The sequence below is a fragment of the Solea solea genome, chromosome 8 (genome assembly GCF_958295425.1).
Source record: "Solea solea chromosome 8, fSolSol10.1, whole genome shotgun sequence".
NCBI lineage: Eukaryota > Metazoa > Chordata > Actinopteri > Pleuronectiformes > Soleidae > Solea > Solea solea.
The window spans coordinates 3,822,970-4,261,013 of record NC_081141.1 but is presented as its reverse complement, the minus strand read 5'-3'; the positions used below and the strand labels follow the sequence as shown (position 1 = coordinate 4,261,013).

Below are 438,044 nucleotides of genomic sequence, written 5' to 3'. Positions count from 1 at the left end.
GTTTGTTTCTTTCTCATCTCGTGCTTTTAAAATGTGAAACATGATGGTTGTTTGTGTAGCAGTGTGATCATGTTTCTACAGTGATTTCATGTTACATTTATGTGATCAGTGCCACTGTGTCTGCTCCCCGGTGACAATTATGTCGTGTCTGACGAAGACGAGGAGGAGGAGTAGACTCAAGTCAGACAGCCACTCGTGGTATATAATATATTGGCGGTCACGGACGACAAGCTCTGACGACCAAAGTTACATTGATCCTGTGGGAAATTGTAAGACACACTTTTGGTCCTTTTCCACTATGGTCCCGCTTCGCCTCGACACGGCACGACACAGCACGACACTGCACGACACGGTTTAGGCTGCATCTAAAAAAAAAATATTGTATGTTAAATATATGTTAAAATATATATTAAATATTGAGATTTTAGACATTTCCCTGGTAGTTGTTGGAGATTAGCCCACATTTTAGGATTGTTAAGTCTTTTTAACTATCTACAGATCGGCACTGTTCCGCTTGATTTCTGTGCTGGACGTCTCTTCCTGACGACGATGCTTGTGGAAACGCAACTTAACCGTGCCGTGCCGAGGCGAGGCGAGTAGAGCAGGTGGAAACACGTCATTATTTACATTGTGACAGGATGGTGCATGAAGTCACACAACACAACAAAGTGTATTTAGTCTGAAGGGCCACTCGAGTGCTCTTTGAATGTGCGGATAACAAAACAGGTCATCATAGGTCTAATGAGAGAACTTCCACCACTTAAAAGCCTTTAACAGAATCCACACATTTAATGAGCGCGTCTAATTATCTCGGTTATCACTGTCCTTCACTGAATGACTGTTAAGTACACTTAACCTTTTCGATCGCTGCTCAGTCCTCGGTGCATTGTTCGCAGTGGCTGTAAAATACTGGGCTGCAGACAGTTGAGCCCAAGACTTTGGATGCGTCTGGAAGTCAGATGAATGTGTTTTATTTCATTCAGAGACAAAGTCCTCTCAGCTTGGTGTTATTTTGCCCTCAAATGACAATAGCTGAGATGTCTTCATGTTAAAATCCTTGTATGTGTGTGTGTCATATTTATTGTGTCGCTATTAGTAAATTTATTTTATTTTTTATAATAGACTAAAAAGAGGTTCATGCATCGGTCCACAATGACAGAACTGCCCGTCAGCGCGGCGAACAAGAGTGAGAGCGTGGCATAGAAATTCATAAAGCTTTTAATGAGCTGTCAGTCTGAAGCTGATGTGACAAGCTTCTCTGTCTCTGTGTAAAAAGCCCCATTGTTTCCCATAATCTCAGCATGTGTCCGTTGAAGTGTTTCCCACAGACTTTTTCTCCTGTTCAATCACAAAACAAGCCAATGTGTGTGCGAGTGTCACCCAAGAACGGCCACTTGGTGGCACTGTAGCTACACTATTATTACTGAGGCAGGTCGTCTCAAGCTGAAACATGGATTGTATTTATATCTTCGTGAGGTCCTGTCTATTCTCTATTCTCTCGATTTTGTTTGGACCGCACCACTTTTAAGGACTTTTTCAGGTTTAGACCTGGTTTTAGGGTCAGGGTTGTGGTAAAGGTTAAGGTAAGGAACTAAGTTGTGATGGTTAGGATACGGGAAGTCCTCACTCAGATATAAAAACAAGTTTGTGTGTGTTCAATCACCGTTGTGAGACAACGAAACGGAGATCCCTGCATCACTGGGTTGCTTTCCTTTTGTTGGCTCATCTGGTGATATTTACAAATCTGTTTTTCTTCATTGAAAGTACCTCAGGTGACGTCGTAAAGTTAAAATGATCTGTTGCCATGTAAAGCAGTGAGTGTGTCACTGCAGCCTCGCACGTCTGTGCACCTGTGTTCATGCTTTCATTCAGTGCAATATCACTTTGTCACGTCTCCGTAGGAGACTTGATTCTATGAATGCGGTCATTATGTTGTTACTGTAAATTATGCCGTCACCTATGTGTATGTGTGAGATGTTAAATATTGAACCTGAGCTGTAAATACACTCGACAACATGTTCCTCGTTTTTATTCAAGCATGAATTTTGTTTTTGTCCTTGTTCACGTGTATAAAATGTAATAAATATGGGATTAAATCCAAACTGTCACTTTCTAAGCAACGTATATACAGATACACGCACGCTGGCAGCCCGCGGACAAGTGGAAAGGGAAATTGTCTTGTAACCGGAGGGTTGCCAGTTCTGACATTAGAAACCTTCCCAATTGTAGAAAAGTATCCATGGGAAACTACTGAAACTAAACTTTTTCAAATGCCATGTTATGATCAGCTGTAACATTAAAACCAGTTTTGTGGTAGTAGACTATTGAGAATTATTTGAATTAGTATAACTGGTTTGTAATTCATTATTAAAATATGTTTGTCTACTGTTTTCAGGTGAATGTTACAGGGTTGTAAAAACAGGCACCCCGAGATTGTTGAAGTTTTTATTTAAAAAGTCCTCACGCTGATAAATAACTCTGAACTTGGCATTAAAGCACAAGGAATGGTCCAATGCTGAAATGTGAGAGTGATGAATATGTTGAGTGACATGCTTTTTATCTCTTATTTATTAGAGGGCCTGCTTTGCATTGCAAAGCAAGATTTGCATTGAAAAACAGGCATTGATTGTTATTCTTCCGTGTTTCTTCTTATTATTATGTTAACTTCCTTCCAAAACGTGCAGTTTGAACGGGAATGGTGTGCTATGACTTTTCTAAGAGTTTCAAGTAACCATGGCGACAAAAATCGCAAAGAAACTGCAAAGAATTTCCACGTACACATAAATGGGGTTGAAAAAAACGTCGCAAGACTTGAGACTTTTCTCACCTAAATCAAAGTTTTGATATCTATTATGGTTTTTACGCAATCGCAGTTTTAAGTATGGTACTTTTTTCTGGAGTGTGTATTCCAAATAATCACAAAAATCTCTAAACAAACTCTTTTCCTGCCCACAATTTCCAACCAACACAGACATTTTTGTTGACATAAAAACATTGCTATGGTTGTTGTCTAACCCTGTGTGTTGTTTTCATTTTCAGATGACTTGCAGCTTTTTCTTAAAATCACCTAAAAGTGCAGAGGGTTCCGCTCAAACCTCCCATTGACTTCCATGTTAAAACTCAACTCTGGAGTTTAAAAAAACAAACTGAAGATAAAGGTGATTTTAAAACTGTCATTTCTCTGTCAATTCACACCCGTTTTTCACAACTTTAAATGTGGGAGCTCCTGAAAGCCTCCTGACGCTGACAAACCAAAAATGAATCTGTATCAACAACCGTTCTTATTATATTACAACTTTAAAACATGTTACTTTAGCTATTTTTCACCTGTTTTTGACTGTCAGAAACAGGCGTTTGGAAGGGGAGAGGGCGGTAATAAGGGAGGGGGAGGGGCTTGTGCAACTTATTATTACCAGCTCAAGTCCTGCACCTGACGACATTAGCACGATCAAAATTTCTAGTCTTTTATTATTATTATTGTTGTTATTTGAACCATGTGCTTAAACCAGTGCACAGAATTTCACTGTATACATACTCGATGACAATAATAATTATCTTTCTTTTGAATGTTATGATGTAAAAAAATAAGACACTGACATCTGATTTTTAAGTAAAGTAGCTCATATAAAGCGTATATGGATAAAGTCCGAGTTTGTAAAGGCATGAGATCTAACTGAGAGGTGATGAGCGACTGCATCCTTTTAGTGTAGCTGCGCACGCGGCGTAAAGGTCCCTGCTGAGTAAATGGATGGCTTCTCTCGACCACTGTCCCACCTGCCGTGCGCTACAGCATCATGATGAACTTTCATACATCGCTTAATAGGAACATGGATATGAGTGTCTAATAGATTAGTTTCTCATCCTTTTTGGAAAATGAAAGGCATCCTTGAAAGCAATTTACTGCTAGGGTCTTAGGATTTGTGGCCGCCGCTCTGCTTAACATTCATGACACAATTACACCAGGGGAAATACTCCGTATAACTATTATTTCCACACTCAATAATTCAGCCCCGGTCTCTGTGTACAGTGTGCGAAAAAAGGCCTTTGATATGTGGAAAAGTCATTTCCTGCCAAAGACACCGCCTCTTTCCTTAACATAAGAATGTTATTTGACACTTTCAAGGTGAAGTCAAGTAAATCTCGTTGTACAACTTGTATAATGACAATAAAGGCATTCTATTCTATTCTATTCTATTCTATTTTGATTTTGACCTTTCTCCTCAGTGCACGTGCACGCACAAGGCTCAGCACTTATAGGATGACAAAGCAGCACTAAGCCAGTTCATCTTGTCTCTGATCCAAAGCCCCCGATCCAATGTGGTCTGGGATTTCCCAAATAACTGAACCACTAGTGTGTTTTAATGAAGTGATGCCAAATAATTGCTGTCTGCCGCTTGTATATATGGTAAGGTGATATTTACAGTTCAGGTTTTAATGAGGTAAAGTCTGGAGAGGTTTCCACCAACTAAGTCCTGCAAGTATGCGTGTCTGATCTTTGACTCGGAACCATTGATTAGTTATTCATAAAGCTATTGATGTGTTATTCATGAAGAGGAAGCCAACGTAAAAGTCTCCATTTCAGCTATTTTCAATTAAAGGGAGACGGCTCCCAGTCGATCAACATGATGGAAGAAGCTCTCCCCCGCAGCACAGCTGGCTGGAGATGTCAAAGGCTTCCCATGGAGAGGAGAGCGCAGGCACAGATAGATTTACTTTTGTCTGGCTATGGTCTGTCAGTACAGAAGCTCTTAGCGCTGGGCTGATGGTCTCAACCTTCTTTTTTTTTTTCATCAGATAGGATCAGTGGAGAGAGTGTATAATGGCCCCACTCATGCTCTGTGACAGTCCTCTGAAAGCTTCAGTGCCATCGGACATGATCGAGCAAGCCCAAAGAAATCTGCAGCAGCTGTTATCCCTTCCACATTTCTCAGCAGGATATCCTGTTTCCTGCTGATGCTCAGGGTTTTATAACTGGAGCAGATAACACACAAAGCCATATTGCATAAGCATACAAGGGGCCGCGAGTACCGGAGGATCCAAGGAGTCCTAGAGAAAAGGTGTTTATTTATCTTTACATTTCTTTTTTTTGTGTTCCTTTTGGTCCTGATAAAAATAGAGCGATGTCCATAAAGTCAAAACCAAGACTCAAACACCATGCGTTAAATGCAAATGCAAGTGCTTTCGAGTACATATTTTATTCCTGTATGAGTTTTGTTTTATTTAGAACTAACAGACTCATCATGTAAAAACCTGTGAATTTGAATATAAATATATTATAAATCTAAGGAAATACAGCAAATACTTGATGAGGAGAGCAGGCAATAAAACAGACAGAGCAGGCCCACTCTGTCTGTATAATTTAGAAGCTACTCAGCCAGCAGCTTGTAAGCTTAGCTTTGCATAAAACCCGGAAAGACTGTGGAAGAGTCTGTCTCCTCCAAATCTGCCCCATCACATGCTCCTCTGAAGTTCACTTATTCAGGTTAAATTTGTATCAAAATCAAAAGTGTAAGTGCTTGGGCCTGTGTAATGAACATGAGCGGAGACGTCCTGGCGTCACCGGTGACACCACAGAAATACTTCCTTTTCACAGTAAATCAACAGTCCACATTACTGCCTTATTTTTATGATCAGACAGGAGGGCATTAAAAATTGATGTCAGGCCGTCACAGTGCCCACTGCTGGACCACATGGTACTCAGACAGTCTGATGTGCTTCTAGGCTGCAGTTAGCAGGAATAAAATACGCAATAAAACAATAAAGGAAACCAATGAAATAACAATTGGATAGAAAATGTACAATTAAGAACGGAGGGGAAGTGTCACTATGCTACTGATATTAAAAAAAACATTAGACAATAACATTAGATAGATACGTTTTTCAAGTAGCGTTAAAATCTCAGCTACGTAAGGTGGAACAAGGCAGTCAATGGTTTAAAAAGTTAAATCTTAAAATCATTATATTGTGAAAGTTCAATATGTCTTAGTTTTAAAGTAAAGGAAAACTTAGTGTTTGTTAAAAAATGAACCAAAACAGCTACACTACTAATCGCTGCGATACCTGGTGCGTTGTCACGCTTTCAGTTGTTGTTTTCTGTTGACATTGTCATTAAATCACCCAAAGGTAAAGTTAAGCTGAACAAAAGGTTGACTCTGATACCAAGGGCTTTCAAGTCAGTTGTATGTGATTGATAATTAATAATAACTTGTCATAAAACATCTGAAAAAATGGTAAATTTAAGTCTGTAATTCAGTATTGACCCAGTCTGAGCCTCTATACTTGGATACTTGGACTTTTAAGTTGACACCCCTAAAGTAAGCTTACCAAAAACAAAGTATTATTCACATACTGTATGCAAACATACATATTATGGGTTATGTATTCAATTTCTACCAATAAACCCTCCTAAATGTTACACACTGGGCCTCTAATGAAAGCCGTTTTATTCAAGAATACACTCAACACTGACTCATCTGCTGTTACTTATATAGCTCCCTTACTGCTTTAGAGATAATTCATTACATGAAAATCACATTACATTCTCCAATTGCCAGAAGAGGGCAGCTCCTCGTGAGCTGAGCAGCTTCGTTTTTAACGTGCCTCCTAAAAACAATGTGTTTTGGAAGCTTTCCAAAAGTCTTTATGAGGCCACAGATGGCAGGAAAGAGAAAAGCATAAGTGGAATTAACCAACACAGTCATTTTTATTACTGTAGTGATATGTGTGGAGACTGTCTTGAATGTAATATTGTGGGTTTGGGATGGTAAATCATCCCTAGACTCAGTTCCCGTATATTTAAAGCAGCATCAGTGTTGTTGTGTGTCTGTGGTGGGTGAAGAGGAGAGGGTCTTGTCTACATTAACCTCCCAGAATGACCGCACTCTGCACTCTGGAGCACATGGACAAATCAGCCGAGCTTTGTGTGTTCGCCGTAGACTTTATGACCCGCAGAGTTTTATTGAACAGCAACAAAAAAGCCCCCAGTCACGTTATAAAAATTCCATTCAGTCATCATTAAAAGGGAAATAACACATTCATCCGTTTATGGTAAAATACCAATTTTTGTGGGAACAAGAAGCCATAAATTATATTCTATGTATATTACAAATCTGCAACTCTATTTAGCCAACTGTTTAAAATATATTTAGTGTCAATCACTTTCTTTTCTTATTAAAAAACGAGACTGAATCTGCTTTATCTCCATAATGGAGCTCATTATAATGTACTGTCTCCTCTGGCTGTAGGCAGTGTGATAGTCCTCCAGGCATGATGACACAGTGACAGACAAAGCTGGTCAGTGCCCCCCTCAGAGTGCATTGTTTGCTGTCTGCGGCAGAGATGTTGCGTTGTCTGCTGTCTGTACCCCGGGACAGACAAACAAAGGGAGCTCAGAGTGAGTCATGAGCTTTGTGTATATACAGTCTGTGGTAATATACGCCATAATACTGAGGGTGACCATTGTTAATGTTGTCACTGCGGCAGTCGCCCTTAATCCATTATGCTCTATAGGGATGTAACAGTGCATTAAAGGTTATATATGTAAATTAGGTCAGTGGCAGGGTGACTATGGCAAGTGGTTATAATCCTCAACTGGTCCACAGTGACCTCACCAAGTTTGAAGATGATCGCGCGAAAACTCCGACGACAAGTTCGTTCAAATACCATTGGTGCGAAATGGCCAAAATCGGCGTTCAATCCAAGATGGCGGCTTTCCTCTTGGGTTTAGAGCATAGGCTTTCGCTACCTTTTCTGACCGTGCCAACCTAATGAACACGCGTGCCAAGTCTCGTTCACGTACGTTAAACCCCCGACACCAGATGACTGAAATAGACGTTTTTTGCGTCTGTTTTTAGCCCCTCCCACTTCCAATTTCTAAGAATAATAATAATTGAATTTCAATTTCAATTTCAACACGGTTCTAATTAGTAGACCGTGTATTTACTATGTTCATTCTTACTAGTCCAAGCTACAATTGCAGATATCTGCAGTTCAGTTTTTGACGTCACGTCTGCGCATGGGATTTGTGATTAAAGTCTAATTCCAGTTTCAGTTAATCTACAATGTGTCACAGTTCACTCAGCAAGTTTTCCACTCAGTGGACTCCGCCCCACTCTACCTGCCAAAGACACGCCTCCTCATCAAGCCAGCACCACTCACCTGTGATCCCAGCTGCTCCTTATCTCCTGCAATCAGACCTGCCTATATACTCCAACTCCTCACTCGCTCACTCCTTTGCCAGATTGTTCTTGGATTGTTCATGGAAGACTCTCCGGCGTTTATTTACGGACCTGGATCTTACCTCAGCCCTTCTGTCCCTGACCACGTCTCTGCCTCAGCGTCTCTGGTGTCTGTCTGCTCCCTGGACTGTCTGGTGAGTTTTCCGTTTGGTTCAACTCTCCGCGTCTACCTGCCTGCTGTTTGCCATTTCCTCTGCTGTGTCCAAGATATCTTTACTTATCCTCATTTTAGATCTTTAGATATCTTGTTTCAGATAGTCAGAATGAAGTTGCAGATATCTCGAACTTGAAGTATGGCATCGCAGATATTAGTTATGGTAATTCCAGATCATAGGACCTGGCGATTAAAGGCTTGCCATAGAGTGACAACTCAGAACCAGGTTTGCCAGCAACAAAACTTAAAGAAATACTTTACGGATTTGCATTTAGCTTTGTGTTACTAGAATAGGGTTAGTATTTTTGAAAAATTGTGCTTCCCAACCTCCGTTTCCCCTGTCGAGAAATATCTTCATTACTTTTTTTTTGTTACGTGCCCACCAGTGACACTTGGTGCGAGCCTTGGTCACGTTTTAGACCTGCTCGTAACTCATGGGGGGGGGGGGGGATGTAAACAGTGTCCGCCATCTTTGCTAACAGTTACGCTAACAGGACCAAGTGTCACTGGTGGGCACGTGAAGAGAATGAAGATATTTCCCGACTCGTTGGGAAGCACAATTATTCAAAAATACTAGTAAAATTCTAGTAATACAATGCTAAATGCAAATCCATGAAGTATTCCTTTAAGTTTTGTTGCTGGCAAACCTGGTTCTGAGGTGCTACGAGCTGCATTGTTGGGTGGTTGGTGGTGGGTGGCGCGACAGACCATAACTCCAGGCCAAACCATAAATATTACGCAAAGCAGTGTGTGTCAGTGTGGACTTCAGGGTGGCAAATCCACAACTTCCCTGGTTTTTGGCTTTGCTCGACTGCTGCTTCCTCTGCCTGATTGGCCCTGTGCTCGGCGGCGGTGTTTTGTGGTGAAATCATTGACTTGTTGAAAGCATTAAGCTCAGACTAAGACCTCCTTTTTCAGGCGTAAACCAGTTAGACGCGTATGCACGCGCTCATTGTCGTTTTTAGAACTTCGAATAGAATAAGCTTCTTTTTTTCCCGTTTATTGATTGGTTTAAATATCGTCCTCCTTTTTTTTTCTATTAGTGTATAAAAATTGCATTACCGTGTATATAAAGGAAGTACACCTAAGTGCTCACAGTCCAGGTTTTCTTTTTATCTGGCTTGTTTCTCACCTCCGCCGCCACTCACCTTGCAAGACTGAAGGCCAGGTTGGAGAAAAGGCTGCTACATTAGGAAGCGTAATTGGAGTGTCTGATGGCTGCGGTACACCAGATGAAAGGTAATCAGAAGGTGTGTGGCTGTGGAGAAGGTGTTAAGAGAAGGGTCAGCTCTCAGTGGCCGTGGCCGCTGCTGTTATTGAGCATTACTCGTTGCACTGAAAGCACTCCCGAATCAGACGAAAAGCTCCTCTTTGTCACGAGTGACGACTGCAAAATTGTTAATGCTGCAGCGTGTGTGTGTGTGTGTGTGTGTGTGTGTGTGTGCAAGTGTCAAGGACAAATCCTGATGCATTTATTTATTTTTATTTTTGCATGTGCTGAAATCCATGCCAACATGTCAGTCGCGTGAATCTTCACAGCTGCCGTGTCCAATCGGCGCAGCTTCTGCCGTTTTAGCCAGTCGCCATGTTTTGCTGTGAAGACTTTAAATTCAGAATTGTCAGCGTCTACCACCACAGTTGGTGACAAGAACACAGTGTCTTCATTACATCTCAATCACACGTTGTGTTCAAAAGCCGCTAAAGAATGTACAACTCTTGAAGCGACACACTGTAGGATTTCAACCTTCAAATCGTGTCTCTGTGATTCCTTTCAGGCCACATTGACTCAAAACAGGGCGAATGACACCTGTCAAACCCACGAGCAGGGTCTGCATCACCTGGTTTCTGCCACAAAAAGATCTAGTATGTCACTACGACTACTTTTAGCCCATTCTTACCTGCATACGCTTGAGTTGTCTTCTGTGTATGGTTCTCTTCACGTCATTCCACAACATCTCAATAGGACTGAGATCTGGGCTCTGACTGGGCCACTCCAGGAGACGGGTTTTGTTCTTCTGAAACCATTGTGCTGTAGGTTTGCTGCAATGTTTGGGGGTCATTGTCCTGTTGGAGCTTCACTTGACGCACAGATACCTCTCACATTGCCCTGGAGAAGAATGTGGGAATTCAATGATGGCAAGCTGTCCAGGTCCAAATCATGATGTTCCCTCTACCAGACTGTATGCAGTGCCCTTTTTATGTTCAGCTTGTTCCTCCCAAATAGTTAAATTTTGGTTTCATCACTCCTCAACACATTTCCCAATGTCCAAGTGCTCTTTTGCAGCTTCAGACATGCAGCAATGTTCTTTTTTGACAGCAGTGGCCTCCTCCGCCGTGTCCTGCCATGGACGCCTTTCTTGTTCAATGTTTTGCATTATTGTTGAATCATGAACAGAGAGGTTAGCCAGTTCTTAAGACTTCTTCAGGTCGTTCACTGTCGCTCTGGGGTTCTTCTTTACCTCACTGATGACTGATGACGTCTTGACAGGGCGCCTGCTTCTAGGCAGAGTAGTCACAATACCCCATTTATAGACAACTTGTAGACTGATGAACATCTACAATCTTCGAGATGACTTTGCCAGCCTTATGCAAATGAACAACTCTTGATCATAGATCTTCAGACAGCTCCTTTTGTGTGAGGAATAATTCATATCTGGATATGCTTCTTGTCAAAGAAATGTAATTGTAGGCCACACCTCCTGAAATCTTTTCATTAAAAGGACTCCAGGTGTGACGGCAATGGGTTTTTTAAAAGGTCATAAGCTTAGGGTTCACTTCCTTTTTCCAACATTCAGTTTCACATTTTGACTGATTTATACAATATGGTCAAAACGTCTCTGAAAACCTGTGTATATTTTAGTTATAAGGAGACTGTGTTTGTGACTTACATGAAGATATGACCGTGTTTTATATGGGATTTAGACATAAATATAGAAGACCCCATGTATGTACACATTATATTTGTATGTACGCATTGTGTTATCAGGTGAAATTGTTATCCGTCTGGATCAGTTATAAATAGACAAAGAATAGAGTTCACGTTGCCTTTTGTCCCTGGCCGATTACTCATGTTAGCTTCTCCACTGACTCATCGGAAATCTGCAGCCGAAAACATAACTGCATCAATACGCTCAAGTGTCTAATGAAGGTAATATTTCTTTTTAAAAAGTCCAAGACAGTCACAGATACACGACTGGTCCATGAAACCCAGCATAGTGCATGTTGTTTTTGATGAATGCATGTTAATTATAAACTTTGTTTAGTCATTAATAAGCCACTTCTTTAAACTGGGGCACAATAAGATACTTATCCCCCCTGAAAGAGTTCTAATGACACCCTTGCTGTCAACCATTGAGCATTTTCTTTCCTTCCTTCCTTCCTTGCTTGCTTCCCTTCTTCATCTTCATCTCGTGCTGAGAAAGAGACGTTAACACAACACCAAAGCGTCCAATCAGAATGTTGGACGGCCTCTGCCAGACCTTTGCCACACAAGCATTCCTATATTCCTATGATTCACGTCAAAAGACAGTTAGTGGAGCAGCTAGCTCTGCTAATAAACACGGGGACAAAAGCATCAGCACCCACCGAGGGGAGCAGAAATGGGATAATGATCAATAATTAATCATACACTGGGGTCATGTGGCTCATCTATTCACCACCGACACAGGAGCAGGAGGGAATGACTCACTTCCTGCTGAAGGCTCCACACAGGATAGCGGCAGAATGAAGTGAGACATGGGTATCGCAGCAAGATGCCTTTTATTAGTCTGAGCCAGTGATGCAAATGAGTGAGCTGCTGTGGGGAAAAAAAAGGACTCATTTATGCATGTCCAATCATTTATTATAGCACATGCTTTTTGAAAACAATATTCATTCTCGCGTTAATCTCTCACAGAAGTTCCCACACAAGCGTATTCATTTACATCGAGCATTAAATTCAGAAGAGTGATATTGATAGTTTCATGTTTTTCATTTATTATACTCACTCACTGTATTGGCTCATACATATACACTCACTTACCACTTTGTTAGGGACACAAAGTGGCAGGAGTGGCACCTAGTGTGATCTTCTGCTGCTGTAGACCGTCTGCATTAAGGTCCAACCTGTGTTCAGAGATGCTCTTTGGTTGTAGCAAGTGGTTGTTTGAGTATTACTGTGTCTTTCTATCATCTCAAACCAAGCAGGTCCATCTCCTCTGACCTGTGGCATCAACGAGGCATTCTCACTCCAGAGGACCATTCTCTGTGAACCCTAGAGACGGTTGTGCAGTTTCTGCAAAGGTCAGGCCAATCCCGTGTGACACCCACAAACATGCCACATTCAAAGCCAATGAAATCACACTTCTGGTGCTCGGTGAGATTGGGTGGACTGGCACCTCAGTATCTGAACTGCTGCACATGCACACTCCAGTCAGAGCTCTCCAGCAGTTACTGCAAGTCCCTAAAACTAAACTGAAGACCAGAGATGTCCGAGTCTTTGCGGTGGCAGCCCCTCGGCTTTGCTTCTTGTGTTGTGTAAAACAATTGTATACAATATAGTATATTATATTGTTTGCCGCTATAATGCACTGTTGTTGTTTTATGTTTTGCTATTTTATTGATGTGGTTCCATCAATTGGTGTTTATTTGGATGGGACAGTGCATATTAATGAGCATACAATATATTGCACTAAATATGCCAGATTTAGCGCAATGCTAATTCACCATCCGGAGTCCCAGACATAGCGATAAAAAAAATAGTGCAATACAATAAACAACGCAGTCGAAACGTTGCATATTATTCAACGTTTCTGTAAACATGCTAAACAAAAGTAGTCCAACTTTTATGCTCTGGATGTTGGCTCCCTTTTCACCTGGCATTAAAATGTGTTTACTGCGATCAGATCGCACCTGAGGATTGATCGTTATCCGATTGGACGCATTGTGACTAGATGATGAACAGAAGTGTAAATGCGATGCGTCAGAAAGAGAAGAGAAGAGATCTTTATCTTCATTGTCCAATGAAATGCTGTTGGAGCAAAACCCCCAGATAGCAATCGGATCTTGATGCCAGGTGTAAATGCATGTGGTGAACCGCTATCTGATCACAGAAAACGCATGTTAGTACCAGGTGTAAATGCACGTGGAGAACCGCTATCTGATCACAGAAAACACATATTAATAGGTGTAAATGCATGTGGTGAAACGCAATGCGATTGCTATCTGATCATAGAAAACGCATGTTAATACCAGGTGTAAATGTATGTGGAGAACCGCTATCTGATCACAGAGAACACATATTAATAGGTGTAAATGCATGTGGTGAAACGCAATGCGATTGCTATCTGATCATAGAAAACGCATGTTAATACCAGGTGTAAATGCATGTGGAGAACCGCTATCTGATCACAGAAAACACATATTAATAGGTGTAAATGCATGTGGTGAAACTCAATCCGATTGCTATCTGATCACAGAAAACGCATGTTAATACCAGGTGTAAATGCGTGTGGTGAAACACGATCTGATTGCTATCTGATCACAAAAAACGCATGTTAATACCAGGTGTAAATGCGTGTGGTGAAACACGATCTGATTGCTATCTGATCACAAAAAACGCATGTTAATACCAGGTGTAAATGCGTGTGGTGAAACACGATCTGATTGCTATCTGATCACAGAAAATGCATGTTAATACCAGGTGTAAATGCATGTGGTGAAACGCGATCCTATTGCCATCTCATCACAGAAAACGCATGTTAATGCCAGGTGTAAATGCATGTGGTGAAGTGCAATCCGATTGCCATCTGATCACAGAAAATGCATGTTAATACCAGGTGTAAATGCATGTGGTGAAACGCGATCCGATTGCTATCTGATCACAGATCACAGTTAATTACCAGGTCTAAATGCATGTGGTGAAACGCGATCCTATTGCCATCTGATCACAGAAAACGCATGTTAATGCCAGGTGTAAATGCATGTGGTGAAGTGCGATCCGATTGCCATCTGATCACAGAAAATGCATGTTAATACCAGGTGTAAATGCATGTGGTGAAACGCGATCCGATTGCTATCTGATCACAGATCACAGTTAATACCAGGTCTAAATGCATGTGGTGAAACGCGATCCGATTGCCATCTGATCACAGAAAACGCATGTTAATACCAGGTGTAAATGCATGTGGTGAAACGCGATCCGATTGCTATCTGATCACAGATCACAGTTAATTACCAGGTCTAAATGCATGTGGTGAAACGCGATCCTATTGCCATCTGATCACAGAAAACGCATGTTAATGCCAGGTGTAAATGCATGTGGTGAAGTGCGATCCGATTGCCATCTGATCACAGAAAATGCATGTTAATACCAGGTGTAAATGCATGTGGTGAAACGCGATCCGATTGCTATCTGATCACAGATCACAGTTAATACCAGGTGTAAATGCATGTGGTGAAACGCGATCCGATTGCTATCTGATCACAGATCACAGTTAATATCAGGTGTAAATGCCTGTGGTGAAACGCGATCCGATTGCTAACTGATCACAGAAAGCGCATCTTAATGCCAGGTATAAAGGGGGCCTCACAGCTGGATGCCATGTACGAATGCAGGAATTACGACCCATAGCTACATTCTTAAAATGGGCGCCCCCTAGCAGTAGTATGAATAACAGCAATCTGGTACCTTAAGGGTGTTGTCATCAAGTAGTTTCCACCAGCAGTTAATTTAGTGATTAAAGAATTGTACTTTGGTGTGGTTAACATGGATTTGACTCCCACGTTAGACTTTTACACACAATACCGCACAACACGTTGCTATGAAAATGTTTTTGTCAATGTAAGTGCGATGCGTCAGAAGAGAAGAGAAGAGATCTTTATCTTCATTGTCCAATGAAATGCTGTTGGAGCAAAACCCCCAGATAGCAATCGGATCTTGATGCCAGGTGTAAATGCATGTGGTGAACCGCTATCTGATCACAGAAAACGCATGTTAGTACCAGGTGTAAATGCACGTGGAGAACCGCTATCTGATCACAGAAAACACATATTAATAGGTGTAAATGCATGTGGTGAAATGCAATGCGATTGCTATCTGATCATAGAAAACGCATGTTAATACCAGGTGTAAATGTATGTGGAGAACCGCTATCTGATCACAGAAAACACATATTAATAGGTGTAAATGCATGTGGTGAAACGCAATGCGATTGCTATCTGATCATAGAAAACGCATGTTAATACCAGGTGTAAATGCATGTGGAGAACCGCTATCTGATCACAGAAAACACATATTAATAGGTGTAAATGCATGTGGTGAAACTCAATCCGATTGCTATCTGATCACAGAAAACGCATGTTAATACCAGGTGTAAATGCGTGTGGTGAAACACGATCTGATTGCTATCTGATCACAAAAAACGCATGTTAATACCAGGTGTAAATGCGTGTGGTGAAACACGATCTGATTGCTATCTGATCACAAAAAACGCATGTTAATACCAGGTGTAAATGCGTGTGGTGAAACACGATCTGATTGCTATCTGATCACAGAAAATGCATGTTAATACCAGGTGTAAATGCATGTGGTGAAACGCGATCCTATTGCCATCTCATCACAGAAAACGCACGTTAATGCCAGGTGTAAATGCATGTGGTGAAGTGCAATCCGATTGCCATCTGATCACAGAAAATGCATGTTAATACCAGGTGTAAATGCATGTGGTGAAACGCGATCCGATTGCTATCTGATCACAGATCACAGTTAATTACCAGGTCTAAATGCATGTGGTGAAACGCGATCCTATTGCCATCTGATCACAGAAAACGCATGTTAATGCCAGGTGTAAATGCATGTGGTGAAGTGCGATCCGATTGCCATCTGATCACAGAAAATGCATGTTGATACCAGGTGTAAATGCATGTGGTGAAACGCGATCCGATTGCTATCTGATCACAGATCACAGTTAATACCAGGTCTAAATGCATGTGGTGAAACGCGATCCGATTGCCATCTGATCACAGAAAACGCATGTTAATACCAGGTGTAAATGCATGTGGTGAAACGCAATCCGATTGCTATCTGATCACAGATCACAGTTAATATCAGGTGTAAATGCCTGTGGTGAAACGCGATCCGATTGCTAACTGATCACAGAAAGCACATCTTAATGCCAGGTATAAAGGGGGCCTCACAGCTGGATGCCATGTACGAATGCAGGAATTACGACCCATAGCTACATTCTTAAAATGGGCGCCCCCTAGCAGTAGTATGAATAACAGCAATCTGGTACCTTAAGGGTGTTGTCATCAAGTAGTTTCCACCAGCAGTTAATTTAGTGATTAAAGAATTGTACTTTGGTGTGGTTGACATGGATTTGACTCCCACGTTAGACTTTTACACACAATACCGCGCAACACGTTGCTATGAAAATGTTTTTGTCAATGTAAGTTGTTGGAGGACTTGTTAAGGTCAAATAAGGTTGCTCTCTGTATTTGGGTCCTCACTCGTCTGCACCATGACATCAGTCAGCTCAATAGTTGGCTCCATGAAAAGCAAGGTCAGAATAAAACACTGTTACTGGTTTGAAGTTGCAACTATATAGTAAAACAGATTTGTGAGATAAAGAGAGTGAAGACTGTTAAGAAGATTCCTCCCATCTCAATGTTGATATGAAATTCTGGATTGTGAGACAGTTTTTGGATTTGGATGCTAAAATACAAACTGAGAGTGCATCTGTAAAGTGATACTTTACATCCTGATTATGTTGATGTGTTGATTAAACACAACAAAGCCCAACACTGGCAGCCATTACGTCTCCATCACTTCAGCAACAACTCATTCTTTTGCGTCTGTGTACACTTGGTTGTGTGTTTGGTTTTCATTTACCTTCTGTCATTGTACTGTTCTTTCCACCCTGATGTGTTTCACCTGTGTCTCATTATCTCTGCCTCCCTCATGGATGTCTCTCGGCTCCCAGTCGACTTCACTGGATTGTCTGTTTCGTTTGGTGTTTCATTTTGAGTTATGTGCTCCCATTCTCTGGTGCTCCCAGTGTCCCAGTTTTCTTTTGGTTTTTGTTTTTGCTTTCCCACAAAGTTTTCTTTTGTCTATTAACCTTTAGAACACAGAGCATTTTGGCTGCTTTTTTCCATTACGTTTTATTAACATGCAGTATATACAGAGGCTATAAGAATGTGCAATACACACTGTGTTATATCATTATTTTTCAGCACAGCCTAGGCAATCTTTGAAAAAATATTAATTTTCACCAACTGTATAAACAAAAAGCACTCGGAATGTTTAAAATTGGATTGAATTTGTGAAATTTGGAAATGTGTCAGTACATCAAAAAAGGTCTAATTTTGTGACTTCCGCACAATTATTGCTACTTTATATCATGACTAAAAAATGCGATACAAAATGAATCATTCATTCAATCAACTTTGGCTCAACAACACATAAGGAGATGAAAAAAATGCATTTTTTTAAAGCCTGAATATGTGACCTATAAACACCCCCCCCCCCCCCCCCCCCAGGATGTCCATATAAGGAGTTGTGTATAAAATCATTTGGTACTAAAACACTAACGCAGAGTGCATCTGACATATTTACAAGCATTTTGAAAAAAAAAAAGGACATTAATACCACAACTTAACGTTATATTTAAAGTTAAGTTCCTCATGTAAATTATGGAAGACATAAATTAATACCACCATCCTGTGGCATATGAAATATATAACTCCACCTCGACCCACAACATTGAATTGCTGATTGCACATTAATAATGTATTAATATGAGATGCATCATTTCATTTTCAAAGCGTATGAATGCGGAACCTAATTATTGGCTTGTAGAGCAGTTTTTTATTTTTTTACATAGCACTGTATTTATACTTGAACATGAGTCAAAGACAGTGGCTTACATAATGTCTGCTGCAGCAGGTTCCGCTCCTGCAAAAAAAATAAATAAAGAGACTGATAATTAAGGAAGTGGTTTTAAGCAATGAGGATGGATGGACACTTAACAGGATGTAATTTCCTATCTGCTGTATGGATCATATAATGCAATCACTCTGTGGTGATTAAATGTAGATGCAAAGAGAAAGGAAATGAGGGAAGTAGGAAATGGACATTTTACCATTCTTCTCAACATTTTCTAATAAGTTGAATTTTATTTCTCTGTGCGTTGTTTCCCATGGATAGTTTTTTTTTTTGTGTGTGTGTGTGTGGGTGGGTGTGGCTACACCTGGGGACTGATCCGCTGTGGAACATACTTGCGAGCAATCACTCAATCACCCTTTCTGCATTTAAACCATGACAGGTTCTCCAGGTCATGGTGTTATGTCTTTGCTAGTGTATGTGTTTTTTAGTCAGGCACTCACCTCTGGATATTTGTGTCTCTGTGCTTAATTCAACCTTCAGCTGACGGCTCCTGCTCCAACTCTTTTTTTTTTTTTTTACCTCGACTGACGTCCTTACGATCTTGGTGTCATTTGTCTGATTGCTTCGTGCACCGCAGTGGCTCCCTGTAGCTTCAAACGAAAGCCTATATTTACTTTAAATTTTTGTCTTTCAAAGTAAACACCTCTCATGTCAGGATGAAGACAAACTTGCACTGGAAGTAAAGAGAGCCGTTCACAACACTGAACTGAAGTCGTGTGTACATGAGGAAATAGTCGTTTGGATCCACATTCTTATGCCAGCAGTTTTTCTCAAGCATGAAATACATGAAATCCAAACAGTAGTTTTATTCATTTTTATTTGTTTATTTCAAAGTGGGTCATTTTATTTTATCAATTTTCCACAAATAATGTAAGTTATAAAAACTGGTTTTACATGCCGGTAAAACAGCTACAAACAGCTTTTTGTAGTTATGAAGTTTCATAAATGCAACCAGCTATAGTTCTTTTAACATAAAACGTGACGGTATCTTCATTTTTATGGGTCAAATATGTTTTGTGGCTCCAGATAAATAATATTTGGGAGTTCGAGGGGTCAAAAATGGCTCTTCTGATTCTTGAGGTTTTAGACCTCTGGTATAGTGGGATTACTCCAACTGCAGACCCAATCGCTTTGGAATCTTGCAGTGTAAATGGAAAACGCCCCAGTGACTCCAGGAAAAGCCCAGTATATTTTTGGATATATCATATATATATATACAGTATATATATATATCCAAATATACATATGTATATATATATATATATATTCTTGTCTTGTTGTTCAATATCAGCACAAGTTGGTGCAAAAGTTAACGCCTTGGTAAATAAATGACAGTGATATCTGTATTGTATGCTGTGTATTTAACCTGAGCTATTTTACTTAATTACAAAAAAAAGACATTCTCTGTGCCGTCTAAGTGGGAGCTTGACATTTGATTGCTGTGATCTGTGGTTAGCTCAGAGCTCACCTTTACCAGTAAAATAGCAGAAAAGAATTATATATAATATAGAAAAACTAGACAGACCTGATTGGAATGAAGGCAGACTTGTGATCCTTGACAGCTTTTAATAAACCTGGCCTTTTGTCTGGAGTATGAGAATAATCCCTCGTGAGAATAAGTATTTCCCATCAAGCTTTTTTTATTTCAACACCCCACACCTTCTATATGAACATTAAAAGGTGCAGCTGATTCCAATTTCCTGCACTTATATAAAAGGGATGAGCACAACTGTCTTCAATAAGAAGGGGGATTTCCAGAATGACTTAAAGTGGAAATGAACCACTAATGAATATTCAGACAGGGATTTCAGAGGAATGGGCAATGAAACGCAGCGCCAGTTGTTGATGACGCTGGTTGCCGAGTATGTATTCCCCATCAATAGCAAATGTTTGCCATTACACAGCTGTGATGAAAATGTGAAACATGCTCATGGTTTTTCAAGAAGGTCTAATGCTTCTTTGGATCCGTGGGAAGGCCGAAAGGTTTACGTGCGGTTGATAATTGTGCTTGCAGCCGAGTGATATTGGTAAAAGACCATTGAAAAGGGCATTAAAAAATTAAACTTAGGGCACAACACAGTCAGGAGAGGTTGACATGCGTGTTGTTTAAGGCCATAATTTGCAACCTCAGGGGCTGACAAGATGCTATTCAAGGTATGGTATTCAAGATGTGATAAAACTAGAGTTTACAAGTGTTGCATGGTTACATTACCATGTGAAAAGTGAAAAAAAAAAAGATAAATTCCTCCGCATCTCTACCACGAGAGTATATTTATATTTAGTCTATGACAGTTTACTATCTACAATAACACCCTGCAGCTTTGTATACTCCACCTGCTGGTGTTTGTCTTTGATATGTCAAAGATAAGACAAGCTTATATTAATGATGATTAATAATATAGCTTTCTATTTAGGGGTGTACAAATCTCATTAACTGTGGATGCACTCATATATACGTTGTTGTATCATCTGCATACTTAGAAACACAGGCTTTTTTTTCCAAAACAAGAGGAAGCTCGTTGGTACATGTTGTGCCATCTGTGCAGACAAAAAAATCCAGCCTGCAAGAAATCAGAATCAGAATCAGAAAACTTTATTGTCATTGTCCAACTTGCATCGCACAACGAAATTTAAAGTGTCCACATTCAGTGTCGGTATGGAAAAACACGTATAAAAGTAAGAAAAAGTAAAAAGAAGTCACTGCAGTTTCATGAAGCCGTGCAGTGATGACTCCGCCCATATTGAGGAGGTACTATTGTGATGGGAAACCAACCAAAACGTGTAAGCGCCATTTGAGTGGTCATCAAGGCTACAGCGTGCTCTATAAATGCAGACCAATTTCCATTTGCAAAAGAGACATTTAATAAATAAAATCCTGTTATTTTCCAAAAAGCCAGATTTTCTCTTGTCGTTCTTTATCAGGGGACAGACACTGATTTAGCCTGTCATTGATCTGACCTGTGGGAGCCAGCAGCAGGACACTGACACTGCTTTCAGATTGCAGCGGCATAGTCAACAAATTCAAACTATCGCACCTTGTGGCCCATCTCTCCACTCTCCACTGTTTTTTTGTGCTAAAGTACAAAAGCACAGTCAATACCAGTTGCGACTATTGACAGCAAGACTCTTGTTTGCCATGACCAGCAAGTCATCACATGGGGGGCGGGGGGGGGGGGATCTCTAGACTTACAGAGGAGTGACATTCACACCGCTCACAGCCGCACTGCTGCATGCTTGTTGGATGGCTTATTTGAGACGACCGCACTGCCCGCGGCGGTGCAGCAGTGACGGACCGCAGGACATGCAGTAAACACGGAGAAGATCGAGCGCGACCACTCAGACTAAAGTTCACTGTCACAACTTTGTTGTTAGATGTTAGAATCTATGTGTGCATGGGAAGAAGTGCGTAATTGTACCTAAATCCATGTGTACATAATCAGATTTGTAAATGTGTAAAAATACGTTCAGATAGCTTCACTTTTTTGGAAGCCATGACTGTTCCCGGCCAGGTTGTCTTGGCCTCTCCCTCCATCTGAGGGTGAGGCTTATGGCGTACTTCAGTTCACTTTGGTACTGTACATGTATCTTTGGGTTTCTATTAGGAATAGCACCAAAATAACCAGGCCCAACCGTTCTAGTTGTTGGTACCCCTGTCCTTGGGGTACCAGAGTTATGGTACGGTACAGGTGGAGCTACTAGACCTGTGACAGGCAGTACATGTATCTTTGGGTTTCCATTAGGAATAGGACCAAAATAACCAGGCCCAACCGTTCTATTTTTTGGAACCCCTTCCCTTGGGGTACCAGAGTAATGGTACGGTACAGGTGGAGCTACTAGACCCGTGACAGGCAGTACATGTATCTTTGGGTTTCCATTAGGAATAGGACCAAAATAACCAGGCCCAACCGTTCTATTTTCTGGTACCCCTTCCCTTGGGGTACCAGAGTAATGGTACGGTACAGGTGGAGCTACTAGACCCGTGACAGGCAGTCTAGAATTAAGAATTTTAATAATCACCTTAGGGAAATTATTCCTCTGCATTTGACCCATCCTAGAATTGGGAGCAGTGGGCTGCCACACTGAGTAGCGCCCGGGGAGCAATGGGGGTTGGGTACCTTGCTCAGGTGTACCCCAGCCCTTTTGGCCGGGTGGGGATTCGAACCAGCGACCCGGCGGTTATAAGCCAAGTTCCCTTTTCAATTGGCCACGGGCTGCCCCTTTGGCCACGGGCTGCCCCTATTCTCAAACAAAGCTTGACTTGTCTTGTTAAGACAAACTACCACAAACTGAGCTCCCGGATGTCTTCGCCTGTTGCGTTGTGTGTCACGTTCAATGTTGCTGTTCGTTGTCGGCGGCTGTAAACGGCCACAAAATTCCAGATATTGGTGGATCATCTTCAACTATAAGAAGCTCTCCTTGTCGCGGACTCTCCTCACCCCTTTACAGACACCGTGCCATCCTTGAACCAGCAATATGACGATGAGTCACCACTAAAAGTGGGCCTTTTCTTCCACAGCCACGGTTCCATTTATCATAAATCAATATTGCGTCAGTCTCACATTCTATTCCAGTGGCTGCGATTTCTCACCCCAAGTTCACCCCCCCGCTTGTATCTCCATGTGTGCCACCAAATCAACCGGAAAGTGTTGTACTACAGGGGAGCGTGTGCGGTCAGCAAGTACGGAGTGTGGGGTCTTCAAATGTGGACATGTTCAATTCTTACAGCCTGTCTTCTGGTTCTGGTGTGAGGATGTTGCACGTCTTCCTAAGACAGATGATTTTCAACCATTGTCCAACACTCAGCCAGTCCAGATTGACATGAAGGTGTCACTGATGTAGACATGCAGCAGTCGAGTACTTTTCCTGAGGAGCCAGTGATGTAAAAGCCCTGCCAAGAGCTCCCTGTTGTGTGTGTGTGTGTGTGTGTGTGCTGATCTAACGGCAAGGTCAGATCAAGGTTTATCTGGGACCAGTATAGACGCAGATGTTGTTTCTATCACCATTACACCGTACAGTCTATTTAACATCATAACAACTTGTTAAATCAAAAAACGTTATATTATATTCATGTCAGAGTTCCAAGATCTATATGCAGGCTCTTCCCCAGCAGCCCAGATCAGATTTGTCAGCCTATCTGATCAGAATCTGATTTTCCTAAACCAACCGTTCCCTTTTATATTGCAAAGTGATCCGATCTGCGTGTTTCCATATTGACAATCAGTACATTTACGTGCACGTTTTAATTGAGCTCAGGCCATAGTCCGACTAAGACAGGCAACTGGATAACTTGCAAAGTCCGAGGTCAACGGCACCTCTGTAGGTGGTGCTGTATCTCTCTATAAGTTAGTGCGCATTGAATCAGTTTCCTGTTGACCTTTACATGACTTTTAACTGTTAGTAAAACCAGTAGTCTAAACCTAACTAACAAAATGGACGACAGAAATCAGAAATTTAAACTATTGTCTTCCAGTGTGTTGGTCATTTAACACGCCTCCAATTAACTTCGCTTTGAAATCATATCTGAGCAATTGAATCGGATCTGTAAAAATCCGATCAGAGTCGCATCCTAAACGTGTGCTTTTTTTTAAGCTGTTCAGACTGCCAAAAAACTAGATACCATCTGGATATGCTTCAAAAATCCAATTTGGGCTGCAGTCTAAACAAGGCCTTTGTGCACACATGCATACACTTGTAGACGTTCCCAAATATGATCGTTTCACTCGCGTGTTTGCACGTTTCTGCTCACATCCACAAAGCTCTCAACACATTTGCAGATTAATTTTTTTTTACACCTTTACAAATCTAACTGTGCACACATTGTTTGGATACAGACACACATCTCTCGACGCACACAGATGCAGCTCTGCAAATGTCTCTGCTCGTCGAAATGACATTTGGCAGCTGGCTCCTCTTTAGGTTTGCGGTGTGAAGAGATTGAGGCCTAATCACACATCTGTTCACAATCCTACACGCTCTTCTACATGTGCACATATCGAGAAGTCAAGTTAGATGGAGGTATAATCTCCACTGAGCACACATTATAACGTGTCCTGGAGGAGGGAATTCAAGTGTGGGCAGATTAGGCTGCGTGTGCACAACATTTGGGGTCCGGGGAGTCTGGTGAGTCGTCTTCTCCTATGCCCGACATTGTTTTCACCTCTATGACTCAGCGGCAGCCTGCTGTTGCCCTGCTTGACATTGTGATGTGGAACAAACAGCCAGCGGCCTACCGCAAAAGCGGTTTGTGACTGTCTATCTTTTCCTCCCTCCCACTGGCTTCCTCCCTGTCTTTCTTGTTATTACTCTGATAGGTTTAGTTGTCTACCCTGCAGCTCCATGAAGCTGTCAAGGGAGGGGTTTTTCTGCTTAGCACAGGCATAGGCTACTGTACAGTGCCTTTAAAATAATTGGAGACGTCGTCCATACTTCTTTGTTGTAAATAGGCACCTGTCACCTTCAGCTCTGCTTAAGACATTAATGCTGTTAACAAGCAAAAAAAAAGAAGGATGCAGCCCCTTTGCTTCCTGCAGACTGTGAGATTGCAGCTTCCTTATCATATCATTATAAATAAAATCTAATAGAATGAAGCTCAATCATAGAGTAAGTATTAGATGAATCACACTCTGGCAGATCCCAGATACACAAACCCCACAAACCAGCATCCGTTTGTTTTGCCTCTATTGTGTCTGACTGTTTGCCGCTGATAAACGCAAAAAAAATATACAATGTAAGTCAGACTGGAACAGATAAATGGAACTCAGCCATCATCCATTCGATTATCTGCACCTGCCATGAAAAGCGCTCAAAGTCGGTGTTAAATGGGCTCCTTCGTTTTATTGTGACACGTTATACGATGTTTATCTGCGTTGATGTGTTGGACAACACGTTGAGGCTCGATGGGTGTTTACAAAGCTTTTTTCTTAAAGTGTGCGTCATTTACCCTCGGGCCATTATCTGTGTCTGGTTCTGAGTGTTAAATGGATGCACTATGAATTGAAAACCCTTGAAAAAACAATACAACTCAGTGTCCCACACTGAGCAGATGCCGAACTTTGCAGCGGCACAACGCTGCAGATGTCCGCCGTGATGGCGTCACTTCCTGCTGACGTACTGCGGCGTGTGATTTTAAAATAAAGTGAGAATGACTAAACAAGGAAATGATTTCAAACACAGTGCTGCTTTTTCTTTGTGTGTGGGACGGAAAAAAGCGTTCACTTTTCCACGAGAAGCGATGAGTCAAGTCGCTTTTTAGTTTACTGTCTGACTTGATGTCTCTTGGCTCGCGTTCAGTTAATTCTTGCTGCGGTAGCGCGGGATAGTCAGACACAAACATTTACTTTTCTGACCAGAACAGTGTTTTATTGCCGAGTAGTTTGATAGCTGTGATTTAGTGACTTCATTGGACAACATTGTGAACCATTTCATATTGGGTGACACCTTTTTAAAGGGGTAAAGTGAAGCAGCATGGACATCAAGCCAGCTTGAGGCAACAGCTCAGCTTTGGCTCCTTCACTCTGCACAGTCTGTTCTCACTTTAAATTACTGCTCTGAGTGACTGTGTGCACCTGTGCTTATTTGTACAGTAAATTTCCAGAGAGTGGGGCTGGCAGTCCGAAATAACGCCTGAGGCAATTGAGGCCCCTTGGAGAGAAAGGTGGGTGGAGGGTCATGTCACACCAGAGGCAACCTTTTGAATAAAAGCCACTTCCCTGAGGGGAGTCCAGGTCGGCACACAGTTACATTTTCATAAAAGAAAGACACTGAAAAAGCCAATGCATACACACCGATTCTTCCTATAGATATATTTTTTTTTTTACTTTTCTCATTTTAGTGCCAGACTGCATGAAGACGGCCTTGAAAGTTTTTCTGTATTTATCTTTGTTCATCCTGATTTTATAAGCTCTATATATAACATTACTTCATCTCCGTGTTTGCAAGAAGACAACATCGTGAAACAAGTTGCTGTTTCATGAGACCTGAAACTATGGATTGAGACCATTAACGCCTCAGGAAAATGTTTACAAAAGACTTTTAGAATTTCTCTCCTATAGATTTCTATTCATATGGAGCTCCTTTTGTATAAACAGTGGAGTTGCCCCCCCGGTGGTTAACTGCTAATTTCGTCCTCCTTCCTTCACTGCTTCCCTTTTCACACCCGTTTATGGCTGGAAAAACATAACCTCTTCCACTGATGTACAACAGAAAATTGACATTTGAATGCATTTGAAAAAATCTTTTCATTCCCACGTTCTCCCTCAGTCGTGCAGACTGCCATGCCATGATTCTAGCTGTAAATGGCTCTCCTTTCCACTCAGTGCTGCCGTCTGGATAGTTCCATTGTGCATATTTGATGCGGCTGACTTTTTGGCCTGTTGTTAGCTTTTATTTAAACAACGCATTACATTTACATAACGAGCAGAGAGACTAAACCTAAAGTAGGTTATACAGTATTTTGTTTGAAAAGACTTTGAAAGGTATGACACTCGAGAGGTAGCATAGCAATAAGACAAGATAAAATGCAGGTAGCACATTTAAAATGAGAGAGAGAGAGAGAGAGAGAGAGAGAAGGCATAAACTCTAAAATAACAAAAGAAGATATAATTATGATATAATTAGAGAAAACTGACTATTTTTAATCATTTAATATTGTCTGGGATGTCATTTCAACTGATTCTTAAATTTTGATTATAAACTATATTCCAGGTTAGTAACAAAAGATATTTAAGAGAATATTAGTTGATTTCATCACACGCCGCCATCAGCACTGGTATAGCACAAAGTGTTGAAGAGATTGAAAACAATCACTAACTAAAAGATGCTATTAATTCTACAAATATGTTGAAAAATTAAATAAATTTTTGATATTTTAATTTTATCCTGAACTGTTATTCATTACTTCGACCTGTGGAGGGCAGCATTTAACCTCTCTGTGCACAGCCTGTCACAATTTATGAGGTGGTGAAGAAGAAGAAGAAGAAGAAGAAGAAGAAGAAGTTGAGTTGCGTGGGCTAGAAAGTCTGAAACATCTGATTTTCAGTATGGTAGGAGTCATAGATGTCCTGAACACAACGTAGTTAGTCCTGGTCAGAATCTTTGTTTTTAATTACATCTTTAAGTTGATTTTTGTGCGAAAATTTCAACTGGAAATGATCTCTTAAACAGAAGATATTAACGTGCTGAACACAACTTTCATTCTTATTCAGAGCTTTTAGAGAGCTCTTTTTATACAGTTGGTCAAAGTCCAGTTATTAGCGCTCGGAAACATATCTGTGAGGATTTTCATTATTTTTCCAATTCAAAAATGTGCTTTCAAACGTGCACTTTGTGTGTGGCTGCGTTTGTGGACACACGGCGCGTGATCTGCATGCAACAATAAAAGTCCTCCCTCCAACTCGCTCCCTTGCTCTCATGCAACGCTCCTTCCGTCCATTTTCTACCACTTTAACCTCGACATGAAGGTCATGGGGGAGCTGGAGCCAATGCCAGGCACGGTTTGACCCTGGACAGGTCACCAGTCCAACACAGGGCAACACTTATCCACTTCATTATTCTTGTGGAAAGCAAGGAGGTTTGGGAGGTCGGAGCAGCAGCATGCAAATCAGATGCTCACACCTGAGAGATTTCTTCACACAGGGTCTCCAGAGTGGGACTATATTCTATAGGAGGGAAGTTCTTTTTGAGCAGATATATAAGATATATCATGTTGTTTTTATATCTGTCAAATTCTCTGATCATTGGCATTTGAATTATGTGACTGAATGATGGTGTTGGTGTTGAAAGCGCCCTGAGCACAAGCTATGACCTCCCAACAGGAAGTGGAACACCTGAAACAGGAAGTGAACTCTAACTTTGACCGATCTGCACCAAACTTGATATGTGAGACAAGGAAACTTTCCTGAACGGGTTTTATGGACATGACCTTGACCCAACAGGTAGTCGGCCAGTTTAAACAGGAAGTTCCCTGTAACTTTGTTGTTCATTGACCGATCTCCTCGAAACTTCGTACAGGAGACCAGGGACCAGCTCTGACATCGCAGTGGCTCCACAGGCCGACATGCATGGTGCGGTGCTGAAAATAACTAGTACAGTGAATGGGACGGGGAAGAGTACAAGCCGAGTGTTCAGAACCGCCCGTTGTACTAGTTGTTATTATATGGTCATTATAGCATTGCTAAAACAGCTAATCTATGTCACTTTAGCTTGACTGCACATACTGCTTGTGTGGGTTGGGGAAAAAGTTTCTTAAGCAAGTGAGGAACTGATGAAATATAAGTGAACCAGAGTGGAGATTGACTGGAGGATTGATGTGGGATTGTCTGCCAGACACTTCGCTGTGGGGATAATCTGGACATGTCCAAGGGAAGAAAAATCCAGGGCATATTTGGAGCAGGATTATTATATTCAGAGGAAGAACTTAGGCTGTGGCATGGGAGAAGTCTAGTCCATCCTGTGCAGCAGTAATTAGTGCTGATCATGTTTCTTGAGTATGGTTACATCTGCTCCCACATTTTTGATGAGAGGCAGATTTTGGTTTTACTTTCAATGTCAACAACTGGCCTTCCAAAACACACTGACCTGTACAGTGCATTGCATTTCCCTCTTGAAATGAGACAGGGTTCATGACTTGTGACACTGCCTGCAGCTGCTAATACTGGATGTAGTGCAGCACACAGCGGTAATTAGAAGATGAAAGTGCTGACAACATATATTTTCCTCCCATCACTTATAGACTGCCTTCCGTGGGCACCTCAATCATGTTCTCTTATTGGGCTTCGGCACTTCAGCAAAATATTAATGTGCAGGCTGAATATAATGGTGCGTAGGAGAAGAATAGGACAATAGGTAGAAGGATTTGCATATCTTTCCTTTCAAGTGTCAACAGAAAGACAAACATCTTAAGAGGAGTGCATGTGAAAACACTCTTGATATGTAATTCTGCTTTGCATATTGTTATTTATGCTCCATCAGCTGTTGCCGCGTTGGGGTGTTATAACTGCTTGCTATGCTTTTTTTAACAGCATCCTGTTTAATGAGGTGCTTGTTGAGTTGTACTGATTTTAAGGCACTTTGCATGATAGCCTTGCTTTATGACTAAGACGTGAATGTGAATTAGTGGCGGTGTTAAAGATGCAGACGGGAGCAACTTGGGGAGCTTTCCTCTGGAAATTGAACTGACTTGTTCGTCTCCGAAATATTATGTGACATAATTATTCTGACACCAGAACTAAAACAAAAAGTTTGAGTGATTTTGGTTGCTGGTGTTATTATTATTCGGCTTCTTTTTGGTCTTCGGATCACCCGCTGTGACGATCCCTAAAAACGGAGAAAAAATATGTGTGTGCAGTGTCCAAAAACTAGAGACTAAGACTTAAGTAAAAGTGTTCTTTAAGCACCACACTTAATTGTAAGTAGTTTATTTTAAAATGTACTACTCAAGTACTGAAATTAAAAGTAGAAGTATTGTGTTATGTAGTTATTAAAGACAGCAGTGAAACGTTTGAATATCCTATTGGGTCAAAAACACCATCCAACGTGACATAGGCTTTACGATAGCCAGCTAGCTAATGTTAGCTAGCTGCTAAGTGAACCACACTTAATTGGAAGTACTCAAGTATTGCAAGTAGTTTATTTTAAAATGTACTACTCAAGTGCTGAAAGTAAAAGTAGAAGTATTGTGTTATGTAGGTATTAAAGACGGCAGTCAAACGTTTGAATATCCTATTGGGTCAAAAACACCATCCACCATCTTTACAATAGCCAGCTAGCTAATGTTAGCTAGCTGCTAAGTGAACACCGCAGCATGTCAGGAACCACAGGTAGCTAGCTACTTAGCAAGTGCTTACTGATAGCTCAAGCTTGTGTGCATTTAAGGTGAATAAAGTGGAAGTAGGAGAAAAAAAATACCCCCCTAAAGTACAGATACAGCATTTTAGTACTTATAAGTACAGTAGTGAAGTAGTTCTACTTCGTTACTATACTTCTCAAGTTTTCAGTCATTTGCACAGTTGTCTCACTTGCACAATATTGCTGTTGCCTCCACCTGTCCTGACATAAAACAAATCACTTCTTGTGTTCCTTTACTGTAGGAAACGTCTGTTTGTGACCGCACTGTGTAAATATTGTGGGAGCCTTTTCCATCCACAGCAGAGTATACACCTCCTTACAGAGCAAAACTCTTCATCTGCTCATTGCTGTGTACAGAAATACAAGATCCATAATGTTAAGTGTATGAAGTAGACCACTCACACTCGTCAGCCCACGAACAAGAGTCTGAATGCCACAATTCATTTCAACATAACGTTGTAACAAAGCAAAAATGATGGCTCTTTCAGTTGCGTTTGTGCAAATGCCCGTCATAAATTGGACGTGTACGTTGTCATATTCAATTTTCTGGGTATAATTAGATGAGCGGAAGGTGACAATGCGTGTGTGAAAGCAAGTATGACCTCTTTTCTTAGCTAGAGCGCTGACATTTTCAGACGTTCAAAAAGTAGCCATTAGCCAATGGCCTCGTCATCCACCTACACATTGCCTAATTTCACTGTATGGCCTGAAAAGGAGCATCATTTGCATGCTCTTTGCAGACAGCAAACTGTGTGAATTTTGTGATACTTCCAAATCTTGCAGCAGCAAAGTGTGAAAGCTGAGGGTGTCAATGTGTGATTTTGTTTAATATTTTAAATTTTTTTTTCCCTTAATGCAATTGTGTGTGACTCATCTTCTTCAGCCCTTCAGTTCTGCATCATTTCTGTGAGAGCGGGATCCGTGAGTTGTAGTTGCTGTGAGAGATCAAGGATTATCGCACCTTTCTTCAAAGGGATCATTTTCGAAGTTTTCATCCTTTTGATAAATACGAGTATCTCCTGTTTCTATAATTCGGCAGTAATCCAACATGGGACTTTTCATCCAAGTAACAACCTTCTTCTGCTGCACAGGATTTAACGCAGTCGACAACCACAATGACAACAGTATGTTTTCAAATTACAAACTGATGCACGACGACATTAAAATCAAGGGTTGCACTCTCCAGCTGAAGCTCTTTGCGTACAATTCCTTGACACAGTTTAAACTCTATGAGGTCTAGAGTGGTGTTAGTAACTGTTTCTATTTGGCAAATAGAAAGCGTAAATTGTGCACTCGTGAAATTATGAGTCGACTATACATTATCTATCATTTTAAGCAATAACATGGACTCACACCAAATTAATGCTGTCAGTTTAGTTAGTTCATCACAAACAGGCACATTTAAGTGGATGTCAAACATGGCGTGGGTATTTTCAGGCACACAGATATATATTTTAGTGCCACTCCATCGAAGTACTGTCGGTCAAGAGTGTGACCACTGACTCATTTGAATTTAATTCATCTTAATTTGAACTCTACCACTATTTCTTTCTTTTTTTTTTTTTAAATGATGCAACTTGTTTTGTGTCGTCACGCAGAGAGATGACGATCTCTGGTCGCTGGTGCGGTGTTCAAGTGTCTCTGTGGTGAGGTTGACAGCAAAGATCGATGCCATGAACGCCACAGTGCACAATGTCCCCATTTTTATTCATGCGGTCAGCAGTCATTTTCAGTCAATGAGAATTCTGAGTGTCCAGAAAAAGGCTTGTGGAGTTGGACAGGGATCATGTGACTGATAGCTATTGTATGGGGGTTATTATCTTTTTAATCAACGCTCTGTTACATTTGCAGACTTTGTAAGACAACAACAAGCACGCTGTGTGTGTTCGGATTTGAAAACGAAAGGCACCTATTGGACAACGCAGCTGTCAATCACACTGCTGTTCACTCATCTGTGCCATGCTTAATTGTCTTTTTTCTACTGAAGATGAACATCAACACTGTGTGCTATTGGAGAAGATCTGAAACTGAAATGCACAATATGAACATTTTTAAACAATATTTGTTATTCTCATATTCCAATATCGATAAATTCACATTTTAGAATTGGCAATTTGGGACTTGCTGGCATTTTGGGAATCCCCATGTTTTTCTAATGCCTCTCGCATAACGGACACAATAAAACCAATATTTAACTTTTACTTCCAAGCTCAAAATAACCCCAACCATTGGATATTTTTTTTGCCATTTTTTTTCTTGTACATTTACAGTCCCTTCAGGATGAATCCCTATTGACTTTGATGATCACCTGACCTTTTATCCAGTATCACGAGCAGGTCAAGGTTTTCCCTTGTCGAGTAGCATATCCATCTGCTGCATTGATTGAGCGACTGCTGCCTACATACACTTCACAAAGTTCACACTTCATGTCTCCTGTCGCAGCTGTAGCTGCAGCACATTTGATTACGCAGAAATACTTCATGACTGTTTTTTGAACCTGTGTACATTTCCTTTAAGCTTTAAATCGCTGTATATAAGCCTACATTTTTTTTAAGATGCTTCACAAAATACTCTCCCATTAATAATCCTAATTCTATATGTAATTAGGGCCCGAGCCACGAATGGCATGAATTTGTGCGAGGAACCTATTGTTATCTTTCAGATTATTATTATATCCGTGGCTTTGCGGTCAATTTTGAGGGGGTTAACGTGCATAAAAACTCTTGAAACTTGGCATGGAGGTCAGGTCTGGCGAAAATGCAATTTTAGCATAGTTCCGGGACCTGTGCATAGCTCAAGGGCTCTATAGCGCCCCCTAAGATGAAAACAGCAAAATTGAGTTACACCAAATTTCCCGAAACTTGGTGGGAAGATGTTCTAGACCAAGACGAACAAAAAAGTCGACCGTAACCATGGCCTAAACTCAACAGGAATTTTTAAATTATGCCAATTTGCACTATTTATTTATTGTTATTATTCTATGCTTGAACAACTATGAGAAAGACAACTATGCATTCTGTGTAAAATCTCCTCTGTATCAACACTATGAATCCTATGTTTGTTGTGATTGGATTTGTTCCTTCATGCTTGCAAATTAGCAGCCGCGAGCCAGTTATCTTGTGTCAGGCTGCCGGGAGGAGGCGGAGGAGGAGGAGGAGGACCAGCAGCTTGTGTCAGTGAGCATCAAAGTCTCAAGATGGAAGCACTGTCCTGTGAAGCTTGTGTTCTGAAGGTCATTTGGGCTGCATGAGTTGTGTTCAGACTTTGTAAAGCACTAGTGCCCACACTCAAAGGTCATAAATGCTATACCAACGTCATAAAGCCAGTGTGTCTAAGCATGGACAATACCAAGGAGACCAAACCAGAAAAAAAACATGATCTGATAAGGGAGAAACAATTTCTTACTCCATAACCATCTGGTTTTTACTTGTGGATAATTCAGTATTGCTACGGACTTCTTTCTATAAGATATAATTGATTCAATTATTACTCATTATAAGCGGGTTATTATTCAGATTCAGAAAACTTTATTGGTCCCAAATCTGCTTCCATACACAATCATCATCAGTTCACACAATGCAAATTTTTTTTTTAAATTTTAGATACTTTATTAATCCCCTTAGGGAAATTATTCTCTGCAATTTGACCCATCCTAGAATTAGGAGCAGTGGGCTGCCACACTGAGTAGCGCCCGTGGAGCAACGGGGGTTGGGTACCTTGCTCAGGGGTACCCCAGCCCTTTCGGCCTGGTGGGGACTTGAACCGGTGACCTTCTGGTTACAAGCCAAGTTCCCTTTCCACTTGGCCACAGGCTGCCCAAGTGGATCATACATTGGCTGTAAGACAACAGTGAAATAGGAAAGAAGAAAATTAATAAATAAGGTTAGTAAAATTGACTGCAAAGATGACCAAATTTAAGTAAAAATTTGTACAAATTTAAGTAAAAATTTGTACAAATTTAAGTAAAAATTTGTACAAATTTAAGTAAAAATGTGTACAAATTTAAGTAATAATTTGTACAAATGTAAGTAAAAATGTGTACAAATGGTTTGGTCTCTATGAGGACTACTAGAGTGTTTATGCTGGAAAAAATCCTAAAGAGTGAGACAAAAACAAGACAGGGCTGGTTTAATAGTAATAATCCACTCGGCATGATTGTCCTTCAAACATACCACACGTTATTACTTCAAGCTTTGCAAGTATTTGAAAGTTCTGGTGGAGTTCTTTGACCTTCATCATGTCTTGTGCTTGCTCCTCGTCGCTAAGAGCAAACCTGGGTAACTGTGGGCTGCAGACGCTGTCAGCGAGCAAGCGACTGAGATGTGAGAGCAGTCAGAGGAGGTGACAGCAGGAAGAGGAACCTGTGCACCAACCTGGACCCACAGATCAGCAGCAATGTGCTGTGACAACAGGCCCGGTTCAGACGGACTGCTGCTCTAACTCTAGTTGGCACAGGAAGGCTGGAGTTTATTTGAGAACATGACCACGGACCGACTGCTGTCAGTCGTCACTTGGCACGCTGCTGCATTACCAGAGCATTTCCACACTCGCATACACAAGCTGTGCATTTGCGCTCCTATCTCACCCACACTGCACCAGAACACACGAGGAGCTTTATGTCAGGAAAAAAGTATTGTGTTTATTTAACCTTCCCTTCCAAATGTGTTGGGGAATCTATGTAGCTTTCAGTTAGCATCAAAGCTCAAATTATATTTCTGTGAGCTACTGTCGAAACATGGCCGTCCAAAAAACATGAACATGAAATCCATCACATGCCCGATGACTCCTGTCATCTAATAAGATATTGTAATATACAGCATATAATATACATAGTAGTATCACACTATTAGTTATTCCTGTTTAGAGCTGTTCGATAAGTTATTTTTAAAAAGATCTTGTTTGCAATTCCACATCGACCCCCTGGATGGAAACAGGGGTCACTGGTGTCTTGGACCTCCTAAAGTCCACCAGTTCAAATGTGGTGACCCCTAAAGGGAGAAACCAAAACATTAAGAAGTAGTATCTGCCGCCCCTTTAAACTAACTAGATCAAACTCTTACGTTTTGTACTGTGAATGTCAAAACTGCTTTTGAATTTCAAATTGGTCAGAAAAAATTCACTCCATCATGTAATCATTCTTCTCCCAGTGGCTTCAACCGTGGCGGCCAATGTTTCATACATTGTTACCTGTTGCATAAAAAGCACAACACAATGGTTACGGCGTTTTAAATCGTCCAGTCCAGCAGACAATTACCAGCAAAGAATGAAGTCACCTGTCCTCTGCAGGTCAGTGTACAGTATTTACTGTCATTTTAAAAACCGGCTGCTGGGTGCAAAAGGCAGCCCATTATCCTGAATCACACAAATGCTCTCCCCGTCCTCAAAACACTGAACGGAAAATTATAAAGCAGTGGTTCTGCACTGTTGAATGTTGGGTATTTTATGTTTACTGTAGGTTTAAATCAGCTTTACGAAAGAAAACGATGAGCAGATTACTCAAACATCCATACAACATTAATGTCATTATTCTGCACCGTTTATATTTCAGTAGTAGATTGCACCACAAGTAAAATGTTATAAGTAATATTTAAAGCAACCACCCCAATTTTTGGAAACCTGGCAGTTCCGTCAAGTGGGTGTTTTGAATTCTGCGAAAATCTAATAGCAGGGGTTTATTTTGGGTCTGTCTGGAAAAAGAAGAGCTGGTTCAAGAGGTGCTTTGCACTGCATACATTCTGAATGCAGCAATGTTTTATTAAAAAAAGGGAAAGCGGTGTGTGTTTGAAGAGAAGACTCCAGCTTATGTTAAGGTTAAAGTTATTTGAGATATAAAAAGTCATGGTAGTCATGTGCATGCCAGATATCAAAGTTCACTTGGCTCGTTTTTTTTAACCAAAATAAAAGAAAAAGCGGTCTATTTTTGTTACTTCTGCACAATTATGAATATGAATATGTGACCCCCAGGATGTCCATATAAGGAGTTGTGTATTATGTATAGATCTACAAAGTTCATATGTTCACTGGTAAGGAATCATTTTGAGTGCAAATACTCCTGATATCTTAAACACACACTCACTGGCGACTTCCTCCTTACACCCGTGAATGCCAAATAACTAATCAGCCAATCACACAGCGGCAAATCAGTGCGTTTCGGCTTGCAGGAATGATTATTTCAGAAACTGCTGATCTACTGGGATTTTCACACACACACACACACACATAATCATCTCTAAGATTTACAGAGACTGGTCCCCGAAAAAGAGAAACTATCCAGTGAGCAGCAGTTCTCTGGGCAACAACGCCTTGTTGATGCCAGAGCAGAATAAAAAAAGGTGATAGAACAGTGATAGTAACACAAATCAAGGTATGCATGAACTGAACCTTGAAGCAGATATGCTACACCAGCAGCCGGACACACCAGATGGTTTATTAGGTACATGATACATAAAGAAGCAGCCAGTGGGTGTATAATTGAATAAAGAACAGAATTGAAGCATATGGGTGGCTTTCTAGTTTAAACAGATCTCTAGCGCGGATGAGTTGAACACAATAGATAAACTCATCCCAGACTTGTTGTGTAGGAGGTCTCTGATTTTTTTTTTTTTTTTTTTTTTGGCCGTCTGAGGTGTGAACACGTGAGAGGACGAGGTGGTGAGTCATCTACCAGATACTCCGCAGCTAAAACACGACATACATGGCAGCAGAAGAGTGTAAGCGCAGCGATCTCTCCTGTGTTCACTTTGAAGTATACAGTGTTATCCCCCCCCCACCCACCCCCCCGTGCTCCACTCCTTTGATACTGGCACCCTTAAAAAGCATGCACTTACCTCGTAGCAGTATGACAAAAACCCTGCCTCCAGAAAATAGTGGGGGGGGAAACTATTTTGGCTGTCACTTTGACTTTCCAGGCAACCTCTCTGCATGATTTCGCCACAAGCTCATCACCGTAGGAAGTAGCATAGGCTAATATCAGGCTTCCGTGCTGTGATTGGCCACTGGAGGTGACCGTGGGAGGAAGTTGGCATTTCAGGACACGCCACGTAATGGGATCAACGCGTAATTGACATGCTTGCTGGGGTATTTATAGCTCGGGTTTGATTGGGAAGTGGGGAACAAGGCCACATTCATGGTCCAATTACAACTGAGGATAGAACTGAAGGGTACACATGAGCCCACACTTCCGTAGAAATCTGATTACATCACTGTGCCTGACACTAATTGGAGGTGACCTTGATAAGGCAACAGAAAAGTTTATTTTACTCATAACTGAATCAATGACCATTAAATGTGAAACTCGTGAACATGTATAAAATAATAATTGGATAATCTTTTACAAATAGGCCACATAGTGGACTTTATTTATCTTGTGTGGGTGAATATAAGTATGCACCCGCTCGCTTTGTCTAATTTTTCTTTCAATTTTTTTCTGTGTATTCAACACATTTATTTGAGCCTAGGCTCTCAAACTATGGTACTCATACCACCAGTGGTACACAAGTAACTTTTAGCAGTACTACTTTAGTGGTATGGCACGGTTAAGTTGCGTTTCCACCAGCACAGTACCTGGTACCTAGTACTTTTTGTAGTAGATACTATGTGTGACGTCGTCAGACTGTTGGCCACTGATTGGTCAGAGGGAAGAGACGTCCCACAAGAATCAAGCCAAACAATGCCGAACTGTAGATCAGTTAAAAAGACTTAACAATCCGAAAACAAGGGGTAAATCTCCAAAAATGACGGAAGTACTGAATAAATCATTTGAATTAACTGATTCTAATGATTCAGTTACACTGAAAACATCTGCTTTAGCGATGACTCCGCCCACGTCGAGTAGGTACTGTTTTCTAGTTGAAGGCCTTGACCAACATATAAAAAAATAATGTTTGTCTCTCTCTCTCCATCTCACTCTAACTTCTTATTAGAAATGATGAGTGAGGAAGAGGAGGATGGAGGAGCAGCTCCAAGTGAAACCGGCACATTTCACACTGATCATCACAATCCTCTTTTTTCTGCTTAAAATCTTAAAAGCTCTCCCTCTCTCTCTCTCTCTCTGTCACTCACACACACACACAGACATGAATGAAGTCAAGCCTGAACTCATATCATCTCATCATTTTTTGATTTTGCGCTGACAACTTATCATCAAGTTATTATCGCTTGTCCAAAAGATCCACAAGGGATTCCACCTCTGTGGTTCCTCCGATGTTTTCTTCCATTTTCCCCTGTCAACGGGTTTTTTTTTTTTAAGAGTTATATCTACTGAAACGGTACAGATTGTTTTGCAAGCTGCATTTTGGGCTTTATAAAAAAATTTGATTTAATAATAATTACCTTGCGTTGCATTGTCCACACACACACTTAAAAGATGCTCTGTGTCTGAGTTTAAATACCAGTAACAGTGTGTCTGTAGCTAAAAACAACTTTAATGATATGCATCATTAGGAATAAATAAATACATCTGCCTCCAGTGAAATCTAACTGAATTTGGTAGCTGTATTTTAACATTCATCATGGTGGTGATACTTCAAGAGCTCAATATTTCCTCAGTTGGTGCTTGGTGTAAAAAAAAAAAGAAATTGTGAATATTTTATTCAGACTCATAAATCCTGTTCAATTTCAAGTGTCTTAAAGTACATCACAAAAAATCAAAAGGGGTTATTTTTAAAAAACGATACAAAATGGGTGTAAACTTAAAGTAAATCTATAAAATACATTAATATTGTGTTTTTATTTGTCACCTATATGGATTGTACATCTTGTATATACATATATTAGTCAAACTGATAGTATTTGTATGGTATGGAACAAAGGTTCTCTCCTAATCACGGAGAGTTTACACATGGGGGAGTAAGGGACGCATGCACAGTGTTAAAATCACCACTCTTTACATCTCTTTCCCCGTATTTAATCAAAGCTTCCCCCTCTTAATTACTGGAGCAGATTTAAAAATAGCAAAATGTTAGTGTACATTCCCCCCGTCAGCCCCCACAGTCTGTCAGATCCGGCAGCTGAGCCTGTGGGCAGCATATGTTAAAGACTCATCTGCTACTGCAATTTTCCCTTTTGATGAGCGCACTGTACGACATCACACGTTCACTTTTCAGCCTCCTTCCCTGAATCTACTGATCGTCATGACACACATTAGGAGCCGGCGCATGAGGGCAAGTGACGGCGCCTGAGAGTGAGGGCAGTGGGCACTCCACTCCTCATGAGTGGTACTTGTTGACACGGCTCAGGGAAGTCCACCAGGGCTCCCATGTGCTAAAACCAATATCAACATGCTGCTGAGGCCACGTTGTTGTTCTTTTCTTCAGAGAGTCGCAAACATTTTCATTTCGCCGCGCTCCAGAAGGACCCACTTTTTGCCCCGATGCCCAATTTCGATAGATGTTGCCCCCGGGACGCCGAGATGAGTTTTTGTTAGTGCTGAATTAGAGCTTAATTACGTAATGGCGTTCAGTGCAAGTTGGAGAGATACTCGCGGATATAAATGTGAAGTATAATTAGAAAAGTCCTCATGCTCTATTTGGGAACTTTCCCGGCAAATCATATGACAACGTGCCGCCCGCAACCGTTCAAGTGCGCTGCCAATCCAAACAAGCAGTTGACATTTGGAATATAATATCGTACGAGAGTGTAAATATTGGAACATCTCTGAAAAACTGAAGTGGCACTTAAAAAACCATCAAATGCTTCCTGCATTTAAAACATCCATGGAAATGCCCTTTTTTTAGGCATGATGCTGATATCTCCTCCCTTTAAATGCTCCTACTGTAATCCATGGGAGTGCAAAGCAAAACCAGACATTTGAGCCTGAATCTGTAACGCTGGAGGAGACGGAGGCTGGAGTGGTCGCGGCAAAGCTTTGACCAGCAGCTGCTGCAGTGTGAGGCAGCATTTGGGTAGCGAGTGAGTGAGGGAGGACTTTTATTTAAGTGGGCCATCTTAGTGCGAGAGCGGCCGTGATTGGAGCGTGGCTTATAGATTACAGTACTTCCGGCTCTCGTCTGTGCTGTCGCTAAATACGCCAAAGATATGAACATGATTTATTAACTTGTTCTATGTTTTAATTAAAACGGAACCATTGAAACGGGTGGTCGGACACCTGTTTTTTTTCTTTATTTACGACGGCTAAACAAAGTTCCTGAATGTGTTACTTCAAAAGAGTTGAGGTAGAAGATACACGGCCGAGACGAGATTAATGCAGAGTACACTCCTGTGCTGTTTCCTCGCAGCGAGAAGAACTGAGACGTCTCGGTTTTTGTCATATTGTAGGTTTTCAACATGCAGCGGCAACTACCAAAGGTGGCTGAGATCGGAATGCAGCGCTCTTAAACATAATTCGTTAGAAATAGAGGAATTAAAAGGTCTCGTACAGGCATGTCCAAAGTTCCGAGGACTTCTCTACTTACCCTTTCCTTTTCCAATTGCATCAGAGAACTACGGTGGCCTTTGAATTCCAGAAAAGATGTAAACACACTTTCACAACATTCTCACCTGTACTCTCTCTGCAGTTTCCTCCTTTGCCCTCGTTGGTTTATAGATTGGGTTTACATCAGGGGTCTCAAACTCAAATGAGCTCAAAATGACATATCATTATGCCTTATTAATTCCTTTTCTTTATATGTACTCTATTGCCTTGTGAGCTTTTCCGTCTTTTACTTCTTCTGTCTTTAATTCATTATTCTTTGGTCCACTGTGTTTGTTTTAAAGTGCTTTACAAATAAAGTTGGATTGGATTGGATCATTTCAAAATAGAAGTGGTTGTTTTAATATGCGACAATAAAAGAATTCATCTATTAATTTAAAAATAAAAACATATAGAACTGACTCGTTACAACTTGATACTGTTTGGAGGGCCACGTGAAATCGATTGGAGGGCCACATGTGGCCCCCGGGCCGCAACTTTGAGACCACTGGTTTACGTAACAGATTTAGTCTTGAAAGTGAGCGGACAGCTGTGCTGGCTCTGAATAAAAGATTTAGCTCCAAGCAGACAGAGAATAAAGGCATCTTTTTCGGGGGGGTTCAACATCCTTGAAAACATCCCCAGAGTCCTTGCGGCAACATGGAAGCCTTCCAGGTGCAATGAATGTTTCAAATGCTTCAAGGTGCATCTTTGTTCCTCCTGATAAACCTTTCAATATAGTGAGTGAGGAAGCGGAATTCTGTGTGCTTTGATGGGGAGGTGGTCTGTGGAGCAAAGGGAACCTGTGTGTATTGTCTCCCTTTTTTAGCCTTTATTTAACCAGGATAGGAATCTCTTTTACGGGGGAAGACCCGGCCAAGAAGACAGCATGCCAGCTGCATTTGAATATGTGTGGGAAAGAGCTTTTTGATTTTCAATTTCAAACAACTGTATCTCCATCACGGAGCCACTCACTGATGCCTGTTCGAACATTTGAGATTACCTATGCAGACCACAGTTTCAATTTAGACCAAGTGTTCGTTTATTTACACAGTGTCAAATGCTTTGCCACTTCCCCCGGGTCGTGTTACTCAAGGTGATGACAAAGCCTTCAAACAGAGCGCAGTAGCTGTAGGCAGGTCAGTTTTACACGATATAAAATAGCAGTTAAATTACAAAAAATGGTGAGGACACCCGTACATCTGATTGGCTTGAATGTACAGTATTCTCAAAAAGAATCGAGGTAGAAAAATCACACAACGCTCCACCTATGACATTTCACCAATTAGTACAAATGGGAGTGAAGCCAGTGATCGCGTCGTTCTTTCAAACGGAGGGGGGGCGGGAACAAAGGAGGAGCACGAGAGTCCAAGGAACGTGTGAATTCTTAAAGTGAAACACAGATTTCTGCAGGTATAGTTTTCTGTATGGACCGGGGCGGTCAGCAGCAGCCACATGTGGGAGGAAATGCATTTAGGCAAAAAAATAAAGTACATATCATTCTTCCTGACACACACACACTCTACTGAGTTCATATTTGGTGAAACATTTCTGCCAAGCCGTCATTTATTTTTATAATCTCTATGATTTATGTATACAGTGGCTTGTAAGACGAATATGTTTCATGCAGACAATAAAACAAACTGCTTTCAGTTTGTTTTTTTTCATACATATATATATCAAGAAACACAGATTTCATGAATGGAAAATACTCCCGTATAATACTCAAAACAAAAAAAGGTTCTCCTGGTCAAGTTGGATGAGGTCACCAAACCGAAAGCAATGGCGGCGGATAAACGTATAGAAATAACATCTGGCACAATCACCGTACACGTAAGTGTGTTCACCTCCAGTTTGACATTCATGTGGGATGTCTTTAGCTGTCGGAAGTCTTTTTTTAACTTCACACATCAGTTTTGTGTTATTTTACAGAAGTCTGTCCTCTTTCGGTTCAAGGAATGACTGATTGTGTTTACATGTGTTATCCTTTATCGCTACGTTTCACCACCATAAATCCACAGCCAGGACAGAACTGTGTCGACCTGTACGGACCTTCAAGTACAGGTCCATGATTTTTCCTTCTCCAAAATAGAACGACAGAGTCTGAAGTGATCATGCTGTCTATCTGCTTGTGTGGAAAATGCCACGAGGTTTGACTCCCGGTGAGACGGCGACTTTCCGTATCCACATTTACACCTTGAGAGCCTCATGCACGCCCACAGCAGACAGCCGGCGGTTGATGTTGCGATAACGACAGCGCAGAAGGTCACGGTAAGTGGAGCGTAGGTCTCTGTTGAAGAAGGCATAGATGAAGGGGTTCATTAGGGAGTTGGCGTAGCCCAACCAGAGCAGCGTGCGCTCCAACCAGATGGGCACGCAGCTACACTCCACGCCACAGATGAAGGGCCTGGCCGTGGACAGGATGAAGAATGGCAGCCAGCACACCGCAAACACCCCCACGATCACCCCCAGCGTCGTGGCCGCTTTCTGCTCCCGCTTGAAGATGGAGATATTTCTGCGCTCGCGGTTCAGCAGGCGGGACAGGGCCGCGCACTCCTCCACCACACCGGGTGGCTTCAGGCCCTGCATGCGCAGCGCTTCACTGGCCACCGTTTCGAGGCGCTCGCGCCGCGTCAGGTCAGTGAAGCGGTGTTTGGCGCCGCTCTTGCGCGCGGCCTTGAAGATCTTATAGTACATCACGAGCATGACCAGCATAGGGATGTAAAAGGCTACTGCCGTGGAATAGATGGTGTAGCCAAAGTCTTGGCTGATTAGGCACACGCCGGCCGCATGGACGTTTTTGGCCCAGCCGCAGAAAGGAGGCAGGGTGATGGACGCGGACGCCAGCCACACGCCCAGGATCATCTTTGCCATCAGCTGACCGTTCTGCCGGGCTGGGTAGGTGAGAGGCCGTGTGATCCCCAGGTATCTGCGAGGCAAGAAGACGACAAGAAGAGCCCGTATTATTAAGGATTTAGGTGATTATTCTAATGAGATCTTAAAGATGATAGAACATTGACTTCAGCTGACACAGGGCGAAAAGGCAAGGTGCATCAGTCCATCACCGGGCCAACACACTTAGAAGTACAGTGCAGCAGCATCACATTCATGTCCTCTCATTTGAAAGACAGGCATTTCAGTGAGAGGTCATAATCTCTGTTATTGCCTGGTGGGCAATTAGCTGCTTTTCTTTGGCTTTGGAGGAGCTTGGTGAGTAGAGAGTGGGCTATTAATCAAGCAGGCAGCTCAGTGGTTTTAAATGACATCTGCTGTTGTCAGGAAAAATAAAGATAAAGTGACGTGTGAAAGGTTTGAATTTGTACAAAACTGAAAAGATAGCCACTTTTCACACTCGATGATCAATCCGTGTGCGCATCGCCGTGTGTTTTGGCAGTGTGCCCCACAGCCTTCATCAACATCCACTGCGTCATTGATGAAAGCTGTGTATTTTGAGACTCTAGGCTGTTTTTCTGGTTTCCACTCCATAGTTAATCACGAGATAAAAAGCTTGAGGGAGCCCCAGCCAATTCACCTCATCATCCACCAGTGATGCTATCAGCAGAGTGGAAATCAAATTGAGCTCAGTCTGCCTGGACAAGATCCTTCACTTTATTCACAGCTCTTTAGGTGTTGAGCTTTTACTGCTCTGAAAATGTTACTTTACGCCTTGGCTTTGATGTTGTTGTGTGGGTAACCAATGCCTCAGGACTGTGTATCATATACAGATACTTTCACATTTAAGGCATTAACACACATTTAGTTGTCAAATGTGCAAAATAACTCTGAAATCCATGCCAGTGGTTTTAAAAAAAAACATTAACTATTGTCAAATGAATTTCCACAATGCAGCTGATGCTGAGAGTGAACATTCTGTAGTCCCGTACAATATTTATATTTAACTTCCTACAGAAATACTTACAATACTTGAAATACTTGTGTACATTTAAATAGAAACAAATGTCTGTTCCCATTCAAACTATTGTCAAACGAGTTCACACAATGCTAACTCAGGGTATCAGCTCCATACGACTCTGTCTGTGTTTCTCAGCAAAGTTAGGTGTAGATGTCATGTCACCCAGCGACGTTCCCGTGCCGCACACAGGAAGTTGGTTAAAGTGTGGCTTGTGGCTGCAGGCAGGTTAGAGCAGTGGTTCCCAAACTTTGTGATAAATGGCTTCACAAATTGAAAAAATTATATATATACACATGTGTGTATATATATATATATATACACATGTGTGTATATATATATGTATATATATATGTATATATATGTATGTATATATATATATATACATGTATATGTATATATATATACATGTATATGTATATATATATATACATGTATATGTATATGTGTATATATATATACATGTATATGTATATGTGTATATATATATATATATACACATGTATATGTATATATATATACATATACAGTATATGTATGTATGTATGTGTACGTATATATATATTTATATATATATGTATATATAATTATATTAACCTCACAAACTCAAAGCTCTGCGCCCCGCCATGTGATCTCTGGCGGGCTTAGACCCCAGCTTGGGAACCATTGGGTTAGAGTGTGAGTGGAAACACAAAGACTAAACGTTTCTTACTCCCGCCGCTGTATTCACACAAACTTTCCCTCACTCAGTTATCTGACGGTGTTGTTTGACAGAGTCCATGTTTAAATAAAGGACCAAACTCAGGTCGAATAATAACATTAACAACAACATACCTCAGGCGAGTCTGAAGTGGCATCGATCAAGACTGTTATCACTATGAAGGGATACGAGGATTATAATGGCATTACAGCTGAGAGGGAAAACAACTGTCATCATAAGCCTTGACAGTAGCACTGTACAAAGACTCAGGTGTCACCCTCTATTATCATTTCCATCTTAAACATCCCTTGGCCCATTTTATTTGTGCTCAGTGAACATTACATAATAATTACTGTTCGACCCCAATCCGTCCAAGCATTGTTCGGCGCGGCTCACAACCCGCACTTAAAGTGTATGTTAGCTTTACAGGGGGACTGAACGCATCCACGCGAGTGATATCAAGTGGTAAAAAAGACAGAATAAACTACATGTTGCGAGAATTCTTAATAATAGATAGCCAGTAATGCAGCACTACACTGTGAATGCATTATGCAGTAATGAGGAGCTTGAAATGCTCGTTTTCAGGGGTATTATTGTATCCGTGTGAGATGGAGGGAAGTTTCCCACAACCTATAAGTCATCATCCTCCTGTAAGAACGCAGAGCTTTTTCAGATCCACTCTCTCGGGGGAGCAAGTCCCTCCCACGTCCTTTTAAGAGAGAAATAACTGTCAGGTCAGGTATTATCCATTACCAATTATTCCATTACCTTCTTTTTTTAAACGACACTAAGTGGCTGTGGTGCGAAAGAGACGGAAATGTGGACAAAGATAACCAACAGGCTACGATATGAACACCTGAACACAGGTGTGATGTAAATATATAAATGTCAGGAGTGAGGATAAATTTGTCTTATTGGAAATAATCTTTAAACACAACCCTTCAAAAATGTTCAGCACTTACACTTTCAGTTGACATTAGTATTCATTTAGAGTCACATTATATCCACCTGGTGAATTATTCACGTTGCTTTGAGCTCCGCTTTGCTCCCCACATGGAAACATCCAGCCGCTCACCAGATAAACACGGCTCTTACGAGGTACGTTTTCGAACTTTGCCGACTCTTTGATACGCGGGTGGAAGCGGCTAATGAGAGCTGTGAGAGAAACCCAAAACAGCAGGGACGATAACCCGTGACATTAATAAGCGCGACGTTGCAGTGCGTAACGTTTGGGGATTTTTCTTTTTCATTGTTGATGATGTTCTTATTCTGCTTCCGTCTGGTCTTTGTGAACAGAAATTATTATTTGTATGCTGTGCAGTGGCGGCACGGCCAAAGAGGGCGCTCTGGTGCCGCCCCACCAGTCGCCCATGAAGAAGAAGATAGGAATCATCTAAAGAGTGCCGTATTTCCGGTTGTCGGGTGCCGTAGTAACCAAGGACTTAGCTGAACAATATGACCGTCGATGCCTACGAATTGTAGCCTTTACCGTGACATTTTTTTACTTGTTACATGGCCTTACCAGGTCATCTTGGCCCTAACCCTAACCTCACTTCTTCTCTATGCTAACCCTAAAAAACCCCTGCTCTTTCCCCCAAAATTGAGTTGTTTCTTGTACGTGACGAGCCGTCTCTTCTTCCACTTTTCTGAGATTTCTCTCAAGATCTTCTATTGTAGGGAAAACTTCTACAGGGGCTTCTAGCTTGGGGAAGAGTTGCCGGCGCCGTTCTCTCAGTATGTCACTTCCGGCACCACCGTCCTCCTTTTGCTCAGAATGAGACACGAACATAGACACGCCCCCACAGTGCAAAAGATAAGAAAACTCTCGGGCGCGGTATCTTACGCCCGAAGACCTCCCGCGGCCGAGCGGACATGCAGTCTGATGCTGCCGGAAACGGAAATGCCTCCTCTTGAGCTTAAAGAACTCGGACCCGACCAGCCGAATGTTGTCTTACAGCAGCAAACGAAAGACAGAGGGAGGAGTTACTGGTATGAGAAGAAGGACTGGCTAACTGGTTGCCCTCAGACCTGTGCCATGTTTTGTTTTCCCTTTCCTCTGACAACCAATACTATCAGACCTGGCTGCCGGAGCGTGTGTAGGGACAGGCAGGGGAAAACACATCAGGCCTGTCAAACTGCTCCCTTTACTCGCGCAATGTCGCTGTTGCCTCTCTCTGTGACGACACCAAATGAATCACGTCCTGTGTGCACTGTGGGAAATGTTATCTAGTGTCACTTATATTATCACCTCCAACAAAGCAGTAAGCGAGTAACAGGAACAGTGACAATCACACACAGAATTCACAGTGTTTTTTTTGTTGTATCTCTGGAGGATTTGGGACACATCCACATCCACAGCTGCCCTCAGGGAGCCAGGCACAGACCAAAAGTGTTCTCCAGCTAATGACGAATTCCATTACTTCCACTCCACTTCCAGTATTTCTCCTTTTTTCTTTCTTTTTTTCCTGTGCTGAAAAACTGTAACTGGCCCTGGTGTGCAACAGTCGACACTCATTTCCAGAAGCAACTCTGAAACCTTTTATGTTTGAGATGGGTTACGGTGTGAAATATTTACCAAGCTGCACAAGGTTTGGGCAGCGGAATGGTAAATTTAGACCATGTTCCCATCAAAAAAGAAGTAACAGGTCGGGGGGAAGTTCACCGCTGAATCCTCATTCATCTCTCTCTCTCTCTCTCCATATATATCTATATATATATATATATATATACCATCTTTGTCCTTAGGGAATGCTTCAGCTCATTCTATTCGAGGACCCTCTGTAAGACATTGAACTCCTTTACGCACAGAGGATACGGCACAACCCCGAGATGAGCTATAATTTCCTCCTCAACATGACTGAGTTTGTTTAGGTCACAAGTTCTGTGTTCTGCTCGGGGAAAAGACCATGGAGGAGTAAAGCAGCGGTGGCCGTTGTTCTTTCTTCTCCTTTTCTTTCTTATTTAGACACTTACATAAGCCAAAGTGAGTCATCCGTGGTCAAGACGCAGTTCTTCCCTCAGATTTGTAAGAGCGATCGCTCGCATGGGTCAGGCAGGTGTAGGATAGTCGATAGTGAATGACCCCCGTGGCTCTTATTGTGTTACAGATGTCGGCGAACGCGCCCGTGTACCTACATCAGCTACGATAATGAGTCATTAACCGCAGGTGATATCCATCCGAAAACATAGCGGCTAACTTCCTAACCTTGAATTTCAGCTTCAGCGTCGTGTCAAGCAGAATCAGTGAAGCATATATGGTGATTAGAAGTAAAAAGGGGAGGGGTTGATCGGGGGGGGAAACACTGAGTCATACAGAAATACATTCTAATACTCTTTAGAGTCCAAAATATGGTGAATCTGGGATTAAACCACCAAGTATTTCATTATTATTTACTAAAATCACATTTATCCAATGCCAGACTAATACAACAAGAAGCAGCAGCAGCAAAATTGCAAAAGGAAGCAATATAGTTTATGGTGGGTTTTAAAACAACAATGGTAAAAATGATGATGATGAAGGACCTGTGGCCAGGTGTAAGCGACCTTATCATGCATTTTCCTCAGGTGGTTCCCGTGGCTCTTTTTTCTTTCTTTTTTTTTTTAAATTGTAAGCTATTTACTGGGAATTTATTGTGTACTTGAAAGCCACACGTCTGACTTCATATCCTGATACCTTTATGATGTCTGTTTCACTTCCTCATCCTCATTGTAAAGCATAATGTGGTTATTTTATGGCCTTTCCGGCACAACACGCCACCTGTCCCTATCAGTGGTTTACAGTCTCTCACAGGAATGGAGGTGATGGGCGGCTATTAGTGTTTACAGTGATAAATGGACCCACCCCCCTCCAACAGTCAGCATGTCCATCCAAACTGTGTCCTTGGACAACAAAAGCAAATGCCCTACAGTATCTACACAATAGACGAGAGCAGGCAGAGAACAGTTTACGAAACACTACTAAGTCAGAAACAGGACGCAAGCTCATTTCACAGTCGTAGTTATTATTATTGTCATAGTAACATCCAGTCTGGCGGTGCCTGTACAGAACAATTACACAACTGTTCCCGCTCCCTGTCTTCCCTCTCTCCCCCATCTCACTCTCCACTCTCGCTGCCACCCGAGTGAGGCAGATGGCCACGCTCTCTGAGCCTGAGTCTGTGAGAGGGGTTTTCTTTCTCTCCACTGTGCTCCCGTGGTGGGAAGTATTCGGCTTCTCTGTAACAATGTAAGGACTCCACTACACTATGTGAAATGCTGTTTCATAACATAAACTCAGCACTGTTTTTTTTTTTTGCTCCTATTTGCCAAAGTAATATAGGCGTACGTCAAAATCTGTCATAATGAGCAACACAACTTTACCACAGTAATTCATGCACCTGCATTTGAGGTGAGGGACGCATCAAGACGATGATTTAAGAGCGTTATAATTGCACAGAAGTTACTTGGGCTGATCACAATAAAAGGGAGGAGCTCTGACGGCGAATGAAACAGCTGTTTGCAAGGACACAAAAGGTCAGAAACCGTCTCGGAGAAGCTTACGGGCTAACGGTCACCTTCAAAAGTGCTGATGTCATGATTGTGGCCCGTGGCGGTGACACAGTTGCATTCCACTGATTTGCAAGTGCTAAGATGGAGATAGTGAAGCGTTTCAGTTCATGTCACCAACTGAGCACAATTGGGATGCTTTGGATGAACAAGTAATAATTAGAGAGAATTCCACAGGGGGCGATGAAAGCTTGATATTGGAGCTTTAACTCTTAGAAACACAGCAGCTGCTTTTCCCCATTACGGTGTTAAAACATATACAGAGGCTATAAGAATGTGCATGTGAGTGTTTTATATACTGTTTTTTTTTATTATTGTCATCTATTATATAAACACACCTGAGCAAAAAGCACTCAAAGGCGTTTTTTTTGTTTTTTTTTAAATTGGATTGAATTTGTGTTATGTATTATAAAATGAATCCTAATTTTGACTCAAGAATACATAAAAGGGCATTTTGTGAAGCCACCTTTAAACAGTCATCCAGGATTTCCATATAAGGGGTTAGATATGTATTATTTCCACAGTTATTTAAGGGCTTTATTTTATGAACTATTTGTAGCGCATGGTCTAGAGTGTGTATATTTTGGTAGTTAAACGGTGTAGGTGAGTGCAAAAGTGAGGTGTATTAAGAGTCTGAATTATTCATAGGTGTCTTTTGGGCATATGAGAATGACCCTTGTCATTACCGTTATGTGCCAGGTGTGCCAGGTGTGCCAGGTGTTCCTGTGTTGGATGCAGTGCTATTTAAATGGCAAATGCAGGAGTGATCAGTCAACTCAATTCAGTTTGGCTGGTTGCAGAATAAAATAACCAGAGCTGGAAAAAAAAAGCAGTGTTTAAAGAAGGAAAAACAAGAAAAACTCACTGAACTTTAACGAAATGTGCCAAGGACGTTGATGAGGCAGGAGTGCACCGCCTCACATGATGTGCGGCCGTGATATAAATAATTGCTTGGTGCTGCTGACGTAGTTGTTGATACTTTTGCTTGTTATTTAGATTCTCGGCTGAAGCGGCGCAGAGAACACTTTCACTTTCTGCCTCTGTATGCAACACTTCTGCTTATTCACTTACTGTTTCTTATGAGTTTTACAAACACCTAATAAGAAATAGCTAATGAAAGCTCAGAAAATAGGTCCACATCAGTGTTAGTCATGCAGGTTTATGGCCTCATCACTCGTCAGGGTCAAAATAGTGAATTCTAGATGGTTGCTATTCTCTAACTGCAGTTAGTATGAATTTGCAGATACTTTTCTTAAACCAACACAGTTAGAAAAAGCTTCAGTCACGCCTTGGACTTCTGCTCTTTGCAGCATGTGTTGTGCACTGTTTCCTGTTTTCAGCCGGGTCGAGACAAGCTGAGAAACAACACGGTGTCACTGGGGTCCACATTAGAGAAATTGAATCCACAATTCTTAAAACAGACTTCTATTACGGCAGCAGCCAGATTTGTGACGCAGCAAAGCCATTACAAACTTTTTTTCTCCTCTAAGAAAATGACATTTTTTTTTGTACTTTACCTCCACTCATTGAAATATTGCACTTAATAATACTTTGTACTTTTAAGATGACTATTGCAACGCTGGGACGGATAATATCGTCACACAACAGTTTTGCAAACATCTTCAGATACTACAAAAAAAATGCCACTTAGTGCACACATAGAAATGATTATCCTGGTCCAATCATGGGCAAATAATAATAATCACACAACACACAACAGCTGTGGCCAAAGCAAACAACATCCAGAAAATACACAATAGCGATTATATTCAGCTGTTTACTGGTATATAATTTCAAGTTATAAAAATGTGCTGCTGGTTCCATTTATCTTTTAAATAACATGATTAAATTAACGATGTGATCATATATGAGCGCAATATGAACTTTCAAGTTAATCTTCATGAAAAGAGTCATGAGGCGTCAACATATTTATATGTCCGTGACTGAAAGGGTACAAGTTGCATTCAAGGAACCTGGTACGCATAGCATCACATCTGCAAACGCTCCTTCAAATATGAATGAATGAATGATAGGTTTGCTTTTTTGCAGCAATAATTCAGTGCATACAATATCTTGATATGAGTTTTATATGTAGATATTTTCAAACTCCATGACAGAAAATACAAAATTTGACACAATGAATACTCCTGTAAATCAACCTTTTAAAATACAACACACAAAATAGGATGAAGAATCAGAACACTCTTATTTTATCTCCCATTAATCGTCTGTGCATGTTTGTATTTCAAGGACTTTTCCCTGTAATGGGCGGATTTTCATCAAAGTAAATGTTCAAACTACTCCTTCCTTTGTTCATTAGATACGTCAAGTGCTATTACCGACAAATGAAGCGTGCATTTACTGAACGAAGCAAATCAAATCTGCAAAATCATTCAGCAAGAGCCCTAAAAACGTGCTCGCAAATATCACCGTCTCTCCGAAACTCTCTCCTCCTCATTATACAATAACTGTAAGTGGAATGTGAATAATTATCTGCCAGCGAGTCTGTCTTCCTCTCCTCTCCCTGTCATGATGATGTGAGAGAGTGAGTGTGAGGACATGAGCCCCTCCATCTTTGTCACCTTCCCTTTGGTTCTGTCACAGCGAGCACTCGCTGTCCCTCTCTCTCTCTGTCTCTCTGTGAGGACACCTAAAACACTAAATAAGCTTAGAGGAACTCTCTGATGTGGAGGAGGAATCTAATTCTGCTTTTACTCCTGACCTTTAAAAAAAAAAGTTGAACAATTTTAGTTACCAAGGCTACCACAGGCAGCTCTACTGTTGAGCCAACTCTCTTTCTTCTGATTTAGCATGTAGCCAGCAGTTAGTCTAACTGAAGTGGGTGCACAGCCCCATTATATGTCATCATTTCATGGCACGGCAAATGTAAAAGGACAGTGAGGACTCGTATCTGTCTTGTTCCCGAGTCAGGAGACGGCACAGTGTGTGACATGAAGGCAGTAGTTGGGGAACGAGGCTTTTTTCTTTTCTTTTTTAATCTCCTATTCTATTACTGACCTTTTATTTTTGGGACATGAAAATATCACAGGCCACCTGCTACAAAAGAGGATAATAAAAAAAAAACTACACCAGAAACATCAAATGGAGCAAGATTCCTCTGAAGTCTGACATTTCATCTTGCGCTCACACACTTAAAAACATGAGTCACAATGATGTGCTCCTGGTAAATGAACTTAAAATGTGTTTTAAAATTAAATATTCTTGGCAACTTGTTTTTTTTGTTGTTTTTTTTTTAAAAACAAATAATAATTTTTTTGCTTCTACAGATTAGAAATGTAAGTATTTAGTGTGACCTACTAAAGGAACACTGAGGAATTCCCTTACAGGATGCCAACAAAATAACTCCATAATCAAATTGAATATAAAAGTGTGTTGCCATGACTATATTTAATTGTAAAGCATAATATTGTTGTGACAGCATAAGTAATACCAACACAATGGTTGACTCAAATTCCACAGAGAAATTTGAGTTCATCCACCTTGACATTTTGTCTACACTCATACCATTCACTTATATCTTTTTCTGTCTCCTGAAAGGAACTTTTCATCACCTCGTCTTTGATTGATGCTTCTCCGGGAAACTCACCTTGCTTTGCTTTAAAGTGCAAATGAGAGCTTAGTAAAAAAAACAACCAAAAAAACACAGATAGAATTAAATCAGAAAAAAAACAACTTAATCTATTTACCAAAACAGGGTTTCTCGGACACATGCGGCGTTTAAATGATGACCCTTGGACATACTTATTGTTCCATATTCCGTCGATCAATCGAGTCGCATAATGCTTCATTTTCAGCTACGCCCGGGATAATAATTCAAATAAAAACCAATAATAGCGGCGGTGCTGTTTACATAAGCAAGACAGATACTGTTGTTTTTCATCAGAAGGAAGTAAATTGGATGTAATTTGACTTTGCCGCAGATGACACACACCAGATACGGCAGATATGGAAACAATGAATAACGGCGGGAATATTCATTACAAGAACAATTTCACTGCCGTTTATCTCGCATCTGGGCAGCGATGGGGAGAAAAGAATTCTGGGTTATTTATCCTCTTTCTACTGGAACAGATTGAAATGTACAGTGTTGGATTCATTCACCTCTAATTTGAAAGATTGACAAACTGATACCATTATAGGTGAGCAAACACAGCTGTGACAACACGGTCAAGCCACGGATTATTTAAATCCGGCACGATAAAATAAGGTCACCTCCGTCGTCACAAGTCAATGCCTGTAATGATGGGTAAGAAACATTGCAGACTTTACAATTACAAAACCATCCATCTATATACCAGGTTTTGGGGAGATTAAGATTAATTGACTCTAAATCATTCATTTTGGCCTTCCAGATTATCATCTCAAAGTTCACACGTGCCTCCGCTTGTTGAGTGACAGTGGGCTCGCTCTAATGTTTGACAATGAGGGTTTTTTTTTTATTAAAGATTAATAGCTGTTGCATGGTGCCACGTTCAGCGACAGCTGACCTTGATAGTACAGTGGGTTTCATACTAATAGGCACATTTCAGTTTGCAGAGACCAGAGGGGAAAGGACGATAACACAGCATAACAATTATCAGTCACGTTTCAGATATGATGTTCATAAAATATTAATCTTAAAGTAAAATTAAATACTTGAAGTTGAACTTTGAACTCTCTAAGAGTAACAGCGAACAGACATCCCCACTGTGCCAACATTAAACTGTTCTTTAAGCAAATGAGACAAAACAATTTCCTACTGACGCCTCATTTCCACGGTTTAATCCCTTGGTTTACACGTGTTTCATGTTTTATCAATCCATTTTAAAACTTGAGACAGCTCAATATTATCTATTTTGGGTGTAAGATTCAACATCAAAATATAAAATACACAAGGTCCTTACCTAAATACAAATAATAGGCTTATTTTAAAGTAATTATAAACATAGTTGTATATTCACAATTCTACCAATAAAACCCTGGTAAACTGCACCTGGACCACTGAACTGACCAACTGCGGAGGCAGTTTGAGGACGTGTCTCAAAAAACAGCATCCGACATCTGTGGTTGTCATGCAAGTGTAGACGCGTTCGTTTTTCTGAACACTTCAAGTGTTTCCACCAAAGCCTCGGCAACAGCGACTAATGGATCTTGAGGAGAGACTTGTTTTTCAGCAGTCTACATTTAACTGTCAGTCAACTCAAATGACTCAAAACCGTTTGTGTCTGTGATGTCAGTGCGCCGGATTACATTTGATGCTGTTTGTGAATATGGAGTTTCATATTATTCCCAGTGTGTCACACACACACACACACACACACACACACACACACACAGATGCTGACTTCTCAAAATGTACAAGGGTGCATACAGTGCTGTGACCTAGTTAGCAGTCAGTTCTGGGGTTCAGTATCTTGCTTAAGGACACTTGGCAGCAATGGTGGGGGGGGCATAACTCAATTTGATATTTCACAGCAGGGATACAAACTCACTTCACTCCGTAGGGTCCAATCACCAACTTCTAAGCATCCAAATTCAGCTATGAAGTTACACTGAAAATGTCCATCACTCAACACAGCGAGTTAGAAGCTGTAATGAGTTGGACTCAGATGACACCTGCACTGCACACAGATTTGTAGTTTGTCTGAAAACATAAAGAAATGTACATGAAAATGACTGCTCAAGAAAGCAGGTCGTTCAGTAGTTCTAGGGGAAAAATGCTTCTTGCCCAGGTCTGATAGTATTGCTTGACAGAGCTTGTTATCAAATAAAAGAGGTTACGTACAAATAATGTTGCATCGTTTCTGTTCACAAGACCAAACAGGCAGAATTATGACAACAAAAAATCACCCAAAGTTATGCACCGCCGCATTGGGTGCCTTGCTCAGGGGCATCCCAGCCCTTGGCCCATCCCAGGATTGAACCAGCGTCAAGCCCAATTACTTTACTCTTTGCCATGGGCTGCCCAACTACAACAGAACGAACCTTTAGACTAGAGATGTTCCGATACCATTTTTTCCCTCCCGATACCGATACCGATACTTGTGCTGTGGGTATTGGCCGATACGGAGTAACGATACCGATACCAGTGTGTTAAACCCTCTGTAAAACATGAAGGAATACAGCAAATGGACACCATTTATTTTTTACCAGTGATATGTTGTTTAGTTTTTCAGCTCGTATGTTTGTTTTGACTCTGGTCCAAATGCCGCAGCACTGGCAGAGCTTCATGTTTCCATGACGACTGACCGGGAAAGGACGTGCGTGACATCATATTTACATGACTCCAGATTGTTAAAATGAGTCTCTGAAGTAACGCTAAACTTTAAAAACAGAGGCATACATACGCAGGACACAGGTACACTTGTTATTTGTAGCGCTGCTCTTTTGGTTTAATAAATGGGCCGCTCCAGTTTGACTGTAGGCGCGCTAACGGGGCTAACGCAGCTAACAACGCTAACGGAGCTAACTAGTAAATACTGCCAAACCGCCGACATGATGAGCTAACGTGAGCTCCTTGTCTACAGGTGCTCGGGTGATCAGTTCTTCTTCACACCTCTAAAACAGCACAGAGCAACTGTTTCACGAGCGGCGAAGAAGAACCGTGTCAGAGCTAACGGAGCTCTAATAAATGATGTGGTATCGGATCGGTGCCTGGACTCGGCGATACCGATGCCAACATTTTCAACAGTATCGGAGGCATTTCCGATACTAGTATCGGAATCGGAACAACTCTACTTTAGATGCTACGGCATGAAGAGCAATGTAGAAATACGAGGCATTTGATAATTGCTGATAATTAGTAAACATGTATTCTTAAACAGAGACACTACATAAGCCCGGTGTTTAAGCTCTGGCTGTACATAAATGCTCATTAATGTATAAACTTGATCTCTAGTTTAAAAAGCTGTATTTTATAGGATCATTCAAACTGGATGATTTAATGGACTGCATACATATTCAGATGATGTACCCAGGGGAAGCAAATGCCAGAACTTGTGTTGCATAGTTATTCTGTAACGGCGGCAGCAGTAATTCAAAAGCTCCAAACATATTATCTGCAATCCACAGCGTGGCGTGTGTCTGTTTGTTTGCGGCCTCTCGGCTTCATCAACAGGAAAGCCATTATCTCACCGCTTAGTAAATCATTGTCGCTCCTTTGTTCAGTCTTGATGAATAATAGACTCCACCTTGTTGTGCCAAAATACAAAGCATGATTTGTTCCACAATAAAGTCACACAGCATTTGTGCCCTTCTCTGCTTCCTGTCCCCAAGGACATGTAAAAAAAAAAAAAAAAAAAAAAAAAAAAAGGACATCAGGCTGAAAATTGATGAATAAAATTCAGATCTCTATCTACAGAGTGGCTACTAATCCATCAGTTCTGTCACATCAAATTGCAGAGGAAATTACAACATACCTATGCTGATGACATATGATGCTAGATAATCTCCTGTTTCCCAACAATCATCGTTTCGATTTGTTTTCTTCAGCGTCATGTTTATAAAAACAACCTCAAGTCCTCAATTATCGCTTTTGCGTCGGCAAAATAAAGCAGAAACACACAAATTGAGGTCAGCTGGCTTTGATGCAACAACACGCAAATAACTTCAAACATCCGCAGAACACAGCAAAGCACCTCCTTCAAGGTATAGTTTTTGTTTTTGAAGGTTTGTTGGCCGTATTTCTTTATATCAGTACCTGATGTGATGCAGAGTTGGATAAAAGAGGTCTCTAAATAGCTACAAACAACAATTATGTGGTCTGTGAGTGAGTATTGTTTCACCCATGTAGCTTGATATTATGTTCTATACCATGCTTAAGGCCATCTTCTCTGCAGAAGACTTAATCCCTTCACTGCAGCCGTGAAAATACGGATATTAATTAAAAAATCTGCTGTCAAATTGGACATTTAATATGTTTTGAGGGAAGTTCCTGATGGCAGAGTAAAAAAAAAAAAAAGAGTGCCATGCAAATGATGTGGGTTGGCAGTCTCACCCTGTCCACCACTTTGGTCCAGACTGAAACGTCTCAACGCCTGTTACTGCTAAACATTAGTACATCCCTGTAAGCACGTTTCCATGCCAACATGTAGCTCCAACGACTTATTCAAGTGTAGCCCTACATGGCTGCTGTGTGACTGCAGACATTAAGCCTTGATGGGGTTTTTTTCCTCTCTTTTCCTCCACTGCTGGGGTTTAGTTCGAGTGACTTCTACCTCCGGAGTGGCAGTCAGATCACAGACTATATATAAAAGTGGTCTTACCAGAAGCACCATATAAGCTTTTGAATCTGGGAGTTCACGGACATCACCTGCAGCCAGGTACCTCTTGAATGAAACCAGCTGTCAATCACAATGTGTCCACTCAAACATGCCATGCTTTATCGTCCATGTTCCCTGTAAATGGCGACATCATTTCAGTGTTGTAATCTAACGAAGTACAAATACTCTGTTACTGTACTTAAGTAGAATTTTCACATAATCTGTATTTTCTGTCATTTATATTTCTGACAAATGTTACTTTAACTCCACTACATTTCCTAAATAAAATGTGTACTTTTACTCCGATACATTTCTCGCTAGTTGTTTTTAGCAGCACTAGCTGTAAGCCGCTCAGCTGTTAGCCGCAGATTTCACCTCCAAGTGGACTTAAAACACACCACCGGCTCGTTGTTTACTGTGTCCGACACCAAGGCTCTGGTCTCCTGTCTCCCTCCGGGTTTCTGTCGTACACTCCGGACGCCGGGTTTCAGCTATCAGCTATTTCAGCTCTCAGCTTTTAGCTGAGCGGCTAACCGCTGAGCTAGCAAGCTCACGCAGATAGTTGAATTAAAACTAAATAAATGTCATATTCAAAATTGTAATTGCTCACTGTTTAAATACTTTTACTTCTAATACTAAAGTACATTTTATATCAGAAAATTACTTTTGATACTTAAGTACAGTAAATGTCAGGTACTTTAAGACTTTTACTCAAGTAATATTCTAAAAGATGACTTAGTAATTAGTAATTTTCCTGTAAGATACTTGTACTTTTGCTCAAGTATCGCTTTCAAGTACTTTATACAAGACTGCATAATTTACAAAATTGACATCACATTGAAGAAACTAGTGATTAAGACCAGGGAAACGTTCAGTGTCGTTATAAATCAAGTGAGAAGCAGAAGCTAATTTTCCCGTAGACTTCCCATAAGACAGAGTTCCATTTTCATGTTCAGTCTATGAGTCAGACTCTTTCACTTTCAATTATTCACACGCTGGTAGGATAACGTGGGCAGGGGTTATACAGCACAACAAACTGAGACAATCACGCTGGTAACAGCTGTCTATATTAATAACTATTTCGAAAGAAATCTTTCAATTCCGTGATTGGTCAATACTTTTCATTGAATCCATGGCCAGAGACCTCTTTGCACGGCTCCATAACAACGGCTTATTGGCAAAAGTGTCATCATTTCTTATGTTCCGTTTCCTGTTTTATTTTGAAATGAGTACCATGGCCTCTCGTTTCGGTGTCTGCTTCCTGTAACGTTTCCCTGCCCCACCCTGATGTGTTTCACCTGTGTATCATTATCCCTCCACCTGCGTATTTAGCCTGACGTATATTATTCCTGTGTCTGTTTCCACTCCGTCTTGTCCGTCGACCGGTAAGTGTCTGTATTTAAGATCAGTTACGAGTAGCCTTTTGACCTTGCCAGTATTTTTGTATCTAATTTTTGTTGCCTTGTGCTTTTTGGAAATCTATTTTGTTCCAGACCAGTAAAAGGGTATTTTTCTGTTCCGACTGAGACTGTTGTTAAGTCGGGCTTTTGAGATTTTTCTATAGAAGCAGAAAAATGTGGGTTTTTTTGTCAATTACATCAAGTTAAATCTTTGGTTTAGTATTCCATGTTTCAGGATATAGTGTGGTTGTTTGTGTTCCTCTTGCCTCTGCTTGTGAAAATGGAAAATATTTGAGTGTGACACCAACTCAGTACACTGCTGAGTGTAATTTGCATTTTGAATGAATATTACCGTACTCCTCATTAATGTTTTGTTTTTTTCTAAATTAGCAGGATAATTAGGATTTAGAGAATGGGAGATTAAAATCAAAATAAACACTTACACCTACATTTGATTTCCCAACTTTTCCAAGCCATTTATTTAAGCTGCAGTGTGACGTTAGAAGTCTCTGTCGTCAGTTGCGATTGCTCTGAGATAATATGTACTGTGTTGTAATTACGTTTCAATACTAAACGTCACTAGTTAGTTCAGAATCAGCTGTTTATCACGGATGACGGATCATCTTACGTGATTTTCGTATTCCCGTAGCAGCCTTTGCGTTAAAAAAAACAACTATTCTCTGTGGGATGGCACAGAATAGGGTTTTTTTTTTCACTGCGGTGAGCTCAACGGTGATTAGACATATGTGGCAAAAATGTCACTTCCACGGAAGCTCAGCTTCTCTGGGAGTCAGTGGAGCAGTGGGCGGATGCTGGGCTTCTGCATGATGCTTCCAGGAAGTCTCTAAAAGGAGGAACTAGTTTTTGATTGACAGCGTTGCGGAAACATAAATGACAGCAGAGCCTTTTCTTCCTCAAACCTGTGTGGATTTTTTGAGGGAAGTCTGTAGACAAATGGCTGCTCGTGTGTTATTTGCCCGGTGATATAGAGCATTTTTATTCATACATATGCACCGTAAATAAAAACATTGTTATATTACACATAATTATCACATCTTCTTGTTCTAGTTGTTTGTTTGCAGAATTTATGCATGAATAAATGTATTAAGCTTCCCCTGTTACAGCTGACCCACTGATCTGCCTCTGTTATTATGTCATATTATGCATATGGAGTATTTCTTTGTGTTTACGGTCTATAGTTTGACCTGTTTGCAGCTGTCTCACTTTACTAGCACGGTGTTATACACCCGTTCCTGTCCTCACTCATTTTAAAAATGTGGGCGACCACAGACACAATGAACATTGTGACCAACTTCAGGGAGGAGATTCCAGGGGTTTGGGCGTCGAAGTGTCAGCTGCAACGTTTTGTCCTGAGACAAATGCAAAAAACTGTGGATGAAGACAAACCGAAGTACGCAACATCCATTTACAGGTCAACTAAGATCGCGATCTCATAATCCCTCACACTACAGGATAATTAGGCCAGATAATCTATACAAATCAGCCTACAATCGGAAAGGCACACGCGGTTGTCGGAAGGAAATCCGGCCAATTATCCTCTAGTGTGGTGGGCTTTAAAGAAGTTCATAATTTAAAGTACATGGATGGTAGGAAGATTCTAAATGTCAACAACCAGCTGCACTGGAAAACCTCTTCATACTAACAGGCTGAAAGAGTGCATATCAGCACCTGGCATATGGCTGCAGGCGTTCAATCAATCAATTATCCGCTGGCGTTTGTCTGCCGAGACAATAGCGTACTTTAACTGTGCAAAGAAACCTAATGACAGAGGGAGTGATGAGTTGATGGGTTTAAAAAGCTTAGCTCTGATCCTTATGATTTTCCTCTCCTTTCATTTCAGCCCTCTTTGGTACTTTCCCACACACACCTTTTCTATGTGATCACGATCAGTGGATTTGTCTCTCTCTCTCTCGCTCTGCCTCTGTCATAAAAGTGTGACAGGACGGACACCGAGCTGCGGCCGATTGTACAAGTAGCACGTATCAATGATTAACTTGCCACAGGCGTTCACGCGGCATTTTCATTTAATGGCGCTCAGAAATATTTTGACAGCAGCAGCTTTGCTCCAGAGGAAGAGCCTGTTTACAGGACATGAGCAGTGGCAGATTTTTAAATTGAAATGCTGTTTCCTCAGCAGAGATTAGGATGGTTTGTCTTAAGAAATAGCTGCTGTCATGGTTTTTAACCTAAAGCGTATCCACCGTGGATTCTAAAGAATCTAAGCACTCCCTGTAAAGTGTGATCACAGGATTTAGGGGGGAAAAAAATCATTATACCAGCCCATTTAGTAGAGGAAAAACACACACTGTGGTCTGATTTTTGCTTTTCCTTTAAACTGCCTTTGATCTCGTCACACTGGCCTAGCAGGATATGTCCAATCCTCCACATATTTTTATATTTAACCAGGAGGAAAACCACATTGAGATTAAAAATCTCCTTTTCAAGTGTGTGCAAGACTGTTACAGACAAACAAGGTTAAAGACAGTCAGCAGCTATACAAATACATCAAATAATCAACTGTGCAATTTTCAGGATTAAGCCCACAGAAGCATAAAACCCTTATAAATCAGCAAGAACATAACGGACAGATGTGTTTGCACTCCAAGTCGTGCAGCAGAAACAAGCCTTTAAATTTTAAATCTTTCATTCCAGGCATTCCCTTTTCTCCCAATTCAGCTCTGACCCTTGGGCCCGACAGCGAGAACAAAGCTGATAAGATCCAGAGCTCCTCTGATTGACAAAGGTCGACAAAGGTCAACAGGTAGGAGGAGGAGGAGGAGGAGACCAAGAATAGCTTTGGGAATTAACATTCGCCAGTGTTTTAGTCTACGTGGAGACAAAGAATTCCAACCAGCATGGCATATAACAGACAGTGATGAGTGAGGGGATCCTGATACACAGTGTCGAGGGCATGTACAGAAAACATCTCCATGGTCCAAGACCGACATAAAAGTGGCAGCAACCAATCTCTTTTTGGATTGAAAAGAAAAGCAGTATTTAATCCTGAAATAAAAAAAAAAAATTTCAGTTTCAACCTTTTTACCAGCTGATTGATATGAGAGCGATTTCATCAATTCAAATACCAAGATATCTGTACTCTATCTGTGAACCCTGAGAATTGACAATTAAGGGCAGGTTGTGTGGCTTGGCCTTGGCATTTAAAAAGAGCATGAACTTTAGTTGTGTCTGCATTTAACACCAGTTTTAAATGATAAAAGTTCTGCTGAAGAGTATTAACCCTTAGTGGTCATTTGCCGTGGGAATAATACACAACTCCTTATATGGACATGCTCGGGGTGTGCGCTTATAGGTCACTTATTCAGGCTTTTAAAAACATGGTTTTTTGCATCTTCTTATGTGTTGAGTCAAAGTTAGGATTCATTTTATATCGCATTTTTATTTGTGATATAAAGTAGCAATAATTGTAGTCACGAAATAGAGCGTTTTTTTCTTTTATTTTGGTTCATAAAAATGAGCCAAGTGAACTTTGAACTGTGAATTTCACAAATTCAGTCCCATTTTAAACATTTTGAGTACTTTTTACTCAAAAAAAGTACTCATAATGTTTATATAGTTGGTGAAAAATATTTTTTTTTTCCATCAGATTGCATGGGTTGTGCTGAAAAAAAGGATATTGGACACTCTTTATTGCACATTCTTATAGCCTCTGTGTATACTGTATGTTTACACATAGTAATGGGGGAAAAGCAGCCAAAATGCTCTGTGTTCTAAGGCTTAAAGGCCAGTTGTAATTGGTCAAGTGTCTGGGTTGGGATGGGTATGATAGGTGAATGCTGATATTCCATTAAATGACCAGAGTAGGCATCAGTTAGGTCATGCGTGCCTGCTGCAGATGGACGATGCCTGGCTGCACTCAGCAGCAGCAGCAGCAGCAGTTATCTCTCCCGGCATGAACTTTACACACTGACCTCACAGAATTCTTATCATATATAGAGGCCAGCAGGCTGCAGGTTAATGCACTGGCTGCGCGTGGAATTTGGCTCATCAATGACACATCAGTTGGCACAGAGGCTGTGAAAGCGGCAGCTAATCCTGCTGCCGTCTATGGGCAATTGCTATGGTGATTTTTCTCCCTCCAATTCCCTGCGGGAGCCGGTGAGTGCGATCACACCTACACCATGCATCTCTTTCTGAACTTAAGAAGAAAAGTTTGTTTTTTTTCCTCCGCTGTGTTTGCAGTTGACCTACATCTCATCCACAGATAGTTCACACAGTCAAACATGGCTCTATTTGATTTGTAAATTCCCATATCGCTCTCTGTCCCGCCACACTAAGCTCGTCCATTCCTCAAGCTGCTGGAGTCTATCTTTCCTAGACATCAGAGGGACAACAGAGAGGAACCACCATCTCTCTCACTGGTGCGAATAAATCATTCAGATTTGACTTGAATTATTAAACATACAAAATATTACTCTCAGCGACGTTAAGGACTGACTGGTGCCAAAAGAGATAATAACTTTTTTTGGGGGGAAGTGGTCACGAAAGTGCTTAAAGTACATGCTGGGATAAGAGCCAGTTCTATGAAACGTCTGTTTTATTCACTAATCATCGTTCAGGCTATGATGTCACTGGTTCAAGGCTGTGGAGTTTGCGGTGCTGACGATACCAATACTTGGTGATGAGAGGATGAGACTGAAGACATGAAAAATAATGCGGCAGACTGTGTAGGAGTTCTCTAACTCCAGAAGATGGCAGTGATGCAACATCATGGATGTTTAACTGTTAAAGGAGAAGAAGAAGATGGCGTCATTCCAGTAGAACTAGGAACCGTTGCTAAATCGAAAGGAGTTTGTTGCTATAGCAACTGTCCAGGCAATGGGTTGGACTTTCACATTTGAATACAATGTGGGGTTATTGCACTGATAAGTGCAATTTTATTCAAAAAAGTTGAGAGGTACTTCTTACCTCCATTTACAATACTTATGTTAAGCAGGGATGGGTGAAAAGTCGAGCGTTGGTTTTAATACTTGATTCTTATATGATCCCTGCTTTAATGTGATATAAGACGCTGATTTGCTTTGTGTTATATTTTCCACATTAGAAAAACCATCGTGACAAAATGCACTTTTCCATGGTGTGCATCCTAGAAATAAAGATTTTAATCTCAAGGGACTTCTTGGTTAAATAAAGGTTAAATTGAAAATATAATATTTTATATATTATATAATGTAATTTTACTCATATTTATTGCAACAGCAGAGCATACACTCAGCACACACCGTCCACTTTATTAGGCACACCTGCTATTTCTAGTCAAATCTATTAGTCAATCACATGGCAGCAACGGACAAGTATCTCAGAAACTGCTCATCTATCTGGAATTGTAACCATCTTCTTTAAGTTATCTGTGCAATAACCTATTTATGTGCAATAACTCAAATTACAACCATCTCTGGATTATCCATTTAATACTGTATACAGTGTATACAGTGTACATCTCTCCTGTGTATATATTGTACAAAAAACGGCAACAGTTACTTGCAATAGCATCTCAAATAACCACTCATTACAAGTGCGGAATGAAGAAGACTCTCTGAAACCACACCGTGTTGAAACCTGATGCAGATAGGCTACAGCAGCAGAAAAACCACAAAGGGTGCCATTTTAATTAAGAGACGTGTTAATTAAACCCCTGTCAGAGCCTGCAAATTAATGCTGGGGTTGATGGTCGGGGCTGAAACCGCAAGTAATACTGACACACGGCAGCAGAGGCAGCAAAGGCTTAATATCACAGCTTAAATAGACTGAATGGGCTCTACTGTATATGCACAGTAGCCATTTTGCTGTCTCTCAGCAGGAAAAACACAGGTATTACTGCACACGTCAGGAATGGATTGCAGTTTATCACAGTGTGACAGTGAATCAGCACGCACCCTGAAAGTGACCAAGCGAAAATGGAACTCTATTTGCGCCTGTGATTTACGACTGTGACCTGCCAAAATGGCTGCTGTGCAAAGGGCCCACGAGGAGGGCGCATGTGATCGGGGGGAGTGAGTGACTGGACCAGTGTAATATATGGAATTAGATTTGTGTCGTCAATATTTTAAGACGCAAATAAAATATCGATTCAATCATTCAAAAATAGTGTATTTTATTTTACATACACTTGTTCTTTGCACTCCCTGATTTGTTCTTTGCGCCGTCGTTTTTTGGTTTATGAATCCGACCATGGGCTGGGCTTAGGAAGCTCCCTGCTGATTGGCTACTGAGTTTTGGAGCGACAGCTCAGTTTTCCACGTCGACATCCGACAAAATAATTGTGAAAAACTTTTATAATCTGACAAACGTCAGATACTTACAACTATAAGTTCCAGACGGAAGTGTATGAAACAATAAAATGCAATATTTTTGAATGATTAAATCAATATTTTATTCGCTTCATCAAAAGTGTTGAGTAATAATCGCTTTGTTCACATATTTGCTCAGTGAACAAAGGCGATCAACTTTAAATAATCTGAAAGTCGACTAGATTGTGTGTTTTTTTTGTATTCTAGAAGTTAGGGTGAGATGAGGAGGAGGAGAGAAGACGAAGAAATTGTTGCTTACACTATAGCTCACAAGGTTACTTCATAACGTGCAGCTGTGGATTAACGGTAGAGAAGGTCATCCTCCAACTGGACGGTCAGGGTTTGATCCCATCCTTGTGTCGGCGTGTTTTCGGACTCTAACCCCAACGTGCTCCTGCTGGCTGTGAGTGGTTGCGACAACACAGAACAAGACAGAACTGTGGTGCAGAGAGCTTTGAGTGGTCCGAATATTTACCAGCAGTGGAGATTGTGTTACAGCACAACAGCCCCTCTGAGATACATATGTGTCAAGCCAGTCAAGTCCCTGCAGCATCATAAATGCTTTGGCCTCATCCACTGGGGACCAATCCTGTAAGGTTCAGCAATCTCCCCTAAAGGAGCTGCTCGAGTCAATCAGCATCTGTCTCCGCAGTCAAGCACCTCGTCTCCGGAGACTGTATTTCCTGTATAACTCTGCCCTGTCATTGGCAGCGCTTCCCAGCTTCGTTTGAGATCAGGAATGTCAGATGACAGTGAGGGAGCACTGATTACAGCTAAGTGTGTGTCTAATTGGCAATTCTCCTCTCATTGAACTATCTCTGCGATTCACATTGTGGACCCTGTGCCAAAGACACTCATGCACGGTTGAATTTAAATGTAAAACCTGTCAGATTTCACGGAGATCATTGAAAACAGTTAACAGAACTGTCTGTCTACGGGTCGCCCGGGGATGAAAATGATCCCCAACGTACATAACGTTATTTTAAAAAGACTCAGGTTTGGGTGCTAGAACGGTGTGGTGTCTGTGCATGCTTTAATTCACAGTTGCACCGTTCCAATCATTTACTCAACTGATTCAGATCATTCACAGGGGGAGCCGTTTTTGTTTTTTATGATTATACGAACAATTAGCACCTTGTGTTTCAGACATTTTTAACAGGTCACAGTAAAGAAGTCAACGTGTAACTGATGCTGCTTCACTGTCACACTGCTGTCACTCTTGATATTGTTTATTTTAGTCATTGAAAAGAAGCACTGTGCATATGTGCACCTTTTTGGCAAAAAGATGGAACATACTGTATTTTTGTTGTTGTCAATGATGTTACTAGTTCATATAAGAAATAATCGTAATAATCGTATCGATCGACAGCCCTAGTTTATTTCCACTCAGGTCTTGTCGATGTTCTTCTGTAGGAGGATGTCACAGAGCATATGGTGTCATCATACTGACCGCGGACACACTCACTGTCCATTTTCTGTTTTCCGTTAACCCTCTGACCATGGTGACCTCTGACCTGACCTCTATCTGCCTCTACACAACTAAACTGATTACTCAGAGATTAGGCAAGAACCCACAGATGAGTCTCAGGGTGTTTTGGAGATTCTCTTATTGCCCTTTGCTAAAAGTTGTGATTTTTTTTTGTCAAAGACGTTTCCTATAGACACGGCAGTAAAACCAGTTTAACACATGATCGTATGCACACATGTGCTCTCGTCGTGATGGCATCACAGTGGTTTGGGTTCCCAAACAACTGTCCTACTACACAAGCAGCCATGGCCCTGTCAGTGATACCACAGCTGAGTGGAGTGGTGCTCTATCACAGCATCAGACATCCATTTCCTCTCATAATGTCATTAGCCCCGCGCATGTAGAGACATGAAACATTTCTAATGCAACACACCGAGGTAATAACGCCTGATTGGCAAATGGGAGTCAATAATCAGATCATCAATACCACGATGTCCTCCTGTCCTCATTAAGGTGAATGAGGCGGAGCGGTTCCATTGTGGAACGATAATGGGAGCAGTGGATATCTGTGATGAGTCACAAGATGCAGCCCCTCGGCATTTCCATCAAGAACACAGACTCCCAAGAGCTGTCAGGGAGAGAGAGAGTGGCTCTTTACGTCCACACTGATTTGTAAGGATGAGTGCTCATGGCTTTACTCACACCACTGTGCATGTAGAAAGAAAGAAAAAAAAACACACTCTCTTTCATGCATAATACTGAGGAAATATCATGATGCCAAACTCCACGGGTGGTAAAGCTTGTATTTATGAATGGTTTAGAGAATGCAAAACATGATTTGTGGCATAAGCAAGCCGCACATGTAAGTGAATTCAGATTGATTTCCCTTTTGATTTAAATATAACAACGGTGTAATAATCAAAGGGCAACTCATGGCAGAAATACAGAACAATAAATGTATCAGTGTAAAAAAAAAAAGGGGAAACTAAAGGGATAGTTCAGGGGTTTTTTTTAAGTAGAGGGGTACCTCATGTACTTGTGTGAATATAGTCATGCAGCTGATGGCGTTTGGCACACTGTCTGGAGAGTGGAAGATATTATGCTTTGTTTGGTGTAAAGCAGTGAAAACATACTCTACAAGACTCCTGTGTGGGAAATTATATAAATATCTATTATAATATTTTCATTCAGGGGTTTATCAGACAGCCCCTTTTCTTGGGGGCTATATTTAATAATTTAACATGTTCCTACGCGCTAGAGCGCAGACATTGGGTGACGAAGTGGCACGTCAGCTGTATGGATTCTCCTACTGTTTGAAGTATTTCAAATTCACAATCAAACTCCGAATAATGTATAATAAGTGGCTGTTATCACTTTCTGGCAGATAATCACTTTTTGGCACGACACGCCAGTCTTCCTCTCCAAAGAGGCGGCGCGCGCTACTGTGTAACCACACTGACTCTGCTTCCTTATACACACCAACTTCACAGAAATCTGAACTAAGCCTTTATTGATCAGAGGAACGGCGTAAAAAAAAATGCCCAATCATTTCCTGCGTGTAGAACATGCACTTAGATTATCCATCGCCTTGAATTCCCCCTACACTCTGTGCTCTTCAGGGATTTGGATCCGTTTCTAAACGCTCGTGTGTTTGACGTCCGCGGTCCACTTTGGAAACTCACCTGTCCACGCTGATCACGCACAGGGTCATGATGGAAGCAGTGCAGCACATTACATCCATGCCGATGAAGATGTTGCAGAAAACCTCCCCAAAGAGCCACTTCCCCCCGGTGAGGTCCGTCACTATCACGAACGGCATCACAACTATGGCCACTGACAGGTCAGCCACGGCCAGTGACACCAGCAGGTAGTTCGAAGGCTGTCTCAGTTTCTTCACGACGCACACCGCGATCACCACCAGCGTGTTTCCCATCACGGTGACCGCGGTGATGATCGCCAGCATCACCCCGATGATGATCTTCTCTGGACGCCCGAAAACCTGCAGCTGCTCCCCGCACGACTCGTTCCACGTGGCCGTGGGACTAGCGGTGACGAGGACGTTGTAGAGAAGCTCCAGGGTGTCATTGATAACTTCGGAAATATCCTCTTTCTTGTTCAAGGCGAACTCAATTCCCGAAGTGTTAAACATCACGACAGCGTTATCCCGGCGGGGATGCAAGGGACGCCGCGCCAGTGCGCTCCAATTACGCGCATATTTGGATATGTGTGACCTGCTCTCGGCTCCTGCCCAGTGGTTTTAGACCGAGTCCGTTATAACTGCACCTCATCAGAGCTGCCAACGATTCACGAGGGTTTTTCTTTTTAAAAAAAAAACTGCACTTCGTTTAAAAAGAATAATCCGTCTGTTGAAGCTCTATAATGATGCGCGACAGGAAAAGAAAAGTCCTCCTCCAGAAACTCAATCCAAGCCAAGAAGTAACACAATCTGAACCTAGTTGCGCCAGATGTGCGTGTTTCTCACGACACTTCCTCCACAAAAATGGTCCATTTGGGAAGCTGCGCTGCGCAAGCCGCACCTATCCATGTGACGCGTCACTCAAGACGCACAAACAAACAGCTGAACTCATGCGGGGCTAAAGACAGGAAACAAACACGATGTCTCTTTATGTGCGACATACAAAAACACTGTCTCCTGTGGCGGACACGGTTGACTTGTGTTGTGTGGTGTCTTTGTCCTCTTTGTCCTCTCGCTTCAGACTGGAAGACATCAGAGAGCTGGTGTCATCTCAGCTTATCACTGACACTCAGCTTGGTTCCTGTGTGACTGTCTTTACGCGCTCCAATGATACACTGTCGCTGCTTAGTGTCAGAATTGCTCCATTAACTGAACACTTTTGGGGAATTTACATACATTTTAAAGGACCAGTGGTCAATGTGAATATTGTTTCTTTGTGATTGTTTTTAATATTGACCCCTCTTCTTTTAGGTCCAGTGTGTAAAATGTAGGTGAAAGATAAAAAAATTACAATTATTATTTGTTATCTTAAAATATATATATATATATATAAAAAATTAATAAAAAAACATAAAAATATATATAAAAATAATAAAAAATATATGAATATAAAAAAAATATATATAAAAAATTATAATTATCACCTGAGATTATGATCTGCCCATAGTGATTCATTTCATTTATGTTGTGTAATAGTTGCCAAAATGCTGATCTCTCCTTTAGATTTCATTTCAGTGAGACTCTTCCTGGTTAACTTCACGTAATCTCACCGGTTCTTTTCACACATGACTGCAGGAGCTCCAATCCACAGATAGACATCAAATAATCTGACAACACAATTACTGTCAGAGCTGAAAGAGCACTGTCAGGTTTTGTGCCAACGTCCATCAAACCGATCGACAGCCTACACCTTTGTCGCTTTTTCTCGGGATATTTTATTGCTCTATTTGTGCACTGGTATTTTGCAAGTCATGTGCGGTGATATGTGGTTTATGAGGATGTGATGTATATGACTTGGATTGGACCATGGTTGCATTTCCCCCTCAAAATAAAGCCCCGATGACAACCCAAAAGAAAAAATCCAGCACCATTGAAGATGCTTGGAGACAGCAAGGACACATTGGAATGCTTCCCTAAGATTCTGGCTCCTTGCATCAGTGTCCAGGCTGCAGCAGCTGTGGTGCTTTTGTCCCCTCGGGCTCAGTGCTGTCTCCCATACACACTGTCCCTCTGGTTTGTCAGAGCTGCCCCCTCCTCCCACACGCTGGCCACCGCTGCCTTGGCCTTTAACTGACTATTACCTACGGTTCGGTCTGACAGACAGGTTGGTAATGATTGTCACTTCAGATTAATGCCAGTGACCACACCGGCACTTTCTGCAAGACTTCCTGCTGTCAGGAACATTTGGTCCATTTATTCTAAGGATATTATAGATGCATGGATGTCATGTCAGAGAGCATGGTCAGGTTTCCAAGGTGGAAGCAAATGCAAAACAACCTGCCAGTTTGTGTGTGTGTGTGTGTGTGTCTCTCTCTCAGGCATTCTGAAGGTCTTGTAATGAGAGGCTGGAAATGTATGGATGACTTCTGCTTTTGGCTGAAATAGGGGCTGTTTTTGAGCATCTTAGATCTGTCGCAGAACACTTAATGGAGCTTATTTGTCCACGTGGAAGCAGCCAGGCGTTCACATATCATGAGACAATCGATTTCCAAGCACAGACGTGTGTGAGTGGCCTCGGGCCGGCCGCGTAAGCCTGCTCATTAATTTATCCATGCATTAAGGTGTGAAGTGTGCCTGGCGCTGCTGTGCATCAAATATATATGGTGCTATTTGTGGCGCGATACTAACTTAGATGACACCGTGCTACCAAACTGAGAGAGCTTTTCTCGCCGCTCCTCTTCAACGGTGGTTGTGTGGTGTGACAGGAGAGAGAGTTTAATCAATTCCGCCTCAAAATGCAAAGCTAGCTTTGATCCCCTTGCTGCCAAAATCCTCTGTGGCCTGTTTAGATGTGATGTTACTAAGACTCTGTCCAACAAACAAGTCCCACGTGAGCACATGTGACTTCTTTTTTTGGTTCACAAGCCCTGCAGGGCTTATAATTGCTTCATTAAACCTTAATTAAACATGTGCTTTTATGGGAAAGACACACACTTCCATCAGATTTCACACTATGACCTGTACTCACAAACCAAAATGTCTTTTCCTGCCAAAAGCAGCTCCACGAGTCTCACCCTGACATGCTGCAATCGACGTGACAGGTGTAGCTAGTGATTCTGTCGACGTGGAGTGTGACTGTGCCTTTGACATGGACTGGCATAATGCCATCCGTCAGTCAGATGTTTGCTCTTCGAATTTAGATCCGAGCTGACAGCAGACAGGTGGAGAGAGTCCAGGATTTGTGAACGTGACCTTAATACAGTGACACACTCCCGCGTGCAATAAACTGGTCATTTCATCATCATGACCACAGAATGGAGGCAGGTGTGTGGTTCGCCGGGCCACACAAGTGACCGGCGAACAACCGCACAGAGGGAAAAGGGACGAGCGTAATCGCTCACAGCTGTTTTCTTTCAAGTATCGGCCTAATGGGTTTGATCCAGATCATTACAAAACAAGTTATTTGGCTTCTCGTGATGCACACACAGACAACACATCATCTCAGCGGCTGAAACACTGTAGGAAAAACTCAATAAGATGGTGTGTGGTTTGGTATTATCCCTTAGAACACAGAGCAGTACGGTATACACAGAGGCTATAAGAATGTGCAATATAGAGCGTGTTTTGTGACTTCTGCACAATTATTGCTACTTTACATCATGACTAAAACAAAATATATAAAAAACTTAACAACACAACTTAAAATGAATATGTGACCTATAAACACACCCCCCCAGGAAGTCCATATAAGGAGAAACTCCATGACATGAATAAATAAAATGCCATGACAGAAAGAAATAGTGTACATCTCTATGAATGGAGGGAGTTGAAGTAGCATTTGTCCAACAACAAACGCCTTTTAGCTTTGGAATCGATAAATGTTTCTCTTCTCTTCAATAACACATTAACGGCGTGACGGAAAGACAATAGTGATAATCACTACTTCAAGTTGTGTTCGCGTGTGTCACTGACAGGCGTCATTAGTCTCAAGGTGCGACGCTGACTCACGTCCACACAATAACACCACTTTCTTAAACCTGACAGAGCCATTACCAGTGTCGTCAGTATAGCACTGGTACCCTTTCCTGCTGAAACATGTCAAAATGTCAGCAGTGAAAAAGGGCTTTATTGATTCAGATTAAGTCGTTTGACACGGGGTTAACACAATCCTGTTACCTCTCACCCCTCCCCCCCGTTAAAAACCCAGATAAATGAATCAATCCAACGTTGTCAAGGAAGTGTCATGAAATCAAGCTCAGCGCTGGTTTGATTGCAACACGACTGTTGCTCCCCAGTATTTAATATTTGCAGTGAGGGCGATTGATGTCAGCTGATACATGCTCTCCATATCAGAGTATGCATTGTTGTAATGTACAGATTTTAATTAGATATAATTAAACTGTGGGTCGACTGCAAATAAAACAAGCTACAGGCTCAGGTCCCTGACACAAAACTTTCATCATAGTGTGTCTATATCGACAGAAATTGTCATCATTGTAACATGATACAGTTAATGCAACAGGTCAGTAGAGGGCATCATATCACCCAATTTACAAACCTCATCTTTATTCTCTGTCACTTTTTGATGTCCTTGTGATGTTCAGGGGTCTCCAACCTTTTTTCTTCATCTTTTTCTTTTTACATTCATTCTCATCGCTCATTTCAACCCAAACAAACTGAAAGAGCTCGTTTTTGCCCGAACATTTACAAAATGTTGACGTCCACAACTCACATTTTTGCAATAAACATAACGAAAAATAGTATCTAATTCAGCTCCAGGTTTATTTTGTATTTCTGTATGCATTTCTTTCTAGTTTATCTCACACACTATTGAATTAAAGTATGAATTGTTACTCGCTTTTCATTTGACATTTTCACAAGAGTATCCACATGCACAGCTGTATGTAATATGATGTATACTGGGTATTTCCATTTTCCACTGCATGGTGTCCACTGAAGAGTCATTTAAATGTCCATCTGACAGTCTCTGAACTTTGATTTGACACACACACATCGCACTGACAGCTTGTTGACACTAATTGGCACATAATAATTTAGTGCTAGAAGGGGCGGCACTTCTCTTAGTTTGATTAAATAAAATGTAAGCGGGATAACTTAAGTATTTATTGTAGGTGTTCTGGTATCTTCCCTTAAAAATAAATTTAAAAAATGAAACTGGGGGGTTTCTCTTGCCTTTCCTCCCACATTTCAAAAACATGCAATATGGGGATTATTATTAAATTGGAAACTGGGTGGTTGTTTGTCTCTGTGTGTGTCCCTGTGATGGACTGGCCAACTGTCCAGGGTGTGACCCCTTCTATCGCCCTAAGTCAGCTGGAGGATAAAGGAAAATTGACGGATAGATGGAAACTGGGGGTTGGTTACTTTGTGGAACAATGACGGAATTATCCGTGCAAAGTCATCCCTTCAGCACCTGTGGGACCATTTGTGATTATTTCAAAAGAGTCTAAGTCTAATTGCCAATATGCCTGACTGGTGACCTGAAAATCTAAGCTCTGTGGTCTTTTGGACTCCACTGACGTTCCTCTATTTTATTTTAACAAAAACCACTAAGTTCTGTGATTACTTCAATCCATCAAACTAAGTAGTGACGGTTGTTATATGATTTTCTTTTTACCAAACTAAATGTTGAAGTGGGGGTTTTTATTTTTTAGTAATTGCTCAATCTCACAGTAACTTATTTGGCATAGTCGTGTTTTTAAAATATTAGCACAGTTCAGGATTTAATATGTTTATGCCAGAATCACAACGCTTATTTATTGTTGGAATATTCAGTCATATTTTGAACGAATACTTCATTCCTTTTGTTTGTATTGACGTGAGGAATCGTCTCATATTTATATATTCTTTTGTATTTTATTATCCTAAAATGTACACGGCCTATATATTTTCAAATCTCCTATTTTTCTGTATTTCCATAACTAACAGTCAGCGTGAAATTATACACACAGGAAAAACCCTGTAGGAAGAACCCTGTAAGAAACAGAAACTCCGTATAATGAGCATGCAGGTATGTAGCCTACTGTATATTCACAACATGCCATGTGAGTTACAATGTTATTATAGTTAAGGTAAAACTAAACTAAATAACGAAAAAAAAAACATTTTATTTTCGTTAACTGAAATTAAAGTAAAAACCTATATTAATATCATACAAAATCCTTTTGGGTTCCTATGAAGTCAAACTATTAATAAAACTAATAAAAACTAAATCCAAAATCAATTAAGACTAATTAGAAATAAAAAGTCAAAAGTAACCTATAGGATAAGAAGACAGAGAAGTAATATAAGGAAAATAAATAGAAAAGACTTATAGAAAGCCATTATTTACAAGCTATGAAGCAAAGCTGCTATTCCAGTTTGAAAGTACAAAGTCCCTGTCTGAATTATCCAGGCGTTCACGTGGCATCTGCTTCTGTCATGAAATATAACACAGTCACCACTAGAGGGCAACAAATCTATTTCCCCCGCCGGATCACGCAGTTGTTAGAGTGCAGGCGTTAGTTGATTGACAGGTGCAATAAACCAATAATGCCTTACTGCGCAACTTGATTGATGAACCAATAGGAGCTAAGGAGGGCGGGTACCATACTTGAGGTCTGTTCACTGCCGGGGTCGGTTTAGGTTGATGCAGGGAATTCATATCTTACCTCCTGAGGAAATACCCGTTTGTCGACTACCCGTGAGTTTGTATGTGTGATAAATAACTTATATTTTACTCGTGTTCACTGCGGAAAGTACATTTAAATCGTTAATTCTGTGTAATTGTCCCGTGTGGTGGTGGCTGTCACTGTCACGTGAGCACGTGTTCCAGTTAGCTAGCTGCCACATTTCTCTTTTTTCAAGAGGAAACTCCTGTTGTTTAGCAACAACTACTTAATTGTTAGGTAGGTTAGTTGCTATATGTACACGTAACTGTACCAGTTGGGTTATATTGTGAAGTTTAAACAGTTTAAATGGAGGTAACGGTGAAGTTGAACTTTTGGCGCCGTTGGGTCCCATTCGCTAATTAACCAATTTAAATTTCACCCAACGGTTTTTGACTTTTTGTCCTTGAATTAAACATGTTACTGGTGGTCTTGTTAAACTACAATCATTTTCCAAGGTTAACATGTAGGTACTTGGTAATTAATTGCTAAACATATACATCTTTATGATCTCTGAAGGTTGTACCAGGTTGTCCGGGTCTGTACAGCATATTCAGTGGAAACTGTGGATGTAGATAAGTTGGAGTGTTTTTTGTGGTCATTTAAACACACTTGTTTGCTCCATATGGCAAATAAATAATTTTAATTATTGAGATTAAGATTTTTGATATAGGTAGTCAATTCATTAATTAATTCAGAAAAAATGATCAATCTCTGTTGCATCCTTTACAACTTAAGAAATCATATAGTGTCCTGTATACACTAATCTTTAACACTGGTCTTGGGGCTAGTTCACTATCCTATTACTGTAATAATAAAATGTTATTCAGGAGCCATAGGGTAAAGGTTCCCACAAGTACAGTTATTTGAACACTGATCTGTTTTTTTGAATAAGCAACATGAACAGTTGAATATTTTCTGACATTAACTTGGGATCAAATATAAATCCTTGTCTTATTTTGCAATCTAATTGCACAAGTTATTCAAACTTTTTTTGGGGGTGTTTTACATTTTTATTGTAATACTTTTTTTCACCATATCACCCAGCTCTGCTTTCTCTGAATGTGTCATTAACCTTTATTTTATGGGTTTTCCAGTATTGTGTAATCTGGTGGCATCAGAATTTCACCGAATGGATCCAAACAAGCCTGACCTTGGTGATGGGACAAGTGTCCCTTGGTTGGGGCGTGGGAGAGGTATACAACCTGAAGAGTTGGCTTCAGGGCTTAGTCGAGGGCTGCTGCTCTCTACAGAAGGGCGTGGTTTAGGGCGAGCAAGAGTGTTCCCCACGCTTGCCGGTGGAGGAATAACTGCACCCATCAGTGAACCTGTGCTTGGACGAGCCAGAGGACTGCTCTTTCCAGCAGCTGAACCAACAGTAGGGGTGGCAAGAGGCGCTCTCCTCCCTAGTTTGGAGCCACAGCATGGACAGAAACCTCCATGTGAAACCACAACACAAGGCCTCAAAGAAGAGACCCCAACTTTGACAACTAAACAGGTGGGGAAAATAAACATCTATATGCATATTGTTAAATGTTTAATTTCTTCAGCATCACTGGCCCACTCTATGCATGATTGATTTTGTTTCTACTTACAGGCTGACATTCTGACCCTTGGTCAAGGATCGCCACTGGTCTCCATGTTTAGAGGAATGGGAATTGAGCCCTCACTGGCTTCATGGGGAAGAGGAACACCACCAGTTGGTCTGTATTCAAAAGCTGGCTATTAACTCAAATTTATTAGAACAGGGACCAGTTAATTGTTCAGTGATATATCAGTAACTGTTGAAAGCACTCAGTGTCTTGCTTCCGTTTAATTTCACTTTGTTTCTGTGCTTTTAACCAGTGTTAATTTCGTCAGACGAGATATAATATATTCATCAACAACCTTTTTTTTCATGACTAAGACAGTGGGCAATGACGTGACTGCACCAATGTCCTAAACATAATGACTAAGACTAAATTAACATGCATTGTTGCGGACAAAAAAAGACAAGACTGTTGCGCCTTCAAAATATGACAAATTAGTTCATTTGCAGCAGCTTTATTTCTGGTATATGCTGTAGCTGCGACGCTACGGCTGCAACATGAAGCAACCCGACTGAAATCCATTGACAGGTCTGCCCGTCAGCAATGACGTCCTATTACACTGCCTCTTTTTAAACCGCTGTCCACGTGTGCTCTGATGCATACCCGAAATGTTTATTGTATGTTTTGAACACAATGGCCCTCATTTATCAAACTTGCGTAGAAACTGGTGCAGATTCAGGTGTTAATATCACCTTATGTCTCACGTGTGATTCTTGAAAAGTGTGTATGCCACCCAATCCTGGTGTGCACCTGACTTTTGATTAAAACTTGACTAACAAAAATGGTGTGTGAATGACTAACAAGGAAATTTGATACAAGACCATTAAAAAATGGGTGACATTAATTAACACTAATAACAGATGCTTTGGCATGCTATGCTAGTAAAGTGCTAAGGTCAGGTTGGCTTAAACTCACACACTTTGATTATTACCTGCTCTGTTGTTTATCCTGATCTTTAAATCAAAGTAGTATGAACTATTTTGCAGGAAGGGGAGCGGCTGGTGAAATGGTAGAATGGAAGAGAGAGATTGTCAGCCAACCTGAAGAGGTGATGGGTAGAGGCAGGTGAGAAGCATATTTCTTTGGGGGTTTTATCCAAAAATTGTCCATTCATGGGAAACAAATATCACCTTGACATAAAGGCCCTGGTATACCTCCAGTGTGTGGACCCAACATGCAAATTGGGCCATTAACATAGTTACCCAACAAACAAGTTCCTTTTTACTTACCAGTCTGCTGTTTGTATTATATTTATTTCTCAACACAACAATCCCATTTCATCAAGAAAAATTCAAATTGGTACTAACCCTGTTAATAGATATTGATCTGCATTTTTTTTTACTGAGAAATCTGTGGAAAATTGAAATGTTGTTCACTGTTATGGAAGTAAAAAAAAAATTATCTACCCCCACATTTGGATCTATTCCAAGGGTTAATTGATCATGCCCCATCGGTCAGCAAAATGTCATGGATATTATTGGTATCTTCCAATACTTGAGGCTTGAGTAATCCTCAAGCCTCAAATCCTTGTAGCCTGTAGAAAGATGTTGATTGCATGCATTGCTGCTATTGGAAAAACTGATTTTCACTCCAATATCTATTACAGTCTTTGTGGCCGAGGTTTGTCCCCACAGACGATGGTGGGGCTTGGAAGAACAGCGATGCCACAGCTTGGAAGAGGAAGCACTTCATTTCCTTCTTTTCCCCCAGCTCATGTTGAGTTACTTTCCCCTAAATCTGAGCCACAACCACCTCGATACCCTCAGGCTACTCATGCAGGTAGTAGAATATTGGAAAACATTCTGAGAATCAAACAACGCAAAAATTGTTTTTTTAACGAGTTAAAGCTGCAGGAGACAGGATTGCTAGATAAAATACTGAGATTCATCCATACTGAGATAAAATACCCCAAGACAAACTTGGGTCATACATGACAGATGGCACTCGTCTCCATCTCTGAGTCACTCTGCCTTTGTTCATTAACATAAAATATGTCCTGCCTACTGTAAAAAGTGCATGCAAAATGTCAGTGGAAGAAAAGTTTAAAATGGCAAGAACATCTGTATTTAAAGTGACACTGTAGGATTTCAACCTTCAAAAAATCTCCAAGATTATTTTGCTGGTACATCAACTCACAGGGTGAATGGCACTAATGTCAAAGCCTGAGCAGGTGTGCATCGCCTGCATTGGTACTGTGTAACTTCTGGTTTTTGGTTCCATGTCACAAAAAGAAAAGAACTACAACATACTACTTTACACCATACATTTCTAATATCTAGAAAAAATAAAACCATGTCATCATATTTGTATAAAATGCTACAACATAGGCCACTGTACCTGCTCTGAAGACATGTTTGTACATTAGAAGCTCTGCTACAGACTTCACTGACATAATTGGCTTGTCAGCAAATGCACGTCACCTTGATATATTTCACATAGTAACAAACATTACAAACTGGGGGAACCCGTAGGTAAGTCCTACATTGTGTTACTTTAAGTTTGTGCCACTTTTGTGTCATTGTGCTATGGAATAAAATTTAGGTGAAGCAGCCACACCTACTGTGACCACCCCTCAAGATGTCAAGATTTCTACTATTTCACCTGCAAAGACAAAGCTGAAAATGGAGGCAGTCCCGTGAGTACATCATTTGCTCTCTGCCTTTACTTACATGGTGGAATTTTGTTCACCATGATTCAAATGGTCAGCTTGTCACAATGCTCTGTAGAAGCCTGATAACGAGCTGTTCATCTGAATCAGGTGTGTTGGAGCAGGGCAACATCTAAAACATGCAGGGCAGTGTTCCCTGAGGACCAGGGTTGGGAAACACTGCCCTAGAGGGTAACCACTGTGGTTGCACATGCAACCAATAATCTTAGTGCGACTTAATTTTTTCCTAGGTTGCACTAGTAACATTTTGTACATCTACATCTTGGACTTTCATCTTCCCTAATCTCATTTGCAAAGTCTGTGTTCCCCCTCCACACTTGGTCATACTCATAGACATAAGGGTCAGGTCGTCGCCTTTAATTGGCTCTATTCCAGCTACTCTTGTACACTGCTTCTGCTGTGTGTACAGCAGTCATGAGAACAGGGACTAATGAGATGTGTGAGTTAGTAATTCAAGATGAAGAGAAATAAGGCTATAGCAGTGCTGTAGTTCACGCGATACTAGTTAAATATAATAAAATTTAAACTTTGTAGGCTATTATGTGTGTCTTTTTTTACATTATGGGGGTTTAGTGGGCTGGGATCGACATGCCCAACTGTAGCACTTCACCAGCACGCTAATGCATCACCGTTATAAGCATAGATCCAAGGTGAATTGAAATGGAAGAAAGTGAGTGCTTTCAACTGCCTGGCCCTGAATCTACAGCCACTTGAGAGGACAATGTGTCTGCTGGAAAAAAAAAAAAAACAACTACCAGATGGGAGTCTGATGCTAACATTACTCCCACTGGTAATTGAAAGTTTCACACAAGTCAGCAGATATTTTTGTAACAGCTTGGGTGGTTCATGTGTATTGCACATATTTTTTACCACAGCAGGGAGAAAATGTCAGTGCAGTGGATCATGACAAAATGTTCATGGAGTTTTTTTCTTCTACGAGCATCTCAGTTTGCAACTTCAGAGAGCATTAGCATGCTAGCATTCTTCTCTGTTGGTAAACCCAGGCAAGTAATTTTTCTCCCTCCCTGTTGATTATCTAACCAGCTAAGCACCATCACCATGTAGTGTCTGACAATATACTCACTATTGTAGACCACAATACACTATATTTATATTTCAAATAAAGACGAACATTTAACTACACCTTAATCTTGTATATTAGCACCAGTGTCACCTATACAAAAAGTTGGTTTAGAGCTAGCCAGAGGTCAGTGTGCCATTTTGGACACACTTAGCCCAGGGCCAGTTTTTATGAAGAGTTTGCCTTTGAATATTAAACTAAAATCTACTTTTAAATGCTCTAAATCTGTCCTCTGTACTCAAGTAAATACCAGGACTTTTCAGTATGAAGCTGTGCCTCTGCCAGTCCTGCAAATATTTCACAACAAAGCTTTGCTAAATAGACTCAGAACTGAAATGCTTAAGAGTGTTTGTGACCTTGAAGCAAGTAAATGTTGTAAGATGTTCCGAGACACAGACGTGTTGCTGGCACATCCAGTGTGGACACGGCCTTCAACTTTAGACAAATGCATAGCTTTATCTAAGGCAATTGACTAATCACATTTGTGTGAAATAATGTGTGTGCATGTGTCCTCTGGTCAGGGAGCCCCTTAATAAGGCTGGAACAAAAGGAACTCCTATCAATATTGGCTCAAACCACATCCCCATTTCCTGCAAGAATGAAGCTGTTTATCAGTACCACGTTACATTCACGTGAGTATCATTTCTCTTTGATTAATTAAAAATAACTTTTTTTTTAACTTCAAGGTGAATTGAGTTCTAAATTATAATATTGATCAAATTTCACAAAGTGAAAATTATTGCATGAAGTCACGTGCATTTTAATCTTATCTTTCAGTCCAAATGTTGAATCAATGGCTATGCGTTTTGGCATGATGAAAGATCACTGCCCAACCACGGGGGAAGTTGTGGCTTTTGATGGCTCCATACTCTACCTGCCTGTGAAGCTGAATGATGTGAGTGATTGATTACTTTTGTGGCTGGTTGTTCTAAGTTGTTTGACCCTTGAAGGTTTTTTTTGTTTTAATTTTCATAATGCACAACTGTATGATAATCAGTTCTCTTAACACTATTTTTTTTTTTTTTTTTTTTTTTTTTTTTTATAAACAGGTGGTTGTTCTCAAGAGTGTGAGACGAACTGATGATGAGGAAATACAATTAAAAATCCAGTTGACAAAGATTTTGCCTCCCCACTCAGATCTGTGCATCCCATTCTACAATGTTGTGCTCAGAAGGTATTTCAAAGCAATACTTGCATACTTAAGTTTGGATTTCCCTATTTAAGTAACATTATTCAAGAGCTAGTTCATTTTGTCTAACAATTAGATATTTAGGTATATTAGGTGTATTGGGATAACCAATAATAATTGGGTGTATGTAAAACATTGACACATTTAAGATCAGATCATTTGCTTTAAAAAAAAAAGAATGTAAATGGGCACCTGCAGGACATGTTCAAGTGACAGTGTTGGGTTTTATTTCATAAAATATAAGACAAGTTTGGGACCATACATTTATTGCTTGTACAAAGTTGATGTACTTAAAAACAGTGGGGGGTTTTAAACACCTGGGAAACTTGTCATGACTTACTCATTTACTGTCATTTCAAACCTTAAAATTTTAAACTGGGAGCTCTAAGTTAGCGTTTCGTTGCCTCCCTTGGTTTATAGCTCAGAAGTGTTTGGAGTCCATTGTTACTATTTTACTACTAAGGTTTGTAGAGGTCCTTAAAGTGCATGTAAAGCAAATGTAGAGTGTTTTAGTAAAAACTAGTGCTGGACAGTATGACCAAAAATGTAGATCACGATATTTTTGAGAGCAAGCAATTGGCACCATCTGGTGGACTGATATGTCACTTGATTTTTGTTATGCTTGCCAACAAAAGGTTAAGTGTTCATTTGGAACATCAGTTAAAAATGATGTACAAAAAACAAATCTGAATTTGGTGTCTAAAAAGTGATATATTGCAAATGTATACAAAATATTGCGGCATTTCACTGTATCCATTTTCCCCCTGCAAGTACTGATGCAGTGTTGTTCTTGTTTTTACAGAATAATGAGAATCATCGGACTAAAGTTGGTGGGACGAAATCATTACGATCCAGAGAGTGCAGTCATTGTTAAAAGTCAGGGGTTGGTACCGAATTATTATTTTTTAACATCACAGGACAGATGCCAGCTGAATGACCATTCATGTTGACCATTATGCTGTTTGTTTGGGGGTGGGCGGTTTTAGCCTTCAGGTGTGGCCAGGCTATTCAACTGCAATCAAGCGTACAGATGGAGGCTTGTACCTGTGTGTGGATGTGTCCCACAAAGTCTTGCGGAATGACACTGTGTTGAATGTGATGTGAGTTTACACAGCACACAAACAGCAAATCAACAGTAGCAAGTTCAAAGATAAAATATAAGTATTAAGTAAGATTAAATGAGCACTGCATGTTCAAGAACAGTACTGTGAGAATGTATTGTTCTTTTTTGTTTAAAATAGAAAAGGTTAAAACGGGGATTTGTAATGTAAATAAACAGACCTTTGGCCCTTGTCTGCTAGGAACACATTGTACCAACAGAGTCGGGAGAAATTCCAAGATGAATGCACCAAAGAACTGATTGGCAGCATCATCATCACCCGCTACAACAACCGCACCTATCGTATCGATGGCATTGAGTGGAACAAGTCACCCAAAGACACCTTTGTATTGATGGATGGCACCAAGACCACGTTTGTGGAATACTACAGGTGAGCTTGCTTCTTCCATACACTCTGTAGAGCAGTCCTATCTGACCCGTGTGTAAACTGTAAATGAAGCTGACTTCATGATAAAACTCACCTCTGAGCTATTTTAAGAGCAACTGAGTCTCAACAGGTCTCATGTGATTTGGGCACGTCTGTATGTCATGTTACACATGCCGCATGGTGCTGGGATGTGATTGGCTGCTACATGAGTCCCTCACACTGCTCTTCATGGGCGGGACAGGTCAGACACGCATCGCGATGTCGTTCACCAAGCTAAAGCAATGAAAGTTGACTTAGAAAATTGTCAGGTCCGGAGCAAATGGACAGAAATATTTATTTACTTTACCAGCAAATACAAGCACCATATTTGCTGTACCATATTATTGTCTAATCATGACTGCATTCCTCTGCTAAAAGAACGCTTTAAGAGGCACTACAAGTCAAATCATGGCTCATTTTGTGCCAGTTTTCCTGTTTTGTTCCAAGACTGGTGAGGACACCACTATGTCTCTTCTGTCGTGATAGGTGATGTGTTCAGAACAGCACATCACCTATGCTCTCTCTCTCTTGCTCTCTCTCACTCACGTACACATTGTCCTTTCTCTAATTTTTATAGGGACAATCTGGCTTTTTCCAAATATTAATGGGGACATGCGCAAACCTACGCCCTTGCATCCAGAAACGTTTTTTGTAACGGGTACTATAGCATCATTTCAACACAGTCAAGTGAAGTCATGTCAATCGCTGTGTAGTTGTAAAACAAAATGTCTCATGTTCTTGTCTTTTGGCTGGGATTTAACTTTTGCTCTCTAACTTTTTGTCCTCATTGTGTTGCATGGGTTTGTCAAATTTTAACAGCAAGAATTACGGCATCACCATCAAAGAGATGGACCAACCTCTGCTCATGCATCGGCCAAAAGAGAGATCCAAGCCAGGGGGGAAGGTAAGAGCCCATTATGACATCACTAACAGTTAATTAATTAATGTTAAAGATGCTACAGTCTCATTTCCTTTCTATATATACATCTTTAATCCTTATTTTTATAACAAATTAACAATAGCACTAAGCTGATGTGAATTTTTGTATCAGAGTGCCGCCTTGTGGCTTCAATAGGTACTTAATTCTGTTTAATGGGGGATACAATTCTTGATAATACCTTCCATGTGTAAGGCAAAATTAAAATGGGCTCTTTCTTGAATATACCTGCTTTGATAACGTTATAGTGCATATAAATCCATGCAGAGATTCTCATCTTCACACATTAAAATGTGTTAGAAAAAAGTGTCAGCTGTGGAGTGCAGACTGAAATCATTTTCTGTCAGGTCTTCTGTTCAGGAATTTTTGGGCACACCTAATATTCCACTTTGTTGGTCTATACCTGATGGGAATTTGATACATTGTTCATCGTCCTCAAAGACAAATCCCATACCTACTGTAAATTGTAAACAAAAGTCATGTGATAAATACTGCTTAGTTATTGGTCAGACACGGAGGTTTGTAAAAAGACAAAGCCCCTCTCAATATCTACGACATGGATCATTGGCAGGTAAATGTTACAGGTGGGCGGGCATGGTGAAACACCCTCAGCCTTGGTGTTCTCATCCACATTCCCCAGTGATTGGCTGAGAGAACCAGGAGAACAACTCTGTCGGAGCAGCGATGTAGGACTTATTCTGTTAAATGGCATCCTTCCTCCCAGTCTGGGAGGAGACCTCCAGCTATTGCTCCTCTGCAGGTAAGATTGAATATTTAGCTTAGCCAGATTCATCATTCCAGAGCACCACAAAACAACTGTGAAACAGTGAGTTAGCGGTTTAATGGGACGTTCGGGATGATGCTCGCTAAATGTGCTATTTCACCTGTGGAGGAGAAAAAGCTGGGACCTGCCAGACTCGAAGGATGAATGTGCCATTGTCATTTCTGTCTATCACCGACTCCTCCCGGTTCTCCCCTCTCCTCACTTGGGTGTTAAAGATGTGAAACACTGAGGTTTTAGCTGTAAATAAGCTCCCAGTGAAAGGTGTGGATTGAGTTTACATCAGTGATGAATCGTTCTAGGATTCACTTATAAGCGGTTTGAGACAACCTTATTTTCAGTCTGTTTTTTTTTTTTTGGTGTGCATAGCACATCTTGTAAACACACCACGGTTCAATTCATAGCAGTTCAATTAAATCTAGGCAATGTTCAGATGCTTTGGTCTGCACTGAAGCATATGTGTGTCCAACTCCTCCAGTGAACACACCACAGCGTTTATAAGCCAAGTGACTTTTTAATCATTCAAATTTGGGCCAGGTGGTTAGTAACACATTTTTCCGTGAGAAAGATGAAGTCATAATTTAGATTTATTATATTACTTTACGTGCATTTTAACAATTATTAAAAATTAATACTTGCTTTGCAAAGAGGATATGTGACATTTTACATTACTGGTTTATTGCAGCAACTCATTACTGGAGAGGTCCTTTTAGTGCCAGAACTTTCCTTCATGACGGGAATCCCAGAGAAAACGAAAAAGGACTTCAGATCTTTAAAGGTAAATGTCATTTGTCTGTACTTTTGTCCAGTTATCGTTTTACACCTTCCAGCTGTAGACCCTAGATCACATGTTCATTTAGTGATAGTGATAAAGTGATGCAGACCAAGGTTTAAGTGGCCGTCAGCTTTGAGTCACTGGTGCTGTCCCCCGTTTTCCAATACTTGCTAAGAAAATGAAAATTCACTGCAAAAAATGTCATGAATGATTTTTGACTCGTAATCTAATTTTTGGTTTATTTGTTTTTACTGCCCACCTCTATATTAAAGTAATTTAAATAGTGCCTAATTAAACTCCACTCTTAAAGGATTCAGCCCTTAAAGGTTTTTCTAAACAAAAAAATACAAGGAGTAACATTTACAAACCATGATATCATACTTTTATGTTTTGTGTGTGTGTGTGTGTGTGTGTGTGTGTGTGTGTGTATATATATATATATATATATATATATATATATATATATATATATAAATATATAAATTGTAGGAGCTGACCATGCACATCAATGTGAGCAGTCACCAGCACACCCACTCAATAAAGCAGCTTCTGAAGAACATCATTTCCAACCCTGAGAGTCTGAAGGAAATCAGCCGATGGGGACTGGAGATTAGTTCAGAAATACCTTTGGTAAGTGTGTGCATCGCTTGAAGCAATTGTTCAGGTTTGAAGTGTAGCTGTAAGTACCAACACAGTCTGAGGGCACTACCAGCTTTTGATGCTTTTCCACTTCACGGTTCCAGCACAAGTCGACACAGTTTGTTTTTTTTTGCCCTTTTCCATTAGCGATGGTACCTAGTGCTTTTTTTAGTACCTGCTCTGGCGAGGTTACAAGCGAGCTAAGCTGATCCTAAATGTGACGTTGACTGACTACTGGCCACTGATTGGCTGTGTCATCATTGGGAGAGCATGGCGTCCGACAAGAATCAAATCAAACAATGCCAAATTACAGAACAGTTAAAAAGACTTAAAAATCCTGAAGACGTGTTTATCTCCAACATTTAGCAAGGAAGTGTCTAAAATCTCAACTTTTAACGGAGGAATCTGGTGTATTTAGCATCTGCAGTGCCGAAAGCGGTGATTCCCAGCGGTGAGTGAACAAATCTTTTTAATTAACTGAGTCTAATCATTCAGTACACCGAAAAGAACCGTTAACACGTCAGTAGTTTGTGTGCATCACGTGTAAAACCATGTCATGGCAGTTAAATACCATCAATAGGAATGATGTGATTAAAAGTTGATCAACCTGATGTAGTAGACCTTTACCACAGCCGATTTTACACACAGGTTTTGCCATTAACTTTAATTAGGGTTCCACTTGAGTTTTAGCAGAGCCAGGGTTGTGCTATTGTTGGGTAAGTGTAAGGGCAGGTCACACTAAATCCTTGACACTTAAACTTGTAGAAGCTGGGGTTTCTTTGTTTTTTTTTCTGAAAATGTTATTGTTTTAAAACTACATACATTGTTCCCATATTTTTTGTATGTATTCCAATAAAGTGAGAAATAATTTTACTGTATGGTCATACTAGCATTTCTAAAACAACAACATCTAATGATGGATAAATCAAAGGCCTAAGACTTTTGCACACTAATGCAGTCAGCACTGACTTTGGTGTGTGTGGCCTCTCTTAAGTGAGAACCAGCATAAGATGGTAATTTTTGACAGGCTATTATGCATGTGTTTCCTCTGTTACAGATTAAAGGTAGAACTCTACCCCTTGAAACTATCTGCCTTCAGTCTTCATCTTTTGCCACCGGGAGTGATTTATCCTGGTCCAGAGAGATTGTCAGGGATTTTTCCATTAGTTCTGTGAGTGTTGCAAAGAGAACCTTTGGTAATGCATTCTTATTTTTTAACCTGTTAAATGTTCCACATTGTGTTTTCCAGTCCACACCTCCAGCTACAGTCAAGGCAAATGTTTATGGAAAAAATTCAGGTGGACATAAAATCCTTCTTTTTCAGTGTATTTAAAGTCATATTACTCAGTGCCAGTATCACTTAGACATATCCTGACTGTTGGGGAGAAAAATTCATCATGCATGTCATTCCTATACTCCAAATGGTTCAAGAACAGTTTTAAATTTACTTTGGGGATTCCTTTTTTTAGATTTTAAATTTGCTTTTTCTTTTTTCTTTTTAAATCAAGGTCCTGAAAATTGCCCTAAAATAGACATGGGTTATTGAAAGTGCTTGAATTTTGTGCAAGAAAGAAATTCAGTTGGGAGTTAAATGTCTCTTGCTTGTTACACCACCTACTTTTTCATGCACCCTGCATTGCTTGATGCATTTGCTTGTTGATCAAACGTCAAGTCATAATTACTGGTGGTGTTGTGGGCACTGTATACTGTCTCTCTTTGCCATTATGGTGAGATTCCATGCCCACACACAAAGGTTACAAGTTGCCCTCCCATCTTAAGCTGTGTCAGCACATTTGGCCCTTCAATTTGAGGGAATTGGTCATGGAAAGTCCTTAATAGTTCTGTGAATTTGATGTCAACCAAGGTGTGGGAACCCTGCTTAATGTAATCACAAACTGTCTGCACACATTGTGGCACAGTTGTCTGCCTTCCTCAAGCCTCTGTGTTGCTACAAAATCAGCGTGTTTTGCACTTAGACTGGGAAATTGACTTTTAAAATGTAAGCCGTGAAAGTTAAATTAGATGATTAATTTTCTGGAAATTGTGCATGTTTTTAATTGCACTTGCATATTCATTCCACTAATGAGCTTGTATGGCTAATTTTTTTTTTTTCTCTTTTTTAAACAAGTTATTACTTATCTCGTGTTTGTTTTTTTTATTTGTATTGTAATCGGACCATCCTTAAAAAAATAATTACCATTGGTCTTTCTTTATATAGCCCAGATTTTAATTAATGTTATTTTTTCCAATGTGCTTTGCTCGTCATGTGACTCATCATTTTCCTAGATCCCCTTGAACATCTGGGCTGTCTTCTACCCTCGGCGCTGTGCAGACCAGGCCAAGCAGCTGTTTGAAACATTTAAAAAGGTGGCTGGACCAATAGGTCTGAGACTGGAACAACCCATGTTTGTGGAGCTGAGAGACGACCGCACTGAGAGTTATGTCAGGAGCATCCATTGCCAACTCACCAGTGAAGTATGATATAAAAATTTGGAATTTATTATTAAATTCTTTGCTAAAAGAGCATAAACTCTGTGTGAGGTTGAAATGTAGCATAAAGAAGTGATTAATGGGCAAGGTTTTTGCATTTGTCAACTTTCAGCAAATGTGTGGCATCTATGATTAGGTGTGGGCATTTAAAATATGATGCCCTGCTTCCTGCATTCACTGACGATCCATACTTTTGTTGGCTTTCTATTTTTAACTTTAAAGTAGTGGTTGCTGCAGAAACAATACCACAAAATGACAGTCGTTGCCATCTGGTTGCCCACGGCAACAATAGCAACTGACAAACTCAATAGTTTTGCACGTTGTGACTGTATTGACAAATTATTTATAATTTGGTGTTTTTCCCCAACAAACCATGTTTAAAAATAAAAGTAAGAAATCCAAAATTTGTCTGTATCAAATTCTGTGATTTTCTGCCCATAAAATAGAAAATTTAAATTGCTGCTTAAAGGAACAACGGGACAGTTGTCATGCCCTTAGCGGACTTGGGCACATTTCCTCAGAACTGGTGTTTTGTCATAAGCAACCCTCTTAGTTCTGTCCATTTTTTTTTGCAGCCCAACATGCAGCTTGTAGTGTGCATCATGGTTGGCAACAGAGATGATCTCTACAGTGCCATAAAGAAGCTGTGCTGTGTCAAAAGCCCCATCCCATCTCAGGTTTGTAATGATCTCTGCATGGTTGTGTTGTAGTTGAAGGGTGCCATAGTTGTGATTTCGCACAAATATTGTCTAACAGGCCATCAATATCCGGACCATTTCCAACCCAATGAAGTTGAAGAGTGTTGCCCAAAAGATACTCCTGCAGATGAACAGCAAGTTAGGAGGAGAGCTGTGGACGGTCAACATCCCTCTGGTGAGTATAGTGAGGGGAATGGAGTTCTCAGTGGTTGCAATATATTTCCATCTGTTTGATTCAAGAGCCCATGATGTGATAAGTGTAAATAAAATAAAAAATACCCATCCCTATTAAGTAGGGGTGCAACGGATCACAAGAGTCCCGGTTCGGATCGTGTCACGGTTTCCGAGTCACGGATCGGATAATTTTTCGGATCAAAAACACAAACAAGAGTTGTACGGGTACCCCGCGGTGCCAAATCGTAATGGTTCCTACTATACTAGAAATTTTACACTACGGTACTACCGTGGACTACTATACTACCGGTGCCAGTTTCTGCTACATAGCGGCCGCCTCTACTCTCCTCCCGGCTTTTCACTGCATGCTACTCCCTTGTAAACAAACCCACATTGCAACTACTGCAACCGAACTACACAGCTGCTGAATGATTGGCTGTTTGCTTGTTACTGGTGACGTTCGGGGATATGATAGGCTTTTTCCGCACGCTGGGTCCGCCCGTTTGTTAGCTGATTGGCTGTTCGTGTGTTTCTGCCGGCAAGAACGAACTCCACGAAGACAGCTCCGCGAAATTCGTTTCAAAACAAACATCAAGCTAAAGTTCTGTCTCGCCCAGACGCGTGCACGGCTTACAGTCACAAACACGAGACAACACACTCACCATGGCAGAAGCACCGGGCCGAGCGGCGAGTCTGCCGTGGCGTCAGTGGCACCACTAACTTTGCTCAAAAAAAACAAACTCCAAAAGTCACATTTGGAACTATTTTGGCTTTAAACGAGGCACAGACGTTAAAGCAATAGACGATGGCCGTCCACTGTGCAGGCACTGCCACCAAGCTATAAGAGCCAAAGGAGGGAACACATCCAACCTCATAAAACACCTGCAGTGTCGTCACCCACATTTATATGTCGAATACCTGGTTAGTATGCCCTGTTTATTTTCTCATTGGCTAATATTAGGCTATATGCTCTGTGAGAGTTTAAGGATGTCAAAGTATAAAGCACATAGAAAAGGCATAAAAATATAATATGTTTTTATGTGTCCTCAAAATCAGTTCCTGTTTGTTGTATTTTGTTCTCTATGGTTTATGTTGGAAAATAAGCATTATTGTCAAATAGATTTTTTAAAAGACAGCGGATTTGTTATCATAAGTTGATTATTATATATATATTTTATATATGTGTGTGTATGTATATATATTTTATGTGTGTGTGTGTATATATATATATATATATAACACAAATATATATTTATATGTGTGTGTGTGTGTGTGTATATATATATATATATATATATATATATATATATATATATATATATATTAAACATGTGTTCATGTGAACACATAACCAGCTTTTTTTTTTTTTTTTTTCAGAACCAATTACAACCAATCATTGCGTTTCAGACAAAACACAGCCAATCCGCGGTTCACGTGCGTGCCGAACTGTGGGGGGTGATCCGTACGGATCCGTTGCACCACTACATTATAAAGTAAAGCAAAAGTAGCCTGTTGTGGTGAGTCTATGCGATCAAACATTTTGCTGTAATCCCTGATCAGAGCAGGAAAATAACAGCTACTATATTGTGACCATTGTGAATGGGTGGAGAAAAATCATTATTTCTACTCTTCATTACTTCGTTGGACTGCTTGTAAAAAACAATCCACCATATTTGAAGATTGAGGTCCATGTGCAAATAAAAGTTTGTAACATCACCGCAGTTGGTGAGGATATAAACACGCTCTCTTTCTTAGAAACACTTGATGGTGGTTGGAGTTGATGTCCACCATGACACCAGCAAGAAGCATCAGTCAGTCATGGGCTTTGTTGCAAGTGTGAACAGGTAAACCTTTTTCTTATTTTGTTTATATGGAATGTTTTCTCAGTAACTATAAAACACAAAAGACTGTGTTTGAGTATACAAATTTTATATAAAGTTAAGATAAGATGGTCCTTTTTAGTAGTTCCACATAGTGTAAATTTAAAGTGTTCACTCGGTTAAGTTATTTAATAAAAAAGCATGCATTTTAACATCTATGTTGAAAAATATTTAATATCAAGATAAGAAATGGAATAGTATATGCAGTATAGATGTTGATGAACCAGAATATATACAGAATGAGCTTAATATTTACAATGTATACACTGTAAAGCCATGGTTTGGTTCGATTTTCCATTTCTTGCACATTAAGGAGAAGAACATTTGAAATGCTCAGTCTCATATTTTGTTTTCTACAAAAATAATGCTCTACTCAGACATGATGACTAAGGAATACTTCAATGAGAGCAAAGATAAATTCAGGCAGTAGGGGCATTACATGTAAATTGAAAACTCACATGGTTTATGGTTTCATAATGGATACATTTTCACATTGTGCTGTACATAATGTCTTTAGTGGCTTTACTTGCAACTGTAAATGAAATTGCAACCCTTCTAATCTTAAATCTTTGGCTATGAAGAGTAGGGCTGCCACAAACAAATTATTTCGATAGTCGACTAATCACCGACTATTTTTTCCGATTAGTCAACTAATCGGATCATACGTAATTTGAATGTATAACATACTGTTTATCGCACCAGCATGCAGCTGCTCTTATATAACAATCATTAGCTTTCAGCTTGAAGTGTTTAAGGTATATGCTTACTAAAAATGAAGACAATTAAGATGATAGTTCATTAAACCTTTAATGAAATATGCTTGTAGCAACAAACAATCGTCATCGCTAATGTTAACGTTTACAGCTATCGATATGAGTAAGTAGTAAGTTAGCTCTCTGTTTACGCTAATGTTAGCAGCTAACTAGCCAGTTAGCTTACCGAGACAACAGTCCCTCTTCATCGTCGTAGTCACAACGTGCTTCCTTTTCAGGTGCTCGTGCATCGCACGTGTTGCTGTGAAAGGCAAGTTCTGTCTTGCAGATATTGCATTGCACACTTTTTTTCTTTTGTTTTCTTAAAATGCTCCCACACTTTTGAGCTCCATTGCCGCCGGGTAGCCATAATACCAGAGAACCCACAAGCATGTGTGTCAAGGACAGAAAGGCAGACGTGGCAGTGGAAGGTGCCGCAGCAGTTTTGAGAGAAAACAAAGTTTTAAAAAAAATTATAAAATGACGTGTCAACTATTAAATTAGTTGTCGGCAATTTTAATAGTCGACATAATCGTGACTAGTCGACAAATCGTGGCAGCCCTTATGAAGAGTCCAACAGCTTTTGTTATTTCGTTGTTTGTCTCAATTTGTGGGAAAGTGAACAGACTGAGTCCAACTCCTTCTTTGTTCCTGCCACAGAAATGCCTGGGTGATGCCGGCGTAAAAGAGCATTCATATTAGATGTGTTACTGTGAGCAGATTTGACTCCCGTGAAACGATGTTTACAGACGGTCTGTGTTTTATGGACGAGCTTCGCTCCATTGCAGCACAGTTGACGCTAATGGAGCCACACAGTGGATTTAATAGATGACGTGCAGAACCTTGCCGTTCTCCTCTGACTGCTGTATTGTCACCTTATCTCTTGCTCCATCTTTATTTAATTTCACTATACCAGTGTTTGAAGTATATGTGTGGAAGAGGAGGATGGTGAGAGGGCAAATTATCATCTTGAGTATAAATCTGCCAACTGTGAAAAGTCCGTATCTGACTTTGCTCGCCCTATTTTCACCACTGTATTTTAACGTTGGCAGTAATATGGTACTTAGGGAGCTCAATATTTTCTCAGGTTGTACTTGGTATAAAAAGTTTGAGAACCACTGCTGTAAAGGATTGCAATGATATGAATAACAGTGGTGGTGATGCACATGGTGGGTCAACATTGTTTGACGGGAGCAGGGAGGAATGACCTGTGATCCCTGCACCTTCAGACATTTTGAATGTATCAGTTGATTAAGGAGCTGTACAGGGCTGTGATGGTGTCCTGTAGGGGGTGGACAGGTTTTCATCAGAGATGATAGCTTGACTATCATTCTCCTCCCCCAAGCTAGCTTTTCTTATCAGTCTTTCAGCCTCTTCCTGTCTGCTGTTAACATGCCAATGCTCTTGTAGACCACTTCAAATAGACCACAGAGTCTTGAAGGCACTTTAATGTGTGTTTATTTATGCAATATATAAGAATATCTTGACAATAAACGTCATTATGCAAATTAGTGCCAAACTATGTTCCAAATAATAAATCCTGAATATATGTGTATATACACTGTGTATATATGTGTGTGTGTATATGTATATATATATGTGTGTATATATATATATATGTGTGTGTATATATATATATATATATATATATATATATATATATATATATATATATATATATATATATATGTATGTATGTGTGTATATATATATATATATGTATGTGTGTGTGTGTGTGTGTTTTAACAGAAAAGAATTTGATGTTTTCTCACCAGCTCACTGACCCGCTGGTACTCAAGAGTGACTTTCCAGACACCTCATGAGGAACTAATCAGTGGCTTCAGAGTTTGCTTACTGGCTGCACTGCAGAAGTACCATGAGGTAAACAATACACAAATGCAAATCACCCGCCACCCCTACGTAGGAGTCGTCCACATGGAAACGGTTGTAGGCGAATACTCAAACGTCTTTTGACACTCATAAAATACTAAAAACGTCTTTTATGAATGTCGACTCATAAAATAAAGAGGATATAAGAGAACCTTTTTTCACAAACACTATTTTTACTTGAATAAAGCAATAAAAAAGATCATTTAAGTTTTATGCCGTTTCCGTGTGGATGTGGTCTTAGGTTTCCTGACCAAAGATCAGAGGACTGGGACATTATTTTCCTTGTCTCCTCTCTTACTCAATATTTATGTAAATATACCAGAGTTGGCCAAAATGCTACTTTTTTGCGTTTTTGCACTCTCTTTCAGTGTCCACTAGTGTTTTGTGTGTTGTATTACTCTGTGTAAAGATTTAACAGTAGAGACACTGTTTAAAGTTTAAAGAAATCCATTAAAACAGTCTTTGAATTTTAATATACTTTTTGTGTTGATTCTACATTCATTCTATGAGTTACTAAAATAAATATCTGTTATTAGTACTATATATGTATATATGCATATATGTGTCTGTGAATATATATATATTAGTGTTGATTCTACAGTCATTCTATGAGTTTTATATAAATAAATATCTGTTATTAGTACGTGTGTGTGTATGTATGTTGTATAAAAAAACTAAATAAGTAATGTAATACAATTTGATGTTCATAATAGGTCATACAGGTAAATGGACTTGGTGGCTTTAAAGCACTAAACTGGAATTAATTAATTTCCTCCAGAAAAAACAGTTGCAGTCTTGATGTTTGTATAGGTGAACCACAACTTGCCAGAGAAGATTGTTGTGTATCGGGATGGTGTGTCAGATGGCCAGCTGAAGGTGGTGGAGCAGCACGAGATCCCACAGCTGATCAAATGCTTTGAGATTTTCCCTGGTTATGAGCCCAAGCTCGTCTTCATTGTTGTCCAGAAGCGCATCAGCACCACCCTGTATTCCTGGTGTGCAAACAATTTTGAGACCCCTCCTCCTGGGACCATTTTGGATCACACCATCACTCATAAAGACTGGTCAGTCTCAGTTTATCTATGTCCTCTTTAGGGGTGGGAATTGATAGGTTTTTATCAATATCAATGCCATTGTCGATTCTGCCTATCAATCCAATTCCTTATCAATTCTCTAATTGATTCCTGAGTAGTTAATCGAATGGAAAAAAGGATTTCTACAGTCTTCTGCACCTCTGCACATTTTATTTTTTTCCCAAAATGATCTATGTGAGCATACTGAACAACACCATGACAAGATTTTGTGTAGAAAGAAAATATAGTCTAAATAATTTAGACTGATACAATAAATGAAAAACTGGAATGGAAATGTAATACTTGCTAAATGCTTGCATGCTAAATTATAGCTTAACGCCCCTTTAATTAAAAAGGATATTGTAAATGAAACAGTGAACATTACAACATCCACTTTAGATAAATATGCATGTATGCCTGAATAAGAAAAAATGTACGCTACTGTAAGCTTGTCATAATACACTTAATCAGCAATTCTGATGTAAGAATAGAAGCCTGTCTGCCTTTTTTGGGAGGATTCTCGAGCGCTCCACAATAATGCAGGATATTTGATATGAACGTTAGTAAAGTTACGTTACCGTCGTCAACGGAGGTCGCAGTGAAGCTTTGACCAGAAACGTTAGCACTCGTATGCAGGCGGTCAAACATGACATTCTTGGTACTTGACAAATGTTTCAACATGTTGCTATTATTTGCACCCTTACACGATATTAACACATTGCACAAGCGGCAGAATTTTCTGCCTGTTTGGTGAAATGAAGCCAGACTTTGTATCTCGTTCTCCTCTCCATGACGCTTCCTCGTGTGGTGTGAAGATCCGAGTCGTCGCATTGTGTGACGTAAATGTACCCCGATGCACAATTTCGGGGAAACCGGGAAAAAAACGTGGTGCAGTGAAATGAGCGAATCGTTAAGAACAATCGATAACGTTGGAGGCGTACAATTCCGATGGCTAGTCCTCTTTAAAGCACTAGCAGAAGCCAGATGTTGTTTGCTTGAGTAATGTTGAAAGTAAAATTGGCAATAAGTGAATCTGTCTGAAATGTACAAGGGAGCCAAAAAGGGTTACATATTTTAGCTGGTGCACATCAAAAAGAATGCAGCTAACTCATAGCAATAGTAATAAATATAAGCATATTGATAAAGAAAACATCAAAGGCTTGGTATGTTGGCTGTTCAACATTTTAAACCTTGTAATATAAATTTGTTTTCCCCTCAGGGTGGACTTCTATCTGATGGCACATCACATTCGCCAGGGCTGTGGATTTCCTACACACTACATCTCGCTCTACAACACAGCAAACCTCACACCAGACCACTTGCAAAGGTACAATTGTTTACCCATTTTTCCCCCAGTAATTATCAGTCTGTACAGTATAACACGTTGCAAAATGGATGGATAAGAAATTAATTGACTGGCTGCTAAATATTCATAACAGTATTGTTACAACCCAGTTGAGTCTGGGGTTTCTGGTTGGACCACCTTTTGTTTGTACAGGTCAAACAAAGGAAGCAGGAAACTAACGGAAAGATTTAACAATGTTTAATACTAACAAAAAGTAACTTAAAGCAAAGCACATGTCCTTAGAGGACTAAAGAAGCTGGAGTCTGGTCACACAGCAGAGTCCAGATCCAGATCTCTAGATACACGGCAGGCCACACACTCCGCCACCTGCTGAGTGTCTGCTCAGGAATTACCCTTTTTATACTCCGCTGATTGGACTGAGAAGTGAATTAGGGCTGAGCACCGGTGAGGTAGGCAAGTACCTGCTCAGTGGGAGAAGAAAAGGGGGGGAATCAACAGAGCAACTGGCACATAACAGTATTTTAGTGAAATATCAAATATCTCTTAATGATCTGTTGTTGCCATTGCCAACACCCTTCTTATTTGTTAACATTATGCAACTTTCCATTTGTAAAGAAGAGTGACAATGGTGAATATGCACTGAAATCACTCAGTCAACCTTCTGGTTTTTAATATTACTATAAATGAACTGAAGTTGCAGAGGTTCTACATACATTTCTTCAGTGTATTTAGTTAGTCGGTTAGTAGTGCTGTTCAATGACAATTGGTCTCTGTAATGAAGTCGGAAGTACATAGTGACAGCCAAGGGCTGGGTAGTATCCTAGTTATATCTTCAATCTTGCCCACATTTCCCTGGGGTGTTCCTGTGACTAATTAAAAAAAAAAAAAAAAAAGGATGTTCTGTATGCCACAGTAATAGGAATTTGTATCATCAACTTTTGACCTGCTCTCATTTTTGGCTTCCAGCTTGTTAAGAAATCCCAGTTTTATTAATTGAATTGACACAGGTATTTTCCTTTGGGACCGACTCGCTCCATGCGCACCTTTCCATCTTTTTTTATTTTCTCGCATCCATAATTTTCATTAAATGTAATCTCCTACAAAACAGTAATTTAAAAATTTACACCAGAGAAAATTAAAACTCTCCCACACAGACGGATGTGTTGGACTAACACTCTTTATTTGGGTTGTAAATGTTCTAATAAACAGGCCCCCAATATATGCACATTGCACAGCAGAATTGTTTTATGTTTGTAATGAAACCCATAGTGTGAGATAACATATTGTAAAGCCCCACTTAATAAGACATGGTTAACCCTCTAAAGAGTAAGACCTCTAATGTGCATTGTTGTTTTGGTCCTTCACCAGGCTGACTTTCAAGATGTGCCATTTGTACTGGAACTGGCCAGGCACCATTCGTGTTCCAGCACCATGCAAATATGCCCACAAACTGGCTTTCCTGTCAGGCCAGTACCTGCACTCAGAGCCGGCCATCCAGCTATCGGACAAGCTCTTCTTCCTTTGAAGTACAGCAGAATATCAGACCATCAGAATATGCGTTGCACCCGTCTGGAAAAGGCACAAAAAGATTGATAGTGCAGAGGCACTGCACTAGTTTAAAGTAAATAACATCCTTTCCATTTTAGATCATTGAGTTTCACTTTTCTTTTCTTTTTTAGAAGTGACCGGGAAAACGTGTTCAGACACATTTTCCAGAGTTTGAAATTTGGATATTTAAAACACAGCAGGAGATTGTCTGGGTAAGACACATCCACAACAGCTGGAAAACGTCCTGGGTGAGGTCAGATGAGTGAAGGACGTTCAGGACATTTTTTTTTTGTAGATTTTCCTACTGTATTTTGTCAAGGGGTCACCAGGACATTTTCAAGAAATTTTCAGGAGCCAGCAGTAACGGTTTGGATACAGACCCACGTTTCAAACGGATTTACAAACTTCAGTGCATATCCTAAAACAGCAAAAGTCTCCACAGTGTGAGTACCTTCCGTTACCTAGCATTGAATTCACCTATTCTCAGGTTTGCTTCTGCTGAGGCCCAGTCCACATGTAGGTTGGTATACACATGCAAACTGGATTAAGTTTCTAAAGTACAACCTCACATTTGTTTACATGAAAAGAGTTGTGTAATGGTGTTAGATGTAGTCAAACTCTGCTTGTGTTGGTGCTAACTAGCTAGCACGACCTGTTGATTTGGTGTGCTTTTGACAGCACTTAGCTGTGGGTTTTTGTATTTACATGTGTTTCAAGATGTTTTCGAGACCGTTTTTGATGTTTTGATTCTGTCGGGTACACAGCTACCCCGTTAGAATGCATGTTGTTGACTATGTCATTTAGTGGTTGTAGAGTTAAATTTGTTAAAATTTAAGCATGTCATATTTAAGTTTGTTCTTAATAAAAATCACCTATGGAATGACTGCACCCCAAAGAGACTTGATTCTGACACAGCTGTTCAAAGACATCTTGCATCAAAATATGAAAATCTCACTTGGCGTGCTGCGTTGTTGAAATAAACCTGCCACCTGTGCATCATGTGCTCTGGGCCAGATACACCACAAGAACACACGCAAGTACAGTGAATGTCATGGCCAGGAGGTGATCAAACTATCAGGTAGGTGCCAGCAGCAAGTAGATGAAGTTGTGGCCTAAAGACTTTGGATTTGACAAAAGCTTTCAATTTTGAGTTCAAACTAGTTAAATAAAAGTTTAAAGTTGATGAAAATGAATTAGTATAAGATCATTTGTTGCAATGGTGCAACCAGTTGACCAACTCCTGCTGTCGGAAATCAACATTTTTTAACCATGTAGGGGAGACTGGGGTAAGATGAGCCATTTTTCATAGTTTTGTCGCTAACTAATATATCTGCATATATTTCAGGATGTTGTGCATCCCTTCAAACAAACAGAATGAGTGTAAACATAACTTTCGATAATATAGCATGTCCAAAAAAAAGTGGTCTCTGGCACAATTTATCCACCCCACCCCTACCTCACCTTCTCCCTCCCTAAATAACAGTCACTTCTTCACATTCATGTGTAGTTTTATTTATTATACATAATGTTTGGCAAGTTCAGACTCCATGCCATCTGAGAGAATCCTTTTAGCCTCTGCTACTTCATAATAGCCTGTCTTTTTCAAAGGTACATTTTCTTTTTTGTCAACGTATCTCTTCAGTGTCATTCTGTCTATTTTGGCATCCTTTGCTGCTGCTCGAATAGACTTCGCTTCTCTCGCTTCACTGGTGGCTCTTTCAAGAACATCAGTGGTGGCTCCCCTGCTTGTTTTGCGCTTATATACACGAGGCATGATGTCCACTCTGTAATAGGCTACAGCCAAAATACTGGTGGCTCAACTTACCCCCACCAGCTCAACTTGCCCCTGGCCAAATGGCTCAACTTACCCCAGAGCTACCATTTTGACTTTATTAGTCCCCACAGCTAAAATGGTGCACTTTTATGCTAGGTTTATGACCTTGTGTTGTAGCACATAGATACCACAATTAATGTATAAAACACATTTAAAATTATCTGTTTTAGTCTAAATGCAATTCTCATGAAACATGATAGATTAAATTCACTTTCAAGGGTGAAAAATGTTTTTTTTTGGAAATGTCTAACCACTTTACCCATGTGGTTCTTACCTTCACAGACTATGAAATGATGCTTTCCTCCTAAATATTTGGTCACATGATCAATGTTTTTTACCGTTTCCTAGCAACAAGGGGTGGCTCAACTTACCCCAGTCTCCCCTACAGTTGAATTGACAGCAATTTTGTCTGTGTCAAAGGTCAAATTGACACATTTCATTTTTGAAAATCTCATAACTTGAATTTACATAGCACATTGTGTCTATCCTTTTTTATTGTTGGTCTGTATTTACATCTAATTGTGAGTATATCGATTAACGAATGTGCATGTGTTCTCTATTCTCTAACAAAGACAAAAGGAATACCTTGAACCATACACTTTTTCTTTTTTTTTTTAAAGTGAAATGTATACTTTCTGTTGTAAAGTGAGCTTAAAGATATCACTACCCCCCAGAGCCAGTAGGGGGCGGTGAGAGGGTGTGTCCCGGTGTTGTTGTACTTGACTAGCTGTGTGAAGCTGCCCTCCGCCATGACTAGTTGTATGTGCCTGTGCTGATAATAAAAGTGGTTCCAGAGAAGAAACCAGCTTCCTTATTTTTGATATAGTGACAATATCACATATGGCGACGAGGATAAAAGCACCGAGAAGTCAAGCGCCGGTCTGCTGCGGGGCAAGTAAGCAAAGTTGTTGATGGTCCTGTCGTGTTTTGCTAGCTAAGAAGAGCTAGTGAAGAAAAATGGCGGCAATGGTGGGCGCGGTGGCGCCGTTTGACAGCAATTCGCAGACGTGGGAAGAGTACTGTGAGGTTTTGGACCATTTTTTTGTCGCAAATGATATAAAGGAGGCGGAACGGAGAAGAGCTGTGCTACTGAGCTGCGTGGGACCACAGACCTATGCCCTGATGAGGAACCTGCTAAGCCCGGATAAGCCAGGAGAGCGCTCATATGAGGATCTGGTAGAGTTGTTAAAAAATCATTTTCACCCGAAGACCAGCGAGATAATGCAGAGGTGGAAATTTAATACAAGGAACAGGAAACCAGAGGAAAGTGTTAGTGACTATGTGGCGGAGCTGAGAAAGCTCGCGCAGGACTGTAATTTCAGAGATACGCTGACGGTGATGTTGAGGGACCGGCTCGTTTGCGGCATAAATGATGACGGCATACAGCGGAAGCTGCTGTCGGAAGACAAGTTAACCTTTGACAAGGCATTGAAGGTGGCGCAGGCAATGGAGGCGGCGAACAGAGACATGGTGGATTTGCAGGGAGCCAGAGAACAGGCAAAATGGAACCGAGCATCGGGGTCGGTGCACAAGGTGAATGATGTCCACGCCAGGACGCAGCAGGATGTGAGGACATGCTACAGATGCAAGGGAGACAACCACTTGGCAATGAACTGCAGGTTTGCCAAAGAAAAGTGTCATAACTGCGGGAAAGTGGGACACATAAAAAGGGCTTGCAGAATGAAGGACATGGGGAAAGGGAAGACTATGCAGACACAAGGGGTGACAGGAAAATTTAACAAAAGGGCTAATTTCATGCAGGAGGAAGGGGAGGATAGTGATAAGGAGGAAGTTTTCACTATGTACCACATCAAAGATAGCAGAATTACCATACACAACATGCAGGAAGAAATAGTCATTCCCAGAGAAGAACCAATAAGACAAGTGTTGACAGTAAATGGACAGGATGTAACCTATGAAGTAGACACAGGCTGTGGCTATACAATAATGTCAGAGAAGGCATTTTACAGGTTATTCCGTAGTGGTAAAAAACCAAGGTTGCTCCAGTGCAAGATAAAACTGAAAACATATGGTGGTCATGTAGTACCAGTGTTAGGAGCAGCAAAGGTCAAAGTGGAACATGAAGGCAGTGCTAAGATGTTAGCAGTAGTGGTCGTCAAAGGTTCAGGGACCAGTTTACTGGGGCGAGGGTGGATGAAAGCTCTCAAGATGGATTGGAAAACTGTACATAAGGTAGAAGACCGAGAAGAACTATTACAAGAAGTACTTTTGAGACATGACACAGTATTTAAAGATGAGCTAGGGACGTTGAAAGGCTTTGCAGCAAAGATACATGTAGCTAGTGATGCGAAGCCCTGCTTCTACAAGCCAAGGTCTGTTCCTTTCGCGATGAAAAAGAAAGTAGAGCAAGAACTAGAGAGGCTCTTAGAGGAGAAAATCATTGAACCAGTGAAATTCTCAGACTGGGCAGCGCCCATAGTACCAGTTCTAAAACCAGACTCCAGAGTCAGAATTTGTGGGGACTATAAGATAACGGTGAACAAAGTGTCACCAATTGAGCAGTACCCCATTCCTAGAATGGAGGATATGATAGCTTGTCTTACTGGGGGGGAGAAATACACCAAGTTAGACATGAGCCATGCATATCAACAGATAGTATTAGATGAAGATTCAAGAAGATACGTCACAGTGAATACACACAAGGGACTTTTCACATACACAAGACTACCCTTTGGTGTGAGCTCCAGCCCAGCTATATTCCAGCGCACGATGGAGGGTGTGCTACAAGGAATCGAGAATGTGGCTGTATACCTTGATGACATCATTCTGACTGGAAAGAATGACAAAGATCATCTACAGACATTGGATCAAGTGCTGCAACGACTCCAAAATGCTGGACTACGCTTAAAAAGGAGTAAGTGTCAGTTCATGGAGACTGAAGTGACATTTTTGGGACACAAAGTGGACAAGACAGGGTTGCACCCACTGCCAGCCAAGGTGAAAGCAGTGCAGGAGGCTCCCGCACCTACATCAGTGACTGAGCTTAAAGCTTATTTGGGACTGTTGAACTTTTATAATAAGTTTCTGCCTAACTTGTCTAATGTACTAGCACCTATGCATAAGTTACTCCGAAAAGATGAAATATGGGTATGGGGGCAAGAACAAGAAAAAGCTTTCAAAGAGTCAAAAGAGCTCTTACAATCAAGCAGTGTGTTAGTGCATTATGATGAGAAGAAAGAACTGATACTTTCCTGTGATGCCTCTCCATATGGAGTTGGAGCGGTACTAGCTCACCGTATGACAGATGGTGATGAGAAACCTATAGGGTTTGCCTCACGCACACTCACCGCTGCTGAGAAGAACTATTCCCAAATTGATAAAGAGGGATTAGCAGTCATTTTTGGAGTGCAGTATTTTCATAAGTATCTGTATGGTAGAAAGTTTGTGATTTGTACAGATCATAAGCCATTGATAAGTTTATTTAACGAGATGAAAGCGGTCCCACAGATGGCGTCGCAAAGAATAATGCGATGGGCTGTGCTGTTGAGAGCATATGAGTATGTCATATTTTACAGGGCAGGTAAAGACCATGGTAATGCTGATGCTCTCAGTCGACTCCCTCTGCCAGAGAAACCCAAGGAGACAGAACCAGAGGAACATGTACTGATGCTGGACCGGGAACAGAGCCCCCTGACAACATCAGAACAGCTACGGTACTGGACAACTAGGGATCCTATCCTCTCAAGAGTCCGTGAGTATGTTCTCAGAGGATGGCCTGATAATGTGGACAGTAACTATATGCCTTACAGACAGAGACAACATGAGCTCAGTGTACAGGATGGCTGTGTGTTGTGGGGAGCTCGCATCGTGATCCCGGAGAAAGGACAATCTCCTCTGATGGAGCAATTACATCAGTCACACCCAGGCATGAGCCGCATGAAAGGACTGGCCAGAGGCTACATGTGGTGGCCCAATATGGACATAGACATTGAGAAAAAGGTAAAGACATGCCACACATGTCAGGAACACAGAAAGGCACCTGCCTGTGCACCTCTCCACCCCTGGGAGTGGCCGGAAAAGCCATGGAGAAGACTACACATAGACTATGCAGGGCCTTTCATGGGGAAAATGTTCTTAGTAATTGTGGATGCTCATTCAAAATGGTTAGATGTCTACCCAGTAACTTCATCTACGTCAGCAACCACAATAAACTGTCTTAGGAACAGTTTTAGCACACATGGTATTCCAGAGATGATTGTCTCAGATAATGCACAGTGTTTTGTCAGTGAACAAACCAGAGAGTTCATGACACGAAATGGAGTAACACATGTCACATCAGCACCGTATCACCCATCATCTAACGGGTTAGCTGAACGAGCGGTACAAACTTTCAAAGAGCTCATGAAAAAGAGTAGTGGTGATACAGTGGAGACAAAGTTAAATAGGGCACTGTTTAGCTATCGTATCACTCCGCAGTCAACAACTGGACTGTCACCCGCTGAGATGTTAATGGGTAGAAAATTGAGATGTACACTTGATCTCATACACCCAGATCTTAAAAAAAAGGTGGAAGCAAAACAAACTAGTCAGAAAGCATATCACGACAAACATGCTAAAGAACGCAACTTTGTGGCAGGAGAGTCCATCTACACAAAGAACTATGGATATGGACCAAAATGGGTACCAGGGCTGATACATGATACTACAGGACCAGTTTCCTACACAGTGTTGCTAGGAGATGGAAAGCTGGTCAGACGACACGTGGATCAACTGTTCAGCAGACAGGAGTCGGAGCTGTCAGTTCTGAGTCCAGAGCCGGTGCCAGGGGAGGAGTGTGGGCCACCCACACCACTGCCAAAAACGCTAGGACAAGACACAGGTCCTGGGCAAGAAGGAGACAGAGTCTTGCCTACAACGGAGCAGGAGCAAGTGAGCAGTACGCCTGCTGGTACTCCAACACCATTGTTCCGTTCTCACAGGATCAGGAAACCACCAGCGTACATGAAGGACTTTGTTCAGTGAGTGGATATATATAAAAAAAATAAAAAAAAAAGGAAAGGGGGGGAGGAAAGGATTAACAGTGGTGTACTTTGTGGAAATAACAGGTATGTTATACAGGAATGTTCAAGGTTGTATCAGAGTAATTGAAAGTTTCACAACTGTTGTTTTGGGTTTTGTTTGAACCAGATTTTTGTGATTATTGTTGTGAATGTGAACTAAGGAATAGTTTAAATTTAAGAAGGGAGGGATGTTGTAAAGTGAGCTTAAAGATATCACTACCCCCCAGAGCCAGTAGGGGGCGGTGAGAGGGTGTGTCCCGGTGTTGTTGTACTTGACTAGCTGTGTGAAGCTGCCCTCCGCCATGACTAGTTGTATGTGCCTGTGCTGATAATAAAAGTGGTTCCAGAGAAGAAACCAGCTTCCTTATTTTTGATATAGTGACAATATCACACTTTCCATGAAAAAATTGTGAGGAAACTTTAAAAATCTCCCTCTGCTCAGGTTTCTCTGACACTCGGCACAGGTTAGGGGGGTTGTAGCCGATTCCGTGGTCTGGAACGGCCCAGTGATTACTGCCACTAGGGGCGCTAACCCCTTGATGCTCAATTTGCCTAGGTCTGCTTTTTTGGTGGACCTGCTTGCATTGTCTTTCAAACGTGATCCTCCCTATATCTGAGTTTACACTGGTTAACACTTTGGGACAACGCTTGGCAACTAATTTTCCTTAAAAATTGTTGAATAATGGACATAATTTCAAATATTATGTCCATACTAAAGTACAGTTGGAAAACCCAACACTTGTATTGCACGTCCTCAACAAGCCTGAAATTTGACTTGCTTTTTGATTTAATTTGCTAAACAAATGTAGGAGGAAACGGGTCTAAACGACGGAGAATGATGTAAATTCCAATCTGACGAATTGGGTAAATAATACGTTATTATTGGATAAAAGCGTCTGCTAAATGACATGTAATGTAATGTGATGTTATTTCATCTGAAATGATAATGATTGATGGGAAGAATGCCATCGTGGATATCTTTTTTTAAATTAATATTTTTTTTTTTTTTTAATAGAATTCCGGGTACGTATAATGCATATCCGGAATAACTATTAAAATGTTAAAACGTCTTGCCACAGGCAAGGACGTCGAGGCATTTTCCACAATGAGAGTAAATCAAGACAGGAAACACGACCACTTTCACCGGAAAGGAGGAGCAGCTCTTGTTGTCGCCTGAGAGCTGCTGTAATGGCGGTGTCTCGTCGCTCCTCGCAGCAGCAGCAACAGCAGCAGCAGAGTGCATTACAATCGCCACCAAGAAACGGCTCTCTTTCGGGCCCACCTCCGGCCTCTCCGCCTGCGACTCTGCTCTCGTCGGCCGTCGGAAGCCCGGAGATTGAGAGGGAATGTAGTGGAGGGATCGAGATGGCTCTGGCCTCCCCGGACCTACCAGCCCCTGTCCTGGCGAGCAGTGCGAGCTCCACTACGACAACCTCTGGCGGCGGCAGCAGCATCTCGAGCCCCGGCTCCGGAGCCTCTAGTCCCACGGACGGTAGCAGTGGCATCGGCGGGGCATTCAGGGAGCTGTTCGAGGCCTGTCGTAACGGAGATGTTTCCAGAGTGAAAAGACTGGTGGATTCCGTAAACGTGAATGCGAAGGACATGGCTGGTCGAAAATCAACTCCCCTTCATTTCGCTGCGGGTAACGAAGAGCTAAGCTAATGATAAAAAAAAAAAAAAAACCATTGTTTTTGTAGCTTAGTCGGTGACGTAGTTAATTAGCTACGTTGTTGTGTTTTGGTTGACGGACTCGGTCTTATCCTGTCATTCTTGCTTTTACATGTTGTAAACACGGTTTATCGCCTCCCAATTAAATAGTCTGGTTGAGATAAGCAGTTAGTTGTTTCGTCATCGGACAGTTATCATCAATATTCACCGAATTTATCCCATATAATAAGGCTTCCCTGCTTTAGCTTAGCCAAACGAAGACGTCAGTTCATGTGTAATTATAGCGTAAAATGCAGCGTATCCAGGTTGCGTTAGATTAGGCTCTGCTGAATGCCCACTATGTTGTCATTAAACGGTAGCTGTGAGGCTTGTGCATAATGATACTGTATCGTAGGTTTATTTCTCTAAAGTTGAATATTTACACTCACCTGCCACTTTATTAGGTTCTGCTTGGTACAGGCTGGACTCCCTTTTGCCTTCTCTATAGCCTAAAGAGCCCCTTGCACAGCAGCCATTTTGACAGTTGTAAATAAACAAATCTTTCTGCTTGAACGAAACATAGGCATTGTCACTGTGATAAGTTACACCTGTGCTTTTTTTCCCTGCTAAAACTTGTCAAAATGGCTGCTATGCAAAGGGCCCATTCACGACGGCATAGATCCAGCCAGGTGCAGAAAGCATTTCTCAGAGATTGTGGTCCATGTTGGTCTGTCAGCTGCACATGCAAATCTACCTGAGCCCAGTGATGCTCATTTGGATTGAGATCTGGTGACTCTGGAGGTCATTTGAGTAAAATGAACTGATTGTCATGACAAAGAAACCAGTTTGAGATTATTTGAGCTTTGCAACATGGCACATTATCCTGCTGGAAGTATCCATCATTAGATGGCTACACTGCAGTAAAGGAATGGGCATGAGCGGCAACAATAATTGGGTAAATGGTGCTCAATTGGTTCCGAGAGGCAAAAAATGTGCCAATAAAAACAAAACGCTGAAACCACCAGCCTGAACCATTAAAACAAAATGCAGTGGGGCTGTGCTTTCCTGTGGTTTACACCAAATTCTGACCCGACCATAAGAAGATCGAAGGAGAAATTGGGACATGGCCAATTTTGATGAGCCCCTGCAAATTGTAGCCTCATATTTCTGTTCTTAGGAGACGAGAGGTGGCACACGGTTTGGACTGCTGAAGCCGATATGCTTCTAGGTTTTTAACTTGTCAGCTAAGAACTAGAAACCGAGGCCACAATCAATATTTTCTCTTGAACGGAAAGTTCTCTGGAAACCCTAGAGACTTTGAATATATTGTTTATTTTGTAACCATTTTAGATTGTACAGCCAATGGTATAGCCAATGGTATATTCACTTCTCCCAGCGTCTAACTAAATTTGACTACGTTTGAATCCTGTTTCAGGTTTTGGAAGGAAAGATGTGGTGGAGCACCTTTTGCAGACAGGGGCCAATGTTCATGCCAGGGATGATGGAGGACTTATTCCACTGCATAATGCCTGCTCTTTTGGACACGCAGAAGTTGTCAGCCTCCTCCTGTGTCATGGTGCAGACCCCAACGCCAGAGACAACTGGAACTACACACCGTTACATGAGGCTGCCATCAAGGGAAAGATAGATGTGTGCATTGGTAAGGATCCCTGCTGATTATGTGCAAGCACGGACAATTCTATAGATCTGTCCGACGTGGTTTTTGAGATTTATCAATTCAATTTTAGCTAATGTTCTTTAAAAGCAACCTGTTTTTTTACTGACTGGTTTCCTGTCTTTCTAATGTATTTTTATCGACATCTCTTTCACCCAGTGTTACTCCAGCATGGAGCTGATCCAAATATCCGCAACACCGATGGCAAATCAGCTTTGGATCTAGCTGATCCGTCAGCCAAAGCTGTTCTCACTGGTCAGTCCCTTCAGGGGGTTTATCTGTCACATTTTCATTTGAGTCATTTAGCCAATATAACCGCATATTTGTAACGTTGTAATTACTGCTCTGAGCTCTACATTCACTCACAAGAAAGTACACAGGATTCCTTCCCGACACCAGTGAACCATTATTGTACTGCATCAGAAGTGTGAAGGCTCACACTTGTGGTTGTAGCCTGGCGTTAAAAGATTGCTACAAACGAGAGTGCTTCCATTTATCGAACAAACATGAGCAGCGATCCAGTAACAGTTTGCGTCACGTGTTAACATGAATATTTAGCCTGCCTTGCTCCAATCTTGTTTATTTTTGTACTCAGGTGAATACAAGAAAGATGAACTTCTGGAAGCAGCAAGGTGACTATCAGACTGACCGTTAAATGCTAATGTTTGCAAGTCATTCTCAGCTGTTTATGGCTAAAATATGATATAAGAAGATTAAATGTAGCAGTTTATCCTGGCTGCTATTGTTTTATACATACATATTTGTGGTATTTTGTTCTTATCGTCTGAAACGCGTAGTGACACCAGTCTTCTCATTGTAATTACAGGAGTGGAAATGAGGAAAAGCTGATGGCTCTGCTAACTCCATTAAATGTCAACTGTCATGCCAGTGATGGCCGCAAGGTAAACGAGCCACTTATACCGCACCACGTTAGAGCGGACACATCAGTAACCACACATAGTACTACATTTTTTAAAAAAATAGCACACGTATTGTGAGTAAGTCTGTTTATTGCTGAATCCTTTTGTGTGGCGCAGATGCAAAGTGGATTCAGTGGAAAGCTGTTAATAAGACTCATTAACCGCATAAGATCTCTTAACGGCGTGTGTGGAATGGGATTTTTTCTTCCTTTCTGGAGCTAAATTAGACAGACCATTCCTTTATTCACAGCCAAGTGGTTTGGTTAATCATGTTTGGATCAGCTGTATAGAGAGGAGCATCTGTTCTCCTCTTCCCCGTGATAACTTTTTCATGCCAGGTGCTGGAGCGAAGCTATTTGTTATCTATTTGGCGACACCAGCCCCAAAGATCAGAAGACGAGTCTCCAGTCGTTGTATTTTAAAGTAGTTTACATTTGTTTTGCATCTCATTTCAATGTAATTTCTAGTGTTTCACTCCATGAACAAAGGCTCTGTTGATATGAGGCCATGATATGATATGATTGTCTGGCAGGTGACGAAACAACAGATTTCCTTTTTATATAGAAGCACTTAAAATGTATCTTCTGCAGCTCATTTTGGTGTAGGAATGTTTTTTCGTCAGAGTCAGATGCAGGATTTGTGTCCCTTTCCCCCTGTTTTTTTTTTTTTTTTTATTCGTCATGCATTACTGTTCTCAGAATGCAAGGCATTTTCTGTCTTATCTGGCAAAATTACCTTTTCCTACTGTTTTTGGAAGTAGCACCATCGTGCCATTAAAAACCCATTGTCCCAAACCGCTTAACCGTATTTCAGCGTCGCCTGAAATACAGCATTAACACATTTTCTTCAACAGGAGTTTAATTATTGCCAATGTCCTTCTTTTGTTGCAGTAGATTCAGACTTCGCTTGGTCTCGACCAGTGAAGATTAGTCTGGGTGCCATTAACCTTATTTGCCTTTTCACTTAGCCTTCGTGAAAAACCGAGCCGCAGAAGTCACAGTCACCCTCCAGCTATTAACCCTCTCTGGCCTTGAGTCACATTGAATTTCAAGCACCACATTTGAAGGATCAAACAGTGATTATATCTAGAGCCTGTGTGTCTGAGACTTAGGAGAGGGAGGAAAGAATTGCTGTTTTAAAGATACTGTCATTTTGTAATTTTTGTTTCATTTTGTTTTCCGTGTGACTCTGGCAACATTTGTCGATCAGTCAACATCCCAAAAAATGCTGGTAAGTTAACCTTGATAACGGCCACTTGATTGATGCACTGTTGTTGTGATCTTTTCGTTTGTTTGTTTTCCTTTTAACTCATTGTGTTGTTTTATCAATAAACCGGCTGTCACTTGTTAATTGCACATCATGGACCTCGGTGTACGGGGTCACTCATTTATCTTCCCCCGACGCTCCTCTGTGTGTGTGTGCGCGTGTGTGAGACTTGGTGAGCGAGTTGGGTTGGTGTCATGGTGGAGAGTCGTCTTTTTTTTGGATTTTCTGGAGAGGAGCTCAAAATGTCCACTGCCTGCTTTTTTTTCAGCGTCTGTCCTCTCCCGCACACTCACCCACACTTCTTCACCTCTCAGTCACCTGCTCTTCTGTCAGTTTCTGATTTGCTTTCTGGTTTTTATGACGATCACTCACTCATGCATGCCTGATGGCCTGCCCCTCTGCATTTTTGTCAGGCCAATCTTGAAAATGTGTGTCTGTGAGTTTTGTGTCTCCTTGTTCCCCGTTGGACCCGTTGTTGTTGTTGTGCCTTAATGAATGGACTGTATTTCACCTGTCATTCTCATGCTATGCTACCCTTTATGGTAATGACTTCTGACTGCTTTTTGATTGCTCGAGTCATCCCACGTTGCCTCCATGATCCATTTAATGTAATCACTGTGGCTTGAGATCTAACAGTTGACCTTCTGGGTTTTAGTCATATCATTGCATGCAAACTGAGATGACCGATGTCCCTCCTTTTGATTATGAGCTTAACCTGACCTAGAATTTTGAATGGAAACATTTATTTTTTAATGAATTTTGCAGCTTTGCTCGACTAACATTTATCTTTTAACGGCTTGCAGATATGCTTTCTGACACTTAACCTTTTTGTTATACCTTTTGCATCCTATTACGGTTGTGGTTCTATAGCACGTTAGCAGGTCTTTCCACTTACACAATTTACATGCAGATTAAATTGTCAATCAGAAGTGAGCATTTCATTTACAAGGATTTAACTAACTATATTCAGAATTGAACAGGCTATTGTATCCTAACCATAATTTTTTCCCCACCATTTTGAATTGGCCATGGAAAAATCTCGAAGTTGAGGCAGAAGAGTAAAATTAGCTTTTTGTTATTTACTTTACATAATATGAACAGATTCTTCTTTTTTTCTTTGCTGAATTTGCCCACAATCCATCGACCTTGCATCATATCTTCCATCGATCTGCAACTTACAGAGCCTAGCCTGCCACAGCACTTTGCTTTTGGCTCTAATCAGCCGCTTGCTCCCATGGCCAGCGACGGCAGCTCACCCTAAAGTACCTAGAGATCTGTGTATACTAACAATCGCTTATTTTTTCCAGTCAACGCCCCTCCACCTGGCTGCTGGCTATAACCGGGTCCGCATTGTTCAGCTCCTTCTCCAGCACGGAGCCGATGTTCATGCCAAGGACAAAGGGTGAGACCTCGAGGACACGTGAAGAACAAACTCTTTGTTCCGCCAGTTTTATTGACATTAACATTGGCTTTCTTGTCCCTCCAGGGGCCTGGTTCCTCTTCACAATGCTTGCTCCTATGGTCACTTTGAGGTCACCGAGCTTCTGTTGAAAGTAAGAACAGTCTCAGTATAAAAGGGAATGTGCTTTCCATTTCTTCATTGTAGATAAATGGATCTTGTCTTCAATGGGTTAGTGTGGGATTTTGAAATGAATCCTCTTCCTTTCTGAACGGTGCGAGGCTGGAGATCAGGCAGCATGCGAGTCACGTTCATTTAATGGCTGCTGTTTCATTGTATTTACATTATAATTTTATATAAACTGTGCTTCAGTGGGGGAAGGATTTATATATTGAAGTTTTCTGAGCATGGTAGGGTAGTAGACATTACCCAGCTTTACCATCTAAACCAGGAAATTTAAATTAATAAAAGAATAAAACCTGCCATCTTATAATATGATATAATATGATATGATTGACGTGCTGCTCTCTCTGTGCAGCATGGAGCTTGTGTGAACGCCATGGATTTGTGGCAGTTCACTCCTCTTCACGAGGCCGCGTCCAAGAACAGAGTGGAGGTCTGTTCCCTGCTGCTGAGCCACGGGGCCGATCCCACCCTGCTCAACTGCCACAGCAAGAGCGCTGTGGACATGGCCCCCACCCCGGAGCTCAAAGAACGGCTCACCTGTAAGTTCTCCTCACCACACACCTACACACAAGATGAATGTATGAGCAACGGCTGTTGAATATGATCTGCTTCATCCTTTTTACAAGTCAAAATCAATGTAACCGTTATTTTGTTTTTATCGTGTTGATCCTGTATTGTTTGCAACTGTCGAATCTTGTCGTCTTGACAAAATGCGCTCACACACGTAGACATCACTCAAACTTCGTTTTCTTGATTTCTTTTATGCAGACGAGTTCAAAGGTCACTCACTACTGCAGGCAGCTCGGGAGGCAGACATGGCCAAAGTGAAGAAGACGCTTGCTCTGGAGATAATCAGCTTCAAACATCCTCAGACCAACGAGACAGCTTTGGTAAGAACGGTCTTGTGCAAAGTAAAAGTCTTGCCAGTCGTTCATTTAACACCACGTGGTCTTTGACAGTACAGTAAACTAATGTTGATTTCTTTCAGCACTGTGCCGTGGCTTCCCCTCACCCAAAGAGGAAGCAGGTGACAGAGTTGTTGTTGCGTAAAGGTGCCAACATCAATGAGAAGAACAAAGAGTGAGTTTGGTGCTCTTAGATTTTGCGTTAAGGGCAAAAACAAAAAAGACGCCTATCAAAACAGAACTGGCCTAGATTATGGAAAAGTGATTTCCTGTCTGTTATGTTTTCCAGTTTCATGACTCCCTTGCACGTTGCTGCCGAGAGAGCCCACAACGACATACTTGAGGTGCTGCAGAAACACGGAGCAAAGGTTTGTTTGTTTACTTTGATCCACATTTGTTTAGTGCAGCCAGCTTCTTGTGGAGATCCAGGTGTTCCAGGAACCCTCTCTGGTTACCGTATGTAAAAATGTGTTCTCTGATTTCAGGTAAATGCTGTGGACACACTCGGTCAGACGGCTCTTCACAGAGCTGCACTCGCTGGTCACATCCAGACCTGTAAGCTGCTGCTGAGCTACGGTGCCGACCCCTCCATCGTATCTCTGCAGGGATTTACCGCCGCTCAGATGGGCAATGAAGCCGTACAACAGATTCTGAATGGTAATCAAAGCCAGTGTACCTTTTTTTTTTTTAAACATGGTTCAATTTTGTTAAGTGTAAGAATGAACCTATGAAATTTCCTGTTGCTTAATCAATTTCTTTTTTTTTTTTTCTTTGTTCAGAAAATGTTCCCACACGTAATTCTGATGTGGACTACAGATTTCTTGAGGCAGCCAAAGCAGGAGACCTGGACACAGTGCAGGTAAGTCCACTGTGTTTTAGGCAGTTGTTTCATTTATTCAGAGAATATTTTCACTTGCCAACATTGGCAGCAAAGCTACTTTCACAAGATTGTAATAGAATCATTATTTCTCACTCGAGTCTTATTTTTACACCAGTTGCAGCAGATTAAAAATTAATGTCGAGGCCCCCGTTCTAATTATCTCGTAAAGCTGTTCAATTACTGCTCGGTTGATTTGCTCATTTGTCTCATTGTCTCTGTGCACGGCAGCAACTTTGCACCCCTCAGAACGTAAACTGCCGGGACTTGGAGGGCCGCCACTCCACTCCTCTTCACTTTGCTGCTGGTTACAATCGAGTGGCCGTGGTTGAATACCTGTTGCACCACGGGGCTGATGTCCACGCCAAAGACAAGGGGTGAGTTCTTCGTCTACCATCTTGAAATGTGAGAATTGAAAGACATTCCGTCCTCTTCATGTTAAAAATGTGACTGTTTTTTTTTCCTCCTCCTCCAGTGGCCTGGTCCCTCTCCACAATGCATGCTCCTATGGTCACTATGAAGTGGCTGAGCTGCTAGTCAGACATGGAGCTTCAGTCAATGTGGCCGACCTGTGGAAGTTCACCCCACTTCATGAAGCTGCTGCCAAAGGCAAATACGAGATCTGCAAACTGCTGCTCAAAGTAAGGACCTGTTACTTTTCTGTCAAAAGTGTTGTTTTTTGAGTGATTTGTGAGTGTACGATAATTAACTGTTTGACCGGTTCAGCACGGAGCAGACCCTTCCAAGAAGAACCGTGACGGCAACATGCCACTGGATATGGTGAAAGACGGAGACACCGATATCCAGGACCTGCTGCGAGGTGACGCCGCCCTGCTGGACGCTGCCAAGAAGGGCTGCCTTGCCCGAGTCCAGAAACTCTGCTCCCCTGAAAATATCAACTGCAGAGACACGCAGGGACGCAACTCCACGCCACTCCACCTTGCAGGTAATCACGACTAGCTGCTCTAATGTGTGACCGAGTTTTCCATCTTTGTACCAAACTGAAGTCTGAACACACTCTGATGAAAGGTTTTTGATAGTTTTTAACAGTTTCTTTGATGTTGTTTGTACTTTGGATGTTTCTTGCTTTTATTTTTGATATGCTTTGCGCTTTGAGATACCAGAGGCAAAAACAGTCAGACAAACAAACATGTTTTGAAATAAATAAGATAACCTGATAAAGCAAAGAGCATTTGCTTTAGAATTAAAATGCTCAATGCTCCTTGTGCAGAATTTTCATGCTTTTATGTTGCGTTTGTTTCAGCTGGCTACAACAACCTTGAGGTGGCAGAGTATCTGCTGGAGCATGGGGCTGATGTCAATGCCCAGGACAAAGGCGGCCTGATCCCTCTGCATAATGCTGCGTCTTACGGGGTCAGTGTCAACAGCATGAACACGAATACTTCACTACATCAAATTCAGATCACGCGGCCTCTGATGTACAGACCGCAGCATGTCCGAATCGCACCATTGTTAAAGATGTCATCTTCAGCTTCAGTTGTTTTCATTTAAATTTGGTTCTGAGGTTGAAGAAAAAAAAACCATGTTCTCTGTGTCCTGTCCTCTTCACAGCATGTGGACATTGCAGCCCTTTTGATCAAGTACAATACTTGTGTGAATGCTACAGACAAATGGGCATTCACTCCTCTCCACGAGGCAGCACAGAAGGGTCGCACGCAGCTCTGTGCACTGCTGCTGGCTCATGGAGCCGACCCCACCATGAAGAACCAAGAGGGCCAGACGGCTCTTGACCTGGCCACGGTAACAGCCTCTATCAGCAGTATAGGAATATTAAAAATTGTCCAATTCATCATTTTGGCTGGACACTGGCTACAATTGTGCCTGACGCCTACTCTGCTTCTGTCTGTCATGTGGAGACACGTCACGGCTCTGCATGGAGACTTAAAAAGCATGGTTGCTACTGGCTAGCACAAATTATGGAACAATGTCTATATTTACTCAGAGTTCAGAGGGACAGCTATGTGATGCATTCAGTGACCCTCAGAAATTCCAATACCTTTGCAAACGCACATGCAGTCCACTAATTTGCATTACAGATGAGGTCAACCTTGGGTCCTTGTTTTATTGCTTGACAGGCTGACGATATCCGGGCCTTGCTGATGGACGCCATGCCACCAGATGCCCTGCCCAGCTGCTTTAAGCCCCAGGCCACGGTGGTCAGCGCCTCCGTCATCTCCCCTGCCTCCACGCCATCCTGTCTGTCGGCCGCCAGCAGCATAGACAACCTGGCCGGGCCGCTCACCGAGCTGGCGGCTTCTGCGGCTGCCAGCTCCTCCGGCGTGGCAGATGGAGCCACGGGCAGTGACCGCAAGGAAGGGGAAAGTAAGTGTGTTGCACTTGGAATAGAAACGACAACACGTGTAAACACAGAATGTGTCGTATCATTGTCTTCGTGGCTCACTTTTCATTCATTTTCATAGTGACAATGTTGGACATGAACATTAGTCAGTTCATGAAGAGCCTGGGCCTGGAGCACCTGAGGGACATCTTTGAGAGGGAGCAGGTGAGCGGTCTCAAAAATCTTTTAATATAATTAAAACTGCAGTGCTTAATGTTTTGTTGTTGGTGTTATTTTTCTGCCTCGGTTTAGTCTTCTAGGACAGAAATGATGTAAATATTATTCTTATGCTGCGTCTGTCCATAATATCAGACCTGACTGAAGGAGCCTTTGTGTGTATACAGCAGCAGCATATAGGCGGCAAACCAACTTTGTGTTAACTCGTTTGAAAGTGATTTATATCCAACAGACTTTTAATTGTTATTGTTCTGAAGTTAAGGCATGAATCACCTCATGTTAGTGCTTTGATGTCTATCTCCTCCAATTAGACTTATTTTGAATGCAGCGGGTTGAGACTAACTCTCTGCTGGTTGTCAGACATTGAGATGAATTTCTAATAAATTTGTGGAAGATTATATAGACCAGAATAACTATGGTGTCTTCTCAAATAAAATATTGCTGATAATTGGAGCAAACAGACAAACAGCACACTTCAGTTGATTGTATTTTTGATCATAACACACACTCAACCTGTTTCATTATTTCCATCTTCTAGATCACCCTGGATGTGTTGGCTGATATGGGTCACGAGGAGCTGAAGGAGATCGGAATTAACGCCTACGGCCACCGACACAAGCTCATCAAGGGTGTTGAGAGGCTGCTGGGCGGCCAACAAGGTCAGGATGCGATCCTGGATTATTATTTGTTTTCTATTCTCGTTTTATGACCACTTGCTTTTCAAACACAAGGAGAGGAAGTTTTATTTTTGACTGCTTTTTTGATTTTCAGGTGGCAACCCATACCTGACATTCCACTGTGCCAACCAGGGCACCATCCTGATAGACCTCGCCCCCGATGACAAGGAGTACCAGTCTGTGGAGGAGGAGGTGAGGCCTGACTTAATGAATTAGCATCATAGTATAGTTATAGCATTAGTATTATTTATAGTGTGGTTTTAGCTGCGGGCAGTAGATAGTAAAACTTGATAGACCGGTGGTTGATTGCTCCTAACAACGTGCCTGATGGTATCATGGTGTTTTTGTTGCATCACTTAGATGCAGAGCACCATCCGAGAGCACAGAGACGGAGGCAACGCTGGCGGTGTGTTCAGCAGATACAACATCATCAAGGTCAGAACCAAGAGTCTCATTCCACTTCCTCTGTCTGTTTTCATAATCCACCGATCACTGAACATATTTTATAGAAACTGTTTGAATGAAGAGTGATCACGCGTGTGACCTCATGTACTGAGGGTAACAAAGCAAGCGTAACACTCGGCATCTCGTTTGATGTGTCATATTGGGGCCCACAGATTCAGAAGGTGGTAAATAAGAAGCTGAGGGAACGCTACACACACCGGCAGAAAGAGATCGCCGACGAGAACCACAACCACCACAACGAGCGGATGTTGTTTCACGGTAACAACACACACACAGGCCATGTTCTTGAAATATTATAAATTGCTCACTGTAGGTATTTGACAGGCGTCTATTTCTTCTCCTCTGCCTTCAGGTTCTCCGTTCATCAACGCCATCATCCACAAAGGCTTCGATGAGCGCCATGCCTACATAGGAGGGATGTTTGGAGCAGGGATCTACTTTGCGGAGAATTCCTCAAAGAGCAACCAGTACGTCTACGGCATCGGTGGAGGCACGGGCTGCCCGACACACAAAGACCGCTCCTGTTACCTGTGCCACAGGTAACTTTGACTCAAACTGTAAAAAGACACAAAAAGGACAGATTAAAAAATAGATACAGTGCAAATTCAATCGTGTGTACCCAGACAAAAATGGATAGTAGATAAAAATACATATAAATCTAAAAATCAGCTATAAGGGAGGCGGTTTTCTAACCCTCATTATTATAATAATGGATTTAACATATCTACAAACAGTCAAATGTGTCTTTTCAGTTTAAACTTGAGGCATCTCCACAGAATCTAACAATTGTATGAAGATAATTTGTTTAATGCAACATTTAATAAAATGTATTTAATCTAAAGTTCTTAAGTTTTAATCTAATTTCCCACTAAATCACACCATTGATTGATGCTTTGGTTGTAACGCTGCTGTTTCTGTCTATTCTTTTCTCACTCTCTCTCCTCAACCGTCAACAGGCAAATGCTGTTCTGCCGAGTGACCCTGGGGAAATCCTTCCTGCAGTTCAGTGCCATGAAGATGGCCCACGCTCCTCCGGGACATCACTCAGTCATCGGGCGGCCCAGTGTTAACGGCTTAGCCTACGCTGAGTACGTCATCTACAGAGGAGAGCAGGTAAAGCACAACTTCTCAGCCCGAAATCTTACGTAATCCCATAATAACGAAAATACATGTGAGGCTCATGATGTGTCATGTCTTTGTTTCAGGCCTTCCCAGAGTACCTCATCACCTACCAGATCCTTAAACCAGAGAGCGCTGCTCAGACGGCTGCAGGAGCCGAGCAGAAGTCGTAGTCACCCAACGTGTCTCACACTCACACACACACAGAAAAAGGACTTGATGCCTGTTATTTTCCTCCTTTGTATTGCAAATGCCTATACATCTTTTATTTACCAAACACATTTCCAGTCTCTTGTAGAAGCCATGGTGACCAGTGTTTCATGAGCAGATATGCTGTATAATATTCTCCTACTCGTGGTGATGACACTTTTTTTTTTGCCATCAGCTGCATGTTATTACTACAGAAGCATGTAAGGCCCAAAAGTGCGTGTGGGTTAGTTCCCTCCCCCTCCCCCTCCCCCACCAATCTGAAGGATGCTTGTCAAGACTTTGAAGTATCAGCATTAACAGTTTCTTCTTCACTCATTGTTGTTTCATGCCTTGTGACTGGAGAATCATCCTCTCACACACACACACACACTCTTGTTGCTACAGACTACTACTGCCCCACTGTATCTGGGTTTATCATGTACAGTATGGCCTCCAGTAACTGTGATTTTTTTTTTTTAATGCTAAACTATAACACTACTAAACAGGTAATGGTATATTGTTGCTGTGCTGAAAGGCTGACCTTTGCCCCAAGAACACTACAACACACTAAAGTGAAATCTGGCATGTTCTGCTGGTTTTATTCAGGGTTGGACACGTTCAGTTAAGAAGGTGCTCGCTGTCAAATCACAAGAGTTGAGATCATTTTATTGCCATAATTGATTCGTATGAAAAAGGACATGTGATCAGTAGCTGCGGATGCTGTTCATTAAAGATGTTACATACGTCAGTACTTCAAGCCGTAGAGCTGTCGCCATGGTCTTATAGACATCCAACGCGCAAGGATTTGCACTTTTACATAGAAAACCTATTTAAGTTATTTTGAATTTAAATTGCAAATTTGCGGGAAAAATATTTGTACAGGTTGTGTAAATGGATGTGTATAACTGTTGCTGTTAAACAGTGTCATTGAGTTCAACTGTAAATGACATCTGAATTTTTCTTTGTGTTCATGCCCTTTGATTCTCCCCAACTTTTTTTTTAATAAATGTCCCATTAATAGCTCCTTGTTTTTTAAATCAGTTTCTTCTTTTTAAGTGTTTAAAATGTCACTGTGCTTGTTTGTGGCACGGTTTGTTATCTCTATTCATAAGATGTGATGTATTACATGGATTTTTCTTTTCCTCATTTGTTGCAGGTGCTCTTCCTCAGTTATATACCGTTGAAAGCATAACATACAAAAACATTGAATGCAAAGTTTCAAGCAAGACACTCGAATACTTTTCTTGCTTAGTATAAAAACCGTGAAAACATGAACTGTGTTACGTGTTAGTATGTTGGGTTAATTTGTTGCTTAAACTACATGCATCACACAGTTGTAGCTGTGAGTAAATCAAAGCAGATTAAAGTCCCGTATTCTGAAAACTGCTGTGGAAGGAGGCTGTTAATCAGTATACATCCTTCTTTGTACGTGTGTACTCCCGTACTTTATACGTCACCAGCCTCAGTCCAAGTACTCTTCCAATTCACAAGTTCGCGAGCAGCAAGTACACCATTTTACCAAGTATGCATGAAAGCCACATATCCCAGAATGCATTTCGCCAGAACATATCGGCAGGGAAAACGCATAAAAACCTGTGAAAACTCATACAATTCCGTTTCCCGGAACGCAGTTCTGAGGTCATTTAAGGCAAGTAATTGGTCATTTAGAATTAAAAAAAGTTAATTAATATTTTAAATTATTATTTTAGAATATACAAATAAAGTATTTCACTTGTTCATTTATCAACACTCGGTAGGTGGCGGTAATGAGGCTTAAATGCTTGGCGCCACCCGCCATTCACATGACAGTAGAACAAGGACGTAAACTACTGTTCCAATTGCAATGACCGTACTTGTGTACTAGTGTACTTGGCGAGTATGTACTCCAGTTGTACTTGTACTGTATTGAGAAACGGCCCAAGACTACAGTAGTGTCGCGCGTAATATACGTCATCACTGTCAGCTGACTCACTGGCATCATGGTCACTGGAAGTAGGGATGAGTAAAAGTTGTTGTAGAGCATTTTTTGTTTGTTTTGGGTGAACTGTATTTTAAGTGTTGACATTTTTCCGCGGTTACGTTTAGCCTCAACATGTGTCTTCATGGCCAGTGAATGAAACGCCACAGAGAGCGGGAGGGAGTTGCAGTTGCTGCAGCAGACATGCTGTGGCAAACTTTCTTAGCTTTAGTGCTTCACGTCGCAGGAGCGTCCGGTGCGTCGTATGTGATCACAGCTGATGTGGGGACACCAGTGGGAGATCTGCGACACTTCTGGAGAAGCACTGGGTTCTGGTGGGTCAAATAATATTCATTCAGTCCTCCAGCAGGACACACAGCAGTGAGCCAGTGATATTACTGCACTTTAGTAATGAAAGTGGGCCAATTTTGACAACTGTGATTCATCCAAAATTTAAATATTTTGAGATTTAGCCGGCATCCTGGTTGCTCTTTGAGGAATTCTCTGGAAAGTAGATCCCTGCTCCAGCTGATAAACCACTGCAATTGCAATTTAATGTCTTTTCCAACATCATGAGAATTCAGACATCCATTTTCATCACAAAGTTTAACACACAGTTGTTGTCTCTGTGCAGTCCTCCTCTCCCTCACACCCAGGCTCACCTGTTTGACCTGAGCGTTGATCAGCAGATGAACCTGGCCTACGTGGGCTCCGTCCCCCATGGAGGAATCCAGCAAGTCAGGATCCACTGGATGTTGGAGCTGGTCACTGCACGGTAAGGGAACTAACAAAAAGAGACAACTGTAATGACCACTCTTCTACTCTTCACGTGGACCTTTCAGTTTAATTATTTCTCAACCAATCAATTTGAAGACACCCAGAAAATACAGAAAGCATGTATGCAGTTTTGAAATAACAACAAAAAAGAAAACAGTGTTTGTTCTAATATTTAATATTGATAAAATATCTGGTGCAAATATTGCCCATTAGGACCAACTTTCAGTCACATCCCACAAATCCACTTGCCAATAATCACAGAATGTGGTAGACGTAAAAACAACACGGCTGGTGCTGCCCTGAGACTGTTGCACTGTACTGTATATGTAAAATATGTACAACAGTGACCTTTAGTGTTACTTAAGGAAAGTGCAAGTTAATATTTAGGTAAACGTCTCCCTTGTTTGTCACAACGCCACCTACTGTTTCATGCCCTGCGTTGCTTGATGTACGTAGACTAGGCCTAAGTTCTTGAAAAGTCCTTGAAATTGCTGTCAACGTGTGGGAACCCTGTTGTCACATAATGAGAGGGGACAGCTTGATGATAAACAACTGTAAAAACATTATATATGTTAAATACCCAGCAACGACATGTATGAGAGAGGTAGAATCAGTTCAAAGTCTTCTCTGGTTTTTTAATGCATCTCCACTTCAGCCCCTTATTTTCTTCTCTTCTGGTTTAGACGTTTTTGAGAGGGGGGTGGTGAGGCTTTTTAGATTTGGTAATGTGCTGCATTTTTGAATCCATAGCTGCAGCTCGCTGTGTTCAAGTCACGGCCGTGCAGTTTTGTTTTGTTTTAAATCCCAGCTTTCTGATTTTGTTGTAGAGATATTAAAGGACAACCTCAGTACAACTTCACTAAACTGGACCAGCTGATAGAACTCTTGTGGATGAACGGACTCCAACCAGGTACGAGCTGTGAAAATATCCTATATTAATCATTTATGATGTGTATTTAAAGTCATAAATCGTACTCGTCGTAATGTTTTCCTCTGGTTTCAGGTTGGAGCTGATTTATTGTCTTTAGTGTTTGATTCACTCCTGTTGTTTTTAGGTTTTGAACTGATGGGCAGCGTCTCAAACTACTTCACTGACTTTGAGAAAAAATCACAAGTGGTCGAGTGGAGGAATCTGGTTTATCTCATCGCCAAGAGGTACATTGGTGAGTGTGTGGAGGAGAGTGCCATTGTTTTGAACATTTTATCATTTAAATACTTTTTATTTGATTATTTAAACATTGTTAAACGTTCTCTGTTGATTTTGATGTTGATTAAAAACAGATAAATATGGCCTGGGAAGTGTTTCTCAGTGGAACTTTGAAACATGGAATGAGCCCAACAACCACGATTTTGATAATGTCACCGTGTCCATTCAAGGTAAAAAAAAAAAACACACATTTTTCCAAATCATAGTAAAAGTCTATGTTTCACAACAGAGTTGAAACTTGACACCGCTGCAGTGCTCATGAGCAGTCTTTTCTTTAGGATTTCTAAACTATTACGATGCCTGTTCTGAGGGTCTGCGCGCTGCCAGCACTCTCCTCAGGTTTGGGGGTCCAGGAGACTCCTGTCACTCCCCCCCACACTCGCCGTACTGCTGGGCCATGTTGCAGCACTGCTACAACGGCACCAACTACTTCACTGGAGAGACTGGGGTCAGGATTGACTTCATCGCCCTTCACAAGAAGGTGGGCTTTTAATCTGGACACAGCATATTCCTGATCAAATTAAACAAGCATGGGGATAGTGATGTTATTACCCTGCCTGTTAAAAGTTTCTACTGTCATTGTTATAAGACGACAAAAGAGCACCGTATGTGTCCAAGTTGTCCAAAGTGCACGTTTGACCTGTGGAGAAAGTGGTAATTATAGGGACAGATGCACTATATGGACAAAAGTATTGAATACATTCTTTGGGATGAACTGGAACAGAGATCGTGAGCCAGACCTCCTCGTCCAACATCAATGTTCACACAGAAGCACTTCAAAATCTTGAGGATAATCTTCAAAGAAGAATGGAAGCTGTTAAAGCATACAACAAAGCAACAATTTGTGACCTGAATGATTGAAAATTATACTTTTAATTGCACTTGTTAACTTATTAATTGAATTATTTTCTAAAACAGATGCAGTCTTTGGAAGTTGACTGACTGTCTCTGTCCCCCAGGGAGGAGGATATTCCCTGCCCATCCTGCAGCAGGAGATCGAGACGATGAGGGAGATCCAGGAGCATTTCCCGCGCTTCCGCAACCTCCCTGTTTACAATGACGAGGCGGATCCTCTGGTTGGCTGGTCCAAACCTCAGGAGTGGAGAGCTGATGTGACCTATGCTGCCATGGTAGTGAAGGTGAGGACCAACATTCAGAATTAAAACTGTATGTGTAACTTTTAAATATCAACAAATATCTCTAACATTCAACCATTTGACCATTGTCAAATGAGTTTATGAAGCCTTTCTGCTCTGTGTGTTTCTTAGTATAGCACTGCACACAGCAACATTGCACTAGTAAAGACCATGACTGACAGACCATGACTGAAAACACAGTTTTACAGTGAATTTTACTCCCTCGGTCAGGTCTGATAGTATTGCGTGTTTGCAGATTAAGGACACAGCAACACTGTGTTTACTAAAACAAAACAGAAGCAGAATAATAACAAAAATCGCAAATAAAGTTATGCTCAGCAGCTTCAAATTAGTCCAGAATCCATTATTTCATACAAAATGTTTTTCCCTTTAAACAGGTGATAAACCAGCACCAGGAGCTGCTGCTCACCAACCCCAACAGCACCATCAACTACACCCTGCTGAGCAACGACAACGCTTTTCTCAGCTACCACCCGCACCCCTTCACGCAGCGCACACTGACCGCTCGCTTCCAGGTCAACAACACGCAGCCTCCTCACGTGCAGCTCATTAGGAAGCCCGTCCTCACTGTCATGGGCCTGCTGGCTCTGCTAGGTGAACCTCCAACCTCCACGGTTTAATATGGACCACAGTGTCGTTGATTCGTGATGGAGCAATAAATTCAAGCCACAATAATAAGTAATAAGTTATAGCCGCAATGTCAAAGCTCAACGATGTTTAAATCAGAAATCAATGCACAGATTATGTCGTTCACTAATAGCCCCGTGTAAGAATAACACACATTTTTATTTCCTATCCAATCCAAATTTATTTCCATAGCACATATGAAAAGACAGATAGATAGATAAGCTTTTTGTTTGTTTATTTAATTATGTTAGCTTGCTAGCTAAAATGATAGCATGCTAGCAGGTAGATATCTTTCTTTTTGTTTATGTTTGTTTATTAAATTATGTTAGGTTACTAGCTAAAATGATCACATGCTAGCAGATAAATAGATAGATAGTTTTCTTTTTGTTTATTAAATTATGTTGCTTACTAGCTAAAATGATAGCATGCTAGCAGATGGATAGATAGCTTTTTGTTTATGTTTGTTTATTAAAATTTGTTGCTTACTAGCTAAAATTATAGCACGCTAGCAGATAGATAGAGTTTAAGTTTCCCTGGTGTTTTAATCTCAACCTCGGTAACACAAGAACAGATCTTTCTGCAGACGTCAGTGATCGGGCGGTGAATAAGGGTCATGACATCACTATTTTATTATACTAAATATAGTGAATTTTAAAGATTCAGTAAATTGACGAATAGTCTCCAAAAAACTGTTTAGTTAGTTAAAGATGCAGTATGCTGTTAATGCATATAACACTAAAGATTCAAAAGTTAAATTCTCTTTGCCATATTCATTTTCTGTTTAAAGAAAATAAGTAAATAGATATCAGTATCAGATATATACCATACGGCTAAAGCTCAATGATTCCTGATGCTTTGATTTGTCCCTGCCTTACTAAATATCCTCAAACCTCTGTACTGTATACAATGATTTATCCTGAAGGAGAGACTCAGGTCCTGGCTCAGGTGCTGAATGTCGCAGGAACCGACAGCGGCACAGTGGGAGTTCTCGCCAGCAGCCACACGCCCGTGATGTCCGGCGGCTCAGACAGCTGGCAGGCGACGGCACTCGTCTACAACAGCGACGACAACAGCAGCTCCACCGACGCTGATGATGTCACCATCTCACTGACGGGACTGGCCACACAGAGGAGTGAGTTCAGAACAACAGAACACCCAACAGGCCTTCAGTTCTTTCTGCTCATGAGTAGTTGCATGTACTCTCCTGTCTGTTCTGTGTCCAGGTCTCATGTATGTCACATATTACATGGACAACAATGTAAGCAGTCCATACCAGCTGTGGAAGAGCATGGGCAGCCCCGACTACCCCACAGCCCAACACTTCAGACGGCTCAGGAGAGCACAGGTAAACCGTAGACCTGAGTCATGTCAGAAGAATTTAAAATGACACAAATATACACTCACTGGCATCAGAGAGGAGAGCCACCAAGTATCAGGACCTGGTCCAATAATGTAGAGGCAAAGGATGGCAGGCCTGGCTGTTCCCAGTTAAGGTCAGATGCAGAGGCTTTCTGCTGCTGTAGATGATGGTTGTAAGGCATGGTTATTTGAGCAACTGTTTCTTGTTAGAATTTGAGCTTATTAATTAATTAATTAATTAATTAATTACTTACTTATTTATTTATTTATTTATTTATTTATTTGAGCTGTCTGTCATCTTGAACTAGTCTATCCATTCTCCTCTTACCTCTGGTGTGTTGCTCACTGGATATTTGTCTTTTCTTAAGTCAGTTCTCTGTAAACTCTGGAGACGGTCGTGTGTGAAAATCCCTTTTAGATCAAGCGTTTCTGAAGCCCCACAGTATCTCAAGGTTAAAGGTTTCTTTATGAGTACGCAAGCGTAAAATGTTTGTGCAGACAGGAGATACAGCAGTCCAGCAAATCAATAATTCTCAGGGACCGTCACTGAAAGTGCTTAAGTGCAAGTGCTGAGCAAAAAGGAGGTGCCACTAATGGGGTGCATATATTAGTATATATATATATATATATATATTAGCTTTTCTTCTCTAAATGTAGGAGACATTATATTGTATGTCTGCTGTCATTATTACTGTCAGGAGCCTCTCGTTGATGGACCCTGGGATGTTCCTGCAGGAGACACACTGTCTATCAGAGCCAAACTGCCTGTTCCCTCTGTTCTCCTCGTCCATGTTTGTGCCCTGCCCAAAGCTGTGCCAGACCAGGTCAGGACCACAGCACAAAAACAAGTGTACCAGCTATTGTTCTTTCTAAAGTGAGAATTTGGGAAGTTTTTTGACATGGTACATATCCATCTCTCTATATTGGATCAGGTTAATGGATTACGTTTCATCGGGATCACCAAAGGCCAAGTCCTGATTATCTGGTCTGACCACTGCGTTGATTCCAAGTAGGTGCACACAAACGGTTCTTTTCATGTTTATGTTGTTGTCGACGCAGGAAACTGTACAGGAAAGTAGAAACTGCTTCTTCTGCAGACATTATAATTGTGGATTATAAAACCAGGAGATTTAATCCCTGTCTTGTGAAATGCACTGAATATTTAGTCTTTGTATTTGCAGATGTGTCAAGACATTTGAAGTAGAGTTTTCCACAGACTGTGAAACATTCAGCAGGATAAACACACGAGACGTCATTTTTACGTCATACGTCCACTCACCAGGTGAGAGGAACTGGGGAATTGAATAATAAATAAAGTGTGGACACCTCTGTCCAGCCATTAAAATAACACGTTGTACCGTTTTTGTGTCGTGTAGTGGATGAAGACGTCGATGGTGTGTACAGAGTCCGAGCTGTGGATTACTGGGGAAAGCCTGGACCGTATTCCCTGCCAGAGAAGTATTCAGAGCAGCACTAGCCCAGAGTCACGTCTGATTGTATTCACATTAATATTGTTTTTTATGACCTGTTTTGTACAATGTAAATACATTTTATAGAGATGAATGTGCACACTGCGCTGTTTGTTATTCAGAACGGGTCATTTGTGATTAAGTTAGTCTCATCATCTCCGCAGTCCCATTATGAGCAAACATTTATCGTTGACGCTGATGCTCTGTTTGACACAAGAGAGGCATCATATATTTTAATTATTATTTGAGTTTAGGAATGTAATTGGATAATATAATTATATACAAGAGCGGTATTGTGTTAGATAATCATCATCATCAAACGTTACCAGCTCGAAAACACATCAATTTCTGATGCTCTTCCATATGTTTTGGCTTGTGAAGATTCCCCATCACATCCCATCATAATCGAAACATTCTAACCTCAGCTTTGGCGGAATTGTAAACTTTTAATGTTCATTTTGAAATGTGTGGTTGGCCATATAAAATAGAAACAAATTAAAAGGGGAAACAAACGTTGAAAGGAGCGGTTGTTCACAGTGTCGTGACAAAAGATGCATTATTTCTTTAAATAACTAGGTTTTATAGTTAATATATAAGCACATATTTGTTCAATACAGGGTTAAAATAGTAATTAATAACACACTACATAAACTGTTGTTTTACAAAGACAAGGACAGCAGTTTGTTTCTTTACAAAGTTTATTGTCACCATCGAAGAATAATGACACTTTTCAGATGTTACAGCCAAGTTCCGATTATATTTTTCCTTAGATTTGGCAGCATTGATTCAAATTTGGCTTGGCGATGCATTGGATTCCTAAGATGCAGTTAGAACATGTCAAATCATAAATATGTCTCTCTCCACCTTGAGCGTCTTGGGCTTTCAGTCCACTGAAATGAAGAGCTTCTCGACAACCTCAATTTAGCAAGCTCCTGTTCAGAAGAGAAGAACTATTATTAGATGAGTGAACACGTCATGAGTGTTTAGAACGTGACAGACTGAGCACATACCGGTCTGCAGCACGGGCTGGAACTGTCCGGCCATGCAGATTTCCTCCTGCTTTTGGCGCACGACTCTCTGGATGGCAGGGGGGAGGCCGCGGGGGCTCCGGGAGAAGACCAGCGCGTAGCCATCGTCGCAGCTTCCATCCTCTTTCACGGTGCGGCAGGCATAGGTGATGGCGTAGTTGTCATAGTCCGTGTCAATGATCCAGTAGTTGTCGCCTGAGAAAGCAGAGAGCAGGAAGTTAGTGTGAGCTGAGACGAGAGAGAGAGAGTTTGTACACACTGTAACTGTAACTGAGGAGGCTCACCGCCGCTGGACAGGTAGCTGGCCAGACCCTGGTAGTTCATGAACATCTTGCCGGGGGAGCTGGGGTCAGGCACCGTGTACTGAGCAGCCATGTCAGCGCACACAACCCAGAACCTGGATCACAAACATACATATATACTGTACATGTATGATCTATTATTGTATTTAATATATCACATTCTAAATATGACAAATCACCAACCCAAAGAGAGTGACTCTTCCTTTGGAGGAGGCCACCATGGCACCATCATCTCCAACAGTGTATTCAGCAGAGATGTTGTCCTGCAGGAACAAACCCTCGGGGTCTTTCTTCTGCAGAGCGTACCACTTTCCTGCGTACTGTTGTGACAAATAGAAACATGACGTTAATTGTTGGACAGCTTAGCTGGCTCCCTAAGTGTCTGTAAAGGAAAAGCACGTGTGCTCACTCTCTGTGGGTCAAAGTCCTCTTTGACTGTGAAGCTGTCCACCACGCATGAGGCCACGCTCTGCTCAACACAGGCCAGGAACAACGTCACCACGGCAAGGACTTGGAAATCCATTCTAGATGAAAACCAAAATGTCAATTTTTTTAATTTACATTTGTTGTTGTTTGAGGAAACCAGAACATTACTGTGACATCTCGTCTCTAACGTGACCAGCTGCGTCTCCTTACCTGAAGTGTGGCGCAAAGCTGCAGGAGGTCTTCAGTGCGGAGATGTTTCAGTGTCTGTCTCGGTTGAGGTGAGTCCGTCTTATATACTCCATGCACAGACAGGATTTTTTTTTTGTACTTCATGAACCTAAATGCAGACTTTTAATCTACCACTAATCCAGTTAACCAAAACCCTGTTTTAAGCCGCACATTTAGCAGTGTGTGTGTGGTTTATGTAATTGTTTTCAGTGATGTACAGTACACAATCCACTGGGGTTAAGAGTAAACGGGTGTATTTTGGGCATCTGTCAAGTCAGACCTGAGGGAGGGTTGTGTAAAAAGGGTGAATTAAAGTGATTTAAAATAATCAAAGTGATTTTACTTGTCCATATTCAGATTAGGCACATTTCAAACAACAAACTACACATTTCTGGTCCTGTTCTGCTTTTTACTAGCAGGACTGTTTTTTTTATGTTAAGCCCTTTGAGGCAAATGATCACTGATTGAGTTTAAGTAAGTTGGGTTTATCCAGTAGTTTGATCGATGTAGAAAACTACAAGTTCAATGATAAAACAGCTTGAAGAAAAGCACTGACTCATGTTTTTATGTCAGCAGAAACTCATGTGTTCCTGTTTGGTGCCATTCACTCAGTTAACACTGATGATGCAGACAGAGCTTCATCTTATAGTCCTGAGTTTAACATACAGGAAACAAGCAGATGTGGTGTGTTTAAGGACGTTTGGAACATGTGATCATCATCATCAAAACACCAAGTATGACCTTCACCTCTTTTGAGTGTCTGTTTTCCCTTTTGATGCCACGTATCAATGAGTCTAAAATCTTCAGTTTTGTGGAACTTCTTTGGGTTTTTGCTGCACCTGTCACTTTAATTCTATGGGGATTTATAAATATATTACAAAATATAATTTAAGTTGGGAAAAAAATATAGTGAATTTACAGTCAAACTGTTTCTTAACTGGAATGCTGATGGATGAAGAGGCAAACATTTTTGAACCAATTCAGTCGATTTAAAAAATGTTATTTAATCATCATAAGCTCAGCAATGTTTTTTTCTGTTTTTGTAGTGTACTTAAAAAAGGATAAACCGATGTAAGTAGATCACAGTAATCCCTTTCACCTCGAACGGGTTCCCGTCACCCGTCTGTGGTGATATTTTTGTTTTTAACTCCAGTAAATGTGAGGTAAGGTGAATGCTTGCCAGTAAGTCCTTATATTTTGGTCAGCCCTGGTATTCTTGTTGCACTAATAATAACAACAACCCGTCGTGAGGACATTAAGTTTAGCCTCAGTGCTCTGACATCCAGAGCTGCTCATAAACATCAACCTGACAGAAGACATGTGGAGCTGAAGTTGAACAGGCACAGTCAAACGTTCTTATTTAAATCTCCAGCCAGTTTGTTTTTTTCCCCTCCTTCTACTACTTTATCCTCCACTATATCGTCATTAAACAGATTATCTCTAAACCTGAAAATGACTTAATGCAGTGTAAATAACCGCAGTGTCATGGCTGTGTCTAATTCTGGATTTTTGTCCATCAAAATATATGTCTAATTTCATTATTATCCATCACAAAACTATCAGGAATATAAAAGAAGAGATATTTCAAGTGAAGGTATACAGTGCTTTATCCATCCAACTATTTAGATATTGATGGTTTATATCTTAGTGAGGTTGTACATTTTGCAAATTCATCTAGCTTTACAATAAGTCACAAAATGTGACCTGCCATTTCAAAATAATTTGCTTTTCTTGTTCAGACAAATGAAAAATGGCTTAGAATGAGTCATTTTTGCATTACACCCTTTATGACTTCATCGTATTTGACAAAAGGTAACGTGTGAGTAAATGAAGACAGACACTACTAGTGATCGGTAATATCTGTATTAATGACATTGCTCCGTTACAAAATGGAAAATAACTTATGCGGCTGAATTTGCAGGGTACAATTCTGAATGTAAGAGCTTTAACTAGTGATTCAACGTGTTTTATTAATTTTAACAGCAAACTAATTTACAGCGCAGGAGTCTCCGACTGGTGGCGACTTTGTCATTGTTACTCCGGGAAAAAAGGAGGAAAGACGTTGGAAATTGCACATGTACATGGACGTCCTCCTCACATGCTCTACTTCAGAATGGTGTCTTCATTTGCTATAAAAGGAGAAACGTTAAACATATGAAATTAGTATATGAAATATCATATTACAATGCAGTTGGATGAAAAAAGTATTCTACACTGGAGACAGTGATAATTCTGTATGTGTAAACTGGAAACTAATATTTATATAAGCTTGAAGGAATACCCTCTGCTAGCTCCTTGGCAATACGCTCCCTCTCCTCACGGGCTTTCTTCTCCTCCTCTTCAATCCTCTTCTCCTCAGCAGCAATAGGCTTCAGGTGGTCTAAGTAAATTAAGAAAAAGGAATTTTAAGTGTCTTTACTTTGTAATAAGCCCTGGATCACAGTTTAATAATTATTGTGGGGCTGCAACAAACAATTGTAATAATCGTTTAATCCGAAAATTATTTTCTTGATTAATCAAGTACTAAAATGTCAGAAAAACTTTGAAAAGCGTTGATCAGTGTTTTTTCAAAACTCATAATGATGATCTCAAATGTCTCGTTTTGTCCACAAACTAAATTATTTTAATGATTTCGAAACCAGGAAAATATTCAAATTTAAGAAGGTGAAAAACCAGAGAAAAAAAGAAATCACTCAAACCGACTGACCGATAATTAAAATAGTTGACGATAAACTTAGTAATTGGTTAATAATCAATTAATTGTTGCAGCCCAAATGTATTGTAAAGAAGGAACAATACAGTGGATTGTTCTTGTAAAAGACATGTATGGTGACGCACCATATCTGCTTTTGCCGTAGAGGATGCCAACAAGCAGAGCCGAATACCTGGCTGTCTGTAATAAAAGAAACGTACATTACATACATTGTGAAAATCATGTATATTCAGATGTGAGACTGAAACAAATACACATCCAACAGAGTCACAGGACTGCCGCAGCAAGAATCACTCAGGTCAACAAACACACATTTTACAGCTGAAGTAATCGTTTACAATTCTTGGCACGACAGAACAGATAGATATATTATTTCAAACACATGTGCAACATTTACAATGACAACACATTTACATGTCACGTTTGAAAAGGTGTCGGTTTAATCCATCACTAAATATCTACATATTTACAGCATTTAATACAAACTTTTTAATGTTCTCAGAACACAAGAATACAGATTGCTTTTCCAACATCATCCTGACTGAACTGCTGTTATTCATCCTTATATTTATTTATATTCTTTTAAACTAATTTAATTCATCAGGAAGACTGTTCCATAATTTAACCCACGAAATTGAAGCACATGCACTTTTATGTTCTCCTGGCATACTGCATTTTTAAAGTTTAAATTATATCGACCTTGTCTCTCTGAAAACAATGTCTTTTTTTTATTTGGGAGTAAATTATTTCTTGCTTTGATTATTATTTGTGCCGTTTTAAACTTAATCAGATCCCGACATTTAAGAGCTTGTATTTTAAGAACAGTTAATTAGTGTTGTGTTATTTATTAATCTGATTATTTCTACAGTGTATATATATATATATATATATATATATATATATATATATATATATATATATATATATATATAATATTATATTATATTATATTATATATCTCGCTCAAAGATCAATGACATTTGTGATATTTACAAGTAGCAACTGACGCGCTTTCTGTGATTAGCTTAGCTCCATAGCTTCTAACAAAGTCAATGACAGTTTACGTCATTATTTGTTGCAATACACATAAATAAATGCATGTCATGTGTTATTATATTATCAAAAACAGCAGTGATTCATTTGACTGCAGCAGCTACTGAACCAATAACATGCAGTTAGCTGCTGATTAGCATGTTAGCGTGCTCTGGGTAGCAGCGAGACTTAAAATGCGGCTGCAGCAGAGATTTTTGCGGTGAAATACAAGCAGTAACTTTTTCACACTACACCAAAAAAAACACAAACCTTTATCAAAGGTGACACTGCAACCGGAGGAGCCATGGTTTTAACAAACTAGAGACGAACTGCTAACAGCAGCAGAGGTGACTTTATGAACGCAGAGGACGACGGGAGGAGGAGAGGCGTGGCTTCTTCTTCTTCTTCTTCTTCTCTGTTGTGGTATAGCAGCCAGTGGGCTCATGATTTGGATACTGCCATCTTTTGGACTTTGTTGTCCTTGCAGGCTAAACGCGGATTAATTATTTCGTCTACTAAGTTTACGTTTATGAAGTGCTATTCATATTTTTTTCTACATTTGATATGAAATAAAACTACCTAAAACAAACCAAACTAATTATTGTTGATAATATTATTAATATATTGATATGTTTTAGTTTGTATTAGTTTTTTGGTTTTTTTTTGCAAATGCTTAGTTTTCAATTTAAAAATGTATTAGGACATATGAACAACAATCCCTGTATCAAATAAAACAGTGTACAGATAGTAACCTGAAGTACAAAATGTGCATTATACTGCAGGTTGGATGCAGCTAGTGTGTCAAATAAAAAAGAAATAGCCAAAAGACTAAAGACACACATGAACATAAATAATAATAATAAAACGTGGATCTTTAATATCTAATTATGTATCTTCAGCATGAGTGTAGAGATTTGTGCTTTTATAAGTATCACATGAGTGAGCTCATTTCCTTTATTTTCAGTATGATTTTAGTATAATTTTGCCATGAAAATGCTTTTTTTTGCACTCGCAAAGATCAGCCACAAGAGTTCATTAGAGAAGCGCACATGAGCACATCTACATCTGACAGGTCTCATACAATTCTGCTATTTTTAAATAAAGACAATGAGGAGAAATGTTTAATAAGCAGTACGGAGTTTATTGACAGGCTGTTATTACTGCATTGTGTTGTGAATAACACTTTGTAGGCAAAACTACTGAGAGTGGAAAATTGCATGGCAACAGCCGCTGTGCTTCTTTGCACCTCCTGTGAAAGCAAACTGATGCAGCTGCAGGTAGAAATGGACTAATATGTGTTGCTTATGTCTATGTTTTTACACGACAACACCGATTCTGAAACACAGAGGAGCTGTTTTGCAGTTGCAGCTGAAAAAGGTTTACCATTTATTCTCATGCAGACAAAGCAGAAAAGTTTTTTCAAGTTCTTCACCATGGTGTTCCATTTAAAACACATCACTGTATTATTTATTGAAAAACATACTGTAGAATTGGCTAAAACAATATGCCACATTTGTGCAGCTTCACTCATTTATTAGAGTTAAATGGTGTATAGATGTGTGTAAAGTGTAGCAATATTTTAGAACTATTTCAGTTTATATTTCTCCTTTCTGACATTTGTGTGGTTGAAGACTAACTACATAAGCGTTGATGTTGTAATTCTCCTTTTTAATCATATCTTCTGTCATGGAATGTGTGTTTTTTTTCATTCATCTGACTCTTAAGTAACAAAAATATTATTTTATTCATAGAAAAGTAAACATCTCATTGTATTATACTTCCACAAGTTCTCTTCATTAGGCATTGGCGATAGATGACAGAGATAGACCTGTGTCTTTGCTCTTCCCAAACACAGAAGCTGCGATGTGCAGCAACTGGCCACACACATTGGTATATCACATACAATATTTTAGCAGGTTTGCAGTCAAGCATATTTCTATAATTTAAAAAAGTACACTCGAAAAAAGTCAGTGTGCAGGATAATTTTGGCTTCCGCAGCAGAGGTTGAGTTTGTTCACCGTCCTCTTGGAAAACCTCACCTTCCCTCGATTCTTCACGGAGGCCGTGTACTGATTGGACTTGAGTTTGGAGTAATAGTCTGAGAACTTGTTGAAGAGGATGGAGATGGGCAGACCATTGAGAATGATTCCAAAAGCGATGCAGATGAAAGCGAAACAGCGGCCCAGTATTGTCTCCGGGTAGACGTCGCCGTAGCCCACTGTGGAGATGCTGACCTGCAGGGGAGTGGAGAAAGCAGTTAACAGATCTGTTCTTATTCATAAGGGTTCATTTCTTCCCACCAAACTGGGGCATTTTGCACCTTTATGAAGACAGTAAAGTAGAAATCATAGGGATAGATCTGAAGTAAATATGAAAGATAATGCAGCTCCCCCACATATTTATTTTGGCCAAATGCCTCAACTGAAAAAAGCTTGATTTTACAACAGTCCTGATCTGACTGTCAACTTAAGATCAGAGACCATTTATTACTCCCAGATTAGGGATGATTGGCTTGATATATTCGGCCATAGGACCCAGATCTATAGGAGGGGTCTCAGCAGTGGCATCAAGGCACCTAAGAAAAGGATGGCCTTGATGGATTAGTGAATTTTTCTCCATATATAGCTGACAATCATCTGCATAACAGTGGAACGAAATGCCATGCCGCCTAAATATAGAGCCAAGTGGGAGCAAATAGAGAGAGAAGAGAAGAGGGCCCTAACCTGAGCCCTGAGGAACCCCACACGAGAGAGGAGCAGGATACGGAGTCACCAAGGCTGACATAGAAAGTACGATCTACCAAGTTAGACCTGAACCACTCCACTGCTGCACCCCTAATGCCCACCCACCAAGTTAAGTTTCATATGGTGCATACCCTAACCACCTTGCTTTTGGCTTTTTTTCTTTTTCTGCTGTCTCACAGTGGGTTCTCCTTTGCCTGAAAGACAATTCTGTTCTCCTGCTTGTGTTCAAATGGAGAGAGCAGGGGTTGATAGAGCTGTAAGTACTGCTTTAAGTTCCTTTTCTATAACCAGTCCAATGTTTACAAGGATTATCATTTTCTTCCCCGGGATTAGAGGTAGCATTCTCCGCTCAGCCTGGAGCCATGGAACAATCTGTTATTGGATTTATTGAGGGGGGGGGGGATTTGATGAATGGAACATGGTTTAGAGACATAAACCAGATCATTCTGACCAGGTGCTGAGAGAAATTCTGTATTTGTATAGAATATATACAGTAGTATGAGTTTAGTAACATTACACACCATTCAGAGACTGTGTCAGCTTCAAAGTAACTGAAGGACACATTGCTTAGTTATACAAGGTCTGATTTCAAGACTTGTATGTTTTTAACATATCAAATCGGTTTTTTGCCTTGTTCTCTCCGTCTTTCACCAAATCAAATCTTACATAGATGTACTTACAGCTGCCCACCACCACGCATGAGGAATGCTGGTGAAGTTTGTCTGTGGCATGTCGTGCTCCACAGTGTAAACCATGGCAGAGAAGCTGAAGATGCCCATGGCGATGAAGAGGAAGAGGCAGCCCACTTGCTGGTAGCACTGACGCAGCGTGAAACCAAACGCTCGCAGCCCCGTGGAGTGTCGCGCCAGCTTCAAAATACGAAAGATTCGCATCAGCCTCATGATCCTCAACACTTGCCCCAACTTCCCCACCTGTCCCACCGCCTGCATGTCTGCCTCGTGCTTCATGTAGTTTTCCTCATTGTCAAAGAACTCCAGGAAGCCCTGGACATACTGAGGCAGGATGGCGATCAGGTCCACTGTGTTGAGCACACTCCTGCAGAAGGACTTGATGTCAGGGGTGGACACCAGACGCAGCAGGTACTCCATTGTGAAGAAGGCGATGCACATGGACTCCACGTATTCCCAGTATGTTTTGCCACTGAGCTGACCAGAGTGAGTTTTGTACTGCATATCCTGCACTGTATTGAGAGTCATGGCCACAAGGGAGATGAGGACAAACAGGCTGGAGGCCACAGCCATCAACTTGGCCTTAACAGATGAAAATGGCTTCTCCATCAGGTTCCAGATAGCTCGGCGCATGTGGCCCATGAACATGTCATGGAAGAGCTCCTCGTTCTCCTCAATCTCCATCTCGGCCTCCAGCTCCCTCTGGATCTTGAGCTGCTCGTTCAGCTCGTCCTGCCTCTCCTCGAAGGAGATGCGGCAGCAGCGGTGGGTGTTCTTGATCCTCACGCCCCAGTAGTTGATCTCCTCCAGGAAGTTGCGGGGACACAACTCATCCTTGATCCACAGCACACCAGTCCTGTAGAAGTTGAAGATGCTGTGGAAGGTGTCCGGGTCCCGGTCAAAGAAGTACTCATTGCTGGTCACAATGTAGTCGTCACACAGGTCCAGCTTCATGTTGTGGTCAGTGTAGGTGGCCAGTCTTCCTATTCTGGTCTTGGGGTACTTGGCAGCCATCTTGTAGGTTATCTGGTAGGGCTTCCCTCCTACATTGATGTTGATCATGTAGTTCTTCTTGGTGAGTGGGATCTGCTTGGAGAAGGTGCACAGAGCACCGTCGTCATCGTCATCCTCGTACTCGGCATAAATGTCGTATATGTCTCTGCTCAGCTCCTGCATGGAGTTCCATGTCTTCACACAACTTTCCTTGGCCAACGGGTAAGCAATATCAGAGGGTCTTCGCTTTAAATCTGAGTCTGCGACTTTGTAGTTAGGGAAGAGACTCTGTCTTCTGCTGAAAAAGTTGGCCGCCTTGCTGGTGCTGCCCATGTTGATGCCCCCAGGCTACACAGCAGAGAGAGCACTCAGACCTGCCAGCATTACTGTGTCTAATATCCCCTTTACTTAAGCTTGGAGGACATGAGCAGGATGCCTCATGGCCCCATTAATGTTGCTGACTGAGAGGATCCGCATGCTTACTGGACATCTAAATACCATTATCCCTTCCTGATCTGTCTGGCTGACGTGAAGCGAGCTGTGGGGCATATCTCAACAAATGCCTCCCATGAGTTCACCCACCTTTTATTATTTCTAGTTATTTAATGGCATTCATTCAAATGGCTTGCATCTGTGGTGTGACACAAGTGAGTTATAGACAGCCTAAACAATTATGACCGTTGTTTTCAGTACACACATTTATGAATGTGTAGGCACTGTGTAATGCATTAATCTTTCTGCAATCCCTGCAGATTACCCAAGGATGTCACATTGGAAGACAATGATTGGAAAACACAAATGTGACTCTTTCGTTGTGTTAATGTAATCTATCTATCTATCTATCTATCTATCTATCTATCTATCTATCTGCATTAATGTTAATATCATATATATATATATATATATATATACAGTATGTACCCTTATTTTTCATATATTTAAGTCTTAAGTACATGGTGTACTGTCTTTTTGTTTTGCTCATTCTTGTATAGTAATGTCTGTTATTGATTTAATCTGCTTTTCATTTCAATGAAATATGCGTCACATCCCACGTCTACGTCAAATGTGATATTGAAAACGTCCCAGAACCCAACATTCTTGTGTTTGAAATGTGGAGAGGCATTCCCAGCACTTACTGTACATACTGTACTTTTTTTTATCTATATATAAAACTTTATACATAATGTTATCTTCATAGGTTTTGTGGCACAGATGGGTGGAGAAGGGACAGAATTGGCTCTTTTAATACTAAAGGTTGCGACCTCGGTGCTATAAAGAAGTGCATTTACCTACTGTGTCAATGTTTTTTGTTTTTTTACTCCTTTCATGACCAAGTAACAGCAGGCACCAATGCATTGCTCCATACTTACACTTCACAAGGATTAATATCATCTGTTCTCAACATCTACAGTTTCCTCTGTAAGTCAACATTGTCCACAAGATTTGCGGATCAAATCGAGGAAATTCCATTCAAAGCTGCTTAGTAAAACAAGAATGAACGTTATAATCCCTGGCTCCTGTAGGTACATGAAGCCTGATGTCGTACACATTCTCTGTTATTTACAGATAAACACAGATTGTTCTGTTACAATAAAGGCTGGTGTTTAACATGACCCATGTGAGTATATATATATATACATACTGTACATCCTGTTCAAAATATGGATACACTGAGTACTTTTTTTCCCCCCTATTTTCACAAAAATCTAATATCCAAACTGGGGTGTCAAACTAGCGGCCCGCGGGCCACATGGGGCCCCCCGATAGATTGCATACGTCCCACCACTTAATATAGTGTTTTTATAATAGTAACAATAAGACATTTGCCTGTAATTATTAAATGTATTACACTTAACACGTATATTTAGGCTGTTTAATTACAGTTATCCACGTCATTATTGACAAAATTTCTGATTTATTTCTGTTTTTGTGCATTATAAATATGTTTTTTATTGTGAAGCATACAAAAACAAGCACTTTTACTTTGAAATTCTGTCAAATATCATCATGAATATCTAATATCAGCCCGTTTTTTCTCCTCGTCCAGCCCCCCTCTTGACAAAATTAGATGCTTATTGGCCCTAAGGTCATTTGAGTTGGACACCGCTGCTCTACAATGTGTCATCTACACTTTTTTTGAACACAGAAAAGTAGAATGAGGAGAACGGTAGCCTTCATTTATCATTGAACTGAAAAGGTTTTAGTTTGTCCTTTGCCTTTGGTTATGTCTTTGTCTTGAAAATGCATCTTCGCCAATTTATAAAATTCCCAAAGATGAGTGAATGAAGTAGAGGAGAACATGAAGAGGAGCAGGCTCCTGCTGTGAGGCTGCAGGTACCACTGATAGAGAGAGGACACAACTGTAGCCTAACACTGGAGTGTGTATCTTTATATTCTGTACAAACACTGTCTGCCAAAATGGAAATGATTTGACCTGAATCTCACACACTGGACCTTTAAATATGTTTTAAATGTGTGGACTACTGTGAACTGTGAAAAAATGTGGACGACTTCAAAGGAAGCAGCAAGATTTGCTCATCTGAATATTGGGTCAATTGTTCACTGTGACATTTCAGGGTGCAAATGTGTGTCACATCATTATCTGCTGCAGTGAACAAATGAATCCAGCAGAGGGTGATACTATTTCTGTTCTGTGACACTACAATCACAGCCAGACAGGATGAACCCTGATTAGCAGTAGGTGTCACTTGTACCGATTACAAACAAAACATCATATTTACAAAGAGAGGAAAGAGAAGAAGACAAATCAATAACATTAATTAACAGTTATCATCATCATCATCACTATTATCTTCATCATCTTGGTTCCAGGTCCTCATGTGACACAATGTGATAATCCTAATATGTGACAGGTGAATGAATCCAGGACACAGGTGCGAACATTCAATCAGATCTCTCAGGATGGATGTTAAAACCAGGTCTAAATGAGGCCTAAAATACACTTTATGTCTTCCACATTGATGTAGTGCATTTGTGGCAGCCCAGCATATTTTAATAGATTTATGATTACAGTGTAACACACTAACAAACATGTGACACACTGTAAAAAATATTACTGTACTAAATATTATACATGCCAATTACATTTCTGTGGAGTGAACTATTCCTTTTGCAAATTATTTTAAAAATAGTCAAACTGTGATTGCATTCTTCATATAATTTTAAACTAAGTGAAACCCTTCATTGACAATTTCGTTCACACCAAAATAAAATTAAGAATTTAACGAAAATCCAATAATAAATTAAAGAGCAATAGAATCGAAAGTTGTGTAATGTAGACTATTTATTTTTCCCTCTAAATGACAGCCACTCTTGTTTGTGGTAATGTGTTTTTCTATTTACAGTACTAATTATTATGTGAAGTGTACGAGCGTGTCTTAGTTTGAAAATCAAGAGCGGAAGTCAGTGATGCTGTTAGCATCACCATCTGCTAAGAAAACGCTGTTTTTAAAGGGAAACCAAGGTTGTTGAGGTCTGTGCTGGGCTCAGCGGGCTGAAGGTAGGTGTGCGTTCATCGTCGTGTCGCCACTGTCCCACCAGTGTCCACTGTCCGTGTCCTGTAAATGTCTCTTACTGAGCAGCTCGTCGCTTTTGTCGGCGGAAATCAAGATGCGGGCAAGTGTCAAGACAGCAGCTGAAGTGCAAGCTAACTAGCTAGCTAGGATGAAGCTAACCGGGCTAAGTGAACCGTTTCCCGGTTGAACAGAGCAGCTTGGCTGACTCTGGGATGCTGCTCCACTGGGATGATTGCAACAGTCAGTTGTGAAGGAGTCCATTCATATGGGTTTTAATTGAAATAGTCTTGCTAACGTAGTCCAAATCAAAAGAATCATAACAAGTGCTGTGGTGAATATTCTCTTTGAATGGTTGCGGGGGGTTGGGGGATGTAATGGCTCACGGTACACACACACACACACACGAACACAGCTTTTAATTATTTAGCACATTTAAATTGACAAAACATATAAGAGAGAGATAAAAGTTATTAGCAACTAATGCTACTATTATGGCATTACTATCATTAACTATTTTCACTGTCGCTTATTAGTTCTGCTCATCTTTGTTGTGTCAGTCATTTCAATAATTACTACCAATTATAACATCACAACTAGTCAGTTTAATTGTTTGATTGCCACATACACATAATACTGAGTATTTGTTTATATTAGACACAACAGCTATTACTCCACATTAAAGTTAACAAAGGTCAAAGCCACAGTGTAGTTACAGAAGATGTGTCCTGTACCCCAGTAATAATCATATACTACAATTATTTATAATGTCATAATTTCCAACATGAGTGTAACCTGTCTTAAGAAAGTAGTCTATTTGGTTTTATTGAAGAGAAGCTCATCTCACTCTGTATATTGCCTCTGGGCAAAGGACAAACTTGTAACTGTACACTGTAAAATGATATAGGCTGTGTTGTTGTTGCATGCTTTCTCCACCGCTGAGTCTGACCTTAGCCAAGTTTGTTTTCCCTTTCACAAGAGTGCGCTTTGCTCAAGCGGTGCAGGTCTATCTGTCTTACAATAGCCATGTATTCATTCATGGAAAAGCAGAGAAGGATTAAATAGTAGTTAGTTTTTATCAGTAGCCCTAATCCTCATTTTACAACCTTGAACTGTTTGTAATCGTCTGTCTTCTGACACATTGATCATTTCAAGCTTAAGCCAAACACTCTTACGTCAGCATGACAGCTGGCTGTCAGCTGTAGTGCTGAGTTTCACACAGCACAACTTTTAACAGGAGATCTAAGGCAGTTTCACAGTTTTTTTTGTTCTTTAAAGTCAGTTTGATGAAGAGAAAAGTAAAAAAAATAAATAAAGGTAACTCAGAGGCTGTTTAAAATGCAAGTATCTTTGGGTGAAAGGTGGTTTTGGGTCATGAGAACACACACAAGACTGTAACATGCTCTCCCAATCCGTCTTAAATGCGTCCTCAGGTTTTAGTCACAAAACCCAAATGTGGAGGTGGTTTTCGAAGACACATGGACACATGAATGCGGTCCATTCTCAGGATGGATTAGAGACTCCCTCTTCAGCTGACATCCTCAGTTTCTTTTTTAAAAATTTCTTTCATGTCACAGCAGCATGAGTAGTGCTTTGACTCTCTTTGACTGTTCATATTAGACACATCTGTACAGTTAGACTTGTTAATAATTAAACATCATTTATTTCTTGCGAACAGACATGATGTCAGTGTGGGAAAACCACATTCGATCGCATGTGGTCGCAGGAGACGCATCCAGGATGTGAACAGCCTTACTTAAGGCTGATTACAGTGTAACGATAAATACAACTGAATGCGTATTTTGCATTTACTGACAAACGTCTCCCTCTCTTATTTTAGGTTGCTGCTGGTTGCAGGGCCGTGTGGAGCAGAAGAGCTGCGCCATTCCCCTTTTATCCTCTCATGTCCCCTTCCCCTGTGTGTTCCCCCCCGTGTGTAAGTGACCCCACACTCCCACCCCAGCCCCTAGCCTTATCCGTCCCGTTGTGTCATCACTCCGGCCCGAAGCCTCTCCTCTCACCCCATGCTTGGAACAAAGCCTCCTCACTGCCAGCCCAATGACTGCCTGGATCGTCCTGCCTGTCAGCCTGTCTGCCTTCTCCATCACAGGAATATGGATAGTGTGAGTGTTCACATGTATGCTGTGACATTGATGTGAACAAAGGAACTACAGATTGTGTACCTGACAGTGTTATTTTACTATATGTGTATGTATATATATATATATATATATATGTATATGTATATGTATATATGTATATATATATATATATATATATATATATATATATATATATATATATATATATATATATATATATATATATATATATATATATATAGACTCAATTTATGTGCATTAGTGAGTTATATTTCCGCTGATGACCCCTTTATCTTAATGTAGGTTAAATATTTTTGGCGTAATTCCCTCATGACTTCTCGGCATTATGTTATAATCAAAGTGTGTGATTAGTCAATGTTGGAGCAGTTTAGAGAGAGGCTGCTCCTATTGGCTGTTTATCCTAAACAGCTGTGCCTACATGTCCCTTTGGTAAAAGGTTTGCTTTTCCAGCATCAGTAGCAACCTCAAATGTCTAATAAATAAAAAAAATAAAATACAATTGAACACTTACCCTGGTGTTTTAGAGCCCCCAAAAAACTGAGGTTTAAAAACACTGCTGGTTCTGTTTTTGTTTAAAAACTCCAGGCTTGTATTTTAGTATAGACCGGCAAATACGAACACCTTTGGAAACAGTGGTGCACATACATGCATTCTGTTTCTTAATAGCAGTACTCTCTGAAACAACTGCAGAGGAAAGAGTCTGCTTCCTGTTTACATGGGCACATGCGTACACAATGTGATATACATTAATATGGATGCAGATTACTTCTGATACAGGGCTTAAGAGCTTTTCCGGATGCAGATCCTTTTTGTCTGAAATACTGTTTTTAATTAAAAACATAGTAGCATAGACGTAGCCTCAGTGATAACGGTTCAGTTTGTTTCAGCCAGAGTCAGAACACTGTGAATTTGGCCACTTCCTGTTTTGTGTAACTGTGTTCTGTGTCCTACAGATATGCCATGGCTGTGATGAATCACCATGTTTGTCCTGTGGAAAACTGGTGAGTGATCCTTTTTTTTTTTTTTTTTTCTATTCATCTGAAACCATGTCAAATTTGTACACAGTCAGATTCCACATCTGTGGGTTGGGAATGAACACTGTGTCTGACTGGGTCTGACTGTTACAGGTCTTACAACGTGACGTGCACAGAGGAGCTGCCGCGACCAGGCTTCCCCAAGACATGCTGCACCATCCAGGACATCCCCCTTATCAGGTCTCCTCGTCTCTGCTCGTCATGTCTGTGTCTCTGCTCAATACAAAGGCAATATTGTCAGCAAAGGCCCAAGAGGCATGAATTAGTTATTGTTACGCTGCCATCATTAACCCACACTTTACATAAACTGCATTTGTTTACAAAGCAAATTAGCCTCTCGCCACATACAAGTACAAGAGCGCTCTTGTAGAAAGGCATCATGAGACCTGCAGTCACAGATTTTCACAAAGTAGTTCTTTAATCACAGTCTCTTTATTTTTGCCTGACCGAGAGCCTCTCTGTATTGAGTTTGCATGTTCTCCCCGTGTGTGTGCGTGGCTTTTCTGCAGGTTTGACACGGCGGACATGTCTCTGTGTATAGAAATTATATGTGTTATCCCCTGTTTCTAATCCCAAACATTGTTCTGTCTTCATGTCCTACAGTAAATGTGGCTCCTTCCCTCCTGAAAGCTGCCTGTTCAGCCTGATTGGCAACGTTGGAGCTTTCATGGGTGAGACTACTTAAGTTCACATATAGATTTATGGTGAAAAGATGTGTGTGCAAGAGTACTTCATTCATTTAAGCAATAGTGCGACACTTACTTATGATACTTGCTGCCTATTTCTTCTTTATGGCAGAAGAACAGTTGTTACAAAGGTGAAATATAATAATGCTCACAGGTTTATAGTAAAACATAATTTATTTGCAATTTAGTGAAATTGATGAACTCTAATTAGATTTGTGGTTCAGTCGGTGCCCTTACTGAGTGTAGTGAAGGTGATAAGTGTTTAATAAACATTCCCTCTGTGTTATATCTGTCCTTCATGGAGCCCACAGATGTCAGCCACTGTTCTCCAAGAGATATGGAGTGGCTTGAAATAGCCTGCGTGCTCTAATCAATAATGAATGCGGCATTCCTTATACCCCCCCCAACCACCCCTCTGTCTGTTTTCCGCTGCATGTACCCTCTGTGGCCTTCCTTCATTACTCCTCTGCTTATCTTGTTTTATCACCACTCACCTTTGGCCCAGTTTTCCCCCTTCTGCCCTTTAATTACACCGTTGTGCCGCTGTTTTCACCCTCACCTCATAATTCACTTCACCTTTGTTCTCATATAAAGTTTATTTAGTTTAAGTTTAATCTAGATTTCATTTGTAACTCCATGTTTTCTGCACCCTCTGCCTTCCTGTAAATGATCAGTTTGTCAGTGCAGGTTTATAGTTTTCAGTGACAGAGAAAAGTGCTGCTGTATGCAAGCAGACACGTAAACAGTTGACAGAACACGTCTTCTGACTCGGCAGAAAAACCAAAGCATCAATGTCACATGACTGCTCTCCACAGATATTTAAATATACAAACAATCGAGGACAGATTCATATCTGAGGCTCTTACTGTGGAGTATGAATTTTATGAATCATATCGATGACTTTGCATGTTCTACCCATGTGTTTTCGTGGGTTTTCTCCAGGTCTCTGATTTCCTCACACAGTCCAAAAACATGCAGAGGTCTGTAGGTGTGAATGTGAGTGTGTTTGTCTCCAGCAACCATCATGCGGAGGATAAAGCAGTAGAATGAATGAATATAGATGGCAAGGCCGACATTTTTTTGACACCACCGTCATTGGCGAGACAGTAATAGTTAGTGATGTGTGTGCACACGGATCAGATCATTTCAAAACTTACGCTGCAAAAAGCAGAATGAAGGGACATGAGTTTTATTATGATAACCATGATTTTCTTTTGTCCATGTCATTTCTTGCCTAGTTTTTTTCTATCCATAGGATAGGATCCATTTTCTATCTCTAGGAAAGCCTAAAGGAATACAATGATGATGAGTTTAGTCATTTATGCCATGGGGACTTGATTTTTGTCCCCGTAAGGAAGAGAAGTCCCCATAATGTGACTGTGTGAACAGATTTAGGTCCCCACAACACACAATTTGGTCACATCACTCTTTACCACCATGTTGTCAACTCCACTTTCCTCCATCTTATCCTCACTCCTTGTCTCTGTTGTGGTCTCCCTGTCTCTCTTCTATGTGTCCCTCACTGTCCCCATGTCCTTGCTCCTCTCCTCCTTCCTCCTGATGTTGCTGCACAGCGTCACCTCCCTTGTGCTTCGGTTTATCTTTTTTTTATTTACAAGCGATCCCTACATCTGTCCCAAACTACGAGTGTCCACCGGGAGAGTTTACCAGATTACCAATCCAGCCCAGTGTAAATGTGTGTTGTTTTCTCCTGTGCCCTGCAGTGGTGATGGTGTGCCTTCTGCGCTACGCCCAGGTGATCGAGCACAGTCACAGATGTTGGGTGAACACCAGTGCTATGGTGTCTGGTTGCACTAACGCTGTGGGTCTGGTCATGGTGGGCAACTTTCAGGTGAACGTCACCCACAGTGCAACGCCCACACTTCATGCACGTCTTTTCAATCATTCAGCTGCTCAGATGAAACGTGTACCTGAAAGCACACACGTCTCTGTCCGACAGGTCGATCATGCCAAATCTCTGCACTATGTGGGCGCTGGTGTTGCATTTCCAGCAGGGCTGCTGTTTGTGTGTCTGCAGTGTGTGCTCACATACCGCGTGGCTGTCACTGCCCTCGACTACTGGATGGCACATTTCCGAGTAGCTCTGGCTCTGGGAGCCATGGTTTCTCTGGTCCTCAGTATCCTTCACTCACCTGTGACAAGTCGCCATGATACTGTCTGTCCTGTTGTTACCATGTACCCTCAAACTGCTGTTTCCTCTGTTTCCTGTTTTAATACATGGTTCACCATGTAGAGCAAGAAAGAGTTAACTCTTTCTTTATGTATTTTTCTCTTTCTTTTTTATCTGTATGTCTTTTTTCTTTCTTTCGTTCGCTCTTTATTTCTTTCTCTTTTTGTCTGTCTGTCTTTTTCTTTCTTTCTCTCTTTTTTGTCTGTCTTTGTTCTTTCTTTATTTACTTTCTTTATTTCTCTCTTTTTTACGTCTTTTTTCTTTCTTTCTTTATTTATTTCTCATGCTTTTTTGTCTGTATGTCTTTTTTCTTTCTCTTTTTGTCTGTCTTTGTTCTTTCTTTATTTACTTGTCTTCTTTCTTTCTTTCTCATTCTTTTTTGTCTGTATGTCTTTTTCTTTCTTTCTTTCTTTCTTTCTTCCTTTATTTCTCATTCTTCTTTGTCTGTCTGTCTGTCTGTCTGTCTGTCTGTCTGCCTGCCTGTCTCTCCCTCCTCAGAGTGGTCATGTAGAGAAAAGCACAGGTGTAACGGGTGTATCTGATGCTGTCGTCACACAGTGGAACATTTGCTGGGATGCGTCCACATCACAGTCATCAGTTGCTCCTGAGTTTTATTTCATGTGTGAAAGGATTATCAGTTCCCACCTGTCACCGTGTTAAACTCCAGTGGGAGCAGTCGATGTTTAAAATCTGTCAGTTCAGCATCTGCTGCTCAGTGAATCCCGAGGGTTAGAATCAGATTCAGAAATTGAAGTGGCTCAATGTGTCAGTGTTTGTGTCAGTGAGAATGAAAGAATCGAGGCCAGGGTGACTTCCAGTAATGATGGAAGGAGCTGAAAAGACTTGTGCTGATGAGTTGATGACTTTATTCAGAGTAGAAGATACACGTACCAGCCGTGTTTGTCCTTAACCCGTGCTCTTCTCAGGTGGCATCTTCTTCATCCATGAGAGCTTCATCCTGCAGCACGCCGCCGCCATCTGCGAGTGGGTCTTCACAGTAGACATCCTGGTCTTCTACGGCACCTTCACCTACGAGTTTGGCACCGTCACCAGCGAGACCTTGATGACGGGCCTTCAGCGGAGTCACCACGGCTCCGGCGTCATCCTCGGCTCCAGGGCCCGGGGCTCGACGCTAAGCGGGGCGACCAAGGGCCTTAAGTCTCCCGGGGGAAGCAGCACATCCACACATCTCAACTGTACGCCAGAGAGCATAGCCATGTTGTAGCTCTGCATCACTGCCCATCACATCTGTGCAGAGGTGCTTCATGGGCTCGCAACAGGAGAAGCAGCATGTGGAGAGAGAGAGAGAGAGAGGGTCAGGCTACATCCACATTACTCTGTTTTTGTTTAAAAATGCATCATTTGTGCTCCAGATACACCTGCCATGCACATTACCCTGGGTATTTTAGAGCTCCAACACTAGGGACATTTGAAATCTCTGTGGCTGCGTTTTAGTCCGGACCAGCAGAGACGGAGATTTTCGGTTACGGTTCCCTGCGTTCACTTCCAGACCGGTTCCTATCGGCCACAAGTCGACTATCAGTGACTTTCAGTTTCACCTCGTCGTCCTTCTGATCGTTACTTTTCAAACGTGTTGGGTTTTCTGGAGCTAGGGAGGGAATCATTTTCCTGTTTTTCCTGTTTTCGGCTGAAACGCAGAGGGTTTTTATCCGAAGAGGTCGTTTTTTCAAATAAAAACATAGTCATATGGATGTTGCCCAAAGTTCTCGTACGTTAAACCACTGAACGACACAGGTGTCTTCATTCTGTTGTTGTTTTTTCTGTTTCACCAAACACTGAGGCAAACGTCCTCTGTAGCCACGTCGAGACGAGGACTGAATGTGTGGAGTTAGTTTGAATCGTGCAGCCATGAATGTTTGTTTTTTTTTTCTTCTTCTCTTTTGTTAAATAAAAACGTGTCACTTGTGTGATGGTGGAAATGTAAATGACCTAAAAGCGTAAGGATTTTTCTCCCCCTCTTCATGAACTCCATGCTTCTTCATGGCCCCACCCGTCTTTGCCTTTTGCTTTTCTCTGCACGGCACACTTTGAATGAGAGAGAAACACTTTTGTTTTTGCCTAGCGAGTAGAAAACACTGAATGCTTGAGATGTGTATCGTGAGTAGTGGTGTATATTTTACCGGCTGTGAGCATATATGGCCTTTTTTTTTTTAAATGAGTTAATCAAGCATAAATGTTTATTTAAATTATGAAGCAAAATTCCTTAAATTCATGTATTTGGTTGCACAAATTTTTTTTCTTTTCTTTTTTTACATGATGTATATTATTATATGTGTATCTGGAGCCGTGATTATTCCTGAGATCATAATCCATTTCACTGACACGCGAGCGCTCGGTTGACGACGTCTCGGAGTTTGCGCGATCTGCCGACCTCTTTTTTTTTTTTTTTTGATTTCCTGTCACTGTCATGTTTGGTGCAATAATTGCCATCAGTCCATCTGATCATTTACACTCCACTGTGAGTGAACAATGCCTTTGTCAGTGTGTTGGATTTGAACATAGGGCTCTCGTTTCGCTTTCCAAAAAAAAGATATTGTGGCACTAAGAAGTGACCTCCAGCTATACAATCCAACTAATGCACACAGAATAAGTCTGTTCTCGCGTGCACACGTCTGGTGTGATTCCAGGCTGGCCCCTTGGAAGCCTTATATATTTCATTTTTACAGTTTGACACCTGCTGGTGAGGATACTCGTCCACCTTGTGCCATAAAACCTCATGGCTTCACAGCGGTGTCCGTGCAGCGACACCACGCGTGTTGCATAGAGTGGAGCGTTTTTGTGTCGTAGCTTTAATGCCAGACTGCCACTGCTCAAACTCCAACTGACAAATGCCATTCGTGTGTTGCGTCGACATGTGACAAAAAAAACAAACAAAACAGTGTTCTGCCCTAAGTTTAACTGTCTTATCCACTGGATGCCAGCAATACACATTTTTAAATGTCACATCACCTACCTCCTTTTATGATTTCTGTGGGTTTGATGATGTTTAAATGAGGAGGCTAGATTTCCAACATGTCGCGCAAAGTATTTCAATTTAATATGACGAATGGCTGAGGACTCGTGTCAGGTGTGTGTGTGTGTGTTTTGTTGTTTTCCACACAGGTCAATAACCGCTCATCCTCTCCAGGGCTGCAGCAATCCCGTTTTTTTCTTCTGTAATCTTGCCAAACAATATCTGGATTATCGATCAGTTTTTCTGTGCGATTGCACAGGTTTAGCCTTATCCCACGTACTGTGCTCGGGAGTTGTGTTGAGATTTTGATTTTTTTTGTGTTCAGCTGTAGCCTGTTTTCATCATACTGTAACCGGAGTCACGAGGTGTGACGACACAATGGCAGCTTGTTTGAGCCCAAATTTGAAGTCGTATTTTACAGACTTTTTTTCCTGTAAGCTCATATTCATACATACATACGGTGTGTTTCTACACGGGAGGATTGTGTGTTCCTAAAAGGCTGCCTGACCTGTACGCGTGTTGTTGAACTCGAGCAGAAGCAACACAGAAAGTATAAACTTGTATTAATCTCATCTTCTCTCTTTGGAAAAAGGTTGGACAGTGATAAATGGAGGAGTAATAGATTCCTGAAAACAAATCAACACAGATTCTTGTTTCCTTTTCTTTCTTTTTTTTTTTTTATAAATTCTGTAAATACTTAATGATTTGTCTATCATTTAGGTATTTTGATTTGACAGAGATTTATATTCAAATATAAAATAAAAATGATAAATTATTAGCAACTGCTTTGTGTGGGCTCTTCTTTAAGAATGTCGAGGAACTGTGGTGACCTTAGAAAACCAGAAAGGAAGTAAACACTGTTTCACTTCCTCTCTGCTACTTCCTCACTCTCTCTCTCTGCCATTTCGTCTTGCTTCTTGGTTAGTTTAAACCTCGGGTTAATTTGGATGGAGCCATTCATCGTCCAATTGTTCGTTTTAAAGCGATTATACATTAAACAATCATAGAAAATGTTTTGTATCATAAATCTGTGCCAGGAAATCCTCTCACATGTGACACACTGGAGCAAATACTAGCAGAACACTTTACCCCATTCACGCAACAAGCCTCTGTCAGCCTCTGTTGCTCATATTGGCAAGTGCGGAAGAACAGACACACACACACACACACAGCCACCAAAAACAATACTTCACTCCCACTTTTTGAGGGATTATGGACGACACACTATATGACATTTTTGTCACATTTTGGACGACATACTAGACTATAGGGAAGCCTCACATGGGACTTGAACACAATCGCTGGGTGGGAGACCAGTGTCTTATCCATGAGGGCACTGGGGCTCCTCATCAGTCTGACACATGTCTTTTTTTTTGAGTGATTTTGGACGACATACTATACTATGACAATTTTGTCCCATTTTGGACAACATACTATACTATGACTATTTGTCACATTTCGGACGACATACTATACTATGACATTTTGTCACATTTTGGACGACATACTATACTATGACATTTTTGTCTCAATTTGGACGACATACTATACTATGACATTTTTGTCTCAATTTGGACGACATACTATACTATGACATTTTTGTCTCAATTTGGACGACATACTATACTATGACATTTTGTCACATTTTGGACGACATACTATACTATGACATTTTTGTCTCAATTTGGACGACATACTATACTATGACATTTTTGTCTCAATTTGGACGACATACTATACTATGACTTTTTTGTCACATTTTGGACGACATACTATACTATGACATTTTTGTCTCAATTTGGACGACATACTATACTATGACATTTTTGTCTCAATTTGGACGACATACTATACTATGACATTTTGTCAAATTTTTGACAACATACTATACTATGACATTTTTGTCTCAATTTTTGACGACATACTATACTATGACATTTTTGTCTCAATTTTTGACAACATACTATACTATGACTTTTTTGTCACATTTTGGACAACATACTATACTATGACATTTTGTCACATTTTGGACGACATACTATACTATGACTTTTTGTCACATTTTGGACGACATACTATACTATGACTTTTTGTCACATTTTGGACGACATACTATACTATGACTTTTTGTCACATTTTGGACGACATACTATACTATGACATTTTGTCACATTTTGGACAACATACTATACTATGACTTTTTGTCACATTTTGGACGACATACTATACTATGACATTTTTGTCACATTTTGGACGACATACTATACTATGACATTTTGTCACATTTTTGACGACATACTATACTATGACATTTTTGTCACATTTTGGACAACATACATACTATGACATTTTGTCACATTTTTGACGACATACTATACTATGACTTTTTTGTCACATTTTGGACGACATACTATACTATGACATTTTTGTCACATTTTGGACGACATACTATACTATGACATTTTTGTCACATTTTGGACGACATACTATACTATGACATTTTTGTCACATTTTGGACGACATACTATACTATGACATTTTGTCAAATTTTTGACAACATACTATACTATGACTTTTTTGTCACATTTTGGACGACATACTATACTATGACATTTTTGTCTCAATTTGGACGACATACTATACTATGACATTTTTGTCTCAATTTGGACGACATACTATACTATGACTTTTTTGTCACATTTTGGACGACATACTATACTATGACATTTTTGTCTCAATTTGGACGACATACTATACTATGACATTTTTGTCTCAATTTGGACGACATACTATACTATGACATTTTGTCAAATTTTTGACAACATACTATACTATGACATTTTTGTCTCAATTTTTGACGACATACTATACTATGACATTTTTGTCTCAATTTTTGACAACATACTATACTATGACTTTTTTGTCACATTTTGGACAACATACTATACTATGACATTTTGTCACATTTTGGACGACATACTATACTATGACTTTTTGTCACATTTTGGACGACATACTATACTATGACTTTTTGTCACATTTTGGACGACATACTATACTATGACTTTTTGTCACATTTTGGACGACATACTATACTATGACATTTTGTCACATTTTGGACAACATACTATACTATGACTTTTTGTCACATTTTGGACGACATACTATACTATGACATTTTTGTCACATTTTGGACGACATACTATACTATGACATTTTGTCACATTTTTGACGACATACTATACTATGACATTTTTGTCACATTTTGGACAACATACATACTATGACATTTTGTCACATTTTTGACGACATACTATACTATGACTTTTTTGTCACATTTTGGACGACATACTATACTATGACATTTTTGTCACATTTTGGACGACATACTATACTATGACATTTTTGTCACATTTTGGACGACATACTATACTATGACATTTTTGTCACATTTTGGACGACATACTATACTATGACATTTTGTCAAATTTTTGACAACATACTATACTATGACTTTTTTGTCACATTTTGGACGACATACTATACTATGACTTTTTTGTCACATTTTGGACGACATACTATACTATGACATTTTGTCAAATTTTTGACAACATACTATACTATGACTTTTTTGTCACATTTTGGACGACATACTATACTATGACATTTTTGTCACATTTTGGACGACATACTATACTATGACATTTTTGTCACATTTTTGACGACATACTATACTATGACTTTTTTGTCACATTTTGGACGACATACTATACTATGACTTTTTTGTCACATTTTGGACGACATACTATACTATGACATTTTTGTCACTATACTATGACATTTTTGTCACATTTTGGACGACATACTATACTATGACTTTTTTTGTCTAATTTTTTACGACATACTATCCAACTATCGTCCAAAATCACCCAAAAATGTCATAGTATCGATTTTTTTGTGTTTTTGGAAAACATAATAAACTTATACAGGGCTGCCCCAGATGGGACTTAAGCAAACAACCCTAGCTTGGGAGACCAGTGTCTATTTGGATGACAGACAAAATAAAGTTAAACATTCTTGGTTTAGACCTAACCTTTCTGAGGTTTTTTACATGTAACAGACTCACGTCAGGGTCAAAATTGTTGGGCCACGTGTACATAGACATGTGCCGGGTTTGACGCACACACACAAAAACAACAAAATATGCATGTTGGAGTCTTTGCAACAACCATTTGGCTATGAGTCTTTGGGTGTTTAAAAAAAAAAAGGTATTTATTTGCAAACGTAAATACAAACTTCTTGAAAAAGGGCTCACACACAGACGCACTGTTCTGCTGGTTAGAAATCACACCAAACATGCACCTTGTCTCAGACTCTGAAGTCTAGTGATGTAAAAGCATCAATCTCTAGGTGATGTGACTATTTGTGTCTTTATGTTGGCCGGAGGTAACACTCTGATCAGCCTCAATCAAATTCATCTGTTTGGGTGCTGCTTAAAATGAAAAAAAAACTCTCTCAGATGTAAATGTCTCTGATAAATATATCCTATAGTATTTTAATTATTAATATTCATTAGACAAATCCAGCTGTGTTTACAGCTCATTTAAAAAACAAAGAGACTAAAGTGAAAAGCTTCAGCGTTCTGCTCTGTGCTGCCGTCAACAACGCACTCGTCAATTTGTCCCAACATTTACCAACAACCTCACTGCTTATGCTGCGTTCACGCCACAGAATGGATTATTGGAATATATAGCGTTGCCATTTACAATCTTTTTGAAATGGCATGAATGCAGCATAGTTAGTGTATGTTCAGTAAAACATCAGTGTGGGGACAAATGTCCACTGCAGCACCACGATGTCATGTGTACATGGCTCCGTGCAGGTCCTCGAGCCTGTTCTCCCTCTGTTTTCTTCTCTCCTGCACGACGGGAGAATAAAAAAACAAGTTTGGAATCTGATGACAAAACTGGGTCAACCATCACGTGCATAATTATTTACACCCACCTTGTCTTTTTTAAATTCCTCATACTCTGGATTGTCCGTTGGCAATTCAAGTCGGCAGAGCGGGCAGGAGTTCGTCTGCATTTTTAAAAACACAAAATCAAGACATGTCCACAACACGAGATGTGGTGTAGAATGAATAAGCTTTACCTTGCCCAGCCATGGTAGTATACATCCTGAGTGGAAAAGGTGTTTGCAGGGCATTTCTCGAACCGTCTCTTGTTCCTCGAACTCCAGCAAACACACGGGACACTTGAGACCTTTGTCTGCGAGGAATCACGACAGCTTGATGAAATACAGCTCTAATATGATAAAGAAATGTCATGATCACACTGTTCTACCCAGGAATTCTGTCACAAGGCAAGGAGAGAAGAACAAGTTATAAATAATATATGTTTAATATGTAATAATATGTTTTTCATCTTGGAGTCAGTCAGACGTGGAGCACGTAAGAATGAACACATAACACTAACTACTTATTTAATTCTTTCATTTGGTTTTAAATCCTTAAATGGTCTTGCCCACGCCTTATCTCTCTGAGCTGCTTCATCCTTACACTCCTGCCTGGTCTCTGAGGTCAGCTGATCTCAGGCCCCCTCACTGTCCACTTTTAAAACGCACCTTAAAACCCATTTTTACTTTGGCTTTCAACCCAGTATGTTGTTTTTTTTTGTTTTTTTTTATAGTTTTATTGTATGACTTGTTTATTTGTGTTGTTTTTATACTTTCTACAGTGTTTTACTGTTCTTAGGGTGTTTTAGGCCTTATGTACAGCACTTTGTTTCAGCTGTTGTTTTTTAAAGCGCTTTATAAATAAAGTAGTATTGGATTCTCGTGTCTGTCACCTGCTTGCTCTGGAGAAATGATGACCACGGTGAGGGTCTGGACAGCTGTTTTGGCAGCTGGAGGAGGAAGACGTTGGTCCCAGTCGGACAAGTCAAACGCCCCCGAGTCAAATAAGTCCAAGCCCTGCATCAAAGACCTGCACATACAGACCAAGAGACATGAATGATGGCACTGGAGCAGACGCACAGATGCACAGATGCACAGATGCACAGCTTTACGACGAGGCGTGAAGTGTGCGTGTGTGTGTGTGTGTAACATCACCTGGCCAGTTCAAGTAGAGCATTCTGCCGATACTGCTCCTCAGGGTTGGTGGGCTCACAGTCGTGTTCATCAAAGTAGGATGCCATTATGGTCCAGCCAATATTTGTTTCTTCTTTGCATTAAGATACCTGGGAGACACAGAGACAAGGCACTAGTCAGGATCTGGTCAAAGTCACTGGATCAGACGGATGAAATATAAAATCTGATACAATCCAAAAATCCTACATAGACAAAAGGTTAATTTTGCATTTTGGGAGTTGGGAGAATTATGTCTCAGCACAAATGTGTCGTTGACAACTTCATGTGTTCATAAATGGTCTAAAATTACCGTATCGGACTAAAATCGGTATCGGTAGATACTCGAGCTTGTGATATTGGTATCGTCCCATCTCTAGTTTCCGTACACATCTGTCTGTTTATGAGCAGGAGAACAAAAGGACAAAGGAAAAAAAATGAAAAATACAATCGTCAGTGATCCTGCTCTGAGTCTTGCCCGTGTTATGAGCCTAGGTCACAGTCTACTTTTGCTTTTGAGAGTTTTTGTTTATTTAAGATGAATAATAACTGTTGTAGTGTTTGGGCAAAGTTCTTAATTTTCTTTATTCTTAATCCTGTTTTAAATTAAGAGTGTAGGGTTTTTTGTCATTTATTTTCTGTTTTTCTTTTTTGTATAGGTAAGATTAGGTTTGTAGAGAAGTTTTTCTTTTTTGCATTATTGCTCGTCTCCAAAGTTAATAAAACTGCTAGAACTTGGTGGAGGTGGAACACACACACACATACCTGGTTAACCCTGGTCTTCTCTAGTTATTAATGAATGATACTATCAATCTGCCATCACCTGTTTAAATGCTGCGAGACTAGATGTTCTGATCTAGTCCATCATATATGTGTACGTACATCTCCTTTAATCATTTGATCATTCTTTCATCCATCCAGCACATCCCAGGTTTATGTCTTCATAGTTCAGGACATGTGCGATATGTCTGTGTGTGACTGTCCTCAGTTAATGATTGTGATTCTGATGATTATACTGACATTTGAGTCATTTAAGTACCAATCAGTTGACTGACAGTTAGAAGAAGGAGAAGGAGGAGAGTTCATGTTACTCAAAGCCACACACAGCCTGGTTCTGTTTATGCTGAGTCATTAAAACAGTACGACACAACATTTGAACGTTGACTCCTTGACTTTTGAATACCTTGAGTTCCGGCCATGTCCAGCCTCTTTACGCCGGCTCCCACTTTGTTCCACAAGTGATTTATAGTCCGTATTAGTTGCTTTTAAAACTCCTCATGGCCTCACTTACAAAGTTAAGTCGAACTACTGACAGACGATTGACGCTAAGACTCATTTAAATCGTTATACATAACTTAATGCGTCAGTGTCGGACTGAAAACCTCTCCATATTTGTACAAAAACCACGTTTGTTAGAGTTTATTAGATTACGTTTTATTCTAGACATTATTCTAAACACAAGAGAGCAGAGAAATGTTTAAATTGTTCATTTATTCTCGGGTTAAACATCACAAAGGGTCCTCGACTTACCTTTGATGTTAGCAACGATAAACATGTCATTCTTCCGGGTTTGACGGGTTCAGTCACGTGGTACTCTGTCCAATCACGTCACGCTCTTCTTCTTTTTTTGAGCCTGTGTGGCGGTTGACAAACAACGACTTTGGTGCATTACCGCCACCTTCTGGTATAGAGTGTATCAAAATGTTAGCAATTCCACTGCAAAAAAAAATTAATTGTTATTTACATTTATAGACTTTTAAATCAAACTATTTTAATGTCTCTTACCTTTTGGATCATATTTTCTCTTTCTCTTTGATATTTATGAAATTGAGTTAGAACATTAATAATCTTAACTTGCCCTTTCATATTAATATTTGATTATTAATTATAATAAGTTATATAATAGGATATATTCTATATATAATATGTCGTGTGCTTAAACGTGAATGTCGTCACAATGTCCTGACTTAAATGAAGTGAATGTGATCAGTGACACTGTTGCTTTTCCCTGCCAAATGGCTCCAGGAGCTCATCTAAAGTACAGTAATAATAAAAAAATAACATGTACAAGTGCAGTTGAGAGTAAATAACACAACAATAAAGATTCATAAAACAAAGATGTAAAAGTCAGACATGGATGTCTAATAGATTATAAAGTAGAGCTACACACCACTGTCAGAAATATCCAAAAACAACATTATATTCTATTATTTTTATTGGCAAATACGGGCAATTGGTAGGACTGATCATTTTCAAATCAAAATCATATGATGGTTTTTCCTTTGATGAGTCGGTCAAAAAAACAGACACACAGGACAAGATCGCTGGGGTAATATTAGCATTTCAAAGTCTTTAACAAACAAAAAACCTCCAGATAACAGTTTGATACCAAAACAGAATTTATTTGTGTAATCAGTCTAGAGATGAGAATCCCAGTATTCATCACTACTGACATTCGAAATGAAAAGAAAAGCGGGAGGGGAAAAAAAAAAAGAAGGGGAACAAACAAAAACAAAGGAAGGTATGGCTTTGGTTAAATAAACACTCTACTAAATCGTTTTGAAAAGACAACGGTTACATGATCTCTTAAATAGAGTGAGTGAGTTAAGGCTCTATAATTCCCTGAAGGAGACAAAAAGCCTGACGTATCTGCTCCACGTACACGTGCAGACCCGACCGGTCGTCATACAGTAGACTTTACTCAGATGCTGAGGGACACGAGTCATCACAGTCCCGCAGTTGATTCTAGTAGACCACCAGGCCCTCACTTTAACAGCCGACGTGTTACAGTCAGAAGCACAGACGGATGACGTGAAAACAACTGCTGTCAGTATTTTTTTTGCTGAATTTGCCAGTGTCATTACACATGATACTGAGAGACTTGCACATGATCATTAAGCTGAAATACAAAAAAGGCACGTTTGCAATCGTCTACTTTCCTTTCTCTACAACAGTGAACATGCGTCAGCTCCTGAACCAGAAGAACCTTTGCTATGCCTTCTCACCAGCTCGCTCTCTCTCTCTCCCCCTCTTCAAATAAGTGGTTATCAAACACGTGCACATGCCGAGCATGCCAGTGCTTTACCTACGAAGTAGCTGCTTTGGATTACTACAAACAAGAAAAATCCTCACGGTGTACTCACAGTACACAGTACAGGTCATTAAAGAGGTTCACAAGATTCTTTTGTGAGGCTCCACAACTGCAAGACACTGTTTTCTGGTGGGTTTCTTTCTTCAGTGAAGACAATAAGGAATGATTTTGGCAGCACAAAAACATGAGGTTTGTTCAACCATGTAGTTGAGAGAGTGAATACTGCAGCTCCTGGTGGAAGACCCACATACTGAATTCCTTCTTTCAGTGTCAGTCACTGTCACATATTCATCAATACATGCTTGATTTTGGCTAAAAAAAACAAATGTGTGTGTGTGCGCTTGAGATTCTGTCTCAGTAACATTTAAAAGCTTCATACGAGGGTGTTTTCGGGGCTGCTTTCAGACATCCACTGACGTTTGGGCATTCTCCCCAACCCCCGTCAGCTACCTGGTCAAACGTTCACAGTGAGTGAGTAAGCGAGTGCCCTGCCCACCACCCTCCCTCCCTCCTGCTCCGTGTTCGAGACCTTTTCCTGTTTCTGACCCAAAAAAACACCCCGCTGAATTCTTCACATGTGAACGGCAAACTCAGTGTTCCAATGTCACGATTCCGTCTAAAAACAGTAATACAAACAAAATAATGACCAACGCTGATTCTCCAACAGAGACAAAGTTGTTGTTTTCTTCCCACCCTTGTGAGTAGTAAGAAACGGGATTTACTGTAATGTTAAAAACAATGTGTTCCCTGTTTTAGTTAACTGCTTCTTTATATATTCTTTTTTTTTTCTTCCATTATACCTAAAATGACACACTCAACCAGTGAGCAACAATGTCAAACATGCAGAGTATTCCATGGATTTTTCTACAGTGTTCAGTAAGATTTCACCACCTCTTATGAAAAAGCTCAATGATGTGAGAATTAAAAACACAAAAATCATCTTTTAAAAAGTGTCTGCATCATCCTGAGGCCTACTGACCAACTCAAGAGCCCCCAAAGCTTCAAAAATAAATGTCTGTCTGTCTAAAGGAGGGACAGCTTCACACATTTCTGAAGGACATGTCAAACACATTTTTCCTCTGCCTGAGACAGGATCCTGCTTCTACCTCATGCACATACCCCAACCCCTACACACCTCGCAACACCATTCAAAAAAAACGACAACTTTCTTTGATACAAACACAATCACCATATGGTAAAGATGCCTCAGACACTTTTGTGTGTGTGTGTGTGTGTGTGTTACTTAATGTGGAACCTAACTGAACAGCTTGACGAAGCAGCCGTGGCAGTAGGGCTTGTCGTTTTGTTCTTTAAAGGTGCCTTTGTTGAGCTGTTTCAGGCAGAAGGCACACACAAAGTGCTCCGGGTGGAACTTCTTGGCCATGGCGGTGATGCAGCGGCCCGTGATGGGCTTCTGGCAGCCGGAGCACAGGGAGCCGCGGCGCTCGTGGTAGTGCACTTCACAGTAGGGCTGACCGTCGTGCTCAAAGAAACTTCCATTCACAAATGGGGTGAAGCACTCCTGTGTACACGGACACAGGGGAACGTTGTTGTTATCTTGTTGCGTCATTCAAGATTAGGACATGATCGATGATTATTGTGGTGTAAAATAACAAACGCTACTAGAACAAGGAAATTGGACATGTGTGTGCACAATAAAGCTGAAGATCTGTGCCCGTCGGGTGCTGAGATGCTGAGATGTAACGATGTTAACAGAGGACTTATTTTATTTCTTTGTTCCAACTTCCAAGTGGCCTATGTAAATGCATAAATGACTCATTCTTGACAAAGAAAGACCTAAAAGACCTAATAGACAGCAGATGACTGCTATTCTTATCATTGTTTCGAATGCAGAGTAAAGTAGTGCTGTCATTTCAGTGAGCGAGAGAATAACACACAAGGCTTAGGGGGCAGAAAAGCACGGTACATACCCTGCATACAAAACACTCAGGATGCCAGAGGCAGTTCAGCGCCGAGATGTAGTTCTCCAGAATGGCTCTGGCACAACCTCCACATTTCGGTGCAAACATGTCAAAGTAATCCTTCCTGCAATAAGCCTTCCCGTCCTTTTCATGGAAACCTGCAAAGGAAAAACAGAAACACATGACACGTTAACTACAACTCAAATATGACACTGATACTACATCAAACATGTCTAAAAGGTAAAGAAATGAGGGAATGTCAGTACCCTCTGGGCCAAAGAAGGATCCACACTGGGCGCAAAAGAAGTGTTCTGGATGCCATGTCCTATCCAGCGCCGTCACGACTTTCTGAACACACACACACACACACACACGACAGCATTTCATTACAGACCGAGCGTAAACCTCAGCAGAGATAATTGCAGGATCGGCAGCAACTCACGTCCAGTATGGGCCCGTTGCAGTAGTAGCATCGTGGGGAGAACAGGTTATGGTAATCGGTCTCACAGTAAGGCTGTCCCTCGCGCTCAAAGAAGTTCCTGGAGCCGATCTCCTCCTGACAGTGTGTGCACACAAAGTGCTCAGGGTGCCATGTGCGGCCCATGGCAGTTACCACCTACACAAATATTAAAAAAAATAACAAAAAAACAGACATTTAGTATTGAAACTTTTGCAATAATTAAAATGACATCTTATATTTATATTGTAGATATTTTCTCACCTGTCCTACAATTGGCTTACAGCAGGCACCGCAGACCCCTTTAGCTACTGTCTGCACTCCCAGTTTGTTGAGGTCAGACTGCAGGCTGCCCAGCATGTTGTCCAGCTTGTTGACTTGTGTTGGCGGCCCACCAGGAACACCCCCTTTACCTTGGGCCATGATCTGAAAGGGTTGGTTATGAAAACAGTTATAACTTATGGGACTCGCTCGATGAAATGTAATAAAATTGAGCTCAGTGTGTAACATCCACGTTACTAAATCTGCTTATGAATGTGAAACACAGAAGTGATAAGAGACAGCGGTTCATGCCTGCATTGGAGGGAAGACTGGGTCATACTCTGTTTGGCAGCCTACAGACACCAGCAGTTTGGGTGCTACTGGAGTCACTGACTCCACTGGTGGATGATATGTTGGGGTTTTACGAGGAGGAGGAGGAGGGGGAGGAGGAGGAGGAGGAGGGGGCTCTGACTTGGGGGCAGGGGGTTCCTGAATGGGGGCTGGTAGTGGCGGCTGTGAAGCTTTTACGATCTGCTGAGGTCGAGCAGGAGCTGGTTCATGGTAGCGTAGAGGTTGTGCAAGGTGACAGGGGGGTGGAGGAGGGGGTGGCGGTATGGGAAAAAGAAGTCGCTGTACAGCTGGCTGTTGCTTAGGTTCCTCTACGATAGGGGGGTGGCGGGGGGCTGGGGGAGAGAGAGGTGGAAGCACCTTCCTCACAAGGACAGGAGACTCTGGGGGGAGTATGATCTGAAGAAAAGGAGAGAAAAACAGGGAGAAGGAAGCAGACGTACAAAAGGAAAAAGTGTGGAAGGTGAATTAACGGGGAAAAAGATAAACTTGGGAAATATTGTTAAGCACACAAAGCCAACCTTATCGGCCTCACTGCTGTCCCCGTCAGGACGGAAACGCTGGGGTTTGGACATGACAATGACGCCCTCAGTTAGCCAGTCATCGGACTGTTTACGCCGTCGCTCTGAGCGGTTGATCCCTAGCTTCCCTTGAAGCTCCTCTATGAGGCGATCCTGAGAAGTGTTCTTGTTGATGATGACGGGTCCCATCTTCCTGCGCAGGAGACCATCTCGGTACATGGGATGTACGTTGGGAGTCTCCTTCGTCCGCCTTATCACTGATTTTAGCTGAAGTGGAATGATGAGCAGCTTATCACATGTCGATCACTCCAATCACAAAGCAGCTGAAAGCGTTTCAGCAGAGCTCTGCAGCGGCGGGCAAGTCACATTAGTCGTGCTTTTCAAATGTCCAACAAGCCACGGAGACGCTGCAATGACGAGTTAGTGGGCTTTAAGTTACGCTTCATGCACGTCCTGCATGCTAATGTCACTCCAAATTCACAGCAAAAAGTCAATACGTCACACTCGGACGCAACAGGGAGTCGTTTATGTGTCATACTGGTAGTGACTGGAAACCAATGAGTTACTTGTGAGAGTCAAAACAAAAACTCTTGATTAGAAAGGGCTACTACAAGTCTTTTATCAAACAATGTATTTTTTAAAAGAGGGCTTCTCTTACAACACCAAGATTTGCGAGATGTGTGAAAACAAAGCTATGACCATGATGGTTGAGGCACATGTCCTACACTGTGACTGCAAACCACCCCATGCCTCTGTTGCACATACTGTACTTCTCTCTCTCCCCCGTCTCTTTCGCAACAAACAAATGAATTTTTACTGTTGAGCAAACTAGTAAATAAATATTACACAATGTTTTCAAAGGAGCACGTGAAAGAAACCCTCTGAGCAGGTGCTGAAAAAAACGTGAGCTTGTGTCGCTGCAAAAAAATCTCAAGCTAAATGTAAACCAAACAAGCTGTGCATGTGTCGAGCAGCAGTGGAGATGCATACATGTCCAGACGCAGAGACTCTGTCCATATAAGGAGCCTGCATCATGGGAAGGTCCAGGGCAACATCTGGGGTTCCAGGACATGAAGACGGGGTCATGGACTCATCCATCCAGCTGGCCTCTGTCAGCGGGGTCATGCTGCCATCAGTGAACGGCCTCTCGGTGTAAGGCGTCATTGTGCCGTCGGGCCCGTCGTGGAAAGACATGGACAGATCTTCGTCGGCCCAGTCCAATTCTCCGTTTCCATCAGTGCCTCCGTCCACAGAGTCGTCCGTGATGGTGTTGGTGGCACTGGTGAAAGTGTCGGGCTGCACGCTGTTTCTGTCCATCGGGAGGACGAGTTCCTCGTGCACAGCATGCATTCCTCTGCCCAGACACTGCGCCTCCATGTTCAACTGTGATTCCTCCGCATGTGAATGATTCTGTGCAAAACTCATCTGTAGCAGCTTGTCAAGTGCCTCATCCAGTGATGGCTCCTCCATGGGGCGTTGCTGCACAGTGAAGGGGCTGGCTCTCTGGCCATCAGGTGCGGGCTCCACCAGCTGTGTGCCGGGGCCAGCGTAGGCCATCGGAGACGGGACCATCAAAGGAGAAACCCTTGATGGTGAGGATGTTTTTGAAGAAGTGTGTACAGAAGGTGGAGATACAGACAGAGTAGCAGGGAGGGGGGACGGAGTCTTTGTCACTGAGTGAGGAGGGGTGAAGGAATTTAAATCAAGGTCATGAAAAGAAGTGGAGCCCTTGTTAATAGCCTCAGGACCATAAGAGAATTTACCGACGTTATTTGAGGGCGAGACACGTTCTACAGATGGACTGGAGCACTTTGAGGACTTGTGGTCCAGGACAGTGTTAACTGAAGTGAGGGAGGGGGTGGTGGTGGTATTGGAGGGACTTGAGCTATTTCTCGTCAGGTTGGAGTTAGATGACGCAGAATGAGAGAGGACGAGCAGGGACTTGGTTTGATACGAGAGCATGGAGGCAGAGATATCAAGGGCAGAGTCCATGTCTAGATCACTGGCTGCAGAAAGGGAGGATATAGGACTGTGGAGAGGGAGGCGGTTTAGATGGGACATCCGTGAGCCACCGTCTCCTCCATCTTCATCTATGTGCAACTCTAGACCAGCAGGCAAAGAAAAGAGGGGAGAGGCACAGGTAGACGGGCGGGACAGATTTAGATAAGGAGATGCGACTGGGGTGATGGAGGAACAGACTGGAGGATGAGGAGAACCGGAAGATGCTCGAACTGGTTCCAGCAGAGAGCCCAAAGAACTGGGCTAGAGAAGAAAGAAATTAGAGAGTAAGCAGCGGAAAAGGAGAGAAAATCACGGGGACAGTGACAGATTTCCAAGCAAGAGTTTGTTGATTAAATAAGGCTTTTCCATTTTTACTTAGTTATCTGCCTTTTACCTTGAAGTCAGACAGAGACGCCATGAGCTCGTCAAGCTCCCTTGTGGCACAGGAAGCTGAAATTCTGGCCTGCTGCTGAGAGGGGGAGTCTACATCGCTGTGACAAGCAGGAGGGCTGGAAAATACACAAAACATTTATTATACAAAGAATAAAAGTATCTGTAACACACCACAGTGACTTCAACGAAGTTCCTTAAACAGACACTGTGCTAACATTTTTACATTCTATAGTTTTTGAAACTGCTTTGAACATAACAGAGACAGCCAACAGACTACATGACTCGCATCATGTGTTTACATTTGATCTGTATCATTGTAGTTCAGAATCAGAAAAAGAAACTTTGTTAATCCGTAGGGCAATTGCTTAAACTGATCAAAACACATCAAAAAGAGTAAAATAGTCTTGTTAAACTGAGGAAACATATGCATGTGAGGATGGACAGTTCAATATCAGATGGTACAGATGATCACACAATGTCCCAATTTAAAATCGCATAAGGGTGCGTCTAACAATCAGTTTTAAGTTTTGCACACAAAGAATTCTGAGCACAAATAAAATGTTTCGCAAAAATGTTTTAGGCTTGGCTGAGGTGGAAAAGTGTGGTGAAGTTTTAGTCGGTGAAACATCACTTATATTTGCTTTAACAGCAGTGAAAGGGGAAAGATATAATTAATTGACATTTTCCTGCAGACCCATCACCCTCCAATGTGGTCGCTTTTCAGCGCATGAATGACATACTGTTAGTTCAAGAGAAATTGTAAGTGACAGGCCGTCTGTACCTGGGGGAAGGCACCGAGCCCTCGAGCTCGTCCAGCAGACTCTCCACAGTTGGTCGAGTTTCATCCAACCTCGTTCCGTTCCTCTTGGGTTTCTCCAGAGGCGGAGGGCTCACAAGGATGTCGGGGCCACTGCCATTCTCATAGTGGGTGATGCTGCATGAAGGTAAGGGTGGAGCTGCCTCCTCTGAGGACACAGTAACAGTATGACTAACTCACCACAAACAGCACTGTTAAAGCTCAACGGCAAGCTGAAGGCTTAGTGTCTAGTGTACCTGTTGTGGGGAATGACGGGGAGCTCTGCTGCACTGCATTCAGCTCCAACAGCAGCCTGTCGAGCTCCGAGAGGTTACTGCCCAGGGCAGACGTCATGGCTGCTGTTGATGAGTCTGAGGACTTCTGTTTGTTTGGGAAACTGAAGAGGACACATAAGGGCTGACAGTTGATCACGAACCTTCATAACAAAAGAGCCAAATATTTCACAAAGCTTGAAGTGCACGACAGACTACCTGTAGACGTGGTCTTCCTCAATGTGAGACAACGGAGAGCTGCTACTGTCCCTGGACCATGAGCTCTTCTGTGCTGAACCTAACGACTGCAGAGAACAAATCAGTCAGTTAAATTTAAACACTTCTAACTGGGCTTTCAATTTATTCCGTATGATTTACCTGCTGAGATGAGTGATGGGAATCCAACCGGTCTACCAGTGAACCATTCAGAGCCTCAGCTGAGGGTGGAGGGGGCACCGGAGGTGGAACTGACACATCCTGGTAGGAGTGTCCTCCCGTAGGGATGGAGTAGGGGGTCTCCTCGGGCAAGAACACCGGCCGCTTTGAGATGTGGGATGTTGTTGATTCCAGGTCTGCCAGCAACGCGTCTGGAAAAATGCAATGTTCACATTTAACTTATTTGTTCAACGTCTGAATTTAATTGGGAGAAAATGTACTTGCGTAAGAACTTTTAAACACAAAACCATTTTAAACTTGTCTTACTCTCTAATGAATTACCATTTTTCTCCAAATTGTACCACGCGACGCATACAATCCTGCAGTGTTCTGTCTATACGCTTCCTGCAAACATGGTTGCAGTGGAGACCAGTAAATGATTTACTGGGATTGCTGGGCTCTCTGAGGCGACTACCGACTGTGGTGTTAGGCCGTAAAGAAACAATGGTGGCGACTTAGATCCACTTCCTCATTCTATGTCAACCAAAATAAAGGTTTCTCCTCACACATATCATTCATTTGCAATAAAGTAAGGCCCAGTCAGTGTCACGGCAAAGTAAGTACATCACAGTACGCAACCTCGTTACACCTTCATGAAATATCTCACTCTAAGCCACAACGCATTGTTTTCCATCAACCTATAAATACAACCCTGCTGTCAATGAGTTTGATGTGTCATTTCAGTGTATAATACCTCTGTGAGTAATGTGCTGAATCTTTGTTTTATGGCTGTGAACTTAACAACGACGAGGACAAAGAGGCAGACGGACACAAAGTGTTTCTGGATCTGGTCCAGGGGCTGAAGGGGGCACGGTGTTACCATGCTGACTGTTCAGAGGAATGCAGCAACAAAATAGACCCTTACATCACACAATCCATCCATCCTCAGCCCGTCAAGAATAGAGCCCAATCACCGACTGCATACTGTTTTACACTACAGAGCCACGGAGCTGTTATAGTCTGCTTCAAGCAATCACTGAACTTTTGAGCTCCAAAATCAGTGACAATGGAACAATGGAGGCGTCTGTTAGTTATGAAATACAGCTTCTTTTCCCTGGGTGTTATTTCAACATAATTATAAATCTTAAAGCCGACGTGTACAGCACATGAAGCCACCGTACTGCTCAGAGGCAGACACCTGACCATACACACACACACAAAGCATCCAGAAAATAACGTCATTACAATAACACAATATATATGTAATGATGATAAACAGCGTGATTTTAAAAATATATGGTAGGTCAGGTAAAGCGAGCAACACAAACATTTAGCATAGTCTAGTGTCAGTACTCACATTATTCTTTCCACCTGTTGTACCAGTGATATCCTCCAGCCTGAAACATATATATGTGTGTGTGTGTGTGTGTGAGGCATCCACACAAAGACTGAGATAACATGCTGCCAGTGACCTGGGGGGAGTGGTTTGAGGGCCAAAACTACCCGACAGCAATCTTTCAACAATCATATTGTACCTAATAACAAACACACAAAAATTCTCAGTATACTGGCGTGACTGTATTAGACTGATATCGGTATTAATAAGACTAGCGTTATCGCCTTGGACTCGAAAAAGTGGTTTGAACCCATTCCTATTCTAAACCCTCAGTGTATTATCTCCTTATTATTTGTCACATATCAAATGTCAGACAGTTGCGTTCAAGCTGAAGTAGACGACACCAGTAGACAAAACTTTAAATGTTAAACACGGATGAACTAGACTCAAGTGTCAGATGAAGTGGGACTCTCCTCCTGCCCCAGGAGCGAAATGTTTTAGTCATGAAGTTTGACATAAACCGCATGGGAGCACGAGCCTATTTAAAGCAGTAAGCTCAGTAAGTAGCCCGTGTCTGTGCAAATGTGCTGAAATATCACGACCAGCTCAAAATAATCTGCACCTGGTGCTGACATGCTAAACAAGGTCCAACTGAAGTTGACTTTGTCGCTCATAAAACAAAGTCTCCGCGTGGAAATATACCCTGACTGGTTTGGGGTCAAAGGTAAGTCATGTGTGGGATTGCAGGTATTATTTTGACATTTATTTTTTTTATCAGAGCTGAAAACTACTAATTATAGTCATTTATTCCTAGAAAGTTCTTTCAAGCCTTGACAGAGAGGATGGCTGTGCTGCCTGAGGTCTTCCAAAACACTCAAGAGTCGGAGCCAAGTTTCTGAGACTCGTCTAAAATAGTATCTTTGCAATTATACACCCTACCACCTGCTGATACTACACATCTGTGAATAAGGCCGAGGCCCATGAAATCCAGAATAAATGGACACCACACAGGGGGTGGTCTGTCACATATTCAGTGATTCAATGATTAAATCAAACTATGATGCACCCTGCCTGCATTCAAGTAAATTGCAAAGCATCAAAAGGGCTTTGAAGAAGACATAGGGACAATTCAGGTCACATTAGGGTTTTGGAAGCAGAGCATTTTCTTCTCATATTAAAAAAACAAAGAAAACAATCAGCACATGAATTCCCTCACATGGATGGCACTTGGATGGAGATTAACACATGTAGAAATTCATTTTAGCTGCTCCAATTTCCACTTTACATCACCATACACGTTATTTATGATCAACTATCAACTTCATCTCTTTGATGTCATTCTACACAAGCCATAAAAGGACAAACATTCAGTGTAAAGATGATGCCGAAATGTCCCCGCTTCCCACATTTCCCTGAGGAGGGCAGTGTTGAATGTGGAATTAGGACGGACAGCCTCGGACAGCCTCGGACAAGTTTGATCCTTGCAGAGTTAGAAGCATTAAGAATGCAAACATGCACTGTAAGCCAAGCAACAGGCTAATCTTTTCCATTCCAGACAGGGGGGTACGAGCCTCAGTGGACAAAGTCCAATTCTGCTCCAAGAGCATCCGCACTCAATAGTCTATTGTGCAAGTTCTGGAGGAATAAAGCTGTGATCAAGCGGGACGCGACCAGCACTAACAATTCATTCAAGAATCAAAGATGAAACATTGCATCTCATTTCAACAATAAACAGATTCATATTGACAGTGGCTCATTGTGTCATGGGATCCATCTGTGGTCACGCTGTGCTAACTAATCTACATTATGTCCAACAAACAACTCTGAAGTTATGTTGATATTGGACACATTCTTGCGGCAGTGGGTACATGTGCAGTCTTGCCTCTGCACACCCCCTCCCCACCCAAGGCCCTGCCACAGTCCTGCAGTGTTTATCAGATGAGAGTGAAGGTGCACGGGGAATTCCACGCATTCCTCGCTCCACTTCAAGAATCAAAATGATGCTTTGCCATGAAATCTACTGAAGCAGAGAGCACACACACACATACACACACATTCCTACAGTGCCACAGGACTCTAGGTACAGAGCTGGTAGGGAATGTGCTTGAATACAAAACACTTTCTGTCAGTCCAGAAAATGAAAATAATGTGTTGACAATTACAGGTCCCATTCCACCAACTACAGCATAACTACTGCGTGCTTTGAATTCCAGGATAAGGGAGATGTCAATGTTTGCACTGCCCACTTCCCACAGAGTGTGAAGTACAGTGCAGAACAGGCAGCGACAGGGATAATATTTTTTCATTAATACGTGGGCAACAGTGATGGCTCACCTGTTATAGCCAGGGTGCAAAAAAGCAGCAGTACTGGCCACAGCCCCACACCGAAACCCTACCCATCAGGCCGGCCAGCCTGACATGATATTTATATCAAACAAGACAGGCTGAGGCCAAGGAGAGGGGGTGGAGGGTGAGATGCCAGTGAGACAGACAGGGAAGCCTCAGCAGAAACCAGGGACAGAGAATGAAATGATTTCAGTAAAAAATAAATAAAAAATAACATAATATTTCACAAGAGAAATAAATGAAAAACATACCTCAATGCTTATAAATGTCAACCTCTTTCTACAGTGCAACACGCACAGCTACACAGACAAAGAATGAATGAGTGTAGCCGCATACAATCAGAAAGACGGAGGCATCTTAGGGTGATTCTTCTTCAAAATAAACATACCTAAAAATACTGTACCCTGCCAAGCAGCCCCATATCTGAAAGATGACACTCTGCCCCCCCCCCTCCTTGAGAGAGACTGCTGGACCAAAATAAAAGCACTTCCCCACAGACCAGTAATTCATATGATGGGGGTAAGTCTAAAGACTGATGTAACACCCGCTCACTGAAGACACATTCATAGTCACACATATGTGAGGACTCTATGTCAGTGAGTAGTCGTTTGTGTCATAGTAATTGGGTAGGACAGAAGGATGAGGACGACTCAAAGAGTGTCTTGTCTTTCTTAAAACACACTGACTGAAATCCCTGAAATAAAAACCACAACCAGAAAAACTCCCTTGAAATTGTTACTGAAATTATTTTTTCAATTTCCCACTAGTTGCAGGTTGTATTTCTGTACGTTTAAAATCTGAGAATTCATGATTGAATTAGGAGCAGGAGGAGATGCCAGCCTCTAGTATATATCAGGTATTATGCCAGTTATTAGTGACACTGTAAAATGTCACAAAAATATAGATATAAGACTAACTGTGTCATACAGTTATTGTTAGTGGGGCTTTTCTAAGTGAGATTTCCTGACCTATTAAGAGACATGAAGATCCCCCATCTTTAAATACAGTATGACTTCAGGTTTCCCCAACGTGAGTACTGTTAGAAAAATCCAGCAGTGACTCTTGATTTCTACTCCATTACACAGAGCTGTCAGGAAAATTATCCGCATTGTTCCCTGGGCCAAGTTACAAGACCTGGAAAAAAGGAAGGTGTGGAATTGGCTTGGGAAGAGGGGAAGAGTAAAGGGTGCCGCAACTGAAGAAACAATGTGGCAACACTGCACTGACAAGAAAACATTTTAAACAGCCAGAACACAGACTAACAGGACTACAGCTGGCACATCTACCAGTGTTTGCCGGCCTCCAGCAATGACTCCGCTCATTGTTTTTCGCCTCTGTTTCCTCAGGATGTCGAGCAGGGTCTGTTGCCTAAGCGATGAGGTCAGCTATGTAGCGCTCTCTTCCCCAGACCCAGAACAGGATGGGTGTGGAGCTCAGGAGCAGAACTGATTTACTGTCACTAGCTTCTCTCTAGCCTAGCCATGGAGCCCAGTGGTTAGGGGCGGTATGCACTAGCCTTGCAGCTCTCGCGGGGTGATGATAGCTAGTCTCGTAACACAAACTCTGTACAGCAGATACACGGGGACGCAGCAACCACTAAAGACCTTCTAAGATCTTTTGGTATGCTGCACAAATGCTGTAAACATTTAAGGTCCCGCTGCTTCTACAACAGCCAACTCTTACTCTTGCCTGGAGAATATGGCCTTCCTCTACATGGTGATCAACTGGTAGTTATAGTAAATCTAGCGGGACTGCTGACTGTTTAAAGGCACGTGTAACAGGTGCTGTTGTTTCAGCCAACATAACCACCTCCAGCAGATATACATGGGCCTCTGTGTCTGTCTGTGTGTGTGTAAAACAGAGTGGTTTTGTGGCCTGGCAGTGATAAAGAGTACCTGTGCCCTGTGGTGGTTTTTCTCAGATGTTTGTAAGATGAGGTAATGTGTGTGTATTGGCAGGTTACTTAACACTACTGTGTGCTGTTTTCCATTTAATCAATTTCCTCTTCAATTGTTTGACTTGGAACGTGTCAACACACACTTTATCGAGTAATGCAAGGTTGGTAAAATAAAAAAAAACTTGGCTAAGCAGTGTTGTTCTGGAATCGAGGAACCTGCCTGACCGTGACTTTCCAAAGTGAGTTTAGTTTTAATTATTTAAGACAGAATTATGTCATTTTGTTAATGGAACGTAGCATTGGACTGAAAACACAAACAAGTTTGAGAAGCGAAGGGAATTCTAATGCTCCCAAAAAAAAAATCTAGTCGTTCAGCAGTGATGGGAACAACAGTTCTTTTCGGTGTACTGAATCTTAAGAATCAGTTCAATCAAAAGATTTGTTCAAAAAATGTGTTCATCAAATCGTTCAGTTCTTCCTGTATGACTGGAGTGAAGACTCCGGCAGAGTTATTGAGTTCGATGTTGGAGTTTAGCACACATTTTCTTTTAAAGATCTAAAGTTTGGCATTGTTCTGGGATTAGCTCAGGCAGTTTAAACCGCTGAATCACTGAACTGGTGAACTGACTCAGTGAGTGAACGAATCACTTGATGCATCAGTACACAGAGTTGTGCTGACGGCTAACCGACATCACGATGGTGGCTCTCCATCCCGACGACGATATCATCGCCCATCACAATGTTTTACTGTAAACATCATCCAATTTAGGGGACAGTACTGTGTACTGTTTCCTCATAGCGAGAAGAACTCACACAGTCATATTGTAGGTTTCAACATGCTGCAGAAACTATGAAAAGGTGGCGAGATCAGAATGCAGCACTTACAGTACAGTAAATATACTGTAATTCTTGCATTAAGCCGAGTCTGAACCGCTGATCCTGTCTCACTGGAGTCACAGCAGAGATCAGCTGAACTGTGAGAAGAATGAATTGTTTCAGTAAGTGATTCAGTTCAGTTGGTTCACCCAAACGAACCAACAGTACCCAGCGCTACCGCTGCAGACAGACGAACACCCCACCCCCGACTCAGGTCTGACAGCATTGCTTGACAGAGCCCGTTATCAGGTGAAGGTCTCAGTCAGCATACACGTAATGTTACAACATTTCAGCTGAATAATAACATCAACATTAAAAATCACCAAATGCAGCTTTTAGTAAAACGTTCAAAAAGTAAGAAATTATTAAAAAGGAACAAACCGTGGCAAAATATTGTACACATACGTCTTAAGAATACAGTTTATATTGTGATGCAAGGGGCCACTTCACCCAAAAAATATACACAGTTTCTTTACTAATTTCCAGAGATTAATGTTATTCGAGCCTTTGACAAAAGGTTGACATCAAAGTCACTTCCTTCAAAGAAAATAAAAGCCCTACTACTACTACTACTACTACTGATTATGTAATAGAATGTGAAGTAACAAACACAGCAACGTCATAAAAATTTTAAGTTTATTCTTCATTTGACCAAGTGGGGAAAAAACGGATGAAAGTGCCCCTTTAATACTGTATATCACCAACTAATATGCAACTCATCAAACTGCCACACCACAAAGGGACTTCAATGGCATTTGATAGATATTCTCCCTCACGCCTCACGCATGGCTATACTAATCCATTCTGCTTCAGTGTTAACCTGCAGATACAGAGCAGGACAACACAACCGTGTGAGTGAGGTCAGGCTGCCGGAACCTTACATGATACTGAGAGAATTCACAGAGAGTCGAGTGGTGGCCTCTTGCCCCAGCAAATAGAAAACAGTGAAGTCTGAGGTACGGACTGAAAGAAAGCGGGAAAACCCTTCCTCCAGATGTGACCAACATGTCACAGAACAATATCCACGAGATGGGCGGAAAAAAAGAGCAAACCGCTTCATGTAAACCTGTCAAGTCATCAGCGAGCCTCGGGTCAAGGACCTGTGGGAGCTTGTTAGCCGGAGTTTTACTGACAGTGAAACCACAGAAATTAAGTATTTACAAATATTTGACATGGTTTGTTTTTGCATAATTAAGGAGGATGTGGGAGGAGTTTGCTCCAAAAAGGTTTACGTTTTCATCTATAAGTGGCGTGAGTGTCAGGATACAAAACCACAACACTCAAAGACACAAAAATCTGAAAAAGAATGAGGATTTGTGCTTGTTGAAGATAGACTGGGACCTTCTTGGTGAAGCTGATGGTCATGGTAGGAGATGAGTCATAACCCAGAGAGCATTTGCCTTGGACCTCAACACAGAGCAATGTGTTAGAAATTCCCAAGCAGCCTCGCCCCCTACTTCAGCCTGCTCTTCTTACTATACTTCAGTAAAACTGCAGGCTCCCTCTCCACCAACAATCGGCCCTTTCACTCGTCCGTGGCAGCGGCAGCATCCAATGTGCCCTAGAGGTATTCTCATAGTAGCCCAGGCTCAAAATGTGTCCCGTCGTCTAGCCACTTAAACAATCTGCAAATCCATTTAAACTGCCTTTTCTACTCTGAGAGATCAGTACAATGGAAGGATTAACGGCAGATACCTGCTGCCAGGCAAAACAAGTGATTCATTTTGGATTAGCAAGGTAAATATAGCCAACTAAACAGCTGGTGAAAACTGTAACAACAAAATTATAAAGGTCAGAGGTTCAGTGTCAGAGGTCAAGGGATAATGAACTAAAGAGGGGGCTGGTTAAAGAGAGGCAGAAAAAAACAGATGGCACTGACAGGAACAAAAATTGTTTTTAATGTAAATGTTCTGCTTTTCAATTTATGAACTGAATATCTTTAGGGGCAGGAGGTCATGTACAAATCAAGCAATCTGAGGACATCACTTGACACAACATCTAATCTGCATTATCCTCTATTTTATCCGATTAATATTTCAATTATTACTCACCAAATAATATTGTTATGTTACACATAATGGCTTTACATTTTGCACCAAATATCCCAGTCCCAACAAACAGACTTTCACAACAATCGGCACAACAAAAACACACGTCAGTAAAAATCTTCTGTACGTAACAGGTTTCCCCTTTCCTACTTTGACAACCATTTTGGTCACATACAACCAACTCAATGTGAAAACTGCAACAAAATATGAATTAACTGGTGGGTAAATCCACAAAGACACTAATAAATAGCAATAGTAAATAGTAATTACGAATACATAGTAAAATTATTAATCAGATAGTCGTGCATTTGTGCAGAATCAGTGGCTTGACATTGCAGCTCCACCAGTTCAAGGTCTGTTATGCATTCCTGACCAAAGACAAGCACTGACACACCTAAACACACACAGTATAGAAAACTGGCCCAGTAGAAGAAATCAACAAGTTCAGGATTCAGGAACCAACCAGTGTTTTATATTCTACACAAAACCAAGTAGTAAATCCAAGTACATAAAATGCTATTGATCCAAACACAAGAGTGTAAAAATACAAAGTAGGAATAGAATAAGCCACAAAATAAGATGTTTGACTATAAACATAATATACACCGTTGTTACTTTCACTATAGAAAGTAATATGGTAAACTGTAGTGCCACAGGATTATTGCTCAGATTTATAGATGCAGTGCTTGCCAGGATGTTAAACTATACACTGCGATAGGTTTCTACCTGGGTTCTTCCTTCTACACATCTAATAAAATACAGTATTTGCTCATGTCCTGATCACATTTCTGTCTTTCTATTTGACAAAAATGGGGGGTCAAAGCAAATGTATGCTTGGTAATAAAAACGTCAGTCGAATGCATCAATTATTTGATGCTCATTTAATATTGAAATAAATCAATCAACAGCTTAGTTTTTAGATTTTTCAGCATCTTCACTGAGAATGTATTCTGGTTTCTTTACTCGCTATAACGACGACAACAGAAGAACAGAAGAACTTTGATGGCAGAAATTGAATATACTCCCCATGAATTTATAATCCCCGATGTATTTGGGAACGAGCACCGGGGGAGCAGAGGAGTCCTATGTTTGTTGCACTCTTCAGTTTCAGTCAGTTTACATGACATTAGAAAAAAATGAATTGTGGTAATTTGACTAAAACCAAAATTTCAAATACATGTGGCTGTGACTGCACTAACGCACTCAGTTTCTCAACACATCAAGATAATGTAAACTAAATCTTTTTCTGCTCCGCAATAGTTCAACCAAAATGTTTTTTAATATTAATAAGCTGAATGTGGGGAAATCGCACCCAGTGTAGTGGAGGCGATCACATTTTGTTCAATAAATCAATTCCATTCAACACACTGGACCTTTAGAGTTATTCAATCAATGTATATGTATATATCAGTAGTTACACTTTGAGGAGCACTCTTCAACATTCTCCAGCATTCACAGACATTTATGAACCAAACAACTAATAAATCCATTAATAGAGAAAATAAACAACAGATTAATGGATTATGGGGGAAAACCCCTAATCACCAGCAGCTCCATCTGCCTCACTGGACTGAGGTAGGTTATAAATGAGCAGCAGAGCCTGGGCTGAGTTGACACTGTGCTGTAGTGAGCAGTCTCTAAATGAGGAGGAGGCCTGTTGACTCCACCACTTCAAAGCTGGAATGAGCAGCCTGGGGGCAGGAGTTGAGGAGGTAATGTTAAAATGTCAGCCAAACATCTCCTCCCTCTGGCACACAGATTCATCCCATACTAGTGCATTAAAATTAACGGCAGACCATGTTGTTATTACCACAAACACACACACACACACACACAGGGGAGAGTTTGAAACGAGATGGTGGTTAAAGGCTAACGACTGTCAAGCTGCTGTAAATCACAGCGATATAAAAAGTCGAATTTAAAACGTGTCAAACAGTCACTCGGCTTCAGTGTAGTGTAAAACTTCAGCTGTGTAACTCCACTGCGACACAAACACTTTTTTTTTTCATCAAATCTCGTCGTAACGTTAACTTCTCCACCCTGCTCCTCTCCGCTGCTCGGTTCTCCTCACTCAAAGTGACCGCTGTAGCAAAAACAAGGAGGTTAAAAATGAAATAAACCCGCTCCTGGACTCACCTAGGTCGTCCATGTTGACTGCCCGGCTGTGGAGCTCGTCAGTTTCGTGTTCGCTGAGGTTTATTGACTCTTTGACAAGTCTGGATTTACCCCCCGAACTTATTCACTGCTGCTGCTGGAAGTTGGTCAGGGTTGCTCGCGTGAACGCGCTACATTATGTGCATGTGTACTTCACGTGAGCGCGCGCTCTATCTGGGCCTCGTTGATCTAGCGATATCTAGCGGCCACAGGGTGGCATTACACATGAGAGCATTCATTCCCTGGGTCAGGGTCAGTTACTCTGGACCAAGGATATAATAGTTTTGGGTTTTTGTTAGTTTTTTTATAAAATTTTGACTTTTTGTTTTTAAAATTAGTTAGTTTTAATTCCTTTTTAGAACATTTGCTGGTTTTATTTAGTTTTATTTAGTAAAGACAAAAATTAAGCACAGCTAAGATCATTTTGCTGATTTATTTTTTAAAGCCTTTTACTCAAGGTGTGTGTGTGTCAATTACACACATATACAATTAATATGTTTAATTTGTCAAAATATACCCCCCTAAATCATCTGGTTTACCTATTCAGAATAATAATTATTATTAGGCGTTATTTTGCAATTGGGTCAGGATGCATGTAAACAGTCAGTTAGCAGGATCGCTATCTTCCTGCACACTTGAAATATAACTAACAATGAACTTAAACTAAAGTGACCAAATTATACCACTGTTAATCCCCAGTAGCAAGAATATTTTCAGGCCAAACTCATTTCAGCTTCACTGCATACCATTCCAGTTAGAACTTGAAGGTTCAGCTTCTTCATGGGTCTGCATGAACACAAGGAAAAACAACACTGAAAACTTGTAAACAATGTATTTATTATGGAATTCTAGATCATAAAACAACTTGGGAGTAAAGTCGATGTTTCTGCACCTCACCCCAAAATCTAATAATTCATAAAAAATATATATGCTGGAATATAAAGTAACATTTAAACCAAAACCTTTCTTTATTGGTGTATGTTTTATAACTAACTACAAATGCACTGGATACTCATCCATTATTGAACAATACTATTGTGTTTCTCAAGAGATTTTTCACTGATCGAGGTCAACAGCTGTAAAAATAAATAAACACAATAAATATTGAATTAAAAATCATTGAAAACATGGCATTTGATAACATAGACCAGTCTTTCTCAGACGGAGGGCTACTACCCACAAAAGGTTGCCAAATTGAATGGGTTGTAGATGGGTTGTTATATGTGTTAAAATAACTTGAAAGTGAAAAGTATTTTTTTATTATTATTATTATTCTTTTAGTTTGAGGGACATTTATCATTTGTTAGTTTTACCAGTGCATGATGGCATTTTGTATTTGGACCATATGAGAACCACTGACTAAGACTCGTCTTTTCCCAGAAAAAAAGATTATTCGAAAAACGGTGTGGCTAAAATATATGATTAAAAACTGTCAAAACTCAGCAGATTTGAGTTTCCTCTCTTCTTTCTCAGTCAGGGGCTGCCGGGAGAGAATTTTATGATGCAGACGGTTGTGCTTGCCTATACCCAGCTTTGGCAGGCCTCGGTTCAGCCCCTCCAGCAGCACACATGACTTGCACAATGTCTGGCTGGAGATGTAGCCACAGCGGTTACAGGACCCCTGCACAGGCATCTTTACACCCTCCCGCACAGACAGGTTCTCACCAGAGTGGATGATATCTATGATGGAGCTGGACCTTACACTCTCCAGGTCCTTTAAAAAGGTCCTTGCATAGCCCCGATAAGCATTGGGTGAGTAGATACATTCAGTGGAAAAGTAATCCAGCTTCTTGAAGTAAGCATACAGGACAATCTCCTTCTCATAGGCATATTTCAGGGGCTTGCAGCGCGGCACTACTGCTTCACCCTCACTGGCAGTTGAGATGGCAGTACAGCGGCGCAGACGAGCTATGTCTCCTCGCAGGACGTTCATCAAAACTGTTTCTGCCACGTCATCAGCATTGTGACCTGTTTAAAAAAACAAAAAAAAACTTCAAGCTACTGCAACTAAATCCCACAGAATAATTACTCATTAACACTCCTCTGATATTTGGTTTTGACGTTACCTGTACATATCTTGTCCACCTTCAGCATGATGGCTCCTCTGTCCAACGCCTGCCGTCTGAACACTCCACAGAAGGTGCAGTTATTTTTCAGTCCCACCTGCTTCACTATAGCGTCCATAGTCCAGCCGTACAGCTCCTCGTACGACACGATTGTCAAGGGCAGTTCATACTGTTGCTCATTCCTCTTCACAGTCTCCAACGAGTCATCTCGATAACCAGTGATTCCCTCATCCACAGAGAGAAGCATAAGTTCAAGGCCGTAGTTGTAGCGCTCATTTAGGAGCTTCATTACATGCGCAAGAACCGTAGAGTCCTTTCCTCCTGAAGCGGCGATTCCTACTCGTTCCCCAGGTTTGAACAGCTTTGCTGCCACAATCGTCTGATTCACCTCCTCCTCGAACGCGCAGAAGAAGCACTCCTTGCACAACGAGTGGCCAGTTTTTGGACGCTTCAGCACGGCTCGTTTCTCCGCGCAGCAGCTGCACAGGACAGGCATCTCAACTGTTGGGGAACGTTAAGAAGCTAAACAAACATGTTTCCAAATGTTTTCAAGCCAAAATCCTATGACTAAACAAACACCAACCTACAAAGTTCAGTCTTATTGTTGCAGCTGTTTCAACAGAGCTAAAACCTTGTGTTTACCTACAAGATAATGAACCTTGCACTAAAGTTACTCATCTTACGAGCACTCCCCAAGATTAATGTACACCAGCTTTATTTCACATATTTTAGCAGGAAAATCAGAGATGTTGATCACATTAGTGATGGCTCTGTCCAGTTTGTGTAACAATGACAATGAAGCAGGCTCCCTTAAACTCAGCCATCATTCATTTGACCATTTACACCTGTGTTTTTCTTATTGTGAGCTGTCATGATGTCGTGAAAATGTTCGTATAGAAACAACCAGTGTCCCACAACTTTAATTCAATGCCAATGTCCCACAGTGTGCGACACAGCAGTAATGGGACTGCTGTTTAAAGCTGTACATTTCAGCCAAGTCTACGGAACAACAGGCATTTATTGAAGAAAGCGAGGCAAGGCAGCTTGAATCATGATGGATATGTTGTTTGGGGTATGCCGAATTTAAGAGGTTACCAAAAGGGCATGTACTTTGAAGAGAGATTCCAGTTTTACAGTTCGCTAACCATGCTAGATTAAGACAAATGACGGGGATTACGTTGACACAGACCTAAACTAAACCTAAAACACAACGGTCAGACATAATAAACATAAGTAAAACACATCAAATGATTTAAATGTCGGGTTTGGATTAAAATCAAGTGTTTACAAGAACTCAACATAACCTCGACGTAAACGTGTGTCCGTGTCTCGCTAGCACAAGTTTAGCCAAAAGTCAATTCATGTTGGAAAACATTTCATACCAGCGTTTCCGGTTAACCAAAGTCTGCACTGACGAAGAGAAGAGGGAATATTCTGGAAAACGTGACGACAAAATGTGATTTTTCTTGCTTAAACGGGCTCAGTTTACAACGATCTGTGTAGCATGTTATTATTTCATCACGTCGCCTGCTCTTCTTCGCCGGAAATAGGTAGTAGTTGTAAATCTAAGCAGCGCTACCTGTCGGCCGGATGTAAGAACTGCACCTGAAACTGTACAGTAGTAGTCTGCCTCTGGTCGCCATCTTGCGGCGACATGTTTGTATTGCAGCCCAAACCTACAAACCAGCCAGAGCTGACGTTTTGAGAAGACAGTTAGTTAGTTAGTTAGTATATCAGACTATACTGTATACTGTACCATTTTATAGAAATTTAGAGAAAAAAGTGCAAATATGTGACTTTTTATCTTGAAATTTCTCTAAAACCGCAGTGGAAGCTTACTGCTAAGTTAGCAGTGCTAACCATGCATGTATGATGTAAACAAAGGTGGAAAGGGAGAGGTGAGTGATGGAGGCAATCTCCAGTCTCACCGTTAGATGTCGCTAAACCTTGCACAACTGTACATGAGAATATTACTGACCTGAATTTGAAATCCTCTGTGTTGTCTCTTTAAGGTGTTGGCGAGAGTTTTGGTGAACACAGTGTTGACATCAGAAGTAAATCACACGTGAAATGTATGTATGCAATCATGATTTTATTATAATTTGCTTCAAAGAATGTCACTTTTGCAACAGCTGCAAGAAATAAAAATCCAAATGCTATGTGATGTTGGGATTGTAGGGCCGAAGCTGTTGGTGCAGAGAAAAGGTCACAAGCTCATCAGTTGACGGGGTGAAAAGCTCCCCTCTGATGCCACTGCACGTCTCGGATGCGCCGAACTGACTGGATCTGAGGAATCTGGGCTCCGAACTCGGCGGTGTCCTTGTACTCCCCCTTTTCAAACAGGTACTGGTATCCTCTGTAGCCTGGATACTGATAGCCCACCCAGCTGGTGTAGCATGGACACAGAAAGGGGGAAAACAGTTTACTTAGGAGGTCAAAGAATAACACACGGACATATGCTAGAAGGACACACTCACATGCCACTCTGAACCCTCACAGAGGAGACCTTCTCCTGGTAGCCATGTGCATGAAAACTGGGGACGTCATCGTCTACGATTTCTATCTTCTTCCCTGCAAAGCTGGGGTTTTCATAAAGGACAATCTTGTGCTCCTGGCTGTCCTGAACGGAGACACAGAAACAATCCAGTGGGGTTGGTTTGTTTGGCCACCCCACTTGGGGAGGGGGGGGGGAACTGACGATGGGTTTGTGTTTAAAACAAATTAAAAACGGTATGTTCATACCACTTTAATTGGGCGGAATGCAAGAACGGTTTCACTGCGCCTGCTGTTTGTCCAGGAGTCCCAGCGAGGATACTCCCCCTTCTCAAACACATACTGCTCCCCCTTACAGTTGGCCTGCTCGTATCCCACCCATCTGAGAGGAGACATGAAAGATACGAACGTGCGTTTAAATCGGTACAGTCAGTTCGTCTTCCTCGATCTGTTTCCGACCCCCACACTCACGGTCCACACAGCACCAGGATGGAGCCCACTTTCTCGCAGCCTGCTTCCGGGAGGTTGGTACAGGGGCCGGTCAGCTCATGGGAGCGTCCCTGGAAGTTCTCCTGCTCATAAATAACCAGCTGTGAACCAGCGAGAGGAGAAAAAGACGACAATATGTCCCATGAGCGTTGTAGGGTTATCGTCAGTCTGTTTCCAGGCTGATGTTTGGACGGTACAGGGTCTCTGCTCACCTTAAACGCACTGGTGCCCGGCTGCTGCTGCTGCTGCTGCTTGGACGCAGGGTTCTGGTGGTCTGTGGCCATAGTGAACAGATCGGCGAGGGTGAAACTGAAAAGCAGCAGACTTCAGAAAACTGATCCACTTGATTAATGATTAATAAAAGTCGTGTAAATCTAAATAAGTTCCCCTTTTATTACTATTACAAAAGTGTCCACATTAGTCCTCTGAGCATGTCATTATACAGCATTTAAAAGGAACATAATACAGCACAACAAACATCAACCTGCTTACCAGTACCTGTGTGTGCCAGTGAGCTTGTGATGGCACGATCGGCTCAATATATATGCATCGGTCAGGGGAGGAAGCTCTGCCAGGAGCCGCCTGTGTGTCGGCCTGTCATAGGCCCACACGGCTGTCTGAGACGAGGGGGTCACGGCTCTGCCACCCCACCTCGGGGTGTCACACTCCCGCAGAGTTATTTCATTAGTTGTCACATTTGTGCAGCCGCTCATTGTTTGATATTCACACGATTCAGCACAAACTCTGCCAAGAGTCGCACACCTACAATGACAGGGAGAGAAAGATTCAGAGTGGCCCGGAATAACGGCACAAACAACGCCGGCCGTTCACACAAATATACGTTTATTTAATATTTCATGAATAGAATTCACATTTTTGTTCAGTGTGCACATCCAAGGCTACGGTTGGATTCTTTTTTTTACATCTCTTCTACTGTTTTGATTAAAAACAATACAGGTTATGATATCTAATATCAGACCTACACAGGTTTTCTATGGCTGATAATTGATGTCAATTTCCCTCTATCTGATCGAATGTAATTGTTTAATAATAACAAATAATGTCAAACTTGCATAATTTCAGTCAGCAATTACATAACAAAATAATAAATACATGAAACAGGTCATCAAAAATAATATTTATTTCAATTTTTATCTATCTATTTAGCGATTTATGAAGTTTCTGAGAACACTGGTCTACTTTTATTTACCATGAAAACTCTTTAATATTTCCATTTTATGCCACAGGAAGAGAAATGTATTTGTATTTGCTGCAGTTTTTTTCATCGTCACACTAACAGCGATTTCTCACAAACTACTATATAAATGCTGTAGTGTCATTTTTTTTTTTTTTTGGCTTCTTGGCACTAAATCATCCCTTTCAAATGGATGAACTGCATTTGTGGGATGAGCAGAGTTGAGAGAGAGAGTTGCCAAATCTTCTCTGCCGATGCCAAACAGAGAAATAAACAGGCTTTACAACGATATTATAAAGATTTAGTGCCAGGAAGCACCGTTGCACGAGAGAAATAAGCGACCAAACACACATTTCCTGACTTTTGAAGTTTATAAACTGTGCTGTGGATAAGATATGATATGAAGAGAGGATTTGAAATGATTAAAAGTGACCGTGAATCTCAGATCAGATAGTGGAGGTGGTTTTAGAGTCAAACACGATCATGAACTCTTATGTTTGGCCCTAAAGAGTCGACAGAATATTGATGTAGTGTTGGCTCAGTGTGACAGATGTTCAGAGGCTAACACCCGCCGGCCTTCCTGACTGGAATCTTAACAGAGCATGTGTCGTATTGTAAAATGGACTGGAGCTTCTCTCATCTTTGTTTTACATTAAAAACGGAATATTTGGACCCAATTTTAGCACATTTTAAGAAAATAACGTGTGATTTTATGTCACAAAAAGTAAAAAGGTGATAGATCTGACCTGGAAGGACATACATTTAGATATTTAGATCCTGTGCAAGGTGAAAAAGGTTGTGCATTTTATAAGATATATAGGAGTATGTACTGTATATCATCATATGTAGGTGTGTGCGAGTATAATTTTGGATCTTTTGTTTCCTAAACTGATTAATTCACAGTTCTGTGCAATATTATACATAAAAAAACAAACGGTTTTGCATGGTTCAACGTAATCAGAAGGATAATATCAGGTTTAAATATTAACCTGGATCCTTTATGCACAATCACAGCAATGAGCTTTGTGAGGGAATCAGCAGCAGTAAAAGAAATACTGTGTGTGTCCCACTTTATCTTAAACAAATACATGTGGCCGACACTATTTCCATCTTGATAGAGGCCTCTCCAAATCTTTATTATCTCATTTAAAGCCATTTTCACAAATACAATAAACCAACAGCGTCAAACTCCAGGTCAAACAACTTTTTATTTGCCAGTGAATCATACATGGCACTCAGCATTTGCCAGCGTGAGGTGAAGGCAGAGGGCAGGCACTGTTGGGCAGCACAGGGGGGGGGATGTGGGAGGGGGAGGGGGGTTGGCAGGTGAGGATCCTGCTCAGCTCGCTCCAGCTGCTGCAGGGGGAGCGGGAGGTACCGGGGCAGGGTCGGGGTCAGGGCCGGGGCCAGGAGCCGGATCTGGGGCAGGAGCAGTAAAACAACCCCTCTTGTGCCACTGCATGTCCCGCACACGTCGGACAGACTGGATCTGGGGCGTCGGAGCCTCCCAGTCGTTCCAGTGCTTGAAATCGCCTCGCTCAAAGATGAACTGGCGTCCTCTGTAACCTGGGAACAAGTAGCCAACCCATCTGAAAGAATGGGAAAATTTTAGATCATAAAAGTTGATGAACATCGACTTTGATTTAAAAAAAAAATGGGTGTATGGAGGATCTTACGTTCCGTTAAGAGCCTTGACACTTGCTACACGGTCCTGAAAACCATGGCCCCACAAACTGGGCACGTCATCGTCGACAATCTCCATCTTTCGACCAGTGAATCCGGGGTTTTCGTACAGGTGTAGCTTGTGATCAGAACTGTCCTGTGGGCAGAGAAACAGAGAAACAAGGATACTTGCACGCCGCGAAACGATGACGCACACATTCTGCACGGGGGAGGTCAAGCACCCACCACTTTGAGCGGCCTGAGAGAGAAGAGCGAGTAGCTGTTCTGACTGTTGGTCCAGGTGTCCCAGCGTGGATACTCGCCCTTCTCCAAGATAAACTGCTCCCCTGTGAATCCACACCGACCGTAACCCACCCACCTGACAGGAGGGAGAACAACAAATAAATGCACATAACATCAACTATGGCAAGATGCAAACCAGTGCGCTTCACTCACGGCCCCGACTCGACGATCACAGAGCCGACCTTCTTCAGTCCCTTCTCCTTCACGTCTTTGCACTCGGCAGAAAACTCTGCCTTGCTGCCCTGGAAGTTCTCAAACTCAAAGACGGCCACCTGCATCGCGGAGAGAAGGGTGTTACCAGGCAACATCACATGCATACACATTCATTTCCCACTGTGGACGTCTGAGATGAAGGCCTCCATGCATGGATATCATCATTAAAACACTGTTACTTTCCAAGAGGGCCCTGCTGCAGTGAGACACTGATCTGAGTGGGTGATCTGAGGGTTCTGACTCTTACCTTATAAGTGGCTCCAGCTCCACCCTGGCTCTTCCCAGCAGCCTGCTGCTCCGGGGCACTCTGCTGCTCCGACATCCTCCTGATCCGCTGCTCCTCCACTTTGTGGCCGCGGACAAAGAACCCACACAGGAGGAAAGCTCAGTGTCACAGTTGCAATTCATGACTCGTGCGTGCATCTAATCTGCCTCACATTTTTTCAACTGAACACGACAAAAGACACAGAATGACTAATTCCTTGTCAGATTTCTCAGCAGTTACAAATCCATGAAGGCAAAATCCTCCAAACCTGGGTCTTCACTGATGCAGCACCATCTAACTCCATTGCACTGGGATTAATACACCACTGCTTTTAACTCCTGAGTCCAGAATGAGGCGTTTACCTGGTTTGCCTGCTAGGGAAGTGGTAGTGTCCCTCTCTCTCTGAGCCACTTGGCGTTTGCTGAGGTTGAGCCATTAGAGGGCACGGATGGGGGGGTATTTATGGTTTATTTCTGGCCACAACAGCAGAAAAGGAGGAGCTGTTGATACAGCAAGTCTGTCGCTCACATTGTGTCCGTAACGCTGCCTCTCAATGGGCAGCTGTGTTGGCACATGCTGCCAGGCAGCTCGTCCGCCTGGCAGCCGGCGGGCAAAAGTGTGCAGGCACAAGGAGAGGGAGAGCCAAGAGGATTCAGCAAAACAGCCACGCTCAGCACAAACTGGACTACACCCAGTCTCAACCACACCAGACCTCCTCTCACCTTTCCCCAGCAAATCTGGGTTGGTAAAAGTCGTCCTAATCACAGGTTAGAAAAGTAAACTGCGTTTACTGAGATGGATTGGATGATATTTGATCAACACATTCAAACAATGGAGTATGACAGAAGGTGAAATGGTTGACTACCAGGGGATCAACTAAGGAACCAAAACCTATTTAGATATCTCCAACTGAGAGGTGAGGAGGAATAATTCACCCAATAATTAAGGTTTTTATACAAGCATACAATAAGACCTCACCTAGAACAGTCTCGACTCACAGGGATGGAAGGGAATTTGTTTGGAAGAACCGAATCCGATATTTCCCAACACCTGAAAAGACACGGAGAGAATCACATATAGAATTAGACTGAAGGAAGGACACCTTAAAAGGGACTGATGTATAAACTAGTTTGAGTATAAACTACAAAAAATAATAAGGAAGAAGAAGCATTATTGGGACAAATCCTGCAGGATTTGTTTTGTTTTGTATTGTTTAATGCGCTTTCTTGTTGTTTTCTTTGCCTTATTTCACGTCATTGTCCGAATAATGTAAACATACTGTATGTCCTTTCATTAGTTGAAACATTTGATTTTGACAATGTATCGTATTTGTTGAGAATCTTTAAATAAAGAGTGATAAAAAAAAGAAAAGAAAAGAAAAGAAAAACACTGGGCAGAGGCTGCAGCTTAAGCCAAGTTCATTTTTATTACGAATGTATTCGCTTTAGGACACTGGCCAGTACAACACAGTGCAATATACATCTTTACTCTGAAATAAAAAAAAAAAGACAAAAGAAGGACATAAAAATAAACCCTCAAATTTGATGAATATGTGAAACGTCCGTGTACACAGAAGCCAGGGACGGTCCCTTCAAAGACTCCGTCAACACATTGCACAAGCACTCCAACGACACAGGAGGCGGGGACAGAGAGGGAGGGGGCAGAGGTCACTGCTGTAGTGCATCGAGTGACAAAGTGCTTCACAGAACACAGAGCGAGCGGGCGGGCGGGCGGGTCGATGGCAAACATACGTTAGGGTGCACGTAGTCCGATCTTTAAAGGGTGGAGTCGTGTAAACAATGTAGTGAATCTGTAATGGGAGCCAACTCTGTGCCAGTCAATGTGAGCAGAGCCCGGTTTGACGGTTAAAGATTGTGCATGCACATGAATTGGGACAGGAAGAGAAGGAGCATTGCACGTTGGAAAAGCATGATGATTGAGGAGTGTGTGAGTGTGTGTGAGTGTGAGGGCTCCGAGGTCAATGCATGGCTTATAATGGAAGCTTTCTGCTGCAGTGTGTTAAAGAAGGGAAGACAGGCTGATTTAGCGTTCTCACGAGTGTAGAGTACGTTTGTGCTGATAAAGGAGTGTGCATGATTGACAGTTGGTCATAAGTCCCCCCCCCCCCCCAATAAGTCTTCAACAAAAACAAAAAATAACACACGTTCAGACAAAATGATACAAAGTAAAGTGCGCCGCTTCCGTCACACTGTAAGGTTTGTGGAGTTGTATCAGAGCAGCTCCTCGCTGTAGTGATCCATCTTAAACTAGCTCCTCCCCCACAATCCCATCTTTGTTAGATCCACAATAATACAAATATAATGACAGCTCCTGATTATTCTCACTAACATGATTTACATTTCCACTGACAATCAAGTCAAAGGTGATTTGTTCTCGACGAGAAAAAGAAAGAAACAAGAGCACAAAAAAAACCCACGAGTGTCTGAAATGTTATCCTGCGGTGAACCGTCACACATGACACACGACACGTACGCGGCCTGAACACGTCAGCGAAGTCAGGACACTAAACGCAAAAATCCCAAAATATTTGCTCATCTCTTCCATCTTTTTTGTCTGGTCTTCTGGTCCCCACTGAAGTGTCCATCATGTGTGAGCGCTCTCCTGGTGCAGGGGAGCCCCCACAGGTTCAAGCATGAAATGGATAAAGCAGATCAGTTTCTTTTCTCCTCATATACGTATGTTTTCTTTTCCTTTTTCCATACATCATAGACTCTCCATAAAAAAAAAGGCACCATGCACATTTATCGACCCAGATGGGGAGAGAAAAGAAAAGAGAAAAAAGGAAAAAAAAAGAAAAGAAAACCACATCAGCAGCTGCAGATTCTCCTCTCCTGCTCTCTGGGTCATTAAGGCTTCTGTTTCATACAGATTCATCTGGTAAGGCAACCTGGAGGAGAGAAAGAGGAGAAATCCGGTGTGAAAATGATCATCGGGTGCTTTTTGCGATGGCTTTAAAAAAAAAAAAAGGTTCATCTCACCTCTTTATTTACTTAGCTTTCAGTTTCATATTGACTCAAGCGCTTCTTGGACTTCAGCTCTTTCAACCACTGCGGAGAGTCTTCCTCCCTACAAAGCCACGAGTAAGACACAGTGTTACAGAGTGGGACATTTGATTAAAAAAAATCTGTGAAGAAATCCTTAAATGGAGCAAAACGGAGATGAGAATTTGTTTGTGGAGGACAGTGTGCTTCATTCCCACTATTGACATATTTACTGTTGATAAAAATAAGGCCTTTTTTTTTTGCTACAAGATACAAAGTTACTTTTGTGAAAAATGAGGAAAAGAGAAAGAAGACAGACAAACTTGGCTGTATTCTATAAAATTTGCACCTCAAAATGCAGGAAATTGTGTTTCAGAAAGTTCAAAATCCCCCTACAATACTCGGGACCATGTAGTGGAAAATGTGCCCTACATTTCTGTAAACAGTGTACCTTACCCATTTTCTTTCCCACCAGGTGGGGGCAGTACACGCGCTGCCCGAGGAAGGAAGGGGGACTTGGGTGAGCGAGAAAGCTGTGACGGAGAGGGAGTGGCTCCATCAGTCTGACAGTCAGACTCACCCCTCTTCTTCAGCTGAGCCTGCGAACACCAACAGAAATCATTCCAGAACTTTCAAGTTGGAAATACACCAACAGGAGTGTGCGAAACAATGTGATGTGATTGTTCCACATCAAAATGCCCAGGTGACGGCTCACCTTCAGAACAGAAGGGTCCAGCCCAGGGAAGAGGGCGACCCTCTGTGGCTGAGAGGCAGCAGCAGAGTGTGCAGTGTCGGCTCCTCTGGGCTGGTTCTCAGAGTCCGAGTCTTCCGCCTTGCTCACCGCCTTTGCCTCTGAATATTGACGACAACATTAAACTTGACAGTTTGTCCACAATCTGTTTAAATCATATTAAAGAAGGGGCTTTTCTGATGGAGAACCCTTGTTCACACCTGGTATTAATATTTGTCTCGGGGACAGCTTTAATTCTGTGGTCTGGATTCGTCTCCTAAGTCCACTGTGCTATAAGCAATTACACAATATTATGTGTTTTACCAATAAATGGTTGCACATATATCCTCTGTCCGTGTGTGTGTGTGTCAACACGAGTGAAAATGAGTAAATCAAAGCTTTACTTATGCTGCTGTAACATGAAATCTGCAAAATAATCTGCAGTGAGTCAAAGGATGTCATCAGAGGAGGTGGTCTCTAATCTCTAATGTATGGACTGCCTGTCCTGAAACCATGTGATGCATTCAAGAGCGATCAGGTACATGCATTCAGACGTGTTTACTTGAACAGATCACTCAATACCAGGTCTGCTTTTGTTTCTTGTAAAGAAGATACTAACACAAAGACTAAAGCTGCAGAGCCAGCGCTAACCTGTGGAGTCTGTGTAAAGCCACTCCTCCTTGTTTCCTCCCTCTTGCTCGCCCTGGCGCACGGATCTCGTGGGCCGCGTCCGCGGGGCTCGCTTCTTCCCCAGCTGTGCTCTGGAGCGGAGGACGCTGGTGTCCAACAGAGTGGTCGGGGCCTGCGGAGCGAAGCACAGGAACGGAAACAAAACAAATAAACAAACAAATAGTTCCCTGAGATGGATAAACCCGTGGTTCACTCATGTGACACTTACATCAGGGAAAGACTGTGCCTGGCTGTCGGACGAGGGTGGGGAGAGGAAGCCGTCCACAGTGTCAGTTTCAAAGTGCGAGGCACGATCGCCTGGCGTGTGCGGGGGAGTGGGCTTCCTCGGTGACGGGCTGAGGTTGCTCTCTGAGCTGGGAGTGGCAGGAGTGAGGCTGGAAGAGGTTAAAAAAAAAAAAGACAAACTGTCATCACATAACTGTAATATTACTTCCTAGCCACAGGGGGTCAGTAATATGTTGCATTGTAACGTCGGGCAATAAAGAGTAACCTGTCAATATAACAGGGCAGAGCTGGAGTTATTTGAATTTCATTACATGCAACAACTCCCTAAAGAGATTAAAGGCAACGAAACGTGATTTATTTATTCTGCTACAGCATCTGTTTCCTAGAGCTACCAACATTTAGGAGAAAAGTTTCACCTTTTTTATTGATCTGTCGTCATGACTACGCAACACCTACTGGATTGACGTTCACCAAAGTTAGCAAAGGGAGGGGCTACTGGATAATCCATCAGTAATATTACCTCACTTTTCGCAGGAAATAAATAATAGGCCATAATTACAGTGCTGAGGATTTTTTTAAAAAACAAGTTTGTACAAGATAATGCAGAGGATCAGACGAAGCATGTTTTTATATATGATCGTCTTTAAGTAAACCCCACTGAGCCCTGCTGAAGTGGACCAAAGCAAAAGGGACTACAGAACTGTTTTGAAAAAGTGAGTGATTCGCTGTTATCTCATGTTAATACCATGTGTGTTATGTTTATTTTTTACTCTTCCTGCGGTGTCTCTGTGCTTTGTAGAGCGTTATCGTTGACGTGAACCATGTTATTTTTCTTTTTTAAAGAAGCACAAACAAACACGGCCCTCTGTGAGCTGCAGCTGCTGCCTTCTTGAGTCCTGGTGCAGAAACATGTGAACCCAGTAGCCAAGGATGAAGCCAACGTGGAGAGCTTTGTGTTCACAGTGCACAGATTAAACCACAACCGTACTCAGAGGGGGAAAATAGCTGAGTCACAGGTCTGAGTTCATTTTTATATTATGCTATGTATTTGTTTGACGTAAATACAAAACACTAAATATTAAAAGGTTGTTGCCAAGGGGACGACAGGTAACACTGACCTGTGCTGTGTGTGTGTGTGTAAACAGAGTGAACGTGCTTGTTTACCTATCATCAGTGCGCAGTCCCGTCTCCCAGGTCCCATACTGACTGTCAGCCTCACCAACTAGAGTTTCTGAATCGTTTCCTTCCTCGTCACCATTGACACCTTGGTTCTGCTGCACCTGTAGAACACGGAGGAGAAGAGGCGAGAAAATAATCACTTAGAAGGCAGAGAAATCAACAGATTCGCTGTTAGAAACCAAATATTTGAAGGTAACGGCTAAAAGTTTGAACGTGCATTAATATACCTGATCGGGAACACATTGTTATGGATGAACGGTTGGGTCTGTGTCACCACTTTTAACAGCAGTGTAGTTAATAGGGCCGCATCCTCTTGAGCTTCAGCGGCCATCAGGGCATAAGATGCATGCGATGCATAATGAAAGGTGATGGGATTAGGTAATGGACACTGGACCAGAGCAGGGACAAACACAGATGATGGGTGCGTGGGCTGATTGAGCGTCTGTTTGCCGTCTACTGAACCATGCCTCTTTTAATGAGCCTGGTACAGAGGGCACACTGTCTCAGAACCACACAAAGCTCACCGAGGCACGCCTGCGCATGAACTGATAACCCTGGCCCATCGAGAGAAAAAAATGACTGAAAATCCCTCAGTCCCTCAGAGGTTGCCCCGAGGGCTGAAGAGAGAAATCTGATACACTGGGCGCTGTAATTGCCCAGGTTCCTAGACTATGAGAATGCTTCACAAGTGATGTTTATATGAGCAGGGACTGAGGATCAGAGCTCTCATTCTTAAAGCTTCTTGAAAGCTATCCTTGTTTTCATTGTGGAACGTGGGAGCACAGATACAAGAGGAACATGACAACACTGCGAGGAAGACAATGAGACGGAACACTTGAGGTGGAGTGAGACTGTGAGAAATTTTAACTTAGCGGACCAAAAATATGTGTAAAGAATGAGGAGGGGAAAAAAAGAACAGCCGCACAGGGAGTCGTTTATGAGCGACGACTTTCTTGAAAGGAAAAAGAAAACAAGTGAGAATGACATTGAGGTGCAGCTCTCCTCTTCAAGTTTATCTTCTTCTCAAGGATTTACAGCTCTCACACTTTTCACGTTGACACCACAGGGTCGTACCACTGAGCCTAAAATACACACACTTCAGACACCTGCTTCCCCTGAAACAATGAACAAAACGCCTGAGTTTAAAATCAGATTGTTGGCCAAACACGCAGAATAACTAATAGACATGTAATCCGCCCCAAGAACAAACCACAGAGGATGGTCACGATGAACTAATGTCACTGGCCACTTTATTAGGTACACATTAAACCTATAAAGTGGCAGCTGTGTCACCTGGTGCGGTCTTCTGCTACATCAAGGTCCAATGTTTGGCGTGTTTAGAGATAGTCTTCTGCAGACCTTGGTTGTAACTAATGGTTATTTGAGTCTCCTCTGACCTCAGGCATCAAAAAGGCAGTTTCTCCCAGAGAACTGCTGGATATTTCTCTGTAAACTCTAGCGATGGCTGTGTGGAAAAAATCCCAGTGGATCACCAGTTTGTGAAATACCCAAACCAGGCTGCCTGATGATCACAACAACCACGTCATGTCCAAAGTCACTTCAATCACCTTCTGATGCTCAGTTTGAAAAAAGAACGATAAAGCCACTTGGGTTTAAAATAAAACGCCTATCGGATCGTTCAGTGCAGTGTTTGCAGGACATCTCGAGAAAAAGATCACATTGTAAGGTGTGGTAAAGTAAAGTTTGTATGTTACAGAGACAGATGGGCGAGGCACACTAATCAATAATATATGGGGACACCACCCTGCGAACATTCTCACGTTCCTTCTTAACTGTCCATCCCATTGAAGATACAAACAGGAAAAAAAGGCAGAGAGAGTAGGTGAGCATTCATCAAAGTTAGCTGTGTTCAATGGGTGTTAGTTATAACTCCCCTCTCTTCTCTTTACTGGACAGGTATAATGGACATATTTGGACGACACTGTTTTGAGGCATAGTTGTCTTTTTAGGTCATTAAAAAAGTCCAGTATGAGGCACCACGTCTTATCCAGCTGAAAACAAACCCCACCCTCTATTGTACCCATCACTGTACACTGCTATTATTGTTGTCAAGATGCCAAAAGAAAATCTTAAAACCCTGACCTCATAAAAGTCCCGCCGATAGAAAATTCCTCTCCTATGTGGCACATGGGTTACACAACCTCAACACTCCCACAACACACCCTCGCCTGATCAACATAGACGAGGAGCATTACCTTTGCTGGGACATGTTTAAGAGAGGGACCAGCCACACCACTATAGTGCAGCAAAAAGAAAAGACATATGGCAGTTGGTTCAATGCAAGATGAGCCTTTAAACGGCTCATTCATAACCGTAGGTGATTTATTATAACATTAAACAGAAGCTTTTGACAGAACTTTTTCCCCCCCCCCCCATTTCCTTTTGGTTCAGACAGCACCTGGTTAGACAGGTTTACAGGCCAAACAATAAGCTCTGCCATTAAGTGCATGCACATTCATGGGTGTAAGCTCCATCAACCACAAACGCAGAGAATGTGGCAGCAGGTCCAGTAGCAGTGATTTATGGCTGGTGGGAGGAAGGCTTTTCCTTAATAACATTAGCAATATTCAGCTTCCCCCCGACAGGAAAGGCGTGTTGTAGGAACCGACACAACAAAGAGCGGATAAATGGAAGGTTAAAGGAGAGAAAGGGTTGTTCACCGAATGAGGTTTAAACACACAATGTGACAAGGAAGAGGCTGGAGCAGCGCCGCCGCCGTAACTTCTACTTAATAACACGCTAATCACCCAGCGCTGCACACACACACCTCACATCACAGTCACGTGGGACAGAAAAGCAGAGGTTTTCGTGCTGCTCCAACCACACGAGTGTGAGAGAAAGTGCGCAACCGCATTGTTGTGTCTCGGAAAAGGGAAGGGCTCTGCACTAAAGACACCAACATCAAGACGTCAAGTCAGAGACTGAATAAGTGTGTTTACATAAACACAACACCCATGCATTAACTATATGTAGAAAAATGGAAACAATTAAGTCCAAAAAGCAGGATGAAAGAGCAGAGTTAATGGTCTCAATCGGTCATTTCAGGTCTTCTCCAATAGAACAGTTTTATAAATAATGTTCCTATTTAGAGAAAAAGCACTGCACATGTGAGTTGATACCAGTGTGATTAACAGCTGCTATTGTTACTGCATATCTCGAGGCGTCAAAACGGGAGTCCACTGTTATGCATCAAAGATATAAGCGTATGACTATCTATGAACATGTGTTCACCACGATGTTTCATCTTCACTCAGAACCTTCAAACCATTTCTAAAGGTTTGCTTCCAAACATACTTGAGGATTGTAGCTAAGACTAAAATGACAGGGAGGTGACTCGTGACAAAGACATGGGGCTTATCCAGGTTGCCGTAAACGGGATGTGATCATCCCAAATACTCTGACACTATTAACGGCAATAATAAACATTTAGTCACAGCATCATCTCATCACCTGCTCAAATCAATCAAACCAGACTGGAGAGGGAAAATAATATGCGCTGCATGATCTAATGCACGCGGTGGTAATCAATATCGATATCCCACAGAATCAAAACAACTGCTCCCACGGGCTTTTATCGTCACGTGTCAACGAATGGACGTTGAAGCTCAAGAACAGCGATATTCTTTTATTATATAAGTGGAACGTACAGTGGAGGGCTCCACTGTACAAAGCATCTGTTAAGAACAGGAGGGAAGAATGTAAAAAAGCATTTGTGCTAGACCTGACTTAAAGGATTATTCTTATTCTTTTCAGTCGGGGGGGGGGATTTTTCCTGATTTTTGCAAATATGAAATGATTGTAATTTAACTTAGTGGACCAGGTCAATGTGCACATACAGTACAAGGTATACACTGCTGTTTGATGCCATCTGTAGATCGTTATAATAGGTTTGATAGCAATTACACAGTGGCCATGACACTATGTCGGTGATCTCAAAGTCTGGTCGACATCGACAGCAGGCAATTTAAATATACACAACATCTGATAAGGTGCAAATGTCAGAGTAATGAAACGGGCATTCTGAGTTTGTGACTAACTGTTAAAGTATAACTATCACATGTCAATATTCAACCTAGCCCCGGCAGTAACACTTTCATAAAATATCACCGTGGGCCATTTCACCTATTCATAGAGAGGTTTGGTGAGGGCGACCATTAACTATTAACTTAAAAAGTACTCAAATCATCAAAAAATTGTAAATAAATCCTTTGGTTTACTGGATATAACAGTACAGCTCTATTGGCTGAATCAATCCACTGTTATTATAGCAGCTAATAATCAATGCAAGTCTAAATAAAAACATGAGCCGCAGGTTAAACACTAAAACAGAGAAGATGCTGGACTTTTAAACTCTGGCTCTTATATTTATGAAACCCCCAATATCCCGGTTACCTGAGGACATGGCAACCATTACTGACCTCTAACTCACCCGGGGGGACAAGCTGCCCCCCGACACTCCAACTACACGTCCAGAGACTTTACCAAGACATGTCAACACGACTGTCATCCACACTGATGTCATGACAAACGCCCTTATCTTTAGGCGTCGTGACTCACAAGGTATTGGGCCACAATTAAGCATACAGGCCAAACCTAAAGATAGGACCAACTGCAGCAATGAGTCCATATCCTTAAATGGATTTCTACTACATGTGTCCTTTAGATACACACCACAGAACAGGTTAGAGTGAAGGCAAGTGACACAAAGCCAATAGATATCAATCTTTCTTCCTCAATCCTTCAGTCTTTATGACTAAAAACACACAGTGGGTGATCTGATGGCCTGAAGAACCAGCGTAACAGAAGGTTTGCTGAACACAAAAAAAAAAGAAGAAGAGAGAAACAAAAAGTGATTTAGATTGTGCCAAGGACGATGTAAGATAAAGAAGTACTGGAAACAAAGACATATATAGGAGCTGTGCATTGAGAGGCAGATGGATAAATTTGTGCCGTTTCTGGCAAGAGACCAAATAGTTGACTGAGGAACAGCTGTTAACACAGCAGTTTCTAAAACAGGGTGGGCAATTGGCGAAAAATAAGTTGAATTCCTCTGGTGCTTTATTTAAGTCATTTAACTAATGCCAAAGTACTTCAGCTGAAGTACTTAAACAGACACAGCAAGCTCTACTGATCAGTAATGAACCAAGAATATTTATAATACTGTTTATGTAACCGTGGATGGTGACATCAGTTCTTTAAATGTGTGTTGTCTTACAGCAGTAGGTGTGTTGGGTGCGGTGCGCCTGCGTAAGGACAGGCGTTGCTGGCTACGCAGCGAGAACCTGCGGATGGACTCTCTGCTGCGCGAGGCCAGCGAGCGCAGAGAGTTGGTTCTCTTGAAGTCTCCTATCCCGTCCTCTCCCGGGCCTCCCCTCTCTGCCGAGCTGGACAAAAAGCCAAGTGCCCCATGAAGGGAGCGACGGACATTTCCCACCCATCCTGACACCTGAGACTGAGCCACTGACAGTTTGTCCCCCAGATATTCCATTCTAAGCCACTACTGGCAAGAGGTGGCGGTGCCAGAATAGAGTCTGTGAGCTGAGCTGTGACTCGCTATCACAGCAGCAGCAGCGAGTCTCGTTAAGACGAGTGGTGGCAGTCCATGGGCAGTTGTCTGATGTGTGTTTGCTGGGTCAACACTGCAGCATCGAGGAAGGTGACAGAGAGGAAAACAACACGACTCAGCTATTTTCCTGGTGGTGGTGATGATGGTGGTGGTGGCGACATGGGCAGCACTTGTCACTCTCTTGCCGTTTCAGGACTCGGCTTCTCTTCAGTTCCTCAATGGTTCTTTCTGCAATGCAGTCCCACTGGAGCGTCCAGACTGTTTCAACTCATCACTGTCAGAGCTCCAGGCTGTCAGCCTTTCGTTTACTGTTCAGCTTTCAAATGTCAGTTTCAAAGCCCACAGTACAACAACCAATAGGACATGTAAAGGTTATGCGAGGACAGCACTTAGGACAAATTACAGATGACGCTACTCTGTGACAGAGCACTGTCTCGCAACATGTTTCTAAGTCATGTTTCTCTGACTTTAAGTACAATAATAACAGAACCTAATCTTCAACATACTGTTATATTATTATCAGATAGACAGACTGTGCTGATTGGTCAGTCCTCCCTGCGTGCGCTCTTCTGTTCTGATCGCAGCCTCAATCCCAGCTGGTGTGACCTCTCTTCCAGAGCTGAGGTTCATGCGTTTCTTCCAGGTTAAAAGTTGTGAAATGTATCCCTCCAACTGGGCTACATCCCCACGGTCCACGGTTCTGTACTGGCTGAAAAGCTGAGGGAGAGGAATGGTGCAGGACAGCTTGTGGCAAAAGGAAAGCTGCTGTAGTCATCCGTGTTCCATAAGGAAAAAACCAGGGGCGCAACCACCGCAGCACCAAACAGAGGAAACAAGAGAGTGCTGTGGTGGTGAAGTCCAATCCACAAGAGAGAAAAAACAGGAGGGAAAATGTTTCTCTCCTTGCCTTCTGCTGCAGGTACAGGCAGGTAGGAGAGAATGCGTCAGCAATGCTGCTCTCTGTACTCAGCGCTACAGGACTCACCGTCAAGGAGAAACTGGGTGGAGAGAGAGAGAGGCAGTGTGGAACAGAGTCAGGGAGAGAGAGAGAGAGAGAGAGAGAGAATGGGAGGTCCCTGATACAGAATGTGAGGGAGAGGGGAGGGTGATATATGTTCTGCGGTGCTCTGTCGCTCCAGCCTGATTCAGTTGCGGGGCAAGAACAGAGAGATGCCACAGACAGCAGAGGAGAAGCAGACACTACGGCTGCATGACAATAGGAAAACGATATGCCGTAATGTGATTGACTATGGTGACGACAACATGACTTGTGATAAATAAACACTTGCAGTGTTAATGTCTTTCTGATTTGGCTTCACTGCTACCATAGACCCAGACAGTGAATCATTTATAAAGACAATTGGGGGGCTTAAATACATAATTTCCATTTAAACAACAAAGTTTCATTTAAAAATGTTTTAAATAAATTAACATCTCAGTGCCCTCCTTAACTTTATGGTAAGTTTGTGGCCACGAGAAAAACAAGTACAAGGCAAATTCTGCTTCATAAAAAACAGACAGGGACAGACAGAGAGAAAGTGAGGAGGATTAAATATGATTCAATCATAAAGGAATGAACCAAACTATAAATAGATTGATTAGCTGTGTATGAGAGGCAGAGTCACACCTGTGTTTTCACTCTGGAAGGTTGTTCATCAACCCATTTGGCAAAAACAGGAATCAGAGTCAAAGTGAAACAAACAGCAACACACGCAACCAACTTAGACACAGGTCGATGTAATATTTATTATTATACTGTGCCAGTGGAGTGGCATCCTAAATAAAGCAGTGACTCTAGATTCACCTCACAACAATCTGGGACAGTGGGGGCTCATAAAAGATGGATCCCCGTCCACATATGCCCCCCTATAGGTAATCTGATTACTGCAACCCTGCACTGAGGTCATCTCTTAAGAAATCTTAATATTCCTACCAACATTTAAAACTAATTGTGAGAGATTTTATGTTTCTAAGACATAACATTCTCTCTAAAATATTAGAAAGAAGCAAAGACAAAGAAGATCATTGCTGCTCTGATCCAGCTTCTGACACTAAACGCCATCTACTGGAAGTGACTCACAGCTGTGTAACACTTCCCTTCTCCTTCTGACCTCATCAGTTTGTGTGGAGCTGCTACAAACGTGGTCAGCATTAACATGCAGGAGATGAAGCCACTGTACATTCACTATACAGTCTCAAATCACTACACACATTCAGGACGTCCTGGCCACAGAGAGAATCACTCGTAATAAAGAGGGTAATGTTCTCACTTACCCAGAGACAGTGTGGAGTCAAGCAGCATGACCACAGGTACAACACAGCTCTCAGCCCGGTGCCCATCGTTGCTCTGCCCCACACACCAGCCTCAGACCCTGTGACTTACACCAGTGATGTCACCACGCAACTATGATCTCATGGAAGCGTTTATACCAGTAAATACACTGGAGGGCAGTCCATTTATCTGTATCAGTATTACACATAATATCTGAGAATTCAGACTAGCACTGGGTGACAGCTGAGCTGAAAAAAACCCCATCATTTTAGTAATTAAATAGTTTTGTCTGTCAGGCATGATAATAAACAGAATGCCATAATTATGAATAATGAATAACATAGTTCTGTGTAGCACTTAGAGCTGAAAAAATTACTTGATTAACCAATGATTAAACTATTACTAAATTAATCGTCAACTATTTTGACCATCGATTAATCGGTTTGAGTGTTTTTAAGGAATTAAAGGAGACATATTATACCCTATTTCTCCAAGTTAAAATAGTTCCCTGGTGTCCTAATGAACATGTCTGTGACAGGCTTTGGTCAAAATACCATAAGGGTGAAGCACCATAGCAGTTCAATAACCCTGCCAAAACCACCCCTTTCAGAACGCTCGGTTTTGTGCCTGGTCCCTTTACATGCAAATGAGACACAGGCAAACATTTGCGGTGAAATGTGCAGGGAATTCAACATCGCGTGTTTTATCACCTATACTTACACTAAGGGGGACCACGAAAAAAGGACTGAGTATTCTTTTTCCACACTTTGGCGACTGGTAGGGCCTCCAGAGTCCTTTAAAACACGTTTTCTGATTTTTTTCAGCTTCTTCAATCTGAATATTTTCTCGTTTCTTTGCTCCATATAACAAAGAAATAATTCAAACAGAACAGTGCTGACATTTGAGAAACTCATCCTTTGTAGGATTGAGAAACACAAATCAACATTTTATGGACCAAACGATTACAGATTAACCGAAAAAATAATAGACAGATTAATCGATTATGAAAACAATGGACAACACATACATGTCATGATCAAACTCAGCAATGGCACAATGAATATATTTGAATAACAACGACTCATAGGAGGTGCTAACACAATCTCAAATTTCAAACCAATGACACAAAGTGGTCACACAGTCAGTCTTCATATTTTTAATGCAATATTATTATTCTATTGCATCAAAGATAAAAAAAAAAAAACCTCTTTATGAAATTGATCTTCTACCATGTACACATGAGCTGTGATAACACAGATAACATCAAATGCACTGAGAGCAGCAACCAGACATGTGCCCCGCTCAACACTGACAAACTGCAACACAACCACTAGATGGCAATAGTAACCTTTGAAGTGATGGTGAATTGCTGTGGGCTCTGTATCATGATATTACGCAATTATGAGACACACTATACTGCTCTTATGGGTCCATCAACCTTGATCTGCAGTAATCACCTCAGTGACCAAAAAACAAAACAACCAGAACCCAACCATACACAGCCGATTAACATCTGCTTGAAAGCATGCGACACAGTATATATTTTCAAAAGAAACACTATGTGTGAAACAATTTAAACCAAGCAACCTAACACAAATATTAGGCATTGGTTTTGCAGCAGTACAAATAATCATTAGGAGCCCTTTCACTCATAGCAGTTTCCCTGAGCCACGCTGACAGGTGTCTTATAAATGAGCAGTGAGAGCACATATTCATTAACCATTTACCTCCAATCCTGAAATACAGGCCTGAGAAGCTGTTGAGCCACCGTGTGGGCTGGGTGGAGGTGAGTCTATCAGGCCATGCCGTCGACATTAGTCACCAACTCTTTCCTACTTTGATACAGCAGGGTTCACCTGTCAATGATCAGTAAACTAACTGCATTCCATTTTTACGCGTCGTCACAGGACACACAAACACCCACACACACACAGAGACTTCCCTCCCTGTCTCCACAGAGCTGTGTGAGAAACAGTCCAAACAAAAACAGTGACTTTAACAAAGCCAGTCATCACTCTGAAAAAAACACCCAGACAGGGGTGTTTTTAATTTTACTACAACTAGGTTTCACATTTCTTCAAAAGCAGGATGAAGCCTACTCACACTATACTTACAGGGTATATCTAGGATGAGTGATCCTGCTAAAAAAAAGGCAATTAACACCATTCCTATTGCCAGTGGTTGGTCTGCTTTTTAGAGTTAGGGATTACTAATGTCACTAAAATATTGTGGTTCCTCATTCAAAAGTTCACAACAAAACATGGATCCGGAAGAGAAATGCACATATAAACCCGAGTTTGAATGGGTTTTCTGACCAGTGGATGCGAGGTATTACTGTTGCAGGAGACCCGACTCACCCAGCTGTGGCGGTCGCGCTCTCTGTGCGCACTGCGACTCCTCATCCTGGAGAGGCTCACTTCCAAGCTGCTGCTCGAAGGAGTCGATCGCCGCGACACACTGCGAGACCGCATCCTGTTCAACTCCTGACAACACAAAAGAGATCAACATAATCTCTTTGTCTGCTTCATCTATACATCCATCCATTTTCGGCCGCTTTATCCTCCACAGGAGGGTTGCGGGGGGAGCTGTGCCAATCTCGGCTGACATAGGGCGATAGGCAGGGTCACACCCTGGACAGATCGCCAGTCCATCGCAGGGCCTCATATAGAGACACTGCTTCATCTAATACCAAGCTAAATAGTGATTACTAGTACATCATGATGATTTTGATTCACCTATATATTACATAAAGTCTACTAAGTCCACAACGGAGCAGAGGTACAGCTGTACCAACCATAAACCAGCATTATGTACCAAAAGTTATTTCATATTTCCACAAAAAAACAATAGACAGCATGCACGTGAAAGTGATTACATTTTTAAAATGTCATTGTTGTTATTTGGTATACATTGACTGCGCAAAACCCAGTAAATTAATCCAGTAGATTTGTTCCTTGAAAGACAAACACAGACAGTCTTGTCTTTTCATTTGAACTACAGCATGTGTTGCTGACAGATGGAGCAGCTAACTGTGACCAGTTTAGTACTAGAAAGTACAGTACTACTATTTGTTACTTAAATATGCATTTACAGTACACCCCATTCATAAATGATCATTCAGAAGGATTATAATAATGATATCGACTTAGAAATATCTACTGTATAATAGCAAATTGTGTATGCTGATTGTATTAATCTGCCCTTTTCATAAACATCTCACATTTTTATATTTTCAACTGAATCCTTGATTTCTACAAAGAATAGAAAGGTAGACAGACTGACAGGAAAGCTTAGAGACTTAATACACCATGAACCTTTGAAATAGAATATCATGGATCTCTCTGACTCACCTGGGATCTCCTCTTAACCCCGGGCTCCCTCCTGCTGTCAGGAGGCAGTAGCTCTCTGGGCAGCCAGACCTGCTCTGCAGCAGTGATGCTGCTGCTGACTCCACCAGGAGAGCTACCAGCTTTAGCGTCTGTGCCAGGTGTAAGAGCAGCAGTATGAAGGGGTTCATCCAGCAGACCAGACCAGTGCCTCTGTGGAGCCAGAAGTCGCTCCCCCTGCCTGAGAAGGAGTTGCTCTGGACTGACTGCGTTGGAATGTTTTCTGGGTTCAGCCACTGGATTGTCCACGGATATCTCAACAGGACGCAGCTCCCACGGATCCTGAGGAGACGCTGTCCATGCTGGACTTGAGAAACCCATCGAAGTCTGTGCTGGCACCTTCCAGCTAATGTCTCTTTCGTGTGTGGGCTGAAGCCTAGACCCAAACCCAGCGTCAACTCCCTGAACACCAGAAACAGGAAAAGGGTCTTTACTGGGGGAGTGCTGGGTTTGGGATGTGAAAGTGTCCATGTCAAAGATTGCAGGTTTGTAAGACTGTTCAACTCTCAGAGATGGCTCCTTCCATCGTGTTGCAGGGTCACTGCGCTGAGCAGCGGCCTTGGATGAAGGTTCATTTCTCAGCCCAAATGAGTCCAAATCCAACACTTGAGGCTTGAGAGGTGATGACTCTAACCTTGCCCTCTCCTGCTCCTCTTTCTTCTGCTTCTCTTTTAGCCGCTGCCTCTCCGTTTCTTGATGTTTGGCTACCAGTCTCATTTTCTCTGCCTCCTCTTTTTCCATCTTTTCCCTCAGTCTTTGTTTTTCCAACTCCAAAATCTGTTTGTCCCTCTCTGTCTGCTTTTGTTTTTCATACTCCTGGAGGTGTCTTTTCTCCATCTCCATAAATCTCTCCATCTCCTCCTTCCTCAGCCTTTCCTTCTCCAGTTCTCTTTGTCTCAACCTCTGGTTTTCTAATTCCTGTCTTTCGATATCAAGTTGTCTCTGTCTCTCCAACTGTCTTTGCTTTTCCTTCTCGATCTCTTTCTGGCGCTCCATCTCCCATTGTCTCTCCCTTTGTCTTTCCCTTTCTTTTTCAAGCTCTTTCAGTCTTAACATTTCCTGTTCTAGTGCCATCTGTTTTATTTTCTCTGCCTCTTCTCTCTCAGACTTCTCTCTAAGCCTCTGCTTCTCAAGCTCCATGAGTTGCTGCCTCTCCCTTTCTTTCTGCTTCTGCTTTTGAAACTCCAACAGCTGATGTCGCTCCAACTCCTCAATTCTTTGTTTCTCCTTCTGGATTTCCAGTAGCTGTCTCTCCTTGTCCAGCTCTCTTTGCCTCTCTTCCTCCCTTTGCCTTTGTCTTTCCTGCTCACGCATCTCTCTCTCCAACTGCCGTTGCCTCTCTCTTTCTAGTTCTCTTTGTTTCTGTCTCTCCATTTCATGTTCTATCTGTTTCTGCCTTTCAATGTCTTGTTGCCTCTGGTTTTCACGTTCTATTTGTTTGCGTCTTTCAATTTCTAGCAGCCTCTGTTGTTCATGTTCTATCTGTTTCTGCCTTTCCTTTTCCTGCTGCCACTGGTTTTCACGTTCTATTTGTTTGCGTCTTTCAATTTCTTGAAGCCTTTGTTGTTCATGTTCTATCTGTTTCTGCCTTTCCATTTCTTGCTGCCTCTGGTTTTCACGTTCTATTTGTTTGCGTCTTTCAATTTCTTGAAGCCTTTGTTTTTCAAATTCTATCTGTTTCTGCCTTTCCATTTCCTGCCGCCTCTGGTTTTCAAGGTCTATCTGCTTCTGCTGTTCCAGGGCATGTTGTTTCTTCTCAAACTCCTGTTTCTCCCTCTCAAAGGCCTTCTGTCTTTGCCTCTCAAATTCTCGTTGCCTCTCTCTCTCTTTCAGTCGTGCAAACTCTAAATGTGCCTGCTTTTCCGTTTCAAGTTGCCTCTGTTTTTCCCTTTCAAGCTCCTTCATTTTAGCTTTGTGTTGTTCAGTCTCCTCCTTCAATTCCATTTTTCTTCCAAACTCCAACAATTCTTCTGTCGCCTGTACATCTCTGTTGTCTGTTCTCAGTTCCCTGCGGCTCCTCATCATCAACTCCTCAACTTGCTCATGAGAGGATTTTGCAAAAGCATCATCTAATGACGGATTCCGTCTGACGGGAAGAATTTTCCCTTGAGATCCCCCTAGTGCAGACCTCGCAGAGAAATTGTCAAAGGGTACAGCCATGTCTCCTAGATTTGCTCCCATATCTACAGGAGAAAACTGCTCCTGTATTTGTCCAGTCAAAGCAAAGTAGGTCGATCTTGGTTTCTGCTGTTCTTCTGTCTGCAGCGTTTTTAAACGTTTTGGCGCTGCATACACATCCTCCTGCTCTGCCTCTCTGTGCCTGTCTTTATCCATGTCTCCTTCCCTTTGTGATTCCTTTAGCATCCCTTTCTCCATACCTGCATCAGTCCACTTTGGCAAAGCCCCAACTCTCAGATATCGAGGCTGCTGCTGCTGCTGCTGCTGCTCTAGATTCACAGCCAAAGATGGTTGTGGCTGTGCTGAGCTAGTCCTCTCTGCCACTGGCCTGCTCCCCTCCGAGCGCCTGGAGCGCAGTGTCATGGCCTTATCCTCCCACTGAGCTGAAGGCACGTTCTCACTCACTGCTCTGTTTTCTTCAATTGCCTGCACTTTATCAAAGGCATGTATCACACGCAGAGAACTCGATGGAGACTCAGGTTCTTTGTAGGTGGCAGTGACTAGTGTTCCATCGTCCTCACTATTTCCTCTCTTAAATGATGGACTTCTGCGAGAATCCTTGGGCTTACTGACAGACTCCTCCTCGTCCATCATCAGCACACTGTGCCTCTCCACGACATTATCAAACAAGGAGGCTCGCACTGTGTGCACTTCACTGGTGGGACCGCTTTCTTTGGAAGTGACACCCGATATCAGTTCTGCCTTAGGTCCTTCAGGTGTGGAGGCCTTCTGGAGCTGCTCTTCGGAATTAAGATCCATAAATGTCCTACGGTCGCTGGGTTTTGGAGACATCTCTTCATACTAAACCAGAAACAAAAAGGGATTATTATATTTATACATATTTTAAATATAAATATTTAACAAGGTCATCACCATACACTATGGAGCCAACAGCAAGACTGCAACGACTTCTGAGTTTGTTAAATTATACTTCTTCCTTTCTTTAAAACTGTTTTATTTGGACACTCTGAACTAAAACACTTTTACTACAAAACCAGACTTCAGAGCAAATACGGCTTGACAACAGAACAGGTGAAAATACAGCACACAAAAGAGTTTTTCGTGATTGAGTGAACAACTGTCAGCATAGAAATGATATTCCCTTGTTCAGGGTTAGCCTCATAGCAGAGGGTGTGGTTGTAATCAAAGCCTCTCTGTGTTAACCTTTTTCCAGTGATCTCCTCTCTGCGCCACTGGGGGTGATTAATGTGCAGGCCGTCTTATATTTCACAGCTTTGTCCAACTGTGGCAGTCACTATTCCTTTTCCTGCAATGTCCTATTTCACTTTGGAATTTTCATCTCAGCAAATGTAAACAGTCTTTTGACAAAGGCGTATCTCTTCATGTTGTCCTCACAGGCTTACAGCAATAAAAGCATTAACAATACACAGTTAAGCGCATCCTATTCTAATATCCTATTTTAGAAGTATTTTTACTGCTAAAACGTAAAGGATTTTATGTTGATAAGAGAAATATGAAAGTAACTCTGTGTCTGTGTCTGTCTAAGATGAAAGTAATTTGCCAGCTCTGGCCATCCGTGGCAGTTTCCCATTGTTATACTCATTTGCCTGCTAAATATAGACTGAGCCCAAAAGAAACCAGTTCCTAAGAGGCTTAGTCCCTCTCTTACCCTCCTCTGAAGATCTTTGCTGATCTCGTGGTGGCCTGTTGCCTCACTGAGGGAAGCACTGCCAAGGTCGGGTGACCTCTCAGATGAAAACCTGATGAACATACATCACACGAGACAAAAGCCATGCAGGACAATGAGAGTTCAGGACAAAGACGTGTGACAAAAGCAGACCGAGAAGACATTAAGAGCAGCTCTTACCTTTTAGTCAGGTCCAGGGGCAAGGGCCGGGGCTTCACTCCTGGTTTTGTGACAGGAATCTGAGCCGGTGGGGTATCCACGGTCAGCTGCTTGATGAGCTGTTTAACACCCACTGGTGGTTCGTTTTCAGCGATGAGCTTCCCCGGTGAGTCAAGATCTGACCCTTGGCCTGTAGCACCAGTTCCCGGAAGGGGGGACGAATCGAGGAGGAGACTGATCCGTGACTTGATGCTAACCCTTCTCTTATTCTCATCAAACTCTTTCACAGTCGTTTCTTCCAGCTTTTTGCTGCTTTGGTCTGAGAGAGCAGACTTAGCTGCAACATCGGCACTCTGCGGGGTGGTACTCTTTGGGGTTTTCTCTTGCTCTCTCATCTGTGGCAGTGCTGTCTCTTCTGGAGTGTTCTCCTTAGTGTTTGCCTGTGTGCGGTGCAGTGAAAGCCCGATAGACTCAAACTTAGAAGTGAGATCGGCTGAAAGTGGTCGTCTCTCGGCCCAGCGAGGGGAAGCAACCGGTGCCTCTGTCTTAGTTGAACTGTCAAGGAAAATTGCTGACACAGGTCTGGGCCTTGAGCTTCTGGGCTGGGGTCTTCGTGGCACAACCTCCATAGGTACAGTTTTTTCTTTTTCTTCTTCTTCCTGCCCAACCTGAGCAAGAAAGCCCATGGACTTGGCTCTGGTAATGGAGGACCCACCTTTGCTGAATGGATTATTGTCCTTCTCATCTTCCTTTTTCGTGGTTCCAGACCATTCTGCGGGCAGGGGCTTTTTCAGGCTCCTAGAATAGCCCAAGCCTGACACACCAGGTTTCTGCCTCTGCGCTGGCACAGGAGGAGTCGGTTTGCTGGGGTCTCCAGGGTCAAAAGGAGGGGCTGGTTTAAATGGCTGGACCACTGGCTTATTTGTTTGTCCAGTGTTCAACTTATTTGATGTTTTAAATGAGGTAGGTGCAGGACGATTGGTTGACGCTATCCAGGGTTTAACAGTGGCAGCGGGCAGCTGTGTTTTTGAGTTGGATGGAAGCTCTGGTTTGTATCCAGCAAGGCGAGTGGACTCTGGCCGGGGCTTGGTTTGGGGCTTAGGGGCAAGAATAGGCCTAATTACAGTGTTTCTATCAACTGCAAATGGCCTAGGAGACAGTAGTGGCTTGGGCCCTAAGACAGGTTTGTTTGGTTCTTCAGTGATGATATGAGACTGGTTGATCTCAATAAGGCTCTTATTGCTGGAGTCAGTCAGAAGACCCAGGTGAAGTCGGCCTCCCACCACTGCCCTCCCTACCTCCCCAGGCTGAACCTCCACCTGGGCAGACATTGTCTTGAACAGCACCTTGAAATAAAAACAAAAAGTTCTCTTATAAATTTTAAAACCAATTTATGAGTGGTTTTCTTGTGTCAATGAGGTATGCAGTGTATCATGCAAAAATCAACTCAAATTAGCTTCACAGGACTTACTCTATCCATTACAGTGGACTTTGCATTGGGAGTGCCGTACACTGCCCTACATTTATACACCCAAGCCAGAAAGATATTTACACAAGATTATTGATGATTCCAGCGGGTTAAAGTGCACAACCAAACAGCTGAATAGGGGACAATATGCAATCACACATCATGTTAATGATAAGTAATTTATTTTAATTGGCTTCTTCAGTTTTAGGGTTCTGGTATTGTACAAGTCGGCTAACTGCTAGAATCATTACTTACTAAGAAGAGTTGCTTTTCCTACAGTGACTCAAAAGTGACACGAGACATTTTGGCTTGTCCCCAAAAGAGAAGAAAAAGTGTATCTGTGATACATGCCTTTGATAAAGACCATTACAAAAACAAAACATTTAACATTATAATATAAAAAAGGACAATATTTTTTGTTCAGTACCAGTTCCAAACCATTTCAAACACTTAAATCTATAGAAATCTGAATTTCTATTCAATATAACGAACCATTTTTATTTTGGTCACCTTTTAATGACGTTACAAAACCATCTCTGCTGCGATTTCTTATGCAAAACCCATATTAAACGTACTACTAGTTCACCACTGTGGGTTTTTTGTTGTTGTTTGTTTGTTTTGTCACTAATGACTACTCGTTGCGGCTTGCTCACATTCTGCCGCCAACGCTCTCCCATAAAGCATAAGCGCACAGAGAAACCAAATTCCCATGATCCCATGCTGCTTCCCAAGCCGACACTGTTTTGACTGAGAGACCCCTAGTGGCAGAAATCTTACACTATGTGTTTAAGTGTCCCAGTGAGACAACTTACACCGGGGCAGGAACTGGCAGAACTCAACAGGATGCACCTATTTGTTGAGCTACATATGTTGTTTATTCTTTTGTTCTTCCAAAAAAGCAAAAAAGAAGGGGTGTCAATATATTAGCCAAACTGACTTGATGCTGATATATTTTGAAAAACCACACAATCTGGGAAACATGTCACTTCAAACACTGTCTTTTGATTGATTTAATGTATTCATTTATTTAATTTAATAATTGAGCGTACCAATAACCAGATTTACTAAGATCCGAACGTTTAGAAGAGGGTACCTGAGGTGGATCCACAGATCAGGGGAGGAGTTAACTGTACAATGCCCTTATTTTCGTGTTTCATGTTGTAACACAGGCAAATCAGGCTTTGACAGTGAATGGGGGATTCCATTGCAAACACACACCAGGCTGCTATTAGAGAGTCAGTCCTTCCGCTAATAAACTTTCACATGTTTATCTTCGGCTGACTACTCTGTCTAAAAGAAAAGAAGTGATAACTACAAGATAATCAAACGTTATTTATCTACATGTTTGACACACTTTATCAGTTGTGAGATTGAAGATAGAAAATGTTACAACACAAATCCTGTGCTAGCCCTTTAAGAGGCTCCCTCTTCACTTTTTCATAATACTTTCCACATGTTGTTGTGTCGAGATACTTCACCATAAAACCAGGAACAATTCTTCTAGGAATAAGACACGCGGGAAGAATGGGCACATCTTACCTGACAGGATCTCAACCATCTGTCGTAGAGCGCTGGCTTTTGTTGAAACCAAACAGCGATGTCACATCACAAAGAAGGAGGGATTTGAAGGAGCCTAAGTGGAAGACACACTGCGTCAACAAAGCGCTCAAACCTTAGGCTGCAGTGGACAAATCACAGCGGAGCTGCGTCCTTACTGTGGCTCCCTCACACTCTAAATGGACGATAGTGTTTACACTGACACAGAGTTGAGTAAATATGGTCACACCTGTACATTCAAAAGAAAATACTGGCGGCACATATCCAGATAGAAAAATGCACATCGTAAAGTAATTAACTGATTACTGCTTTAAGCATGTCATTCTTCAATTTCCTTTAGGATAATAAAAGTATTCTGATTCTGATTCTTTACCTGCTGTTATATTTGCATCATACCATTAATCCTGGCACATTTGCTCTCTCTCACACACAATATGTACCACAATTATGTAAATGTAACACTGCTGGAGCTGTTTGTTTGGAGTACCATGCCTCAACATGCCCTTTCCTCCGTCTTTGCTTCAATCATGTGATTAAGTTAGTGTTAGTAAAAAAAAAAAACTGCAGCTGCAGATTCAATTATTTTAATCAATTAATGTACAAATGTGAGGGCTGAAAGAGAAACGTGATGAATGATGGTGAGAAAACTTGTGTTTATCTGACAGCGATTGAAAAGTTGAAACCTTGAACTTGAGATGTTGACAGGAAACGCCTTCGCTAACATGGAATGCTAAACATTTGCCGGGTTAGTGGGTCTGTCTGCACGGCACAGATTTGCAAAGTGTCTGACTTATAAAGCACACAAACAAGTTTCCTTTGAAAATCTCATCACTGAAAGCCAACATCAACATCCATAAAGAGACGGACACCGAGATTATTTGACCATCATTAAAATATTAAAGATTCAAATGTGTGGAAGCAGTTTAAGGTATGTCCATACAGTGATTGTTGTGTTTCGGCTCAGTGTGTCACAAGCAGATGATGTTATGGCGGTAACCTGGCTGAGCCAGTTATACAAAGGAAACTTCCCAACATAGACGTCCACATGACAAATACATCAACAACTAAAAGAAGAAGTAAAGACTATCTTTCATCCGAGCGCTCACACGGAAAACAGCACATCTTTAAAGTCCAATCCACCTAGTAGTCAAACTTTTGAAGCTATGACTTCATGACATACCAAGTGCCTATCCGTTTCTATCTGTATATAACTACAAACCTGATACAGAAGATTAAGTTAAGATTGCTGAAAATGAGTCTTAGATAAGCATGTGCATACGTGCCCAGCAAAGCAGTTGTGCAGGTGCGACTTGGGGCTGCACAATATGTTGGAAAGTAACTATCATAGCAATATTCACACGACATAGACTGCTTGAAAGAAATGCAATTATTGTAGTTTTTCGCTCTTACTGTTTCTGGTTTTCTCCCATTATAGCTAGTTTTAGTCTATCGATTATGATTATGAAGTTTTATGAATTTTCAGCTTCTTAAATGTGAATATTTCTTATGGTTTCTTTGCTCCATATGACAAATAAATCATTAAAACTGAATCTTCTATTTTTGGGTTTTGGACAAAACAAAACAAGACATTTGAGGACATAGCCAATTCCAGGTTTGAGAAACACTGATCTTCTGACATTTTATAGACCAAACAATGACTCGATTAAAGAATCGATTGTGAAAATAATCGTTAGTTGCAGCCCTAAATCCCAACTACTTCTTGGGTAGTGACACAAGAAGGGAGAGTTTGGAAAGACAATTGTATTTAAATAAATTGTCACTTTGCTAAGATTTAAACTTTTATGCAAACTTGTGTTCAAAATCATTATTTACTTTACTTCACTCGGCAGAAAAACCATTAACCATACATTTCCACATATACATTTAAATGTTTTCTCCTAATAAGTGAAGCCCTGTGAAGACACAGATATAGATTCCCCCAATAAACTACGCTACATAAGTTTGGATGTTTTTTTTTTATAATAGATTAAATTAAATAGGTCTGGCAACAAGTGTCAGCTCCCTTCTTCCTCCTGCTCACCTTTACTGCTGACAGTGACCGGTCCACCTTAGTTGTGGGTCCAGACAAGTGCATTCATCTCTGCATAAGAGCGCAATGAACACGATGCACGCTGAGTGGTCTACCGTGTGTGAAGTGTCTACTGATAAACGAGGAAAGAAAGTAATAATTAAAAAAAAAAGAAAGAGCAGCAACAGCTTGCTGGCTAGCAGCAGCAGCCGCCGTAAGCTAACGACTCTACTTTGACAAAATGGAAACACAGACTGAAGCAGAGAGTCCTCTGTGAAGTGGAGACAACTTACCAAACAGGAAAGTCCGTTTTTCCTCTTTCCTCCTCTCCTGTCGAAACTACTTCCAACTCGGTGTTGTTTCGTCAACTCGGTGGAACAAAGACGAACGAGTTGTGACAAAATGGTTAACACGGGAGCTAGCAGGCAGCTAATATAGCTGCTTTACTCAGGCTATCCCGTCCGTGTCAGGTTGCAGTGTTGTTGACAAGCTGGAGCTGGACTAGACACACACACACACACACACACACACACAAACATACACAGACAGACACGCACGCACACACACACACACACACAGGGCTGACGAGTTCTGAGTCTAAACCAGCGTCAGGTTAGATAGCGCCACAAAACTTCCGCCTTGTTCTTTCAAAATAAAGTATACCCCATACAAAATAGTATTGTATATTTTGTCTCTATAGTAAACAAAATGTAACGAAATAACGAATACTAATATTGAAAAAACATTTTCGTCAACAGAAATAAAAACTAGAGTTAAAAAAAACTTGAAACTGAATTGTGTGTTTATAAAATCCTAACCCTAACCCAAAATACTAACACTAAAACTAATACAAACTAGCAAACCCCCTTTAATTAAACTAATTAAAACGAACACATTTTAAAAACAAAACATAACTAAATAAAATTGCATCTATAACCTTGGTCGGGGACACAGGGTCTCATTCATCCATTCATTAACTGTACGAATGTGCTCATCTTTACTTTCTTTGACATTTTATCTGTGAAGTAAAGGATCGCGGTAACGTGACAAATTGTATTTTAAAGGCGAATCATTGACTTCCGGTATGCGTTGGGCTAAATATGTTTAACTTAATGCATTGTCAGCTTACGCTCAGGGTAGAATTAAATAAAGTGATCGACCGAGCATTATTCTATAAACCCAATTATCCCATTATTGTATAGAAGTTATTTTTTTTTATCTCTGTTAATTGGTCACATTCAATTACCATTCAATTAACGTCCGACCCTGAAATAAACGGGTCCATCAGTGGTTCTGTTCTGTGTCTTGACACCTGAGAATGGACTGTACAATTACTGCCCACATGTGGACAAAAAGAGAAACTGCATCAATATTCCAGCAGTGACTGTGCAGTGTTTGACCACACCAAACACACTCCCAGTGCATGAAGTGATTTCCATAATAAAACAGTCAGTCCCTTCACTGTGCATATTTGTTTATTCATTTCAGACTAGTCATGTTTACCAGCCTTGGTCAAACTTAAAAGGTGAGTACAGAAACCTCAAAACAAAACAGAAATTCAATGCACCACCTTTCTTCAGGTTTCACAAGTCTCTTTTTATATTTCAGCAGTCTTGCAACTTCACACGTCTTCAACACTGAACTTAAAACGGGGGGTGGGGGGTGATTGTAAAACATTAGTTAACATTCTACAATGAAAGGAGAAACTTAAAGAGACGAAAGCATGTATTTATGGTTCGACAGGTCAGAATATACAACAGACCTAATCTCTTTAATAATACAATACTGTTTTCACTCGCTCACACTGGTATTATGAAGTCATGTTTTTGTTGTTATTGTTGTTACAAATACTATGGCATCGATCTCAAAGCAAGCCCAAATCATTAAATGCGATAAAACACTGGGGGGGAAAAAGAAAAAAAATCACATTTAAGTGTTTGTGTGTCGTATGGTGAAGCTCCACAGTGATCACATCCGAGCATGGACAATTCTGGACATATTTCAAAAGGTGCCATGTACCTGCAGCTGGCTGACTGCTATCATGTTCAAGCAACCTTCTCTCATCCACAGGACGCGCGGGTCCCGGGTGCAGTGATCAAATCAGCTTCAAGGAAAATTATCTGGCAGTCGTAAAAACCCTGATCATTTAAGCAGCTTGTTGTATTCCTGAACTGTCTTTGCATCTGAAATAAATGATACCAACATAGCTTCCAGTGTGGTTGTTGCTCTGATGTTCACAGCAACAACAAAACTAATTTATTTGACGATACTGCTGCCCATATTGTGGATGAAGCTGATGGGATAATGGCTGAAGCAGCTTGAACTTTGGGTACACACTAAAACCTACTTTCATAGCTTATAGTTCCATAACAGACCTGCATGGGAATAAAAACAAGCGGTGGGGGGAGATAAACTCAAGAGTTGATATATGGTGTTCGCCTTCATAAGCTTCAGTGCCGTCTACTTTGTGTGAACCATGGATGTGCTGAACAGAAGTTTCTGCTTTTTCTTCTTCTTCTTTCCTCCTTTCTCATCTGAAAGAGAACATTTAAAAGAATGAGTTGAAGTCAGAGTGCATGTGCAGTGATTTAAGACAGAAGAAAGAGACGAATGTCTGACCTGGGTCAACCACAGGTTGTGGAGGAGAAGCTGAACCACTGTCCAGCTGCAGGAGGGCCTTCTCAAAGGCCTGGCTGAAAGAGTTCTGGAAGCTGGGCACTGGGACGCGGTCCGAGCCGTCACTCTCTCCGTCGCTGTCCGCTGCTGGGGGAGCGAGGAGCTTATCTACACGACACAGGACACGACACGAACGTCAACAAGTGCTCAACACCTGTAAAAACAGGTTGTACAGGAAACACGGTGCATTTCACACAGATAAAGGATCGTCTTCCTTTGTGTATTGCATTTGGTTTGAGTAAGTTGAAAGATTTTAAGTTACAGGATACAGTTTGTAACTAATAATACTTGATACCATGACAAGTAACTTAGGGGGGAGCCCACCTCCAGGTGCGGAAGTAGCCCAGACTGGAGCCGGGTGGGAGAGATCTTCATCACTTTCTGTTGTGCACTTAAAATGACCTGAATACTCAAGGTATTTGCCTATGTTTTGTTTTGTTTAAATGTCTTTGAGAAGGCATGTTGAGTCTTCTTTTTTTGTTCTTTTTAACTATACATATTGATTGTTAATGTTACAGAGAAATTGAATAAAAGTTGCTCATTGTTGTACAGCTGTGCTCCTCGGCTGTGTCAATATGATGACGTCATCCAAATGACTTTATTGACAGATAAAGTCGATGAATGCCCTACGAGGAACAAACTGAAGAACCAAAGCAAGAGAGAACACAAATGATCTGCTCCTACTTTCAGTGGAGGATTATTATTTAAAATATAATTTAAATTTAAATTATTATTAATCATTATAAGAAGACGTCTGTGTGTGCTCGAGAAATTATAATGAGTGTTTGTTTTGGCTCCTGGTTACATTACTAGGTTAGAATGAAACACCAGAGTCCCATGGCTATTCGTTGTCTTGACGTTTCAAATTCAAAGATGTGGAATAAAACACAAACTAGCACATTTAAAAAAACAAACAAAAAAAACCAAAACTTTTGCACTACCTGTCTTTGGAGCGATTCTGGGCCCAGCATCAGCTCTGGCTTTACCATCTCTTAACATCTACAAGGACACAGTCAAGGTCACATCATTTTCAAGTTGAAGCATTAGCACTTGAATTAGCATTACCCTTATGACAAGGGCAGGATCGTTTGCCTTACACACCTGTGCAAAGGACATGCAGTGGGAGTCATCCTCCACACTACCAACAGTGGGTGGGGGGCTTTGTCCGCTCAGACTCGGAAATCTCATCCCATCTAAGACAGAGGAAGATATGCTCAGTTCACATCTTCCGTCATAAGCCACAATCTGCATAAAAAAGCGTCATAATCTACTGCAGAGGGAGCAGCTCTTACCAGAGGAGGGGCTGCTGCTCAGAGGCGAGGGCGGGGCAAAGGTGAAGTCAGGTTGAACGGGAGGGCTATAGTTGTGAGGTGGCGAGCCGAACGCAGGGAAATGCTGAAGGTTCTCCAGTCCAATGTGTACCTCAGGATCTGAGGGTGAAGCAGGAGTGCAGGTACAACGTTAGACAGATTCATGGTTACATCGTTCCTGCTGGTGTTGAGAACTTCTCAGCTGTACTCACATTTACCCTGCTTCTTGTTCTCTTCCATTTCGATTCGCTTCTCTCTGCGCTTCTCGTCCCTCGCCTTCTTCTGCCTCAGGCGCTTTCTTTTCTCCAATTCATCTAAAAGTCAACATTTACTATTAACTCAAAACTCTCTTTTCGGAAAACTGCATTTTCACACCACGTTATAAACGAGTCTTCTCACCTGCAAACGTCTCCAGAGTTTCTTTGGAGATGACTGGCGGCTGCAGAGCCAACTCACAAATACTGAATTCACAGGTGAGTGGCAAATGAGCCAGATAGCGATTCCGACGACGGACCTCCTGCAAACAGATCGGTCAAAGAAATGGAACGTAAGGCTCTTTCAGAAATAAATAATAACAACATGAATAACACGAAAACAAAGTCAGCACTTGGCTACATTCAAAATTGACTGGATCTGACTCGTTTGCTGACCTCAGTGACCGTGTGTCCCACAGTCTCCACCACTGTGGCGGTGATGGAGTCAGGACCGGCCTCCAAGCTGCCGTACTCACGCAGCAGACAGCGGACATTCACCGGATGTAGGAACATCTGCTGGCAGTCGTCAGCTGCAAGGAGAAACAGAAGGGAGCAGAAGGTGACGGCGGTCAGTCGTGACATGAAAACTGCAGCCTCTGCAGACTGAAGCGTAGCAACAGAGTAACAACTACACTGACGATAACAAACAAACATCTTTGCAGGTCAGATGAAAAATGAACTTCATCCTGTGAATTTGCTTTTTTACTCCTCCCTCCTCATCTCTTCCTGAACTGTGTCTCTCACTCCCTGTGTTTAACTATTCTACATTCCAATAACTGGGTCCAGATTGTGCTCCATTTATTAGTAACCTATGGTTGCTCAAAAGGAATAACAAATAGGCAGAAATAACAAAACAGGCGCTGTCCTATTTAAATATTTAACCCTGAAATGTTTAACTTAAACTATATTTTAGCTACCTGAAGAGTAATTGTACAACGTTTATTTTAAAAGACATCAGTTTATGGTGTGCACCTGGTGCCTGTCCCTAAACTCAATCTCAACCATCTCTGCCTCTAAATCTGTCTTTTGGCACATTTCCACTGTCTCTACTTGCCTCGCTGCAGCACGGTTTAAGTAGCGTTTCCACTAGCATAGTACCTGGTACCAGGTACTATTTTTAGTACCTGCTCAGACGAGGTTCCAAAAGCGTGCCGAGTAGGTACTATGCGACGATTTGGTCAGACTGCCGGCCAGGACAGGAAGAGACGTCCCACACACAAATCAAGCCGAACAGCGCCGAACTGTAGATCACTTAAAACTACTTCACAATCCTAAAAACGTGGGTTAATCGAGGCGAGTAGAGCCGGTGGAATAATGCCATTTGTCTCTGCAAAAAGGGAAACCACCACACACTTTCAAATTTGGCCTCCAGCTTGGCAAGAATTTAGACTGTTAACCTGACGTCATCGCACATGCTGCCGCTAAGTTGGGAAGGGAGTGGCTCGCGAGATGTGCAGCTTGCCGTTATCTCTCAAGCCTTGGCTCTGAAGTGTATTAGGGAGGCTTTAGCTCGTCAGTGTTTACAACAAACGGTCAAGGAGAATCTCAGGTACATGGACGAGTGACATAAAGCACATGCAACAGTGTCTCTGTGGCTCATGCAAACAACTCTCCCGCATGTCATTTCCCAGAATTCCACACTTGCCCCATGCTATTTTAAGATACCACAGCACACATTAACATATTTCCAATGTTATGGTTGCACAGACCTTATTTGTTAAAGCAAATGCGCTGTATTTATATAATGCTTTTCTAGTTTTGATGGCCACTCAAAGCTGCTTTACTCTGCAGTTTTCATTCACATTCACACTTTCCCCCAAAAACAGTCATACCTTGGTAGAAATAGTAGTATGGTCCATGCACCACACTGGCTGAGGGGCGAGCTGGCTGTGTGTGCTCAGTCAGGTCCTGCTCTGCCGGGTTCTCCTCATCCAGCAGCGGTTCTGGGGCCGCGTCCATTAAATCCTCAGGAGGCTCTTCCAGCACGCTCTCCAGGACGGCTTCAGGTAAGCCTGGCGGCTCCTCTGGGAGCTCCAGCACCTCGTCGTCAAATGCAGAGGAATACTGCAGCACAGACTGGAAAGACGACAAAGAAAACATTGAACATTACAATAATTTATGATCAAAAACACAATTCAACAAGCTAAAGTTCAGTTTAGTAGCACTGGACTGTGGCCGTTGCTGCCATAAAAGTGTGGAAAAGGTGGATTCTTAGACTCACCTTGGCACTCGTGACGATCGTCACCACTTCCTCCACGAGGGGAGAAGGTTCTTCGAGAGTCAGCGAAGACAAATCAAAGCCGTCTGCTGTAGCCGCCAACTGCTGCTTCAGCAACATTTCCTCTCGCTCCTTAGCCACAAAAACAAACAGTTTAATAATCAGTCTACACGTGTGCATGATTTTATTCTTGCACTTGGGAGACTTGCAGGGAAAAAAAATGTGCTGATTTTACACTTAATTTTGCAGTTATGGGGACAGTCTTTCAGTATTTCCCTTCATGCACGCTTAATTTATTTATCTATTGCTTTAGTGTCACACAGTCACCTGCAGAAGACAAAGAGCGCTCTGGATGAAACAGCCTTGGACGTCATCTTCTTGGTTAAGCTGCACCTGCAGGGCAGACTTATCCTCAGTCACCAGACTCAGGACCTGCGCTGACGAGGCCAGCAGCAGCTTGGAGTACGGGCCAAGACACGCATCTAGAAAACACACAGCAAATCACATCAACCAATGTGACACCTGTTTGACGAGTTACAGTATAAACAACATATGCCCGTCTGTCTGTCTGCTAGAGCTTTTAACACATTTATCGTAACACAAACAACCTTTTCTGGTAAATATAGGCCGTTTCTCAATACTCAAGTAAGCAAGTATGTACTTGCGTACTTGGGAAGTATATACTTGAGAAGTACGCTGGGAGTATATACTTGCCAAGTACGGGAGTACACAAGTATGTGGTTGTTTCTCAATACTCAAGTATGCAAGTATGTATGTATTGTTCTGCTGTTTGAATGGTGGCTGGCGCCAAGTGCTGCAGCCTCATTACCGCCACCTACAGTGTTGATAAATGAACATATGAAATACTTTTAATAAATGCATATATATGTTGTTATTATTTTTACATTTTAAATATTTAACTTCATTTATTAATGTATTTCTATTAAAATATACAATACAAATAATACAATGTGGAAAATAGATATATTACAGCATTGTAGAGTAGTATATATGTATATATGTATGTATGACATATATGTACGTGTACAAATATATACTACCCTACATACTATACTATACATATCTAATATTTACATATTATATTTAAATATAAATCTCGACTTTAATATAAATCTAAAATTCAAAGTTAAAATAAATAAAACATTAACAATATACAAACCTTCAAACTGTCAGGTCAAAACGTTTCCATTAAAAACAAAATAACACGTCAACAACAAATCTATGGATCACACCGAGCATCTAATGACAGCGACGTCTGAGCCAGCGGATCATTTCATCAGGACAGGCCGAGGTAACGCTGCTCTGTGCCGGGCACAGTGAGCGCCGAACGTCCGCAGAGGCGGAGCTGATCACCTCCGACAAACGTCGCTGCCAAACTATAAATACGTCATATCTTCATACACAAACCACATGTTTGAATTCTAAATGACTAATTTCTCGCCTCAAATGATGTTAAAACTTTGTTCCGGGACACAGAAAAATATTTATTTCAGATTTATATTTCTATTATCTGCTGCTATGCTCCGCCGAAATGTATTCTGGGATACATGGCCATCGCAAGTACGCTTAAGTCACCTCCGATGCATACTTGGTAAAAATGGGCGGAGCGAGAACATTTCCGGGTTTGAGAACCGTCCTCGCTGTTCGCTTACTTGAGAATTGGAACAGCACTTGGACTGAGGCTGATGACGTTTTCACAAGTACGGGAGTACGCAAGTACGCTCAAGTACGCACAAGTATGGATATTGAGAAACGGCCATAGACTCCTATCTAGTAGTGTTACTTATGACCATTATTATTACTGTCTCTCACCTCCAAAACAAACAGGCTCCTCCACCTTCACCCACTCAGAGCTTGGCATGGCCACCAGAGTCCCCTTTTCCCTGCGCATCAGGCGCATGGTGATTACTTCACCAACTGCATACTGCCTGGTCTCCATGGCGACCACGCTAGAATTGGAAATTAACTGTTAATAGTGCAACAAAATACACTACATTGAGTGTGCTGTATGTAAGGGTTTCAGTGTTTTTTTTTTACTACAGAGTTAAGTCTTATGCATTTCTCATTTACCTCTTCAGGTCAGCAGTGTGCACGGCCTCATAGCAGATAGGACACTTGGACCAGCTCTTGTCACCGAGGGAAAGGTAGTGCAGCATGCAAGGCCAGCAGAAGATGTGTCCACACCGGGTGATGCGTGCTGCCAAAGGAGGGTAGAGGCAGATGGGGCAAGACGGCACTTCATGACTGTAGATGCGCTGTAGATACACACAAATAAATGGTCTGTATGCATAGGAGTGTGCAAATAAAGATGTGGGCTTCATTTTTGGCACATTTGCAGCACTCACCACTTGCTGCACACAGTCCCAGTTGACCAGAGTGTCTGGATCAGTGAAGTGAGCCTTGTAGTCCTGGTCATCCGTCACAACAAACTGGCAACTGAAGCACACAGAGACGGGTTCACTCCCACATGTCCCAATATCCTGTTTCATATTATTAAGTGTCTGAGTGAGGCTGCTTACTTGGCCTGCAGAAAAAGCTCCTTGTTGAAGGGCTTGTGCTTGTGGCCCCATTTGTTTCGGCGGCCCCAACCGGAATGGCCTCCATCTCCGACGCCACCATTACCTCCACGAGGTTCAAAGGTAAAATTCAACAGGTGGTTCAGACTTATTTTTTTCGGACCAGCAAACTGAGCCGGGCTAAACTCGGCCCGGTGTGTCTCTGCTACCTGGAGAGGGAGAGGTGGATAACAACCTTTTAATAACAATTCTTTTCAACAATGTAAATACTTCATAAATACAATGCCACCGAAAATACCAACCTCCTCGCGTCGTCCTCCACCTGCAAGTCCATACTGTCGTGCTCCACCTCTCTGGGGGGGTCTCTTGTCAAAATTCTTGCTTTTCTGTGAATTGGTGCGACGAGGGCCTGCGAAACTGTCGGTTTTAGGAAAGGAGGGCTCGCGCTTGCGGCTGTAGCGCTTGGAGCCACCATTATTTTTACCTTCTGGAATAAAAAAGGAAATAATACACATTAACTAAACGAACATGGAAATGCCAGGTTTCAATAACCTCTTTATTCTGCCCTTTAAAAGTTATTTATACTTTGTTCAAGCGGACTCCCGCGTGAGAACCAATCATCTAATATTGATATATTAAAATTATATAAATAGTTTTAAATATAATGTAGTATAGCAGATTAGTTTAGACACTAAAACACAGAACTACATGCTAAAATTACATAACACAACTACAAGCTATACTACATTACACACAATAACAATTGTCAAATTATGCAATAAAGTACGATAAAACTACACTTGACAGTGCACTAAAACACAACTTACAAGTCAAATAAACCTAATATACCTAAAACAATTAATGGGTACAGCTCTGTCCTTCTTTTAGCCAGCACTTAACCTTTGTTGTAAACAGTATTTCTGATATTAATTTGATTTCGGTTGGCAACGCGTTCCAGACAAAAAGTGTATATGTACTGTAAACTGTAAATGTCAAATAAAGAGTAGTATTGGAGGCCAGATGTTAGCAGTAGCTCCTGGCTGTTGGTGGCTCACATGTTTTGACAGCGACGACAGATAAACAAGTTGCTGCTACAAGGCCTCAACCAGCAGGAGGCCACAGGACAGCGAGCGTGTTCACCTACTCTATTCACTTACTTCCACCGTTTCATTTTTATATGCATATATTAATTTGTACCTGTTTTGGGTTTAGATTCTCCCGCTGTTGCACCAGCGGAGCTGGAACGAGGCGGAACCTTGGTGTTGGCGCTGCTGTTGGGGTTTTTCTCCATGTTTATCTGCGTGCAGTGAACGAGCTCCGGGCAGAGAGCCGCCGAGCTCTCTGGCATCAAACTGAAAATCGAGCGAGGAAAGCGGGCTGCAGTGAGTCAGGCGACGAAGGCCCCGATTCATTTCTGTCAAATGCGGAGACCCCATCACGGCGACATCTTGACAATAAAACAAAACCGAGAAAAAATAAGAGACACGATTTCGGCGTCTCAAGTTATGAAGACTGTTGGAAGAGAGGACGAAAGCTCGCCACGCGGGGCCAAGACCCCAAACGTTGTCGTTTTCTCGCAGTGGAAAACAATATGCCTTTAAAAGGCCGTTAATGTTTTCCAACAACTGGAAAACAAGTCAAAATGAAGATTTTGACCAAAAAAATATATCCGATAAGACGAGCTCAAACTAATGGCGACGGGTCGCCAGATAGGAAGCTCAGAGACCCGGATGTTTCTTGGACGTACGGGGGCCAGTAGAGCATCATGGGAAATGTAGTTTTGATGGCCTTCTCAGCGACAAACCACTTTGAGTGGTTAATATTATACGGTGATGACATAGGTTTGATTAAAAATATTAATCTAATTATTTCACTGTGATATCAAAGGCACAGTGTCATGATTGTTAAAGATCATACTACATCAGATGATGTAACAAGGCCAAATATTGCTTTGTAACATGTGTTAATAAGCATAATCCCACAAAATGTATTTTATCTGTCAATTGTTTTAACCTGAGAGATTTTTATTTTCAATGCAATGGTTCCCTCTCGTTCGTGCGAGTGTACTAAGGGGTTATCTCTTTCCCTTCTCCTGTAATATGTCAAGGAAAACAGGGTCCATGTGTGTCTGACTGGTGATTTTTGTTTGTTTTGTGCCCTTTCTGTCATACATTTACACACAGTAGAAGGTAAAATAAGATAAGATAATCCCTTTATAGTCCCACAATGGGGAAAGTTGCATTGTAACAGGAGCAAAAACAATTGAGGTAAGGGTTATAAATAATAAGCATGCATTTTAACATCTATGAACGTACAATGTAGAAAAATATTTGCTCAAAAGTTAATTAAAATATAGAATGAAAGAATAAATAGAATAAATGATTTATTTTTTTTAAAATACTGAATACTAACGATTCTGCAAGTGGAATTTTTCTTACCGTGATAAAGACAGAATTCCAGCATGGTTACTTTATCACCCAATATAGGCAAAGTATTTATATCTTTATTTATTCAATTTTAGTGACAATAGGGATATCTCACACCATCAGTGTGTCAACATGCCAGAGTAAAGCCAGTGAGTGATATAATTCTTTCCCTGGGCAAAGTACCTAGTACAAAATATGAACTGCACATGCAATCTTTATTAAAAAATGTTTTTTTAATGTCATAAGAACTTATTTTTATGGCATCATGACAAACAATGTTCAAAAAAATACTTTTCTATATATATATAAAAAATAACAGATCAGCACAAAACTTTACAAAACACAAAATGAATGTGAAAAGATAATGATGCTGACCACCAAAGACAAACTTAAGGTAAACTGTGTGCCTCTGCTTAAAACAGGCAAACACTTTTCTTTAGTAACAATACACCAAGCTGCAGTGGTGAGAAATGTTTCCACACAGTTGAGCACTTGTTTCTCCAAATCAGTCCAGTAAAAGAAAAATCCTGGGAGAACCTCATAGCTGCCACCTTATAGAGCATCATGCTGTGAATTCACTCTTCTTCATCGTCTTCACTCTCAAAATCCTCTTCAGTTTCTTTTCTGTTGCTGCCTGGTAGACAGCACGTCAGAATTGCCTTACGAACCTGTTGTTTCTCCTCTGTATGGACAAAAAAACAATCAAATAGACGAATGATTACTTTGGTATAGCATCATATTGAAATGCTTTTCTCTATGTAGTATGAGTTAATTAAATCTCTTACCGTCATTTTTACATTTCGGAAGCATTTGACGGAGCTGTTGTGTGTTGTATTTGATCAGAAACTTCTGACATGTTCTTATGGTTCCTACAAAACAATATTGTTTGATTAATAGGTGAGATTGTAAGAAGATTGTCTGTGTGAGTCATTACTAAATATGCGTTGATATTTCTCTTACCTCCCACATGCAAACAATTTAGAACACATGGAATTTTGTGCCCACGAGTTTCAATGCACGTTATGAAAGGCAGTGCAGACCAGAGGAGTCTGTAGCACCTTTTGGGGAAACGTAGAAATACTATTCCAGTATGAGCATTCAGATATTTCACTAAAAAGAAAAAAGAGAGAGGTGGGGGTCAGTCAATTCTGCAATGTAAAAAAAGTACAATAAAGTTAGAAATTGCTTCATCAAAGTAATATTACTTCAGCAGTCACGATACAGTGACAGGCAACAGTGCTGTGACATTTGCTGATGTTATGTAGGCTACAGCTATTTCACCAAATTGGTCAGGAAGTTATCACATGAAATCACATTTATTGTAAGAGAGCAATAAAGAAACACAAAATAATAAAAAAAAATTAAAATACATCTGTCGCACAAAAAACTAAAACAAAGGTTGCTTTATGTGGCAGTTGTATGTCCAAAGTGACAAAGAGCATAGAATCTTGAAGAGAGGTCATTAAAAAGATATGAAAGTAGTAAAGTCGTAAGGCAATAACATATAATGGACGTAATAAAAGGTAAGGTGCAGTTCCTGGATAATCAGTTTACCACTGTCTAATGTTAAGTTCTAGTCAATTAAATCGGTCTGAGATCTATTGTTATGGAGATTGGGATTCAGAATAACAATATTATGAAAACAATTTTGTAATAGGGAGGTAATATTATGGTTATATCATCTTATTTTAGTAAGTGCCAAGTAATAACTCAGGAGAGAACAAACCGATGGACACCTATAGTCATTTTTACTAAACTATTACCTGGGTAATACTTTGGAAATAACACAGTAATACTGTCGTCGCCTTATTACCACATTCTCAACGCTATTATTACTAAACTAGAGATTGCATTTGAAATAAGATGGTATTATCATAATATTAACGCCCACTTACAAAATCATCCCCATAGTGTCACCACGTTGTTACTGTGCTGACGTGGAAAGTGTTATTTTACAAACATACGTACATAAAATGTCACTTGGAGGCAGCAATAAACGTATGTAGTGCAATAATAATAAAACACATCGTGCTGTAGGCCTATGTGTAGTTTTGACAGGTTAGTTTGCTGGTGTAAATATGCTGCAGGAGCAGAGAAAGTCAACATTTGGGGTATTTGCTTGTATCATATAACTTTTAAATAGTGTTTTTCCTTCTTAAACAAACTTTTAAAGCAGTAAAACCGCTGTTTGTCGATGTTTACCAGAGAAGCCGATGACACACTGAGCCGCTCCGTAGTCTCCGTGTGTGCGGGCCACTGCTGCCCTCACTGCCGTCGCCACTGCTCGGTCGTCCAGCTGCAGCAGTTGGCTCCGCTCGGACACGGTGATTTCACACAGCAGATACCTGTACACACCACAGTTACGAAGAGTAGTAACACAAACATGAGGCAGAAAACTTCATTCACACACGTTTTTTACCTCGACTTCACCCGCACCATCGCTGTTGCTACTGCTCCGCCTCCTCCTCTTCTTCTTCCGTGGTCACTTCCGTCAACAGAGCGATCTGCCCCCGGGAGAGGTGCAGAGGCGCCCCCTGCTGGACAGCCAGCTATACTGACGCTTGATAAGTGAGACGCTCATAGTGCTCATTTATTCGTTTGCCAGTTTTCGCTTAGATTCACTTCACTTTTTTATTGTTTTAAACCAACATGAGTCCTTTCCATACCATACATATTAAATTCTCAATTGTATAGTCTAAAAACACAATAAATTAATAATTATTTCCAAAATACTTAATGCAAACTGGATTATTTTTGGACTGAATATTGCAGCCTGGTATATGTGAAAGATTAGGAGAAACATTTGTTTATATGAGGACAGGTGAATAATGTGGACAGTTGAATGATGAGGACAGTTGAATAACGTGGACAGGTGAATGATGAGGACAGGTACATGATGAGGACAGGCGAATTGATGTTAATTAAGGCCCCTCAATGAGTGAGAAAGTTAAAACATGTGAGATTTGTGTCCCCTTGTCCAAGAAAAAAACCTTGTTAAACAAGGCAATCAGAGATGGCAGACTTCAACCCATTCATGCAACAAGCCTCTGGCGCCCTCTGTTGGTCATAGTGGTAAAGGCAGCAAGTGCGGAAGCACAAACACACAAACAGAGCCACCAAAAACAATACTTCACTCGCACTCTGTGGGGTGAAGTAAAAAGTAACTCAGTAACCTTTACTCTGATTTTACCTTTTTTTTTTTACTTTAACTTAAGTACATTTTTAGAGCAGCACTTTTACTTGTACGTAAGTAAAATTTGATCAAAATAGTGGTACTTTTACTTGAGTAGAATATCTCAGTACTCTTTCCACCTCTGATTATCACCTAAGTAGCAGAACCAACACGCCCAGTTGAAGAGGAAACGGGAAGCCCAGTGCTTCAAATCATTCACACCCCGTCTGTAACTATGACAACCTCCACCGCTCTCAGCCAATCACGAGCGTGTGTTTCCGTCGCCCGTACACGTTTTACGCCATCTTGAAGTTACACTCGCAGTTTGATCAAGTCGCCCCCAAATTGAAAAAAAAGCACAATAACTCTTTTGAGTATCTCTGCGGCGGGAGTCCGGTATGAGCGGCTCTCGAACCAAAGCGACACCAACACTTATCGCGGGACAGACGGACAGGGACAGCGGCGCGGAGACGAACCACCGGGAGAGAAGGAGCGGTGGAGGAATGCTGAAAAAGCTCAAGTCGAGGCGCAGTCAAACGGATAAGTGGCCTGTGGTCACGGAGGATGAGCTGCGGGCTCTGGGCACAGATATCTCCCCGGACCATGTCTTGGGTCTTCGGGCCGTCACAGAGGGTGAGTCCCGTGATTCCCGTGAGTCCCGTGAGCGTCTCCTCGGTCTCACTTCGACTCGGTACAATCGCATCACTCAGAAAACACCGTTTGTTTACTCAGTGCTATAATTATGGCTCTAGCACCGAATGATTACACCAGCTGACGAATTTATTGTGTAAATGTTGCATCGGTGCGATCAATAGCTTCATATTGTGTTTGTATGTGTTCATTTTCCGTGTTCGGCATTCACCGAATAAAAGTAGGATGTTCCCACGGGCGCAGCTTCAAATTTGGGTCACCAAGCAGCACTGTTGTACAGGGCCCCCTTTCCACTGAGATGCATTAACGGACTTTTTTGGCCACTTAATATGCACTATTAAGATTTGGCCGCTTCTACCTTGTTAATTCTTGTCCTATCGGTCTTGTTTTTTTTTTGTTATTTTAATTTCAGCAAACATACAACACATTTATGCTGCAACAATGGGCTCAGACGTTTCTCCCGGTTAACGTTCAACACGCGTGCATGTTTTGGTTGTGTTTACCCACAATGCCCTGCGTTGTAGTCCGCTTCCTGCGAACTGAGGCCTACGTTTTAGGCGGACCAGAGTTCGCTTCTTTGGTGTGCATCAGTCAGTCACACCTCCCCAAAAGAACCAGACTTTCCGGGCAAACGAACTAGGGTTCGATTAAGAAGCAGCTGGTGTGAACGCACCCTTACTTTCCCTGGCAACATGGCTGCCAGCAGGGACGTGAGATAAATAGACTTTACCACTTAATAAAAGTGATTTTATAAAGATTTAAGTACTTAATCCTTTAAATCTGGTCTGAATATGCTTGTCACCCAGACTGCATGGGCCCTTTTTAGTGCTCCCAAAACTGAGAACGGGAGATTATTTTCATAATCGATAAATCTGTTGTTTATTTTCTCGATTAATCGTTTGGTTCCTAAAATGTCAGAAAATCTGAAAAAATGTTGATTGTGTTTGTCAAACCTGGAAATGACGATGTTCTCAAATGTCTTGTTTTGTCCACAAACCAAAATGCTTCACTTTTAACGATTTATTTGTTATCCAGAGCAAAGAACTTAAGAAAATGTTCACATTTAAGAAGCTTAAAAGATCAGAAATCTTGTTTTAATCATGAAAAAGGCTTCAAACCGATTAATAATCGATTCATTGATCAATTGTTTCAGCTCTGGTCACAGGTGACGCTTCTGAACGTCTGGTTACGCGTCAACCTGGCACTGGGCGGGTACTTGGTTGCTGCTTGGTTTAGATACATTCTCTTCAACCCTGAATCAGCTGATCTAATTTGGACCTTTTGTATGTGAAAACAATCAACGTTGAAGTTGCTGTGCTATCAAGAGTAGGGGAAAAAAAACAACTAAATTCTGACCTAAAATGCTCCATGAGTCAAGTCAAGGGCCCCTGAAATTGTCATCACCCCCCTAACACCACTAGAAAGTGAACTCGCCCTCTGAATCAAACTCCAGGCTCTTTCATCAGTCACCCTGTCAACCACAGTTGCAGCTAACACTTATGGCCCCATTGTGTTTGACTTTTTGCGCACCAGACAATAATGTCATTTCTTCCCTTGAGCCTGTGCTGTAGCAGCATTACTACTACAGTGACAGTGTATCTAATGCTGTCTCTGTTCTTGAATCAAATGTGTTTCAATAAATAATACTGATTCAGAGAAAATTGACCTGGGTGATGATGGGCGGTTGCCTTCCATTAGATCACGAGATAAACGTCCATTATGATTGTGTTCGTCTTCACTTGAACTCACACTTTCATTCCAAATTTCCAGACTATCTTTGCAAACCCGAAGACAACATCTACAACATAGACTTCACACGTTTCAAAATCAGAGACCTGGAGACGGGGACAGTTCTGTTTGAGATCGCCAAGCCTCCCAATAGTGGTAAGTGATGTGATGACTTAATATTCCTAAAATGTGGGACAGGCACAAATGAAATAGAACAACGAAGGACCCAATTTCTCCCGAGATTTTTTTTAATGTGAGATGCCTAGTTCCTTGAACGTCTGTGAATGTAGTGATTACTACACGTCCTGTCTTACGCGGGCTCAATAACTGTCCTGCCAACGTTTGAGACCTTTGTGATGGATGTGTTTTGTTGATCAGGTCCGATGGAGAGCGAAGAGGAGATTGGCGATGTAGACACCAGTGCGGGGCGTTTTGTCCGATATCAGTTTACACCAGCCTTCCTAAAACTGCGCACTGTCGGTGCTACGTAAGTAGTGGTTGTTAATTTGATTTTCAAAATAAAATAAAAAAGGAGTAATGACTCGTATCTCCCAATTTCCGATATTTGTTTATGTTTCCTGTTTCGTCCACTTTTTTACATCTATTCTCTAGTTATTGAATATTTTTAAACGTCTTTTTTCAGGTGTTGCACTTTGTAGACGGTCCCTGCACTCCGGTCTCACTGATGACTGCACATAGATGTACATTAATGTCGTTTCTCCAGCTCTTCTTGATGAAAATGATGTTGTAGCTTGTTGTCTACGTTTCTATGATTCGAAATATGTCTTGCGTGTGCTCTAAAAAGGTTTAGTTTAAATGTTATTGATCGCGGAAGTTTCAAATCTGTGATATCTTCTCTTTACTCGCGACTTTCGGGTCACGTAACTTGCGTTTAGATAGAAAAAACTGAAAGAAACGGGGAAACGTTATCCGCTTTTTCATTTTGTCTTGTTAGTCATTGAATAGTTTCGTATAAATGGTGCTCTGTGTTTTTTTTAAAAATTGCAGTGTGGAGTTCACAGTGGGTGACCGGCCAATAAACAGCTTCCGTATGATTGAGAGGCATTACTTCCAGGGTCGCCTCCTCAAGAACTTTGACTTTGACTTCGGCTTTTGCATTCCCAACAGCCGCAACACATGCGAACACATTTATGAGTTTCCACAGCTTCCAGATGACCTCAGTGAGTTTGTCTTTATTAATATCCGCTCATATTAACTATGCTGCATGTATATTTTTTATTCCAAAATATAATGTTTGTTTTTCCACTTCTCCTAGTTCGCCAAATGGTGGAGCACCCTTATGAGACCAGGTCAGACAGTTTCTACTTTGTGGACAACAAACTCATCATGCACAACAAGGCTGACTATGCCTATAACGGAGGTCTGTAGGGAACGAAGGGAAAATGTGTGCAATAACTCCCAGGAGATTGAGTACTTGGATTACAATCATCCATAAGCTTTGTTTTTTTTTTTTTTTTTTTTGGACAGAAGTATTCTCTCCTTTGTGGACATTCCTATGAACATGACATCCTACTTCATAATCGACCCACCACATTTGCCTTGTTACAAAATCCTGGATTCATCCATCAGTACCTCACAGAGCTCACTTTCTTGGACTCTGAGGAATGTTCCCTTCAATGTTTCGCCGTTAAATCTGACTGAAGTCCTTTTAGGTCTCTCGTACATGTATCACGTTACCGCTTGAACACTTCTTGCCTTAGGTTTCTTGCTGTCTCTGCTGGATAGGGACACGTTTGAGTGACAGGTCTCTCCTGGCATAGCCTGTGTTAGTTACTTCATTCACTTAATTATGTAGATGTTTTCAGTAGAGGTTTATTTACACTTTTCCCATATGGAAGAGTGAGAATTACTGAGATGTTTTTTACAGTATTGTTAGTCATAGTTGATCATGTAGCACTATTTGAACTTCCTTAACTGTCTACTATCAGTTGTGAGTCATCGGTTTTGTTTGTGTCAGGTGTATAATAAGCTCAGTGCTCATTTTATATGACGTATTGTTTGGCTGATCAGTCTCCTCTCGAGTAGTCAAGTCATCCTTACTCTACTTATCCTTGTTGTTGTTTTTTTTATGACAAACCTTTACCTCAAGTTCTGTCAAATACTCAAATAGGAAGAAATTGCAGTGGAATCAAAGTTACCGGACTTGACTTTCTGCCTGTTCTACCCGATCACAAGGTTATTTAACCCCTCGAGCTCTGTTTTCCTGCTTTATTCGGGCACAGCGGCGGCGTGAATCCCACTCCAGAGACGCTCGCGTTAAACACAGGTGTGATGTGAACCTATTAATGTGGTCACTTCTTCTGCTCCGCTCTGCTCTCAGGTTCTGCCAGCGAAATGCACACTGAGGGATTTAGCCTGGTGGTTGATTTACTTTTAATGAGGTGCGAGGGTAGATGCCGAAGCTGACCTGCTTTATTTTTCTCTTCATTGAAGCTCTGTTATAGCAGTGGATTGTTATTAAATAGGATAAATTGACCTCAAATCATGTAATATGTAACATTTAAAAAAACGGTCCCCGCTCGCAATATCACTTTCCAGAAATGATTCCAAAACCTTGTGATGGCTCAGAATTTCTTCATGCAAAGCTACCAAAACAACCTGCTAAACATTGTTGGACCACACTTTCATGTGCCTTTTATATCCAGGGGTTCGTTGTTGGTTTGTAGCGCATGCTCCAGCTACACGGCACATTTCCAAAAGATGGATTGATAAGAATTCAGCTTCTCTGCACAAAACAGTAGACACGACCGACAGCAAAAGGTTGCATTGGCTGCCTTCACGAACAGTGCATTGACATCGTAATTATCAGCTTTATCGTAATTAAAATGGCTAACCGCAAATCATATTCTCAATGGAAACCCACTGCTCTTTTTAAGTAGATTTTCAGGGATTTGGGGGATTTTTCTTCCTTCCAGAATTGGTATCACACACAGTTTAACTGCACAGTAAAGAAAACCGGTCATCTGATAACGTGCTGTATGTAGGACGATAAACAAAGGCTGAATTCATGTATATTTACACTAAGCTGGCTTTACTGGTACCTCATTAAAATGTAGCAAATGTCTTAATTTTGTTAATTTTTTTTTTGTTTAACTCACAGAATTTTGGAACAATGTTGCAGAAACTGAAAATGACCCATTATACAAATTTTCCTTCAATGTGACATTATTTTCTACAGAAGCGTTTTGCATTCACCTAAAATAAATTCATTAAATAATTAAGTTTTAAAAGGCTTTGTTTTTATGAGATTTTTTTTCGCGGTCTGTTATTACGAGTTTTACTCTGCTTTGTTTGTTGGAGACGTTGGGAGATTCACCTGTCTTTATAATATTATTGATGGAATTGTTATTAGTTTGTAGACTTTGTGCAGGCACCTCAGGTATTTGGGGTTGTTGAGACAGAATCTGCTGGAGATTGCAGTGTTTGCAATGGGCAGGCAGGCCGACTGGGCAGGAGGGCAAGTGGGCTACATGATTCTCCTGGAGCTGCTCGTCTACTGAAAGCGGACTTGCAACCAGCTTCTGTTGGATGCTTTGAGGAACCCAAAATAAAAATCTCGTAAAAACAGACCCGAAAAAAAATCTCTGAAAAACAGATCCCAGAAAAAAAATCGGAAAAAAATCGGAAAAAAATAGACTTGAAAAAAAATCTCATAGAAAAACAAACCCAAAAAAATCCCGTAAAAACAGAGCCTTTTAAAAAAATAGGTGAATGCAATACGCTTCCGTAATTTAATTCCTGTATTAAAAAAAAAAAAAAAAAATCTGACCTCTGCTCTTTGATGGTGAAATAAAAATGTTTTTCTTTTTAATGGAATGATGACATTTTTGCACAAGCTCTTGTTTTCATGATCTTTGACTTCCTCTGTAATGACAATAAGGATAATAATAATAAACCTACACTTGGGCTAATTGTTTGCTTTGGTTTGTTCGTTTTCTTAAGGGGCTTAAGTTAAATGACATAAAAAAAAAAAAGATTTAAGCAGCAACATAGAAGAGTTCTGGTTCCCATCTCCCCTTCTCCGTTTCCTCCTCACCTCAAGCAAACTGAAGAACTGACTCAGTCAACTACATTTCCCAGAATCCTCAGCCCCAAAACAGTCAACAGTGGCGGCACATGCCTCCTCATCATGGCGTCCTCGGTTAAAAACATGGTTCGCACGTCAGACGACAAGAGCAGCAGCAGCAGCAGCAGCGATGATGAGACGCTGAGGAGGTGTCAGGAAGCAGTGTGGGAGTCCCGGACTGTGAAAGACAAAGGTGAAAGTGTTTATTTGTTGGCTCTGTTGCTGTAGGAATAAATAAGGTAGGTTTCCCCCCCCTGATGGACGTTCGCTCTTCACCCTCACTGCTCAGTACTCAGTGGTGTACAGTGGTGTTATTTATTGTGTTATAATCATAGTTCTGATAAAGTCACATACACAAAGTTTGTGTCTTTTTTCACGTCTAACCTCGTGCACAGTCTCTGTGTATTTCCCATGGTGAAGCTTAGCCCTTAGCATGCTAGTGCCTGAAAATATGCTTGTACTTGTTGATAATTTGTTGTCCTTTTGTGTGTTTTTAGAAGAGGACAAAGTCAAAGAATCAAAGCGGTACGTATTTTTCCTCCTAGCGATTGTAAAGCATGTGTGTTAGGTAGGTTTGTGTAACGTTTAGAACTCTACATAATTACTCTACTCTACATAACTAGATAAACAATTTTCACTCGCCCTCAAAGATTCCTACATAAATTCCTACAGTAGCACTGACCATGAACGCAACACTCTGTGTAGCCTGATATGTTTGATAGAACTGATATTTCCTTTGTGTTTTGAGTTGTTTTGGGTCGTAAATTACCCTAATATGTTCATATTATCAAGAGAAACAAATGCTGTTTCCAATAATGTGCACCTTTATTTTATGCACATGAGTCAAATATCACAGAAACACTTTGAGGTGTGCGAAGGACAGGTATGACCAAAATATTTTTGTTGCTCGTTCTTTTTTTTTTATTTTTTAAATGCACTTTTTGTTTGACCTTACATACATTTTCGCGGGTTTTGAATTTGTCATCACCTGCAGCTTACTGGCGGTGGAAAAATGTCTGGCTCAGCTAAATTGTATGGTTTGAAAATGCAGCCCAACTGAGTTTGTATTTGAATCGTCCTGTACTATATGAATCTGTTATATACTAACTGGCCACTTATTTATATAAAAGTATATAAGTATATAAATTACTTGCATTTTGCTAGATACCCCCTCTTACCTTCCAAACTAGCTTAAAGGGTCAATATGTAACATTTATCAGGGTTTATCGAAACCCAAAATTGAAATTTTAAGTTTAGCAGAAAAAGAAAATGACCCACACACCAATACACTATCACTACCACCTCAACCAGTATTAGGTGATATAATAACGATGTAAATCCCAGTGATGTGTGTGTGTCAATTTGAGTAGATCAGCACCAACAGGTGAGCGTCGTCTAGGATGCTGCTTAACTTTGACAGCATCCTTCTGTCTGACACCACTTTCGGATCAATTTGTTGAGTCTGTTGGCATCTGCCACCCTCAGACTGGTGCACCAGCATGCAACAGCATTAACAAAATCAATGGTGCAGTTGTTGCTATTCAAATGAATGACTTTTGACGTTGTCTTGCTTTGCTGCAGGGTTGTTGTCGCTGACCATGAACATGATGGAAACGAGCTCCAGGTCAGCCAAGGGTTTCGAACGCATGTTGCTAAAAAGTTGGGAAATTTTCTTGACAGGTAACTTTTTGACTTTTTTTGCACTCACAGTGATTTAAATTTTTAAGGATGCACATAAATGTTCACCTCAAACAGGGATGGCACGGTACCATTTTTTTGTGTCCGATACTGATATAAGTCAAATACCTTTTTATTATTATTATTAATAATAATAATAATAATAATAATAATAATAATGATAATAATTCTCCAACTGTGTCACAAAATATTCTTCCCCCATAAAGAAGAAATAAATAGTCCAAACATGACTCGGCTAAAATTCTGTTGCTGATTTTCATTTACATTTTTAGTCTGTACATAAAGTATGTGATATATAGGCTTTTTATTGGATTTTACATTTTTATCTGTTCGCTATCGGATCCAGTGATTTTGACCAGTATCGTATCAGCTCATCCCAAACCACATATTTACACCTTATTTATTGTATGTCGCTGTAAGATGCATTTCAGAAACGCAAACTACATCTTCGTCCTGTGTGGCATCAGCAAAATGTGATGATGAAGATGAAGGTAAGCGCACATGTGACTGTCGGATCATCCGTTAATTCCTTCAAATTCATTCATTTATTCATTTATTTTAGGGTTTCGTCTGTTTTCCACATCAGTCCCGGGACAGACGGCTGAGGAGCCTCCTGCACCTGTGAGGCGTCGGCCTCTTCCCAGCTCAAGGTTCTTTTTATTCCGTCCAGTTTTAAGGATGTTGATTTATTTTTTTAAAATGTCATCACATCACAAATGTCTCCGTCCTTCACAGTGACAGTGACAGTGAGATGGAATCGAGGCTGAGAGAGGCAGCCGTGTCCGTCAAAGATCTCTTACCCTCTGCACTCTCCCCGTCCTCAACGCAGCCTCCCGGCTCAGGGAAAGTAAAGATAAAGAAAAAGAAAAACGTGGCAGAGGAGGAGGAAGAAGAAGAAGAGTGCCAAATTGTTAAGAAAAAGAAAAAGAGGAGACCGACTGGAGAGGAGAGTGTGCAAGTGGACTGTGCTCGCTCTCTGAATACTAAAAGCAGTGGCGAGCAGCAGAGCTCAGAACAGGAACACTCGCAGGTCAAAGTAAAACCGAAGAAGAAGAAGAAAAGGTGTGAAGGAAACACAATGGACTAAATTCCTTTTGACCTTTTGACTGTCGTATCAATGTTGCTTGAATCCTGAAATGATTGGATGTCGAGATATTACTCAAAACATTTTAATTCGTGAAAGAGTCTCATTAAAGTGTGAAAAAAGGGCATTTTTCAGGCAGTGAGCTAATGAGGGGCGACATGCAATTTATACGTTTCAACTCAATTTCCCTTTGTGCGTACATACCATTTTTAATAAAATACATTTTCATGTTGATTTTCCGTTGATTCTCATTCGTGTCACTTCTTTAATGTGGGTCACATTGTTCATATTACAGTTGTTTGAGTCTGAAACGTCGGAGCTCAATTGTTCCCACACTGTTCCCCAACTCCAGGTTTCCCAAAGCTTACGACAGAGGTAGCTGTCCAACAGAAGGAAAAAAAGGTCCGGTTCAGTCGCGAGGAGACGCGACACCACTACTGTGCAGTCGAGACCATCTGTGTAGGGATGTAGGAGCTGATGTCTGCTGGTGAAGGTGAGAGCAGGTGAGACTGATGGCTGTCTGTGGTGTGAGACGATGGATAAAGCTCCAGGCTTTCGGATGACACTGATGACAAAACACAAGAAAACCAGTTTATGTGGGCAGTAAAGCTTCAATATGCTTTGTGTACACTGAGTGCTAACAGCACTATCGTCTTTAACACAGCATTTAGGCTGCTTCTTTCCATTACTATGTTAAAATTATATTTCATGTCGCTTTTTCAGCACAACCTATATTTCATTTTCACCCACTATATAAACACCTGAGCAAATAGTTCTACAGCTGTAAAAGTACTAGTAATAGAGAAAATAATGTGCAATATAGAGTGTCTTATATCCTTTTTTTTCATCACAACCTAGACAATCTGTTGAAAAGAACATTTCATTTTCACCAACTAAAGAAAAGCAAAGAAGTACTCAAAATATGTCAAATTGGTGGAAATGCGTCACAGTCCAAAGTTTGCTTGGCTCATTTTTCTGAACAAATACAAAAGAAAAACGGTATAATTTTGTGACTTCTGCACAGTTATTCCTACTTCATATCATGACTGAAAATGTGAAATAAAAAGCAACTTAACTTTGACTCAACAGCACATAAGAAGACAAAGAAACACACATTTTTTAAACCTATAAACGCAAACCCCAGGATGTACATATGAGGAGTTTACGATGGGTGCACCTGGTATTGGGTTTGCTGGTTTAAATCCTAGGACACAACAAGAATGAATCCAGAGTAACACCTTATTTACTTTATAATCAGTAAAAGCCTTTGATTGGAGAAGCCAGACTTTAGTTTAGTGTTATAAGCATTTTAAAGACTGTAAATCAGGAGGCTGCTGTCCTGTCCCAGTTTGAAGGTAAACAGCTACAAATCTAAACCCCTCAATGGCATATTTTAGATTTCAATGTTTCACTAAATTTCTAATTTAAATGGTAAAAAAATAACGTTTTAATCCTTGGTATCAGAAGCAGTGAATTCCTGAAGTGATGCTGTCATCTTGAGGTTGCTAGGCAACTACTGAAGTGATTTATTTCCGGCGGTGTACCTGGCACAGGTGTGTGCGGCTGCAGGTGCAGGGAGTCTTCCTGTAAAGTCTGCTCTGTTTGTTCTTCAGGATCTGCTGTTAGAATCTAAACAAAACAAAAATCAAGGCTTTTTTTTGTGTTATTTTTAAGATGCTCAGCTCCTGTTATAGAGTCCATGTGGCACAGTTACCTGTCTGACAGCAGCGAGGCTGGTCAGAGTCCCCAGGCTGCTGTCAGTGATGACCATGGCTTGTGACAGCAGACTGGATGAATGGTACTGCGGTGAATCCGACTTGGCGTACACTGAAACGAGGAGCAGATGGAGAAATCCTTACTCGAAAACCTAGCGCTCGACTTAAACTTGCGGCACTGCGTTGCCGGAGCCTTACTGTGGCACGGCAGCTGAGTCATGGTGGCCATGAACGGGTTGGCACCCATGTGACTGTGAAGCTGCTGTGACATTTGCTGTTGTGAGGAAGCGTGAAACTGTTGCTGGAACGAGATGGGCTGAAGCGTGGTGAAACTGCCTCCCACGTTGTTGATGACCGGTACAGTCTGAGGCTGCGCCGAGGTCAAACCTGCGAAACAGCAGAGTCTGATTTTGCTCCATTTTTATTTATAAAAATGGGAAACTGCTGAGCAGATGTTACCAATGAGAAGTGAGGACTCCCCCAGGCTCATGACGCTCGGCAGTGAGGCCATGATGAGCCCCTGGGAGGACGTGGGGGAAGACAGACTGTGCAGGGACGTCAGAGTGCTTACTGGAGGCAGTGGGCCACCACTGGAGATCTAAAACCACAAAATAATCGGCTCATCCGTGCACCAGAGTTTATACACTGAAAAACTAGCGAGGAACCAGTGCACGTGGTCTCACCTGCTTGGGGTTATGGGTCTCAAGGAGTGTGTGGCTGGGCTCCAGCTGGACAGGGCTGACCACAAGACGTCCAGCTCGCTCTCCTCCGTTCCCTCTGCCTGAGCTCACCGTGTCACACAGGATGTGCTGGCTGTATTTTACACCTGGGAAACAACACCAAAAAAAACAAACTTCTATAGATCTGCAATGTAGATCATCGTCAATAATATATACCGCTTAGTAGTCCAGGATGGAACCGCAGGAGCCAGATAGTCTCCAATAAACAAAATCCCAATCAACATGCAAATTCCATACAGGAAGGTTAACCACAAACGACTTAGAACTGGATTCAGAAGAATTACAGGTCTACTACCATGATCAGGACTTGATGCAAGGTGGTGGTTAGAAGATGAGACAGGTTGGCTGGTGAAAGGTGTGTCGAGGGCCAGTTTGTGGCGGAAGGCCTCCTCTTTTCGGCGATTGGCAAACCAGTTGTACACCCGGACTTCGGTGACTAGGTTGGAGCCCAGTCCGGCCAGCTGAGAGGGCGACACTCCCCTCTGGAGACACTCTGCCCTGAAAGAGGAAGAAGACCATACTGGTACAAGAAGACCCACACTGTGTCACAGAGACATATATAGGTGTCCTCACCTGCTGCTTCCTAGCTCATTGTTATATATTATATATTCATTGTTACAGGGAAAGGTGTGGGGTCAAACACCAGGGTTTCCTTTGTATTCTTCAGAAATGTCCCGGTGAATTATCCGTCTACTTCTCACCTGTTACATTCCTCCACCAGCCCCTCTCTCTCCTCCTTGCTGGGGTTCTTCTGTCGCTCATAGGCTTGGAAAAGGATCTGCAGGGATGCTGGACCCCACTTGAACCTGTTCCTCCGTCCCTTCCTGACTTCTTCTTGCTCCTCCGCCGAGGCAAAGCCGTGCTTGGCGTTGGTGAATTCTGGAACGCGAAAATAGCAAGTTTTTACCCTCAGTCTCGGTCTCTAGAGACGCGACATTTGATGAGTGTGTGAAAAAGTGTGTGTTGTGTGAAACGTGAACGTTGTGTGAAAGCTCTCCGCGGCTCCACATCTGCTGCAGTACTCACGCTGGCTGATCTCGCACTGCTTCTTGACATACCAGGTGTACAGAGAGGCTCTCTTCTGGTTCTTCATTGGCGTGCCTTTGTTGAGGTGCTGGGAGAGATGGGACTGGTTGAGTCCGGTGGATTCCACCACCTCTCTCTGAGGGAGATTGTGCTGCTGCATGTAGCTTTTCACCATTTTTGCCACATGCCAGGGATCTTCCCTGTGAGAGGAAGAGTTGTTATTGCTGTGTTTTACTGCAAGAAGCATATCCCTCTTTCTTTTCTGGGGTTCCGGTAACAATTCATTCCCATGTAGAAATGTGCTTAACAGACATAAAGCATGGCCACTGAGATGGAAGTAGAGAGAGGCTTATATTGACAGAGAGAGATAAGGGGAAAACACACAGGGGCAAAGTCCAACCCTTTCAGAGCACTGAGGCGGAAACAACGGGTAAAAGGTTTATTAAGCCTCATTTCACACTTTCTATCTGTCACGTCAGGAGCAGTAAAAAAAAAAAAAAAAACACACAATACAGCAAACTTCGCAAACTAAAACACGTTCAAATTCACTGCATGAGTTATTTTTTCGGTATTTTATTATCAGTCAAAATGTAAAAAAAAAAAAAAGAAGAAGCTTTTTTTTAAAAGAATGACACGTCGTCCAGGCTGTCCGGTCTACGTTTCCCAAATACTATGAAAACGCAGACATATCGCTGTGTTGCGTTGTGTAAACATAAAAACCACGTGACCGGCCCTGTTCCATTAATCTTCACCTATGCGTGTAACTTATTTATTAAGAAATGACCACAGAATAATGATGGGGTGGGTAATTAGTAACTAGCAAAGGAGGAACCCTCTTTAAATTTGCCTCTGAAGCCAGACTGCATAGAAAGAGAGGGAGAGAAGCAGAGAAGCAGGAGAACGAGGGAGAATTTGAGCCAAGCTAAAGAAGATTATGAGGGGTTAACAGGTAAACTGCTGTTTCTACTCTAACTCGCTTAGTTTTGATAGTAATGGAAGGAAAAGACAGGAAGGAATTGCAGTAAGGGTGATTTTGCAGTTGCCGTGGAGCTTCCAGAGAAGAGCTGGGATCTACTTACTGCAAGAGCTGGTCAACTTCAGCCCTCAGTTTAGCCAATTCTTGTGGTGGGAGCTTCTCCAACTCATGGAATATGGGTGGTTGGAAATCCATTTCTCCCTCCTCGGAGCTCTCCCCGTCGCCCCTCTCTCCCTTCTCAGCACCGGCACTGGTTCTGTCGTGCTCCAGCTCGCCCATGGCCTGGACCAGGACGTCTCTGGACAGACCCGATTCCAGTAGGGCCCAGATCAGCTGCTCCTGAAGGGCGGTCAGACGACCCGGCCTCGCCATGGCTGCTCTGGCTGTCTCCTCTCCCTCCATTAGTCTAATGCCTTACCTTGCTACTGCCTCATAAACAAACACTGCTGTCATGTGCACCACCACCACCACCACGCTCAGATGACAACCAGGCCGTCCGTGTTGGGCCTCATTACAGCTGTAGTTCTTCTTCAGCTCCACAGAATTAATACTTTCATTTTGCTCTGCGTTAAATTCCCTCTCGATGTGTCCCGAGCTGCTTGGTTTTTAGCTCTCCACCTGCTGTTTTGCTTTCAAAGGTCAATTTTCTTTTCTTTTCTTTTTTTCTTTTCTCCCCCCCACCTCCTCCTCCTTCTTACATGTGCCCTGTGAACTTTGTCCCCACTCTCTCAGCCCCCAACAGTGGCCAAAGTTCAATTTTAAAAACTAGAGGAAGCTCTCAGAGAAACTGCAGTTTCCTCATTCGATCACCAGCCAATTCTAACTATTTCTTCCTCGGGCGGTGAAACTACTACGTTCACAGAAAATTCAAATCAAAAGCAGGACTTTTCTTCTTTCTTTTTTTTTTGAATAATGCTGATTGCAGACAGACCATCTGAACCAAAAGTAAGGCTGTGTCACTGTTAAGAAGAGACCAGTTCACCTTTCAAAGCAGCCACACAGGAGCAATTACTACTGTGCTGATTTTCGGGGGAAACGTTTGTTTACGTCATTTTTACACCACGGCGTATTTGATAAAACTGTCACATTTGCTGGAGACAAACGTGGCGTGACTCGCTGCACAGTTTTGTGCCACTGGAGAGTGCTGTTGGGCCGTCTACGCCACAGCAGCCCTGACGGTGTGAGCTGCCGAGGGAGTGTAAAAAGATAAAAAAGAGTGAGTGATGACAGCTGTCAGTATCTGCTCAAAACTCATGAGCCTATGCAGAAGTGTTGAATCTAAACCTGTGGTTGTGTTATAACATACAATAACATTATTAGAATGGTAATTCGGCATCTTTAAGCGTGTATTTTATCATTTAAACTTCTTGTCAGACCATCATATAAAAGTGACACTATTTCACTGATTGACAAATGTTTTCATTTTCTTTTTAACGTGAAATAAGACCTGATAAGTGGAAAAAGAAAAGTATAGTCATGGAGTATTATTTTGGTTTTATGTCTATTGTTCTTCACATGCACACACACTCTGGTTTCCATGACTTCAGAGGACATTGCACTGCCTTATGTTCATTTCCTGGAGACTTACTCCTGGTCTAATCCTAACCCTGACCCCTGACCCCGAACCTTAACCTAACTTTTAAAACATGTCTTCACTTTAAAATGTAGTCATTTACTTTATGGAGACAAGTCCTCATGATGTAAACAGATTTAGGTCCCCACAACGTGAGGAATACAAGGTACACGCACACATTCTGCAAAACTAATGAGCATATGGCGCAGCTGATGGTTATTATTTAAAAACAAAAACACCCATTTGAACTTTCCCTGCATGCAAAGTCTCATTTCTTTTCTTTTCATTTCCAAATAAAACATGTTTGTTTGTTTTTCTGCCTCTTGTTTCTGTATCAAAGAAAGTTGGCAGGAATGTTGGCGTTGGAGGTGGACGACAGAGGAGCGGGGGTAAAGTGAATGGTGAGAAAAACCTTTGGAGAGTTAATGTGGTTCTTTATCTTTTCCACTCTCAAATGCTTGCTTTCTCCGCCTGGTTCACCTTATACCGTTCTCAGGTTCGGCCTATCTGCACCTTTTTTTTTGTGTGCCGCTGGTGTTACCCCACCCCACCCTTGGGAAGATGGCATTATACTGTATTTGGAAGGGGAAACAGAGCTCCTTCTATCTTCGTGAGACATGCCACTGACCTGTAATTAAGTCCCATTGTACTATTCAGAGGGCACTCCTCACCACACAGACAGAGGGCAGTGTGTGTGGATTTCCAGCCGCTCAGATACCGCTGTGACTAATGCTCCGCCGCACAGGCTGGGTTTATCGAAAAGGACCACATGCAGCACACATTAGAGCTTCCATTTTCCCTCTACACCCAAACTCAAAGCTACGTTGATTGGTAATAACATACAATCCGCGCTGTCCAGCTCTCATTAGTGAGCCATTGCTGGCTGCCTGTGTGTGTGTGTGTGTGTGTGTCTCACCACCAGCCCTCTCTCTGTTTCTGCCTTAGCTCAGTGTCCCGTCCCCCCCCCTTCACCACCACCACCACCACCATCCCCAAGCCCTCCATTCAACCCCATTGATCATGCATGCAGAAATTTAACACACCCCTTAATTCCTGTCCAAATAGCCTCTGTCCCACTTCCAGAGCCTCATCTGTTCATCTACAGAGGGCAGAGCAGGCCTGTGTGCAGGCAGGACACTGGGCCGCGGCGCTCGGGGAGAACACACTGTGCCACAGAGAACAATCATGCATCTAAATCTGTGCCCAAACACACCGTGTTCTTATAGGTTTCATTGTAAACAACATGCAGGCCCACAACACAGCACATGCACCCAAACTCTGGAGTCGGGACACTCTTTATTATTTTATAGCGGTAAGTCAAAGCCGTCATTGTCTTAGTTGGAATTGCTCAGCACTATTGATTGGCCTTAGCATTGGTTTACCAGGTCACATGTTGAGCCACTGTTGAGAAGATTAACGCAAGCTGGCTTTGGTGCTAATTAGATACTTAAACCCCAGCAGCAACGAACGAGCACACAGCGCCCAAACCTCCTGCTCTACCACACGGCATCAGCTTCTTTACATTATTGAAGACATGAAAATGCGTATATATATACAGTATATGTGCATATGTACACTCACTGTCCAGATTATTAGGTACACTGGTCAGGAGTTGTACCTGGTGAGATCTTCTGCTTCAAGGCTCAACATGTGTGTTCTAGGGTGGTCTTCTTCTGCATACCTTGTAATGAGTGCAGGGTTATAATCTGTCATTTTGAGCAGGGTTATACTGCTGCTCAATGGATGATTTCATTCTCTGTGAACTCTAGACCAGTCTGGCACAAACAACCATTCAGAGTCCCTTAAATCACTTTTCTTCTGTATTCTAATGCTCAGTTTGAACTTCAGCAGCTCGTCTTTGACCATGTCTGCGCACACACACACACACACACATGCAGTGATTTGCTGGTTAGATATTTCAGTAGGTGTACCTATTAAAGTGGCCACTTAAGTGCAAGTCGATTATTTAATGTCACCTAACTCTTGTGAAACTTACTTTCCATCACTGGCACTGATGAGCAGTAATTCACACGCATGTGCGGCCATGTTGTGTGTGAATTCAAATAATTAATAGTTAATGATATGACAGAATTAAATTAATAAATGGATAATGACTGATTATTAGTTATAGTAACTACAAACTGAGCCTGTTAACGCTCCATTTTTACTACGATGGAAGTTTCATCAAGTTAGTCAACATTATCCAGAATGTTACAGGAAGTCGACATTTTTTCACCTTCAGAATAAAAGCATTATTTTGGTCACAAAAAAAGTTTAACTTAAAGATTTCATTGAAGACAATAAAAGACATTTCTAAAATAAACTTATCTTAACTAACATGGGGTTATAACGTCATACACACTTTGGTGCATTCACTCAGTCTAAACATTCAAAGTCATCAATGTTATCTTTGGACATTTTCAACACTTGAATAAATTATCTGTATAATTAAATAGACAAATAAATATTAGATAAATAAAAAATGCAATTTAGTGTTCTTGATTGTGCTAAACATTTGGACCACTTTAATGTGTTTCAACCACAAAGAATAAAATTGCAAACCGTAACATTTTGGCAACTTTTTATTTGAAACCCTCCTATTTCAGATTTTATAAACATTCAACAAATGGTTTGTTATTAAATGGTATATCATTTTATATATATCTCACTATGGCAATAATGATAATAATATATATGGAGATGGTAATGCAATGTGCAAACTGTGTTTAAAAAGTGTTTTCTGACTCTGAAGAAGTTTGCTTTCTTCAACTTTCTTGCCAACATTTATTAAATGTTCACCATATGATGATGATGAATGACAATATAGCAAAACAGACTATATAATCTGTTTCACAGGATGAATTACAGATATACAATAATTATTGTATGTGTGAAGGTTAAAAAAGTTTTGGATTTTTCATTTAGTTATTTTGTTTAAAGTTAGGTAGTAACATAGTAACATAAATAATAATCAATAACCCTCAGGAGACTCATCACATTGTTTGTGAGTCAGGAGTCTGAGGAGCTCAATTTGAGGAAAAACATCAGCAAAATCGAAAAAGATGAGATGTTTGATTCACTTAGATGAACTCGACTCAACCCAGTTATTACTACATAATGAATGTTATGTTGGACTTGCATAGCCTTACGTCCCCACATTGTAAACAAAAACAAACTGAAAACATTTTATTATGAATGAAAATTTTGAAAATACACTTCAAAAGGATTATGTATGAAAGAAATTAAAACAAAGACGAAAGCTAAGCACATTTTCACTGCAATTTTACTTGGTTTTATAAACACACAATTTAGTTTTTATTTTTAATTTTGATTTTAGTTAATAACCAAGTAATAACCTTGGTGTGTGGGTGTCACTTATCTCCTTATCTATATTAAAAAAAATATTATTACGTGTTATTATAATTACTACTACCACTAAATAAATTAATAATACATTGTTTGACTTAACTTGCATTGAACGTCGGTACTTTTATTTTGAAAGGCAAGAGAGGAAGCGACGTGGCGGACGAGAGCGTAGCTTGACTTAGCTGGAAGCGTGGACAGAGTGGAGGAGGAAGAAGAGGAGGAGGAGGAGGAGGAGTCTGTCCCAGCTCTGCATCTGGCCCGCTCCCCTCTGTCACCCCGGGCCAAACCCGCCCAGCTCCACTCACTCACTCACTCACTGACTCTCTCTCTCTATCGCCGCCTGTTTTCCCGCACTGTTCGGCCCGGACACACTCACTCATTCACTCACTCACACATCAACACACACACACACTCCCTCACACTCTCTCTCACACAGCGAGGACACGGAATGGAGACGGAAGGGAGCCAGAGCAGCCTGTCCCTGTCCACCGCGGACTCCCCTCACGACCCCTGGTAACGAAACAACTTTACTCTTTTATTCTCTTATTCATTCACTCGTTTTTAAATTCTCCTCATTCTGTGCTGGTGGTGAACTGTGGCCACACACACACACACACACACACACCTCCCTCCTCAGTGAGATGACACACACACACACACACACGCACACAACTTTCCTGTGTAACCGTGTGTGCAGATTTAAATATCACGGGATGCTCCTTTATTGAATATGTAAACCTGTTTTTATTCCTCGCAGCAAAATGTTCATAGGTGGACTGAGCTGGCAAACAACACAAGGTAAATCTTTTTGCACACACACACACACACACTCTCACTAAAATGCCACCGTTTGTGTGAAAATGCTGGCGCGAGTTTGATGGAACTAAAAGAAAAAAGGAAAAAAAAGACAGAATTTCTTGATATTTCTCTCTTTACTTTATTTATTTACTTATTTGCTTGTGTTTTTTTTTACATATGTAACCAGAATGAATCCCCTCATTAAGAAATGTGTTAAATTGATATTAATTGAAATGAATAAGAGTCTATTTTTGTTTGTTTTTGAGCAAAGAAATCAGGGCCTGAATTATTAGTGAAGGGAAATCTCAGCAGTGCTGAAACACTTTGACCTTTTCTAACTTGTTATTAAAGAAAAATCTTCTTCTTTCTTTCCATCTACTTTGTTTGTTTGTTTGTTTGTCTGTTTTTCTACACACACACACACACACACAGAGGGTCTGAAGGAGTACTTCTGCAAGTACGGCGAGGTGAAGGAGTGTATGGTGATGAGGGATCCGGTTACTAAGCGCTCGAGGTGAGCGAGGAGCTGAAAGTTTATCTGACCTCCGCGATTCCTCACCGCTCATAACGTATCATTATGTGTCAACATCAGTTTCTGTGTCATTAATACTCGCTCTCTTCCTCCTCCTCCTCCTCCTCCTCCTCGTCCCTCCATCCCCTGGTTGTCCACAGAGGATTCGGATTCGTCACCTTTGTCGATCAGGCTGGTGTGGATAAAGTTTTGGCCCAGACCAGGCACGAGCTGGACTCCAAAACAGTGAGTTGTGTGTGTTTACTTCTCGCCACCAGTTAATCACTGTTTGATGAGTGGATTTCACCGTAATCTGTTTCCATAATCTGTAACGTTGCTACATTTGAGTCCGACTGTGTGTGTGTGTGTGTCCGCTGTGACCACGTTACATGGTTAAATAAAGGGATAGTTCAGGGTTTTTTTGTTTTGAGTTTCTCCGTCTTATATATACCTATGTTTGTGTGCTATGTTTTGAATGGTTTCACAACACATTTCTCAGCTCGACAGCCGTAGAACACGGGTGTCAAACTCAAGGCCCGCGGGCCACATCCGGCACGCCATGCAATTGTATTTGGCCCCGCGAGACAATATATTATGGCTTTCCAAGTTACCTCACCAGTAAAATAAATAAAAAAATCAAATGTGAACTTTGAAAACACAGACCCGGAACCAGAGGCGGGGGCGGGGTCATAAGGGGGCCCAGCCCCTCATTTGTATTTGGCTTCCACTCTTTTAGCTTTATACATCTAGTAAAAAAGATTGACTACAGGTGGAAATGGAAGATTTTGTTATTTGATTTAAAAATGATTTGCCAAAAGTTTATACCTTCCAACAATCCCTTTTAATCAAACAATCAAAATATGATATAATAAACCATTATACTCTCATTACCCTGAGGTAAATCACCTCAAGTTTAGTGTTAACTGGTGGGAGGATCTACTTTTAAACAGTAAGAATTTCATTGATATTTTCCGGCATTTCTGAAAAACCTGTGACTCTGTAACTCCATCAGAAAAAACATGGAACTATCCCATTAGAGCAGCAGTGGACAGTGGGGACACAGTGGGGACACAGTGGAGACACTCCCTCTGCGGAAGCGGGACTGTGATTTAGCCTTGTAAGAAGAGTGAAGCGAAAACTTTTCTCTTTCATCGCCCGAGGGCTAAAATTGATCTGCGAAAGTTTGTGAATGGAGCGAATGCAACGTGAAACCACGAAGGTGTGGAGCGCGGCAACAAACAAACTCCTCACACTTGTTTCCCGAAAGAACGGAACCGCGAATGAAACCGCCGCGATCTCCGTGACGCTCTCTGGTCTCGTCTCACCTGTGTGAATTCGAATATGAAATCTATTAATTGCCTGTGCTGCACAGTGTGTGATTCTGTGTGTGTGTGTGTGTGTGTGTGGCTTTTTGTCAGTAATGAATGTGGGCCGGTCAGGGAACAATGTGGCCCATTGGTCGCCATAGGGACCACTGCCCCCGCCTCTCTCCTCAGTGGGAGTGGTGATGGCTGCGGGTTAGTCACTGTATTGAAATGAGAGGATGCTATTTCTTCTTCTTCCCCCCCCCCCCCGCCCCTTTTGTGCTCTGAGCGCTGCACCTTCTCCAGTTTTTTTTTTTTCAAGGGTCAGTGGAGTTGTAGGAAGAAGGAAATGAAGTAGAAATAAATACAAAAAAAAACAGTAGTTTTGAAAATGATCCAACATCGGTGAGGTGGAAGTTGCCGCTTGGTTCCCCAGCGTCCTCCTGCTATAACGTCACTCGCAGGGTCGACAGCTATGACAAGTAGCACTATCATGGTTGGACGCCACCAACTTGCCATGGGGTTTGTTTCCATAGTGACTCACTAAAGCCCCCCCCCCACTCACCCCCACAGCTGAAGAATGGATCTGTCACAGGAGAGAAAAAGAGGGAGATAACAATGCACGTCATTTACAATCATTTCTTGGATCCCCAAATCAAGACGGCATAAACAGTAGCAGTCACAGAGAGTGGAGGTCGTCCCAGCTGACAGCCGATATCTCACATCTCCTGCTCCGATATCAAACCCCTGGTTTTAATCTTGAGTCGGTCCGCTGCAGCCTCTCGTGGCTTGCAGTTGGATGTGGGGGTTCTTCTGTGGCAAAAAGGGGGGGGGGGGGGGAAAGGTTTGTGACAGCCTCAAAGTGTGTGTTTGACGTAGAGAGGGCTCAGTGATCAACCACAGGGGTTGGATGGTGAGTAGAGTGGGCCTTTTTAGTCAACCCCCCCCCCCCCCTCCCTCCTTCCCTCCTTCTCCCTCATGCAGACAGGTTATCCTGTTAGAGAGGGGAGAGAAAAGTTCTCCAGTGGCAACAGAAAGAATGTACCATGCTGTGACCGACTGAACCGCTCCAGCCCTGGAATTAACAGAGCTTTGCACAGCCGAGAGGCTAAAGAGCAAATACAGTGCTGCGGAGGAATTTATTGGTACTTATTGTGTGCGAGGACAGATGCAGTCCGGTTCTGACCAGTATAGCGAGGGCAGGTTTTTTTTTTTGGTTTTTTTGCAGTGATTTATGTAACGGCCGCTCAGTGAGTCGCCCCTCTGGGTGCCCTCCCAGTTTCCTGCTATCTGTAAAGTTAGTGACGGCCGATGCAAAAGTGCACCTTTGTGGGGACAGAGTTTCCATTCAGCTGCGGCTGAAATGTGCAGAGAGGAGTTTCAAAAAAAAAAAAAAAAAAAAGTGGCACTGCTCCTTGCCCGGCAGTGATCAGGCATATTTGTGGTCCTCGTTAACCCTTTCCTTGCTGATCTGGAAGGAAAGATGGAGGATTGGGGGGGGGTCAATGTTAACCCCATCTGTGATTAGTGTGGCTGTCCTAACTAATAGGATTGGAGTCAACAAGTCTGAGTTGTTCCAAACGAGATGGCGAGCGTTGTCCAATCAGCATTTTTATGTGGAGTGTGAGTGTGCAGGCCGTGACAGGCGGCGCGCTCGGGCCAACTGTTGCCCGGACGTGGACGTAGCTGCTCAAAGTGGATTGCCCTGATTTCCTAAACCGCTCTTGGAATTATGTCCAGCTCCTTCCCTGCTACCTTCAAACGGCTGTGCGTAGGATAACGTGTTGTTTAAAGCAGTGTTGGAGTAGTTTGAAAGACATTCAGTTGCCTCATTAGCATTTCTGGAAATGACCTCGAAAGGGCAATTTCAGCTGGACACAAAATGCCGCTCACTTACTGTAACCAGTGTGTGTGTGTGTGTGTGTGTGCGTCCTTGCTGCAACATCACACCTGTGTGAGTTGCATGTTCTGGTCGTGATGTCACAGATCTTACGCTGAGATGCATGATGAAGGGGAATTGTCGGAGGTCGGGCAATAATGCAAGAATTTAATACACATATTTATATTTATAACAATATTGTTTTCTTCTGTAGCAACATTTGAAAATATTTTATCACCATAACATTGTTGGCCATAGAGGGTTGTGTGTGTGTGTAAGAATTTAAATAAGGGCTGGGCAATAATTAAATAACACTATACACATATATATATATATATACATATATGTGTGTGTGTGTGCATATATGTATATATATATATATACATATGTATATATATATATACATATGTATATATACATATGTATATATGTGTATATATATATACATATGTGTATATATGTATATATACATATATGTGTATATATATATATCATAATATGATTTTCTTTAATTTCAATGTATTTAAAGGTTCACTATATATCGATACAATGTTTATACCCTTGAATGTTTTGCCTCAGTTTTGTAAACAGTGTTTCTCTGTTTCTGTCGACAAAGAATTTTTTAAAACCACAGTCAAATTTTAAAAAGACAAACATTTATCCCGATAATTATCACCTGATATCATATTTTTTTTTTTTTTTTTATCATGATAATGTTTGGATTTTATCGCCCCTCTACATCATTGCCTTGAAACAAACCCGTTTCATCTAAACAGCAACTATGACCTGTTTAATGTCCACAGTTTCCTCCCCACTGATGTGCTGTGTGCCGCCATGTGTTTGATTTTGTTTGTGTGTGTGTGTGTGTGTTTTTGAATGTGCACAGGAAGTGTTGGACATCAGGAGGGTTGGTGACCGGAGGTGACTATCAGAGTAGTCTAGCCACCATAGAAACTAAACAGTAGACTCTGCATCTGATCCTCCAGTCTTAGCCTCTAGTCTTCTCACTCTGCTGTCTGTTAGAAAAAGAGAAGAAAAAGAGAGAAAAAGACGAGAGAGAAAACTTTGCGGTGACACCGACAAACACTGCAAACCCTTCCTCTGGTAAACGCATGTGGTTTACCACAGAGGCTGTAGCTCTCTACTGTAGTTGAACTCTACCATCTCATGGTTACGGACTAATCTTAGCGCTGTACTGTCTCACCATCTGTTAGTGTATGTGCGGTACAGTGTGGCGTAGTCTAGTTGTTCTCTAGCTCTATTAGATCAGTATAGACTAATATAGAGGTCTCAAATTCCAGTTTTTACAGCCTGTCTATGATTGCATCCTCATGGCATGGTGTGGCTCTCTCTCCAATCCTAACTGTTGGTGACGCTCAGTGGGCTCAGACGCATTATTTGTGTGTGGATTGTGTTGCTGTTGTGGTGTTAACGATGAGTATGACAAAGGTTTGCATTGCTGGAGAAAAGTGGAAGTTTTGTCCACTCTAAGCTCGAGGACGACCCGGGGGTCACCTGGACGGCATCACATCTTCCCAAACGCTGAGGGAGGCAAAAAACAGACAAACACACACACACAAAATCTGCTGTCGGTGTGGTGTGATTGACAGCTCCCTCGCCTCCTCTTCCTCCGTCCATCCTGCTTTACTCTCCCTTCCTTATCTCTCTCTCTCTCTGTTGGACACACACTTGTCCTCCTCCTCCGTCTCTCTCCCTCTCTCTCTCTCTGCACCGAGGTGAGGTGTGTTTGTGATTGTAGTGCCTGTGTGAGATTCCAGGAGATCACATGTCACATGGTAGTGACGAGAGAGGCAGGGGTTCGCTGGACCTTCCCGGGCATTCCACCTGAGCTCAACACACACACACACATGCACACGCACATGTTTGCTGTACGACAGCTGTAATATAATACGTACTTGGAACAATAACCATAAAAAACATTGGAATAATAACATACGGACACACACACACTGACTGTATGTATGTAGAGCAAACACTCGCCTAATTTCATTTCACACATCATATTTGCTTTTATCCAAATTCGAATGACATACTATTAAAATTAATGAACAAAAACTGGGCCAGAAAATGTCCTGCGAGTAAGTTTTTTGCCAATTTTTCCAGAATAACTTTCAATATCTGGCAGTTATTTACAGTTTACTGCCATTTTAAAATAGTGTATTAAAAAAAAACACACCGTAGTTGTACATTTTGAAATCTGAACAGTAAAAAAAAAGATATTTAAAGTAACATTTCTTTGCGTTTTTGTCTCAGCACGAGTGCAATGACCGTAATAACCACGCGTCGGCTTTGACGCACAACTTCTCAGTAATGCAGAGCCTGCGAGATGCTCGGTGTTAAAGGCATCAAAAACGATCGCCACTGCATTTTATTTTGATAAACTGGTCAAATAAAAGAACACATCCACGGAGTTTGGAGCACCAGAGACCAAATCTGAAGTCTTTTTATGCTCTATAGCCCCACAATAAATGAGTCAATAGGGAGAGATTAATTAATGATAATGTTGTAAGGTCAATTTTGCCACTGTTCTTTTAATTTAAATTGTGTAAAATGGAGGTGAAATTATGTTCATTTGGCTGCAAAATAATATTTTTTTTACAAGTGTACAGCCTTTAAATATTTATATCAGGAGTTTTATTTATTCAACAATAAAAGTAGCTGATAATACTGATACTTTTTATTTAAACACAATTTGACACACAGTTCCACATCGCTGCTCACACACACACACACACACAGTGTTTTGATTTAATAACATCATCACTATAATCAGTATTGTGGTTCATCAGCAGAGGAAAGTGTGCGTTTGATAGACTTTGGCTCAGGTGTGGTGGTGGTGGTGGTGGAGACACGGCGTTAGGCCAAGGCGAGGACGACCTGGCTGCAATTATTACACCTTTACCGATGAGTCATTATGAGAGAAACTGAAGGTGTGATGTCAGAGCGCGTGCATGAAAGCTGATAGGTTGCTGATGTGTCTGCATCACGACGCAACGCTAACCGGTCCTCTGCTCTTCTGTCCTCTCTCCTGTAGATCGATCCGAAGGTTGCATTCCCTCGCAGAGCTCAGCCCAAGGTGAGTGGATCTGTCTCCTCGTGTTCATTTGTGTGTGTGTGTGTGCATTGTTGCAGCAGGTTAGAGTGTGTGTGTGTGTTTCAGTCGCTTATCTGGGCTAATGCCTTGTAATCTGATGAACATGAGCAGCGCTGACATCACTGGACTGTTATGTGATTTGTGCGCGAACAAAAAAAAAACTTCCAACAAACACAAAGTGTTGCGTCGAACCCACTTAAATGTGTGTGTATTGTGTTTCTCTGAGGCACTTTCTCTCCTTCCCGCTCACTGTGACACCGAAAGAGAGTGTGTGTGTGTGTGTCGTCTTGCAACAATTACGTACAATTAACAGATCTGTAAACATGGCGGCGTCTGAAGTCGGAGCGCTGGCTCCGGGTTTCTCTGTAGGAGTGTTGAACATACTTGTGATGCAGACATGGTTAAATCTGCAACACGTCATCGTCACAGTTCTCCCAGCAGCAGCAGCAGCTCCACTCTAGAAGCTTTTGATTTCAATTTCCCCTGTAAAGAAATGTTTAAATTAAATTCTGCTTATTATTATCCAGTGTGGAATGAGATGGAATGGTGAGAGCAGAGAAGTATAACAACACATTTTAAACATACAGGCGAGCGCCTCACACACAGCTTTTAAAGTCACTGTAGGCTTTTTTACTTCGCTGTATTAAAGGGACATTTCCCAGCGTCTCCTCTCTGATCACTGTCAGTTTAGGACGCAGACACTTTTCCACAGAGCTGCTGTCGTGCTGTGACGTCAGAATAACACCTATCTTTTTTAAAAAAAATCATAAATAAATAAATGTTTTCCTTATTAAAACTCCCATCCATGATGGGCGACAGAAGAACACAAGACTTTATGAGGATCGACATGAAAGCACATGGTCTTATTGTGTGCATTTAACATCACAATGACAAGTTTAGTCTAGTTCAGCTTGAAAGAATGAGTTGTTGCTGTTGTTAAAAGCATACGTCACTGTGAAATCATATTTAAATACTAACCCTAGCTGCAACTAACGATTATTTTCTAATCGAATGATCCATAAAATGTCAGAAAACGTTAAAAAAATGCTCATCAGTGATCGTGAGATCCGGAAATATGATGTTCCACAAACCAAAGATGATTCACCTTGATTTCTTTGTAATCTGGGGCAAAGAAACTGGAAAATATACATATAAATAAAAAAATCTTCAAACCGGTGAATCGATTATCAAAATAGTTGCCGGTTACTTTAGCAATCGATTGATAATCGAGTCACATGTTGCTTACAGTCTGTTTGCTGATTTAAAGTAGACTCGACTGAGCTCAGACTCACAGCCACTCTGAGCCAACACTGTGCTGTCTCTGTGTTTTTCTTTCTTTCTTTCTTTCTTTCTTTCTTTTCCTCATCTTGCCACAAATAGCTCTGAGAGAAGGTGGGAGAAAGTGGAACCTATAATAATTACAGGTGTTTTCGCTGTAGCCAGTGCTGGCTTTGTGTCCAGGAAATAATCTTTTCAACAATTTTGTTTACTTCAAGTTCAGCAAAACATGTAAAAAAAAAAGAATCTGGATCATGTGTGTCTATTATAATGATGCTTTATATCCTCCTGTATGTGTAATTATATTTTGCATATAATAAATCTTATTTATATTTCCTTTAACAATGTTAAACTTTTGCTTTATGTTGTTACTGTGGCGCAGACATGGAAATATGTCCATAAATGCCCGTACGAGTATAATGATGAAACAATTAATGGATTACTAAATTGATCAACAACTATTTTTATAATTCTTTCATAATTAAAACAAGATTTAGCTTCTTAAATGTGAATATTTCCTTTATTTCTTTGCTCTGGACAACAAAGAAGTCATTAAAAGTGAATCATTTTGGTTTGTGGACAAAACAAGACATTTGAGAACATCATTGTCACATAAGTTGCAGTGCTCATTTTTCATCTAAATGAGAGGAAATGACATCATTCTTCTTTATTTCTAACGATCATTTCTTTACGATAACAAAACTTCGTAAAAAGAAACTAATCATACACATTTGACATATTTATACCTCGAAAAAAACATGTTATATAAAAAATAAAAGTTGCTTAATCAGTGTCTCGTCTGTTTTTTTTTCTAACAGTTGGTGACTCGAACCAAGAAGATCTTTGTAGGCGGCCTGTCAGTGAACACAACCATCGAGGATGTCAAGCAGTACTTTGACCAGTTTGGGAAGGTGAGTGTTGTTTAAGAGAGTGTTAAAGACGTGGATGGTGGTGGATGGTCAGACTGTGGTCAACAACAGTGTCCTGAAGAGAAGCAGAACATGGCCGCGGACCGGAGTCAAAAGAAGGATTACTGTCGCACTTCTTGTGCATTCGTATACGTCCGCGTCGGCGCCGTCAGCGCTGAAACTAATCAGCAGCTTAGAGACGCGTCGCGCTGCATCCCACCAGCTCTGCCCAGGGTCTGATTCACCCACAAAAAACTTCACTCTGAGTCGAGCGGCTGCCTGGAAGTGAAGGAGTTACTGTGGAGGGGGGGGGTGAGAAGAAAAAGGATGGAGAGAAAAGGCTTGTAGAGGGTAGGAAGGGAAAAATAACGAGGCTGAGAGGCTCCGAGAGAGAGAGCAGCAGGCAAAGTTAGGGGGACGAGAAGAGCGAGGGAGTGGGAGGAGGAGGGGGGAGAAAAGTTTTGTGGTGAGTGTGTGGTGATGGTGAGGAAGGAGGAGGGATTATCAGAATCTGAATTAATCTGATGTAACAGCTGCTCCCACCCACAACCCCCTCCTGGTCCGTTACCGTGGTGACCTGGCTTGCCCATTGTCCCCGAGTATTTCTGTGGGTAAGGGGGTTTTGTTCTGAAGGAGGTGGTGTTGGGGGTGTTAGCATGTTAGTGTGTGTGTGTTGGGTGGGGGTTAACGCAGGAGTTTAGTAATTACCGAAAAGAAAAAAAAAAAGATTCGAATCGAGCTCAAAAACTGGCAAACTTACCGTCTCTACCCAGACCCCCCCCTCCCCCTCCCCAATGAGCTTGTGTTTTGTTTTATTTTTCAAACTTTTTTGTCCATAAAGTTCAATACAAGTTTGTTTTAAAATATTCCGGAGTCTCTGAGAGACGTGGGCCAGAGAATAGATGATGGGCTGACAAAGGCTCTGACAAGGGCGGGAGGGCCTGATTGAGAGTGAGAGGTTTGCAGAGGCGTACGAGAGGGAAGTGGGGCAAAGATAGGGTGTGTGTGTGTGTGGTGGTGGTGGTGGTGGTGGGGGGGGGGGGGTGTAAAAGAGCCATTATGCCTCCATACAAAGCAAGACAAATATTCTTTTTAAGTTTGTTCAAAAGTTTTCTGCTGCACGCTGGAAGTTTGTGCATCGCTCACGCTTCTCAAATTCCATGATGTGTGTGTGTGTGTGTGATTTCAAGAACAACGCGGCCGTGTTTTAACAAATGACACCAAACTTTTTCAGGATTAATGGACGGCGGCGGAAAACTTTTTTCAGCGCGCGACGCGACGCGGTCACTCGCCCGCTACGTTTTCCCAACTCTGCGGCACTTCATTTCCCCGTGCCAAAGGTTTCGGCCTCCAGCTTCTCTGTGCTCCCTCCTCAATCATAACGTCGAGATGAATTTTTGGCCGAGAGAGATATCGAGGGATGCACGGTGAAATGTAGGCTCCAGCCATCCATGGAAGTTCCTGATTAGACTGCCTCACTGGACCTTTTGTGTCCCGTCCTGGTGAGGACAAAGGAGCGCGCAGAGGGATGGGCAGGGGATAACAGGGGAAGATGAGAGGTGGGGAAAAAAAAGAGAATAAGAGGGAATATTGTCCAGAAATACGCCATTAAAATGTCCACTGTTTGAAATGATGTGGAATTGACTCCGTTTAGAGTGTTTAATGGGAGCTGTTGTGCTGTTTTGAGGACGTCTGGTGTGTTTTTTTTATGAGTTATCTGTTAAATCTGTGTCGATCACAGTATCTGGACCTCTGCGCACATGAATCGTGTAATAGTTTTGGCCGCAGCAGCAGCGTTGGTCGTCAGTGGAAAGTCTACATGGGTAAAAGTGTGTGAAAAGTAAAGAGAGATGGAGTTGAACATGTTGCAGTTGTTAGGCAAATGTCAGACTGGGAGGCAGCAGTGACTTGAGAGGCATCAGAGTAACAGGTCCGCTTTCACACTGACACTCCGCACTCACCTTTGACCTTTCTGGAGGCAAACTGCCCTGGGGGGTTCCCACATGCACACACTGAGTGCGAGTATGTGTGTGTGTGTGTGTGTGTGCGCGACAATTTGACAGTGAAAAATTACTCGGTGGACCACGTCCAGCAAACTTATTATAGCGCAGATAATTTTACCGAATGTTTATTTGGACCCCGTGTTTGCAGACTGGAGCATAAACATGTGAGCTTGTGGGGATGTGTGGGGGGGGAGAGAGAGTAGGTCAACTTTGACATCAGAGACTCATGAGCGAGCACGCGCGTGTGTGTGTGTGTGTGCGTAGAATAGACACCTGTGTCTTTGCTCTGTAAAGAGAGGCCGGGCTGGAGGGAGAGGTCAAAGGGAGAAGAGGAGGAGGAATTATGGCTGACTGTGCCAACAAACAAAGCCTCGAGGCCTCTTTGTTCTCCGTCTCCCTTTGTCTCCTCTTTCTCCTCCCTTTCCACTTTGACCCAATCCCTTTTTCTTCTTTTTTTTCTCCCCTTCTTCCTCACTCTTACAGAACTCTCTGTGCTCTATTTCACCATATCTCCACCTGTCGCTCTTCCTCCCGCTATCAGCTCTCCCCTCTCATCGAGTCTCCACCTGCCCACAGGATTCACCTCCTGCTTGTGACTGGACCGTTTCTGTGTGTGTGTGTGTGTGTGTTTCAGTGTTTCTCTATTTGTGGCCCTCTTTGTCTCTCTGGCACTCTCCCACTATTCATAAGGCATATTTGATGTTGGCTAGAGCTCCTTTATAAGGGCTTTTTGTACAGTTGCCATGGGAATGTCAAACTTTGGAGGGGAGAAAGGGGGCGGATTATGTGATCTCTGTGAAAAGGATTGTGACCAGGGCAGTTTAGCTGCAACTTTCCATGTCCCCCCATTATGTCCTCTTGCCACGTACAGTATTGGTTTCTATTTTCCTCTCTTTGCTCCTTCAGTCTCATCTTTGTAACCTGTCGCTTGTCTCCCGTCCCCTCCCTCTCTCTTTGCCCCCCCTCCTCTCTCTCTCCCCTCTCGCCCCTCCTCTCTGTCCATCTGTTGCTGAGCCTCCCTACAGAACTTGAGAAGGGCTGAGGTCAGGCAATATGCTGTGTGAGCAAGCGAGAGAGAGCCACAATATAAAATAAAAAAAAACTTGTTATTTGTCTCCCTCCAGGTTGACGACGCCATGCTCATGTTTGACAAGACCACCAACAGACACAGAGGTGAGACTCACTCTTTCCACTCAACATCTCCCAACTCTTCCTCCACCTCTTCATCAGTTTGATACTCCACTTCTTTCCTGGATGTCTATCGATTGACCCCCCTCCCACCACCACCACTACTCCCGCCCCCCCGCGGGCCTCCTTCCTGTGGGCTGAGCTGTGGAGGAGACGAACAGGGCTAGTCTAATTAGCCAGTCCGTTAATCGGGATCAGGATAAAACCTCCTTAAGCACCTCCTCCCCACCCGAGGACTGATCGATTATGACAGCCCACCAGATTTGTCCGGGCCTTCTGGCCAGGAAGGGAGGGAAGCAAGGATGAGTGCAGAATAGCACTGTTAAGGAGGTGGGGGAGGGTGGGGGGGGGGGAAATGTGTTAAGCGGCTATTCCAGCACTGATTACTGGAGACTATTAGCTGCACAGAAAGGCCTACTGTCTGAATCCACCATACTGCGTGACATTGTTTTAACAATTTAACTTCTGTGCTGACCAGGGTTCGGCTTCGTGACGTTTGAGAACGAGGACGTTGTGGAGAAAGTCTGCGAGATCCACTTCCACGAGATCAACAACAAAATGGTGAGCGTGACAACGCGTGACAACGCCGTGATGCCGTCACGTTTCTTTTTCAGCACTGACTTTGACAATTGTCTGGAAACAGGTGGAGTGTAAGAAAGCTCAGCCCAAGGAGGTGATGTCCCCCACAGGCTCAGCCAGGGGGCGCTCTCGGGTGATGCCCTATGGGATGGACGCCTTCATGCTGGGCATCGGTATGCTGGGTAAGTTTGTATTGATCTGAAGTGGAAGGTTTAGGCTAAGGTTAAGGCCCCCCCGCCCGTCGCTTTGAAGGTCACATGACGCCTCATGGTTGAGAGAAATGTTGCATCTTCAAACTGTTGAGTCTAAAATCTAAACCTTGCGCTAGTAAAGTGAGCGTGAATACTACGGCTGAAAAAACCCCAGTCACTCTCATCCCCACCCACCCGTGTCCTGCTGGTGTATACACACAAACACTCCCTCTGCCAGGTCTGATAGTTTTGCTTGACAGAGCCCGATTTTCAACAGAAAAGTGCAATTTTAATGATTAAATATGCAGTAGATAATATGTAGTAGTGATAATATGTCATGAGTTTGTTACATAATGTTTTTATATTTAGAAAAATGCATCTAAGACATTATAATTTTTACCTTTATAAGGCACCATCTGCTGCGCCGTGTGTTGAGAGGTGGTTGTAAACTAATGGGCACGTTCTCTCAAGAAACTGTTGCTTTCTCTTCTGTAAACACTGGAGTTGGTTGTGTCTGAAAATCCCCACACACATCAGTGACTCCTGAAGTATTCAGACCAGCCTGTGTGACACCTAACAATCATGCCACGTCCACACTCACTTACATCCTCCCTCATTCAAATCTTACAGTTCATCTCGATCATGTCCACACGCCTAGATTGTTGCTGCCTCACACCTGTAGCGTCTAATTGTTTTTTCACCATTACTAATAGAATACTGCTGCTATCATTAGCCGTGTAAGTCTAACTTTTTCTGAGATTTTGGGGGCTGCAAACTAACGCCAATGCTACCACCTACTGTTCAGTGTGAGAATTACACCCCTTTATTTTTTTTTACCCGCTCCATATGAGAGTGGAGATACGGACGAGTGCGACTGCATGTAAAGAAATGACCATAACAGATTAGTTGTGTGGTTAAGATGTAAAAATGATTTTGTGTGTGTCTGACTGTGGGTGTGAGGTCGGGGTGTGGACAATGAAAATCTGTGTGTCGTCATTGCTGAGAGTGAAACCCGAGACAAAGACGGTAATCTGCTCAGTCCTGTCCTGGTGAAGAAATCCAGACCACAGGTGTAGAATATCATCCACCTGCATGTCACACACCGTGTCAGGCTTTACTCACACACACACACACACACCTGTTACTCAGGTCCTGGTTTCTTATGTCTTATGTTCTCATACACTGCTGCAATTTTTGTTGTTTCCTCAGGTTATCCTGGCTTCCAGACGGCCACGTACACCAGCCGGAGCTACGCCGGCATCACTCCTGGATACACCTACCAGTTCCCCGGTAATCACAGCACATTGTCTTGCTCCCGATACACTGTTTCTGAGCCGTGTCTGTGACTCTGTCGCCGTGTCTGATAACGCGAGACTGCAGATCGTATCAGACGTATGGGACGACGACAGTGTCCTTCGCTTACGGTGGAGAAACGATGTTGTTTACTCAGTTTGAGCTGCAAGATGGGAAAACCAGATGTGCGATTATACATTAATACAAACATATTTATATCTAGTTTATGCAATTTCCTGCCAATAAACCCTCCTAAATGTTACACACCGGACCTTAAACTATTGCAAGTCTTATTTGCTGCAATCTTTTCTCGCCGAAACAAACAGAATGAACAACACGGGACGAGAAAACACTGTTTCCTTTTAATTTTAAACATCTTAATGTAGGGTTTAGCAGTTACTGTAGTTTTAACTGTAGGTAAAAAAAAAAAAAAGGAGTGATTTTAATGGGACCAAAAGGACGAAGTTGTTATTACACTGTGACGGTCGATGGCTGCTTGTAAATCTCTGGGCGTGGAATTTACAGCAGATGACTTTTTGTTATCATGTAAAATTCTAATTCTGCTCAGAAAGAGACCTAATCTCACTGGTGTCCTGTTTTCATCCCAATATATATGAGATATGATACTAATAAATCATAAATTAATAAATAAAGAAGTAGAAGCTCCTTTTTCGTCTATGACGCCCAGTCCGTGGTGTTAATATGGACACAGTGTATGTGTGTGTGTGATTTTAATACAAGATTTGCACCAAAGAAGTGAAATAAGTGTGTGTTTTTAAATAGGAAAATTAAGAGTTTGTAAATGTGTGTCATTTTTAACACCACTTTTTTGGCTTTAAAACATCCTCCTCCTCCTCCTCCTCATTCCTGTTTGCAATCCCTGAACCCCCCCCCCCCCCCCCCCCCCATGTTCCCCCCACCTGAACGTGTGCGTGTCGTCCACGTGTCGACCGTGGCGGTGTGTATCTCAACAGCACTCTGATGTTTCTGTTTTAGAGTTCCACTTAGAGAGGACTCCCCTTCTGACTTCACCCCACCCCCCTGAGCTCACAGGTCAGTCAGTTCCTCGTTGTGGCACTGAAGGCAGGATTGCTGACAGTAAAGATATCGAACATCATTTACGGGGCATGTTTTTAAATGTTCTCGACCATAGAGAAGTTGTTTAACCAGGATTTTCCTTTCTTTTTAGCCATTCCTCTCACAGCATATGGACCAATGGCAGCTGCGGCGGCAGCAGCAGCAGTAGTCAGAGGTATGACAAAGAAAAATGTCTTCTTCTTCTATTCTTTTTTTTTCTGCTCTTATATAGTGAGCACGAATCAAACGGAATTATCTTAACATTTTAGGTTCTACCCCATCTCGCTCAGCTGGATTTTTGGGCACGAGCAGCCCGGGCCCGATGGCAGACCTGTACGGAACCGCAGGTCAGGAGTCGGCTGTCAGCAGTTACCTCAGCGCTGCAAGCCCCGCCCCCAGCACTGGATTCAGCCATAGTTTGGGGGTGAGTCCTTGTTGTTTTTTAATTTCTGTATGTATGTTTTCATAGCTTTGAAATAAGACTTTGTTTCTACAGCGGCCTGAATGGACAGAGTGTGCTTTTTGTGTTTTAAAAGCAGAAGCTTAACACGTAAATTAAGAAAGATGTAGATTCTTTCTGGTGTGGGCTGACCACCAGAGATACTTCCATGCCCCACTGTTCAGACACGTAGAAAAACAACATAACATCATTGGCTTCACAGTAGATTCAAAGGGTGACTCGCCTCGCCTCGGCACGGCACGGTTATTTTTGCTTTTCCATTAGTGATAGTACCTGGTACTGTTTTTTAGTACCTGCTCTGGTGAGGTTCTAAGCGAGCTGAGGCGATACTATGCGTGACATCATCAGAGTGTCGTCAGCGGAAGAGTCATGAGTGTGACACAAGAATCAAAGCGAGCAATGACGACCTGTGGATCATTTAAAAAGACTTAAAAATTCCTGAAAACATGTGTTAATCTAAGTACTGAACAAATCTTTTTAAATGATCTGATTCTAATGATTCAGTTACCAAAACAACTGCTTTACAAGTCACTCGTCACAGCAGTTTCATGCAGCCGCGAAGTGATGATTTGAGGCGAGGCGAAGAGGGGGCGGGACCATGTAGTGGAAAAGTGGCGTTTTTGGAATAAAAAATAAATCTGAATGTTTGTGTTTTCATTTCAAAAGGTGACCCTTGACCTTTGTGTTCTTGCTCCCACAGGGCCCTTTGATCGCCACAGCCTTCACTAACGGATATCACTGAGAGACATGTTAGTAGTCTTGATCTTGTTTTGTTTTGTTTTAAATACCTAACTCGTCTGCATTCACCTGTGACTCATCCACATGGCCCTTGTGTCCGTGCAGCGCTGTAGACCCGAGAGCTGGGAGGAGCTGAAGCTGCTCTGGAGCTGAACCTGGGCCGTCTCTGTCCAGTCCACCTCTGCAGCTCCACGAGTGTCAGCGCGAACGCAGCCGACCCAACCGACGCCTCACTAAACTCCGAGGAGCGAAGACGTTTTATCACTGTATGTAATAGCAACACACGCCGATGCTGAAGCTTAAGTGTTTTGTTTTGTTTTTCCTGCTGTTATGTCATTTCCCCTGTTTTTCTTCTTTCTTTTTTTTTTGTCTGCGTTTCTTGATCTGTCCTGGCTGTATTTTATTGGGGTTATTTGAAACTTGTGTCTCTCTGAGATGAGCGGAGTAAATTCTCCGCGTGGAGCCTGTTTGAAGGTGAAGAGCTGTTCATTTGTACTGGAAGAAAAACAAACAAACTGTATATTTGTCTAGTTGTCTATACTAGTTCATACTGAATTCTAACAAAACATTTGTGATTAATACTATTTCTTGAGAATGTGTCACAAAGTGTATATCTTGGTAGGTTTTTAACAAAAAAGACTTGTTATACTAATAATAATGTTCAGACAAAGTTAGTCACAGCGCCATGAAATGCCTACATGGGCTGTATAATTTTGTAAAATATTGTAAATATGACTGGTTTTGGGGAGGGCGGGGGGGGGGGGTTAGAGGGAGGGGCGGGGTCTGCAGCTAATTGTGCGTCTGGGAGGTTTCGGAGGAATGTGATGGAAAGCGTGACTGTTACGTATCGTAGTTCAACGCGGAGGTCAAGAACATTTCAGTGTTTCTCTGCAGGCATTTATGAGTGAATCATCATTTAAGTGTCTTACTGCTGCACCAGAGGTTGAACACTGTGAGTGGGGAGGGGGGGCGGGATACACGTGTGTGTGTGTGTGTGTGTGCGTGCGTGTGGGTACGAAAACCCTCCACTTTCAGGAGAGGAGAGGAAAAAACAAAAACATGCTGTTTTCTTACGTTTATCTTTTTTTTTTGTTCTGTTTTATCTGTGATTTGGACGATTTGTCTGTGAAGGAATATGAAGGAGCAGCGGCCGCTAACGGCCGTCTCACTCTGCAGGTTTTTTTTTTTGCGTGTCATATGGTTTTATACACATTGGTTTCCCAATGTGCCATGTGCTGTTTTTTTGGGGGGGTGGGGGGAGGGGGCGGGTACCTCAGTTGCAAATGTGAAACTTTAATCTGACTTTTGTATTACCACATTAACATCTGTGTCAAAAGGGTGGACGGTTACACCTTAGAGGAAGGTGTTTTTTCTAACAGAGGGGGAGGGAGGGGGGAGGTGTGTCTTCTTAACTCTTGTTTACCTGTCGTCACCTCCCACCACCCCCCTCGCACCTCAGTCACTGCAAATCCACTGGAGGTCACGCATTGTAGCAACGTGACAACTATTTTTTAGACCAAAACGAAACATGTTGGGAGTTTAGTAGAATGTTGCACTGGCCGATCGTCACATTAACGACGTGTGTTTTTAACGTCATCTTAAGAACAAAGCACTCTTCGATCCTTCGATCTATTTTGATATTTGACTCATTCACAGCGCTGCCAGCGGTTACCGCGGCAGTCTCGTTCTTTGATGCTGTTTTCGTTGAATAATAACAATCTTGTCGACACTGTAACTTTTTTTTTTTTTTCCTGATTTTTCATTTTACTGTCATGTTTATTCCTTTGGGGGAAAAAAAAACTTTTTAAAATTCCTAATAAATTATTTTAAAACATTCCACTTTTGCGTCCTGTTTGGGTGTTTGTTGCACCGTGTTTTTATCAGTTAAATAGTGCAAGCTGCTTGCTCGAGTTAAAATCATTCAATTCCATTTTATTTGTATAGCGCCAAATCATAGCATACATTATCACAAGGCACATAGACGACGTCATGGAGAGCAGAGAAACCCAACAATTCACACAATGAGCAAACACTAGGCATCAGTGGAGAGAAAAAATCAGAAGTAGAAATCTCTGACAGAACCAGACTCAAAGATGTGCAGCATCTGCCTAGACAGGTTGGGGTGAAAGGAGAAACGGGGGACGAGAGGAGAGGTAGAGACAGAAGAGAGAGACCAGGAGCAGATATACACAACAATTGTATCAAGTTATAAGTTTATACAGGACAGTTCTGAGTCAGTGATGACATGTTTATAGCACTACAGTCATTTATACAAGCAGCAGCAGAGATTGTTGATCAAAATTATACTGATATCGTCTTTTAATTATAGCATAATAATAATAATGGTGATGATATGTATGATAATAATACTAATAGTAGCCTCGAAACTGGATCTGGATCCTGCAACCTGCAAGATGAGGACACAGAGAGAGAGAGAGAGGAAAGGAAGGAAGGACACAAATAAAGCAGTCAAACAGTAGTAAAATTAATAAACAATTGAAACAAATCAAATCTGTGGATATAACGAATCAAAGTGAATATGCAAGTTTAAACAGGTGTGTTTTCAGACGTACAGTTTGCACATACTGTCCAGTCTCCGGTATTTAGGAGGGTTTATTGGTAGAATATACTACTAATAACTAGCGTGTTTATTTATTATTTATTTATTTATTTAAGTATATAATTACTCCTTTTTTATAAATAAAACGTTTGTTTTTATAGCCATAGAATAAAACTTTTAGACGTACTTTCGGCATGAGTCGTTCACATAGGAAATGAAGAAGAAGAACATCATCCTTAAGACACTCCTTGTGTAAAATCTCTAATAGAGTGACCCCTTTGCTCACCGCTCCCCTCCCAAGGATGTCTGGGAGTTACCGAGGCCTTCACACACCAGGGGAGATGTCCTTTTACTTCATACGCGTAATATGCTTTCTCTTGGAGATGCACGCTGTGGTTGGTTTGTCTCCTCTGGCTCCGGTAGGATCACGGTGGCACAAGACGATGATAAAGTGCATAATAAGGTTTTACTATTTTATGTTATAAAGTAACTGATGTGCACGAATACAAACCTATTGGACAGTATATTAAATGTCTACCATTAAACCTTCTTAAATGTTACACACTGGACCTTTAGTGACTAAATGTTCTGCTGTGAAATATTATAAATGTGTAATACATGAGCAGGGTTACATTTACGGTACATGTGTGTGTGTGTCTGCTCTCAGTCAGTGTACCTGCTGGCCTTAGGTCTTCAATCTGCCCAGACTCTGTCACCAGCCGGCCTCTGTGTCCCTGTCATGTCCCTCTGCTGACTAATTTCTCTCCTCCATCATCACTGCTCCACTGCCTCCCCCCCTCCCCTGCCTCCACTGCCACTCTCCCACCTCTCTGCTTTTAACAGTCTCCGGGGGGAAACGCTGCTGCAGCCACTCGTGAACCGTGAGCCCCTCGCTGCAAAGAATCCTGTGACCTTGTGATGACAGGGGAGGCTCCAGATCCCCCCTCTGAGGAGATACCTCTATCTCACTCTATTCCTGCCCCTGAACGCCCCATCAGTCCTGCAGCACGGGTTGTCTCAGTGTCAGATGTTATAGAGTTCTGGATGTAATGTTATTATTTAAGAGTGGTTTCATCAGCAGACATTTCTGAACCATAAAGACTGAGATCACACGCAGAAACAACCGCTGCATTTCCGTTTGTATGAGAGGCATCTGCTGATAAAGTCTGTTAAAGACGCCGTGTTGAGAGACAGCGTTGCGTCGAGTCCCCTTGCCCACAGCAGCTGTTGCATCCTCGTAGCTCTGAGTAACAGGATGAGACGTGTGAGTGACTCCCGAGGACACACTGGCTTCAATACACATGAATTAGAGATGACGAGAAAGAAAGGCAGGTGCACGAAGAAGTGAGGATCCAATGCGAGGCAGTGAATTCTTCCTTTCTTTTTCTTTCTTTCCTTCTTTCTTTATTTCTTTCTTTCAACCCAAGATTCAAGGGTTTTATTTGTCACACGCTTCGTTACACTCACACTGAAATGTGACCCTGAGTCACTCAGAGACTGTAAACATGCAAGAATATGAATAAATACGGAGGGAAAAGAAAAAAAGGAAATATATAATAAGAATAATCTAGTATATAAACATGTCAGTATCTATATATATATATGGACTTTACAACAAGCACTGCTCTCAGCCGACCACACATATCCAGGCTACCTTTTTTTACTTTTGTATAGTCTTATTGTTCATATTTTTTTTATTGTGCACTTTCTTGTAAATGCATGTTTATTATTTATTATCTTTGTCTTTACTGTCTTGCTGCTGTGGCAATGTAAACGTATCTAATCTTATTTTATATATACATACTAAGTAATAAAGATCTAAGTCTAAAGAGCATAATTAACAACAAACAACAGCAAGTTACAAAAAAAAAACTCAAAGAGTAAGCAGGATCTAACTCTATTTATGACTACTTTTTGAAATAATAATAAACATAATCTCAAATAAATCACTGGATGTGCTGCAGGAAAACAACACAGATGACCTCTGACCTGGAAATGTCTCATGATCCTCAAAGACAGAGGTGGAGGAGGAGGCTCGGACTATGTCAATAACCTGGACACTTATATCATTAGCAGAAAACAGATGTGTAGATGGACAGAATATTAATATTTTATTTTAAATTCGATTCAAGTATTTTATAGTGTTATTATTAGAACAACACCACTATAAACTTCTGCTGACTCCACAGTCACAGGCTTCACATCCACTGTAGGAATCCCATGAAACTGGAGATCTGTGAGAACACCTGACAAATGAGAGGAGATAGCGAGCAAGGACGCTCAGCTGCTGACCCCAGGCGTCCGTATCTGCTTTACAAGGCTTTTCGACGCTGACGATGCAACACACGACTGAATCAAAAGTCACAAATCTTTTAATACATTTAAAAAAACATTGTGGTCACAGTTTGTCCTCCGCAGCTGAAGACATGTCTCCATGGCTTAGTAAATATGAAAGACATGAAAATGTAAAGTAGCAATCCAGGAAATTAAGATTTTTCTTTTATTTTATAGCAACCTAACCTTCTCGGATGTTTACAAGAAAGTTTGTGAGATTAGGTTTGTTTCAGCTGATTAAAGATTAGAGTTTAAACTCAGACAGTGTTGATGCAAAATTTGTCAAACTGACATTAGAGCAAATTTTCTGACAAACTTAGGGTTAAAATTCAACTTGCTCAGCACTAGGTGTCACCCTCTCTCTCTCTCGCTCACACACTCACACACACCAACTTGTATATCTTTGTGAGGACACATCATAGATAATGTATTCCACCGCCCCTTACCCTAACCTTAACCACAACTAAGTGCCTTAACCGAATCCTAACCTTAACCTAAACCCAGTTCTAACGCTAACTCTGAGCCAGGTCTTAGCCTTGAAAAAGCCCTTTAAAGTTATGGGGCCCAGAGACAAAATGTCCCCACAAGGTCAAAATGTCCACAAATGACACACAAAGGTTTGCAGTTACTGCAACCTAAACCAGGTCATATCCCTAACCTTAACCGTAACCAGTTATAACTGCCTAACTGTATATTTCTATCATTTCTACAGTATTTTATTGTTTTACTCTTTGTTTTGTAAGTAGCATGTTGCTATATTTGATTTAGCTCTGACGCACAGCTGTTGTTGTTTTTAAAGTGCTTTATAAATAAAGTTAGATCAAACCAGCAAACAATGAACCACAACCAGTCAATAACTAACACTAACTGGACGTGACCACGCACACGTACTTCGTGTCAAACTTTAACTAAGTTAGCAGTGACGAGGCCAGGCGTTGGTTCACGTGAGACCTACAGACCCACAGACCTAAATGTCCTTACACGAACCAGACCAGAAAACGTCCTAACGACGTGACAAAACGCGCTCGCGCGCACGCGCACTGCGGTGACTTTCAAGCGGCGGGAACGGCGCGTGCACGGCGGAGGCGGACAACAGGAGCCTCTCCAGAAACAGGAAGTGGGTTAAAGTCGGAGCAGACTTGAGCACAAACAGACGAGTCTGAGCCGTGTGTTGTGAGTGTTTCTCACCGCAGCGTCTCTTTTTCACAACAGGGGAAACTTTAACGTCGACAACAACAGTGAACGCTTCTTATATCTGGAAGCTTCACGGAGATAAATGTTGATGAGAGCGGAGAGCAGCGTGTAATCACACATTCAGGTGAGCAGTCTGTCTCTCTCTCTCTCTGCTGCCGCCTCTAAAACACTCTGAAATGTCCTCGCCTTATGTTTTAGTAACATACTAAATAGTTGTGCAGCGTCGCAGACTATTGTTTTAACAGTTAAAGTGAAAAAGGACAATCTTAAAGGCACACTTCAGGTTTTATGGAGTGTTGTCGTGTGAGGTGTTTTCACATTATCAGCAGTGTCTGAGTGTTTCCATGAAGCAGGCTCACACACATACACACACACTTACTTTCTCTGATATGATATTTCAAGAATAGTTTAGCTGCATATTGAGCACACACCACAGTCCTCAGAGACAATCAGCAGTTTTTAAATGATGGCACACAGTTGTTGATCCCCTATTGCCTCCATCAGTAAGGTGTCAGTGTTGTGTCTACAGTATTATGGAATCCTGTACTTGTGTGACTGACCAGCAGCAGCTAAAAACAATTATTTTCTGTGCAAACATTAAAAGCCGGTGTCGTGGGGTTGTTAAGGGTGAGATGACGCTGACCTCTTGTTGTTGTTGTTGTGATTCCAGGATGGGGAACAGCAACAGTGACCGCTCCACCGGGAGTCAGAGTGAGAGGCCGTTCAGAGATGGACAGCAAGGCGGCAAAGACGCACGTCCCAACATCCTGATGGACAGCACGGAGGACGCAGACCTGTTCCAGAGCTCAAAGGTAGAAAAGGAGCCCTCTGAAGCTGGTGTCATACAGCTTTAATAACCTCATGTTCTGGACTAAACCATTATTACACTGGGCAACATGAATGAAACCCTGAGTTGGGAAACACTTGTTGATTATTGAGTTTTTATCTGTGTAATATAAAAAACCCTGTCATTCTGAATGAATGAATTAATACAGTTAAAATAGTTCTAATACAAATAATGCAGCTGATGTGCTGTATGTAGAGGTTATAGCTATTTATGCTTGTTTGCAACTCTTGTCTAATAACATATGCATGCTCAAACATGTTAAAACTACACTTAAACACACAACTACATGCTAAAATGACATGACACACAATAACAACTATCAAATAATAATATAAAACATAATCAGTACAATAAACTATGATGAAATTGCACTAAAACACAACATATAAGTCAAATAAATTAAATATACCTGAAGCAATGAATGGGTACGGCTCTGTTTTTCTTTCAGCCAGCACTAAAACCTTTGTTGTAAACAGTTTTATTTCTGATATTAATTTGATTTTGCTTGACGATGCATTCCAGAGTTAATGGATTGTCCAAATGTGGTTTCTTTTTAGGTTATTGTTGGTGCTACAGCACAGAAAGACACCTGTATGTATGTAGTTGCACTGGATCAGCCAGTAGGAGTGTCCTGCTCTCTCTGAGGTGTCCTGTGATTGGTCACGGCCTTCCATCGCATTTATTTACAAGGCCGTAAACAAAGGCCCAGAAGATGTGCAGAGGTGTTTGCCTCTCTGAGTTGACTAAAAATAAATAAGCATGTTGTCTAATGGAGTGGAACAAAGACATTTGTTCAGATGCATCTAGAAAAGTGGCTGATGTTTTCCAACCTATATTTAAAATGAACATTAATATGGTTTATTCAGTGAATTCCCTTGTGTTGTAACAATGGTTCTAAAGAGGAAGCAATGATAATGTGATCATTTTAATAGAAAAAAAACAAAACAATGGTAGTTCCAACTGAATACATTGTCACATTTTTATTAAAATGAAGGATATGAATGAAAATAAAACTTGTAGTGTAATATGTGGAGAGGTTGGCAGTAACTTTAAACCGGTGCAAAACAATGTCAAAACGCAACAAAGGTCTATTCATGAACCCTCCTATCAAAATGAAATATTTGCAATAGGAAACGATTGAAACGATGTCAGTATATACGTCACAGTGTGTCTCATTGATACTTTGATGTTGTCCGGTCCAGGCTCCACAAGAGATCCAGGAGTTTCTTGACTGGCAGCAGGACCTGGAGAGTGAAGGGAAATGTCCAACGCTCGCCAGGCCCACTGTGTTCAGATGGACCGGCGGCGCCAAGGAAGTCTTTGTGTCGGGCTCTTTCAACAACTGGGCCACCAAGATCCCACTCAACAGAAGGTAACGCGACTCACGAGCTTCACAACATCTCACATCTGAGCGGTGTCTCGTAACAAAAACTCTCTCTCTCTCTCTCTCTCTCAAACCCAGTCAGAAGAACTTTGTGGCGATCGTGGACCTGCCAGAGGGAGAACACCAGTACAAGTTCTGTGTCGACGGTCAGTGGACTCTGGATCCGACTGGAGTGAGTGAAACATACGTTGTTTTTTTTCCACGGCTCTCTCAGAATCTTCCCATTCATCATATATGACCTTTGTGTTTACTCCCTCTCTCAGGCTGTGGTGACGGCTAAAACTGGAACAGTCAATAACCTAATCCAGGTGAAGAGGACTGACTTTGAAGTCTTTGATGCCCTCAGGATCGACTCACAGGACTCTGCTGCTGACATCGCAGGTAGTCACGAAACACCTGGATTCATTCATTCGTTCATTCATTCATTTATTAATTCATTAAACACCACTCTCGGCTTATGTTTGCATGCTTTGTTTAAAAAAAACGACGATCCACACACCTAGAAGCTTAAAGTATTTTATTTGCCATAGTTTGGCATCTTATATAGCATATGTGAAAAATGATCAATAATGAGAATATTATCTTACATATTATAGTAAGTGTACCAAAAATCCTACATGGTCTCAGCGTGGCTCGGCTCACCTCGCTTCAGCGCGGTTTATGTTGCATCTCGACTACAGAAAAAGTGCCTACTCAACGTGGGCGGAGTCATCACTGCACGGCTGCATGAAACCGCGGTGACTATATTGTAATGGGGCGGGACCATGTAGTGGAAAAGCGGCATAAGGTAGCCTTGGGAATGTCACATCTAGAAAAGAAGATGACATTGAGTAGAAGTCGTGTTTGAGGAGAAGAGTATTGATGTGATGATGTGATCCTTATTTCCCAGACTTGTCCAGTTCTCCTCCCGGCCCCTACCATCAGGACGGATACGTAGTCAAACCAGAAGACAAGCTCAAGCACCCTCCTATCTTACCTCCCCACCTGCTGCAGGTGCTGCTTAACAAGGACACAAAGGTTTCTGTAAGTTCAGGCCCGACGCTCGCTCGCCTTTTAATGATTAATGACTCCTTTGTACAAACGCTTTGTTGAAATCCACCCTGTGCTCTGAACCTCAATCAGTGCGACCCGACGCTGCTTCCAGAGCCAAACCACGTGATGCTCAATCACCTGTACGCTCTCTCCATCAAGGTAACTTTTCTGTGTAATCGAGGTTTAAGTCCGACAAAGTCTTTTTGAATGGTGTAAACTTCAGCTGTACGACACAAGCGTCTTTTCACGTGTTTGTGGTAAAGTCATTGCTTACACAAGCTCCTCACATTAGTATTTTATTAATCATTTTAATTCCCCGCCACTCTAATCAACGGTTAAGATAACTGCGTCATCCTGACACATGATCAGGTTTCCATCAGCCTGTTTTATGCTTATTTCCAATTTGTGAAATGAATGGAAACACACTTTTTTTTTTAAAAAAAAGGTCTTAAAATATCACATTTAAGTAGCAAATAAAAGTTGATGTTTATGAATCTGCTAGAAGAATACATGGACTGTTGAGAAAACCACAAAGAAACAAATATTACTACAGTAATGAATTGAAGCGGCGACAAAACGGCACCACAGGCTTTCTTTGCTGCTACTGCCACCTACTGTTTATCTCGGGGAACTAACTCTCAATATTTGCTTTGCAGCAGTTTTAATTTAATTTAAGATGTATGTGTCTTTTTTCTATCAACTGCTCTGGTGCCAATATTGGAAATAAGCTAACTTAGATCAGCAGCAGGTGGCGCCAAAGTGCTCAGAATAATACTTGACAAAGTAAATAAAGAGTGACGATAGCTACATAGCAGAGATTCATTGGTGGTTCAGTTCAGGAATGAAACCAGTGACACAGTAACACAGATCTTGAGGTCTGTCTCCTCTCGCCCTCCACCGCTTCCTTTTGTTTTCAGCTCAATGTGACAGCTCTGCTCTCTGTCGTTGTGTTTCAGGACGGTGTGATGGTTCTCAGCGCGACACACCGATACAAAAAGAAGTACGTGACCACACTTCTGTACAAACCCATCTGACCCGTGGAGAACACGGATCCGTCTGCTTCCACACACACACACACACACACATTCACACTCAGCTGCTGCCTGGACCGTTTCACTGAAACTGCGACTAAGTATCGTCCTGATATCACTTTAAAGTATTTCATCTTGTAATCTCTCTGTCTCTTGAGAATGTTTTTGCGTAATGTTAAGTTGCGCCACACTTTGTAACCGCAACCTAATACGTTTATTTACCGTATGTGTCGAAACAGAAGAAGAAGAAAAATGAAGTTTCACTGTAACCTCAGTGTCAGGACGTGTGTGCTTAACTTAAACTTTTTTTTTTTAAGCTAATAGTTAACACTTTTTAAAAGAGAGACAAAAGAAACCACCATACGTGAGATAACAGATGTAAGGAAACAAAGAGGCAACACGACTCTTCATTCCCTTTTGCACAAAATCCAACTTCTTGTATGCCAGTGTTTTTATTTAAACAATGACCTTAAGAAATAAACATTTTTTTTGAAAATCACAGTATGACAAACGATCACCATGTGTGTGTGTGTGTGTCGTTGAGGTTGAGCTTGTGTGACTCAGTCGACACAGTGGACTTTGGAATCCAGGTCCTTGTTTTCGGGGTTGTACGCGGTCCGAGCGAAGCAGTGAGCCGCCACGCGGTCGCACTCGCACACGGCAGCCTGGCACTTATTGTTGGTCGCTGCACGGACGCACAGGTCATGTGATCAAAATGTGATTATTGACAACTGAGTTGTTTTGTCCACAAACCAAAATGATTCACTTTTAATGATTTCTTTGTTGTCCAGAGCAAAGAAATGAAGAATTTACTCACATTTTAATTTCAAGTAGTTGTGGATTCATTTAGTAATCGATTACTAATCGATTAATTGTTTCAGCTCTAAATACAATTGTGCGATGTGTATTAAAAAAATAGGGTAACACTTTATATTAAGGAACACATATTTACCATTAACTAGGAGCTTACTAACATTACTAATATTGTTATATATATATATGTGTGTATATATATATAAACATATATACACATATATATACATACACACATATATATATATACGTATATATGTGTGTGTGTATATATGTTTATATATATGTGTGTGTATATATGTGTATATATATATATATATGTTTATATGTGTGTATATGTGTTTATATATATATATGTGTGTGTATATATGTATATATGTGTATATACTGTATGTATATATGTGTATATATATGTACATATTAATTAAATAAGTGCTTAATAATTACTAATAAAGGGCTAGTATGCTACTTATATGCATGTTAGTAAGCACCTAGTTAATGGTGAATGTGTTCCTTAATATAAAGTGTTACCATAAAATAGATAAGTTAACTTATATGTAATTAAATACACACATTTAAAAATTTGTTTTAATCAAATTTTTCCATGTTTCATTGACTCTTGTATAAAGTCTGCAGAAATAATCTGAATGTGTCTCCAGCGTCTTCCTACCTGAGCACGTCACCTGTCGGCTCGAGCAGGTGAAATCATAAACCAGGACGTAGGGGAGGTCAGCGATGGCCGTGCATCCCGGCACCTTTCTGCTCGCTTCGTAGCATTTGTCGTGGACTTTGCAGCACCTGTGAACACAGGAGGAAATTGAATGAATGGATGAATATCTTTATTACGGTTTCATTCATAAAAAAAAGTTAAACATAAAGTGAAATCATTTAACACAATTATGCCAATAACCAAAAAAGCAATAGGAATTATTTTTGCTTCTCCTGTGCAACGCTATGAAAAAAAAACAACAGGAAAATCAGAAATATAGAGAAAATACATAAAGCCATGCACTTGCAATGATAGTACTAGACTTCACTTTGCATTGTAAGCTGAAGTTATTTTACATTCCATTCATTTACATATTTCATTTCATCGTTGAGTCTGTTCCATATGGAAGAGGATTAGGGCCACACAGGAAAAAAATATTTGAGTTCTGACTTCAAACTCACTTCTGACTTTATTCTAAGAATTTCTGACTTTATTCTCCAAATTCTGACTTTAAAACTCAGAATTTCTGACTTTATTCTCAGAATTCTGACTTGAAAACTCAGAATTTCTGACTTTATTCTCCAAATTCGGACTTTAAACTCAGATGTCTGACTTTTTTCTATGAATTCTGACTTTAAAACTCAGAATTTCTGACTTTATTCTCCAAATTCGGACTTTAAACTCAGAAGTCTGACTTTTTTCTATGAATTCTGACTTCAAAACTCAGAATTCGGACTTTAAAACTCAGAATCTTTGACTTTATTCTCAGAATTCGGACTTTAAAACTCAAAAGTTCTGACTTTAAAACTCAGAATTTCTGACTTTAAAACTCAGAATTCTGACTTTAAAGTCAGAATTCAAACATAAATAATCCTCGTAAATTACAATTTCTTTCTCTTAATTTAAAGAATGTTTAAAAGCAAACTGGTAGATGTATTCACCTATTCATTTATTCATCTAGTGGATTCCAAATATCCAAATATATCTATTATTCTAATCCTCTTTCCTGTATTTTAGCCGTAACCCCAACCCCATTTCTGTTTTTAGTTCTTATTCTAACATGAAATCTTTGGAACGTCGCGTCTCCCTACATGTCTAATTCATCCCGGGGCGTCCCGCTGCCACCGAAGCCACACCAGCAGCCGTAGTTGTTGTAGTCCAGAGGGTTCGTGCCGGGCTGGGGGCACGCGATCATCTTCCCAAACTGCCACAAGGCCTTGGGCAGCAGTGCACCGCTGCCGAGGCAAACTGAGAGAGAGGCAGGGTGAGTTGGTGTCCCAACACAAATATCAAATACTTTCCGACTCATTCGTCCTCTATAATAAGAGTCCGTCTTACCAGTGAGCAGCAGCAGCAGCAGAGGAGCTGTCAGATTCATGGCGGCAGGCAAAAGAACACAAAAGTGTGTGACGGCTGGCTTTTATAGAAGCGGAGATAAGACGGGGGGGGAAACGCAGATACCGTTGTGCTCAGGTCACTGTTATTAGTATTACATTTCAAAACCTCCTGCTCTAGATAAACAGCTCCACTTCAACAAAGTATTGCAGCAGAAGCCTTTTCACCGTATTAACGCTCATTTAGTCGTGATTTATTTAGTAGTGATTTATTCCATCTTTACATCTTTTGTGATTAATAGTCAACGGATCCTTTATCCTTTAGTGATTGAATTATGAAGAACTACACAGATCCTTTTATTATTATAAAAATAATAATAATAATAATAATAACAAATATTCTCAATTTGAAATCCCACCAGTAACTGAGGATTTGTTGGCACACAGAGCGGGGAAGACGCCAAAGACCGCGTGACCTCAGTCAGGTACAACAAGTCTTTTTTCTTTTGATCTTTCACATAATGTACATCATAATCTCCTTATCAACAAACTCTCTTATCGATGTATTCCTGTAACCCTCTCCTGAACTTGGATTTTCCACCTCTTGGATTTTAAAAAAAGCCCCTGTGAAGTAACTTTCCATTAAACAGCTGTTTAAACACGCGGCTCTTCCCATGATTTTCCACTGCAGGCTGATGCACAGTAAACAGGACCTGTGCCGAACACTTTGTCACACGTGTAAAACGTGCAGCAAGTGACATTTTTAAGTTTTCATCCGCCAGAAACTTTGTCTGACTAAAGCTACGACCGTAGTAAAGCAAGTGTAAAAGTTGTATAAAACTATCTGTGTCATATTTGCGACACAAGTTTCGGAGACCTGTGTATATCTCATCAACACGATCAACTATTTCCTTTAAAAGCTGTTGCATATGATGATCTGATGCCACCACTGAAACACTAAGGTGTAGAAACTGTTTTGGTGCCTATACCACAAAATGAAATAAAAATTTAAAATATTGAAAATAATTATTTAAAATGAACATTCTTGTGAGCAAAACGTTGCTAAAAACACAAAAAATATCTCATAAACATGTTTAATAAGCATCTTAGTTCCAAAAATGTAGCATTTTCTCTTTTTTTTCACGTGTCAGACTTTACAGGGTTCTAATTAGTTTGTTTTATTTTGGAATATGGAGGATTTGGGCATAATACGTGTTTCGAGGAGGTGGAAGGAGTTACTGAAGTATTCTAATCAAGTAAAAGTAGCACTATTTTGATTAAAATGCACTCAGAAAAATGAAAAACCTACTCAATGACAGTAATGTAAGTAAATGTAATTCATTATTTTCCACCATAGCATTGGTATTGTGTCATAAAAACACAATAATAATGATAATAATAATGATATTAATAATAACAATAATAATAATAATAATAATAGCAATAATGATAATAATATTAATAAATAACCTTCAGGAGTCTGAGGTGCTCAATCTGAGGAAAATAGAAGTTTGATTCACTTAGATGAAGCAACTCAACCCAATTAACTACCTAACAAATCTTATGTTTAACTTGCACAGCTTTATGTCCAACATTGTAAACCTAAAACAAATTTAAAACATTTAAAAAAAACTTTCAAAATTACTGGCAGAGAAAAAAATAAACACTTAAACGCCTTACATGAACTCAAAAGGATTATATATAGTATTATTTTATCTTGTTTTCATTTTTATTTCAGTTAACTAAAATGTTTTTTTTTCAATTTTAGTTGATTTGTAGTTGAAATTTTAGTTGAAATTTTTTGTTGAAATTTTAGTTGAAATTTTTTGTTGAACTGTAATAACACAGAAAATGTCCTCGCAGAAGGACAAAACGTACAGATAAACCCAGAAGGTCACGTCCTCAGCTGAGGGTAATTATGTCTATACATCAAAAATGATACCTGACCAACTAATAATAATATCTGTTGACCACCAGAGGCACACTTTTCAGTGTTTACATGTATGTACATGCATTTGTTTACATATTGTGTCTGCACGTGTGTAAATAAGCACAGAGTGGAGGTGGATACATTGCATAATGCACACAGATGGGAAGACTCGTGGTCATTGGTCAGCGGGAGCCTCTTCTCAAGGTCGCCCGTCAAAATAAAAGCTTTCCCACTTCGCTGCTCCACATCATCCACTGCAAGATGAATCTGACTCACTGCCTGGCCCTCGTGCTCCTCAGCCTCCCGGCGCGTAAGTACTCCGCCTGATCGTTCGGGGGCTCCGTCTCCCGGGGCTCGTACATGTCGTGACGCTTTTGCCTTCGTCTGCAGTGCTGGCTTTGGACAAAGCTGTGTGGCAGTTCAGGTCCATGATCCTCTGCACGGTACCCGAGAGCTGGCCGGTGCTGGACTTTGCCGACTACGGCTGCTACTGTGGGCTGGGAGGCTCCGGCGCACCTGTGGACGAGCTGGACAGGTGAGGACACAACGAACCGCCGCGAGGACAGGACACACTCCTGTGTGTGTGTGTGTGTGTGTTCACTGAGGATGGGTTAAATACAGAGGTCACATTCACGATCACTCACGTGCAAAGATAACTCTACATACAACCCTATACCCAAATGCACGTGTGCTTGTCACATGACCCGCTACTGTATGATGATGTTGTCGTTGATTCGCTTGCATTTAATTTAATGACACACGCGTGGCCATTTAAAAACCCTCCTAAGGACCCAAGCGTGTAAGTGACTGTGTTCACTCCCCGCGTCTGCAGATGCTGTTACATCCACGACCAGTGCTACAGTGAAGCCATGCAGCACGACTCCTGCTGGCCCATCCTGGACAACCCGTACACTGAGCTGTACAGCTACAGCTGTGACGAGGCCTCCAAGAAGGTCACCTGTCTGAGTGAGTGTCTCACGGGAGCATGTCTGTGGTGTTATACACGTCTGTCTCCCTAACTGACGCCTCCGCTCTCTTCCAGGCGACAACAACGAATGCGAGAAGTTCATCTGCGAGTGCGACAGACAAGCGGCGATGTGCTTCGCCGACGCGGGCTACGACGAATCCAACGCCCACCTCCCCAGTCACAACTGCAAGTAGCTGCTGAGCTGATGGAGAGGCTGCACCACCGTCACTATTAAAAAAATAGAATCATCACAGGAGATCTAGTGCGATTGTATTGCTTATTTATTGTTGTGCCAAATGTATTTAATTTAATTTACCTTACAGGTTATAAAGACATGTTATAAACCTCACTTGCGTCAGTCTTAGTTCACTCATGCCCTGCTTTCACAGACGTACGGGTACGGCAGGGTACAGTCCGCATCATTCCACAGCTTGCGTCGGCGGTATTCGGACGGGCGGAGTTCCCCGCAGTCCTCTCCTTTCTTGCTGTAGGCCCAGTTGTCCGGCTGGCCTTTGTCCCAGAAACTGCACAGAAAGGAGGAGGAGGATAATAATTGTATTATAATCACTCATCATCACGATTAAATCTTGTTTTTTGAATCTTTAACGCAGTTTTGAACGTCTTTCTTTGACACAAAAGCAAAAGGATAGGTAAAACATTCAATCTTAAACAATATAGATTTATATTGTTTTTTTTTATATTGCTATTAACCTTTAAAGTCATTTTAGGGCCACATAAGGCAAAATTTGATCTCAAGTGGGCCAGACCAGTAAAAAAAAAAGCACAAAAATATATAAAGCACAAAATATTTAGTCACAGGTATCTTGAACTGATAAATATAGCATTTTATATCATTTCTTTAAAAAAAAATCATCATGCGGGCCGGATTGGACCCTGCAGTGGGCCAGCTTGGGCCCGCGGGCCGTACGTTTGACACCCCTGGTTTATACAGAGTCTTATATCCTTTTTTTTTTTTCACCAAAGATTCAAACACACCCGATGTTTAAAATCGGATTGAATTTGTGAAATTTGAGAAACCCATGCTGTCGCTCGCACCTTTTCGTTTCCATGCACTTGGAGGTGCACAAAGGACAGAATGTAATATTTGTATGCACTTGCACTGGTTCTGAATTCTAAATCTGCAGCCCAGTTCATGTCTCTCTTACGTCGGTGTTGATTTGAAATCAGTGCCGTCCACCCAGCTCCAGTGTCCCTCATGTTCTCGCTCCACAAGCCCAATCCAGTAGTTTGTTCTGAGTTCAACAATTCTTGAGATGTAGTCCTGAAAATAAAAAAAAAGAACATCACCAGGTTTTGTGGTGTCTATGTGCATATACAGTATCGGTGGCCTGTGTACCAGTCGACGGGCACCTGAACCTCACCAGCTCCTCCAGATTGTTGAGGACGAGCAGATGTCCCCCGTGTGCACGGCACTGCTCCTCTGCTTTGCTCCAGGTCGCGGCCGCGGTGGCCAGCAGGTAGCAGCTTCTCTCGAAAGACGACCACCCGTCCTTACATGTTCCTGGTGTGAAGGTTAAGACAGAGTCAGACAAACACAGGACTGTTGTGCTCTTGGTGTATTTTGTGAGTTTTTTAACCTCTCACTGGGGAGAGTTTCTTCAAGTAGGCGCCCTGCTGAGGTGTTCCACCTTTTATTTTTGGAAAGCCCCAAAAAACAGGCTGATTCAAACGTCAACAAACACCTGCATCCACAGAAAAAAACCCCAAAAAAACACTTCCTCACCAGCAGAGATGATTTTCTCCAGGTGTAATCGGACCTCGGTGATTTCCTGGTTTAAGTTGGAGACTTTTGAGATAAGAAAACTCTAATTACAAGGATTGTCCTACATAAACGAGTCAGGGTTGATGTGTTTTTTTTTTATCGTTGTACATTTGATCCCGGTGACCATGAGCAGGATCAGCAGCAGCAGCACCAGGACGCCATAGAGGCCAAGAATCCTCTTCCTGTTCAAACCTTACAACACGGACAGACTCAAAGATCAGTTCTGAAAATAAGAATCCAAAATCGGCACGCATGTGTGCATGTCTTACCTCCATGTGTGGGCTGTGTATTGGGCTCTCCATGGACAGAGCTATTCTCAGGGTTATCGAACTGGTGAAACTGATGTTCCATTCCTAAAAGAAGAGCTCATCGGTCACACAGGTTGTTTATGAAAATAAAAACGCCTTGAACATAAACTCCAAAAACAGCAATCTTTCGATTCTATTATAACACATGTTCCTAGTTCCTATTTTGTTATAAACGTCCTCTCTTATTCCTTAAAACACAGTCATATTGATCTGCCAGATACTGAACATTGAAGTTATCTTGGAAAAAACAATTCTACAGCCATAAAATCAAAATAAATCCAGGTGGCTTGATTATAATTATGCTCATAAGAGCGTTAATATTGTTTGTTTTTTTAATGGTTATATTGTCATTTGCAATCTCAAATAGGTTAGAACTAATAATTCACTTATTCAGTCCATGTGTCTCCGAGTGCACAAGTCAATAATCAGCTAAATGTGCGTTTGTTTTCAGGCTAAATAAGTTAATGATTAGTAGCTGCATAAATTCACTTATACACAAATCAGTATATACTTTTAAAGAGTTTAAAGATGTTTTCAGACAGGCGGGTTGAAAGCATTTCTTCATTTAAGTGACGTTATAAAGGAATTCATTAAAACCTATGGACTATGTAGTACAGTAATAATAATTCTATGTATAATGTGCACAGTATATATAATGCACTGTTCTCCATAGTTATGAATTAGAATGATCAAGTAGAAGAACTGATAATGACATTGTCATTGTCAAAAATAAAGGGAACATTTATCACTCACCTTTATCCACCGACATCATTCGTCTCTGGTTGGACCCTGAACACGAGATCACAGTGTTTCAATCGATCAGTCCTCTATTTATTTATTTATTCATCAGGGACCATGAAGAGAGGCAAAGTGGACATGATGTACCGCACCACAGTTAAAACGTACTTACAATTGGCATTTCAACGTCATACAAATGAATTTACATCTCATTATATACTGTGAGCTTTAATTACCACTGTACAATGTAGGTCTGTGAGTGTTTTTTATATATATATATATATATATATACATATATGTATATATATATATATATATATATATATATATATATATATATGTACATATATATATATGTGTGTGTGTGTGTGTGTGTGTACATAAACATTTTGAAACCGTTGGGGTTAAACGTTTAAAAGGGTTATTTTTTAAGGTTTTAAAACAACAAGCGTCTGTTCTGCGTCACCACCGCTCGGGGGCAGCAGAGGTTACAGGCGAATCTATGAACCTGACTTCCGGCTTGTGATCTCGCAGAAAGGAAAATGGCGGCCCTTGGACGCACCGCTCGACTGTTGCTGAGGTCTTCCTTGACTCAGGCCCAGCGTCAGCTCTCTGCCGCGGCTCATGGTGGACACAGCGGGCTAGGTAACCGGTGAACTCTTACAAAACCCCACTGGTCGTTTTGTGAATTTACGTGTTTAATACCTTTTGTTTTAACGGTGACCTTGCTGTGCTACTGTTAGCATTAGCAATAGCGTTTCATTCTTGGCAGCACAAACACACACACACACCAGACTTTAACACATTCACTTTCGCTTGTATTGTCCCAGTAACCACACTAACTTCTATATACGGTCATTTATAAAGTATTAATGCGATGGTTTGAGTTTATTAACTTGTGGGTGCGCTGTCACGAACAGCACGTCCTGCAAACCGCCGCTCCAGTGTCACTTAAGGTCAACTGATTCAGTTGTATCGGGCAATAATAGATTTTCAACTCTAATCGAATTACCAATAGATTACACAATGAATTAATGACTGGAGATAGATAATTTTATAACTGAGAGACGAAGAGAATTGTGGAAATGAAAGTGAACGCTTATATTTAGCAAATATTATGTTTGCTTGCATAGAACTCAGGTAAATTGTTGTAAAAGGAGTGTAATAACCATTAAAACAGGGTACAAAGTGACACAAACGTATGCAAATGTGGTAGAAGTGGCATTAAGTGTGTGCTCCATCTTGTTAAATGTTTTTGAGAGGTGTCATGGGGCGGGAGGCTGAACGCAAAAAAAAATAAGATGATTATGTCAGTAAAGACTTTCAATTTCTGTGCTCCTGTTAGAACTGAAGAGGAGCTTTTGTTGGGTCATTTTTTAAAATCACTTAAAATTTGTGAATTGTTTTTCATTGCTCTGGAATAATCCTGTTACATTCATATCAGGAGCAGGGTCAGCATCCTGGAGTCCACTGTGTTTTTACAATAGACACGATTCTCCAACACCCTTGGAATGAAAGGGTGAGGTGTTGGACAGTCAGTTGCCCTATGCAAAGTCACCAATATCATCGGTTAACATAAGATCCAGATAACATTGTCCATGTGTAGGTGGTATACTCCTTTCTTATTGCCCATGGTTGCATCTCATTACACTTTGTGCCAATATATCAGTACATACGTGTATAACTTAGCCGTGTGCATCATCAAACCTGGAGGAAATAAGTTAAAGTATATGTTCATTTGTATTGTCTTTCCAGTGCTTTGTTTATTAAACGAAACATTTCTTTCATTCTCTTACAGCTGCAAAATGGAGGATGCTGAGTTTCCTTGTCGCTTTACCTGGTGTTGGAGTGTGCATGTTGAACATGTACCTGAAACAGCAGCAGCATCATACCCATGAACGGCCAGAGTTCGTCCCATACGCCCACCTCCGCATCCGCACCAAGGTCTCACTTTGTTAAATACCTCACTTTACAAATTGTCGGTCTTATGTTCCCACTGCGATGTTTTCGACTAAATGATGTGTTCTGTTTTGTTCCAACAGCCGTTTCCATGGGGAGATGGCAAAAAATCCCTTTTCCACAACCCACATTTGAATGCTCTCCCTGATGGCTATGAGGGCGATGAGTAAAACCTCCCTCCAGACGTCGTCATCACAGGGACCAGACCCTCAGCGTTTGTTATCGGACCACACTCACGTTCACAGTTTACTCCTTTTTTTTCTCCTCCATTTTACCTCTGTGCTCTCTCAACACAGGGCACCCAAAACCGACCATTTACTTTTCACTGGACCATAAAAAAAACAAAATGTCCACTTAAACTGAATGACGTAAATTAATAAAGTAACTATTAAATACCTCTGTTCATGTTTTGTCTTTGTTTATGTGGTGCAGATTGTATTATCTACTTTTTTTTTTTTTTTTTATTAAGATCTCTTTACAGAAGACATTTGACATGGGAATAGGAAAAAGCACAGGTGTAAATTAGGGTTTGCATTTCATGGCTTCCTGTCCGGGGTTGTGGTATCGTGTATGCAGACTCACTTTGGACACTGTAGTATTTGTCCTAAAAAAGTTCTCTGAGATGAACCACACTCACCTGAAGCCTACTCATTTCAACCACACGGGTGATTCCACATATGTAACAGTCATTCTCTGTTAATGATGCACTCACACACTCCTATGACTCTCACTGCACCAATGGATTTAACTAATTTTTTGTTTTGCACATTATTATACAAAAATAATGGGAAAATGTACCTGAGGCCAAAACAAACATTCAGATATTGTGATATTCGGGTGTGTGTATGTGTGTGTGTAAACTCACTGAATATATGTCTAGGGCCCACTGTGGTAACTTAATTGGATGTATTGTTTGTGCTTTGATAACTAATTGGTCACAATGCTTATTATTCTACATTATTAAGTAGCAGGGGTGGCACAGACGTGGTCGTTTGCTGCCGTCACTCATCTGCTGTAACATTTTAACATGCTGTGCATTTGTCTTTGGCAAACCACGGTTGTAACGAGTGGTTATGTGGGTAACTGCTGCCTTCTGTAAGCCAGTTTGGTCATTCTCGTCTGACCTCTGGCTTCCGCAAAGCCACAAGAACTCCTGCTTATTGTCTGGTTTCTCTTCTCTAGACCATTCTCTGTGAACCAGAGAGATGGTTGGTTGTGTGTAGAAAATGACTTTATTTAACCGTCTTCCATTCTGATGCTTTTAATACATTGAGGTGCTGCCATGTGATTAATTTTAACATTAAAAGCAGTCAGTTGCACTATATTATTCAAATGTCCTCACAAAGCTGCAGACACCGTTCATATTTCAAGGATTTTCCCTGAAACCAAACATCTTGGGGTGGACGTGTTGTTAATCTCCTCTCCCACGTGACTCGCTTTATCCTATAGACTCCGCCTCTTTCGCGTGAACGCGCCATAAACCGAATTAGAAAATCCTGGGTTAACAAAGCTCGCCGATTTGCACATAACCCGCCTCATGACACCGGTTTTCCTTCCCCGGTTTCTCTCGCTCAGACACCAGTTGGTCATTGGACGGGCGTCGTAACGAACCGTCGTATCGGCGGAGCTCGGGTTTGCCTCGTTTCGCGACCGTAGGTTACGTTTTGATTACTAAATCTAGCATTGAAACATCTCGGATAACTGTGCGCGCCGCCTGAAAGGGGAGACTAATCGCACGCCGAAACCCGGATCACAGTCATGAACGCTGAGAGAGGTGAGGAGATGTTGTTCAAACTCCACTCTAACGTTGTAGAGAGATACGATTAATTTTTTTATTTTATTTCAGACACATTTGACAACATGTTTGAAAAGGAGAAGACAGAAGTATAAACTGATATGTTCCTATGACACACAACTCAATTTATAGACTTTACTTTATCCCATCACCAAATATTTTCAGTATTATATACAATATTCCTAATTTGAGCTGAAACAATTACTTGATTAATCGGTTATTAATCTATTACTAAATAAAAAGTCAACTATTTTGACGTTTTTTTCATGATTAGAACAAGATTTCTGATTGTTTCAGGTTCTTAAATGTGAATATTTTATGGTTTCTTTGCTCCATATAAACAAAGAAATCATTAAAACTGAATCATTTTGTTTTGTGGACAAAAGACGTTCAGAACACCATCATTTTTTCAGATTTTTTAATGTTTTTTTTAACATTTAATCATGAAAATAATCGACAGATTATGGAAATAATCGTTAGTTGCACCTATATTCCTCACTGTCCTGGATTAAACTGCTGTTCTTCGTCCTTATATTTATTTAAAATGTTTATTTATTTGAGTGGTCAAACTAAACTAACATTCAGAGTGTTTGTGACCCTCGCATGAATTTCTCTGTTTCATAGATTATCAGATGATTCGAAAACTGGAGAGGGCGCACTTCTTCAGCACCAGAGAGCAGGAGATGATTCTGAGGCTGTATGAAGAGGAGCGGGAGATTCTGACGGCCAAGTCCAACACGACCAGCGCCTCCAAACTCCGAGAGGAAGCCTGGCAGAGGATCGCCGACAAAATCAATACGTAGGGACACGTTTGTGGACAGTTTAATTTACTTCTGCATCCTTAATAACACTCAAATTCTGATGCATAATCATGTTCTCATGTGTTCTAATTCACAGGGTGTCAGACAGTGGTTACAAGAGGACATGGCAACAAGTTAAAATCAAGCACAAAAATATTGTCCAAACAGGTATTATGAAAAGGCTTTTACTACTACCTGGATTGTTAATAAAGAGAGAGAATCTGAAAACAAGTAGCATTGGAAATCTTCTTCCCCATAACATTTTAATTCTGTCCTTGAAACAGCGAAGAGAAGACGCGTGGAGGCGATGAGGAGCCAGGGGGGGTCGGCAACGCCGTCGCTGCACTCGGCCGAGGAGGACGTGCTGCTCCACAAAGACAACAGGCTCCGAGTGGAGGTCCTCGCCGGAGGCTCCTGTATAGACCCGCTGATGGGATCTGACAGTTCATTCATCAGCGGTGAGTGTTCACATTGACAGATAGTCTGGGTTTTTTTTAATGTGAGGTGTTGACACTTTGTTATCCTTTGTTATGTGGCGCAAAGAAATCAGAGAGAAACATCCCACAGCTTGTTCTATATAAAACAACTGAAATTAATGTATCAATTATCAAAATATTTTTTTAAACCAGATTGCACAAGCGTGACCTGGCAGCAGCGCACGTCATAGTTAATCAAAACAGGGAGATAACGGTTACAAAACAAACACTGAAAAACACAAAAGTGCAAGTACATAGACAAATAAAGTGCAGTTGAAGAGCACAGGCACTGTTCAATGGATTCCCGTTGGCGGTCTTTTAAGAAAATGTGTAAAAAAAAAGGTAAAAAATGTAAATATGAACAAAGGATTTTCGTTATCACACTTGATCACAACGTACGAAGGCAGCTTTGTGTCGTGATGCTAAACTGTCCCTTAAACTGTCCCTTAAACTGTCCCTTAAACTGTCCCTGTCCCTGTCCCTACAGTGTCCGGACATCCCATGCTCCTCCTGCCCGTGACTAAGACGGAACCAGAGAGCTTGAGCGGCGACGAGACGGATATGAGCGATGCACATTTTGAGGGGGTACGTGGTTCTGAACATCAATTAAATTAAAAAAAAATAATAATAAATAAATGAAAAGTACTTGACTCGTGGACATCATTTGTTTTTTTTTGTAGGATTTAAACAGTAGCAGCTTTCAGGAAATGTCCAACTCAGCAGCAGGTGGCAGAGGTGCAGAGGTGAGGTCCATGTGCCACAGTCGTGGGAACTTGACACTAAAATGACACTAAAATAATCATGAAGAGCAACGACGACGTGTGTGTGTGTGTGTGTGTGTGTGTTGTTCGATGTCTTTCACAGACGCAGACGGAGGACATCAGGGCCGTTTACTGCTGCTACCTCAGGAAAGAGATGGAGAACCGTGACCAGCTGATGGAGTACAGAGCTCTTAAAATGAGGAAGTTGGAAAAAGAAATCTTAATACTCGATAAGCAGCTCGAGTGACTATGTAAAAAAGGTTATTATTATAATAATAATAATATAATATTTAATATCCAACTCCACACAGCTCAGATCTGCATTCAAACGTCCACAAAATATTCATTTAGCCAGAAAGTGGACTCAAGGCACAGCGAGGTGAATACAATAACCAAGGGCTCATACATGGTGCTGCCATATTACTGTCGGTTTCCATGGCGATTCTGTTCTTACAACATGTTTTAGTCACAGCGAGGCAGAGGCACTTAAAGGTCCGGTGTGTGTGAGAAATAACGACACATCGAATGGCGGATCCTCTGCTCACAAGTGCATCATTAATACTACAGTGGCCTTCACATACCGGGGAGGATTCAGGGACCGTCCACACGGAAACGGGTTTAGGTGAAATCTGTTAATGTCTTTTTTTTGGGTGTAGCGTTACAGCGCCACTCACAGTCCTGGCATATGCACTACAGCGCTTTGAGTTGTTTTTGGGGTGGGGTTTCTGTGTGGGCGGGGTTTCTGTGTGGGCGGAGACATTTCCTGAAACGACCGTTCACGCTTGGCTCCGTTTCCGTGTGGGCGTGGCCTTCGTTTGCGCTGTTAGCTGTAAAAACACGGCAGCACAAGACGGCGGCCTCTGTAAACGAAGGGCCTTGCCTGAAAGTACATATAAAATAAAATCTGCCATTAAATTAATTTCTGCCATTAAATCCCTGCATACGACACTAGCCCTTTAGCACACACACACACACACACACACACAGCAGACTAGTGCTTTTGTATTATTCCTCCATTTAACGACAAGTTAGCCTAAAGGAAGTTGTTTATATGTAAATCCTTTACAGTCATTGACAGCGTCCATTGTTTTGTTTTTCATAAAGTCTCGTCTTTGGCAAATGTAGCGCACGGGTACAACTGAACTTGTGAAGATCCTGAACGTTTCTGTGGTATAACGTATAGAATGTGCTTGTGTGAAGTCTAGAATACACTACTTTGTCCTTAGCATATTACTACTGGCATTACTGCTCTAAGGTAAGACACTAAACATTTACACTACACATGCTCCGCTCTTAATTATTAGTTTGTCTGTAAACATGATTCAAAAAGCACAATAGTGACCATCTCTTTATTTACATTTTACCATCAACACTTTATACTTTAATCTCTTGGGTTTTTTTTTAATGTATGTATGAATGTATATATATTTATGTATTAGTGCAGTTGTAAGCTATTCCATTATTGTTTGAATTTCTCGTCGTTTGTATGTATTTATTATTATTTTCGTTTGAACCACCGACAAAACTGAGTCGTTTGTGAGACATTAAACGAGATGATGATGATGTGACTGTTGTCTCTGTCCACTGTCTGCTCATACAGTGCACATCACTAGTTACAGGATATTTAATCTACAGTTTACTGATTAACTTTAGTCGGATAAGTATAAATTAGATGTTGAATGGTGAAATCCTGTGGTGTCCACTTCCCAAGTCTTCACATTAAACCATTACAATTAGATTAGACTAAACACCCTACTAAAATTATAGAACAATATGCCATCATGATTATTGCAATAATATTTTTTGTGATAGTATTTCATAGATGTCTTTATTGTTTTGTCTTATTAGTGTGAGCTATTATGTCTTTTATTTATTCTGTCTTTTATGAATTATTCTAACAAGTTGGTCCACTGTGTGTTTTTTTAAAAAAAATGTTTTACATATAAAGTTGAATTGGATCAAAGAATTTCGAAATAAAACGTATGTATGATGCAAAATTAATCTATTAATACCAAAAAATGATAATTTTATATTATTTTGAGGGCCACATGAAATCAACTGGAGGACTGCGTGTGGTCCGCGGGCCACGAGTTTGCGACCGCTGCAGTGCAGGGAGAGCTGTCTGATTTTACCATTAAAAAACAAAACAAACAATAAAAAAACATTGATATATAGTGAATATATAGTAAACCTTATGTTTTTATTTGTTTTATTACATTTAAATATGATTACTGATGAGAGAACAATGTTATTTTACAGTCACAGACCGTAACAGGAAGCTGAATAATCTGGTTCCTGCATGTTCATACTGTTCTCAGTGATATTTTAAATGAGTTTACTGTTTCACTTGTGTTCTTTTATTATTCCAGGCGGAAGTGAACAGTGTACGTGCGCCCTCTGGTGGCAGCGCAGTGGCTCTGCAGCGCGCTGTGTTCATACGACACGGAGACTTGTATTGATTCAAAATGATAGAGTTTATATAAAAACACGTTTCCTTCAGTCTGTCTGTCGCTCTGTCTGTGACGGTGTTTTCTCCGTGCACACAGACACTGTGTGTGTGCGTGTGTGTGTGTCTGCTGAGCGGATTAAAACACAAGCAGCCATTGAGCCGTGCGCGTTCACGCTGATCCACTCACTGTAGGCATTTTCAATCGAGCACCGAGAGGACGATTGATCCGGATTGGTTCGCAGCCACAAAGAGAAGAAAACGGTAAAATAATCTCATCCCACGTTTATTGACATGTAAATATTCTTACTGTGATTCACTCACACTTTCATTATTATTATTGTTATAAAGTAATAAAGTTAAGTTTATAAATAAAGTAAATAAATATAAAGTTTAAATTTAAGTAAATAAAACACATTTATTTCACTACAGCCTGTGTAGTCATAGTCATAATAATACGTTTTAGTGAAGAACTGACAGCAGCTGATCATCATCATCATCATGTACAGTACAAACACACAACAGTGAAGTTGCAAGTGTTTAATATTTGTTTATCTTTTATTACTCTACTCTTTTTTATATCTATAGTTTACCAATTATTTTTTTTCGATCAATCAAAAAACTACTTCTAATAATTTGCTATTTACACAATTGATACAATTTACTATATGAATGGTTTTATTTCCTTTGAAACACTTTGTTTTTTTGGAAACAAAATCCTCCTGGCCCTGGAAACAAAATAAATAAAAATACAAATAATAATATAATGATAATAATAAAAACAGAATCTGAGAGAAAAGTCCAAAATAAGGAGTCAGTTGTTTTAATTTTAATTTTGTTTCCTTTTTTAAATTTTTTTTTTTAAAACATGTGGCCCTAATCTTCTTCTGTATGTTTTTCAAACTCAAACTTCTCCTATAGTTATTATTAATTCATTTTAGTTTCCCTTCAGTGAAAACATCACTATGCCACACATTAGTTTATGTACAAGTTTGAATGTAGAACAATTTTAGTAAACGTTACCTTTTCAGGCAACTTTATTTTATTTTAAGTTCAAACCTGTTTAGGTTTTTAGGGCTAGTTTTTTTTTTGTGTGATTCTCCTCACTTGTGTTTAGTGTTTCTGTGTCACCTAAGTTTGTCCTAGTAGACCCGCCGTACTCTCACATGACTTCTACTCCGTGTGACTGAGCTGCAACATTCCTCAGGTGCTTCACACACGCACTGATGCAGCTCTGTGTCTGTGCCTCTGTGTGTGTGTCTGTGCCTCCGTGTGTGTTTGTATGACGGTTCAAATGTGAACAAACATGTGAACAAACATGTGTCCTCCTCTGTCTGACACACGGAGACAAACCGCTGATGCCTGAAAGTGTTGTTTCTCTCAGCTGTGACTCGGTGATGGCTGACATCAGAAGAGGGTGAGAGAACAACTATCACTAACTAAACTAACAAGAAACTATCACTAACTACCGAATTAACAACTACAACTATCACTAACTACCGAACAACAAAAAGTTCTACGTGAAACATAGACCTCTGTAAACATGCTGTCTGTCTTTCTGTGGTCTTTTTTCAGATAATTATAAATAACGCAGGATATGGAGACAAACCCAAATGATCTCTTATTAAAAATACAAGCTCTAAAATGCCGGGATGTGATTCAGTTGAAAACATCGCGCAAATAATATTCAAGAAGGAAATGTACTTCCAAATAAAATATAGATATTGTTTTTGTTGGCTATAATTTAAATTTAATAGAAATTCAGTTTAAAACAATATACAAAATATGTTTAAATATAAGGATGAAGAACAACAGTCATTATCTATCTATCTGTAAGTTAGCTAAAACGTTAGCAACGTATTAGCTAACTATCTTTAAGTTAGCTTAAAGTTAGAACTTTCTATTATCTATCTTTCTTAGCAAAACATTAGCTAATATATAACATTATCTATCTATCTATCTATCTATCTATCTATCTATCTGTCTGTAAGTTAGCTAAAAAATAGCAAAGAATGAGCTAACTATCTTTAAGTTAGCTTAAAGTTAAATCTATCTATCTATCTATCTATCTATCTATCTATCTATCTATCGGATTATACTGCTCCTTAATCTGACTTTATTACATATAAACACAACATTAATGAATAAAACCCTGATTCACACATAGTGAGTTTATCAGCATTAATATAAATGTTATTTCAGTCATTTGTTTCCCATCTTTCATAATATTAATTGGTGTTGTGTTTTATATTGTTGGAAAAGCCTGATGGAGTCACATTTACTGGTGTTCAGTGTTGTTTTGAGCTTCAGGGTGTGTGTGTGTGTGTGCCAGTGTGGTCACGTGTGTGTGTAACTGGCACCTAATTGATGGCTCATGAGATTGTGGAGCCAGTGGACTTCCCATAAATCCAGAATCTGGAAAACTAATAAATTGAGCTCCCTGACAGTGTCAAATTGTAAAATGTAAAAATATGTGTTGTTTTTTTCCCCTTATTTCTGTGGCAGAGTGTAATCATCAAATCCAAGCAACTGAAAACAAGAGTGAACACTAACAGGAGAATATTGACGGGATTTTGGCACATTTTCTACCCGCACGTTAAGCTGTGTTACTCAAGTTATACCTCTCCTTAAAAGCGACTAATCTGACTTTCCAACAATATATAATGCAACACCACTTGGTATTATTAAAGAGGGGAAATCATTGGCTGAAATAACGTTTCCAAACATTTTTTGAGTTTAGGTCAAATTGCATTGTCACTTTTATTTGTCAGTGTCATGCACCAAACAGAAGTACAGAGGACAGGATGTTGTAAGACATGAAACACTGAAGACCTAAGGGAACTAAGAGAAAATAACATCTGCATTCATCAGCCAAAGAAAGTCTTCTTTAGACAGAAAAGCCTATTATTATTATTATTATTATTATTATTTAGTATTTAAGGCCATGATACAATGAACAGTTGCAGGTTACACAAGTGACATTTCCGGTTTTCCTCTTGCCCAGAATAGAAAGTCCTTATTGTTGCAAATGTGTAAACTCAACGCAGTAAAGAGCAATGGAAGAAGAAGCAATCAATAAAAATATCAGAAAAATATTAAATAATAAAAAATAAAACAATTTAAATTAGAGGGGGAAACCCAGAGAGCTCAAACCTCGCCCAAGTCGACAACATTTTCCACGGTGTCAATAAACAGTTCTTCCATTTTAAATAAACATCCTGAATTTAGATCTAGCTCACCACCAAAAACCTTTGTATCTATCTGTAACCTTTGAATTAAAAACATTAATTTGAGCTTTTATTTTGTAGGTGCAGTTATTTCTTTCTCTATGACGGATCCAAGGTGAAAGGAGAGGGCGACCCCACACGAGATGGAATCTGCTTCTTCTACCCTGAAGAGGTTTGACCCTCATAAACGTCTCGTGTCGTGTGTCGTGTGTTGTGCGTCGTGCGTGTTTATGAGTTGATGTAAAGTTGTGGTGTCTTCTTCTTGCAGACGCCCGTGGATAAGCAGGAGCTGCTGTGCGGACAGCTGGCCGGCGTGTGCCGCTGTGTCTCCGAGCTCTCCTCCTCTCCCGTGCGCGTACTGAGGCTGCACCGCAACAAGTACGCCGTCCGCATGAAGGACGACTTCTTGTGGGTGAGTGTTCTCGGGTGGTCCAGCTGCGACTCGTCAGGGTGATTTTGTTTTGACTCGGCATCTATTTTTTCCTCTCCCAGGCTCTTGGCTGCTCAGTGGAAGTGCCCACCATCAGTGTCTGTGAGCTCCTGGATCAGCTCATAAATCTCTTTTGTTTCTACAATGGCTGTGTGCGACAGAGCTACCAGGTACGCTCTCCTGTCCTTTTGTTTAAAGGCCTCATTTGTCTCATTTGTTTAGATTAAGTGCGTGTTAAATGTTTTTTTCTTCATAGTTTGTTATATAAACACACACTCACTGGCCACTTTATTAGGTACTCATGAAGTATAATAAAGTGGCAGCAGTGGCAGGTGGTGTGGTTTCCACATAAACCCCTGAATACTGTGAGGTACTTTGACGTGGTGGAGTCTCGCTTTGTATTTTCAAATGAAGTTTCTTCTTCTTTTATGACTTGTTGACGTTTTTTGTTGGACGGCATCATTTCACAAGCCACGACTTATTATTTATTAGTATTTCAAGCTTTAAGTCAGTTTGCTTTCTCACTTAACTTACAGGAACCCCAATAAAATGTAATTCTCAGTGTCTGGCCTAAGCTCTTTTATACTCCAGGATTAAGGCGGCCTAGGCCGTATTATACTGGGGTTATAATCTAGCATAGGTTGCTTTAACCCCAGGTTTATTTTGGATTGGGGGCATACTATGGCCTGTTAGACCGGGTTCACAACCCAGTCAGAACAAGGGCCTCTCTGCATGGAGTTTGCATGTTCTCCCTGTGTGTGTGTGTGGGTGGAAAATGTAATCTGGTGATCAGGTCAATTGGACACACTAAATTGGCCTTAGGTGCGAGAGTGAATGGTTGTTTGTCTCTACTCACACTTAGGGTCAATTTAGAGTGTCCAATTGACCTGATCCCCACGTTGCATGTTTTTGGACTGCGGGAGCAAACCCACGCACCCACGGGCAGAACATGTGACCTCCATGCAGAAAGGCCCTCGTTCCCGTGACCCTCATGTGTAGGGCAAAGCGATAGAAGACGGATGATTTGTGCTGTTTCCAACTCCACTAGATCTTAGAATTTTAGTGCTTGCAGTTTGATGAAGACAATTCTTTGTATATTATATCTGTGTTCCCCCACACTTCCACACGGTAAGTTATGTGGACGTATGAGGGTAAAGAGGGAAGTCTACATGCCTGCATGCTATTAGGCTGATTAGATATTTTCATTAACAACAAGTGTACCCAATAAAGTGGCAGATGAGTGTTAATCTCTAATGAAGGAAAGCCATGAATGTGTCGACCTCCACGTGTTGTCATGAGGACGTGTTTTGTGCTTCAGCTCCACAGTCGGGAGACTCTGGCGGCTCGATGGGCTCAGTACCTCTCATACCTGCAGCCTGGATCCTCCCAACTCCACCACGTCTTCAGCTGTTTACGGACCATCGACTCGACTAATGTACGTACACGAGAGCGGACACAGTTCTGCGTCACAGCTGATGTGGCTTCTTCAACACTAGATGTTCTCACAGAGGATGTGACTATGTCAAAATACCCTGTGCTGTTGTGTAAGTCTCACCAAACTTCTGCATATGCGTCAAACTGTGAGAGACTAAAATCCTGGCTGTTGGCACAGTAACATTGTGAGACTAATCCGTCACATGGCAGATGAAACGTCACCACTTAAATCATTATATTCCTATATTGGAAGCACAAGTGCTCTCTTAGAACTTGTTCTATGTTTACCGCTCTTCCGTTGCTTCACTAGTGACAAATGTGATATTCTCTGTCTTCAGGTTGACCCACTTCTGCTGCTCAAAGCTGCCCTCATTCTTCAGAGCTGTCAGCGCTGCCCTCTAGTGTTGGCAGGCTGTATTCTTTTCAGAGGAAGGTAGGCTGACATTTTGGCACTCCCCAGTCTCAGTTCATTATTATTTAATTGAAAAGTTGTCTTTGTCTGCAGAGTTGTGAGCACACAGATGTCACCGGAGCTCACCGTGAAGGTCATGGTTCATGAGAGTTTGACGTACACAAGAGTAAGTTTTCTTTTCTTTGTCTCAAATACAGCAGCGTCACTCTGATTTTGTATAAAACACTAAAAATGGAATGTCTGCTACACACCTCGCTGACTGAGGACATCTCAGCATGTGCACTGCTCAGTGTTGTCCTGCTGCAGATCCACGTTATACCCCAGCAAAACTTATGTGTGGACAGGTAGAAACTGATGCTCAAGCCACTTCCTTGACTGTGAATCATGTGAATGAAAAAACAACTTTCAGTTTCACCTGGTCATCGTAGGTCTCATAACAGAAGTCCTTGTTCTTACTATTCAGGAGAAATCACTTCGTGATCACACTGACATGTACATATTTAGCTTTGTTTGCATGGATGCAGATGACTTTTAAAACAGAGTGAAAACGTTGTTTTCAAATGAAATTGTATATAAGGTCTTTTTTAGGGATGGAAATCGGTATCGATAAGTATCGGTATCGGTCCGATTTTGGTCAAAATCACTGGATGGCTAGATCCGATACCATCCAAAAGTCCTTTATATCGCATGTTTCATTATGCACAGACTGTAAAAATATACATAAATATCAGCAACAGCATTTTAGCTGAGTCATGTTAGGGCTGTTTATTTTCTTCTTTTTGGGAGAAAAATATTTGTTACACCGTTGGAGGATTATATCTTTGAAATGACTTGGCACAATTGCTTTAACCCCGGAGTATGAAGGAGTCCAGACTAGGCCAGACTATATCCCTCTAGGGGTGTAAAGAGGTTTTGATTGTATTTACACAAGAGTGACTAAACATTTTATTGCTGTGTCCTATAAGTGAAGTGACTTAAATCTTGAAATAAGACCACACGACTTTTATTACCTCAACCATGAAAGCCACAATTGGTGAAAATAAAAGACTCCACAGAGGCTGAAGATTAGTACCACGTTTGTTAAAGAAAAATGTGAAAAAAGTGTGTTTGTCTTGTTTTTGGATAAATGTGTGAAACTTACTTAATTAGTTGATGACTTCTATTTTCTTCATTTTGTTATGTTTTATTGTCAGCTAAAATATAGATTATTCCCGGGTGAATACATGTTCCTGTTCCTGTTTATGAATATTATTGAGTGAATATACTGTGTTAATACGTAAAATCAGAAAAAATCAGGGGTACTATACTCTGCTATTCCCGGGTCTATTCTGGGTAGGGGTTAATTTGGTACACAAAAACAAGCGTCATACGGTCACTCAACCATATTTACTCTAAAGGATTGATATCCTGATCTAACTCTCCGTATCAGAACTATCACAACACAGATAAAGCACATAAAATATCTCCCAGAATGTTGAATAATTCCTTTGCCTTCTATTTTAATTTGATTAAGCTCCAGAGGCCCAGCAGACCCAGCACCTCCAGCTCCACGTCCAGTGCGGCCGTCGGCTCCACTCCGGTGTTCCTGACCGCGTCTGAGCTGCATTACCTGCAGTCTGCTCCTGTCAACAAAGACGTCAGGTAACATCTGTCTAGAGCTGCAACTAACGAATGTTTTCATAAACGATTAATCTGTCGATTATTTTCTCTATTAATTAATTGTTTGCTCCATAAAATGTCAGAAAACCTTAAGAAATGTTGATCGGTGTTCGTCAAACCTGGAAATGAGGATGTTCTCAAATGTCTTGTTTTGTCCACAAACCAAAATGATTCACTTTTAATGATTTCTTTGCTATCCAGAGCAAAGAAATTAAGAAAATATTCACATTTAAGAAGCTTAAACAATCGGAAATCTTGTTTTAATCATGAAAAAAAGCTTCAAACTGATTAATGATTATCAAAATAGTTGTAGATTAATTTAGTAATCGATTATTAATCGATTAATCGATTAATTGTTTCAGCTCTACATCTGTCCAACCTCAACCTCAGCTATATTTGTCTTTAACAAGCAGCTTTAAATGGAAATAAAAACAAGACCATTTTAAATCTTCAGGTCCCACTCGACTCCACAAAGAGACGCTCCCCCCGGAAAGACTCGCCTGTCGAGAACTTTGTCTGAAATTGCCTCCACTGAGTCGGATTCCTCCGATCCAGGTCCGTCTCAGTCTCCCGACAAAGTGTCCCTCAGCCGCTCCATGTCGGAGTCCGATAACTCCGTGTTTAGCCCGACTTCCTCTCAGAGCACAGCCAACCCCCTTGACCCCCCGCCACAGTCCCCCGAGCCGTCTTTCTCAAACGGACAACACTGTCCCGAAGCTGAGGAGGAGACGTTTGAAGAGTCGTACTATCAGAGCTTCCACAGCAGCAGAGACGGGGACGTGCAGGAACGTGACGAGGACAACTCTCTGCTCAGCGGAGGAGGAGGGGGACGACGTGGACACGCAGCTTGTGGGACGGAGTTTGACTTCCGGGCGTTTGAGTCCGAGTCGTGTAGCGATGAGATGTCGGAGGGAGAGAGGGGAGTCGGCTGTGGGAGTGCACAAGGTCACGCGGCAGAGCTGCGGAATCCTCCTCCTCCAGAGGAGAGTCCACTGATCCCCATGACACTGTACCTGCACCGGGTCAAAGGCTTAGTGCTCGCCCTGCTGGTGGATCCTCACTTCTTAAACGACAAAGCTTCTACGGAGGAAGTGGTGAGAAACAAAAAAAAAAAAGTCACTGTGATCTCTCTCTCTCTCTCATCTTTGTCACATTTTCATACCGAGTCTCTGAGAGCACAAAACTTCAGCTTAGTTCTTTTGATGAGTGGAACAAAAGGGGGCTTCATGTAGTCGGCCCATTACAATGTCACCACAATCCACCAGCTGTGACTCTGTAGAATTTAAATTCAGAGTGCAGGAGTGCACTAATTTGCCTTTCTCATGCTAATGTCTTGGTGCTGCCTTTATGGTTTGTATCCAGTATCACAGCAGCCTGGCTTCACTCAATGGACTGGAGGCCCATCTCAGGAGCATCACTCCAGGGGCCCCGTGTGCTCCAGGACCCTACATCTTTGCCCACTTTGACTGCATTCAGAGCACTCTGACAAGTAAGAAAGATTTCCCTTTTAGTCACACTTAACTTTTCTCCACCTGGTGACCGGGGTGGGGGGTTATAATCAGGTAATATTTGTCTTTGAATGAGTGAGAACTGCTGTGATCTGCATTCCTTTGTGCGGCAGCCAGGCTAATGTCCAGGTTAATGTGTGTGTCTCTGCAGCCAACCTGTCTGGTCGACCAGGGGGAGCCCCGGAGCATCCTTTTGTCAGAGCCACATCACTTCTTCACTCGCATTTCTGTAACACTAAAACTCTGCAGGAGGCTATTATAAGGTCAGTGTGGCAGTGATGTGGTTGTGTGTGTGTATGTGTGTGTGTGTGTGTGTGTGTGTGTGTGTGTGAGAGAGTGAGTATGGAGGTGGGAGTGGTTATCATGCCTTTCAGGGCTCCTCTCAAGTATAGGGTCGGGGGTGGAGGTGATTCCGTTTATCATGTGCATCGTCACATCCCACCCTCAATGTTCTTCCTTTAGATACAGACGACACACGTCGCTCTGCAACAACTCACTTTTGGTGGGAGAGAGAAAACCCCCAGCGCGTCGTCCACTCACTTCTTGCGTTCTTTGAAATGTGAACCCTTTTTTCCCCGCGTGTGACGTTTAAATCGCAGGAGTGCCGGCGCCGCCGTGTACGGAACCCGCAGCGTGGCCCAGGAGACGTACTTCCAGCAGCACGGAGGGTCGCTGAGGAACTCTGGCATCCCCAATCACCAGGACAGCGCGTTCTCGCTGCCCAGCAAGGCCCGACACAGACTGCTGAAACACGGGGTAAACCTGCTCTGACACCACAGCTCAAGTGGGTTTGTGTTTTTTTTTAAATGAAGAGCTGAACATGGGGGGGGTGGGGGTTGATATGAGAAAAGAAACCCGATCATGATCTCCACCTGTCTTTGGAACGGCTGTTTTTATCTTGTTTGTGTCATCTGTGCTCGCAATGTGTTAGAAAAAAACCCGCATCATTTAACATTATTTAACGTGATTTATTAAAGCTCCAGCGTGTAACTTTTTTTTGGTTTTGTCGATATTTTTCCACCTCTGCTATAAGACCTGATATAGAGGGAGCGTTAGTGTGTATACAGCAGCAGCGCCGGGGGCGGGCGGAGACGAGAAGCGCTTGTCTTATCAAACTTCTGAAGGACGGTGACTGTGAGCAGAATTCACTTTTCCCTTCTTTGTGTTTTTAGTCGCATTCTGACCTCTCGTTACTCCGCCTCCGCCTGTTTCACCGTGAAATGAGTCACTTCCTGCGGAGTCTCAACACTGCGAGTGTGCGTGCACTTCGTGTTTTGACAGTGGTGAAGTGTGAAATGATTTCTTTCGTGTAATTTTCCAGACTTTATCCCCTTTTTAAAACTTCTCCGTGCCGTTCTGGCTGCAAACGCCACTGAAATCTTTATCCTGTTAAATGTGTTGCATTCACATGCTTTCTCTTTGCAAAACTGAATTTGTTTATCACAAAAAAAAAACAAAACCTAAATTAACAAAAACATTTCATAAAAATGACTATTGTTGTGTTCTTAAACTCCTCTCCTCTGCATAGTTAGTGGGAATTAAATGATTACAGGGTCTTGTCAGTGCGTGGACTATTATGGGAGCTACTTTAGTAAGTGCTTGTTTAAAACCGCGGGGGATACACGGTGTTATTGGGGGGGGCATCCATCAGCCTGCATGTGACCCTGCACTCTGACCTCTGAACTCCTTCAGAAGAGTCACAGCTGAGCGCATGGCGATGACGTGCTGCACCAGAACGTCTCCAAACACACCCTCACACATGAACATGTCCATGTTCGTCGCGGTGCAAATGAGCTCGTCCTCGATGATCCAAATATTGCCGTAATTAGAGTCATTAGCTAAGCAGTTGAATGTGAATGGACGGGGGTCGGCGCTCTTCGGGGCGCCTCATTATGCAGGCGCATTAAAAGAAGGCGATGGGGGGCAAATGGGTGGTTAAAGGAAGGGACAAAAAGAGGGGCAGGGACAGTGAGGAGGGCCAGGATTCAAATTCTAAGTGCTAAGTTGTTCCCTTTGTCAGTGGCGTATATAACACGCAGAGCTCGAGGAGCCGGTTCTTCAGTGAAGCTGCGTGGAGTTCATCAGTGAAGCTGCGTGGAGTTCATCAGCGAAGATTCAACCGCCTGGATTTGGAACTCTCACCATGTCCTCGCACTGCGTTTGGATTTCTTTATTGCTCCTCTCGGTGATGACAGGTGACACTGGAGTATGCGCTCGCGCGGTACAGACGCGTGGATTCGTGTCGCCGCGGCCTCAGAGAACAACCGCGTTTCAGACAACATCGCGCGCGGAGTGGATGAGGCGGCGGAGGCGCGCGGCGGAGGAGACGCACCGCGCGGAGCGCTGCGCGGAGCTGGCGGCGCCGTGGATGGAAAACACGCAACAGGCGCCTGAGGATAACGCGACCGTGTTGCAACTCCGCGGTCGGCCTTTCTCCGCGGGATCGTCTCGGGGTCTCGTGTTCCCCGGGAAATCTCTCTTCAACTTAATCCGGCGGGTTTACCAGTGCTGTCAGGAGGGACTGACCTGCAGGCGCGTCAAGGGGATTCAAGGTCGCATGAAAGGAGGTGAGGCTTGTTCTAATAAAGCGTCCTTTACTGTGCTTTACTGTGACATTGTTCAATGTTGGTCCAGATACAGAGTTTGAGAAGCAGTGGTTTAACCATCATGATGTTTAGGTTTATTTCTGAGCTGTAACAGAGAACCAGACTTTATGTCTCATTCAAGTCAAACAGTCAGAGGTTGACATGGTCATGGGGATCACTTGTAGAGTTCCATCAGCAGTTCTGTAGTTTTGCTAGAATCTCACTAAGCTGTAGAACAGAAGCCAGTGTGAAAGGCAGTTTGGGGGGGGGGACTACATGAGTATAGCATGATTAATAATACAGCAGTGTAAAGGTCTGAATAATCTGCATCTAAATGCTGGCTTTATGTCCCTCCTGCTGACAGATTAACAAGGTATTACCTCGGTGGTCGCGATTGTTTTCTGCTCCCTCCGATTTAACAGACTGGTGCCCGTGTTTGTGCTGTGAAATGTTTAACTGAACTGTGACACTGACACACTCCACTGCCTCTCCTCCTCCTCCTCCTCAGACAGAGATGTGGAGTTCCTCCTGACGAAGGAGATTTTGTCACTGAAAGTTATGAGAGCTGAGCTCCACCTTCACATCTCTAACCCGCATCACCTGGACGTCCACCCCGTGCTTCCATCCATGGCAAAGCGCAACCTTCCCACCAGGTAAAAGCACTTCTCTTCCTAATATCACTATTGTGTCACCGGTGTAATAAGTGACAGGGAGGGGTGAGACAAACGAGATTCCTCCTCCTGCTTCAAATCATGAAATGACTGCTGTGTAAACATGGCAGTGTAAGACGATGGCCTTTTCCCCAAAGTAGATTATTCCAAGGCAGGGGTGCCGACCAGTGAAATAACAGCATAATAACTATATAAACAACCATTTTTTCCTGCAGAAAAATAAGTGCAATTTCTAGAATATTATTATAATTAATTTACCATTTACACATTCATGCATTACAACTATTAAAAGTCACAGTAGATTTATATGATTCTGAGACTGAAAATTCTAGTATTTCACAAAAACCTTCACAAATTCATCCTGCCGACCAGTTCTGGCCCGCGGGCCGTACCTTTGACACCCGTGTTCTAAGGCTATGGAAACTACGGTGGCCTTCACACCCGAAAACACACACTTTTGGCTGTTTTTTTTAACTGTTGTAGCGACAGTAAAGTTCAAATACACATGAATAGTGATTCTACACTTATGCGAGCACAATTACAGTTGTTAAGACGACTTGATCTATGGTCAGATGGTTAAAACTCTGTCTTTCTTTCCTGTAGGTACAGTTTGTGGTCGCGGAGCAGCAGCGTGGAGCTCAGAGTGGACTTGCTGTTCCTCCTCCAGAGTCTGCAGGAGGTGGCAGGTGGTGCCAGAGGGGGTCCCAGCTTGGTGAACATGCGGGGAATGGCGTTATCCTCCGGGGGGGGGAGAAACCCTGCTCCTCTGCAGGACGCCGGTGGCCACGCGTGGGGGGATGGGTTCGCCGGCGAACTGCCTGCCCTGGAGTTAGGCCTGGTCCTGGGCTGCAGCCGGGGCGGAGCGACGGTGTCGTGTGGAAGTGGAGACGTCCACGTCTCGCACACGCCGTTCATGGCTCTGTACTACAGATGAAGTAGTACTGGAAAGACTTAAACAGGAAATCATGCACTTCAACGTCAAATCTATTAATTTATAAATGTCATGTTTTTGTAATATAGAATATATTAATAATAATAATTTGTAAATAGTTAAAACGATTTACTGTGAGTTTATGGAAAGTCTTTCTTCAGTCATTAAAACTCTGTCTAACTTTGGCTCTTGACGAAAGTGTGTGGTCACGTCGGTTCGTCCACTTTGTTCAGCTGTGTTTGTCTTTGAAATAATTCTCAGATATGTCGGTCTATTTAAAGACGTTTTCACAGTTGGTGGGGAAAGGTGGAGGAAAGAAAAACACCTGTACAAACAAAGGGCTATGTACTCCGTGACCCTGCTCGACGTAGCCGTGACAGGAAACACTGTTGCACTGTCGCGTTTTACGTCCTCTTCTCGGTACTGTGACTTCTGCAGGAACGGCATCTTCATTTAAAAGAGTGAACCACCTCACAAAGCACTCGGCGACACGTTCTGATAAAATAGCACATTTATTTAAAAAGACAGCATTTAATCATTTCCCATTTCTGCAGATTTATGCCACATCCAAGTCGACTCAGACGTCTTAAATGTTTATCTTTTATTTTATTTTTTAAGACCACCTGCTGCTGCCTTCAGCATTTAAAATAACTTTTCTTTTCCCAACACACACACACATATATTATATATACACACAGTAGCTCACTGACAGACCTCCTGTTTGTGGGCGTGGTCTGCTGCCCTGAACGACATCTGCAGTCGGCCAATGTTTATAATTCGTCTCATGAGACACGAGGAGAAAGAGTCAAGGTCAAGTGTGAGTTTTTAGTGGCGACAGATCGTGACGTGTCAAATACCCTTTAGCTGTGATTTTTAGGACACGGTGTTACAGAACTGTGAATGGATGAGAGTAATTCTTTGGTTTTTGTGGGGGGGGAAAGAAAAGCAGAGCAGATCTTCATTCCACTCGAAGTCAGGCTGGTGAGGAGCTAAATATAGAACGATCAAACAAGTGCTGACCTGTTACACTTGAAAAATCTCTCACCATTTGTGTCCGATTGGCTGAGATTTTAATCCTAATCTGTTCGAGAGCAGCCTGTGAGGAATGAAGATCTGGCCCCTGAATTGTCTTCAAAAAAAACCCAGAAAATCAAAAAGAAAACAACCTCAAGGCAAATGATGGTAAAGCATGTTGTATTCAATAATTCAAGGCAACAAAGACACACACACACGACGAAATGACAGGATGATTTTTAAAAATACATGAAGCAGTGCAAAATGTCACACCAATAAAATATCAAGTTTTAAAAACTGAAATAAAAAAAAAAAAACAGATCCTGAGGAAAAAAAAATTCATACAAATCCAAGTGTACTATATAAAATATCTCCAGATCAGCCCCCTCAGGTCACCCCACTGATTTAAATTATATGTATTCGTATGGAAGATCCCATCATTTCCAGACAATCTCATTTATTTGCCTGTTTCAATTCTTAATATTCCGTACCAACGACCGTGTTCCTCCTCGGAAAGAAAAGGCCACTGAGTCCAAAGATAAACAAACAAACACCTCAGCTGCGACAAGAAAACGACAACGACAAACGGTCGTCACACAATAAAACGTGGGATTTTGTACCTTTTATATATACACACACACACACACAAGGGCGCGCGCAGCTGTGTAGACTCGTCGAGGAACAGAACACGGTGACTTTGGTGCCGGCTCAAAAGAACTTTGTCGCACCTTTTTACAGATGGAACAAAAAAAAAAGTGAGATGAGTACAAATTAAAAATTTAATCAAGGAAAAATACAAATAAAACTCCCCCTAAAACACCAACAACTGACTCAATAATTTATGGCACTGACTTGATCAAAAACGAGGAGGAGAATGGAGGAGCGAAAGAGGAGCAGCAACTAAATTATTAACCTTTTTTTTTCCTTCTTTTTTCCCCAATTCATACATAAAGCGACAGCAATAGCAGAGGCGTTCAAGGACATTTAAGACGCATTAGTGAACCGGGCAGAGTTACACAGTTTGTCGAGCCGAGCACTTAAGGGGAGTAACTCGATACATTAAAAAAAAAGGAGGGTTCACGTCACGATTCTTCGTAAAGAAAAGTGAACAAAAGCTGCTTTTCAAGTTCACGTAGAAAAAAAAAAAAGAAGCCTCAAAGATAAAAATGTATTTATCCTTAATTTGCCAAATCGATAAACAGTTTAACCTGACTCAACATCTGTGAAGAATGTGGAAAAATGAATAATCCGGGACACATCTGGTTTTCAACGAATGTTAAAGTTGTGCTTTGTCATCTTCCACTGCGGGAGGATGAACACGTGTTCCCCACACACACACACACACGACACAGATTCTCACCAGCCATATTAACAGTTCATTTAAGAAAAGGAAAAAAAAAAGGACAGAAAATTAGTTCAGGTCCAGTCACTGATGTTTAAATCAACCGTTATCAACGTCATGTTTCACCACAAACCGCTACACATTTGAATTTCCAGGCCATTTGTGAAATTAAAAAACTAGCCAACGTGTAACAAAAGAATTTAAAACCAAAAAAAAAAAGACATTCTTTGGTGAAACAAAAAGGCAGGCATGCATAATTCAAGAATGAATAGAAAAAAAAAAAAAGGGAAAAAGGTACAGCAAACGTCACGATGACCTGCATTAAAATGTTCCTATTTCACAGCATAAAATTTGACTCTCACTAAATGCAAGTATGGCGCCTGTGACTGGTTCAACATTCACACCCTGAAAAGTCTGAAAATTAAAAAAAGGAGGAAAGAAAAGAACGGTTTACAGCACTTTTTTATGGCCCCTTGGTAACAAATGTACCAAATCCCCAACCCTTGTTTGTGTAAAGGCGAGCGCACGCCAGCGCGGGCTGAACGTTACATTTTGCTCTTTCAACATTATATGGCAAACTCATGATGACAGTAAATCTGAGTGGACGAACACAAAAATGCAACATGCTGAGATAAAAGAAACAAACAAACTGCAACTGTGTAACTTTGTGGCTTATATTATTTTTTTTTTATCTTTTTTTTTGCAGCACCATTTCCAATTTGAAGGTGATGACATTGATGACCAGATGCTGAGGAGTGTTAAACAGTGAGCTTCCTTCGCCACGCACACCTGGTACAAAACACCTGCTGGTAGTTTATAAAACGGGGCCCAGTGAGCATCCTTTAGCTGCTGAGATAAAGTCTCAAACCGCGACGACGAGCATCGGTAAAAATGCTTCCCCGGTCTCTACGTGGAAATGTTGTTCCAAAAAAAGGGTCGGCGGAGGTGGATGGATGTGAAGCGCACACCAAACACTTCCTACGTCGCCTTCACTGTCCTCAGCGGTGCGCTAACGGCGTTTCACGTCATCTTGAAGTGGCTTTTTTTTTTCTTTCTTCTGTAAGTTATTGTCTGTTCCTTCCGTCGTCGTCGTGGTTTTCTCCAAACCTGTGCTGCTGTTGTCACCCTGACCCCTCTTCTCTTCTCTCGCCTCCCTCCCCCCCCCCCCCAGTCATAGTCTCGCGTCTGTCCCCGTCCTCCGGCGTCTCCTCGACAGCTAAGACGTAGCTCAGAGCCGACAGAGGCAGAACAGTGTGGGAATGAACACCCCGAACGCCACGAGGATGGGAAACATTAGGCTGCTGTTGTCAGCCGCGTATGGGTTTGGTGTTCGCGGGCCCGACTGGACCCTGTACTTAGAACCCGGTGGGATCTTTTTCTTCCCACCTTCCTCGCCGCCTTCGCTCTCCTCCTCTTCTTCCTCCTCCCCTTCCTCTGGTTTTTCTAAGCCAGGATGAGGCTGAAGTTTTGGTACATCTGCCAAAAAGAAAAAGTCACTTACTGTAATTAAACGACAAAAGACCCGGATTATTAAAAACAATCCGGTAAACGACAGAAAATAATATGTTAATGTTAGAGTTGGTCAGTCTCACCTTCTAGCGTCCCCTTCATTACATAGAGTGCACAGACCTTTGGGTTGTCATAGTAACCCTGGAACACAGAGCAGATCAACGTCACACAAACAAACAACCGTGTCCTTTAGATAATCAGTGACCTCAAAAGAAAGATGTGGAAAAACTGTTTTTAGAATAAAGTGAGTATAACCACAATATACACAACAAGAGCTCATGGAAAAAGATTGCATATATGAGATATTACAGTAACAGTGGTGGTGATGCATAATACTAGACTAGGGGAAAAGGGGTTTTGAAAACAAATACATAGTTTGGGGGTGCGGTCAAGTGTATCTTTTGCTTCCGTAGACTACAGATGAAATTAAAACCGTTACAGTCTGATACACAGTTACAGAAGTATGATATCAAGGAAGTGAAGAGAACATAAAAGGGAAATGTAATACAGGTCCCGGCTGTGTGAAGTGAATAAAAATCAGGGCACAGTGGAGGATAATGTGAGGAGGGCGAGACACTTCAACCAAATGACCAACATTACTGCTGCGTCAGGCAGGAGACGGGAGGAGAGAGGGCGATGTGAGGCGATTACTAACCTCCTCGGGCGTTAATAAGAGCGACGGATTGACGGGCAAAGCCACAGAATGTCAATCGGCAACGCGAGCACGACATTCATGTCCCTTTTGTGCATCACAGTAAACTGTTACTCACATGAGGAGTGACGCATCTGAAGCTGCACGTATAGTTTAGTCTGACTAAGACAGGGAACCAGACAACCGAGTCCAATTGATTGATGGTACTGGTGTACGTCTGACTCCACCTCCGTAGGCAGCGCTGTATCTCTCGGTGCGAGGTGGACAGTGCTGTACATGTTAATTGCGATCGATGGAGCACGGCTCTTGTTGTTCACATGATGACATCAAGAAAACCAAATGATCGTCTTAGTCCGACTAAAATGGGACCTTTAACAAACATGTAAATGCACCGGCTTACATTTTAGTGGCTCCTGGATTCACTTTTACAATAAACCGGCAAAGTCATGTGACAAATTCCTCTTTGTGACTTTGTCACCGTACAGAAAAATGTGCTCTGTGATGCTGAATACCGATCTACTCGCATTAGTGGTGACCAATGTCTGCAATGTCGCTGTGCATTAAGTGTTTGTACTGAATATAAATGCATTTTTAGTATTCAACTTCCTGTTCGACAAGAAAGGCAACAATCACCTGCTCTGGTCCCGCCTACAGCACGTATGCAAGTCCTTGGAGGAGGAGCCAATACCCTGACACACATATCCCAGCCTACACGCTTTAGTGAGGACCACAGTTCGCAAACGTCACCGTTCGTACAGAATATGAATGTGAACACTCAGGAACACAGAGGAACAGCTCACCTTCACAAACTCCACAGTGAGTTTGCCGTTGAAAGTGGACACCTCTCCTTGAACACTCAGCTTGCCACGGCGAATAGAGAAAGGCACGATCTCATCATGAGCCGTACTGTGACCCACTCTGTCGAAGATATCTAGATCCTTCACCACCACATGGCCGTTGAGACGAACGTCAAACACCTGTGGGGGAAAAGAAAACACCTCGATCAATTATCAGCTCTTATTTCAACTCGGACCTCAATTGTCAAAAAGTAGGTCCATGTCCATTGTGATGATGAATTCCATTTTCTTCAAAGTCAGGTTCAAATTTGCATTGACATACATTTGAATGAAAACCACCATACCTTTTGCTGCGACTGGGCAAAATATACTTCTGCAAACTTGATAACCAGTATATAGTCTCCTTCCTCGCGAATGGGAACATCATAACCAAAGGTGTCCTCATTGTAGCGCTCCGTCTGATACAGGATCTGGTCTTCTGGACTGGAGCGCAGAATTGGCAGACGCACTCCATAATCGGAGGCTGCAAAAAGGAGAAAAGCATTAGCTTCAGCACACACTTTTTTTTTTCTCCCCTCACAGGAGCACAGTAATAGCTGCATTGCTGGAAAACTGATCCTCTGTTAAGTCAAGCCGAAGCTTCACATTACACCTAACCTTTTCCAGCCCTGTGTCAAATACAGCGTCTCAGGTGGCCATTTACCACAATCTCTCTCTTTACACTAATATTTATTTATAGGTATTCCTTTTACTTCCTTTATTTCATAAGCTGGTTCACTGTCTCACACATGAACTAAATTAAACACAGCCATTGTTCAGGTGGTGATCAGTAACACCTGCTCCTTTTCCTGCTAAAACATGCAAAAACGTCTCCTGTGCAACGGCAAAGGGCCCACGACAGTATCTCTTCCTCATTATTGACGCCATGAATGACTCCAGGCCCTGTATCATCACCAGCTTCCTCCACATGCTCAGAGGGGCGGAGCTGCAGCCCGCTAATGCTGACTCCTCGTTAGTTTAAGGTTACTTGCGGAAGCCCGAGCATGTTCAGGGCTTTTGTCAGGGCTCCATGCAGCAGCAGCAGCACGTTACATTTAAAATGCCACACAACACCTCACATAACCGTAGCTCCACTCACCTTTGCCAACTTTCCCTTCTAAAGGGTCCTTTTTGAAGTGAATCCCGTGCACGTCTACGTGTGTTTCGCCTCCGGAATTTACAGCCCAGATGACGCGTTCGGCGAGGCTGGTGCCCCCGCCGTCCGCCCAACACAGCGACAGCACCGCTGCGACCAGCCCGGCGACGAGCTGAGCAGTGACCCGCTGCATTGCCTCACTCACTCACTCACACTCACACACACGCACGCACACAGCCCGGTCCTGGAAACAAGAGACAGACAGCGTCAGCACCCGAGAGCCGGGTTTCTGTGCAGAAGTGACCGGTAATACCGCACACGGTTAGCGGACGCATGGACTTCGCGAGCTCGTCTTAATGACATGCAACGTAATATATCCGCGAGTTAGCTACGAGGCTAACAGTACTGGTGTTACGCTGAGTTGCGTGGACGTCGAGAATTGCATGCGCATGACGGGAACGCGCACAACTGAAGCGGAAACCATCGACAACTTCATACTTTTATGAGAAAGCTGCAGCTTGACGATACTTTTGGGGATTTATTTGTGATGAAAAGTTATTCGAGGACGGTAGTAAATGTTTTCAGTTGTTAGGGAACTAGAAACGCGTAGTTACATATAAAGAATTAAAACGATAATAGTACATTCATCATTATGACAGGGCTGAGTGTGTGTGGAGCTGCCGAAATGTGCATTCCATATTCTTACTGTATGTTATTTTATTGCCACAGGTAAAATGCACCCAAATATAACACGAGCTGTACGAGACAAAACAAACAGGGGGTGTAACAAGTTCCTAGCTAAATAACATTGGGATGCAAATCTCTGCAGCTGCAAAACCAGCTCTGCCGAAAAGAGCCTTTGGAATAAAATGGTGGCCACTTTCTAAAATACAATAAAACATGGGGAATGCACATCTCGATAGCTCCACAATTGGCCCTTCCAGGTAGACTATTATGGGCTTTATCGTTTTAATTTCACATGTGTAAGGATCGCTTCTGGTAAATAACACATTCACACATAATTCGTCTCCAGAAATGTTGTCACTCGTCGCTAAGTAACTTAACACATGAACTACTGTCCACGGATATCGTCTCATCACTAATAAATCCACAAAAACGATCGTCTTCAAGCCGCAGTTTGTTATAAAAGTCCACGGTTGTTTAAGTCCGACGGTTTCCGCTTCAGCTGTGCGCGTTCCCGTGAGATGCGCGCAGTTCTCGGCGGGGACGCAGAACTCGGCATAACACCGATAGTAGCAGTAGCATTAGCACTGATCATAGAGCCTCAAGATGACAGTGAAACTACAGACAAACTCACCGGTTGAGTGTGAGTACATCCGCGACATAGAGTGACCTCCTCAGTAGAGCTCAGTCACAGTCAAGTCAGGAGCTAAAACGCCGGCATTTCCCCCGAGAAAATGCAGCATCGAATGCTGACTCGCACTCATGCTGTTGCCTTTGACCCGTGCGGCGATTTACGCTGCACGTCTTTGATGTGTCATCTTAATTCCAGCGATAATAGCAAAGAGCACAGGGGGAATAATAACTCGCATATGTCGAATTCCCCGCAACATAACGAGATATTAGCAGTGATTAAGAATGGCGACTTGGGCTAGCTAGCTACCTGTCTAACCAGAAATACTTGGTGTGTGTGTGTGTGTGTGTGTGTCCGGCTAACGTCCACGCAAACGTCTCTCTTACCTTCTTCCCCTTTCACCAATCTCTTCAGCCGAGCTTGTGCCAGCGTGTAAGCTTATCCCCGCCGGTACAGTGTGAGTGGTCAGCTGTCGGCTCTGAACCGCGCTACGACCTGACGGTGCAGATATTGTCAGTCACTGTGGCCACAGCCGCCTGACTTTCATTCAATGTGTGCATCTAAACTAGCTCTGCCAGTGTGCAGGGGGCGGGACCGTCGCTACCTAACCTCACACATTTGCTATGAGTGACAGCAGCGCGGTCCAATCACAGCCGCCCATTCCCACGAGTCCACTTTTTTATATCTGTAGATTGTGCTCACATGTTATGTGAAAAGATACTGGAGTTTATAACCTAATCAACTTTACTATTACTTTATTGTTTAGACTTAGACCTTTATATACATACTAAGTAATAAAGTAATAATAATCTTTATTTCTTAGTGTATATATAGTTACATATTTATAGTCTGTACATACTAGAGCATTCAATATAGTTTCTTAATATATATTTCCTATTTGTCTTTTCCCCTTTATATTTCTTTATATTCTTGCATGTTTACAGTCTTCCAGCGACTCAGGGTTACATTTCACTGTGGGTTATATGGAGAGCTGAAACGATAAATCGATTATTAATCAATTACTAAATCAATCATCAACTATTTTTTAGCTTCTTAAATGTGAATATATTCTGGTTCCTTCGCTCCATACGACAAAGAAATCATTAAAAATAGAATAATTTTGCGTTTGAGGACCAAACGATTACTCTACTTAAATAATCGTTAGTTGCCACTCTAGTTATATGAGTGTAAAGATGCCTGTGACAAATAAAACTACTCAATCTTGAACATATATATATATATATATATATATATATATATATATATATATATATATATATATATATATAGGTATCAAAGGGTCCACAGTGCCCGAAAGCCATGTTCTTTCCTTTATAAGAATATTTACTCAAAGGCTAAAAGTCAACAGCTGTTCACATATTACACTGTAACAATGAATCCGGCATTAATCATTTAAACTAACTCCAAACTACATTAACTCAATAGTGGCGCCTACAATACATATATGTATATATATAGATATATCTATATATCTATATATATGTATATATAGTATAAAATTAAATAGAATAAGATATATAAGAAATAGTTACAATACCATACAATACAAGGCTAAAATAGTGAATATAAATCATTATTTATGAAGATTTTGCTGTGCATGCGACGCTAATACAGACAAATAGAGAGAGAGCAATTCCTTTGGGATCCATAATCAAGATCGTAAAAATAAATAAAGTGCAATAAAATAAAGTGCAGTTCCAGAATCAGCAGTTTAACAACCTTTTTATTTTTAAGAGCTTTGTTGCCTCTTCTTTCTTAAAAATATATATATGTCCAATTAATTATAATGCAATGTTCATTTATCTTTTATGGTAAAGCTGTTAGTTTGTATACTGTTCAATGAAACAGAACAGACCAACGACAGTCTACATAGTTATTACCATGCCTTTATCTACAGTCACGAAAAGGTAAAGTTATTCTCCCTAAACTGACACAACCATGCAGTTAAAAAAAAAGCTGTGTAATTATTATGATGTCAAAATGAAATTATTTGAATGATGTTAGAAATTAAATGGTGGATATTTTGTAGAACTCTTTCCTCTCATCACACCCACCCTTGAGTTCCGCTCTGGCACGATGACAAAGTCCAAGTCTTGTCCAATCAGGTGGGTCCAACGCAGAGACGAGGAACAAATGGAGATAGTTGCTATGGCAACAGCATTGCATCAATGGGTGTCAGGTGCTTCATGATTGCTCTTCACTTAACACAGTGTTTGTAAACATAAGATTAAAAATGGCCCCCCCTCTAGTCTTATATAAGAATATTATACATACAGCTAAGTATGGGCTGATTTCTTGCTGCAGCTGATGCTGTGTGTGTTTCAAAGTAAACGTATAATATTATAATATTTAAAAAAGTGCAGTTTTTTCCCCTTTCTGAATATGTGCAAACATTGGTTATTGTGTAAAGGTTGTCACTGCCTGCCTCTGTATTTGCAGCAGTTGAGAAGTGGCCTCAAGGCAACGCGTTGTGTTGTGGGCGTCGCTGTGTGTGCCTACAACAGCCTCCTCTCTTCTTTTCACATGATAACATTCAATTGTTGATATTTCCCTTAAATTTTTTTTTTTTAACTGACATTTAAACTGTCACTGTTGTTTTTATGTCTGTCTAATTCTGTGATTATTGGCATTTGGATAAGAATCATGTGACCAAAAGTTGTTAGAATTATATTATTATAGCAAACTGTCAATGAGTTTAATTCATTGAATAAACCGAGTGAGGAACATATACGTTTATACGTCTGCCTGCTCCTTTGAAATTATAATAATACTGAATATTTCCTCTAGTTTTCATGTTTGCTTGTGAAAACACTCAGACCAGCTCATCCGGAACCAGCAGCCTTGTTGCCCTTTTCCCTCATTCTTCAGCAGGTCGCCTTGACTGTCTCTCCACCGACCTAAATGCATGGAGTTGCTGCCACGTGAGTCGCAAATTAGATATTTGAATTAGCAAGCAGTTGAACAGGTTTTAACTGTTGAGCTGCTGTCTTGTTCTGTGATATTGAAATCCTAAAAATCGTTAAAAAAAAAAAAAGACTCAGAACACTCAAATAATGGTATTCTGTGTTTTTTCTCGACAGGAAAAGAGGGAATTGAATGTAAACACTTTATTTTTATTATTATTATTTTCCTACAGTTATCTTGGCGAAATAGTTGACTTTGTTAGACAAAAAAAGAAAAAAAAAAGGTGCATACTAATTGTATTAAATATCTCTCTCTTTGGCATGCATGAAATTTCTTCGACAACACAAATCGGTGGAATATTCCCACAACTTCAGATTCATATTGACACCGACATACAGTATAGTACAGGGGGTACAACATTATTACATCCACAGTCAGTACAGTTCACATATGTCATTCCTGTGGTATGCTGTTCTCTGTCGGAGTGCAGTGTTGAGGTCATTTTTAGTTTAAATGGTTCATTTACTTGTTACAGCGCTATTTGTGAACAGTTGTGAAGTCGTACTCACACTTTCGACTCTGGAAGTGACGACGATGTGGACAAATGGTACTTTTTGGAACAGTATACACGGAGCGAGACACAAGATCTGGTAAGGAGCTGCCAGCACATGCCAGCACGTCGTGGATATAACCACGCACTGAAACTCCTGAATGAACATTATGGAAATGGGGTTGTAATTGCTTCGGCTTTAAAGGCGACATCGAATGCTTGTATCGCACATATATGTTAGTTATGGAGGTCTACTTACATATATTAACTTGTTTTCATGGTTAAAAACCTCCTAGTCGCTGCAAACGAGCCGATCAAAATATCTTCTCACTTACGTTCTCGTCAGCCCCGCTGTTCCAGACCAAAACCACACCCCCAGACCGTGGACTGTGTTGTGATTGGCCAGCCAACGAGAGCTTTCCCACTGTCCTGTAATTGGCCAGGTACCTGGAAGTGACGTAATAGATAGGCCAGCTCTCAGATACACAGCTCCCCCTCTGGCACGGTGGATGCTCTGCATCTCAGCAGCTACAACGAGAGTAGTTCTTCTTCTTCTGCGGTTGAATGTACGCAGAAGAAAATCAAGTCGGAAGATGGAAAAGCTCTCAGTGCCTTCTCGTTATTTCTCTTGAGCTGTCGCAACACCATGGAGGATGTTGAACTCATGGACGAGCTGGACACCCCCACCAACATGAGGGTGGTAGCATCAAAGTTGCCATACACTGTTCCATGATGAAGGACATGGAACAGTACTCGAGGACGCGAGGAAGGACAAAGGAAAACCCGACGCCACGCGAGACCCGAGGGGAAAAAAGGGTAATCTTGTTGTGCCGCATGCTGCTCGGGTCAAAATAAGAGATTTACCGCGCAAATGTCAAAGGTGGGCACGACAAAAAGTCCGCACAAGGACAAAGGTGAATTCCTCAAGAAAAGGATGACATACTGTGTCTGTGCATTGAAACATTGAAATAAATGTGCGAACCCTTTCCATGACTCTTCCTTGCCTTGGCGATTGAGGAACCAAAACAGTTCCTACGATGAGTCAGGCCCATCGGAACCCGTCTACAGCTCACCACCTACAGCTTTGGGTGGATTTGTTATCACGTTTACGTCTGCCACTACATTCTCAGACAGGGCAGTGTTGGTTTTTAGCGTAAAAAGACAGTTTGGAGAGGATCACTGTGTCATCTCTCATACCACAGAGAATGACATACTCTGTCGCTGCTGGACAACCAGACTGGCACAGTGAGAAATCACAGACGGTCACACAGTTACAATACAGGTGTGATATTGCCACATATGTTCCTTGGTGGAGCACCGGTGTCACACAGAAGACATTCCACTTACAGTATCATGTCTAATTTCAACAGTGCAGCGATATTTTACAGACATTCACTCGCTCACCCTGACAAGTCGCGGAACACTTCTATTAGCCGCGTGGAGGATGAGACGAGACATTAGCAATCTATCCACACAGGAAGTTGTTTAGAGAGAATTAAAGTGCAAAAAAACCTAAGTGGAACAATCATCAGCTAGGCTACAGCAACGTTTGCCTCACGTGAACTGGAGACTTCTCAGGAAGAACACTTGTTGATTGAAAGTGAGGTGACCCTTGCTCCATAACATTCAAGGAGGTGTGAATTCCAGTTTTCATTCAAAGTTTGGATGGTTCAGAAGATCTCAGATGTGTCCTCTGTTGCACTCGGTCCCGTACAGAAAAGGACGCGGCATCACATTCGGGTGCGGTCGTTTCATGATCCTAGCGAGACATCATTCGCACAAACTCTGAGGGGACAAGAGACAGGGACGGTGATGACATGCAGCGGCTGCACCACAGGGTACGAAAGCAGTGTGTGAACGCCGCTTTACCTTCAAAGTCAACAAGTCCGTCACCGTTCAAGTCAACGTCCCTCAGGATATCTTCTGCTTCCTTGAGACCCACCTGGACACAAGAACCAACAGGTTGGCAGACATAAGTGGACGTAAGTCACCATACCAGAAAGGTTTGGAGACTGTTACGGTCTTACCTGTTGGCCCAGCAGCTTTCTCATTGCATCTCTAAGCTCAGATGTACTTATGGCACCATCACCATTGGTGTCAAACTGAGGTTAAAAAAAGCATAGAAACAACATTATTTTTTTAATAATATCCATATATACTGTGTTATAATATCTAACTATACTGTGATATAATATCCGTATATACTGTGATATAATATCTATATATTCTGTGATATAATATCCGTATATACTGTGATATAATATCTAAATATACTGTGATATAATATCTATATATCCTGTGATATAATATCCATATATACTGTGATATAATATCCTTATATACTGTGTTATAATATCTATATATACTGTGATATAATATCTATATATACTGTGATATAATATCCATATATACTGTGATATAATACCCTTATATACTGTGTTATAATATCTATATATACTGTGATATAATATCCATATATACTGTGATATAATACCCTTATATACTGTGTTATAATATCTATATATACTGTGATATAATATCCATATATACTGTGATATAATACCCTTATATACTGTGTTATAATATCTATATATACTGTGATATAATATCCGTATATACTGTGATATAATATCTATATATACTGTGATATAATATCTAAATATACTGTGATATAATATCCATATATACTGTGATATAATATCTAAATATACTGTGATATAATATCCATGTATACTGTGATATAATATCCATATATACTATGATATAATATCTAAATATACTGTGATATAATATCCATATATACTGTGATATAATATCTAAATATACTGTGATATAATATCCATGTATACTGTGACATAATATCCATATATACTATGATATAATATCTAAATATACTGTGATATAATATCCATATATACTGCGATATAATATCTAAATATACTGTGATATAATATCTAATTATACTGTGATATAATATCTAAATATACTGTGATATAATATCCATATATACTGCGATATAATATCTAAATATACTGTGATATAATATCTAAATATACTGTGATATAATATCTAAATATACTGTGATATAATATCCATATATACTGAGTGTTGCAGAGTTTTGGATGAGCTGAAGTACATCACAATAGTCTTGAGATAAAGGCATGTATTCCATCTTTGGTGATTTATAAACGGTCGCACGTAAGATCTGGACACTCTTACCTCTCTGAACGCGTCTTTCAACTCTTTAATCCCAATCATGTCTGCAGTCTCAGCGAGGAGTTTTGGGCCCATCAACTCGACAAAATCGTCAAAGTCAACATGACCTCCCACTTCAGAAAAAGAGATTACAACGGATTTTTAAAATCATATGCATGACGTATAAATACTAGAAGTGAAATGCTTACAGTTCATGTTTATCTGCTGGCTCAGTTCAATCAGCTCCATTTCTGTCGGCATGTATCCCATCGTTCGCATACAGTTTCCGAGGTCTTTGCAGCTGATGAAACCGTCCTTGTCTTTGTCAAACTCTTTGAAAGCGTCCCGCAACTCTGTTGAGCAACAACACAAAATGAGTGACTAACTGCTCCTCACACGTGCACAAAAAAAACAATCGTCGTCAGTGAGAGGAAACGTACCGTCCATTTCTTCTGGCCTCAGCTCTCTGTCCTATTAAGAAAATAACTTTGATCAAAACAGATTTAAAAAAAATCATACATTATAACAAAAGTTAGATACAGACGTACCACTGACAATGCTGTGACTTGAGCGAAACCCAAACCTAATTCAGCAGTGTTCTCCATAACAGTCCTGGTAACAGTCTATGCTGTGAACCTGAACTTTAGAAGCTTTAAATGACAGTGGGCTGGACCAAACTCCCAATTAAAAATAGTCTGATTCCTGTAAAGTACGACTGGGATCCATAGCCCCGAAGTTTATAGAAGAATGTAGCTGTTTCTGTTCTTGCTCTTGCTTATGATGAGCACAACCTTTAAAGGGCAGAGAGAGAGGCAGACACATCCCAGAGCCCTCAGGGGTTAACAGCAGGAGCCATGTGAAGTCTAAACACCATAGTGAGTGCTGACGTCACGCCTGTCTGACCGGAAACTTGGAGAGAGGAAAACATAGACGGTAATTAAACCCAAATACGCAGCCAGTTCAACGTGCACACATGCACTGCACCATCAGGCTTTATCTGTTTACCCCCGCGGGTTTGTTATCCATCCCCTTTGACCCTGACATAAGGTTATGTGCTTATTTACTGATACCACTCAAACCAGTCTGCTCAATATGAGGCTACAATAAGGCCTCTGAGCTTAGCACAATGTAAACAAGGAGAGCATGGCTATTATGTTTCCTGTCCAATTACGGGTGTTTTTCAGTGACGTGCGGTCAGGGGAGGCAGATAAAAGAAAATCAATTTGTCCACTGGACTGTTCTATAAATTCGTTTTCTGTATGATTTCAATCGCTGAATTTACGCATTTCCTGTTCAAATACACAGGAGATGGTCTTACCTTGAGCTCAGCACTGCCCCCTATCAGTGTGGCACGGTCCCTGGTGTTTTTAATCCTCTCATCTACATCGACGCAAGAAAGTGCACTTCTCCAAATGAAAAACTCCTATATTTCTTTGTACTTAACACTTTTTTGTCTGCATCTAAAGGCAACAGTGGACTAATAATACATCACTACACCATTGACCTGTTCAATCTGACTTTTGAAACTTTTGACTGTTTACATTCAATTTTAAACTAAAAAAAACAACTTTATCATGTGACTTGAACTCACAACCTCAGGCACACAGGTCTTATTCTTACAGCTGTTTTTACTTCTTTTTAAGATTAGAACTCATAACATCAGAGATACAATTCATCTTCTGGTGGACTGAGATACTTGTCTTCACGTCTCTTACTCTGACTTTCTTGGTTTCTCACTTGGTCAAAGTTTTTCAAAAATGTAACCAATGAATTACGAGGACAAACTGTTTGATCCTTGTTGACTTATTTGATGTGATCCTCTGTCCCTGCCGGGCGAATCACCAGCGCTGAAGATGTAAAATGTCATAGGGTAGTATGTTGTCCAAAATCTGACAAAAATGTCATAGTATAGTATGTCGTCCAAAATTACCCAAAAATGTCATAGTATAGTATGTCGTCCAAAATCTGACAAAAAAGTCATAGTATAGTATGTCGTCCAAAATCTGACAAAAATATCATAGTATAGTATGTCGTCCAAAATCTGACAAAAATGTCATAGTATAGTATGTCGTCCAAAATGTGACAAAAATGCCATAGTTTAGTATGTCGTCCAAAATCACCCAAAAATGCCATAGTTTAGTATGGCGTCCAAAATCGGACAAAAATGTCATAGTATAGTATGTCGTCCAAAATGTGAAAAAAAAGTCATAGTATAGTATGTCGTCCAAAATCTGACAAAAATGTCATAGTATAGTATGTCATCCAAAATCACCCAAAAATGTCATTGTATGTCGTACAAAAACCATACAAAAATGTCATAGTATAGTATGTCGTCCAAAATCACCCAAAAATGTCATAGTATAGTATGTCGTCTAAAATAAACCAAAAATATCATAGTATAGTATGTCGTCAAAAATGTGATAAAAAAGTCATAGTATAGTATGTCGTCCAAAATCTGACAAAAAAGTCATAGTATAGTATGTCGTCCAAAATCGGACAAAAATGTCAGAGTATAGTATGTCGTCTAAAATAAACCCAAAAATATCATAGTATAGTATGTCGTCGAAAATGTGACAAAAATATCATAGTATAGTATGTGGTCGAAAATGTGACAAAAAAGTCATAGTATAGTATGTCGTCGAAAATGTGACAAAAAAGTCATAGTATAGTATGTCGTCCAAAATCACCCAAAAATGTCATAGTATAGTATGTCGTCTAAAATAAACCAAAAATATCATAGTATAGTATGTCGTCGAAAATGTGACAAATAAAGTCATAGTATAGTATGGCGTCCAAAATCTGACAAAAATATCATAGTATAGTATGTCGTCCAAAATCTGACAAAAATGTCATAGTATAGTATGTCGTCCAAAATGACCCAAAAAGGTCATAGTATGGTATGGCGTCCAAAATCTCCAAATAATGTCATAGTATAGTATGTCGTCTAAAATAAACCCAAAAAGATCATAGTATAGTATGTCGTCCAAAATCTGACAAAAATATCATAGTATAGTATGTCGTCGAAAATGTGACAAAAAAGTCATAGTATAGTATGTCGTCCAAAATCACCCAAAAATGTCATAGTATAGTATGTCGTCTAAAATAAACCAAAAATATCATAGTATAGTATGTCGTCGAAAATGTGACAAATAAAGTCATAGTATAGTATGGCGTCCAAAATCTGACAAAAATATCATAGTATAGTATGTCGTCCAAAATCTGACAAAAATGTCATAGTATAGTATGTCGTCCAAAATGACCCAAAAAGGTCATAGTATGGTATGGCGTCCAAAATCTCCAAATAATGTCATAGTATAGTATGTCGTCTAAAATAAACCCAAAAATATCATAGTATAGTATGTCGTCCAAAATCTGACAAAAATATCATAGTATAGTATGTCGTCGAAAATGTGACAAAAAAGTCATAGTATAGTATGTCGTCCAAAATCACCCAAAAATGTCATAGTATAGTATGTTGTCTAAAATAAACCAAAAATATCATAGTATAGTATGTCGTCGAAAATGTGACAAAAAAAGTCATAGTATAGTATGGCGTCCAAAATTTGACAAAAATGTCATAGTATAGTATGTCGTCCAAAATCTGACAAAAATATCATAGTATAGTATGTTGTCCAAAATCTGACAAAAAATTCAAAGTATAGTATGTCGTCCAAAATCGGACAAAAAAAGTCATAGTAAAGTATGTCGTCCAAAATCTGACAAAAAAGTCATAGTATAGTTTGTCGTCCAAAATTACCCAAAAATGTCATAGTATAGTATGTCGTCCAAAATCTGACAAAAATATCACAGTATAGTATGTCGTCCAAAATCACCCAAAAATGTCATAGTATAGTATGTCGTCTAAAATAAACCAAAAATATCATAGTATAGTATGTCGTTAAAAATGTGACAAAAAAGTCATAGTATAGTATGTCGTCCAAAATCGGACAAAAATGTCATAGTATAGTATGTCGTCCAAAATCTGACAAAAAAGTCATAGTATAGTATGTCGTCCAAAATCTGACAAAAAAGTCATAGTATAGTATGTCGTCCAAAATCGGACAAAAATGTCATAGTATAGTATGTCGTCTAAAATAAACCCAAAAATATCATAGTATAGTATGTCGTCCAAAATCTGACAAAAATATCATAGTATAGTATGTCGTCCAAAATCTGACAAAAATATCATAGTATAGTATGTTGTCCAAAATTACCCAAAAAGGTCATAGTATGGTATGGCGTCCAAAATCACCAAATAATGTCATAGTATAGTATGTCGTCCAAAATCTGACAAAAATATCATAGTATAGTATGTCGTCCAAAATGTGACAAAAAAGTCATAGTATAGTATGGCGTCCAAAATCACCCAAAAATGTCATAGTATAGTATGTCGTCGAAAATGTGACAAAAAAGTCATAGTATAGTATGGCGTCCAAAATCACCCAAAAATGTCATAGTATAGTATGTCGTCTAAAATAAACCAAAAATATCATAGTATAGTATGTCGTCGAAAATGTGACAAAAAAGTCATAGTATAGTATGGCGTCCAAAATCTGACAAAAATATCATAGTATAGTATGTCGTCCAAAATCTGACAAAAATGTCATAGTATAGTATGGCGTCCAAAAACACTCAAAAAAGTCATAGTATAGTATGTCGTCCAAAATTACCCAAAAATGTCATAGTATGGTATGGCGTCGAAAATGTGACAAAAAAGTCATAGTATAGTATGGCGTCCAAAATCTGACAAAAATATCATAGTATAGTATGTCGTCCAAAATCTGACAAAAATATCATAGTATAGTATGTCGTCCAAAATCTGACAAAAATGTCATAGTATAGTATGGCGTCCAAAAACACTCAAAAAAGTCATAGTATAGTATGTCGTCCAAAATTACCCAAAAATGTCATAGTATGGTATGGCGTCGAAAATGTGACAAAAAAGTCATAGTATAGTATGGCGTCCAAAATCTGACAAAAATATCATAGTATAGTATGTCGTCCAAAATCTGACAAAAATATCATAGTATAGTATGTTGTCCAAAATCTGACAAAAATATCATAGTATAGTATGTCGTCCAAAATCTGACAAAAATATCATAGTATAGTATGTCGTCCAAAATCTGACAAAAATATCATAGTATAGTATGTTGTCCAAAATTACCCAAAAAGGTCATAGTATGGTATGGCGTCCAAAATCACCAAATAATGTCATAGTATAGTATGTCGTCCAAAATCTGACAAAAATATCATAGTATAGTATGTCGTCCAAAATGTGACAAAAAAGTCATAGTATAGTATGGCGTCCAAAATCACCCAAAAATGTCATAGTATAGTATGTCGTCGAAAATGTGACAAAAAAGTCATAGTATAGTATGGCGTCCAAAATCACCCAAAAATGTCATAGTATAGTATGTCGTCCAAAATCTGACAAAAATGTCATAGTATAGTATGGCGTCCAAAAACACTCAAAAAAGTCATAGTATAGTATGTCGTCCAAAATTACCCAAAAATGTCATAGTATGGTATGGCGTCGAAAATGTGACAAAAAAGTCATAGTATAGTATGGCGTCCAAAATCTGACAAAAATATCATAGTATAGTATGTCGTCCAAAATCTGACAAAAATATCATAGTATAGTATGTCGTCCAAAATCTGACAAAAATGTCATAGTATAGTATGGCGTCCAAAAACACTCAAAAAAGTCATAGTATAGTATGTCGTCCAAAATTACCCAAAAATGTCATAGTATGGTATGGCGTCGAAAATGTGACAAAAAAGTCATAGTATAGTATGGCGTCCAAAATCTGACAAAAATATCATAGTATAGTATGTCGTCCAAAATCTGACAAAAATATCATAGTATAGTATGTTGTCCAAAATTACCCAAAAAGGTCATAGTATAGTCAGTTAGTCAGTCATCATCTACCGCTTTATCCTCAACCAGAGGGTCGCGGGGGGTGCTGTGCCAATCTCAGCTACATCGGGCGATAGGCGGGGTACACCCTGGACAGTTCGCCCTTGTCAACCGGGGCTCGAACCCGGGTCTTCTCGCTGCAAGGCGAGTCAGAGTGCAAAATCTGACAAAAATGTCATACTATAGTATGTCGTCCAAAATGTGACAAAAATGTCATAGTATAGTATGTCGTCCAAAATCAACCAGAAAATGTATCTGTTGAATTACGAGGACAAACTGTTTGATCCTTCATCAGTTCACTTATTTCATGTGGATCCTCGTTCCCTGTCTTGAGACACGACTCAAGACATCGTGGGTTCAAATCCCAGTGGAGGTATGTGTCTATGAATATATATATATATATATATATGTGTGTGTCTGTGTGGGTATTTCAAAAACCTTCAAAACAAAACAACAAACAAACAAAACAACTTCCAAAAACCAAACTACAACTCTCCGTCACGTTCGTTCGTTTGCGTCATTTCAATTTCAACAAGGACTTCAATTTCATCATCGAGGACTCTGCGACAATGGGAGGAAAGAGCTCTCCTTGAGAAGGCTTGAAAAAGCCTCAAAGGTACTAGCATGCAATTTTTGTAGACTAATGTCAGCAAAGAAGAAGAAGTGCTTTATGGATGAAGCTAGTTTGGATTGGACTGGGACTGGCAGTGTCACTGTCTCCAATCCAGGCATTTGCACGCGTGTCTGTGCATCTGTTGGGCCAAGTGTATATGATGCCAGTGGTGACGGAACAAAAACAAGGCTGAGACGTAAACGCATCAATAGAGCAGCGTGTTGCCAACTTTCCACTCACTGCTCATTATGTGCCTCGCTGTTCCAGACTGGCATCTAACACCTATACACTGTCACAGGAACAGTAAACACACTCAGATGCACAGCGGGAGGTGACCTTAAACACCGGGGAACAGACACACAAATACTCTTCTATTAGGACATTAGCACACATTTATCTCTCAAACCGAACCATTTACAAGCAGAATATTCATATTTAAATCATCTTAGGGCCGGGATGACAATACTTGAGCGCCAATTCCGTTGGTGTTGTATATTTGTATTTTATCGCGTTTCAATTATCGTGATTTTTCTTTTCTTTTCCTGAAACCAGAATTGAATGATAGATTCTCCACGAGTCACATTTCTCATTTACAATAAAGTATATCGATATTTTTTAAGTTAAGCGCTACATACGGTAGCTGGTCTGCTAATAGAAAATAGCCAAAAGGACACACATGTGAAATGAACATGCTTCAAATGTCTCACATGTCAAAAAAAACCCGGATTTCAGAAAACAAGCGAGTAGAAATATCACAAAATATTAAATAATAGTCTAAAACATGTCGTAACAAGACACATGTTGACTCTACTGTTGCATATCATCCGAACACACGCTTTAAAGCTTATATCTGGTCTCCGCAGCGACGTCTAAGCTTGAAACGAACCCGCAGCACAGAACAATGAATCTGAGTCTTACCGTCCTCAGGGGCCGGTCATAGCAGTGTCCCACGCCGAGAGATAAAAGAGACACCGAGAAGGAAAACGGGGACTTTTTCTCTGTCAAGTGAACAGTTTGGGGATTAGGAGGAGGAGGAGGAGGAGGAGTGCAAACTCTGGTTTCAGTGAGACCCATGAAGCCTGACCCAACGAACCCAACAAAATACAGCGTGAGAGAGAAGCTCCAAGTGGCAAAGAAGCAGTGGAGAGTGAGCGGCTGAATGAGAGCGAGAAGGTGATGCCTATTAAAGGAAGAAGAGCGTCCGAGATATTTTACACAAGTGTCATCGCGCTTGGTGATTTAACACAAACAACAAACATCAGCATAAACAGCAGGGATGTGATGGATGTCGCACGTCGGCCTTCTTACAAACACAGCTGCACCTGGCAAAGTAACCTTCGACCCCCCCCCCCACACACACACACACACGCACACAGTGTTTGCTGTGTCCTCCTCACCTGCACGCTCGCTCATGCAAATTTGCAAACGTGAGATTTGCATGTGCCCTTGTTTTGTTTTTCCTGCTTTTCACCCCCACCCAACAACACACACACACACCATCATGCTGTGCCCTCTGCAGCCGGAGACAAGGTCACGCAGCTACACGGCACCTAAACACACACAGAGAGGGGGTTGCATTTACTGTGCAATGCATCTGTTAAAGTGATGTTGTTCTCTATTAAAAAAAAGTGAAAATGTGATTGAGGTGGTCGATTCATATCCTATTATGGCAAGTGAGAGCGCTACTTGTAACCAGAGAGGAAGGAACACAATCCTGCAACATCTGTGCATCTCTCTCTGAAACCGATTCTCCCCGTGGGTGAACTGCATCTGTCTCATGCAAGACCTTTCTCAGGTCACGCTAATGTTTTCACAGAGCCACTCACTCGCTCACTGACTCAGGGGGTTATTTGTGGAATGAGCATTCATACTATAAGTACAGAGCTATTTTTTTCCCTCCTTCCTTTCGCCACAGAAGACTCTCGACGTGTTCCCGTGCACGAGGCCCTAAAAGACGAACCCTGATCAGGTTGAAACAGGGAAATGCTGCACATACACATTCCGTGGAGCGTTGTTGTGCACGCTCGGTGATGTGTGATGTGTAACTAAAAGTGGCACTGGCAGCAGACTTCAGTTCTGGGAGCTAAAAAAATTATATAAAGCCACATCACGTCACGGACGCTGAAGCGTTTGCAGCTGAACTACTTTCCTTTGCATAAATAGATCTGTGGCTGAAAGTAGAGCGTCCATCAAAGTGATTCCCCCTCAAAGGCAACACAACATCCATGTGTCTTTGACCTAACGCACACATTAGCACATCAGACATTTTCCACCTCGGCCCCGTGCAGCACACCCACTTCCCTGAAAGGACTGGCTGATTGGCAGAGGTCTGTAGGAGGCTGCATTGTGTTTTCAAATTACATAACTGTGTACAGAATAAGCTTTCAATTTCCATGCAGTAATAATAAGGTTTGCAGACTGCGTCAGCACACTGGCGTTCTTCTCTATAATGTTTTGGAAAATGGATGTCAGTGGAGCAGGAGCCACTTGAACCAAACTGTAACAGATGACTGTTTTTCAGCTCTGCAGGGCATGGACATTTGAATTTTAAACGTGCACTGCTGTCATTAGTCTGAAATAATCTGCATTATAAACTCTCCCAGTTCCACTTTACATACATTCAGGACTTAGGTTTGGACTCAGCTTGTCCAGGTTCATTAATAAGACTGAATGAATTCTAATTATGGGATGATTAAAAGCAGTTGAATGCACTTGATCTACAAATCGCGGGTTTACCTGCCCAAAGAGTGAATTGAGGATGGTGCGCAAATTGATATCGGACGTAGAAGAGGCTGCACTGGACCTTCGAGAGCGACGGGACGACCTGCTGGACAGCGGGACCAGGGAGCAGGAGGACGGGGAGGGACTGGCGACGTGGCCGCCGCCGCCTCTGTGGGACAAACTGGCCCCTTTGTGGCCCCTGGGTTCACAGAGAGGAGCCCTGTCATCGTTGCTGTCTGACAGCGAGGGCACCCTGGGAAGCGGCCGCGTGTGAATGTGACTGGGACGCGGATGCTCGGGTTCAGGTGCCCCCGCTGGAGGCGCGCGCTCCTCCCGGTTGTGCGGCTGCCTCCTGCGGTGGTGGTGCCGATGCGCGGGTTTGGATGCCCTGCTGCCGCGCTCCCTCACACTTCTGCTCGCTTCGCCGTTTGGCGCGTCGGTAACTTGGCTGTGAGGGACATGCGACTTGCACTTGTCCCGCGTGGCTGCATTGTCACTGCTGTCCTGGCTGTCGGTGAGGGAGGGGTGGCACAGGGGTCTGCGGGCACTGGTGTCGCAATCCTCGGCTTTACTGCTGCTGCTGCGGAGCGCGGCGGGACGGTGGTGATGCTGGTGCTGGTGCTGATGCTGATGCTGACTTCTCCGGCTCTCTGCTGTTTTCTCGGGGAGAGGTGTCGGTTTCCTCGCCACTGCGGATGATTTCAGGAGGGAGGTGGTGGATTCAGATTTCGGGAAGGATGAGCTCATAGCTGCGGATCTTTAGTCTGTGTGTGTGCGCTGGTCCTCGGTGTGATCATACACCGTTTCCTCGCCATGGTAGAGCCACATTATCCCGCAGAGTCTGTGCCCGCGTTAACTTGGGCTACATTTCACCACCTGATTGCTGTGCGGCAGCGCAGACTGAGCGCGCAGTGACAGCGGAGCACACACGCACACACGCACGCACGCACACACTGCGGTGCGCGTCACCTTTTCATTGATGCGAATCTCTCTCTTTCTCTCTCTCTCTCTCTCTCTCTCGTGCCCTGAATCCTGATCCATGCAGAAAAAAAACACTACTTCTAGGCTTGGATACAGTGTTGGAGATCAAACCAAATGGAAATCAATGTAATATCCAATTTTGAGGCTTGATTTCGATTATTAACGAATCTTATTTAAGATATAAGTTTACTCCTTTTGTTCCACAGAAACTACTCAATGCCTTTATCCAAACGTTTAGATTGGACAAAGTTATTTTTGACGACCTATTTCATGTAATAAATATTAAGCTTATACATGATAGATATAGTATTTACTGTGTAAGTGCACTGAAACATGGAGGTGCACAGTTAGACCTGGATCTATCTTATCCTGTTCTTCAGAAGTAAGCTTCTGCATCAGTCTAATAGGGTCCCAAAGAGGTCACACATACAGTACACTTGCAATCTCCTGATCCTCCTAATCATAGATTGGAAGGGTTCTTACAGAAGCTCTCAAACATAACTAACACAATCAGCTGTTCTTGGGAGCCCTCTCCCAAAGGCAGCAGAACACTGGCCACCTCAAGCACCCATCGCAACTGCAAGCACCTCAAATGTCTATCAACATGCTCAATGTTTCCTCTACATTTCATCTCCAGTGACACTTATTCCACTTCAGTGTGTCTTTCTAGCATTTTGAATTATGGGCTCTGTCACTTAAAAAAAAGCAGCGGCCCCTGAAGCCTGAAAACCAGAAAACATGAACAAAAACACTCATGGAAAAGAGATGAAGACAACAAACTGTGCCAGTTGGCTTGTGACATGCTTTAGATTGGTGTGCTCTGCTGCCCCCATGAGGACTAGTAGTGTCTGTGCAGCTGGATTCAATTATTTTACCATTATAGCAACAAAGTAAATAATAATATCTTCAATGCCGACAGGTCAAAGACCTCTGAGCAAGGTACATAATCCCCATAGCTCCCCGTTGATTGGATTAATTGGACACTCTAAATTAGAGGTGTCAAACTGGTGGCCTGCGGGCCACATGCGGCCCCCCAATCAATGACATGCAGCCCCCCAACTTGATATCAAGTTATAATAAAAACATGGCCCGCAACCTCACCTTCTTTTTAAACACAGCGCTTGCAGCTGAGGCACAGCTGCCAGTGATGTGATATAGAATACAGACAGAATATAATGCTAAAAATGCTTTGCTAACATGTTTTTATAACACCAATACTAAGCCATTCGGTCGTAATTATCACATTATTATATGTATTACATTCAACGTTAAATTAAATGACATATATAAGTTTGGTGTTTTACTGACAGTTGTCAACATTATTTTTATTGTCATTTTTGAAATTCGAGATTTATTTTGCATTGTGAAGTAAAGATCGTTCCAAATCAAAACAAGCACTTTTACTTTGAAATCCTGTCAAATATCGTCAAGAATATCTTAACTGCGATATCATGATGGAATATTGTGTTTTTAATTTCAAGTTCTTGCTACTGAACAGTTAGTACGGCCCCCTTTTGACCAGCCTAGATGCTCATTGGCCCCCGGGGTCATTTGAGCTTGACACCTCGACACATCATGTCGGGAATACACCCAAAATTACAGACTATAGCTTTAAACACTAATGCACATTAAAGTCATGAGGCTAAAGGTGTTGACTTGTCTCTGTTTTCTCCACAGGTGAGGTTACTACTACTGATCAAACTCTGTTAACTTCAACAGGTACCTGTGACTGCAGGGCTGCAGGATCCAGATGCAGATAATAAACTTGATATCAGCACAATTATTATCACCAATGTATTTCTGTGAAAGCTGCTGTTATTATTACTGACACTATATTATACTATGCAATTATTCATTTTGTCTGGAAGAACCTACTCAATTACAATTTTACTACAATTTTTAAAACAACTGTTATCCTACAGTCGAGCCGTCACACACAACATCTCTTTGACGTTAAAAAGGAACAGATCCAAGATCAGTTTCCAGATCGGAAATGTTGCAAGGACATTATATGATCAAGCTGTGCCGAGGCCTGCAAATTATTCCATGAATAGGGAGCAATGTAAGAAAAGGCCTTTCCCCTTCTGTAGTTCAGTATTAACCATTGTAACTTAGATAAGAGAGACACCTGGTGGAGTGAACTAAATTATGAGTGTGTGTGTCATAATTTGTCAGTGCATAGTGGCCAAAATACAATATACTAATAACTCATAAAGAGTACAGTGGTAAGTACACCTTAAAACAGAGGTGCCTTGACCCAAGGCAGGTAAAGATTGTGCTGTGATAAAGTGCTTTGGATGCTGGAAAGGCTCTTACCAAGAGCATAACCAAGCCCTCACTACTTTAGTCAGGGAAAAGATGGGAGGTTAGAGTTAACCAGAGAAGAAAGCTCAGATGTGTTTAGTTTAGTGGAACTGACAGCAGAGGCAGCAGAAAGGAAAGCCAGTGAACACAAACAGCTGGTTGATGACTGCACAAACTGCACGTAATCTGCTGACCAGGATGAGAGTAAAAGGCCAAGAGAGGAGGAGCTTATTCAACTCATCTGGAGGGACTGGAGGTGTTTCGACCCACCAGAGTAGGGTCGAAAACACTTAGTGAGGGTTTGGGGAACCACCTGAAGACGTCTTCTCTGGGCCAAAGCTCCAACTAGACTGTGACTACACTAGTTTGGTGATGGAAATCTTGCCCTCTTGCTCTATATAGTAAAGTGTATCATCAATATCGAAATACACTCAAGTATTACATTTCTGCTCTCATATCTGTGATACCTGGGTAAAAGTGACACGTCCAACAACAGCTGTTCAAATAAGATACTCAACCATTTATTAAATGTACAGAAATGCTGTTCAAAATCCGCACAAGAATGTGTTAAAGGACAAGTCTTTAATCCAAATGTAAACAAAATGGTTGCCCCCATTATACAGTGTTACAGCAAATGCTTTGGAATGACAGAATTCGTCGTCTAAATGAGTTGTGGACAGCTCAATGTGAGTGTCAGTTTTTTGTCAAAGTGTCGTAAACAACTTGTAAATGTCCGTACTTTTGTAAACATTGGAATTGAACAGGTGATTATGTGGAATCGAGCCGCTAAAGATTCACGTCTGCTGTCTTTTAGACTGTGCAGATATAGCCATGTAGTGCCGCTGAAGAGTTAAGAGTTGTGGCTTTAACGATGGATAAAAAACATCACAGAACAGAGATAATACTTCATAAACATACAGAATCAACAAATTTAATCTATCAAATTCCTCCAATGGTTGGCTTTTCAAGAAACGGAGAGTGAAACGCAGTCATTTCTCTCCGCTGTAAATCAAGACAACACAATAGTTATAGTATCGAAGACAATCATTTCAAAACATCTCAGACAATTCTGGGTTTGTTTGCTTTTTTTTAACCTCAACCTTATTTACAGAAATATCAAATACCTAATATCAAATACAACCAAATTACAAGAGTTTAGTGAATTTACCAAAAACACTTTTATCTCCAGAGACACAGCACAGGCCCACTCACAGTTTGACCTAAAAATGTGCTTCTCTAACCATGTCATGTAAAAGCAGGACTGATTCTCAGAGGGGAGCACAGTTAACTACCACACCAGCACACGTCATGACAGAGAGAGATTAGCTGTAAACATTCACATCATGACACCGACATTGGACCTCAGTTATCACACCACTCGCGGACAAGTCTGTTGTCCTCGATGACACTGAGCCTACAGGTCACACGGTCACTTCACAGTCCGTCACGCGTTTGTGTCATTTATCTATAAACAGACGCCAGTTTGAGCACAACGTCATAAAAACTAACCAAGTATCAAATACATTCATGTTCCACATTGGCTGATTTAACCTTTCTGAATGTTTGTGTTTGTGGGTTTAGTTGAATGTGTCCGTTACATAAACCCAAACAGTGTTCATTCCAGCAGTGCTTCCTTAGCTTCAGTGTTACTCTTGCAGTGATTTTTTTAACACTAACTATAACAGAGGTTGAAATCGCTGGAGAAAAAATAGAAACATTTGCATTCAGCTTTGTATTACAAGAATAGGGGTAGTATTTTTGAAAAATTGTGCTTCCCAACCTCAGTTTCCCCTGAGTTGTGAAATGTCTTCAGTGTCCGCCATCTTTGCTAACAGTTACGCTAACAGGGCCAAGTGTCACTGGTGGGCACGTAGCAAAGAAATGAAGGACGATGTTTCTCAACTCAGGGGAAACTGAGGTTGTGAAGCACAATTTTTGAATTATTCCTTTAACGCCTCAGGGCAATGTTCAGATGTTATAACTCAAGTGAGAAGAAAAAGAAGCTAATTTTCCCATTCAAACTTGAGTTCACACCCTGGTGGGTTAACTGCTACTTCCAGACTACTTTCTACACTCAAAAAGGATCATTTTCATATAAAGTCTATGAATTAAACCCAACACAGTGCAGACCGCACTTTTTAGACCCACTCGTAGGGGGTGGGACCTCATTCCCAGAATGTAAACAGTGTCCGCCATCTTTGCTAACAGTTACGCTAACAGGACCAAGTGTCACTGGTGGGCACGTAGCAAAGAAAGAATGAAGATATTTCTCCACTCAGGGGAAACTGAGGTTGGGAAGCACAATTTATTTAAAAAAATACTACCTCTATTCTAGTAATACAAAGCTAAATGCTAATCGGTGAAGTATTCCTTTAACAGTCAAAAGGTTTTTGCACATTTGAAAGTGCTGAAATAAAAAAGTGCACACCCACTGACAATTTGAAGTGGGACTGGTTGTGTTGAAGAATAATTATGACTGTTTGTTACACAGTAAAAGGAGATACTTGTGCTGTTGTGTCTTTCCTGATGGCACAGAGGAGGTTTGGGAACATAAAGGCTAGAATGGATTACCCTATGGAGCTATTTATGCTGCGAGGCATAAGAGCAAGAGTGTGACACACCGTTTAGTGGCAGGCGAGGGGTCATTTATCATGTCCGCAGTTTCAAGCAGCATCCAGAACAAAACTTAATCCCCTCCTGAATTGGCCTAAAGTTAAAGGGAAATATGGATAAACAAAAACAGACAGGCATTTTAAATGATTTGTTGTCACAAACCACACCTTAAAGTCACTGCCGTTGGTGTTAATACACACTAATAAAATGGCTACATGACTAATAAAAGAGGCCCAATGTTTAGTCATTGTCTAAGAAAGGTAATGACAGATGTGTGAGTAAAAGAGAGTATGTACACAGTGAATGTGAGAGCTGGTCTGGTGGAAGAAAAAAAAAAGAGCTGCTCCCCAATCCTGGAAACACTTTCCCTAAAGACCATCTGACTCTCACTCACACCTATTTCCCATCCTTGTCCTCTAAACGGCCTGGAGTAAAAATGTAGTCTAAGGCTTGTCTCTCAGCAGCGGCCACGTTGGGGTGCCAGAGGTCCACCATGAAAACCACTCTGGGGCCATCGTCTGCGCTGCCTACACACACACAGAAACAGCAGGAGATACATCAGGAACGTCAGGCTTTTATTAAATACTCTCCATTTTCCTAAGGGACATTGGATTATACGCTTTTATGTATTCCCCTTTTCAAGGAATAAATAAAAGGGGGCAGCAATAGGAGACCCGTTGTAATCCGAGCTTACCCTCGTGAAAGGCCCTGTGGAGGAAGGAGTCGTCAAAAAGCAGACAGCTGCCCTCAGACCAGCACTGTGGCTCTCCGCCAACTACAAGCTCACAGGCAGGGGGCACTCTAAGACCTGTTAGAGACAAAAAAAACCCAAAACAAACAACAATCAGTAAATGATGGAACACACACGGACAAATATTAAGTTTTGTTAACCTAGCTCTCATGTGACATATCGCTCAATAAAGGACCAATATGTAAGAATGACGACTTCTCCGCTCACCCCTCCCCTTTCCCAAGCACGTCAGGGGACTATGGTGGCCTTTATATACCAGAGAAGGATGTTGTTCTTCTTTATTAAACTGTCTGGTTTGTCCTTTGAGGCTACCGTAGAAACATAGCCATCCATAAAGTAAGACCCTTGCCTTCTGTACATACAAAGAGCTTATTCTAAGGCTTTGGCATACATACAGTGCCGTAAAAAAGTAAGTTTGTCACACTTGAAAATTTCAGATAACCAGACTAATTTAAATATTAGACAAAGATAACCCAAGTAAACACAGAATGCAGATTTTGAGTGATGATTTTAAAATAAACTATCCAAACCTACATGGCCCTATGTGAAAAAGTAATTGCCCCCTACACCCCTACACAACTGGTTGTGTCACCATTAGCAGCAACAACTGCAATTAAGTGTTTGTGATAACTGGCAATGAGTCTTTCACATCACTGTGGAGGAATTTTGGCCCACTTGTCTTTGCAGAATTGTTTTACCCGCCTTTTTAAGGCATCCCAATTGGATTAAAGTCTGGACTCTGACTAGGCCACTCCAAAAAAAACCTTCATTTTGTGTTTTTAAAGCCAGTCAGAGCTGGACTTGCTGGTGTGTTTTGGATCATTGTCCTGCTACAGAACCCAAGTGCGCTTCAGCTTAAGGTCACAAACTGATGGTCGCACATTCTCCTTCAGGATTGTTTGGTAGAGAGCAGAATTCATGGTTCCATCAATCACGGCAAGTCGTCCAGGTCCTGAAGCAGAGCCCCAGACCATCACCCTACCACCACGTTTGACTGTTGACATGATGTTCTTTTTATGAAATGCTGTGTTACTTTTACGCCTTCCAAAAAGTCTTCAGGGATCATCAAGATGTTTTTTGGCAAATGTGAGACGAGCCTTTATGTTCTTTTTGGTCAGCTCTGCCATGCATGCCATTTTTGCCCAGTCTCTTTCTTATGGCTGAGTCATGAACACTGACATTCACTGAGGTAAGTGAGGTCTGCAGTCTTTAGATGTTGTTCTGGGTTCTTTTGTGACCTCTTGAATGAGTCGTCACTGCGCTCTTGGGGGTAATTCCTGCAGGCCGGCCACTCCTGGATAGGTTCCCCACTGTTACATGTTTTCTCCATTTGTGAATAATGGTCCTCACCATGGTTCACTGGAGTTCCAAAGCTTCAGAAAAGTATTTGTTTTTCTCATTTGATCTCATTTCTTTAGATCGCTGCATGATGTCTTCCTTTTTTGGGATCATTTGGCCAACTTCACTTTGTCCGACAGCTTCTATTTAAGTCACCTCTTGATTCAATAGGTCTGGCAGTAATCAGGCCTGGATGTGGCAAGTGACATTTTCCACAAAAATGTGATTAACCACAGTTACGTCATGATTTTACAAGGGGGTCAAATACTTTTTCACATAGCTGCCATGTAGGTTTGGATAGTTTTTTTCCATCAATAAATAAAATCATCACTTAAAAACTGCTTTTTGTGTTGACTTGTTTGATAATCTGCTCTTGTAACACCTTGCATCATTACTGTGTGCCATTTTAAATCCTAAAAAAGAACATCATAACTACTGCATGCTATCTCAGAGAGGATACATGTAAATGGAATCAAGGCTCAGGTGCAGCAAAAGGAAATAAACCCTTTTTCTTGCCGCTCAATTTGTGCCACACGCCTCTGTGACTCAGGAGAATTCATGACTCACTTCTCTTGTCAGATATGGGCATCATTATGGCCATTATCATTATTCCATGCCTCACATATCACATGGTCGTATCAGTTCCAGCTCACTTAACAGTTCTTACCCAGGTGGCAGCGCAGCCTGACGTTTGTTGGACCGTAGTGCTCAGTGATCAGAGCTCCGGGCGTCAGCACAGAAAAGCAGGCGTTGCCAAACACGTTGTTGGCGATGAACGTGCGCAGCTGTCCCAGCACCCTCCACGCCCGCGGACACCTCCTGACATTAAGAACCAGAGGGGTGCCTTGGTTGACCAGGTAGTAGGTCCACCACTGCCCACGAGGAGTGCTGTTGACCTTCCACCCAGGCGGGAGAGAGGACCCGCTGCGGGCTGGAGGTTGGTGGTAGATGCTCTCAAACTCGGCCAGAAGAGCGGGGAAGCTCTGCTCCAGCAGCTCCACATCATGCCTCTGTATCTCCCTGGAGAAAAAAGGGGCTGAGGGTAGGTCTGGCAGAAAGAAGACCTCTGGCCGCTGGATGGTCGGTCGGCTGTTAAGGTATCGGCCTTGATCACGGACTCCTTTATGCACCCTGCCCATACCTGACCAGGTGTAGCGCTTGGCGTATTCCTGTAGACTGTGATAGAGCCTCTGGTTCAGACTTTCTCCAGCGCTGGTACAGCGGAAGCACTCTGAGGACTGACAGAAAGCAAAGCCGTTCTGCTCGTCCGCTGATCCGTGTTTCCCTTTCCCTCTGCCACGACAGTCTGAACTCATGAAGCCTCCCACCACCCCTCCGATCCGACCGGGCCCCGCCAGATACCTGCCACGCAAGGGGCTGGACCCGTGCTCCCGGCCCACCCTGTAACAATACCACATAAACAGCAGCAGCACACACATGGCGATGGCAAACGCGCAGATCTCACACTCCCTGACTGACTGCATCCCTCCGGCCACCATCTCCCTCACGTTCTCCAGCGACCACTCCATCTCGGCTCGTTTCTGGATCAGTGAATCTGACGATGGATGAGTTAACGCGTCTTCTCTTGATTTTCTCGATCACGACTGAAAGGCCTCCCCCCCCGAAATCACACGCAGAGTGTTAGTGAGTCTAATGTCAAGCTGCTCTTATCCCCATGGTAGACAGTCTGCTGATGTGATGTGACACGCTCGCTCTTCAGGCCGAACATTTCACCACCGCTCTGCAGTGAGGGGAGCGTTCTCCTTGCATGATGTCTGGCTGTGCGGTATTTGCGCGGCTCGCTCTTCTCGTGCTCTCAGACAAACGCAGACAGACACCGCATCTCCGGATGATCTGTTCCCTGAAAAACAAAGACAGAAGAGGAGACAGAGGGATGAGAGGAGGAGGAGGAGGAGGAGGAGGAGGAGCAGCAGGAGATGTGTGTTCGTGTTCATGTGTGTCTTTAAACTTTTTTTTGTCTCTGAAACACATCTCGACAGCAAACTAACACACAGAGTTAAAAACAACCAGCTGAAACTCACCCACTCACTGAGGGCTTCAAAATGACTGCACCCACCCACACACACACACACTTGGGAGACTACTTGGATTACAGCTTTGCACACACACACACACACACACACACACCCCTGTACTGCACTCTGTAAAACCATGAGTCATGGGCACAGTGCTGCATTTAACCCACATCTATTCCTTTAATGTTCTCGCGCACGGACTGCACGCGCACACACACAGTGAATTGTGTGGACGTAAACAGTCCTGATAGCCTCCCACATTCATAATTGGAATCCATAGGTATCACAGTGGGGGCTGCATTAATGGATCCCTGAGTGGGTGGGTGTTGGGTGGGTGTTGGATGGGAGGGGGAGGGGGGGAGCTGCGTGGTCTGTGTAACAGCACGTCTGCCGACTAATAAAAAACAACAACAACAGGGACTAGATTACATGTGTGTGTGTGTTTATATAAGGATAACGAGGCACACAACAGCCGAAGCGCAGGGAGTGCAATGCGTCAGCTGTGATCCGAGCTCCGCCATGCGCTCTCACCAAAAATGGTCGGGCAATCCAGCGCTAATAGAACCTCCCCTCCATCCTGTCTGACAGCGTCAAGACGCCTCCGTGCACTCACTCACTCACTCCCACCAATCGCTCCCACCATCACACACACACACACACTACATTGTTTCCATTTAATGTGCCACAACTGATCCCGGTGAGCTGTAACACTCAATCACCAACAGTAAACAAGCAGCGCGAGACACATGAGCTTCGCGGGCGTTTTTTTTTTTTTTGCGTCAATTGACTCGTGCATGTTTTGTGTCCATACCTACTCAACATTCACGAGTGCGGCCAGTGGAGAGCAGAGGAGGCGCACAGGTGTTTGTCCAGGCGGAGCTGCGCACCACTGCAGTGCACAAAGCAGACGGAGATCACACGCCAACATGACAGGAAAACGGACTACACACGCGTGGACTTGAAGCGACACGCATCACTCAGTGGAAAACATGAAAACAAAAGCTGTCCTACCGACGGTTTGATTGTCTGTCTGTCTGTCTGTCTGTCACAGGCGGGCGGCTGTGTCGGGAAGCCTTCGGATCATATTGTTGTGAATACTCTCTCGCTCCACCAGAAGAAGCCACCCAGCGTCAAGCCACCGTTATTGTTTCCAGGACGTGCACTTCAAAATAAAAGTCTTGGCAAGGAAGCCGTTGAAATCAATCTCTGAGAGGCAGAGGAAGGAAACTTGAGCCTTGCTTTCCCTGTGTTTTTCTGACACAGAGGCCCTGCATTATTCCATATCCAAAACACTAGAGCAGTGGTTCTCAAACGTTTTAAACCATTTTAGTTCAGGGGCCACATGCACAATTTGATCCCAAGTGGGCCGGACCAGTAACATAACAGCATAACAACACGGACTCCACATGTTGCTTTTCATTTAATGAAGTATCTTTCTACAAAACATATTATGAACAACCTGAAATGTCAACAACATTAAGCCTAAGTTCACCATTTACAACTCACAGATCGCAGTGGATCTGCAAATGCACAAAACACTTGTATCTGGAACTGAAAAATGTAGGTATTCAAACATTATGATTAGACCAATTTATCCCGTGGGCCAGGTTGGACCCTCTGGCGGGCCGGTTCTGGCCTGTGGGCTGTATGTTTGACACCCCTGTTTTTAACCAAGCACCACCTGATCTCAGTGACACCATTATGGGGTAAATCAACCAAGCAAAGTCAGCTACGTAGTATTTTTTTGTTATTTGTTTCATACTAGAACAGTATTTCTGATTTTCCACCAAGTACCTCGCGCTCCACTGTTGGTACACGTACCACAGTTTGAGAACCATGGCCGTAGAGGATAGAATCTGCTTCATCTTCACAGGAAAAACCAGAGACACAAAAGTCGCCTGATGCCACTTTAAAAAGGACCATTGTCTCTTTTTGTCTTTGGCTCAAACGTCCCTCTCTGCAGAACACTGGCCTGATCATTACTCATTACATTAAGCTATTCTGTTATTAATCAAAAACTTATAAGTGAGCGCTAATGTGTGACTGCAATCATTTGTCTTTTATTACATATGCTGTCACTTTCATATTCATTTTTACAGGCATTGTACATTGTTGCCGTATATAGTATTCCCGTCATCGTTTATTCATCCTGTCTTTTACTTCCACTTTGTTCCTGGTCTTGTTTCTATTTCTATTTCCCTTTCATTACATTATGCTGCTTTCCTTTGTGCTGCTGCGAGGGATCAATACAATCTTATCAGATCTCATTTGATTGAATTGATGAAGTTGTGTTGTGCCTCAAACACACTGAATCCTATGCAGTTCCCATAATACTATCCAGTAGAAACATGTTTAAAAGCCTCAGGCTGCTGTAGAAGCTTAGCAGTGCAAGACTGTTGCCTAAAGTACACAGAAAAGGCTTCTTTTAATGCTGGAAAAGACAAATCATTTCAATTTTATAGGTTGTATATTAGTTAGTTCAGCTCAGTATCGATCATTTAGGTAAGGTCAAAGGTCACATGATGTCGTACACAATCACGCCATTTATAACAATCGCAAACTAGGTCCAGATAATATTATTCACTTATTTCAATGCTATATTCAATACACAAGGACAAGAGAAACAAACATGCTCTATTACAAAAGAGTGTCATCTAAAACCAAAATGATCCACTCTCATATTAGGTATGTAAGTGAAACATTGCCCTACATATAACACAAATTATTTAGTTATTCATTTATTTGACAATTCACTGCCAACACAACAACAAAACAATAGATAACTGACTGATTAATAGACGATAAAACATAATCTTAACAGTTTTACTGACTTTGGTATTTTCTTTTACTCTGAAGGTAAAATGACCTTACATCCGGTATCACTATGGTCACTGTGGTTGACTTGACTCATGAAACCTGCTTCTTCCTTGTCTCGCCCATCGACCACTGTTTGCTACTACGACTGCAGACAACATTTCCCGAGATGCTTTGCGTGTCTCCAGGGTTTCTCCCGCAGCAGCAGTTACAGATCAACCATCAGCAGCAGCAGCAGCAGCAGCTGCATATGTGTGATGATAATAATAATCATAGTTCATCTTATAACAAACCATTGAAACATGGTTAACAAACTTTTCCCCAATGGTTCGACTTTAAACCACCTGGAAAGTCTGTGGGTGTCTTGGTTTTCTTTGTTTTTTTATCATTTTAACGTTTTTATAATTTATCTGAGCGTACATTTGATTTCAGTGTCAATAGTTGTTTGTATTTTTTTGTGACGTCTGTACAGCACTTTGGTCAGATGATGTTAAATGTGCAATAAAAAAAACAAAGAAACAACAACCTGTTAAAGCTTCTACTACAACTATTAGCCTACTGTTGCTCTATTCTACTATACTATAATTGCTATACTCTGATCTAATCTACTATACTATAATTACTATACTCTGATCTAATCTACTATACTATGATCTACTCTAATATCCTATACTATAATCTACTATACTATACTATAATCTACTCTATATAAACTACTATACTATCCTATAATCTACTCTAATATACTCCATACTTATTACATTAGAAAAGGCCATAGTTTATCATAGGCTTATCTATACAGCTAAATCCCAGTTCCACAGCCATTCAAACACACAAACAAACAAACAAACGTTTATACTGTGGTGGAAATTTCAGCAAAGGTTGTCGGAATAAAGTATTCAAACAGATGTTCAAAGTCTTGTCTTTATTGGGTGGCGTGGATCCACGTTGCTCGTTCAGCCACTTTCACAGCAGGGTAGGTGGTCCACTGTACTTGGAACAGGCCCAACCACCTCTTGTCTGACCAGCGTTTTCGCCTTGGGTTATGGACAATGACGAAATCACCGGGTGGTAGATCGTGTAGGGTAGATGTAGCAGACAGTGGTAGTTTGAGAAAGAGATTTGGACAGGTTTCGCTCAGTGTCTGTGGATTTAGGCCGGTGTTGGGAGGACGTCCAAACAAAATCTCAAATGGTGAGAGGTTGTGAATTGGTCTTATTCTGAACCGCATTTGCATTACCAACAGTGGGAGGCACTTAATCCATGTCAGACCAGCTTCTTTCATGCATTTTGTCAGTTTGTATTTCAATGTGCCATTCTCTCTTTCTACAGCTCCTCCTGACTGGGGGTGGTAACTACAATGCTTTCTGATGTCCATGTCCAGTCTCAGTCCTAGCTCAGTTATGGCTTTGTTTGCAAAGTGGGAGCCATTTTTTTGAGGACAATCTTTCTGGAATTCCCCAACGGGGAATAATGTCAGTGAGCAAGGCCTTTGCTACGGTCTGGTGTGATTGACGTTTCATAGGGAAGACTTCAATCCATTTTGAGAACATGTCGACGATTACCAAACAACGTTTCTTACCTTCACATGGTGTTAGTTCGATGAAATCCATCATGAGGTGTTTGAATGGATATATTGGTGGTGGATGTGCACCAGGGTTTGTGAGCGATTTTTTCTTACCTGGATTGCTTTGTGCACAAATGAGGCTCTTTGACAGAAATTAGCCGCAAACGCGGAAGACACGGTTTGTCATCAGGACCAAACCAAATGCCGTTTTTTTAGGGAACAGTTAGCTGTTTTCCAAGCCTTCACATCCAAGGAGGAAACAAAAGAAGAGAGGTCAGAGGTTTTGCAGTAGGCGGTGACCTGTGCATGTGTTGACCAGAAACAGAGAGCGAATAGACTCAAAAGTGGTGTTACAAGTAAGTCGGTAGGAGAGAAGAGAAGCAGAAAAAAGAGTGTTGTAATACACTGATGCACCCAGAAGCCCACATCCTGCCACGTTGTAACAGCCGCTTTGGCAAGAGACATGTGTGGATGTGAGTTGGCCACCAAAAACAGCCGTTAGTCAATGCAATGCTTGCCGCTGCAAAGCGATCAGAGAAGAACAGGAAATCTGTGGTCAACATATTGTTTGGCGCCGAGAAGAAGCTTTCTTCGTATTCTCCGTCGTGCATGTGTGTTACCTGCGATGTGCAGTGTGCACGGGTGGGAGCTTGCAGCGGCAAAAATGGTGAGATGAGTGGCTTAAGTTGTTGCAGGAGACACTTAGCATTATTGGATGGAACACTCCAGTTATACACATAGAGGGTGTCAGTAGGGAGGAAAACAGACAAAAATTGGTCAGAATGAGACATAACCTGTTGACGTACAGGTCAAAATTGCTCCGAGCTTCAATAACAAATTACGTCCCAAGAGGTTAAATGGGCATAAATCAGAGATTACAAAGCAATGTTGGAATGTCTCATCCGGGTCTGACCAAGAACAAACAACAGGTTGTGACAGCGATTCTAAAACTCGGCCTCCACTGGCACAGAGGGAAGCAATGAACTTTCCACTCGGGGTCAATGAGCATTTTTCACGCGCTCGTACAACAGAATGAGTCGCACGGTGTGTCAACCAAAAAACTGATGGGAGTACCATCAATTTTTAAGATAGTGAGGGGAAATTTTTTTGTAAGCATCATGTTTTAAGAAAGAATACGAGTCGTGTGTGTGTGTGTTAATGTGAGGACCATTCCCTCGAGCCATGCGTGGTGTTGTTGTCGTTGATGACGTGGACGGTTCATTTCGGTGCGGGTCATGAGCGAGTTGGTCGCGGCGGCGAATCAGACCCAGTCATTATCCATGTCCTTCCGAGAGACCACCGGTCCAGCCAGATAGGGATAAAGGCTGGGAGTTGGTGCAGAGGTAGATGATTTCTCAGGTTGTGCAGGTGGAGGTGGGGGGAGGGGACAAGAAGAGAAAGGATTGGTATGAGAGAATGGTTTTAGTAATTCAGTCGTTTTCTCCTTGTCTTTCTTTTCTGCACTTTCATGCGCTTGTCTCTCACGATTTTCACTTTCTTTCTCCAAAATAGAAAAACATCTCTCATGAATTGTACATTGTTCTAAAGCCTTAGTTTTAACACTCTTTCCGGACAGAATATTTTTCTATTTTGTCTTTAGCGTTTGTAATTCAGTTTTACTTAAACTTCCTCTCGAAGGGAAACCTAGTCCTTTCACCCATAAGTCAAGTCCTTGTAAACAGTCTTCACCATACGTACAGAGGAAAACAGGATGCAGCCTCTGCATGAGCGGAGTTCTGTGTTTGCAGAAGCGTGTGGTGAATAGCTCGATACATCTTTCATCACAGGAAACACCTATTCATGTGATGTGGTTGAGCAGTCAGCTGCAGCATGCTATAGTTATGACACGTATACAAGGTTAAAATGAAGACAAAGAATTAAACAAAGAAGTAATAATTTTGACATAACAATACACTGATACGCACACATGTGGCATCTACTATGCTTGTAATGATCTAAGTGACCACTTGTCCCGAAGAGCCCCAGGCTGGAGGGAGGGAGGACCCGCCCCCTCTGATGAGGCAACTGATCTGCAGTCAGTGAAGTTTGGAGTTTACAGAAGAGGTGAAATGTGAGGGTGAGGCACAGCGTTCATGATCCGCGCGGAGGAACCTGCTACAATCAACCACTGGCGATGGCAAAGGCTCGGGTGTACATTTGTTGCGCGGTGCTGCTCGGCGTGGTCGTGACAGTTGTGTGTTTTTATTTATTTATGAGGCGCGAGTGTCCTGCCGGGACCTTCTCACATGCTGCTGTGGCTGCGGACTCTCAGAGATGTTCAGAGATTGGACGGTGAGTGAAACGGACTCCTAATTTTACAGAGAACTCCATTTGGTCTACTCAATTTACTCAACCTACTCAACCTTTAGGTTTGTATCGTCGTTAGATTGCAGCTTTAAAGAAAAACACATCATTTACTTATTTCAACTTTTAAAAATCGACTTTTAAATTGTTTAGCAATGTGCTCTACAATAACACCGGCCAGTGCGGAAAGTGATCAAGTGTGGAATATTCTAGGAACATCCTTCAACAAGGAGGCTCAGCAGTAGATGGCGCCATTGCTGCACTGCTGTGCACCAGCATCGTGAACCCACAGAGTATGGGCTTAGGAGGGGGGTCCATATTCACAGTGATGGACAGATCTGGTAACACACGTGCACTCGCCCCTCTAATGAAGCACAGAGCGTCATGTCGTTTTGAGGTAACTGGTACGATCTCCTCTTTTCAAAGGTAACGTGAAAATCATCAATGGCAGAGAGAAGGCGCCGCTGAAGTTTAAACCTGACCTGCTCAGGTCCTGTCCCGAGACCTTCCAGATGCTGCTCGGTACTGATGAAACATAGTGTTTTCCTCATTCTTCCATGGAGAGACAGCACAGTTGACATAAGGAGATCTGTGTTTAACTCACGAGGGACTGATGTCTAACAGTCCTCTCCTGGTTGTTTTCTGTCTTTGGCCCTGAGCGAGACCACACACAAAACTCTTAAAATCTCTTAAAACTCTTGGTATTGGAAATAATTTTGTTTCGATGTATGTACCTATAGTACTTTAACTTGCTTTCCTACGTCCAAAATGAACAGCAACAGTTAAAGCATAATACACCACCATTATATATTATTATATAATATTATTGTTATTATTATTATTATGAATATCAAACCTAAACTAACCTGCATGTGTTGAGGAAAAATTGGTGAGAAAGGTAATAACACGTCATTCAATCAGGAATGGTCTTTCTTTAGTGTAATAAGCAAACAGCATGAGGTACAAGAATTACTGCTGAGGAAGAACACAGGCTCTAACGCTATGATTCAATGTTCTCATCTACAATAACACAGTCATCTACTCTACTACACTCTAATCTACTCTACTATACTCTAATCTACTCTACTGTACTATACTCTACTCTACTATGATATACTATACTGTACTATAATCTACTCTAATCCAATCTACTATACTCTAATCGACTCTACACTACTATACTCTAATCTACTATACTATACTAATTTATTATACTATACTCTAATCTAATCTATACTACTATACTATAATCTACTCTAATCTCCTATACTATACTATAATGTACTATAATCTACTATACTATACTATAATATAAAAAATCTACTATGCTATACTATACTATAATCTACTCTTTTCTACTATACTATACTATAATCTACTCTTCTCTACTATACTATACTATGCTATACTTCACTATTGTAACACCCGTCTCATTGGAATACAGGTTTTAATCTTTAATTTAATGCTAGGCCAATTACCAAGGTTTGACTACTAGAGCAAGGTGGATGACTAATGACACATACTCAAAAGGTTTGGTTGAACATATATATAAATATTTGGATTACCACAAGTGCAGCACAACCTGTCACTTTCAACCTGGTAAATCACATATATTTAATAAATGAACACAGATGACATTATATACAAAATACAATGCGCCCAAAACACTGAAAATAATAAACAAAGTCACATGGCGTCACGGAGGAACTACAGAAAATAAAACCTTTATTTTAAGTGCATTCATTACACAGTAAACACAGCTATGCTCAGTTCACTAACACACACACACACACACACACACACACTTTAAATCATACATATAAACTATTGTCTTCACATACAATTGTTAGCTAGCCCGGCTAACTGTGGTAGCCATTAGCATATCATCATTGTGAGTTTAGCTTAATATTTTCCCATTCAAAACCGAATTAACTCACCAAGAAGAGTCCCAATAAATCCAGAAAAGTACTCCAACAGAACAACGCTCGTTTGACAAATATCTTCCTAAAGTAATGCATCCACGTTTTCCAACATGGAGGACCGGAGGTTTTTCCTCTTTTTTTCTCCCTCTCTCTCTCTCCTCTCCCTACCTGCCTTGCCGCGAACACAAGGGGGCGGAGCCCAAACTCTGTAGACTTCATGGACTATCGGAAATACCACTTTCCTGCTCTCATTTCAATCAGCGGCAGATCAATTCCACTCATTCACTCTTAATAATAAACATATTTTCTACAGAACTTAATAACAAACAGACAGACATTTCTGCAGCATTTTGAATACACAGTCTCTAGGGTTACACTATACTATACTATACAAAAATCTACTCTGCTATAATCTACTCTACTATACTATAATCTACTATACTCATGATTTATTACCTTAGGCTATAGGTGGTCAGGTATGATAATGAACTATGCAAAATAAATAAAACTTTGCTGATCCAGAAGTGAATGTGTACTTTTCCATCTTATGCCACTGTATATTGTAGAATCACTGACCTGCCTACTTTTTCCTCCATCTAGGTAACGATCCAGGTAGCCAGTGGATCGGAGTCCCCGGGGAACTCCGAGCTTATGAAGAGGCGCACAGACTCTATGGGAAGTTACCATGGGCGGCTCTCTTCCAGCCGACCATCCAACTGGCCAGAGAGGGGTTCCCTATTCCTGACATCCAAGGTCGAAACATCCGATACACAAACCAGACCCGAGCACTGCGGTACGAAACACACGCACAGAAACATTACACACGAAACCTTTCACCCCTGAGTGACAGTTTCTTCTCTCATTGCTTTTGTCCCATAGGAAGTTCTTTTCAGATAAGGACGGGAAACTACTGGAGACTGGTGATATAGTGAGGTTTGAGAAACTAGCTGACACCTTAGAGATCATCGCAAATCACGGGGCGGACGCCTTCTACACCGGCAGAGTAGCAGAGGATTTGATCATTGACATACAGGAGGCAGGTATTATCATCACGCTGTCTTTTCCTGCTACTTCTCAGCCCTCCCTGGCACTTTTATGGCATTACAAATGATTCCGATCAGTCGTGTCTGTGAAGCGCTGCGGCTGTAGACACCTGGATCCAGCAGGAATCTCAATTATGTGGAGCCTCAGATGCATTCGATGTCTTTGCTCAGGGGGAACACTCACACTGCAGGATTTGGCGGCGTACAACGTCACGGTGACGGATGCGTGGGCTGTTCCTGTAGGAGAGTACCAGATGTACATCCCTCCACCCCCCGCAGGCGGAGTCCTCCTCAGCTTCGTCGTCAACGTCCTGAAAGGTTCCTGCCACACACACAACAACACTAATGTTCATTGGCTTTTTAAATTTGGATCGGAGTTGATTTGGCACACATTTTGGAGCGCGACAAACTATATTTGCTTTTGTTCACAGGATATGGCCTGAACTCGGCTTCTCTGCAAGATGAACAAAAGACGCTGACTTATCACCGCTATATCGAGGCCTTCAAGTTTGCCAATGGACTGAAGAAACAAATCTACCCACAGTTTTCTAAGGAGGAGGTGAGAGTCCAAATCCTCCTGTTATAGTACACAACATCATCTTAACTTATAATTAAATAAATGCAGTGATAAGGGATAAGCATTCCGAATGTTTACCGCCACTTATAAGACATTATAGGATGCTACTAACTAAAAAATAATGAATGATAATAAGACTCTAATTACCACTTATTAGTTCAATTGATGCTAATACACGTCTCGTTTACGTTTATGATAGGTATATAAACTGTTTATTGTCTTAATTGCATGTATATGGACTTATAAGTGCCTTTTTTATATGTTAATTAGACGATGATGATGATGTTCACATATTGTACTTTGTAATTTGATTGAAGTTTAGAACTACAGCCGCATCATTCCAAGGAGATACTCATCCTGAAAGTTTTCCATTTTTTTTAATTTTCGAGCAGAGACCGACAAAATAGGCTTAGGGCTTAAACACAGTCAAAGAACCACTCAGTTTTAAAGTCAAGAGTCCAGTTGTTGCTGATTCAGTTACTTTTTGAACAAGAATGTACATAAATATCAGTGTCAGTCTACAACGCCGTCGTCCTCAGAGGCAAAATCATCAGCACCCACATAATTGAGTGTCTCTTCCTGCAGGCGGTGAGGAAATTCACCAAGGACAGTTTTGCTGACCGCATACGGACCTTGATCAGCAGCAACGAGACTCACGGTCCTCAGTACTACAACATCACCCCACACCTGGACAGTGTGGGCACCTCACATGTGTCTGTGCTGCACGAAGATGGATCTGCTGTGTCGGTCACCAGCTCCATCAACCACAGGTCAGTACGGGAAACCAAAGGATTTAACAGCAGATTATTCTAATTTCCTGTATAAACAGTTAGGCCCAGAAATATTTGGACAGTGACACGTGTGTTGTTATTTCAGCTGTTGACGAAAACATATTCAGGATACAATTATAGGAATTTAGGAATTACAGCTCTTTAATACGTGGCCGCCTCTTTTTCAAGGGACCAAAAGTAATTGGACAATTGACTCAGAAGGCTGAGAAAAAAAAAACAAGGCTGCATGGGCTATTCCATCGTTAACCTGTCATCAATTAAGCAGGTAAAAGGTCTGGAGTTGATTCCAGGTGTGGCGTTTGCACACAACATGCAGTCAAAGGAGCTCTCAATGGAGGTGAAACAGACCATCCTGAGGCTGAAAAAGAAGAAGAAATCCATCAGAGAGATAGCAGGAATGTTAGGAGTGGCCAAATCAACAGTTTGGTACATTCTGAGAAAAAAAGAGTGCACTGGTGAGCTTGGGAACTCAAAAAGGCCTGGACGTCCACGTCCACGACAACAGTGGTCGATGATCGCAGAATCCTTTCCATGGTGAAGAAAAACATCCACTCAAGTGAATAACACTGTCCAGGAAGTAGGTGTATCAGTATCTAAGTCGACCACAAAGAGAAGACTTCATGAGAGTAAATACAAAGGATTCACCGCAAGGTGCAAACCATTAATCAGCCTCAAAAATTGAAAGGCCAGAATTGACTTTGCCAAAAAACACCTGAAGAAGCCAGCCCAGTTCTGGAACAGCATTCTTTGGACAGATGAGACTAAGATCAACCTGTACCAGAATGATGGGAAGAAGAAAGTTTGGAGAAGAATTGGAACAGCTCATGATCCAAAGCACACCACATCTTCTGTGAAACATGGTGGAGGCAGTGTGATGGCATGGGCATGCATGGCTTCCAATGGCACTGGGTCACTTGTGTTTATTGATGACAGAAGCAGCCGGATGAATTCTGAAGTGTATAGGGATATACCTTCTGCTCAGATTCTGACTCTAAACATGACTTGTTCTGTCTTAAATGTATTCTCCTCACAGCTTTGGCTCCAGGATCCTCTCTCCTCGCACTGGAGTCATCCTCAACGACCATCTGAGCGACTTCTGTGGCAGAGTTGATCACATCACTCCCGGTAATCCCACCAGCACACACAGTTTTCATTTAACGATGGACTTTTAATGATATCGCTACAAACCTATAACACGCTATAGAACCTAAAATAACAACAGCCACAGATCCTAAAATAAAACGTATTTACAACTGTCAAATGTCAGCAGTTGAACAAAGGTGACGTCACAGAGTGGGCCTGAATAATTACCCCTCACTCTGCGGATTGTATTCAGGGCAGTTTTCCGTCAGTGAACGTGTTTTTGTTCCATCTGCAGGAGATCAGCCGCCCTCCTCCATGGCTCCCACAGTGCTGAAGTCTCCGTCAAAGACCTTGGTGATTGGTGCGTCCGGTGATACTATGATCACATCTGCAATCACATCGGTACGTGGCAATCACACTGAGTGCCATTAAGATAAATTGCCGCAGGCTTAAGGCCCGCACTGTTGTCAGAGCGAGTGCCGTCTCCACGGCGGTCTTCGCCGTGTCCGTAATCCATTGTTTAATCATCACTTTCCCATCTGGCAGATACAAATCTATTATTGTCTTTGTCCTCTAGACTCTCATGAACCACCTTTGGTTTGGAAAGAGTCTTCAGGAGGCGATCGCAACTCCTGTTGTTTACGTTGACTCTACAAACGCAGTGAAATTTGAACCCAACTTTGACGAGGTACATTCAATGTATATCATAAAAAATAAAATCACAAACACAGTAGCAGCAGCTTTTTCTTCCACCTGAATTTTCTTCTCTTCTCCACAGCGGGTCATCGAGGCGCTGAAAGCTCTGGGCCACCAACGAGAAACCACCAGCATGTTAATCAGTGTAGTCAACGCTGTGGAGAAGGACGGTGACTGTATCAGCGCGGTGTCTGACGCCAGGAAACTGGGCCAAGCAGCCGGTTACTGAGGCCAAGAGTCAGTCACAGGGCGGTCTGAAGGTTATAGAGACTGTCTCCCGGCACGAGGCTTGCAAATAAATGGGACATTCTTCCGTGAAGCATAGACACGATTCACAGAATAAATAAAAGATAATGTGTTTTCCTCAAAATCAGGGGGAAATAAGTGAATCGTGAAAGGAAAAGGTCAGATTTTATGATCCTGGTGATTTTTGGGGGCGGGCCCTGTTGCCCTGTCACATGGTATTTGGACCTTGGGGGTGTGACAGTCACACTGTGCCCTGAACTTATAGGAGCCACCTTGCAAATGCCACTTTACCATGTCTGGCAGCAGGAGCCAAAAATTGCCAGCAGAGCATCATGTGTACGCCTTTTCTCAGACAACCAAAAATCATGGTAATCTGCAGAGATAAGAGGGCGGCAAATACTTTTTTTCATAGGGCCATGTAGGTTTGGATAGTTTTTTCCCTCAATAAATAAAATCATCACTTAAAAACTGCTTCTTGTGTTGACCTGTTTGATAATCTGCTCTTGTAACACCTTGCATCATTAGTGTGTGCCATTTTAAATCCTAAAAAGGAATATCATAACTACTGCATGCTATCTCAGAGAGGATACATGTAAATGGAATCAAGACTCAGGTGCAGCAAAAGGAAAGAAACCCTTTTTCTTGCCGCTCAATTTGTGCCACACGCCTCTGTGACTCTCTTGTCTATTCTCTTGTCAGATATGGGCATCATTATGGCCATTATCATTATTCCATGCCTCACATATCACATGGTCGTATCAGTTCCAGCTCACTCAACAGTTCTTACCCAGGTGGCAGCGCAGCCTGACGTTTGTTGGACCGTAGTGCTCAGTGATCAGAGCTCCGGGCGTCAGCACAGAAAAGCAGGAGTTGCCAAACACGTTGTTGTCCGATGAATGTGCGCAGCTGTCCCAGCACCCTCCACGCCCGCGGACACCTCCTTAAGAACCAGAGGGGTGCCTTGGTGGACCAGGTAGTAGGTCCACCACTGCCCACGAGGAGTGCTGTTCATATTGTTGTGAATACTCTCTCGCTCCACCAGAGGAAGCCACCCAGCGTCAAGCCACCGTTATTGTTTCCAGGACGTGCACTTCAATAAAAGTCTTGGCAAGGAAGCCGTTGAAATCGATCGCTGAAAGGCAGAGGAAGGAAACTTGAGCCTTGCTTTCCCTGTGTTTTTCTGTCCTTGTTTACGACACAGAGGCCCCGCATTATTCAATATACATCCAAAACACTAGAGCAGAGTTCAGGGGCCACATGCCCAATTTGAAGTGGGCCGGACCAGTAACATAATAGCATAACAACACGGACTCCACATGTTGGTTTTCATTTAATGAAGTATCTTTCTACAAAACAACCTGAAATGTCAACAACATTAAGTGTGACTAATGTGTCACTAATGTGTGACTGCAATCATTTGTCTTTTATTACATATGCTGTCACTTTCATATTCATTTTCACAGGCATTGTACATTGTGTATTAGTTAGTTAGTTCAGCTCAGTATCGATCATTTAGGTAAGGTCAAAGGTCACATGATGTCGTACACAATCACGCCATTTATAACAATCGCAAACTAGGTCCAGATAATATTATTCACTTATTTCAATGTTATATTCAATACACAAGGACAAGAGAAACAAACATGCTCTATCACAAAAGAGTGTCATCTAAAACCAAAATGATCCACTCTCATATTAGGTATGTAAGTGAAACATTGCCCTACATATAACACAAATTATTTAGTTATTCATTTATTTGACAATTCACTGCCAACACAACAACAAAACGATAGATAACTGACTGATTAATAGACGATAAAACATAATCATTTCATAATCATCAACAGTTTAACTGACTTTGGTATTTCCTTTTACTCTGAAGGTAAAATTACCTTACATCCGGTATCACTATGGTCACTGTGGTTGACTTGACTCATGAAACCTGCTTCTTCCTTGTCTCGCCCATCGACCACTGTTTGCTACTGCGACTGCAGACAACATTTCCCAAGATGCTTTGCGTGTCTCCAGGGTTTCTCCCGCAGCAGCAGTCACAGATCAACCATCATCATCATCAGCAGCAGCAGCAGCAGCATATGTGTGATGATAATAATAATCATAGTTCATCTTATAACAAATTTCCCCAATGGTTCGACTTTAAACCACACACCTGGAAAGTCTGTAGCTGTCTTGATTTTCTTTCTTTTTGTTTTTATAATTTATCTTAGCGTACATTTGATTTCAGTGTCAATAGTTGTTTGTATTTTTTTGTGACGTCTGTACAGCACTTTGGTCAGATGATGTTAAATGTGCAATAAAAAAAACAAAGAAACAACAACCTGTTAAAGCTCCTACTACAACTATTGGTCTACTGTTGCTCTTTTCCACTATACTATAATATACTCTAATCTACTATATTCTGATCTAATCTGCTATACTATACTATACTATACAATACTATACTCTGATCTACTATACTATACTATACTATACTATACTCTGATCTAATCTACTATACTATACTATACTATACTCTACTATACTATAATCTACTAGAATTATCTATACTATAATCTACTATACTATAGTATACTATAATCTACTATGCTATACTATTCTATTCTATACTATACTATACTATACTATACTCTGATCTAATCTACTATACTATACTATACTATACTATACTATACTATAATCTACTCTACTATATTCTACTATAATCTACTCTACTATACTATAATGTGCTCTATATGAACTACTATACTATACTATAATCTACTCTATTATACTATACTATAAACTACTGTGGGAAATAACTGGTTTTCTTCTTGTTTCCTGTAATGTTCTAATAGAACAATTAACAGTCAAGCTGTGAATGAATGCTGGGGTGATTATATGATAGGGAAAGGTAACCAGGAAAGGTCAACGTAAGGGTTGCACATAATGGCATCTGTTAGGGTAAACATTAGATAACATCTACTAGGGTCATAAACATTAGGTATGGTGTCTGTTCTTGTTTTACTTTGATGTTTGTGTATAAGTGGTGAAGCTTTTTGGAGGAAGGGGAGGGACCATTTTAGACCGTCCTTGGTGACAGAGTCTCTCCTCCATGCAAAAATCCATGCATGCAGTAAAGATAGGATTTACTCTACACTGATGACTCAAGAATTTCTTTCACACTACTCTACTATATTCTACTATAATCTACTCTATATAAACTACTATACTATACTATAATCTACTCTATAATCTACTCTACTATACTATACTATAATCTACTCTATATAAACTACTATACTATACTATAATCTACTCTACTATAATCTACTCTGCTATACTATACTATAATCTACTCTATATAAACTACTATACTATACTATAAACTACTCTACTATATTCTACTATAATGTACTCTACTATACTAAACTATAATCTACTCTATATAAACTACTATACTATACTATAATCTACTCTATATGAACTACTATACTATACTATAATCTACTCTACTATATTCTACTATAATCTACTCTGCTATACTATACTATAATCTACTCTATATAAACTACTATACTATACTATAAACTACTCTACTATATTCTACTATAATCTACTCTACTCTACTATACTATACTATACTATACTATAACCTACTCTATATGAACTACTATACTATACTATAAACTACTCTACCGTACTCTACTATAAACTACTCTATTATACTATAAACTACTCTATATGAACTACTATACTATACTATACTATAAACTACTCTACTGTATTCTACTATAATCTACTATACTATACTATACTATACTATAAACTACTCTATATGAACTACTATACTATACTATACTATAATCTACTCTACTATATTCTACTATAATCTAGTCTACTATACTCATTACTTATTATTACATTAGAAAAGGCCATAGTTTACCATATGCTTATCTATACAGCTAAATCCCAGTTTTCCACAGCCAGTCAAACATACAAACAAACAAACAAACAAACAATGTTATACACTGACACGCACACATGTGGCATCTATTATGCTCGTAATGATCTAAGGGACCACTTTTCCCGAAGAGCCCCAGGCTGGGGGGAGGGAGGGCCCACCCCCTCTGATGAGACAACTGATCTGCAGCCAGTGAAGTTTGGAGTTTACAGAAGAGGTGAAATGTGAGGGTGAGGCACAGCGTTCATGATCCGCGCGGAGGAACCTGCTACAATCGACCACTGGCGATGGCAAAGGCTCGGGTGTACATTTGTTGCGCGCTGCTGCTGCTCTGCGTGGCCGCGACAGTTGTGTGTTTTTCTGTGTTTATGAGGCGCGAGTGTCCTGCCGGGACCTTCTCACGTGCTGCTGTGGCTGCGGACTCTCAGAGATGTTCAGAGATTGGACGGTGAGTGAAACGGACTCCTGATTTTACAGAGAACTCCATTTGGTCTACTCAATTACGCACGAAACCACGGATCAGGAGCCGACCTTTAGGTTTGTATCGTCGTTAGATTGCAACTTTAAAGAAAAACATCATTTAATTATTTCAACTTTTAAAATCGACTACAATAACACCGGCCAGTGCGGAAAGTGATCAAGTGTGGAATATTCTAGGGACATCCTTCAAGAAGGAGGCTCAGCAGTAGATGGCGCCATTGCTGCACTGCTGTGCACCAGCATCGTGAACCCACAGAGTATGGGCTTAGGAGGGGGGTCCATATTCACAGTGATGGACAGATCTGGTAACACACGTGCACTCGCCCCTCTAATGAAGCACAGAGCGTCATGTCGTTTTGAGGTAACTGGTACGATCTCCTCTTTTCAAAGGTAAAGTGAAAATCATCAATGGCAGAGAGAAGGCGCCGCTGAAGTTTAAACCTGACCTGCTCAGGTCCTGTCCCGAGACCTTCCAGATGCTGCTCGGTACTGATGAAACATAGTGTTTTCCTCATTCTTCCATGAGGAGTTTTGCTTGATTCACTGTCATTTGCTGTTGTTATTAGCTGCTCGGTCTCCAGACTACTGCTTAACTTCCGGAAACATTTTGCTCCTCATATCAGATTTGCTCCAGCTCATTTAGCACGGTTGACATAAGGAGATCTGTGTTTAACTCATGAGGTACTGATGTCTAACAGTCCTCTCCTGGATGTTTTCTGTCTTTGACCCTCAGCGAGACCACACACAAAACTTCAATCTCTTAAAACTCTTGGTATTGGAAATAATTTAAGTTTAGATGTATGTACCTTTAGTACTCTAACTTGCTTTCCTACGTCCAAAATGAACAGCAACAGTTAAAGAATAATACACCACCATTATATATTATTATATAATAATAATCTTATTATTATTATTATTATTATTATAATATGAATATCAAACCTAAACTAACCTGCATGTGTTGAGTAAAAATTGGTGAGAACGCCGTTCAATCAGGAATGGTCTTTCTTTAGTTTAATAAGAAAACAGAGTTAGGTACATAGAATTATTGCAGAGGAAGAACACAGGCTCTAACGCTATGATTCAATGTTCTCATCTACAATAACACAGTCATCTACTCTACTACACTCTAATCTACCCTACTATACTCTAATCTACTCTACTCTACTATACTATACTATATTGTACTATAATCTACTATACTATACTCTAATTTACTCTACTATAATATACTATACTGTACTGTACTATAATCTACTATACTATAATATACTATACTGTACTATAATCTACTCTAATCGATCTGCTATACTCTAATCTACTCTACTATACTATACTATACTCTAATCTACTAAACTATACTGTACTATACTATACTATTCTATTCTAATTTATTATACTATTCTATAATCTACTATACTATACTATACAATAATCTACTCTAATCTCCTATACTATACTGTACTATACTATTCTTTACTATACTATTGTAATGGAAAATAACATTTTCCATCTCTTTACATCTTATATTACATGCACATTCCTGTAGCTTCATACTAGGCCATTCACCTTTGACCTACACACTTGTAGCTCTTCCAAGATATCTCTCTCCCTAGCATATTTACACCCTTAGTCTAAACACCTAGCAAACTGAGTTAGTTACTTTGATCCAACTTTATTTCTTCATCAGACACCTCACAACAATTTTGCCACAACAACTATAATCTACTCTAATCTCCTATACTATACTATTCTAATTGATTATACTATTCTATAATCTACTATAATCTACTATTTTTTACTATACTATAATATACTCTAATCGCCTATTCTATTCTATACTATACTATGATATACTCTAATCTCCTATACTATTCTATTCTATTCTATACTATAATGTACTATACTATGCTCTAAAAAAATCTACTTTGCTATACAATACTATAATCTACTCTAATCTCCTATAGTATACTATTCTATAATCTACTATACTTTACTATACTATAATCTACTATAATCTCCTATACTATTCTATTCTATACTTTAATGTACTATAATCTACTATACTATACCATACTATGCTATACTCTAATCTACTCTAATTTTCTATACTATTCTATTCCATACTATAATGTAGATATGAAATGTATTATGCAAAATAATTGAACTTTGCCATTCAAGAAGTGAATGTGTACTTTTCCATCTTATGCCACTGTATATTGTAGAATCACTGACCTGCCTACTTTTTCCTCCATCTATGTAACGATCCAGGTAGCCAGTGGATCGCAGTCCCCGGGGAACTCCAAGCTTATGAAGAGGCGCACAGACTCTATGGGAAGTTACCATGGGCGGCTCTCTTCCAGCCGACCATCCAACTGGCCAGAGAGGGGTTCCCTATTCCTCACATCCAAGGTCGATACATCCCATACTCTGACACAAACCAGACCCGAGCACTGCGGTATGAAACACACGCACAGAAACATTACACACGAAACCTTTCACCCCTGAGTGACAGTTTCTTCTCTCATTGCTTTTGTCCCATAGGAAGTTATTTTCAGATAAGGACGGGAAACTACTGAAGACTGGTGATATAGTGAGGTTTGAGAAACTAGCTGACACCTTAGAGATCATCGCAAATCACGGGGCGGACGCCTTCTACACCGGCAGAGTAGCAGAGGATTTGATCCGTGACATACAGGAGGCAGGTATTATCATCACGCTGTCTTCTCCTGCTACTTCTCAGCCCTCCCTGGCACTTTTATGGCATTACAAATGATTCCGATCAGTCGTGTCTGTGAAGCGCTGCGGCTGTAGACACCTGGATCCAGCAGGAATCTCAATTATGTGGAGCCTCAGATGCATTCATTGTCTTTGCTCAGGGGGAACACTCACACTGCAGGATTTGGCGGCGTACAGAGTCACGGTGACGGATGCGTGGGCTGTTCCTGTAGGAGAGTACCAGATGTACATCCCTCCACCCCCCGCAGGCGGAGTCCTCCTCGGCTTCGTCGTCAACGTCCTGAAAGGTTCCTGCCACACACACAACAACACTAATGTTCATTGGCTTTTTAAATTTGGATCGGAGTTGATTTGGCACACATTTTGGAGCTCGACAAACTATATTATCTTTTCTTCACAGGATATGGACTGAACTCGGCTTCTCTGCAAGATGAACAAAAGACGCTGACTTATCACCGCTATATCGAGGCCTTCAAGTTTGCCAATGGACTGAAGAAACAAATCTATCCACAGTTTTCTAAGGAGGAGGTGAGAGTCCAAATCCTCCTGTTATAGTACACAACATCATCTTAACTTATAATTAAATAAATGCAGTGATAAGGGATAAGCATTTACTGCCATTATAAGATGCTTATAAACATCAAAACAATAATAAATGCATAATAACTGGTAGTTAAACTCACTAAGCATCTTATTTGTGATCACAAGGTAAATAAAACATGTTAATACGTTTCTCATTTCAACAAGAATGTACATAAATATCAGTGTAAGTCTACAACGCCATCGTCCTCACATGCAAAATCATCAGCACCCGTGTAATTGACTGTCTCTTCCTGCAGGCGGGGAGGAAATTCACCGAGGACAGTTTTGCTGACCGCATACGGACCTTGATCAGCAGCGACGAGACTCACGGTCCTCAGTACTACAACATCACCCCACACCTGGACAGCGTGGGCACCACACATGTGTCTGTGCTGGACGAAGATGGATCTGCTGTGTCGGTCACCAGCTCCATCAACCACATGTCAGTACGGGAAACCAAAGGATTTAACAGCAGATTATTCTAATTAACTGTATTTCCTGTTTATATTACAGCAGAAACTGACTCTAAACACGACTTGTTCTGTCTTAAATGTATTCCCCTCACAGCTTCGGCTCCAGGATCCTCTCTCCTCGCACTGGAGTCATCCTCAACAACCAGCTGGGCGACTTCTGTGGCAGAGTTGATCACATCACTCCCGGTAATCGCACCAGCACACACAGTTTTCATTTAAGGATGGGCCACAGATCATAAAATAAAAAGTATTTACAACTGTCAAATGTCAGCAGTTGAACAAAGGTGACGTCACAGAGTGGGCCTGAATAATTACCCCTCACTCAGCGGATTGTATTCAGGGCAGTTTTCCGTCAGTCACCGTGTGTTTGTTCCATTTGCAGGAGATCAGCCGCCCTCCTCCATGGCTCCCACAGTGCTGAAGTCTCCGTCAAAGACCTTGGTGATTGGGGCGACCGGTGGGAGTATGATCACGACTGCAATCGCATCGGTACGTGGCAATCACACTGAGTGCCATTAAGATAAATTGCCGCAGGCTTATGGCCCTCCCTGTCTCCACGGCGGTCTTCGCCGTGTCCATAATCCATTGTTTAATCATCACTTTCCCATCTGGCAGAAACAAATCTATTATTGTCTTTGTCCTCTAGACTCTCATGAACCACCTTTGGTTTGGAAAGAGTCTTCAGGAGGCGATCGCAACTCCCGTTGTTTACGTTGACTCTACAAACGCAGTGAAATTTGAACCCAACTTTGACGAGGTACATTCAATGTATATCGTAATTAAAAAAAAAAAAGCTTTTTCTTCCACCTGAATTTTCTTCTCTTCTTCTCCACAGCGGGTCATCGAGGCGCTGAAAGCTCTGGGCCACCATCGAGAAACCACCGGCGTGTTCTTCAACGTAGTCAACGCCGTGGAGAAGGACGGCGGCTGTATCAGCGCGGTGTCTGACGCCAGGAAACTGGGCCAAGCAGCTGGTTACTGAGGCCAAGAGTCAGTCACAGGGCGGTCTGAAGTAGGGATGTGCGATACCACTGTTTTTCCTTTCGATCCAATACCAGGTGATACCAAGGCTAGTATCCCGATACCAATACCGATACCGATATTGGTACCGATACCGCCATTCTGGTATTTTATGTAAATTAAAAATACATATCTTATATGTAAATTTATAAGATACATTTAAAATACCAGAATGTTTTTGTCCATTTGGCATTAAAACATAATATTTTATTTTATTTATTTAGTTAGATAAAAATGTTTCCTCTCAGCACAATATGTAGGCGGACATTTTTCATCATCACATTCACAAGTTTTCATTGTAAAAGTCATCATTTTCATATACACAAGTAGGACATCTAAAAGTATCGGTATCGGTATCGGGATACTAGCCTTGGTATCATCTGGTATTGGATCGAAAGGAAAAATAGTGGTATCGCACGAGCTGCTGAGCGTGGCCAAGTCAGACGGGAAGCGGAAGCCAGAAGGAAAAGTAGTTCCATATCCGACACAAATATTGACCACAGGTTTCACTTTTTACTTCTATAAAGTTGATTCGAGAGTCTGTGTCATAAAAGTATTAATATTTCTTATAAAAGTGGACTTGGAATCGATATTTTGATGTATGGATCGATTCTAAAAAACACACCCCCAGATCGGAAGTATCGATATTTGCAGATCGATACGCACATCCCTAGTCGGAAGGTTATAGAGACTGTCTCCCGGCACGAGGCTTCTTCAGGGGAACACATGATGGATGTTTTTGAGGAAGAAGCCACTGCCTCTGCTGTCACTGTGTATATGAATCCTACACGTATGTACTGTATGAATCCTACACGTATTGATGTTCATTTGTCCCAATGTTTTACATCCAATGCTATTTAACATAAAATGACTATACTTATGTATGCTATAATACTTCAACTGCGTTCTGGTATGATGTTTGCTGAAAATAATTGGAATAAATGAGTGGAGAAATAGTTGGAAAAGACTCAAATAAATCAGTTTTCTGTTGCTGCAGTGAAGTGGCCACTCGGCCTCCCTTTCCTCAACCTGAGGCGACTCGCGTTGTCATCTGCTCTACAAATCCATTCCCCTCCTCGTCATAATGTATTCGGAGCAATCTGCTGTTTTTCATAAATAATCTTTCATCTTTGTGCCAGAGCATGCTGCAGCTGCGGCGGCATAATCATATCAAAGAGTGACTCACACAAAAGCGGCACTCTCGGTGAAAAGTTTGCAAAGAAATGGGACATTCTTCCGTGAAGCATGGACACGATTCACAGAATAAATAAAAGATAATGTGTTTTCCTCAAAATCAGGGAGAAATAAGTCAATCGTGAAAGGAAAAGGTCAGATTGTAGGATCCTGGTGATTTTTTTGGGGGCGGGCTCTGTTGCCCTGTCACATGGTATTTGGACCTTGGGGGTGTGACAGTCACACTGTGCCCTGACCTTATAGGAGCCACCTTGCAAATGCCACATTACCATGTCTGGCAGCAGGAGCCAAAATTGCCACGCGTACGCCTCTTCTCAGACAACCCGTCCCAAAAATCATGGTAATCTGCAAAGATAAGATATTTATTATTGTCTTCAAACGTATGCATGATGTATGAAAATCAAAAAAATAACAACCTCTCATTTTGGATATTGTTGTTTTATTGGCAGTCAGTGTTTGGCGCGAGACGAGTACACACAAGCTACAACGAGGAAGAGTCTGACGTCGACGCACACACACACACAAAAAACTAAACAAGAGTTTCCAGTGCTCTCCGTTATTAGGATTCCCTCCGCTTCGCCGCGTAATCCCGCTCCCTTTTTCGTTCACAGGTCACTGGGATCAGTTTCACACGCTGGACAAAAGACAAAACAGTCATTACTGCAGTAGTCGGACATTTAAGAACACGGACACACAGAACACACATCGACAGTTATCATATATCTGGTTATGTTTTAAACGACCCTCCTAAACATAACGAGCCATTTGGTCGTCATTTTCACCTTTAATGAGGTATGCGCTCTCCGCCTGCTCCGTAAATACATCTATAAACACAGTATTATTATATATATACGCTGTGGAGAAACTGAAATATAAAAAAAACAATAATGCCGTAAAAGTGCATCGCAGTGTTCCGGTCAGTTGAACTTAATCGTCGTGTGCTACTGGAGACAGATTACAACCACTGAGTAACAGTCACGGCTGTGTCACGTAATAAAAACACGACACGGGCCCATTGGATTTCAATAAATGTAAATGTCAACGTGCTTGTGGAGACAAATGGCAGTAGGAAGGGCAGTTAGGGGCACGGAGCGCGGCGCGCACTACGGCTGGACGTCGTGTCGTAAACGTACGGAGAACACTGTGGCGACGGCTACAACCGTTCAATAACAACAAGGTCATTTAGGACATAGAAAAAAAAAAGGATTCCCTACCCACGTCGTCTTCTAAGACTTCTCTGTTTACCCAAAGTGCACAAAAAACAGCCTGTGGAAACACAACAGAGCCACGTTTTTTTTTGTGTCCTCATTTACATCTACACAAGAGACGCGTGGGCATTCACAAGTTGACATGTGGAACGGGGGGGGTGGGGGGACAAAAAAGTCTTGACCTAGCAGTTTTGCCGGCCGTCACGTGACAGGTCACTGGCCTTGTATAGTCTGTTGAACTTGTGTCACAGCTTTTGTTGAGAGATTAACAGAGAACACACACAATGTGGAGCGAGGCCCTGGCTGCCAGAGACGCCGCTCAGTCCCGGTCGAGGACCCAGAGGAACTCCACAACCAGACTCCCACTTCAGCGAGCACAAGGATGCCGCTCCGCCATCCAACCGACTGATTTTCATTTCCTCGGGACTGCCGCAGTCAGAGACAGAGAGATAGAGCGAGAGAGCGAGCGTCGGTTCTTTAAATCTTCCGCCCCCCCTCCAATGAAACCGCACCTTGTTCCTAAGAGCGCCATCCACCAACACGGTAAGTCTGCTGTTGTGACCGTCACTATCTTGAGTGAGTGAATTCAGAGACATTGATAAGCTATGTTTTGGGGGGGGGGGGGGCGAGAACTTCACAATGTGGGCACTGGGTCGCCCTCGTGCCTCCAAGGATGACTGGGCTCGTAGTGTGTGGGGGGGGGCAGGGGGCGAAGGAGGTAACGGAGCGCTGTGGGATGACATCGCATCCACAGGTGAGCGAGCCTCCGGGGGGGGCGAAAACACCTCATCACCTCTCACAGTAGTGAAGGGTGAAATCTTTGGAGAGCTGCTTCTTCCCCAAACCCCAAGGTTCCAGCTCGGACTTGTCGTCCATGTCGTCCTCGTCGTCGTCCTCCGCCTCTTCCCCCTCCTCCTCCTCCTCCTCCTCATAGTGGCTGGGCTCCTCGATGGAGGTCTCCAGGTGGTAGCAGTAGGGCTGGCCCTCCGTGTACTCGTAGATGGTTGGCAAGCTGCTCTTCAGGCTGCAGCGTCGGCGCAGCGCGACCAGCAGCGGTTGGGGCATGGTGAATATGTCCACGTTGTTGCCCAGGTCGATCCAGGACAGGTTGGAAAACATCTTGGGGTCTTTGAGCATCTCGGTGAGGTCTTTGAGTATGGCCAGGGTGAGGCGGTTGCCATTGAGGGCGAGGGTGCTGAGTTTGGGCAGCGAGGCGAGAAGAGGCAGGAGGAGCTTCAAGTTTTCATCGTGGAGCTCGGTGAAGCTGACGTCCACGGCCACCACAGTGTCTCTGTTGCTCTGGAGGTAGTAGACGACTTGACGGACATCACGGGTGGACAGTGGGATGCCGGACAAGTCAATGGTGTCACTGGACAGCTTTTTCTGAAGGGTTGTCTTCAGGCTGAAGAAGAAAGGACATGAAACACACATTAGAGGCTGAAGATCTCCAAGACGCCAAGGTTTTATATGACATGATTGCTGCATTGTCTAAAGACCGCGGGGGTGATTGTGCCGCTTCAGAGCAGAGGGATGATACAGAAACTCCAGCACAGGGATTTACTAGTGTAAACAGAACAGGCAAAAACATCCCTGTGAGCCAGAAGCCTAAGCTCAAAGCTCTGAGGGCCAGGAGCACAGATATCACTGAGCCACAATGCTTTACTACTTGAGAGATAAAGTATGATGTGTTTTAGAAAAACATAACAGTTGTTGGCCACTGGATTTCTTACCATATTTATCAAAAGAGACATAGACACAGACATTAAAACACAGATTCAGAGCCATAAAAACCCTCGTCTTGCTAAAAGCCTGCTTGTATATAAGTTTCTTGTTCGTTTTTTTTAAACAAATCCACACAATTTAAGCTACATAAGAGCAAAGGACTCGATCCCCTCTGGTCCTGAAGTTTGTTTTGGAAACACCTGACAGACCTGAAGGTATAGGAGCTTCTCCGTGTAAAGCTCCAAAAGTAAGGACCAGGATGGGTAACCGGTGGAGTGATAATAACGGATAAACAAATGGCTAAATCACAAGTTATTCCATGCGTTATTTAATGCCCCCCCGACCCTCATGTGGAGGATAAAGCAGTAGAAGATGCAATATTTGCGCTATTAAAGTCTCTTTCTTGGTTTTCGTGGTGTACAGCTGTGAGTTTGACACAGAACATTCATTTGGAAAAAGGATGTCAGGCGATGACAAAAGATGTGATTAAGGAGACTAAAGGTATCGGTGTTGTAAGTGCTTGGATTACAGGCTCATCATTTAGAACTTAACTCACGCGTTCCTGTGCCATGTATATGTGTGTGTGTGTATATATATATATATATTTATGTATATGTATATGTATATATACATATACATAAATATATATATATATATATATATATATATATATATAGTATATATCACAGTGACAAATAAGTAAGTAAATAAGTAAATTAATCAACAACAATGTTGATAAACGATTAAAAAGACTTTGTTCCTCTGAATTTTCAGCCTCTTAAATGGTGAATATTGTTTTACGCTGACATTTTATGCGCCCAAACAATAAATGGATTCATTCATTCATTGAGAAAATGATCCACAGACGATATGAGATATGAGAATAAGCGTTAGTTGCAGCCCTGTATAAAAGCTGCTCACGAAACCCCGGCTGAAAGTCAGATTAATCAGCGTCTAGTGCCCTTTTATAACACATTCCTCATCTTCCACCAAAGGCACAGAAGTCCTGCTCGCCCCGGCAGAGGCTTCCCTGCAGCTGTGAATGGGTTTTTGATCACACAACCACCCCCCCCCCCCCTCATCTCAGGCCGTCCTCCTGCACTCAGGCAGCATGAAAAATGGATGCCTGCGCCGGTGTCTCCTCGGGAAGCCTCCTCCATCCTTCCTCATGATGAATCTTTATACCAGAACATAAGGCTTTTTAATGGACAAACTTCAGAGGACGTCGTCCGTTTACAGGCAGGTGGTTAAAACCTAAAAAAAAATAAAAAAATAAAAAAATGGTGCAGTGGTGCGGCGCTCTCTCTCCACTGTGAATGAAATTACATTTGATGCATGTCACTAAGTAGAGTGCAGCAGGCGGGGAGGAAATAATCCCCTCCTGCATGAACGTCCAACTGAAGCCAGTGATGACATTCCTGTCACAGTGCTTCCCAAATTATATTTTAAAAAATGGCATTATCGAGTAAATATCCATTAGATAATGAAGTGATCCATTAAGCATTCCCACGTAAAGGCAGGAGTGCATCTCCTGCTTTCACTCATCCGTCTCTGCGTGTGCCACGTGGGGGGTCAGCTGAAAAATAATGATGATATGTAAACACGTGACATGGCTGGACAATAACAAAAGCACTGCTTCTCTCTCTGTCTCCCTTGAGCGGTTATTGCACTGCTCATACTTTGTTTTATTTGCAGTCATTTACGTATTATTCCTTTCAGTCGTCCGGCCTGAAGACAAATGTGAGACGATGCAGGGACGACTGTGTCTTGTGTACGTTTGGACAGCAATCACAGCTGCTCTCGCCACTCTGTATTTTCCTGGCATTGGACTCGACACGCAGACAATCCGTTAAACTGACGGATGCACTCCTGAGGAGGACGTTTTAATGTGCACGGAATGCTGCAATGCACAATCACGCACAGTATATACTGTACATGCAGGTGTGGACGCGGCAGCTCCTGCTGACATGGTTACTGGTATATACAGTATATATACATATATGTATATGTATATATATGTAACATTTCAGGGGCAATTTTTTTTTGTCATATTCAGCTTGCTTTACTTTACTAATGGCGTGTTTTGGTTAAATTGCATTTCCACTAGCATAGAACCTGGTACCAGGTACTTTTTCGATAAGCATTTAGCTTTGTATTACTATAATAATTTGAAAAAATGTGCTTCCCAACCTCAGTTTTTCCCCCCGAGTCGAGAAACATCTTCCTTCTTTTCTTTGTTACGTGCCCACCAGTGACACTTTGTCCTGTTAGCGTGACTGTTAGCAAAGATGGCGGACACTGTTTACATTATGGGAATATGGTCCGGTCCCCCTACGAGTATGTGGGTCTAAAAAGTGCGGAATTAGCGTTGCTTTACTTTACTAATGGCGTGTTTCGTTTAAGCTGCATTTCTAGCATAGCACCTGGTACCAGGTACTTTTTCTAGTAACTGCTCTGGCGAGGTTCCAAGCGAGCTGAGGTGATACTATGCGTGACGTCGTCGTCAGACTGCCGGCCACTGATTGGTCAGAAAGAATCAAGCCAAACAATGCCGAACTGTAGATCAGTTAAAAAGACTTGAAGGAATACTTCACCGATAAGCATTTAGCTTTGTATTACTAGAATAGGGGTAGTGCTTTTGAAAAAAATGTGCTTCCTAACCTCGTTTCCCCTGAGTCAAGAAATATCTTCCTTCTTTTCTTTGTTACCTAATGACACTTGGTCCTGTTAGCGTGACTGTTAGCAAAGATGGCGGACACTGTTTACATTCTGGGAATGAGGTCCCGTCCCCCTACGAGTATGTGGGGCTAAAAAGTGCGGAATTAGCGTTGTAGTTTCAAGCTTCGGACCACTGGTGGGCACGTATCAAAAAAAAAGAATGAAGAAAACTGAGGTTGGGAAGCACAATTTTTTAAAAATACTACCCCTAATCTAGTAATACAAAGCTAAATGCTAATCAGTGAAGTATTCTTTTAACAATCCTTAAAACGTGGGTTAATTTCCAACAATTACCAGGGAAATCTCAATATTTATGAGCTGGGCTTAAATGTTCCTGTTACCTTTGTATAAACCAAATGACTCCCTGTGTGCAGCGTAGGAATGTTGTTTAAAGGTTAAAAAAAAGTGCATTTCTGAAACACAACCTTACAATACAACACACTAAAAACCTGAGCTGAGCTGCCTTCTTTAATGGTAAAGTGAAAATAAGTGCGCACCCAGGGAATAATCACACAGCTCCTTTGATAGAAGTGTTCGAGCAGACAAAGCAGACAAAGTGTCTGGAGAAAATTGAGTTTGTGCGCTGAACTGACAGCCAGTGTCAGACTGGCTCCGTCTCCCGTCTGTGTCGATTTGACAGGTTTTTGTTCACCAACACAAACGGCAGACGAAGCCGTCAGAGCTCACAGCGTCAACACAATTAATATTCCGTTTCGGGGGGCATTCTTGTTTTAATGATTCATGCCGTCTCAGCTGGTGTCAACCCAGCCCCCCCCCCTTCTCTCTCTGCAGGCATATAAAGCCAATAACATGACGAAGTAACATCCTTCAGCCAGGGTTTTAAGTCCAGAGTCTCTCCTCTTGCAGGTGTTGAATTAAACAGCACAGAAAAGAGCCACATCCCGGGGAACACGGCGTCACATTTCCTCCGATTCTGTGCGTCGACAGCTCTGACTGACTCATAATGAACCCGCCACGTGTCGCCGCGCTTCAATTGTGTTTATCTTTAGAAAATGAGAGAATCGTGCGCCGTTTCGGAACAAGCAACGACACAGACCGGGTGACAGGCCGTTCCCTTTCACGAATAGATCTTTGTGCGCACGGCGTCCGTGTTTAGACGTGCGCTAATTCTCCCCCGTCATCATTTGCACATTAAAGTAATTCAGTCTTTTATCAAAACGGGTACATTTACATTTCATTTTTTTCTTTTAGCAAGCAGATGGAATCATTTTGTGGCAACACACACACACACACAGCCACTGCCAGCACTTAAACATGACATGACATGATTTCTGCCCTACACTGTCCGCTACAAAGATGGAAATCTCTACATCCCGAACATGGAGTGGAGCCCGATTTTTATTCCAGACTGGACGTCTGGACAGAGAGGGGCTTACCAGGCCTGGGATTTCTGTCTGGACATGCTCTGCCTCAGCCACTTAGAGTGCGGGGTCAGGTGGTAGATCAGCTGCCTGCAAATCTTATCCGAAGACTTTATGGTGTCCGCGTCCTGAAGAGAGAGAAGGAGCAGGGAGAGTGTTTCAGAGTGGCACGCAGGGAACAAAACAAGGCAGATGCTTTTCAAAATGAGATTTCAGGGTTTGGTGCCATTTTCATTATTTCACTATTCCGTTTCTTTACGGTTATATCTCTCACATAAAAAGAATTCAAGTCATTCTGGATACCTCGATTTAGCTGCACCGGCTGGAGCGAGAAAATGCAATCACATGCACTGTGTGTGTGTGGGGAAAACACAGGAAATACACAAGAGGAGAGAGATTCACGCAACACAGCCACAGGTAAACAAAGGTCAAGGTTGTTTACCTTAAAATAATTCAATATTCACGACTGGAGGCTGAAACAGAACCGAGTTATGAGTCATATCTCTGTGCACTTTTATTTAATGTGCCGGTTCTGTTAATTCCTTGAGGCTTATCGCTCGTTATATTACAGTTTTATGAGTTTTTTGGTTATGCAGAGAATTGATACTGAACTACTCCTATTTTTAGCCCAGCAACATCCTCCGATTGAATTCTGGGGAGGTAACCAGCGCTTTCTTTTACCTTTTTTGGACACTGCATCTCCCGAGCCAGGCTGAGCAGCAGCTCGTGTGAAATCGGGTCCACTAGGTTGAGGAAGGCGGGGTTTTTATACAAGATGTCATTCAGCGAGCTGCCCTCTAATCCCAGATCCTGCAACACACAGAAAAGAGGTCGAGGAATCAAAACCACACAAGATGAAAGTGTAAACATCCTGCCCTTAATTACAAACAGACCCGTGTGCAACCTTGGACCTGGGGTGGGGGACGGGGGGGCCTCCGCTGTGTCAAGGTCAACGTGACTTGAAATGGAAGGATAAAAGAGACGTTCATAAAAGGAAACAGGTGCTTTTTCAGTGGGAGAGGGGACTCTTGAGGGGGTCGCAACACGCTGTGTTTTAGCATATATAATCGCACACGAGGAGGCTCTCTCCTGTGCGCCACTTTTTGAATAAACACTGTTATGAAATGTGATTCTTTGCGGTTTAGAAACGCAAACAAGTTCACTTGGTAAGTGACGGTCTGGCGACAGCTTCTCCTTCTGGGATGTCTCCATAAACCTAAGGCCTGGGGTCATACTGGAGGTCCACTAGGTCCCACTTGAGGCACAGATATAAAAGGCAGGAAGCTGGGAACTCGCGTGCACCTTTGTGGGCGGGCATACTGTATGTTTTTTTTTGCCAGAGCAGAAGAGACAAAGGATTTCTCTGTTTGTTTAACTGGACTAAATAAACCAGGAATACATGGACAGGACACAATATTATATAATACATATGAAAAGGGCAAAATGACTTCACTTCCCGCAGCATCTGCAGCAAACAACAGAATCACAGGCGACTAAAACGGGAACATTTCTTCGAGTGTGATGAGACCCGTCAGCTGCAAAGCTGTGTGTGCTAAAACTACACAATCTGCCCTCATCAACACAGCCACTCTCAAGGTCCCGGGGAGGCAAAGCCCTTGTGACCATGCCACTTTAATTGGAGACACAAGACTGTGACAACACACAGCGCACGCACACCTGCACGCACAGTTGTTTCTCCCGCCGATACAATTGGCATTGATTATAATAGACAGTTTGAGTGGGAGGCTGGCAGCTCCGCGTTACTGGCTCCCCTTTTAACAAGGGCGGCAGTAAACACAGACAGGAGCCAAGGTGGCAGAGAAGCCGCTTCTTCCCTTTAAAAATATCTCCCCATCTGAGTTTAGACACAATCAATTGTCACGTTCACGACGCTCAGCATGAAGCCACGAATCCTTCCCATATCTGCAGCGAAGCTCAGATCTTTCCCCGTATCTGGAGCGGAGTGTTATAACACACCAATTAACTCCGAGAATCAGGAAATCACAGAACAGAATGGAGGACGGATGAGATAAGTGTTATTTAATAATAACTGGAGCTCGTTTAAAGAAAACAAACTGCTGTCATTGAGACCCCGGGTTCAATTATTGGCTTGATTCAGACGAGGATTCAGAGTAATTCATGCAGGGACCGGCCAACAGCTGAAAGACAGAGGAACGCCTGAGGGCAACAAACACATGACATCACCGAAGCTACGGCCTGTCACAGCCTGAACGCACCCACATTTTGGCTGTGAAATCAAGCCCGATTAAGATCCAACATCTCAAGTGTATCGTCTTGGATCTGGGACACACAACAGAGCTGGGCGGTAAATCTTGACTCGATATCAACTGATGTTGTGACTTTCTTCAATTGTAATTTAACAGAGGATGAATATATATATCAATTTTTTACCTTTTTTGCCCTACAACTCAGATATCTACATTATTTATTATCTTGATTATTAAATGAACATTTCACCATTGGAAAGATGAACATCTATTAAAACTGGGTCATCTATGTAGTAGAAATGTGAAATAATAATAAATAAAAAGTGCCTTCTTGGCCGAGAAAGGCAGAAAAAAAAGAGTACATTTTGGCTCATGTAGACGAACGACTCAATGAACAACTCCCAGAATGCAATGCGCGCGCTGTCTCAAGATTCGAAGCAGACAGCGCTAGTTGTGCAAACACACAAATCCCCGTGAGGAATTAAAAATGCAAAACAAAATACTTGGTACCCACAGCCGGGGGCCGGTGCACACCGCAACCAGTAGCCGGGGGTTAGTGCACGCCGTAACCGGCAGCCAGGAGCCGTACACGGCGCAACCGGCAGCCAGGGGCAGGTGCACGCTGCAACTGGTAGCTGGGGGCCGGTGCACGCCACATCCGGCGGCTGGTGCATACCGCAACCAATAGCTGGGTAGCTGGGGGCCGATGAATGTATACTACCGATACACAGCCACATGCAAATCGTTGGGCTAGTGTGTTTCCAGCCATAAGGGTCTTACAAAATAAGGGTCTAGCAGCTGTTATGGAACAAAGTAATCAACAAGGTTATGCTGTCATCCTCCTGCCGGTCAGCGCTGGTCCTCTAAGCCTTAGCAACTCTCAGCTAAGGAGGTCATGTTGCATCACATGTTTCACCGTCACAGATTTCCCAGGGACGTGTTGTCAAAAACAGGCTCCTCAGTTAAAGGCACAGCTGTAGCAGGCTTTCACTGGTCCACTGTTAACTTGTAAACCAGACGCCGGAGACGAGACTATGTGCCTGTGATTCTCTATCTCGCAAATCCACTGACCCGATACCCTGTCACTGTGTTTATAGTCACTTTCCCCGACACTAGAGACCTCTGCTCGGGCTCTAGTCTGTACCGACAGAAGACACCGTCCCCTTTTTACTCCAGTGAACAAACATTGTGGGATTGGAACAAGGATGTGAGGGGTGGTCAGGCGTGTGGACACTGTCAGAGACTCATACTGGAGCACAGGCTATTGCAGAGAGAGAGCGAGACAGACATAAGAGGTGGAGAGGGCTGGAGGGGGCAGGCCGCTCTAATGGGAGCATTATAACAGGCTAAGGAGAGGGAACCAGGACTGAGGATGGTTGCATGTGTATTAGAAATGAATGTGTTAAAGCAGCGACATGCAGCATACAGTCGGACCGTTTCCCGACTAAGAACACAGCTCCTCCTTTGAAACCTTGAGTGTCAGCACAGAGCATGTCAGCTCACAGCGTGTGTGTCAGGCCACGTACTGTGTCTCCCTCTGAACTGATGTGTCACAGGTACACAGCACGGCCCATGGCCTCGTTTCTGCAAGAGCATAAAGCGACGGTCGGACTGAAGACGGAGTGGAAATCAGATCTTTTTAGAGCGCAGCGTTCACACTCTTGCTAAGCGCGTCGCCGTGTTTGTGGCACAGGTGCAGGGAAATATAGAGGCGCGGACGTAAGTGGTAGAGGGTGACATGTCCGACGTTCAGAATGCATGACATTTCTGCTTGTGTGCAGACCAATTCGTTTCAAGACGGGTCGGGCGGGTTGCCGTCATCGCCGCCGACCCCTGGCGACGAGGTTGGGGCGCACTGAGGACAGTCTGCTCCGATTGAGGCGCACTGACAACCCCCGGCAGGAGAAGGTGAAGCGAGTATTATGTCGGCGGGGGGTCGCTGTAAAGCAGACCGCCGGAGCTGCCTGCCACCTTCGCCCGGAGCCTTTCCAAGCCGACCTAGAACCGGACGAGGAAATTTCATTTTCACAACTTATGTGTGACACTCTTGTATGATAAAGTAGGGCATCAATTGATGAAAAAAAAACAGTTGAAAATGGAGATAAAAAGGTTTCTGCCCAACAGCAATCTCCGTCCAACAGAAATTTGTTGAGACTATACTTCAATTAATCGGTTCAAAGCTTTTTATCTTTGCTCAGAGAACTCATTAAAAATGAATCATTTTGGTTTGTGGACAAAACAAGACATTTGAGTGCATCATCAATTCCAGGTTTGACAAACACCGATCAACATTATTCAAGGTCTTCTGATATTTTATGGACCAAACGATTAATCGGGAAAATAATAATCAGATTAATCGCTTGTGAAAATAATCGTTAGTTGCAGCTCTAACTAAGACTAAATCTAAAATGGCTGGCAAAAACAACACTGTAGGTAGGTAGAAACCTTATTCATCCCAAAAGGGTAGATTGAAGCATCCAGTAGCTTATTCACTGTAGTATTTTGCAGCATGAGTGAACACTTTCTGGCACTGCATTGATTTTCATGTCATCTTTGTGTTCGGTGTTAAAGGCTGGGACATATTGCCCCGACAGTCGGCTGTCAGGAAGAAAGGTTGCAGAGTGTTGACGAGAGCCAACAAAACGACCGGCACAGACATTCTGTGCACGTGTGATCGGAAAATGACTTTCCTTCCCAACAGGAGACGGTCGTCTTCATTTATCAGTGCGGAGGAAAAAAACAAACAAACATCCAGAACATAAATTAAAGAGTTTGTCTTGTCACCAAACTAAAATGTCCAAATAAAATAAAGTTTTCCTGTGATTTGAGACCGAACTGTGTTAATGCCAAATATAAATATTAATATTTCTACAGATTTACATAGATAATGGGCGCATGTTGCATGTTTTTCACATGAATTTCTGCGTCAAAAGTCAGGGAAATGAGCTAAATGGGAGCCAATAGTGACAAAGTAGTAGCAATAAAACTATAACATAACATTTTACATTATTAGCAGAGCTCCTGTCGATGATGACAAAGGGCCAATATCACCACACACCGCCCTGAAGATCCAATCCAATCCAATCCTTTCAAAATAAGAGTGCTAATGAGGGCTAAAAAACACACACACACACACACACACATGTTCGACATTCATGACTTGAGGGGACATTGCATTGACTTACATTCATTTCTTGGAGACTTACTCTAACCTTAACCACAATTACTACTGGCCTAATCCTAATCCTAACCCTAACCCTAACCCTAACCTCAACCTAACCATGAAACATATCTTCACCTTAAAATGTAGTAATTTACGTTATGGGGACTTGCTTTTTGTCCCCACAAGGAGGACAAGTCCCCATAATGTGACTGTGTAAACAGGTTTTGGTCCCCACAACATTAGTAATACCTGGTACACAAGAAACATTTAAAAACAATTATTCAAAAGAAAATACATAAGAAACAACTCACTCTGGGTTAAAAGCCAACGCAAATAAAACTCGATTTAAAAACAACAATCTGTGCAACCAAAACATTCAGACTTAGACACATCTTTAGAGATCTGATTGCAGTCCACCTCCAAATGTGGTCAGAATCAGATAAAACAACAACAAGAAAAACAACAACAGGAAATGTGTTTTGTTTTTTTTCTAATTCAGCAGACTCTCAAAAACCAATTTAGATCAAATCTGTATGTTTATAAGAAAACATGTTTTTCTGACAGTCTGAGCAAGTGGTTCAAGCGCCTGAGGCCAGGAGGTCAGAGGTCAGGGGTGATATATACACACACATACATACATGCATCCTGCTGCAGCCCCTGCTTGTTATCATCTGTTGCTCGTGCGTGCTTGTGTGTATGTGTGTGTGAGGCCGACATGAGTGCGTTCTCCTCATACCTTCCTCAGGGACCGGAGCACGTCGCTCGCCTGCTCTATCCTGCGGTCGCGGAGCAGCTTCTGGATCTCTTTGATCCACGCCACCCGCCTCATGTACGGGCTGTGGTTGGTCCTCCGCAGCATCCCGGGCAGTTTGTCTGATTTCAGCATCAGTGCGAAGAGAAAGTCCCCGCCGCCCTGTCTGCCGCTGCCCCTGTCCCTGTCCGCGTCCCCCGCGCTGTCCGCGAGCTTGCGTCGCTTCTTGGAGAAATTCTCGTTGTCCAGACTGTTCTGTCTGCTCAGTCTGGAGCCCATGGTGGCTGTGGGTGCGGCGGTGCTTGTGCGGCTCAGACGAGATCAGCCTCCAAAAAGGAAAAGCATCATCGTCAGTCTCAGTTGTGCCTTTGTTTGTTTTCCTTCTCGCGGCGGAAGCTCCTCGGTGGAAAGCAGCGTCGTGCTGTCTGGCTGCTGCTGCTGCTGCTGCTGCTCACTGTCAGCGCACTACATTACTATTCGCTCACACGGTCCTGCTTTGACTTGTTTTCACCGCCGCACCTACGTGCGCCTGTGCGCGGAGGGTGAGGAGGATGCTGGAGCTGCTGCTGCTGCTGCTTCATCCTGTGGCTGCTCCAGTCTACGCTGCTGTTTAGGTTTCAGCCACGTGGAGCGTCTGACCAATCCCCTCACCCTCTCTCCTGATCACACAACTACACACAGTCTTCTTGTATGAAGTACCTTGAACTACTAGATACTTGAGTAAAAGTACAAGCATGTTACCAGAAAATTGCTTTGGTAGAAATTGATGTCACAAAAGTCATTTTTCTAAAGTATAAAGGTGAGGAGCTAGGGTTGAGCCATGGAGTTGTCTTTCAACTGGAAGGTTGTGGGTTCAATTCCCGGCCCTGCTAGTCTATATGTGTCCTTGAGCAAAGACACTTTACCATGTTGACGTATGTAAATGGGGGTGAAAGACCATAATAACAACTCTTCCTGACTTTTTTTGGTAGGTAGTTACCTCTAAGGTAGTTAGAGGTAAAAGTTGCTAGAAATATACATTGGACATTTGCCAGTCCATCGCAAGGACACATATAGAGACAAACAGCCGTTCACTCTCACACATTGTCCAATTCACCTCGTCCCCATATTGTATTATTTTTGGGCTGTGGGAGAACATGCAACCTCCATGCAGAAAGGCCCTTGTTCCAACCACTACACCAACCGTGTGGCCCACATTTCAAACCTTACAAGTTCTTTGGACACGTGTCAACTTAATAATGGACGTTTCTAAGTTTGCCCTCTTTATTATGATGTGTCATTGTAATTTGGTAGATTGTAAATGGCTTACCTTTTTGTTATCAGGTTGTCAGACGCTGCTGTTTGCGCCCATCAACGCTCCGCTAAGTCTGTTTGAAGAACATCAGTCGTGTGGATCGCTGTTGTGTTCAGACCTACAGGAGGGGGCGCTGAAACAAAGGCAGCTCTCAGTCACGACATCTCCCATTACACGTGCAATAAACAGTACTTTTAAAACGTTAAATAAAGGATAACAGGGATGTTCTCCCTGTGTTCTCCGGTTTTCCTCCCACACTCCAAAAACGTGCAATATGGGGATTAGGTCAATTGGACACTCTAAATCGACCGTATTTGTCTCAATACTCCGCATGACCCTCATAAAGCGGTAGAAGATGAATGGATGGATGGATGAATTACGGTAACCAATGTAGTTTTCAGCTGATTGGACTCCAGCTGAGGAATTGTTATTCTGTGTGTATTAGACTCGGAGGCTTTGATCCTGATTTGAACTGGATTAAATCTTCCTTTAGTGCTGCTCAATGCGAACCATTTCCCTTGGCTGTACTGCACTCTCCATGGAGCCTCTGGTCTGCTACTGTTTTATTATCAGGGGATTAAAGGCTCACTAAGTCTGGAGGGGTCTTAGGGCTTCTGTGATACTTCAAGGGGTGTGTGTATGTGTGTGTGTGTGCCAGATGGAGTTTGCTCATTTGTGAATATGCTGCTCGTGAGAGCAGCCGTTTCATTTCTTCTGTGTTATTTTGGGATCATGGGGCGTGTTTCAGTCGAGGCCCGAGAATCAACTTGTTAGAAAAACAGCTGGTGTTATGAACCGGAGGTGTGCCGCGTTAACGATGTGAGGAGATGTAGAGGCAGAGAGGATCACATGACCAGAAGTCAGAATATATTACAATCCTCAGGTGACCATTATTTCTCTTTAAATAGGCCATTGTTCATCAGTGTTTAACAGAGGAAAACAGTATATAAAAAAGACAAGATAAATGTATGTGTTTGTGTAATATATACATATACATACATATATATGTATATATGTATATACATATATACATACATATATATGTATATATATATATATATACATATATATGTATACGTATATAACTTCAGATAACACACACATTAAAGACGACCTCAGCTTTTTCCAGGTAACAAGCTAATTAGAGGACTCCTGCGATGACACATGGAAAACACGTGACATCATCATCATCATCTTCTCCACTTGCGGTCAGCTCTGTGCCTCTGCAGGCTGTGTTTCACCCATAACCAGGGAATGACAGCGACAACAACAACAACAACAACAACAGAGTGTGATTCGATTTGCCGCGGCGTAAAATGGCAAAGGCACAGAAGAGCCAGACCCTCCTCTTATTGTGTGACAACAGTCTCAGGAAACCCTGGAGTGTAGGAGCGCAACCCTCACGGCAAAGTCAAAATGAAACCCATAAGCCTCGAGCTGATGGGTCAAAGTGTCAGCTGGAGGGAACCTCTATCCAGTCTCCGCGATGTGAGCACAAAAGCTGAAGGAGGGCTTTAGTGAGCCGCAGCAAACGGAGATGTAATTGTCCTCTTCCTCTATAAATCACATCTGCCCATTAAAAAAAAATCACATCCTTCGGGTGGCTCTGAACCTGGGAGATCTGGAACAGGATAGCAGTGATTAGATTTCGCCACAGTCACAACAACAGCAGCAGCAGCAGCAGCAGCAGTCCACAGGCTTATCAGTGTGACCCAGCAACAGTGGTGCATGCTGGATCAGCAGAGGTACAGAGGCGTAGTTGCTGCTGCTGCTGCTGCTGCTGCTGCTGCTGCTGAGAAGCTGCAGCTCCTGAGCTGTTGGGATGATAGACCCAGGCCTCTCAATCAGTCTGTGTGGAATAAGCCACATACTCTAGACTGTGACATGGATCCCGAGAATGGTGGGTGAGCAGATCTCACAACTCAGAGTCTGCTAGCCCAGAATGAGCCAGAATCAGCTCTACTGAGGTCACCATTTTGGACCAGCATGTTTTAATAATAGCCCACAATGGACAAACTGCATCGTTTGAGTTTTGATGTGTCGTTTACGTCGGGCCTTCCTTCCTCAAATAACAACAGGTGATGATATGATGGTGCGGAAAGACACCAGGCTTGCGTAGAACAAAGACAACTTTATTCCTGCAAGCCAGGATCAGTTCGGACCCTGCAGGTGTTATTGCCCCCGTTTTCCCATAATCACACATTTTAAAACCTCCCGGTCTTCACGTCCTAGGCTGATGTTCTCATGCTCTTTTTTTACCTTTTGACTTTTTTATCTTTTTTACTGCACACCTTCCCTGCCTCATGACAGGATATGCAAAAATAAGAATGAGCTGTGTTAATGTGTCGATCTAAGTCAGACGATAGGTTTCTCCAACACACCTCCATTGTGTCCGTCTCTGTCCCGGTGTGTCTGTTTTTATTGCTGTTACTTTAAAAAAGAAAAAAGGAAAAAAAGAAAGCGTTAGGTGCTTATTACACAGCAAGCTCAGCAAGTGATGTCAGTGCTAAGCAACACCTGTAAACCAGAGATGATTCACGGCCACACTGAGAGTCGACTAACTACCGTCTTCTGTCATTTTACACACATCTATCTGTGCTAAAGCAACTAAAGGTGAGTGAACTCTGTGCTCTACTCTCTTCGCTTGTGAGCAGCAGTAAAGGATCAAGTTTTAACGGTGATCCTGAGCAGCCTTGGTGGAGGTTTGCACTCTCTTTGAAGGCCGTCTCTCGTTTGGTATCTCCAGATAAATGAATTGTTGATATCTGGATGAGAAGATGCTGGTTCTGAGCTCAGGGGATCATGTGAGACTGTTGTGTTTTTTTTTTTGATCCCAGACAGGAAAATGGTTGGGAAGCCCATGGTTGCTGGTCTGGTGGTCCTGGTGGCTACAGTGAGCCTGTTCCTCGGGATATTCATGGGTCTGGGGAAGCAGAACACCCCTGCCCCCTCGGACTACTTCTACTCAAAGGCTGCCGTGGCTGCTGATGCCGGGAAGTGTTCAGAAGTGGGGAGGTGAGAAGACTGTTTTTTGTTTTCCAACTGTGACAGTGCGCCCTCTGTGTGCTCTCAAGTTATTGTGAGGCATATTCTTGTGTTTTCAGAGACATTCTGAAGAAAAATGGTTCAGCTGTGGATGCGTCCATCGCTGCCCTGCTATGTGTCGGCCTTTTAAACGCTCACAGCACGGGCATCGGTGGAGGGTTCTTCTTTGTCATCTATAACGCTTCCACAGGTGAGCTGGCGTCATTCGTCACCCCTTGACAGCGACGTTAACTTTGCCCAAAAAAAAACCTCTCAAAAAACTCCTCATCTCCTTATCTCCTGCTCAACAGGGAAGGTGGAAACCATTGACGCGAGAGAGACGGCACCCATGAACGCCACTGAAGACATGTTTGGCAACAACACTACGCTCTCTCGTACAGGTAGCGACGAGACAGAGACTCACTCAGAGGCTAGAGAGAGATTTTAAGAGGATAAATAAAAAAGGAACTAAATCAGTAGACCAGACGCAGAACAAAAAGGTGACTTTTGACGTTTTTCCGCAGGTGGATTGTCCATAGCCATTCCTGGGCAGATCCGGGGCTACGAGATGGCACACAAGCGGCATGGCAGGCTGCCATGGAGGGAGCTGTTTGAGCCCAGCATTACCCTGGCTCGCAATGGCTTCCCCGTAGGAAAAGCTTTGGCCGACGCCATTTCCAAGCACAAAGAGTCAATTCAAGGGGACACCAACATGTGGTGAGGATGAAGAATTAACAGACACATGTTTGTTCCATTATATTGCATCTTGTCAGAATAATTTGTCTGAACTGAGTAAGCCGTGTATAGCTAAATACACAGTTTATTGTATTTTTCTTTTTAACTTTGTGCAAAACATCCAAATAATGACTTGTTCTTTGGATGTGCTGTAGTCCTTTCCTGTCAGTCCAACCTCTCGCAGCTATAGCTTCAGAGGATGTCCAATAACAAATAGATGCTTGGCACCAAGATGATGCCTCACTCATTTAAGATGACAATAAGCGCACAAACCGAAAAAAATTATCTTGCGTCGTGTTGTTCTGTGCTTTGCACAAGAGCAATCTATTTTCGTCGTGCATCTCAAAATGACAGAGAAAACAATTAACCTTGTTTTCTGTTTCTCCGCCTGTGTGGAGTGCCAAAAACGCAAGCGTTTTCAAATGAAGTCACCTTTCATTTTCCATACACTTGAACATGTTGATTTTTCCTGTTCTCTTTGTCTCCCCCCGCGTTCCAGTGAGGTGTTTTGTGATTCTGAAAAAAACATCCTGAAGGAGAATGATATAATTAGATTTCCAAAGCTGGCCGACACATTCCAAAGAATAGCAGAGGAGGGGCCTGACGTGTTTTATTACGGGTCAATGGCACAGAGCATCGTGGAAGACATCCAGGCAGCAGGTACAATAATCAAGAAACCAAACCAAATCTTTACCAAATGCAGCATCAGGAATTTGAATATGAACTCTAATCTTAAATATGCTTATTTCCATAACTGTTCCAGGTGGCATCATCACCCTAGATGATCTGTTGGGGTACCAGCCTGTTCTGAATGAGAACCCTCTAAAGGTGAATGTTGGGGAATACACCATGCATGTCCCAGATGCCCCCTCCAGTGGCCCAGTGCTGGCACTCATACTCAACATAGTGGATGGTAAGCAGCTTGGCTGAGTGCTGGTACAGCCATGTGGAAGAGAGGATGTCAGGTTTCCCCAGCCAGGTCGTCTCTGAGACGTCCCTCTGTCGGCTTTGGAGGCAGAAAGCAAAGCTGCGACTCAGTTCTGCCTGCCAAATATAATTCGCTGTCAACACTCCATCTGTCCAACACAGAGAATGTTTAGCTGTGCTTTAAATAAAAAAGTGACGTCATTAATTTTAAGTCACGGAAGAGACTGAACGTGTTCATATGTGAGTGTGGAGGAACACGCTCTCCATAGTTGCCTGTTGTTCTTATTTATTTCAGTCTAATGACCTGCTACTGGCTTTTAGCACAATGACAGAGAACCCTCATTAAAGGAACACTTCATCGATTTGCATTTAGTTTTGTATTACTAAAATAGTGGTTGTATTTTTTGAAAAATTGTGCTTCCCAACCTCAGTTTCCCCCCGAGTCGAGAAATATCTTCATTCTTTTTTTGTTACGTGCCCACCAGTGACATTTGGTCCGAGCCTTGACACTGCAATGCTAATTCCGCACTTTTTAGACCGACTCGTAGGGGGGCGGGACCTCATTCCCAGAATGTAAACAGTGTCTGCCATCTTTGCTAACAGGAAGTGCCACTGGTGGGCACTTCCTGTTACAAAGAAAATAATGACTCAACTCAGGGGTTGAGGTTGGGAAGCACAATTTTTCAAAAACACTACCCCTATTCTAGTAGCACAAAGCTAAATGCAAATCGCTGAAGTGTTCCTTTAAATGTCATTCTTCATTCACTCCTGATGTGATTTTTGTTGTGGACACTTTGCAGGCTACAACTTCTCAGACACGAGCGTCTCCACAGCAGAGCAGAAGACTCTGACGTACCATCGCATCGTAGAGGCCTTTCGTTTCGCTTACGCCAAGAGGAGCAGACTCGGAGATCCCCGTTACCTCAATATTACCGACGTAAGCCTCAATTCCACAGACTTTTACTTTGGACGGGGGCAGAGGCATAGGCCATCCGGACAACCACAAAGGAAAAAAAAAAAATTTATATATAGACAGAATCTCTGACGTGTATAGGGCCGGCCCCGGACAGGGGCAATGGCACTTGTCGCTATTGTTGATTGTTGGTTTGCATGAAAGACTGTGACTTTGTTTTTCTCTCCTCAGCTCATTCACAACATGACCTCAGACTTCTTTGCTGACGGCCTACGGAGTAAAATTACAGATGACACCACTCACCCAGACAGTTACTACGAGCCGGACTATTTTGTCCCAGACAGCCACGGGACGGCTCACCTGTCAGTCATGGCTGAAGATGGAAGCGCAGTGGCCGCCACCAGCACCATCAATCTGTAGTGAGAAGCCATTTCCTGTCTGATAAAAAGCAAAGTGAAGCAAGCAATTGTGTCGCTTGTTGTCTGAGTCCTAAATCCTAACAAAGCTGTTTTTATTCTGACTCAGTTTCGGCTCCAAAGTCATGTCTCGATCAACGGGAATCCTTTTCAATGATGAAATGGATGATTTCAGCTCTCCCTACATGACCAACGGGTTTGGAATACCTCCCTCCCCCAACAACTTCATCCAACCAGGTGTGGCTGCTTTAAGCTGTGATTGTGGGACATGTCTGTTGTAATGGATGGCGGTGCTTCTAGAGTGGAGCCCTTATTTCCACAGGGACAATGTGACTTAATCTCTCCTCTTAGTGAGGAGGATGCAGAGGTGATGTTTCCAACAGCCTTACTTGTTCCTGCATTTGTCATTGTCAGCAGCTCCGATAACACAGAATCCCTCTTCTCCATTTTAAAGCTACCAACTCGTTTCTAACATCGCACTGTGGCTCGCTGCTGCTCTTTGATTTTGTTCTTTCAGATATATGTGTTAGATGATTATGGCTGCTTGGGGACCATTAAAACCTCAAAGGTACAAAAGAAACCATTCGTCCATTAAGCTGTCATAGTTACCTTCAGTTTGTCTGTTGGCAGGGAAGAGGCCGCTGTCTTCCATGTGTCCCACGATCATCTTTGACAAAGACAACAGAGTAAAAATGGTTGTGGGAGCGTCTGGGGGAACGAGAATCACCACAGCTACTGCCTTAGTGAGTCGGATTCATTTACATGCATTTTCATCCCCACTGCATACAAACTTTGACATCTTGCTTTTCATGGCCCCACACAGGTGATCCTGAACTCCCTGTTCTTTAACTACGACCTCAAGAAAGCCGTGACCGAGCCGAGGCTCCACAATCAGCTCAACCCTAACATGACGGTGGTGGAGCAGGGCTTTGAAAAGGTGGGTTCCTTATGCGGAGACTTCACAAATGTCATCTGGAAAATATCACGACAGAACCGATGATGCTAATTACCATTAATGTCACCTCATGTCAGTGTGAAAATCACTAAAATTAGATTTGCCTTGTGTCTTTAAAGGAATACTTCACCGATTTGCATTTAGCTTTGTGTTACTAGAATAGGGCTAGTATTTTTGAAAATTGTGCTTCCCAACCTCAGTTTCACCAGTGACACTTGGTCCTGTTAGCCTAACTGTTAGCAAAGATGGCGGACACAGTTTATGAGTGGGTCTAAAAAGTGCGAAATTAGCTTTGCAGTTTCAAGCCTCGGACCAAGGGTCACTGGTGGGCATGTAACAAAAAAAAGAATTATTAAAAAAGATATTTCTCAACTCACAATTATGAATAATTGTGCTTCCCAACCTCAGTTTCCCCCGAGTCGGGATATATCTTCATTCTATTTTTTGTTATTCCGCACTTTTTAGACCCAATCATAGGGGGGCGGGACCTCATTCCCAGAATGTAAACAGTGTCCGCCATCTTTGCTAACAGTTATGCTAACAGGAGGAAGTGTCACTGGTGGGCACATAGCAAAGAAAAGAAGGAAGATATTTCTCAACTCAGGGGAAACTGAGGTTGGGAAGCCCACTTTTTCAAAAATACTACCCCTATTCTAGTAATACAAAGCTAAATGCTAATCAGTTAAGTATTCCTCTAAGATTGGATCAAACACATGCATGCAGCAACAAACAAACATCTCAAATCTGTGCCATGTCTTTTCTGCACTATTAGAGGAGGACAAGGAAATAATGAATAACAACACTAAGTAGGCCATCGCTCACATTGATTTAAAGGGGCTAAATGTAATTTCCCAAAAAAAAAGGTTTTCTCCAAGTGAAACTTGTGGCCATCACTGAACTGCAGCTTAATCACGATGTGCATGTGAGCGTCGCGGCGGCTGTGAGGCAGCACTCTGATCGCCGGCCAAAACAGAGACAGAGACAGAGGAGACTGCAGCCCAGTCTAATCAGTCAGGCTACAGGCCAACGTCAAGGTCTTATTTTTTATTAAGTGACATTATAATCTGTACATTGGTATTGAAAAACAATGAATGCATGAATATTCTTACCTAAAATGTTTTTGGACACATGACACAGGACAGTTACTACCATAATATCTGCTCCAAATGTCACAGCGGTTGAGATATATCCTGTAACACACACACAAAAAGAAGAATAATGTCAGTGTCATGGTTGAACCAAAGGACAGAGAGGCTCAAAATTACTGAATATTTAAAAGTGTAAGTTGATTTACTGGGAAGCTTAAGGCACGATTTAGAAAACAGTAATAATAGTTACTTGATGCTGAGTTAGGCTGAGGAAAAATCCAGATGGAAACAAACAACAAACAATATGTCCCCGCGTGTCTTTGTTGACCACACTTGAAAACCTCATGACTCCGCATGTCTGTGTGTTTGTTGTGATGACGACATGGCAGAGGGTGCTGGAGGGTCTGGTCCAGAAGAATCACATAACCAAGCTGCTGAGCACGGCAGACTCTGTGGTCCAGGCCGTGGTGAGGCAGGGAGAGCGTCTCTGCGCCGAGTCCGACCCCAGGAAAGGAGGCTATCCGGCGGGATACTGACCGGGAGCATTCTGCTCCACTCGGCTTCTCTCAGCCTGGATCATGTCTCCAAAGACATTTGGATGGAGCCACATGACGCAGATGTTGTCCACACTGGGGACTCAAGCTATGGAGACACAGCCACCAAAGCCTACAGAAAGTCATTTATTTTATTTTTATTTATTTATTTTTGATTCCTCTTTAAAAAATTAATTCTTACATTGGTATTATATTTTCTGTGTTTTGAAGAAAACAAGAGTCCATGTAGTTTGACTCCTGTATCATCACGAATGCTGTTTTAGGAAAGGCCAAACAAATCTGATCCATACCATAAATTCACAACTAATTAAAAAGAACCAAGCGCCACAGACGAGGTAAAGGACATTGTCATATTAAGGAAAAAGTTTCCATTACATTGGTAACAACCTGAGTGGTTGCAGGTCGTCCATGTCATATTTATTTATTTTATTCTCTAAAGAAAAAAGGAAAGAGCTTCTTTTTTTTCAATGAACAGTCATCAAATAAAAATGTTTGAGTTCGCAGTCGTTTTCCGTCACTCTCTAGTGAAACCACCACTTTTTGAAATGTAAATGTTTTCTATTAAGTAGGAGGTTTACTCGCTGTATAGTGTATTATGAAAAATAAATTTGCAGATATATTTTTCTAAATATGCCATGTTTGTCGACGTGCTTGTTATTAAACACTTTGAACATGGATGATGTATTTTTTAAACACATCACAGCTGTTTCTGTATGGAACTAAATCACTTATCTTCACTTTGTCTTCACTCAGAGATTGTTTTGATAACATGTGGTTGGTAACCATCGAGCAAACAGCGAAATAATGGCAAATATTAAAGTAACAAAACTAAAGAAACAATATATTAATATTGCCAATCTGTTTGAAGAGACAACCTGTTTTGTGGAAAATCAGTTTAAGCCTCTGGTACAATACACTTCCTATCTGGTTATGAAGAGAACAACAAAACGTCCAGTTAAAAACACCACTGAGGCAGATTAAATTACAGGTATTTTCCTAAACTAAAGTACTACATGAATTTCAAAATGTAGATGCGGTTGGTACAAGTGTAAACCTGATGGTGACAGTGAAGGGAAAACAAATGGTAATGAAATACTAACCATTAAGATGCTTAAATTACCTTACCACCATGTTCCTCGACCACCGACGTTTCCACATGCAAAGTTATCGTACTTGCATGACAATTTTATCCACCTTGTGATCTGCAGTGCAAAATATACAGTCAGTGTTCGGAGCAGTCGTCATGAATTCCACAAATAAATGTCCTTTTTGCTTGATTAATCAGTCCTCTACTGACTGACTCATCATTTCAATCCTCAGAAATCACAAAGTGAACGCAGACACAACTTCAAGGGTTCACTTAAGTTCAGAGGAAGTAATTTTGCCGTTCAGTGAATTTCAATCAGGATCCGGTAAATAACTGCACTCATGAGCTCTTTTGAGCAAATGGAAAACCCATATACTGGCAACAAAGAGACTGCTCCATCCATATTATCTATTATAACTTTTTAAAAACAATCTTTGATGAAGTTTCTTTAGCCATTATTACACTGTAGTGCTTCCTCCTTCAGTCACACGGGACTTGACTGTAGCTTTTCTGTACTTCCTGAGGAGGCTGTGGTCCTTCAACATCTGCAAAAAACTGCTGCTGATGTTCTACCAGGCTGGACAGACTGGTGTGGAGGCCACGATCTATGGTAGACACAGAGCTGGACTTTATGGAGTCATTTGCAGAGAAAAGGATCCTGGATAAGATTCTGTCCTTCCAGCCTCTCACCCTCTGCACAGGACTCTGATCAGTCAGGAGTGTGTTCAGCACCAGGCTGTGGTCTCTGCTCGACCTGCTCAACAAAGACTCAGGAACTCATTTGTCCCCCTTACCATTTGACTCTCCAACACATCTCATCTCAGGTGTTCTGGGGTCACGATCCCAGCGACAGCCTGTGCCTAAAATACATCTGGCGTAAAATCTAAGGACATTTATCCCACTATGCACCTATCTACATGTTTTTTGCACAATTTAACTGCACTTTATAACCCATGTGGTGGGTTTTCATCTGTTTACACTGCAGCTTTTAGTCTCTTGTCTCGTGTAATTCACACAGTCAATCTGATAGACTTGCCTCTTTGCTTTGTATTTTATTGTATTTTTCATAATACTTTGTACTCTACTTGCTCTTTAACTTTGTATTTTACTATATTTATGTAGCATATGTTAGTTTCTTATTTAGTTTATGTTTAGGCTATTTTAAAATATCTCCTACTAACAGTTAGGCCTTGTTTGTTTACTTTCTGACTAGCCTACACTTTTGCTGTAAAGTGCTACTGGATGTTTGAATGTACCTCTTTATCTAATTAGCTAGTCAAGTATCTAACTAACTGTCTATCTATCTAATTAGCTAGTCAAGTATCTATCTAATTAGCTAAGTATCTAATAAGCTAATTAAGTATCTATCTATCTAATTAGCTAGTCAAGTATATAGCTAGCTAGCTGACTAAGTATCTAGCTAACTATCTAATTAGCTAGTTGACTAAGTATCTATCTATCTAGTCAAGTATCTATCTAATTAGCTAGTCATCTATCTAGTCAAGTATCTATCTAATTAGCTAGTCATCTATCTATCTATCTAGTCAAGTATCTATCTATCTATTTAGCTAGTCAAGTATCTATCTATCTAGTAAAATATCTATCTAACTATCTATCTATTTAGCTAGTCAAATATATATCTATCTATCTAATTAGCTAGTCAAGTATCTATCTATCTAATTAGCTAGTCAAGTATCTATCTATCTATTTAGCTAGTCAAATATCTATCTATCTATTTAGCTAGTAAAATATCTATCTATCTAGCTAGTAAAATATCTATCTATCTATTTAGCTAGTCAACTATCTATCTAGTAAAATATCTATCTATCTATTTAGCTAGTCAAATATCTATCTATCTATCTAATTAGCTAGTCAAGTATCTATCTATCTAATTAGCTAGTCAAGTATCTATCTATCTAATTAGCTAGTCAAGTATCTATCTATCTATCTATCTATCTAATTAGCTAGTCAAGTATCTATCTATCTATCTATCTAATTAGCTAGTCAAGTATCTATCTATCTATACCTGGTCCCCAGCTTAACTCCTACCTCCTATTCCAAATGCAAACAAGAGGCTCTCTCCACTGCCTCTCCCAACAACATGGACAGCTTCCTTCCTCTCCCTCCGTGCACGTTCCACACAGACTGTGCCAGAAAGCCCCTGTATCCGACCTCAACTGGGTCTGCCGTCTTTTGTCTCTACATTGGACCAGGTCTTGATACTTTGTGACTTCTTGTATCCGGCCTCTTCCAGTTTGAACGACCTTGGGGAAGTGCAGTTACCCTCCCAGGTCGACCCTCATTGACATAATAGCCAGTTCTCCACTGCATTAACCACTCCTGTGTCCAGCAGTGTGAGCTCACGTACCGTGATCCACTCACTGGTTGTTATAATATTGTTGTTGCTTGAGGGAACAGAAAGTATCATAGTATCTGTGTAGTATTTACATGGAAAACAGGCCTGTTTTTTACCAACACACCACTGTTATCCATCTGTTTATATAGGGGATGACACGAAGCCAAACAACAAAGCTCTGGAAGTCATTAAGGACTTTCAGGGGGTACAACACAGATGGTTATAGGGAGGCCCCTATAGCTCCACTCAGACTGCATATACCACCCCAGAGACACACAGGGACAAATTACCTGCAGCTACATGAGAAATTTAAGACACATTTTGTAGAAATGTCACGTTATCAGAGGAAAGGAAGAAGAACATTTGAGTGCATGTACGGTTATCTGTGGTCCTCACAAACTGTCAGACATAAACTGAATACGGTTACAGTATCTCTCTTCACGTCACTGTAAGATTATTAATAATGCCATCATGGTTCTGCCGCCCCTGCGCTCCAGGTTCATTTGTATTCTTGAAGGGAAATATGAATCATCCAGGCCTCTGAAACACATTAATCTTGTAGCTATCTGTGATATTACGCTCACTCATCCTCGCGCAGTACGTAAATCAGCAGGAGTTTGACGGCTCCTGATAAACTTTCAACGTCAGTTGACGCTAGAGTGCTGGTGTAATGGAACAATTTTTTCTTATTAATGACGCTAATGACACTGATTTTGTCCTGTTTAATTATTATTCTGGGGACGAGTTCAAAAATATTTACACTAGAACATCTGTAAAGCAAAGAGAAAGAGAAGGACAGAGTTCCACTGCCACCTGCTGGTGAGAGGAGCTCAACAAAAGCAGCTAGAGTTGCATGGAAACCGGCGGTGCTGGCGACTGCAGCTCCTGGTCGAGGAGCCTGAAGAGCATGGCACTTTTGTTGCACTGGGAGATTTGTCCCAGAGAGTGATGGAGCCGAGCCTGCAGGTAATGGACGTCGCGCAGCCGCTCCTTACAGTTCAGCTTGGAAAAATAGCCGGCGGCCTCGTTTAGCGTGTCAACAGCCAAAGCTGCCAGATGCAAATCTGCAGGGGGGAAAGAAGCACGTGTTTGTGTGTGTGAATGCAACACTGACAGGACACTGTGGCATTGGAATCCATGTTTGAATCTGAATGGGTAGGTGTACAATCTTTCTTTAGACTCAACTACTTAAATCTATACCTGATTCAAGGGTGCTATATATGTAAGATATGCAACTAGACTTTTAAACGGTTACTCCAATCCAAATTAAAAGTATCAGAAGCATCGTCTCTCTTCCCTCTTCTCCTCAGACACGAGGTTGCCAGGTAGTTTGAGGAAAGAAAATCCTGCATAAAGTGAGAGACAACTCTACAGAGACCTAAACTTACAGTAAAAACATAATGATAAACTGCAGGCAGCACATTTTATATTATGATTAAACTCTCTGAAGTGAAACTATTTGATAATAATGTGATGATAATAATTTACACCGCTACCTGCTTGGCCTTGTCTGTTTGGCTTGAAGCCAGCGGCCGCCATCTGACAGCGCGCCGTCAACAGCAGGGCTCGACCTTTGTCTATGACTCCTCCGTGAGCCAGAACAGGCTCAATGGCTTCATGAAGGACACTCAGAGCCTGTTCAGGAACTCCCAGCATCAGCTGCAGAATGGAGAGAAAGCAGAGAAAACAAATTAACCACCCGCACACACTGCACTCCTCTCCTAATTTCATATCGCATTTTTACAGCAGTCATTCTGCAAATAAAGGCTGCAGTGTCCGTTTCTCAGTTGCGGCCGACCTGAGTGAAGGCCAGGTGAAGGATGGTCTCCGACGCCAGTGACTGTAGATGGTGCTGTCTCGCTAAAGCCAAGGCCTGCAGGAGAAGAGGAAGAGCTGTGGAGAAGCCAGACGACTCCCAGTGAAGCTCAGCAGTGGCAAGCATCACTCTGCACGAGACATAAAAACAGTTCATGTGATGCAACCTAAATTATTTTGACAGGAAATGCGATTGTGGTACGATTTTTTACATCATTATTCTCATTTTCCTTCAAAAAAACACATTTAAAAGGAGGATTAATGTGAAACGAAGATGTTCTCTTCAGTCTGTAGAAGAAGATGTGTAATAGTAATTCATCTAAAAGGATATTTTGGACACACATTTTGGCTTGAATAAATATTGCATCAAATTACAGCCACAAGGCTGTAATTTATATCCTTTTATTTTCTTATTATTCTGTGTCCTATACATAGACCTTCCCACGTCTGCTGGGATTGGCTCCAGGCACCCAGCGACCCTCACATAGAGGATAAAGGGTGTGTGACATAATTAATTCACATCGTTAAGTTCTCATCCTTGTTTTTCAATGTAAGGGCTGCATTTTTTTCAGAGCATACGTGTTGATTTATTTGCTGCAATGCTCTCCATTAAATGTCACAGCAGCTGGAGTAAATCTTGGATTCCCTTCGCTCTCTTAACTCGTCACAGAAAAATCTGTCAGATGTTCTACACTGAGGTCTAAACTGGGTCTGGGCGTGTCCACTGTTCTGTGCCCCGTCAACAAATAGGCCATCTACCTGATGACCATCTCTGTGCACGTCGTCTTCTCACAGTGAACCTGAAGCCGCTGTAAGATGCCGTACGCCTCAGTGCTGCGGTTGAGAGCCTTCAGGACTTGAGCTTTCCTGTCAGAAAACACACGGTTACGGTTTTGTTGACCTCACACACGACCTCCGTTAGACACGTGCGTTGCAGTTACCTGTACAGACCCTCGGTTTTATTCAAGGCAGACATGGCCGTGACGAGCGGCTCCGCCAAGTGGTATTTTCCTTCGTTCATGTGTCTCTCAAACTGGATCTTGAGATCGCACAGCATCCAGAGCTGAATCAGCAGATAAACACACACAGGAAGCAATTCAGTTTCATATATGACGAGTGAAATAACAACACAATAAACACTATAAGTGATGAAAGATGGAGTTTGATAAACCCTACAGACAGGAACATGCATTCTACTCACTCACAAAAAACACATCAAGTACAGATTATTTTTTGATTTGCCAGTTCAATATACTCCGATATTGTGATATAGGGATAACAGCAGAAACAGAGCAAGCACAGATGAAAAAAGAGCTGAAACAATCAATCGATGATAAAATTAATTATTTTGATAATCAATTAAGCTTTTTTCATGATTAAAACAAGATTTCCGATTGTTTAAGCTTCTTAAATGTGAATATTTCCTGCTCTGGATAACAAAGAAATCATTAAAGGCGAATAATTTTGGTTTGTGGACAATAGTCGATTAATCTGTCGATTCTTTTCTGAAAGATTAGCTACCACATGGGACGCTCTTAAAGGATTTATAAGGGAGAGAATAGAGATAAAGTAAAAACAAAACAATAATACAATAGGACACATTTATGAAAAACTGTCCAATAAAAGTTATGCATCATAAAGAGACTTTATTTAGACTCAAACCCAATTTCTGTGTAAATATTGAAATGTTCACTTCTATTCACAATCTTTCTTGAACCCCTTGCTGAATTAATTTGGGATTATTAGAGGTGGGGAGGGAACATAATCCCTTCTGCTCACCACCAATATGGACAAAAATGTCTTGACAAAATTCAAATGAACTCGAGTTACAGATAAATGACTTAATTGGAACCCAAGAATTATTATTAATATATAATAACATGATAACACATTTCTAATGGGATGGAAGGCAACCTTGAATCCATTTGGACGAGCTATGTGAGCCAAGAAATGAAGGAGTCCTGTCCCTGTCAAACATTAAATATTACAGTATCTCTTTGGAAATGGCTCAGCTTGCCAAATATTGAAGAATGGCTGAAGTGGACCGAATGCAGACTGAATACCAACTCCAGTCCCCTTTTAAGCCCTTTGATGTTTTTGTACAAACATCAACAAAAAAGGAGAAAACTAATAATCCAAAGCCCATTCTAACACGCGGAAAAATAGAGATTTAGAATGGAGACACTGCATCAAAAGTGTTTGATTTCAGCAAAAAAAGAACCCAGTAGAATGTGTCGTTGCGTGGTATATGATCACGTGCCCTTGGATAAACAATAATGGTTGTAAAAGTCCAGGATGAAGAAACCTGGTGGAGGATTCTTTCCAATAATGGGAAATAGATCAGAGAAGCCAAAGGCAAATTTATAAAGACATTACTACACCCTAACAAGACTTTAACTCTAGACGGATTGTTCCAGAGTTTATCCTTTATGGAAGAATGCTTGGTAATAGCATTATGGAGATTGGAAATGGCGTCATTTAGCCGTCTTTATTATGAAAGTGCACACAGAATATAAACAAGCATGGGGGCAGAGATCAAGACCATAGAAACGGAAACTCAGGGGTTAAAATTGCGAGCAATGCAAACAATGTTTTTTTTACATATATATACATATACATATGTACATGTATGTATGTATATATATACATATATAAATAACTGACAAATACATATATATGTATATATATATATATCTATATATATATATATCTATATATATATATATATATATATATATATATATATAAAAATGACCCCATGGGTTGTTATTCTTCAAAATCTTTGAAATTAAAGGGTTTTATATTTTCATATTCCAGGTATTCCTCATAAAACAGTTTGCAGTTTTAAGAAATTGCACTTTTCCATAAGTGGGGTCAAAAAATTACCCCAAGCATTTCCTATGGAATCTCCCAGGAACCTTTGATTCTTATCTTAACTCTGACTGTCAGTATAAAGGGTTACCCTGAGCATAAATCACAAATATAATGAAAATCACCATCTTTAACCAAAATTAAAGACATCTCTGTAAATTGATTGCAAAAACACATTGATTCTAGTGGGGGTCATTTTGACCCCGACTCATGGAAGGGTGCAGGTATTGGTAGGTCATGCATCCAAGGGTAAAGATAAATATTAGTAGTTAATTGCGAGTCAGAAGTCTGTAAAAGGGTATGAAATAAAGACAAAGCTTACCTTTGCATGCTGCGAGTGAGCAGGGAACTGTTCCTTTAGATGCTGAAGAATCTCCGACACTGCGGCGTACAGGCCCTATGAGAGAGGAGCAAAGTTACACAAGGCAGTGAGGTAAGTGCTGAACTTTGCCCAGGAGCTGGAAAACAGACCAGATCAATGTTTTACTCCCTTCCTGCAACGCTGCGCCAACTTAATAATGGACATGCATTAATCAGATGGGTTTACCTGCTCAGCATGGAGCTCAGCCAGGTGGCAGAGAGCCACGGCGAAAGCTTCTGTGTTGTTCTGCTGGACCCCGAAATTGACCGGCTCCAGGCTGCTCATGTTGAGAAGCAGCTGGGCCTGCTGTAGAGCCATCGTGCTGCAACAAACAGGGGAGGTTTAATGACCGAAACATGTTGTTTCTGTATCTGCACTCTCCCCCCAAAAAAAATCTGACTTGTGCAGATGGCGCTCAGCTGTCGACGATGTCAAGGCATTAGAGTTGTGTTTTACATAGATCATTTTCTGTGAGTTGGAGACACAGAATTGACTACTGTGTGGTGAATGGCAGAGACGGAGCCTGACCTTTTGCCGTACATCCTCCATATGGACGTAGTCTGAGCCAAGCTGATCTCAATCAGCTCCGACAGACTGTGCTTCCAGTGCAGGATGTCTGTGTCCTTCAGAGCGTCCATCAGCTTGTGTGCCAGCTTGCCCTGCGTCGCCCCCTGCTGGACCAGAGACTGGATGCCCAGAGAAGCCAGGTACTGTGACAGAGCATTTTCAAATCAGTGAGGTGGGTAACACGTGTTGTCAAAGTAACCAAACAGCAAAACAACAGTATATGATGTTGTTTTCATTTGTATCATCTTTCTGTCATAATTGTGTCTTATTTGGAGATGCTTCGAGGACACGTGTCCACATTTCTGAGCTGCACAAACACAATCTGTCCTCAGGACGGATTGGAGATGGACCGTTTCCTCAGCTGACGTTGACCGACTACTGGTAGTTAATCAGCGCTGGTACGTTAACTTATGTGCAGCCACTGGCACGATATTCAGTGACAGATGTCTTTTTTTCTAAAGATTAAATCTCGCTTCACATTAAAATTGCGTTGATTCACTCAAGCTCCTCTCATTTCTCCGTGTCTCCCTCCATCACTTGTGCAGACACACAACCAGAGTTGCTGATCACATGTACAGTTTGATATAATTGTGTATTTTAATAAAGGGCAGGGCAGCCTGGACGAGACCATATGTGGTCACGGGAGACACGGACATAACGCCAGGTGTAAACAGTTGTACTTGAGGCTGCATCTGATCCGCCTTCTGTGAGAAAAGAGTCAGTACTTCAGTCCCTGTTCCTTACAAACACTAACACTCATCTTCTACCACTTTATCCTCCACATGAGGGTCGTGCGGGCGCCGGTGCCAATCCCATTTAGAGTGTCCAATTTGCCTAATCCTCAACTGTTTTTGGACTGCGGGAGGAAACCAGAGAAAACCTGTTGTCCCATTAATGTGGAAGCGAGGGAGCAGTTACTGCTCGCTGCAGTTTGGGGATGCCCGATGTTGGACCTTTTGCCAATGTTTTTGTGTTTTTGAGTGCTTTCGGCACCGATTATACATAAATATACACCTTTTTCCCTGCGCCAGACGGCAGAGTTCACTTAGTCTCTTCTGCAGTGAAATTGCAAATTCACATTACTGCAGATTTAAACATAAAATGTCTTCATTTGCATAATAAATAACGATATAAAAAATTGTTGGAGAAGGCACAGGCATAGAAGACAGGGAAGCAGCAGCCTGTTTGCTGATATCTGAGAACACATTTTAAAGCCAATATTGGCAGATACGAGCAATTATGAGAAATCGCTGCAGTTACTTAATTAGCTGATTTATTAATGCCCAGTTATTGCTGCATTCTCCATACTATTAATGCCTTTTCCCCCCAGTTTTATTTATTGTTAACATGGTTTTTCCAATGGCACAAATGACTCTGCAAACTGATCCCCCGACTTGGCCAGGTGTCACCCGTAAGAGATTTTAATCTCAATGCGACTTCCCAGTGAAATGAAGGTTTTATGGCTTTATATTATTAAAACAGGATCGCCATGAATTTTCTAATAAGGAAGACTCATGATTTATGATGGGGGGAGGGCACCAAGGTGCACTTCTGACTTAAATAAAAGAAGTTCTCTAACTTTTCAGCCTCTTAAAAGTGAATATTTTCTGGTTTCTTTGCTCCGTATAACAAAAAAACATGACATAAGAAATTCTTTAAACATCACTGCAAGGTCTGGGGGAAAATTGATGTGCATTATTATTGTGTGTTTTAACGTTATATATGTTCAGTCATTTGTGCATGTGCCATGTAAACAGAGCCAAATGGATGGATGAAACTCACCGGCAGGCAGAAGTGAGCGGCCATTTTCACCGAGTCTTCCGTTAACACGGTGCTGTCCGATCCTTTCATCTGCTCCAGGGTGTAGAGCCAACTCTGACGCACGCCACAGAAATACAGACACGAGGAGATTTCAACTGAGATTAACGTCATGCAAATGTGCACAATGTTAGAAAAACAAGTGGTTGAAACATTGCCGCGCACATAGACACAGAATGAATTTTCATGGTTTTATTGAAACTAATGTATTTTCTGCTACCCTTAACAAATACATTCCCTCCTACTTGGATTGTTGAAATAAATGAATCAATTCTAAAAAGCATTTTAAATATAAGTGAACAGAACAACTGTGCAGTGCCTCTCACTGCAGCCGTGTAAACAAATCTTTGTTCATTTCTCTGCCAACCAAGCAGTTGGTGTAAAAAAAAGCATAAAGTACAATCTACACTTTTCACAGTTTAAACCACCTTTGTGATTACATGTGTACGTGCCATGGAATATGTATATGTAACAATTCCTCGATTCATCGATTACTAAATCAGGGTATGTGCAGGAATCCTGAAGTTAATTTCAACACCTTTTTAAGACTTTTTCAAGACCTTTAAATATTTTAACACCTTTATCGCCACTTCAGGCAACAGTTTCAGTCTGCAATTAAATCTATACAACCTTACAAAGGAACTCATAAGCTGGAGAGGAACAAAGCTTGGACAGTGTTGATGCCGATCGAGGCTACGCTTGTCCTCTTTCTGCGATATATACAAAAAGTCTCCTTTTTGAGGGCTCTCCAACCAGGAGTCCGCAAACTATTTCCCCATATCTGACGATTTTGGAGTTTATTTCACGCAATTTCGGAAATTATTTCGCGCCAGGAGGAGTGTACGGCCCCCAAGCAGATCTTGCAGGGCGAGCATGCCTGCGTATCGTTGTGTGGGGAGGAAAACAAATACATTCATGCAGTCAAACTATGGACAAAATGTAATACTTAAGACTTTTTACTACTTTTTATAGGCCTTCGTCTTCCCAAAATTGATTAATCAACTTTTAATACTTTTTAAGACCCTGTAAACGAATCGTCCACTATCTTGATTATCAATTAATCGTTTAAAACAAGTTTTCTGATTTTTCAGCTCCTTTAAATGTGAATATCTTCTGGTTTCTTTGCTCCTTATTACAAAGCAATCATTAAAACGGAATCCTTTTGCGGTTTCGGACAAAACGAGACATTTGAAAACATCATCCTGACCATGTTTGACAAACACTGAACACTGACATTTTCTGACATTTCATGGACCGAACGATTACTCGATTAATCGATTATGAAAAGAATCGTTAGTTGCAGCTCTATTTGAAATGGCAGCGGGCTCTTTTTATATGCAATGCAGCCCTAATTCAGAAATAACGGAACAATAATGAAATGTCGTACCAGACAGTGCTGCAGACAAACATGGTCATTGGACTCCTGGGCAATGCGAATAGCCTCCTGTAGAGCCAGATCAGCCTGATGACTGGAGGGAAGAAAAAGGAAACCATCCATGAAAACAAGAGATAACATTATTATTTGCTTATGGCCGTTTTACACTATGGTCCCGGCTCGCCTCGGCATGGCACGGCGCGGTTTTGGTTGCATCGCTACAAAAAAAGTACCATCATCACTGCACGGCCGCGTGAAACTGCAGCTGAAACTGAAACGAGTGACTAGTGACTTGTAAAGCAGTTGTTTTCAGTGTAACTGAATCATTAGAATCAGTTCGTTAAAAATATTTGTTCAGTACTTCCTCCATGACTGGAGCACAGACTCTAGACTGAAATACAGTGGCAGGGTTTGTGATGCCGCTCGCTATCAGCAGTGCTGTCGCTAAATTGACCAGACTCCTCTGATAAATATTGAGATTTTAGACATTTCTTTGGTAATTGTTGGAGATTAACCCATGTTTTTAGGATTGTTAAGTCTTTTTTTAACTGATCTACAGTTCGGCACTGTTCGGCTTGATTTCTGTCGGACGTCTCTTCCTGTGATGGCACTCTGGTGTCGTAAAGCATAGTGCCTACTTGGCAGAACCTCGCCAGAGCAGGTACTTAAAAAGGTACCTGGTATGCTAGTGGAAACGCAACTTAACCGTGCCGGGGTGAGGCGAGTAGAGCCGGTGGAAACACGGCATTAGGAAGTAAAGGCCTGTACATACTGTACTCATACATACAACAAACATGTGTTCTCTCTCCCAGGGCTCGTGAAGTATGAAATGTCCTGTCTAACCACTACTAACTTTGTTCTTGCCCCCTCGAGAACAAGAACACATTTCTCGCTATCATCACTTGTACTTACTAGTGACCAAAGCGACAGTGGAGGCTTGCCAAGTTCAGAGCAGCGTAGCGGAGGCTCCGGCCGTAGCCCTCGTCCCCGTTGCTCTTCCCCTCGTTTCCGGACAAGATGAGACGGTCAAAATAATGCAAGAGGCTGTGGGTGGAGAGGAAAATGTCCTGGACTCGCATGCTGTTCAAGTAGTTCAGGTAATGCTGAGGAGAGACAGAAGACCGCAGAGGTGACGAAACACAGCCCAAAACTCAATGCGATATTGTAAGTCTGAGCGCGAGGCCTCACCGCCTCTGCAAAGTCTGGGTTGAACTTCAGCATGTTGTTGAGCTCCTCCTGCAGGGCGGCAGGCTTCAGAGCTTTGTTCTCGTCATTCTTGAGAAGATATGCCTGGTGAAAATAAAAAAAAAAAAAAAACATACAGGATGTTATAGCTCAATTTCAATCTGCAGATTTGAACAATACAGTTTAGATTATTTCATCCACAAATCTCTCACCTGTCTCGCAAGAAAGTACTCTGCTTGTTTTTGGGACAAGGGGCCTCTGCTCGGAGTATTATCAGTTCTAAGACCAAAATAAAACAAAAATATTTACGATTGGATAAGTGGGTGCAGGAAAAAAGTGAAATGCACTTCATCATAAAACACCACATGACTGACTGAAGCTCTGATGCATGCAGCGGGGTGTCCATCTCCTCTCCGCCTGTCCTGTCTCCCACGGTGTCCTCGGTGCTGGTGAGGTCCATGTCCGAGTCATCGGCGACCAACGCGGGAAAACTCACCTGCCCGTCACTGGGCTTGGCATAGTGACTGTGGTAGTAGTGCTGCAGGGACTTGTAGAGTTTGTAGACCTGACTGAAGGACAGCTTGTTGTAGGCCAGGAGCATGTGTCTCATAAAAAGTCCTAACAACAACAACAACAGCACAGGTGAGTTATAGCTTAACACAAGTCTTTGGACATTTCAGGGTGGCTTCCCTCAGACTCACCCACAACACTGGTTTTATACGCTTCCGAGTCGAAAGCAGTGAACGGTGTAGGAAGAGTGGAAAAGAAGTACTCCATGTCTTTCAGCTCTCCATCGGCCATTTCATGCAGCCTTTGAAGGAAAAACAACAGTCCAAGTACACAATAAGTGGTATTATTATTTATTAAAGCAACTGTATGTATGATTTGTTATTATAAAACTATAGGGCTGAAAACAATTTCTCGATCAGTTGATCATTAATCGAATACTACATTAATCTTCAACTATTTTGATCAATTAATCGGTTTGGGTATTTTAATATGTGTTAAAGCAGGTTTTAAGCTTCTAGAATGTGAATATTTTATGGTTTCTTTCATTTTTAATAAATAGACATAAGAAGACATGAGAACATGGTCATTTCCAGGTTTGAAAAACACTGATCAACATTTTTCAGCATTTTATGGACCAAACTATTACTTGCTAATCTAGTCAACAGATTAATCATTTATGAATAAAATCCTTAAATAAACAACTATACTTTATCACTTAACAAAAGATCAGTTGCCCCGAAGCATCTGCATCAGCCACAGAAAAGTCCATGTGGGCAGACCCTCTGGCACCAGTTGTCATATCCTAATATTTACTTCCATCACAGCAACAACAACAACAATCAAATGCAGTCCGTGTGTATCATCATACCTGAGTTTGACAGCGTATGCAGTCTGAGGACAGCACTCCTCCACAGTCTGCAGGAACTGACCGAGAGTGAGGTCTGGACCCTGAGAAAAGGTCAGCAAAGGTTCAACTGTGAGACACCTGCTGCTGCAGCACAGAGCAGATCACTGCAGGACATACGATTTGGTGTATTTTGTGAGTATATTGAAACTTTTTTGATGCTCTACTTTATCATCAAGACATCATTTACAGTCTCGACACTAACGAAGCTGACTTTTTAATTGACAACATTCTTATCCTTGGGAAATTCTACACACATTTATGAAAAGGATTGTGAGGTTGTGTGTTTCACAATGAGTTTATTTCATTCATAAAAGCCCTTGACCTCGCGAAAAAAACAAAAGCGCAATAAAACTATTTCGTTTAATTTGATTTATTTACTTGACTTACTTTTATTTCTTAAATGATTTGTATTGCTTGTTGTTCTATGCCCTAAATGCACCTGATCCCTTCTGGTTCTAGCTTCAGATTCGGCATTTTAGGGGAAAGTTAAGGGGAAATTAACTTAATGTGCAGTGCGGCTGTCAGTCGTGAAAACATTTTAGGTAAGACATTATCTTTGAATGACACCCACTATTGTTTTTGTGAAACTTTAATTTCATTTGTAAAAATGCTAAAGGGGAGATTTCACCATTTAAATTTTATACCTAGACCTCATTAGACCAGGTCCTGATCAAAAACCACTGTACATATCGTTCTCAAATCTGGTCTAGATTATCCTACAGAGCCTGACGATTCATAAAAACACAGTCTCTAATTTGTGAAACCTTTATTCTATTTGTGAAAATGCAATAAACGCACATTTCACTGTTTTTTCAGCAAATCGACCACTTTGGACCAGGTCCAGAACAAAAACCACTGTACCTAGCCTTCTCAAATCTGGTCTAGATTATCCTACAGAGCCTGACGATTCATAAAAACACAGTCTCTGATTTGTGAAACCTTTATTCTATTTGTGAAATGCAATAAACGCACATTTCACTGTTTTTTCAGCATATAGACCACTTTGGACCAGGTCCAGAACAAAAACCACTGTACCTAGACTTCTCAAATCTGGACTAGATTATCCTACATTGACTAAACATTCATTCAGACACAGATTTTGATTTGTGAAACCATGCCATGAATGTTTGTACATGACAGTTTGTTAAAGTAATAATAATATTAATACACAGTTCACTAGGACAGAAACTGACCTGCTGCAGGGGAAGAATCAGCTTGTTGAGGCGTCTTCTCTCCGGCAGTGTGATTTTAGACGCGGTCATCTCATAAAGCAGCGCCAGCACGGAGATTTTATACGGACTCACCCAGTCTTTGATGCCGAACACGTTAGCATGGACCACTCCGTTTGTCATCATGGGGTTAAAATACAAACTCTCGTGCACACTCGCCATCTTAACACGGGCTGTTTAGGCTACGGCTACGAAAAAGGAGGATTTTCTGTGACACTTTGTCAACATTTACCGGAGAAGAAAGTTAAAAACAAACTGTCATCAGCTAGCTTGTTAGCTAATGTGCAGTGTCCACTGAATATAAGCTTTTATTCATGCATAACAGACAACGTTCCGCTTCAGCGGGTCAGACAGTGGACCTGACGTGTGATGAAGTTCTTCGTGGCCGTGGACAGTCACGTCGATATTTACATTATATTCGGTGGATGTTTACAAAAAGCGTCTACCCTTTCAAACCGAGCGCCCTAATTCTCCTGTCGCCTTTAAAATACGTCATAGAAAGAGACAGCCCAACTTTTTTGGGGGTTCATTTTAGGCAAAACCATTTCGTTCCTAGCGACAAGAAAGACAGAAAGTTATCAAAGGAAATCTTATGAGATAAGCGACGAGCAATTGCTTTACAAAGTCGATATTATGAGACCTAAGGCGGTCAATTTGAAGATTTGTAACGGCAGTGTTTATGTGGGTTTGATAGCTCCTTACCGCCCTCCGGTGGTCATAGAGCGTAACTAGACTAATATGATGAAAGTGCAGTTACACACAGGGCCACCAGAGAGCAGCATACCACCAAGCGTTCGGGTGCACATAATCAGCCTCAAACGTTTTAATAAACCAGTAAAAACGGAATATTTTAACATTTCATTAATGATAATAAATTGAAAAAACGAATACAAAATTAGAATGTGGTTAAGATTAAGATTTCGGTTAATTAAGACTGCATTTCTTCAGCTTTTACAGTAATTTGCTATTTTAAATAATGCTGAGTGGAAGATTTTTGTCACAGATTTCTCACTCTCTGATAAATAAAACATTTTTTTTTTAAATTTGACAGATTATATTGTGTACCATGTTAATTAAAATGAGTTATTTTTTCGCACACACAGCTCTGCATATTTAACCCGTTGGATGTGCGGAGTGATAATTTGACCTACTGTTATCTTTCAAACTCAGTGTGGACATGCTCCTCTGACCTCTGGCACCAACAATCCACCTTTACCCAGTTGATGAGCAGTTTCTGAAACACTCAGCAGCCTGCTTAGCATCACACAACACTGACACTTTTAAAGTCACTCAAATCAACTTTCTTCCGCAGGTTATCTTTACTATGAGTACCACATAGATACTGTAAAAAAAGAAGTTTCAAATTCAATATTTATGTTCAAAAAAATAAAAATAAAAATAAAATAATAAAAAAAATTATCGCAAAAAAAGTTGGATAATTAAAGATTGTTTCACTCCTGAGTGAAAGTCAAAGAAACTAGCGATGAAGTATTTAATAGAAGATAAATTGACATGGAAATCTCATTTATCATATTTCAAAAAAAAGTTTCCTAGAATATTTTATTTTAAACAAAGTTGAGCATGTTTTTCCATTTCAATACAAATCTAAGATGCTTTGAGTTTAAATAAGAATTATATTCTTCTCACTGCTCCTTTCCAGAAGGCCTGGGGCACCAAAGCAGACTCTGGCCCCCGAGCCGTTCAGGAGAGAGCGTTTTCTTCCTCATAACCGACCACGTTCTCACAACTCAGCTGGAACCAAAATGGACACCATTTGTAAGTGAGAGAAATTCAGCTCTCGGATGAAAATGCAAATTTGAATGTTCTTTCCGTGCCACTCATTTACTTTCCCAAATCAGAAAGTACACAATAAGCGTCACCGCGAGACTCTGGGACTTTAAGACCTGGTTAGAATCAATAAAAATCAAAATAGAAACATCTGCCTGTATGCAAAGCTGCCTCCTCCACTGTCACCGCTATAAACACTGCCACAGGAACTACTCTCCTCATGACGCCTACTGCCTTTGCTTGCACTTTTAATTTGTTTATTCTCTTCATTGCTCCCCTGTTCTCCCATAATATATATTAATGCTGAATTCTGGGAATCTCACACGTCTCTGCAGTAGAATCGGAGCCGAGGTAAAAAATGTGGAGAAAACAGAACAATGGGTTATAAAACATGATCATTTTTCTTCTTGGTTCAAATCATTCCTGCAGAACTGGATTGTACAGTAGTAACTACACTGTATATTGCTTATACAGAACACACAATGTTAAAAATGTGAGAAAGGTTCAAGTAAACAAGTTATTTACAAACGCTATTATGTGTAATGGCACAGTTAAGTGTATAATTGTCCCTATTTTTTTTGCTATTTGCCTCAAATCATCCATACGTCTCTCAGTGATTCGTGTAATTCACAGATAAATCATTTACAAAGCTTGTTGTAGCTGCTAATCTAAACGGCAAACTCTTTACATATGCATGGTGCGCCCCGCGATACACTGTCCAAACACGATTATCTCCACACTGACGCTCTGAAATTGAAAAAGCAAACCCAGTTCAAACACACGGGATGGGTTCTCGGGGTTTTCATGTATGAATTAACGCCCCCCCCCCCCAACCTGAAACACCAGTCAGGGAGATAGTCCCGCTGTACACTGGAGTGTGACATGAAGGCTCTGAGTGCGTTACAATATCAAACTATTGTCCTTTTTTTTTTATAGCATGTGCCTCGCAGTCACACTTGAGCAAACAGAGCAATGAGGCTGGAAAAAAACCTGCAATTTTATAATAATAATAATAATAACAATGAAAATATTGCACTCATGAGTGATGCATTTTCTTGAAGAAAAACCATCATTAGATGCAGTATATCTTCCCTATAGGGGGCGCCACAGCGGCTCAACGGTGTCCTCATGTCCTCCTTCACAACATTATTTTTTTTTTTTTCAGTAAAACATGATATAATAGATGGAAAAGTAGTTTGGCAGCTGGTATCATCTAATACAGACGGGGAAACAACAATGCAACAAGCAAAGGGCCACAAATAAAAGATTTAAATAATAATAATAATAATAGTGAATAAAATTGCTGTAAAAAATACAAAATTCTTAAGCTGTGCCATAACCGTGACTATTTCAAAATAAAAGCCTGGCTGTGTTTCACTTGTGAGGCTGCAAATGGGTGTTCATTTGCAGTTTCTTCATCACACCGTTGATCCGTCACTTGAACTGAGCAGGAGACAACTTCAGGTAACCTGTGACGACATAGCGGGCCGGATGAAACTGGTTTGTGGGCCAGATCCGGCCCCCGGGCCTTATGTTGCCCATGTGTGATCTACATATTACTTTTATTGGCTAAGCAAATATTTCTGGATTTCTGCCTCAGGTCATTTACATGAATTCACCAGCATTGACTGGAACGTGATGAGCTCAGCACTAAATAAATCCTCTCCTGTAGCAGAGACTCTGAACCTTGCTCTGTTTCTGATCAGTAAAGGGTTTGTTTATTATGTTTATTGCAAGTTTACAATATGGAGCCTCACAGTTCATGACAGCACAGTAGGTAACTCTATACAGAAGATGGCAGTATTGAACTGTCACCTAGTTCGGGATTTCATCTGTTCACAAACCGTTGTTAGAAGGATGAGAGACAGTAAAGCCAACATACCCAACTCCCCTCTCTCTCCCCCTGTCTCTCTCTGTGTCTCTCTCTCTGTGTCTCTCAGTGGTGAAATGATGAGATGCTGCACGATGAAACCGGAGTTGATATTTTGACAGAGCTTAAAAGAGTTTGGCTGTAAATGCCTTTTCCCATTTACTGTCAATACATGAGTCACTGTAAGCTAACATTACATTATCAAGTGCGCGGCTGCACAGTTTGTCGGATTTCAGATTCAAGACAGGAGCACCAGCAAAGTGTGTGTCGAGTCTTATATGAGTCAGTCTGTATGTCTGTCACATCCATCCTCTATCATCCATCATCCATCCATCCATACATGAAGATTTACTGTTTCCTGTTTCCAGTCAGGGTGGGTGGGTCCAGACTGAAAACTATCGATATTATCGATACCAAAGGTGGTCAATACTAGCGTGATGAGATCGATACTTTGGTTGAATTTTCTCTTCTCTACATTCAGTAAATAATTACATTTCCTCAGACGGTCTGAGCGAGAGAGCGAGAGTGACTCTCTCTGCTCCTCCTCCTCCCTCTCCTGCTTCGCTCTGTTCTGTTACGTGACTCAGTGGAGCTGAGCGAGCGTTGTGTGGCCCCCCACTTTTTCATGAGTAAAAACCATCGATTTAAATTTAAATCTGAACTTATCGACAATATCGACGACATTGTCGATAAGTTCAGATTTAAATTTAGAACTGAGTTCAGATTTAAGTTCAGAACTAAATTCAGATTTAATTTCAGATTTCAATTCAGATTTAAGTTCAGAACTATGTTCAGATTTAAGTTCAGAATTATGTTCAGATTTAAGTTCAGAACTATGTTCAGATTTCAGAAGTAAGTTGAGATTTTAATTCAGATATAAATTCAGATTTAAATTCAGATTTAAATTCAGATTTAAGTTCAGATTTTAATTCAGATTTAAGTTCAGATCTAAATTCAGAAGTAAATTCAGAACTAAATTGAGTTGAGATTTAAATTCATATTTAAGTTCAGAACTAAGTTCAGATTTAAATTCAGATTTCAACTCAGAACTATCTTCAGATTTAAGTTTAGAACTAAGTTGAGATTTAAGTTGAGATTTAAATTCAGATTTATGTTCAGAACTATGTTCAGATTTAAGTTCAGAACTAAATTGAGATTTAAATTCAGATTTAAGTTCACATCTAAATTCAGAACTAAATTGAGTTGAGATTTAAATTCATATTTAAGTTCAGAGCTAAATTGAGATTTAAATTCAGAAATAAGTTGAGATTTAAATTCAGATTTAAGTTCAGAACTTAGTTGAACATAAAGTGAAGCAAATAAGCAGAGTTGTAGTGCAGGAGCTCAGTTCCATACCAAGCCAATCTCATGTAACATTTCTGTCATTTGTTTCTGTCACATACAGAACATACGAATATATAAATACATTCTCATTAATTATTACGACGCCCCGTTTTCAAACTGTATATGTGAGATGTGGATTTGAAATATTTCCAAAAAGGTCCAGAAACCTTAAAAACGATAAATGCTTCTAACCTCCACCCGCCCCTGTGCTGCAGCTGTATGTACACAAACACTCCCGAGCCTGTTTTTATTTGAAGGACACGGCATACAAATAATTTTACATAATACCTGTTCACAAAGACCAAACAGCAGCAACGAAAAATCACTAAACGTTCTGCACTGCAGTGGAAAATTCAACGAGCATTATTATGGAATTGTGAGGATATTTTCTGTTTCTTTAGAGGCTTAAAAAACCTTTTTCCACATAATAACGGCATATTCTGCTCATATAAGTGTGCTCTTCACCAGCCTTGGCAACATCTTCTCTTTTCATTTATGCATTTTGTTTAATTGTAATGAATACATTTTAAAAACATCATTTTTCTTCCTATTTTGTGGTTGTGCAAAGAGGAAGGTCACAGAAGACGGTTGCCTTGAAACGTAACTTTATTAATTAATGTATATTGAACGCCTCCTTTTCTAAAGGATGATTTTCTCTGCAAGGATTTGTTTTTTCCCCCCCCCGTCCACATTCCTTGAAAATGAGATGAACACGTGTCATCCATTTTCTTCATCTTTTCCCGCACTTGTGTAACCTGAGTGTGAGGAGGCGTTCACCTTTTAATCACCACAACATCACAACAAGATGATTGCATTCTTCTCCCCGCTGCTCGGCTGTTATTGTCTGACTCGTCTTAAGCGTGTGGAATAGATTACCAGAGATAAACTTATTGTGCCTGGTGTGAGGAATGACAGACCTCTGCTTACACTGACCCTGACTCAGCTTCCTGCTGCTTACTGAATGTCTCTAAATGGATTAAGTTGTCAGTTGGACAGCCCATCTGAGATTTTTAATATCCAGCCTGAGGTATATCAAGCAACCGTCTGCCAAATGGTATCAGAGGGATTTACTTTGGTTTATTGCAACTTGCTCTCGCTCGCTCCACTCTCTCCACCAAAATCTGGTCATGCCCTCGACGGTTCCTTGAGGGTGTTTCACTTGTGCATTAATAACACAGTGAGGAGAGAGGATGAAAGGAGCAAATATATATTTTTTTTAACTGCAGTTTATTACAGCAAGCCGTGTTTGACTGTCTGGGATTACCATTACTGATGTCTGTGATGTCATTTCAGTGGGACAAGTATGAATAGATTCAACCTGCTTTTGCCATTCGTGTGTGTGTGGATTTGTCAATACAGATTTCCACAATTCACTTGGAAATATCTAATTCAAGATATCTAAAAAAAACAATGTAGATATCTTCAACTTGAAACTGGAATTAGAGATTTCTACAATTCACTTCACAAAGTACTGAATTGTTAGCCTATCAATCTAGACGCACCTTAGCGGTAGCAAATGTAACTTGCAGCCAGGGTTTCGTCTAGAAACTCCCTGTAATCTCTGGTTTGGCCAATCACATCGTGTATAGAGTCGGTGGGCGGGCTTAACATAATGACGACAGACTTGCGACTGTTCCATGTGTAGCCCCTGGCGGTCTCTGCAACGTGTAAATAAAGATGATGGCTGCTGCTGGCAACCAGCAGTCTTTCGAATCAGCTTTGGCCTCGACTTTGAACAAAAGCTTTTCTTTGAAAAAGGAAATTTTCCAGAAAATAAACCACTGACAAATTCTGTCTGGACTTTGCCTGTGTTTTCTCCAACATGTGGTAATCTCTCAGCAATGCGTTGGAGTTTCTGATATTGATATCTGTTGCAGATATCGGTCATGAATGTCCGGTCTAGCCATTACATTTTAAAATAGCTTGTCATAGTTTATGGGATGTGTGGGGTGAAACGAACACAAACACATGCAGGAGAATCTCAAGGACTTAATGTGTTTGGGAGGAGCACTGACCGGAAGCTCATTGACCTTAAGCGAGACGCGCTGTAAGTGACACCCGGCTCTCTGTGAAGGCGACGGCAGAATGAAATGACTCTGAACACTCGCCTGACTTTCTCTGTCCATGGTGCTGACATACAAAGTGCTGATTCAGATTCAGATTGCTTGGTTGTCCATCAAAACTTGCATAGACATTTTAAATGATTTCAACACGTTATGCAAGTGCATATTCAAACACAAGAGCGAGAGAGATATAGTCTGCTTCCTCTCAATTAATTTGTTAAATACATGTGTAACATAATATAAATGCACATGTGTTTTCTTCAAGGTGAAATGGAAATCCTCTTTGGCACTAAGACACACGTTACACAAAACAATACACTTCAACAGTGTCAACTTCATGGATAAAAGTCAAACATTAATAATTGACTAGCCACAACTGAGGGAATAAAGGACTGTACTAGTTCTTTTTGGTCATTCGGACGACAAGTCTGCGACTAACATGCTGACTGAAGAGGATGAGTGAGATCCTGCATGGTAGCTCTGGATGGCTGTTTCATATCCGTCATTCATTAAACCATTCATTCATCCATCCATCCATCCATCCATTAAACCATCCATCCATCCATAAAACCATCCACCCATTAAATATCCATCCATTAAACCATTCATCATTAAATATCCATCAATTAAACCATCCACCCATTAAACATCCATCCATCCATTAAACATCCATCCATCCATCCATTAAACATCCATCCATCCATCCATTAAACATACATTGAATCATTCATCCATCCATTAAACAATCCATCCATCAATTAAACCTTACATCCATTAAACATCCATCCACCCATTAAACCATCCATCCATTAAACCCTGCATCCATCCATTAAACAATCCATACATCAATTAAACCATATATCCATTAAACCATGCATCCATCCATCCATCCATTAAACAATCCATTCATAAAACCACCCATCCATTAAACCATCCATCCATCCATTAAACCATTCATCCATCCATCATTAAATATCCATCCATTCAACCATCCACCCATTAAACATCCATCCATCCATTAAATCATCCACCCATCCATCCATAAAACCATCCACCCATTAAACATCCATCCATCCATTAAACCATCCACCCATTAAACATCCATCCATGAAACATACATTGAACCATTCATCCATCCATTAAACAATCCATCCATCAATTAAACCTTACATCCATTAAACATCCATCCACCCATTAAACCATCCATCCATTAAACCCTGCATCCATCCATTAAACAATCCATACATCAATTAAACCATATATCCATTAAACCATGCATCCATCCATCCATCCATTAAACAATCCATTCATAAAACCACCCATCCATTAAACCATCCATCCATCCATTAAACCATTCATCCATCCATCATTAAATATCCATCCATTCAACCATCCACCCATTAAACATCCATCCATCCATTAAATCATCCACCCATCCATCCATAAAACCATCCACCCATTAAACATCCATCCATCCATTAAACCATCCACCCATTAAACATCCATCCATGAAACATACATTGAACCATTCATCCATCCATTAAACAATCCATCAATCAATTAAACCTTACATCCATTAAACATCCATCCACCCATTAAACCATCCATCCATTACACCCTGCATCCATCAATTAAACCCTTAATCCATTAAACCATTCATCCATCCAACCATTAAACATCTATTGAACCATCCATCCATCCACCGAACCATCCATCCATCGTCTATCTTCCACATGAGGGTCGCAGGGGTTGCAGGTGCCAATCCCTGGTGTCATAAGGCAGAAGGCGGACAGGTCACAGTCCATCACAGGTCCATACAGACAAACAACCATCCACTCTCACACTCACACCTTCAGTCAATATAGAGTGTCTTATCTGCCTCCTAACATGGGAAAGAAAAAGTGTTTTCTGCCCAGTGATGTTGTTCTTTGACAGTATATAACAGTATCTACTGTATATATGAGCAGATTAACATCAGCTTTTGGACCAATTCCACATCAGGTGTGCACAAAGAGAAGCACAACACTTGCATATGTGTGTGTGTTTGCAGATTTCCTCTCTGTGGGAAATGTGTTTGCTTTGCTGAGCCTGGTTGTTTGTGCTTGTTTGTGTATCCATGCATGTGTTCATGTGGGTGTGGGTTTATGCGGCACTGGATGTTTTTATACCTGTGTCTTGTAATGGCTGCTCCTGCTCTTGACAGACCCATAAACCAAAAAAAAAAAAAAGCCAGAGTACAGTGTGGTTTTTAGAAAAGCTTCCCACTCCCCATTACAGACGTGACACGTTTGGTTTGAAGCAGGAAGAATGTGCCTGTTCTTCGTCACTTAGGTGTGTCTTATTACATAAGCCAGGATGATGCAGATTCCTCACCATGCACCGAAAGACTGAGTGTTGACTTTTGAAGCATATAAAACTGATTTTATACATGGATAGGTTTATTTTCAGTGGGTCATTACGGAATAGATGTCTTTTAAATGGTGTAATTTGGTTGGAGTATTACAATTTGCTTATGCTTTACAATCCTGTAATTTCCTCACAGCGTCCTCGCACTCGCTGGTGATAATTAATTGGACACAGATTACACGGGGAAAATGAAACAGTACACAGAGGACGCAGAGAGCATTTTTCTTTTTGAATCCAACGTGTTTTTTCCCCCATTTGATAAAAACATCAGGTAGCACAGAGACATTGGAAAATTACAGGTGGCACAACAAAAACAAAATGAAACTAAACCAATCTGGAAGCATTAGCAGCCAAGAAATAACAGCATGGAAACATGACTATTCTGTGCTTTGCCCTTGATTTCCCTGATTTACACGTGTTCATGTGCGGTAACCAAAATAACAACGTCTGCATGAATTTGAATTACAGAAATGCATCTCAAGAGAAAGCAAACTGCATCACCTTTGTGGCGCTACCAGCCTCTGCTCGCTGCATAATCTTGCGATCAAAAAATAAAAAATGTATAGGCTTTGTTAGATTCCGCTGACGCCGACCGTCACAGAATGACAGGATCATCGGGTCCCGCCCACCCACCAGCAGTGATGCACCGGTGATCGGATGGGAAAGTCAGTGACCTTTGAGTTGAACGCACCACAGTATGGAGTTATTTTTAGACGGATATTTTACAACTTTTATTAGATACTGCTCGGGTAAAATGCTGAGGTCTGGACGTCAGGGATCTCATCGCTGGCTGTGGGCGTGCGTAACTTAGCAGAGGTAAAGAAGTCTTCGTTTTTTAAGTTTTTGTCTGTAACATTAATCAAATGCAGGTATGTTAGGATATTTTAATGCACCCCCCATAGCTAATCTGCTTCATTAAAACAGATTGAAAAATCACTGACATGATGAATTGCATGAAACTGATAAAGAAAGTACATGTTCATGTCCTTAGATGTTTTTAACTAAACATATTTGTGTTTCCACGTTCACAAAGTGAAAAAAAATCTTCAAGGTTACTGTTATTTGTTATGAAACACCCACCGCTTTTTCTGTATGTCCTGTACAAATAGAAAATTGACAATAAAAGTCTGTAATTCAACACGGTCCATAAACTAGTTTTGCATCTTCACTACTTCACATCAACCATTTTGAAATATTACCACATTGTTTTTTTATAATCAATATTTAATCAAAGTCACATACTTCCCGCTCATATAAATCCTAGATATATACAGTATAGATATTGTTTGTTCTTATACTTTCTATATGAACATCTCCTGAAGAAAGATATAGTGAGACAATTTTAGGTCATGGTCGTCCCTGTGTTGTCATAGTTACATTGATAACCACAGTTAACCCTTAGTGCTCACGCGGCATGAATCTGTGCCGCAGGTGCATCCATGGTAAATGGCCATGGGGATAATACACAACTCCTTATATGGGCATCCTGGGGGGGGGGGGGGGGGGGCGTGTTTATAGGTCACATATTCAGGCTTCTTATGTCATATAAAGTAGCAATAAGAGGAATGTGGAAAAATACTAATCGTCTTCTCGCAGACAGCCAATGGTCTCATTTGCATTATTTCTTTATTTATTTTTTACACAGGTGGATATTCTGGGATGCGTGTGTTTGGAAATGAAAATGAAAATCAGAGACCTTTATTAAGTGTTGAATTCCCAATAGACAACATCTTTATTCTATAGCCTTAGCTTTTTTTGTGCATAAATGAATGCGTCACAAAGGTTTATATATATATATATATATATATATATATATATATATATATATATATATATAATCTAGGGCTTTCAAACTCTTCAAATATTTAATCGCGATTAATCGCATTAATGTCATAGTTAACTTGCAATTAATCGCACGTTTTTATCTATTCTAAATGTCCCTTGATTTCTTTTTGTCCCATTATTTTTTGTGCCGTGAATAAAGTACCGCAAACGAAGTCCCGCGGTTTAATGTGTTGTTGCTGCGACGAGCTAATCCGAGCTAAATGAACTAGCGGTAAGCGGAGGTCTCCTTCGGGGGGTCTGCTAGCTTGGTTGGTAACGCTGCATACATTATTAGTCTGGTGTGAGGAGTGCGTCGAGAAATGATCCAGGCTGCGTTGGATACGGAGAGCCCGCTTGGAGACGGAGAAGCGCACAGCGCTCGATATCCACGTAAAACGGAACGTTAGCTTACTACTCTCTGGCTGCCTCGCAAGACAGGATGTGAAAAAAACGACAAAGTTTGCTAGGCCAAAAAGAACGCTAATCTCGCGATAAAAAATTGACGCGTTTAACTGACAGCTAAAAACGTGGATAGTTTTATTTTCTGTGTGTTCAGTTGATGTCTTTCCTGTTCGTTTGTGTCGATTACGTTTGCCGTGAAATGTCAGATCGACGGTGACGTAGCGATCGCCTCTCGCTGAAAAGACAAAAAGGGTTCGATGACGAAACTAAACGTCTGCAGCAGATAGAGTGGAACATCACAGGGATGATTCAGAGACCCGAACAGGAACCGAGCTGTGAGAAAAACCGCGGGGCAGCTTTCTCAGCTCCATGAGACCGAGCTGAATCAAGTTTGTTTAAATCCACTGCAAATGTTTCTCACATAAAATAACTCAAGGACATCTTTATCCAGCTTCCACCCACAGATCTGCCCGCACCCTCCTTGTCTCACCACACTCTGCCTGTAATTTATTTAATACACTGCAAAAAATCATTTATCATTTTAAAAGAGTGACAGCAGCAGCAGCAGTAAAGGCTACAAGATTCTTCACACTAATAAAATGACTCGGCGTTGGATTCACGTACACACACACACACACACACACACATACATCTCCTGTCGTGCTATTTTAAAAAGCAGTGAGGGTTAAATAAACATCAGGGAGTTTGACTACGCTGCCATGGCAACTCCATCAAGGGCAATCTCTATCAGGAATGGTTACAAAATGACTGTCAAGCTCCTCACAGTTTGCCCGTGACAGCACCGCATTTGTTGTGTGTCGAACTTTGATACCGTTCCCCCCCCCGTTCACATTTAGTGGAAGTTTCTTGTGTACAAATGTAACTAAAAATCCATTTTTCTCTCACTCTTATCAACGCTCGTGCCGCTCCCGTTGTCCTTATGTCAGGATGACACAGCGTCTCACCTGTGCAATTTCAAGTTGACCCATTGGATATCATTACGGGTGGCCCGACAACCGTGAAAGTGTCAGAGAATAATTGATGCCGTGGAGTGGGTGTTCCTGAAGCGATCCATCACCCGATCGCCGCTAACTTACATTTTTTATGATAGTGCATCACAGGATATAATAAAGCGGCAGCATTCAAATTAAGCCCAAGCCGGAGAGAGCGTTTCTTTTTTTAATAATTAATAAAAATAAAAAAAAGCAGGTGTATTGGATTTGAAAAGACAAGAAATCTTGACATGTTTATCTCCCAGACTCTTTTGTTTAAGCTTTTTTTCCCCTCACACCAGTTTAATCACAACTTCTAAGTGGATGTTTATGGTTCTAAATGTCATCTCTTGTTGCAGTCCTCTGGTACAGGGTTTTTATTCTGCTGTGCCAGCGTTCCCAGGACTGCCATTAAATAGAGCTGAGCCGCTGGAAATTGTCTCCTCATTCTGCTGATGAACTAATTGTACTCGTATGCTGTAATAACATCATTAAAATGTAATACACTCGGGGTCATTACTTCACATTTGATATAGTTCTGTGTTGCAGGACAACGGAAAGAAAGAAGAAAGTGCTTCATCTCCAGGCGGTGTTTGCGCTTCTCACGTAAAAAATAAAGAGAGTAAAGAGTATAAATAGACGTGTGTGTGTGTGTGTGTCCGCGCTGAGAAAAAACTCCAGTAACAAGTTGTAGAAGTAGATAAGCATTAATCTCTAAATTGGGCAGCGGAATGGACACATCCAGCTGTTAGACGTGAGCGATACAGCGCTGTCATCTCGGGCTTTGATGAGGGATCTTTCATTTTGTTGGCCACTAATGGGAATTCTCACAGTGTCACTAAAGGCCTCATTTCAATTCCTGCTTTTAATTCATCACATCATGGATAATGACAAGTTTGCCATAATATCCTATCAAAAATTATAATTCCACTCATCTATCCTGCAAGTGAAACTGGGATCGTCGCACACACCTGAACGAAAACGTGACTTCTGCGTCCACACAACTCGCAGAGTAGAGTTTTATTTTGCCACCACAGATGCCCCGTCGTTAAGAAGCATCCGCTGATGTACTAGGCCTTTAGAAAAAAAAACACAGCTGGAGCACGGCAATTGGGCTCATAATAAAGTCCCGGCATTTCAACGCGGTGTAGCAGCGGGTCCTTTCAAAGCCTGACGAATTCCGACACGCAAAGACTTTGGTTCTTACTTTACATAATTAGGGACGATGCAATAACACAATGACCTTGGAGGAGCCCACCTGGATAACGAGCGATCAAACAGCTCCATCCATTCATACTCGGAGAGTCTCGGCTCCTGCAGCTCCCTGATGAAACTGAAACAGGCTGTTACCTTGAAGATGGAGCTCATTAACTCTTTCAGACAGTTACACTCCCTCTTTATAAGTGTGTGTGTGTGTGTGTGTGTTAACACTATTCTATCAAAGTGGCCACGCTTTGCATGATTCCAATGTTTGCCAAGTCCTTTTTTTTCATTTAATGCCGGCTACAGCTACAGCCTGGCTAGATAACCAGTGGTCAGTGGTGCGCGCGTTTAATGGAGCCATAACTCTCTGATATCTATTTCCAGCCATATATTCTTTATCATGTGTCATTCTATTTCATCAATTCATCATCGCCTTAATCCTAACGACAAGAACCCGTTGCCAGGCAGTTTTAATTAGTACTTGATGTTCTATTTTATCTATTTACAATACAATTTCACACACACACACACACACAGGAATAAGAGAAAGCAGGGAGCCAGTGTTTGCTGTGACCACCACTTTCACCTCTGTCCACACTTTCTCATGCGACCTGGCAGCTAAGTTGTTCCACACTGACTCTCGGCAGAACAAGAAGTAGTACACGACGAGTAGTTGAGCGCCTCGGCAATCTTTCCACATAACCAGTGGCAGCTGTGGCGGGTTCCCGCCCCGAGGCACTGCAGCTCCTCAGGAATCACTGATTTAAACCTCAAGAGGGGCCTCATTCTGTCACCGTCTACAGTCGAGATCTGGGATCGTCTGTCCGTACTGGGAGAGTGATTCCTCCTCTGCGGGGCTCCTTTATTATTCCTCCATATTTTCCTCCCCGGTTTAAAGTTGTTTTCTGTATAGACGATAAAGCCCACAAAAGGCAAATAAAATGTATGTCACGGCAATAAAGAGACACTGTATTTACTGACGAGGGTAAAGACTACGCACATACCGAGCAATACTTCATGCGTTTCAGAGGGCGGAAACACTAAGACCCATTTAAATCAAATTCAGTTTTACCGCAATTTATTTAGAGGCCCTTATCAGTTGAATTATGCTGTTTTCCTGCTCTGGGAATCCAGGTGCAATCACTGAAGGGGGTGGAAGTGAATCTGTTTCTTAATTTATTTATGTAAACTTGGCCTCCCTCCAGTTTCAGCAGATGATTTCATTTGTCTAAGCAGAGTGCCTGATATAACAGGATTACAATCTGCCTGTTGGAAGATTGTCTGTGGACCTCTGTGTTTCTGAACACTGGAGCAGGTCTATTAGCCCGTGATGCATTATTGCTTTTTTGATTTCAGCCGATTCCTGCCATATTATTAAGTACACGTGATATCATGTGTGCGGGTTTACCGCTCGGGCCTGATCCTCCAATTTGGCAATATGTATACGAAATATTATGTTATTCTCAAAGTAATATACCAACACTGCAATACCTTCACACTGCAAAAAAAAATCTGCCAATGGAACAAGTGAGAATTCTCTTGGTAAGATTTCTTGAAATAAGACATTATATTTAAGGGTGACTCATTTTTAGCTATATTTTACTAGTATTGTGATGTTTTGTGTCTCATAATAAAGAGTATTTTTTGCCCTCAAAAGTAGCATCTTTTATCTGTCATCCTCTTTGTTTCAAGTGTATTTAACTCATTTTTAGTTCTATAGTTGTGACACTGGTTTAGATTCAAGTCCAACACCTACTTGAAATTAGATTAGAAACGAGAAAGTTGGCATTCCTGACTCGTAAGAGCAGCGTAAGAAAAATAGCCACACTGTGCCTGTGCAATAAAGCACTCAATTCAAGTTAAGTCTATTTCTTGAAGTCGAAACGAGACAATTCGTCTTTTACAAATAACACAGCAGCTCAGAAACATTCTGAAGCTCGGTTCATCTGCGATGTGACTCAAAACAAGACCGTTCCACTCCTTTATCTCACTTAAATCTTACTCTTTAGGGTGATTTTTGTCTTTTATTAAGTGTGGTGAGATATTTTGACTAGAAATTTGAAAAATATACTAGTTTTTGCAGTGTATAAAAAACCTTGATAAATAACATGAAATTCTTAACTTTCCTTTGTTATTACCAAGCGGTTACTTTGTGATTATGATAGAAATAACAAAATATTAGAAATTAACGCAAACAGTAATGTTAAATCATTAATATTCACTCAAAAAAGCCTCGGCCGTTTAAAGTTGAGTCAAAGTAATCACCAGCTGCTCACATTCATAACTGAAAGCAGTATTTTGCTTTTTAGAAATGATTCCTCATCCCAACCTGGCGTCTTGGGCTCCACCCACAAAAATTGCACCACCACTGTGCACAGTACCCGGCGTGCTCTGCACCGCGCCTCGCCATATTAACACCATCTGTCTCTTTTGCTCTCGCTATAGCCAGCGTTAGCCGTGAAGCCAGCACGGAAACACGGTTCAGCAGAGACATCGCAGTCTCATCCGAGGCACAGACTCCAGTCACATGAAAGGTTCCCCGGAGACGCGCGGCCGCTTCAGGAATATCCTTGAGGCCGGATTATAAGTAAAACTTCTTCCCCTCCCATCAGGGACACATCCACAGAGGGCACCGACGGCCGCAATATGAATATGAGATGAACCCTAATCTGTCATTTAATTAGTCATCCTCAAGTGGGTTTAACTGCTTCAGCTCCTCGTTGCAGCATTATTGGTGTCGTCGTAAAAAATGAAATCCAAAGAATAAATAAATAAATAAATGCAAAAGCTTATTTGCCTTTTTATTCTCACTATAAAAGAGCTGATTATCATACAACCTTCGTTTTTCTTTTAGCAATAGACCCTAACGGTAGAACGAAGTTTTAAATCATCATGTTGCTGTTTTTCTTTGAATGCAGTTTGAAGCCGTGCTTGCAGTCAGAGCAGAGCAGAGTCTTCGTCATGAGGCAGAGCAGCTGCTCGCTCACTGCTCACAGTGCAGTCCTCGGTTTGTGTTTTCTTTTTAAACCGAACAGCGCCAACTTTGTCGTTATATTTGTTGCTGCTGCCGAATACACTCACTGATAAGGACGTAATGTCCTCCTCTAATTGTTCAGATCGTAAGTAGTGCATTGATTCGCTCAGCTCCTCCCAAAGACTGTACATAAAACACTGATGGAGTCTTGAAGCCAACGCACAGTTAACAATATAGCTGACAAAAAGAGCTCCATTTGAATAGAAGTCTATGGGAAAATGAGCCGATTCCCACTGGATTTATAAAGTCAGTAAAGTATCATTAACCCTTTAAACATAGTATATAGAAATAAGGTGTCTTATTTTTGTTTATTTATATAGACAATAAATAAATCATCAACTATATAAACACACCTGAGCAAAAAATGTGAAATTTGGAAATACGGCACAGTTGGCTTGTTTTTATGAACAAAAACAAAAGAAAAAAACGGTCTATTTTGTGACTTCTGCACAATTACTGCTACTTCATAGCCCCTTTTAAAAGGCGATATAAAATGACTCATAACTTTGACTCAACAACACATAAGAAGACGCTTTTTTTAACCTACAACCGCAGGATGTCCATATAAGTATAATGAGTTGTGTATTATTCCCAAGGCAATTTATGTTTATAGTTTGTTTAACGCAGTTGCACCCATGGGAATAATACGCAACTCCTTATATGGACATCCTGGGGGTGTGTCTTTATAGGTCACATATTCAGGCTTTAAAAAATGGGGTTTTTTGCTTGTTCAGTCAAAATGATTCCTTTTTATATCACATTTTATTTGCGATATAAAGTAGCAATAATTGTGCAGGAGTCACAAAATGAGACTGTTTTTCTTTTGCTTTTGTTGATAAAAACGAGCCAAGTGAACTTTGAACTGTGAAAAAAAAGGACATAAGACACTCTACTGTATGTTTAAACATGGAAAAGAGCGGCTGAAATGCTCTGTTTTCTATAAATCAGGGAGGTCATTTGTTGTACGGTGACGTTGACTGACGGCTAATATGTGTTTGGAGTTATTTGTTTGTTATTTCTCTCGAGTCTTGAGGAAGTGGAGTATTTTCATGTCACGCTTCAGCCTCCCCGAGACGGGGCGTGACAGGCGTTCGTCAGAAGAACGTGTCACATGTGTAAGTTATGTTCACAATCGGAAGAACATGATCAAATATGGTACATATGGGTGGACATCGGCGTGATTGACAGCTGCTGGTAAGTCCTGTATCCTTTATTGTTCTTGAATCGTCATCATAGTCGGTTTTTAAATTTCGTATGTCAGTCGAAAGCGTTGTGTTTATTCACTTGAACGGTTTTCAAACACTGAAACCTTTATATTTTTTTATCCCCAGCTATTTTTGACTTCAGCTCACACTCTGGAGCTCAGCGCCACCCAAACCCTTGAACAAATACACAGGTCAAAGAACATCTAGAAGGATCTGGCATATTCCTTTATGTTAAAATTAAGCACTGCTGTCACAGAGCTGTGCGTGAGTGAGTGAGTGAGTGAGTGAGTGCGCGGGGAAGCAAAGGAGACGGGAATCTGCATTTTATTCTCCAGGCTGCCTTTTTATGCTCGGAAAGTGAAGCAGGACAAAACCCCGTAGTGCAACGAGGGGGAAAATATCTCGCAGACAAAACATGATAAATGCACTGTGAGCGGCAATGAGGTGTAAATAGAGGGAAACCGCTCATGAGTGCTCTTTTCTAAATAGACTAAGGGGTCATTTGCTATTTTATGTTTCATCGCTGTCTGGACCCAGAACACATCATTGAAAGTTAGTTCTGTTTCGTCCCGGCGGACACAAATCCTGGACGACACGGCGGATCCGTCCGTCGCTGATTAGCACCGGTGATGCAAAGAGATGACTATTTGTTCTCTGACTTTAAGGCCTGACAACCCACACACACCGGCCTGGCACGACTCTCCCCTCTCTCGCTCTCTCTCTGCTGTCTGATGTTCCTAAGAACCCACACTGACAGCTCCCCGAGCGCCGCGCCGTCGAGGAGGATGTCAAATAACGTTGTCAGTTAATGTGATCATTTGGCGTGTGCGGGACAGTGACGGCTTTTCAATTAATACAGCCCAAATGGCAAAAATTATCAATTAGCTTTAATGTATTCCACTCTGTGATTAATGGCGTGTAAGTGGATGAGAGAGGAGTCATTCATCTGCCGCATTTACCTATAATGACCTAAATGTGCTGTGTACAGTAAGTCGTCTCAATGGGATGTTTTAGCAGGAGTTGGAAACTAAAATGTACTAATCAGGTAATAGTTATATGACTTTGGTGACTTTTTACTTAAATTACAGGTCTGAAAAATCTACTCAAATAAAAGTAAGAAGTCGCTCATTTAAAATGTACCCAGAGGAAATGTAACTTAAAGGTCCAGTGTGTAAGATTTCATTGCAATGGAATAGAACCCGAATGTATGATTTTTATGACTTTTTGACCTTAATTGCCGTGGGAATAATACACAACTCCTTATATGGACATCCTGGGGGTGTTAGTCATCAAGTAAAGTAGCAATAATTGTGCAGGAGTCACAAAATTAAACTGTATTTCTTTTGCTTTTGTTCATAAAAATGAGCCAAGTGAACGTTTAACAGTAGTGTATTTCCAAATTTGCCATTTGTAGTACTATTTTTATGACTATTTTAACTAAATTGCCGTGGGAATAATACACAACTCCTTATATGGACATCCTGGTGGTGTGTGTATTTATAGGTCACGTATTCAGGCTTTACAAAATGCGTTTTTTTGTTGAGTCAACGTTATGATTCCTTTTGGATCGCATTTTTAGTCGTGACGTAAAGTAGCAATCATTGTGCAGGAGTCACAAAATAGACAATTTTCCTTGTGTTTTTAAATCCAATTTGAAACATTTTGCACAGGTGTGTTGATATAGTTGGTGAAAATTAATTTTTTAGATTGTGCTGAAAAAAAGGATATAAGACAATCTATATTGCACATTTGTATAGCCTCTGTATAGGCTGCAACAACTAGTCGATTATTAACATAATTGGCAACTAATTTAATAATCAATTAGTTAGGGTCTACGTTATGACACGTACAGTTGCTACCCCCTAATGTGGGGCAGTAAGCGTCATTGGAGATGTCCGTTCAAACAAGAAAAGAGTTTAAAGTCTTACTCTAGGTCAGATGAGAGCGAGGGAACAAGATGGGTCGAAGAACTCATGACGCAGACGTGGAAATCCAAAAAAGGGGGGGGGGGGGGGGGGGACGTGAGGTGCAGTGGCACAAGACAAAGGGAGGAGGGCATATTTAAAGGAGCATGAACTGGTGAACGCCAGGTGCAGACGATCAGGGAATCAACGGGACCAGACAAGACAGAGGAAGTGCAGACAGGAAGACGGAAAAACCCTTCACCAAAATAAAAGCACGAGTGCACATACACTGAGTTCATTTATCACGTATCCATCAACAAAAGGGTACTTCTGTACGTTTTAACATAGTAATGGTAGATGTTGCTGAATCTGATTCACTGAAACTTTCATTATTTTTAGATAAGAGAAGAGGGTATATATATATATGTTTAAATATATATACATATATATATATATATATGTATGTATATATATATATATCTATGTTTGGTTACTTTCTCTGGGTGTCAGTGATGCTCACTTCCCAACAGCTTTAGACATCACGGCATTTATAAGACAAGAGGTTAAATTACTTCTTTTTTTTAGGGCAGACTGGCCAATACTCACTGTCAGAAAGGGGGTTGGACCAGAGCTATTGATATTGATAGAAATAGAAGTAGAATAGTAGAAGTCAATAATTCTATAATAAGCTTTCATCTTAAGGCAAACCCTGGTAATGTGAGGGTGAGAACAAATCCTCAGCACCTGCTCTGGTCAGTGATGAGAGGCTTTAACCGCTCATCCATCGGCCACTTCACAGAGAGAGGCATCCGAGTCCGTCTGGTGGAAAGATTGCTACTTCAGCGCTGGCGACAGTTGCCAAAGCTGCAAAGAAACTTCTAAATAAAAAAAAGGGGAAAGAGAAAGATTTTAAAACAGAATTGGAAAAGACAGAACTACCCCCCCCCGCCACACACACACACGCACACACAATCCCCAGCTGTTGCCAAACCATGGCAACCAGAGTGTGTGGTGTTTATAAGACTCAAGCTAGGTAATCCTCAAACTGTCTGCTTCTAAGACCAGTCTTCGAGTCTGCCAGTCTGAGTCAGATGAGACGGCGCTTAACAGGATTGCCTTGGAAACACAATATTAATTTTAGTCCTCAAAAACTGGACAGCTACACATCACGCAGCGCTGCTTCGGGGCGATGCACTGCTGCTGTCAAGCACGCTCTCCCTCCTCTCTACTCTAGAGTTCTTCACAGAAGGAGAATAACTCAATAAAATAAGAGACTCTCCTTGAGCATTAGTTCCAGATGTTTGGTGTCAGATGTTTAAACGTGTGTGTTTGTGTGTGCGCGCGGGAGATTTATCCGCCAGCGCGGTTGAACGAAAGCCAGCAGCAGGTGCGAGATTAGGATTCCTTGGTTTTTTTTGTGAGGCGAGCAGATGTGGCGCCGTTAATGCGTTACCAGACACACACACAAGCTGCTGTTTTGTCTCTTTCTTATCATCGATCTAATCATGTCTTATTCCCCCCCCCCCAACAAGAAATCAGGCTGCAAGGAAGGACATTTTGCCCAAAACTAACATGGTGAACCGGAAAAAGTGAAGCAATACCTGCATTAATTTGGTTTCTCGTCGCCAGCTGAATTAGAACAATTTATCGCTCTCTCTGTGCTGTTTTTTTAAGCAATATTGTTGGTTCTTATCTAAACTGCTATACTCTGTTTACGTCGTGCCAAAAAATATTGCCAGTGTCGTCCGGTGCGGGGCAGGTACTTGCAGGACCAGTATTTGCGAGACGGTGAAATAAAGTAAATCAAACAAAGCAATAAAAGCGTTAGCATGCTAAAATGCTACGTCGATTTGTGGGCAACTTCAGAAGTAGGGGATAACTGGATTTGTCAGAGACGGTATTGCTCATAAAAAATATTGATTGTGGCAACTTAGTAAAAATGTATATACATATATATATACATATATAATAAAAGCGTTAGCATGCTAAAATGCTACGTCGATTTGTGGGCAACTTCAGAAATAGGGGATAACTGGATTTGTCGGGGACGGTATTGCTCATAAAAAATATTGATTGTGGCAACTTAGTAAAAATGTATATACATATATATATACATATATAATAAAAGCGTTAGCAAGCTAAAAGGCTACATGGATTTGTGGGCAACCTCAGAAATAGGGGATAACTGGATTTGTCGGGGACGGTATTGCTCATAAAAAATATTGATTGTGGCAACTTAGTAAAAATGTATATACATATATACATATATAATAAAAGCGCTAGCATGCTTAAAGGCTACATAGATTTGTGGGCAACCTCAGAAATAGGGGATAACTGGATTTGTCGGGAACGGTATTGCTCATAAAAACTATTGATTGTGGCAACTTATTAAAAATGTATATACATATATACATATATACATATATAATAAAAGCGTTAGCAAGTTAAATGCTACGTCGATTTGTGGGCAACCTCAGAAATAGGGGATAACTGGATTTGTTGGGGACGGTATTGCTCATAAAAAATATTGATTGTGGCAACTTAGTAAAAATTAATATATGTATACATATATATGTATATATATATATATATATATATATATATATATATATATATATCTATACATATATATATATAATTGTAACATTTGATGTCTGTGCTTGAACTTTTACGAAGCAGTGCTGGGATTTCAGAAGATTACTAGAGAAGCTTTCAGTAGCTTTATTTAATGAAACAGTACAAAGTGGAACAGTGAATCATTATTCTGGTTAGGGACCAGCTCTTCACTATCTGCTGTTTTAAGTGCCATTAAGTTGTTCATAATTTTGCTAGCAGGCTCTGCAGAAAGAGGCTGATTGGTGCCTCCTCCCAGACAGATTTCCTCTCTGCCACTCGGGCACCGCGCAGCTCGCAGAGGTCTAGGCTCAATGTTCTGGTCATTAGTTCAAGACCATTGACTTAATCATCTCACCTGGGAAGGACAGGTAATGGTTCCTGTCGGCGCAATTATGGCAACTCTCACAAACAGCTATTCGTTCTTGTGATGTACATACCTGCTGAATTTCTCTGACCTGTGGAGCTAAGTGCTGCGTGACATCTGGCACAGACCGGCAGCAAAGTCACCGAGCGCCGTCACGTTACTTCCACTATTTTGTCAAGTCTCAGTAAACACACACACGCGTCTTCAATCATTCCTTTGGAAGTCAACCATGTGGAAAAACTCTAGGCGCAATTCCTGTTACTTTTTGCTTAAATGGACATTTCTTCCATGTACTAAAATCTTTGTCTTTTCCATTTTAATAATCTGTTTTTGTGTGTGTTTTTAGTAATTGTAGGTTTGGTGTGTTTGAGTGCTCATTGATTGTTCTGACACTGGCATAATGGCATACAATAAATGTGGAAAATTTAACTACATGGTTGCAAATCATTGGTTGGTTGTCACCGGGATGCAGAGCTAGAGTTCAGTGGGGGGACGGCTGCAGGAAAGACGCTTCCTCTGAACCTGCTGGTTCGGGTGCGGTGAGGTGAGACCTGTATCGCCTCCCGAAGGGGAGTGGGGTGAACGGTCTGTGGCTGGGGGCATTGGTTCGTCATCTTGTGTCGCTCACAGTGCCGTGTGAGTGAGAGGGGGAGTGGCAGGAGTGATGTATTTAACGATATCTTTTGCATTACTTATCCGAACAATGTCAAACTCGACACTGCGCTTACCCGTGCCCGTAGCAAGACACCTGATTCAAGAGATATGCGATCAAAACCCACACACACAAAGACACACAGACAGACAGACATTCCTGGAATTTATAGACAGATGTGGTTTGGACGGAGTCTGTGTGATATTGATTAGTGTCAAAGCTGCAAAGTACAATTTGAAGCTCTTAATTCTTCTCCTTATTGTTCAGCAATCACGCTTACCAGAATGCAATCACATGATTGTTTTGTTAATTTGATTTGATTTCTTTTTTTATTTTGTTCTGCACCGTTTGTGCAAATATAATCACTCCGTCACATGGCACAATCGGCACAATCAGTCGCGTAGACGTGGTCCAGACGACCTGCCTGAGTACAGACTGAGCATGAGAAGGAGGAAGTAAGGCGATCTAAGTGTCTTTGAAAGTGTCGGACGCGGCAGCAGCTCTGGAGTTTACAGAGAAAATATCCAGTGAGCGGCGCGAGTTCTCTGGGTAAATGTCGATGCCAGAGGTCAGAGCAGAACGACCAGACCGGCTCTAAATGGCACAAAAGCAACAGTCGCACAGCTACAGCGAAAGTGTGTAGAACAACATCTCTGAGCGCACAATATCTCAAACCTTTAAGCAGATGGTTGACGGCAGCAGAAGAGCTCACAGGGTGCAACGCCGCTCCTGCCGCTTCATTAGGTGTGTGTGTGTGTGTGGTCAGTGAGTGTGTGTCCGCATCTTTAAAGTAGACAAAATGTTTGTTAATACGTGGTAAATGACTTTTAATAAAGGACTTGTATTTTAGAGTAATCGTAGACCGTAGACACAGGTCAGAATTCAAATATTTTTTATTAACATTTATTGTAAATGACATCCTACGATAAGAAGAGCATCAGTAAATGCTGTCATCGAGCCGCACTGTTTTGTCAAAACACAACAGTCTGAAGACAAAAGGGATGTGCAGGTTTATATAATAATAAAAGAAAATGACTATTCATAGCACATGAAAGAGACAAATATAGAACTCTCATGATGCAGTCAGGGTTGAAAGGAGGAATATGTTTTCCACATAATCTCTGTTAACTGTTCTTATTAATGTCATTGTGGATGATTGTCGGTCACACCTGCAATAAACAATTTATAGGCTCACAGCACCTCTTTTTTTTTTTCCTTCCCCCCCTCGCCTCCCCCGGCACGACAACACAATTACAAAGATATCCGGGAGAGTTTTGTGACATTTCACAGGTAAGTGTTGGTCTTTTTTTCTCTGAAGCCATTCAAAGGTCACACCTCGCGATAAAGACATTATTCTCGCTCGAAAGGCATCAAAACAAAAGGTGAAAGAAATCGGGAGATAAAGTCTGTCTTGTCGCTTGAATCCTTTGCCACTTTGAGTGGGTGGCGGACATGCGGCGCACTCCCAAAGCGGTGCACTCGCAACCCAGCCGGCGACTAGAGCCGACTGAATCTGCTCAGGAGTGCGATTTAAACTGGTTGCAGTGTAAGGATCGCGGGATAGTGTGTGCTTTCACCAACACGACTGAACCCGCCAGCGCCCCCCCCCCCCCCCCCCCCCCCATTACTCGCCGTTCAAATGGAATACTTCGGATTTGATTGATTTCCAACTTGATCCAACTCTGCACCTGCACTCAACCACCTCCATCAAGTTGGCAGGAATGCAACTAGAGAGCTATTGATTTTTTGTAGCCCCTGAAATCACTTAGACGAGGATATACACTCTGCTCTCACTGTACCAAAAATAATTTTATCTCTCCAAAATGGTTTCCTATATTCTCAATTTCGCAAAAAACCCATTTAATTCAGGGGGAACATTACGGTAGGAGGAAATTGAACATAGACTGGCTTCACTGGAGTCAATGAAGCCCAAAGATATAGAGCCAACATTTACAGTGTGTGCAAACCCACTGTGCTCACGTGTAGCTGCTATTATAGGTTTCAGTGGACATTCATAAAGAACTAAGAATAAAGGATGAGTGGGTCACACCATATCATCGCTGCTTTAATAGATATTAGATTAGATAATAGACGTTGGTCCACGCTGCAGTGTAAAGTGTGTCTAATAAAATGAGCCTAAAAGGACAGCGTGTTGTACAGGTCGTAGATTATCCTCGAAAATCTGAAAGATTAAATCACAGGACAGTTTAAACAAGCTTCTTTCCGCAGTCCATTTGAAAGTCCGTATAAGACACCGGGCGTCCACTCTTTATGTCAAAGTCACCTTTCGTGTCACTGCGTCGTGGAAAGCTGGCCCCGACGATGTGCTGCCAGGTATTAAGCATGTTTAATCTCACTTAATCTCCCCCGAGTTTCAATCCAACCTTCCATTTTCCAAGGAGTTAAAACTTTGGGATTTTAAATTCACATTTAATTCCTTCCTTGTCCCCGGGGGCAATATCAAGCAATTATTTTCTTTTAATGTGTATGGATTTACGGTAAGATACGGGGGGCAGATGGACTGGCCTGGACACGGGAACATACTTCGCTTCAATTCGGCAAAAATTTGCATCTCTTGCAAAAATTTGGAGGGAAAAGATAACTGGATTAGCTGTTAAATGAGATTAGAATAAGGTGTTTTGTGTGGAGCCCCATGTCTGGCTACAGTGTCACCCTAAGACTTGGCGACAGAAATGCGGTCAACGCCGGAGTCCGAGCGGATTGAATCTGACATAAGTCAACATTAGACTGATTACATCAAACGATTCAATGATAATTTCACTTTAAGGATGTATAAATAAGTCTAAAAGGAATAACTTTCTTGCTGGCTTCAGCACAGAGTGAAGCCATTTCTACACAGTAACGCTGACCCAACATTTTCCCTCTCAAGTCTCCTTCTTTTATCTGCCTCCACCTTTATCTTCACCCATAAGTGCTATAACATGGGCTACAGCACAGTCTGAGAGGTAGGCACATAAGCCTGGGTGGAGAACGCTGTGAGTCTCGGTCTCGGATCCAATTGAAAAACTGGATGTGACTCTGACAGTTTGAAGTTGGTGGAAAAAAAAAAAAAAAAAAAAAGGTAACATATCGCTCAAAGGTTAGGATAGAAAGGTTTGCATAGTAACTCGATGCAGCCTCCAGGTATTTGGAATTTCCACGCTGGAAACTTCTCCATCATGTGATGCTGATAGGTTAATGAAAATATGAATCTTAAGAGAATCTCTGGCCAATTAAGTGAAGGATTTCCATAATGTCACGGTGCGTCAATGCAAAGAATGGAAATGGATTTTTGTGTTTGTTATTTGCATTGTGCTGTATAATGTGACGCAATGTTGTTCTGCTCTGAAGCTATTTGAATTCCTGCTGTGCATAATTATGATGGATGTGAATAGGTCTAGGTGGCAGTGGAGGCGGTGAATCTCTGTGTGTGTGTGTGTGTCCACAGAGCCTGGCGGTAGCTGATGAGCTGTTACTCGGGGCAGACAGACAAATGCAGAGATTGTGTGGGTGATCTATGGAGCTGACAGGTGTGAGAGGGTGTTGTGCGCCACGTTGTACGAGCGTTTTTAACAGATAATGGCTAATACAACGTAACAGCACTCGGGAGCGGCCGCCAATTTAGATTTTCTGCCTCTGACGGAAAGTAATACATGTCTCATCATTCATCTCTTGACCTACGTGGACAAAGACTTAATAAATGGGATGTTTTTCTACATTTTCTTTTGTGCACGGCGTGCGCTAAGAGGAGACGGTGGCAATTTAAAGCATTCTTCTATTATTCTGGATGAAGAATTCTAGGTAACACTTAAGATTAAGGAACACATATTCACCATTAATTTGTATCTTAATAGCATGCAGATTAGTAACATATTGGCTATTTATTAGCCATTATTAAGTACTTATTAATGCCTTATTCTGCATGGCCTTATTACACAACACTGTAGTAAGTAAGGAAGTTGTTGTATATGAATTACGATCTCAATATGCTTTGCTTAGTATGGACTTTATAAGGTGGTAGTATCACAAGAATAGGAAAAGGAGGCAACAAAGACCTAATTTAGACGTATTTGGACACTATTAACACTTAAGTAGTTTTGTGTATTATTAAGGGAGAATAACTATTCTTGTGACCTTATAAAGTCCATCCTAAGCAAAGCATATTGATCACAATTCATATACAACAACTTCCTCACGTACTACTAATAAGCAATAATTCTGAGGTTATTGAGGGAAAACGCTTAGTTAATGGCTTACTGCTTGTATAATAAGGCCATGCGGAATAAGGCACTAATAAATACTTAATAATGACTAATTAAGAGCCCATATGTTACTAATTTGCATGCTAATAAGCAACTAATTAACGAAAGTGTTACCTAGAAATTCTAATGTATAACAGAACATTTATATAGTTGTTCAACATGGAACATGTTGTAAGGTGACTCATTTATAATAGTATTACTTACAGCAGCACATCCATTTCACAGTGTTTATGTGAAATATCCGAGCAGTAGTGACAAGTAAAAAGACCTTCAAAGAGTAAAACAAACGTACTTAAAACAGAGCGCATTGTTTCCCCCTTTGAATTCTAATAAAGCAGCAGTGTAATCATATGTTAGGCTGTCACTTAAAGCTGTCCTGAGTCATTATCACCAACACTCGCTCCCATGGGTGGAAATGAAGCTGACATCTGGCGGAGATCAATTTACACCCTGAAAGAGGGAAACTAGGAAACATATCTGAGGCTACAATAACGACGTCTGACACCGAATATGAGAAGAAGAATCGCCGTTCACTTCCAACTTGCATGTCCTTTCATCATTCACTTCTCCATTTCACTAAATGACAAGACGACGCGTGCTCGTGCGGCGTGTGTGTGTGAGGGTTTGTGCAAGAATCCCAGTGTCCCACACCGTGTGTGTATTCGAGGGCTGCTCTTGATGTAATTTGTCATTTTTGGGCACGGATGCACCAGTCAACAGTCTCCAGCGCCGCTCTAATATGGGGGGATATTTGTGGCTGCTGTGAGGCAAACAATTTAATAAATCAGTCCATTGCGGCGCTCGCGATGCCCCTGGGCTTTACACACAAACAACACGATGAAAAAAACAACTATTAAAATCTCTTTAAGGGCCGTTCGTTTCTATTCTACTGTACAATTGCAGCAGTTTTATTCCAGGGACGATGCTGGAGAAATATCTGTTACATCATAGCGAATAAATATCAATAAAGCCACATTTGTCCTGAGATGATTCTAATTGATGAGTCTTGTCGACATAATCGAAAGAACAGGACGGAGATTAGCTGTTGATTCATTACGTAGATAAATAAATGTAAAAACGAATGAGGGGAAAATTAGCTTTATATATCCTGAGAAGAAATAAAGATGAGATTGGGAGTCAGCCCACACACAGTGTACGGTGTTTAACACATTCAGGCTATAATGACACCTAATTAAAAGAATGATTTGTATTCAAGATGTAAATACAAAAAAAACATTTGGGGGCTAAATACACTCAGAGTTGCTTTATTTCCAAATGTTTTCATGATGAACTTTGCTCTGCTCACACGTGACAGTGAAGTGATATCGCAATTACCCGGAATGTGTCACCAACCTGCTATAAATGCACAAAGATATTGAAATGGATCTTCTTTTTTTTTTTTTAAAAAAGGACAGAGGCACTACAGAGACCAGCTTAAAAAGATAATGATCTCGGGAACATGAGTGGTGTGCAGGCCGCCCAGATCCACTCTAATGAATTCTCCTCCTGCCAGGTGTTGGTGTGTCAGCGAAAGATATAACTCATCAGTGAAACTCTGTCAATTACAAAGAGGCTGTGGCACTGAAGGTCCTCTCTGCCCGACACTCATCAATTCAGACTCTAATAGCAACTTCTTCTTTTCCCCGGGTTTGGTCTTTTAATTAATTTCTGGTCAAATACGTCTGATCAGAGGCGATCCTTCTATCGCCGTAACTCGACGTTTTTGATTAGATCTGCCATGAAACAGGAGATTTCCAGTCATGTGGTAAAGTAGGAGGGTTTGGGGGGGGGGCGGGGGGGGGGGGCTGCCTTCTGCCAGGGAGATGTAAATCATTGTAGCAAGCTGAAATTGATGGAGCATCCTCTGGTTTTATTCTTGGCTCTCGAGATCACCCTGAACGCCTCATCCAGTACATACAGTCACTCGGAGATGGATTACAGGCAAAACTGAGAGGTGTGACGCTAAGAAATTCTACATCAGAGCTATCAATCATATGGATCCTCACACCGATTTAGTTTCCTTCTTATAGGACTGATGCATGAACCGCAATCATGGACGCCGCTAAATACAGAGGCCCCGTGTCCGTCCTGGGTCCCCGTCGACGGCGCTTACGCCGAGTTAATTGAGCTCCTATCCCAGGATGCATGATGAGAAGCGGTAACATTAGCCGCTTCCTGCATGCAGCTCATTGGGATGCAAGGGCAGTGCTGGCAGAGTAAACTGCGCCTTGGCAGAGACGCTGAGCGGTGGTGGTGCCGGTGCCGGTGCTGCTGCTGCTGCTGCTGCAGGGACATGACAGCTACAGTCTTCCCAGCCATAAATCCCCCCCACACTCTGCAGGGCACACAGCCACACCTATGTATTACATTCTGAGACGGCTAAATTCAGTCTGTCCCGTCGCGGCGTGTCAGTGGGTGAACTTGGACATTTGTGCTGTTTCATCAACGGCCTATTATTTATTCTTGGTGGTGTTCTTTTTCTTTTTTTCATCCAAACGCTTGGGAGAGATGAGAGCGGGTGAGAGTCACTCAGTCACCGTAGAGTGTGAAACCAATTATGCCATCTCCTTCACTTGTCCCAGGGAAAATCAAAGCAGTGTGCTCCCAGCCACATACAGCGCTGTTCTAAGCAGCTACAGATCAAGGGTAAGCATGTATCATGCTCGTGCATATTTCTTTTCTTTTTTTTTTAACCAACAAAAACAACATAATCAATCACTGACTAATTTCTGAAGTGTACTTAATTGTTCTTGTTTGCCTGTTGATATCAACCACTTGCTGCTGCGTAGGAGGACAGGAGGTAAATAGCTTTGTTCAGCAGCCTGCTCCTCTCATTCTGCTTCCCAGCTCAGTGTGGTATGACTTTGATTGCCTACTCGCAATTTACCCAGCAACTGCAAAGCTCTCCGTCTTTGCCACATCTCATACAGACCTCTTCTTGGAACTCAATGGATTGCCTAGCAACCTTTTTCCCCCTCAGCACAAATGCCAGTCTATGTACTGAGCAGTACCTGGTGACCAGGATAATTATTCTGCAAGGTGGATGAACATGTGAATGCAGATTGTTATTGTATTCCCAGACGGCACAGAAGTTTTAGAAGCTGTAAAGTAAGAATGCCAAATTGTTTATTTTTATCATTTAAAAAAAATTACTAACGGAAGAAAGATCTAAATTAAAATAGTATTTGATGATGCAGATTATTCCATCACTGTCTAAATCCACAACTGTGTTTGTATTTGGAAAAAGATGCAGCCCTAAACCTGCAAGGAGCCTCCAGCGTGCTTCACTGTCCCCGCAGACAATCATTATTACAGTGGAATATTTCCTATTTTGGCTCATCAGTCCACGGTCCCACCTGCTGCTGTTTTCTGCACCCCTGTTCTTACGTTTGTGTGCATAGCTGGGTCACGTTTCCTTGTTTCCACGAGGCTTTTTTTGGCTCCCATGAAGAACACTTCTGTGCTGGCCGGACGTCTTCGAACAGCAGACAGATGTACCTGGCTCCCGCAGGTTCCTGCCAGTTCTGAGCCGATGGCACTGCTAGACGTCTTCCTGTTTCTAAAGGAAGTAAGCGCGACTTGCCTTTCATCTGCCACACTCACTTTCCTTGGCCGACCACAACGTGTTGCCAGTTTCTTTGTGCCACTTCAAAAGAGCTTGAGCTGCACATTTTGAAACCCCAGTCTGTTTTAAAATCTTTGCCTGGCAGAGACCGTGCTGATGTAGGATAACTACCCTGTGCCTTGTTGCTGTCTTCGGTCTTGCCACAGTGTATGCCCTGTGACATTAAACTGTCCTCCACACCCTCACCTTGGCAGCAGTCTAACTCTTCCTTGCCCAGTTTTAAGCGTCCTATACAGTCGTTTCTATATGAGTTAACGTCTGTTTAAATCTACATATGGAAATGATGATCATTAGCACATTAGCACATGTTTGGTATAACTTAATCCCACACCTGACTATAGTCCTACAAAATGTCAGACTTTGTGCAAGTGAACCCAGAAGAATTGATGCTGGTTTGAAGGCAAAGGTTAGTCACACCAAATATTTATTTGATTTGGATTTTTCTTCTGTTAGCTTTCTTCACACCTCCCTGAAGGTTTTTACAGCACTCTGTGTGTGTGTGTGTCTGTGTGTACTTGTGAACCAGTAGAACAGGGGACTTCGGTGTCGTTACACATTCACAAACAGGGGACTCCACGTTGAACACGGGACATTTTTTAGGTCCCCTGTTAGTCATGCTTTAAATCAGGCTAAAATCATGTCTAAGATGCTCTGGTGAATATTTTTTTAATATTAAGTAAGGTGGGGACTTGCAAGTGTGTGAGTGTTTTTATACTTGTGTACTTGTGAACCAGTAGAACAGGGGACTTTGGTGCCGTTACACACTCACAAACAGGGGACTCCACGTTGAACAGGGGACATTTTTCAGGTCCCCTGTTAGTCATGCTTTAAATCAGGCTAAAATCATGTCTAAGATGCTCTGGTGATTTTTTTTTTATATTAATTAAGGTGGGGACTTGCAAGTGTGTGAGTGTTTTTATACTTGTGTACTTGTGAGTACTTGTGAACCAGTAGAACAGGGGACTTTGACGTCGTTACACACTCACAAACAGGGGACTCCACGTTGAACAGGGGACATTTTTTAGGTCCCCTGTTAGCCATGCTTTAAATCAAGCTAAAATCATGTCTCAGATGCTCTGGTGATTTTTTTTAATATTAAGCAAGGTGGGGATTTGCAAGTGTGTGAGTGTTAAAGCCCATAAAGTGAGTATGTGTGTGTGTGTGTGTGTACCCTTGTACATACAGTTTTTTGAGGAACCACATTGAGGAAAATTTGATAGGGCTGTTTATAGGTTAAGACTTGGTTTTAGGGCTAGTTTTAGAATTAGGTTAAGGTTACCCAAAGATAGAAGAACAATCTGGAGAAATTGCTTCAGATATCAGGAGAACATTTTTATTAAAGGACAATCGTTGACAAAAATATTGCTGATTGTGGCTGCACTTAACAAAACATGTCAAATCTTAACAATATGGAAGTACTGAAAAACATCTGAGCCTCCGCCAATGCTATGTGTAATATATCGCACATCGCTTATTTGCTCTGCCTGTCTCTAGGCTGTTTAGTAACAAAATTAATTCAACTCATTTTCCAGCAGTTCAGCAAAAAGAAGCATATAGAGACAAACGATTAAGCAGGCATCACATATACTACAATGATTATAACAATAAACAGATACTGACAAGCTACACAACCAGTGTGTGGCTATAAAGTGAAACATTATTCTCCCACCTCTGCTCCTACTACGTCATCATCTATGAGCATACGTGTTAACCCTGGTTCATTATGTTGGAGAAGACCTATATGTGCTCCACACAGCCAGTTCTCTGAGAACAGCGACTCAAATAATAAAAGAGATCTCTGCACAGATCCATGAAGTGCTCTGAATTTATTTTCTCTGCTTTCAAGTGCTTGGAAAATGCTGCATAGATCCAAGGCTGCATTTTAATTTTATTTCTATTTTATCGTTTTAGACCATGGTTCAGTGAAAGGGATAGCCTGTAAACCATAACAGTTTTTTTAAGTAATAAATCAGTCGGTGGTTATTTTTGGGCTTGTATAGATGCCACTGTTTAACTAATCTCAGTGAAAATCCCTTAAACCAGCCAACAAAAAAACTGACATTTATGATATTTGGATTAATGGGGAGTTTTCACACTGTGTAGCACCTCCTGCAACTGTAATCCTGAAGTGACCGTGTGTCTGATGAAGTGAGTGACAGTCAGCCTTTAATACAAAGCACAAACAGGCACAGTACCAGCTTAACTATAGCTCTGTTTACCATAATTGATTTGTGTTTTCAACACTGGATGTGGCATTGAGGGAGATGGATTCCACAACAATTTAAATAGCAGCAATTGACTATGCATTATGTTGGCTTTCAGGTCTCAGCTGTGAGAGCAGCGACAGTGACTGGAACAGCTGTGGCTACAGCCCGAAAAATTTAAACTCAATTCCATTGTTTATTGAATTTTCTTTTAAAAAGGAAGGCGTGCATTTCCTTTCACTGCTGCGACCAAGTGTGCTTTCACTCAAGCATCATCCTGCATTAACTCGGCTTCTGGTGTGTCAACATGCCGCTCAGATTTCCCCCAGAAAAATCCACGGAAGCAAAGAAAAGTCTATTGTCGCATGTTGGATTTAGGTATTAAATCTTCATCTGGTCATGCTGACATGTCTAATGTGAACTGCATGTGATCACTGAACAAGTATTATAAAAGGATATAAGGATTTTATTTGACCAGATGAATAAGGGACTAAACAACAATGATGAGGAGGAGAAAGGAGGTCAGACAAGGCGTGCGTTATTGTAATATTTTGGTTAGACTAATGTTTTTAGGCGCTGGACAATATTTTCTGTTGTTCTGGTGCCAATATGAATTGTCCTTGCAATCATCCTCTGCAATTTAGCTAAAAGCTACATAAATAATCACATCGCAAAGACAATTCCAACATATTTTTACTTGTTTAGATGTCCACTGTCCAAGATTCTGCAATTACAAAGTCATAAATAAAATACACACATAGATTCCCAGCCAATCACTAGGACAAGAATGTATGTGTCAACTGGAACGTGTTAATTGCTGCGATTAATACAGCCAAGATTAAGGATTTAAGTTTACTTCTGGTGTGCACTGACTTCTGACATGAAAGCCGAGAGAAACTGTCACTTTCCTGCAGTAAGTTAGATACTGTAGGAGAGACAGTAGGCGAAGATGGAGAGAGACGAGGGATTGGTGGGCGGAGAAGAAGCTGAGCCGCGGAGCCATCGATAAAACAAAAGTTACCTGGGTGTCAGGGCACACTTTATTGACAATGACTTAAGATGACCTGGTTGGCATCTGATAGGTCTGAGTCTCTTTGAAACCGCGTCGTTCTATGTGTAGTTCTGTGTTTAAAAAGAAAGATGCAATCAAACAGCGGTGTTTGAAATGCACACTGTCTCTTAACTTGTTCATTTAGTCATTAGAGGAAAAGCAAGCATTTCATCGCGATTCATCTCGATTAACAAATTTCAAAATGTGAGATTAATTAGTTCATTTTCTAAGGCTGAAAGAAAACCCTGAGTAAAAAAAAGCAATCATTTGCTATTATGGAAATGGCACAGTACTCATCAGGCTGCTAAAGTGCTGCTGCTATTTCTCACCAGGATTTGTCTTTTTTTACTCTGTCGTGATCGTCACTTGAGGAAATGTCAAAAGGCCACAGGTGTTGCCGCAGATTGGAGAACCTGATGGGGGATAAGAGTGTGTTGTCACCCAGGTATCATGGCTTTTATTTTGATATATACGGTCCATATGGTGTTGCAGGCCACACCGATCATTTTGGCACAGACTTTAAATGCCACCACAGGGAATTAAAAAGTAACTCGGACGGTTTTAGAGGTTCAGTGTGCAACATTAAGGAGGGTTCAACAGCAGCATTTAATACACTACCTATAAATATATTTAAAATTTGTGGTCTCATAATAAACCTTTGTATAGACAAGGCCACCGTCTTACGCGTTACATTTCAACAGCTGCCCGAAGAGACAAAGCAGCCAGACTGAGTTTTATTTATCACATGCATCGTTACACTCATATAACCCACCGTGAGACATGCAAGAATATAATTCAATTCAAATTAATTTGTATAGCGCCAAATCACAACATAAATTGAGGGAAAAAAAAGCTCCCTTTTAACAGAAGAAGAAATCTCGGCCAGAACAGCATCTGCCTAGACAGGTTGGGGTGGAAGGAAAAAATGGGGGATAGAAGAAAGCGACCAGGAGCAGATATAGAACAATTGCATCAAGTTATACGTCTAGACAGGACAGTCAGTGATGACATATTTATAGAACTACAGTCATTTATACAAGATTGTTGATAAACATTATACCGATATCAACTTTAATTATACCATAATTACAATGGTGATGATATGATCATAATAATAATAATGATAGCCTCGAAACTGGATCTGGATCCTGCAGCCTGTAAGAGAGGACACACAGAGAGAGAGAGGGGAATATAAAGGAAATTATATTGAATACTCTAGTATATATACATACTAAGTAATGAAGATCAAAGTCTAAACAACATCATAAATAACAAACAACAGCAAGTAGCAAAAAAACAAAAGGCAAAGTGAGCTAAATTGACAAATTATGCACAGGGTGTTTATATCTTTTCTGGTCTGTGAAGGCCACCAGAGTTTTATGACACACAGGGGAATGGGAGGCAGGAGTGGACCTTTATTTATTAAATGACAGCAAATGTTATTGAACGCAGGGATAGGATTTTTCACCTGAGAAGAATCACTGATGGACGTAATGAGACATTGGGACAATTTAGAAAAGTGGCCTCCACCTTTGACCCTGACAGGTGTCCGGACGGCATTCGATCGCCTTGTGATGTCAGAGACAGTTTAAAAATAAACCGGTTGCACCGGTGTCATGGTGGGCCTGTGAGATGGGAGAGGTAATCTGAAAGTGTCGAGCAGCAGTCTGACTCCTTAGGGAAATCAAGAGTTTTCACAGCTGCCCTACCCGCCAGCAGTTGCAACACAACTCTAAAAACGACAGGGCACCGAGCGAGAGGATGGAGAGGGACTGAAACTTGGGCTCCAAGTTGAAAAACCTCAAATGCACCATGAACTCGTGGCCAAAGACGAAGACGAATGGACGACCACGCCAGGCGCAGACGACATTGAACAATGAAACATTGAAACTCACCTTTTAAAAGTTAAATATTCCGATATATATATATTTTTTTATTGAAATTTTCTTCACAACAAAATGAAACGTAGTGGAAAATGTATTGTTTTATGAAAAATAATCTCTATTCCAAGTACACACACACAGAGTGGTTAAGCTGAGACAAGCGTTTATAATCTGTCATCACTGAACTAGTAACTTTCTTGATGGAAAAGTACGTGCCATATGGAAGATATGCAACTAGAGGTCAAAACGGGGTACTGCAATTAAAATAAAAAAATAGTGAATAGCCCCCCTCCCTCCTCCCCAGAGACTTCAAGTTGCCAGATAGTTTGAGGATCCAATCCCACATGAGCCAAAAGTCTAATCTACAAAGAGCTACATTTATATCCAGAATTTTCCGGCTGGAAATTAAATTTTCAAAGTGTGGATATAGCGGCTCATCAGTGAAGCCAGTTTTTTAATTGAACATGTTTCCTTAAATCTCTAATCACATAATACGGTTATTTTACAACATAATAAAACACATTTGTCACATACAGCTCCTTTAAACCTCCAGTCGCTGTGGATCAGACCCTGCAGTCATGAGACATTTCGGAAGCACAGCTTCTTCAGCTCTGGAGAAATCGTCCATGAAGTGTGTGTGGGATGTTTGTTGTGAACAACTCTCTCAAGGTCGTTCCACAGCATCCCTGTGTGATTACAGTCACCGCTCTGACTCCAAAAATAATTCTTGTCTTTGTTTGATTTAATTCTCTACCGCTTTCCTTTGGAAGTTTATGGCATTGTGCTCCTGACTCATGCAGAGAATCGGTGTCAGACGACCGCTCTGTCATTACCGGGTAAAATATTCCCTCTCAACCGGAGTTAAACTGTCCAAGTCTCAAATCTCAGCAGTGCCTCCTCCACCATTCTCCACCTTTTGGATGATGTTTTTTTGTCACACACAGACACACACCGCGCTGCATTTCACCATTTTCACCTTGGTTTCATCAGTGTGCGAACATTTTATTCCAGTAACACGGTGCCAAGGTTCCCCGTGACGCACTTGACGAGGCGTTTGTTTGGACAGCAGCTTCTCGGCACCGCTCAGCCCTGGCGTGGCTTCGGCGCGGCTTACAAACAAACATCATGATTTGAGTACATTAGACTGAAATTATAGCCCCAGTGATTTTGGTTTAATGCTTTAATCCATTTATATAGATCGTGGACTGGTGAATCAACTCTTTGCAAGTCTCTCAAGGTTTATGCAGATGAACGTCTAGCAGATGCATCCTGTGAATAATGAAGGACCTTTTAACACTGTCTCTTACAGCTCAAATCTACTTTAATTTATATTTCAATTAGCTAAGAGATTCATATACCGTTCTTTTTCCAACCTTCACCTGTGAATGTTATATGATTTATTCAGTACGGGCAATTATTATTTTATGTTATTAGTTTAAAAGACAGCCAAAGGGTACATTTACAGTTTCTCACCATATAAAGAAGTTATTTTTTTTTCGCCTTTATGAGTTTCATAAATGCACCGCGCTCTCCGAATCCCACAGAAAGAGAATCACTGGATGAAATCAATAGAACAGAATGAAGGGTGACAGGATTTTAAGCCCACATAATATAAAGTGTTACAAACGTCTGGCTTTACTTTGACAGCTCTTAACGGGGAGAAAATAGCTTGGGTCTGCTTTCCAAGAAAGTGCCAACAGCTTGTCAGAGGGACCGATATGTTGTCCAAATAGATGGAATGCCAAGTGAATAACAAACCTAAATAACATCAACTGCAATTACCTTAATTTCTGGAAATCAAACTTAGTAAATTATGTCAGACCATCCATCATCCTCTTTAATGTGCATTGTTCCTGCATCTACAAATGTGTTTTTTTTTTTTTATTAAAGGCATTTGGGATGGCACGGCCCCCGATGACA

At 41.6% G+C, this 438,044-nt stretch overlaps 36 protein-coding genes and 2 long non-coding RNA genes across 64 annotated transcripts; 17 read left to right on the top strand and 21 right to left on the bottom strand.

The window, feature by feature from the left end:
* Positions 1-41,602: 41,602 nt before the first annotated feature.
* Positions 41,603-69,909, bottom strand: htr7c (5-hydroxytryptamine (serotonin) receptor 7c). The gene is made up of 2 exons (XM_058636545.1): positions 68,864-69,909; positions 41,603-43,497 (listed from the first exon to the last, which is right to left on the bottom strand). The coding sequence occupies exons 1-2, from the start codon at positions 69,328-69,330 to the stop codon at positions 42,759-42,761; spliced, it is 1,206 nt and encodes a 401-aa protein (XP_058492528.1). The 5' UTR covers positions 69,331-69,909; the 3' UTR covers positions 41,603-42,758.
* A 5,522-nt stretch (positions 69,910-75,431) lies between these two features.
* On the top strand, positions 75,432-99,548 carry piwil2 (piwi-like RNA-mediated gene silencing 2). The gene is made up of 24 exons (XM_058636847.1): positions 75,432-75,528; positions 76,583-76,983; positions 77,083-77,188; positions 78,061-78,139; positions 78,681-78,853; positions 79,616-79,709; positions 81,345-81,455; positions 81,601-81,718; positions 81,873-81,997; positions 82,815-82,895; positions 82,999-83,112; positions 83,314-83,502; positions 84,358-84,442; positions 85,942-86,034; positions 86,521-86,661; positions 87,728-87,841; positions 88,957-89,145; positions 89,736-89,837; positions 89,917-90,033; positions 91,788-91,876; positions 94,440-94,545; positions 95,365-95,618; positions 96,847-96,954; positions 98,302-99,548. The coding sequence occupies exons 2-24, from the start codon at positions 76,618-76,620 to the stop codon at positions 98,456-98,458; spliced, it is 3,111 nt and encodes a 1,036-aa protein (XP_058492830.1). The 5' UTR covers positions 75,432-75,528; positions 76,583-76,617; the 3' UTR covers positions 98,459-99,548.
* A 1,410-nt stretch (positions 99,549-100,958) lies between these two features.
* LOC131464392 (uncharacterized protein K02A2.6-like) lies at positions 100,959-105,691 on the top strand. Its single transcript, XM_058636845.1, has one exon. It carries the CDS (start codon positions 101,273-101,275, stop codon positions 105,296-105,298), a length of 4,026 nt encoding a protein of 1,341 aa, XP_058492828.1. The 5' UTR covers positions 100,959-101,272; the 3' UTR covers positions 105,299-105,691.
* A 736-nt stretch (positions 105,692-106,427) lies between these two features.
* LOC131464389 (poly [ADP-ribose] polymerase tankyrase-1-like) lies at positions 106,428-120,221 on the top strand. 3 transcript variants are annotated; one of them, XM_058636838.1, is made up of 28 exons: positions 106,428-106,978; positions 108,419-108,643; positions 108,818-108,913; positions 109,254-109,290; positions 109,485-109,560; positions 110,788-110,808; positions 112,152-112,246; positions 112,331-112,397; positions 112,782-112,968; positions 113,198-113,319; positions 113,418-113,509; positions 113,624-113,702; positions 113,820-113,991; positions 114,114-114,193; positions 114,443-114,588; positions 114,687-114,852; positions 114,938-115,157; positions 115,476-115,585; positions 115,784-115,972; positions 116,308-116,554; positions 116,653-116,735; positions 117,286-117,406; positions 117,519-117,616; positions 117,785-117,859; positions 118,042-118,147; positions 118,242-118,428; positions 118,846-119,002; positions 119,095-120,221. In XM_058636838.1, exons 1-28 carry the CDS (start codon positions 106,525-106,527, stop codon positions 119,179-119,181), a joined length of 3,795 nt encoding a protein of 1,264 aa, XP_058492821.1. In that variant the 5' UTR covers positions 106,428-106,524; the 3' UTR covers positions 119,182-120,221. The 3 variants fall into 3 exon arrangements, with proteins under 3 accessions (XP_058492821.1, XP_058492822.1, XP_058492823.1); XM_058636839.1 differs by lacking the exon at positions 110,788-110,808; XM_058636840.1 differs by lacking the exon at positions 115,784-115,972.
* An 833-nt stretch (positions 120,222-121,054) lies between these two features.
* Positions 121,055-127,844, top strand: idua (alpha-L-iduronidase). Of its 2 annotated transcripts, XM_058636843.1 has the most exons (15): positions 121,055-121,189; positions 121,283-121,489; positions 121,789-121,929; positions 122,759-122,841; positions 122,987-123,094; positions 123,213-123,308; positions 123,417-123,619; positions 124,098-124,277; positions 124,673-124,889; positions 125,845-126,054; positions 126,146-126,267; positions 126,980-127,105; positions 127,214-127,290; positions 127,463-127,563; positions 127,658-127,844. In XM_058636843.1, the coding sequence occupies exons 2-15, from the start codon at positions 121,311-121,313 to the stop codon at positions 127,756-127,758; spliced, it is 1,944 nt and encodes a 647-aa protein (XP_058492826.1). In that variant the 5' UTR covers positions 121,055-121,189; positions 121,283-121,310; the 3' UTR covers positions 127,759-127,844. The 2 variants fall into 2 exon arrangements, with proteins under 2 accessions (XP_058492826.1, XP_058492825.1); XM_058636842.1 differs by having other exon boundaries at positions 121,055-121,489.
* Positions 127,845-128,430: 586 nt separating this feature from the next.
* LOC131464391 (purpurin-like) lies at positions 128,431-129,854 on the bottom strand. Its single transcript, XM_058636844.1, has 6 exons — positions 129,717-129,854; positions 129,490-129,604; positions 129,264-129,400; positions 129,063-129,175; positions 128,761-128,973; positions 128,431-128,682 (listed from the first exon to the last, which is right to left on the bottom strand). Exons 2-6 carry the CDS (start codon positions 129,601-129,603, stop codon positions 128,672-128,674), a joined length of 588 nt encoding a protein of 195 aa, XP_058492827.1. The 5' UTR covers position 129,604; positions 129,717-129,854; the 3' UTR covers positions 128,431-128,671.
* A 4,745-nt stretch (positions 129,855-134,599) lies between these two features.
* Positions 134,600-138,492, bottom strand: LOC131464124 (potassium voltage-gated channel subfamily V member 2-like). The gene is made up of 2 exons (XM_058636430.1): positions 136,904-138,492; positions 134,600-135,713 (listed from the first exon to the last, which is right to left on the bottom strand). The coding sequence occupies exons 1-2, from the start codon at positions 138,236-138,238 to the stop codon at positions 135,447-135,449; spliced, it is 1,602 nt and encodes a 533-aa protein (XP_058492413.1). The 5' UTR covers positions 138,239-138,492; the 3' UTR covers positions 134,600-135,446.
* Positions 138,493-141,353: 2,861 nt separating this feature from the next.
* LOC131464451 (transmembrane protein 150A-like) lies at positions 141,354-151,228 on the top strand. Its single transcript, XM_058636924.1, has 8 exons — positions 141,354-141,425; positions 143,279-143,561; positions 144,515-144,562; positions 144,689-144,775; positions 145,199-145,266; positions 147,006-147,133; positions 147,242-147,419; positions 148,399-151,228. Exons 2-8 carry the CDS (start codon positions 143,497-143,499, stop codon positions 148,695-148,697), a joined length of 873 nt encoding a protein of 290 aa, XP_058492907.1. The 5' UTR covers positions 141,354-141,425; positions 143,279-143,496; the 3' UTR covers positions 148,698-151,228.
* A 3,469-nt stretch (positions 151,229-154,697) lies between these two features.
* rnf181 (ring finger protein 181) lies at positions 154,698-158,198 on the bottom strand. Of its 3 annotated transcripts, none has more exons than XM_058636302.1 (6): positions 158,100-158,198; positions 156,555-156,682; positions 156,293-156,429; positions 155,598-155,713; positions 155,451-155,525; positions 154,698-155,364 (listed from the first exon to the last, which is right to left on the bottom strand). In XM_058636302.1, exons 2-6 carry the CDS (start codon positions 156,638-156,640, stop codon positions 155,305-155,307), a joined length of 474 nt encoding a protein of 157 aa, XP_058492285.1. In that variant the 5' UTR covers positions 156,641-156,682; positions 158,100-158,198; the 3' UTR covers positions 154,698-155,304. The 3 variants fall into 3 exon arrangements, with proteins under 3 accessions (XP_058492285.1, XP_058492286.1, XP_058492287.1); XM_058636303.1 differs by lacking the exon at positions 158,100-158,198 and adding an exon at positions 157,753-158,038; XM_058636304.1 differs by lacking the exon at positions 158,100-158,198 and adding an exon at positions 156,883-156,906.
* A 752-nt stretch (positions 158,199-158,950) lies between these two features.
* On the bottom strand, positions 158,951-177,797 carry LOC131463964 (paxillin-like). 3 transcript variants are annotated; one of them, XM_058636163.1, is made up of 14 exons: positions 177,646-177,797; positions 167,010-167,218; positions 166,851-166,936; positions 166,617-166,756; positions 166,345-166,528; positions 165,565-165,679; positions 164,160-165,431; positions 163,170-163,436; positions 162,613-163,047; positions 162,304-162,465; positions 162,025-162,198; positions 161,849-161,930; positions 161,592-161,740; positions 158,951-161,182 (listed from the first exon to the last, which is right to left on the bottom strand). In XM_058636163.1, the coding sequence occupies exons 1-14, from the start codon at positions 177,656-177,658 to the stop codon at positions 160,916-160,918; spliced, it is 3,555 nt and encodes a 1,184-aa protein (XP_058492146.1). In that variant the 5' UTR covers positions 177,659-177,797; the 3' UTR covers positions 158,951-160,915. The 3 variants fall into 3 exon arrangements, with proteins under 3 accessions (XP_058492146.1, XP_058492148.1, XP_058492147.1); XM_058636165.1 differs by lacking the exons at positions 162,613-163,047; positions 163,170-163,436; positions 164,160-165,431; XM_058636164.1 differs by lacking the exons at positions 158,951-161,182; positions 161,592-161,740; positions 161,849-161,930; ... (1 more) ...; positions 162,304-162,465; positions 162,613-163,047 and having other exon boundaries at positions 163,391-165,431.
* Positions 177,798-178,483: 686 nt separating this feature from the next.
* ctu1 (cytosolic thiouridylase subunit 1 homolog (S. pombe)) lies at positions 178,484-181,284 on the bottom strand. The gene is made up of 3 exons (XM_058636193.1): positions 181,112-181,284; positions 179,730-180,230; positions 178,484-179,631 (listed from the first exon to the last, which is right to left on the bottom strand). The coding sequence occupies exons 2-3, from the start codon at positions 180,223-180,225 to the stop codon at positions 179,096-179,098; spliced, it is 1,032 nt and encodes a 343-aa protein (XP_058492176.1). The 5' UTR covers positions 180,226-180,230; positions 181,112-181,284; the 3' UTR covers positions 178,484-179,095.
* A 567-nt stretch (positions 181,285-181,851) lies between these two features.
* On the bottom strand, positions 181,852-183,035 carry crybb2 (crystallin, beta B2). Its single transcript, XM_058635230.1, has 5 exons — positions 182,924-183,035; positions 182,694-182,812; positions 182,472-182,604; positions 182,207-182,349; positions 181,852-182,115 (listed from the first exon to the last, which is right to left on the bottom strand). Exons 1-5 carry the CDS (start codon positions 182,993-182,995, stop codon positions 181,947-181,949), a joined length of 636 nt encoding a protein of 211 aa, XP_058491213.1. The 5' UTR covers positions 182,996-183,035; the 3' UTR covers positions 181,852-181,946.
* Positions 183,036-185,216: 2,181 nt separating this feature from the next.
* On the bottom strand, positions 185,217-187,211 carry crybb3 (crystallin, beta B3). The gene is made up of 6 exons (XM_058635229.1): positions 186,712-187,211; positions 186,332-186,429; positions 186,025-186,143; positions 185,815-185,947; positions 185,583-185,725; positions 185,217-185,495 (listed from the first exon to the last, which is right to left on the bottom strand). The coding sequence occupies exons 2-6, from the start codon at positions 186,404-186,406 to the stop codon at positions 185,246-185,248; spliced, it is 720 nt and encodes a 239-aa protein (XP_058491212.1). The 5' UTR covers positions 186,407-186,429; positions 186,712-187,211; the 3' UTR covers positions 185,217-185,245.
* A 539-nt stretch (positions 187,212-187,750) lies between these two features.
* On the bottom strand, positions 187,751-213,012 carry si:ch73-138n13.1 (titin homolog). 4 transcript variants are annotated; one of them, XM_058635225.1, is made up of 14 exons: positions 212,753-213,011; positions 212,472-212,592; positions 210,413-210,506; positions 207,427-208,751; positions 207,229-207,319; positions 203,385-206,399; positions 202,392-202,517; positions 192,161-192,276; positions 190,980-191,145; positions 190,733-190,883; positions 190,067-190,203; positions 189,808-189,950; positions 189,349-189,436; positions 187,751-189,257 (listed from the first exon to the last, which is right to left on the bottom strand). In XM_058635225.1, exons 4-13 carry the CDS (start codon positions 208,734-208,736, stop codon positions 189,361-189,363), a joined length of 5,331 nt encoding a protein of 1,776 aa, XP_058491208.1. In that variant the 5' UTR covers positions 208,737-208,751; positions 210,413-210,506; positions 212,472-212,592; positions 212,753-213,011; the 3' UTR covers positions 187,751-189,257; positions 189,349-189,360. The 4 variants fall into 4 exon arrangements, with proteins under 4 accessions (XP_058491208.1, XP_058491209.1, XP_058491211.1 ...); XM_058635226.1 differs by having other exon boundaries at positions 212,472-212,589; XM_058635228.1 differs by lacking the exon at positions 202,392-202,517 and having other exon boundaries at positions 212,753-213,012.
* Positions 213,013-213,916: 904 nt separating this feature from the next.
* rnf10 (ring finger protein 10) lies at positions 213,917-223,185 on the bottom strand. Its single transcript, XM_058636765.1, has 17 exons — positions 222,652-223,185; positions 221,757-221,941; positions 221,458-221,663; positions 221,284-221,374; positions 221,009-221,193; positions 220,751-220,887; positions 219,245-219,399; positions 218,921-219,049; positions 218,532-218,775; positions 217,096-217,229; positions 216,845-216,962; positions 216,658-216,759; positions 216,428-216,565; positions 216,237-216,328; positions 216,077-216,134; positions 215,079-215,243; positions 213,917-214,993 (listed from the first exon to the last, which is right to left on the bottom strand). The coding sequence occupies exons 1-17, from the start codon at positions 222,800-222,802 to the stop codon at positions 214,920-214,922; spliced, it is 2,364 nt and encodes a 787-aa protein (XP_058492748.1). The 5' UTR covers positions 222,803-223,185; the 3' UTR covers positions 213,917-214,919.
* A 734-nt stretch (positions 223,186-223,919) lies between these two features.
* pop5 (POP5 homolog, ribonuclease P/MRP subunit) lies at positions 223,920-226,402 on the bottom strand. Its single transcript, XM_058636487.1, has 5 exons — positions 226,300-226,402; positions 226,083-226,225; positions 224,841-224,990; positions 224,666-224,749; positions 223,920-224,562 (listed from the first exon to the last, which is right to left on the bottom strand). The coding sequence occupies exons 1-5, from the start codon at positions 226,317-226,319 to the stop codon at positions 224,456-224,458; spliced, it is 504 nt and encodes a 167-aa protein (XP_058492470.1). The 5' UTR covers positions 226,320-226,402; the 3' UTR covers positions 223,920-224,455.
* Positions 226,403-227,325: 923 nt separating this feature from the next.
* Positions 227,326-233,364, top strand: unc119.1 (unc-119 homolog 1). The gene is made up of 6 exons (XM_058637334.1): positions 227,326-227,685; positions 229,474-229,587; positions 229,810-229,918; positions 230,440-230,612; positions 230,708-230,812; positions 230,920-233,364. The coding sequence occupies exons 1-6, from the start codon at positions 227,451-227,453 to the stop codon at positions 230,949-230,951; spliced, it is 768 nt and encodes a 255-aa protein (XP_058493317.1). The 5' UTR covers positions 227,326-227,450; the 3' UTR covers positions 230,952-233,364.
* A 181-nt stretch (positions 233,365-233,545) lies between these two features.
* On the top strand, positions 233,546-236,534 carry c8h12orf43 (chromosome 8 C12orf43 homolog). Its single transcript, XM_058637335.1, has 6 exons — positions 233,546-233,719; positions 234,021-234,043; positions 235,100-235,198; positions 235,637-235,707; positions 235,779-235,866; positions 235,952-236,534. The coding sequence occupies exons 1-6, from the start codon at positions 233,582-233,584 to the stop codon at positions 236,301-236,303; spliced, it is 771 nt and encodes a 256-aa protein (XP_058493318.1). The 5' UTR covers positions 233,546-233,581; the 3' UTR covers positions 236,304-236,534.
* Positions 236,370-241,188, bottom strand: hnf1a (HNF1 homeobox a). Its single transcript, XM_058637330.1, has 10 exons — positions 240,861-241,188; positions 239,782-239,981; positions 239,457-239,634; positions 239,051-239,253; positions 238,699-238,841; positions 238,475-238,613; positions 238,214-238,402; positions 238,015-238,127; positions 237,845-237,929; positions 236,370-236,865 (listed from the first exon to the last, which is right to left on the bottom strand). Exons 1-10 carry the CDS (start codon positions 241,157-241,159, stop codon positions 236,735-236,737), a joined length of 1,680 nt encoding a protein of 559 aa, XP_058493313.1. The 5' UTR covers positions 241,160-241,188; the 3' UTR covers positions 236,370-236,734.
* Positions 241,189-245,863: 4,675 nt separating this feature from the next.
* LOC131464685 (RNA-binding protein Musashi homolog 1) lies at positions 245,864-263,762 on the top strand. 2 transcript variants are annotated; one of them, XM_058637332.1, is made up of 15 exons: positions 245,864-246,209; positions 246,454-246,494; positions 246,927-247,008; positions 247,167-247,251; positions 253,244-253,285; positions 255,400-255,492; positions 258,617-258,665; positions 259,159-259,241; positions 259,324-259,441; positions 260,660-260,740; positions 261,740-261,796; positions 261,933-261,995; positions 262,111-262,244; positions 262,981-263,029; positions 263,124-263,762. In XM_058637332.1, the coding sequence occupies exons 1-14, from the start codon at positions 246,145-246,147 to the stop codon at positions 263,020-263,022; spliced, it is 1,035 nt and encodes a 344-aa protein (XP_058493315.1). In that variant the 5' UTR covers positions 245,864-246,144; the 3' UTR covers positions 263,023-263,029; positions 263,124-263,762. The 2 variants fall into 2 exon arrangements, with proteins under 2 accessions (XP_058493315.1, XP_058493314.1); XM_058637331.1 differs by having other exon boundaries at positions 245,866-246,209; positions 262,090-262,244.
* A 5,227-nt stretch (positions 263,763-268,989) lies between these two features.
* Positions 268,990-273,899, top strand: prkab1b (protein kinase, AMP-activated, beta 1 non-catalytic subunit, b). Its single transcript, XM_058636288.1, has 8 exons — positions 268,990-269,230; positions 269,777-269,918; positions 271,156-271,325; positions 271,416-271,509; positions 271,601-271,718; positions 272,227-272,360; positions 272,460-272,528; positions 273,326-273,899. Exons 2-8 carry the CDS (start codon positions 269,778-269,780, stop codon positions 273,401-273,403), a joined length of 804 nt encoding a protein of 267 aa, XP_058492271.1. The 5' UTR covers positions 268,990-269,230; position 269,777; the 3' UTR covers positions 273,404-273,899.
* Positions 273,900-273,960: 61 nt separating this feature from the next.
* Positions 273,961-276,312, bottom strand: LOC131464044 (phospholipase A2, minor isoenzyme-like). The gene is made up of 4 exons (XM_058636295.1): positions 276,261-276,312; positions 276,014-276,170; positions 274,884-275,011; positions 273,961-274,085 (listed from the first exon to the last, which is right to left on the bottom strand). Exons 1-4 carry the CDS (start codon positions 276,298-276,300, stop codon positions 273,961-273,963), a joined length of 450 nt encoding a protein of 149 aa, XP_058492278.1. The 5' UTR covers positions 276,301-276,312.
* Positions 275,989-279,502, top strand: LOC131464042 (phospholipase A2-like). 6 transcript variants are annotated; one of them, XM_058636293.1, is made up of 6 exons: positions 275,989-276,186; positions 276,704-276,741; positions 278,313-278,496; positions 278,577-278,721; positions 279,019-279,152; positions 279,229-279,502. In XM_058636293.1, exons 3-6 carry the CDS (start codon positions 278,346-278,348, stop codon positions 279,345-279,347), a joined length of 549 nt encoding a protein of 182 aa, XP_058492276.1. In that variant the 5' UTR covers positions 275,989-276,186; positions 276,704-276,741; positions 278,313-278,345; the 3' UTR covers positions 279,348-279,502. The 6 variants fall into 6 exon arrangements, with proteins under 6 accessions (XP_058492276.1, XP_058492275.1, XP_058492274.1 ...); XM_058636292.1 differs by having other exon boundaries at positions 278,308-278,496; XM_058636291.1 differs by having other exon boundaries at positions 276,679-276,741; positions 278,346-278,496.
* Positions 279,503-279,523: 21 nt separating this feature from the next.
* Positions 279,524-282,054, bottom strand: asgrl1 (asialoglycoprotein receptor-like 1). Its single transcript, XM_058635842.1, has 8 exons — positions 281,998-282,054; positions 281,206-281,289; positions 281,045-281,128; positions 280,898-280,960; positions 280,752-280,802; positions 280,536-280,675; positions 280,320-280,435; positions 279,524-279,677 (listed from the first exon to the last, which is right to left on the bottom strand). The coding sequence occupies exons 1-8, from the start codon at positions 282,014-282,016 to the stop codon at positions 279,524-279,526; spliced, it is 711 nt and encodes a 236-aa protein (XP_058491825.1). The 5' UTR covers positions 282,017-282,054.
* A 423-nt stretch (positions 282,055-282,477) lies between these two features.
* Positions 282,478-284,336, top strand: LOC131464045 (cytochrome c oxidase subunit 6A, mitochondrial). Its single transcript, XM_058636296.1, has 3 exons — positions 282,478-282,627; positions 283,781-283,926; positions 284,025-284,336. Exons 1-3 carry the CDS (start codon positions 282,525-282,527, stop codon positions 284,109-284,111), a joined length of 336 nt encoding a protein of 111 aa, XP_058492279.1. The 5' UTR covers positions 282,478-282,524; the 3' UTR covers positions 284,112-284,336.
* Positions 284,337-285,428: 1,092 nt separating this feature from the next.
* LOC131464051 (uncharacterized) lies at positions 285,429-289,341 on the top strand. The gene is made up of 7 exons (XM_058636308.1): positions 285,429-285,715; positions 286,361-286,535; positions 286,634-286,704; positions 286,821-286,994; positions 287,500-287,597; positions 287,693-287,755; positions 287,877-289,341. Exons 1-7 carry the CDS (start codon positions 285,700-285,702, stop codon positions 288,018-288,020), a joined length of 741 nt encoding a protein of 246 aa, XP_058492291.1. The 5' UTR covers positions 285,429-285,699; the 3' UTR covers positions 288,021-289,341.
* A 2,050-nt stretch (positions 289,342-291,391) lies between these two features.
* hps4 (HPS4 biogenesis of lysosomal organelles complex 3 subunit 2) lies at positions 291,392-301,000 on the top strand. Of its 4 annotated transcripts, none has more exons than XM_058635823.1 (13): positions 291,394-291,636; positions 293,528-293,618; positions 293,715-293,858; positions 293,939-294,046; positions 295,195-295,311; positions 295,649-295,743; positions 295,816-295,888; positions 297,236-297,363; positions 297,836-298,475; positions 298,744-298,870; positions 299,041-299,152; positions 299,489-299,645; positions 300,910-300,997. In XM_058635823.1, exons 1-13 carry the CDS (start codon positions 291,578-291,580, stop codon positions 300,919-300,921), a joined length of 1,863 nt encoding a protein of 620 aa, XP_058491806.1. In that variant the 5' UTR covers positions 291,394-291,577; the 3' UTR covers positions 300,922-300,997. The 4 variants fall into 4 exon arrangements, with proteins under 4 accessions (XP_058491807.1, XP_058491806.1, XP_058491805.1 ...); XM_058635822.1 differs by having other exon boundaries at positions 291,395-291,636; positions 299,489-299,673; positions 300,910-301,000; XM_058635824.1 differs by lacking the exons at positions 299,489-299,645; positions 300,910-300,997 and adding an exon at positions 299,352-299,481 and having other exon boundaries at positions 291,392-291,636.
* Positions 301,001-301,032: 32 nt separating this feature from the next.
* si:ch211-170d8.2 (uncharacterized protein LOC571755 homolog) lies at positions 301,033-303,261 on the top strand. The gene is made up of 3 exons (XM_058635825.1): positions 301,033-301,456; positions 301,983-302,127; positions 302,749-303,261. Exons 1-3 carry the CDS (start codon positions 301,033-301,035, stop codon positions 303,077-303,079), a joined length of 900 nt encoding a protein of 299 aa, XP_058491808.1. The 3' UTR covers positions 303,080-303,261.
* A 3,353-nt stretch (positions 303,262-306,614) lies between these two features.
* mlec (malectin) lies at positions 306,615-311,408 on the bottom strand. Its single transcript, XM_058635827.1, has 6 exons — positions 311,227-311,408; positions 309,529-309,769; positions 308,735-308,913; positions 308,394-308,570; positions 307,025-307,082; positions 306,615-306,908 (listed from the first exon to the last, which is right to left on the bottom strand). The coding sequence occupies exons 2-6, from the start codon at positions 309,716-309,718 to the stop codon at positions 306,661-306,663; spliced, it is 852 nt and encodes a 283-aa protein (XP_058491810.1). The 5' UTR covers positions 309,719-309,769; positions 311,227-311,408; the 3' UTR covers positions 306,615-306,660.
* A 2,545-nt stretch (positions 311,409-313,953) lies between these two features.
* On the bottom strand, positions 313,954-327,712 carry cabp1a (calcium binding protein 1a). 3 transcript variants are annotated; one of them, XM_058637078.1, is made up of 7 exons: positions 326,777-327,712; positions 317,951-317,981; positions 317,720-317,863; positions 317,535-317,644; positions 316,343-316,417; positions 316,185-316,257; positions 313,954-316,100 (listed from the first exon to the last, which is right to left on the bottom strand). In XM_058637078.1, exons 1-7 carry the CDS (start codon positions 327,506-327,508, stop codon positions 316,075-316,077), a joined length of 1,191 nt encoding a protein of 396 aa, XP_058493061.1. In that variant the 5' UTR covers positions 327,509-327,712; the 3' UTR covers positions 313,954-316,074. The 3 variants fall into 3 exon arrangements, with proteins under 3 accessions (XP_058493061.1, XP_058493062.1, XP_058493063.1); XM_058637079.1 differs by lacking the exon at positions 326,777-327,712 and adding an exon at positions 324,959-325,351; XM_058637080.1 differs by lacking the exon at positions 326,777-327,712 and adding an exon at positions 318,059-319,581.
* A 2,833-nt stretch (positions 327,713-330,545) lies between these two features.
* Positions 330,546-345,572, bottom strand: asphd2 (aspartate beta-hydroxylase domain containing 2). Of its 4 annotated transcripts, none has more exons than XM_058636035.1 (4): positions 345,407-345,572; positions 335,416-336,609; positions 333,354-333,467; positions 330,546-333,186 (listed from the first exon to the last, which is right to left on the bottom strand). In XM_058636035.1, the coding sequence occupies exons 2-4, from the start codon at positions 336,275-336,277 to the stop codon at positions 333,056-333,058; spliced, it is 1,107 nt and encodes a 368-aa protein (XP_058492018.1). In that variant the 5' UTR covers positions 336,278-336,609; positions 345,407-345,572; the 3' UTR covers positions 330,546-333,055. The 4 variants fall into 4 exon arrangements, with proteins under 4 accessions (XP_058492018.1, XP_058492015.1, XP_058492016.1 ...); XM_058636032.1 differs by lacking the exon at positions 345,407-345,572 and adding an exon at positions 337,596-337,928; XM_058636033.1 differs by lacking the exon at positions 345,407-345,572 and adding an exon at positions 337,600-337,928.
* LOC131463903 (glutathione hydrolase 5 proenzyme-like) lies at positions 342,326-350,271 on the top strand. 2 transcript variants are annotated; one of them, XM_058636031.1, is made up of 12 exons: positions 342,326-343,457; positions 343,683-343,810; positions 343,896-343,991; positions 346,004-346,184; positions 346,271-346,431; positions 346,606-346,752; positions 346,866-346,993; positions 347,597-347,781; positions 348,836-348,927; positions 349,181-349,287; positions 349,463-349,573; positions 349,664-350,271. In XM_058636031.1, the coding sequence occupies exons 1-12, from the start codon at positions 343,300-343,302 to the stop codon at positions 349,808-349,810; spliced, it is 1,641 nt and encodes a 546-aa protein (XP_058492014.1). In that variant the 5' UTR covers positions 342,326-343,299; the 3' UTR covers positions 349,811-350,271. The 2 variants fall into 2 exon arrangements, with proteins under 2 accessions (XP_058492014.1, XP_058492013.1); XM_058636030.1 differs by having other exon boundaries at positions 345,992-346,184.
* On the bottom strand, positions 346,095-350,845 carry LOC131463905 (uncharacterized). Its single transcript, XR_009241126.1, has 3 exons — positions 350,615-350,845; positions 346,619-346,756; positions 346,095-346,179 (listed from the first exon to the last, which is right to left on the bottom strand). It is a non-coding gene; the product is annotated as an uncharacterized LOC131463905 (long non-coding RNA).
* Positions 350,846-353,792: 2,947 nt separating this feature from the next.
* LOC131464029 (glutathione hydrolase 5 proenzyme-like) lies at positions 353,793-359,973 on the top strand. 2 transcript variants are annotated; one of them, XM_058636272.1, is made up of 12 exons: positions 353,793-354,233; positions 354,443-354,570; positions 354,656-354,751; positions 356,537-356,723; positions 356,810-356,970; positions 357,145-357,291; positions 357,405-357,532; positions 357,844-358,028; positions 358,154-358,245; positions 358,442-358,548; positions 358,706-358,816; positions 358,895-359,973. In XM_058636272.1, exons 1-12 carry the CDS (start codon positions 354,073-354,075, stop codon positions 359,039-359,041), a joined length of 1,650 nt encoding a protein of 549 aa, XP_058492255.1. In that variant the 5' UTR covers positions 353,793-354,072; the 3' UTR covers positions 359,042-359,973. The 2 variants fall into 2 exon arrangements, with proteins under 2 accessions (XP_058492255.1, XP_058492256.1); XM_058636273.1 differs by having other exon boundaries at positions 354,143-354,322.
* Positions 359,974-360,692: 719 nt separating this feature from the next.
* Positions 360,693-374,371, bottom strand: lrrc75ba (leucine rich repeat containing 75Ba). Its single transcript, XM_058637288.1, has 4 exons — positions 373,431-374,371; positions 367,985-368,113; positions 367,319-367,431; positions 360,693-362,883 (listed from the first exon to the last, which is right to left on the bottom strand). Exons 1-4 carry the CDS (start codon positions 373,722-373,724, stop codon positions 362,271-362,273), a joined length of 1,149 nt encoding a protein of 382 aa, XP_058493271.1. The 5' UTR covers positions 373,725-374,371; the 3' UTR covers positions 360,693-362,270.
* Positions 374,372-374,759: 388 nt separating this feature from the next.
* On the bottom strand, positions 374,760-383,292 carry LOC131464449 (uncharacterized). Its single transcript, XR_009241178.1, has 6 exons — positions 383,048-383,292; positions 382,819-382,899; positions 381,546-381,726; positions 381,364-381,421; positions 380,699-380,776; positions 374,760-374,872 (listed from the first exon to the last, which is right to left on the bottom strand). It is a non-coding gene; the product is annotated as an uncharacterized LOC131464449 (long non-coding RNA).
* ggt1a (gamma-glutamyltransferase 1a) lies at positions 377,577-383,333 on the top strand. Its single transcript, XM_058636922.1, has 12 exons — positions 377,577-377,754; positions 377,844-377,974; positions 378,075-378,164; positions 378,288-378,480; positions 378,998-379,158; positions 379,262-379,411; positions 380,226-380,362; positions 380,570-380,757; positions 380,864-380,991; positions 381,385-381,497; positions 381,578-381,691; positions 383,187-383,333. The coding sequence occupies exons 1-12, from the start codon at positions 377,585-377,587 to the stop codon at positions 383,331-383,333; spliced, it is 1,722 nt and encodes a 573-aa protein (XP_058492905.1). The 5' UTR covers positions 377,577-377,584.
* Positions 383,334-387,501: 4,168 nt separating this feature from the next.
* anapc5 (anaphase promoting complex subunit 5) lies at positions 387,502-400,084 on the bottom strand. The gene is made up of 17 exons (XM_058636920.1): positions 399,397-400,084; positions 398,165-398,244; positions 397,488-397,597; positions 397,161-397,404; positions 396,999-397,065; positions 396,790-396,891; positions 396,514-396,704; positions 395,614-395,695; positions 394,191-394,283; positions 392,370-392,551; positions 392,028-392,163; positions 391,803-391,877; positions 389,551-389,672; positions 389,369-389,476; positions 388,593-388,740; positions 388,291-388,453; positions 387,502-387,858 (listed from the first exon to the last, which is right to left on the bottom strand). The coding sequence occupies exons 1-17, from the start codon at positions 399,592-399,594 to the stop codon at positions 387,638-387,640; spliced, it is 2,322 nt and encodes a 773-aa protein (XP_058492903.1). The 5' UTR covers positions 399,595-400,084; the 3' UTR covers positions 387,502-387,637.
* Positions 400,085-438,044: the final 37,960 nt, after the last annotated feature.

Bases quoted from the DNA above. Each gene is read 5' to 3' on its own strand.
- htr7c (XM_058636545.1), bottom strand. From the start codon at position 69,330: ATGTTTAACACTTCGGGAATTGAGTTCGCCTTGAACAAGAAAGAGGAT. The intron at 43,498-68,863 runs GTGAGTTTCCAA...CTTGCCTCGCAG, and splicing joins TGCGTGATCAGCGTGGACAG to ATACCTGGGGATCACACGGC.
- piwil2 (XM_058636847.1), top strand. From the start codon at position 76,618: ATGGATCCAAACAAGCCTGACCTTGGTGATGGGACAAGTGTCCCTTGG. The intron at 77,189-78,060 runs GTCTGTATTCAA...ACTATTTTGCAG, and splicing joins AAGAGGAACACCACCAGTTG to GAAGGGGAGCGGCTGGTGAA. The intron at 86,662-87,727 runs GTAAGTGTGTGC...CCTCTGTTACAG, and splicing joins TTAGTTCAGAAATACCTTTG to ATTAAAGGTAGAACTCTACC.
- LOC131464392 (XM_058636845.1), top strand. From the start codon at position 101,273: ATGGCGGCAATGGTGGGCGCGGTGGCGCCGTTTGACAGCAATTCGCAG.
- LOC131464389 (XM_058636838.1), top strand. From the start codon at position 106,525: ATGGCGGTGTCTCGTCGCTCCTCGCAGCAGCAGCAACAGCAGCAGCAG. The intron at 112,247-112,330 runs GTGAGACCTCGA...TTGTCCCTCCAG, and splicing joins GTTCATGCCAAGGACAAAGG to GGGCCTGGTTCCTCTTCACA. The intron at 118,148-118,241 runs GTAACAACACAC...CTCTGCCTTCAG, and splicing joins CGAGCGGATGTTGTTTCACG to GTTCTCCGTTCATCAACGCC.
- idua (XM_058636843.1), top strand. From the start codon at position 121,311: ATGAAACGCCACAGAGAGCGGGAGGGAGTTGCAGTTGCTGCAGCAGAC. The intron at 123,620-124,097 runs GTGGGCTTTTAA...TCTGTCCCCCAG, and splicing joins TCATCGCCCTTCACAAGAAG to GGAGGAGGATATTCCCTGCC. The intron at 126,055-126,145 runs GTGAGTTCAGAA...TTCTGTGTCCAG, and splicing joins GGGACTGGCCACACAGAGGA to GTCTCATGTATGTCACATAT.
- LOC131464391 (XM_058636844.1), bottom strand. From the start codon at position 129,603: ATGGATTTCCAAGTCCTTGCCGTGGTGACGTTGTTCCTGGCCTGTGTT. The intron at 129,401-129,489 runs GTGAGCACACGT...TTGTCACAACAG, and splicing joins AGGACTTTGACCCACAGAGA to TACGCAGGAAAGTGGTACGC. The intron at 129,176-129,263 runs GTTGGTGATTTG...TTTGTGATCCAG, and splicing joins GGAAGAGTCACTCTCTTTGG to GTTCTGGGTTGTGTGCGCTG.
- LOC131464124 (XM_058636430.1), bottom strand. From the start codon at position 138,238: ATGGGCAGCACCAGCAAGGCGGCCAACTTTTTCAGCAGAAGACAGAGT. The intron at 135,714-136,903 runs GTAAGTACATCT...ACTCCCCTGCAG, and splicing joins ATGCGTGGTGGTGGGCAGCT to GTCAGCATCTCCACAGTGGG.
- LOC131464451 (XM_058636924.1), top strand. From the start codon at position 143,497: ATGACTGCCTGGATCGTCCTGCCTGTCAGCCTGTCTGCCTTCTCCATC. The intron at 144,563-144,688 runs GTGAGTGATCCT...TGACTGTTACAG, and splicing joins GTTTGTCCTGTGGAAAACTG to GTCTTACAACGTGACGTGCA. The intron at 145,267-147,005 runs GTGAGACTACTT...TGTGCCCTGCAG, and splicing joins CAACGTTGGAGCTTTCATGG to TGGTGATGGTGTGCCTTCTG.
- rnf181 (XM_058636302.1), bottom strand. From the start codon at position 156,640: ATGGCATCCTACTTTGATGAACACGACTGTGAGCCCACCAACCCTGAG. The intron at 156,430-156,554 runs GTGATGTTACAC...CTGTATGTGCAG, and splicing joins GCTCTACTTGAACTGGCCAG to GTCTTTGATGCAGGGCTTGG. The intron at 155,365-155,450 runs GTGGGTGTAAAT...CCCGTCGTGCAG, and splicing joins AGGAATTTAAAAAAGACAAG to GAGAGAAGAAAACAGAGGGA.
- LOC131463964 (XM_058636163.1), bottom strand. The intron at 166,529-166,616 runs GTACACTAGACA...CTGTGTCCTCAG, and splicing joins CCCGTCATTCCCCACAACAG to AGGAGGCAGCTCCACCCTTA. The intron at 161,931-162,024 runs GTGAGTTGCTGC...GTGTGTGTTCAG, and splicing joins GCAACGGGCCCATACTGGAC to AAAGTCGTGACGGCGCTGGA.
- ctu1 (XM_058636193.1), bottom strand. From the start codon at position 180,225: ATGCCTGTCCTGTGCAGCTGCTGCGCGGAGAAACGAGCCGTGCTGAAG. The intron at 179,632-179,729 runs GTAACGTCAAAA...TTTTTTAAACAG, and splicing joins GGTGGACAAGATATGTACAG to GTCACAATGCTGATGACGTG.
- crybb2 (XM_058635230.1), bottom strand. From the start codon at position 182,995: ATGGCCACAGACCACCAGAACCCTGCGTCCAAGCAGCAGCAGCAGCAG. The intron at 182,813-182,923 runs GTGAGCAGAGAC...GCTGGTTCACAG, and splicing joins CGGGCACCAGTGCGTTTAAG to CTGGTTATTTATGAGCAGGA. The intron at 182,116-182,206 runs GTGAGTGTGTCC...ATGCTACACCAG, and splicing joins GTGAGGGTTCAGAGTGGCAT to CTGGGTGGGCTATCAGTATC.
- crybb3 (XM_058635229.1), bottom strand. From the start codon at position 186,406: ATGTCGGAGCAGCAGAGTGCCCCGGAGCAGCAGGCTGCTGGGAAGAGC. The intron at 185,948-186,024 runs GTGAGTGAAGCG...CCCTCCTGTCAG, and splicing joins GTGATCGTCGAGTCGGGGCC to GTGGGTGGGTTACGGTCGGT. The intron at 185,496-185,582 runs GTAAGATCCTCC...CCATTCTTTCAG, and splicing joins GTCAAGGCTCTTAACGGAAC to ATGGGTTGGCTACTTGTTCC.
- si:ch73-138n13.1 (XM_058635225.1), bottom strand. From the start codon at position 208,736: ATGTCTGCCCAGGTGGAGGTTCAGCCTGGGGAGGTAGGGAGGGCAGTG. The intron at 190,204-190,732 runs GTTAGCGCTGGC...GTCAATATTCAG, and splicing joins GCTTTACACAGACTCCACAG to AGGCAAAGGCGGTGAGCAAG. The intron at 189,437-189,807 runs GTAAGGTACACT...GTGGCTTTGTAG, and splicing joins CCTGGTGGGAAAGAAAATGG to GGAGGAAGACTCTCCGCAGT.
- rnf10 (XM_058636765.1), bottom strand. From the start codon at position 222,802: ATGCCAGAGAGCTCGGCGGCTCTCTGCCCGGAGCTCGTTCACTGCACG. The intron at 217,230-218,531 runs GTATGACTGTTT...TTCTCCTTGCAG, and splicing joins ATACTACTATTTCTACCAAG to CTGACGACTGCCAGCAGATG. The intron at 216,135-216,236 runs GTGTGTAAGGCA...GTGTCCTTGTAG, and splicing joins ACTGCATGTCCTTTGCACAG to ATGTTAAGAGATGGTAAAGC.
- pop5 (XM_058636487.1), bottom strand. From the start codon at position 226,319: ATGGTGCGGGTGAAGTCGAG. The intron at 226,226-226,299 runs GTAAAAAACGTG...TGGTGTGTACAG, and splicing joins ATGGTGCGGGTGAAGTCGAG to GTATCTGCTGTGTGAAATCA. The intron at 224,563-224,665 runs GTAAGAGATTTA...TTGTCCATACAG, and splicing joins TCCGAAATGTAAAAATGACG to AGGAGAAACAACAGGTTCGT.
- unc119.1 (XM_058637334.1), top strand. From the start codon at position 227,451: ATGAGCGGCTCTCGAACCAAAGCGACACCAACACTTATCGCGGGACAG. The intron at 227,686-229,473 runs GTGAGTCCCGTG...CCAAATTTCCAG, and splicing joins TCTTCGGGCCGTCACAGAGG to ACTATCTTTGCAAACCCGAA. The intron at 229,919-230,439 runs GTAAGTAGTGGT...TAAAAATTGCAG, and splicing joins CTGCGCACTGTCGGTGCTAC to TGTGGAGTTCACAGTGGGTG.
- c8h12orf43 (XM_058637335.1), top strand. From the start codon at position 233,582: ATGGCGTCCTCGGTTAAAAACATGGTTCGCACGTCAGACGACAAGAGC. The intron at 234,044-235,099 runs GTACGTATTTTT...GCTTTGCTGCAG, and splicing joins AAAGTCAAAGAATCAAAGCG to GGTTGTTGTCGCTGACCATG. The intron at 235,199-235,636 runs GTAACTTTTTGA...TGTCGCTGTAAG, and splicing joins TTGGGAAATTTTCTTGACAG to ATGCATTTCAGAAACGCAAA.
- hnf1a (XM_058637330.1), bottom strand. From the start codon at position 241,159: ATGGAGGGAGAGGAGACAGCCAGAGCAGCCATGGCGAGGCCGGGTCGT. The intron at 238,842-239,050 runs GTAGTAGACCTG...GTTGTTTCCCAG, and splicing joins TGCATCAAGTCCTGATCATG to GTGTAAAATACAGCCAGCAC. The intron at 236,866-237,844 runs GTACACCGCCGG...TTTTGTCATCAG, and splicing joins GCCGCACACACCTGTGCCAG to TGTCATCCGAAAGCCTGGAG.
- LOC131464685 (XM_058637331.1), top strand. From the start codon at position 246,145: ATGGAGACGGAAGGGAGCCAGAGCAGCCTGTCCCTGTCCACCGCGGAC. The intron at 255,493-258,616 runs GTGAGTGTTGTT...GTCTCCCTCCAG, and splicing joins ACTTTGACCAGTTTGGGAAG to GTTGACGACGCCATGCTCAT. The intron at 260,741-261,739 runs GTAATCACAGCA...TTTCTGTTTTAG, and splicing joins ATACACCTACCAGTTCCCCG to AGTTCCACTTAGAGAGGACT.
- prkab1b (XM_058636288.1), top strand. From the start codon at position 269,778: ATGGGGAACAGCAACAGTGACCGCTCCACCGGGAGTCAGAGTGAGAGG. The intron at 269,919-271,155 runs GTAGAAAAGGAG...TGTCCGGTCCAG, and splicing joins ACCTGTTCCAGAGCTCAAAG to GCTCCACAAGAGATCCAGGA. The intron at 272,361-272,459 runs GTAAGTTCAGGC...AACCTCAATCAG, and splicing joins ACAAGGACACAAAGGTTTCT to TGCGACCCGACGCTGCTTCC.
- LOC131464044 (XM_058636295.1), bottom strand. From the start codon at position 276,300: ATGAATCTGACAGCTCCTCTGCTGCTGCTGCTGCTCACTG. The intron at 275,012-276,013 runs GTAGGGAGACGC...CTGTGTTCACAG, and splicing joins CCCCGGGATGAATTAGACAT to GTGCTGCAAAGTCCACGACA. The intron at 274,086-274,883 runs GTAGGAAGACGC...GCGTCCGTGCAG, and splicing joins CCGACAGGTGACGTGCTCAG to CGACCAACAATAAGTGCCAG.
- LOC131464042 (XM_058636293.1), top strand. From the start codon at position 278,346: ATGGGAAGACTCGTGGTCATTGGTCAGCGGGAGCCTCTTCTCAAGGTC. The intron at 278,497-278,576 runs GTAAGTACTCCG...CTTCGTCTGCAG, and splicing joins GCTCCTCAGCCTCCCGGCGC to TGCTGGCTTTGGACAAAGCT. The intron at 278,722-279,018 runs GTGAGGACACAA...CCGCGTCTGCAG, and splicing joins CCTGTGGACGAGCTGGACAG to ATGCTGTTACATCCACGACC.
- asgrl1 (XM_058635842.1), bottom strand. The intron at 280,961-281,044 runs GTACAACGATAA...TTATCTCAAAAG, and splicing joins CATGGTCACCGGGATCAAAT to TCTCCAACTTAAACCAGGAA. The intron at 279,678-280,319 runs GTAAGAGAGACA...CTTTCTGTGCAG, and splicing joins GATTTCAAATCAACACCGAC to TTTCTGGGACAAAGGCCAGC.
- LOC131464045 (XM_058636296.1), top strand. From the start codon at position 282,525: ATGGCGGCCCTTGGACGCACCGCTCGACTGTTGCTGAGGTCTTCCTTG. The intron at 282,628-283,780 runs GTAACCGGTGAA...ATTCTCTTACAG, and splicing joins TGGTGGACACAGCGGGCTAG to CTGCAAAATGGAGGATGCTG. The intron at 283,927-284,024 runs GTCTCACTTTGT...TTGTTCCAACAG, and splicing joins ACCTCCGCATCCGCACCAAG to CCGTTTCCATGGGGAGATGG.
- LOC131464051 (XM_058636308.1), top strand. The intron at 286,995-287,499 runs GTGAGTGTTCAC...CTGTCCCTACAG, and splicing joins TGACAGTTCATTCATCAGCG to TGTCCGGACATCCCATGCTC. The intron at 287,598-287,692 runs GTACGTGGTTCT...TTTTTTTTGTAG, and splicing joins GCGATGCACATTTTGAGGGG to GATTTAAACAGTAGCAGCTT.
- hps4 (XM_058635822.1), top strand. From the start codon at position 291,578: ATGCCTGAAAGTGTTGTTTCTCTCAGCTGTGACTCGGTGATGGCTGAC. The intron at 294,047-295,194 runs GTACGCTCTCCT...TTTGTGCTTCAG, and splicing joins GTGTGCGACAGAGCTACCAG to CTCCACAGTCGGGAGACTCT. The intron at 298,871-299,040 runs GTAAGAAAGATT...GTGTCTCTGCAG, and splicing joins CATTCAGAGCACTCTGACAA to CCAACCTGTCTGGTCGACCA.
- si:ch211-170d8.2 (XM_058635825.1), top strand. From the start codon at position 301,033: ATGTCCTCGCACTGCGTTTGGATTTCTTTATTGCTCCTCTCGGTGATG. The intron at 301,457-301,982 runs GTGAGGCTTGTT...CCTCCTCCTCAG, and splicing joins TCAAGGTCGCATGAAAGGAG to ACAGAGATGTGGAGTTCCTC. The intron at 302,128-302,748 runs GTAAAAGCACTT...TCTTTCCTGTAG, and splicing joins AAGCGCAACCTTCCCACCAG to GTACAGTTTGTGGTCGCGGA.
- mlec (XM_058635827.1), bottom strand. From the start codon at position 309,718: ATGCAGCGGGTCACTGCTCAGCTCGTCGCCGGGCTGGTCGCAGCGGTG. The intron at 308,571-308,734 runs GTATGGTGGTTT...TTTCCCCCACAG, and splicing joins TTGCCCAGTCGCAGCAAAAG to GTGTTTGACGTTCGTCTCAA. The intron at 307,083-308,393 runs GTGAGCTGTTCC...TCTGTGTTCCAG, and splicing joins TCACTGTGGAGTTTGTGAAG to GGTTACTATGACAACCCAAA.
- cabp1a (XM_058637078.1), bottom strand. From the start codon at position 327,508: ATGAGCTCATCCTTCCCGAAATCTGAATCCACCACCTCCCTCCTGAAA. The intron at 317,864-317,950 runs GTACGTTTCCTC...GTTGCTCAACAG, and splicing joins GAGGCCAGAAGAAATGGACG to AGTTGCGGGACGCTTTCAAA. The intron at 316,418-317,534 runs GTAAGAGTGTCC...TTTTAACCTCAG, and splicing joins TGAAAGACGCGTTCAGAGAG to TTTGACACCAATGGTGATGG.
- asphd2 (XM_058636035.1), bottom strand. From the start codon at position 336,277: ATGGAGTGGTCGCTGGAGAACGTGAGGGAGATGGTGGCCGGAGGGATG. The intron at 333,468-335,415 runs GTAAGAACTGTT...TGTCTCTAACAG, and splicing joins CAGGCTGCGCTGCCACCTGG to GTCTTAGAGTGCCCCCTGCC. The intron at 333,187-333,353 runs GTAAGCTCGGAT...GTGTGTGTGTAG, and splicing joins CCACAGGGCCTTTCACGAGG to GCAGCGCAGACGATGGCCCC.
- LOC131463903 (XM_058636030.1), top strand. From the start codon at position 343,300: ATGGCAAAGGCTCGGGTGTACATTTGTTGCGCGGTGCTGCTCGGCGTG. The intron at 346,185-346,270 runs GTACGAAACACA...TTTGTCCCATAG, and splicing joins AACCAGACCCGAGCACTGCG to GAAGTTCTTTTCAGATAAGG. The intron at 349,288-349,462 runs GTACGTGGCAAT...TTTGTCCTCTAG, and splicing joins TCACATCTGCAATCACATCG to ACTCTCATGAACCACCTTTG.
- LOC131464029 (XM_058636272.1), top strand. From the start codon at position 354,073: ATGGCAAAGGCTCGGGTGTACATTTGTTGCGCGCTGCTGCTGCTCTGC. The intron at 354,234-354,442 runs GTGAGTGAAACG...GGAATATTCTAG, and splicing joins AGATGTTCAGAGATTGGACG to GGACATCCTTCAAGAAGGAG. The intron at 358,029-358,153 runs GTCAGTACGGGA...TTCCCCTCACAG, and splicing joins ACCAGCTCCATCAACCACAT to CTTCGGCTCCAGGATCCTCT.
- lrrc75ba (XM_058637288.1), bottom strand. From the start codon at position 373,724: ATGGGCTCCAGACTGAGCAGACAGAACAGTCTGGACAACGAGAATTTC. The intron at 367,432-367,984 runs GTAAAAGAAAGC...CTCTCTCTTCAG, and splicing joins AGATGCAGTGTCCAAAAAAG to GACGCGGACACCATAAAGTC. The intron at 362,884-367,318 runs GTAAGCCCCTCT...TTTCTTCTTCAG, and splicing joins AGACAGAAATCCCAGGCCTG to CCTGAAGACAACCCTTCAGA.
- ggt1a (XM_058636922.1), top strand. From the start codon at position 377,585: ATGGTTGGGAAGCCCATGGTTGCTGGTCTGGTGGTCCTGGTGGCTACA. The intron at 377,755-377,843 runs GTGAGAAGACTG...TTGTGTTTTCAG, and splicing joins AAGTGTTCAGAAGTGGGGAG to AGACATTCTGAAGAAAAATG. The intron at 378,481-378,997 runs GTGAGGATGAAG...CCCGCGTTCCAG, and splicing joins CAAGGGGACACCAACATGTG to TGAGGTGTTTTGTGATTCTG.
- anapc5 (XM_058636920.1), bottom strand. From the start codon at position 399,594: ATGGCGAGTGTGCACGAGAGTTTGTATTTTAACCCCATGATGACAAAC. The intron at 396,705-396,789 runs GTGAGGCCTCGC...GTCTCTCCTCAG, and splicing joins ACCCAGACTTTGCAGAGGCG to CATTACCTGAACTACTTGAA. The intron at 392,552-394,190 runs GTGAGTTTCATC...GCTCTGTCACAG, and splicing joins CCGCTCACTTCTGCCTGCCG to TACCTGGCTTCTCTGGGCAT.